We start from the raw sequence: 576,716 nt of genomic DNA on the forward strand, positions 1-576,716 counted from the left end.
CAGGTCTGGGTGGAAGACAACCCTCCCAGGCTTGTAAAACAAGTCCCAGTGGAAATAGAACTCAAACCCACTACAATTATGTCAGCACCCGCCTTGGGCCTGCCAGACCTTGCTAAGCCATTTACTCTACGTGACTGAAAAGGACAAGGTAGCTATGGGACTGTTGTCCCAGACTATGGGGACATGGGACAGACCCGTGGCTTATCTCTTGAAATGGCTGGACAATGTTGCCACTGGGTGGCCAGGATGCTTATGGGCAGTTGCTGTGGTTGCCTTACTGGTCCAGAAGGCAACCAAGCTGACTTTGGGCCAAGATTTGATCATAAAAGTCATGCATGAGGTCAACACTCTCCTGCGAGGGGACCCCCATAAATGGCTGTCGACATCCCGGATTGCTCAATAACAGGGACTGTTATGTGAGAACCCCCGTGTTGCTATTGAGCCTTGTCAGGCCCTGAATCCAGCCACTCTCCTTCCTGTGGGAGAAGGTGGGCCCTCACATGTAGTAGTAGTAATAATAGCAGCAGCTTAGTTGCTAAGTCGTGTCCGACTCTTGTGACCCCATGGACTGTAGCCTGCCAGGCTCTGTCCATGGGATTCTCCAGGCAAGAGTACTGGAGTGGGGTGCCACTTCCTTCTCCAGGGCATGTGCCCAACCCAGGAATCGAACCCGGGTCTCCTGCATTGCAGGCAGATTCTTTACCAACTGAGCTATGAGGGAAGCCCTGGCCCTCCCATGATTGCAAGGAAATCCTAGAAGTTTATGCCAGCAGACCTGACTTGAGAGACCAGCCAATCCCGGGCCCACATTGGGTTGTGTACAGCAATGGCACCAGCCTGGTGAAACAAGGACAATGACTGTCGGGATATGCGGTAGTCATGGAAGAAACCATCGGTGAGGTTAGCTCTCTGCCATCACACTGGTCTGCTCAATGGGGTAAACTATATGCTCTAATCTGGGCCCTCCAGCTATCAAAAGGTAAGAAGACAAACATTTACACAGACTCCAGGTATGCTTTTGCTATTTTACATGTACATGGGGCTTTATAGAAAGAGAGAGTTCTTCTGACAGCCAGCAGAAAGGTCATTAAAAGTAAAGAAGAAATTCTGACCCTATTAGATGCTGTCTGGGAACCAGCAAGGGTTGTAGTCATACACCGCCGAGGATATCAAAAAGAGGATGTTTCCCCAGGGTCCGGGAAACAAACTGGCAGATGAGACCACTAAACAAGCAGCTGAGGGCTTGGAGGTGACAAATGAAGGCTCTATTAAAGCTCTCGTATTGGCAGAGCTGCCTGAGCTAACTCTGGCGTCTCCAAAATACACTGAAGCCCAAAACCAACTAGCCAAAGTGGAAGGGGCCATCAAGACTGAAAAGGGATGGTGGGAATTTCCAAGTGGCAAATTATTGGTACCGGAGGAGCTGGCACCCACTCTGGTAAGCCAAACACACCAAGCATCCCACCTAGGCCATGATAAACTGGAAGAGCTAATTCGAAAATATTTCTTGGTTCCCCGCCTCTCTTCCCTAGGCAGGACAGAATCTCAGAACTGCACTGCCTGCTCACAGGTTAATGCTGCCTCTCGGCATAGACAAAAGCCTCCGGGGATTCAGCTGAAAGGCACGCTGCCCTTTGAACACCTGGAAGCAGACTTCACTGAAATGAAACCTCACCGACACTACCATTACTTGCTTGTCATGGTATGTACGTTCTCAGGATGGGTAGAAATTTTCCCTACCCGGACTGAAAAAGCATCAGAAGTAGCCCGGTGCCTGCTTAGGGAAATAGTTCCCAGATTTGGATTTCCTACTAGCTTTGGATCAGACAATGGCCCGGCTTTCGTAGCTGATTTAGTACAAGTAAGCAAAACTTTAAGCATCAAATGGAAACTGCACACTGCCTATAGGCCCCAGAGTTTTGGGATGGTAGAACTAACCAACCGGACACTTAAAGAGACACTCTCCAAATGGATCATTTGGAGACTGCTGCTCCTGGGTGGACCTGCTTCCAACGGCTCTGCTCAGACTCAGGATAACCCCGTGGTCCCATGGCTATTCTCTGGATGAAGTTGTATATGGGAGGCCCTACAGGGGGCCTCCTTGTTGTGGGGCTGTGCCTCTGTCTGTGATGGATGGACATTCCTGGCAGGTGTCACCACTCTGCCAAGGAGATTTTAAACCACTCTGCTCTTTTCTGGGACAACAAAAAGAGACTTTCCTTTCTCTTGTCAATCATAGTCTCTCCCTGTTCTCTTGGTGTAAGCCAGACCTACAGTCAATAGGCTTGGGTCATGGGGTTACATATTATGTAAACACCAGTTTCATAGAAGTAGTAAAATCGGTAATTCAAAACAGAATGGTTTTGGACATGCTTACAGCTGCGCAAGGAGGTACCTGTGCTATAATTAAGGCTGAATGTTGTGTATATATTCTTGATTTATCTGGCAATGTATCAGCTACTGTGCTGCTACTTTTAAGTCACTTCAGTCGTGTCTGACTCTGTGCGACCCCATAGTCGGCAGCCCAGCAGGCTCCCCCGTCCCTGGGATTCTCCAGGCAAGAACACTTGCCTGGAGAGTGGGTTGCCATTTCCTTCTCCAATGCATGAAAGTGAAAAGTGAAAGTGAAGTCGCTCAGTTGTGTCCGACCCTCAGCGACCCCATGGACTGCAGCCTACCAGGCTCCTCCGTCCATGGGATTTTCCAGGCAAGAGTACTGGTGTGGGGTGCCATTGCCTTCTCCAGCAATGTATCAGCTGGTTTGCTGCTACTGCTAAGTCACTTCATAGATGACATGAAAAACCAGGTAAAAGCAATGTCAAATAAAAACATTCCTTTCTGGACTTCGGTACTATCTTGTGTGAGGGGTGATTGGTGGAACATTGTTATAGTTGCCTTGATAGTTCTGCTTTGTGGACCCAGCATCTTACAATGAATTATGAACTTTGTAACCCAAATTGACAGTCGGAGAGCCAGGGTACAATATATCCCTATGAATGATGCTCGTACTATGAGTTAAGAGCATCAAGAAGGGGGAATGAAGGAGGAAGGAGAACAGGCTCTATCTTGAAAGCAGGACTCCATCTTGGGCCGGACTGTGGACTTTGAGCTATATGCCCAGTATCTTTGGAAACGACATACCGGCCCCAGAAGGAAGAGCCCCAGGGCTCTCCATCGCTAAAAGAATACCCTAATAATCTGTGTAACCGAATAGAATCATACATTCTATTATGCTTATTGGGGTATGACCACAGGCCTATTGATAATTGTCCACTGTTAACTACCTAGGCTTAAGGCATATGAATCACAGGTTAACTTTGATTGTCAGGAAATTTGGGGAGGTGGGTTTGTGTATGTACACTTAGGGTATATAAGGTTTTCACAAAAACTGGTCGGGGTCCTTGCTAAGAGGAGACTCTGCATTGGGCCCGCCGGTGTAATAAACTGCACTCCACTATCTGCATTGTCCTTCTGAGTGAGTTTGTTTCCCAGAACACGTGGCTAAAACAGTGGCACGTGGGATCTAGTTCCCTGTTCAGTTCACTTCAGCCGCTCAGTTGTGTCTGACTCTTTGCAACCCCATGGACTGCAGCACGCCAGGGTTCCCTGTCCAGCACCAACTCTTGGAGCTTGCTCAAACTCATGCCCCTCGAGTTGGTGATGCCATCCAACCACCTCGTCCTCTGTCGTCCCTTTCTTCTCCTGTCTTCAATCTGACCAGGGATCAAATGTGGGCCCCCTGCATTGGGAGTGCAGAGTCTTAGCCACTAGGCCACCAGGAAAGTCCCCCTGTGCTTTGGTTTCACTAAAGGATGTTAGTGGACACAAAGCCAACAAAGGCTTGGAGTGTTCTGTGTATCTGGGCTCGCTCCCATCCTTCTGTCACTGAGAATTCCAGGAAGAGCAGTTCCACTGGGAGCAGAGCTGCCCTGGTGGATCAGAAGACCTGAAGCTTGCACAAAAGCCCTGCAGCTGACCTGCAAACTAAGCATCAGACAAAAAATGACTTTTCATCTGCTACTTAGTTTAGGGGGCGGGGTGTCAGCGTGTTTTGTTGAAATACCTGACATATGATGTCAAAAGGAAGGAATGATTTTTTTTTAAATAAATCAATTCTTGTTCTATGTTGGTTTTGCTGTCTAGGAAGCCTGAAACCAATTTGCTATGGCATCAGCATGGTATATGTGTGCCATACTATATAAAATATTAATGAGCGTTGGTTCTCCTTGATTTGATCATAAAATCTATTTTTAAATGACTTAACACAAGAAAATAGAATAACTACACTACCAGTACAACTTTGGCCCTTACATAGATTCATCCTAGACTGAATCCATGTCTTAGTCTTTCTGGAGAAAAAATAAATTCCGAGAAACCCAACAAAGATCTGTGTAATTTTCTTCCTCTTTGTTAACTATGACTTTAATTTGTAGTATACTATATACAATCAACAGAGTTGTTAATTATATGGTACTGCTAATCTTTTTATGAAAACAGGCTTTTGATAATGATTCGTTAACTTGGAGATAGGACAAAATATTTCTATCTAGGAACAGTCTCATCAAATGCTATTCATTTCTTTCAACACCCATAATTCACTTTTAAATTTGTCAAAGCCTAGCTTTATTATTTCCATAATATAAATTAAAATGAAACATAGTGACACAAATTCCTTCATATATCTAATTTAGAGTTGGCCAATTTATCAAATCTTTAGGCTGTAAGAATTTTTTCTTTGGTTGGAAGAATCTATTATGCCAGTGTCCTGATGGAGCTCGGCTTGCATCTCCTACTCCAGAAAGGCTGTCAGAATCCATGAGCCTCAGGATAGTATTAATAGTAACAACTGTGCAAGGTTTTCTGAGTTACTGTGCAAAGAAGAGATTCCTTACAAACACGTACAAGTATCAGTAAGATCTTGCGACACACCTCACAATTTATTGAGAAGTGCCATTTGATATTGCATCCAAGGTTAAGAACCACTTAAAAGGGGTCTTTAATGCCATGGTGTAATTATGAAAAGTAGCTGCTTAAGTAATCAGAAAAGAAAAAGGTATTGTTAAAAAGCTCTAGAATTGAGAGCTTGACAGAAAGAGAGAGAAGAGACAAAGCCAGGAGTCCTTGGGCTCTCCAGCTAGACCAAGGTTAACCAGCCCCCTTGGGCTTCCTTCGCAATTCCACAGTGGAAACAAGTCAGAAGAAAGGTATGCTTCTTTTGTCCTCCTGACCCTCCATTTACTCAAAAGCAACGGGCTCGGGCTCGGCAATCCCGGAACAAAACCCTCATGGCGCTGGGTAACCTTCCAACCCTCAGAGCTCTATGGGCCGCTAAGCCAGCGCACAAAAGCGGGCCCCGCCGCTCTTTTGTTCTTCCTGAGGCTGGGCGCCGCGTGGAGAGACAGCTGACACGCTCTGGAACGTCCCAGCTGCGCACCCTGGGCCTCCGATGTTTATTTAGCGGACTGCTGGCTCGGCTAGGTGCCTCCGGGACCCAGGCGTTCGCCCGCCCGCAGAGGAGCCATGTACCGGCGCAGCTACGTCTTCCAAACCCGCAAGGAGCAGTACGAGCGCGCCGAGGAGGCGCCGCGCGCCGCAGAGCCGGACCGCCTGGCGGAGGCCCGGGCGGCCGCGCCGAGCCTGGCGGCGCTGCAGGGGCTCGGCGAGCGCGTGGCCGCTCACGTCCAGCGGGCCCGGGCGCTCGAGCAGCGCCATGCCGTCCTCCGGAGGCAGCTGGACGCCTTCCAGCGCCTGGACGAGCTGGCAGGCCCCGAGGATGCCCTGGCCCGCCACGTCGAGGGCAACCGCCAGCGCGCCCGGGACCTGGCAGCCGAGCGCACCCGGCTGGAGCGCCAGGGTGCAGAGGCGCAGCGCGCGCTCGACGAGTTCCGGAGCAAGTAAGCGGCGCCTCTAGGGTGACAGGCGGCGCGGGCCGGGAGCGCGCGGCCACTGGGCTGGGAGGGCCGTCTCTGATCTCCGGGCGACCGGTGACTTTATCTCCGCGGAGGCACGCACATGGTGCGTTTTCCTGAACTAGGGCTAGCTTCCGTTGTGATGCCGTGTCACATGAAATGGTGTAATTTACTTTTTAAACCTATCTTAATATCTAGATATAATTACATGCAATAAAATGCACACATTCAAGAGCATCGTGTAATGAGTTGAGAAACGTAGGTACCCATTTAACTACTAAAACAAGATATTTCCTCTACCCAAAAAGTTCCTTTTTGCCCTTTCCCAGTCTTTGGTTCCCCCTCCCCAGTCCCCTCAACGGAGGCGCCCAGGGTTCTGATTTCTGTCACTATAGATTACTATTGCCCGTTCTAGAATTTCACAAAAAATGGAATCTTCTAGACATATTCTATGTGTCTGGCTCCTTCTGCTCTGCGTAGTGTTTTTGAGATTGTTGTTGTTCGTTGCTAAGTGAGGCTAACTCTTTGCCACCCCATGATGGATGTTTATTAATGCTCCAGGCTCATCCTGTTATAGAGGGTATTGCAACCCATTTCACAGATGAGGCAACTGGGATTCAGACAATGTATTGATTTAGGGGAAAGGTCACTCAGCTGGTGACTGCTGCACCAGGATTGGAATTCAGGTCTTGAACATGCAAAGTCTAACTGTCTTCACTGTATCACAGCTGACACCTGGACATTGTTTCAACCTGTGTCCTCTAGGGTCTGGCTACTCAAAGTGCGATCCATGGACCAGCAGTTTCCCATCACCCAGGAGCTTGTTAAAAAAGGAGACTCTTGGGCCCACCCCCAGAGCTCCTGGATCTGACTGCACTTTAACAAGACCCCCCAGGTGATTCAGCATTTAAGTTAAACATTGAAGTTTCAAAAGTCCTGGTCCTGGGCAATGTGCCCCCTTTTGATAGAATGAATAATGCTTTAAAATCACCCTAAAAGCGGTTAAAGAAAAAAAAAAAAAGATGCTCAGCAATTTGTCAACATTTTTCCAGGTTATAAATGAGTGTGCACTTTGACTCAGCTGGGTGCTCCAGGGAATTTATCCTCGGATATTCTGTGTGTGCATGTGCTAAGTCACTTCAGTGTAGTCTGACTCTCTATGACCCTATGGACTGTAGCCTGCCAGGCTCCTCTGTCCATGGAATCCTCCAGGCAAGAATACTGGAGTGGGTTGCCATTTCCTTCTCTGGGGAATCTTCCTGACCTAGGGATCGAGCCCGCAGCATTTCTTAATGTTTACTGCATTTGGCAGGTTCTTTACCACTAGCGCCACTGGGCAGTTCCCTCTGATACTCGTCAAAGGACATGTCCACAAGGATATTCCCTGCAGCATGATCTCAGTAATTAAGATCTGGGACCAACCTGAATGCCTGTTAATAGGAGTCAGGTTATGAAATTGTGCTTCATTCATGCAATGGAATTCTATGCAATTGTAAAAAAAAAATAGTGTGTTATTATTATCTATTTTAAAAAGACAGGGGGAGGCATAGAGATTTTTTGCTTGCAAAAGGACACAAGCACACACACAGAAACCTAACAACACTGCTTACCTATGAGGATAAGGGAGGACGAACAGAGGTAGAGGGAGAATTTTAACATTTTCTGATGTCATTTAAAAAATTCTCTGACCATGTAAGAGATTTATATGTTTAAAAATTATATAAATTAATGAAAAAAATTCAGAGGTAGACCTGATCCGAGACCTCAAGTGGAGCCCAGGATTTCCATATTTAATGAGCTCCACTGGTAATTTCAGTGAACAGCCAGGTTTGAGGATCTCTGGTCTAGGGTAGCTGGAGAGTTTTCTTCAAATGTGCTCTGTGTTTGTATTACATATTCTCAGCCCCAGATGTGAACAGGTTATTCAGCATTGTATATCGAGCCTGTTTATCTGATCATAAGCATTCATTCCATCAGCCCTGCTGTTTCTGGTTTTCTTTCTTTTTAGCTGTGCTGTGTGGCATGCAGTATCTTAATTCCCTAACCAGGGACTGAACCTTTAGCCCCTGCAGTGGAAGTGTAGAGTCTTAACCATTGGACTGCCAGGAAAGTCCCTGTTTCTGGTTTTGATCCTGGAAGAAGGCACCTGAAAATCCCTATAGCTCTTCAAGGGAAAACTGAGGTTTGCAGAGGGCCTGTGGGTGGCAGGACTTGAAATTGAGTTTTTCGCCTGGAGGCCCACACCCTTTCCAGAATGCTGTGTCTTGGAGAGAAACCTTCCTTGGACGCCTGTGGAGTGAGGCCTTCACTCATATAAAGTTCATGTTACCTAAAGCAATGGAGGTGAATGTTGGTTGACACAAGGCAGCTCCATGGGTCATCTGGATACCCCAGATCCCCAGATGGCCTTTACCTAGGCCACAGTCCTTGGGTCACAGTCGGCTGTGATTTGGTTGGGCAAGCATGACTCCTGAGAGCCCTCAATGGAGGGTGGCTGTGTTGAGTTTTCCTGATTTTACTTGATTCTGGGTTGTGTGTCCATCATGGAGCCAGCCCCTCAGGCTCTCTGATTTATTTGATAATTCTCATTAGTTTATTCCCTCCCAGTGCCCCCTTAGAGAAGTTTTGATAATTAAAATTGGGTAGTGAGATTAGAAAATCATTGTAAAAATTATACACATCTGTAATACACTGGGGACATACACTGAGTTTGGTTTAATTCCAGAGGTGTGGTGATGACTAGCCAGAAATAGGTGAAATTAATGCAGAAACAGGAAGGTATATGCAGCCTTGTTAGGCATATTCTTTACCTGGATAGTTCTATAATTTCAAAATCAGGTCTTTAGCACATCAAAGAAAGGCTAAATAAAATAAAAACTATAAAACAAAACTACCAAAATACTATAAATACAATGATGCATACAAAATACAATGATGAGTCAATTATCCAAATTGCTGAAAGCTAAAATTAATTCTGTCAGTCAGATGATTGAAGCCAAAGTGGTTTTTTCCACCTTATGAATTCACTTCTATATTTACTTCTATGAATATATGAATATATTATGAATTCTTACCATGAATTCTTTATAATGAGATCGCCCGTCTTTAATATAATACCTAGACTTGTCTACAGCATGAAGCTAGGTTAATATCTTGTTTATTAAGTATGTTTTAAACATTTTAAAAATTATTTTTTAAAAAGTATTTGGCTGTGTGCAGCATGTGGGATCTTAGTTCCTCCACAAAGGATCAAACCTGGGTCCCCTGCACTGAAGGTGTGGAGTCTTAATCACTGGACCACCAGGGAAATCCCTAAATATGTTTTTAACGTATAGAAATTCCTGGATGTTTCTAGCAGGAAAAAGCAATAAGAAAATTAAATTTTTTTTATTTTTAAAAGGAATTAACTATTAAAAAAAAAAATCATTTCTGGCTTCATTAGAGCCACACAGAAAACAAACTGCTAAATGTGACATCCTGGTGTGAAAAGAAAAAGTTATGCACATATATTTTGCTTACTGGTTACAGCTGAGCTTCTTGGATGGCTCTGGAAATGGGGACACTGAGAACAGTGTTCTTCCCTGAGGTCAGGACTTTTGATTTTGAGCTGCAGTTTCCCAGCACCTGTCAGTGTAAAGTCCTAACTTGAACCTGTGGCATGGGTGTGCAGGGATACAGAAAGCCAGGCTTTGTAGGTTGGGCTAAGTGCTAAGTAGGATTAGTTTCAACTACAAATAAATTCCAAGTTAACATTGGCTTATCCCAAGTGGAAGATTGTTTCTTTCTTGTGTAAGGTCTGGGCTAGCAGTTTAGTATGGCACCCTAGGGTAATCAAGGCCCACAAGGCTGTGTGTGGCCTTCAAGAAGGCAGCATTGGTGTTTCAAGGGACAAGATGGAGGAAGGGATGTAGAAGGACACACCTACACCATATCTTACCAAAGATATCTTCAAGAGGCCACAGGCATGCTTGCTTCCCATTGGTCAGGATTGAGTCACATGGCCACACTGAGCTGCAAGGAAGGCTGGGAAATGTAGTCTTCATTCTAGGCAGCCCTGTGGCTTCCAAACATGGCTTCCTATCTCCTATTAGGATGGATACTGGGGACAGCTTACAGGAAGTGAGGTGGGGGTCGTTGGGGAAGGGGCTTTCTCTTTTTCTTCAGGGGTGAAATTCCCCCTAGAGGGAACCTTATTCTGATCAGAATGATTTCTGGTGTTTCTTTGCTTCCTTGATCTTTAGCATTTTCTTATTTTTTTTTTTTTAGGACTCCAGGGAAGAAGCAGACTAGGAGAAAAAAATACACGTGCTCCTAGCACTGGCTGCTTTCTTAATCTTGTGCATGCTTATAACTTTGGTGGTGTCCCCGCTGTACCCAGGCAGTGTGGTAGATGTGGCAGGCTCACATCTGAATCCTGACTCACCCCTCTATGTGTGAAGTCCTCCAGGAGCTGAGCCTGAGAAAGTTGTTTATTTGGGGGATGGTGTCAGGGAGCAGCAGTTGGGGAGTGGGGAAGTGAGGGAGGCAGGGAAAGACCAAGCGGTGCCTCATCCGGCAAGTTACCTTTGTGACCACTCGTGCCCACCTGTGGGGTGGAGAGCGCACGTCTGTGGTCCCAGCTGGGAGGGAGGGAGCCGGGGCGTGTGTGTCCCCACTCTGGAGCTTGCAGGCTGCTCCCAGGCGGACTGGCTCTTTGACCTCCAGCCTGCCCTGCCCCCCAGCCCAGGGGAGGCTCTGGGTGTGCAGAACGATTCTGACAGATGCTGAGGCTGTGAGTGAAGCGCCCAGAGCATCTACAGGGGCCTCGGGCCAGTTTCTCAACCTCTGTTTCCCCATCTTTCACATGGGGGTAACAGCAGCTGCTCTCTTCCAGGGTTTTGTAAGGATCAAAAGACACAATCCAGAAAAGCTGTCTCAGGTGGATGAATACAATAGTATAGGATAGCCAGGTGAGGTCAGGGCAGTGGTGTTTGAGGCAGAACCTTAGGGCAGCCCCCAGCACTGTAACTGCGGTCCTGGGGTGACAGCTGTGCTGAGGTCTGATTCCTGCATCCTTGGGTGGCTAGGAGGGGGTGCTGGGGGCTTGGGCCTGGGTCTCCATGTACGGCGCCCCCTATGTATACCATGGAGAAGGTTGGGAAAGGGTGAGTGGGCTCTGAAAGACAGCATCAGCTCCTGCTTCCCATAAAGAGAGGGCGCAGGACTCAGGCTGACTGAATGCCCCACTCTGCCTTCTGTGTCCCGTCTGCAGGTATGAAAATGAGTGTGAGTGTCAACTGCTGCTGAAGGAGATGCTGGAACGACTCAACAAGGTAAGCAGAGCCCGACCTGGGGTTTGAGTAGATTCATGGTGGGATTGGCACCCCACTCCAGTACTCTTGCCTGGAAAATTCCATGGATGGAGGAGCCTGGAAGGCTGCAGTCCATGGGGTCGCTGAGGGTTGGACACGACTGAGCGACTTCACTTTCACTTTTCACTTTCATGCACTGGAGAAGGAAATGGCAACCCACTCCAGTGTTCTTGCCTGGAGAATCCCAGGGACGGGGGAGCCTGGTGGGCTGCCGTCTATGGGGTTGCACAGAGTCGGACATGACTGAAGTGACTTAGCATAGCATAGCATAGCATAGCATAGCATGGTGGGATTGAGCTAAGCAGCTGAACGATTGTTGTTCCACACGCCTCCTTTTTGTGTTCTTTCAAGACTCCTCCATGTCTTTTGAGGTCACTCTCCTTTTTAAAAAAGTTTTATTGAAGTACCGTTGATTTACAATGTTAATTTCTGCTGTACAGCAAAGTGACTCAGTTATACATAGATGTACATTCTTTTTCATCTTCTTTCCCATTATGGTTTTAAGGATGAGGATGAGATGGTTGGATGGCATCACCGATTCAATGGACATGAGTTTGGGTAATCTCCGGGAGTTGGTGATGGACAGGGAGGCCTGGCATGCTGCAGTCCATGGGGTTGCAAAGAGTCAGACATGACTGCGCGACTGAACTGATGGTTTTATGAGCTGTACAGTAGGACCCTGTTGTTTATCCTTCCTACGTATAATAATTTGCATCTGCGAATCCCAGCCTCCCAATCCATCCCTCCCCTCCCCCCACAACTTGGCAACAAGTCTGTTCTCTGTGTCTGTCTGCTGCCCTCCTTCATGGCTTGTAACTTCAATGAAATCTTTGTGAGTGAGTGCACACACCCCCATGCACTCCTATCCCACAAGCTACACGAGCTTGTGAGAGATCTCTAGACAATGAAGCTCATTGCTTTGTTCGGCCATTAGGACGTCAGTGTCACAGAGGCTGGCTGTGGTTTGCACCAAACTTGGGAGAGGACTTGCTCCAGGCAGTGGTTACTTGGATCAGTGCTACCGTATCCTGTTGGCTAAGAGTCTTAAGAAGACTCCTCCCTGGGGAAAGTCCCATGAGAACAGAGGACGAAATTTCCTTTTCCCCTCAAACTCCTCACTCTCGAAGTATGAACCGTCTCAGTGAGGGAGGTACTGGAGCTTAGGGGGAAGTGTTCTCTGCCGGGGCAGTTTCCTTTTCTGGATCCTCCAGCATTTCCTAACTGACTGGATCTTTCTGCTGTAGCCAGGAGAGCTAGACTACCAGATAGCAGAGAGATCTTGGACTGCAGAGGTTATCCGTGGCCAATAGGTCTGAGCATGGTCCTTTTCTGATCATTTTGGAGCTCAAATGTCAGAAGGAAGGACCTACGGGGACTGATGAGTTGAAGGGCTGCTTATTCAGGGTGCCTGGCTGCTTTCACCTTCTCCTCTTCCCCACCCATAACCTCATTGCTGATAAAATCTGTCACCCTTCCCTGTTGCACCCAGATGTGGCCTTAAGAGTCTTCTCCAAATGGTTGCCATATGATCCAGCAATCTCACTCCTGGGCAAAACCATAATCCGGACAAAACCATAATTTGAAAAGATACATGCACCCCTATGTACATAGCAGCACTGTTCACAGTAGCCAAGACTTGGAAACAACCTGAATAGCCATCAACAGATGAATGAATAAAGCAGATGAATAAAAAAGATGCTTCCCTGGTGGCTCAGCTGGAAAAGAATCTGCCTGCAATGCGAGAGACCTGGGTTTGATCCCTGGGTTGGGAAAATCCCCTGGAGAAGGGAAAGGCTACCCACTCCAGTATTCTGGCCTGGAGAATTCCATGGACTGTATAGTCCATGGGATCCCTAAGAGTTGGACACAACTGAGCAACTTTCACGTTCACACATATATACCATGGAATATTACTCAGTTTTAAAAAATAATTAAATAATGCCATTTGCAGCAACATGGATGGACCTACAGATTACTATACTAATCACGTAAGTCAGAAAGAGAAAGACAAATATCATATGATATCACTATATGTGGAATCTAAACCATGATACAAATGAACCTATCTATACAATAGAAACACACTCACAAATATAGAGACTTGTGGTTGTCAGGGAGAAGGAGGGTGGTGGTGGGATGGAGTGGGAGGTTGGGATTAGCAGATACAAACTGTTGTATAGAGAATGGATAAGCAATAAGGTCCTGCTGTAGAGCACAGGGAACTATACTCAATATCCTGGGATAAACCATAATGGAAAAGAATATGAAAAAGAACACATTTATGTATGTATAACTGAGTCACTTTGCTATGTAGCAGAAATTAACAGGTCCTGCTGTAGAGCTCAGGGAACTATATTCAATATCCTGGGATAAACCATAATGGAAAAGAATATGAAGAAGAACATATTTATGTGTGTATAACTGAGTCACTTTGCTATGCAGCAGAAATTAACAAAACATTGTAAATCAACTGCACTTTAATAAAATAAATTAAAAAAAGATTCTTCTCCACATGGAACTCCAGGCAGGGACTTCAGACTGTCAGGGTTTGCTCAGGGTGTTGGTTACAGGTCCCCTGGCTTTGTCCGATCTCTGTTGTCCAGGACTATTCTGCCAGTTGGTGGGAGGGTCAGAACTACACTTGGGACACTGAGTGTTGCTTTGTGGATATCACCCACTGTGTGATTCTTCTGTGTCTGTCCATGTGTGAATGTCTGACATGTTGTCCAAATCAGGGCACTGAGTGAAGGAAATTTTAGTAATCACACATGTCGATTGATAGAAACTGGATGGTCTCAGGCCAATTGGGCAGGTGGGCACCCAGACGTGAGCCCAGAGTTGGCAGGGAGGGTGTCCTGCAGAGGGGTCCTGTGGACACAGCTCAGTGACTGGCCGTGTGCTGAGCTGGGTTGGAAGTCTGAGTTGATTTGGGCCTTATTAGCCTTCGACTTCACTCAGCAGTTCGACTGACACCCATGGCTCATCCCCATTGTTTTTGGCGGAAATTCCAGGCTTCCAGGTGGGGCTGCTGTTGTGTCCACAGACCGAGGCCTCTGGGAATAGAGAAAGCTGACCGCCATCAGCTTTAGGCACTTTTCAGCCCTTCCCCACGCCCCGAACGGCTCGCTCTGCTTTGTGATTGTCCTCACCGCAGGTAGGGCTCCCTCTGGACATGGCACTGAGGTTGTCGCCTGCCCTGCAGAGTGTCATCCTGGGCCTTCCTCAAAGAAGCAAGAGACAGAACTTAGTCCATTTAACCTTTGGTGGCAAGTGATGCGACTTAAAAACAAGCTCGAACCTTCGATTTTTCTGCTATTACAAAAGCAGTGCATACTCCCAGTAGACAAATAAGAAATAGAAAATGGAAAATAAGGGAAAGGCATTCCACCCTTTTCCCCGCTTCATTCTGTGATGTAGCGTGTGGACGGTTGGGATCTGAGTCCAGTGGGGATGTTATGAAGGTTCCGTGGGAGGATGGGACCAGGCAGTAGGGTGGGCGGGGGCCACACAGGCTTCGGCATGGCTGTTCCCGGGTGCAGGGGAGACCCTGCTCCCCGCAAGAGCTGTGCCATCCAGAGCAGGAGGGTGACCTGCTACTAGGACCCCTCACTCCACTGCGAGTGGCTTCCTCTCTCGGCACCTCAGTTTCTCCATCTGGAAAATGGGAACAATGCCGGTTCCCACCTCAAGAGCAGGTGTTTGTCTGCATGGCTGGTGAAGGTTCAGTGACACAATCGTAGATGTGACCTGCCTGCTACAGTTGTTACTGTAGGTCTCCTGATACGATGGACACCAGCTTAGTTCTCTCTAGATGTGGCTGTGTAACCCCGGGGGAGTGGGAGTGTGTAGAGGGATAGCTTTGGAATTGCTGTGAATTTATTTTTGTGACTACCTTTTCTCTGTAGCGGATGACATAAAAAAAATTCTTTAAAAATGGCATTGAAATATGTATAATATATATGAAACGAGTCCCCAGTCCAGGTTCGATGCACAATACTGGATGCTTGGGGCTGGAGCACTGGGACAACCCAGAGGGATGGTATGGGGAGGGAGGAGGGAGGAGGGTTCAGGATGGGGAACACATGTATACCTGTGGCAGATTCATTTTGATATATGGCAAAACCAATACAATATTGTAAAGTTAAATAAAATAAAATAAAATAAAAAAGAAGTGTTAGAAATAATTAAGGTAATGGAAAGATGTATTTATAACATCAACAACCTTGATGCCAAAATGAGAAAATTATCTGTAAAGTGATTTGACAGGGCTGGATCAAAAAATAGTTTTAAAACTATAAAAAAAAAATTCTTTAAAAATTTAAAAAATTTAAGAAATTAAAAAAATTTCTTTTTAAATACATGTCAATAAACATGAATCAATTGGAAAAGAATACAGGGTGAATAGTAGATTTGGATGTGTCAGAAATCACGAACACAGGATGCAAATGCAGTGAATGGAGAGGTCCCTGCATCAGCTCTCAGAACCTCGGAACAGCCTTGAGGATTTTGGGTTTTTTACCCAAAAAAAGAGGTGGGATATCACCTCTCTGTCAGGGCAGGAGCTCACCCTCACTGAATTTAAATGACTCAGAGCCCCCCATTCACTCTTGGTAGGTATGGACAGGGTCTTCCTTTATTTTTTCCATTAGCATTTAATTGTTTTGTTTTTTATTTTTAACTTTTTAATGAAGTAATAGTTGATTTTCAATATTATGTTAGTTTTAAGTGTACAGCATAGGGTTTCAGTATTTGTATAGGCTATGCTCCATTAGAAGTTACTAGAACTGACCTGATGATTTTTAAATAGTTGGGTTTGGCTAACCTCTAGGACTCATTGTTTTACATGTATAAATGGTAAGGTGTAGACTTCAAGATTTCTCTTTTTTAAAAAAAAATTCCCAGAATCTTAAAATGCTGTAAGTTCTAGCTGAAGGCTTTCACTTGAAAACAGGGTAAAGAAATACCTAAAGCTGCCGTGTGTGCTTTTCTGTGTGAGTCGTGAATCTTAAACATGTTTGAAAAAGAGCAAGAGGTGAGGGAGTTTAAGAGGTGAAAGCACTTTTGCTTTCAGGCCTATAAGCCTTCGTACGTACAGGAATTCCTCTGAGGCTGGGAATGAACTTCTGGAGAAGAGGAGAAGGATCTGGGAAGCAGAGTTTTGGAGGAGGCTGGTGGTGGAAGGCAGGAAGTTGGTTTTGTTTTTTTTTTGTTTTGGCCCAATCTGGGAGCACGTGGGATCTTAGTTCCCCTTAGTTCTCACAGGGGTTGAACCTGTGCCCCCTGCATTGGAAGTGTGGAAGCGTGAAGTCCTAACCTCTGGACCTCCAGGGAAGTCCTAGCAGCTGGATTTTTTGTTTTTTTAAATTTTTTTAGTTGGACTGGTTTGGGTGTAGATACAGACAGTTGATGCTCAACATTCAGAAAACGAAGATCATGGCATCTGGTCCCATCACTTCATGGGAAATAGATGGGGAAACAGTGGAAACAGTGTCAGACTTTATTTTTGGGGGCTCCAAGTTCACTGTAGATGGTGATTGCAGCCATGAAATTAAAAGACGCTTACTCCTTGGGAGGAAAGTTATGACCAACCTAGATAGCATATTAAAAAGCAGAGATATTACTTTGCCAATAAAGGTCCATCTAGTCAAGGCTACGGTTTTTCCAGTGGTCATGTATGGATGTGAGAGTTGGACTGTGAAGAAAGCTGAGCGCCAAAGAATTGATGCTTTTGAACTGTGGTGTTGGGGAAGACTCTTGAGAGTTCCTTGGACTGCAAGGAGATCCAACCAGTCCATCCTAAAGGAGATTAGTGCTGGGTGTTCATTGGAAGGACTGATGCTGAGGCTGAAACTTCAATACTTTGGCCACCTCATGTGAAGAGTTGACTCATTGGAAAAGACCCTGATGCTGGGAGGGATTGGGGGCAGAAGGAGAAGGGGACGACAGAGGATGAGATGGCTGGATGGCATCACCGACTCGATGCACATGAGTCTGGGTAAACTCTGGGAGTTGGTGATGGACAGGGAGGCCTGGCGTGCTGTGATTCATGGGGTTGCAAAGAGTCGACACGACTGAGCGACTGAACTGACAGACAGTTGAAGTTTTTAATGGATTTCCAGCATCTCTGTGGCTGAGTTAGCAAGGTTGATTTTTCAAGGATATGTTGGACTCCAGTTAATTTCTCCAGTCCCTTTCTAAAACATGGTCTCAAAAGTTAAAGTGTTAGTCGCTCAGTTGTGTCCGACTCTTTGCAACTCAGTGGACTGTAGCCTGCCAGGTCCTCTGTCCAAGGGATTCTCCAGGGAAGAATCCTGGAGTGGGTTGCCATGCCCTCCTCCGGGGGATCTTCCCGACCCAGGGATCGAAGCCAGGTCTCTCGAATTGTGGGCAGATTCGTTACCATTTGAGCTACTCGAGAAGCCCCCCTGAAGAAAGATGGTCTAGACCAGTGGATCTAGCATCAGCAGCACGTGGAGGGTGTGTTAAAACAGATTCCTCGTCCTTTACCCCAGAAATTCTGATCCAATAGGTCTGGGATCCACCAGATCTTTCATTTTTCAAATCATTTCCAGATAGTGTGGTCCAGGAACCACACTTTGCGAACCACTCGCCTAGATGTAAAACACACAGTATCAGGGTTGGAGCATTTTCTAAAATTAGACTTTTGGCTCAGAGTCTTGATTAGGAAAAATCTAGACGCTTCTGCTGGTGGAGCTTTTGAAACTGCAGCTGACAGCATCCAAAAGCATAATAAAAACACAAGCGTCCACACATTTCTGAATTCTGGTTCAAACAAAAGAAAACACTTCCAAAAGAATTCTACCCCCCTCTACCAGCAGCTGCACATTCCAGCAGCAGCGACTCACCTTTGGGAGTTTTTCCGGGCAGTTTATCAGATGATTGTCTTCAAAGCGAGAGAATGTGCTTGCAGGGCATCTGATTAATCTCTCTTTTAAGGGCAAATGTGGGCTGGCCTTTTGTTATCATTCTCAGCAGTTTAAAAAGTTGGTTGATGGGACCTAAGGGGTTATTGGGCTTGACCCTGAGAGGAAAGTCAGGGAAGAGCAGAAGGCACCTTGCAGGGTGGGGTCAGGACTCAGCGTTCAACTCCTGACTAGTAGGGGCAAGTCCAGGACAGACCCCAGGCCTGTTAGCTCCTGTTAACTTCTGTTAATCAGCTGAATGACCCACTGGCTCCATGTCTCCCTGTCTGTAAGTTGAGACTCTATGGTTTCCGAGCTGTCTTTGGCAGAGCCCTTAAGGTCCATGGATTTGCTTGAAGGGCATCTGATGGAGGAGGGTTGCTGGATAGTCAGGGTTCCTATCCGCATCCGCCTCTGCCCAACCATCATGTCCCTTAGGAAACACATCTCTGCTTTGCTTCTATATGTTGGCTTCCCTGAGATGTTTTGTTTGCAGGATGACACACATGTGGCTACAAAATGTCTGAGGACCCATGGCCTCTAGGGTCCCTTCTATTTCTAAAATTTTTACAAAAGGATAGCCCTTTGTAAGTCATAACACAAAAGGTCTTCAGTCCAGTAATTGTGTATCAGTTGTGGATGAATTTTTGGTGAAAGTTTCAGATGTTTGAGAATTCCCTATCCCACCCCATCCTCAGCAGTCTTGAGGGGTCGAGGGATGGGGCAGGTAGGAAAACATCCCAAAGGGCTGCCTCACATGTCTGCACCCAGCACTGCCCTGCCTCTGGCCCCAGGGCTAGCTGTTCCTACTAAGCAGGGCCCGCTCCTTGGAGCTGAGAGGCACTTCCACCAGGAACCACCGTGCCTGAAGTGGGCAGGGTGCACCCCTGAGCCCTTGGACCTTCCTTCCTGTCAGTGTGGTCCTGGTAGGACTGTCAGCAAGATAACAGTCACGTGATCATGTGGGCCAATCATAGCTCTCTCTCAGAGATGTCACTCCTGAGGGGCAGAGATAAATGCCTTTGGAGCTGGTCATCCTGGGTGTCCAGGCCACAGCCCGCTGCTACTTGCTTTGTTGGGACTGCCCTGGTTTCTATCCTTCCTGAGGCCTGACTCTTTTTCCCTTGGGGTCTGTAGATTACCCGGGTTCTTTCTGGCTCCTCAGCCCTTTTCCACTGCTGGGAAGACACCAGGCTTCCTTTCCTTTAGCATTTCTCTGTTGAAGAGGCTTCCTCAGGCTATGTGACAATTCTGAGTAATTCAGAAGCCCATTCACCAGGACCTCCAAGGGGCCTTCCACCTTCCCTGGAGCATCTGCGTGAGACCATCAGCAATGCTGTGCTCTCCCAGGGACAATTCAGCATGATGACCCTAACCCCTATTAGTACCAGGAGGGCAAGTGTCTCAGAATATCTTGTCCTGTCCACATACCTTGACTGTCTTAACTCTGTTCATGCAGGAGTGGAGAATATCTTAAATATTTTAGCAGACCACATTCTACCTGTATGGATGAGAGCCTGTTGCTAACATTCATAGTGCTTTTTAATAAGTCATTAGGAAGTCAGTAAAAATGCACTTAGCAAGGCCTCAGGTATTGGTAGAAATGCAAGGCAGAGGTGTCTTGGGAGAGGAACAAGGTCCTTGGCCCTGTAACATGTCACTGAATTGTTGAAGCATTTAAGTCAATTCCACACATCATATTACTTTCTTATTAAGAGCACAAATACTTCTTCACACCTGTTTGGTTGCTCAAAGGAAGATTGATGAGATAAAAGTTGGTGAATTATCAAAAAGTTTGGTAAGAACATTCAACCTTCTGTTGTGTCATTTCCAACTTTAAAGGAGCAAACACTCTTCACCTCAGCATTCATGCTAAAAAATGCATTTTGTATTGAAGATGGGTGGTCCCAAGGTAAGTGTCTACAGTCCTCGGGAGAAAACTATTAAAATTAAGGTTTCCTACTCAATAGTTTGTCTTTTGACTTCATCGATGGTTTCTTTTGCTATGCACAGCTTTTGAGTTTGATATAGTCTTGCTTGGGCTTCCCCAATGGCTCAGTGGTAAAGAAACCATCTGCAGTGCAGGAGACGCTGAAGATGTGGATTTGGTCCCTGGGTTGGGAAGATCCCCTGGAAACGAAAATTGCAATGCACTCAAGTATTCTTGCCTGGGAAATCCCATGGATAGAGAAGCCTGGTGGGCTACAATCTGTGGGGTGGCAAAAGATGCCACATGACTGAACGACTAAACAGCAGCAAGAAGTAGTCTTACTTGCCAATTTTTTATTTTGTTGCTTGTGCTTTAAGTGTCACGTCCAAAAATTCATTGCCAACACCCATGTCAGGGAGGTTTTTTCCTGTTTCTTCTTGGAGTTTTGTTTCAGTATAAAATTATTTAAGTCTCTAACCCGTTTCCCCACTCCAGTACTCTTGCCTGGAAAATCCCATGGACGGAGGAGCCTGGTAGGCTGTAGTCCATGGGGTCGCTAGTCAGACATGACTGAGGGACTTCACTTTCACTTTTCAGTTTCATGCATTGGAGAAGGAAATGGCAATCCACTCCAGTATTCTTGCCTGGAGAATCCCAGGGACAGGGGAGCCTGGTGGGCCCCCGTCTATGGGGTCGCACAGAGTCAGACATGACTGAAGCGACTTAGCAGCAGCAGCAGCTAACCCATTTAGAGTTCGTTTTTGAATGGTATAAAATAGGGCTGTAGCTTCATTCTAAAGTAAAGGTTTCAGTGTTAAGGGAAACCTGTTTCTTAGTCTTAGAAACTCAACTCACTGATGAGAGGCTCTAGAACAAATACAAATGTGTCAGATTTTAAGGTTGCATATGTGTTATCATTGTTCAGTTGCTAAGTCCTGTCTGACTCTTTACGACCCCATGGACTGCAGCACATCAGGCCTCCCTGTCCTTTACTATCTCCTGGAGTTTACTCAAATTCATGTCCATTGATTCAGTGACGCTATCCCACCATCCCATCCTTTGTCGCCCCCTTCTCCTCCTGCCCTCAATCTTTCCCAGCATAAGGGTCTTTTCCAATGATTTGGCTCCTCACATCAGGTGGCCAAAGCTTTGGAGCTTCAGCATCAGTCCTTCCAATGAATATTCAGGGTTGATTTCCTTTAAGATTGATTGGTTTGATCTCCTTGTTGTCCAAGGGACTCTCAAGAGGCTTCTCCAGCACCATAATTCGAAAGTGTGTTAGTCGCTTAGTCATGTCCAGCTCTTTGTGAGAGCTGGACATGGACTGTAGCCCACCAGGCTCCTCTCTCCATGAAATTTTCCAGGCAAGAATACTGAAGTGGGTTGCCATTTCCTCCTCCACAAGATCTTCCCCACCCAGGGACTGAACCTGCGTCTTGTGCACTGCAGGTGGATTTTTACCACGTGAGCCATCGGGAAAGCAATTTAAGGTTATTGGAATGCAAGCATACTGTTTCTCCCTGAACTTTCTAGATCAAGACTTCTCAGCCCTGGCACTATTGGCATTAGGGCCTGGAGGTTTATTTGTTGTGTGAGGTTGTCCTATGTATTGTGAGATGTTTAGCAGCATCTGTGACCCCTACCCACTCGATGCCGGTAGTAGCACTCCACCTCCCAAATGGTGACAATTAAAAGTATGTCCAGATTGTGCCAAATGTCCCCGGGGAGGCAGAATCACCCCTGCCTGAGAGCTATTGTGGTAGACCAGGTCCAGTGGGCTAACCCAATGCTCTGCTAGAAATGCAGAATCCCGGACGCCGTCCCAGACCTACCAAACAGCAGTCTGCTTGTTAACCAGACCCCCAGTGGTCTGTGTGTTCAGATTTCACACCCACCCCACGGCCTCTCCAAGTCGGAATTGTGACCCTCTCGTTGCAGGAGGCAGACGAAGCCCTGCTACGTAACCTGCGTCTTCAGATTGAAGCCCAGTTTCTGCAGGATGACATCAGTGCAGCCAAGGACAGGTACAAAAAGGTAACCACAACCCCTCTTGCAGCCCTTTCCCACCGGAAACCGGTCCGGGGCTCTCGTGGCTGAAAAATGAGATGGCTGGAGTGGGCTGCCCAGGTGAACTGGGCTGGACAGTGCTTAGTGAACCAGACGTGCAGAGGGGGAGGTGGTTTTGGGGTGTGTGTGTCAGGGGATGGGGTGGGAGCCAGTATCTATGGGAGACATTACAGTCCACAGAGTGATTGCATGTGAATCCGTCTTGATTAGGCAAAACTGGTTCAGATCAGAAAATGGAGAAAATGCAAAAACTGTAAATTTTCACTGCTGCCTCTGAGGGAACATGTGGCCTGCAGGAGCCCCCTGGAGAAGGAAATGGCAACCCACTCCAGCATTCTCGCCTGGGAAATCCCATGGGCAGAGGAGCCTGGTGGGCTACAGTCCACGGGGTTGCAGAGAGTCGGACATGACTTAGTGACTAAACAGCAATAGCAAGAGCCTCCTCTCAGGTACTGCTGTGTTCTTCCCTCAACCCTACTGGCTTCTCATAGCCTCATGCTGCAGTGGGGTGGGGGTGCTTGGTGTTCTGGGAAAGTCCAGTCCCGGAGCTGTGTAACCTAAGGCCAGTGGTCTAACCTCTCTGAGCTTGTGCATCTTGAAAATGCAAGTGCCAGACACTCCTTTCCTGCCCAGCTGTGTCACCTGAGCACAGCAGACCTGAGGGCTGACCTCTCCAGGGACCTGGCCTCCCTCCAGCTTCAGTGTCTGTGTCTCTGCCTCAGGACCTGCTCCAGGCGGCAGAGGGCGGCTTTTGTGTAGATAAAAGGAGGCATCAGGCGCCCTCTGAGCAGGTCACTGTCTGCTATCCCGAGGGTCATATTAGCCCGGAGGGAGAAACTCAGGCAGTTCAGGTTTTAATGAGAACTCTTTCCTTCCCTGACAGAATCTTCTGGAGATTCAGACCTATGTCACCATCCTGCAGCAGATCATCCAGACCACCCCGCAGGCAGCCGCCATAACGAGTGGGATGCGGGAGGTAAGAGCAGGAGCCGCAGCAGCAGGGTGGCCACACTTGGGCATTGGTCCTGCAGCCCCAGGGCTGGTGCCCAGAGGCCCAGGGAGAGTCATCGGGTTGGACTGTCTGGGGCCCCCAACCCAACCTGAGCATTTATATTCAAGTTTACTCTTCTGCTCTTTCAGTCTGTAAGTGAACAAGGGTATCTAGACATTTGAGGACATAAACTCCGCTGCTGACCGTCTTCCTAGGTGTTTGTCCTCTCTAGGGTCACAGGCTATTCTTCCTTGTTTAGCTTATAAGAAACTACCAGACTATCTCCCAAGCTCTGTAGCATCACTGCATCCCCGCCCCCAGCCACAGATGGGAGCTTCTGTTGCTTTGCTTTCTTGCCTGCACTGGGATGTTGGGCTTTTATTTTGGTTTTGCTGTTTGCTGTTCTAATAAATGTGTTGTGTATCTTGTTAGGAGCATTTTTTTTTTTAAGCCACACCACATGGTTTGCAGGAATGTTAGTTCCCGAAAGGGATCGAACCCTCAGCAGTGAAAGCACAGAGTCCTAACCCCTGGACCACCAGGGAATTCCTTGTTGAGTATCTTTTCAGTCAAGACATATGGATGCTTATCTGCCATCCATGTATCTATGATTCACGTATCTTCTTTGTTGGACCAAGACCCAAGTCTTTTGCATATATATCTATATCTATATATTATTGGGTTGTTTGTTTTCTTATTCCCCTTATCAATTTGACCATAATTTTGAATCCAGAAAATTGAAGATAGTGAGTGACTCTGTTTTTCAGGTAAGGCTCTACTAATGATGAGGCAAGTCTGGGGCATGAAAACTGTCAGGACTGGTTAGAGATGGTTGAAGCTGTTTTGGAATTTGGGTGTAAAACTGTATTCCCAGTATAATATTCCAGATTCCTTCCTCACTCAGCTCTTTAACAGTTCAACAGGATATTGACCTATATTTTTTCCTACTGTGGTTTATGGGATTTTGTGATGCACGATATAGTATGTATAGAAATAGACTGAGAAGGATACAGATTAAAACAGAAATGTCATGTGGTCTTTCTCTGGAGAAGTGTTACACTGAGGTCAGGGTTTTGTGGACTGTTCAGCTGATGAGATTCTGTGTTTTTCTGCAGAGATGACTTAGGATAGAAGTCTGCTTAAGCCCACACCCTGCAGAACCAGTGGGCAAAGGTAGCCGACTGCTTTATGTTTATTTGAACCTAACTTTTTATATCAAAGCTAAAGAAATCCCCAAATTTGCTTTTGGGACATAGTTGAATACTGCCAAGTAACATCTGAGAGGCAGAAGGGTTACTTTTTTTGGCCTTGATGGGGATATTCTTGTCCACATTGCTCACCAGTGACCCCAAGTGAGCTGTGTGCGTGCGTGTTTAGCTGCTTTAGTTGTGTCCGACTCTGTGTGACCCTATGGACTATAGCCCACCAGGCTCCTCTGTCCATGGGGTTCTGCAGGTAAGACTACTGGAGTAGGGTGCCATATCCTCCTCCAGGGGATCTTCCCAACTCAGGGATCAAACCCACATCTCTTTACGTCTCCTGCATTGGCAGGTAGGTTCTTTACCACTAGTACCACCTGGGAAGTCACAAGTGAACTAGTCTAAAACACAGCTTTTCCTAAAACATAATTTTCTTCATCAGAGATTTCTTTCCAGACGCTTTATTGTATTTTGCAAACATTTTCCCCTTTAATTCAAAGGTGTTTTATATCAGAGCACACTTATAAAATCATAATAGTCTGTTTCCTTGTAGCCCCATTTGTCTGAGTTGTAGGAATGTAGAACCATCTAGACTTAGTTTGATGGCGTCAGTGATTGTCAGAGACCCTCAGCATCACTTGGAAACTTGAGAAAAATGCAGACTCTCCAGCCAGACCCCCCATCAGACCCACTGAGTCACAATCCCCATTTCAGCAAGATGCTCAGGGATTCATGTGCACTTTACAAAGCACATTTAGGTCCTGGTGCCTCCTTCTTTGCTTGTAAGGGCACTAATCCCACCATGGGGGCCCCACTCTAGTGACCTCATGTCCACCTCCCTTCCTGCCAAAGTCCCAGCCCAGATGCCTTCCCATGGCGGGAGGGGGTCAGGGCCTCAGCCTGTGAATCTGAGGGCAGGGTTAGGGGGATGTGAATGTGCAGAACATAGGAGGCCTCTCCCCTCCTCTACGTGTTTCCTCCCATGACAAGTGTGTGATGCTGAGTCTGGCTTCTTTGTGCAGGAGAAGCTCCTGACGGAACGGGAAGCCGCCGCCCTGCAGTGCCAGCTGGAGGACGGCAGGGAGATGGTCTGCCTCCTGCAGGCCCAGAGAACCGAGCTGCAGGCCCAGGTGTGCCCCACCCTCTGCAGGTTCATTCTGGTGTCACGTGCCTGAGAGACTTGCGTGCGTTTGTCTCACTGTGTTGTTTTGTTGTTGTTTAGCCCCTCTGTTGTGTCCAACTCTTTGTGACCCCATGGGCTATATAGCCTGCCAGGCTCCTCTGTACTGGAGTGGGTTGCCATGCCCTCCTCCAGGGGATCGTCCCGACCCAGGGACCAAACCCAAATTTCCCATATCTCCTGCATTGCACGTGGATTCTTTACCACTGAGCCACCAGGGAAGCCCTGTCTCACTGTAAATTCTCACAAACTTGGCACACCTGTGTGCCCAGCCCTCAAGTGACAGACAGCATCCCTGGGGGGTGACCAGCTGTCCGCATAGACGGAGGGCTGCCCAGGGCACTGCCCTTCCTGCTCAGACTGGAAAGGGCTTGCGCCAGAGGGGACAGAGAAAGTGAAAGTGAAGTTTCTTAGTTGTGTACAACTCTTTGCGACCCCATGGACTGTAGCCAACGAGGTTCCTCCATCCATGGAATTTTCCAGGCAAGAGTACTGGAGTGGGTTGCCATTTCCTTCTCCAGGGGATCTTCCTGACCCAGGGATCAAACCTGGGCCTCCTGCATTGCAAGCAGACGCTTTTACTGTCTGAGCCACCAGGAAAGCAGGAACAATAGATCCCACTAATTTCTGGCTCCCGAGAGGTTCCCTCAGGCCCCCTCCCCCACCAAGGGTAAGCTCCCACCTGTGCATAACCGACCCATTTTGCCCAGTTTAAAATTGTTGTAAAAAATAAGAAATGGTCACAGATTGGGGCTTTTAATCCTCCACTTGTTTGAATCTGTGCTTCCTGCTTCTGACCTGAACTCTCTCCTCTGGAATCTGACTGCAGATTCCAGTCAGAGGGGAGACTGGAGAGAGGGGCTGTTTCTGCATTTGCTCCTGCTCAGAATTTGTTAGTGGAAACTTTGCATTTTCATCCCACCCCTTTTCTTTTCTTGGTGAAGCTTAATTTGCAAACTGAACTCACCAGAAAAGCTCAGTCCTATTTCTACAGGCTTCTTCTGTGGTTCACAAGCTTTGCGGGGCACCTCCGTGATTCCTTCAGTTTCTTTCTGTGGTTTCATGTATCTGGCTCTTCTGATGGGTACGTTGGGTTAGAACACGCTCCTTCCTGTTTGACCACATTTCCCAAATCCAAAAGTAAATTGATGTTCGGTTTGACAAGTACATGTAAAGGACAAGAGAACAAGAATTTAAAAAATCTGCACCTCTACGTATACCATTAAATGTTATATGTTACTCTGTCTCTACTCCACCTGAAAGATGATGCTGTGAAAGTGCTGCACTCAATATGCCAGCAAATTTGGAAAACTCAGCAGTGGCCACAGGACTGGAAAAGGTCAGTTTTCATTCCAATCCCAAAGAAAGGCAATGCCAAAGAATGCTCAAACTACTGCACAATTGCACTCATCTCACATCCTAGTAACGGAGAAGGCAATGGCACCCTACTCTAGTACTCTTGCCTGGAAAATCCCATGGATGGAGAAGCCTGGTAGGCTGCAGTCCATGGGGTCGCTAAGAGTTGAACATGACTGATCGACTTCACTTTCACTCTTCACTTTCATGCATTGGAGAAGGAAATGGCAACCCACTCCAGTGTCCTTGCCTGGAGAATCCCAGGGACGGGGGAACCTGGTGGGCTGCCGTCTATGGGGTCGCACAGGGTCGGACACAACTGAAGCGACTTAGGAGCAGCAACAGCACACCCTAGTAAAGTAATGCTCAAAATTCTCCAAGCCAGGCTTCAGCAATATGTGAACCGTGAACTTCCAGATGTTCAAGCTGGTTTTAGAAAAGGCAGAGGAACCAGAGATCAAATTGCCAACATCCGCTGGATCATGGAAAAAGCAAGAGAGTTCCAGAAAAACATCTATTTCTGCTTTATTGACTATCCCAAAGCCTTTGACCGTGTGGATCACAATAAACTGTGGAAAACTCTGAAAGAGATGGGAATACCAGACCACCTGACCTGCCTCTTGAGAAACCTGTATGCAGGTCAGGAAGCAACAGTTAGAACTGGACATGGAACAACAGACTGGTTCCAAATAGGAAAAGGAGTTCGTCAAGGCTGTATATTGTCACCCTGCTTATTTAACTTATATGCAGAGTACATCATGAGAAACACTGGGCCGGAAGAGCACAAGCTGGAATCAAGATTGCCGGGAGAAATATCAATAACCTCAGATATGCAGATGACACCACCCTTATGGCAGAAAGTGAAGAGGAACTAAAAAGCCTCTTGATGAAAGGGAAAGAGGAAAGTGAAAAAGTTGGCTTAAAGCTCAACATTCAGAAAACGAAGATCATGGCATCTGGTCCCATCACTTCATGGGAAATAGATGGGGAAACAGTGTCAGACTTTATTTTTGGGGGCTCCAAAATCACTGCAGATGGTGATTGCAGCCATGAAATTAAAAGATGCTTACTCCTTAGAAGAAAAGTTATGACCAACCTAGATAACATATTTAAAAGCAGAGACATTACTTTGCCAACAAAGGTCCGTTTAGTAAAGGCTATGGTTTTTCCAGTGGTCCTGTATGGATGTGAGAGTTGGACTGTGAAGAAAGCTGAGCGCCGAAGAATTGATGCTTTTGAACTGTGGTGTTGGAGAAGACTCTTGAGAGTCCCTTGGACTGCAAGGAGATCCAACCAGTCCATTCTAAAGGAGACCAGTCCTGGGTGTTCATTGGAAGGACTGATGCTGAGGCTGAAACTCCAATACTTGGGCCACCTCATGCAAAGAGTTGACTCATTGGGAAAAGACTCTGATGCTGGGAGGGATTGGGGGCAGGAGGAGAAGGGGACGACAGAGGATGAGATGGCTGGATGGCATCACCGACTCAATGGACGTGAGTTTGAGCGAACTCCGGGAGTTGGTGATGGACAGGGAGGCCTGGCGTGCTGCGATTCATGGGGTCGCAGAGTCAGACATGACTGAGCGACTGAACTGAACTGAACTCCACCAGTGCTGACAGAAAAATCACATGTTGGAGCCCTGTGGGATGTGGTGCTTTTCGTGGGTTCTCAGTGTTACCAAATTTCAGGACCCGAGTCCGGAATCTCTATTCCTGCCCCACGCACCACACACCCCTCACTGTGCAGTGACTCAGGGGCTTCGGAAAGCACATGGGGGTCTGCAGATGGTCCCCAAGGCAGAGACCCCAGCTGCAGAGACCCCTTAAAACTCATCCTGCTCTGGTGACAAACTGTGGCTTGAGAACCAGACACGTTGATTTGGTGACTTGATGAGAATGTAGTTTTCTCTGAGGTTCTGAGAGGATAGAGGGAGGATTTGTGTGTGTGTGTGTGTGTGTATGTGTGTACATGTATGTATAATGTGTGTGAATATTTTTGAATGTGTGTACGTGTGTGTGCATATATGTGTGTATAAGTTGTATGTGTGTGTACGTGTGTGTGTGTATGTGTGTTTGTGTACATGTGTGTGTGTGACTAAGCATTTGGAGAAGTGGACACAAGCCCAGTCACGTTGGCAGAATTCTGCTCTGTGTGCCTGTGGGAACAAGGATCCTGTTTCTTTACTGCCAGTAGTCATTCCAGATGCTGCCCACTCTCCTTGGTGGGTGGCCTCCTGCATCTTCAGGGACATTGACTCTTTCTCATGCATCTGCTCTCTTTGATTTCTGCTCTTGAGGGCTCATGTGATCAGGAATAATCTAGAATAGTCTCTCTATTTTTTAAGCTCAATTGCTTAAGAACCTTGCTTACATCTGCAAAGTCCCTTTGCCAACTGACACCACAGAGTCTTGGGCAGAAGCTAAGGGGTAAAGGTCACTGGGGCCAAAAGTCTGCCTGATTAGCTCAAATTAAAACACACACATGTCTGGACCTACCTGAGAGTTTCTGACTCAGTAGGTCTGGTTTGTGGCTCAAGAACCTGCCTTTCTGAAGTCCAGGTGCTGCTTGCTAGCCCGGGAACCACACTTGGAGGTCACTAATTTGTGGGGGGGAGGCGGGGGTGGGAATCCCATGCTGGGTCAGGATGTTCTACATCTGGGCCTCTCATGTTCCTGGCCTGGGCCTCTCATGTTCCTGGCCTGGGCCTTCCACAGCCTAATTCACGAGATATTTACAGCTGGCTTTTTGCTGATTTTAAAATGTTGCCATGACTTTCGGATGGAGTAGCTAAGCTGTACATTCCCAGGGAGACCAGTCATCATAGCCCCTCAGTGGGGCCAGGGCTGGGACTGGGGATGTTGTGGGGATGTTGTGGGGCAGCACTCCTTGGCTCTGCCTATGGTTAGGGCATTCACAGGCTCGCCCCAGACCTGTGGAATCAGGGACACTGGCGAGGGGCCAGCATCTCCTTCAACAAGCCCCCTAGGTGGCTCTGCCAGCTTTGAGAACACTGGTCTGCAGGTTGCCCGCAAGAGCACCCACGATTGGAGCTAGGGGCCCCTGCTTTTGAGATTGAACGTGGACCACGCATGAGATCCCTGAACGTGGGCCACGCATGAGATGGTACTTATTCCAGGTGCCCGAGAAAGGACAGGCTCTCTAAATTCTCTAAGTTGCATCAGTTGAGTTTTTGTTACAGGAAGTGAAAAAATGCAGATTTTTGCGAGTGTGTTGCCCAGACGTCATTTTTTGTGAAAGTTCCTTAGCACCATCTGGTGGCAGGTTTTGGTAAGATGGCATGTAATCTGGGAAGGATATGATTTCTTTTTCCTTTTTGAAATGACCTTGGACCCAAAGGAGTCCAGGGGCCTAAGAGGACTGAGGCAGGAGGTCACCCCTCCAGACGGGGCTCACGTGAGGCGTAGGTCAGGATCCCTGAGGACTGTGTGTGCAAAGGCAAGCCCCACAACTGAGCTAGAACACTTGTCTTTTACTCAGATGTTTCTGGCGAGCCCCATGTGAGGTCCGGGAACACCAAGCAGAGCTTGGCTGGGCTCCTGCCTGCAGCCAAGTAGGGAGATGACTATCAGCTGGTCAGTCCAAATGGTCCAGGCAGAAATGCCCAGTTACCTGGCTCACAGTGAAGTTCAGGCTGCTTCAAGGCCCACGCCTGCCACCTGCCTCCTCCCCCTGTATCAGCTTGACTGCTGTTCTCGAAGTGACCTGGGGCTGTCAGTGGGCAGCTCTCTTCCCCTCTCCTCTCCTGACCACCCCTGCAGACCTGGCGCCCGCCTCTCTCCTTCTCACGCCTCTTTCTGCAAGTCCCTTTGCTTCTGCAGTGCCCAGGACTGGACTTAGTCCTCCTGGAAGCCTTCCGTGATGCCCCGCCCCTCCCTCCCCCTCAACCTCCCCAGCACCCTGGGCCTCTCCGTGGGTTCTGTGACACCCTGTGCTTGACCCTGTGGCCAACCTGGACTGTGGCTCCAGGAAGGAGGGTCTCTTTCTCCTATGATCAGTCTGGTGCTAGACGGTGTCTGAAGCCCCCATGGAAGTCAGTCCCCTCAGAGACATCTCGTTAGCCCCCTTTGAGCTGCCGAAAGGGGGGCTTTTACTGTTTCTTTCTGAGCACCCCTCCTTCTGATGGAGGAGGTTTCAATTATTGAGCTTCAACATGTGGGTGCTGCGGGCACAGCTCTTTCCTATTCATGTGGTAGAAGGGTGAGCCTTGATGAAAGTGTGTCCAGCTCTCATGTTTCCCTACTGCCCAGCTGACTCTGGGGTGGATGGAGCCCAGCCACACCGGTTTGTGACCTGCAGGCTTTGTTCTCAGGACTGCTCCATGGAAACGGAGAGTCTTACGTGGGGATTCACCCACTCCTGGATGGCTTCTTGTCTCTGAGATTCAGGTCTGGAGGGGTCCTTTGAATCCCTTCATGGAAGCCTTTCCTGGAGCGTGTGGACACCAGTATGGTTAAGAGGGTGTGGCCACACCAGGAGTCAGAGGCTGTGCCTTGGTGTTTGATGTCCTAGGAGACTGTTTGAATGGAGACAATTTTATTTATTTTTTAAAATGTATTTATTTTTAATTGAAGGATAATTACTTTACAGTATTGTGTTGGTTTCTGCCAAATATCAACATGAATCAGCCATAGGTACACATATGTCCCCTCCCTCTTGAACCTCCCTCCCACCTCCTACCCCATCCCATCCCTCTAGGTTGTCACAGAGTGCTGGTTTGAGGTCTGAAGTGAAGTTGCTTAGTTGTGTCTGACTCTTAGGGACCCCATGGACTATAGCCTACCAGGCTCCTCCATCCATGGGATTTTCCAGGCAAGAGTACTGGAGTGGGTTGCTATTTCGAGTCATGCAGCAAATTCCCACTGGTGATCTACTTTATATACGGTAATGTGTATGTTTCCATGCTACTCTTTCCCTCTTCTTCCCTGCCCCTTGACCACAAGTCTGTTCTCTACGTCTGCATCTCCATTGCTGCCCTGCAAAGAGGTTCATCAGTAACCATCTTTCTAGATTCCATGTATGTGCATTAGTATATGATGTTTGTTTTCTCTTTCTGACTTACTTCACTCTGTATAATAGGCTGTAGGTTCATCCACCTCATTAGAACTGACTCAAATGCATTCCTTTTTGTGGCTGAGTAATATTCCATTGTATATATGTACCACAGCTTCTTTATCCATGGACATCTAGATTGTTTCCTGAATGGAGGCAGTTTTAAATGAGGAACAGAAACCTGGCCAAACTCTCTTTGTTTATTATGAAATAATTTTAGACTTCTCTGATGCTGTGAAAATAGCTCAGAGTTTTCCCATACTCTTCATTCAGTTCCCCCAAAGTCAACATCCAAATAGCAAAGCACCAAGGTTGAAACCAGGACGTTGGTGAGCAGACCAGACTGGTAAGATACTTGCCTGAAATCTCACCCCTTACCCTGTTCACAGGTTGCCTGATCCTGGGTCCTGCCTGCATTCAGGTGTCCTGTCTCCTCAGCCTCCTCGAGGCTGGGACGGTTCCTGCCCATCTCTGCTTCTCATGACCTTATCTGTACATAGTGAAGGGTCAGGCTCTCAGGAACAATCACCCTCCGTGTTGTCCAGTGTGTTCATTAAGCTGCATGTGTCAGGCATCCTGTGATGCACATACATGAGGATAGATTCAGACTCTTGCTTAGTTCCCCATGACTCAAAGAATGTGGCCCGGAGACCAGAGCCACAGCCATGGGCATTGTTGGGGAGACACTTAGAAACCCGGCCCCTCCAGTCCCACTGGAGCTACTGAGTCAAAATCTGAGCAAAACCATATCCTTGGGGTGGTTCATATGTGTGTTGAAGTTTGACAAGTGCTCTTCCAGATGGAGTGGGTTTCAGTCTACATGTTTTATTTTGCTTTTGAGGACTGGCTACGCCTGTTAGATCTTTTCTCTGTGGGAAGGCGAGCTTGTACTGAGCTTGTAAATAAGTTTGCTTGTAAATAAGTAAAAAGCTTGTGGCTGCTTATGGGTTGTCATAGCTCTAAAAGTGAAGACGAGGAACCTCTTTTCATTTTCCTACCTTAATTTTGACTTGTCCTGCTTTAATATATAAATAGTGTTTCTCTGAAGTTATTTTACATAAGTGCCAGTGCACACAAACACACACATTTTAGCTATCAAAACATATATGTAACTCTACTGGTCAGAAATCAGGAGAAAATTAAAGTGCCGCAGTGATTGAATAAGATCAAGGAGATCCCCCCCTTTTTATTATTATAGCATCTTATCTATTTAGTCCATGTTCTTCTTTTTACTACTTTTTCATGCTACCTCAGTAAAGTATGAAGAATATACTCTGAGTTGTACATGTTAGTCCAGGGATGGCAGTTTTTATTTTCTGAGTTTCTCATCTTCCTACTGCCTTGTGTTGGGGGCTCTGCTACAGGCTGATTTCCTGGGGTGCTGATACAAGCATCAGGGGAAGGGGTTCAGTTGTCACATCCTTCTGTGGCTTAAAGATTCTCTGCGGACAGAGAAACAAACCAACAAAACAAATACAACTGGGTACGCCGTCCGGATTCTCCCCTGCCATGTCTGTGTCTGCAGGGAGAGTGTGGCTGGGTTTTCTCGTGACTATTGTCTCTGCCCACAGACCGCGGCCCTGGAACAAGCCATCAGAGACGCCCACGAGTGTTATGATGATGAGATTCAGCTCTATAACGAGCAGATCGACACCCTGCGGAAGGAGATTGAAGAGGCAGAGAGGAGCCTGGAGAGATCATCCTATGACTGCCGGCAGCTGGTGGTCGTCCAGCAGACCCTGAGGAATGAGTTGGACCGGTATCATCGCATCATCGAGAATGAAGGCAACAGGTGGGGTCAGGGTGGGTAAGAGCCCATGGGCACAGAAACACTTACTTGTTTCACGTTTTTCCATGTGCAAGTTCCAGGCTGTAGGGAATGTGTCAGGAAAGTGAGTGTTAGTTGCTCAGTCGTGTCCGACTCTTTGTGACCCCCCCTGGACTGTAGCCTGCCAGGTTCCTCTGTCCATGGAATTTTCCAGGCAAGGATACTGAAGTGGGTAGCCATTCTGTTTTCCAGGGGATCTTCCCGACCCATTGCAGGCAGATTATTTACCATCTGAGCCACCAGAAAGAGACCTCCAAATCCAGGACCTCACGGGGCTGGAATGCTAGTAGGGGAGGCAGAGGATGAATGGGTTTGCAACAGAGATGTGGGCTCTGGCGTGAGTGATGGTGGGGGGAGGGGAGAGGTGATGAAGATGACTGTGGGAGTGTTTGGATGTCAAGGTGCCTTTTAGCTCCATAGGCTTCTGGTGACAGGAATGTCTTAGCTGAAAGGATGACCAGGTATGGTTATTGAGATGCTACAGGCGAGATGCCTGCACAGTACCTGGAATTGGACCAGTGCTCAGAGCGGTTGGTGTTATTACTGCTGCTGCCATGGTGACTCTGAGCACCTGGCCCGCCAGTCCTGTGGCTACCAACAGGCTGTCCCTTCTCCTCTGCACGATGGATTGGGATGTGAAGTCTGCTGGCAAGTGTCTCTGTCTCTGTCTCAGCCTCATTCACATCTACACCTGCATCAGTTACTCTGTTTCCTCCATGTTCATCTATGTGACCGTGTCTGCACCTACACGTATACTTATGTCCACATCTGTGTCCACAGCGTCTGTATGTGTACATCTACACTACACCTGCGTTCTCTACATCATCTGTAGCTACACCCACATCACCTAACCTACATCTGTATCATCTACACCTACACCTGCCTTTACATCACCTACTCCTACATCATCTGTATCTACATCTGACACCTACTCTGCCATCTACGTCTGTCTGGATCATCTACATGTATGTCTACCCCACATCTGCATTTTCTGTGCCTGCATCATCTTCAGCACTTCTGTTATTTATGCTGATGCCTGCATCACCTACATTTACACCTGCACTTACCTCTATGTCATCTGCATCTCTACTTCCACCCACATCTACATCATCTGTATCCATGTCTATATCACTTACATCTGTATCTACATACACCTGTATCTACATTATCTATGGTTATAGTTACATCTTTATCACCTAAGCCTGCACCTCATCTCCACATAAGTATGTAAATCTCTATCGTCTTTATGTACATGCATAAAGCGTCTACATCTCCATTGTCTTTACGTACATGTATAAACTGTCTATATCTCCATGGTTTTCTTTTTTTTTTTACTTTACAATATTGTATTGGTTTTGCCATACATTAACATGAATCCACCATGGGTGTACATGTGTTCCCCATCCTAAACCACCCTCCCACCTCCCTCCCCATCCCATCCCTCTGGGTCATCCCAGTGCACCAGCCCCGAGCACCCTGTATCATGCATCGAACCTGGACTGGCAATTTGTTTCACATATGATAATATACATGTTTCAATGTCATTCTCCCAAATCATCCCACCCTTGCCCTCTCCCACAGAGTCCAAAAGACTGTTCTATACATCTGTGTCTCTTTTGCTGTATCTCATACAGGGTTATTGTTACCATCATTCTAAATTCCATATATATGCATTAGTGTACTGTATTGGTGTTTTTCTTTCTGGCTTATTTCACTCTGTATAATAGGCTCCAGTTTCATTCACTTCATTAGAACTGATTCAAATGTATTCTTTTTAATGACTGAGTAATATTCCATTGTGTATATGTACCCACAGCTTTCTTATCCATTCGTCTGCTGATGGACATCTAGGTTGCTTCCATGTCCTGGCTATTATAAACAGTGCTGCGATGAACATTGGGGTACACATGTCTCTTTCTATTCTGGTTTCCTCAGTGTGTATGCCCAGCAGTGGGATTGCTTGGTCATATGCCAGTTCTGTTTCCAATTTTTTGAGGAATCTCCACACTGTTCTCCATAGTGGCTGTACTAGTTTGCATTCCCACCAACAGTGTAAGAGGGTTCCCTTTTCTCCACACCCTCTCCAGCATTGATTGCTTGTAGACTTTGGATCGCAGCCATTCTGACTGGCGTGAAATGGTACCTCATTGTGGTTTTGATTTGCATTTCTCTAATGATGAGTGATGCTGAGCATCTTTTCATGTGTTTGTTAGCCATCTGTATGTCTTCTTTGGAGAAATGTCTGTTTAGTTCTTTGCCCATTTTTTGATTGGGTCTTTTATTTTTCTGGAATTGAGCCATAGGAGTTGCTTGTATATTTTTGAGATTAGTTCTTTGTTAGTTGCTTTGTTTGCTATTATTTTCTCCCATTCTGAAGGCTGTCTTTTCACCTTGCTTATAGTTTCCTTTGTTGTGCAGAAGCTTTTAATTTTAATTAGGTCCCATTTGTTTATTTTTGCTTTTATTTCCAATATTCTGGGAGGTGGGTCATAGAGGATCCTGCTGTGGTTTATGTCAGAGAGTGTTTTGCCTATGTTCTCCTCTAGGAGTTTAATAGTTTCTGGTCTTATGTTTGGATCTTTAATCCATTTTGAGTTTATTTTTGTGTATGGTGTTAGAAAGTGTTCTAGTTTCATTCTTTTACAAGTGGTTGACCAATTTTCCCAGCACCACTTGTTAAAGAGATTGTCTTTTCTCCATTGCATATTCTTGCCTCCTTTTCGAAGATAAGGTGTCCATATGTGCGTGGATTTATCTCTGGGCTTTCTATTTTGTTCCATTGATCTATATTTCTGTCTTTGGCCAGTACCATACTGTCTTGATGACTGTGGCTTTGTAGTAGAGCCTGAAGTCAGGCAGGTTGATTCCTCCAGTTCCATTCTTCTTTCTCAAGATTGCTTTGGCTATTCGATGTTTTTTGTATTTCCATAAAAATTGTGAAATTATTTGTTCTAGTTCTGTGAAAAATACCATTGGTAGCTTGATAGGGATTGCATTGAATCTATAGATTGCTTTGGGTAGTATACTCATTTTCACTATATTGATTCTTCCAATCCATGAACACAGTATATTTCTCATTTTATTTGTGTCCTCTGATTTCTTTCACCAGTGTTTTATAGTTTTCTATATATAGGTCTTTTGTTTCTTTAGATAGATTTATTCCTAAGTATTTTATTCTTTTCGTTGCAATGGTGAATGGAATTGTTTCCTTAATTTCTCTTTCTGTTTTCTCATTCTTAGTATATAGGAATGCAAGGGATTTCTGTGTGTTGATTTTATATCCTACAACTTTACTATATTCATTGATTAGCTCTAGTAATTTTCTGATGGAGTCTTTAGGGTTTTCTATGTAGAGGATCAAGTTGTCTGCAAACAGTGAGAGTTTTACTTCTTCTTTTCCAATGTGGATTCCTTTTATTTCATTTTCTGCTCTGATTGCTGTGGCCAAAACTTCCAAAACTATGTTGAAGAGTAGTGGTGAGAGTGGGCACCCTTGTCTTGTTCCTGACTTTAGAGGAAGTGCTTTCAATTTTTCACCATTGAGGATAATGTTTGCTGTGGGTTTGTCATATATAGCTTTTATTATGTTGAGGTATGTTCCTTCTATTCTTGCTTTCTGGAGGGTTTTTATCATAAATGGATGCTGAATTTTGTCGAAAGGCTTTCTCTGCATCTATTGAGATAATCATATGGCTTTTATTTTTCAATTTGTTAATGTGGTGTATTACTTTGATTGATTTGCAGATATTGGAGAATCCTTGTATCCCTGGGATAAAGCCCACTTGGTCATGATGTATGATCTTTTTAATATGTTGTTGGATTCTGATTGCTAGAATTTTGTTAAGGATTTTTGCATCTGTGTTCATCAGTGATATTGGCCTGTAGTTTTCTTTTTTTGTGGGATCTTTGTCAGGTTTTGGTATTAGGGTGATGGTGGCCTCATAGAATGAGTTTGGAAGTTTACCTTAAAGATCATACACCATGACCAAGTGGGCTTTATCCCAGGGATGCAAGGATTCTTCAATATCCGCAAATCAATCAATGTAATATACCACATTAACAAATTGAAAAATAAAAACCATATGATTATCTCAATAGATGCAGAGAAAGCCTTTGACAAAATTCAACATCCATTTATGATAAAAACTCTCCAGAAAGCAGGAATCGAAGGAACATACCTCAACATAATAAAAGCTATATATGAGAAACCCACAGCAAACATTATCCTCAATGGTGAAAAATTGAAAGCATTTCCTCTAAAGTCAGGAACAAGACAAGGGTGCCCACTTTCACCATTACTATTCAACATAGTTTTGGAAGTTTTGGCCACAGCAATCAGAGCAGAAAAGAAATAAAAGGAATCCACATTGGAAAAGAAGAAGTAAAACTCTCACTGTTTGCAGACGACTTGATCCTCTACATAGAAAACCCTAAAGACTCCACCAGAAAATTACTAGAACTAATCAATGACTATAGTAAAGTTGTAGGATATAAAATCAACACACAGAAATCCCTTGCATTCCTATACACTAATAATGAGAAAACAGAAAGAGAAATTAAGAAAACAATTCCATTCACCATTGCAACAGAAAGAATAAAATATTTAGGAATATATCTACCTAAAGAAACTAAAGACCTATATATAGAAAACTATAAAACACTGGTGAAAGAAATCAAAGAGGACACTAATAGATGGAGAAATATACCATGTTCATGGATTGGAAGAATCAATATAGTGAAAATGAGTATACTACCCAAAGCAATTTATAGATTCAATGCAATCCCTATCAAGCTACCAACGGTATTCTTCACAGAGCTAGAACAAATAATTTCCCAATTTGTATGGAAATACAAAAAAACCTCAAATAGCCAAAGCTATCTTGAGAAAGAAGAATGGAACTGGAGGAATCAACCTACCTGACTTCAGGCTCTACTACAAAGCCACAGTCATCAAGACAGTATGGTACTGGCACAAAGACAGAAATATAGATCAATGGAACAAAATAGAAAGCCCAGAGATAAATCCACGCACATATGGACACCTTATCTTTGACAAAGGAGGCAAGAATATACAATGGATTAAAGACAATCTCTTTAACAAGTGGTGCTGGGAAATCTGATCAACCACTTGTAAAAGAATGAAACTAGAACACTTTCTAACACCATACACAAAAATAAACTCAAAATGGATTAAAGATCTAAACGTAAGACCAGAAACTATAAAACTCCTAGAGGAGAACATAGACAAAACACTCTCTGACATACATCATAGCAGGATCCTCTATGACCCACCTCCCAGAATATTGGAAATAAAAGCAAAAATAAACAAATGGGACCTAATTAACCTTAAAAGCTTCTGCACATCAAAGGAAACTATTAGCAAGGTGAAAATGCAGCCTTCAGAATGGGAGAAAATAATAGCAAATGAAGCAACTGACAAACAACTAATCTCAAAAATATACAAGCAACTCCTACAGCTCAATTCCAGAAAAATAAATGACCCAATCAAAAAATGGGCCAAAGAACTAAATAGACATTTCTCCAGAGAAGACATACAAATGGCTAACAAACATGAAAAGATGCTCAACATCACTCATTATCAGAGAAATGCAAATCAAAACCAGTATGAGATACCATTTCACACCAGTCTGAATGGCTGCAATCCAAAAGTCTACAAGCAATAAATGCTGGAGAGGGTGCAGAGAAAAAGGAACCCTCTTACACTGTTGGTGGGAATGCAAACTAGTACAGCCACTATGGAGAACAGTGTGGAGATTCCTTAAAAAACTGAAAATAGAACTGCCTTATGATCCAGCAATCCCACTGCTGGGCATACACACTGAGGAAACCAGAAGGGAAAGAGACACGTGTACCCCAATGTTCATCGCAGCACTGTTTATAATAGCCAGGACATGGAAGCAACCTAGATGTCCATCAGCAGATGAATGGATAAGAAAGCTGTGGGTACATATACACAATGGAGTACTACTCAGCCATTAAAAAAGAACACATTTGAATCAGTTCTAATGAGGTGGATGAAACTGGAGCCTATTATACAGAGCGAAGTAAGCCAGAAAGAAAAACACCAATACAGTATACTAACTCATATATATGGAATTTAGAAAGATGGTAACAATAACCCTGTGTACGAGACAGCAAAAGAGACACTGATGTATAGAACAGTCTTACGGACTCTGTTGGAGAGGGAGAGGGTGGGAAGATTTGGGAGAATGGCATTGAAACATGTGTAATATCATGTATGAAACGAGTTGCCAGTCCAGGTTCGATGCACGATACTGGATGCTTGGGGCTGGTGCACTGGGATGACCCAGAGGGATGGTGTGGGGAGGGAGGAGGGAGGAGGGTTCAGGATGGGGAGCACATGTATACCTGTGGTGGATTCGTTTTGATGTTTGGCAAAACTAATACAGTGTTTTAGGTTTAAAAATAAAATAAAATAAAAAAAAATAATACGTTGTTGGATTCTGTTTGCTAGAATTGTGTTAAGGATTTCTGCATCTATGTTCATCAGTGATATTGGCCTGTAGTTTTCTTTTTCTGTGGCATCTTTGTCTGGTTTTGGTATTAGGGTGATGGTGGCCTCATGGAATGATTTTGGAAGTTTACCTTCCTCTGCAATTTTCTGGAAGAGTTTGAGTAGGATAGTAGGTGTTAGCTCTTCTCTAAATTTTTGATAGAATTCAGTTGTGGAGCCATCTGGTTCTGGGCTTTTGTTTGCTGGAAGACTTCTGATTACAGTTTCAATTTCTGTGCTTGTGATGGGTCTGTTAAGATTTTCTATTTCTTCCTGGTTCAGTTTTGGAAAGTTGTACTTTTTTAAGAATTTCTCTATTTCTTCCAAGTTGTTGGAAGAACAACATTTTATTGGCATATAATTGCTGATAGTAGTCTCTTATGATCCTTTGTATTTCTGTGTTGTCTGTTGTGATCTCTCCATTTTCATTTCTAATTTTGTTGATTTGATTCTTCTCCCTTTGTTTCTTGATGAGTCTGGCTAATGGTTTGTCAAGTTTATTTATCTTCTTGAAGAACCAGCTTTTGGCTTTGTTGATTTTTGTTATGATCTCTTTTGTTTCTTTTACATTTATTTATGCCCTAATTTTTAAGATTTCTTTCTGTCTACTAACCCTATACCTCAATGGTTTTCATCTGTCTACATTTCCATCATCTTTATGTACATGTATAAACTGTATACATCTCCATCATTTTTATGTACATATATAAGCTGTCTATATCTCCACCGTTTTTATGTACACGGCCTAACCCTAACCCTGGTAGGCTCCAGTCCATGGGGGTCGCTAAGAGTCGGACACGACTGAGCGACTTCACTTTCACTTTTCACTTTCATGCATTGGAGAAGGAAATGGCAACCCACTCCAGTATTCTTGCCTGGAGAATCCCAGGGACAGAGGAGCCTGGTGGGCTGCTGTCTATGGGGTCGCACAGAGTCGGACATGACTGAAGTGACTTAGCAGCAGCAGCAGCATAAACTGTCTACACCTCCATTGTCTTTATGTACATGCATAATCTGTCTATGTCTCTGTCATCTTTATGTGCATGTATAAACTGTTTACATCTCCATTATTTTTATGTACATGCATTAACTGTCTACACCTCCGTCGTCTTTATGTACGTGTATAAACCATTGGCACTTGCATTGTCTCTATGTACATACACATCTACAATGGTGTCTCCATTATTCCTATCCGTACCCATGCCTACATATATGACTGTATCCACCTGTGTACCTATAGCCCTAGATGTGTGGAGAATGGATTGAGGCCAGCCTCCCAGTGTAAGGACTCTGCTTCTCTATTAAGTGGAGATTCTTCAGTTCAGCCTAGCCCACCAGGCTCCTCTGTCCATGGGATTCTCCAGGCAGGAATACCGGAGTGGGTAGCCCCTGCCTTCTCCAGAGGATCTTTCCACCAACCCAGGGATTGGACTTACATCTCCTGTGGCTCTTGTATTGGCAGGCGGGTTCTTTATCACTGAGCCACCTGGGAATCCCTCTCTTATTTTAAAAAGCCCCCAAAACAAAGAGAACTCCTGTTCAACAAAGAAGTGGCATGTTTAGATTATCAGCAATTTCTACCTTACCATTTTTTAATGTGTGTTTCACAGTTTATGATTGACCTTCCCATCATCATGCAATGTGTGAGTGCATTTGGGGGGTTTAGATTGAGATAAAAGAGAAATACCCGGGCGTTCCCCCAGGGACACTTCTGTCCTCTCTCTCTGGGGCTCTGTCTTGGCATGTGAGTGCTCTAATGTGTTGCAGGAAAAGGAAGATTTTCTTTTGTTTTCTCTAGTTCCGGTCAATGTATTGTGCTGAACTCAATTATATTTATGTCACAGTGAATGCTTCATGCACACATATACAAAATGTCTTGAACTGGTATTTACATGTCTTTGTGAAAAGTTTTGTTTTGGAGGCAGGACTTCATCAAAAGGTAACTGGGTACCTCTTTTGTGTGTTTATATAGAACTCTTAATTTTGATATGATTTCACACTGATAGAAGTGTTGCAGGCACAGAGCAAGGATATTCTGAATCCTCTTAGATTCACTAGCTGTTTACATTTTGTCTCAATTGCTTTTATCTTCCTGCTCTCTCTGGTTATAGAAACTATTCTTTAAAAAACAAGTTGGAGAATCATATCCTGGTTGCCCTAAATAATTTATCCTGGGCTGGCCGTTCTCTTATTTTAGGGGTGCTGTGCATGCTCAATCGTGTCTGACTCTTTGAGACTTAACCCACCAGGCTCCCCTGTCCATGAAATTCTCCAGGCAGGAATACTGGAGTGGGTAGCCATTGCCTCCTGCAGGGGATCTTTCCCATCCAGGGATCAAACTTATGTCTCTTGCGTCTCCTGTATTGCCAGGTGGATTCTTTACCACCGAGCCACCTGGGAAACCCTCTCTTATTTACAAAAAACCCCAAAACACAGAGAACTCCTGTTCAACAGAAAAGTGGCATATTTAGATTATCAGTCATTTATACCTTACCATTTTTTATGTGTGTTTCACAGTTTATGACATGACTTTCCCATCATCATGCAATGTGTGAGCACATTTGTGATTTTGAGCTGTTGGATCTAGAGGAAGCCTTGTTCATTTTTGCTGGACACTAGAGCCTCCCTCTTACCCCCCAACCCCATTCTGTTTGCCTTGATGACTTAACGATGGTGACCTCCCTCTTTCTGGTTCTTCCTGTCAGGCTGAGCTCTGCCTTCATCGAAACTCCAATCACCCTGTACACTGCGAGCCACGGGGCCTCCCTCAGCCCTTGGCACGGTGGGAAAGGTGAGTCCCCAACTCTGGCTTGTTCTACTTTTCTGTCCTAGGAAAATGGAAAAAATCAAGCGACTTTGTCTCCAAATGTAACATTCATGCTCCCTTCCGATCCAGCTGGAAATTCAGTGCTTTTATGTGGGGTCCTTCCTCACTCTGCTGATGTCCTCCCACTGGTGCCTAGTGACTGAGTCTAAAAGTTTACAAGGAGAAAGTCAGGCCACGCGAGAGGCCACCATCCATGAGCATGAGGCATTTAATTGGGGAGGAAAATCGCAATTAACATTTACTTTGGTGAGAAGTAGATAATGAAATGTATCTATCCACCCTCCCCCTCCCCCAGTGAAATGAACTCTTTTAAGCAAAGGTGTTTAATCTAGCATCAGGAGCAGAGTAGATGCTCAACTTTTGTTCGTTTTCTCTTCTGTTCAAAGCTGAGCAGGAAGAGCTTGGTGGGCAGTGGAGCTTCTGCCTTCAACACTTGGTCCTTTGTGGCAGTTTCCTGCACTTGTGAGATGTCCACTCATGGCTCAGTCTCCCCAGTCAGGACCGAACAGAATGGTGCCTGGAGGAAGGAAAGCCTGGCTTACAGTGCTGTCAAATCCCAGGGTCTCAGAAAGCTCAGAGGGCTTTGTGGATATGGGAGAAGGGGCAGGGGTCCCCAGACACCCAGGCTGGCTCCAGGGGCCCGTAGCTGTGTGCAGGGTGCTGGGCTTGATGCTTTACTGTCGCAGTCTGGAAATTCTTCACAGTTTTGAACAGCAGGCCCTGAAATTCAGCAACTGGTCTTGCAAGCACCCCCTTCTGCACCTGCTTCTGGCCACCTGCTTTGACATGTCCCCTTTGTGTCCCTCCCCCATGGCTTCATGACCTGCACCGCCATGCCTGCTCACTCTGCTCTGTCATTGAGGGTCACCCCTGTGGGATGCCCTGGCTCTGTGAACCCAAGTCCTCTGGTTAACAAAGGGAGGAGGGTAGCTGGAGAAGACTTTGGGGTTAAAAAGTTAAAAAATCACTGTGTTAGTAAATCTTGAAAGCCTTTCGGATGTATATGTGTGTGCTAAGTCACTTCAGACATGTCCGACTCTTTTGTGACACCATGGACTCTACCCTGCCAGCCTCCTCTGTCCGTGGGATTTTCCAGGCAAGAATATTGGAGTGGGTTGCCCTGCCCTCCTCCAGGGGAATCCTTCTGACCCAGGGATCGAACTTGTGTCTCTTATGTCTCCTGCAACAGCAGGCGGGGTTTTTTTTTTGTTGTTTGTTTTTGTTTTTTGTTTTTTTTTACCACTAGTGCCATCTGGAACTAAAAGCCTGCCTTTTGGATGAGACAGGGTGAAACTTTGTGTTTTCTGAAACTTTAAGTTTCTCCTCTTGGCTGGTCGGAAGCAGTGAATGTGGCCTCTGGCCCAGGGGATTTCCACTCTGGGTTTAAGGGCATCGTTTCCTCTTGTTGCACAGGAGGAAGGGGATGGTGAGCAAGGAGTTGGCGGTGTTTATCTGGTTTGGGGTGCAGGGGGACAAGGGTGTGCCTGGAGGCTATTCCAAACCCATCAGAGGAAGGTGGGTTGACTCTGAGTTGCTCCTTTGGGGAAGCCTGAGGTGACAGTGACTCTCTGGACTGGATTTCCTGGTCTGGTCTGGATCCAAGTGTCCCCTGTGACCTCGAGGTGAAGGTGCTGGGGTGGGGCAGAGGCCCTGCTCCCACAGAATGTTATTGCAGGAGAAACATGGATCTCAGTAAGTTGTACCCAGTATGAAGGGAACTGTGGGGGCCTCCCCTCTGCTCTGCAAACCCGGAGGGGCCAAGTGACTTGTCCCAAAGTCACACAGCAGCCGGCAGGGCTGGGTCCTCAGTGTGGGCCATGAATGCTTAGGACCCAGGGATCCTACCCTGTTGCCAACCAGCCAACCAGGAAACCCCACCTCAGTGCTAGGCATGTGTTTTTCAACAAATACTTTTTCTTCCTCTTTCATTGGCCTTTACTCATTGCACCCACCTCCTTTTTTCTTTTTTCAAAGATCTCACCAGGGCTGTGCAGGATATAACTGCGGCAAAACCAAGACTCAAAGGCTTCCCCAAGAACCTTCCGAGGAAAAAGGAGATGGTAGCGAAAGACAGAGCAGATGAAATTCTGGAAGAGACACCGCTGAGAGGTCCAGAGGACATGAAGCCGGGGTGGGTGGTAATCAAAGAAGAGGGCGAGTCTAAGCTTGAACCAGGAGATGAAGAAGCAAGTCCCTCGACCCAGGAAGGGGCTCCGGAGGATGTCCCAGATGGAGGCAAGATAAGCAAAGCCTTTGAGAAACTAGGCAAGATGATCAAGGAGAAGGTGAAAGGCCCCAAAGAACCCGAGCCCCCCACCGACCTGTACACCAAAGGGCGGTACGTGATGGTCTCCGGAGATGCCAGTTTCATGGATCCTGGCTTCTGTGTCTTCTCCGTCCCAGCCAAAGGGGGTGTGGTGGTGTCTAAGGGGGATGACTCTGTGCCTCCTGACAGCGGCGTGCAACCCTCTCCCCCGCAGCCTGAGCCCCCTCTGGAGGATGGACAGGGGCCCGCCCCGGAGAAAGAAGATGGTCTGAAGGAGGAAGGGGGGCCCCCTGAGGGGAAAGGAGAGCCCCCTGAGGGGAAAGGAGACAGTGTGAAGGAAGAAGGGGGGCCCCCTGAGGGGAAAGGAGACGGTGTGAAGGAGGAAGGGGGGCCCCCTGAGGGGAAAGGAGACAGTGTGAAGGAGGAAGGGGAGCCCCCTGAGGGGAAAGGAGACGGTCTGAAGAAGGAAGGGGAGCCCCCTGAGGGGAAAGGAGAAGGTCTGAAGGAGGAAGAGGGGCCCCTGCAGGGGAAAGAAGATGAACACCCCCCCACCCCGCACCCTGCAGACAAAGGGGATGAGAAAAATGCCAAAGAACTGAAGGGCCTTCAGGAGAAACAGGATGACCAGAAGGAGGAGGGGGCCAGAGGGCCCTGTCCTATGGTGGCGCCTGGTCCAGAGGGGCCATCTACACCCTGGTCTCAAGGGCCTCAGGTCACTCTGGGTGGGTCCGAGGGGCATGGGGCTTGGAGTGGCAGCCGGCCGGCGAGAAGCCCTCCCAGGAAACTGGCCTATGAGAAGGTGGAGGTGATGGAATCCATAGAGAAGTTTTCCACCGAGAGCATCCAGACGTACGAAGAGACTGCTGTCATTGTGGAGACCATGATTGAAAAGACGAAGGCAAACAAGAAGAAACTGGGAGAGAAGGGATCCTCCAGTGCCTGAGCTAACCGGGAGGAGGTGCCTCTAGGCCCCTGTAGACACGTGCTTGGATGTTTTAGAACAGAAGCTACAAGGGTGAGGATACAAGGTTCTTTGGATTAGATCATGGTTGGCCCATCTGGCTTACCAGTGAAGCCTTAATTAAAATGTTTTCTTTGCTTGCACATCCTTTGTCTGATTAACAGGGGCCTTGGGCTTGTAGGTGGGCCAGCCTCGCTCAGGACAGGGGTGCCCTGCTAACGGCCACTGAGCTGAGCTCATTTAAGAAAGTAGACGAGCCCTTTTCCCTGGGGCGTCGCAGGGCTTATTAGAAGATCAGAGTCTGGATTTCACACCTGAAACATGTCAGGTGATGGATCGGCTTGTTTTCACTGCATTTCAGGCACAAGCACATGATTGCATGAGGGGTGCTTTGTTAGAAGTCAGGTGATTAAATGTGTCTGTCTCAGTTTGGGTTCCCCAAGAAGCTGACCCTGCAGCAAGGATCTGATGTCATTTCTGGGAACGTGGTCCCAGGAAGCGCCAGGAGGTCAGGAGACGGAGGTGGAGGCAGCAGGGCATCAGAGAGGAGAGGTGCTACCAGGTGGGTTGGCACTGTGGGCTGCTGGCGCTCAGCCCCCATACCTGGGGGCTCTAGGAGACGGGGTGCAACTCGGTCTTCAGTTACACTGCCCGAGGGTGTAGGAGCTGGGTCTTGACCCACCAATCCCTGTTGGCCAGAAGGGAGGGCCCAGGACAGCCCTCAACCGAGAATCGCGGGTGCAGGTGGGCTTTTGGACACCAGGTGTGGAGACGCATGGAAGCAATAGGGGTCACGGGCAAGAAGCAGGGTGCCAGGGCCGCCTGCATAGCACACGTGCCTTGTGTCCTGGCTGAGTCACTTAAGTTTCTCACTCAGAGATTGCACTCCTGGGTTGGGCTGCAAAAGCAAAATCAAATGTCACCACACAGTTCCTTGTTCAGCAGTTAATGAACTCGCCTAACATTTACTGAGGGGCTTCCCTGATGGCTCAAGCGGTAAAGAATCTGCCTGCAATTCAGGAGACATAGGAGAGGCGGGTTTGATCCTGGGGTTGGGAAGATCACATGGAGATGCAACGGCAACCCACTCCAGTATTCATGCCTGGGAAGTTCCATGGACAGAGGAGGCTGGAGGGCTACGTCCATGTGGTTGCAAAGAGTCAGACATGACTGAGCGACTGAGCACAGACGCACATTTACTGAACATACTCTGTGTGTGTGCCAGGCAGAGTGCAGTGCTGATAAGGGAGAGTTTACAAGTTTATTAATTATCTCAATTATCACAATATAATGTCCCATAATACACATATGTGTATTCTCCTGTGCATAAATGTGCACTCGGATATCTGCAGTGTCACATCCTAGGAAACAGAAATTACTTGAAACCAGAATCTTTACAAACATTTTTATGTTGCCTATAGGCATCTCTTTTTTTCTGCTAACAGTCCAAAAGTATGTTTTTTGCTTAGCCAAATAAGAAATTACTCCTTCTCCATGTGGATGCTCCAAAATACATTGTAGACAGTGAATAAATGTGCTGAAATGGATTATTGCATCTCCCTAAACAAAGGTATCTGGCAAGACAACCACACATCATTACAGAAGATTAATACTGTCATAAATTACATCCTCTCCCTCAGCATCTTCAAGACAGGACTAAGTGCAGGAGGGACCACCAACTTGGGGGGGATCCTGCTGAGCCTCGTCTGGTCAAGGCCCCTCCCAGAAAGCTCCTACCCCGTGCTCAGGCCCCCCACCCCACACTGCTGAGATGGCCCCATCCGCCAGCCACCCGGAAGGATGGGAGAACTGGAATGTTGAAATAGCTCCTACCCAGGCCTGTCTCAGCCTCTGAACTTCCGGCACCAGCTTGTGGTGGCTTTGGCTTCCTGTGTGAGTATTTGGAAAGGTATAAATCTCTGCTGAAGGTGGGGGCCGACCCCCGGGAGCAGATGGCAGGGGAAAGTGTGCAGAAGGCACAGGTAGCTCTAGAAAGTATAGACATAAGGTGGCAATTGTGTTCAAAAAGGGGCGGGCCAGGGGACACTGCTTTTATTCAGATTAAGTGTTTCCAGGATGGCCTGGGTGAGAATGAGGAAGTATATGAAGTGGCCAAAGCCCTCCACAAGGCTCCCTTTGGTGCCACCTTGGAGAGAAAAATTGCCAGAATCCTGGGTTCTGGTCCTAGAGAGACATGCTGGCAGAGCAGGGGTTAATGCCTCCTGGTCTGCCCTCCTATGAGGCCAGAATGATCCACTCCAGACTGAGGCAGGCAGCTTGGGGGAAAACTGCCTATCACCCAATGAATCAGCCATCACGTTGAATCCAGCACCTTCAAAGCCTGAGATCAAGGCCAAGGCTGAGGCTGCAGAGAGTAGTGAGGAGGGAGGGGGAAGAAGGTTCCTAAGAGAGAAGCCTAGTTCACTTTGCCTGAGTAACAGGAAGGGTGATACTGATGACTGGGGTAGGTTGATGTGCTTGGCACTCTCTGAAATGAGAAGCTAAGGGGAGGGCTTGGCCTGTCCTGCGTACCCATGGGGATGAGGGATCACTGCTTCGCAAGGCCAAGCCCCCAGGTCTCAGGCTGCACTTCCAGGGTGCACAGACAGTCCCCTCTTCTGCTCTCCCCACCTCGCTGCCCTCCTCCAACCCTGACCTCATTGCAGATCTCCCCCGCCCTTCCCAGTGAGGTCAGGTTGGTGCTGAGTCACTTACAGGGCTCTGCCCTGCTCAGTGCACCCAACTCCAATCTCTGTCAGAGCCGGTGGCCCCTTCCCAGCCAAATGGAAATCAACTCCTCTGGAAGCTAGGCACCCTCTCTCAGGTACCAAGGGCTAGCCTATCCTACTTGCCTGAAGCGGGAGCCAGTTCTGTGGTACCATTATGCTCTGATGCTCCCCTGAGAACCAGGCTGAGGACAGTCTCCAGATGAGAACACTTCCAAATTCATGTTTAACTTTCTTCCTCTTGTCCTGTCTCTTTTCCCTCACTCATCAACTCCCAAGAGCACTCCTTAAATAAATATAATAAACAAATAAATAATCTCTTAATTAAGATTGATTCATTAATCTTAATTAACTAAATTAATATCGATGAATTTAAATTAAGATGTAAAATAAATCTCTTAAATAAGAATCTTAAGTAAGAACCTCTAGAGCTTTCCTGGTGGTCCAGTGGCTAAGAATCCATCTTGCAAAGCAAGGAACACCTCTTCAGTCCCGGTCCAGTAAGATTCCAAATGCCTCGGGGCCACAACTATTGAGCCTATTCTCTGAAACCTGCAAGCTGAGCCAATTACTGAGCCCACGCGCAGCAACAACTGATGCCCACGCACCCTAGAGCCCGTTCTCCACAACAAGAGAAGCCACCGCCATGATAAGCCTGCACACCGCAACTAGGGAGTAGCCCCCACTCTCTGCGACTACAGAAAGCCCACGCATAGCAACAAAGGCCCAGCACAGTAACAAATAGTAATAAAAATAAACATATTAAAAAAATCTCCATTGCAGACTCTGTTCTAGGGACCCCACCCTATGAGAGCCTCTTGTTATTCATAATTAGCATCAGCCACAATTTATTGCCTCAAAAATTCAGCTTTACCCAGTACCTGAGTGAGTGAGTGAGTGAAAGTCACTCAGTTGGGTCCGACTCTTTGCGACCCCATGGACTTTATAGTCCATGGAATTCTCTAGGCCAGAATACTGGAGTGGGTAGCCTTTCCCTTCTCCAGGGAATCTTCCCAACCCAGGGATCCAGCCCAGGTCTCCCACATTGCAAGCAGATTCTTTAACAGCTGAACCACAAGGGAAGCTCAAGAATACTGGAAGGGATAGTCTATTCCTTCTCCAGCGGATCTTCCCCACCCAGAAATTGAACTGGGGTCTCCTGCATTGCAGGTGGATTCTTTACCAACTGAGCTATCAGGGAAGCCCACACAGTACCTAGTACCTTGTAATGCATCCCTTTCTTTTTAAACTGAGTATTAGATTCTGTAGTTTGCACAAAGCACTTTGACCAATACAGTGACTCACACCAAAAATAGTTGCAGCAATAAACGCTCAAGGGACTGAGAGTCTGGCATCCTTAGGGGTGAGATTGGTCATCCTCTCTGGTTGAGTTTGAATGCAATGAAGATCCTATTAGTAGTAAAGGATGATATGGTGAGGACTATTCATTTCTTGATTTCATTTTTTAAAATAATATAATGAGAACCCATGAGTTTGGTACTCATCCCAAGAGCTAAACTATTATCAGTAACTTAGGTCTACCACGCACTCCTCTTCCATCCAATACTCATGCCTCCCCTAGGAGGCCACAATTATCTGAGGGTTTTATCACATATGTTGATGCCTAAATAAGATATTGGTTTTTTTAATTTGCTTTTGATCTTAGTGAAAAGAGTAGTCTTTTGACACTTGCTTTTCCACTCAAAATTATAATTATGAAGATTAGCCATGTTGTGGCACAAAAAGGAATATCATTTTCATTTTTACTGCTGTGTGGTATTCCATGTGTGGCTACACCACAAACTATGCATTCTGTGGTCGATGGGTGTATGAATTGTTCTTTTCCTTCTCTCTTACAGACAGTGTTACTGGCAACTAGTTTGTTCTCTGTATCTGCGAGTCTGCTTCTTTTCTGTTATGTTCACTAGTTTGTTGTATTTTTTTAGATCCCACCTATAAGTGGTATCATACAATATTTGCCCTTCTCTGTCTGACTTATTTCACTTAGCATAATGCCTTCCAAGTCCATCTATGTTGCTGCAAAAGGCAAAATTTCATACTTTTTTATGGCTGAGATGTGGTATATACCACATCTATAAAGTTGTATTTTCTGAACCCATTCATGTGTTGATACGTACGTTGCTTCCACATCTTTGCAATTATAAATAATGTTGCTATGAACATTGGGATGTATGTATCTTTTTTAATTAGTGTTGTTTTTTTGGAGGGAAATATACCAAGGAGAGGAATTCCTGGTTCATGTGGAAGTTCCACTTTTAGTTGTTTGAGAAATCTTCATACTGTGTTCCACAGTGACTGTACCAATTTACATTCTCATCAACAGTGTACAAGGATTCTCTCTTCTTCATATCTTTGCCAACATTTTTTATTTATGTTCTTTTTTGATGATAGACATTCTGACAGATTTGAGATGCACCAACAATGTAAGGTTATCCTGGCTTTTCCTCATCCTTGACTTTAAGATGTATGGTTTTGGGACTTCCCTGGAAGTCCAGTGGTTAAGACTCTGCATTCCCAATGCAGGGGGCATCGGGTTCAACCCCTGACTGGGGAATGAAAATCCTGCATGCTGCAGAGCAAAAGAAAACCCTAGTTAAGTCAATAAAACTTAATTTTTCATAAAAGTATGTATGATTTTGAAAAGACTGAAAAATAAGTTTATCATTTTTAAATTTGAGGGGTATATGTGTATAGAAAGTAAAAGATATCTGATTGCTTGTATATTTGATCTCTTAAAAAATTTATTAGAGAGTAGTTGATTTACAATGTTATATTAGTTTTTATCTTAATAAAATAAAAATAATACCTCTAAATTCTGTCTTATATTAGAGTTAAAATACATTCAATTAAAATTTTGAACTAAAATATCTTCTATTATTTCTTTTGAGGGGAGAAAAGGACTGATAATACCAAGAATTGAAAAACATATGAAGTTTCTGTGACAGTGTGTATTGGCTGTGGTGTACTGGTAACTATTTAACAACTGGCTCACTAGGAAAGAAAGTGTGATTTGTAGAAGTTGCCAATTTCTGTGGGATAAATACTTTTACCATGGCTGACTCTCACAATTTGTTGGTAGGAGTGTAAATTGCTACAAGCACTTTATAAAACCATTTGATGATATCTGTAAAAGTTGATTGTATGCAAATGCTGGGGAACAGCAATCCAAACCCTAGGTATGTGTACCAAAATATTTATATTTTCTGGTCATCAAAAACGGAAAAACTAGAATGAATAAATAGTTGTGTATTCATGCAATGGAATACTATACAGCAATAGAAACGAATAAGCTGCTTTTACACGTAACAACATGAATGAATCTCACACACACAAAAGCATATATACTGTATAATTCTAACTATAAAAAGTTCAAAACCAAGCAAATCTACTGTGGGGGATCAGCAGTCAGGGTAATGGTTGCTTTGGGAAGGACAGAGAAGGTAGTGATCAGGAGTATCTTTCCTGGATGGTTAGTGTATGGACTGAATGTTTGTGTTCTCCCAAATTTATGTTAAGTTCAGTGTTTATGTGTTAAAATTTCTGTGTTGAAACCCTAGCCCCTAATATGATAATATTGTTACCGAGTCTAAGCTCATACTGCTCACCACATGACAAGTATCCCAAAGAACCATCTTACCCGAGTTAGACTTCAGGCTTCTTTTATACTGAAAGGGTAGGGGATGTGGCTGGTTGTCGCAAACTTCTTGGTGCTGACCAGACCCCAGAGGGAATGTGATATCCTTTGGTCTTGTCCACTCTAGGTCTCGTCACCATATTCCTATAAATCTCCAAAAGAGAAAAATTATCTCTATATGAATGTAAATTGTGATATCTTCAATAGTCCAGCCTGGGAGTCAGAGCCCTGGAAAGGAGCTATGGTGTGTGTTTCAGGCTGTAGGCGGCATTCCTTTCCAGGATGCAGAGCCAGCAGGAGTAAGCACAGGAAACAGAGCACACAGGTTTGAGCTAAAACAAGAGCTCCAATATGGAGTCAGGTTTGTTCTCTGTTACATTGTGAGGTGGGGCTTGGGGTAGGTATGTGCGTGGGTTTAGATGAGATCATGAGGTGAGGCCCCCATAATGGGATTAGTGTTTTATGAGAAGAAACCAAAAACTTTCTCTCTCCATCGTTTTCTCCCTCTCTCTCTCCCTTCGTCCCTCCCCACCATGTGTATGCACAGCAAAAGGGTAACTTTCTGCAAGCCAGGAAGCCAGGAAGAAGGCTCTCACCAAGAACTGAATCTGCCAGCACCTTGATCTTGGACATCCCAGCCTCCAGAGATGTTAGAAATAAATGCCTGAAGTTTGAACCTCTCTGAGTATGGTATTTTGTTATGACCTGAAGAGACTAAAACAGTTATGTTTGCACAGATGTGTTCAAGTTATAATGGTGCATTAATGAGCAATTTCAATTAAATTTTATTAAACTAATCGATTATTTGCACATACAAAACCAAAAACATCTTAACATCATTATCAGAATAACTCAGCTTTTTCAATGTCTCTTAATTCATCTTACTGTGTTCATAAATGAAACAAATTTTACCTTGGCCAGTTAAACACATAAAGACAGTTTTGCCAAGAGCAATTTAGGCTCATAGTAGAACAATTCATTTACAAACTTAAGAGAAGCCATTCAAGCAAACAAAATATTTTCTAAATCCCCAGATACTAATTTTTAACCAAAGAGCTCTAAATCCAATTGAATCAAAGACAGTTTCTGGCTGGAAACAGAGTGTGGTACCCTCTCAGAAGGAGAAAAAGTTAAACACATATTTAAAGACAAAAATATTCACCATTAAGATGAAATCTCTAACTCATCTCCTCTTACATGCCCTTCCCCCCAAACCCTTCTATTTTCTCATCCTGACAAAAAATGTACTTTTGTTTACTGTGGGCATACTATCTCTTTGTCCTTCTCTTCTTTTGCTTTGTTTTGTTTTGTTTTTAAATAATGGCAAAGCACTTTTTATTTCTTGTTCCGGGTGAATCAGGGGAAGCAGCGGAATTAGAGTATTTCGCAGTTTAACTAACATCTAGAATCACCCAGGCAGTCATCCAGGTCTGCTTGGAAAGTTACTGGCTGTGCCTTATTTAAATCACCTTAGTCCATTCAAGCGAGGGGAGAAGTTCCTATCTCCACAGCCTTGGGTTTTCTCACATTTTAAATAAAATCTTTGGGTTATTGCCATCAACTACTCGCACAGCTTTCTTCTCTAACCATTTCCTGATTTCTGCATGGTGAAGTTAGGCAAAGCTGCATAGCTCCCAACACACACACACACACACACACACACACACACACACACACACACACACAGTGTTTCTTATGGGCTTGCTTCCCAAACACTCTGAAGAGGGAACCCCTTGGTTAAACAAAAACAAAAACCAACTTGCCGCATCGTCTGATATTGTGTAAATTCACAAAGTGTCCACTAGAGGGCACTATAACCCCACCTCTGATGCCAAATTCCCCAAGGGAAACTTCCTCGTCCTATTCAACCCACTCACATGCTTTCATCTGCTTATTCCTTATACTGAGCACCTAAGAAGCATTAGGTGATATGAATAAGGATATATGTAGCACACCTGTCTATCTATGCCCCTTGTCTCGCACCCTTGGCCCTAGGGCAAGATAAATCTCACAATGCAGGCATTCTTTCCCTCAAGATGTGTGCAACTGACAGCAGATGTATTATTAGTGAATTATTGATTTGACTGTGCTGTATCCCTATCAGTGCTTCAGGGAAAGTTGAAAGGTTGAGTCCCGTCGTGGGTCATCATCCAAACAAAGAATTTGTCGACCATGGCAGTCCTAGCTCAGGACAAGGACAAGTCTAGATTCTACCTAGGCTTAGTTCTGCTCATCACCAAGGTCCCTTCCTCCCTCCTACCCCACCCTTCACCCCAGGACCAGCTCTTATTGTTTTCTCTCACCAAGAAAATCACAACCATTCTCTCATTAGCCCACTCAAGAAACCAGATGACTAATGGCTAATGCAATTGCTTTATCTTAGAAAAAGAAAAATGAGCAACTCTTTGTAATGAAAATGCTTCTGTGAATGCATTTTATGAACATATACAATGTTGCTTCTTTTTGCACGTTTAAAAATAAAACCTGATATATCTAAATATAAACATTCAAGATGGTGGCTGTGAAGGAAGGGTGCATCTTTTTAAACCAGACTGCCTTGATGCCATCTTGGATTTGCAAGTTATTGAACCTCTGGGCATCAGTTTTCTTAGCTATTAAAAGAGGAAAGTAAGAGTTCTACTCCCGAGAGTTGTCATGAAAAATTTGTCATTGTTGTTCTTTAGTTGCTAAGTTGTGTCTGACTGTTTGAGACTCTATGGACTATAGTCCTCCAGGCTCCTCTGTCCATGGGATTTCCCAGGCAAGAGTACTGGAGTGGGTTGCCATTTCCTTCTCTAGGTGATTTTGCTAACCCAAGGATCGAACCTTGGTCTCCTGAATTGTAGGCAGATACTTTACTGCTGAGCCACCAGGGAAGTCTTCATGGAGAATAGAAGAGTTAGTCTATTTACGAGGTATTCTGCAAAATGTGGGTGGTCAAGTGACCCAGGCTTAGCCAATCAGAGCCATTTCTTAGGGATTTATAGATATTTGTCTCTTTTCCTCAGAAATAACTACATCTGCATGATATGAAAAGACTGGCTGAGAGCTGGGGCCTGGGACCCTTGGCTGCAATGCTCACATCTGGACAAACATTCCTGGAGCAACAAAAATACAAAGAAACCATAAGGCATGAGAAATAAGTGTGCACATGCAGTTAGGGCAAATTATGGACAAGATATTAAAAAGGCCAGAAACCCAACTGCCACTTCTAAAGAGCTGGGAACAAAAGCAGGGGTCAGGAACAAAAGCAGGGTATTCCACATGCCACCTGCACTCAACACCAACTAGGGGTGGGCAAACCACCCAAACCACCCCTCTGGCCCAATCCCTGGACAGAGCTCTAACTTCACCCCATATACAGAACCACCTTGCCCTCCCCACTCAGGGAGCCAGCAAGGGAAACTTATTTGTTTTCGTTTCCCCTTGCTGCAGTAGAAGCCCCAGTAAAGTCCTTGTGTGAATTTCTTGTCTGGCCTCTTATTTTTTATTGAGTAAGGAAGGCCAGTACTTTGGCTAACTGATGTGAAGGGCTGACTCATTGGATAAGACCCTGAAGAGGGCAGGAGATTGAGAGCAGGAGGAGGGGACACCGGAGGATGAGATGGTTGGATGGCGTCACCAACTCAATGGATGTGAGTTGGATGTGAGCAAACTGCGGAGATAGTGAAGGATACGTGTGCAGAAGCCTGGTGTGCTGCAATCCGTGGGGTTGAAGAGTCGGAGACGACTTAGGGACTGACCCACAAGGAAGGCCAAGAACCCTGGTTGGTAACTATAAGACAGGAGCGCTTTTGGCCATGTGGTTTCCTGATGGAAGAAGGCTGTCTGAAGTAGAAACTGTAACAAGAAAGGGAGAGAACGTTTGAGTCACTGAATTTAAACCTACCCTTGTTCTCTCCAGGCCTGAGTCAAAAAAACGATACCTATTCTGTGCCAGGCCCAATTCCAAACACTTGACAAGAGTCAGCTCAGCAATCCCAGCACTCCAGAAGGGTACTGCCTGCGTACTCCACGTTAGACATAAGATTCACCCGGAGTCGCAGAAGGCAGGAGCTAGGATTTCAGCCTGGCAGTCGGGTTTCAGAGTCGGCCCCACATTTAGGTCCTTGTGTGGGACCGGCCTGTGACGTGGCCTGTGGAGCAACATCCTGGCTCTGCACGCTACACACTAATAGCACAGCTTCCCCTCAGGTGAGACGACCGAACGCGTCTCCACCACAGCCGAGTGCCCCTGGAGGGGACGGACAAACCGCCCTAGTCAAGAACCACTGCTGTCGCTCCGCCGCCCAAGAACACATTTGGAATCGCTCTGAGTCACCAGATCCTGTGTTAGCCACAAACTCAGAGTCACCCAATCTGTGTGCCAAGTACGAACAGCCCAACGTCCCTCAAACCTGGGCCACCCGCAATGCGTTGCCACCGAGACCCTGTGCCGTCTAAGACCTCACATCACCTACCAGTCTGTGTCTCCAAAGACTTGCTGTCGCCCACGGCCCTGTCACTGAGGTCTGTGTAGCCCATTTCCTAGTGGTGTCCGTGCCCCTCTGTCAACCCACCAGGGTTTCAGGGAGTCAGGGCCACAGAGCCCTTCACAAAGACAAGGCACGAAATACACGTGGAGTCGGGGACACCAAAACACAGAGGCACCACACAAGGCAAGGCGGGCAGAGGAGTCCCAGAAGCAGAGAGATTCACAGAGACAGGGCCGGAGAGAAGCCTGACCCCCACGGGGCCACAGCTGGTTAGGCTACATGGGTCACTGGAGACCTATCAAGGCCCTCCTGTGCTCACCTCTGGATTAGCCTTAGGGGTGGAGAGGCTCGAGTTCCGAGGTAAGGAGCTTAGACCCAGCGTGACAGCTCATCGGCTGCACAAGGCCTCTGTCTAGGTCACTGAGCCCTGAGCAGCCCCCACCTCGCACAGTCACTCCTCTACTCCTCCCATCAGGTACTCAGTTGACAAGGTCCTGTCCCTAATATGGCTCAGCCCAGAGGGGCAGAGGCAAGGGGTCAGCCCCTCCCTGCCTCCCTTCCCACTCTGCCACCAGAATGCCCGATGTTCACCAGCATTCAGAGCGCTGGGGTGGGGCGGGCCTGGACAGAGAGCCTGAATTTCCCCTTGGAGTGTGTTGGCAAGGACCTGGCTGAGACCACAGAAACTTCTTTCCCTGAGTTGAGAGGCACGGAGGGAGCGGATGGTCCCTGCTGGTCTGGATCTCCCAGTCCTCAGGGCCCCTGAACATGACCATGATGAGAGGAACAGGCCTATGTTTAGAAGCAATATAAGTCTTTAAAGCAGCCCCACCACACTCCCATCCTGTCTGGCCTGGTTGCTATGGTGATGGCCAGTTGCTCCAGAGGCGGCTGCTGGTCCTTGAAGTGGGAGTGGTGGGGACTGTGGATCCTGAGCTGAAGAGGGCTGGGGTGAGAGGTCAGCACTGTCTGGGAACATTCCTGGCTGTGGCTGGGGGCCGACAGCCCAAGGTTCCTCTCCATGCTTGCTTTCTCTCGGCTCACACTCCATCTCTACCCACTCCCCTCACCCTCCAGCCCCCACTTCTTCTGCTGCTGCCTAAAAGGTGCCATCCTGGAGTCTGAACCCACCCAGATCTCAACTCCAGGAGTGAGGTTCTGGTGTGATGGTGGATCACAGGGCCCAGGTATACAGGATGCAGTGAGGAGCGCAAGCATGTTGCCCCAGGTAAGGGCTCAGAGAGGCCATTGCAGAGAATGTGGGGGTGAGGTGGGGGTGAAGGCTCGGCATAAAGCTTCTGGAAACAGTCCAGGCAAGACATCATCAGCAGGGCTCAGACATGCTCTCAGCATAGGGGGGTCTCACGGGCCAGGACCCAAACATCCTCAGGGCTCGGGTGTGGATCTGTGCTCATGTCTCCCTTCAGTGGTAATTTATTACTAAGAACAATTGTTGACGTACCAAAATTCAGCTGGGCAACTTTATGAATGTATGAATTAAAAGGGCTTTCAAGTCATTTCCATTCCTAGAGGGTTCTCCTAAGCTTTCTGAGGTTGAGTTTTCTTACCTCTAAAAGGAGAATCATAGTTTCTAGCCTGTAGAATCATTGTGAGGATTAAATGAGAAAAGAAATATAAAGTTAACACAGTCCTTAACAAATAATCGCTTTTTTAAAAGGGTGTTTAGAAACAGGAGGGACGGGATGAGAAGGAGCGTCAGTAATTACAGACAGCCCAGCCAGAAAACTGGCCGATGTCAGCGCTCCTGGAGGCAGGAGCTACTAAGGGATCAATTTTTCTTCTCATGAAGGAAGACCAGGCTGTACAGGGAGAAGGTGACAAGGTGAACATTCCACAAGGGAGAGACAATGCCACCAGGCACACTGTGAAAATGCTGAAAATCTGTGACTTCTTTGCTTTGTGATGGAAGCAGTAAAAGAAGCTTATTCTCTTATACATTAATAATGACAAGAAAAAATAAAGTCTCCTTTTAAAAAAAATGAGACATTAATAATATATAACACTATGTACATTTAAGGGGACCACATATTAATTTGATACATCTATATATTGCAATGTGATAGACATTGTAGCATTAACTAATGCCTCTATTGTTTTACATAAGCATTATTATAGGGACAAATTAGATCTAGTTTCTTAGCAAGTTTTTACACAGTTTTGTCCTTTTTAAAGTAAAACTCGAATTCAGTGGTTCTCAAACTTTTTCATCTTAGGAATCTTTACACTTAAAAGTAATTGAGGACCTTCACTCAATTTGAGGACCACCTTAAAAGTGCATGGCTCAGATGGTAAAGAATCTGCCTGTAATGGAAGAAACCCAGGTTCAGTCCCTGGGTCTGAAAGATCCCCTGGAGGAGGGGCATGGGAACCCACTTCAGTATTCTTGCCTAGAGAATCCCAAGGACTAGAAGCCTGGAGGGCTATAGTCCACTGGGTCGCAAAGAGTTGGACACAACTAAGTGATTAATTAACACTTTCTTTCACTGTATAGCACAGGGAAATCTGCTTAATGTTATGTGGCAGCCTGGACTGGAGGGGAGTTTGGGGGAGAATGGATATATGTATATCTATGGTTGAGTCCCTTTCCTGTCCACCTGAAAACTATCACAACATTGTTAATTGGCTATACTTCAATATAAAATAAAACATTTTTAAAATATTGAGGACACCAAAATTTTTGAGTTTTATCTGTTGATATTCATATTGATTCATACTGATTCTCATACCTGCTTTTGTATTCAATAGGTTGCAATAAATAGTTTTGGTTGCAAGATGTGAAGGAAACTCAGTCTCACAATATATGTAGTTGGAAAAGAGAGAAGTTAATAGTCTTTTCAGGCCTCCCAGGTGGCTCAGCAGTAAAGAATCCACCTGCCAATGCAGAAGACACTGGTTTGATCCCTGGGTGGGGAAGATCCCCTGGAGAAGGAAATGGCAACCCACTTCAGTATTCTTGCCTGGAGAATCCCATGGACAGAGGAGCCTAGAGGGCTACAGTTGAAAAAAGTTCACAAAAGAGTGGGACACGACTGAGCCACTAAAGAACAACAACTATAGTCTTTTAGCTTGCTGTGGCTATTCCTCTTTGATACTACACCAAAACTCGACAGGTGTCATTTCTTAAACGTTAGTGACAGTGTGGAATCTGAAACTGTATCAGTGAACCGATTATACTCTATTAAAATCCATTGGTCTGTCTTGCTTTTGAATGGTTCTTTTATCCATGCATGTTTCTGGAACTCGTACCCTGGTCATTCGGAAAATAGTGGTTCACTGAGTTAGTTATCAGATCTTCCAAATGTTGACACATCTCACATGGACAATAACCACCAACCAACCAACCAACAAAACAAAAACCCAAACAAACAAAAAGCCTGTACATTCATTAATGTCATTACCAATCTCATCAAACTTGGGATGCTTTCAAACTCATGGTAGCAGATGGAAGTTTTCCAAACTCTAATTTTCACTTGAAAGCTCTAATTGTATCAGTGACCACAAACACCAATAGTTTTTTTCCCTTGAAGTGAGAGGCTCACTTCATTCACTTGAGAAAATCACGCCAAAAACTCAAGCCCGAGTAACTATTTTTGTCACGTGCTCTTTTAAGTGAAAGAAGCCAGTCGGTGAGAAAAGTGACCCTCGGCTCACAACTCAGTCATTTTGAGTGCTTTTCTTGGAGATAACTATCATATTTCTATATGCACACTTCCCCTTTGTCACACGAAATGTTGAAAAGATGTACTCGAGATTTAATAAAATTTATAATTTTGTTGCTTTATCAAGGGCAAAATCGGCCTTTTCTTCTTTTTTGGTGCTGAGCTGGCACAGTGGCAGACAAAAAGAGAGAGGCTGAGACTGCTGGTGCAGTTGCGAGCCGCGCCTTGGTTCCTATGTGGGTGCCAGCAGTTCTACCCGCTGCTGCTCTGTGTCCTCAGTGCAAATCAGCCAGGTGAAAATGGCAAAGAACAATTCAGTAGTATCATGAACATCATTTTTGCCTTGTAGATCCCCTGGAAGGGTCTTGGACACCCCCAGGGATCTGTGAACATACCTGGAGATCGAATAAGAGCTGACGCTTGAATTCAAATGAAAGGATTGGAATAGCTCTATTTTTCTTTTTTAAATGATTTTTTAATGGAGTCATCAAAGGTTCATAAAATGCTATCACAAATATCCTATGGAAAAACTGAAAGCCAATTCCATTGGCAGCACTATTTGCCTTACTTCCTCCAAAAAAAGTGGGGGTGAGGGGAGGATTAAGACCTGGGAGGCCCAAGGGAGTATATCAGGCATGTGGAGCACCCATCAAGTGTGTCATGGTGAGCACACACAGTCCTGGGACCACAAAGGCAAGGGGTGCTGGGAACTCAGGGCCCTCCGTCAGCTTACCCCACACAATCTCGCTAGCTAGCCACACACCCCTCTACAACAGTCACAAACACACACATACACAGAGCTGCACTTTGCCATGGCTAATTTCACACAACACAAACGACCAGTCTATCTATGGTTACACTCACACAATACAATAATACAGCCACGCAAAACGTCTCCATAGTCAAACACCCAACCTCACTGTGCTCAAAACCAAGTCACACGATTTTGTATTCACAGCTGAAGAATTTCAGTGAGCGCACACCCAACCATCACTGCACTCCAATTATCAGTATGGTACATAAAACTTTGGGTCACCACATGACCGTGTGTGTATATGGTTCGCAGGGTGAGAGCATAGGTTTTGGAGACTGGCCAACCTGTGTTCAGGCTCAGGTTCTGCCACTTATTAGTTCTTTCCCCTTGGGCAAATTATTTACCCTGCCTGAGCCCTAGTTCTAGAACATGGGGATAGTTCCTTCTTGGAAACATGATGTGAGGAAGGCATAAAGACAGCACTTTGGACAGATGTGCCCTAAAGATAGGCTGTAACTGCCATGGATGGATTTTGTCACCAGTGGGTACTAGGGCTCCAAGAAGTTAGTGTGGGGCGCTGGAAGAAACTCTGCCAGGAAGCCCAGGATTCCTGGGGAGTCTGGAGTCAAGTGCAGACAGGGATGGGGTGGGGATGGGGCTGCACAGATTCTGGAAACCCCTGCAAGGCTCAGGCCAACTGGGAGCTGCTCCTGGGCCAGGTGGGCCCCTTATAGGATCCTGGCCTTCCCTAGGAAGGAGGATGAGCACTTACTAGATACCAGGCCCTTTTCCCTGCCTACTTCACCCTATTTAATCCCCATAGCAGTACTGTGATTGGTAGCCAGTACTGAGAGTCTTCTGTTGAGGAATACTGAGGAAAGCGAGGTTCCTGTTTACCTGGCTATCAAGTGGAAGTCCTGGGATAAGAATGCAGGCAGCCATGGCTGTCTTGGGGACCCCTCCCACCTCCTTTCTGGGGCTCTGCCAGGGCTCCCTGACCATGGCTGGCTGCCTTGGAGCTCAGCCAGCCACAGCTGACCCTTTCCCCTCTTCTAGCCTGCTCCCAGCCTGCTCTCTGAGCTAGCCCAGGGGTAAGAGGCTATAAGGCATGTGGGGGAGACTGGTAAGGCAGGGCCCTCCAGTAAACCTTATCCAGTGTCGCCATCTTCAGCTGCTGGGAGTTGTGGGGGCTGCCAGCAGATGGAGACCCACCCACTCAAGCCGCCAGATACCACCCACTTGGTATCACTCCCCATCATGTCACAGCTCCCTGTGATGTCCATTGGTAGGCACATCATGGCTTTGTTCCTTCTCCCAGTCTGAAAGGGTTACTCAGACAGGACCCGGGGAAGCAGAGTCAGACAGGAGCCTTATCCAGTCTCCAGGTCGGCAAGCTGGGTGGACTGGATGGGAGGAGGGGGTGGTGTCTCAGGATTCTCCCCAGGGTGGATGGCCATTTTTGGTGTTGGCTGCTTCACTTATAGCCACTTCTCCCAATCCAAGGAGGCTCTGGGTTCAGCGTGGGCAGGGGCAGTGGGAGGAATCCCTCATCCCTCATCCCTCAACAGGACGGCTCTGGGTGTCAGCCTCTAGCCCAGGACTAGCCTCCTGCTCCTCACAGGGAGGCCCGATCTGGTGGAATAGGGGCCTTACCTCCACCCATTAAGAAAGCAGCGAGGCAGAGATGGCTTGATGGAGAGACATAGTCAGATCCACTCTGACTGTCAGACACGTCAGCTTGCTGACTGTCTGTGCTCACAGCCTGACATCCACACTCTCGCAGGCCAGCAGCCATTCATTCTCACAGCCAAGCCCTTGACTACACGTGGGCCTCAAAAACATGCTGTCTCACCCCAGCACGTGACATAGGGTCAGGTTCCAATACAGGAAAGCAGGAGTTCCTCTCCTCTCAGGGCTGAGTTCCTAGAAATCAGCACAGCGCCCAGCACAGAGCAGATGTACATTCATACGTGTGAGTTAGTGGACATTCACTCACACAGGTCATGTGACCGGGGGTGGGGAGGGACTGGAGGAAAGGGCATCAGTCTTCATCCCACTTCAGGACAGGATGAGAGCATCAGGGAAGCATTGCTGCTGCTTCCAGCACCACCCCTGGCCCAGCTTCTGTGATGGCCACTCCTCAGGCAGTGCCAGTCACCGAAGGGAACTGGGTCAACAGGGCTGCCAATCCCCCCACTCCAGATTCCTTCCCAGTGAATTGGCACTCAGAGCAGTGGATGTTAGGAACCCCAGAGATCTAGACATGAGGGGCTCTGGGCATTTAGGGCCTCTGGGTGCTGGGAACTCTAGGTTTCGGGTTCGCTGTGGTGTTCAGAGCTCTGGCACCCTTGGCGTTGGGAATCCTGGATTTTGAGAGCACTAAGGTATTTAGAAATCTGAACACTGAATGCTCTGGACATCAAGGCTATACCCCAGACAGGCCAAAGTCATTGTTTCCGATCTCTCCTTCTAATTTTACCTGCAGCTGCTGAGATACAGGCTGGGCCCCTGCTCTGATTCCTGTAATTGGCTCATGCTGCCCCCCTGGACCAGGGCCAGAGTAAGCACAGCAGGATGGCCTGAAGGGCACACAGAGCCCCAGAGGCAGCTCTTGTTTCTGGAACCAACCTAGATCCCTCCCTTGCATTGGGACAGGATAGGGAAGGTGCTAAGCACTGACCACTAGGCATTCAAGGGAGGAAGATTCTGAGAGCAGAGCCCAGGTGGGTTTCTGCAGCTCCTGAGGCTGGGGCTTCAAGCCTGGTCAGGCCAGGCTGTAACTCAAAGCAATGTCCACCCTTCCCCCACTTCTCCGCAGGGTCTCCCAGCACCCTCCACCAACTGCCCAGTGCCACCAGCTCCTACAGGTCCTCCAGAAGTGGCCCACGTCCGGCCTGATCCCTCATCCCACCAGACACACGCCTAAGCCCACTCTGTGCCGCCTGACAGAGGCCTTGCTTCTTTGGGATGATGATGACAAGTGAAACCAGTCAGCACCAGGGGGATCTGACGTGGACCCAGCCCTCCCAGGAAATAGCACTGCACTGGGAGGCTCCTGAGACACGCCTTAGACCACAGTGGGTGGGGCCCGGCCGCTGCCTGTCCTCTTGCTGCCCTGCCCAGGAAGAAGCCAGCCAGCGAGATGTCTGACCCCATCGGTCCTCCCCTCTGTCCTCTGGCCTGATCCCCCACTTCTCCCCATGGTGGCTCAGGCTGGCCACGCCCTTCCCATCCTGTGGGCCAGCGGTCTAGGGTGGGGAACTCACGGTGGGGGTGAATCCATCTCGGGTCTGACCTGAGCTAGGCCCAATCCTGCCTCCCTTGGGGGCTTATTCTGGTTGGAAGAAAAAAGCCGCTTTGGTCTCTGATTCGTGGAGACAGACGATTTTTCAAAACAATCTTTCTTCTAAGCTTTTCCTCAGGATTCACCTCATTGTGCATCTGCTTGAAGCCCTTTCTAGATCAAAATGGGTAAAATGCACAGATCTATAAGTCTCTGTATGTATGCAAATGCACTTTGTGTGATGTCATCAGGCTAGCAAAACCCATATGGGCAACATCTCCAACTTTCCCAACTCCCCAGGGAAAATCTATTTCCCCTACCCCATGGGCTAAAGTGTGAAACTGTCTCCCTGTCCCGGGATTCATCCCAAATGCACCTTCTCCCCGATTCAGGACTGAGTCCTGAGCACTCCTCCCCTCGCTTTGTCCAATCCCAGCCCACTCCCCGCCCCCCACTTCACGTGGAGTCCTTAGAGTGGGGTGGCCATGTTGGTCCCAGAAGCTTCACTGACACTCAGTGCTCTCTTCTCAGGGGCCCCCAGCCCCAGTCTACTCCTTCAGGGGGAATGGAGGCCATTGTCCCACCCTCCTATGCTTCCTTGTCCCCACTCCACTCCATGGAGGATCTTTCAGCAGCCTCTATCCAGTCTTCCCTGTGCGGTGGCCCTTTATGACAAGCCCCAGTGGGAGGGAGGGAGGAACCAGAAAGAGAATTTATGTCCCAGCAGGAGAGGCAGAGTGAGAGAGACTTGGGTCACAGGGGCCCAGTCCCTAGAGTTGGGTACACACGCACACTGAGACCCAGAGCTGCTTCAGTGCACAGTCACTCCCTCCCAAACACAGATTCATCTACACAAATCCACAGGGCAGGGGCCATGGGAACCACAGATTGCTCAGGAAGAGGACACCCACAAGACACCTGCAGTTCCTTCATAGAATACAAATCACAAACCTGCAAGGCTGGGGACAAAGGAAAAACAAAAATAATCTTGCTGATGAGAAGAATGTCTCCAAATCTTCCCAGTTCTGACCAAGCCTCTAAGGTGAATAGGTTGTAAGTTCTGAGTGGTTGGGCCCTGGAGAAGCCTGGTGGAATGGACTGGTGCTCCTTGGCAGGAAGTGTCTGTGCCTGATACCTGCTATCTTGCTCAGAGCCTCTGTAAATTAGAAAAGTGGAATCTCACTTGTCAACTGATCTTGTTCGACTTTGGCATGTGTGAGTCAGCTTCTTGGAGGCTGACTATCCCCAGGGAACAAAGAAAGCTGGTTTCCTGGGCAGACAACAGTGAGGACAGACTCAGGGTGCAGAGAAGAGACTGGTCCCTTCCTTAGCAGATGCTGGGGTGACAACAGTCCCCTGACGGCCAGTACTAACTGGCCCTTCTTCTCCTTGAAAGCTGGCGGCCTCAAGACAAGCAAATGTGGGAGCCCCTTCCCACCAACTGCCAACCTCTGCTGCTCAGAGGCAGTCCGGAGCAAGGTGTTTTATTTTGTAGGACTGGAAACTGAGGCTCAGCAAAGCTCCCTTTGGCAAAGTCTCCTTTAGCTAGGATTGGAACCTCCGCATGTCTCCCCAGGGTGAGAACAGAGGGCCCAGGTTGGTGTCTGCAGCCCTTGTAATACAACAACCCCCATTCGTGCTAAGTCATTCCAGTAGTGTCCGACTCTTTGTGACCCTATGGACTGTAGCCCACCAGGCTCCTCTGTCCATGGGATTCTCTAGGCAAGAATACTAGAGCGGATTGCCATGTCCTCTTCCAGGGGATCTTCCCAACCCAAGGATAGAACCCGAGGCAGTGTAGGTGTGACCAAACCAGTGAGAGGGTCGGTGGAGAAAGGACCCCCGAGCCCTCCAGTTCCAAGGAGTAGGGCCCAGGCCTTACCCAGCTGTGCCCACAGTCCCCAGGGGTGCCGGGAGCCAGCATATTGCATATTGAGTGCATATTGCATATTGCATATTGAGTGCAGCACTTTCCACAGCATCATCTTTCAGGATCTGGAATAGCTCAACTGGAATTCTATCACTGCCGGGAGCCAGCATGAGGAACTCCGCCCATGACAAAGGTCATGAGGAAGGAGGCTCAGCACACGCAAAGGTGGGATCGAGCCTCAGGAGTCCCCCTGGAAATTCTCGAGCATCTACCCCCAAAACCAGAGTCTGCCTACTTTCTGCTTTGTGCTTTCACCTACATCTCTGACTTTACAGGGGGCTGTCCCCCACTACCTCTCTCTGAAAAAAGAGTTAGCTTACAGCTCCAGTTAATAATTCCTGGGTGTGACAGTGTTTCAACCTACAAACTCCTTTGGAAGTCCTCTAGCCTGCCTGAATAGGTTTTTCCGGCCACATGTGATTGTTCAGAGCCTCCCAACTGTGAGAGGCAGGAGATGTTCTAAACTGTCTAAACACAGATTCTTTTGAGTAGTTAAAAGATTGATTAGAAATTGTATTGGTGAAGGGTTTTTCACTTATTGAGCCAATGTTTGCTGCTAAGTCTCCATACTCCTTACCTACTGTGTCCTTGGCAGTGTATCGATTGATATAATGGGTGTATAGAAATGTAAAATGCAGCTTTGTCCAATGCTTTTTTGGAGGCTGGTGCCTGACTTTGGAATAATCACCTTTAGAGAAAAATAAGTTTCTTAAAATGTTAACAGGCCTCCGGGCCAGAAGATGATGTAATTCACCTGAACTTTTACATATGATAAGTTTGAAAGCCTGGCTTCGATTAGGACCAGGAACTGCTGTCCTTGCATGACTCCACCCCTTCCCCCATTATCCTCTATGCACAACTTAAGGTATAAAAACTACTTTGGAAAATAAAGTGCGGGCCTTGTTCACTGAAACTTGGTCTCCCCATGTCACTGTCTCTCTCAGGTTCTGGCTGAGTCTCCATCTGGAGCGCGGAACCCGCCATGCTTGCTAATTATGCCTGGGCTTCTAAGATCCGACCGGGGAGGCCTCAGTGTCTCCTCTCCTTCGGGAGAACGGAAGGACGCCTGCGGCCTACGTAAGTGGTGCAAACTTGTCTTGAAGTTTTATTGGTCTCCCGCGTAAACCAAGCTACTCAGCCTCTTTTCTCCACTGAATTTTCCTACTGAGCTATCCTCATTCTATTACTCTTTATATCTTTGATAAATATTTATAAATAAATAGGTCGCCGATGCCGTCCCCGCTTCGAATACCCTGGATCAGCCGGGGCTGGACCCCGGCACAGGGGCACTGATCCAAAGGGGATGGAATTTGCTCAGACTTCTCTCTAGGCTGAAGGCAGGTGCAGAAGGCCGGGGCCTGGCAGGCTAACTCCAGTCCCAGTCCCCCAAGTGCCCCAGGCCTTTCTGGCTTCATTCCAGCCTAGCCCAAGGGGAGGACATCTACTTCCTCCAAGGGCCCCAGCTGGAGGGCAGCGAGGATGGGGCAGAGCAGGGGGCTCCTTTGCGGAGCCCACTCCCAGGGGTTCATGGGGCTCAATCCTTGGAAAGCTTGGAGCAACTTGTAAATTTATTCCCTGGGAGGAGGAGCCTGAGAAGTCGCCGGGGGTGGGGATGAGAATAGGGTAGAAGGGTGGCAGGGGTGGGCAGGGCGGCCAGGGGAGCAGCTGGGAGAGGGGAGGGACTTGGCTAGGTTTCCCAAGCCTTCTTCACTCTCCCAACTTTCACCAAACTCTTGGCCCCCGACTCCCCGAAACCAAAACACAACAAGCTCAGGAGGAGCAAGGAGCAGCACCGCCGCGCGGGAAGACTCGCGGTGGCACAGAGCCTCAAGAGGCTGGTGTAACTTTAAGAAAGTCACCTGGGCGCACCTCGGTGCGGACCCAGTACGCCTGGGCCGGGCCTGCAGCACGGGAAGGGGGCTATCCGCAGGGGGCGCTACGGCCTGAGCCTCTCACTATCCAGCTGGTCTGGGTGTTTGGTGGCTCCACCCGGCTGAATCTCAGGAAGAGCGAGAAAGCGCGCGGGCGAGCGTGTGTGATATTGGATGCATGAGGGCATCTGTGGATGAGTGTAGGTACACGCGTGGGGATGTCTGTCTCGCCAGAAAGGTTGGGTAAATGCGTAGATCTGGGTGTCACCGCTGTCAACAATGAGCTGCAACGGGCGGAATGGCGGCGGAGGGGGGCGGGGGGCCGCTCCTGGAGGAGGGGAGCAGCGTGCCGTTGACGGTTTGGCCCCCAGCGGCGGGCACGTGTTAGTACTGGTAGCGCCGGGACCAGAGCGTCCGTTCAAGGCGCCAGTTGGGTCTGCGCTCTGGGGGCCTGCAGACGCCCGGAACCACCAGCCGGCCTGTCTCCCTATCTGCCTGCCACTCGCCGGTCGGGTCGGGTTCCTGCGCGCCCAAAGGTCCTGGGAAGCCGTGCCAGGGAGTCTCGGTGCCCTCGGACCCTTGTCTGCGGCTCCGGCTTTGGGAAGGGGCTACGGCCGCGGTGTTCTCGGGCGGTTGCTCTCCCGGAAAGAATCCGCGTCCTCCCCACCCAACCGTCATTCCAGGTGCCCTTAGGGCGTCCCGGGCGGCAGCAGGTGAGGGTAGGGGCCTAGCAGCCCGGGGCGCCCACCCCCAGCCGGTGCCTCGCACCCCGCAGGTGAGGGTAGGGGCCTAGCAGCCCGGGGCGCCCACCCCCAGCCGGTGCCCCGCACCCCGCAGACAACGGCACGCGGGGCTGACCGCAAGTCTGGGGCCGGGCGGGAGGAGGCTCTCCCAGAGGGCCGAGAGGGGCCGGGGGCGGGGCAAGGGGGCGGGGACCTGGGCGCCCCGGTATTTTCCAAGACAGGGGCCTGGGGTGGGGTAACCGTCCCCACAGTAGCTGAGAGGCCCACTCTTGGCGGTTGATGTAACGGCCGCTCCCGACACCTCGCATCCGGATTAAGGCGAAGGCGCCGGCTTCGAGGAATCGGGGCTCTCCAGGCGGTGCTACAGCTTCGAAAGCAACCCGGCCTTTTCTTGCTGTTCAGGGGCCTCTTTTCACCGGACCGGCAGCTTCTTAAAGGAGCCGCGCCCCCTTTAGGGCCAGTTCTCCGCAGGCCACGCCCCCTCGCTGGCCACTGTTAAAGGAGCCGCGTCCTTGTCTCTCTGATAGCTCTCATAAGGCTTAGGTCTGTTTCTTGCTGAAATAAGCTTGATGCTGCAGCTGCAAGAAGATAAAGGTTGGGGGGCCGAAGAGTGGAGAAGGAGAGAAGGGCCTGAGAGGTTAAAGAACCCCAAAGTGAGGGAGTGTCAGAAGATTGGAGGGTAGTGGGTGAGGGGGACTGGTTCTGCTGCTGCTGCTGCTAAGTCGCTTCATTCGTGTCCGACTATGTGCGACCCCATAGACGGCAGCCCACCAGGCTCCCCCGTCGCTGGGATTCTCCAGGCAAGAACACTGGAGTGGGTTGCCATTTCCTTCTCCAATGGTTCTAGGAAGGGACTAATGGGCGACACTGAGCATGCCCAAGTGTTTCCAAGCAACTCAAGAAAACGCCCCCTTAACTCCGCCTACACTGTGACTGAGGCTCAGTGCCCAGCTCTGAGGATGCAGAAGAATCACACTTCTGCCCTGGGATCTCTCCAGCTGGTGGGGAAGGAAGATTTGGACACAAGTAACCATGCTACACGGAGAAGGCAATGGCACCCCACTCCAGTACTCTTGCCTGGAAAATCCCATGGACAGAGGAGCCTGGTAGGCTGCAGTCCATGGAGTCGCTAAGAGTCGGATATGACTGAAAGACTTCACTTTCACTTTTCACTTTCATGCTTTGGAGAAGGAAATGGCAACCCACTCCAGTGTTCTTGCCTGGAGAATCCCAGGGACGGGGGAGCCTGGTGGGCTGCCGTCTTTGGAGTCGCACAGAGTCGGACACGACTGAAGCGACATAGCAGCAGCAGCAGCAGCAGCAAGCATGCTACAATGGCTGCGTGTGAGGAACGTGTTGATCAGATGTACACTGCGTGCATTGGGTGTAACTGGGGGCACAGTGGAAAGGCTGACTGCAAATGGAAGAGAAAGGAAGGCTTCTTGGTGGTAATGGCTTTGGAACAGGTTTTGAAGATGGGTGGGGTATATGCAGAAGGAAATGGGGACAAGGGTGCTCAAGAAGAGGGAATTGCCTAAGCCACGGAATGAAGGCAAGAACCCTCTGGGGATGCTGGATAGTCCCACATGGCCCACAGGTAACCATAAGTGGCTGTAGGTAGCTGATTTTGGCTCTAGGCAAAACTAAGGGCCCCTTCCCCACTCCCACAGCCCCTCCCCACCCTCCTTCGCAGTGAATGGGAAATTATGCTTCCTTTTCTATCTTTCTCCTAAACTGTGAGGTTCTTGAAGGCAAGGAGAAAACCTTGTCACCTTTCCATCCCCAGTAAGGACTTCAAGGCTTGGCCCAGATGGATCCTTAAAATTGATAGAGCTGACAGTCCTGTTTGGAGGAGAGGAAGACTGAGCAATGAGACAGTAAAGATGGACCAGGTCCTATGACTATCCTCTCCCTATCCTCCCTTGGATGGCTTACAGGCAAATTGAACCCAGCTCACCCAACTTAGCTCATCCCCTCCCCACTCCAAACCTGCAGCATCCCCCGCATTTCTGTCTCTGATCTCTGGGACAGGCACTGGCTTCTTCCTATTATACCATTAGAAACCAGAGGCCCCTCCTTATCCCTCATCTCCAAGTCCAATGCATCACCAAGTCCTACCAAAGTTACCTTCTATATTTTTCTCAAATCTGTGCACCTCTTGCCACCCTGTCATCACCTTCCTGAGCCAAGCACCCTCGTTCCTGGCCTGGCCTGGCCTAGTCCTAATCCATTTCCTTTCTTCCCCTCTTCCCTCCCTCCAGTCCTTTCTCCATACTAATCTAGGTTGGCGTTTTCAAAATGCACACACCACCAATTGCTCCTCCTCTCAGTTACAACTCTGGTTTCAAGACTTCAGTGCCTGTCATTGCCCTCAGGATAAAGATCAAAACAAGGCCCCCAAAACCCTGACCCTGCTTTTGCATCTACCTTCATCTTTGGCCACTTTCTCCCTCACTCTCTGAGCCCCAGGCTCCTGGTCTTTTTCTGTATTATTTCATTTGCTTGAATCTCTCTTCCTTTTCTGTTGCTCACTGTTGCCTAATCATCCCCCTCTCACTCTTAAACATCACTTCCTCAGGAAAGTCCTCTGTAACTCTCAGACAAGGCCAGGCCCCACTGGTGTAGGCTCTGGTTAAAGAGGATCTTTCACTTTCCCACTCTTTATCATAGGCTCTAATTGTATGTATTTGAGTCACCTGTTTCACTGGTTTCTGTTTCCACCCAGCCTGTAAGCTGCAGGAGGCCAGAGACTGAAGAGTTCATGGCTTCCAACACACATCTGGCCTAGAGCAAGCCCGAAATAAATATTTGTGGAATAAATGAATTGAACTGCCTGCTGAATGATTTAGGACATATCCTGTTGGCTGTGGAAGACTATTGGAGGGAATCAGGGTTTCAGGACTTTGGGAAGGTGAATGGATTGGAGGGGAGGAGAAAGTGGAGGCCCTGTAGAGTCGAAACTTAAGCAAAAACTTCAGAAGGTACAAAGGAAGTATAATTAGCCCCATCTTCCAGACTGAGATAGCAAGGGTCAGATAGGTTCAGTAATTTGCTTGAAGTCACATACATAGTGAGTTGGCAGAGTCAGTTCCTTGTCCCAGGTCCCAGAGTCCAAGGTCTTCATCATGAGCTAACCTGACTCTGACCCTCATGGCACAGACAGCTTGTCAACAGTGGTCCATATGTGGGTGAGGGGCAGGCCTGGTGCCTGGGTAATGTGGATGCCCCACTGCTATCAGAAGGCCTGACTTATCATAGGCCTTCAGGTAGTACCTTTTGAATGGATGGATGGGGCCAGTTAACAGAAACCACAGAGGCAGGCGAAGCAGCAAAGCTTTGCACCCAACTCATTGTCCTGGGAGCAGCTGCCAAGCAGTCTTTTTTCCACTGAGAAAGAGAAGCACCTTGAACACAAGGGCCATATTGCATTACTCAGGGATATCACCCTGTAGCCCAAGTTCCAGGACAGGGTGTCCTCAGTTTACTCATCTGACCAGAAGGCATGATGTCCAAGCCATGAGGTGGCTGTGCTTCATCACTATCATCATTGTCATTATTTGTTAGCCACAGAGTGACAGCTTTGAAAACAAGAAGTCTAGAGTTTATAGCTTGGAGGGAGGGATGTGGTGAGTGAGAACAAGGGTATGATCACATTCCCTCTTCTCCTGACTGCCCCCAGAAGACCAAAGCCATGAGCAGGGATGTATCTAGAGAGTCAGGAAACCTGGTCTGGGTGGCTAAGCGAAAGGAAACAGCCACAAGTCACAGCCTTGCCTGGCCCTGAGGAGGTTATGCAGGACACCTGGTGGCCAGGGGAAAGGCCAAGGGAACCTAGTGGGGGTTTGATTTAGGTCATACCTGAATGATCTAGTGGTTTCCCCACTTTCTTCAATTTAAGTCTGAATTTGGCAATAAGGAATTCGTGATCTGAGCCACAGTCAGCTCCCAGTCTTATTTTTGCTGACTGTATAGAGATTCTCCATCTTTGGCTGCAAAGAATATAATCAATCTGATTTCGGTGTTGGCCATCTGGTGATGTCCATGTGTAGAGTCTTCTCTTGTGTTGTTGGAAGAGGGTGTTTGCTATAACCAGTGCGTTCTCTTGGCAAAACTCTATTAGCCTTTGCCCTGCTTCATTCTGTACTCCAAGGCCAAATTTGCTGTTACTCCAGGTTTTTCTTGACTTCCTACTTTTGCATTCCAGTCCCCTATAATGAAAAGGACATCTTTTTTGGGTGTTATTTCTAAAAGGTCTTGTAGGTCTTCATAGAACCGTTCAACTTCAGCTTCTTTTAGCATTCCTTGTCAGGGCATAGACTTGGATTACCGTGATATTGAATGGTTTGCCTTGGAAACTAACAAAGATCATTCTGTCGTTTTTGAGATTGCATCCAAGTACTGCATTTCAGACTCTTTTGTTGACCATGATGGCTACTCCATTTCTTCTAAGGGATTCCTGCCCACAGTAGGAAATATAATGGTCATTTTAGTTAAATTCACCCATTCCAGTCCATTTTAGTTGGCTGATCCCTAGAATGTTGACGTTCACTCTTGCCATCTCCTGTTTGACCACTTCCAGTTTGCCTTGATTCATGGACCTAACATTCCAGGCTCCTATGCAATATTGTTCTTTACAGCATCGAACCTTGCTTCTATCACCAGTCACATCCACAGATGGGTATTGTTTTTGCTATGGCTCCATCCCTTCATTCTTTTTGGAGTTATTTCTCCACTGATCTCCAGTAGCATATTGGACACCTGCCGACCTGGGAAGTTCATCTTTCATTGTCCTATTTTATTGGCTTTACATACTGCTCATAGGGTTCTCAAGGCAAGAATACTGAAGTGATTGCCGTTCCCTTCTCCAGTGGACCACATTCTGGTTTGTGACATTGTACAGGCGACAGAGAATGAGACCATCCCCAAGAAAAAGAAATGAAAATATGCAAAATGGCTGTCTGAGGAGGCCTTACAAATAGCTGTGAAAAGAAGAGAAGTGAAAAGGAAAGGAGAAAAAGAAAGATATACCCATTTGTCTGCAGAGTTCCAAAGAATAGCAAGGAGAGATAAGGAAGCCTTCCTCAGCAATCAAGGCAAAGAAATAGAGGAAAGCAATAGAATGGGAAATATTAGAGATCTCTTCAAGAAAATTAGAGATAGAGATACCTAGGGAACATTTCATGCAAAGATGGGCTCAATAAAGGACAGAAATGGTATGGACCTAACAGAAACAGAAAATATTAAGAAGAGGTGGCAAGAATACACAGAAGAACTGTACAAAAAAGATCTTCACAACTCAGTGGTCACTCACCTAGAGCCAGACATCCTGGAATGTGAAGTCAAGTGGGCCTTAAGAAGCATCAATATGAACAAAGCTAGTGGAGGTGATGAAATTCCAGTTGAGCTCTTTCAAACCCTAAAAAATGATGCTGTGATAGTGCTGCACTTAGTAAGGCAGCAAACTTGGAAAACTCAGCAGTGACCACAGGACTGGAAAAGGTCAGTTTTCATTCCAATCCAAAAGAAAGGCAATGCCAAAAATGCTCAAACTACCACACAATTGCACTCATCTCAAACACTAGTAAAGTAATGCTCAAAATTCTCCAAGCCAGGCTTCAGCAGTATGTACACTGTGAATGTCCAGATGTTCAAGCTGGTTTTAGAAAAGGCAGAGGAACCAGAGATCAAATTGCCAACATCCGCTGGATCATTGAAAAAGCAAGAGAGTTCCAGAAAAACATCTATTTCTGCTTTTTTGACTAAGCCAAAGCCTTTGACCGTGTGGGTCACAATAAACTGTGGAAAATTCTGAAAGAGATGAGAATCCCAGACCACCTGACCTGCGTCTTGAGAAACCTATATGCAGGTCAGGAAGCAACAGTTAGAATTGGACATGGAACAACAGAATGGTTCCAAATAGAAAAAGCAGTACATCAAGGCTGTATATTCTCACACTAATTATTTAATTTATATGCAGAGTACATCATGAGAAACGCTGGGCTGGATGAAGCACAAGCTGGAATCAAGATTGCTGGGAGAAATATCAATAACCTTAGATATGCAGGTGACACCACCCTTATGGCAGAAAGCAGAGGAACAAAAGAGCCTCTTGATGAAAAGGAGGAGAGTGAAAAAGTTGGCTTAAAACTCAACATTCAGAAAACGAAGATCATGGCATCTGGTCCCAACTCCTCATGGCAAATAGATGAGGAACAGTGGCAACAGTGACAGACTTTATTTTGGGGCTCCAAAATCACTACAGATGGTGACTGCAGCCATGAAATTAAAAGATGCTTACTCCTTGGAAGAAAAGTTATGACCAACCTAGATAGCATATTGAAAAGCAGAGACATCAGTTTGCCAACAAAGGTCCATCTAGTCAAGGCTATGGTTTTTCCAGTAGTCATGTACAGATGTGAGAGCTGGACTATAAAGAAAGCTGAGCACTGAAGAATTGATGGTTTTGAACAGTGGTGTTGGAGAAGACTCTTGAGAGTCCCTTTGACTGCAAGGAGATCCAACCAGTCCATTCTAAAGGAAATCAGTCCTGAACATTCATTGGAAGGACTGATGCTGAAGCTGGAACTCCAATACTTTGGCCATCTGATGCGAAGGGCTGACTCATCTGAAAAGACTCTTATGCTGGGAAAGATTGAGGGCAGGCTGAGCAGGGCACAGAGGGGTCAATTAAACACATCCAATCCCTCAGGGAACTGCCCAACCCACAGTTGACAGACATAAGCAAATGTGTCTGGAGTAAGTTTATAAGAACACTGGTAGCACAAAACACAAAAGAGGAAGCAGTTTGTTCATTCTGGAGTGGAGTGGGGGCCATGTCAGGAAAAGCAACAGAGGAGAAGTGACACTGAGGCAGGGTCCCAAAGGGTTTGTAAAATTTCACCTGGGGAGCAGGAGGGAAGGTGTTTGGTCGGGGCCCACCTGAGCAAGGGCATGGAGGCGTGATGCACATGCTGTGTTTGCTGTGCCCAGAGCTTCTGGTCCAAGTTAGTGGAATGCCAGATGCCTGGAGCCCAGGCTGAGCAGCATCAGGATAGGGAAGGCCCATCCTGGCCACCTGGCTGGGGCGAGGTGGGGGAGCATGTGCTGATCCAAGCTGCCTCCCCTTCAGGGGAAAGGTCGAGGCCATTCACACAGACGATGAACGAATTGGACCCTGTCCCAGTTCTGTGTTCATTTAAAAAAAAAAAATTCGGCATCTGGAGAATCAAAAATAAACCTTTGCCCATTGGGACAGGAAGCCTGGGGACCAAGGGTTTCAGGGGAAGGGTTGGGAGAAGAGTGAGGTAGGAACTGGATTGAGGGTGATCCAGAAAGGAATAGGATGGGAGGGAAGAGTGGCAGGTGGTCTGGGCCCTGCACTACCTGTTCTGGAGAGCCACACACCTCCTGCCCTGCCTTCCCCGGGCCAAATCCTCACCTCATTCTCTGCTGTCTCCACAGCTCTGGAGGCCTGTACTCTGAAAGGTGCTAGAAACAAAGCCTGTGAGTGTGATCCAGACTCCAGAGCCCCTAACGCACCACCACCATGGTAGGAAAAGGTGCCAAAGGGATGCTGGTGAGTACAGGGACCAGACTGCCGCGAGGGGGTGGGGGTTATGAGCACTGTCCGTCCCTTCTGGGGCCTGCTGTCAGCTGTTGGCCCCGACAGGAGGGCCGAGGAGGCTCCATGGGGCCCAAGTCTGGCACTGCCAGGACTCCTGAGTGCTAGGGCTATTGCAGGCCCAGGCAGGCAGCCCCTCACCCAGCAGGTTAGATACTGCCATGGTTTGGAGCCCACAGCAGACAGATTCTGCTAAAGGGCCCGAAGGTCCTGCTGGGAGGCAGGAAGCACACTCCCCACCCTCATCACAAGATACCCTGGAGATCAGGCTGCAGTCGATCCTGCCGGGAGGGCTGTCCTGTGGCTGACACCCTGACATCCTCATCCTGTGCTCTGCCTGCTGTGGGGAGCATTCAGTAGGGGCTGATCAAGGAGTCCTCAGAGACTGATTTTTCTCTTTTTCCATTCGAAAAATAGCATAGAACATTTCATGTTGATTTCTTTTGTGAGGTCCTTCAGGAAACATCCCTCTCCCCTTTCCCCAAGACATGGCTCTTCACTGCCCACTGCCTCAGAGCACAGGAGAGGTGGTGCGAAGCAGAGGGCAAGAGCAGGGCCAGCTCATGGATGGATGGCTCATGGATGGACAGAGCAGGCCAGCTCTGAAATCAGAAGGCAGGAAAATACCCCAAGGGCGGCCGTTGTATTCCTTCTCTGGGGATATTGCCTCAAGAACCAGTGAGACTGGGCAGCTGCCCGGGAGGAAGCCAGTGGCTAAGCATGGCACTTCCCTTGGCTCCTCCCTTCCCTACAGGGATTCTCCTGTTGCCGTTCTGTTTCAGTGAAAGACTGACCCAGGGTCTCTTGCAGAGCCCTCCCCAAACAAGCCCTGTCCCACCAGGGATTTCTGGGACTCTTTTGTCCTCGGTCCAGAGACATGCTGTTGGGGAGGGAGCCAAACAGTTGTGCTCCAGGCCGAGGACCCTGTCTCCTGCCTGGTCATGAACTTCCAGCATCCAGCTCTCAGGCCCGCTCTGGTCTGGCCAACTCCTGATTGGAACAAGTCTGAATGAATTAGGCTTCTCAAAGTATTCCTGAGCCAGCCTGAGCTCTTGAGTGCTCAGATGTGGGCAGACATGGAGGTCTCCAGACCCACATACTTGCTAGGGGGGAGTAGATGCCATGATAGGATTAAGACTGGCTTCCTTCTTGCCAGAAGTGTTGGAATTGCCATGGGCCTGTAGCAGAAAGTGGAGTGCAGCTCTGCTCCTCCCTCCATGGAGATTTTGAGTCCCATGAAACCTAAGAAACCCTCTGAGGACTTGCTGGGTGGTCTGCTTTCTCTGGAGTGACCCTGAAAGGACTAGGGTGGGCAGGCAGGGGTGATGTCGGACCCACGTGAGCAGCACAGAGAGCCTGAATCCCAAGGTCCCAGAACCCCTGCTGGGGCTGAGCTTCCCAGACCCCAGGCTCTGCCAGCTAGCCCGTCTATGGAAGGGAATGCTGCCTTGGGACGCCTGTTTCCAGACCAGGATATGCCTAAAGATAGCCAGAGCGTAGTTTCCTTTGTTCCCTTTGACATCTGCCCACTGCTGCTGCATCTGAGGCTCCATAGCAGGTCCCCTGGGCACCCCCGGTGGTTGCTCGAGATTCTATTCTTTCTCAGTTCTGCTTATGACCCTGGGCTACACTATTCTCAGGACTCAGTTGGAACCAGTGCTGCCTCCATGTAGCCCTTGTCTCTGAGGAGCACCATCCCTCTTTGCTAACCTGGGCAGCTGTATCTGGACTTCACTAGCTGCCCGTGGTCCCCTAAGGGCAGATCATGAAGGATGCTCCTTCTCTAGAGGCCACGGTGGGGCAGAACAGAGGGAGCTGAGGGCCATGCGTGTAAACCAGGGGCACTTGGACCCTCCAGGTGGTGACTTCTGTTGCCATGTGTGTCCTGGTATCGGGAGCAGGCAGCTGGCCCTGGCCACGAGGTCCTCACTTCCATCCCCCTGTGCCCCAGGCTTGGGTGTGAAGACATGGGCCCCTGGGGCTTCTCAGTGTCTACCACGTGTCATCCTTGGAGCCTCTGCTGGGCTCCCCATGCGGCAGGTGCCCCGTGGAGGGCAAGCCACTTCCCAGCCCGTGCCCAGGCCCACTGCCTGCCACACATGTTCCTCCTCCCGACTCCCAGCCCAGATGGTCTCTGCCAGGCCAGCTCAGCTGCCTCCCTCCTGCCTCAGCAGCTCCTAGGACAGGGCCATGCAGGAACCCTGGCCAGGGTGCTTCCGAGCCTGGGAGCAGCTGGGATGCTTGGCGGCACCAGGGGTGGTGCGGGGGGTGGTTCCTTTCATGGAGACCTAGTGCCTCTATTTATACACATGTAGGGCCAGGTTTCCTGGGGCTCAGAGGACAGGGAACTGGTAGAGAGGAGCCCGGGACAGCAGAGCCCCACTGGGTCAGCTTTAATCCCATGGTCTCACAGGAAGTCCACCTCAGTCCCCTCCCCTGTGCCTGCTCCCCACTCATATAGCATCTTGGGCAGATAGGCCTTGGTGAGTCTTACTGGTCTCTCCCCACATCTCTGCTGCATTGGGTGCCTCTGGGAAGACTCATGATGAATACAGCAGAGTCACCCAGGCTAGGGTTCCCGGTGCTGGAGCATCTAAATCATCCTAGAAGGCTTTGAAAGCACCACAGGCCGCCTGGGGCTGTCCCACCCTGATGTGTTCTGTTATGCTTTGACAAAAGTGTTTAGATACTTCTTGTCTGTAGCAGCCATCACAGAGCCTGGTGCACAGTGGATGCTCACCCAGCTTGGGTCCTGGCTTGTGGCAAGTGCTCAACCAGTATGACGTGGCACACATTGGGCACTCACTTAGCACAGTGCCAGGCGTGTGTGCCTGGCCACAGTGCATGCTCACTGTGCTCAGTGCTGACCATATCCTGGGTCCTCACCTGGCCCAGAATTTGGCATACATGGGACACTCATCTAGTGCAGGACCCAGCAAACCACCAGAGCTCCCTGGCATGGGGCTGGCACACAGTGGGTGTTCTCCCAGCACTGGCCCTGGCACACACTGGGTGCCATCCTAGTGCGGTTTGACACACAGTAGGTCTTCTCCTATCTTAGGCACCAACACACAGTGGGCACTCTCCTTACATGACAAGTACTAGCCCGAGGAGGTGCTGTCCTAGCCAGGGCAGCCTGCACAATGACTGGTGATCCTAGATTCACAACTGCCGCCTCCCCAGTGAAATGGACAATATCTAGATCCAGAGGAAAAAGCCCAACCTCCTCAGGCTTCCTCTCTGGACCTAGGACCTGCCCTCCATTCCACTTGGCCTCCCTCCCCACCCTGGACCCCTGGAGCCCACCGACTGAGCTCTGTGGCCTCCCTTCCCCTCACACAGCTTCCCAGCAGCCCCAGCACCCCAGCACGTTCCAGTCCTGCCTCAGCAGGACCTTCCCTCAGAGTCACAGGTCGCAAACAAAGCCCCTTGACTCCTTGGCCCTCTGGAGGAATGCCCGCTCTTATTAAGAAAAGTCAGAGGCGGGCTTGGGGGAGCCGGCCTCCCTGAGTGGGGCTAGAGCAGCTGGATCCCACTAATGAGGCCTCATTACAGCCAGTACCCAGCAGGGCTGCTGCTGCCTGCTGTCTCCATATGGCCAGAGCCAGAGAAAGCTGTCCAGCCAGGGCTGCCTGTTCTGGGCACCTGGCCCAGGCCAGGGCAGCCAAAGCCCACAGCCCACCCTGGGTGGAGGTGAGCGTTTGGGCATCATGGGTGACTGGGCCTTCCTGGAGCCGGTGGCCCAGCCAGGAGCTTGGCCCTCAGTCTGGACTAGCAGGAAGTCAGCGGAAGTCAGCAGAGCGTGTCTGGGGACTCGGCTGCATGAGGCTGGCCTGGAAACAGCTCAGTCGCTAGGGTCTGAGGCCATTCTCTTGGGAGACTTGCTTAAGCCAAGATCACTCCCCATCTTCTCTCCCAAAATGGGCATAGTATCATACCCACCTCGAGGGATAAATGAGTTAGTATATATTAATATGAAGTGTTTAGGACAGCATCTGGCTCACAGTAAGCACTTCATATATATTATCTATTACTGTTATTTATAATGCTTACTAGCTTCAAAGATGGGTAGATATGATCCCTATTTTAGAGATAAAGAAACTAAGACTAGACAAGTAAAGTAACTTGTCTAAGGAGATGCATAGAGGGAGATCCACCAGAGCTGGGGTTTGAACCCAGGCCTGTCTGACTCTAAAGACTTTGCCCTTTAAAAATAATGATGTTGGGACTTCCCTGGTAGTCCAGTGGCTAGGAACCCACCTTGTAGTGCAGGGGACATGGGTTCGAGGCTGCTGGTCAGAGAACTAAGATCCCACATGCCGTGGAGCAACTAAGCTGTTGCACCACAGCTACTGAGCCCGTGCACCACAACCAAAGAGCCCGTGCGCTGCGCTTAGACCCAAACGGCCCAATAAATATTTTTAAGAAAATAACAAAAAAGGTTAAAACAGTATCATCCTGCCATGTTCCTATTGGCGTCAGCACACTTACCAAACTCACAGGGAAGCTGTCCTTTACATCAGAATTCATGCTTGATCTTAGGTTACTAAGATCCTACTTTGTACCTTGCCCACCCATCAGTTTCCAAAAACTGAAAGCTGTGTCTTCCCAGCACCAGAACGCTCATGCCCACCTTCCTGGTCACTGGTTTGTGGTGTCCCAGCACCCACTGGAGACTGACCAGTGAGTGTGGCCTCAGAGAAGAGGGATTGAGGGTCTGAGTGACGTTCTACCCAGACCACTCAGCACACTCTTCCAGAGGGACCTCCTCAGGTTCTAGGTGACGCAGTGCTAATCCTCAAGAGTCCGTGTTCTGCAGCTGCCCTCTTGGCTAATGCTGTCTTTCTTCAGACAGGTGACAGCGCAGTTCACCAGGCCACAACTCTTTTGCAGCCACAACTCAGTCAGTCACATTCTTCTATGAGGACACACTCTACCATCTTGGCGGGCTGGAGATCCCCAAGTCCTGGGGGGATTGCTCCAGTGCCCATCACCCCTCAGGCCACAGCACTCTGCGAAGTCTGAGATGCTCTGGTAGTGCCCTGTGGCTACGTCCCCTTCTCCCTGCCCCTTCACCATCTCTAGTGCCCAGAGGTACCCAACCTCGTTACCAGGAGCCCACCAAGTGCCAGGCCTGTATGCTCAGAAGCATCTGGGCCCCAGACCCCACTCTAGAATGGGAATGAGCTGCCCTCTCTCTCTCTCTACTGTGCCTGCTCTGCCTCACCCTGTGGTTGTGAGTGTGTGTGTGCGTTTTGTTCCAATAACTTGCTGGGAACAAGGGAAAAACACAACAAGCCCCACGCCTCACTCTAGCTGTGGAGCATCCTCGCTGGGCTGCATGGGGACTGGCCAGAGTGGGAGGGCCAGGGGAGGGGGTAAGCAGAGCTTCAGGAGGAGATGAGGTAAAAGTAGTTGATGCTGCCCAGCAGGCAATGGAAGAGGCAGGGGATGCATCAGTGTCGCCCGGAGCTGGCAGAGGTGTGAATGAGTGGAGGAGACACACGCACTCCACTCCAAGTGTTCACCCCAAGATGGCGGCGGCTCAGGGACCTGCAGACCCCTCCTCCCCAGAACAGGTCAGTCATTTTCCAGGAGGTCAAGCCCCCTCTCTGGTGCCAGGCAGACTGGGAGGCAGGACTTGGGGTGGGGAGAGGGGCTGAGTGGTCTGTGCCACGGAGGGGCAGGCACAGCCAGCCAGAGAGACAAACACCAGCAAAAGTAATGCAGAAAGTTGCAACTGTGCAAAGGAGCAGGAAGAGTTAGCTGTGTGGCGGGGGCGCGGGGGAGGAGAATGGGGGTGTGAGGGCTCCCCCAGCCCAAGGACCTGCTGAGAATCTGCTCTGTGTATCAAAGTTGCATTGTCCTAGCTCCCGGGGAGATGGGCCAGAGGTGCCCAGGAATTGTACTAATCATTTTGGCCCCATTGTCTGTGCCATGGCAGTTACTCCTATGGGGAGAGTGGGTGAGGGGGCAGGGGGACTTGGTACAGGGGCTGCATGGTGAGGATGGGGGAAGGGGGCAGGCAAGCAACTCAGCTGGGAGGTGACAGACCCTGCGGAATGTTTGCCAGTGTCCAGGACTAGGACCCGGGTGGGGTGGGCACCACTGGTGTGCCCTCATCCCTGGAAGCTGGGGGTGGGCGGGGATGGCAGGCACAGTGTGGCTGATGGCAGTGAGGGAGAGGGGACTGGGACGGTCACCTTCTTTCTCTGCAGCTCATCCTGACTTGACCTCCAGAAGGCAAGAGAAGGCATGTCCTCTAGGGAGAACTGGGTTGAGTTTGGGAGTAGCATTATGCAGGGCTGCCCTCCACCCTCAGGACTGCCAGGATCAGCAACCAAAGCCACTTCCAAAATGCCAGCCTGCTGCCAGCCGATGGGGCAGAGGCTGCTCACGACTTCCACAGTGCAGGGCAGGACTGCTGGGCTCCAGGGCAGAGACAGAGCCCACCCAAAGGTCCCATCACTACTCCCAGGGTCTGGACTGGAGCCCGGCATGCCTAGGCTGCATCTCCTGTCTGCCGTCCACAATTTTGGCAAGTCAATACTGGCAGAGCCCTCTGCTAGTCAGGGCTCTGGGATGAAACAGCACCGGGCACGTCCTTGCCTCTCTCACCTCCCATATGAGGCCCTGATCTCCTGAGAGGTGCCGTGAGGTTTTCCTTGAGGCTGGAGACACTAATAGCCCCTGTATACTGCTCGAGTCTGGGGTAGATTTTCCCATGGTCCTGCTCCTCCAGCCCGGCCCTTGACTCTTTCCCGTGTCTGGATCAGGAAGCTAGTTGAAGGATGGAAGGCTCTGTCATTGCAGGGCAGGTGCTACCTCAGGAAGACAAGTTGGGGAACAAAGAACCAAAGGGCGTTAGGTCACAGGGTTTCCCGAGGCAGCCAGGCTTTACTGTCATGGCTGTTCTGCCTGTATTCCCTCTCTGGAGCTCAGAGAAGGCTGCCAGGGATCTGGATTTGGCTTAAGGTCAGTCTAGCATATAGGGTCTTGCCTGTTCTCCTCTGCAAAGTTTGTCTAGGATAGGACTTCATCCCTTGAGCAAACCCTGGGGCTTCAGAGTCCTGGACAAGAAGCCTGCCAGCTCCCAGCAGGGTCTGCCCTGCCTGGCCTGCTCCAGGAGTCCTCAGTGTCCACCACGAGCAGAAGAGAGAGCTCTCAATTCACAGTAATATCCAGTGGACACTGCTCTTGGAGGGCGGGAGTTGGCAGCCTGGGCACAGCTATCACCCAGAGTAGAAACCTGGGCTGCCTCTGAGTCTGGACACGGAACAGGGAGGGGCGCCTCTGCAGTGTGGGGTTGGGGGAGCTCTGGTTTCTGCTGTTGGAGCCGAACTGCCTGAATTCTAGGAGCTCACCCAGAACAGTGAATAAACAGAGGGCAGAGGGCTAGGGAGAGGACTTACATAAGCAACTGCTCAGTGTGGCTCACCCTCCTGGGCAGGGATGGGGTGGGAGGTTGTGAACACAAGACTGGTTGCAGATCCTTGTGCAGGCATGGACATTGCTGCCTCAATGACTGCTTCTTAGGTCAGGGGTGCTGAGGGTCTTACGTGTGTATGTCTTTGCATGGCAGATGTCATGGAGAATGATCAGCCAGCCTATCCACATAGGCGTGGAAGGCACGTCCTATAGCCTGCATCCTGCTGAGCCTGGGGAAGCTTGGGCACAGGGCGAGGCAATCCCCACCCAGGACATCACCCATGAGGCTTATGAGGACAAGTCAGAGGTGAGGGTAGGGGCTATCCAGGGAGCCCAAGGAGGAGGGATCAACCCAGAAGGGCACCAGGCCACTCTGGTTTAACTCACCACCCAGGTGTGAGCGAGGGAGGGAGGCTGGGAGGGCAGCGAGGGGCAGCAGACAGTGGGAGATGGGTGATGGGCAGCAGGAGCCTGGAGCCTGGCCAGTCGGCAGGGCTGAGCTGGGTTTGGCAGACGGGCCACCAGTCTGGGTCAAACCCATGAGCACAAAGAGATTCTTTTGTGGGCACCTCAGAGCCAACAGGGACTGTTACTATCAGTGACAGGCCTTCCACCCAGCAGGTAAAAAAGAATGGAGGGCTTAGAATGAGGAAAATTATGCAAGGAGAAAAAAACTTGTGCAGCATTAGAAAAGTCTCACTGGCCTTGGGCATTGCTGTCCAGGAAGGAAGTGGAGGGGAGTCCCCAGAGGAGGGCTGAAAGGGAACTAGAGCCCCCAGGAAGCCCCACAGAAGGACCCTTGTTCTTGGAGGAAGGTGGGCTTCCTCTGTCCTTTGCTGAGCGCCACGCCCTCACCAGTCAGACTGCCTGCACGTAGCTGCACTGGAATGAAAAGTCAGAGGCCTAGCTGTGGACTAGGCCCCCCATGGCAGCATTCCCTCCACAACTCCTGAATGGGGCACTGAAGGGCTGGGATACAGGGCCAGGGAGCAGCGGCTGGTGCTGCTTCTGCTGGGAGCTCCTCCCACCACTTGCATCATTGCACCTCCTTCTGCATAGCGGACCCCTCGTGTTGTCTGTTACTTCCCGCCACAGTCCCAGCCCCAACTCCAGTTCCAGGCTCCAGTCCCCCCAGGCTTGGGCCTCCAAGGGGCACAGCCAGCAGGGCTGAACTGTTGAGCGCAAGGCTCGGTAGTGTGCGGCTCGTCAATGCCACCACTGACTCCTGAGGGCTGAGTCAGCCTGTGACTCGCTGCTGGCCACCCTCCCAGACCAAGGGAGGAGCAGAGACCTCAGAGGCCCACTTGGTCAGGCCTTGAACATCAAACCTTAGGACCTCGGTCTCTGCAAGAGGCCTTGCCCTGCTCCACCCGTGAGGCCACCCTGGATCCTCAGCTGTCTCTCTTACGGCTATAACTGCTGCTTCGTGACCCCCCCATGTACTTGCAGCTGCTACAGTCCTCCATTGTGCCCCTAAGTAAACAAGCCTCAGACAGAATAAAACTGTTATTGTAGGATCAACATACAGGAAGCCTATTTGGCTGGGCTTTGTTTGGGAATGGATAAACTACTCCAGGCAGGCCTCATGCCCTCTGAAAAAGTGCCCCCTGGACCCCACACTATTATTGCTAGGCCCGTCCCCAAAAAAGCCCCTAGGAGGTGGTAACAGGCTTAGCCGGGATTCTGTAGGGACCTGTCACACCAGGACTAGGAGCTGCCCTCTCTCAGGGCCAAGGTTGCCTTCAAGCCTCTTCCTCAGGGCAGCCTTCTGTGACCTCACCCTGCTGCTACCCCAACCCTAGTCATCCTTTCACGTTCTCATTGTGGTCACGTTGAAGTTGCATGCAAAAATTATGTGTTTATCTCGTTAATGGCTTACTTCCCCCCTGGACTTCTGAGTGGGTCTGGGTGTGTTTTGTTCCCTTCTGAATTTCCTGAGCCTGAGGTAGGGCCTGGCACATAGTAGGTGCTTGTAAGCCTCTGTGAATGAATGCATACAGGCTCTGCTGGTCGGCTCTGGGTGCTCTGTGAAGGGTTCCTGGTACTGGGCCCCAAACCTCCCAGGACCATGTGAGGCTCAGGGTCTCCTTTGGGCAGTGCTGGGTGGGAGGTGACACCTTTGGCAAGGACAAGGGTGTCTGTGCAGTAGTGCCCGTGTGCTGTGCAAGCCCGGAGCCGCCCCCCAGATGCGCCCTCTGAGAGCAAAGTGTGCGTGGCTAGGAGGGCCACCATCAGGTACTGGGGCCTCTGGGCCTGCCTTCCCAAATAGGCCTTCCTGGAAGGCGCAGGCCGGTGAGACCATTCCCCGACTCTGCGCCTGTCGGTCAGTGTCAGAGTCCAGCAGCATGTCAAGGCACCAGGCCCACTTGTTTATTTGCCTGCATGCCTTGAATCTGTCTCTTTCAAACTGAGGGTCAGCGTCACTACCGCGCTGTACCTCAGGTAGGTCGTGCGGCTGTGTCTCTGATCCTGGGTGTCCTCAAGGACCCTGGCCATTTCTCTCAGGAGAACAGCCCACCTCTGGGAGACTGTCTGTGTCACTCAGGGAGTCTCTGGGCTTCTCTGTTGGTGACTCTCCGGGTCCTCCCTTGCCTCTGAGACTCCTCTGACCCCGCAGGCTCCGGTTCAGGGTGGCTGAGTCAGTGGGAGGGGTGGAACGGACATGGCATGGGGGACGGGTCTGCTCACACTTATAAAGGGACTTACTGGGTTAATCCCAACTGTGGGGTTGGGGTCCTCAGTGGGGCTTCAGGCCACCCAGTCCAGCCCCACAGCTCCCCAGGCAAGCCCACATCCTTCCTTTTGGGCGAACCCCCTCATCAGCCCTTCCTGACCAGCCCCCTCTTCTGCAGCCCATGCTCTCTCAGCTCAGAGACACTTTTCTAGAGTCACTGCCTCTAGTTCCCCTGAGGGAACTGGAAGTAGAACTCCCCAGAGTCTGTCCTCCAAGTCTGGCATGGTGCCTACAACTCTGGTCTCCTCTTCCAACTCATGGCCAGCAGCTCCCCGCCCTCAGCCCTGGTCAGCTTCCCCAGGGCTTCCCTCCCCAGTCGTGGGCAATTAGAGATGGCTCCCCTGGCCCTCCCATCCTGAGTCCCAGAATGCCTTCCTCAGGTCTGGCCTAGCTCAGTTGCTTTCCCCTTCTTGTACTCTACAGCCCTGACCACCAGGTGCCCCCTGGAAAAAGCCTTCAGCTGGGGGAGGGGCCCAGCGTCCCCTTCCCCACAGCCACCTGCCATGGGCAGCGTGCTTAGCCTGGCGATACGGTGGCAGTGCGTTGGGGGGCTGTCTGGACACAGGCCCCTTTGTGCCCAACCCTTTGGCTGCTTGGTATGAGGCTCAGCTGCTCCCAGATCCTCACCCAGAGGGGACAGGGGAGGCTTTGGAGGGGCTGGGGCTGGGGGGCTCTCAACTCGAGCTCCCTCTCAGTGTCTCACCTCTCAGATGCTGGCAGTATGTCCTCAGGTGGGCTGGTGCCCCCGGCACAGGGTGCTGGGGGCTGGTGAGGGAGGCCCCGCTTGGCACCCTCTGGCAGCCACTCTTCCCTCTGTGCTCCTCTGCCAGGCCTGCCTGCAGCTTCTGTCAGCAGAGGGGAAGCCCAGGGCGGGGGTGGGGGCCTGGAGGGTCCATGGTGTCCCCACTAGGGGAGGCCTGAAGGGTCAGGCACCTCATGCCAATGCCTTGCCGATGGTGGCTTTTCTCTTGTCTGCACAGAATGGTTCTATGCCCGACGAGAAGGACCACAGCCTCCAACGGGGCAACTGGGGCAACCAGATCGAGTTTGTACTGACGAGCGTGGGCTATGCCGTGGGCCTGGGCAATGTCTGGCGCTTCCCATACCTCTGCTATCGCAACGGGGGAGGTACCCAGTGGGCACAGGGCAGGGACCACCCACATGGACAGAGCCCAGCCACCATGGCCCAACCACCCCCTTCCGGGACAGACCCCACTCCAGACAGGCTGGCCTCTGGCCCTAATCTCCTTTGTCCCCACCCTGGCTTAGGTAAACTTTACCCCCTGACCTTGGCAGCCTGATCCCTCGAGGGGAGAAAAGGTAGAGAGGAAAGCAATCCAACCTCCCAAGTCTCAGTTTTATACCCCCCCGCATTTCAACAGCCACCCCCAAAATGATTCGGGGGATATTTGAGGACCTCATCAGCTAATGTATGTGAAATTGCTTGGTTAAGTCATCAATTCCCACCCAAACGTTGGCAGCTCTAGGGCCTGGGTTCAGCTCAGAGCAGATTTCCTGGGAACCCCTGTCAAGTCCAAAAACAGGCCGTGAGCAGTGTGCCTCAGACTGAGGCTCCAGTCCAGGGCATGGCACACCCTCCTGGAAGCCCAGCCAATTGCAAAGGTTCTGCTGTCGGGTTCTGAGCAGGAACAGGGTGGGATTCCCCCAGAGCCAGCCCTGAGCCAGCCCTCTCCCTGCCCACCAGGAGCCTTCCTGGTCCCCTACTTCATCATGCTCATCTTCTGCGGGATCCCCATCTTCTTCATGGAACTCTCCTTCGGCCAGTTTGCAAGTCAGGGCTGCCTGGGGGTCTGGAGGATCAGCCCCATGTTCAAAGGTGAGGCCCGGATGGGGTACACACACACACACACGGGCCTCGGGGGGCCGTGCTGACTCACCCATCTGTATAAAGACTGCCAACCTCTATGGTAACCGGGTGTTGACCCGAGGTCCACATCAGTGACCAAGGCCAGGGACACATGCTGGGATCCATTGTTTACTTGGCCTCTACCCTCTCCTCCTACCACATGCATACACAAAAGCCCTTCACCTGCTCCCCCACTCAGCCCCCAGCTCACTCCTGCCAAGGCTTTGACCTGCCCCTTCTGTGGCCTTCCATGAAAGCCTGCCCCTCAGGCCCTTCAAAATTAGCTTCGCATCCTTCAACTAGGTGTGTGAGGCTGCTCCTGCCCCTCCCCTCCGCCAGGTGTGGGCTACGGCATGATGGTGGTGTCCACATACATCGGCATCTACTACAATGTGGTCGTCTGCATCGCCTTCTACTACTTCTTCTCGTCCCTGACGTCCGTGCTGCCCTGGACCTACTGCGATAACCCTTGGAACACGCCCAACTGTGTGAGCATGTTGGAAAACCCCAACATCACCAAGAGCACGCAGCCTTCTGCCATGCCTGGCAACATCTCTCAGGCACTCAACCAGACCCTCCAGAGGACAAGCCCCAGCGAGGAGTACTGGAGGTGAGGCCCCCATGGGAACTGGGCTTCTAGGGGTTATCCTGGGAGCCTATCTTCAGCCCTCCCTCTTCGCCAAAGGGCAGTGGTCTGCAGTCTAGGGAGGGTGCCAGGAATAGAGCAGGGCAGGCGTTTGGGAAGAAATGTAAGGAGCTCGCAGCCCACTTCAGGAGAGGCTGACACACAGGCTTTGTGAGTTTGTGAGCGTCCTTACACAGCAGCATCAAGACTCCAGCAGTCAGGTCAAACAAGGAGGGTTGCGGCAAAGAGGGGTGGCTTCCTGGTAAGCAGAAGAGCACAGGCAGAGGCCCTTAGTTGCAGATGAGCCTGAGGGAAACTGTTGTGACGAGGGGTAACAGGTGTGTGGGAAACTCACCAGCCATGTGGTAGCCTACAGGGAGTAAGTGACCTCTTGGAGGGCTTACAAGAAAGAAGCGTAGACCTAACCCTGCAGAACCAAAGAAGAGCTGTGGAAGTTTCCTGAGCCCAGAGCTGTCATTATCAGGCTGTGTTTGGGAAGGGCAGCCTGGCACCCCTGAGCTCTGTGCTGACAGAGAACGGAGTCCCGGGGCTGGCTTGAAGGGAAGCTGTTGCTGGGGGTGTTTGGAACATCTTGTCCCAGCTGGGTGGGTGTGAGGGCCCAGCAGGACATCCTGGAGGAAATTCCCCACGTCCTGTTGAGGAGCTCATGGGAAGAGGGCTTTGTGGGCTGGTGGGCAGGCCTCGTTCATTCATTCCACAAACATTTATGGTGTCCACTCTGCTGGGCCCTGTGTGCCCATGGGGTATGAATGGCCCTGAGACCATGCCACGAGGAGGTCACAGTCCAGAAGGGAGATGGGTAGTAAAAGCTATTTGGGGCAGGGGCCTCAGTGCAGGTATATGCAGGGATGTGGTGAGGGCAAGAGCAGGTGATTGAGAACACTTCCCATGGACTTCCCTCAAGGTCCAGTGTCTAAGACTCCCGAGCTTCCAGTGCCTCCACTGCAGGGGGCACAGGTTCAATCCCTCCTCAGGGAACTAAGATCCCACATGCCAAGCATGACACGGTCAAAAAACAAATCATAAAAAAACCCAAGACTTCTCAGAGGAGGGAGAGAGGAAGTATAGAAGGATTGGGAGACATGGGCAGATGAGCTGCAGCCAGGAGGTGGCAGACTGGAGCTGGGGTTGGGAGCAGGTAGGACAGAGTATTGGGACAGAGGAGGCCAGGACATGAAAAGACACAGGGCTTCCACTGCCGGTCAGAGGCTTCAAGGCCTTCTCCACGCTGTGATGGAGAGTCAGGGCTGAGCAGCGGAGGTCCCAGGGACACTTGAAGTCCTAGCACGTCCACGTTCTCTAAACCAAGGGCCAGCACTCAGAGCCTCAGGGCCCAGTGTCCCTGGGCTGCTGCTGCTGCATACGTGCTCAGTCGTGTCTGACTCTTGGCAACCCCATGGACTGTAGCCTGCCAGGTGCCTCTGTCCATGGAATTTTCCAGGCAAGAATACTGGCATGGGTTGCCATTTCCTACTCCAGGGCATCTCCCTGACCCAGGGATTGAACCAGTGTTTCCTGCACCTCCTGCATTGGCAGGCAGATTCTTTACCACTGAGCCACCTGGAAAGGCCATGTGCTGCGCTATAGATGTTCAAAGATGGTTAAGATATGGTCACCGTCCTCAAGACTCATGGTGGAGACCATAGAGCCGTTGCCTTCCAGTGAGGTTTGGGCAAAAATACCTCTGGGCAGATTCAGTCATTCAGTCATTGGATGGGTCATTTCCTGAGCACCAAGTAGGCACTGAGGACTGTACTCAGAGCAGGGACAGAGCGGGGACTAAGAGACTCCACCCACTTAGTTATTCTGCTACATTTGGGGCATGGTGTGGACTGGACAACTTGATCTAGAGAGAACCTTCTGGAAGGTTCCAGAAGCATAAAACCCGGAGAGGCTCCAGAAATTATCACCCCAGGGGCTGTCTTCCAGGGTGGGGCTACTGCTTGGCAAAGCTCAGGAGATTTTATCCAGTGCAATTAGAGGGGAATTTCCCTCCAAGAAAACTAGCCACGGGTCAGGAGGTCCACAGGATGGCCCGCTGAACTCCACTGCTTGTCCGGGGCTGGAGCCAGGCCTCCCTAAGGAGCCGCAGTCCCAGGTAGGACTCCTTCCCTTCAGGATGGCTCTCTGCTGCCCCCTCCTGGAGAGCCTAGGGAACTGACCTTTGAGAGGGCTGCTCAACCTGGTTCAGCGAGATGAGGTGAGCAAGCACCCCCATTTCTGGGCACCTACTATGTGCTTCTTGTTGTTTAGCTGCTCAGTCGTGTCCAACTCTTTTGCAACTCCATGGGCTGTAGCTCTCCAGGCTCGTCTGTCCATGGGATTCTCTAGGCAAGAACACTAGGGTGGGTTGCCATTTCCTTCTCCAGGGGATCCTCCCAACCCAGAGATCAAACCCGTCTCCTGCATTGGCAGGTGGGTTCTTTACCCCTGAGCCACCAGGGAACTATGTGCTAGGCATATTATATGATATCACCCCCATTTTCAGATTCAGAGACTGATTCCCTGATGTTAAGGAACTAGGCCGCGATGCTGTGTCAGGATATACATGTATCAGGATATGCATGTGTCAGGATATGCATGCCCCGCTGTGCCTGGGGCCTAATGTGAATTAGGCTGATGATACTCTGCAGGCATTCTGGGTCCACAGTCCCCAGCGACCCTTTGGAAAGCTGCACAATCTCATTTGAGCCCCACAGCAACCCTATTAGATAGTGTGTGCCGGTTTTATAAAATATTCCCATTTTACAAGTGAACAAAGCAAATCAAGAGAAAGATGGACTCCTCTAAAGGAAGAAGAGCTCCCAGGGCAGATTTCTGAGCCCATGTCTGCCTTTCGCCCACCCTTTGGCCTCCAGCCTTCCCTGCCTTCACCACGTCTTTACAGCATTACCTTACGGTCCTCTGAGAGCTGATCTGATGCCTGCCAGGCAGGACCTAAGCTCAGGACCATGCCCTCATCTCCCCAGAAGACACCTGACACAATGGGACTTGGATCCCAGCACCCCTCTCTCAGTGTCTTCATGCCAGCTCCGGAGCCACACAGACCTCACTCAAATCCTGGCTGTGCTACATACCAGCTTGGCCTTGTGAGGTCACCAAACCTCTTTAAGTCTCAACTGTTCATCCATTAAGTGGGAGTGGATACAACATCATTCTTGTTATTATAAAGATGTAGCAGAAATCACTAAGAACAGTGACGGGTGCTCAGTAAGCACAGTGATAGCCACTGCTAGAGATGCAGTGAAACAGATGAGTGTCCTGTTCTCAAGGCATTTACCATCTGGTTGGGGAAATTAAAAAATTATGCAGAATAAGTCAAGAGATGTTATGTGAAAGCCAACTTGTAAATATGTGTGGTTCCAAAAGTTTTTCAGTTAGTTGTTTGGTCTCAAAAGCACATGGTCCAAAACCAAAACCAAACGTTAAATATGGTGCCATAAAAAGAAAGAGTTCAGAAGATTAGCTTTCCAAACTCTTTAAACCCTTGTGTTGTATGCTGAACTCTTGCAATAAGAAAATAATACAAAGTACTACCAGTGTAACATATGTAACTAGACAAAGCTTTTAGAGAGTCTTTTGAGCAAGGAATGGGTTCTTTACTTTGAATGCTGGTGCTTGACCCGGTGGCTATTCTGGAAGGCAGAGCCTCCCATCATGACGTGCCCCAAATAGTATGCCAGTCCGGTCGGGCTTGGGCAGCCCAGAATCTCCAGCCCTAATGCTTTCAGCTTTGGGTGACCTTGTCTATTTGCCCCATGGGCCCAAACTATTTTTTTCTGCATGTCCCAAAGGGAAAAAGACTGGAAAGCACAGCCAGCCGCAAGGGTCCAGGAGCCACTCCTGGGAGGAGGGGGTGGATCTTATTCATCCCTTTATCTTTGATTCCCCCATGGACTGAGAGCCTGGAAAGTTTCTGACCCTGATGGCGGTCAAGCGAACCAACACAGAGGCAGGAGTTTGGCAGAAGAGGGATGTGTTGGTCAGCGCCCTCTGCAGTTCACAATATGAAGGGCAGCCTAGGAGAATATTGGAGGCAGAGGAGGCCTTGCAAGTGCTTGCAAGTCTGACAGTCCGGTGGGCTGAGCAAACAAACAAATCCTGGACCTGGAAACATTGTCCCATGAGGGACCAGGGTGACCACCCATCACAAGGTATTAAACATGTTTTCATGAGGTTTGAGAACTGAGTTGGAAAAAAAAAGTAAAAAGAGCTAAGATTAGAGGACAGCCTATGAGCTATGCTGAGAAGTCTTCACTGAAAGAGGGGAAAGAAAGGAGCCCGCATTTTTCTAAATTTATCTACAGATTATCCTAGGTTGAAGTTATGATGCCCATTTTAAAGATAAGGAAACTGAGGCTCAATAGTTTGTCTCTTGCTCACCAGTTTTAGCCTGGACAACTCCAACAGCCAAGCCAGTCCCCCTCCAGATACTCCCCTTTATACTTCCCAGTCAATTTTCCATGATGTTAATTCATTCATCCATTCAGCAAATGCTTATTGGGCATGGCTCTGTGCTAGGCACTTTGCAAACCACTGGAGGGATATGCGAATGAACAAAACAGACAAAACCCTGCCTTCATAGAAGGCAGATAAACTGAATAGTAAAATGTACAGTGCGATAGAAAGAGACATACACTGGAGGAAAATACAGCCAAGAACGGGGTAAGGTGTGCCAGGCTGGGGCTGGGGTTGCAGTTTTAATCCCGGTATCCAGAATAGGCCCCTTTGCAAAGAGGACACCCAAGTAAAGATTTGAAGGAAGCAAGGAGGGAGGCAACCATGTCGACAAGCCCAGCTGCGTAATTTGTGGGCCCCAGGGCAAAATGAAAAGATGGAGCCTCTTGTTCAAATGTGTTCAGAATTTCAAGATGGCAATGGCAGGACATTAAACCAAGCACAAGGCCCTTCTAAGCACGGGGCCCTGTGTGCCTGCACAGATCTCACACCCATGTGGACATGGGTCTGGGGAAAGAGTACACCAGACAGGGAAGAGCATGTGTAAAGGCCCTGAGGTGGGAGTGGGCCCGGCACATTTAAGGAACAGCAAGGAACCCGATGTAGCTGGAGAAGTGAGTAAGGGGGGAAGGAGCAGGAGGAGAGGAGATTTGAGAGACGGCAGTTGGGAGATAGTGGATCATGAAGGGCTTTAGGCCACTTTATGGACTTTGGTTTTTCCATGGCCAGAGATGGGAACTGCTACAAGGTTTTGAGCCAAGGAGAGGCCTTGAGAGACCTCTTCTAAAAACCCTCCAGAAGCTTCTCTTTGATCTCAGAATAAAATTCAAAGTTCTGCATCTTGACTTCACAACTTCTCTTGATCTTGTTCCTTCCTATCTTTATCCTTCTCTGTTCCCCTCCCCTTCTCCTCCAGCCTTCCTGAGTTACTGACATGCCCAGGCAGTTCCTGACCCTGACTTACTGACATGCCCAGGCAGTTCCTGTCCTGCTGCATCATGACCTGACCCTGACCTGTGCCCTCAGCCTGGCATATGCTTTCATTTCTCTTCACCCACTTTTTCTCCATCCTTCAAACTTTGGCTCAAGCTTCCCCTCTTCCAGGAATACTTCCAGTGTGTTCCTCCCCATGGGGTTAAGACGCTACTGGCAGTGCCCACAATACCTGATTTAGGTCAATATGCCCAGCAAGGGCTTGGCACATCAACATCCAGTAGATTGAAGAAACACAGCTGGCATGGCATAGGGCTCCAGAGAGAGTCATGCATACTCAGGAGAGGAATTCAGGTTCAAGTCTGGGCTTGTGTGCTCCAGTGTGTGTGCTAAGTCACTTTAGTCATGTCCAACTCTTTGTGACCCCATGGACTATATCCCTGCATGCTCCTCTGTCCATGGGATTCCCCAGGCAAGAACAGTGAAATGGGTTGCCATTTCCTCCACTAGGGGATCTTCCCAACCCAGAGATCAAACCCATATCTCTTACGTCTCCTGCATTGACAGGTGGGTTCTTTATCACTAGCGCCAGCTGGGAATCTTCTGTCTTTTCTCAGTACTCCACTGCCTCCCTCTGTTCATCAGAGTTGGAGGACTAGTGTTTGTGAAAAGATCACAGAAGGCTTCCTGGAGGAGGTGACACCAGATAGGGAACGTCCAGTCTGGAGGAGAGGGGCTTCCTCAAGGAAAGGCCTGGGCCGGGTCTGAGCAGGGACAGGGAGACCTCCACACCCTAGGGGCTGAGGAAGGTAGCCCAGGCCTGGCGTGTGGCCTGCAGGCGCCCTCAAGGATCCTGGGAGAGGCAACAGGCAGAGAGGCCTGGGCAGGCTGGGGCTGGGGCCTCACCAAGGCTCCCAACTCAGACAAGCCGGCTGCTGGGCCTCCGTGAGAAAGGAGGGAGCTGCCAGGCTGGGCCCTGGGCCTTGGGAATGTGTTGCTGGATGGTGCGGCTGGCCCTCAGTGCCAGAGTATCCCCTTCTAGTTTCTGCGTGCTGAACCTGTCGGATGACGTTGGAAACTTCGGGGAGGTGCAGGTGCACCTCCTCAGCTGCCTCCTTGTCTCCTGGGTGGTTGTCTTTCTCTGCCTCATACAAGGGATCAGGTCTTCAGGGAAAGTAAGTCCCCTCCCTCCAGGATCTGTGCCCACCCAGAAATATCCTGCCTCCCTGCCTGGTTTTGTGTGTGGAGGCAGGGTGGGGGTGTGATGAAAGCATGTAGGAGGGACCAGAGGACCCGTGGTGGTTGAGGGGGCAGGTTGAGGGGTGGAGTGGGACGAGCCCAGAGGAGTCCAGTGGGGCCCCTCTCACCCCCAGGTGGTGTACTTTACGGCCACATTCCCCTACGTGGTGCTGACCATCCTGTTCTTCCGTGGTGTGACCCTGGAAGGAGCCTCCACGGGCTTCAAGTACTACCTGACTCCACAGTGGGACAAGATCCTGGAGGCCAAGGTGGGCTGTGGGTGGAAGGTGACCTGGAGGGACGGGGAGGGGCAGAGAGGCGCCAGCCTCTGACTACAGCTCCTCCTGCAGGTATGGGGGGATGCCGCCTCCCAGATCTTCTACTCGCTGGGCTGCGCGTGGGGCGGTCTCATCACCATGGCTTCCTATAACAGGTTCCATAACAACTGTTACCGGTGAGAGTCTCTCCGCCAGCGCTGGGGCTGCCCCCTGTTCCTGCCCTCTCTGCAGCCTGACTCTGCTTCCCCCAGACCCATCAGATCCAGAGCAGCCTTCTGGCCTGCCAGCACCCTTCCTTCCATTCACAGCCTGGAGATGCTGGCAATGCCGGGTCTGGTTCCAGTCACTGCAGAACAGAGAACACTTAGGCAGAAGAGAGAAGGGGTGATGATAGTGATGCCCCAGGGGTCTGTAAGGACTCAAGAGCCTCACGCCCACTTATAGAGGCCCAGAACAGACCAGAGAGGAGATTGGGGGTACTTTTGTTCCTAGAACTTTCCCTGTCTCCAAGTCTGCTGGCCCAAATTGGGCAGGAGGAACTAAGCTGCATGTCCTGACAACGTGTTTCCCTCCCCATTAGAGACAGTGTGGTCATCAGCATCACTAACTGTGTCACCAGCGTCTATGCTGGCTTCGTCATCTTCTTCATCCTGGGCTTCATGGCGAATCACCTGGGTGAGGACGTGTCCCAAGTGGCAGACCACGGCCCAGGCCTGGCCTTCGTGGCATACCCAGAGGCCCTCACACTGCTGCCCATCGCCCCACTCTGGTCCCTGCTCTTCTTCTTCATGCTCATCTTGATGGGGCTGGGCACTCAGGTACGAGGCATGGGACTCGGGCCTGAGGCTTAGGGTGGGAGGAGGCAGGGCCAAGAGTAGGCCCTTGCTCTGATGGCCGTGTCCTGCAGTTTTGCCTCCTAGAGACGCTGGTCACAGCCATTGTGGATGAGGTAGGGAACAAGTGGATCCTACAGCAAAAGATTTATGTGACCTTGGGCGTGGCTGTGGCTGGCTTCCTTCTGGGTATCCCCCTCACCAGCCAGGTAAGAACCAAGGCAAAGGCTGGGCCGAAGTTGCCAGGGTATGGGGTGGGGGGAAGATAGCAGAGAGAAGGGGCCCATAGCCTCAGCCACCCCCAACTCAGCTGCCCACTGGCCCGTAGGCAGGCATCTACTGGCTGCTGCTGATGGACAACTATGCGGCCAGCTACTCCTTGGTCATCATCTCCTGTATCATGTGTGTGTCCATTATGTACATTTACGGTAAGTGCCCAAGCTTCCACGGCCTCCTGTGTCCCAGCCCCGGCCTGCTCATGCTGTTCTGTGGGCTGCTGACCTCCCTCTGTCCAGGGCACCAGAACTACTCCGAGGACATCCAGATGATGCTGGGGTTCCCACCGCCCTGCTTCTTCCAGATCTGCTGGCGCTTCATCTCACCAACTATCATCTTTGTAAGTTCCTTGCTGGTCCCTCCCCTGCTGCCCCATGGCGAGCATCCTTCTCTTGGGAACCAGCCAAGGAAGAGCACGAGCCCAACCATTAGGCCAGAGCTCCCCCTGGGGCTCCACACCCACAGCTCAGGTCACTGGAAGTCTGAGTGAAGCTGTACAGGGTCAGACAGGTGTGGAGACTCAGAACCACCCAAGCCCTGGCCTTGGGTTAGGAATGGAGCACAGGGCCCTGTATTTGATGGAAGACAGTGCCCAGCTTCAGAAGGGGAAAATAGGCTGGCAGCAGCTGAGAGCCGGCCCTCCCTCCCTGGTATAAACCTGCCACCAGAGGAGCCTTGGAAATCATAACTGACCTTGGCATTGGCCTCTGACAGCTTCACTGAGCTCGTGTCTCTAGTCCCTCATAGCCGAGGTGCTTGGAGTGCTCAGGGTATGTGGTGTGAATGCATGTTCCAGAAGCAGGCTGTGCAAGTCAGGTATCAGCTCAGGATCCAGGACACCCTCCTAAGCCACCTTGGAATAGGCTGGCTTGGGAGAGGGAGTTCTGGGTTTTCACCAGTATTCAACACCTGTAAGATAGACCCCCAGCAGGGAGTGGAAGTGGTGGAGGGAAAGCCCACCATGACCAGGAACAATATACTAAGTCTCGTGATACAACTCTCCATGGTTTCATTATTATCCCCACTTTACAGATGAGGAAACTGAGGCCCTGGGATGTTAAGTAATTGATCCAAGGTTATATAGCTTCTAAGGGTCAGAGCCCTCATGTAAAGCAGGTGGTCTGATCTGGAGCGTGTGTGCTGGGCCCATGCTGCACTAGAAACAAGTTTAGGAGGAGGAGTGGTCTGTGGACTATAAACCTTCTGATTTTGTTCCTTTATGATCAGGGTGAGAAGTCGGGGGTGGGGGGGAGGGATTTGCTAGTGTAATGGTCCCTCCACAGAGAAGAGACAGGGCTGTCTCTGAGTGATACAGGGGTCAGCCCGATGATCAGGGCAGTGTCTGGAGTCATGCCCCCCAGTGGTGCCAGTTCCTCTGTGCCCCAGAGAGGTCAGCACCGGATTTCCACATTGGCTCATGTTTCTGGAAAAAAATAAAAAAGGCCCCAAGGGCTGAGGCCTCCATCACTTGGAATGTGGGATCTTCCCAAGCCTGGCACAGGCACCAGCTCTGGCCACTGGCTCAGCTTTGAAACAGGAGGAGAGGAAGTGTCCTGTAAGTGGTGGGAGGGAGGGGAGGGCAGACACCACAGCCAAACGCTGTGCCCTCGGGGGTTATGGCTTTGGCCCAGGACCTGCTCTGGGGGAGCTCATCCTCCAGGGCTCCCAGGAAGCTGCTGCCGTGTGGGGAGACCCAGGGCACCACCCAGGCAGGGCAGGAGGAAGGAGGCAGCCTGGGTCCGGTGTCTCCAGGAAACTGAGGCAAAGCCCACAGCATCCTCTCTGTGCTCAGAAAGCCAGGCTGGAATCCCCTCGGGTGAGGAGGCCAGGCTCTGTGGATTGTGTGCTTCTGGGCTGTTAGCTTTCTTTTGGAGGCTTTACTTCTTCATAGTGCTGAAAAGATTTTTTTTTTTTTTTTAATAAACTCATCCTTCTATCAGTTCAAATAAAGAATTTGTCCACACATTAGATCAGGCTCTAGTTCCATTCAGGAAACTTGTTATAAGCTCCTTTAAGTGCAGCATCCCCCGGATGCAGGTCTTGACTTCTAGAATTTAGTCACTAAAAAGGCTGGAGGGGCCTGAGCTCCAGGATGTGGCTGAAGGCTTTGGAGGTGTATGCTGAGGCCTCCTGCCAAGCAGCACCCATTGTTCCAGGCCCTCCAAGTGGCCCATGAAACACCTGCCCATCTTTCTGCTTCCTGTAGTATTTTTGTTGCTGCAACCCTAGGCTTTATTTCTGGTGTCCCTCGGCTCTTTCCAAAGCGGTTCCTGAGAGCAGCCCCTGCCTGACACGGTTTCTAGGCTTCGGAGCCTCCCCTGGCTGTCCACTGCTGTCTCTGCAGCCATAGACTGGCAGGACTTCTCCCTTTCCTTTTTTCCCCATTGCTCCCACCTCCCTGCATAAGTCAGTTCAGATCAGCACATGAGATTGTGCCAGGCGCTGTGCTGGGCACTGGAGACCTAGAGCTGATGCAATCCAGGAGCTCCCAGGTCTGGAGGAAACATTAAAAAAATGCTTCAATTCAGTTCAGTGGCTCAGTCATGTCTGATTCTTTGTGACCCCATGAACTGCAGCACGCCAGGCCTCCCTGTCCATCACTAACTCCTGGAGTTTACCCAAACTCATGTCCGTTGGGTTGGAAATGCCATCCTACCATCTCATCCTCTATCATCCCCTTCTCCTCCTGCCCTCAATCTTTCCCAGCATAAGGGTCTTTTCAAATAAGTCAGCTCTTCGCATCAAGTGGCCAAAGTACTGGAGTTTCAGCTTCAATATCAGCCTTCTGATAAACACCCAGGACTGATCTCCTTTAGGATGGACTGGTTGGATCTCCTTGCAGTCCAAGGGACTCTCAAGAGTCTTCTCCAACACCACAGTTCAAAAAATCCTTAGTAGATGGAAAATGCCATTGAAGCCTTAAAAGCCACAGATCAGTCCTTACTTCAGCAGGCAGTGGGTGGCCGCTGCAAGTCTTTGAGTAGAACTGACTTCCAAGGGCCACGGCAGCTGAACAGTTTCTTGCCTGCTTCAGGATTATTCAGAAGCCAGACCCCTCCCTTTCCACAGTGTCCACCTGCCCATCATACCCTGGACCCCTGGTGCCATCAGCTTCTCCCGCTAAGCAAATGTTGATGTCACCCCTGCCCTCCCTGAAATGCCTCTTTCTAGTCTGGGAAACTGGAGAGGGAGGGGAGCAGTGCTGATAGGAGGCCTAAGGCCTGGGTAGGGCTGGGCAGGACTCATGCCCACTCCCAACCCCCACTCTTTGCAGTTGATTCTCATCTTCCTGGTGATCCAGTACCAGCCAATCACCTACAACCAGTACCGTTATCCAAGCTGGGCCGAGGCCATTGGCTTCCTTATGGCTCTGTCCTCTGTTATTTGCATTCCATTCTACGCCCTGTTCCACTTCCAGAGAACAGATGGGGACACCTTCCTTCAGGTGAGGGGTGGGGGCAGGGGCAGCCAGGTGAATCAGAAGAGGGTGGATGGATGGATGGCGCTCCAGGGCTCCCTTCTGATGCACTCTGCCCGCCCGTCCCTCCCCCATGCCTACCTCTCCTGCAGCGTTTGAAAAACTCAACAAAGCCAACCAGAGACTGGGGTCCCGCCCTCCTGAAGCACCGAACAGGGCGCTACGCCCCCACCATTCCACCCTCCCCTGAAGATGGGCTTGAGGTCCAGCCGCTGCACCCGGACAAGGCCCAGATTCCCATGGTGGGCAGTAATGACTCCAGCCGTCTGCAGGACTCCCAGATGTGAGCACAGCTCCTGGGGGGAGTGCCCCACCCCCACCCTGTGCTCCCAACAGAGACTTGGGAGACAGTGGAGAGGTGTCACTGCCTGCCCTCACCATGCCCCCCAGGGGTGGCACCTGTCACCTTGGCCACCACTGCTAGCACGGTCATTTCTGCTCATTTCCCTAGTGTTTACAGGTCCTTTAGATGCCAAGATGGCAGCTAGAGGGTTTGGGTGATGTAGGGGTTGCTGGGGGGCCCAGTAGCACTTTGGAGGGGTCTCAGGTCAGGTCCCCAGACACCTGCTGGGCTTCACATGGCCTCTGATGCCCCCACACTTTGCCCTGAGCTGAGGTTCTGGGTGGGTCCCCTACCTGTCCCTGTCCGTGAAATCTTCGGCCTCCTGACCAGTGTTCCCGCCCTTGGGGTGGACCCCAGCCTCTGCTAATTCAGATCTTCCTACCCCAGGCTAATTCAGATCTTCCTACCTGGAGGCAGGGAGGTGGAGGCGGGGGCTGTGCAGTTACTGGTCAGGCTGTGTGGCCTGGCCCTTTTGTCTTATCTATGGTTGCTACCCCCTTGCCTTGGCCTCGGGCCCAATCTGTCTTCCAGGAACGCCTGCATGTCACTTGGCAGCTCTGAGGTCCCTGCACCTCCTTCCAGCACTGGCTGTCAGGGCCTGCCCGGCAGAGGCCCATGACCCAACAACCTGCCCAAAGAATTCGTTTCTGGGGGTTAGGGATGGGGTGATGCTCAGCAGGAGGTTTGAGCCCAGAGCCCCGGGGAAGTGGACCCTAAACGACACCCCATTGCCCTACCACCACTCGGCTGAAGCCCAGTCTTCCCTAACTGGGCTACCCTTGTTCACGTGCCAAATTGAGCCTGTTTGCCCGAACCACTCTCTGGAGCCAAAACTCCTTCCCCCAAGCCCTGCAGTGTCTGTGTGTCCGTCCTCCCTGCAGTGACAGCCCTGGAAAGGCCGCCTCTAATCCTCTGTAGCAATAACAGTGCGCCTCCCACCCCCAACCATCTGCGTACCATTAGGATTTTAAGGTCCATAGGTTTTAATGAAATTTCTATTCCTGTTTCTGAGCTGCTGCTGTGCTTTGTCTGGGTCCTCCAGGGGGACAAGAGTCAGGGCTGGGACAAGACCTCCTCCTGCCAGGCCTTTGGGGGGATGCCTGGGAGGAGAAAGGCCAGAGGCTGTGACAGGACCGGACACTGAGGCCCTGGTGAGAAGGTACGGTGGGGGCCAGACAGACAGACAGCAGTGGAATCCTGGGGAGGGCTCATCCTAGACTAGATCTGAAGTGGGCTGGACCCTGGCAGCTGAAATCAGTAGCAGACAGGATGAGTTCCAATGGAAGCTGAAGCCTCCTTCCTGAACAGCCCTTCATGTTGGGGCCTGGGGTGCTGCACTGGACATCAGAGTAGAAGCTGGCCTTTTCCCAGGGAGGCACTGAATCTTCCATCCCCAGTGGCAGGTGGTAGCCAGGCTGTGAAGTTTGGGGCAGCGCTCCAGACGGGGAGCGGGCAGGAAGCACTGGAGAAGCCTGGCCCAAACTCCAGCAGCCCCATGGAGGCAAGGCAGGAGTCCAGTACCCTGGCTGAAGGACTCCAAGGGCTGTGGCCTAAATGGGAGGGAGTAGCTGCAAGGGGGCCGTGGCCTGCCCCTCAGCCTGCCCCATCCAGCTGTCTGTCTGCTCTGGGTTACCTGTGGCTGGGGGAGACATAGGAAGGCCTCAGAGGTGCCTGCAGCTCCTGTTGCATGGCTGCCTTCTGTCCCTTTAGCTCTGGAGGAGAGGTTCTGCCTGAGACACAGCGCCTGGTCTTCCAGGCTGTGTTACAAGAGCAAGGTGGGATGGGGTGGGAGCGGAGCGCTGGGTGTTCTGGGGCCTGCTAGGGTCCTCACCTGCCAGGGTGGGCTCTAGGCTTGCCTCAGAGGGCCGAGGGGCCCTTGAATACTCATCTTCCAGGCAGCGCTGCAGGGAGAGCTGGCTCAGTGCCTGGCTTTACGGCAGGGGTGGGACAGGACTGGGCAGGGTGCCCAGGCCAGGATCCCCACAGTGAGGCACAGGAACCAGCCCGTGCAGTCTCTTCCTCCCAACAACCTGGGGGCACTCCTGAGAGGAACACCAGCCTCTCCCTGAAAAGCTGAGCTTGGCAAGGGAGTGGCAGGCCTGAACCCAGACTTGGGGAAGAGAAGGAGGCAAAAGACCTAGGCAGACCCAGCAGTTGATCTGAAAGTGCTGACCTCGGACTTAGGGACTCAACTGGAATACGGGTTCACGTACTTAAGGATCACACACATATGTGCGCACACAGGAAAAAGGGATCCAGGGTTCACACAACCTCTGCAGGCACAGACACACAGACATATGTGTGTGAATCTCATGCCCTGGGTAAGACACTGAGGCGTCTACGCTCAGCAGAAGGGCTGGGGGCGGGGCGGCCCAGGATTGCAGCTCACCTGCAAGATGGGAATCTCCCTCTCTAGTGCAAGGCACTCTTCTTCCAGGAGGGCCCGGGGACATGGACAGTGCAGCACCGGAAGCAGCGCTGCAGGCCCGGGTCTCAGCAGAGCCCTCCACTAGGTCCCCACCCCCACCCTCCCCAGGAGCCTCCTCTAGGCCCTCCTATCTCAGTCCACCTCTCCCTCTGCTGCCCTCATGCTGTTCCAGCACAGCCCTGCAGCCCTGCCAGCCTCTTCCTGGGCAGGGTGTGTCCTCTCTCCTTGCCCACCTCCCAGTGCTTACCCTGAGAAGCAGCATTCTCTCTTCTACACGATAGGACTAGACTTGCGGGTCCTCCTGCCTCCATTCTCTCCCGCATCACAGCCCCACCCCTGCTTTAAAAACTCTTCTGTGTCATCTCTTCCCCACCTCCCAGGATAAAAGTCCTCAGGCCAAGGCCCGTGTAGGCATCTGTACTTGACTGATTCCTGGCAGCAACCTCATCAGCATCCTGCCCTTTCCACCTCTCAGCCCCTCTCTCCTGGGTCTCCCAGCCAGGTGTGTTCCCTCCCTTCTCCTCCCAGTAGTCCCAGTACATCAGGGTCCATCCGCAGTCCCACCCTCCCTGTCTCCACCCCCACTGCACACACTTAGGGGCCTCACTGCAGGTGTCCAGCAGCCTGGTCAGTGTGGGACACGTTCAGCTGGTCCTTGATGACGCTGAGGTCCCAGTGACAGTTGCTAGCAGATGAAGTCAACTTCACTCTCCCATGCTACTTCACCCCAGGCCTTCAGGACAAAATTGCCATTTCTCCTAGATAATTTTGTGCTTTCTCACAAAGGCAACACACGATGGTACTAAAAGGAGGAGATCTGGAGCCTGGGATTGCACATGGGTTCTGCCTTTTCCTATGTGTGAGTCTGGGAAAGTCAATCATCCTTTTTGAGCTTTAGTATCCTCATCTGCAAAATGGTGACACCACCCCCTTTATTAAGGATGTGTGAGACATAAGTTGCTACCATTCAGTGATGAACACACTGCTGCTCATTTATCTCATTCAGTCCCTAGCCCTCTCTAACCCAGTCCTCGCAGCCTGGCTATCCCAGCCTGAGGGACAACTGGCCCCTGGATGAAGTCCTTCCTTCCACTCATATCTGCGTGTACTTCTTCCTCTTCCTGCAAAACACTTCTTTTTGTATCTGTCTGGAAGTCTGTTCCTCATACTTTAAAACCAAGCTGGAACCAAGCTCTCAGGATTGACACGTGTTTCCTGGGCTTCTGCAGCCCTCATGGGCTGACCTCTACCACAGGTGGCTGTAGAAGTGTCAGTCCCAGACCAGGAACTCCTCTATGCCCGCAGGTGGGACCTACCAGCTGGCTGGGGTCCCTTTCCTAGCAAGGACAGATCCCGCCTCTCCTACTACTATACCTGGGTTCACCAGCTCTCATCTGGAACATCTGTTCTGGCAAATCATGCCTGGGCTCCTCCAAGGCAAAGCACAGGACGCTGAGGCTATACTGGACCCACGCGTGGGTCTGGTCCCTGCAGAAGATGCATAAAGGCAATTTAGGGGCTCCTTCCGGAGAACCACAGGAAAGGCGACCTTGGCCCCTTGTCAGTTGCCAGGCTAGCCCATCTGAATTCTGGAGACAGGGCTCAGACCCAGGTCTGGAGCTCCACCAGCCCTCACAGATGGCCTTCTGGCAGAGACCTTGGAGCAGCTGCTGCAGTTCCTGGCACACAAGATCTCTTAAGAGGGGCGGTGGTGCCAGAAGGGAGGAGAGGTCAGAGGTGGGGCGCGATCCAGAGGCTTGGATAGATCGAGCCTCTTGGAGCAATGATTGTAACATCACTACCTGCAAGGAGAGCTGGGGCACCTCGGCGACTGCGGAGGGAAGTGAAGGGAGGCAGGGAAGCTGGGGGAATGAGGGGCCGGTCAGTTAAATTGGAGAGGGTTGGGGGGACAGTGAGATCCGACAAGAGCTCGAGAGTTACTGGGGAGAGCTAAGGACCCGTAAAAGGTGAGAAAAGCATCCAAGTCGTGGGACAGGTCTGCCGTGGGGCCCACCTTCCTACGCCCCACCTCTGCCCGTAGCTCCAGGCTCAGATCCACTGTCGTCTCCCCTAGAATCCTTTTCACTTCGGGCCGCTCCGGGAGCGGAACGTGCTCTTCCACCAGTTCCCACAGTGACTGGGAGTCCCTAGGTATGGCCCGCCCGCGCCGCTGCCCCCCAGACGCGCGGTCGCTCATTTGGACCTGCGGGAGCGCAGCTCGGAGCGCCGGGTTACCGATATACTGCTATTTGCCCAGGGCCGGGCACACCCACTCACGCCTCTCCAGCTTCCGGGTCTCACAGGCCACGCCCCCAGCCTGTCCCTCGGACAGGCCTCTCCCAAGCCTCATTCCGTTCGGTCGCCCGTCCCCACGACTAGAGTTGCTCGGTCCAGAGCCGCTGGCCTCTGGCGCTCTCTTCTGCTCTACTACTGACCGACTGTCGGAGGCCAGGGTTTCAGGTCGCGGCCCCGGGAGCCAGGAGGCCCTAGCCCCGCCTCTTCCGCGCGGCCGTCACCCGGGAAACGGGCCCTCTACTCAAGCCCCGCCCCCAGAGGGCCCCGGCCCCGCCCATTCCAGGGCTGTGCCGGCTAGCAAAGCCCAACCCACAGCCGTGGTAGGTGGTTTCGCAGTGTCAGCCATGCTCATCACCCAGACGCCAAGCACCTTTCATCCCTGGGCACCTTTAGACTCCAGGGCAGGTGAAAGAACCGAGAAATATGAGTCCGGTGGGTTTATTACTTCCATGCCTTTTCTTGGGCAGGAACGGACTAGGCTGTTCAAGGAAGACAAGTAAAGGGGGGAGTGTGGGAGAAACCGGAGGAGGGGAGGAAGGCGGTAGGTCCAGGGGGACCAAGGGACCAGATGAGCAGCGTCTCACGGAGCCCCCCTTGCTTGAAGCCAGGGTTGCAGTGTGAAGTGCAGGGAAGCCTGCGGTGAGCTCCTTGGGGTCTCGGCGGGCTCTCTGACCCTCGACGCCCCGCTCCCCCTCCCCCCACCCCGCTCCCCCTGCCCCAGCGCCCCACTCGCTCATTTTCCTGGCTGCTCCTCTGCACTTTTCCTACCTGGTTCTGTTTTCCCCGGGAGAGATGCAGAATGGGTTCATTTCCTGGGCTTTCCTCTCCTGAGGTCTCTGAAAACAAGCACTTAAGTTTGTATAAAAAAGATAAACACAGGGGCCCAAAGCAGGTTCCCCAACAACATGGATGACAGGAAAACGCTGGAGCTTTGCCAAACACCGAGACCCCAAAGTGCCAGTGCTCGGAATGATTGGTCCAAACTGCTGTATCAGGGAGCAGGAGGAGGCTGGTCTCCTCTTTGACTCAGCCTCAAGCCCAGGACCGAGACTGTCCAGAGCCACCTCCTCCATAAAGAAACTGCCTCCCAGTTCCCAGGACCCACCATTTTTCAAGCATTTGAGTCACGGTGACCAGTAACTACTGTTGTTTCAGCCGCAGTTAGGAGCTGGCCCCCAGGTTGGTCCTCCAGCCCTCACCGGTCTGGTTCAGGCGTAAGCAGCAGAGCAGGCATGTGTGACTGCCGGGGGTTCCTGCAGCCCCAGGAGTGAGCTTGGTCCACACACTGGGCAGGCTGTCAGTACTGGGGCTCCGGGAGCGGCCCTCATCTAGAATGGTGATGTCCAGGTGCATGGACACCCCAGCTCTCTTGCTCTTCCATTGGGACCACCCAGAGGCTTGTTGTACATGGTCTCCAGTGGGTGTCAGCTGCAGATGTGGGTGGAGAGACCCACCCGTCTCCGTGGCCCAAATGGGACTCCTCCTCTTCTGTCCCACTGCCTGCTTCCTTACATAAAGATGATTCCTTCCAAATAAATGACTTGACCTCAACTCCTGTGTCAGAGTCAGCTTCTGGGAGGAACAATCTGAGATGGCTGGTTGGCATCTGCCCAGCAAACACCCCTCCCTCCCCACTGCTGGGTGGGGGCAGCCCTGATCTTGTCCTGAGGAGCTGCGCCTTCACACAAGTTACTGATCAGACCCACAAGACCCCACCTTCCTCTCACTGTGGGTGGGCAAGTGTCCCAAACCAGACCCACTGTTGGAATAGGAGATCCAAGCCCATTGGAGCCAAGATGAACATGCAGGAGCCACCCTGTGATTGGGGAGTCCTGATGTGGTCCCCATGGTCCCCACTGTGCCTTCTGGTCCCGGGGCTCGCTACAGACTCTGTCCCTTTCCAGGCTGGTTCAGGCTGGCTCTTTAGGCTTCCCTTCAGTTCTGAGTGCTACACTGCCTGTTTTGGATATGCAGCTTCCCTGTCTTTATGAATCAGAGTTGGTTTCTGTTCTTGCAACCCCAGAGATCCACAAGAAAACCTCCAGTGAAGGAGGCTTGGTATCAAGGTGGAGATTCATGGAGGTTTCAGTTAGGTGGGATTGCCCCCAGAGCAGACCCTAAACAAGATCTCAGGTGCTGGTGGTTTGTAGAGTGGTGATCACAGGGCCTGGGCATGCTATTAGAAAGCCCAGGCTCTTAGCTCCAAGCCAGCCTGTCTATGCTCCAGTGGGTGCCAGGGCTGTGAAGCTGTGGTCTTATCCCTGATATGCTATCATCCCCCTGGTCGGGGAGAGGGAAGGCAGGAAGAGAGAGAGACTGTGGTCCTCGTTTGCTACTTCATCCTGGTCGTGGCACTTCCTTCCCTGAGCAACAGCTGAAGCCAGTTCCGTCTTTCCAACATCTGCAGAAGCGGCCTCATTACAGTCTCCTCAGAGACCTGGGTCTTCCAGAGCATCCTGCCAGGGGTGCTCACGCTCCACCTCTGGGCAGGGGTGGTGGTGTCCGGCAAGCCTGCTTGTTCGATGCAGGTGCTTTGTCCATGTGGTGCATTAGTGGTCTCTTCTGCTTTTCTAATTAAGAAGATAATGCTTCTTTATGCTCTGTTTATAGTGCTTTTGGAGAAGGAAAAGGCTACCCAGTCCAGTATTCTTGCCTGAGAAATCTCATGGACTGAGAAGCCTGGTGGGCTACAGTCCATGGGATTGCAGAGTCAGACATGACTTAGCAACTAAATAACAACAAATAGTGCCTTATACTCAGTTCTGTCTGTTAATATCACCGGTGGTGTTTCAGGCTGCACTAACTTCAGGCTATTGCTTTGTGTTCCACTTGCAGGGAAGAGGCCAGGTAGAGCATCATCAGTCATCCCTACAGGAGGTGAGGAAGCTGGGGTGTCTGTGGATCAGCTCCCCCTCCTTCTCCAGGTGAGCATGGCTCTGGGGCACTGATTCCCTGGCTTTTCTGCCTGTTGCACGTGAGGTCCTGTGCACCTCTGCAGCCAGAGGACACCCCCAACAGAGAGAGCATGCTTGGTGTGTATGGTGACCTATGGGGCTGTCCAGGGAGAGAGATACAGGGTAAAGGTTGGAAAACTTTTATTCTGCCAGATTATAGGCTGTTTGGGCTCTTTTGTATTAATAACTACTCAACTCTGCCATGTTAGCCTCAAAACAGCCACAGACAACACAAAAGCAAATATATGTGATGGGTTCCAATAAAACTGTATTTACAAATCAAGAATATTTACATTTATATACCAGGTTTGCTGATCCCTGCTGTAGGGCACACGCACCAACAAGGTCTCATACAAAATCCAACTTGCATCAGAAGATATTGCTTACCTGGCATGGCTGCTGGTTTTTTCCTTTTCTTTTTCATATTGGAAAATTCCACTGAAGTCTCTCCTTGACTTGAAGCTTTATTGTAAGAAAGAATCTCCAAGTAACCATTATGATCAAATTTATCCTAAAGTACTATATCCTGGACTTGTAGTTGGACCATTAGTGGTGAGTAAAGTCACCTCAAAACTTGTATGGCACTTGGCACATTGATGATGAAGAGCATCATTTAAGTACCACAATTACTGCAAATGCTTGACTCTGATCCCTTGTGCTTGGATGAAAGCAAATAAATGCCACAGAGAAGCCATGCTGACCTATGTTTTACTCAAATAAATGGGGTTTTGAGTGGAGATGTATATTCTATCAGGAGATGCATCCTTAGTCAATAACTCACCTTCACCTGCATGCTAGCGTGCTTGTGACAGGGAGTTACCTGGCAGCTTATCTGTCACCTGTGGCCAGTTCCAGGACATAGGGTCAAAAGAGAAAAAGATAAGTTGCACTGTGGCGGATTCATTTTGATATTTGGCAAAACTAATACAATTTGTAAAGTTTAAAAATAAAATAAAATTAAAAAAAAAAAAAGATAAGTTGCAGTCTCTGTCTTCCATCCAGCTTGGAGTAGCCCATGGCTGTCCTCTTGGGTGAACCAGGACATCTTTCAGGGCACTATGACATGAGACCGCCATGCTGGGATGGTGAAGGTGGGGTGGCCTGAAGCCATCCAGGTGGGAACTGGTAACAGTTCACTTTAGAACTAAGGAATTCCCAGTCTCATTTGGCTGTTTGGGCATCTAAAACCCTGTGAGCTGAGATTTCTAATCACCGCATCCCATCCCAAACCGCCCAGGACTGAATATTAGAGTCATCATCTCTGGGGCCGAGTGCATTTCTCCATCGTCAGTTTGTTTATTCTATCCCCAGATTGACAGTGCATGTCTTCTAAGTTCTAGAAGAAAAATGAAGCTGGCGGGCTGGCTTGGGAAATTTACTTCAGGTCAGATTTTTATTCCTGGCCCCTTATAAGCTCAAAACCAAATTCAACAGAGAGGTGCTTGAACCCAAGGAAAGGGCCTCTTGGCAATGAAATGCCCAAGAGACTAGTGGACCAATTCAAGTAGGAGTTGATTAATTTATAAAACGAAGAAGAAGCCTCTTTCCTAGACATCCAGGTGCAGGTCACCCTCTCTCCCGCTGCCAGTATCCTTGGGAAGCCGAATAAGGTGTTGGGAGGCTGTGCATGGGCTTGGACTCACCGTTGGCAGGTGGAGGGGGTGGAGGGGTTTCCAAGAGCTCACCTGGGGCGGGCCTCTCCATGCCCGGTCCTCAACTGACGTCAGCTCTTCAGAGGCTAGAATCCCCCTTGATACTGGCCTCTGTGTTCCCCTACACTGAGCACTCAGATACTGTCCCCAGCTTCCATCATGACTCTGCATTTCCTAAGCTCCCACGTGCTGCATGCCCACCATGCCCCTGCCGCCCCTCTGCAACTCGGTCCTTCTTTGACAGAAGACCACATGGCAGCTACAATCAAATCACCTTCGCTGGCCCAAGACCCAGCCTGTGCTTGTGTTTACGGCAAACTCCCAGTGTTTTTCAATCCCCTTGTCCTCTCCTACAGCCAGTGTCTCTAATCTTGGCATCCTGAGTTCTAGAAATTTCTATCAAATTAGACTCTTGGCATCCAAAAACTTACTCTGGCTATGAGCTCACCAATCCTCCTAATGCACTTTTCTCTCTAAATAGGAAATGCTTGGCTGCGTTTCCTAAAGGTTTTGTAACGTGTGGTTCTCAGGTGATGCCAACCCATGAAGGCATCGCTCTCATGAAAACCGCTCTTCGTAATTTATAAGGGACGACAACAATGATGCATGGTAGTGAGTCTGTAAGAATTATCAGTTTTTTAAAAAATATTTTTTGATGTGACTATTTTTAAAGTCTTTACTGAATTTGTTACAATGTCACTTCTATTGTATGTTTTGGTTTTTTGGCCCTGAGTCATGTGGGGTCTTAGCTCTCCAACCAGGGGATCGAACCTTCAACCCCTGCACTGGAAGGTGAAGCCTTAACCACTGAACCACCAGGGTAGTCCCAGGAACAACCAGTTTTTAAATTTTATCTTTGGGAAATCATTCTTTGGACCTAAGTGTTGAAAAGCAGCATTCAGTCCGTCATAAGATCAGATTGGATCTTATGCCTTTCAGTATGTGTTTTCAGCCACAGGCTTTTTTAAGATTTTACTAGTTGGGTTTTGTAAGTAGTGGATCACAGGACAAAACTGAAAATTGTTTTTACAACAAATATGATAAATGTAAGATATTTGTATTTTTATGAATAACTCTCCAGATTTGCTAGAATGGTGTGTGGTCACATGGGTGGAGCCAGTTTGAGAGACTTTTCATGAACAGGTTGCCATGTAAATCAATATGTAAGAATATGTTTTAAGGGATTATCAAGTCCTCTCTGTGGTAGAGACCCCGGTGCTCACCGAGGATTCTACTAGTTGTCCTGTAATCTCTCGGTTGCTTCCTGTGTAGCAGCGTCATTGACCAGGACTGGTGAGCGCACACTATGTCAAATGACTTGTGTGTCTCCTTCGTACTGAACGCAGAAGAGGGTGTGAGTCTTCATGGATTCTTTCTCTCGCCTACTGACCGTCACAGCCTTGTGCTGTTATGACAAACCTAAGGGTGAAGGTTGGAGCAGCCTGAATCTCTGAGCCACTGCATGGCAAATGGTCTTGGGGAGTTACCCAGATCCTCCATGAAATTTGTGTAAATGATAAACACACCTTTGTTGTGTGAAACCTCTGAGATCTGGGGGCTGTTGTACTACAGTAGAACTGGTCTAGCTTGGTGAATGTATTCTAGAAGAGCGTTCTGAAAGCTCTTTGGCCATGACTCCAATAAGAAATGTATTACAAATACACTCAGACACACACACACACACACACACACTTCTGGAAAAAAAAAAAAGTCAGGAAACAATTGTTGTCATTAATATGCATGATCTGTTGTTATGCTATCCTATTCTACTCCAAAATGCTGATTTTAACTTCCTAAATTTATATGACAACTGCCAATGTGGTATAACCTGAGTCTAAAAAATGCTGCTGTAGATCATAATTTGTGTATGATTTATTTGCTAATTTTAAATCTTTCATGCATATTTATGAAAGCAAGCTTTCTAGCTCTTTCTCTGGCAACTTTTAATTTTCTCTCCCAGAATGGATGGAAGTGTTTTTATGTAATACATATCACATCCCACATAATTTCTGGAAGGTAATGTTTTATTGTTGAATCTCCTAATTTACATCATGTATTTTTAAATTTACTTATAAAATGTTGTCACAGGGAATAACAATGTTAACGTGATTATTATTCACTTATTTTCTTTTTTTAAAATAAATGACTATAAATAACTATCTCTTGCATTAGAATCAGGATATCATAAAAACCTCACTAGCTGAACATATTTTAGTGTTAATACTGATGCAAAAAATGAAATAGAGACCAAATATTTTTAAATAGCACTATATATATTTTATGTACTGTATACTCATATCAAAACTTGCCATTTCTATTAAGAAGCTGATAAGTTACTCTCTAATTTCATAAATTACACCACAACTGTGAAAATATGGACAACTATTTTGTATCTGTGCTGCTATATAAGATACTTAAAGTTTATACAGAAAGGTGCAAAATTACAGAGGTGAAGTAATGGGAATTCATGAACATTTCACCTGAATTTCCACTGGCCTTTTTCTTCAGCCAGAATCATTTTGATATCCTCTGAATATGCTTTTAGAAATGAATGTGGTATCTGTTTCTTCAGTAAATACACATACACACATTTTAGGTATATGTGTGTATATACAGTTATACAAGTGTATATAAAGATATATACACATATATACACACGTGTATTAGTCTACATATGTATATATATTTATGTGTGCAGTTAAACATACATGCACACTTAATGTCCTTTGGTTTATTTTCAGACTGTTAATGAGAAATGAAATTTTGATGATTTCCATTTATTTTTGCTTTAAGTCTAAACTGGTTTAAAAAGACCTTTGCAACATGTAATAAATTTCTTTTAAAAATCATAAATATTATTACATCATAAAGCATTCTATAGAGAAGATCATATGGTGTTAGAGAAGGTAGAAATCCATGCCAACATGGGAGAAAAGAGAAAGAACATGGGTTTTCCAGGCTTTCCCACCTTCAAGGAAGGGCCCTCCTGCTCTGTGTTGCCAACTTAGAGATGAGGAACTCCAGGCTGCTCCCACGGAAAGGGAGAAATGTAGCCAGAAGGGGTGGATCAGTTCTTGGGAATCAAATCAAACCAACACATCAGTTCTGGGGGGTTGGGGGGGGGCACTGGTGAGCTCTTCCTTGGGTAGGAGAACAAAGTGACAGCCTCTCGGAAAGCCTTTCTACTTGGTGACGAGATGCTGTCTCTGGGGTGACTGGGGAAGGGGGCGTGTTGCCTTTGGGTTGCAGATTAAAGCCCCTCCTGGGCTGCTTGGCTGCCACAGCTGCAGCTGACTGTAGTGGTTTCTGTGCGAAGGGTTTCTGCCTCCTTCGGGTCTCAAGTTACGGGGAGATGAGCTGGCTTTTCCCCCTTCAGTGGGAAGGAGCTCCATCCAAATGGGGGTTCCTGTGAAGTGGCTGCCCACCTCTCCAAACCTGACCCCTTGCCTTCACACACCTCTTCCAGAACAGAGGCCATTTCCCCAACTCATCAACTGTAGAAGCTGTTTCCCTCCAACCGTGTGTGGAAAGCTCTAGAAAATGCTCACCTTCTCTCCCCTTCATCAGATTAAGAAGCCCCAGAGCAGCGACGGAAAGGAACATCCCTGTGCTAAGAACTACTAAGCTACTCTTTCCTAGATGTGTCTCCATCCTGCCTTCCTTTTTTTTTTTTTTGGCATAACTATGTGAGGAGCCCCAGAAAACTGGGGCTGGAGAAAGACTAGGCACACGGAGAGTGAAGGGGGCATCTCCCAGAGTTTACCATAACTCAGAGCAGAGGCTGATGAAGAGGCAGCCAGGCCTCTGAGGTCTCATGCCTATTACACTGGCGAGCCAGACAAGCTACAGTGCTGACCGTGGTGGTAAGATTTCCCGCGTTCATGCTTTTGGACTCTATCTTCCCCATCTGGTAACTAGGGGACCTTTCGATTCGCGCCACCTTCATTTACATCCCTGGAAAATCTTGCTAAAAGTCAATATATCTTTCCCCAAAGGATTTACAGCATCTGGGCTTTAAGAGACTCAGAGCTCACCTCTCATAAACCTGGCTCCTCCTTTTACATAATGGGTCCTCCCTTGAGATCTTGAATAAAACGTCCTTGGAGTCCCCAGGGCTGGCTTATTTAAATGCTTTCTCTTCTCTTCTATGAAAGAAATGGAGGGGGAGAGCTGTCCTGGGTTGGTTGGCACGATATCACCTATCTGAAGGATAGAAATGAAGACCTTGAAGTCACAAACAGGACAGAGGTATGGGTGGGAGCATTGTATTTGGGGCACAGAATAGAAAAGGTTGCTTCCATGGGAATGAAAAGAATCACTGACAGTGAGCGAAGCTTCAGATCTAGACGTGGGCGTCGCTGGTGTAGGGGGAGGGTCACTGCTAGGTGCCTGGAGGGTGCGGCGGGGATGGGGGAGGGGGGCCAGGTGCTAGTCCTTGCCAAGAATGCTCTTCAGGCTTCTCTGCACGGCCTCGTCCAGCTCTTCCTCCAGCTCCTCCTTCTTGGACATGGCCAGCTTGGACTGGTAATCCCGCACCACCTGGTCAATGTAGGGGGCACTCTGCGTGCCGTGCAGCATCAGCGTCCACTCCTTCAGCACCCCCTTCTGGGGTGCGCTCCCCACGAAGCCCAGCTCCAGGGTCCAGGTGCCCCTGGCGTCCTCCCCCCAAGTATGGGTGGTCATGAAAGGCCACTTGTCGAAGCCCACCTTGGCATCGTCGTCCCGGGGGCGCCGGCTCAGCAGGATGGACTTGGTACCCATGGGGGACGTCATGTTGATGTTCAGGTCCCCTCTCCTGGTTGCGTTGACCGTGACAACCGCTTGGACATGCTCCAGGTAGCGGACGAAGTTTTCCTTCCCCTCGCATGCATCGGTCGTGAGCGTCAGCACCAGCTTGCCAGTGGTCGGAATTTTCCTGAGGGCAGAGTAGCGAGGAGACACAGTGAGGGGTGGGGACACTATCCCAGGGTTTTTTGTTGTTTTTAAAAGAAATTTTGGCTGCATCCTGGGGCATGTGGGACCTTAGTTCCCCCACCAAGGATTGAACCCACGCCCCCTGCATTGGAAGCTGGAGTCTTGATCACTGGACTGATTGGGGATTCCTAGGGGTTTTGAAGGCCCCTCTGGGGAGTGGGGAGAGCAGGGACTCTGGGGTTAATTATTATACCAGCTGTGTGACCCTGAGAAAGTCACCTGCAGTCTCTGATCTGTTTGGATGTGGGATGCAGCCAATGCAGTTGATCCCCTTCCCACTTCTCCCAGGTCTCTGCTGGGTTCTCTTGCAGCCTAGGCCCCTGTGGACTCTGATGGCAAAATGTCAGGGATTTGATCCAGAAGGGAAAACCCTAACCAATGATTGACAGGAGGAGGTAAGTCAATATAGCCTGCTTTCCTCACTGCTGGTGGGGACAACTCAGTGTCCCCAGTGGGGTTGAGCCTAGTTGCCCAGGGCAGCGAGGTGCCAGTCAGTGCATCCTCAGTGTCTTCTCTACTGGGTTGCTCTCTTTCCCTGTCTACATCCTCTCCTCCTCACCTGTGTCTCCTGAGATCATCTCTCAAAGAAAACCAAAACAAAAACAACTGTCAGCACCTAAGTCCCACCAGGGCAACTGAGAGTGAGACGGGAGCTCAGAACTCTTTCTTTTACAGCACTAAGTACTTTGATAAAGAGAAATTATTGCTAAAGTGATTGCTATGACTAGCATAACAATGTGACTGCAGCTCAGAAGTGACTGGTCACGGCCACACCTGACCGGTATGCGGTTGAGCATACCCTCCACTCTCTATTGAGCTGCTTCTGCTATTCAGGTCAAGTGTTAACGTTGATTTCCAAATTCACTTAAAATTCAGAGTTTGTCATGACCTTCAGGGGTTTCCCTGGTGGCTCAGATAATAAAGAATCTGCCTGCAATGCGGGAGACCCGGGTTCAATCCCTGGGTGGGAAAGATCCTTTGGAAAAGGGAATGGCAACCCACTCCAGCATTCTTGTCTGGAGAATCCCCATGGACAGAGGAACCTGGTGAGCTACAGTCCATGGGGTTGCAAACAGTCCAACACCACTGAGCAACTAACATTTTGCTCAAGAAGCTGAGTGGGCAGGGGAGGGTGGGGGCTGAGCCAGACAGGATGCTCGGGGAACACGCTGTTGGGAGCGGGGGGTGGTGGGCCAGGCTGCCTCTGCTCACTGACTTGGATGGTCCAGCGCAGGTGCCTCACAGCCAGTTCTATTTTTCCCTTTTATTTCAGTCAAGCATCCTTCATGGATGCTCCTGATAAAGTCTCTTTAGAAAATTGCTTTTCGAGTTGACCGCTTCTCTGGGAAGATGAGCGCTGAGGAGACTCATAAACCCTACAGTCGCCACTCAGCGGCTCCCAGCCCGTTTCCACGCAGCCCGGCATAGACTTGGCCGCTGCCGGGGGGTCATGGAGCCCTGCGGCTGGCCCCATAGAAGCTTGATTCCTGACAGTGAGGGCTGCTTCTGCCAGAGGCCCAGCTGGCCTGGGTGCTGCCCCTGGAACCTCGCTGCCCAGCCTGAGTTCTTCCAGCATGGCATCTGCCCCAGACCTTGCTCATCAGCACCTGAGATCAAGTTCAGGTGTGGGGGGGGGTGAGGGGGCAGAGGGACCCAGGAGACCAGAGCCCTTCCAACAAGGCCTGACCTCCCCCACCCCAAATTTCCCTGGCTGGTGTGACCGCCCTATAGCCTATCACCACTGTTTAGATGCCTTCCTTGTGCCCAGGTGAAGCTGGCTGAATAGTCATTCATTCCACAAATATTGATCCCATGACTGCTAAATTCCAGGTGCTGTTCTAGGCCCTGAGGACACACCAGCAAATGGGACAGGCTAGGCTCCTGTCCTCGGGAAACCCAACTGAGTTCATGCTGAAAGTGCTCTCAAGGGAGGGGATATACACATATAGTTATGACTGACTTGGGGCTTCCCTGGTGGCTCAGATGGTAAAGAACCTGCCTGCAGTGCAGGAAATGTGGGTTTGATTCTTTGGTGAAGGGAATGGCAACCCACTCCAGTATTCTTGCCTGGAGAATCCCCACGGACAGAGGAGCCTGGCGGCCTATAGTCCATGGGGTCTCAAAGAGTCTGACATGACTGAGCGACTAACACTTTCACTTTTCATGACTGACTTGCCTTGTTGTATGGCAGAAACCCACACAACATTGTACAGGATATATTCTCCAATTAAATAAATTTTATAAAAAAGAGCTCTCAAGTTTCCTTTCATTAAAATAATGCTTCTGAGACCACCCACAAAATTCAGTCTTCTGGACCTTATCCAAAATCTCAGAAATCAGAACCTCTGAGGAGCGGGGCCTTGAGAGATGTATTTTACCACACAAACCAACACATTTCTATATACTTTCTTTTTCTATTATTTGGGCACACTGTGTGGCTTGTGGGATCTTAGTTCTCCAACCAGGGATCAAAACTGGGTTCCCTGCAGCAGAAGCGCCAAGTTCTAACCACTGGATGACCAGAGAAGTCCCCTTTTTTTTTTCCCTAAGAAATTTCTATATATTTTAAAGTTTAAAATTGCTGTCATAGTATATGTGTACATGTGTATTTTGCTGAGAATAAAACTGTCTCAACAGATCACTTGGGAAAGGTAAATTCTTGATGAATTTGTATAAAACCCTGTAAGAAACATATAGGCAAGAACATCTATATATATAGTGAGATGAATTTAACCTGAACAGCTGAAACATAATAAAAGACTTTTCCAGATTAAAAAAAATATATAATGCTGCTAACACTGGGTAAGCTCCCAGCTGGTTGTGAGTCTCTGGGATGGTCACACTTTAGGGCCTCAGATTCCTTAACTAACATGAGGGCATCAGATGGCCTATTTCCAGTGTTGCCTCTGGCTCCAAATTCCAGAAAGTATCTGAATTAGGACAGAGTGCTCAGTGCACTTGGACCTGGGAGGGAGACCATCATTCATCCTGGCATACGCTCTCCATTTCCCACCCCCCTCCCCCGAAAAGCACAGAGCATGAGGATCAACAGAAACCCAGTCTTCCTGTCCGGGACCATCGTGGAGAACAAGGTCTGATGTCAACACAAACCATGACTAAGTGGCGCCCCAGTGCTCATTCTCCTCAATACTGCGGTTGTACCACCTTTCTGCTAATTGGGAAAGTAAGCCAAGACGCAGCTGACTACATCCTGCTCTCGTCACACTGCCCACGGCCCCCACCTGCTGTGGCCCAGAGCCTACAAAGGCACAGATGCTGAAGGGCTTCCCCTTAGCAAAGTCCCTCTTTGTAAATCTCTCCCTCTTGGCAATAAGGAATGGAAGTTCCAGGCCCTAGGACTCTGGAGACTGGATACTCTGAAACTGCCCAATGCTACAGCTCTGCCTGGAAGCTGGCTGTCCCTGAATCAAACCCAGTGCATCTCGGGAGGACAGAAGAGGGCATCTGATACGGTCGCCAGCATGGTGGCAGCGTCTCTAGGGTATTTTCCACGAGTAATGGCAGAGTTTGCTGCCCCAACTTACTCTGGGTTCTGCACGGAGCCACCCACGCAGTGGAACCTCTCGGGCACCGTCTTCCAGTCCTTGGCCATCTTCACCATGGCACCTGCGTCTAGGACTCCATAGCCAAAGAGGTGATTAAACTCCAGGCCGACCCCATTCCTCCGCCACTGATGGACCTCGTCGTGAAGCTGGTTCCGCTTGGAGGTGAGCACAGTCAGATGCTGCATGTCTCTCCAGGTCAGACCCAGGCTGTGGACCAGAGGCAGGGAATTCAAGGACAAGGGCATGGGACAGGGGTGAAGAGAAGGAAAAAGAGACACAATGACTAAGATAGCACGTAGACCTCCAGTAAGATTTTGGAACATCTATGAACCCCCAAGTCAAGGGAGGATTATCCATGCATTATTTATAATATAGGTATAGCTGTACATCAATTAAAAGTCTTGCCTTTCCTAATTAAATATATTTCAAATGCAAAAGCGGACACACACTGGGATGGCTAAAATGAAAAAGTACCAAGTGCTGACAAAGATGAGGGACAACTGAGTATTTTGCAGATGAGAGCATAAATTATTGCAAATACTTTGGAAAACAATTTGACTCTATCTTTTAATGTTGCCCACATGCTTAAGCTGTGGCCCAGAAGTTCCATCTCTAGGTGTGTAGCCAACAGAAACGTGTGTATATATTCACCAGACATACATGTACTGGAAATGTCCATAAGCCCAAACTATGAAGCCCCCAAATACCCATCCACAGTAAAGTGAATAAGCCAAATGAGACGTATTTATTGGACATGGAACACTGCACTGCAGTGAGAATGAACTATAGCTACTCAGAATAACGGGGATGAAGAGAATGCTGACCCAAAGAAGTCAGACACAGAGGAGAACTATACGATTACAGTCACCTAAAGAAGAGAAACAGGCACAACGAATGTGTGCTGTCGGAAGTCAGGTTAATGGTGGGTCTTGCACAGGTGGTGTTTGGAAGGGACACAAGGGGCTTCTGGGTGCTAGCTGAGCTTTGTTTTTGGACCTGAGTGTTGGCTACTTGCAAGCATTCCATTTGGGAACATGGGCTGCCAGTTCTTCAAGAGCAGAGACAACAGCCACAATATCTGTCTCCCCAAGGCCTAGGATGGCCCTCCTCGGCACACTCGTCATTCAGCAAATAAACAAGTTGGCTTGCAGAAGTGTCTTTGGAAATTAGTGTCTACTATTACTGTCTGTGTTTTGCAAAATGTCAGCCATGACCCGTTTGTGGGCCAGAAGGTAGACTGACTGCATGGGCTGTGTATCTGGGTTGCGCAGTAAAATCATTTGTGGGACATTTAAGACCAAACCGCTCCAGCCACATCTTAGACTAAGTAAATCAGAATTTCTGGGAGGGGGACCCAGGCTTGGGAAATTGTTAACACTTCTTGGGTCATTCCAGGAGACAGCTGAGGTTGAGAACCAGGTTCTTTATAAATGAAGCTGTCACGAGTGGAAGAGAACAAAAGAGAATGACAGTGTGACTGTAATATGGGGAAAGTGTGTGTGTGTGTGTGTTATGTGTTGGGTTGGAATGCAAATGTATTTCTCACTAAGAGTCATGGTCAACAATGTTGGGAAAACCTTGTACTACAGTTCTCAGAATCAAATGATTCAAAGAACATCACTCATTTGATAAAATCTCATCATGGGCAGGTTTCACTGGTTCAAAGCTTTGAATCAGAGTCAGAAGACACTTGTGATTCATACACTCTTGAAATGTAGACTTTCAGGTTTTAAGGAGAAAGTTTCAAGGGAAGTCAATGCTTATTTGAGAAATTTAAGAACATATTTATTTTGGACATATGGTCCCCTGGACACGTGGACTAGGTGAACAATGTGAAATTTCCTGACGTTGATTGTGGCTGAAAGCTCAGTGGTTTGGTGGAACAGGATTCTGAATTCATTTAACCCAAAAGTGTTGATAAACCCAAAAAGTGTTGATAACCCAAACGTGTTGATAAACCGCTAACTTCAGGGTAAGCAGAGGGCTGGCTGGCAGGTGGAGTAGCTCTCACCTTTACATGAGAAAGAATGTGTTAGAACAAGGATGTTCTCATTTCTAAACTAAATCAGAGCAAGGCCCATACTCCAGTGTCAGAATTTGTGACACCGGTTGAACAACCATTTGCTTATGCCTGAAAAGTAACAGAGTCCCTCCTATTTTTACATTCTGAGCAACTTCTGAATTGACAGAAGATGTGCATATATGCTAAGTTGCTTCAGTCGTGTCTGACTCTTCGTGACCCCAGGCTCCTCTCCATGGGATTCTCCAGGCAAGAATACTGGAGTGGGTTGCCATGCCCTTCTCCAGGGGATCTACCCAACCCAGGGATCAAACTCACGTCTCTTATGTTTCCTGCATTGGCAGGCGGGTTCTTTATCACTAGCACCACCTGGAAGGCCTGACAGAAGACAGTGTGTTAGTGTTAGTAGTTTAGTTGTGTCCGACTCTTTGGGACCCCATGGACTGTAGCTTGCCAGGCTCCTCTGTCCATGGAATTCTCCAGGCAAGAATACTGGAATGGACTGGTATTCCCTTCTTCAGGGGCATCTTCCTGACCCAGGGATCAAACCTGGGTCTCCTGCATTGCAGGCAGATTATTTACTGTCTGAGCCACCAGGGAAGCCCCATTGTGTAAAACAGGGATCTCACAACCTGCTTCAAGCTTTAATCCTACTACGGCAGCTCAAGGGTTGTAGCTGACACCTATTAACTAATACAAAATAAACGTACAGAATATCTGCAGTATGGAAGTCACTGTGTTCAGTGTTATAGGCAAGGAATAGGTCACGCTTTTAAATAGTTTATATAAGAGTTGGAAAAGTAAGACAGACCTACGGAAAAGCACTGGCACAGTGAAGTGATTCTATGAGCATCTATTGAGTGTGTATCATGTCCAGGCTCTGCACTAGTTATGAGCAGGCTGTGGAAAGGTCTCAGAGCTATAGTCTGGGGGGCGGACAGACAGACAGCTCAATATTTAAAGAGGGGGGAGCTGAGCTCCCTCCCTGTCATGCCGAGGGAGCCAACAATGGGGTCCCGGAGTTATCCCAAGGAGAGCATCTCACAGAATGTGGACCAGCTCTGGAACCATGTGGGAACCTGTGACAAACATGGATTCCTGGTCTCAACCTCAGGTCTCCGGCATCGGACCTCCTGGAGGCTGCGGGCCTGAGGATGCACACTTAGGACAGTGTCCAGGTGATGCTTCTGTGCACGGGGTTTGAGAACATGGGTCTGAGATGGTGGTTCACAGCCTCAGCTGCACGTGTGGACAGCATGAACACAACGATGACGTCAGACAGGACCCAGAATTGTTGCTTCCATGGACCTGTCCATACATCTGCCAAAGGCTTGAAGGATCCAGAGGTGGCAAGCATTACTCAGGTGACAAACTTTAAAAAGCACAGGAGGTCAGGAGCCCTGAGTTTCAGGGAGGGAGAGCCAGGGACTGAGGCAGGAGAGAACCACATGTTAGAACATCAGAACTTTATCTGAGGAACAGATATGAAGGCAGAGGCGCTTGAGCTGATCTTCAGAAACATCACCCAGAGAAGGAATTAAGATGTGTGGGACTGGAAGGAAGTAATATTTAACAGCAGTATGGAGGAATCTCTCAGACATAATGTTGAACCAAAATGCTCATACTGATACTTAGGTGATTGTCTGTTTCCTGATTTGGGTGCTGCTTACGTGGATGTGTAAGGCTTCCCTGGTGGCTCAGATGGTAAAGAATCCACCTGCAATGCAGGAGATATGGGTTTGATCCCTGGGTAGAGAAGATTCCCTGGAGAAGGAAATGGCTACCCACTCCAGTGTTCTTGCCTGGAGAATCCCGTGGACAGAGGAGCCTGGTGGGCTACAGTCCATTGGGTCTCAAAGAGTCGGACACGTCTGAGTGACTAACACCAATACTACATGGATGTGTTAACTTTATAAGAAGTCTTTGAGCTTTCCCTAACATGTGTGCACTTGTCTCTGTGTCTATTATACTTTGATGGGGCTTACATGACAAAATCATTCCTTGGAAGGTCACTTTCGGAAACACTGCTCTAGCCCAGAATGTGGGCTGCTTTACTATGGATGGTTCTCCTGGGCCATAAGTTTGCCTCTTTATGATCCCCTCAGAACCCCACAGTAAGTCTGGAGTCATGGAGAGAACCCCACATATGGGAAGATAGCTGTGTGTGTGTGTGCTAAGTCACTTCAGTTTTGTCCAACTCTTTGCGACCCTGTAGACTGCAGCCCTCGACTCCTCTATCCAAGGGATTCTCCAGGCAAGAATACTGGATTGGGTTGCTGTTTCCTTCTCCAGGGGATCTTCCTGACCCCGGGATCGAACCTGCATCTCTTACATCTCCTGCATTGGCAGGCGGGTTCTTTACCAATAGTGCCACCTAACCCCCACTAGAGATATCCTGCAAAACTAATATTGGACTCCCTGGGAAATGTGAGCAATGATCTCTGGGGAATCAAGAAGGTATTTTCAAGCATTTGGCAGAAAAGCATTTTATGAGATTAAACAACAAGGTGATGACTGGTCAGGACAGAGGACTGGGTTCCCTTTGTCCCCTGGAGCCACAGAGATGGTCCTTCTCCCTCTTTCATGGTCCTGATGGGCAGATGTTTTAGACAGGATAATTTGTTTACTGCATTCAGGTTGTTTTGGAAAAGCTTTCCCGTTGGCCCTCCGAGTGGGAAACAGCCCTGACTGCTGCCACATATGTCCCCAAGGACTCCCACAAGCCTCGTCTGAACACAAAGAGAGGTGAGCTGCAGGAAGTGTTCACAAAGAGAGCCTTCTGGCCTCCTTCCTCTGGGCTCTCTCCCGGGGCTATTTCATGCTGATCAGAGGTTTTAACTCCTGGCTTTGTTGTTGTTCAATTGCTCAGCAGTTTCTGACTCTTTGCAACTCCATGGACTGCAGCACGTCAAGCTTCCCTATCCTTCACCATCACTGGGAGTTTGCTCAAACTCTTGTCCATTGAGTCTGTGATTCCATCCAACCATCTCATTCTCTGGTGACCCCTTCTCCTCCTGCCCTCAATCTTTTCCAGCATCAGGATATTTTTCAATGAGTCAGCTCTTCATATCAGGTGGCCAAAGTATTGGAGCTTCAGCTTCATCCTTCCAATGAATATTGGAGCCCTTTTGCCCACTGAAAAGTCTTGGGCTTTACCACCCCAGGAAGGGCTTATGCAGCCCACTCCCTTGCCTTGATTTGGAATAAACTCTGAGGCAAGATTTACATTCCAGAACTCCTGGAGTCAGGCTGAGGCGAGAACCTTTGGAAAAGCATCCTTGCTCAGATCCTTTTCCATCTCTAACCTACTTCCTCTCTTTCCCAGTGGTCTCTGCTGGGAGCCCATTCTTAATGAATCGCACCAAACTCTAATCTCAGGGTTTCCAACCCAGGTGGCTGGTGTTCTGAGAAATCTGAGAACTAGCTTCCAAGATGGGTTTGAACCACCTACTACCTGGTATCGTTTTCCCCCCCTGTTTATGGCAAGAGAGTGCTCAGTTGATGACCACTGCTCCAAAATGAAGTATGCCTAAGCAGTGACTGCATTCTTTTCTGTAAGGAAAGCTGCAAGCGTGGTAAAGAATGGGGAATAATTGTTGCAGAGCCCACAAATCTTTTGAAAGTTCCAGAAGCCTGCTCAAGCACTTTGATGGATCTAGATGTCACTTTGTTGGCATATAGGATTCCTAGGTAGCTCAGTGGTAAAGAACTCTCCTGCCAATGCAGGAGACATAAGAGACGTGGGTTTGATCCCTAGGTTGGGAAGATCCCCTGGAGGAGGAGGAGGGCATGGCAACCCACTCCAGTATTCCTGCCTGGAGAATCCCATGGACAGAGGAGACTAGTAGGCTAAGCTGTTGGCATATATGCCTGAGCAAGTGACTTTTTTGCTTGTCAGAATCCAGGGAGACTTTAAGGTGAGTTCTTTCCTCTTTGATTTAAGGGGAGACAAGAAACTCCTTATTCCCTGTTCTCTGTGAGACTCTGTGGCAGGACCAGCCTCCCTCTGCTTGTCTGCTCCCAATCAGAGTGAGCGAGACCAACTCAGACTTTAGGACCTGACAGGCCCTGAGAAGAGTTTCATTTTTAGGAAATGCACATAATATGTAAGGTTTTTTTGTCTTGGTACTTAATAGGAAGAGAGTGTCCATTTCTTCTTTCTTAAATTTTCCACCTGAGTTTTGTTAACGGAATCAAAGTTTGGCTTGGCCCAAAGACAGAAGTCATCCCCAATTTGGGGCCCAATTTGTAAAAGGAGGATAAGGATGCCTTTTTCTGCTTGAAGGCATAGGGGTTGGACTAGATAATCTTTTGAAGTCCTTTCCTATTCTAGGAATCAGCTCTTACCTCCTTTGCAAGTCAGAAAATGCAATGAATCGCTGGAGAGTCAAGCAGGGCTGCCTGAAGATTGACGCTAGAAGCTCTGGTTGCCTAGCAACAGCTGACAGGGATGGGAACTCAACTTCCCTTCCCCAGGAGCCAGAATCCAACTTCTTACAAGTTTCTAGTTCTGTGTTCTCGGATAATTCCTTGCACAGTGGGCATGTGCACTTATACCACATGGATGTTGCCTGAAGCCACAAATCATTGCTCAAACCAAAGGCCAGTCTCTGGTTTGCACTAAGACAGGGGACCAGGTGGGCAGGGACCTCTGCTGGTGCTCAGATCCAAGGTGGGTCCAGCAGCAGTGATGTGTGGCTTCTCCGTGGGATGGTGAGAACAGAGAGGGTGGGTGTCTCTCACCGGTAGCTGGAAGGTAGTAGCAAAGCCCATTTCTTGGACTACATTGTGTGACTTTGCCCACATTGTCTCAGTATTAAAGTGAGTTCACCATATAAGTTAACAAATTTGGAGCGAGAGCATCTTGTTTCCATGACATGTTCTGAAAACCTTGCTAGATAAGCAGCTTGGCAATGATCTTTCACTTATCTGATTGGGAGTATTATTAGAGTGAAACAGCCATGAAATCCACAGATGAAATAAAATATCTCTGTGACCCCATGTGTGACTGGGTGTTGGACTCTTGTGCTCTCTAGGGCTGTAGTTTTGTGGGATGTGTGTGTGTGTGAGTGTGTGTATCATTAGCAACACCCAGCAGAGTTCATTGGCCCTGACTTTTTTACTGACTCTCCCACCCACTTTTGCCTCCGTGGACACTGGAGGTGTTGGGTTGGGAGACTTGTGTTAGTTCACCCTGAAGAGTTGGCCCTTGGTCCCAAGCTGGAAACATACTTAGCCTCTAAAGCCAGTGCGAACACTCCGGCTGCTTCGGGAGCAGCTGCGGATGTCCCAGAATGCCTCAGGGTGCAGTTTCCATATAAATCTGTGGTTGCCTGGAGGGGAAGAGAGTGAGGAATGAGTAAAGAAGCCCCATTGCTTTAAACTCAAAACAACACAGAGCAGAAGATCTTCTGTTTCTTTTACTTAAAGTCTGCCTTGTTCTGAAGATGATTTAGATGGAGGCAAGAATAAGCTTAGCACTCATGTATTTATTTTGTCAGACATTTTTATCTGAGCTTCCTAGTAGCCTATGCAAAAAGGGAAACACAATCAGTTATAGTTACAGTGTCCATAAGATACAAGCAAGTCAACTGTTTAGAGAGTCAACTTTGCAGCTATTCTAATAAAGAGATATTTATTTTCTGGACCCTAAAAGGAAACATTATAGGTGAAAAGTGACAAGCCAATACCACCACCATACTCAATGCAATGGTGGGGTTTGTTAAAATGAGATTGGCTCAGAAAGCTCAGGGCTACTTCATCAACAAATTATTTTCCCTTCAGGAAAAAAGGGTGGCATTCCTAAAGAGGAAAAATGAAACAAGTTCAGCTAAAGTTTGCCTAGAGGGACAGCCATTAAAGAGAAAATGTTAGGTTCTCTACATCTAAAATCCACCAAGAGATTCTGGAACACAGTGAACAAGACAACTGCTACATCAGTGATTACCCCAAGTGGGGAGGTTGATCAGCTGAGTTTTAAAGGGTTTTACAGAGAAAATCCTCATCTTCAATGTTTGTGAGAGACAGGGTTTTCATTAAGATTGTTTATAAACCATGAGACTACTCATTTATCTTGTTTGTCTGTAGGCTCCTTGAGTGGGTCTATTATTTGGGGGGACAAAGCATCAGGGCAGTTTAAAGTCATCTCCTGGGGAAGGTGACTATATTCAAAGAGAATTCAGTGCTCCTCCCCAGCTGGAGTAGCGTCACAGACAGGGGTTGAGGGCAGAGTGATACCACTGGAAGGCCCTTGGGGCGGGGAGGGGAGCTTCTGGGGGGTGTTTGGGAGAAGGCTTACAAGCAGAACAAGACTGGGGCCACCCTTGCTCGTCCCTTTCTGCCCATACAGCTCAGAAGATGAGAAAATGGAAGTCTCTTTCCACTTGGGAGGAGCTGACACATTTTCCATCCTCCCCAAGACTAAGGGGAGCTGAGCGGACTCATGGGAGAAATTAGGGGGGCTCATGGGGGAGCCAGGCTAAGGTCTGGGTCTCCTGCAGGGAAGGGACTTCTGCCAGCTCATGTGAGAGCTGGTCGGGTGGAGCCCAGGCAGGACCTTGGGACTGAAGGGCTAGCTGGTACTGATGACTGCATTCTTGTTCCTTCCTTTTTCCCAACCCTGGAGGAGGTGGTGACCAGGCAGAATGTAGCCCAGCCCGACTACTGAGTCACCCACTAAATTCCTAGCTTGGAGGACTGAGAAAAGGCTGTATGCCTAGCGGACTTGGAAAATTCACTGTTAAACCTAGGTGCCCAGGAAGGAAGAGTTGCTCAGAAGAGTGCAATAAATGTCTGTGATTCTTAACCTTTTGGTTTTCTCAACTGAGGACCCGGTTTAAAATATTATGAAACACACTACTCTTCCTTTGCAAAAACACACATGTGCCCACTTTGGGGGAGGTCTAGGGACCAGGAAAAGTCCATCCGTGGATGCCATTTCTCAATTACACTAATAAATGGATATGTTCTTGGCTCAGATGGGGTGCAGGTGTGATGCTACAGTTCTTAATATTAGTTACCTTATAAGCAACATGCTGGGGCAACATCTTGGTAAACTAGAGTTCATCATTATTTGTAAGCCAGAACAATAAACAGGAAAATCTATGGACCATGAGTGGGAAGGAGGTCATGGCGCTCTTGTTTTTCGTGAGGCCTCGACCTTGATAACAAAGCATCACCAGCCCAGAAGAGGGGTGCATCTCCCCTCGGAACAGGGGCTGACTCTTTGAAGGCGGGCCCTCCTTCCATGACGTCACCGTGTCTGCGTATGACGTCACTAATGTCCTCGCGCACCCCCGGCCCTCACTCACCACGCCAGCCTCGGGGTTCCGCTTGCGCCCATTACTGAAGGTGGAGGCCAGCGTGGAGGAGCAGCTCTCGTCGTAGAGCGCGGTCCTGCCGTCGTTGATGGCCGAGTTGATGGAGATGGTCCACATGCTCGATGCGTAGCCGTCGCAGTTGCAGTCGTCGTAGCTGCCGCCGTCGCCGGAGGCCCACACGTAGATGCTGCCTTTGCCCCCGCGGCCCTGGGGGTGGGGGACAGAGAGGGATGTGCGGGCTGCAGCGCGGTCAGCCTGGCCTCTTAAGCAGTTGAACCCAAGGACTGGCTTGGTTTCTATCTGTCCTTGAAAACCACTGTCCTTCTGGACAGGCACCCTGAGAATTTTTCTTTGCAGGAAGGATTCAATATAAAGTTATCTCAATTTACATTTAATCTGGGAATAACAAGGTGGGAAGGAATGGAAGAATCTCCTTAAAACTGACAAATGGACTGCTTTTTAACCATTGATAATCCTCATGGTAAAAAGTCAAAGTATATGGAAAGGAAAATGAAAAAAACAAATCCCTCTGCATGTAATTCTTACATATTCTTTCAGGCATTATTCAGCAAAAATGCAAATGTACCTGTAAATTTATACTTAGCTATGTAAGATGTAAAAGATATTTATATATAGCTTCCATTTTATAGGTATTATGTATATTTTACATAAGTTTACATATATATATGGATATTGTATTAAAATACACACTTACAGATTTTATATATATATGTATATGATACCGATCTCTGGGTTGGGAAGATCCCCTGGAGGGCATGGCAACCCACTCCAGTATTCTTGCCTGGAGAATCCCATGGACAGAGGAGCCTGTAAGGGCTACAGTCCATAGGGTGGCAAAGAGTCAGACAGTCTTAGCAACTGAGCACGCACACACGCCAGAGGAAAGGAGATGTCTGAATTGCCTCCAAGGTCTCCTGCCTCCTGACAATGAGAAGTGACATTTTGATTGCTTCTAACAGGACTTGGAGTTAATTAGCCTGTGACTGGCTGAGTCGATACATCAACAAAGATTGATTTAGCCACTAGCTGAGAAGTGTCCTCAGTGTCTTGGTAAATCTGTCCTGGAAAACTCCATCCAAGCAGGCAACTGCCCGCAGAAACCAAGACACAGAAGGAACCGTAGCATCCTTACAACTGAGAGGGTGCGAGAGGGTGCAGCCCTCTCAAGCAGACTCAGATTTGGGCTCAGTGTCAAGGATGCTGCCCTTGAAAAGTGAAACAGACATGAATCAGCATCAGTGAGTGAGGCTACCCACTGGGGAAACTTCCCCTGAACCAGCCCACAGGTGGGCTGCTAGTGAGACAGGAAACCTTTGCTAAAAGAAAACCAATGCTAAAAGCATTCTCACCTTGATGTAGGGAGACTGGTTGTGACTCTAACCTGTCAGGTTTCTCTATGTTCATGACCCCTTTATATTAGAGTTTGTAGCCCTGCCCACCAAGAGGAGGGGCCTGTTTCTCACCCTTGAGTCTGGATTGGCTTCCTGTCTTGCTTCAGCAAACAGGATGTGGTGGGCAGTGGTGCTGGGTCGATTCTAAGCATGAGGCTCAAGGAGCCCAACCCATGTCCGCTTTCCCTCAGAGACCATGGGAACCAACCTGAGTTAGCGTGTGGCTGATGACAGATAGTCTAGTCAGGTTCACTGCCACAGCTAACAGTGACGCCACATGGGAGGCCACCCTAGACCAGGCGGTCTGTGGCTCACCCTTCAGCTGACCACAGATGCATGAGTGAGGCCACCAGAGGTTCGCCAAGGATGGCCCAGGTTGGCAGAGCAACCCAGCTGACCTGTAGACCCATGATCAGAGTTAAGTGGTTGTTACTTACCGAGTTTTGGGGAAGTGTGTTATGTGGCTTTGCTCCCTGATACACAGAGAGCAGTATCACCATGTTCCTGAAGAGTCAGCAGCAAACATTAGTTTTGTTTTGGACTGTAAGACTTAACCCACAGGAATATTTTGATTGCTAGGAATTTTAAACTTCATTTTCCTAAGCTGTTTGTGTGTGTGTGTTTACGAGGGTGATAATAATTATATTCTTGCTTCTAATGATTGGGTATCAGTAGCAAATAGTCCCTGACTTCTGGGCAAGATAGGCCACTAAAGAGAAGACCCTAGTTCTGGGAGCAGTTGAGTGGGGAAGGGGCATCTATAAGAGGGCTGAGAGCTGACTGTGGGATGGGTCTGTTACTGGCACACCACACTGTCCTGTTAAAACAATACCCCAAGATCCAGTTCTGTCCCCCAGCTTCACTTGAACTACAGCTGGGATGAAACTGAAACAGAGCAACTGTGACTCACATTCAAACAATCAGTTGGAGGGTACAAGGGAGAAATTAGGATGATAATCACAGCATACACTTCTAGGGCACTTAGTGTGAAGCAGGGACCACTCTGAATACCTTACATTGTCATTCACTGCATCCTTACAGCCGTCCTGTGTGGCAGTACCATTCATACTAGCCACATGGAAGACAAAATACGTAAGAAGAAACACAACAAACAAACAAAAGAGCTAAGTAGGACTTTGAAATTCTGGGGAGGGATGCAGATGAAAATATGACCTGTGGAGAGAAAGACAGCATCACAGGGTTGTTGATTTTCCCCAAGTTAACTTACAAATTTAACTTGGTCCCTACAGATGCACTGTGTCATTTGGGACTTAATCAGGCAGATTCTGCCATGCTGGGCAGTTCACTACAGGGAATTTTATCCAGGGAGTAGGTACTAGGCTCCTCCGTCCATGGGATTCTCCAGGCAAGAATACTGGAGTGGGTTGCCATTTCCTTCTCCAGGGGATCTTCCCAGCCCAGGGATCGAACCCGGGTCTCCCGCATTGCAGGCAGACGCTTTAGCCACTGAGCTACCAGGGAAGCCCCTACTTACTACTTATTAAACCCCAACTGGGGTGTGGGGGTCACCCAGAGATTAGGGAGGAGATGGTCTAGGAGCCTGCACTGCTCAGGGTGGGCTGCCTGCTGGGGTCTCCCGCCCTTACTCTGCAGCACGTGCTTGGAGCAGACTGGCTGTCTACCTGCCTCCATGTTTATCTGGTTTAGGCTGGAATTATCTTCTCTGCCTCTCCTACCCCTCTGCTCTTTTTTTTCCCCCTCGTTTTTTAAAGGCAAGTGCATTTAGATGAAATTTAATATGTGGTGCAACTCCACTTTGAATTCTCTCTTTGTATTAGTCTTTGGAGGTTAGCGGGATTAATCTCTCTTAAAAGATTTCACTAACTGAGAATTTGTCACCGAGGCACTATTGAGGGTATTTAACCACTGATGTTCTCAACCAGGGGTGATTTTGTATCCCAGGGGGGAGTTGGCACAGTTGGAGGCATTTTGGTGCTCACTACCAGCATCTAGTGGGTGGAGACCAAGGATGCTAAACTTTTAACACAGAGGACAGCCCTCTGCCTCTCCCCCTGCCCCCACCAGCTACAACTAAGAATGAGGGGGACTAAGTGTCAGTAGAGAAGAGGCTGAGTCTTTGCTCTAACCTATTGGCAAAGGCAGTGATTTTAAGAGCATAGCCTAAAGCAGCCTTTCACAGAGCCCAAGTTTCTTAAAAGTTCATATGGATTCTGTAGTGTGCTTTTGAGAGAGTAACAGGCAGGAAGGCTAAGGGTCCCCAACCAGAGGAAATAGGCTGCAAGTGTCAGACATTTTTTATCTCTCTTAAGCGGCAGGAGGAAACAAACTAGTAGTGTCCGATTTTTTCCCTTCTCTATACCAAATTAAAAGGTTTCTCTTAAAATTCTTTGTTGCCATGAAGACACCTGGTTCCACCTGAACTTAACTTTTCTCAAACCTTGAGCTAACTAATGGGTTTTAAAGATCTTCACGACCCAGATAATCACGATGGTGTGATCACTGACCTAGAGCCAGACATCCTGGAATGTGGAGTCAAGTGGGCCTTAGGAAGAGTCACTACGAACAAAGCTAGTGGCAGTGATGGAATTCCTGTGGAGCTATTTCAAATCCTGAAAGATGATGCTGTGAAAGTGCTACACTCAATATGCCAGCACATTTGGAAAACTCAGCAGTGGCCACAGGAGTGGAAAAGGTCAGTTTTCATTCCAATCCCAAAGAAAGGCAATGCCAAAGAATGCTCAAACTACCGCACAATTGCACTCATCTCACAAGCTAGCAAAGTAATGCTCAGAATTCTCCAAGCCAGGCTTCAGCACTATGTGAACCATTAACTTCCAGATGTTCAAGCTGGTTTTAGAAAAGGCAGAGGAACCAGAGATCAAATTGCCAACATCTGCTGGATCATGGAAAAAGCAAGAGAGTTCCAGAAAAACATCTATTTCTGCTTTATTGCCTATGCCAAAGCCTTTGACTGTGTGGATCATAATAAACTGTAGAAAATTCTGAAAGAGATGGGAATACCAGACCACCTGACCTGCCTCTTGAGAAACCTATATGCAGGTCAGGAAGCAACAGTTAGAACTGGACATGGAACAACAGACTGGTTCCAAATAGGAAAAGGAGTACATCAAGGCTGTATATTGTCACCCTGTTTATTTAACTTACATGCAGAGTACATCATGAGAAACTCTGGGCTGGATGAAGCACAAACTGGAATCAAGATTGCTGAGAGAAATACCAATAACCTCAGATATGCAGATGATACCACCCTTATGGCAGAAAGTGAAGAGGAACTAAAAAACCTCTTGATGAAAGTGAAGGAGGAGAATGAAAAAGTTGGCTTAAAGCTCAACATTCAGAAAATGAAGATCATGGCATCCGGTCCCACCACTTCATGGGAAACAGATGGGGAAACAGTGTCAGACTTTATTTTTTTGGGCTCCAAAATCACTGTAGATGGTGATTGCAGCCATGAAATTAAAAGATGCTTACTCCTTGGAAGGAAAGTTATGATCAACTTAGACAGCATATTAAAAAGCAGAGACATTTCTTTGCCAACAAAGGTCCATCTAGTCAAGGCTATGGTTTTTCTAGTGGTCATGTATGGATGTGAGAGTTGGACTATAGAGAAAGCTGAGCGCAGAATTGATGCTTTTGAACTGTGATGTTGGAGAAGACTCTTGAGAGTCCCTTGGACTGCAAGGAGATCCAACCAGTCCATCCTAAAGGAGATCCGCCCTGGGTGTTCATTGGAAGGACTGATGTTGAAGCTGAAACTCCAATACTTTGGCCACCTCATGTGAAGAGTTGACTCATTGGAAAAGACCCTGATGCTGGGAAAGATTGAGGGCAGGAGGAGAAGGGGACGACAGAGGATGAGATGGCTGGATGGCATCACTGACTCAATGGACATGGGTTTGAGTGGACTCCGGGAGTTGGTGATGGACAGGGAGGCCTGGCATGCTGTGGTTCATGGGGGTCGCAGAGAGTCAGACACGACTGAGCGACTGAAGTGAACTGAATTGAATGAGCTATGTATTTACCCTAGACTCTGTCTTTCTTCGAGTTGGTTCCGCTTAAGACTCAGAGCCGATAAGGGCTCGACAAACCAGTTTGTTTTACTCATACATTGTTCTCCTAATCTATGTTAATGAAACTATATATCTACTTGGAACCTGCCTTTCTTTAAGATTCATGTCAATAGTTTTATGGCCTGGGATGACTCACCTTGTGCCAATGTTATCTCAAAATGCATGTTGTGGGTGAAGGGCCTGGTTCCAGTCTCTGAGTTTTGAGACATTCCCTTTCTCTAATTAGCAGACTGCTATTAGCTATATAGAAAGTGAAAGTTGCTCGGTCATGTCCGACTTTTTGCGATCCCAAGGACTATATAGTCCATGGAATTTTCCAGGCCAGAATACTGGAGTGGACAGCCTTTCCCTTCTCCAGGGGATCTTCCCAACCGAGGGATCAAACCCAGGTCTCCCGCATCGCAGGCAGATTCTTTACCAGCTGAGCCACAAGGGAAGCCCAGTAGCTATAAAACATCTGGCTAAAGACTAGCAGGGGAATACTCTTTCTGCCCCCTTCTGATGTCTATGTCAGAAACTTTATCTCTTTTATACTTTAATAAAATTCTATTACACAAAAGCTCTGAGGGACCAAGCCTTGTCACTGGCCCCGGCTTGAATTCCTCTCCTCCAGAGGCTAAGAATCCCAGCGTCTTTCACGGCTCAGCAACAACCTTTCACTTTTAATATAAAAATATCCAATACAATATTGTAAAGTAATTAGCCTCCAATTAAAATAAATAATTTTTAAAAAAAATAAAAATTTATTATTAAAAAAAAAAATAATGGCACAAATTGCTTACCATTGGCTAACATAAATTTCCAGCTCAAGGCTGGTACATTGGCTTAGTGTACTCTCAGCATATCACCTGTGCCAGGAGGTGGAAATCCTGCTCTGAGAAGCTTGAGGCTGAAGTGAGTTGGTCCCTTCATCCTATCCAATGCCTAGTGACCTGGAGGAATGACTACCTCCCCCGCGCCCCCCCAACCCCCGCCCCCACCCCTGCCAGGTCCTGGCCCAGTGGTGGTATCTACTTGCAGATACTGACGAAGCCAGCCTGATACAGTTTGCCTTTTCCCAGACACTTAATTACACTAATTTTTATTTTCCAGTCACCTTGACATCTTAATAGAACATAGATATACTTTAAAAAGTCATTGTATTTGTATTATGAAAATCATGTTCTTTGTAGAATGACTGGGATCTAGACTGTGAAGAAGAAAATAAAAACCTTATGTAATCTTCCATGAATATAAAATCACTGGTAATACTTGGTGGATTCCTGCCAGTTATATATATATGCAAAGCATAAGAACAGGTTTAAGAATGAAAATGGGATCATAAAATCCATCTATCTCTGTGGCCCTGCTTAAAATGTATTTCTCACTTACCATTACATTAATATTTCCTCACATAATTAAATACTCTTCTATACCATAAGTTTTTATTAGTCTTCTTAGATAGCCATTCCATAGTTTATTTACTCTTTTTCTTAGATGTTCTTAGAAGGCTGTTTCTAGGTTTTAAAGTGCTGACATGAACATGATTCTAAATATGTCTTTGTATTTCTATTTATTTCCTCAAGCAGAGTCTTTAAAATAGGGAATGTAGGGTGAAAAGGAACAAATGTTTGAAGATTTTTGACCCATGGTGCCATATTATTGGTTTTATAAGGCTTAATAATAATCTATATTTTCACCAGTACTGCACAAGAACTCAGTATTCAGCTCATCTGGGTCAAGATTTAGAATCATTAAAAAAATAGTTTTGCCAACTGAGTGAACAAAAACAAAACTCACTGTTTTGAGGTTTTTTTTTTTTTCCCCACTATCAGGTGAGTTTTTCTTTCTCTATATTTGCTGCTCATTTGTATTCTTTATAAATACCTCAGCAAAGCACCATGTCTCCAAAGATAATGTCCTATGCATATCTTTTCTTTCATGTCTTTTTTTATTGATTTGTTAGAGCTCTTCCTATATTAAAGAACTTAACCAAATTTTTGTCATCAAATATTGCATATGTCTTTATATACATGTGTAGATATACTCTTTTCTTTTGTATTTTGCCTGCATTTTGACTTGCAGAAAATGTTCCCTTTAATTACTTTAGTCTATTTTTTCACACCTATATTTAAATAACATTAAAAATGTATTGATTTACAAGTACTGCTTTTTTGTACTCACAGTTCATGGAAGAATTATATTCAAACTATTCATAAATACCTTTGACACTTGTGTGTTTCCTCACAAGATCACTGGTTACATCTTGGGTCACTGAGCAGTTTTTCTGGGCACATTATTGTGCTTTTGAATTGATTGCCAAGTATTTCTAGCTGCCTGCTGTCTGGGCCCATGATAGCATCCCCTTGTGGTTGGATGGGATCCTGTAAGACGTTCTGAACCATTTACTGGTCAATGCCAGACCCACAGAGCTCTTCCTTCCCTCTGCACAGTAAGCAGCAATGTTTCAGATGTCAGCTCTGACCTCCAGGAGACTGTGGTGAGCAAAGCCTTCTACTGACTGTGATGGATGAGTCACTGATTGAGTAAAAATCTTTGTGCTTTCAAGTCTCTGAACTTTTGGGGCTGTTTGTTATTGCAGCATGAGAGAGCCTCTCCTGACTGATACAGTTGGTTGTGTTCAGTTCCACTCAGTTTATATAGATGTAACATTAAAAAACATACAGCATTTAAAAAACTCTCTGGGGACTTCTCTGGCAGTCCAGTGGTCAGGACTCTGTGCGTCCAGTGTTGGGGGTGAGGGTTCCATCCCTGGTTGGGGAACTAGGATCCTGCATGCTGCACAAAAACACCTCCCCCCGCCAAAAAAAACCCCCTCTGTATAATGCAGTCTCTGAAAATTTTATCCTGAGCCATAAGTAGCCATTTGTATAATATTAGCACAGTTCCTATTCTCACTTTTCCCTAGATGTATATTCTGACTCTTGACAACTTAACCACCTACTGAATTGCTTTTTTTTTTCTTTTTAGTGTGAATAAAAACCTTTTAATCTGAAAAACATTAAGCATCACAAAAATTAGAGTACCTAGTATAATGAATCCCCATGTATCTATTGATCAGCTTTGACAATAACCAGACTTGCAGAAATTTTGAAAGGTTTTATGAGTAATATTTATTACTCTTTATTGGGGGTAAATATGTTCTCTTGTATGTTTAGAAATTCCCTCTCTGGCACAATATCAGGGACTGAATTATATTTCCGTGTAGCTGTTTTATGTTTTCATTCTTTATTCACTTCCTTTCTGTTGGGAGTGTGGGGTGAAGTCACACAGTGCTTTAAATGAGGATGATGGATGAGTGGTCCCCTCCTGAGAGTGTGGTTAACTTCCGGAGAACAGCGGGCCGTACTTACAGGGAGAAGTGGTTGGTTCCAATTTATGTGGCTTCAAAATCAGCTGCTGAGACCAGGACTTGGGGGTGACCTCAGGAAGCACACATGAGTTCAAGATGGGAGTCGGGGAAGGAGTGGGAGAAAGGCCAACCAGGGGTGAGCTGATGAGGAGCCCCCCCTCAGCCCCTGGAGACCCCTGAGAACCTTCCCCCATGATCTGGGCTGTGTGCATGGGGTCTGGGACCGCCCCCACAGTGCTAGCAGGTCCCAAGTACAAGCAGCACTGGGAGAGGCCAGCTGGTGATGGGTAGGAAGCCACACCCGGGCAGGTGCAGCCAGACCACCGGATCCCAGCGTCTGCATGGTGCCTCATGGGTTCCTCGGAGCTCAGCAGGAGTGGGTGGGGTGTCTGAGTCCCAAGAAAGCCAAACGAGGATGGCACTGTAGCCTCTGCTTGTATCTGTCACTCGAGCCTGTGTTTCACTGCACCTGTGGTTGCCTTTAAATATGGCTTCTCCTGCTGTACGTCCACCTTGGAGGTCAGGCTCCTATACCATCCTGTCTCTTTCTAACAAGATCCAGACACACTGTGACGAGCCTTTCTGATGTCATGGGTGCTGTCGAAGGCTGACATTCACATCAGTCTGTGAAGCAGGTAGTTGGGTTTCTCCCTGGGTGCAGATAATCACCACCATCAAGAAGGCTTATTTAAGGGGAGTGGTAGCCGCCTTGGTTTGTCCAGAGCTGGGGAGTCCCCATGAAGTGGGGCTCTCAGTGCTAAAACCCGGAAAATGTTTAGCAACCAGGGCGGTTGACCACTCCACCTGAGGCTGGCTGGTACTTAGGAAAGGCCACTAGAAATCCACCAGCTTTTGCTCCTGTTTCTCCTTCTCAGAAATGAAAGGAGGGATTGTAACTGTGATAAGCATTCCACACAGCAGCAGCTGCCACTCAGTTGGAAACCTCTGTCTGAAACCTTCATTTCAGAGCCTTAATCAGGGCTTGGGGAGGAGTCCTGAGAGCTCCTTGGCACGAGGCATCACTGTGGCCAGAGGCCCGGCACTTGCATCACCATGTCCACCTGCTGCTCTGATTAAATTTCAGCAGGGTCACCAGGCTTATCCTTGCTCATCCTGATTAATCACTGTCTCCCTGGGAAGCCTGCCCGCACCCCACCCCCGCTTCCTGGAGGGTGCCTTTCAAGCCAGGGTCTTGCAAGTGACCCCATGTACAATTCAGTTCCAAGATCTGGGACCTGTGTCCGTGCTCTTTGTAACCCTCCCTGCCATGCTCAGGAAATAAACAATCAATGCTTTGTCTCACCTGGGCCTTTGACATTTTCTGTTGCTTCATCTTTAAATATTCCTAAGGTGTTCCCTCCTTAGGGATTCCCTCCAATCCCTGAGGTGTGATTAATAAGAGGTTGGGGTATAGTCATCAGAGCCAAACATGGGCCAAGATTGCCCTGGGTACATTTCCTTAAGATGTGAAAAGAAGTTCATGAGTCAGTTGTCACATTCAAGAGCCTCCAGTGGTCTCTGAATTCCTCTTCTGGTTGTCAGAGTGATGTCACATGCTGTGCTCTGTATCCACAGGCCTTTGTTCTCCATCAGTCTCTCTGCAAGGGCTACATCCTTTTCTAACCAACAAATGCATTACCTTGTTGGTCCTTTATTACCCAGAGAAAGATGACTCCAAGCTCAACTAGGCTTTGCCCAAGCTGCAGTCTGGAGATTGTGGTAGATGGTAGTGGTTGTCGCCCATATTCCTTTGACCTTACGGCTTTTTGTACGCTGAGCGTCAGCAGATGTCAGTGCAGGCATGTCTTCGTGTAAGGGATTTCTCCCATGAGGCTGAAGGCTGCCTTGCACACCTGCCGCTGGGCTGAAGGTGCCACTTGGGAACCTCCTCAACCACTGACTTTTCTGCCAGCTTCCGTGCTGCTAGCTTTAGCGTGTGTTATGCAAAGTTTCCCAGTTCTCCCATGGGATTAAGCTCCAGTTAATCCAAGCTGAGTCCCAACTTCAATGGTAGCTGACTCGAAGACAAATCCCTTATTGGCCCCTTTCTTCCCGGTTACATCTCCCCGCTCACTCCTGGTGTCCCATTCACCTCCCAAAGTAACCACCTGAACTCAGCTGTTGTCTCAGGGTCTGCGTCTGAGTTACCCTGAACTGAGAAGTCAGTTTCTGGCTATCATAATTCAGGGATCTCTGTCTGTTGCCTACTCTCATATGTAATGGGAAGAATGTCTTTACTGGAAATTCAGCACGTAGACTATAAAGAGGAAAGACGGGAAATAAAGGGGGAATGGCTTCCCTCTCTTCCTTCATGCCTGCTCCTTGCTTCCTCCCTAAAGTGTTTACTGAGCAAATTTAGGAAACACTGACTTAAATCCCTAAGGAGCCAGGTAGGTGATGTGCGTGTGAGAAGAAGGTATCATATGATTGGGAGTGGTGTGGTTTGTGGCAAATGGTACATTCCTGAAAAGTTCTCTTATCCTCTGTTTCCTCTTTTTTTAAAAAACAATTTTTTAAATCTATTTATGCATTTAGCCACCCAATGTGGCCCACAGGATTTCAGTTCCCCAACCAGGTATTGAAGCCACGTCCACTGAAGACCCCCACCAAATCACCGGGTAGGTCCCTCTTCTTCTTGCTTTTTATCATTATGATATTGGTGGAGCAAACCTGTCTGCAAGATGCTAAAATTCAAAGACAAGCATCAGAACTGCTTTAGTGGAATAGGTAATTGTCTGACACCTTTGTTTAGGTCCAAGTGAAAGTCGCTCAGTTTTGTCCTACTCTTTGCAACCCCATGGACTGTACAGTCCATTAAATTCTCCAGGCCAGAATACCGGAGTGGGTAGCCGTTCCCTTCTCCAGGGGATCTTCCCAAGCCAGGGATCAGACCCAGGTCTCCTGCATTGCAGGCAGATTCTTTACCAGCTGAGCCACCAGGGAATTTGTTTAGGTAGAGATCACCTTTCAGAGGGTGCTTTCCTTTAGACTGGACCAGATAGCTGAGTAAGCGGGAGGAAGGCTGTCCTCATCTGTAATACCCCGTTGCTCACACAAGTCTGTAAACTTGTCCGAAAGTATTTTTACCTTGAAACCAGGAAAGAGTCTTTCCCACAGTTTGAGGGAGATTCAAATGAGAAACTGTGTTTTTCACCACTCTCCACTTTGTAAAATATTTACATGCTGTTGTCTGACGATAAGTCATAACAATTTTTTTTCTCTTAAGTTTCGGCGTACTTGGCATGCTTTGCAGAACGATCACACTTGAAAGAGCCTTTTTAATTGCAGCAGGGGACATCGCAGATGGAAGAGAGAGAACTCCCCTGCCTGGGGATGTGATGGAGCCATTCAGAAGCTCCTGGAGAATGACAGGAGCTGCCCCAGGAGGTACTCCATTGAGCCCATCTGCATTGTAAATTCCGACTGAGGCCAAATGTCACCTCCTCCCTGACTCTCTTGGCCTCTAGGTGTCAAAAAAAAAATGCTTCTCAGTGAAAATCCGTGTCTGATGGGGAGGGGGGTGTGTTCCCCTGGGTCCCTGCTGTCACCTGATCCTGGGCTTGATGGGCAGCTTTCTCTCTCCTTCCACACCGTGAATAACTCAATAAGGAAGTAGCTGTCTCTATGTCAAAAGTCTCACCCTGTAAACTGCTAAGGGTCTGGGCACTGAGATGGGGTAGTGGCATCACTTCCTACCCCACCCCCCAATGCTATCAGTAACCCCCTCTGTATACTGCACTGTGCCATTCCAGTGTCAGGGACCTTCATGGCATCTCAGACCAGCCGCGAGTGGGGACGGGGCACCACATCAACCAGAGGGCAAGTCCATTCCTGGGAAAAGACTAAGATGACTTAGACAAAATGACTAAGTGCCCAGAGGAGCTGCTGCAGTGGAATCAAGAGTGAGTAATCCAGTCCCTCCCAGGGACAAGTGGACACACCTAGCCTGGAGATCCAGTCCCCTGCCTTCTAGCCAAGGCTCAGGGATTGGAGTGGAGACAGTCTCTCCCCACGATCCCATCTGAATTCTTGGACCACAGAGTCCACAAGCCTAGGGAAACCTGCCACTTTATGCCTTGGAGTTTGGGGGCAGTTGATTAAGGGTCCCTAATGACCCTGACAAACACTGGTGGTTTGCAGGGCACCTCCCAGGCCCCAACACTTGCATGTCTATCTCACATCTGATGGTGACCCCAGGAGAAATGCACCCTTGTCACTGTTTTACAGGCAGGCACACTGATACGCTGTGAGGTCAGGTCACTTCGGAGAGACACTCAGACCCTGCGCAGCAGACCAGGGGCCTGAACCCAGGGAGACTCTGCCCCGGTGCCTGGCTATGTTAAGTAGCAGTGGACTCTGCCCAGAGATCCCAGAGGCCACCTCCTTCCCCTCCCCAGGGACTGCTGACCTGCTCAGTGACCCCCGAGGCTCTGGCTGCCTCCCTTTGAGATGCTGCTTTGATCCCTTCTCCGTGGCTCTGTCCATTCCTGGGCTGATCCCAGGGATGGGTGGCTGAGTCCAGCCAAGGAAGCAGCTGGATGCAGCTCCCCTGCTGTGCCATGAAGTCCCCTGGTTTGCACAAAGATCCATCTCTCCCGGGGCTGCTCCAAGCCATGCCTGTGCCATGGGGGCGCTAGTCCAGCCCCTCTGCGACACCCTTCTTGCCCACCCCTCTTTGCAGGGACCAGGATAGCCTTGCCCTCTGAAGGGCCCTATTGCTCCCCTTTGTCTTTCACAGGCAACTCCTCCAATAAGTCTGCACCTTGAACCCCATTTTGGGATCTGTTTCTCAAAGGACCTGAGTGACGGCAGAATGTGTCAATTCCCACCTCCACCCCTGCCCTGCTCCTTGTTCCACTCCACCATTACCTCCTCTCCATTCCCCACCCCCACACACCTCATCCCACCCAGTCCCATTCTGCCCCATTCCCGTGAGGACACAGAAGTGACCTTACCTTGTTCACGCCATCCGCCATCGCTTGGAGTGTGAGCTCCCGGGGCCCGTCCACCGTCTTCCCGTTGTCGGTGGGGCCCCAGCTGGCACTGTAGATGTCAATCAGCTGAGGCATGTGGCTGATGGAGGAAGCCTCGATGATGTCTGTCATGAAGGGCTGGTCCAGCATCCGGATACCTGTGGACACGCGGGGGCAGGGAAGCACTGTGGGTGGGTCCCGGGTTCGCAAGAGACAAGGTGGGGAAGGGGGCTAGGTCCTGGATGTGGCTGGGGGGTCTGCCACAGGTCCCTGTGCCCTGGAGTCAGTGGGGCGACCCTGAGTCCAGCCTCACACAGTGGGGTGATCAGGAATCAGGAAGATGCACAGAACCACCCACCCCATCTCCTTGCACCTCACCCACCCCTTTTCTTATGTTCCTATTGGGAGGCAATTCTATACCCCCTACAAAGGTTGCTAGAATTCCTAAATGAGGCCAGTGTCTAAGTGGAAGCTTGGCCTCCAGGGACTGGGGGCTGATGGAGGACACCTTTCAGAGGAGAAGTAAAGCTACTGTGCATGACAGTGTGGCGGGAGGCAATTGCTCTCAGATATTTGAGGAGAGAAGGAGGGTAAGGTCTAAGAGGAACTCTCAGTTGCATCATAACTGAGAAGGGGCTTTGGGGCAACAGAAATGTCCAAGAGGTAATTCTAAAGTATACTTGAAATGGGTGCAGAAGACACCCCTTTTCCTCCCGGGTCACCTTTGTAAAGTTTGTGCTACCCAGATGCCTGGAAGGAGTGACTTCCTGCTGGGAGCTTTTCTTTGATTACGTGATTGTGTGTCTGTGTGTCCAGGGACTCTGGAGGAAGAGGTCCTCTGTTCTCAGGCCTGAGCATCTGGGGAACTGGGGTTCACATCACCGCCCCCTCCCTGGGACCGCTTAGAAAAAAACCTCTTGGGGGTTCACTGAGCAGCAGCCAATGGAGAGGGGTTTTTTTCCTTCATCGTTACCCTCAGAATATTGGCTGTTGGAAGCAGTATTGTTCTCTGCTCCATACACTGTTTCAAGTCAAGGAGCCTAGAGTGTTGGTGAGTGTCAGTCAGTCTTCTCACTGGAATTTGGAGTGAAGGCCTGAACTGTATACAGGCGGAGCCTGGCTTCCCACAATTCTTACTTGTCCCCAGTGGTCCGAGGACTTTATTACACAAGGGCCAGCCTGAAACGTGGTGTGTGCACCAAGTTAAAGAAGGAAGATTCATGTATGTTGGTTATCTATGTACATGTCACCACTCCCCAAAATCTACAGACAGTTCCTGAGAACTAACTGCTGATAGTTGAACAAAGTTAGAGACCCGCCTTGATTTTCCTTTTCTAGTTGCAGGTAATAGCTTTACCTATCTTAAAGCCAATTATAGGATCATCTGGAAAGTACTTGCTAAATACTGTGCCTGGGCCACCTTTTAGTTAATTTTCCCCCAAACAGAGATAACAGGTCCAGACTTTTCCATCCTCTACCCATAGATCAGGTCACCATTTTTGCCAGCGTTAACTAATTATTAGTTAACATTCTTTCTCCTGGAAAAAAAATCTCCTACAGAATAAGCATAGTCTTTGAACTTTCCAGAAGCTAAGTTTTTATGGTTCATTTCACTAGGGATAGAAAATCTAAAATTCCACATTTTGCTCTTGGTCCAACTATATTCTGCCCATTAGGGGGAAAAAAAAACCTATTTAACAAAGGTGGCCACCAGTTTACAGAATCAACTGAACAGCACAGCTTCTTCTCCTAAGTCATATCCACTTTGTGGATGGGGAGACTTTGCTGGGAGACAGGTATTCACTGCCAGGAGAAGGCTCAGATGGTCTTGAAGTCATCCAGTGCCCAGATGACCAGCCCTGAGCAGCCTGCCTCCACAGGAAGGGGGCAGAAAGAAGTTCAACTCCAGTCTAAGTGGGCCTGGACTGTCCCCCCTGAATCTTGTCACTGGCTGGTGCCCTTTGCTCTTTCTCTGCAGCTCCTGTCCTCTGCCTCTTTCCCCCTTCATCCCACCCTGGCTGCCTTTGTGCCGCCCAGAATGCCAGCGCTGTTGTGCGTTCATCTTCTGACTTCTTGGCATCTAGGGAGGTGGGGACGGTCACAGGCTGGGAGCCAAGTTCTCTTTTGTATTCAGGGGCCAGGCCCCGGGCATTCTTTTAATCTCATTAAGCTTGGGAGGAATGAGGTATGCATGAATTGAATGAGATACACAATTAATGTTTGCAGGCAACAGCAGCATTAGGGGCCAAGACCAAGGCTCAGGGTGAACCCAAGGGTTTTTAGGGAGGGACTCTGTCCTGAGGGCTCTAGGAGCTACGGAGTCAGGGCTGGGGGAGGGAGAGAAACAAGGAAGCCCAGGCAGCCAGGACTCAGCATCCTAGCATCTGCAAAATGCTCTGCTGGCTGATGCGACGTGATGGCAAGACAACAGGCACATCAGCATTTCTGTCCCCACCATCCTGACTCGTGGTGACTCGGTGGTTCCCTCCTCCCTTTCAGAGTCTGAGCCTCTTGCCTGCTGCCCAGGATTGCAGTCCTGGGCTCTAGGGCCTCCACGGCCCAAGGATTTGTGCTAAACCCTCTGCCTCTCCTCTTGTTATGAAAGGTGAGCTTGTACAGAGATCACAGCAGGTGCATAAGTCTACCTGCTCTGCCTTCAGAGGAAGGCAGGTAAGGCCAATGCTACCTGGCCTGGCCCCCTCCCGGGGCTGCTCTGAGGGGCTCCGCAGAAGTGATGCTACAGGACCCACCCTCGAATCGTCCCCTGGTTATTCTGCACACTGGCATCATGATCTGATATTATTGTGTCTGTTGCTCCTGGTCTGGGTCTCCCCCTTAGACTCAAAGCTGTGTGAGGGTAGGTATCTTGTCTTCTGGCTCATGGCTGCATCCTCCCACCCTCAGCAGGACTGGCATATGGTAGACCCCCTGGTCATGACTGCTGAGTCCTGGAAGGGACTGGAGGCAAGAGACAGTATTTCCCAAAAGGCTTGATGCAGTTTGAGCATTTTTAATACTCTTAGAAGTAAATATCTGACAAACTTGCAAGAAATATCAATTGAAGAGTTCATTATATTTCATGTCCATTTATTGGACTTTGTGAATTCGTATAAGACATTTTCAATTTTGATTATTTTATCTTGAATCCTTTGACTGAAGATGCCAAACATTGGTTTAAATGCTAAAACTAAGGAAAGAAATAGGCTGTCTTCTTAAAGAGTTACTTTGATAAGTGTGTTAGTCGCTCAGTCGTGTCAGACTCTTTGGGAATCCATGAACTGTAGCCCACCAGGCTTCTCTGTTCATGGGATTCTCCAAGCAAGAATACTAGAGTGGTTTGCCACTGCCTTCTCCAGGGGATCTTCCCTACCCAGTTATTGAACCCAGATCTCTAGCATTGCAGACAAATTCTTTACTGTCTGAGACAGCCATGTTTAAAATTTTAAAAAATGGAAATTAACTTTTCTATTCAAGATTTATAAAGTAAATAAGTGGATTAGGAAATATAAATAATTAAACTTTCAAAAAAAATTGAAGTTGGACAGCATCACTGACTCGATGGATGTGAGTTTGAGCAAGCTCTGGGAGTTGGTGATGGACAGGGAGGTCTGGCACACTGCAGTCCATGGGGTTGCAGAGTCGGACATGACTGAGTGACTGAACTGAATTGAAGGTTTTGAGACAGCGCTAAGACTTTGGGACATCTCAAATGTACAGGTCTGCATGTTACAGAGAATTTATAGGAATTGGACTGATTGGAATTTTCCTCCCTTCCTGCCAAGTGTTACCTAGAAGAGGTGGAAACAACTGTGCTCATGGAATAGGCAACAAAAATCAAACAGAGAGTTCATCTTAAGGAAGAAGTTTCTAAGAGTCACACGTGCAAAGGCAGAACAGACTTCCTCATGAGGGAGTGACTTCCCCATTACTGACGGCATGCAAGTTGTTGATGCATGTTAATGCGGGGGCCCAGGGTGCTCTGGGTGCTACATTGTTCTACAGTTTACTAGCTGTGGGGCCCCGTGTTCAATAGGGATAATAATAGATAGTAAACGTGTTCATGGTCTACCAGGTGGTGCTAGTGGTAAAGAACCCATCTGCCAACGCAGGAGACCTAAGAAATGCAGGTTTGATCCCTGGGTTGGGAAGACCCCCTGCAGGAGGGCATAGCAATCCATTCCAGTATTCTTGCCCGGAGAATCTCATGGACAGAGGAGCCTGGCAGAGGAGTCCATGGGGTGGTAAAGAGTCATGCAGAGTCAGACATGACTGAAGCAACTTAGCAGGAACACATATATAAAATATGTAACAACGTATGATAAAGTTGCAAAGAGAGTAAAGTGAGTAAAGGGTTTTGCATCCTGCCTGACATGTTGAAAGAGTCAAAATGCTATTATTACTGTTGTTCAGATCAGATCAGTCGCTCAGTCATGTGCGACTCTTTTCGACCCCGTGAATCGCAGCACGCCAGGCCTCCCTGTCCATCACCAACTCCCGGAGTTCACTGAGACTCATGTCCATCGAGTCAGTGATGCCATCCAGCCATTTCATCCTCTGTTGTCCCCTTCTCCTCCTGCCCCCAATCCCTCCCAGCATCAGAGTCTTTTCCAATGAGTCAACTCTTCCATGAGGTGGCCAAAGTACTGGAGTTTCAGCTTTAGCATCATTCCTTCCAAAGAAATCCCAGGGCTGATCTCCTTCAGAATGGACTGGCTGGATCTCCTTGCAGTCCAAGGGACTCTCAACAGTCTTATCCAACACCACAGTTCAAAACCATCAATTCTTTGGCGCTCAGCTTTCTTCACAGTCCAACTCTCACATCCATACATGACCACAGGAAAAACCATAGCCTTGACTAGACGAACCTTTGTTGGCAAAGTAATGTCTCTGCTTTTGAATATGCTATCTGGGTTGGTCATAACTTTCCTTCCAAGGAGCAAGCGTCTTTTAATTTCATGGCTGCAGTCACCATCTGTACTGATTTTGGAGCCCAAAAAAATGAAGTCTGACACTGTTTCCACCATTTCCCCATCCATTTCCCATGAAGTGGTGGGACCGGATGCCATGATCTTAGTTTTCTGAATGTTGAGCTTTAAGCCAACTTTTTCACTCTCCACTTTCACTTTCATCAAGAGGCTTTTGAGTTCCTCTTCACTTTCTGCCATAAGGGTGGTGTCATCTGCATATCTGAGGTTATTGACATTTCTCCCGGCAATCTTGATTCCAGCTTGTGTTTCTTCCAGTCCAGCGTTTCTCATGATGTACTCTGCATATAAGTTAAATAAACAGGGTGACAATATACAGCCTTGACGAACTCCTTTTCCTATTTGGAACCAGTCTGTTGTTCCATGTCCAGTTCTAACTGTTGCTTCCTGACCTGCATACAAATTTCTCAAGAGGCAGATCAGGTGGTCTGGTATTCCCATCTCTTTCAGAATTTTCCACAGTTTATTGTGATCCACACAGTCAAAGGCTTTGGCATAGTCGAGAAAGCAGAAATAGATGTTTTTCTGGAACTCTCTTGCTTTTTCCATGATCCAGCAGATGTTGGCAATTTGATCTCTGGTTCCTCTGCCTTTTCTAAAACCAGCTTGAACATCAGGAAGTTCACGGTTCACGTATTGCTGAAGCCTGGCTTGGAGAATTTTGAGCATTACTTTACTAGCGTGTGAGATGAGTGCAATTGTGGGTAGTTTGAGCATTCTTTGGCATTGCCTTTCTTTGGGATTGGAATAAAAACTGACCTTTTCCAGTCCTGTGGCCACTGCTGAGTTTTCCAAATTTGCTGGCATATTGAGTGCAGCACTTTCACAGCATCATCTTTCAGGATTTGGAATAGCTCAACTGGAATTCCATCACCTCCACTAGCTTTGTTCGTAGTGATGCTTTCTAAGGCCCACTTGACTTCACATTCCAGGATGTCTGGCTCTAGGTCAGTGATCACACCATCGTGATTATCTGGGTCGTGAAGATATTTTTTGTACAGTTCTTCTGTGTATTCTTGCCACCTCTTTTTAATATCTTTTGCTTCTGTTAGGTCCATACCATTTCTGTCTTTTATCGAGCCCATCTTTGCATGAAATGTTCCTTTGGTATCTCTGATTTTCTTGAAGAGATCCCTAGTCTTTCCCATTCTGTTGTTTTCCTCCATTTCTTTGCATTGATCGCTGAAGAAGGCTTTCTTATCTCTTCTTGCTATTCTTTGGAACTCTGCATTCAGATGTTTATATCTTTCCTTTTCTCCTTTGCTTTTCGCTTCTCTTCTTTTCACAGCTATACTCACAGAAAACTAGTCAATCTAATCACACTAGGACCACAGCCTTGTCTTACTTTTGTTATCATTATGTAAATGCCAGTGGGTCTTCAGAATAAGGCAACTTTAGAGCCTCTACAAGGAAATGACAATCTACTATTCTTGCCTGGAGAATCCCATGGACCCAGTAGCCTGGCAGGCTACAGTTCATGGGGTCGCAAGAGTCAGACACGACTCTACAGTCCATGGCGTCGCAAGAATCAGACGCGACTTAGCGACTAGGAGAGAGAGAGAGAGATAAAGAGAGAGAGAGAGAGAGCACCAGAGCCCCTACAGTCCATAGGGTCGCAAAGAGTTGGACACGACTGAAGCAACTTAGCACACACAGAGGTCCTTTGGGACGTTTGTCCCCCTAACTCAACACCTTGAGACTTGCGGTGATCTTGGTTGGCCACCAGGTGGCGCCCCAGACCCCAGCTCAGAAAGCTCCTGAAAAGAAAGATTCTCGAGAGGGTACAGCTCGCTTAGAATGAAAACCAGCCAACTTTTGGAATTGATAGCTCGTTTAGAATGAAAACCAGCCAACTTTTGGAATTGATAGCTCATTTAGAATGAAAACCAGCCAACTTTTGGAATTGATTCCTTATTTAGGATGAAAACCAGCCAACTTTTGGAACTGATAGCCAGGATGAGCAAAATGTTTCCCCAAGTCTGAAAGGTAGATTTTGGCTTCTACTGTGAGTCCTGAGTGCCTCTCTAGGGGTTCGTCAGCAAGAATTCCTTCTGCTCCTCTAGGGGAGTCCAGAGGTCCCTGGGATGTCTAGATGCACACAGGATGGGACTGGACCTGCCTGGCTCTGAGCACTTAGGACCCATAGGAATGGATGCAATGGAGCCAAGCTGGGTTAAGGGAGTGGAAAAGGCGGCTCCTTTGCTCAGGGTCTCTGTGTGGCTGCAATGCCTCCCACTGGCTCTGGGCTTAGTTTCTGGATTTTCAGAGTGTTGTTGTGAGACCTGTGAGGTGTCGGGGTTCACAGACACCAGTCAGGTTCTGTCTTTGAGGTGCCAGGCTGCACTCGCTCGCCTTGGGGATCAGTCAGAGGCTGGCACACCCCACCTGGCCCTGCTGGCCCTCTCTGGGGTGAGTGGGGGGGTGGGGCTTTGCCTGGGGCGTGTCCTCTGCCTTGGGGTGGAGCTCAGTCCATGTGAGCTGCAGGCTGGACAGGCCAGGGGTTCATGGCTGAGGACCCCTACCTCTCCACTGAAGACAGATGGGAGTTGGTGGTTAAACTCCCAGCCTCCTCCCCTCAGGGAGGGCAATGCGGAGGGGGTGTCCCCACAGTCCCCTAAGCCCCAGCTCACCTACACACCCTCTGTTGGTCCGCCCTCCCACTATCTTCCTTTCTCTTCCCTCACTGGCTTCCCGGGTTGCCTCCTAAATAAATTTCTTGCACCCAGACCCTTGCCTCAGGTTTGCTTTTAAGAAATTCAAACAAAAAGAGCTGGAGAATTAGGTACTTTGGGGCTTCCCTGGTGGTTCAGATGGTGAAAGAATCTGCCTGCAATGGAGGAGACCCGGGTTCAATCCCTGGGTCAGGAAGATCCCCTGGGGAAGGGAATGGCTACCCACTCCAGTATTCTTGCCTGGAGAATCCCATGGACAGAGGAGACTGGTGGACTACAGCCCAATAGGGTTGCAAAGAGTTGAACACAGCTGATCGACTAACACTCAAATGCTTTCAGAGCACAAATTACAAGAGAGAAAAAGAAGCCGATGGAGAAAAAGATCCCAATGGATCCCTGAATGCCGTGAACTAATTGCAACACTTCATTTTTGCAGTAAGTAGTTTTAAGAATCCCTTGTTAAAAAAAACCCAGTTACTGTGGGCATAAAGAAAATTTAAAAACTCTTTGGAAAACCTCACTGTGAGTGAGGAATCCAGGTTTGAAATTTTCCGTTGCCTCCACTCTGTCCTGTGAATAGGAAACTGCCCCTCCCCTCATTCAGATAGCACCCGACATGTGAGCCTGCCTTATTAAATATTAATTGGGTGCTATATTTTCCCCTGAGCTCATAGCAGCCTCTGACGTTTTGATGTCAGGTTTTTGGAGTCTCACCAAACACAGAGCGCTGAAACCCGAGGGGCAAAGCCTCCCTAGTTATATTTCAGAACGCTCTGGATGTATTCTTCTATGAAATTCAGCACCCAACTCAGGCAGACCTTAGCAGACAGCGCTGAAGGAGGTTAATGATGGATTTGTGTAGGTTTCTCTTGCTTTATTTAGGTCCCTGGAAATGCAAGTGTCAGCACAAAGTATGTTTATGGTTCCATTAAATCACCAGGAAAAAAAAAAACCACATAGAGATGGTTGTAAAAAAAAGAAAAACAAGGTTGGGTGACTCAGCCTGAATAAATTAAGAAGCAAATTTGATGCAAAACTTGGAATGAATGAGGAGCCACTTCCTTCTCTAGCTTATCCCCTCATTCGTTTTCTCTCTCCCTTTCTTTTTTGGCAGGGGGAAGGTGTTGCTTTCTAAGTTTCTAGTAACCTGCCACCCTCAGTTTCTAAAGACCCCATAAAGGGGAATTTGTTAAACATCTTTCCTGTAGAACTTAATAAAAAGATTCTTCTAGGTAGAGTATTTTCCCTTAAAAATGAGATGCTTGGTACAAACAAAACAAGCCACCAAAAGCATTTTGAAGAGTTTGGAGTATGTTTGCAATAATTTGTGCATTCCTCCTCATTTTCTACCATCTTTACCTGAGTCCTATTTATGTCTTATGGATACGTGGACAAAACTATACTTTGAAAATATAGGGAGCCTTCTTCCACTGTTGGTGGGAACGTGAATTGGTGCAGTCATTATGGAAACAATACAGAAGCGCCTCAAAAAACTAAAACTAGAGTTGCCACAAGATTGAGCAATCCCACTCCTGGGCATATACCCGGCCAAAACTATAGCTTGAAAAGATGCAGGTGCCGCAATGTTCATAGAAGCATTATTCACAGTAGCCAAGACATGGAGACAAACCTAAAAGTCCACTGAAAGTTGACTGGATAAGAAGATGTGGTATATCCATATATATACACACACGTACACATAGACTGGAATACTACTCAGCCATAAAAAAGAATGAAATAGTGCCTTTTGCAGCAACATGATGGACCTAGAGGTTATCATGCTAAATGAAACAAGTCAGAAAGAGAAAGGTAAGTGTAACATGGGATCACTTATATGTGAAATAGAAAATACGATAGAAATTAACTTATTTATGAAATAGACACAGGTTTGCAGACGTAGAGAACAGACTTGTGGTTACTCAGGGGGAGGATTTTGGGAGGGGGAAGGACTGGGAGTTTGGGATTAGCAGATGAAACTGTTATATATACAATGGATGAACAACAAGGTCCTGCTGTATAGTACAGGGAACTATATTCAGTGTCTTGTAATAAACCATAATGGAAAAGAATATAAAAAAGAATACATTTATGTGTGTATATATGTATATGGGCTTCCCTGGTAGCTCAGCTGGTAAAGGACCCACCTGCAATGCAGGAGACCCTGGTGGGATTCCTGGGTCAGGAAGATCCCTTGGAGAATGGATAGTCTACCCACTTTAGTATTCTTGCCTGGAAAATCCCCATGGAGAGAGGAGCCTGGTGGGCTACAGTCCATGGGGTCGCAAAGAATTGGACACGACTGAGCAACTAAGCGCTCATGCATGCGTATGCACACACACACACACACACACACACATACGTATAACCAAATCAATTTGCTATACATCAAAAATGAACACAACATTGTAAATCAACTATACTTTGATAAATTTTTTTTAAAAAGATATTAAGGATACTGATACACAAAGAGTACAGACAGGACAATTCCATTCATATAAAGTTCAAAAACTGGGAATAACCCATGTTTGCTGTTAGAAGTCAGAGTCATGAGTGTTCTTGTGTGTATGGACAGCAACTGAGGGGTACACAAGGAAGGCTTTGGGGTGCTGATAATGTTTTGATTCTTGATGGTTAACTGTGTGTGGTTGGCTTGTGAAACTTCATTGACCTGTGGGCTTATAATCTGTGCACCTTAACATTTTTTAAGTTTTCTGATATTGCCATACAGGTTAAGTTAGAAAAATTTTTTTTTCACCCTTGCTAAATTGTACCAATCCCTGCCTTCTTGCCCCACTGGGAGTTTTTGCCAGGCCCTGGCTGGGACGGAGACTGGGTGTGATGCCTCCTGGGGATGTTTGGCAGGGACGGGACAGCCTACCTGCGACCTTGGAGCCATAGGCCACGCCGACCCCGCAGATGTTATTGTTGGCAGCCGCAGAGACCTCCCCGGCACATCTCGTCCCGTGGCTGTGGAGAGAAGTGAAGATGGGTCAGACAGAGGGTCAGATGACTTGGGGAAGGTTTCTTAAATTCTGTCAGTTGAAGCAGTTTGATTCTTTTGAGTGGTTCTGTTAGCCTGGAGCCAGTCCAGGCCACCGCATCTTCTGTTTGTGTCTCTCCTCTCATCCCTTCCACCTCCCAGCCGCCCTTGGCTTGTTTCTACTGTGAAGAGTCTTCTCAGGACATTTCAACCTTGAAAGGTGATCTCTACTTTAAAATCTGAAGTGCCTTCCTGCAGAAGGCAGTCATAGGCTTGCTGCGAAAAGGAAACACGAGATGGACAGGTTGGTGCTAGTTGAAGTAGCTGACTTTGTTTTTTTTTTTTGAACAGCTAGAATTGTGGGCTAGGGTTTATTTTCAAGGCTGGTTGTGGCCACCAGGCAGTGAATGCTGCCTGTCAGCTGTGGGACAAAGCTTATTTACCTTTGTTGGATTCTAGCCTCTTTAAAGCTTCCTTGGTGGCTCAGACGGTAAAGAATCCGTTTTCAATGCAGGAGACTGGGGGTTCGATCCCTGAGTTGGGAAGAACCCTTGGAGGAGGGCATGGCAACCCACCCCAGTATTCTTGACTGGAGAATCTCTTTGGAAAAAGGAGCCTGGCGGGCTACAGTCCGTAGGGTCGCAAAAAGTCGGACACGGCTGAGCGACTGAGCACACACAGCTCCTTTAAGATATATGCTACAGACCCCCACCTTCCTCTGGGAACCAAAAAAGCACACACTGGCAACATTTCACATTCAATTTGAAGGGCTCCACAGAAAATTTGAGGCTGACCAGATTAAGAACCCTGGACGGTCATTAGAACCAACTTTCTGAAGTTTGCTGGCCTGGAGCTTACAATTCTGAGCAAGGGCTTCTTAGGGCTCAAGTTCTAGACACTGTCTTATGTCCAAAGGCAGAACAGACTTCGTTGTGAGGGAGTGAGTTCACCATCACCGAAGGCATGCAAGTTGTTTGCTCATGTTAGTGCAGGGGCCCAGGGGGCACTGGGTGCTACATAGTTCTGCAACAGACACCGTAATTTCATTAAGCTTCTCCCTTCTGCTCCCTTTTCCTTTAGACCAAAGGGATCCAAACAGTTCTCCCTCCTGTGAGCACTTCTCCTTCCCTGAGCAAGGCCGCCTGGTGGCTGGCTTGGGCCCACGGGATGCAGTGGAGTGTGCAGAGCAGCTTGGGCCACGGACAAGGCCACGGGGGGAGCTTGACCGGACAGCACCTCAGGGGAGGCCCCTGGAGGTCTTCTTCCTCCAGACCCAGCCAATCGCCCCGTTAGCAGCATATGGAGAGAGACAGGTGCCCCACCTACGTTAACAGCATGATAAGCAAGCAAGCAAGCAAGCGTTTGTTCTCTTTTAAGCCACTAGGTTAGAGGGCCTTTTGTTAAATGGCAACGGAACCAAGCGTAAGCTTGAAGTCAATCAGAATGTGTGTTTGGACTCTAAACAGCATCCCAGCTGTGGAGGAGCCTAGTGTTCATGTCCTTGCAAGCCACCAGCCCCAACCCTGCAAGGCCCTCCTTACACTCCAAGAAGCAGCCAAATTTGAAGTCGGCTGGAACAGCATCTGATTGGCCCGTGGAGGTGATGGCAGTGAGGGCTGCCTGCTTGCTATTTATACGGCGGGTGCAGGAGGGCACGTGGGGAAGGGGCTTATTGGCTGCATAGCCCAGAAAGTCCTGATTTCTGCAGTGTAGACTGGTTAATACATTCTCCTGGGACATGCAAACCTACCACATCAGTCCATTAAAAGAAATCACATCTGAGGATTGAAATATAGGTATTTTCTTTCTCTACATGAGCAAAAGCAAATTCTGCCTCCATGAAAGCTACACATCACAGGGACTCCGAATTCCCTCGGGAACAAGAATGACTGTGTTGGAGGAGACCTCACCATTGCTGCAGAGGGAGCCCAGCTCTGAGGGGTGAGAGGACGACCAGCCTCTTGCCATGGACTGAGCGTGACATGCTCACTGCCTCTGTGGCCTCACTGCCTCTACCCCTTGTGCGGGCAGGCACTGTTCTATTTCACAAATGTCCAAGTTGAGTCTCAGCGGACCTGGGCCAGGTCTGAGACTGAGGCTCAATGACGCACTGAGTCTGAGACTGTATCCTCCACCACCCTCCCACCCAGGAGACAAACCTTCTCTGCCCTAAAACTGCTCACGGAAACCTGGAGGACAAAATCGTGCAAACTTCCTTGAGCAGACTAAAGACACTGAAGGCTTCCATGTCTTTAATTTTGGCTTTTAAATGGGGAGATGCTGGTCATGGTTCCTCCACAGGAACATTTGGGAAGAAACATATTTGACTCTTTGCGACCCCATGGACTCCAGCCCGCTCCCCTCCTCTGTCCTTGGGATTCTCCAGACAAGACTACTGGAGTGGGTAGCCATTTCCTCCTCCAGGGGATCTTCTCAATTCAGGTATCAAATCTGCATCTCCTGCATTACTGGTAGATTCTTTACCTGCTGAGCCACCGGGGAAGCCCCATGGATATACAGTCCATGGAATTCTCCAGGCCAGAACACTGGAGTGGGTAGCCTTTCCCTTCTCCAAGGGATCTTCCCAACCCAGGGATCGAACCCAGGTCTCTCGCATTGCAGGTGGATTCTTTACCAGCTGAGCCACAAGGGAAGCCCAAGAATACTGGAGTGGGTAGCCTATCCCTTCTCTAGGGGATCTTTTTGACCCAGGAATTGAACCGGCGTCTCCTGCATTGCATGTGGATTCTTTACCAGTTGAGCTATCAGGGAGATCATTGCTCAATTAGGCGATGCCAATTAATTATAAGTGGCAGTGGCTCCTGTTGGTGATACCAGGCCTCTTCACCAGGCCCCGGGCCTCTGTGGACTTCATTCCCACAGCCTTGGATGTCTTCCCCTCAGTCCTGTTTTCCTGATCATCTCAGGCAAATGTCCTTGCTCCCCTGAATGTTAGGAAAATCATTTTCCAATTCCATGTTCACCTGGCCCCTCGGCTTTCAAGAACATTCAGTAGCTCCATTTTGCCTCTAGAATAAAACATGATCTGTCAAAAGTGGGAATAGCTGTTGGTGGGGGTGAGGGACACATATGGTGGCTTGTTTGGCCTCCTTCTGATAAAGATCATCGGGGGGCAAGTGACAGGAGTCAGGAGTATGTCATGTTGCCAGAGTAGTCCCGTTCTTCTGCTCCCCCATGTCCAGGCCCCTGGCAGTGTGGTCTTCTTGCTCCTCCATGAAGAGATGAAGCTCATTTCTCTCTTGAGTCTGGCCTGGTGACTTGTTTTGTCTAAAAGGATGTGGTGGAAGAGATGAGCCTGGCCGCCCAGAGGACCACAGCTGTTCTTTCTCCTGAAACTGCCCAGGTGCCATGTAGCAAGCCCAGGCTGCCCCATTGGATGATGAGAGACGGTAACCCTTCATGCCGGTCACTCCAGCTGATAGCCAGCCATCCCCCAGAAATGTGAGAGGTCAACCTAGGCTGGCCAGTCGCCAGCCCACCTGCCATCCAACTGTGGATGCACGGGCAGCCAGATCAACTGACCTGTCCAGCTGAGCTACAGATTTGTGAGCAATGTCGGTGCTTATTCATTTTGGGATTTGTTATGCGGCATTATTAGGCAATAGATAACTGATACGCTGGACAAGCAAGGCTGGAGGGATAACCGATTTAGCTCAGTTTATTATTTTAAAAACAGGAAATATTGAAAAAGTACAGACAAATTCGGTGAATAACAGAATGAATCTCAGATGGCCAACACTCAAGCCTATCAAAGTCAAGGGCTTCTCATAACTTAGATTTTTTGTGAGTATACTATCATTTGTTCATCATAACCCTATTAATAATAGACATGTGGGTGTCTTTTTTCTTCTGTTTGGAGAAGGAAATGGCAACCCACTCCAGTATTCTTGCCTGGAGAATCCCACGTACAGAACAGTCTGGCAGGCTACAGCCTGTGGGGGTCACAAGAGTCAGACAAGACTTAGCTACTAAACCATCACCATTCTTTTGTTAAATACAAATGATTAACATTGTGTATACATGTACAGTTAATATTTACCATATTTGATTAATCATTTTTGTGAATGAGTTTAAAGGAAAATATAGATGTTATTTTCCCCCAAATTGTTCCATATATCTCTCTAAAAAATGATGATATCCTAAATAACCATATAACATAATTAACAAAATGGTAGTTGTTTTTCTGGAGGAGCAGAAAGAGAGAGTCATTCACAGCAGAAACTTCTATTATAGACTGTTCATGTCTGCTGCCTTCATTTACATTTTATGTATCTTAAAAAAATTCTTCTGAATTATATAAATGGTTCTCCATTTATCCTCCGTGTTGCTGATTCAGTAGTCTGTCCTATTGCATCTGCTTTTTGATGCTTCAAAATTATTTTGGCTAATGTTTTGATTTTAAACAGAATGTGCTTATTTAATCAATAAAATATTTTCTTTTTTTTTTTTTTTAAAGATGAGAAGGTCATTGCTGAGGTGCTAAGGATGAAAACTAAGGCCATAGTGGTGTGCAGAGAAAACAGGAAATTGATCCCGAGGACAGGGATGTTGTTCAGAGAACTTTAGCTTATAATGAGCACTTCTACTGTGGCTCTTTTAAGATACCTTCAATTTTCCAGGGAAGGTAAATGAGATCTCTTTTGATCATGTTACCCACTTGTATCCTATTGTGGTCCAGATGGTTTTAATTTTAAAGCATATGCCTTGAGGAAAATGAACCCTTGAGGGAACAAAGGACAGGTAAAGAATATTTACCTTATTTGTCATGGAGACACTGTTCACAGAAGAAAGTTAAAAAGCAGAGCAAATATGTGGTGAAGTTATGGTCCCCAGCCCAATTCCCACCTTCCTGAGCAAAGCAAAGTGTGTGGTTCTGAACACAACCCATTAGGGCATCCCAGACTTCACTGTGGCCAAGGCAGTCAGTAATTACAAGGGCACATCCCTCTGTCTTATACTGGTAGAGATTTTTTTTTAAATCATGTTAGAAATTTTAATGTGAATTTAAGCATAGCAGACCTCTTTATGTCAAGTGAATTTTGATGCACAGCTATCATAGAAGTCGAAAGAATGTTGTCCAGGTTGTTGCAAAATTTTTTATAATGAAGTCCTTTCAGTTGAATGACTGACTAGAGGTCTCATATATATATATATATATATATATATATATATTTTTTTTTTTTTTTTTTTTTTTTTTTTTTTACTTTACAATATTGTATTGGTTTTGCCATACATCAACATGAATCCACCACAGGTGTACACGTGTTCCCCATCCTGAACCACCCCAACCCGCCACCTCCCTCCCTGTACCATCCCTCTGGGTCATCCAAGTGCACCAGCTCCAAGCATCTTGTATCCTGCATCAAACCTGGACCGGCGATTCGTTTCTTATATGATATTATACATATTTCAGTGCCATTCTCCCAAATAATCCCACCCTCTCCCTCTCCCACAGAGTCCAAAAGACTGTTCTATACATCTGTGTCTCTTTTGCCGTCTCACATACAGGGTTATCATTATCATCTTTCTAAATTCCATATATATGCGTTAGTATACTGTATTGGTGTTTTTCTTTCTGGCTTACTTCACTCTGGTAGAGATTTTTTAAAGAAAAAGTTTGGCCTTGCTGTGTGGCTTTTGGGATCTTAGTTCCCCAACCAGAGATTGAACATACTCTTGGCAATGGAAGTGCCAAGTCCTAACCTCTGGACCTCCAGGGAATTCCCTAGTTTTTTTTTTTTTTTTTAAAGAAATAACAAACCTCAAAAGCTCAGATGAGAGGATGGATATCTGAGGAAAAATGGTGGGAACATTCATTTATCCCTTTGGCATAAACTTTCCTCACTTTCTGTCTAGGTGGAGAACCTCTGATTTAGATCCTATAGAAATCCTCTCCATGAATTTCACAATTAGATTTTCTGGCGCCTAGAGGGTGCCTACCATTTGCCACACTCTGTATCAGGTCTGTATGCATACCCTTAGTACCTCATGCAAACCTTCAGGGTGGAGTTTAGTTGCATTTTACAGATAAGAAAAACTGATTCAATTCAGGGATCTCTTATTTCATACCAAGCAATTAATAATATACTACTGCATTTGTCCATTTTTTATTATTGTAGTGAGCCTAACTGTGGAGAAGACAATGGCAACCCACTCCAGTACTCTTGCCTGGAAAACCCCATGGACGGGGGAGCCTGGTGGGCTGCCGTCTGTGGGGTCGCACAGAGTCGGACACGACTGAAGTGACTTAGCAGCAGTAGCAGCATTTGTCCATTATAATCTACTGAATTTTTCTCTGTTAAGAATAATTAACACCTGGGGATCATAAAATCCCCCTTATATGGTAAAGTTTCCAAAGTAGAAATGATTATACCAATACATCTCTATTGCAATCCACATCACTCTCTCCATTACTCCTAAATCTGCCTTATGTCTGTTTCTTTTAGCTGAAGGGGAACATTTAAATGATGAAAACTTGCATAATCCTGGTAGGGGAATAGAAAAAGAAAAGCTTGGAACTTTGTGGCATTTCTCCAGTGACTCAGAAAGCGTGAAAGTATTAGTTGCTAAGTCGTGTCCTACTCTTGCGACCCCATGGACTGTAGCCCACCAGGCTCCTCTGTCCATGGGATTTTCCAGGCAAGAATACTGGAGTGGGTTGCTGTTCCTTTTTCCAGGGAATCTTCCCGACCTAGGGAACGAACCTGGGTCTCCTGCATTGCAGGCAGATTCTTTACTGTCTGAGTCACCAGGGAAGCCCTAGTGGTATTTCTTCAGTGGCTCAGAAGAGCTCTCCACATTAAACTGTGTTGGATTTCACTGTGCTTTGGTTTGGATAGAGAGAGGGTTGATTACAAACAGCAAACTTTGAGCTAATATCAGTTTATGAGGTAGTCTCAATGCTCACATGAAAGAAAAACTTAGATTAGGTCTTTGAAGGCAATTTGGATTTTATTATCCAGGAGGTGATTTTAGAATTAGTCCATGAAGATGAAAGGGAAAGATGTTCATCTATTTCTAAACCATTAGATGTCACCAGGGTAAAGTATTGGTTTCTATCACTGTGCTAATAGCCAACCAGAGAGGACATTTTTCTCACATGTTCTTTTTTGGCCTGTCGCATTGGGTTATTCAAAATGAAATATGACTTTTAATTTAAAAAAGTTAATCACTGAAAATCTTTCTTATTTGAAGGTTTAACTAATGCTATCAATCAAATACATTCACCTAGAGATAGACGATCCTTCTCATCCATTTATCCTCCCTTCCCTTCATTTTGGTTGAATAATAAATGTCTTCTCTCTTCCTGAATTTATAGTAAACTTTTCATAACCAGGAATTGCATCAAATCCAGCATCTCTGACTCTTTAGGGTGTAATGGATAGAGCACGCTGCACTTGGTGATGCTCCCTAAATATTTCCGATGGTGGGGATGACATTTCAGTGGTGCACACCTGTCAAAGAAATGCTATGCAAGAGAGATTTTTATGGACAGCAGCATGGTAATAGACTTCAGATCTGCAATGCATCACCAAACACTGACCTAAAACCCAGCAGGGTTGGAAGATTATTGACAAAGCATGGGCTGCAAGCCTAGGGAGAAGTTGGCAGCTCTAAATGGACAGATGTCAAGGCCATTCAACATCTTGGCCCAGCTGAGAAGGTGTGCCACCCATCCATCAACCAGCCAATCAATATTTATGGAATGCCAGCAAGAAAAAAATGTGATGCTGGATCCTGACAAATCAGCTGTAGCTGGGCTGGGTATTATGGAGGCTTATTAAATGTGTGTTATTTCTGCCTTCTTGTGGTTCGGGTCATTGTTGCTACTGTGCTACTATTATTATTTTGCTTGGCCCAAGTCTGTATTTCTCTGACTGCAAGCAAGGAGGAAATTACACTCCTTTTCCAAATTCCTCAACTGTGTTTCAAATACATCCCTGGAGCGCGGATGCCACATGTGATTATCAAATGGTTCACAGTAGAATAAATACACTTTCTCTGCTGAAAAAGAAAGAAACCAACAAAATAAAATTAAGCGCAGGGCAAGGGATTCTAATCTACATCTCCTCTAAAAGCTGTCCTGCACATGTATGAAGTTTGCCTTCAGAAAAGTCCTTGGCTGTAAATTCCCACTGGCTATCTGTTTTACATGTGGTAGTGTATATGTTTTAATGATACTCTCTCCATTCATCCCACCCTCTCCTTTACTTTCCATGGCGGTGAGGAGACCGTGATGGAGAGCGTGAGATTTCCTGGGCAGCTACTGCCTCCGAGTTCTGACCAGCCTCTGTGGCCAGAGGGTTTGGCTGGAGCTGCGGCAGCAGCAGCAAGCCCATTGCCGATCAGCACCTGTCAGCCCTTCATGGGCATTTTGATGCTGAAACTATCTTATCCAAGAGCCCGAGTCTGCGGAGCAAAGATAGGGTGTTGGGTTTTATGCCCATGCCCAGAAGACAGTGAGTGAGTGAGTGATAGTCGCTCAGTTGCTTCCGACTCTTTGCTACCCCATGGACTGTGGCCCGTCAGGCTCGTCTGTCCATGGGATTCTCTAGGCAAGAATACTGGAGTGGGTTGCCATTTCCTTCTCCAGGCCCAGAAGAGAATGCCAGCTGCACAGCTGACCAGAGGCTCATGCCTCCTGGACAGGAAACACTGCTCTGGCCAGAGACAAGGGCTCAAGGCTCTCAGAACCTCAGGCAGCAGCATGCCTGGAGGATCCTCTTCTGTGCCCACCCCACGCAACCACAAGAGCTCTTCTCTTCTCCTAGCAATCGTCCAAACCTTTCATGCCTGCCTCCTCCATGGAGCCTTCTCGGATTGCTGCCCTTTGCGCCAGTCTCTAACTCCCGGACCAGTTACCCAGCTACCGAACACATCTGTACCCCTTGCCTCTGCTTCTTTGCCTAATTTCTACTAATACCCTATTCACCCCAGAATACACTCACCCCTTCTCCAAAGTCTGCCTAGTACCTTCGTTTAGATCCGGGACCAAAAGCCACCTCTTCAAGGAGGCCTGTCCCCATTTCCCCAGGCAGAGATGACAAGAGTTTTGCATTTCTCCACACTCTCCTTTACTACAAGGCAGTGCTTGTAACCACCCCCCTCACTGGTGGCAAGTCCTGTCTCCACCACTCATTAATTGTGTGACCTTGCACACATGACTTAATCTTGCTGTGCTTCAGTTTCCAAAATGGGGGTTATAATGTCCACACTTATTTCAGGAGGTTAGGTTGAGAATTAGTGCACACAAAACACCAAGACATTGCCTTAAACACGTGTGGGTGTTAGTCATTCAGTCGTGTCTCACTCTATGCAGGCCCAAGGACTGTAGCCCACCAGGCTCCTCTGTCCATGGGATTCTCCAGACAAGAATACTGGAGTGGGTTGCCATGCCCTCTTCCAGGGGATCTTCCCAAACCAGGGATTGAACCCAGGTCTCCTGAATTTCAGGCAGATTCTTTACCATCTGAGCCACCAGGGAAGCCCAAGTAACTGCTTAACAGGCGTTATGGTTCCTTGTATCGTTTCAACCTTGGGCATACTTAGCACTCAGTGATTCAGGCTTCTGTGGCCTCCTCACAGGACATTGCAGGCTCCTCAGAAGCTTATCCACCGAAACTAATAGCTTCATGAGCACCACACTAAAGCCCCAGTTCTCTTTATCTCTTTTTATGCCCTATGACTTAATTTTAAAACTCTATTACTATTTTTAATGTTTTTAATTTATTTGGCTGTGCTGAGTCTTAGTAGCAGCACGTGGGATCTGGTTCCCTCACCAGGGTGAACCCTGGGCCCCCTGCATTAGGAGTGCAGAGTCTTAGCCACTGGACCACCAGGGAAGTCCCTGGGCCCTTTGCCTTTAAAATCTACTTCTTGCTATAGAAAACATCAGAATACACAAAACTAGAGCGAAATCTCTTGTAAATACCATCATCCAGCTTCTATGATTATTAACTCACGGCTAGTTTTATTTTCTCCAATCCCCCTTACTCTGTTTTCCTCTTCCCCAGGCCCCTAGCTATACTGAAGGAAATACTAGGCATAACATTTCTCCCAAGGGTGACTTTTTAATGAACTTATCCTATACTCCTGGGAAGGATGATATATTCTCCTTGTGCCAAGTAGGAAGCACCTCCAGGATTCCAGCACCCTACTGTTTGGACCACAGAACCTCCCAGTGCTATGACCCTGAACTTTGACCTGCCTTCCTCCCACAATCACTTGCAATAGTAGTTTTTATTTGTTTATTTTTAATTAATTTTTTTAAAACTGGTTTTGTAAACCAGTAAACAAAGACAATGATCTGATCTGTGGTGCCATCCAGGCTTTGTAATAACAAGCCATGATGGATGAGGATCTTTGAAAATCACTTGATAATTGAGAAAAATCTCATTTACCAGTCAGAGTAGCCACTGTGTCTTGAGTCATTGGCGCCTTAGGAGGCAAGGATCATCCTTGCCTGACTCATGATGACTGTGTCTGAGGCAATTGGACACTGGGGGATTTCACTGCTGGCAATGAAGAATTTCATTACCCTAAGAACTCATTAGTCCTGGAGGACTTTAGCCCATTTAAAATTGAACTTTCAAGAACAAGTTTGCAAATGAAATTATTTAAGATAGAGGACACCTCCACTTTGCTTTTGTTTTTGTTTAAAGAATATTCTTATAGCTCATTACAAGGGAAGACTTACTTGTGGGAGGGTTGTGTTCAGGTTCAGAAAATGAGTGGAGGGGGAACCATTCTGTTGTTTATATTTTTGTGCTTGGATCAATCCATCAGAGATGAATTTAGTATCTCCTAGCTGTAGAGGGGGAGAAAGCAATGGCAACCCACTCTGGTATGCCTGGAAAGTCCCATGGATGGAGGAGCCTGGTAGGTTGCAGTCCACGGGGTCACTAACAGTCAAACACGACTGAGAGACTTCATTTTCACTTTTCACTTTCATGCATTGGAGAAGGAAATGGCACGCCACTCCAGTGTTCTTGCCTGGAGAATCCCAGGGATGGGGAAGCCTGGTGGGCTGCCATCTATGGGGTCGCACAGAGTCGGATATTACTGAAGTGACTTAGCAGCAGCAGCAACAGCTGTAGAAGGGGAGGCAATTAGCTGGCACATGTAATGCTACTGCTCTTTTTTTTTTTTTTTAAGCTTTTTATTTTATACTGGAGTATAGCCCATTAACCCCAGAGAAGACAATGGCACCCCAGTCCAGTACTCTTGCCTGGAAAATCCCACGGACGGAAGAGCCTGGTGGGCTGCAGTCCATGGGGTCATGAAGAGTCAGACACGACTGAGCGACTTCACTTTCACTTTTCACTTTCATGCATTGGAGAAGGAAATGGGAACCCACTCCAGTGTTCTTGCCTGGAGAATCCCAGGGACAGGAGCCTGGCGGGCTGCCGTCTGTGGGGTCGCACAGAGTCGGACACGACTGATGTGATTTGGCAACAGCAGCAGCAGGGCCCATTAACAACGTTATGATAGTTTCAGGTGCACAGTAGAGTGAGTTAGCCACTTTCATACATGTATCCATTCTCCCTCAGACTCCCCTCCTGTCCAAGCTGCCACATAACATTGAGCAGAATTCCCTGTCCTATATAGCTACTGCCTTTTCTGACGGCTTGTGGACAGCTGGTGACTGACAGTGCAGAAACCAGGCCCACGCTCATGGTCCTTCTCAAAGCAAGGTTCCAGGCACCATTTATAATAATGTCTTGTCCATGGTTTAGTGACTTCGATTTGATGACTTCACATCCTTGTGTCTGAAAGTGGTTTATTAGCAAGGATCTAGGGTTGTAAGTCACAGGGAGTAAGAGACACTACAAATCAAAAGTTCTGCAACCTTTTTAATATATCTTCCCTAGTAGTTCAGATGGTAAAGAATCTCCCTGCAATGTGGAGACCTGGTTTCAATTCCTGGGTCCCATTGATCCCTGGGTCAGGAAGATCCCTTGGAGAAGGGCATGGCTACTCACTCCAGTATTCTTTGCCTAGAGAGTCCCATGGACTGAGGAGCCTGGTGGGCTATAGTCTACGGGGTCACTAAGAGTCAGACATGATTGAGTGGCTAACACTTTCAAGCTCATACGCTTTTACCAATCCTAAACACACACTTACAAATCCTGCATGATGACTTTAAACTGCAAGTAAGGAGATCAATCCTGGGTGTTCATTGGAAGGACTGATGCTAAAGCTGAAACTCCAGTACTTTGGCCACCTCATGCGAAGAGTTGACTCTTTGGAAAAGACTCTGATGCTGGGAGGGATTGGAGGCAGGAGGAGAAGGGGATGATAGAGGATGAGATGGCTGGACAGCATCACCAACTCGATGGACATGAGTTTGGGTGAACTCCGGGAGCTGGTGATGGACAGGGAGGCCTGGTGTGCTGTGATTCATGGGGTCGCAAAGAGTCGGACACGACTGAGTGACTGAACTGAACTGAAGGTTAATGGAGTGTTGGGGACTATGGTCTTGCATATTAGCAATGATCTTTTTAAAATGCTACAAATTGGAATTATGTTTCCCCCTTTACTCTTTTCTGCCTTTTCTGTAATGATCAAGCCCTGTGTGCTTTGTCTATGCCCCAGACAGTCTCTGGTCAATTCAATAATTGTAGGAACACAGTCTAATCTACCTGGTCCACTCGGGACCTGTCCCTGGCCATTCTTTGGTCTTTTATAATACACTCTGTCTTTTATAATAAAAACGATGCTTATAAAATAATGGTACAATTTGGACTTAGAAACACAGAGCTTGGGTTCCAGTGTTGGCTTTGATATTTACTGGTTGTTTGACCAGGTAAGTCAGGCAATCTTTCTGAGCCTGTTTCCTTATCACTAAACTGAGGAGGACAGCGTTTATTTCAATTACCATAAGTTTGTCACGAGAAGTAGAAGAGATGAGTAAAGTGAATAAAGAAGTAGAAGTGATTAAAGTGAGCTTCAGTCACTAATTGAAGTTCATATGTTCTATCAAGTTCACTCGAAAACATCAATAATGGGGAAGTATTAGGTTTCAAACTTAATCGATATTGATTGACAAGCCACTTGTCTCAATTTCTTGATATTTCTTACATGTGAGAAATTAGGCATGAGTTTTACTTGGAGAAGAAAGAGGCTGTATTTTCATGTTTAGTAGCAAAATAGGTTGAAGAAAAGTCACACTACCATTGGGTAGTGTTGCATAATAGTATATCAAGCAGTATATCAGACCTAAATTAATAATACTATATTGTGTATTTGAAAACTGCTAAGACAGTAAATCTTCATCACAAGAAAAAAAATTTTTTATGTGACTATGGGTGGTGTCAGATGTTAATGAACTTATTGTGGTGATCATTTTGCAGTATATACAAATATGGGATCATTATGTCCTATGCATGTGCACTCAGGCGTGTCCGATTCTTTGCGACCTCACGGACTGTAGCCTGCCACACCTCTGTCCGTGAGATTGTCCCGGCAAGAATACTGGAGTGAGTTGCCACTTCCTCCTCCAGGGGAGCTTCCCGACTCAGGGACAGAACATGGGTTTCCTGCATTGCAGGCAGATTCTTTACCACTGAGCCAGCAGGGAAGCCCCGTTATGTTGTATACCTGACACTAATTATGCCTTAGTAAAAAATACTTCAAACCTATGCCAATTACATGTACTGTTTTGTCAAAAGGGACTGCATGAGCTGGTACAAGGTTACGGCGAAAACACTTTTCAAAAACATATAGACACAGACCCGAAGGGCAAAAATGTTCTCTGCAACAGTTGCAAGAGATAAGTGAAACTCATATGTTTACATTCACCTTGTGGTGAGTTGAGAAAGGATTTCTTATTACTCGTATTTTATCTTTAATAAGGTGGCAAGTAATTCCTATTCAACTGAACAATATGGTTGAAAGAAAATTCCAGAAGAATGTTGTCATATTAAAAAAAAATTAGAGAATTTAAAAAATATAGCCACAATAAAGGAAAAAGTCACAGTATAATTTTGTGAGGCACTGAGATTATTCTTCTGGTGATATTCAAGCCTTAAAACAGAACAGAGTGAACTAAAACCCCACTCCTGATGTCCCAGACATCCCCAGAGGCCCAGTTTACCTGTTAAACCAGTCGTCTGTGTATCTAGGGTATGGATAGGGATCATTGCTGCTGAAGTCGTAGCTCGCCTCAGCATTCTGCAAAACACAAGGTGCATCACCAGGTCATAAATCCAGAGCACGGGCATGAGAAGATGCTAAGAGACACAACTGTCTCATGTGGACGGTCTCTCACCCAGGGCTATGTCAACCTGCTTTCTGGACCAACCCTTGAAGAGTGATGGAGCAGGTGTGTGTCCATGGAGGTTTCCATCCTCTCCTGATATCCTCTTTTCCAAGCTCCCTCACCCCATCCTGTTCCAGGTTCTCAAAGTGTTAGCAAATTTGGGTTCTGTGCTACCCAGGACCATCTCCATTTTAAGTTGAGGGACCACTGTGAGTCAGTGGGGCTCACTTGGAGCCAAGACTCACATTAAGCTTCCCTGGACTGATGGCCAGAAGGTTCTAGTTCTCATGTCACAAGTGAGGAAGACTCTTGCTTTATGTAGAACTCATTCCCAGCTCCCAGCTTTGGGCCGACAGAGGCTTGTCTCCTTTACAATTACGAGTGTTAAACCCAAGACCCAAACACTGGCCACAATATCAACCTCATTTATTTACTCAACAAATATCATTGAGTCTAATATATACCAGGGGTTCCCTGGTAGCTCAGCTGGTAACCTGCAAGGCAGGAGACCCCGGTTTGATTCCTGGGTCTGGAAGATCCGCTGGAGGAGGGATAGGCTACCCACTCCAGTATTCTTGGACTTGCCTGGTGGCTCACACAGTAAAGAATCCACCTGCAATGCAGGAGACCTGGGTTCGATCCCTGGGCTGGGAAGATTCCCTGGAGAAGGAAATGACTACCCACTCCAGTGTTCTGGCCTAGAGAATTCCATGGACAGTCCACGGGGTGGCAAAGAGTTGGACACGACTGAGCCGCTTTCACTTTTCACTTTCATATACCAAGGACTTTTCCAAGGATGGGAATACAGTGGTGATATCCCTGCCTGCATGTAACTTACAGCCTAATGAGGGGGGACAGATATCAATCCAACAAGTAAATACAGGATTGCAAACAAGGGTCCTCTTAACCCTACAGGTTACAATGAGGAGTTTAAATTCTATGCAGTCCAGCACCTCCATTTTTCCCACTAAGAGTCTTGCCCCTCAGAAATCAATTATGTACTCACTTTATTTGTCTCTAAGTGATTTCATGTTTTAATTTTTTCCATCTCAGTCTTTTATTTTGGTCCATAATGGGAGATGGTCCCCTACCATCGGGTGGCTAATCCCGTCCTTTCTCCTTTCTGCCTTGTGGGTTGCCCAGGGATGCGGAGTTCCATGAAGCTCCTCTCTTCTCATCCCACCCTCCCTCCTTTGTTTTTGAGGTCTGCAACCAAGATCCCAGATGGTTTCCTGGTCCACAGTATCCACTTGGCTCGGAATCACTGGGTTAGGTGCATATTCCAGCTTGGAAATGTCTCGATTCCAAGCCTCCCTGAGACATTTTCAGGAGTTGTGCCCTTTTATGAGACAAAACACTATAGTTTGTAATAGTGTTACATGATGTTTGCATGATGTTTTTAAGAGCAAATTGACCAGTTCCATGAGTCTGGGTTTCCATTTGTTGGAAGGCAAAGGACCATCAGTAGCTGGAACGACCTGAATTGTAATACTAATGTATTAAAATAAATGTGCTTGGGGCAGAAGTCACCTTGAAATTTGTTTAAAATTTTTTCATTTAAAAGTTTTTAGCTTTATTGAGGTATAACTGATACACAAAATATCCCATACATTTAACGTGTACATCTTGCTGAGTTTGGACATGTGTATATACTCACGACACCATCACCACAACCTAAGTACTCAACCTACCCATTACCTCCAAAAATGTCCTTGTGTTCTTTTTTTTGGTAAGAACATTTACCATGAAATCTATCCTCTGAACATATTTGATAGTATATAATACTGTATTGTTGACTGTTACATGACAGAGGTCTAGAATTTATTCTTTTGTGTAAAGGAAACATCATATTCATTGAAAAACAATTCCTCATTCCATTCAAAATTTGGACCAGTCATTGTATATTGGACACTGAACATGTCTATCTGTGTTCTAGAATCTAGGTCTTCCTTCAGTTCCTAGCTTTAGAGAGGATAACTTCCTGTCTCCACTGGCCATAATTATTGGCAGATACCCAAATCACCTGCATTCACTGTTAATATAATCCCATCTTTGGGAGACCCTCTCAGATTTGGCATATTTTTTTTTCTTTTCCTTGACTTTTCTTGAGCTAATTAGAGTCAGTTCTTTCAAGGGATACTATCTTAAAAGTAACTTCTTCCTCTTCCCTAAGTATGTTTGGTTACCTCTAAACTTCCCTGAATTTTTGAGTCAAGAGCATTCTTAGCTAAGGTTGGTGGAGTGGGAATATCAAGAGGAATACAAGGTAATAGTTTATCTTTTGGGTTTCAAAGCTGAGGTTGAAACTTTAAACAGTTGATTTGGAAGATTATTTGCTAAGCTTGGTTTTTTCCTATGTAAAAGAGATTAAAAGGCCCCAGCCTAAGGTGAGCTGAATGGAAAATTCATGGACTAGCCCTCCTGAGGCCCTCAGAGGGGATCCTGAGTGCTACCTCTCTCTTCTGAGCTGGGTTCCTGGAGTGGGAAGGGGATGCATTGGAATGTTGAACCTCAGAGAGGTCTGGGACTCATCCTAGGACAGTAGCCGAGGACCAGAAGCAGCTCTATGGGGTGTCTTAGTTGAGGGACTTGGGGTGGCCCCCCTCTGTGCTCTGTGATACACAGTGCAGAGCAGGAAGCAGTGGAATAATCTTGGGAGGCTGAGATTAGTGAGAACACGATGAGAGAACAGGCTGCCCCAGGAAGTCCAGGGGTCAGGACAGTGAGGATCCAGGGTTCAGAGAGAATATATGAGAAGGGATGACTGATGCCCGTGGGGGTGGGGCTGCAGCTGATGGTTCCAAGGTGAGGGGTGATGAGACATGAGCTCTAGGACCCCACCCCCTCTTCTTGATTCTGTGCTAGTCCTTTGAAGCTTGAGGGTGGAGGCAGGAGGGTGGGGGCACAACTTGAGCAGGACAATGTCAAATTTCTACCATCGGTAGAATAGCTTGTTGGATAGAAATTAACTTCCACTAGAGGAAAAATAAAGTCAGGATTTTCTGCACTTTTGTGTTTGCTGCCTAAGCAGCTGACCCATTTCTCCAGGTTTCTCACTCACAATTGTCTCCCGAGGTCTGGGCTGAGGTCTTTGGCTCTAAGTCTTGGTTCTGGAGGAAATGGCTTGCCATGAGGTGAGTTTGGGGCAGAGGGAGGAACTGGAGAATTCTGACAACAGAGTTTGATTCTGAGAAGCCACAGACTCTGAGACCACTTTTATAGCAAGAAGAAAGACCATGTATTATCTGAGGTCAGCTTCACCTCTGAAGGTTGAAATGGACAAAGATATAGGAACTTTAATTTGTTGTCTTTACAATTAATTTGATGACTAATGCTAATTCCTTGTGTAATAGTCTATGCTGAGACTGCGTATTAAGGAAGGCAAACAGTTGTTTTTGTTTGGTCATGTATTTTCTGGCTAAAAGTCAAATGGTTTATAGCAAGAAAGGCTGAGCAACTTTTTGCAAGAGTTCTGTTTATAATTTTATAGCCCAAACTGAATCATTTATTGATCTGAACTACAGTGTTGTCATCCATAAAATTGTCTGTGTATAGGAATAAATTAAACTGGCCTTGGATTATACTGGAATTTTCTAAAATATCCATTAACATGGATGTTTGGGAGGAAGTAGAGTCTCTGTAGATTTAATACTTGGGAATTCAAGGCTAAGCCAGAAGTTTGTTTTGGTTTGAATTCTGTAACATTGTCCAAAAATACATTAGTCTATTTTCCTTTAGAAAATACTAGCTGTTTAGTGAACATAATTTAATCATTGATGATTCAGGCTCAGGCTGATTCACAGTCACCATTAAGAGTAACATGGTGGAGAAAGTTGGAAGACTGGGTTGAATCCAAAATGACCTCAGGGCATCTCTGCAAGTTATTTCTGGAAGAAACTTCTGATAATGGCTCATTTATTCTTTAAGAGTTGAGTGCAGGGGAAAAAATACATCCAGTAATTAGTTATCTAAGTCTTAGTTTCTGAATACTTGAATGCATAGTCAGAAAACAATGCTAGATTGTTCAGATGCTTGTTATGTCTGACCCTTCACGACCCGATGGACTGTAGCCCACCAGGCTCCTCTGTCCAAGGGAATTTTCCAGGCAAGATACTGGAGTGGGTTGCCATTTCCTACTCTATGGGATCTTCCCAACCCAGGGATCTAACCCTCATCTCTTACATCTCCTGCATTGGCAGGTGGCTTCTTTACCACTTGCACCACCTGGATAGCCCCAATAATAGATTGTTGCTGTTCAGTCACTCAGTCATGTCTGACTCTTTGTGACCCCATGGACTTCATGCAGCACACCAGGCTTCCCTGCCCTTCACCATCTCCCGGAGCTTGCTCAAACTCTTGTCCATCCAGTTGATGATGCCATTCAACTATCTCGTCCTCTGCTGTCCCCTTCTCCTCCTACCTTCTATCTTTTTCCAGCACCAGGGTCTTTCCCAATGAGTCAGTCAGTTCTTCGCATCAGGTGGCCAAAGTATTGGAGTTTCAGCTTCAGCATCAGTCCTTCCAATGAATATTCAGGACTGATTTCCTTTAGGATTGACTGGTTTGACCTCCTTGCAGTCCAAGGCAGGGACTCTTAAGAGTCTTGAACACCATAATTCAAAAGCATCAATTATTTGGCACTCAGCCTTCTTTATGGTCCAACTTTCACATCTATACATGACTACTGGAAAAATCACAGCTTTCACTATATGGACCTTTGTAAGTAAAGTAATGTTTCTGCTTTTTAATATGTTGTCTAGGTTTGTCATAGCTTTTTTTCCAAGGAGCAAGTGTCTTTTAATTTTCATGGTTGCAGTCACCATCTGCAGTGAGTTTGGAGCACAAAAAATATTAGATTAGCTCTCAGAAAAGAAATTTAATAATTACAGGTTTGCCTGTTTACACTGTGCATTTTGCATAAGATTGGTTTGCCTGCCCTCTTGGCTTAGTAAGGACAAAGGACTTCCAAGTTTCACAAAATCTTCTGACCCCATTATATCTGAGGTACTGCCGTTAAAGGCATGTCTGATGCTTGGGCTGGTCTCACCATGGAAGCTGGTGGTGGGCCTGGTAGCAACCATGTCTGAATTGCTTTAACATTTTCAGAGAAGCTTCTGAGACCTTTGAGACTGAACTCAGTTCTGGCACGGCCACCCTGACCTCCCATTCTGGACTCTACCTGCTCTGGGACCATTGGATTTTCCTTGTTGGGTTGTACAAGTGGATGTGTCTGCAGGTGTCAGCTTGGAGTAGGGGAAGGAAAAGAGGCATTAAATCAGACAGGTTTGGTTTTGAACCAGGCTATTTGGTCATGGCAATATTCATAGTTTCTGGAAACTGAAATTTTCCTCATCTTTAAAATGCAAATGACAAAATGGTAACTGTTTATTGCTATGAGGGTAAAAGGGAGGAAGGAAGGGATATGAGCCAGGAAGCACCCTATGGATGACCTCACACTTCTGCTTTTATCATCTGCTTTACCTTCTTTTAGCATCTATGTCAAAAGTCACAAAATATGACTCCTGAGCCACATTCAGCCCACCACTTGTTTTTCTAAATAAAGTTTTATTGAAACATAATTATGTTCATTTGCTTATGGGTTGCATATGGCTGTTTTCACACTGTAACAGCAGATTTAAGTAGTTGTGACAGAAGCCTACAAATCTTAAAATATTTACTATCTTTTACAGAAAGAATTTGCCTGCATGAATCACAGTCTTGTCATGGAGAAGGGGCTTGTGTAATTCAATGAAGCTATGAACCATGCTGTGCAGGGCCACCCAAGACAGATGGACATAGGACCATTCTGACAAATTGTGGTCCACTGGAGGAGGAAATGGCAATCCACTCCAGTATTCTTGCCAGGAGAACCTCATGAACAGTATGAAAAGGCAAAAAGGTATGACACTGGAAGATGAGCCCCCAGGTTGGAAGGTGTCCAATATGCTACTGGTGAAGAGTGGAGAGAAATTACTAATAGCTCCAGAAAGAATGAAGCAGCTTGGCTGAAGAGGAAATGATGCCCAGTTGTGGATGTGTCTGGCAATGAAAGTAAAGTCCAATGCTGTAAAGAACAATGTTGTATAGAACTTGGATTGTTAGGTCCATGAATCAAGATAAATTGGATGTGGTCAAGCAGGAGATGGCAAGATTGAACACTGACATCTTAGGAATTAGTGAACTAAAATGGATGGGAATGGGTAAATTTAATTCAGATGACCATTACATCTACTACACAGACAAGAATCTCATAGAAGAAATGGACTAACTCTTACAGTCAACAAAAGAGTTCAAAATGCAGTCCTTGGATGCAACCTCAAAAATGACAGAATGATTTTGATTCATTTCCAAGGCAAACCATCTCAACATCACAGTATTCTGGGTCTATGACCCAACCACTGATGTCAAAGAAGCTGAAGCTGACCAAGCTGACCATGAAAGCCTACGACATCTTTTAGAACTAACACAAAAATAATATCCTAAAAAAAGAGTCCTTTCATCACAGGAAATTGGGATATAAAAGTAGGAAGTTGAGAGATACTCAGAAGAACAGGCAAGTTTGGCCTTGGAGTACAAAATGAAACATGGCAAAGGATAACAGAGTTTTGTCAAGAGAACATCCTGGCCATAGCAAACATGCTTTTCCAACACCTCAAGACATGACTCTACACATGGACATCACCAAATGGTTAATACTGAAATCAGATTGGTTATGTTATTTGCAGCCAAAGATAGGCTCTATACAGTCAGCAAAAACAAGACCTGGAGCTGACTGTGGCTCAGATCATCAGCTGCTTATTGCAAAATTCAGGCTTAAACTGAAGAAAGTAGAGAAAACCACTAGGCCATTCAGGTATGACCTTAACCAAATCCCTTATGATTATACAGTAAGGGTGAAAAGTAGATTCAAGGGATGATATCTGATAGATAATGTGTCTGAAGAACTATGGACAGAGGTTCATAAAACTGTGCAGGAGATGGTGACCAAAACCAGCCCCAAGAAAAAGAAATGCAAGGCAAGGTGTTGTCCGAGGAGGCCTTACAAATGGCCAAGAAAAGAAGAAAAGCAAAAGGCAAGAGAGAGAGGGAAAGATAGACCCAAATGAATGCAGAGTTCCAGAAAATAGCAAGGAGAGATAAGAAGGCCTTTTAAAATGAACAACACAAAGAAATAGAGGAAAACAATAGAATGGGAAAGACTAGAGATCTCTTCAGGAAAATTGGAGATAACAAGGGAATATTTCATGCAAGTATGGGCAAAATAAAGGACAGAAATGGTAAGGACCTAACAGAAGCACAAGAGATTAAGAAGAGGTGGCATGAATACACAGAAGAACCATACAAAAAAGGTCTTAATGACCTGGATAACCATGATGGTGTGATCACTCACCTAGAGCTGAGCATCTTAGAGTGTGAATTCAAGTGGGCCTTAGGAAGCATCACTATGAGCAAAGCTAGTGGAGGTGATGGGATTCTAGGTGAGTAGTTAAAATTCTAAAAGATGATGCTGTTAAAGTGCTACACTTAATATGCCAGCAAATTTGCAAAACTCAGCAGTGGCCACAGAACTGGAAAAGGTCAATTTTCATTCCAATCCTAAAGAAGAGCAATGCCAAAGAATGTTCCAATGACTACACAATTGCATTCATTTCACATGCTAGCAAGGTTGTGCTCAAAATCCTTCAAGCCCTAGCTTGTACGTGAACTGAGAACTTCCAGATGTACTAACTGGGTTTCGAAGAGGCAGAGGAACCAGGGATCAAATTGCCAACATTTGATGGATCATGGAGAAAGCAAGAGATTTCCAGAAAAATATCTACTTCTGCTTAATTGATTATGCTAAAGGCTTTGACTTTGTGGATCACAATAAACTGAAGAATTAAGAGATGGGACCAGACGACCTTACTTGTCTCCTGAGAAATCTATCTGGGGATCAAGAAGCTATAGTTAGAACAGGATCTGGAACAATGGAATGGTTCCAAATAGGGAAAGAAGTATGACAAGGCTGTATATTGTCACCCTGCTTACTTAACGTCTATGCAGAGTACATCGTGCAAAATGCTGGGCTGGATGAATCACAAGCTGGAACCAAGATTGCTGGGAGAAATATCAATACACTCACATATGCAGATGACACTCTTCTAATGGCAGAAAGCGAAGAGGAACTAAAGAGCCTGCTGATGAAGGTGAAAGCGGAGAGTGAAAAAGCTGGCTTAAAACTCAGCATTCAAAAAATTAAGATCATGGCATCAGGTCCCATCACTTTATGGCAAATAGAAGGGAGAAAAGTGGAAGCAGTGACAGATTTCATTTTTTGGGCTCCAAAATCACTGTGGACAGTGATTTTGGCTATGAAATTAAAAGATACTTGCTCCTTGGAAGGAAAGCTAAGACATACCCAGACAGTGTATTAAAAAGCAGAGACATCACCTTGCCGGCAAAGGTCCCTAGAGTCAAAGTTCCCCAGAAGGAGGTGCTGTTTTGCAACTCACCCACCGGTAGGGGGAGCTTTTTTTTTTTTCAATTTCACAAGAACGCAGGTAAGGACTAGAATGTGTTTGAGCCACAGCAAGAAATACTTCTGTCTAGTTACAGTCATGTATAAGCCAAGAGCGCAGAGGAATTGTACCAGGGATACAATGCGTCCCTGTGAGATGTCAGGTAATTCCAGACTCAAATAATATCTCACGCGGTGAGAGTTTGTGCTAATGGTACATCATGGCATATGATTAGTCGCCAGTGTAATTTCGCAGCAATAGGCACTCAGAACAAGAGCGTGGGTTGCATTTGTCCCTTTATTCTGGCTTGCTCTTTTCTCTCAAGGCATTTAACCACATAACCCAGCTAGGAGCTGGTAACAGTATCAGCTGAAATTGCTCTGTGCTTAGGGACTAATGAGACAGGAGCAAGCTTCCCAGATAGACTCCCAAACTGCAACCTTATCGTCCTAGAACAAAGCTCATCTGTATGGAAATTGAGCAGAAAAGTGCCCAGTCCACTAGAGTCTGGAGAATTTTGCTCTGCGCCTTCTTGCACCTGATATGGTCACGTTGGAAATTTTCCAATGGTGCATATTTGAATTTTCCTCAATTCATTCTCCCACATGCACTGGTTTAACGATCATGTTCAGCTCACTTTTGACTGAAACCAACATTAAAGAGATTTATGTATATCTTAAGTCTAGCAGTAAAACTTAATGAAATTTAACATTTCTCTAGCACTCAAAAAAATTTTTTAAAAGGTGAATAGTCAGAAAATTGTTGGAAATCTTCTATACTCTGAAGATTTCCAGAGTCATGTGTTTTTCCAGTGACAGAATGTTCTGTATGGATTAGACACTTCCTACTATCACCAGGAGATTTCAGCAGCATGTTGACCTATTCACTGGACTATGCGCTGGAGTAGGAGATGGCAACTCACTCCAGTATTCTTGCCTGGAGAATCCCATGGAAAGAGGAGCCTGGTGGGCCACAGTCCATGGGGTCGCAAAGAGTTGGACACAACTGAAGTGAATTAGCATGGCATGGACTATGCTCCAGGTAAGAGGAATGTAGGTCCAAGCCATGTCTGAACCATTGTGCTTTTTAGTTTCCAAAGCTGTGCAGTTCCATCCTTTGGTCCTAATGTCACTCTTAAAAATTTTTTTTAAATTATTTATTTGGCTGTGGTGTGTCTTAGTTCATGCAAGACCTAGCTCCTCGACCAGGGCTCGAACCTGGGCCCCCTGTGTCAGGAGTGTGGAGTCTTAACCACTGAATCACCAGGGAAGTCCCCCTAATGTTACTCCTATTGGCAGATGTAAGGGAGGTTCTGGCCACAAAATATGCTGTGCTGTGCTTAGTCGTTCAGTCTAAGCTGTTCAGTTGTTCAGTCTAGTCATCCCCTCTGTCCATGGGGATTCTCCAGGCAAGAATATTGGAGGCGGTTGCCATGCCCTTCTCCAGGGAATCTTCCCAACCCAGAGATCAAACCCAGGTCTCCTGCATTGCAGGAGGATTCTTTACCATCTGAGCCACCAGGAAAGCCCAAGAATGGTGGAGTGGATATCCTATCCCTTCTCCAGGGGATCTTCCTGACCCAGAAATCGAACTGCGGTCTTCTGCATTGCAGGCATATTCTTTACCAGCTGAGCTACAAGGGAAGCCTGCACTAAAGATAAGAAGAGATAATCATAATATTAATTCCTAATGGCTAACATAGCACCCTAAGTTCATGCTGCTGCTGCTGCTAAGTAGCTTCAGTTGTGTCCGACTCTGTGCGACCCCACAGACGGCAGTCTACTAGGCTCCCCCGTCCCTGGGATTCTCCAGGCAAGAACACTGGAGTGGGTTGACATGTCCTTCTCCAATGTATGAAAGTGAAAAGTGAAAGTGAAGTCGCTCAGTTGTGTCCGACTCTTAGTGACCCCACGGACTGCAGCCTACCAGGCTCCTCCGTCCATGGGATTTTCCAGGCAAGAGTACTGGAGTAGGGTGCCATTGCCTTCCCCACCCTAAGTTCATAGAGTGCCTTTACGTTTTTCAAAGGACTTTAAGTTCTCTTACTTTATTTAACATGCTCCAAAACTCTGTAGGGTAGGGGAGCAGATATACTGACGGCAGAAGTGGGTCTGTTACTATCTCTAAGACACACTCAAGGCAGCACCTCTGGATGGTCCTTTAGCAGTGTCTCTGCCTGCTCATGCCTTCTTTCTCTCCTCTCAATGCTTTAGAAGGTCTATGAAGCCTGTCCCAGGCTAGATTGAGGCTAGTTCCCACACATGAATTTTAATAGCTCCCTAAAAGCAAGAATTCCTGGGGCTGACCTGAGGAGAAGAAGGAGAGGAGAAGCTGCCACTCATTGGAATAAATCTCCAAGAGCTGACTCTGCCCAGGGTCCAACACTTGTTTGGAAAAAATTTATATCTTTTTTTTTCACCAGCTGCCAAATCAAAATTAGTCTTTCCTTCAATTGTGGGTGTAGACTGCGAGTCACAATATTACTAGCAGGACCTGCAAGTTTGTCACTAATATGTACTTTCCTACCAGGTTATAACTGTTGTAGATTTGCTGAAATATCTTTTCTACTCACTCATATCTGGCACTAGATTTTTTTTTTAATATAGTACATATATAAAGAAGGATACACATTACCACGTCACAAAAGTGTATTTTAAATCTTTTGAAAACTGTTTCAGTATAATTGCTTTTCCTTGATTATCCTATGGATTTTATCTTATGCATTTAAAATACTCCTGAATATGAGAAGAAAGACACACTGTCTACCTCGATAGGTGGTATGCAAATGGGTGTAATCTTTTTGAAGAGAAATTGGCAATATCTATCAGAATAAAAGATGCACAGACTTTTTGATCCAGGAATCCCACCTGTAAGAATCTATCCTAATTTAGAAAGATGCCCCTATATGTGAGACAGTGAAAGAGACATGAGATAAAGAACAGATTTTTGGACTCTGTGGGAGAAGGCGAGGGTGGGATGGTTTGAGAGAATAGCACTGAAACATGTTTATGACCATATGTGAAACAGATCGCCAGTCCAGGTTTGATGCATGATACAGGGTACTCAGGGCTGGTGTACTGGGACGACCCTGAGGGATGGGATGGGGAGGGAGGTGGGAGGGGGGTTCAGGATGGGGGACACATGTATACCCATGGCTGATTCAGGTCAATGTATGGCAAAAACCATTACAATATTGTAAAGTAACTAGCCTCCAATTAAAATTAATTAATTAATTAAAAAAGAATCTATCCTAACGGTATGAAGTGAAGTGAAGTGAAAGTTGCTCAGTAGTGTCCAACTCTTTGTGACCCCATGGACTGTACAGTCCATGGAACTCTCTAGGCCAGAATACTGGAGTGGGTGGCCTATCCTTTCTCCAGCGGATCTTCCCAACCCAGGAATCAAACTGGGGTCTCCCACATTGCAGGCAGATTCTTTACCAACTGAGCTATCAGGAAAGCCCCGGATGTATATACCCTAACAGTATACTTGTATGTATATGAAAGATTCGAATTTTTAAGTGTGTTCATGGCAGCATGATTGTAAAAGTGAAAACCCAGAAATGGCTTCTGTCCCACATGAGGGATCACCTACATCAGTGACGGTGCAGCCACACAATGCAAAACTGCAGTTCCAGCAAAGAACAAGGGAAATGACCTGCAAGGTATCATTCCTTCCCATAATGTTAAATGAAAAAGGCAATGTGTAGAAAAGAGTGTGTGGTGAGCCCCCATGAGCACAGAAGAGGAAAAATATACTTGATAATAAATGCATAAATAAAGATAGATAAAAGCTCTTTTATTCTATTTTGTGTCTAGAGGGAGGCACAGGGGTGGAAGAGATTTCATTGCATAACCTATTGTTCTGTGTATTTTGGGGCATGATAATAACAATACGAAGGTAATAAGAAAAAGGTAACACATGTTGAGTGCTTATTTTGTGCAAAGGAATCTTTGATTCTTTACTCATCCTGTGATGTCCTCACGTGATGGTACCCTTGTTATCAATCACATCCTCTGAGCAAGGAGACTGCATGAGACATGGAGGGGTTGAGTATTTCACCTGAGGCCACACAGGTGGAAAGGGCGCAGAGCAGGGACTTAGACCAGGCAGCCTGGTCCCAGAGGCCTCCCTGCTAACTTCTCTGTCTTGCCTCTGCATTAGAATCATAATGTCGCATTCTCCACGTGTTGTTTAAAAGAAAAACAACCCGCAGATAAAAATGAATCATTTAGTGGGTTTATTCCCTAAAATGTCAATGGGCCAACCTGTCCAAATCCAAGTGTATGAACATAACAATTTAACCCCCACCCTGGGACACCCCTCACTAGAGAGCTACATTGTCTGATCCATTCATTTGATAACAGCATGATTTTATTTAGTGAATTTTTCTTTTCCAAGGCCTTAAGCCAACAAATGTGCCTTCAAAGAGAAAGCTAATTCCCCTGATTTTGACTGCAAGGTCCAACCTGTTTTGAATTTTTCTGTTGATTATATTGTTCCTCTTAGAAGTAGGAAAACAAACATCACCCTATGTACAGACAAATCACATCGATGTCTGGATTCCCCAGAAATTGAAATCTTGGAAATACTTCCTTTTATCTCCCAGAGCCTCTTCAGCACTAGTTGGTGGCCCTTGGATTTCTGGGCTCAACTTGAATATCATTGGCTGATATCGGTATTCTTTGAGATGCTTGTGCATGGTGGCTTCGCTAACATGGCATTGCAGAATTTGACTGTGACTTCTTGCAAAACACTCCTTCGATCCCTCTTACCACGCCAGCGACAAGTCTCCATAAAGAGTGCCCTTGTCTTTAATATCATCCTATTCCTGGCTAATCCGTCTTCTTATCTGACAGAGGCAAGCGTTGGCAGGCAGCAACATCCTTCTTGAGTTGCTCTCACTGTATTTATTTTGACAGATACTTCTATTTATGTCGAGGGATATTGGTTGTTTTTCTATATATTTGAAATAGTGATTTATAGTTTCTCTTTAAAATACATCCATTTGTGAAAAAAGTGAGTCAATTTAAGGAAGAAAGCTAGGTAAATAATAGCACTGAGAGCAAAAAATTGTGAAAGTGTGTTATGACTGGTGGATGGTTAGGAAACACTGGAATAAAGCAAAGGTGATATTTATGGCTTGGACTTCTCCAGTTGTCAGCAGAGTCATCCCTAGGAGTGGCTGGACAATTGAGTATCTGTTTGGGGTATTTGAAGGAGCCATGGGAAAAACTTCCTGTCTTTAAATTTCAGCCTTGTCAATTGTCATTTCAATGAGAATTCAATCCTTGACATTTTGTAGACTGTTGGCCTTCAAAGGTCTTCAGTCATTCATGCATTTATTTTTTCATGGGACACACTTATGCTTATTGAGTACCAACTGCTTGCCACCCTGCTTATTTATATTGTCACCCTGCTTATTTAACTTATATGCAGAGTACACCATGAGAAACGCTGGGCTGGTTGAAGCACAAACTAGAATCAAGATTGCCGGGAGAAATATCAATAATCTCAGATATGCAGATGACACCACCCTTATGGCAGAAAGTGAAGAAGAACTAAAGAGCCTCTTGATGAAAGTGAAGGAGGAGAGTGAAAAAGTTGGCTTAAAGCTCAGCATTCAGAAAACTAAGATCATGGCTTCCGGTCCCGTCACTTCACGGCAAATAGATGGAGAAACATTGGAAACAGTGTCAGACTTTATTTTTTTGGGCTCCAAAATCACTGCAGATGGTGGCTGCAGCCATGAAATTAAAAGACACTTACTCCTTGGAAGGAAAGTTATGACCAACCTAGACAGCATATTAAAAAGCAGAGACATACTTTGCCAACAAAGGTCCATCTAGTCAAGGCTATGGTTTTTGCAGTAGTCATGTATGGATGTGAGAGTTGGACTATAAAGAAAGCTGAGCACCAAAGAATTGATGCTTTTGAATTGTGGTGTTGGATAAGACTCTTGAGAATTCCTTAGACTGCAAGGAGATCCAACCAGTCCCATCCTAAAGGAGATCAGTCCTAAAGATTCATTGGAAGGACTGAAGCTAAAGCTGAAACTCCAATACTTTGGCCACCTGATGTGAAGAACTGACTCATTGCAAAAGACCCTGATGCTGGGAAAGATTGAAGGCAGGAGGAGAAGGGGACGACAGAGGATGAGATGGTTGGATGGCATCACTGACTCAATGGACATGAGTTTGAGTCAACTCCGGGAGTTGGTGATGGACAGGGAGGCCTAGTGTGCTGCAGTCCCTGGGGTCGCAAAGAGTTAGACACGACTGAGTAACTGAACTGAACTGAACTGACTGAACCGCTTGCCAGGCATTGTGTGATAGCAAGCTCCCACGGGGGAGGAAGATGTCCTTGACTGGGGTATCTTGCCTTTAGCCCCCATGAGCTGAGGGTCCAGTGAACTTACCAGCTAACAGTGGTTCTCAACTCAGGCTGCTCAACAGAATAGCTTGGGGAGCCTTCAGGAATATAAATACTTGAGTGATCCCTAGATTTGTATTTAATTGATGTTGGGTGGAGCTTGGGCACCAGTAGTTAAAAAAAAAAATGTTAAAACTCGTCAGGTGATTCTGTTAAGCCAAGATGGAGAACCACTGAGCTAACACCTTGTTCACCATTCTATTTCCTGCCTTCCTGCTGCGTAAAGTGCCATCTGTGGACCAGAAGTACTGATATCATCAGAGAATGTGTTAGAATTGTAGGGTTTCAGGCTGCACCCCAGACTGGCACAATCTGAATCTGCATTTTAGCAGGAGCTTTGGGGAATTCATGTGTGCACCTTGATTCTTTTGTTTATAAAATACTTGCATAGGGACATGTTCGCCTTTGGCCCATTCATCCCCCTTAATAAATATATCCATAATTTCCTTGTTAGAATCTTCTCCTGCTTTCCTTCCTCCCTCTTCTGCCTAAATTCTACAACAGAAAGAAACTGAGTTTGATAAGCCATTCAGACTTCAGTATGGATAAGTATAGTTCATGGCCCTTCCCAATATAATTTGCTGTAACAAAAGAGAATGGACATTGGAAAATGTTACAGGTCTCAGTCCCTAATAGCAGAGATTGAAGGGTAGGATTTGGGAGCATCAGAAGCTTCTTGGCAACTAGACTGAAGTTCTTCCAATGGAGAAGATCAGTTCTAAGAACAGAGTTGTTGCTATGGATTCCTTTGGTTCTGAAGGAAGGACCTGATGAACCAAAGAAAACAAAAGAAACAAGATAAAGTGTGTGGCTGGGATGCATCATATATTTGCATTCTTGTGCTTCTGATAGGTGAGAGCTCTTGAGGGGGGTGGTTGATTTTGCAAGAAAGAATGAGTTCAGAGTGAAGGGTCTCCTGCTGTTAGATAAATTTTGATGAATATTAACCTTTGAATTATATTTGCCTCCTGCTGCTTAAAATGCAGTTCCTGTCAAAACTTAAAAACCATACCCAGTTATAGACAAACTAAATGCTAAGCTGCCTGAACAGCAAATAGGAGTTAAAAACTTTAAAAAATGTGTTTATATCACAATGCATGCTTATCTCTATGCCCTGCCTCTGTTTCTGAAAAGAAATGATGTGTGTTTCCTGGATTCTAACACATGGTATAAACAAGCTAACACGAACAGTGTTGTAAGATCTAATTTGGATTTAGTAAAAAGAGGGCACACATAGATAACCACAAGGGTGCAGAGAGTCTGTGCTCTGTCTTTGCTTGGCCTCACAGTCCAAATCTGTGCTTGGATGCAGCTCGAAGCTCATCTGAGCTCCTAACTGGTTTCACTCAGGCAAGGGCCCTAGCACCGGCCAGTCCTCCCAGCTGCAGGCCAGCCCGGCAGGTTCCCCCATGGCCTTTACTGCCGAGGTCTCTGTGCCCCACAGTGATGAAAGTGACCTTGAGCGAGGTGGATAAAGCAGCTCTGGACCATGCTGGGAGACTTTACACTTCAGGAGAGGCAGCCGCAGAAGCAATGGCTAATTTCAGGTGTAATGAAAAGATGGTTTTCTCTGATGGGTTTGAGAAAGGCAGCTGAATTTAACAGTAATGATATCCTAAGAGGATAAGGTTAGGTTCTGGGACAGAAAGAGGCAGCCAACAGTTGGGCTCAAGTAGCTGTTCTCATGGCTTCCCAGGTGGGAAATTAGTGGTAAAGAAACTGCCTGCCAATGTAGGAGACCTAAGAGCCAAGGGTTCGATCCCTGGATGGAGAAGATCCCCTGGAGGAGGGCATGGCAACCCACTCCAGTATTCTTGCCTGGGAAATCCCACGGACAGAGGAGCCTGGCAGGCTACAGTCCATGGGGTCGAATAGAGTCGGACACGACTGAAGCGACTTAGCACCCACACCTGCTCTCACCACCTTCCCGGGTAGGAGGTTGAAGGGCTGGCAGCGTCCGGCTAAAGGCGGTTCAAACCCATTTGCTCAGTTCCACAAAGACTGAGTGTGTTGTCGAGGGCTTGTGACAGCCACCCTAAAAGTCAGACAGAGACACGGTTTTGGAAAGGAAATTGGGAGATACTGTAGCCGCCAGGGTCTAACTCAGCACTGTCGCGGGGGTGAGGTACAAGGCAATCTGTGTCTCCCTCTCCTCCTCAGACCGGGCTCTACGGAGCTGCCGAGACGCTCATGGCTGCCACTCCGCTTCCCCTGTGAAAGGCCACCGAGGTCAAGGCCACCACTTTCGAGAAGCCGCCCTGTGCGACTGGTTACACAGCTTCAGCACCACCAGCCTTTCCTTTTCCAGCCCTAAAAATAGCAGAGATGAGTTCACTGATAGCTGAGTCACCTCTTCGAAGGAGCTGTTCTGTCCAAATATTATTTATTGGAGACTTTGTCTTAAACACACTTACACAATGTTTTTCCTTCTGTCAGAAGCATAGCTCTGTGAATAATGACTATATCACACAGGCGTCTGCTGCTATTAAACATCACACATCAGTTTTACGTATAAATTAAGGAGTGCATAATTCAACACAAATTGAACTCAGTCGAGCCTCGGGGGTGTGTGTGTGTGTGTGTGTGTGTGCATGTGTGTGTGTGCTCAGTAGTGTCTGACTCTTTGAGACCCTGGGGAATGTAACCCACCAAGCTCCTCTGTCCATGGGATTCTCCAGGCAAAAACACTGGAGTGTGTTGTCATGCCTTCCTCCAGAGGATCTTCCTGATCCAGAGATTGAACCCATGTCTCTTGCATCTGCTGCATTGGCAAGCAGATTCTTTACCACTAGCGCCACTTGGGAAGTTTATTTCTTTTTTGATAAGTTTCTGTTGAAGAATGGTAGATTTACAATGTTGTGTTAATTTCTGCTATACAGCAGAGTGACTCAGTTATACATATATATTCTCTTTCATATTCTTTTCCATTATGATTTATCATGGTATTGAATATGGTTCCCTAAGCTGTACAGTGGGACCTGGTTGTTGCCTCACAACAGTTGAGAAAACTGAGTCTCAGTGAGGTCATGTAATTTGCTCAAGGTTTTCAGCTAGAAGTGGTTGAGTTAGTATTAAAAGTTAAGTCTTCTGACTCAGACTCATCCTCTCCTTTCTGTAGTACATGGCATCAACAGCTCTTTCTCATGATGAAAAGTAAAGGAAAAAAATTATGAGACTTAGCACTTTGTTTGTCCCAAAGCCCTTGGAGCTGAGTGGGAGCATTAAGACCTCAGACACATGAAATGGTAGAGAGATGAGGCGTGGGGATGCAAGAACTCTGCATTGTTACACAGCTTCAAATCCACAATAAATCAAACTCAAAAGCTTGTCAGCAACCTTCTTGCTTGTCTCTTTTTGCTTCAAAACAGCTAATCTCTGCTTTGGTGGTTCTTTTTAGGGTAACCTTGCTAAGAGGAGGAGATGGAAAGAGAGCACCGTGACCTTGAAAGATAAGCAGAAAGGGCGACATGGCACGTTGCAAGTATCTCAGTGTTTATGGCTGAGAAAAAGGCCAAGCAGATCTGTTCCCTTTCATGAAGATGTTGTTTGAATCTTACCTTTGAATGAGGCCAGGTTTATATTCTCAGTTGATGTGAAATGTGACACACACCAAAAAAGGACAGATCCCCAACCATTCTGGAGAAAGATTAAATGTGCTTGTGGTTCCTTTCACAGCTATTCATCATTTTAATTGGTTTTGAAACCAAAAAACTCTGACAGCATTTGTGATGGGAATCCAACTTCATATTTCATAAGCTATGGAAAAGTGATCACAGCCTTCGTTCGGAGTCTGTGCACATACCTTTGTGAAGTTGCTACAAGGGTGGAACAGCACACTCCATGTTAATCACACAGTCTGTGCACGGGGGTTGCTGCAGTTGAATTGTGGACACTGGTCACTTGGAAAGAAAATGCTCTGGTCCTTTTGAGGACAACACACCCTTGACTCATGTTCCTCTGACCATCCCTGTTGCCGGCATTTCTAAGAACCATGGGGATGCTCATGTGGCCTCCTGGCCTTCCAATCCCATGGCCTCTCCCCCAGGCTCCAACGACTCCCCTTCGATTTCACCCCAGCACCTTCTTTCATCTTGTCATAACTTAAAACAGTGATTCTGTTGAAATCACAGAGCCCTCATTTCATTCTCCACTGTCTGCTGTCTGTCCCCTCTTTCTCTTCTCCTCTAATCACCCAGAAGTCTGTCAGGGCCTGCAAACCCCTTGCCCACTCCTCTTCCTTCTTGCCATATCTCCGTCTCATTTTGTATACTTCCTATCAAGACTGGACTGCATCTCCCAGAGTTTTGGGGGTCAAGTTTTCACCCCTTAGTTTCACCCCAAAGGCAGATCATGATCAGTGCTTTACCAGTTTATCTCTAGCTCAGGAGTCACCAACCTTCTCCTGGAAGGACCAGGTGATAAGTGTTTTAGGCCTTGGTCTCTTTGTGGAACCAAAGACCCATCTCTGCCTTTGAAGGGGCAGGGCTCCCTCAGGGATGTGTAAACTGGTGGGTGTGGCTGTGTCCCCATAAACCTTATTTACAAATAACAGCAATCAAAAGGAGTGGGTGGGCTGTAGTTTGCAGAGCCCTTCTTGTTGTGAGTTAAGCATGTCTCCCAAAAAGGTAGTGTTAATCGCTCAGTTATGCCTGACTCTTTGTGACCCCAGGGACTGTAGCCTGTCAGGCTCCTTTGTCCATGGAATTCTCCAGGCAAGAATACTGGAGTGGGTTGCTATTCCCTTCTCTAGCGGGGATCTTCCCGACCAAGGGATGCAACCGAGGTCTCCTGCATTGCAGGCAGACTCTTTACTGTCTGAGCCACCAGGGAAGCCCCTCCCAAAAAGCTATGCTGAAGTCATAACTCGGGTATGGAAAACTTAACCCCCTATCTCTACTATTTCCAAATAATGTCACATTCTTTTCTGTAGCGCCTAGCATCTACAACTGTTTTCTATGATAAAAAGAAAAAAATTATGAGACTGAGCACTTTGGGTGTCCCATGTGAATAAGACTTTATTTAGAAATAGGGTCTTGGCAGATGTAAAGAAGTTAAATGAGGTCGAGCTAGATTAAGGTGGACCCTAAGTCCCCAGGCTGGTATCCTGATAAGAAGGTCAGTGTAGAGACTGTGTCACAAACACACACACATGGAGGAGGATGACAGGGTTAGATGGGCCCCTGTGATGCTGAAGTGATGTCTCTCAATTAACTGCCCACCACCACTGGAAGCCAGGAGCGAGGCTGGGGACAGACTCTCCTTCAGACATTCCAGAAGGACCAGCCCTGCTGGCAGCTTAATTTTGCACTTCCAGCCTCCAGAATCGCCAATGCGGTTCTCTCCATTGGTGGTGTTTTTACAGTAGCCCTAGAAGCTCACACATGGCTCTAATGTCAACTTCTCCGTCCGTGACTGAACTCCATGCTGATCATGACTGGAACTCTCTCCTCCCTCAATTATGCTCACTGAGGCAGCTCAGATGTCACCCTGTTTAGGGAGAGATCCCCCGCTACATGACACTCTGCTGTGGATTGAAGTCCCTCCACAGCCCTCGTCTTACTTGCCACCCCCTCCAGTTCACTGTAAGTGGTTCAAGGAGGTGGGGTCTTTTGGTGCTATTGGACAAAGAGCAAACATTCAGTACATGTTGAATAAGTGAATGAACTAAAGACAAGAGGGCTTCCCACGTGGTGCAGCAGTTAAAGAATCTGCCTGCAATGCAGGAGACCTGGATTCGATCCCTGGGTCAGGGAGATTCTCTGGAGAAGGAAATGGCAACACACAGCAATATTCTTGCCTGGGAAATCCCATGGACAGAGGAGCCTGGCAGGCTACAGTCCATGGGGTAGCAGAGTCAGACATGACTGAGCATGCACACACAAAGACAAGAATTGTCTAAATCATTTTGTTGATCCAGTATCGTTTCACATCAAGGGACTAATCAGGTGGAGTGTGCTCAATTTCTGCCCATAAACAAAATGATTAAAATAAGATCATTTGTTTATGGAATTGGACAAAATGGCACAACTATGCATCCAAGGGTTTCTAAACCTTTAAATAGTCACCTTTTCATTGCTTGCATTTTTGTACATTAAATATTGATATTCCCAGACCTCCTTTTGTATGCAGTGTCACACCACTTCATACCACATTGAGCCACGATGGTGTTGTCAGCAGCACTGTTTGCATATTTTAATTGCATTTTGCCCTTATTATTTTAGAAAAACAAGTGGAAAATGGAAAAATAAAATAAGCTGATGCTAGAGATAAAAATAGAGGTCTCATAAACTTAATTCAATTGAAGCAAGATAGAAATCATTAGCTGTGCTACAAACAGCAGAACTTCAGTAAAACTTCAGCCTCAATTGAGCCTTCGCTGGATTTAACTCAGTGAACCTTCACTGTGTTCAGTTGTGACAGAAAAGAAATATTTGAAATACTTATATTTTTGAGGACAAACCATCAAAAATTAATGCTTAAGAGATGAGCTATAATAATGATTGTATAATTATGGTGATTTAGAATTTTTTTAGCTTTCTGGAAATATATGGCATAAATTTCCATTTACTGTTCCAATTTAGGGAATGCATATATTAAAAAAAATTGATCGACTTCTATTTAAATTTATTTCATTCAGTTAAAAATTCCAGTATATGTGTGTAAATCTTAAGGAAACTTTCAAGATACAAATGTTGATGGGAAAAAGAAAGGAAATGAAAGTGTCTTGGTTTAGCTTGACTTAGGGCCTAAAACAAGAACGGGGAATTGATTTTCTGAACTAACTGGACTGCAGGCATCGGAATTCAGATCCTGGGTTCTTTATCCTGGCTGGAATGGACGTCCACCCCCGGACCCATGCTGTGTGACAGCAGTTTTCCTGAACAGGAGCATGCTCACCCCAGAGGCGGCTGAGTTGTTTCCAGGCTCCTTGCACTCTCAGGATAGTGATATTTTCTAGAGATTAAATAGCAGTTGGGTTAGCATATGACACAACAGTCTCAAGATAAAGGCAGTCTTAGTTTTGTACAAAACCCTGTATGTGAATGTATATGGTGACTTGATTTATAATTGCCCAAACTGGGAGGCATCCAACTGTCTCACAAGTGGAGACTGGATGAACAAACTGTGGTACAGCCACACAATGGAATACTATACAGCGATAAAAAGGAACAAATGCTGAAATACACAAGTGCATGGATGGATCATAAATGCAGGAAAACAACCAGACTCAAAAGACTTACTTTTTTTTTTCTTAACTGTAGGATTCCCCATATATGACATTCTCTAGAGAGGACAAAACTACAGGGACAGAAAACAGATCAGATCTGTGGCTGCCACGGGCTGAGAGTGGGTTTGCAGTGGACTGACCAAAAAGGGGCAGCATAAGGGAGCTTTGAGGGGTGATAGAAGCGTTCTGTCTATCAATGGTTGTGGTGGTTACATGATTTTATGCATTTGTCAAACTCATAGAATTGTGCACCAAAAAGAATACATTTTATTTTCTGTAACTAGAAAGGGAATTGGAAAAAATAGCAATTGGCTCCCAGACTAGAGTGACTTTAAGTGATAATAAGTGAAGTGCTCTTCCCCTGGTGGAGTATATGACTTGTAGTTATAGCTTTGGAATGTACCACTGTTTCTCTCAAATCTTTTTTTCCCCTATTCTTTTTTATGTTTTAAATATGTAAATAATTCTTTATTGTAAGGTTGTTAAAAATATATGGTATTCTCAATCTCATATTAGTTTATTTTTTAAAATTTATTTGATTGAAGTTTAGTTGCCTTATAATGTTTTGTTACTTTCTGCTTTAGAGCAAAGTGAATCAGCCATACGTGTACTTATAGCCGGTCTGTTTTGCATTTCCTTCCCCTTTAGGACACCACAGAGCACTTAGGTCCCTGAGTGATCAAGTCAGTTCTCACTTGTTATCTATTTTATAAAGAGCATCAGTAGAACTGTTTCCAACATGATTAGCTGGGTGGGTCGTGACCCACTCTGACCGGGTGGGCAAGATGCGAAGTGCTGCCTCTGGTGTTTCCTGTTTATGCATTTCAACACTGGAACAGGCTCCATTTCCTTCAGGGTCATATTCTTTCGGGTTCAGAAAGAGTTTAACTCCATTTAAGGAAGAAAAACACCTTGGGGATACAGCCAAGAGGAGTTTATCGCCTGAAGGGCTAGCTGTATGAGATGGGGTTTTCTGGGAAGCCGAGGTGGGGTGGAGCCCTGTGCTTCTGGGAACCCACAGTACATTTGGGGAATGAGAGCCTCATCCTTCTCTCAGCTGGTCCAGTTCTGGCCGCTCCATCCCCACCAGCAGCTCATTTCTCCGCATTTAGATTGAGGTTTGGCTGGCAAAGGAGGGTCCCTTCAATTCATCTTCATCTCTGATTAATTACTGTAATTGACGCAACTGTGTTTCTATCTCTAAATCTATTAACCAGCAAATGTTCAAGTCATAGCTCTCAACTCTCATTAATCTCACAGATTAAGAGTTGTTTTTAAATGATGTGTTTTATGTCCTCATTATGGAAATTTCAAGTCAGCAGTGAAAACAAGGATGTGCTGACCTCTGCATCACCTTTGTTTTTCAAGGGCGTTGGAGAGCCTTTCAACACTGAAAATATTCTCCTCACTTTATTTTCCCTCTCCCAGAGATCAAAACAAGAAATGATCTTCTTGGGAGGACTGTAAATTAATTCAGTCTTTTCAGAGAATAATTTGATAAGCTTTATCAAAATTAAAATTGCATATACTCCTTGATCCAGAAATTTTACTTCTAGAAATTTGTTCTACAGTGATATTCACACAAGAATTCAGAGATCTATTTCAAGGAAATATATTCATTCCACAGTTTATCAGAGGCAAACATTACAGGAGAGTCAAAAAGACCATTTTTTAGGGGATTGATTAAATTATAGTATATCCATTCTATGGGAGAGAAGACATTGGTACATTAACATTGGACTTCAAGATAGGATGTACTGGGATTCCAGTTTGAGGGAAAGAAATCTAGGAGGATCCACATAAAATAGTTATATCACCCAAACTGAGAAGTGAGTAGGCTTTGTAGAGGATGGGTGGGAGAAGGGAGAGAAGAGGAACTAAAGTTTAATTTTATTTACACTTCTGTACTGCCTGAATCTTATGATGAGCAAGCCTCCATCTGTATTAAAAAATGCAAATATAGAAAAAAAAACAAGAGTGATGCAGTTCTTTTTAAATTAAAAAAAATTATACAATTTTAAAGGCTACTTTCCATTTACAGTTAATACAAAATATTTACTGTACTTCCTGTGTTGTACAGTACATCCTTGAGCCTGTCTTATACCCAGTACTTTGTACCTCCCACCTGCCCCTGTTAAACACTAGTTTGTTCTCTATGTCCGTGTCTCCTTCTTCATTTTATTCACTAGTTTGTTGTATTTTTCAGATTCCCCATATAAATATTATATAATATTTGTCTTTCTGTGTCTGACTTATTTCACTTAAGCATAATGCCCTCCAGGTCCATCCATGTTGCTGCAAATGGCAACATTTTGTTCTCTTTTACGACTGTTCAGTTCAGATGCTCAGTCCTGTCTGACTCTTTGTGACCCCATGGACTGCAGCACACCAGGCCTCCCTGTCCATCACCAGCTCTCAGAAATTGCTCAAACTCATGTCCATCGAGTCAGTGATGCCATCCAACCGTTTGATCTTCTGTCATCCCCTTCTCCTCCTGCCTTCAATCTTTCCCAGCATCAGGGTCTTTTCCAAAGAGTCAGTTCTTCACATCAGGTGGCCAAAGTACTGGAGTTTCAGCTTCAGCATCTGTCCCTCCAATGAATAATCAGGACTGATTTCCTTTCGGATGGACTGCTTTGATCTCCTTGCAGTCCAAGGGACTCTCAAGAGTCTTCAGCACCACAGTTCAAAAGCATCCGTTCTTTGGTGCTCAGCTTTCTTTATGACTGAGTAGTATTCTATACAGAGTGATGTTGTTCTAAGAGTTTCAGTTCAGTTCAGTCACTCAGTTGTGTCTGACTCTTTGCGACCTCAGGAATCACGGCACGCCAGGCCTCCCTGTCCATCACCAACTTCTGGAGTTCACTCAGACTCATGCCCATCGAGTCAGTGATGCCATCCAGCCATCTCATCCTCTGTCGTCCCCTTCTCCTTCTGCCCCCAATCCCTCCCAGCATCAGAGTCTTTTCCAATGAGTCAACTCTTTGCATGAGGTGGCCAAAGTACCGGAGTTTCAGCTTCAGCATCATTCCTTCCAAAGAAATCCCAGGGCTGATCTCCTTTAGAATGGACTGGTTGGATCTCCTTGCAGTCCAATGGACTCTCAAGAGTCTTCTCCAACACCACAGTTCAAAAGCATCAATTCTTCAGTGCTCAGCTTTCTTCACAGTCCAACTCTCACATCCATACACGACCACTGGAAAAACCATAGCCTTGACTAGACGGACCTTTGTTGGCAAAGTAATGCCTCAGCTTTTCAATATGCTATCTAGGTTGGTCATAACTTTTCTTCCAAGGAGTAAGCATCTTTTAATTTCATGGCTGCTATCACCATCTGCAGTGATTTTGGAGCCCCAAAAAAGTGATCATTAAACTGCATCCCTTGCAGTCTGTGTATCGAATGGAGGATTTCCAAGTGTCTTGACATGTGTTACTTTCTGCTGCGTCTGAGATGACCTGGGGAGGAGGCGGGGCATGCAACCTCTTTTGGGAGGCCAATGAGAAAGCATATCTCCTAGGAGACGAGCAGCTTCCCCTTGGCTTCTTTTCACATTCACTAGACATTTTCAGTAATACCTCATTTATACATTGACTCTTTGGCTAATAGCTAATTTTAAAAATTGAGGTATATTTTACCTCTAGCAAAATATGTAATGTTAAATACACAGCTCAAAGAGTTTTGGCCACATATGCCCCCATGTAATCATCATGGCAATAAAAACCCAGAATATTTTCGCCTCTTTGGAAAGTTCTCTGAGTCTCCACCCGCTCAGTCAACCAGTCTTGTGCTTTCTATCTCTGTAGCTTAATTTTGCCTGTTTTAGAACTTGATGTAAATGGAAACAGAGAGCATGTCCTTTTCATGTTTGCCGTCTCTACCTGACATAACATTTTTGAGATTTGCCTACTTTGCTGTCTGCATCAGTGGCTTGTTCATTTGGTTGTGTGGAACCATGTTGCATTGTATGACCATGTTTCAACTTTATTTGTCCTTGCACATGGGCATTTGAATTATTTACACTTTTTGCAAAGATGAATAAAGCTGCTGTGAACATTTTTGCACATGTCTTTTAATGAACATATGTTTTCATTTTCTCTTGGGTAAATACTTAGGGTGGGCTTGCTGGTTATACGGCAACTGTGTGTGTGTTTAACTTCGTAAGAAATCACCATGCCTCTTCTCAAAGGGATTGTCCCATTTGACCTTCCCACTAGCAATGTGTGAAGTTGAAGCAATGTTTTGCCCCTGAAAAAACCTACATTTATGTACATTTGTAAATATTTTTTAACAGAGTAAAGGCTAAAGGAAACTTTCAGCAGCAGTAAACGCGACCCTGAGCCCCTGCCCATTTCTGTCCGTGCCTCCTTGAGCAACTGAGTTCTGATCCCTGGAGGTGAATCCAGAAGACCCATTTCTCTCTGTCTTTTAGCTGGTGCTCCCAGGAGCTGCAACAGATCTTCACTTCTGTTCACTTGAGAAACTGTCCCCTTCTCCTTCTTTATCCCTTCCTTGTATCACCTGCTGTGTGCGGCAGACTCACACAGCTGTGGGAACACATGACCCTGGCTCTTTATTCTGAGTTCCTTTGCTGCAAGCCCATCCCAGCACAGCAGTTCTTGGGGCGTGACGCACCCACAATGGGCCACGCTCGGGATTAGGGGAGGACTGTATCTGTTTTTAAAGACTGTCCTATTTGCATGGCAAGTGAGGTTTTTCCATTATAGTGGAAACATACAATTACCCTTAAAAACAATCTAATAAATGAGTCAATTAAGTAAAGATGGTTAAATAAATAATAGTAGAGTGGGTCATATTTAGAAAACCCCAGCTCTGGTCCAGCTCCTCACTCGCTGTTAAAGACACTGAGCAATGTGGTTAATCATCATAATCAGGAGAGATTTGCTAAGCATCCACTGTCACTCAGGATATAATGAGCCCCAAAGTGGATGTGGGTCTCTGCATGCCATGGAGCATCAGTGATGCTGTTACTAAATATATTCCTGTCAAAATCTTTGTAATATCTAACTCTCCACAGTGTGTGAAAAACCCGAGCATCCAATTAATTTCCAGATCAACGCTGCATGCTTGCTGATTAAGGATCATAAATGCTATTCAGAGCTCTCTGTGGGCTGGTCCGGGTTCCTGCTGACAGTGGAGCAAGGCATTCCAATTGCTGCTGAATCTTGTTCCCTGTTTCCAAGACAAGGCTCCTTCTGGACCCTGAGCTTGCAAGGTGGCTAGTGAGGCTTTCAGTTGAATGATGGTTTTGTCTTCTATTTAAAGATAGCTGTCTTGCAGATGGGCTTCCCAGGTGGTGCTAATGGTAAAGAACCCATGCAGGAGGCATAAGTGATGTGGGCTTGATCCCTGGGTCGGGAAGATCCCCTGAAAGAGGGCATGGCAACCCACTCCAGTATTCTTGCCTGGAGAATCCCATGGACAGAGGAGCCTGGTGGGCTACGGTCCATAGAGTTGCACACAGTTGGACACGTCTGAGTGACTTAGCATGCACACACAGGTCTTGAAGATACCACCTTATTTTAAATGCTCCCAAGCTCTTTGTTTTTTAAGAGGAAGAGAGAGGTAACATTTGGTGAGTCTCTCCTAAATTCAGAGTATGTTACATTTTCTTTTGCTCTCTCTTTAAAAAACAAAAAACACGACAGCTCTTTTGCAAATAACTTACCCTAGAAAGGTCCCCTTATGGGGTCTCCCTGCTTCCATTCCTTCCCACCTCCAATCCATTTCCAAAGCAAACAGATCTTTGAAAAATTTCAAACCCAGTCATATAATTTGATGTCACACTTCCACCCCACACTGTCACCCAAAGGAAAAAAAAATTCCTTTGCTCCTATGATGAAGCAGAAAATCTTTACAGCTCTTGAAGTCACACAATCGGGCCTCTTTCTATGTCTCCAGTGTCACTCAGGCTGTTTTCTCCCTGGACTGATATGCTCCTGGCTCCTCCTCCTGCTTTCATACATACTGGCTTTCTTCAGATCCTTGAAAGGGCGGGGCACATTTCTGCCTCAGGGCCTTTGCACAGCTGTTTCCTCTGCTGCCAGACACCTGACTAACTCCTCCTCATCCTTAAGGCATCAGCATAAGTGTCTCTTCTGCAGGGAACTCTTCCCTCACCCAGCAAATGAGGTCAGATTCTTCACATAAAACACATTTTCAGGGCTTCCCTCATGACTCAGTGATAAAGAATTTGCCTGCCAATGCAGGAGACATGGGTTTGATCCCTGGTCTGGAAAGGTCTCACATGCAATGAGCAACTAAGCCCTCATTCACAACTATTGAGCCTGTGCTCTAGAGACCAGGAGCTGCAACCACTGAAGACCATGTGCCCAGAGCCCATGCTCGGCAATAAGAGAAGCCACCACAATGAGAAGTTTGTGCACTGCAATGAAGAGGAGATCCCACTCTCCACAAATAGAGAAAAGCCTGTGTGCAGCAATGAAAACCCAGAACAGCCAAAAAAAAAAAAAAAAAAAAAAAAAAAAAACCCACACACATTCACAGGACCTAGGACTCTTGAATCATAGGAAAATACCGCAGTCGTAAATAAACAGTAATTTCTGTAACTATTTGGAGTCTACCTGGGGAGACACTTTCGGTCAAAAAGGTTTTTGAGGGTGGGGACCACATCCACTCTATTCATCGATGTATCCAATTGGCCCCCAGGGAGTCCCGCCTCTTGGCATCACGACCTTGCACACAGTCTCCCACAATGAACAAAACTGACACGTATGACCCAGAGGATTCTGCGAGGCGGCAGTGGGTGACTTCTGAGGCTGGGTCATGAGAAACAGACCTCTCAGACCACTTGCTCCAGGGGAGGTGACCTGCCCAGGCGTGCGGATACTCAAGCAGTCCACAAAGACCCACACGGGACAGGGAGGAAAGGAGGTCTCCTGCCGGCAGCCCCATGCCATGCGATCCATCTTGGAAGCAGAACCACCAGCATCAGTCAAGCCTTCAGATGACACAGCCCTGACTGCAACCTCATGAGAGACCCTGAAACAGAGTCATCCAGCCAAGTTGTCCCAGGATTCTTGACCCACAGATACCGCATGTCCAAGTTTGGAGAGTAATTTTTTAAGCAGCAAATACAATATAGGTGACTAACATACCAAATATTATAGACTAAATATTACATCATGAGAACTGGACCATAAAGAAAGCAGAGCACCGAAGAACTGATGATTTTGAACTGTGGTGCTGCTGGAGAAGACGTTTGAGGGTCTCTTGGACAGCAAGGAGATTAACCGAGTCAATCTTAAAGGAAATCAACCCTGAATACACATTGGAAGGTCTGATGCTGAAGCTGAAGCTCCAATACTCTGGTCACCTGATGCAAACAGCTGACTTATTGGAAAAGACGCTGATGCTGGGAAAGATTGAAGGCAGGAGGAGAAGGGGGTGACAGAGGATGAGATGGTTGGATGGCATCACTGATGCAATGGACATGAACTTGGGCAAACTCTGGGAGATGGTGAGGGACAGGGAGGTCTTCTATGCTGCAGTCCATGGGGTCACGAAGACTCAGACACTACTTGGTGACTGAATGACAAAATATTACATTAGGTAACAATATACCACAGATCTTGTCATAGAATAGCACTCAATAAATAGTTGTTGAATGAATAGATGAAAACCCGTTACTATCTCTCTTTTACATTTGAGGGATACATTGAGGTGGCCAAAAGTTTGTTCTGGTTTTCCCATTACATCTCATGGAAAAACCAGAGCAAACTTTTTGGCCAACCCAATACAACTCAGAGAGGCTAATTAACTTGCTTCAAATCTTGGTAACTAAAAGCTAGAGGTAGGATTGGAGCTGGTCCCCCTGTTTGCATGACCTCCTCAGCATCACTTCTTTTGTACTCTTTTATTTTGCGTGAAGAGAGAAATCTTCACATCGAGCTGACCAAAGCAGTTTTTCCCCCATAAATTTATTTATTTATTTGTGGCTGTGCTGGGTCTTTGTTGCTCAGCCTTTCCCTGGCGGTGACGACCGGGGGCTGCTCTCCAGTTGTGGTGCGCGGTTTTCTCATTGTCGTGGTTTCTCCTGCTGCAGAGCTCGGGCTCTAGAGCCAGCGGGCTTCAACAGTTGCGGCATGCGGGCTCAACGGTTGTGACGCACGGGCTTACTTGCTCCGCGGCATGTGGGCTCTTCCCAGACCAGGGATTGAACCTGTGTTTCCTGCACCAGCAGAAGGATTCTTTACCACTGAGTCAACCAGCAAAGACCCCAAAGGAGTTTTATTCAGAAGCTTTTACTGACCACACTGTGGACAGGATTACAGGCTGTTGAATGCACAGTTCTTTAAAATGGGCACACCCACCACAGAGGATGTGCAAAAAGATCCTCTGTGGGGAGAAATATTATAACTTCCTAGTTTTAGCCTGATTTTAAGTTATGTATTTGTCTTCAGTTATGGCAAAAAAAGCCATTGCCTAAATGAATCATCTTAACACTTGCATAATACACAGTTTAGCAGTGTTAGGTATGTTTACATTGCTGGGCAACCAATCTCCAGAATGTTTCATCTTCCAAAATAGTCTAACTATTAAGCAATAACTTCCTATCCCCAGTTCCCTCAGCTGCTCATTGATATTCCATCCTATGTACAGACCACTTTGTGTCCATTCATTCTTATTATTTTGTTGATGAACATTTGTGTCACTTCCACCTTTTGGCTATTATCACCAGTGCTGTTATGAACATGAATGTTATTTATTGTTATTTTATCTTTTAAAATTTTCTTTCTTGAATATGTTTTATAATGTACATGCATGTGCTAAGTCACTTCAGTTGTGTCCGACTCTGTGCAACACCATGGACTGTAGCCCGCCAGGCTTCTCTGTCCATGGGATTCTCCAGGCAAGAACACTGGAGTACGTTGCCATGCCCTCCTCCAGGGGATCTTTCCAACCCAGGGATCGAACTCACGTCTGTTATGTCTCCTGAATTGGTAGGTGGGGTCTTTACCATTAGCACCACCATACACAGTTAGGAAAAGGAGTATGTCAAGGCTGTATATTGTCACCCTGCTTATTTAACTTACATGCAGAGTACATCATGAGAAACGCTGGGCTGAATGAAGCACAAGCTGGAATCAAGATTGCCCGGAGAAATATCAATAACCTCAGATATGCAGATGACACCACCCTTATAGCAGAAAGTGAAGAACTAAAGAGCCTCTTCATGACAGTGAAAGAGGAGAGTGAAAAATTTGGCTTAAAACTCAACATTCAGAAAACTAAGATCATGGCATTTGGTCCCATCACTTCATGGCAAATAGATGGGGAAACAGTGGTTGACTTTATTTTTGGGGGCTCCAAAATCACCGCATTTGGTGACTGCAGCCATGAAATTAAAAGATGCTTACTCCTTGGAAGGAAAGTTATGACCAACCTAGACAGCATATTAGCAGAGAAATTACTTTGCCAACAAAGGTTCGTTTAGTCAAGGCTATGGTTTTTCCAGTGGTCATGTACGGATGTGAGAGTTGGACTATAAAGAAAGCTGAGCATCAAAGAATTGATGGTTTTGAACTGTGGTGTTGGAGAAGACTCTTGAGAGTCCCTTGGACTGCAAGGACATCCAACCAGTGCATCCTAAAGGAAATCAGTCCTGAGTGTTCATTGGAAGGACTGATGTTGAGGCTGAAACTCTAATACTTTGGCCACCTGATGCAAAGAGCTGACTCATTTGAAAAGACCCTGATGCTGGGAAAGATTGAGGGCAGGAGGAGAAGGGGACGACAGAGGATGAGATGGTTGGATGGCATCTTTGACTCAACAGACGTAAGTTTGAGTGAACTCTGGGAGTTGGTGATGGACAGGGAGGTCTGTTGTGCTGCATTCCATGGGGTCACAAAGAGTCGGACACGACTGAGCAACTGAACTGAACTGAACACAGTTAACTATTAGAGTAGCACATACACTGTGTGAATAAATAACTGGATATATTTGGAGAGCCTACTTAAAAGTTTTATAGATGGGGATGCATGATTGGAAAGTTTGGAGACGTGGTTTGTGTGAGCAAATGCTGCTGGAGATCCCATTCATGACTCTTGCTTTTAGCTTTTCAATGCATATTGACTCAACCTTCCTCTGTCACATTTTCATCTCTGTATCTCCAGAGCCCAATCTACCCATGACTGTGGCAGCCCCAAAGAGGAGACTACTCTCCCCTCAATCCTGGCAGCAACCTGCAATCAATGACTGATGGGAGCTGGTGTATTAACACCGCAACTCTTCCCTCCTCAAGTTCTAACCCACAGCTCAGCATTTCCCAGCACACCTGAGATCCACGGTGGTAACTAACTTGATACACACCCTGTCTGGACTCCTTCTCCCACCCCTGCTTCCTTGGACCATGATAAACAAGCCTCAGGCTGGGTTTCCAGAGGAAGCCAAACTAAGACAGTAAATGAGTGCAAAACTCTCTGAAATCACTCAGGCACCGTGGTGAATGCAGAGAGCGTTATGTGTGGGAAAGGAGCATAACTTTGACTTTATGTCTGTCATTCTCAAAAGCAAGTTAAGGAGATTCAAACTACTTGACAATTTCATTTCCTTAGAAAACCGATTCAGCTTCTGTTTCTTAATCAGTGATTTTATTGGAAAGGGGGAGAGCGTTATAAGATTTTAGAGTTACAGCAGGCAAGAGTCCAACTTTCTCAGCTTACAAATGAGAAGGCTATGCTTCCAACACAAGTAGCATTTTGTCAGATTCCCCAGGGCTAGGAAGTGAAACAGCCATGATTGGTCCTTCATTGCAACTCACTGGACTGGTGTTTTTTTTTTTAAAAAAAAACAAAAAACTGTTGATACACAGCTGGTTCCATCAGGGGGTTTTGGCAGACTTTTTCTAAAGAGTCAAATAGTAAAAATTGCAGGCTTTGCAGGTCGGATGGTCTCTGCCCCAACTCCCCCACATGGCCATTGTACCACGAAAGCAGTCCAACAATCAATCAACAGATGGGTATGTCTGATAAAAGTTTATTTGCCAAAAGAGGTGGGTGATCTATGGATGGTAATTTGCCAACCTCTAGATGCGATGGTAGAGGAGACAAAGGTCCTTTTTGTTTTAATGTTTAAGAGAAAGATTTTAATTCTTTAAATGTAGCTCTTTAGTATTCCTGGAATAATTTATTCTTAAATATCACATAAGTGGGAATTCCCAGGTGGTCCAGTGTTTAGGACTCTGTGCTTCCACCACAGCAGACACGAGTTCCATCTCTGGTTGGGGAGCTAGGATTCTACATGTTGCGTGGTGCAGCCAGAACAAAATAAAATAAATGAGTATCACGTAAGTGTGCTTTCTTTGGATCCAAGAATAGCTAAGATATATTCTTGCCATGTGTCTCCCGCCCCTCCTTTCTTTTGTATTAACCCACAAATTAGCCCTGCCGGGCACTGCTCGCAGCATACACAGCAAATAGACGAGTCTGCTCCGCTTCGGAATATCAAAATAAGTGTATTTTTTTTCGCAGTGTCAATATTAATTAGTCATAATTTAGCGTTCAAAATTATTTTCTATATTAATTTCAACACAATAGAATGAGCCTCATTTGGAACGATAAGATTCATTTGCATTTAAATTGATATTTTAAGCATTCCCTGTGAGGAACAAATAGCATCTGTGATTATAATTATGAGCTCTGTTTCTAGGGCAGGTTTGTTTTCCTTTGGAAGGCTTTGTATATAAGGTGCCTGGAGTTTAATATTAATAATGAGAACACGTGACACCACATGTTTCTTAAGAGAGTCCTGCTCCTGCTGCTACTGCTGCTACGTCGCTTCAGTCGTGTCCAACTCTGTGTGATCCCATAGACGGCAGCCTACCAGGCTCCGCTGTCCCTGGGATTCTCCAGGCAAGAACACTGGAGTGCGTGCCATTTCCTTCTCCAATGCATGAAAGTGAAAAGTGAAAGTGAAGTCGCTCAGTCGTGTCCAATTCTTAGCGACCCCATGGACTGCAGCCTACCAGGCTCCTCTGCCCATGGGATTTTTCCAGGCAAGAGTACTGAAATGAGGTGCCATTTCCTTCTCCGTGTCCTGTGAGTAGCATTCCTATATTTCAGAATTCCCTTCTCCTGGTGGAATGGTGGATAAGCAAAGTTACTAGTTAGGAACACGTCCATGGACAGCTTTGTTTTCCAATTTTCAAAACCTTTAAGATAACAGAGTAGAAAAAAGCTAGGTTTATTTTTTTTTTTTTTAGCTTGAAAATGCATGCTTGCTGAAGTCGATTGGCTATGTTCATTGTCTAAAACAAATGAATGAGTTAAACATCAAGACAATCATGGCTGTCACTTTTTCTAGTTCCTCTTTTAAGAAACATAGGTCAGCCTGGATAGAGGGGTCTCCTGTGGCTTGGATCGCGGCTATGAAGAAATACAGCAGTTCTCCCCAGAAGCCAGCAAGTACTAACGCTTGTTCATTTGCTGTGTAGACCACCCTCCTGGTGGTGCTGACTAGAAGCTTCCTGTCACCGTGTTTATGAAGGTGCACATAAATAATTTCTATTATAAGCAGGACAGAAAGAACCTAACAAAGCCGTAGAGAGGGGTTTTGTGAGGGGAAAGCATGGCCAGAAAAATTAGGGACGAAGGCTAAAGAAAAGGAAAAGGAAAGCATTTCTTCTTTAGCCTGTCATCCAACACATACTGGCCATGGTCATGGTGCCTTGTTGAGGACGAAGAGATGAATGAGACAGAGAAGGTCCCCATGCTCCTAGAGCTGACATTTCAGTGGAAGGCACAATAAACAATCACTGCTTCCCTAGTAGCTCAGCTGGCAAAGAATCCGCCTGCAGTGCAGGAGACCCTGGTTCAATTTCTGGGTTGGGAAGAGCCCCTGGAGAAGGGAAAGGCTACCCACTCCAGTATTCTGTCCTGGAGAATTCCATGGACTGTATAGTCCATGGGGTTACAAAGAGTCGGACAAGACTGAGTGACTTTCACTACAAATGGCTTTAAGAACTAGGAAGGGACTAAACCAGAGGTTGAAACAGACTCAGGGTATGAGCCTTGTAAGTCTCGAATCAGGGCAAATGCTGCAGTTGTAGAGTTTGATAAATAGCAAGGGAGGAGGAGACAGGTTGAAAGGGTGGCTGGAGCTGGGAAGGAGGGGTGTGACTCTGGGTGCAGGAAGAGCCTCCAGATGGCTTAACTGGGGCAGTGACGTGGCCTCTTGTCATTTTTGTCCTCTACAATAACTCTGGCGATTTGGGGGAGAGGGCACTGTAGAGGGAAAAGTGGTGGCAGGAAGCTGGGGCTTCTATGAGGTCCAGGAGGCAGGCTTTGCTGACCTGGTCCAGGATGCCTGTGGTGGAGGCAGAGAAGCAGGTGTGCTGCAGAGCATGGCTAGGACCAGATGACAGGAGCCGGGAGGAGAGAAGAGGCAAGGACCACTCTCGTGTTCAGGGCTTTCATCACTGGGTCCATGGTGGTGCCGTTTGCTGAGTGGTGGGAGCCTGGAGGGGAGCTAAGTTGCACAAAGTTCAACAAAGTCTTGTGACAGATGGTAAACTTCACATCTCACTCCTTGCTGACTGTGTGAGCTAGGGCAGATGACTAACCTCTCTGACCTTCAGTTTCCTATCTTTGAGAGGTGGGTAAAAAGTGTCTGAAAAAAGTGAAAGTCTTGGTTGCTTAGTGGTGTCTGACTTTTTGCAACCCCATGGACTGTAGCCCACCAGGCTCCTCTGTCCATGGAATTCCTCAGTCAAGAATACTGGAGTGGATTGCTATTACCTTCTTGAGGGGATCTTCCTGACCCAGGGATTGAACCTTGGACTTTCACATTGCACGAAGATTCTTTTACCGTCTATTCTATTATTTTAACATGCAGATTAAATGTGATAATACATGCAAAACACAAAGCCAGGCACACAGCACCTTCTAACAAATGCTGGGTGGAGAATCTCTGCAGTTCAGAAGAAGCTGCTCGATACCACAGGATGGACATGTCAGGACTGACACAGCGAGAAAAGAGGGATCTTAACCTCTCTTGCCAACAACCAACTCTCCGTATAAGGATGTGTGAGCCAAGATCAAACAAACCCGTGTCAGGCAAACATGAAGACCACTACACTAAGGAAACTACGTGGAAATAAGTAACAGTGAAAACTCCCAAACCAAACCATCCTGTAGGACAGGATAATTGCAACAGCTTGCAGGTGACTAGTTTTTGAAGTGTTAATGAACTTGAGCTATTGTCTTATTCACAGGAATATATATATATATTTTTATTTGTAAGGTGCCTGGGAAGAATCCCAACATGGTACTGACTGTACCCAGTGACTCAGTGCCTGCGTGGTCACCATGCCAGCACCCGCAGAGCACTGGCTCCTTCCTGCTGAGTCTTCTGGAACATTCTCTACAAGTACAAGAGAGAACATGTGTGCGTGTGTTTGTGGGGGATGGTGGAGATAGGCCCAGGTTCAGCACCAGATGGGTATCCATGCCTGCAACAGCTCTGAGGAGTTCAGTGTATACTTTTGGATAGATGGGCAAAGACCCACTGTTCTTATCAGTAATGTGGACAATCACTATAATCCTTTGATTCTGAAGCAGGGAAGCTGGTCACCCCTGATTTACAGAGGGGGAAACGGAGGACCGCAAAGATCGAAGGAGGCATTATTTGCTCACAGTGATGCAGTAGGATCCCTCGAGCTGGGGCTCCTTGAATAGCTGAGATTTACACTAAACCTCTTACTTAAAAAAATTGGCAACGTTTGAGCTATAAAACATAAGCCTCCTATTTCCATAGCTTAATGAAAATATCTCCCACACACTGTAATACATCCTATTCTTCCGCCCAGCAGAGCACTCAGTGTGGAGGGGCTGTGTGCCTGATGTTCAAGGTACAGACCTCCCTGCCGTCCTGGGGACGGTGGTGAGCAACACGACTCCAAGCCGAGCTCGGCGTCCTGCACTTGGCTTCAGGTTTTAAATATCGGTTAGTTATTACCGGTTCTTTCTTTGTGAAAAATAATTTCCCATAGATTGGGAGCCAGCAGGGTTACCATGGTTGAGAAGCTAATCTTATTGCTACGTCAGAGATTCCCTCTGCCTTGGCCATGCAGGATGGAAAATGCTGTTTTGCCTGAAGCTCAAGATTGTTCAAATGTAAGGAGGTCATGATTCCAACACAGACTCTGAGATGAAGGCTTGTGGGCAAGTGATTTATTAAAGATGTGCTCCCAGGGGAAACCAGCGATGGCGGGTGGGAGTGGGAAGCAGCCCAGAACAGGAGAGGAAGCCAAACCTGGGTGTGATTTCAGGCGCGTCCAGCAGGGGGCCCCAGAGGGTTGGTTACAGGCCCAGCGTTTTCCCAAAGGCCTTAATGCTCCTGTAGGCAGCTGAGGTGTGCCAAGACCGGATGGACATTCCCGGACTCACCAGCTCTCCACGTATGAGGGGTAGGGCAGGTTCCAGGAGCCCCGGGGCAATCCTCCAAGAAGAGCAACAGGTACCAGAAGCTGAGGCAAGACCAGACGGCTGCCAGGGTCGGGGCATGCAGAAATCAGGTTCAAAGGGTGGGAGAGGCAGACTCTGCTCCCGAGGGCCCACTTGGGTGGCTGAAGGCAGGGGTGGCAGTGGCAGAGGGTGGGGCAGGAGGACTTGGCAGGGAAGGACTTGGCTGGGAGGGGCCGAGGGCCTTGAAGCTCCGGCAGAGGGACTCAGAGGGGCTTCCCCAAGTGGGGCCAAATTTGGCCAGATGTGCGCCTTGGTCATGTGGTGTGAATTGTGAGGTTCACAGGATTGGGACCCGAGTCCAGGACTAGCTCTTCTTTAACCTGGTGTGTGGCCTCTGGCCATTCACCTTCATCCTGGGCCTCAGTTTCCTCCTGTAGTAAGTGAGGGACTTACACAAACACCTCTCAAAGCCTAATAATATTATTAGCATCTATCCATCCAACCATCCATCTATCCACCACCCATCGATTCAATCATTCATTAACAGAAGAGTTTCTGTTAATGATCTCCTTGGGGAATGAAGCCTTTGGTTGAGTCTTTCATGAACAAAAGAATAAGAACATATTATCTTGTTCTTAAAGTCACTTACATTTAGTTGAAGAGGCTGTCATAGGCCTTTAGGAAATTTGGGGATAAGAAAATTATTTTAACAGGTTACTTATAGTCTAGGCTTCTTGGTAGAAACAGAACTCCAGATGAAAAACCAATTAGAAGCCAATGACCCTTTGCTCAATATTGTGTAGATAAAGCTTCTAGATGAGTTCCCATGTTATATCAATGCAGGAAAACATTCTTTAAACGCATTCAAGCCTCTTCCTGCCTCTAGCTTTCAGGGCCCACTTGCTTGTTCTCCTTTCTGCTTCCCACTGTGGGTGGTGTTTTTCCTTCCAGGTCAGCACTGCACGTGTCATGATATCATGTCACATCTACAGGTGTGCCTCTCACACTGAACTTTGAGCTCCCCAAGGGCTGGGACCAGATTTTTCATACAACCATTCAGGCACCTTGCACAGTATCTTCAACACAGTAGAAATTCAATACGATTCTCTTAATCTTTGACTCAGTTCAATGGAAAGAAACTAGTCAACTGAGCAATACAGAAAGATTAACCAGATTTTTTTTCCTCTTGGCTTTTGCCTGGAGTTGGAAATCTAGGTCCGAGTAAGTAACTTCATTTCCATTAATCAAGATTCTATTTTCTCCCATTTCTATGTCAAAGTCTGTTCCTAAAAATGGACAGATTCCTCTAGTACATGGGTTGAGTCAGATCCTATTCATTTGACTGATGGTCTGTCCAAAGGACTGAAAAGAAAGGTTCTTACCCCCCAGTATTCAGTCTGGCCTCTTGGTGATCAAGTGCTCATGGTGATCTGGCCAGCATTAATGAGTACATCAAAAGAAACCCAGCTCCTTCTTCCAACAAGGTTGTTTCAACCTCAATTGCATATGCAATATTAATGTGCTTTATTTAAATATTAATCAGCCTAAAAGCCTGAAGCGATGCATGCAATCAATACTTCATAGCATCTGAGTCATTCAGGACTGAGGCCTGGTCACTTCCGGCCGCCACCCTTTCATCATGGCGGCTTCCCAGCAAGCACAGGGCCCAAGCTCAAAGCTACCTGCTGCAGGCTGCGTTCTGACAGCCCTTCAGGGCGCTCCAAAGGCCCCTCTTCAAAGCCAGTCACAGTCAGGAGCCCATCAAAAGAGTGGAAAAGTACAGGTCCTAGGGGGTGGCCTCTTTTCTTTTCCAAGAACTTCCGTTGGTGAAATTACAACCCTGGAGCATAAATAATGTTCCAAATTTTGAACTGAAACAAAGAGCATAATTTTTCTTCTCCCATCTGAGAACTTACTTTCATTCCTACCAACCTCGGGAGTTCTAAGCATTACAGAAAAGAAGGAGCTCTTGGTTATCTGTAGGTGGATTATCCATGCTGAGAATCACATTCTCTCCAGGTCTTCAGCCACAGGGGAGGGTTGGGGGTTGTGGGGAAACCTCAGTTAACCTCTGTGGTCCTCTGTGCCCCTCACAAGTGACACAGGTGATGCAGCACAGGGTGGAGGTGGATGAAAGCTGCATACCAGTGTTTCCCATCACCACTAACAGAGGCCCAAAACGTGATTGAGGTCCTGATTTCATTTGCAAAAGGATTTATTAATTAATATGCAATTGTGATTGATTAATATGCAATGAAATTTGACACAGATTTATTAAATGCCTGCTCAGTGCTGTGCTAAATGTTAAGAAGGACACAAAATTGAAGAGGTACTCGCTTCCCTACAAAGAGCTTGTGATCTGGTTGCAATAGGGTCATACATTTGTTGGAAATAGCATTGTTGAATAAATAAATGGATGAATGAATGAGGAAAGTGTCAAAACAAATGATGAGGTGAACCATCAGAATCTGGTTGTTGTTTAGTCATCGTGTCTCTTTGCCACCCCATGGACTGCAGCACATCAGGCTTCCCCATCCTTCACCATCTCCCGGGGCTTGCTCAAACTCATGTCCATTGAGTCTATGATGCCATCCAACCATCTCATCCTCTGTCATCCCCTTCTCCTCCTGCCTTCAATCTTTCCCAGCATCAAGGTTTTTTCCAATGAGTCAACTCTTTGCATCAGGTGGTGAAAGTATTGGAGTTTCAGCTTCAGCATCAGTCCTTCCAATGAATATTCAGGGTTGATTTCCTTTGAGATTGACTGGTTGGATCTCCTTGCAGTCCCAGGGACTCTTCAAGAGTTTCCTCCAACACTACAGTTCAAAAGCATCAGTTCTTCAGCACTCAAAATCTGGGAATATTGTCAAAGAAATACATGTGATGAGGCTTTTTTATTCCTAGAGATTTTGTTTCTGTAGGTCTGGGATGGGGCCAGACAAATCTGTTTTCTCTTAGGCTGGGATGGCCTCAGTCACTGTGAGAGGACCTGGAAGAGAGTCTAGCATGGGAAACTGTAGAGCTGCTGCATAAAATGACCCTAATATGTCAGTGGGACCTCTTCCTTCCATCTTGGCTTCAAGCAAAGGGTCCTCTCTCCCTGTTTCTTCTGTTGGCTTGGATGTTCTTTTTCAAATCCATCTTTGAGATTGACTTGGGTAGCCTTCACCTTTCACCCTCTGCTTTCTTAACCTCACAGTCTTACATGGAGTCTGGAGGTGCCCTGTTTTCTCTTTTGATAACACTAAGCTCGTGTCTCTGTTTCTCCATCGGGACAGGCTGCCTGTGTCATCTCAACTTTCTTCAGAAAGAAATGGATGTTTATTGAGCATCTGTTATCTTTCAGGGGCTTCCCAGATGGCTCAGTGGTAAAGAATCCACCTGCAATGCAGTATACTCGAGTTTGATCCCCAGGTTGGGAAGTTCCCCTGGAGAAGGAAATGGCAACCCACTCCAGTATTCTTACCTGGGAACTCCCACGGACAAAGGAGCCTGGAGGGCTACAGTCCATGAGGTTGCAAAGAGTTGGACACAACTGAGTGACTGAGCACACACATTATCTATCAGGAGATACACACACAGTCTTTCATGATACCTCACAGCACACCTGATAGGAAATTAAAGTTCACAGAGGTTTACTTGGTGAGTCTAAAGTTGCATGTCTGTGAGCCGGGAAGCTGGGAGTCACGCTCAGGGTTCACTCAGTTTCCACGCTGGCCCTGGGGGTGTGCCGGCCGCTCCCCCAGTGTCAGCCCCACGCCCTGCCTGGCCCTGTTCTGTGTGGGTGGCAGGCAATCTGGGGAGAACTGGCTGACACCCACTGGGGTCTCCTCCCTGGTAAACTACTTGCCTTCAAGTCTTTGTTTCAGTCTGCCTCTGAGAAAACCCCCACCACAGACGGAGGCCCTCTCTGGATTTTACAGAACCGCCAGCCATTGCTTCACCCCATCAGCTTCAGCAGAGCGGGCTTGGGAACAAAGCAGGAGATGCTCGGCTTCACCTGTCCCACACCCTGAAAGCTGCCATCTTGGTCACGCCTGCCTGTCTCCCTCTATTCTGCAGGCCTGGGAGGACCCCAGGCTTGGACGTGCACCATGAACACGTGATCATTGCTGCAGGGGACCACCCAGCACAAAGACAGTGACCCCCGCTGCCTGCCCACCCCTCACCTGCAAGTCATGATCCGGGCCTATGTCATTATGGACCACAGGCTCCTCTGAAGAACCTGTGTCTGGTTTCTCTTCCTCGGGGTTCACCCACAGTGGGTCCAATGTATGGCCATCTGATTGAGTTGGAGCCCATATCCAGACTGTTTCTCCAGAGAGGCTGGGTAAAGGAACACTGATTTCAGCTTGGTCTGAAATAGGGACTTGGCCAAGACTCATTTCATGTTGTTACTATTGAGATGAAGAGAGAGAATTTATTTATTTGGAATAGTGAACGTTTACCAGGGAGAGTGGATCCTCAGGTTAAATTCAGTCATAGAACAACAGAGCAACAGTGGACGTGGCTGCTGTCATTTCTTGCTCCTAACACTCAACAGATTCAGGGTGGAGTTGTTGAATTAAATTAACACTAGTGACTTACATTTGTATATTAATTTGCAGTTTTCAGAGGATTCAAATTCTCAGTTTAAATGGAAAGAATGCTGGACGACCAGCCTACCTTGAGTCTTGTCTTTTAATATGCAGAATAAACAAGCTTTGATAATAATTCTGCTCTGGGAAATGTTTTTCTTGGTTTGATTATGAAGAAGTTTTTGTCCTTTTGTCTAAGAACCTCTGATAGGGGCTTTTACTTCTCACTGAGCACGTTTCTGTTTATTTTAACCATTAATAAGTTGCCAAGTCACCCTCCCTCAGACAGATGTTGCCAGGACCCAGCCTGTCGTTTCCACACCCTTGATGGGCTGCCTGTTCCCACTTCCGTTTGTGGAGGGCTCTTCTCGAGATGTTGGGGAGGGCAGAGGTGCTGGGGTCTTAATGTCCCCTGGGATCAGCCCTCAGCAATGACTGATGGGAGCTGCAGTATAAATACCCCAGCTTCCAGATGTCCCATCCCGTGTGGGAGAACTCTGGTGCCCAGCATGTGCTCACAGATGCCCCGGTGGGATTAAGTTCCAGCTGGTTTGCCATGGTGACTTGCTTGAAATGCACCTCCTGCCACTGCCTTCCCTCTCCCATCTCATTCCTCCTGCCTCTCATCTTGCTTCCTAAGGTCACCTCCCAAATAAAACACTTGCCCTCAAACCCTTGTCTCAGGTCTGCTTTGGCCGGACCCAAACGTGGGCTTTCCCAAAGTTAGTACGTTTCTCTAGAAGAGCACTGGCTAGCTCTCGAATCCAAGCCATTAAGTCACCTAACAAGGTGTGAAGCTGCCTGTTAATCCTTTGCTCAAACAATTTTTGAGTTTATCACCATCCACTGACTTCACTGCCCTCTTGGGCAGGTCTACTCCACTTGCCATCCTCATTCTGTTAATTGTAGTGTAAAATTTTTAATTAAAAATAAAGAAGATAAATCTGGCAGCTTTAAAGTTGCTTTAAAGTAGCTTTAAAGTTGTCACTCTCAACTCTACCCAGGGTGAAGGAGACGCATGACTGGTGAAAACTAGCTGGTTCAAGTTTTCCGCTGAGGAGTTAAGGATGGGCTATTTGGGTGTTCAGTTTTCTCACTTCTACCAAAGACAGAGGACATTTTCAAAGGCATGTATAGTTAGATATACTCACTTTGTAAAGTTAAAAGCATTTTGGTGAGTGCTGAAGACATGGACCCTTCCTCTGGTTGGAAGTTGTTGAATCATGTGGTTCTGTCCAGAGCTCACAGTTTCCATTTGGGTCTTAGATGTCATCTAGTTTAAGTCATTTCTTCAACAACCCTGCCAAATGGCCATCGATGCTCTTCATGAACATTCTCAGGTAAGGAGAGCTCATTACTTCCTGGGAGAGCTAATGCTTTTTATTTATTCCTTAATCATTAGTTTTTGCTTTAACTGAACTAAAATCCTCCTGCAGTGGTCACTCATTGGTGGGAATTTCCATGGGAGAAACTACTGAACAGGCTGAATGCCATATCCATTCTAGAGAACTGGAAATACTTGAAAACGTATTTAATGTGCTTCTTAAGTTGTGTGTGTGTGTGTGTGTGTGTTTTCCCAATTCTTTTCACTCTCCTTAGCCTGTTGTGGTTTGGAGACCCTCAACCACCCTTGTCACCATCTGTCACTACCTCTCTAAAAGTGAGATGCCCATTGGAGGCAACCTAGTTGTCCAGTTATCGGGGATGGCAGAGTTTAAGTAAATTATCACATGAGGCAATACTATATAGCTTCTATAATCAGGTTTTGAAGATTATTTGATAATATAAAAATATCATGACATAACACATGGAAGGGGGGATACTGTATATGCAACAAGAGCCCAATTTTATTAGAAATATACACATAGAAATGAAGTCCAAAATATGTCAAAATGTTAAGAATGGTGATATAGCTAGTTCTGAATCTGTTTTATGTTTTTCTGCATGTTCTACAGAGGACATTTTTTTTTTAATTTATAAACATTTGTTTTGGAAAGAAACAAAGGAAAGAAAAGGAAAAAAGAAAACAGCACTCAAAGAACTCATAGACTTTTCAGATGTGTTCTGATATTGCAGATTTGAGGGGAGCTGACACCCTTCAATGTGTATCTTTCACTTTGCTGATTCAGATGAGGGTTTTTGGCAGGTGAATGACACTGTCCACTGGCATTATACCTACCATTCACCAGAGCCCCAGAAGAATTTTTTTCCCACTTGAATTACTCTCTCTTTTTAATCTGGTGACTGGTGTTGAATTACTATCTCTTTTTTGTCTGGTGACTGGTGTTGGGAACAGCTGTCACAGAAACACCTGGGCTGGGCAGGGGTGGCCAGCTCAATCTCCAGGAAGGGCAGTAAGTGGCCTTAGAAAGAGAGAGGCATGTGCTGCCCGCTGTCCAGCCTGACTGGCAGCCACCCCACAGTGATGCTCTACAGGTTGCAAGAGGAATTCATCCAGGGAGGAAACTAGAAGTGCCTCAGTTGCAAGGGCAGGCCTGAGGCCGAACCTCCGCCTGCAACTGGTTGTCCCTACCATTTCTCTGCAAGGAAGGGCTTCCAAGATCAGAACCTGGGAGAAAACGAGGCACATGCATCTCTCCATCTCTTCTTGGCAAACTCTGCATGGTTTTGCATTTCTGGGGGAGGCAGGGCTTTGGAGTAGTCCAGGTGGCAAAAGTGGTAAGGAATCTGCCTGCCAATGCTGGAGATGCAAGAGATGTCTCCATCCCTGGGTGGGGAAGATCCCCTGGAGGAGGAAACGGCAACCCACTCCAGTATTCTTGCCTGGAAAAGTCCATGGACTGAGGAGTCTGGCGGGCTACAGTTCATGGAGTCTAGAAGAGCTGGACATGTGAATGCACACACGGGGCTTTCAAGGAGACAGACAAGGCCCTGCACAGGGCAGTCCCTCTAAGGAAGCAGAGAAACAGCCAGGCAGTGGCTCCATGTGCCAGCAGGGAGGCCTGGGAGGAGGAGCACCTGCTGTCCTTAGACTCTGCATGTGGTTGGGAGTCTGAATCTATTGAAACAGCTCCTAGACTGTTCTTTCCTTTTTTTGGTCTATTTTTAAAAGTCTTTACTGAATTTGTTACATTATTGTTTCTGTTTTACCTTTCAGTTTTTTGACCCCGACCAGGGAATCGACCCTCATGTTGGAAGGTGAAGTCTTTGCAACTGGACCACCAGGGAAGTCCCAGTTCTTTATTGCTTGATCTAGCAGAGTGGATTCCCATCCATCCAGTGAGATTTGGATTGATGCCTGTTGTTTCTCTCTGGAGGCACATTGGCTGGACAACGCCAATGATTAATTTAACTTTTTTTTTTTTTCCATTAAAAAAGATGCTCAGCCCAATGTACACTCTTCTAGATTTATAAGACCCATGAGATCAATAGAAACCCAGCATGTCTGTGTTCTGCTTCCTGATTTCCTGTCCACCACACGCATGTAAAATCTCCCTTCTTGTTTTGCAGTGTGGACACTCACACCTTCCAGGAAGAACGTGGATCCCCAAATATTTCTTCTTGTTAATCATCTTTCCTCTATTTAAATCTATATTCTCTAAATATATGAGTCTTTTCAGCAAACAAAATACTAAAAAAAAAGTACCTAGATCTGGAAGTTGTAGGAAAAATATAGCTTAGTAATAGTTTGGGTTATTTTAAGTGACTACACTGATGCTTTGATGGTATACTCCCTGGGGTTATAGTAAAGTGACCACTTAAGTTTAAAGGGTTTGCAGATCTTATCAGGAATCAGTAGGTGACTTGCTGGATCAAAAGTCAGAGCCCAGATATTTACTGTGATTTCCTGTTAATATTTTTCCTCTGTCAAGGGATGCTATATGCCATATTTGGATTTGTGGGGAAAGTCATCAGGACAAAGATAATCTTAAGAAGGTGGCATGCTTGCTCTCATAAAGCTGTGGGTTTTGTGCGAGTTGCTGCCCTTTGGGCTTTTTGCCATCAGTTTTGTCCAGCAAGAACCCAAATGGCTCATTTCCACCCTCCAGTCAATGTCCTCAGCTGGAGCTGATTTTAAACTTTGCCAAGGCTCTCTGTCCCTGCTCCCTCTATCTTTTCTTTCTTGACACTTTGTCCTTTCAGACCTCAGTTCCTTCTTTTTCTCTCCAAAGTCACTCACCTTTGCCTGGTCCAGGCCCCACGCCTCATCTGTCTTTGACGTGAGCTGCAGCTTCTATAAAATGGGCCGTCTGGTATGTGTGCATGTGCAGGGTACCTGTGTGCCCTGGGTGTGGCCTACGTGCAGGCAGGTGTGTGTGTATGCGTGTGTCCTCCCACCACCAGGGGCACTAGAGCATTTAGGACACGCGCGATTCCCCACACAGGGCAGCTTACACTTACGTAGTTTGAGGCCAGGTCCGGGTGGAGGTAGTCAATTCCTGTAAAAAGACAAGAGCACAGGAACAGAGGGTTAATACCTGCCACGTGTTCTCAGGAAACCTGCTCAAGAAGTCACCTTCTGTGTGGGCATCAGAAGATGGGGAGGGGGTGAGCGCTGGGCCCCTGCCTCAGGTACCCCTGGGGGAGGGCACTGCCCACCCTCACACCCCAGATGCAGAGCCAGTGGCCACCATATGTGTCAGAGGAGTGAAGCCAGTTACAGCTCAGGGCCCTAGCATAACACTTCTGACACAAATGTCAGCTTAGTGGCCCCAAGATGGACGTCTCATCAGAGAAGTGATCTAAGAGAGATTTGTGGAAGTCCTGACATTTCTAAAGCATCAGCTGGCATTTCTTCTGAAGTGAAGCCTGCCCTGGGGAGGAAAAGTGATGATTATTTAACAGGGCTCAGACAACAGTGGATTAGGAGAGCATTGCCAGGCACGGAAATAACAAGAGAAACATGGCTTGGCAAGAAAAGCCATTAGGCAAAGGGCAAGTGGCTTCCTGGAGGTGTCCCAGGTGGGAACTGGTTCTTGTTTTTGCAGAAAGCTTTCCAGGGAGCCCGAGACTATGAGTCTTCTGGTGGGAGTCCTGTGCTTTCTCCTGCATGTGGCTTGTCTTATTGTCCAAGGGTCATTGCAACGGTAGGATTATGGTCCCTGACGCTGCTGGGATCCATCAACATGTAGATCTCAGAAAGCACTGAGGAACTTCAAAGGGCAAATTGCAAAGCTCTCATCCAGGTCTGTAGTATCATCTAATCATTGAAAAGCAGCAACAACATCAGAGCATCCAGCTCTCTCAGAAATTGGCTGGGTTCCTGCACTACCTAGTATCATGGTTATGAGTGTAGTCTTTGGAGTCAAAGACCAGAGTTTTAATTCCAACCATGCTGCTGACTGGCTGAGTGACTTCAGGCAAGGTACTTGGCTTCTCTGTGCTTCCTTTCTTCTCAACCGGTAGGGGTGAAAACAGTGTGGTCTTATTCCAGTAACTCTATTGGGTTGCAATATTTGCAAGCCAGAGGCATCATTAAGTCTTGATCATCATTAAGTGTCAATCATCTTTGCTGCATGCATAACAAGGCCGGGCCACATTGTAGCTTTGTCCTGCAAAAAAGAACTTGCATCCAAATGTATATTTTTAAAAGGAAGTTTTCCTTTTTTTTTTTTTTCTGGTTGCACAAGTAATTCCTGGACTGGGAGTCACTGATCTACTGATGTTTTCACATCAGAAGCAACTGCTATTGTTACTCTGCTTTCTACAGTTTGGGAGACGATAGCCAGGCCCTTCTCTTTCACCTCCTTTACCCTGCTCCCCAAAACTGCAGGAAGACAGGGGGAGGAAGATAAAAAGCTAATATTTTTAAAGTTTCAGACCGTTGTTCTGGACCCTGATTCAGAGATGTTAGTGTAGGCTGTGGGATGGAGCTGGGAATAAGCACAGGCTGTGAGACTACCAGATCCAGTTCTATCCGGGCTCAGGCACCGAAATGTTTATGTGACTCTGGCCGCATAGATTCTCTGAGTCTCAGCTTCCTCATCTTTGAAACAGAGGTACTGTTCTCCTCGAAAAGCAGTTTTCGAGGTCGGAGCCAGTTCACTGAAAGTGTTTAGCTTGCAGTAAACACATAACCAATTACATTCCTTGCATCCTCATCAGTACTTTCATTGACCACATTACTAGAGTTTTGTGGATGGTGTAGAAAGAAGAAATAATTCAAAAAGTCTACAGGCTTTATTGAGCTCCAAAATCACTGCAGACAGTGACTGCAGCCATGAAATGAAAAGATGCTTTCTCCTTGGGAGAAAAGCTATGACAAACCTAGACAGCATATTAAAAAGCAGAGACATCACTTTGCTGACAAAGGTCCATCTAGTCAAAGCTATGGTTTTTGCAGTAGTCATGTATGGATGTGAGAGTTGGACTATAACGCCAAAGAATTGATACTTTTGAACTGTGGTGTTAGAGGAGACTCTTGAGAGTCCCTTGGATGGCAAGGAGATCAAATCAGTCAATCCTAAAGGAAATCAGTCCTGAATATTTATTGAAAGGACTGACGCTGAAGCTGCAGTTCCAATATTTTGGCCACCTGAGGCAAAGAGCTGACTCATTAGAAAGGACCTTGATGCTGGGAAAGGCTGAGGGCAGGAAGAGAAAGGAGTGACAGAGGATGAGTTGGTTGGATGGCATCACCGACTCCATGGACATGAGTGTAAGCAAACTCTGGGAGATAGTGAAGGACAGGGAAGCCTGGTGTGCTGCAGTCCATGGGATCACAAAAGTCCAACATGACTGAGAGACTGAACAACAGCAGCAACTTGGTTTTAGAGTGTTGTGTTGAAATTAAATTGTCCTATATGTTTGTTGAAATTGGTAACATTTTGTGCACTCATTGTTAGGCAAAACATGTTGTTACAAACAGATAAGTTTAAAAGAAAAGATACACACACATGCAGAGAATAAGTTTCTTTTCCTCTAACAGTTAATTTTTAAAATATGGCTTCCTGTTCTGATGATTCAAGTTACTTAGGAGAGGAATTTTCTAAGATGTGGTAGTCTCATCTCTGTGATGGGAAAATATTGAAGCCAAGAGATAATTTGAAGACCGAAGGAAATCAGAATTAAAACAAGATAAATTTAGCCTAATTAAAATAAAAGATGTTTAATTAGGTTAAGTGGAAGACTGAATGTTAAGTTAGAACAGACACAGACTTTGGTCTGAGGAAGATTATTGACAGATGGATTAAGGATGACAGACATGATCCAGAAAAATAATAACAAACTAAGCATGAAAATGATAACCTGGTAATTAAATAGTATTTCAATGTTTTGGTATATTTGATTATCTTTTGAGGCGGAAGACACTGAATACATCTTCTTAATCAGCTTATTTATTTTTCAATTCTTGTATTATTAATGGATTCATTCCTGTTTTCATTCACAGGTTTATGGTCAGCAATGAATGCCAGGTGCTACGCAGGTCTTGGAAAAACAGACCATTTAGACACAGAACCTGAGCTGAACAGCCACCTAAGGCTTGCAGTCTACAGGGGGCGCTGACTCATCACCAGACCATCATGATGCAATATGGTGCGCAAATGACAAATACTTGGTTATACTTTAGTTCATAAATCACTGGTATCCTGTCATTAGTTTGAAAGTCTACTCTACAACAGTCCAAATCCTCAGGAATTGCTGACAGTTCTGGAGCCCTCAGGGAATCAACAAGGGGCTGCATGTGCATATCCTTAGTTACAATGTTAACAGTTCAGTTGAGACTTTGGAGGTTTTGTAAGAGCAAGGTGCCTGCCTGTGACCACTTTTAAGGGTGCTGCTCTGATCCCCCAGATGCTTGGTGATGAAATGGTGATTCCAGTATAACCTAGGCAGGTTCCCCCCAAACCTACATGCATCTTTCTCCTAGGTGAGCTGGCCTCAACCGTGGTGCTTTCTGAGCCAAAGCAGCAGGAAGGAAAAACAGGTAAGCTGCCCACAATGGCATGAGTGTGTGTGTACACATATACACATACACTCACTCTTGTGAGAGCTCTTTTTTTTTCCTGTGAAAGCCCTCGGCCACTGGAGAAAGCTTTTGCCTCCACTTCAAAACATCTCACACCTCAGAAAGCACTGGGCATTGTTTTCATGTCGATATTTAATTGAGCCGGCACAAAGACACGCTGATTTTAAGCACGCTGTCTGTCCTTGTTTTCCATCAATCCTGCTTCAAAGGCTTGCTTTAGAGAACATCATATTCTTTGAGGATCTTGAGAAGAGAAAGGCTCCATTGCTTCATTTCTGTACAGACTTTATAGGTACTTGGACCAATACTGCCCAGCAGAGCTTTTATGGAGGATCCAGACGGCTGATGAGAGGTGAAAGTGCACCCCCAATGAGAAGCCTGCAGGGTAGAGGTACTCCAGAATCTCAGCAGAGCCAATGGCATGTGTAGTTAGAAAAACAGCAGTTCATCAAACCCTTTGGCTTTCATATCATGATCTATAAAAAATAAAGCTCCGCTAAATCTTTGTCGGGCAGGCATGTGGGATAGAATTAACATTACACGGGGGCAAGTATAGTAAACTGTGATCACTTTGCTTTACCAGGGCTCATTCTGAAGGCAGCAATAAAGTCAAAATGCTTTGGGGGATCTAGAGCCACACTGCCTAATGGAACTTTCTGTGATGATAGAAATGAAGTGGAATTGAATTGCCGCTAGCCCCATGTGGTTATTGAGACCTTGAAATTAAGTGAATGTGATTGAGGAATTGAATTTTTAATTGTATTTAGCTTTAACTAATTAAAACTTAAATATAAATAGCCACATATGGCTAGTGGCTACTACATTGAACAGTGTGGATCTACAGACATAGGTGGTAAATATAAACAGGTTTAGAAGCTGTTTCAAGGTGAGATATAAGCAGTATTTGTTGTTGCTGTTGTTTAGTCGCTAAATCCTGTCTGGCTCTTTTGTGACCCGCATGGACTGTAGCCTGCCAGGCTCCTCTATCTGTGGGATTTCCCAGGCAAGAATGCTGGAGTGGGTTGCCATTTCCTTCCCCAGGAGATCTTCCCAACCCAGGGATCGAACCCACGTCTCTTGCATTGGCAGGTGGATTCTTTACCACAGGAGCCACCAGGGGAAGTCCAGTGGCCCCAGTGAGAAATTATAATTCAGTGGTTGTCAACTTTCATTTGTTCATTAAAAAAATGTAAACTTATTAACTCAGTACATATTTGTGAAGGTCTTGAGGATCACTGACGTGAGGAGGGTGAGGATGTCGGCACAGTATACATGACCATGCCCAGCCTCTGGCCCTCCTACCTCTGACTCCCGAACGATGGATCTTTTCCGTTCCAAAGACATGCAAAAGACACACTTGGTTCCAGATGAATGAAGCTTTTGGAATACTCACCATCGTCCATAATTCCAATGGTAACACCTTTCCCTGTGTATCCCAGCTCCCAGGCTTCTGCCACATTCAAGTCGAGACCGGGAGTACCATCAGCTTGCCCGGTATTGATCTGGTTCAGGAATGCCAAAGCAGAGGCTCTTATTAGTTTGGTGTGGATGGTAAAGCACCAGATGGTAAGCATTTGCTTGACACACTCTGCAGCCAGCATTTGCTTGACACACTCTGCAGCCACCTGATATTTCAGGGCCAGATCAGAGGTCACGTCTTCCATGAAACAGGACTTAGGGGTGTTCCCTCCATCCACCTCTTCTAGTCTGCTCCTTCTGTTTTTTGATACACAGAACACCGGTATTTTCTGTCTCATGGAAATATTCAAATGCAATTTCTGTCTCCCTACCTCATTACTGGATCATCATCTTTAAACTCCTGAGGGCTAACATTGCAAGAAACCCTCCCCAGTTTAGAATTAAGTGCTCACAACTCTTGTAGCTCTGTATTTATTCCTCACTTTCAGAATTTAGTTCGTATTGTCTTGCTTTATTCTGATTGAATAATTTCCTCACTAAATAATAATATCCTTTGCAAGAGGGAGCATGCTCTATTTACTTTTTTAAGTTCAATATCCCCACACCAAGTCTCGCTTAAAATTATTTGTTGAACTGAATTAAAGACAGCTGCCTCACCTTTAGTGCAAGTTCTAATATAAGAAATAAAAAAAGCCTTCTGCCTTAAAAAAATCAAAAAAGAAAGAAAAGGAAAAAATAAAAATTCCATACAAATATGTTCACTACCCTCTTCTTATGCATTTTTGTCCTGCAGAGATTCTCTCAAAGATAAATCATTAAAAAAAAAATAGGGAAGTTAGAGCTGGTATTGACAGATGCCCACAGTGACAAGTAGCTGGTACGATGCTGCTGAAAGATGTAAATATCATTCAGTTCAGTTCAGTTCAGTTGCTCAGTAGTGTCTGACTCTTTGCGACCCCATGAATCGCAGCAAGCCAGTCCTCCCTGTCCATCACCAACTCCCGGAGTTCACTCAAACTCATGTCCATTGAGTCAGTGATACCTTCCAGCCATCTCATCCTCTGTTGTCCCCTTCTTCTCCTGCCCCCAATCCCTTCCAGCATCAGAGTCTTTTCCAATGAGTCAACTCTTATTAGGGCTCTTTATAGAAATGACTACTCTTCTCCTAAGCACATGTGAAGATGACACCTCATGCCCTGGAAGTTAGAACCATGTGACTGGTTTTGGCCAATGGAATGTGAGTTTACATGCCATTCATCACGTCCAGGCAGAAACTTTAAGAGCCAGTGCGTGATTTGCTTTTCTCCCGCCATTGAGTTGCTCCTGTAACCAGGGATTGGGATGCAGCTAAGATGAAGCCTGGGTACCTAAGGGATTTCAAAGTGTTGGATGCATAACGTGAGTGAGAAACAAGCTTTGATGTTGTTATTCCACTCTGATTTGTGGGTTGTTTGTTATTGTAAGATACCTAGGCAATCCTAACACACATAAACTCATTCAGTTACCCAGACTGGATTTATAGAATTCCCTGCCCTGAAGCCTAGAGCATAGTCCAGCTCTGAAACTCCAAGGGAAAAATTGTGATGCAGTCCTACAATGGGCTGTTTATAAATTACAAACATTTACAAATTAGTCACCCCTTCCGTTCCATATACCCTGTGGTTTGGGTTGGTTTGGAGGCACATGAGCCCGTCTCTTTTAAACATAACCCAACCCACCCAAATAGGTTGTGAAAATATATTTGTTTCACCAGACAGACTAGGATTCTGTGCCTTGAATCCTACATCAGTTAAGCTCTACTGAATTGACTGCCTTTATTGTAGGAAGCACCAATAGGTGGTACTCCTGTGACTTTAGTCTCTGAGTTTTCTTGCTTGTCCCTTGTGAAGTCACCCCACTCTTTTCTCTTACACCTGTGGCCCCATCCTTGCCTCCCAGTCCTCTGCCTTTTGAGGCCCTGGTTACTCCTCCCAGAACTTTGACTTGACTTTCACATGTTTCTGCAAGTCTTCACTTATACACTGGTCTGGGAGAAACCGAGCAGCTCTTGGTAGTTGCTTTGAACCCAGAAGGTCATGGCTGTTTAGCAGTTCCAGAAAGAAAGCCGATTAGAGAATGAGATGTGTGGAAGGTGATGGAAAATCAATACTGATCAGAGGGGACAGAAAAGTTCCCCTAAGCTGGTGCTGGCTAGCATCCCACAGACTAATGAGGAAATAGAAATGCATCTTTTGTCTGAAGTCCCAGGATGAGAACCGTTATGAAAGGGACGGAGATGCTTACCAGGTACCATTGCTTCGTGAAAAGAGGGTCATTCACGTTGATGTCGATCTCGTTGATGTCTCTGTACCCTCGCTTTTTCCGGTTGAATCCTTCCTGCTGCAAGGCCCTCTTTACCTGGAATGACAATGCCTGAGTGTTACCTGACTATTGGTCGAACACCCCTCTTCTAGAATTCATTTCCACAAATTCAAATTCCGTTTGTATATAATGTTTTTTTTTTTTTTTCATTCCCTCAGTAGAAGCTGAGCTCATCTCATGAACACTCTTACTTTCTGATTATTTCCCAAGATAATTTACTATTGCTTGCATTGAACAAAAAGGCCATGGGGATGGCCTTCAGTGAGTTTTGTGAGAATAAGAATTAGGTGGAGATAAGGTGGTAGGGGGCATTAGGTGAAATAAAACAATAGAACACTTGCATTAAGGGAATGAATGTGATTTCAGAGAGGGAGGGGGTGGACCCATCACAGCCTAGTTTTCTGGAGGCACCATAATGAAGAGGAAAAGTTAAAATTTTACAGAAAATTTACCTCCTGCTCCTTCTGCCTCTGTAACCCAGCTTGCTCCTTACAAAGTCTGGATCACATAGGTCTCAGAAAGTGGGGACTCACAATACTAGGAACTGGAGCTTATCTCACTCACCCTTGTCCTGCTCTTTGCAATCGCTCTAGCCCCTGCAAACCTGCTTAATCATGCCTGTCTGTGTATAAAAAGCTCTGTAACCCCTTTGTTCGGGGCTCAGAGCTTGGAGTGTTAACTCTTCCGGAAGCCCACCAGCGTAATAAACCTGAGTTCTCCAACCCTCTGAGTATGGTGTTTGGTTTCTCCAGTACTGGTTTCTGCAACAACAGTAGCCACTTTTATTGACAGTCCTGTACTATCACATTTAGGAATCAGCCAAAACAAAACATCAAAAGCAAGAAAAAAAGAAAAACCTGCCCGACAAGCCAGTAAGTCCACAACAAAGTTCTAGAAGGTGAGTGAGGGAACCTCAAAGATAAATTGGTGCTCTCTTTGCAATGATGACACTTCTTCTGGGGACAGTCAGATTGAACCCCAAGCCCTTGGATGGAAATGAAACTTAGGAGCTGAATCAGGAGGCTCCTGGCAACAGCTGGGCTTTGTCCCAAAAGGGAAGCTTTCTTTCCACTTGGGCAAAAATGAACTCATCATGCAGTAGCTGTAGCTGAACATCTACCTGCTCCAGGACTATGCAAATGGGTAAAAGGGTATGTTCTGGATGCTGTTAATTTTTTACAATTATATTTTGTTGCCAAAGGTTCATTTCTCCTTCTGCCATATTCCCCAGTATATTGGGGGGATGACCTCAAGTCCACTGGGTTCTGTGCTTGTGGGAGTGAAATTCCAGGCACCAACCTCTTGTAAAGGAACCGAAGCCTCTCTGCCTCAGAAGGTGTCTCTCTTCCAGGGTCTGAATCATGGGGAAATGGTGTGAGGGCAGAAAGGACCCTTGGAGGGTGTTTATCTCAGAGGCTCACTCACCAGACCCCACCCCCTAAAGGATCCTTGCCACTGTTGGCCACAGCCCAGCCTGGAGCCCCCCAGGACCAATCCTTCAGCCTCCCACAGACCGTGAGCTCCGCACCACTTTCCAACAGATTCACTTTCACTTACATGATTCAGAATCAATTTCTGTTGCCTACACCCATGAACTCAGATACGGGACGAGGGAAAACAGAAGACTCCACGTTAGGAGTGAAGCTGGAAGGGGGTGAATAGAGAGACCACAGGCATGACTGAAAACCCTCCCTTTCCTTGCTGCCCTGGGAGGTGAGGGAGGCTGTGGCTGAGCAGTTCCTCACTTTCCTGCTCCACACGTGGACACAGGAAGGCCCGGGCTTATTCGCCAGAAAAATTCTCAATTCTGCAAGAAACTGTCCATGTAGAGAAGTTGTGGGTGTGCCATTTGCTCTGTGACTTCTTTGTGGGGAATGGGGAGTCCAACAAGAGACATTCCCTGTGATACAGTTAACCCCTACCCCTTGAAAGTGAGGTGAATGTGTTTGTCGCTCAGTTGTATCCAACTCATTGTGACCCCACAGACTGTAGCCCGCCAGGCTCCTCTGTCCATGGGATTCTCCAGGCTAGAATAGAGGAGCAGATTGCCATTTCCTACTCCAAGCAATCTTCCCCACCCAGGGATTGAACCTGCATCTCTTTACCACTGAAACTCTGAGAAGCCCTTAATTTACTACCTCAAGCTTCAATTCTATTTAGATTCTTCACAGATTGGGCACTCCAAACCTGAATTTCTTTGTCCTGACAATTCTTCACAAATTTATTGTTTCTTTGTCTAAAAAGTATAAAAGCTGCCTGCTTTGGCCACTTCTTAGGTCCTATGGATTCTATGAGACCTCCATGTGCATGAATTAAATTTTGTTTCTTTTTCTTCCATTAATCTGTCTCATGTCCATTTTAGTATTAGACCAGCCATGGGAACCTGTGAGTAGCACAAGGGAGGTTTCTTCCTCCCCTACACTCTCAACCTGTAAAGAGCCACCAAATGCCCCCTCTCAAAGCTTCTGGTTACTAGAATTTCCAGTACAGGAACTGGAGCTTGCCTGCCCATCCTGAATGCCCATCTTCCCATTTTGGTCCCACACCCAAGTCTTCACCTGCTCTGCTCTCAGATGGGGACCTTGCCTGGCCTCCCCTGGTTGGCGGTGGCCCCATCATATAGACTTATGTTGGAAAACTCTGCAGGTTGTTCCCAGAAGCATGAGACCAGGAAGACTATCTCAGATTCCATCTTTTCCAATAACAGTGGAGGAATGGCTGTCACAACGTCACTTCAAACTCAGACCAAGTGCATTCTAATGAAAAGGCTGTCTAACTTCATTTCCATAAAATTAATTTTTAATTTCATAAATTAGTTTTTAATGGAGACCAGTGATGCTTTGGAAAGCCATGCTTACTGGACAGCATCCTCCTTGTAACTCAGAAGCACCGCAGTGTGACTTGAAAGGTCTATAGTTTTGCACCTTATGTTATTAAAAACCAAGAATCCTAAGACTGCAGAGTGCTTTCTGAATCATGTCCTCAGTGAAGATCATAGTTAGAGTTCCAAGAGGGATGAACACCTTTAAGACATATATTTTCACTTGTTACACAAAAAACTAGATAACAGCGTTTCCCCTACAATGGTACCATATACTGCCATCAGTCGCTTTTGCGTTTTGGTTCTTGTCCAATCCTAACTTGCATTTAAACCTAATTTTTACATAATAGTAATCACATCATTGATAAAATTGAGCACCCTTTCTTTATTGAGTATCTGACCATAAGAATCTTAATACATTGCTACATAGCTCTCATCTCTTAATTTTTAATGGCTTCCTAAACATTCCATAGAGGAATGTACCATAACTTATACAACGAGTTCCCTCTTAGTGGTCATTTAATTGTTTTCTATTGTAAGTGAAATTGCCATGAGCAGAGAGATGAGGTTATAAACTATTTTTAAAGACCTCTGGGGAAGGTTTCAGTGTTACAATTCTACGTGTGATAAAGCTCTTAATGTCAGAGAAGTATTTCCTAGCATCTATAATCTTCCCTCACATTATAACTAAAAGACCAGTTTTATTCTCTTTTCTTCCTCCTATGAACTGTAACCTTTCACAGATGATTCCTTTCATTACCACTTAGATGTAGGACCAATGACACGCATAAAACTTAACCATGGCTTCTCGCCTTTTCAAAAAAAAAAAAAATATATATATATATATAACATACAGTTAGCTTTGGTATTTAGTTTTAGAATGCTCCCCCAAGTTGGTTCATTGACTTAAACATTTATACAAATAAAAAAATATGAGAAAGCAGGTGTATGTGTTACTGGGTATTATTTTATTACAAATGAACAGATGGATATTCTACGATTCAGGTTCAGGTTTTAAACCTTAATTGGAAACATGTACAAACACAGATTTTGCTGGAACAACTCCACCTACTGCCTTCCCTTCCTTGTGTCTCCCCTCAATGAAGAGATTTTCAGTCCACAAACGTTTTTGTGAATCTACAATATGCTAGTTACAGACGGTACTAGGGTGAGGCAGACATCCCTGCATGTTGGCATACTCTTTTACAAGTTGCATTAACAAGGTACTTTCACTACATTTAATCTTCCCTGGTGGCTCAGATGGCAAAGAATCTGCCTGTTATGCAGGAGACCAGGGTTCGATCCCTGGGTAAGAAAGACCTCTTGGAGAAGGGATGGCAACCCACTCTGGTATTCTTGCCTAGAGAATCCCATGGAAAAAGGAGTCTGGTGGGCTACACTCCATGAGGTTGTAAAGAGTTGGATACAACTGAGCAACTAACACTTTCAGTTTCAAAGGAACTTGAGGAAACAAAGGTTCAGAGACCATTGGCCAAAAATTGAAAACATGGCAGTCACCCAAGTTGATCAGTTCTAAATGCTGTGAACTTTCCGCTAAAGCACACAGCCTCTCCCTGAGGCATGGAACATAGTCGACCTTCACCGCCTATAACTTCCTAAGGATCGGGGCAGGGATCACTTCCCTGCCAGGCTGATAATTAAATGGGCTTCCCTGGTGGCTCAGATGGTAAAGTGTCTGCCTGCACTTCGGGAGACCCGGGTTCAATCCCTGGGTTGGGAAGATCTCCTGGAGAAGGAAATGGCAATCCATTCCAGCACTCTTGCCTGGAAAATCCCCTGGAGAAGGAAATGGCAATCCATTCCAGCACTCTTGCCTGGAAAGTCCCATGGACGGAAGAGCCTGGTAGGCTACAGTCCATGGGGTCGCAGAGAGTGGGACACGACTGACCTTCACCGCCTATAACTTCCTAAGGATCAGGGCAGGGATCACTTCCCTGCTCGGCTGATAATTAAATAGCTGATAATTAGCACTGACTGTGCTGGGCAAGGGAGAGGCCAGGAGAAAAGGGGGCAATCTAGGAATCTGCCTCCAAAGGGTGGGAGAACACCTAGGCTTGCAGTGAGCCTGTGAAGAAAAACCATAAAACACGGAACTAACGTGGTGCTGAGGGCACTTGGTTTGTGATCTGTGATGCTATTGATTGTGTCACACTATGCTTTTCTGTGTCATGGGCGTGCTTAGTTGCTCAGTTGTGTCTGACATGTTGTGACCCCATAGACCATAGCCCACCAGGCTCCTCTGTCCATGGGATTCTCCAGGCATGAATACTGGAGTGGGTTGCCATGCCCTCCTCCAGGGGAACTTCCCGACCCAGGAATTGAACTCAAGTCTCTGGTGTCTTCTACACTGGCAGGCCGATTCTTTACCAATGAGCCTATTACAGGTTGACCTATGTCCCCTAGAAGATATGTTGAAGTTGTCACCCCTGGTAGCTCCAAAAGTGATTGAGTTTGAGGACAGGGCCATTGTAGATGTGATTAGTTCAGGTGAGGGCAGCCTGGGTCCTAATACAGTACAGCTGGTGTCCTCATAAGAAGAGGATGGACACACACACACACACACACACACACTGTGGTGATGTTTATAGACTATGTCATCAGGATAAACTCATCGCTGGGTAGGACTTTAAATTCTCATCAGGCAGTTACTGCCAAACGCCCCCCAGAAAGCTTATACTGAATTGCATGCTCACTGACAGTGCATGAGAGTGTGGGGAACCTGAACATGTGTGGCCCTCAGACACCCTAACATGGCTATTCTGTTTTGGGGGCCTGGGGTGCCGCCTGGGAACCTGTTCTTGAAGAACTCCTAGAGGGTCACGCCGTGTGTCCTGGACTGAGGTCTCTGGGAGACTCCAAACTCCAAGATCCCCTCCTGATTCTCTGGTGCATCAGTGATGCAGGAAGCAGAGGTTCCGAGCCTGGATGAACAGAGCAGTAGACTCGGCCCTGGCCTCCATGTCTCTCGAACTTTCCAGGTGACTCCTCAGAGCCCGGGGCTTGAGCAGCTGTGTGCTAGACTCCTCTACCCCCCCGCTTCTTGTCTCTTGACCCCGTCCTGACACATCACAGAGAAACGAAATTGAACTATGGATGAGAGAGGGACAAAGTGCATCTACACTAAGCAACTTCAAGGGTGTGCTCTCTGGAGGAGACCAAACCCAAACCCATAAGAAAATACATTGTATTTGCTTACAAAAAATTAAATCTCTTCTTATTCATCTCAGGCTGCTTGCTGGGAGGTGGGGGAGGGGAGACTGAGAAGGGGTGGGGAGTGGGAAGAATATCCAGAATGCAGCAAATTGTCCAAAGAACACAGCTCTTAAAAATAAAAATTAAAACTCTCTTAATTTGTACAGTAAATTACCTAGCCTGTATCAGCTGAGGACTTTCTTTTCCTGATAGGTTCAGACAAAACAGAAATAGCTCTTCCGGAAACATTGTGCCCAATACATCAGCTAGAACATCCGTGGGTGGACTTGACATTAAGTCCACAAGGGGTGCAGAGTGAAGGCTGGAGTCAGATGGCCCTCTGGCCCCTGGCCTGATTATCTGTCATGACTCTCCTGGGGTGGGGAAAGGACCCTCGTTTCTGGTGCATGAGATGCCAGAGCCATGCTGGGGGGCTGTCCTTTTAAGTTTTGAGCTGCTGGGGAGAATTGAAATGTATTGAGTTGGTCTTCATCTCATGGGAAGAACGATATAGCTTGACTTTTATTGAATATAAAACGTGGAAGAAGAGGCTGTGTGGCATTGTGGACAAGAGCTGGTCTTTGGGACAGACAGGTGTGAATTAGAGACTCTGATATACCTACTGTTCACTATCATGAGATCTCAAGCAAGCTACAGAAAGTATTTGAGGCTCACTTTTTTCACCTGTAAAATGGACGTGAGACCTAGTACCCACTCACACTGATTGAGCTGACTGTGTGCCAGGAGGTGTTTCAGACCTTTATGTACATCATCTCAGATAATTTTCACAACAATCTTGGGGCAGAAGAGGGATTAGGAGCGAAGGCACGAAAAGTCATGCAGGGAGCCAAAGGAGGAGCCATGAGTCAGATCTGTTACAGGTTGAATTATGACCCCCTGAAAAAAGTCACATGTCAGTGCTCTCACCCCCAGTGTGTCAGAATGTGATCGGATTTTTTTTTTTTTTTGAGGAAATGTCTTAGATAATTCTGTTAAAATGAGGTCACTAAGGTGAGCCTTAATCCATTATGGCTGGTGTCCTTTATAAGAAGAGGAAATCTGAACAAGGACCCATGGAGGAAAGATATAAAGGTATAGGATGAAGATGGCCACCTCCAACTCTTTGCAACTCTATGGACTGTAGCTGCCTGGCTCCTCTGTCCATGGAATTCTCCACGCAAGAATACTGGAGTGGTTTGCCATTCCTTTCTCCTGGGCATCTTCCTGACCCAGGGGTTGAACCTAGGTCTCCCGCAATGCAAGCAGATTCTTTACCATCTGAGCCACCAGAGAAGCCCCTCAAAGCAGCTCAGCGTGTCTTTAATTCACTCTTCCTGCTCTTAGCTAGTGGAAGACAAATCAAGTTCAACATGGCGAGAGTAACCAGCTGAAGTCATTCTCATGGGTGTCTTAACTGCAGAAGACCCCCTGCAGGAAAAGCACATAACCACCTCTCTCCCTGTAAATTTCCAAGGCAGCATGTTAGCTCTGTGTTTGAACCAAGGAGCTGAAAACAGTTCATCAAACAAGAAACCCAGAAAGGCCATCACTGCTGGATAAGGTGGGAGATTATGGAAGAGGGAGGCCACATAAACTCAGATATTCCAATTCATCACTTTCCACCAATCATTGGCCTTAGCTGTCAAGATCTGGAGGCAGAGGTCTGTGGAGGGAAGACTTGACCCATGGGCATCCTTCACCCGAGGTGGGGACAGGGAGCCAGCAGAGAACATTCAGAGAGTCTGGCGGCTTAATTTCCTCCTTGAGTAGGCAGGTATGACTTCTCTGCAAGTCCAATTATAGGCAAATCACAGGGCTTAACTTTTCAAAGAACAGGGAGTTAAGCCATAACGAAGGTTGAATGCACGGTATTGATTTCCCTCATTTAGAGAGGTTTGCCCATCTTTCAAGAATGAAGGCGATCAATTGAGAAGAGAGGATACGGTTGTGTGCCTCCGGCCACAGTTCCAGTCACTGCCTCTCAGTGACAAGATATTAACAAATTGCTATCTATCATCTAAAGCTGTGTATACAAGATATACTTTGAGCTAAGTCAGTGTAATTAGGGAGAGATCAAAAGATGCTTCTAGCAGAGCGAAGGACAGAGACCAGAGATGGGAATGCCTGTAGGAGGTAAACTACAGCTGGAAGGTGTGTGTAATGTCTTGATCTCAAAATTCCTCTTGACGTTCTCTTTCCACAGAGAATGTCACAAGTTGGGTTTCTGGGATTTTATTACAAAAAATAACATTAAAAGGTGGTAGGAGCTGTGCCAGGTGTTGGAGCAGGGCTGGTTAGACTGGGGTACACTTGAGAAGATGACTTTCTGAGGATGCCAGGAACCCCTAAATGCTGTCTGGGATCACAATGATGTGACCCTTTCAATGAGGTTCTCCTGAGAAATGTGGAAAAGAAGCAAAGCAAGGCTCAGTGGCTTTAGCATATTAATAGTTTTTGGCTACACACATAATGACTTGATGCAGAGTCTGCTGGCCAGGTGGTTGGCTCTGATTCCCACTGCAGGAGGGCAGAAGGACCACAGGCTAACACAGAAGGCTCCTAGGAGGTCAGATAGGGGGAGGAGGAGGAGTGAGGCGAAGGCTCTGCCCTGTCCACGCCAGCTGCGGCCCCTCCAAGTGTCCTCACACATGACTCGCCCACTCAGTGCTCCGTCTTCCTGGAAAGGCACCGAGGTAAGAAGTGAAGAGAAGACAGCAGGGCCCACAGAGAAGGTGCTCGTGGCACCCAGCTGGGAGGGAGTGGCTGCAGCTGAACCTAGAACACACAGCTTCCAGAAACTTCCTCCCCTGCACAGCCTCCATAGTGATGATGGTACCTGGTCCACTTCTGCTAATGGGCCAAACAGAGGATGCTGGGTAGGATGTCCCTAGGATCTAGTCCCCGTTCTACACTTGACTGGGGATTCAAGAGTGTGCTTCTGGAAGGAACAAGTGAATCTGACATCAGGTACAATGCAAGTCTCATGAATTATGTCTACTGCCGGTCGCCTCTTTAGGCAGAACTGCAGTGTCAGGGGCACCTGGCTTGGTCCTATGGGTTTGTTGCCTTCGCTTTGCTTCCATATCAGAGGGTACTGATGATATCCCAGCCCAGATGCTGCCTCACAAATGTGTGTGGGGAAAATGGGGATGGGTGGGGAGGGTGGGTGATTTGGTTCAAGTCATGGCTGTACCTGAGTGCGAAAGACCGTGCACTGTGGTGCAGTGAACCAGCCCTAGGACTCAGAACCGGAAAGAACAGGTTCAGTCCCCGTGGAAGGGGTTAGCTTCTTATTTAGGTGTTCTGAGGTAGTTCCCTCAGGTCTCTGAGTCCTGATTTCCTCATCTAGGTCAGGGGTGTTTTGTAAATAAAGTTTGTCAAATGCTGCTGTGCTTATTTGTTTATCTCCTGCCTCTGGCTTCCTTCACTGCAACGGCAGATTTGAGTGGTTGTAACTGAGGCCATGGGCTTCCCTGGTGGCTCAGATGGTAAAGAATCCACCTGCAATGCAGGAGTCCTAGCTTTGATCCCTGGGTCGGGAAGATTCCCTGGAGAAGGCAATGGCAATCCACTCCAATCTCCTTGCTTGGAGAATTCCATTGACAGACCATGAAGTGGCAAAGAGTCAGATATGACTGAGAGAGACTGAGCAAGTGCGAACAACTGAGGCCATGGGGCTCACAAGTCTGAAGTAGGTGCTCTCTGGCCCTTTACAGAAAGTTTGTGGACCCCCCAGTGTATAGCACGGAGATGGTAGAATTCTTGACCAGACAGGCTGATGGTGAGGATCCTATGGAATGACCGTTCTTTGGTGGACACCATGTGGCACACGTTACATGCTACTGTCTATTAGAGGATGGATAACGTGTCTATGGGATCCACCTCCTCCATGAGTGTGTCAGCAGGGGCAGAATTCTGAGCAGTGGTGCAAATGGTGGGATGTGAGGGGCACAAAGAAAGCTTCCGGGGATGATTCAGATCACCTCCCCTGAACACGGGCACGCTGACTGGGTTCCAGCCATGAAGAGTTAAGCCTTCAGCATCCAGATTATGTCTCTGCTTGAAAAGATTTGGAGAACAAGTCCTCTGGGGACGGCAACACATCCAGGTGTTACCAATTAGCAACACGTGTGCAGGAGCTCATTAGTGAGATGGCTTTTCTTGACGATGCTGATTGAGATTGGTGCAAGGAAGGAATGGGAGTTTATGGAAAAGGTCATTTTCAAATTCTCGGGCAGTTTCTTGCAAGTCAGGGAGAAGTGCTTACTGAAAGCAATAACAGATGCAGGGCTTAGAACCAGGAGGCCCTGGAAGAGGGAGGATTAAGACAAAGGAGGTGAGAGGGCAGTGAAAACCCTCTAGACTTGTTTGCTTCCTGAGACATTCTTTACGCCTGGTGTGTCTTCAGCATGGAAGGATATGCTGACTGTTGATTGGCTATAATATAGGTTGCATTGTTTCTTTATACGTTTTCAGTTGGCGAACAAGCCAAAAAGTAGTCAGCTACAGAACATAAGTGGATTCTTGAAAATTTACAATCTCCTTTTCTTAAACTCACACACACTGAAGGTTTGATTTTGGGGGGTTAGGACCATAGACCAATGAATTAAGGAACAGGGTTCAGTCCTGGCAAGGGGGGACTGAATATTCCATTTCTCCGTGGGTTCTTCCTAAAGGGCATGTATTTTTCATCTTCCTCAAAGGCTAACCTCTTTGTCAATAGCAATGCCCTGTCGGTTCTTTCCTCTTATCCATATTTCATTAATTGCCAGTGGAACAATCCCAAATTGAAAGAGTGGAAAAGAAGATGTGTGTAGAAATGACAACTGGCATATGTCTAAAATACACGGGGGCTGGTGACTGTGCATCCCCCGCACCAGGAGGCTGGAGAGTAATTCATATGTCAAGCCAAGCAGCCCACGAATGACGAAACACCAACAAAGAATAAAGGTCAGAGTGATCTATTCTTCTACTTAATGCACAGAGCACCCAGTGCATGGCATTAACGAGCCCCAGCCCAGCAATGCAGAACAAATGAAGAAAGTCACACACCGACTTTGCAGTTGTGCTCCTGGAAGGTACAGAAACCATCATGTGCTTAGATCTGCACTCTGAGAAATGCCAGGAGGGAACAGCCTCTCATTCTGAAGTCTCCTTTCCTATGCTTGCTGTAACACATCTCCAAACTCAGTAGCTTAAAGAAACACGAATTTATTTTCTTACAGTCCTGAAGGCTAGAAGTCTACAATTGAGCTGTGAGCAGGGCTGTATTCCTTCCAAAGGCCCCATTTCCTTGCCTTTTTTTGCTGCTACAGGCTGCATGCATTCATTAGTTCATGGTCCCCCTCCTCTAGGCCTTCCCTGGTGGCTTGGTGGTAAGGAATCCACCTGCCAGTGCTGGAGATATGGGTTCAGTCCCTAGGTTGGGAAGATCCTCTGGAGAAGGAAATGGCAACCCACTTCAATATTCTTGCCTGGGAAATCGCATGGATAGAGGAGCCTGGCGGGCTACAGTCCTTGGAGTTGCAAAAGAGTCAGACACAACTTAGGGACTAAACAACAAACCCTTCCTCCAACTTCTAAGGGAGCAACAATGGATCAAATTCTTCTTACATGGCACCACTTCCTCTTCTGCTTCCATCTGAGGAAGTATTTGTGATGATCGAGCTCTGGATAACCCAGGATAATCTCCCTATCTTAAAGCCAGCTGATTAGAAACTTTACTTAGCTCTCACCATGTACCATAACATATTCATGGGCTCTCATGAATGACCTAAGGATTCATGACCTAAGATTTAGGTCATGGACATCTTTGGGGGCCAGTATTTTTCCTACCACATGCAGGACAGGAGCTAACATCTATGGTGGGGAAGTGAGGCTGAGTGTAGACCAATTCTACTGAAGATAACCCATACAGGAAAGAAGGACGTTTGATGGAGAAACTGAGCACCCAGAATTCTTTGGAAAAAGAAACAAAGCAGCTATATTATTGGATGAATCAAGGTGCCGATGAAACTTATCTAGTAGTAGAAGGACCATAGTGGGGTAACTGGAACTGTTTCTATCAACAGCTGAGGCATGATTCTAATTCAGGAGGAATGGTCCAGTTCATGGACGAGGATCTTCACACCAAAGGATATTAGCCTATTGAAGTGATTGACTTATATTGACTAAATAAAATAAGACAGTGCAAATGGACAGCCAATGCTATTCTTAGGTTAAAAATAATCCGTTGTACAATTACAGGGAAGAGAAAAGTGTCTTGGTGGGAGGGGAGGCTTTCAGATGTCTCCGTGGTGACTCAGTGATAAAGAAAGTGCCTGCCAATCCAGGATACTCAGGTTCGATCCCTGGGTTGGGAAGATCCCCTGGAGGAGGAAATGGCAACCCACTCCAGTATTCTTGCTGGAGAATCCCATAGACAGAGGAGCCACAGTCCATGGGTCACAAAGAGTCAGACATGACTTAGCATACATGCACATAGCTTAACATGAAAGAATAATAATAGTTAATGAGCAATAGCTAAAAAAGAAAAGTCAAACTCTGGATGCTTTAGAAGAAATAGGGTCCTAGGTGAAGGATAGAGCAGATGTTTTTGAGACATCTGGTCTGGTTCTGGAGTCCACTTTCAACAGGGCACTTTGCAGATTTGGTGTCCAGAGGAAAGGAACTAGTGTGAAGACAAATCTGAGAAACACCACATCAGGCAAGTGGAGATGGTTATAGAAACTCAGTTCACAGGGTAGACTGCAGTGGCTGGTGGGGGGGCACTCCGATGGGGAGGGGCTACCAAGTATCCTGACCGTGACCCAGTTGGGCACAATCTTCCAAGGCCTGATTCAGAAACGTCCACTGGTTGAACTATACAATTTTTATTTATTTACCAGCCTCTGACCTCCCACCTCACTTAAAGGAGGGGTATTTCTCTGTTCCTCTGATATGGGTTTGGCCCATGTATGTGTATTGGTCATGTATGTGTACTGCTTTGGACTTATGCTGGAACAAATATCCTTGTCCACTGTGAGATTTCTTGCCTTCCAGTCATGGCCATGAGAAGAATAATGCCCAGGGTGGGCATTTCACTTTGGGAACTGTCAATCCCAAAAGCCGAGTGCCATCTGTGTGGGTAGAAACTTCCAGGAAGAGCCCTGGTGGCAGTTCACACTATTTTTAGCCATGACATTTGTTCAGAGTGTCAGGGAAGTATGCAGGGAGTGTAAGAGAAGATTCCATCTCAATCCTGAAAGTCCTTTAGACATTGGAAATTTGGCAAACTGTGTGCTCCCAACACTGTGTCTGAGAAGGTAGTATAACTGCTGGGTAGGACCAAGGGCAAGCCAACAGTGAGTTGGAGGGCAAATGCTGGATCTGGATAGAGCTTATTTCATTCAGAAATGGCAGTAAATAAATAAACAAACAAACAAAAGACCCAGAGGAAAAGGAACCCATATAGGAGAACTGGAAAGAAAAATACTAGGAACAAGGTAGGGAGGTCATGCCGAAGCCTCAGGCAGAAGCATTGTACAAAAAAGTGATTCAACATCAGAGCCAGAAGGATATTCTTCGATATATTGATTAGGACATAAATCAGGATTTTAATGCTACAAATTCGTAAGACTGAGAGGAAAAAACACATCAGGACGAAAACAAAAAGTGAATTGATGAAACATAGAACAACTCAAACATGAGCCAGCAGGTTTCCCTACTGGCTCAGCTGGTTAAGAATCCTCCTGCAATAGGTTCAATCCCTGGGTTGGGAAGATCCCCTGGAGGAGGGCATGGCAACCCACGCCAGTATTCCTGCCTGGAGAATCCCCAAGGACAGAGGAGCCTGGTGGCTTGCAGTCCATGGGGTCGCAAAGAGTCAGATACAACTAACACAAATAGGATACCAAGCACAAAAGCAAAATGAACATTTTTCTGAAAGCAGCAAAGAGCAGAATTGACAATGCAGAAACAGATTGGTCATGATAAAGGTAAATTTTCACAGTTTTATCAGAAAGAGATAAAAATGGTGAAGAGAAAATTGTCGATGTGTATGTCATGGGATATAGGGCTTCCCTTGGGGCTCAGATGGTAAAGAATCCGCCTGCAGTGTGAGAGGCTCTGCAATCCATGGGGTTGCAAAGAGTCAGACATGACTGAACGACTAAGCACGCACACAGGAAATACAACAGAGAAACAGATTCAACATAAAAGTTCTAGTTAATGGGGGGATGGGAACATTCCTGAATGCCTGCTCAGTAGCAAATACAACTGATATCTAATGGGAGTAATTTAAGGTCAAATAACCAGTTCTTGGTGCCCTGGAAATCTCCATCTTCAAGCTGCCTGTGTGTTTTTACTTCAGAAGCTTCAACTCCTTACTAAAAAGCCTCAAAAGGAGGCGATAAGGTGGGCTTTCTTATCTTTTTTTTTTAATTTTTAAAGATTTTTTTTTTTGATGTGGACCATTTTTAAAGTTTTTATTGAATTTGTTACAATATTGCTTTTGTTTTATGTTCTTGTTTTTTGGTTGCAAGGCATGTGTGATCTTAACTCACTGACCAGGGATTGAACCTGTACTCACCCACTGTATTGGAAGCAAAGTCTTAACCACGGGACCACCAGGGGGATCCCAGACTTTTTTGTCTTATTTGTGTGTATTGATGCCAGCATTCTGGATGGATTATCTTGCTTAGAGTTTATAGCCAGTGAGGCATCATTTCTGAGATCTAACGGACGGACTGTATTTTATAACAGGCAGCATCCTGTAGGGGTGGGTTACGTGGACATTAGAAACGACGAAGGTTGAACCTCCGGTACTGAGAGATCCGAATGTTAACTGGTGACCCTTCCACTGCTTGTGTTCACTGTGATGAAGAGTAAACTGAGCCTTCAGTCCAGCTCAGAAGCTGCTTGACTGTCTCCTGCTGCTGGCCCTTAGACCTGGGGCAGTAACAGGAGACACGCAGTAGTGGGGAGTTACTCAGACTGAAGGTTCCCAATTTACCAGGGAGCTGGCTCCTCAGCTTGGCTAACAGTACTCCTGCTGGGAGAAACTGTTCAGAGCCACTGGAAGAGACACAAAGCAAAACACTTGATTTTATAATTGGAAAGGCTCACCACATTCTCAGCAAGAGTCATAATGTGAGATCTATATATATTTAGTCATATTCCAGGGAATATTTGCATTGCAGCAATAGAGACAAAGTCTCAGAAGCATCTAAGCAGAAAAAAAAAAATAACCATATTAACCACAAAGGTATGAAAAATCAAACTGGGCTGCAATAAGAAATGCCAGAAGCCAAGGAGGGAATGGAGACAGGTCAAGAGGTCAGTGTTTGTGTTCAGCTGACTAATCACCCGGAGGTGTAGGGGCTTCAAGCAACCATTAATTTATGGATGCTGTGGGTCAGGAATTTGGAGATGGCACAGAGGGATGGGACTTGTGTCTGTGACATTATTTCTGGGGCCTCAGCTGCAATGACTCCAATACTGGGTGTGATTAGAGGGCTGGGGCTGCCTCAGGTGTGAAGATGGTCCTTCCTGGGTTAGGCGCTCAGGCAGATCCGGCCAGAAGAACACGTCATTTCCTGGCAGCCTTGCTTGTTTCCTCTGTCTAGCCAGAGGTTTGTGGGTAAGGCAGAGGGTCAGCTAGGGAAGTTGCTGTCACCCTCTCACATGTCTACATTCTATACTTTTCTCTGTAGTCACCAGCACCACTTCTGGGGAATGCAGATGTGCTTTAGTTTGGGACTCGAGGAGCCAGAGCGTTCTCACCCCTTCCGCCCAGCCTGCAGTCCCTCTGCCATGACCCAGCCAGGCTGGTTTCCCTATAAATCCGCACGTGTCCTCATGGGCCTCCTATCTAGGGCGCAGGCACTCGTGCCTCAACGTTCGTGTGTCAGAAAATCCACGCACATCCCATTGCCCATACCCTCCCCATTCTGTGATATCTGCTGTGTTTCCTGATCACAGCCATCGGCATTTTTGGTAACTCCCCTGAAAACAAGTTGTTTAAACCGTACAGCTGGGACTTGAATAGTCATTTAGCACCATCACACAGTTCTTGAACTTGGGTATGGTACCCGCTGTTAAACTGTAATTTCTTGGGGGCAAACAAAACCAATTGTAAAAGTACATTTTGTCTCACTTTCAGAGAACAAATAGTCTGCCCTTTCCATATGACAGTTTTGCATTTATGGAACAGTGGGCCTGTGAGAGCTCTGTTACCAGCTCCACCACCACCTCGTCTGCACTGGGAGCCTGACGTTATCTGACAGGTCATGATTTCTATTCACTTTTTTGTTTTTTGCTTTTTTCACTTCCAAACATGAATGCAACCCCATGGACTGTAACTGGCTAGGCTCCTCTGTCCATGGGATTCTCCAGGCATGAATCGTGGAGTGGGTTGCCATGCTGTCCTCCAGGGGATTTTCCTGACCTAGGGATCGAACCTGAGTCTCCAGTGTCTCCCACATTGTAGGTGGATTCTTCACCACTGAGCCACCCGGGGAAGCCCATAATGAGCTCCATCATGTTTTATTTCACATAAAAGAATTTGGACTTTGACCCCTTTCCAAGAAGTTTGCAGGCAGAAAGACACGCCCCCTGCATTGGAAGCACAGAATCTTAATCATTGGACCACCAGTGAAGTCTCTCAATCACTTTTACACATTCAATTTATATGAAAACTGAAAAGTTCTGTGTACCCTTAAGGTGTCTTTAGAGAAAGTTCTTATTATTTAATTGTTGAATAGATCTCCTGAAAAATAGATCTCTTGGCAAAAAACACATGGCATGTTGATGTGTTCAGCAAAATCACCCCAAAAGCAAGATGCTATGTGAACACTGTCACGGCCTTTCTGGGACTGCTATCTTGAATTTGAAGGAAGGGGAATTTGCTCAAAGTTTTTCTTGTCAATTTGGACTCACCTAGACTCCTAGGTGGGAGAAGGCAATGGCACTCCACTCCAGTGCTCTTGCCTGGAAAATCCCATGGGCGGAGGAGCCTGGTAGGCTGCAGTCCATGGGGTCGCTAAGAGTCGGACACGACTGAGCGACTTCACTTTCACTTTTTCACTTTCATGCATTGGAGAAGGAAATGGCAACCCACTCCAGTGTTCTTGCCTGAAGAATCCCAGGGGCAGGAGAGCCTGGTGGGCTGATGTCTATGGGGTCACACAGAGTCAGACACTACTGAAGTGACTTAGCAGCAGACTTCTAGGTGAGTCTAGACTTTCACTTTTCACTTTTATGCATTGGAGAAGGAAATGGCAACCCACTCCAGTGTTCTTGCCTGGAGAATCCCAGAGACGGGGGAGCCTAGTGGGCTGCCGTCTATGGGGTTGCACAGAGTCGGACATGACTGAAGCGACTTAGCAGCAGCAGCAGCAGACTCCTAGAGTTTTGAGACTGTTTTCTCTTTGAATTGCAACATATGTGCCTGTGTGATCAGTTGTGTCTGACTTTTGCGACACCACAGACTATAGCCTGCCAGGCTCCTCCATCCATAGAATTTTCCAAGCAAGAATACTAAAGCGGGGTGCCATTTCCTTCTCCAAGGGATCTTCCCAACTCAGGGATTGAACCTGGGTCTCTTGCATCTCCCACATTGGCAGGTGGATTCTTTACCACTGCAACATCATCTATTAATTGCTCTACGAATAAGGTACACTTGTGCCTCCCAGTGGCAGACAAAGCCCTGGAAGATATGAACCCTGATCCCCTTTGTTTCTCAGTTCTCAGATGTAGCAGGTGCACAGTAGGAAATCATTAAGTATTTATTTGATTTTTTAAAATGAAAGATTTATTGAAGAGAAAGGGAATCTTATTCAGGGTTGCTATGCTCCGAAATGATTCCACAGAAAAAGCAAATAGGTCACTTTATGAAGTCTGGAAAGATGGTACAGATGAACCTATTTCCAAGGCAAAAATAGAGATGCAGACATAGAGAACAGATGTGCAGACGTGGGATGAGGGAAGAGGGTGGGACGACTTGAGAGAGTAGCACTGATATATATACACTATCATGTGTGAAATACCTGGTGGGAAACTGATGTACCGCACAGGGAGTTCAGCTCGGTGCTCTGTGATGACCTAGTGGGGTAGGATGGGGGTGGGTGGGAGAAAGGTCAAGAGGGAGGGGATGTATGTATAGCTGATTCACCTCATGGTACAGCAGACACTAACACAATATTGTAAAGCAACTGTTTTCCAATAAATAACAAAATTTAAAAAGAAAAAAAAAAACAACCCAAACAGCAATAAGAATAGCATGAAGAAATCAAGTTTATCTTCAGCAGAATAAGCCTGAGTGCAGAGAGATGGCAGGTGCGGAAGTGTATGGGTTCAGGGAGAGGTCCTGTGCCTGCCTGATCTCTGGTTTTCTGTCCTTGAAGCCAAGGAATAACATACAGAATGGAGACATTTAGACTTTATTCTTTTTTCTCTCTCAACACTTTTATTTTTTATTTTTTTAAATTTTATTTTATTTTTAAACTTTACTTAATTGTATTAGTTTTGCCAAATGTCAAAATGAATCTGCCACAGGTATACATGTTTTCCCCATCCTGAACCCTCCTCCCTCCTCCCTCCCCATACTTTACCATTCATTTCAGGGAAGGCAAGACTGCCATCTTCGTAAGGTCAGACAAGGTGGCTTTCTTCTTTTGCTCCTTCTAGCAACTGGGCAGAAAAGCAAACTTTGTTTTCGGGCTTGAAATGAAATCACTGCAACCTTTTCTTATCTACAGTTGAGGGCAAAATTGATGATCTTCAAACCAAGTGCCAAAAATGTGCTCCAAAGGAGGAGCCTAGCACACCTGTCTTTTTATGGAATTTTCCTTAAAGAATGTTGCAAAAACCTAACACCAAGCCCTTGAATGGGCCATTATGCTTTTTACCATATTGTGGAAAGTAATAGTCCATAGAAAATCTGGTGAAATCACTAAAAAGTATCACTCTTTGCAGATTCCCTTTTGTGGTTCTCTAGGAATTCACATTGGAAACAGAGCCAATTAGAATCCGGAGGGACCCTTCTCCATCCTAGTCACTGGTTTCCTTTCGATGGTGTGAGTAGCAGGTGACTTCTAATCTGCTTCCCCTTGGCTTCCCTGGGGAAACGCTGACTTTTCTTCCTGAGAATAGATGACCACAACTCAATTTCCCTGGGTGACAATGACAATATAGTGTCTATGGGTGGTTTCTCCAATGTCCTCTATATTACAGAAATCCTGGTTTATCTGGGTGGTTTCTCCAATGTCCTCTATATTACAGAAATCCTGGTTTATCTGGGTGGTTTCTCCAATGTCCTCTATATTACAGAAATCCTGGTTTATCTGGGTGGTTTCTCCAATGTCCTCTATATTACAGAAATCCTGGTTTATCTGGGTGGTTTCTCCAATGTCCTCTATATTACAGAAATCCTGGTTTATCTGGGTGGTTTCTCCAATGTCCTCTATATTAAAGAAATCCTGATTTATCTGTCACCACTGAGATAGACTAAGACAGACCTTTCTTACCATTTCCAAGGTTATAAGCAATTTTGCCCCCAACACCTGGCATGCATACCCTATCCTCTGAAACGCACAGCACACCCTGTCCTTCACACTCTGAACAGATGTTCACCTCTCTTCAGACGTTCACCTCTCTTCATTTCCGTGGGTTGGTTGGGAACATTTTCCATGATGATACTTAGTACCAACTAGGTGAGTTGTATTATCAATTGGCAGAGAGCAGAGTGTGAATAAAGGTGTGTACTTTCCAATAGAAAACCAGAGTTGTGGGCTCCTGAACTTAACCAGCCTCACGGACAGAAAGCCATGGATGCCTTCGTTGCTGCTTACTTGATCTGTTTCTACATGGTCTGCTATTTGCCTGATGTTTGCTCAGCACCTGGTAAGCAAAGAGCTTTCAGAAAAGGTAGAAAAGAAAATCAATATCTCTGCCTATTTAGACAGCCTCTTACCATTCAGTGACATTCACACAGTGCTGGGGAGGGACACTAGCGATCCATGCATTGTAAGGACCTGGAGAAGTCATTCAGTCTGGTTATCTGAGCAATCGATGGCATTCAACTAGTCACTAGCCTGGTTTCAAGTGACTAGGTTTTTATAAAACTGTGGCTTGATGAAATGATACCATCTACCCATGTTTCTCTCATAACATACGTCTCTCTGACTGATGAGAAGTAGCACCCTGTTAATCTGCTATAACCCGGTAACTATAAAAATCTCAAAAATAACTCAATGTGTAGAATACAATTATTGGATGTCTAGTGATTTCAGTAATCTTATTTAAAAAAAAAAAAGCTAGTCATTCAGTCGTGTATGACTCTTTGTGACCCCATGGACTGTCGCCTGTCAGACTCCTCTGTCCATGGGATTCTCCAGGCAAGAATACTGAAGTGGGTTGCCATTCCCTTCTCCAGAGGATCTTCCAGACTCAGGGATTGAACCCAGGTCTTTCTGCATTGCAGCCAGATTCTTTACCATCTGAGCCACAAGGGCAGTGGCAGCTTTAAAACACGTCTGTAAGTTCCTCAGTGGTCCTCTCAGCAACAGGTAGAACCCACATCTTCCCTGTGCTCTGAATGGACTTGTAAACCAATACGACCAGTAGGACGTGGAGGAAGAAATGCTCTCTGACTTCCAATATCACTAGGTGGTCAGAAAGCTCACTTGGTCCTATAGACCTAGGAAGCCAATTGCACATAAGGAGGTCCAACCACCCTAAGGCTGCTGTGCTTGAAGGTCATGCATGGGTCCTGTGGACCTGTGGGTGTGGGAGGGGCCCATCTGACTATAGCCATGTGGGACCACGAGGGACCCTGTTAATGGGAACTGCTGAGCCTTTTCCAAATTCTTGACCCACGAAACAATGAGCCAAAGTGAAATTGTGATTGTTTCACATCTCTAGTTCAGGGGTGACTTATGACACAGCATTGGTAACTGGAACAATTACCCACCATTTTATGAGTAGAAGATATTGAACCTCACAAAATTTCAGGAACTTGCCCCACATCACACAATTTCAAATTGCCTTTTTTTTTTTTTTTTTTTTTGGTCAGATTTGTCCTAGTTTGAAACCAAGGCACTTGACTATACTGTAATGCCTTTCTAATTAGTCAGGGAATTGCAGGGGGAAACCCAACACCACTGAGGATGTATGAATAAAAAATGAAATCTCACTATTCTATATGCTTTACTGAAGATCCAGGTGGTAGAGAGGGTCTTCATCCCAGACCCATGAGTGTGTGAATGAAAAGTCCTTGTCCTGCGATCCTAGGTCTTTGGTCAGAAACCTCGGAAGCTTCCTTTTAGAAACTGCTCCCTACCTGCCCCTGCCCCACCCCCACCCTCCACCCAGGCATCTTCCTCTTGACCCTTGCAAGCTGGATCTTTGCCATCAGCTTCTCTGCCCAAAAGTCTGCCATCCTCTTTTTGGGAGCAAAGAACTCATCGATCACCATGGCCCCAGACACATCCCCCCAGGATCCTTTCATTTGATTTAAGTCACCACACTGAGAGAAGTACTGCCACCCATCTCTTGTGGATGCAGAGATTGGGGCTTAGAGAAATGAAGCCGTTTGCTCAAGCTAATTAGTAAATTTTAACCCACAGTTTTCTGACTCTAATTGTACTGTGCTCCTTCCCATAGTCCTCAAAAATACTAAACATTAAAAAAATGAATTCAGTGTTCCTGAAGTACCCGGCCCTTTCTTATTCTGACGACTCTGTTGAGAAATAGTATTTTCACTTCAAGGGGTGCCTCATACTAAGACAAAGCTGTTTCCTGCCTGAAAACCTTCTCTGAAAACCAAAGAGCGCCCTTACCATGCTCTTCCACACCCCTAACCTTGAGAGTGTGTTGGCAGAGGCAATTCCAGGCACAGATGACTTGAACTGGTAAGTCATCCTGACAGGCTCTGTTCCCCTGAGGGGAGAGACTTAACCTCTCGGGTTTCCTTTTCAATAGGTGTAAAATGAGAGAGTGAACCAGATAAACCTGAACATGCTGTGAACTCACTATGGATTCACAACTGTCTGGACTTGAAGCCACAAGTATACGAAGTGGCTTATAACGAAGACACGTTTGGTGGTAATAACTTGAGAGCCTGTGAAATTGGTTGCATGCACACTGTCATGGTGATTCTATTTGCTTTTCCCTTTTAAACTTTTATTTTGAAACAATAGAAAAAGTTGGCAAAATTGAATTCCCACATATTCTTCACTTAGACATGCCAAATACTTATATTTACCACATTTGCTTTATCATTATTTTTTCTATCTCCACACATATCCAGATACACACAATTTTTCTTCCTGAACCATCTGAGAGTAAGTTGTAAATAGTATGCCCCTTCAAGTTTAAATATGTCAGCATGTGTTTCCTAAAAACGATTACATTCTCTGACATAACCACATTTCAATTGCGGAAATCAGGAAATTAACATTGAAACACCACTATCATCTAATCTGCACACTTTATTCAAGTTTCATCAATTATCCTACTGAAATTCTTTATGGCAAAAGAAAAAAAAATGATTCAGATCCAATCCAAGATGATTTACATAATTTTCAAAAAGGAAAATGTTGCCAACTTTCCATCTCTAGAGAAACCAAACCCCAAGATAACACAGAGTGGGGTCCTCCTTGCAGGCACTGGCTAAGACTGGAAGCAAACCCATCCATTGTATATGCTGTAAAGTGAAGGCGGAGCTCAGAGAACCAAGAGTGTGAAAGCTCCAGTGGAGTAGAAAGCTGTTAACCTTTTTAGCAGGTCAGCGCCTGTAACACTGGAGCAGCTGTGTTTCTCTGTGTGCTCAGAATCCCTTAGAGCAGTGGTTCTTAAATTTAGAAGCAGCATCAGAAGCCTCTGAGAGCTTGATAAAACACAAATTGCTGGTTCCCGCCTCCGGATTCTGATTCTGTGGGTCTGGGGTGGGGCCTGAGACTGTGTATTTCTATCAAGTTCCCAAGTAGTGCTCGCGGTGCTGATCCAGTGGACCACAATTTGACACCTATTGCTCTAAAGAAACCCATGTCAGGTGATGCCCTCACCCAGGAATTTCACAGGACAGCTCAATCAGCAACCGCCTATTTATCAAATCTAGTGACCTATTCTCAATTCCATTCTGTCCTGTGATACAGATGGACATGGTGGAATTTCTCTGCTTTTTGGAGGTCTCCCATTTCTGCCCAGACACTGGAGTGACTACAGTTCCTATTTAGGAACACTGAGAAAATACTATTTCTATGTGCAATCCAATGAGTGTGAACCCTTTGCGTTAGACAGACAGATACACGATGGGGGTTGGTTTCTGTGAATTTGTTGACATGACAATAGATGTGGCTGAAAAGATTAAGTAAAGCTGGAAATTGAGATGGTGCACCAGAATTTTTTTGTTGTACTGATGAATGCGAGAGTTAAGAAAAGAGAAGCATGTTCTAGACAGAGTGAGTCTTACTCATCTTACAATTACTTCATCTCAACTCTAGAACTTTTTAGCTGCACAGAAACTTTCAGAATGTTTCTTAATCTCTCTTTAGTTTCTGCACCTTAAAGACAAGGAATAATAATAAAATTCCCCTAAAGTAAATTATTGTACAGCAGATAGTCACCCTCTGTCCTCGTCAGCCTTTATGGGTGGAACATACTTCCCATTCCATTGAGTTTGGGCTTGGTCATGTAACTTGCTTAGGCCAATAGGATGTGAGTATAATTATGGGGACCATAGGAAGCCTACATATATAAGGAATCAGGTGTTTCTGTTTTTCCTTTGGGAATTTTTGACTTCTGTCAGATAACCCATTGGTCATTAAGTGATAAAATAATCAGAACAAACTTGAACCCAGTCCTTGGCTTAGAGCCACGTCTAGTTGAGCCTCCTCTAATCAACTGAACGGCAGCCCAACCACATACACGTTAATGAGAACTGAACACCTACTGTAGGCTCCTGAAAGTCTCTTTGTTTTGGGAAATAGCTGACTGATACACAACCTTATAAAACTACTGTGAAAATTCAGTATGATAACAAATACAAAGGGCTCAGAATGGTGATGAGCACATAGTAGATGCTGTATAGGTGTGAGCTGTAATTATTACTACATCCAGTGCCCAGACCATTGGGAAGGTTTTGATAATATGAGAAATGCAATCCTCTCCTCACCACTAGCATCTAAGCCTTTCTTTTATGCTCAAGAATCTAAGACTTGGGTTCCTGCTCACATATTTGATCTTGACCCTATCACTCTACTTCTCTAAGTCTCAGTGATCATGACTTAAGTAAATTTGGACACTTATGCCAATCTTACAGGTTTTTAAAAATTTTTTTTTCTGTTTTTAAAATCACATTAGATGATGAGCACAAAGCACTGTGAGATTTTTATTGTTTATTCAAGAATAAAAATTATCCTGAGCCGATCACAACAGAAAGGTCATTCAGGGTCCCAGGATCTGTCTGCCTGGTGCTCAGAAGAGGATTCGGTGTATAGGTTTTCACAAAGGCCAGAGATTATGCTAGACAGGGACTGAAACTTACACTAGGTGTTCAGACTGGTCATAAAATTAAGTTTAAGGTTCTGTAATTATGCATTCAGTTTCCATAAACGATTCTTGTCAGGCAGATCTCAGCTGAGAATAGAAGAAGCAGCGTGTCAACAGAAGACCTGGATTTAAGAAGTGGTTCTTGGGTCAGTCTCTGCTTGCTATGACCTGGGGAAATCATCTAACTTCTGAGCAGAATGAAGGCTGTGCTCATAAAAGCGTAAACTGTAAAGGGATATTTGAAAATCCAATCACGCCAGTGCTGCTGCAGATGTGGTGAAACATAGTTTTTTTTAAATCCATTTTTGGAGGAAGTGTAAATTGGCACAGCCCATGTGGGTTGTGTGTTTAAAGTCTGTCTGACTTTACAGTGAATGTGCCGTTTTAGCTGGGAACTCCACTCCTAGAGCTGTACTTGATCTATGGGGGTCTACTTGCCACCCCTTCTTGACCCCACTCTCCTTGACACCTGTTTACCCAGTTTTCCTGTGATTAGGGAAGGCTATGTGATGTGTTCTGGCCCATGAGCTATAAAGGGGGAATCTAGGAGAGGCTTTTCCTTCCATGAATAAAGGGAGGGCCTATTCTCACTTCCCCAGCCATCCTGCTTCCTGTCTTTGGAGGCTGGTAGATGAAGATGCACTCACTGGACTGACAGCAGCCATCCTGCAACCATGAGAAAGGTTGAGAGACCTTCAGAGACACCAAACCAGAGCCTTGACTATTAGTTGTTGGCCCAGACTTGGAAATAATAGCTTTGGAAATCTTGATTTCTGTTACACAGGCTAATTAGGGCTTTTATTATTTAAGCTATTATTAGTTCTGTTACTGGCAGCAAAGACCTCTTAACTGATCTACCATCCCATACCTCTCTCTCTTTCTTTCTTTTTCACGCATACCTGCACACACACACACACACCATACTCTCGATCTATATATGAAGAAACATGTGGGGCCTAATGGTCCAGTAGATAGCCACTGTCCCATGTAGCTACTGAGTGTTTGAAATGTGATCAGTTTGAATTGAGATATTCTGCAAGTATAAAACATACACTGGGTTTTGAAGACCCAGTACCAGCAAAGAATGCAAAACATCTCACTATAATTTTATATTGACTGCATGATAAAATTATAATATTGGGGATATAATGGATTATACCAAATATACTATTAATTTCACTTTTACTTTTAAAAAATGTGGCTATTTAATATCATGTAGCCCTTTATGGCTAACATTATATCCTCTAGGGCAGCATGCTTTCAGAAGGAGACATAATGAACTTATCATAGTGGTCACCCCTAGAGGTGAAAGTGAAAGATGGGCTTGCTATGGAGGGTTTTCTTCCTACATATATTTCTTGAATTTTCTACAATGAGCAATACTTTGCAGGTTACTTCTGTGAGTTTTAGGAATATAGGACATGATAAAAACAAATGAATTAACACTTTTGATCATGCTTTGTCAGTTGTGAAGTCATGTATATGCAAGCTGAAAGACTTTCAAGCTGATAATCACCTGTTTTGGAACATTACTTGTGCTTGAATATAGGTACCAGGCATTTTAAATCTCTATAACTTGAAATGTTAGATAATATGGTGATGAAACAGAATGTATCTGCTTTTTATCAGAAAACTTTATATGTAAAGTGAGCTTGCTTTTGAATAATTGGGGACATTTTTATGAAATCAATATAAAAAATGTAAAAGATGGCATAAAGAAGTTAAGGTGCTTTGGGGTTAGCTCGTATATATCTAGTAAAATTGATGATCTGTTTTCACTGGTGGAACTCATCCTGGTTCTTGCCTTTATGTGATGCCTTGGGAGCTTTATTTTTTTCCAAAACCTCCGAGTCATTGAATTTCAGATTCAACATTGATTTATTCTTTTTGAGAGTTTGCCAAATTGAAAGATAAATTGCTCAGCCTTAAGTGATTAAGGAAGAATAATGGTTTGTTTCTAGTCAACTCTGTGTTTAGTCCTTTAATTATTATTTTTTTTAATTAAAAAGTTAGCACACGATTCTCAATCTGCTCATGGAGCTAGAGGAGAAAGTAACATCTAGGATTCTGGAAACCAGTGGTGGACAGCCCCCTGGCTGGCTGGGGGAAGAGAGGAGGGCCTGTGGGCAGCCTGGCTGCTGATTGCTGGGTACCACCAAAGCTCTGGTAATTGACTTTGGGTGTATACAGTGGAGATTTTGAGTGTTTTCCTGGTTTCTCACAATTCAAGTAGAGATATAAATGGTTTGGGGATTTCTCTGGTGGTCCAGTGGTTAAGACTGCACTTCCAACACAGGAGACACGGATTTGATCCCTGGTTGGGAAAAAGCAAGAGAGTTCCAGAAAAACATCTATTTCTGCTTTATTGACTATGCCAAAGCCTTTGACTGTGTGGATCACAATAAACTGTGGGAAATTCTGAAAGAGATGGGAATACCAGACCACCTGGTCTGTCTCTTGAGAAATTTGTATGCAGGTCAGGAAGCAACAGTTAGAACTGGACATAGAACAACAGACTGGTTCCAAATAGGAAAAGGAGTACATCAAAGCTGTATATTGTCACCCTGATTATTTAACTTATATGCAGAGTACATCATGAGAAACTCTGGACTGGAAGAAACACAAGCTGGAATCAAGATTGCTGGGAGAAATATCAATAACCTCAGATACGCAGATGACACCACCCTTATGGCAGAAAGTGAAGAGGAACTAAAAATTCTCTTGATGAAAGTGAAAGAGGAGAGTGAAAAAGTTGGCTTAAAGCTCAACATTCAGAAAACTAAGATCATGGCATCTGGTCCCATCACTTCATGGGAAATAGATGGGGAAACAGTGGAAACAGTGTCAGACTTTATTTTTTGGGGCTCCAAAATCACCGCAGATGGTGACTGCAGCCATGAAATTAAAAGACACTTACTCCTTGGAAGGAAAGTTATGTCCAACCTCGATAGCATATTCAAAAGCAGAGACATTACTTTGCCAACAAAGGTTCGTCTAGTCAAGGCTATGGTTTTTCCCGTGGTCATGTATGGATGTGATAGTTAGACTGTGAAGAAGGCTAAGCGTCGAAGAATTGATGCTTTTGAACTGTGGTGTTGGAGAAGACTCTTGAGAGTCCCTTGGACTGCAAGGAGATCCAACCAGTCCATTCTGAAGGAGATGAGCCCTGGGATTTCTTTGGAAGAAATGACGCTAAAGCTGAAACTCCAGTACTTTGGCCACCTCATGTGAAGAGTTGACTCATTGGAAAAGACTCTGATGCTGGGAGGGATTGGGGGCAAGAGGAGAAGGGGACGACAGAGGATGAGATGGCTGGATGGCATCACTGACTCGATGGACGTGAGTCTGGGTGAACTCTGGGAGTTGGTGATGGACAGGGAGGCCTGGTATGCTACGATTCATGGGGTCACAGAGTCGGACACAACTGAGTGACTGAATTGAACTGAACTGGGGAACCAAGATCCCGTAAGCCATACGGCATGCCAAAAAAAAAAAAAGATAAGAATCATTCATTGTTTACTACAGCTCAGTCACAGGCAAGCTGGATGATAGTGATACCCGCTTTGGACCTCATCTTCCAGGCCATTAAAACATAATCTCCAAAATGGTTTCCAGCTTTGAATTGGCCTTTCCTACTCTCCTCTTTCTTCCCCTCTATATCACCCTCTTTCTCCAAATGTAATTAGTAAAACATGTGCTTTTTCTGACATTTAAAGCCAGTTAATTGTCTACATTAGAGATGTCCTCACTACTAAAATATATACATTATGTATATTAAGTGAAAATCCCTCAGTTGTGTCTGACTCTGTGACCCCATGGACTACACAGTCTATAGAATTCTCCAGGACAGAATACTGGAGTGGGTAGCTGTTTCCTTCTCCAGGGGATGTTCCGAACCCAGGGATCGGACCCAGGTTTCCCACGTTGCAGGAGGATTCTTTACCAGCTGATCCACAATGGAAGCCCTGATAGCTCAGTTGGTAGAGTCCACCTGCAACGCAGGAGACCCTGGTTTGATTCCTGGGTCAGGAAGATCCACTGGAGAAGGGAAAGGCTACTCCCTCCAGTATTCTGATCTGGAGAACTCTATGTATAGTCCATGGGATCGCAAAGAGTTGGACATGAATGAGTGACTTTCACTTTTCTCTTTTAATGTATATTAATTTGTATGAACTATTTATTTAGTTACACATACTCTATATTTACATTATATGTTAAGTCATAGACTAACATTTAAATTATATATAAGTATGTACAATACAAAATATTATTATATCTTTTATTACATTTTAATAATATGATTTGTCAAATATGTAATAATATAAATTATATATAAATATAAGCAAAATATAAACATTTACCTTAAAAATATATTGTGTATAAAAGCATATATTATATATAATTACATATAATCATATACTATATGTAAATATATGCATATGTTTACTAAAAAGACACACATGAGGAAGAAACTTAATTGTGGAAAACATGCACAAACTCCCAGGCTCCAAAAATTTCTCTGGGAGAAGTCAAAGAAAAAACTATGAAATTAATTATATTTCTAAATATGCAATAAAACCTAAGTTTTAAAATGCTTTATAACTGTTGTTTGGAAACTGAATTTTAGGGACTGGATGGTCAGCTTAAATTCCCTTTAGCCTGCTTTGTTTTTCCGTTTCCCCAGCATCTCTAAACTAGAACTCCTTGAAGGATGAAGGAAGAATTCTTTGCTAGCATTCATTCCACTATAAACTAGAATTTCATTACAATTGTTCTAGGTGTATAGCCAGGACCCAACAAACAGACTATTAACAAATCTCTTCTCAACAAGGGCATGGCGTGTGTGTATAAAAGAATGATTTACTTGGACTTACTGAGGCGGCAGTAAATAAATTTGGAAGCGCTGAATTGTATTAGAAAAATATGACTGAGCATTTAAAGCTTTTTCTCAGTAAAATAAATGGTATGTTTACTGACAATTTCTTTCCCATGCATTTATATGGAAAAAGTGATTTACCAAAAACTGGTAATAGAAACCAGCAAATACCTTAATTTGTATTATTATCCCAGAAAATATCAAATTCAGGGAAGCAGAAATGGCACTGGTGGAGACCAGTGGTAGCAGCTGCTCCAGGACTCCACGGAGCATGGTCTGCTTGAGGGACGCTGGTTGCCATGGCAGCAGCAATGCCGGTGAGCTGCCTGCAGCCTCAGACAGCTGGTTTTGCCCCAGGGAAGGGGCGCAGAGCATGGGTCTTCCTTGGGTGTTTGGCAGGTGGAGGTTGGGGGCAGAGGACCTAGCTTCCCATTAATCTTTGGAGGATATATATTGCATTCAAGTTGGTCCCTTCCTCCAAGGAGCTCACAGTCAGGCTGAGATGCCCTAACACAGGTATATTATCCTGTAATGTAAGGATGTCATGTGTCCAGAGGAAGCACATATGATGAAGGCTGGGGCGGTCAAGGAAGCCATCTCAGAAGGAGGTAGGATTTAAATTAGATTCTGAGGAATACATGAAACTGAAGTGGCCCCCCTGATCACATTGTAGGTGTGGATTTTTAAGTCAGCCTGTTTGCATTGTGTTATTCCAAAATCTTCAAAGTTTGGTGCTGGGTCTAGAACTTATCCAGTCTGACTTCATGTAGAGCTGAGGAAACAGGAGAAGAAGAGGAATGACCAGAGGGTGCCGGTGCCCAGAGGAGCAAGACTGCAGCGGGACAAGGCTCAAGGGAGCCCAAAGGAAGGCCCCGGGGCCGGGATTAAGATTAAGGTTAGGGTCCTCAAATCCCTGGTGGTTCAGAGAGTAAAGAATCTGCCTGCAGTGCAAGAGGCCAGGGTTTAATCCTAGGCGTGGGAAGATCCCCTGGAGAAGGAAATGGCAGCACCCTCCAGTAATCTTGCCTGGAGAATCCCACAGACAGAGGAACCTGGCAGGCTTCTGTCCATGGGGTCACAAAGGGTCAGCCACAACTGAGTGAGTTTCACTTCACTTTAAGGTTAGGTTAAGTCACTTCAGTCGTGTCCGACTCTGTGCGACCCCATAGACGGCAGCCCACCAGGCTCCCCTGTCCCTGGGATTCTCCAGGCAAGAACACTGGAGTGGGTTGCCATTTCTTTCTCCAATGCAGGAAAGTGAAAAGTGAAAGTGAAATCACTCAGTCGTGTCTGACTCTTTGCGACCCCGTGGACTGCAGCCTACCAGGCTCCTCTGTCCATGGGATTTTCCAGGCAAGAGTAACCAAAAGGTCTTTATAATTTGGCAGCAACTGAAAGCTACTACACGTTTTAGAGAGTAGTTTTTTAAAAGTTGAGAAAATAGAGGCAGGGGTCTCTTGAATAATCTGGATGCAGAATCACTTCACTTTAGGGATAGGATTAAGGGCAGGGCAGGGCAGGCAGCTTCATGACCTCCAGCGCAACTGCAGGAAGCTGTTTCCTTCTGGCAGACGGGAGCCCTCCCTACATAGGTCCAGCGCCTCTCAGGTGAAAGTAATCACTGGTCATAGTGTCCCAGAAAAGGGGGTCCCCCACCTCCACCATCCCTCCATTAGGCAGCAAATCTGACATTTGTAAAACAGTAACAAGGCCATGTATTTGATGACTCTGAGGGACAGATTTTTCTTGCTATCACAAACCATATTCCATACCTGACTGCTTTTTTGTTTAAACAGTTTTAGAAAAGTTGGAAGTACAGAGAATGCCCATGTTCCCCACACTCTCTTTCCTATTAACATCTCACATTAGTTTGGTACATTTCTCACAACTAAGCATTTTTATTAACTGACAATAATAATCTGCCCTTGTACACACACATACTTGTTCGTGTGTGCTCAGTCATGTCTGACTTTTTGTGACCCCGAAGACTTTAGCCCACCAGGCTCCTCTGTTCATGGGATTCTCCAGGCAAGAATACTAGAATGGGTTGCCATTGCTTCCTACAGGAGATCATCCTTACCCAGGGATCGAACCCGAGTCTCTTGTGTCTCCTGCGTTGGCAGGCGGATCCTTTACCACTGTGCCACCTGGGAAGTTAATTGAATTTTCTTAGATTTTACCTAATGTCCTTTTTCTGTCCCATAATCCCATCTAGAATTACAAATTTTATATTTTTTTGTCTTCATGTTTCCTTATTCTTTCTTGGCTATGACAATTTATAAACTTTTCTTACTTTTGATTCTTTGACAGTTTTGAAGGCTATTGTTTTTCAAAGGAAATCTAACCTACCTTCTGACTGAGAAGATGAATGTCAACTGGCCATTTGTTGTTCTAAGTGCGTCTCATCATGTACTTGACCTCTGATCTTGTGATTGATTGCCTTGGTGGCCTTGATTTTTCACCCCTCACTGTAAATACAATATATTTCTCCACTTCTTGACTTTGGGTTTGATCATCGAAGGCAAGTGGGCAGATGTGACAGGGGACCAAACTGAGCTGCGGCTTCAAGGGGACCCGGACTCCTCTGCTTTGGTCATTGTCACTGGGAGCGTGTGTCCAGGATTGTCCACTGCTGGCAGGAGCGGTGCCACCTTCATCAGAGACTGGCTTAGACCAGCTTACCCCACCCAGCTCACAGATGAATGGACTATATTCACCAATTGTTATTTTTAGCCTCTGGGCTTTGGGGAGATTTGTTATGCAGCAGTCGTTGGGGAAGGAAATGGCAACCCACTCCAGTGTTCTTGCCTTGAGAATCCCAGGGACAGGGGAGCCTGGTGGGCTGCTGTCCGTCTATGGGGTCACACAGAGTCGGACACGACTGAAGTGACTTGGCAGCGGCAGCAGAAGTCGTTAACTGATACATGCCCTGAAGCGGAATACACTTATGATGTAAAAAACTTCTTATAAGGTTAGTTAAAACAATTTAAGAGTATATAATCAAGAGGGACTGGAGAAGGCAATGGCAGCCCACTCCAGCACTCTCACCTGGAAAATCCCATGGACGGAGGAGCCTGGTAGGCTGCAGTCCATGGAGTCGCTAAGAGTCGGACACGACTGAGCGACTTCACTTTCATTTTTCACTTTCATGCATTGGAGAAGGGAATGGCAAACCACTCCAGTGTTCTTGCTTGGAGAATCCCAGGGACAGGGGAGCCTGGTGGGCTGCCGTCTCTGGGGTCGCACAGAGTCAGACACGACAGAAGCGACTTAGCAGCAGCAGCAATCAGGAGGGCTACAGGTTTCATTGGATTATTTTAGTGTCTGTCACAAGAGGACAGGTATGTCACTGAAAATCTGAACTGCCTCGGGACTTCCCTGGTGGTCCAGTGGCTGACTCCACGCTCCCAAGGCAGGGTGCCTGGGGTTCGATCCTGGGTCAGGGAACTAGATCCCACATGCTGCAACTAAGAGTTCACATGCTTCAACTAAATATCCCTCATGCCACAGTGAAGACTGAATATCCCACATGTAGCAGTTCAGACCTGGCACAGCCAAATAAACTACAGAGATGAATGAACAAATAAATTAGTAACCATTTTTTGAAAAATTACCAGTGGCTTAAAAAAAAAAAAAGGAGCAAAATCTGAGCTGCCTCACCTCCAAGCCCAAAGGGCAATGCTTTCAGCTACTGACAAGCTGTGATTTGAGTAGAATCTAAACTGAACTGTTGAAGAATGTGCTCATGCATTTCTTCAGCAGCTATCTAGTTGATGCCTAATATGTGCTGGGACTTCTGCTTGGCATTGATCACAGGAGGTGAGCCAAGGTGATGGACACGTCCCCGGTCCCCCAGGAGCTGACCTCAAGGAAGGGCTGAGTATGGATGCAAGGACAAGGGTTGTGGTTCTCAGAGGACAGCTGTTGTGCCTACATTTGTGGGGGATCTGACCTGTTTGCAGTCTCAGGAAAAGCTTCCCAGAGAGGAAGGCTGACCTGAATTCTGAAGCAATGGGCATTGACGGGACAGAAGAGGGGAACAGAGAATATCACTTTTTATGGCAGAAGGAGGTGTGGGCTGGACTTCAGGGCAAGGAGGGGTCTGGGGGATAGGAGGGCACTGGCACTGGATCACCCACTATCTGAGCACAAGCTGCCTATTTGGGGTGTCCCCACTCCTGCTGTGGGCTTCCCAGGTAATGATAGTGATAAAGAACCCACCTGCCAGCGCAGGAGAAATAAGAGACCTGGGTTCGATCCCTGGCTCTGAGGATCCCCTGGAGGAAGGCGTGGCAACCCACTCCAGTATTCTTGCCTGGAGAATCCCACGGACAGAGGAGCCTGGTGGGCTATAGTCCATAAGGTTGCAAAGAGTTGGACATGACTGAGCGACTGACACACACTGTCACTGCCCGTGCCCCTGGAGCAGGGAGAATGATGTGTACATGGCACCATGCTTGCATGCAGGCCTAAAGCTCTTTCCCAGGCCATAACTCGAGCAAGGGCCAAGAAGGCACGTGCTGGATGGGGACTTTCCCATGGGCGCTGCTGATAGCCAAGCATTCAGTTGTTGGGGGGAGGGGGTGTCTGGCCGCAGAATCTGGCCCCAGGAGAATGATCAGGACCAAGGTGGCCACAGGGTCCCCAGGGGTGTCCTACATGATGCTCCTTTCAGCAGCGCCTTGGCTGCTTAGCTCTGAACAAGCCTGGTCCCCTGCCTTCCAGCTGATTCTGTACGGGAAGCCCTTCTAATAAATGACTTTTCTGCTTTAGTTACTCAGGGTCTATTTCTGTTGCTAAAGGTGAGAACCCTGATAAGGACTGGGTCATGCTGGGTCTTCAAGGTCAGCCTGAGGAATGTGCCTTTAGCCTAAGAGAACTAGAGGTCCACAGAGGTACTGGAGCAGGAGTTAGAGCTTCAAGTCTCTAATTCACATCCTAATGTAGCTGTGGTCCCAGATGGGACCCAAGGTGTAAGGGGCCTTCCTTCCCTGGCTCTGGCCTGCAGCTCCATTGAGAGAGAGACCCTGGCTATAACAGTACTACTCAGCTATGGGTTGGGCACCTGTATGGGCCCCTCCTCCTCCCAAGTGAGCAACTGTCAACCAGAAACCAGTTCATAGTTCTGCTCTACCATTGATAGGGGCCATTGAATGCCCCTTCCCCCTCTCTCTATTGTATATAAAGTGAGAAAGTGAAAGTGTTAGTTGCTCAGTCCTCTGTCTATGGGATTCTCCAGGCAAGAATACAGGAGCGGTTTACCATTCCCTTTTCCAGGAGATCTTCCTAACCCAGGGATCAAGCCTGGTTCTCCTGAATTGCAGGCAGATTCTTTACTGTCTGAGCCACCAGGGAAGCCCTGAATCCTGAGATGAGATGGTTCTTGGAGATGCCAATCTGTCATCTCCTTGGTCTGCCGGCCTTCTGATTAAAGTCATCATTCCCTGCTCCAACAACTTGTCTCCTGATTTATTGGCCTATTGCATGGTGAGCAGAACGAGCTTGGGCTTGGTAACATGAAAACAAGGAGTTGAGTGCAAACAGCTAATTTGGGAGGTGATCCTGTAAGCACCAGTAGCTGAGGGATGGCAGCCATAAAGAGGGAATCATCAAACCAGTTACCTCCATGGGTAACTAGGGGTCAGTCCTACTGGGAGCTGTGGGAACAGGGTTATTCTGCTTGAGGGAGGACAGTGCTGGGGAATTTATCCACCAACTCCATGGGTCATTGGTTAAGAGCTGCTTTAGGAAAACAGGGTTACTCACTGCCCAGAGCCTCCTGTCTGCCCTGAACAAAGGCCAAATGGGCTCCAGGGCCCTGGGAACCCACTCAGGTGATGAGTTGCAGGTACTGGCAGTTGGAAGTTTCAGAGTCTCTGCACTCACAAAAGGTCAGGGCTGAAGAGGTGTTGGGGTTGGGGTGGGGGAGGGCAGGAGACACAAGAGTATTCTCTCTTTCTGGTCCTTATATCCTGTGAACAGTCGATGTTAACCTAGCCTGGAGGATGTAGGGAAAAAACCCATGAGCATCCAGTGCTGTTTTCCTGCCCCATGAAACCAACCATCTGATAAAAGGTACAGCAAAGCCCCAGTACTTTCTATTTACTCCATATTTATAATTATTTCTGCTTTAAAGTTCAACATAGATGAGAACTTGGTTTTGAGGTCCAGTTGACTGAAGCTAGGATTCTTGGGTCACCTTCATAGCTATGTCATCTTAACCTTCTTCTTTGGAAGTGCCCACGTCTAGAAAAGACTCTGAACCTGCTGTATGAGTTTGCGAGGGCTGCCATAGCAAAGTACCACAGCCCGGGTGGCTTAGACAGCAGGAAATTATTTTCTTACAGTTCTGGAGGCTAGAGTCCAAGGTCAAGTTGTGGCAGGTTTGGTTTCTTCTGAAGCTTCTCTCGTTGGCTTGTGGATGGCTGTCTTCCCCTTTGTCTTCACATGGACTTCCCTGTTGTGTGTGTCTGTGTTCCAGTATTCTCTTCTTGTGAGGACATCAGTCAAATGGGATGAAGGCCCACCCATATGACCTCGCCTACCCTCTCGATGTCTTATTCAAAGGTGTCCCCACCTCCAAATACGGTCTCATCCTGAGACACTAGGGGTGAGGAGGAGACTCAGGGAAAAGGGAAAAAACAGCCTGCTTGTTGCAATTCCCATAAGAATTTTCCCCTTAGTGTGCTTACTAACCTGAAGTAAATAATAATAAATCGTAAATTTTGCCCAATTCCAACAAATCCTTTCTCTTGCAAGATCCTCTTCAAAGTCACCAGCTCAGCTCTAAAACCATTCTTTCTCAAGACTGAGTTCTTCCTTACTGCAGCAAGTCTAATGGGTGTTCCTTTGCTGATCAATAGCTTTCTCGGGTTCTTTGGGACATCAACAGGATCAAATAAAATGATAAATGAAGACTCCGTCCTAATATTTGGCACTTCGAGATGTTCAATAAATGTTATTTTTTTTTCTCCTAGTGCAATCTCATCACAACAGAACGGGATTTTCAAAGCTTGGAAAAATAATTTATATTTTCTTCTTTTGTCATGTCCAATTGACAAAATAATCTCACTTTGAAAACTTTTCATCTCTCTGTTTCATGTGAACTGTGAACTTCCTAATGTTCAAGCTGGTTTTAGAAAAGGCAGAGGAACCAGAGATCAAATTGCCAACATCCGCTGGATCATGGGAAAAGCAAGAGAGTTCCAGAAAAACATCTATTTCTGCTTTATTGACTATGCCAAAGCCTTTGACTGTGTGGATCACAATAAACTGTGGAAAATTCTGAAAGAGATGGGAATATCAGACCACCTGATCTGCCTCTTGAGAAATTTGTATGCAGGTCAGGAAGCACCAGTTAGAACTGGACATGGAACAACAGACTGGTTCCAAATAGGAAAAGGAGTACGTCAAGGCTGTATATTATCACCCTGCTTATTTAACCTACATGCAGAGTACATCATGAGAAACGCTGGGCTGGAAGAAACACAAGCTGGAATCAAGATTGCTGGGAGAAATATCAATAACCTCAGATAGGCAAATGACACCACCCTTATGGCAGAAAGTGAAGAGGAACTAAAAAGCCTCTTGATGAAGGTGAAAGTGGAGAGTGAAAAAGTTGGCTTAAAGCTCAACATTCAGAAAACGAAGATCATGGCAACTGGTCCCATCACTTCATGGCAAATAGATGGGGAAACAGTGGAAACAGTGTCAGACTTTATTTTTCTGGGCTCCAAAATCACTGCAGATGGTGACTGCAGCCATGAAATTAAAAGACGCTTACTCCTTGGAAGGAAAGTTATGACCAACCTAGGTAGCATATTCAAAACCAGAGACATTACTTTACCAACAAAGGTCCGTCTAGTCAAGGCTATGGTTTTTCCTGTGGTCATGTATGGATGTGAGAGTTGGACTGTGAAGAAGGCTGAGCGTCAAAGAATTGATGCTTTTGAACTGTGGTGTTGGAGAAGACTCTTGAGGGTCCCTTGGACTGCAAGGAGAACCAACCAGTCCGTTCTAAAGGAGATCAGCCCTGGGATTTCTTTGGAAGGAATGATGCTAAAGCTGAAACTCCAGTACTTTGGCCACCTCATGTGAAGAGTTGACTCATTGGAAAAGACTCTGATGCTGGGAGGGATTGGGGGCAAGAGGAGAAGGGGATGACAGAGGATGAGATGGTTGGATGGAATCACTGACTCGATGGGCATGAGTCTGAGTGAACTCCAGAAGTTGGTGATGGACAGGGAGACCTGGTGTGCTGTGATTCATGGGGTCACAAAGAGTCGGACACGACTGAGCGACTGATCTGATCTGATCTGATGCCTAATACAAATTAGCAGTTTCCAAATTATTTCCAACTCTTTCTTGTAATCTTCAGAATGTCAGACTCAATTAGAGCTTATTCAAAGTTTTTTTTTATTTTTCCAGCGTGTAATACAATTCCATCAAATGTGGCAGTTGCTGGGAATTTTGCACACTTCAGCAGTTGAGTGTGAATTATGGGACCAACTTCTGTTATGTAAATTACAGTAAAATAGAGAATAATTTCTCTGTGTAAAATCAGAACATAGCATGCTTTATATTGCAAGTAATACCTACCACTATCTGATTTTATTAGAGTTCTTTTTATGACCGCCTTACGTTTTACTAGCTCTATATTTCCCCTGGAATCTTCGTTGATTTTTCTTTTTTTTGCATATAGTGAAACTTCAATATGAATTGATGGAATAGAATAGAATTTAGTCTTTAGCAATGAGGAGAGTCTTAGAGAGTAAAGCAGGAGGAGGGTGAGCTGGTTCAAATATGTCTTTTCTTTTAGTCCTTAACCACCATTTTGTGCAGGAAGAACTGCTCTTCTCTTTTAACAGATGAGAAAACTGAAGCTTTGGAGAGGGTAACCTGGCCCAGGTCATCGGTTAGGCAAATGACTAGGACAGAATGAAATGCAGGTCTACTATCGTTTTCTAATAGAAAGCAGTGAAAAGAAATCTTTGCTTTCCTGTTGAGTGATTTAGGTAGATCAAGTTGAAAGCCAACCAAGCATGTATTTAAGGCAGTCAGGCATTCTTAGTTCACATAAAAACAATGATGTTGACAACAAAATAGACGGAACCAATTAACCAACCACCATAAACCGCTGTCAATTCCAAGAGGGAAAAAAATAAAAATAACCCGAATGGTTGTTGTAAGAGTCAGCTCATTTTAATACTGTTTTGTTTTCCTGCACTTCCCTAGGTTTTAGTCCCAGCTTTCATACAGTTAAGTTCCTCCTGCCTTTCTGGTTAGTTCGCCCAGGACGGTTGAGGCAGAGGACTTGAGGCTTGCCCACCGCCTTCTGCTCTCTCCTCCGCAGTAGGGAGCTGCCTCTGTAAACAGTCTCCAGTGACTCACTACCTGAAGGCCTTTCTCAAATGCTAGTTTCCTGCCTCCAAAAGCCAAATGTGCTGGAGAATTCTTTCTACTGGAAACTCCAAATGCCATGGACTATAGGCTCCTATATCCATGGGATTCTCCAGGCAAGAGCTGGTTGCCGTGCCCTCCTCCAGGGGATCTTCCGAACCCAGGACTCGAAGCTGAGTCCCTTGCATCTCCTGCATTGGCAGGTGGGTTCTTTACCACGAGCACCACCTGGGAAGTCCAAATAGAGACGAGAGGTGAGGAACTGGATAGAAGAGCCCAGCTTCTGGACCATCTTGGTCCTTAGACCAGCAGCATCAGCTCTGGCCTGGGAACTGGTTACTGTTGCTACCTCAGGCTCTGTCTCCTGAATCAGAATTGGCATTTTAACAAGATTCCAGGTGATTCATATGCAAACAATTTGAGAAGCACTACCTTGTGAATCGAAAAGAATAAGAGGAAAACATGATACCTTGAGCTTTCAGTTGGTTTTCTCTTATTACATCTAACTATTCACCTGCTGACCTGAGCTCCATCTTTTCTTTCCTAAAATATTTTCCAGACTGTCTAGTCCTGATGAAATGGTTTTTCTTTTTTTTTTTAACCAGTAAAAACCATTTTAACTTATTCTACACACTAAATCAACTACTGTCTCAGTGATTCCAGATGCTTTCCCATGTCTTCATAACAAGTGGATTATCAAGTTCATCATGTGATCTTAGGCGTAAAGGTGATCTATATGAATTTAAGTTGCCTTATCTGTCAAAGGAAGGGTTTAGACTCAGAGACACCTAAGATCCTTTCTGTACCATGACCGCATGATTCTAAGTCCCCTAATTTCAGTCTGATAGAAACAGATAAAAATATTTCCAAGAATACTTTCACGGTCGATTGTCAGAGTGACGGTCCCAATTCATCCCTCTCTATAAACACAGCACTGAGTGTTTCCTGCCTGCCTGACCCTGATCATGGGCATGGCTGCGCAACAGGTTTTGGTCAGTGGGGTACAACAAATATCCCACAAGCGAGGTTTGAAAAGTGCTTGTATCCTGGGGTTTGCACTCAGGAGCCGTGTGGCCAGCAACCCGTGAACAAACTCAGCTAGCCTCTTGGAGGTGCAGGGCCCAGTCACCTTCACCAGCTCAGCTAACAGCTAGCATTAAATACCAGACATGTGAGTGAAGCCTTCTAAAACAGATCAGCTCCCAGCCATGCCCCCATCTGATGGCACCCTCTTGAGTAACCCCAGTCCAGGGGAGCACATCTGCACAGCTGAACCATCCCAGGTTGCCAGATAATCAGGAGGTTATAAAAGCTGGTTGTCAGGACTTCCCTGGCAGTCCAGTGGTTAAGACTCCCCCTTCCAAAGCAGGGGGTGCAGGTTTGATCCCTGGTTGGGGAGCTAAGAACCCACATGCCTCCTGGCGAAAACAACCCAAAACATAAAATAGAAGCAATACTGCCCCAAATTTAACACAGACATTAAAAAGGGCCACATCAAAAAAAAACAAAAAACCTTGAATAAAAAAGCTGGTTGTAAGCTACTGCACCTTGATGGTTGGTTACACAGCAAAAGACGGTTTGGTACGGCTTCTTCATCTTGAATTCTCTATTACAACTTCTTCAATGGGGTTGAAAGTTATTTACAATGGAGATAAAATATGTCATTTTTATCATTAGAAATTAGTGCCCTGCCCCTTACGACTGACCCTTTAACAGCCCACTCTAACGATGGATTCTTCCTTGACCATACTCTATTTAAATGAAAAAAGAAAACAGTTTTTTTTCCCCCTCACAGAGTTAGCAGCATGCTCCTTCCTCAAACACTGGTGCAGAAATAATGAGACGGGGATTTTCTCTTTTTTCCCTCCTTCCTTTTGATTGCAGCTGAATTGAATGATCCTGCACTGGGCCTTTCTGATTGTGTGTGTACTCTTCCCATGGGCTCCTCGTCTAAAGTGGCAGCTGTATTTCTCTCTGTCTCTCTGAAGAGATGACAATAGAAGTAAATTGTGGCCCTGCAGCTTATTCAGAGCTCTGAAAGCAGAGGCGGGCTTCAGAGAAAGCCAGCAGAACTCTGACATTTGTAGGCATCCCTGCAGAGGTGGCTGTTGGGTGGAATGCCCCATAGACATGAAAGACCACCAGCCCAAAGTGGTTTGGGGCTATAATGTTTAGAAAATGACAAGCGTACTCATTGTTTCCTGACTTAAGTCAAAACAAAGCAAACGAAAACAACTCCCACGCTGCAATCATAGCTACTTGACATCACCCGGCTCATATACAATGCAGAATGCATTTTGCCTTTGAAACAGGGGCTGGTAATGTTGTTTTCTGTCTATATGGGACCTGGGCAAAGGAAAAACATGATGACAAACACATCAACTTCAATGCATTTTGAATCTCAAACGCCTACTATTCATTATGGTCCAGGCTCATCCCTCGTCTCTGCAGAGGCAGGCATGAAGCCACATCCCTGCAGAAACTCTAAATGGCAAATAACAGACCAGAGTGCCATTCTGAGGACTGTGTTTTTAAGTTTCCACGTGGTGGATGGAAGTGGAACTGGACGTGTTCTGGGTCCTCAGCTCTCTTCGGCATTTGGAACTACGTTCCTTCTGGGAACTCACTGTCTGCCAGTAAGTCAGGAGGTAACCTGAATGGCAGCTCTTAAGACATATCCTAAGTCGCATCCAAGAGGCTCTCCAGTGGCCCAGTGGGTAAAGAATCCACCCAGGTTCAATTCCTGGGTCAGGAAACTCCCCTGGAGGAAGAAATGGCAACCCACTCCTGTATTCTTGTCTGGAAAATTCGATGGACAGAGGAACCTGGAGGGCTACAGTCCATGCGGTTGCAAAAGAGTCGGACACAACTGAGCAATTGGGCACGCAAGTTGTATCCGAAGCCCAGAACGGATGCCAGAGAAGTCTGGCACATCAAAACAAATTCGAGTGACATGTCATGCTTTAAAGGACTGTCTGTAAAATAGAATCAGGCAAACATTTTTTTCCGCTTCTGATTTATACCCTTCCTCTTTGTCATGGGCTGTCCTCCAGCTCTTTAGTTATTATTCATCTTCCCAGCCATGCCCTAATTGTCCTTCCTGCATCTAGATAATTTTTTTTTAAACATTCACTTTCTTTGTTACTTCCCAATATTTCATGTAGTCTATATGTTCTTAAAAAATAAAAACCTCTTTCCATGTCTCTTTTACTTAAGGGTAATATTTTTATTATTATTTCTATTTTTGAATTACTTATTTCTCTTCTTTCAAAAATTGGCTGCCCATTGAATGCACAAATGAATAAAGAACAATGAACAGAAATGTCTCAAGAGGATGTTGGAGGGAACGGTGGGGATTATGTTGAGGTGGAGAGGAACAGATGGCAGCTGCTAGTGAAAGAAAAACACCTCTAATAAATGAATATTTAGTTACCCATTTTCTGAACTCAAGTTTGCCAATAGGGGCATGAATGCACACAGTCAGAATCAGCCAGGCAACACAGCAGGAAACTACGAGAAATGATGCCCAGAAATGTCAGAGAAAGACATTCAAAGGAACGGATGGAGCTTCTGAAGAATTCACGTGACCACTGGACCCTGATGCACAGAACCAGCAAGGATGCTCCAGGGAGGAAAGTTTGATGGGGCAAAAGTTATTAATGTGTAAATATTAACATTTCTCCATTTATGTGCTCACCATATTCTTCTGAGGATCAGTCAAGTCAGCTCCCAAGCTCTGCATTATTACAGAGACTTTGGGAACTGAGAGAAAAATTAATGCCTGTGGAGAGCCTAAGTGATTTACCTGAGAGCTGGCTGGAGAAAGAGTTTGTTGAGAGAGGGAAAAAAAAGCCTTTGGGGTATGGTGTTCAGGGTGCTGGGGGGCATCAGGGCAAGGGGAGAGGATGTGACACCCTCGACAAAGTGGAGGAAAGTAGAGAGGAGAGAAAAGCAGACTGTGGAAATGCTCCCACTGACATTCTTCGTGAGACATCAGGAAAGACTGGAAAGAATCTAAATTGGATTGGGCATGCAGTGCTGGCTGAGACTGGACTGTGTGGAGCCTGAGAGCTACTTATGTAACAGAAAACCTCCTGGCTCCACTCTTAGAGCCCAGCTGTCACATGGCACACTGCACATCACACATCATAATATCAGAAACACAGAGACAACGGAGGGCTGCTCTTCCTTGAATGGTCAGTGTAGGTTCACGCTATCTTAAGACCCCCTTTCTCCCACACGGATGCAGGTTTTCTATCACCCTAGAGTCTGGGAAAGGATGCTATGTTGCCAGCCTCTAGACTCCCATGGAATCAGACCCTGACCTGGGGTTCCAGAGGAAGGAGCTTATTTGGAGGAAGTCAAGGCAACTCAGGGAGGGGAGTAAGGAAGGGCCAGGAAGGCAAGGAATGCAGGGGAGGGTGTGTTTCCAAGTCTGGGATCTATAGAAAACTGTGCAAAGCCTTGCTGAACCGCTATTTCACCCCTATACACACTTGTACGGTGACTGAAACACAGAGGCTGATATATACAAACATACATGTTTATGTGTGTGCAGACATATCCATACATTCCCAATAATTTCAAAACCCTTGAATGACTTGGATACAGTACTTTGCCCTCCTGATGTTTTTTGCTTCCAACAGCCTAACTATGGGTCAGGAACAGTTCAGCTGGAAGTGGGAATGGAAACGAGTGATGGTAGCAGAGAGCAGGCTGCAGGAATGGGAGCTAAGATGGGGATGGGAGACACAGGGGAAGGGGGAGGAAAGGTAGCTTGCCTACCATGGTGCCCAGTGTTTTGGGTGCTGTAGTGACCCTGTGAGGTCAGGGTTCCCACCTGGTTGCTGATAAACCAGCTGCGAGAGGATGGGATTTAGGGGTGACACTCAGGCAGCCAGACGTCAGAGGCTGAGTCCTTGAACCCCATGAGGCACCTGCTCCCAGGGAAAGAAGGCTAAGAAGTGGAGCCGGGCTGTTCAGCAAGAATGATGGAGCTGTTAACAGAGACCCAGGGAGAGCCCTGTGGTTAATCTTTAATTCCGGGAATGGACGTGGCTTTCGTGTCTAGAGAACCCCCAGCTACTTGCCTCTGCTGTGTCCGCAGGCCTGGGTTCATACTGGGGAGGTAACTGGCCATGACGTGAACCCACAGAACTGCAAGGCCATCAGGGGAGCGGGAGGCCCAACAAGAGGCCCTGAGGTCAGTTTACTTTCAGCAGCTCCCTGTCTGCCTTAATGCTTGGTTTTTCTTTTTCTCAATTATTCGCCAAATAGATGTCTAGGGTGTGCTGCGAGGAAGGCTAGCAGCACCGCCCTGGTTCTCTAGCCTGTTGGAGCCTGCAGTGCTGTGTCCGAAGCATGGATGGGGCAGCAAGGGTGGAGACACAGGGAAGGGAAGGAAAGGTAGCAGCATCACTGGGGTCTCACAGCACCTTTGCTTTGGCCACAGGGACATGAAGCCTGCCCCCCAGCGCTGCCGCCGAGGAGCAGCCCTGTCTGGAGGCATGAACCTGCTTCTCTAAGAGGGACCTGCCCGGCAGGGAGAAGGGTCAACTGTTAACCAAGTTCACAGCTCACTTAAGTAAATGACTTTGCTAAGACCAACCTTAATTGTGTTTTCCTAGGTTCTGAAAAGACTAATTTCCAGCTCTCTTCCTTCCTCCACTTCTCCAACTTAACTCCTTTCCTTGGCCCTTCCCACCTTCCCCTTCACATTCATAGATGATCACCATCACCGGCAGGATCAGGCCTCATTTTGAGAGGCTGGCAGTTGTATCAAGAACTACTCCTGGGGTACCCCCAGGTTTCAAGCTGGCGTTCCCAACTTGGGGGACACACAGAGAGCACCATGGAGACTTCTCAGGGAGCCTCACTAGAGTGGTCCCATTGCTTACTTTAGAAAGGATTTGAGAAGCTTTTCAGCATATAATACCTCTTGCTGTAAAGGAGTTCTTCCTTACATCTACTGTAAATCTCTCTTGCTGCAATTTAATAATCAGCATATCCCCAGAGAACAAATTTGCAAACATAAAAGAAACTCAGACACAGCAAACAAGAAAAGAGTCACATTTAGATCAGTAAATGTTTAAGAAACATCTGATAACATTAGTGGCAAAGGCAACGTGTGTGCATGCTCAGTTCGTATCCGACTCTTTGCGACCCCATGGACTGTAGCCCACCAGCCTCCTCTGTCCATGGAATTCTCCAGGCAAGAATACTGGAGTGAGTTGCCATTTCCTTCTCCAGGGGATCCTCCCAACCCTGGGATCGAACCCGCATCTCTGGGATCGAACCCGCATCTCTGGCATTAGCAGGCAGATTCTTTACCCCTGCACCATCTAGGAAGCCCAAAGGCAACACAGGAAAATTTAATTCTTGAGACCAATGACTAGCATAGACTAGAGAACTGGAAGAGATTTAAAAAAAAAATCTAGAGTAAATCAATATCTTCTATTAGAGGAATTGTTTCAAAAATCATACAAAAAGCAAAAGCCATCATCTTTGAGTTTATCTAGTTTAGTGTGCAGTAAAAAAACAAGCCCACCTGTGCAGCCCAGCTAGAAACCCTCCTGTATTCCCCATAGGTCACACACATGAACTCGTTCCCTCCCCAAGGCAGTCACACCCGTGGCAGAGACTGAGCGCTGGAGAACAGGGACAAACACCCTGTTAGTCTACAGGGGCAGTGAACAGTCAGAACTGAAGTATTTCACTGCCTGTGGATGTGGAAACCTCTGCCCACTTGTGCTCTAAGTTTGAATCTCAATGTCCTGGCCTTGTTCTCAAACCCAGTTTTCCCTTGATATTTCAAAGTTGGTGCTCGATGGAACACAAAATCAAAAAGCTATGTAGATGGGACTTCCCTGGTGGTTCAGTCTGTGCTCCCAATGAAGGGGGCCCAGATTTGATCCCTAGTCGGAGAAGTAGATTCAACAAGGCGCAGCTAAGACCTGGTGCAGCCAAAGAAATAGTGTCTTTCTTTCTTTCTTTTTTAAAGCTACACAGGAAGGAAATTAAAGTGATTTGAAATCCTGGAAATTGCTAAGTGGGAGGTCTATCTATCTGGTGAGGTGCTGTTTTAAGACAATTTAAATGGCTACAATTGTTGGGTGTTTGGTCACCTGCATTTTGTTTGGAAACATATGTTAGAGCTCAAAGTCATTGGCCTTTCTGGGTGGGGTGGAAACACAGGTCTGTTTTCCCCGAGAGAAGCCCTCAATCTTTGGTAAAAACAAAAAGGAGTCACTCATCCATGCTCTCTTGGCTGAAAAATGGAGTTTTCAGCGTTTACTTTGTGCATGTGAGCTATTCATTGACCATCAGGTACACATGATTTGTGTCTCATTTATCTATTAGGAAATTTTAATGGCTTTGGGTCCTGGTTTCTCAACGGAACAAACACGCACCTTTTTATTTTCCAGTCTGTCAGCATCAACATTAATGTTGAACCACCATTAGCCACAGTTGACTTGCAGAGAGAGGCGTTGTAAATTACAGTCCACTGTTGGTTGGCTCAACCAGCAGTGACCCAGAAAGGGGCTACGAAGGCCTCCCCTCTCCAGGGGGAACAGAGGCTGTGGACGTGGTGGGTGAGGGTGAGGGGCTGCCTTGCTCACCAGCCTCTCTTTGCCCTCCCCACAAAGACACCACTCTGAGGTCTAATGCTAACTGTCCCCCCACCTCTGGGCTTAGTGGTACCCGTGGTCTCCTTAGAAACAACAGAATGAGACCATTTGGGGTCCTCTCTGGTGATGAAGCAGTCGGGGTGGTAGGGGCAGGGTGGGCACAGCCCCAAAGAGATGAGGAATGGCTCACGAGAGCTCTTGAGCTGTTGCTGTCGACCATGGACCATGTCATCTGAGGCTTCCGGTACTTGAGATGTTGCGGCCCCTACTGAGCTGTGCTCTGAGTGTGGAGTACCTGCTTATTCAGACTCAGGATGAAAAATGATAGTGTAAATATTTCATGAATATATTTGAAAAGATGGAGTGCATGGTGACATGGTTGTACTTCGGGTGTATTGGGTTAAATAAAACCTATTATTAAAATCACATCTTGTTTTGTCTCCTCTTTTAAAATGTGCCTGCTGGGAAGTTTAAGACCCCCTTTGTGGCTCCCTTTACTTTACTCGGGGACAGTGTTTGTTATACTGGTGAATTCGGGAAAATGCTTTGACTAGAGCAGGGGACCCAAATGCTCCTTTAGGAAATAAAGTTAGTACTTGTGGGAAGAGTCTGATGGGAGGGGGGAAAAGACCTGAATTTGGGACAAATAAATCTAACAGAGTCAGAGGCCCAGACACACAGTTGTACCTGCTCCATTCTCTAGTTGAGATGCAATTCTTCAGGGCAAGTTGATGGCCATTGCTGAGGCATTGCTATATTGGAATAGTCATAAGACTGCGCCTCCCCCGTCATAGTCTTGAAGAGAAACTGTTCTCGGGAAAGTGGAAAACCTCCTGGTCAGGGGTCAGGTCAGAGTTTTGTTGTTCTAGAGATGCTCTGGTTTTTCTATTCATTTTTGGCTTAATCCCTTAAACACTGTGTCTCATTTACTCATTCACTAAGTGTTAGTATTTGCCTTACTGACCTTATAAAACTGATCAAAGGAGTTCCTAGTTTTGGAAGTATTTTGGCAAGTAATAAATGGTTCTTAATGAGTGATGGTCCAGAAGGAGAGAGAATTTACTCCCTGATTAATTACGGGAAATCAGAAGTCCTCCATTTCCCTGCTTTGAGGTTTTTGTCACTCTGATTTCAGAATTTACGCTTGGCCAGAGGACTGGCCCAGTTGGAGAGCTGACATCTGAATTTGAAGTTCATAAAATCTAATCTCTAAAATGGAAAAAGGAGAGACGGCATTTCAATGTCAACTGCTTTGTTGAAATGATGTGTTTGTAGTCGAAATAGATAATTCTCAAGAAAAAGAGGTTGCAGAGAAAAGCAGCCAGGTTATAGCATCTGAATGAAATGTCTTTTATTTATCTGGGTCCCTCTGTTTAGTTAGCCGTGGGTGAGTACTGAATAAAGAACCAGAAAAAATGCTATCTCCACAGATCTTTTGAGCAAGCTGGTTCTAATGGCATTTGGAGTATATGCCAATTACAGATCAGGGAGAGAGAAAGAGAATTATTCCCTCGAGATATTGCTAAACCTATAAAACCAGGTTTGGGGCCATTGTTTTCTGTCTTGTAACCCCACAGCCTGTTTCACTCCAGTCCAGATTCCTTGCAGGATTATCGATGGGAGTGATGCTTCCTAAAAAGAGATTCTATCAGACCCCCAAATCCTGGGTTCTTGTCCCAGGCCTGATCTATCCATATAAACCACACAGTTGAAGGACCATCCATCACTGTCAACGTGCTCTTTAATGACCCAAGGTGCATCCAAAAAGCCAAGAACTTCTTCTCATTCCCCCAGAATGAAATGATAAATCACCCACTTTTAGATTCAGTCATCTACTTTCTGGGTCACCTTGCAAAGACCAGGAGCTTACAGCATCAAGTTAAATGGTACTGACACCACCCAGCCCTTCACTGCTCCTGTTGGAATAACAATCTGGTTATTTATGTTTAAGGTCTTTAATGAATACATACACATGAGATATTTCTGTAATATTTATCAGGAAATAAATTATTCCACATAAGTGACTTCTCCAGGAACTGAAACTTATCTACTTATTGTTAATGGGATATAAAAGGTAGGTATTTTTCAGTGGAAATCTTTCCAAAATCTGTTAGAATGCAAAATGGGTGCTAAGGCTTCTTCTTACCTTTCTTAAAGGTAGACTGTCTTCATGAAGACATGGCCTTAGCATCCATTTTGCATTCTAACAGATTTTGGAAAGATTTCCACTGAAAAATACCTACCTTTTATATCCCATTAAGATGCTCAAATAATACACAGTGATGAAATTGCAGTTTCTCCAAGGATATTTGCCCTGCACTTAATGACCTCAAATTACTCTGATTGTTGAATCTTTCTGGTGGCTTAAATTTTTTTAAATTAATTTTTAAAATTGAGTTATAGCTGATTTATGATGTTTCAGATATATAGCAAAGTGATTCAGTGAACCTTTTTCAGATTCTGTTCTGTTATAGGTTACTGCAAGATAATGAATATAGTTCCCTGTGCTATACAGTAGGTCCTGGTTGTTTATTTTATGCATAGTAGTCTGTATCTGTTAATCCCAAATTCCACATTTATCCCTCCCCATCTTTTCCCTTTGGTAACTATGTTTGTTTTCTATGTCTGTGAGCCTACTTCTGTTTTGTAAATAAGTTCATTTGTGTTGTATTTTTAGACTCCACATATGAGTGAGATCATGATATTTGTCTTTCTCTGGCTTACTTCACTTAGTATGATAATTTCTAGGTTCATCCCTATTGCTGCAAATGGCATTATTTCATTCTGTCTGATGGCTGAGTACTATTCCATTGTGTATATGTGCCATATCTTCTTTTTCCCTTCATCAGTTGATGGACATTTAAGTTGCTTCCGTGTCTTGGCTGTTAAGAAAAGCGCTGCTATGAACATTGGAGTGCAGATGGCTTTTTATTTTTATCTCGCCTATTCTCTAGGAAAACTTCATTCATTTATTCTACAAGTATTTTCTGAGGACCCAATTGGGCACATGAAGATGGATGAGACCTAGCCCCCGACCTCAAGGAAGTTGAGACGCAGTGAGGAAACAGACCAGTTTTGAGAATTATGTTTCGATAAAAGAAAATCTGGTTTGAACAATCCCACATGCATGGATTGGCATTTATTTTTGGCATTTTAGAGGTCAAGGTAAGACGAACAAGGCAAATTCTCAAGCAGTGTTAGCAATCGTCATGTTATTATTTCATTAGCTCTTTTAAATGGTGAGGATATCAGTTGATGAAATTTCCACATAAAGGGAATATTATCAAGCTTGTTTATTACCATTAATGTTTTCCATTTTCTGATAGCAACCAAACTTCCGGACATAGTGCCCAGGGGGAAGAAGGTCAAACTTTAGACGCCGCTTCCACATTTCCCAGCCTATTAGGTGGCAGCAAACACTGCAGAGTGTCTAATTAAGCAGACAGAACGGTGGATGGAATGAGTCCTGGATGGAAATTAGGGGACCTGCTTTTCAATGTCAGCTCATCTGTTAACTCTTTGGAGCTCAGTGAGGAGGAGAAAATTGCATTTGGATCAACAAAGCCTCTTCCAGCTTGACAGTTATATCATGATCATCATTAAGGCTTCTGTCTCTTCCTTTCCATAGTCTTAACTTTCATTTTATGCAATAAATGCAAAGAGTCTCTCTGTTCATTGACTGTCTTCTCTGCTGGTCATGAGTTGAGCAGCAGAGGTTGCTAAACCCTTTGTGATCTGTCTCTGGCCAATCTTTTCAATTTTAGGGGATACTGTGTGAAACTGGCCACAGTCCTTCACTTCTCTCTGTACACATCACTCTTTGTACACCACCATCCATTGGCCACACTGGGCCCTGTGTTACTTTCCCTAATGGCTCATTACTCCTGACCAGGCCTCCACTCCAGAATGGCCTTTGACACACTCCCATCCAACCCTCAAGGATCTTGGCTCACCTTTCAGTTTCTTCCTTTACTCATCTCTTGTCACCAAGGAGAATTAATTATTCTTTTACATTTTTAGAGCTCATCACAAATGTTTCTATGATAATTTTCTCCAATAGCCTGAAAATTCACTGAAGTTAGAGACTGTTACTTATTTAACTTTGCATTCCCGGTGCTTGGCAAGAAGGCTGTCCCAAAATATGCATTTGCCAAATTAAACAATATACAATCTGTAAAATAACTCGGCATGGCAGAGCGGACTGTAGTCGTACAATTTAACGTGGCTGTTTCTAGGGCTGACCTAGCTGGGTAAAAATATTTTAAAAATTAACATCTCACAGCAGTCTTAATGTAATGAATGAGTGAGCCACATTTAGAACACTTTTACTTCCAAATTAGCTATCTAAATGAGTGACACATCACATTTAGATTTCAAAGTTTTTTCTAAGTATCAATACAGTTTTAAGAGAGACTTTGCTCTAAGACTTATGGCAGAGTTATAATTATTCCGACAGAAATTTCTCCAGGTAAGGTATCAAGACTGAGAAAGCTTGTATGCCACTCACCACATATTGCTCTGAGCTCTTTACATGGAACTTAAGGATTCTGAAGTCACTGAAGGTTCTGTTAATGAACCCAATGGTCCAGCTGGGCCTTGTATAGATGGAGTATTAATGAGAAACACCGATGGGGTAGGAGGACACTGTTCCCATGGAACGTACATTCAAATTTAGAGGAAAGCAGTTTCACTTTCAAAATCCAATGCCCTGTAGACACAGTAAGTCATCACCTGTCTGGAGCTGTCTGTTTGAGGATTCAAATAGTTCTCTTCAGGAAGCTCCCGCCTTTCATAATCAGTCAGTATGTGGGTTACTCACCAAAGGGCTCATTTTAATTAATTTATTTATTTTGGCGTGTGTGTGTGTGTGCGCGTGCTTAGTCAGTCATGGCACTTCAGTCATTTAGTGTCAGTGCCAAGTTGATAGCAAATCATCTGTTTCACATGAGTAATTTAACTGCAAATTAAGAAAGAACAGTGGGACTAGAAGTTCATGTAAACTCTGGAGAAATGGTATTGACTATCCTCTTAGCTTAAGGGGGATGTGATTGTATTGTCCATCTTTATGTCCAGTCACTATGTTTTAGAAAGCTCTATAAAAATAGCTCATCTTCAAAATCTAATGTTTAGTACTAAAACACTATTCATGCAAATTCTGCTTTTATTTTGGAAATGACACTTTTGCAGAAAAATGTCTGCCTAGGACAATACTGTGGCAGTTACAACAGGAATGTCTAACAGTAATGGAATGCATCATGTTCAGTTTAATGACAATGGTAATATTCTTTTCAATGTTTGTGTATATGGCATCTTGCTAAACTAACAAAGGTTTGATGAATTACCCATTCAGTGAATTAATAAAGCTTTTCTGTTCATTTATTTATTTTAACAAAGATGTAATAAATGTCTACTATTACAGATGCCATGTCAAATGCTAAAAATGCAAACAATAAATTAAGTAAATAAAACAGCTTTCTGTACTTATTTTATGTTTTAAGTGTTCTTTCTTGTCCTGAATGCACATTTAATAGGCTGTATGCTTCATCTTTTTCTGATTAGGCTCTTATAATGATCCTTGAAGGATTTTGTACCATAGTTGTTGAGAAAAAAGGAACAAAGCTAGTGGTATCACATTCCCTAACTTCAGACTATATTATAAAGACACAGTAATCAAGACAGTATAGTACTGGCACAAAAACAGACTTATACATCAGTGGAACAGAACAGAGAAACCAGAAATAATACACCTGGAGTTATGGTCAATTAATCTGCAACAAAGAAGGAAAGAATGTATGATGGAGAAAAGACAGTCTCTTTAACAAGTAGTGCTGGGAAAACTGAGCAGCTACATGTAAAAGAATGAAATTAGAACATTTTCTCACATCACACAGAAAAATAAACTCAAAGTGCATTAAATACCTAAATCTAAGACTGGAAACCATAAAACTCCTAGAAGAAAACATAGGAAGAGCACCCTTTGACATAAATTGTGGCAATATTTTTTTTGGATCTGTCTCCTAAAGCAAAGGAAACAAAAGCAAAAATAAACGAAACCTAATTAAACTTAAAAGCTTTTGCACAGCAAAGGAAACCATCAACAAAACAAAAAGGCAAACTACTGAATGGGAGAAAATATTCGCAAATGATGTGGCCAATAAAAGAATAATATTCAAAATATGTAACTAGCTCACACAACTCAATATCAAAAAAACAAAAAACCGGATTAGAAATTGATCAGAGAACTTGAATAGACATTTTTCCAAAGAAGATATAGAGATGGCCAAAAGGCACGTGGAAAGATGCTCAACACTGTAATTATCGGAGAAGTGCAAATTAAAACCACAATGGGATATCACCTCAGATATCACTTGTCAGAATGGCTATTAGTAGAGGTCTATAGATAACAAATGTTGGTGAGGACGTGGAGAAAAGGGAACCCTCATACACTGTTAGTGGAAATATAAGTTAGTACAGCCACTGTGGAACACATTATGGAACTTCCTCAAAAAACTAAAAATAGAACTACCAGATGACCCAGCAATTCTACTAGTGGATCTATATCCAGAAAAAAATGGAGACACTAATTTGAAAAGATACATGCACCTTGATGTTCACAGCAGCACTATTTACAATTGCCATGATACGGAAGCAACCTAGAGAGAAGTGAAGTCTGTAAGTCGGGTCCGACTCTGTGACCCCATGGACTGTAGCCCGCTAGGCTCCTCTGTCCATGGGATTTTCCAGGCAAGAATATTGGAGTGGGTTGCCATTTCAACAGAGAAATGAATAAAGAAGATGTGGTACATATATACAATGGAATATTACTCAGCCATAAAAGTGAATGAAATGTTGTCATTTCCAGTAGCATGGATGGACCTGGAGGGTATTATGATAGGTAAAATAAGATAAATACTGCATGACTTTACTTATAGGTAGAATCTAAAAAATGTTTTAAAAATGTGTATAACAACAACAACAACAGCAGCAACAAAAAGCTCACAGATAGAACAAACTAGTGGTTACCAGTGGGGAGATGGAAGAAGGGAGGAAGAGATAGGGGTAAGGGATTAAGAGACATAGATTATTATGCTAGAAATAAATTGGCTACAAGGAAATATTGCACAGCAAATGGAATACAGCCAGTAACTTTGAATAACTTTAAGTGGAGCATAACCTATAAAAATATTAAATCATTATGCTATACACCTGAAACTAAATACAATATTGTAAATCAACTATGAAAAGTGAAAGTGAAAATGTTAGTTGGTCAGTTGTGTTCAACCCTTTGCGACCCCATGGACTGTAGCCCTCCAGGCTCCTCTGTCCATGGAATTCACCAGGCAAGACTACTTGTGTGGGTTGCCATTCTCTTCTCCAGGGGATTTTCCTGACCCAGGGATCCACCCAGGTCTCCTGGATTGCAGGCGGACTCTTATATTTCAATTAAAAAAAAAAAAAAAGATGAGAAAACAGTGACTAGCTTCAACCACATGGCTAGAAAGTCGCCAAGTTGGAATTTAAAGCAAGAAATAAAGGTCTGGAAAGACAGAATGAAACACAAGAAGCCAGAATGAACAGCAGGAATGAACAATCTTAGTTGCAATCTAAGTTGCAATCTAAGTCAACAATCTAAGTTGACTTAATCTTAGCTTAAGTCAGTTTAATCATGCCCAGGTGTGAATGATAAAAAATAATTGATGGAAATTGACATGGATTGGAGGGGAGCTGAGGAATAGGTATTGGGTCATGAAATTCTAGAATTAAAGAAAATTTAATATCAGAGAGCTGTGCCGACATGAGCAGGGAGGCTCTGTTGGAATCCAACAGGAAAGTTCTTGGTTTCCTCAAGGCCTGGGTTGCCTGCAGTTCTGGGCTAAGCAGAGATGGCTTATGGAGAGAAGTCAGACAGATGTGTGATTTTTTTTTTTTTTGCTTTCACAGACATTGACTTGGATGTGAAGGTCAAAGCTGCAGTACCCAGTATGTGAGTGAAAGAGGAGAAATCTGGACGCATATTTATTTTTGATCTCTTGGCTCCTGGTTGTTGGAAAATGTTGGGTATCTTTCAGCTTGAGGATTCCAAACAACTTCATCAGCAGCAATTTTTTTTTTTTTTTGTGGCCAGCACCAAAAAACCATCATCTTTCAAACTCCTTAATTGAAATTAAAATCATCAAGACATATTGCACATTGAGAATATATTGCAACTTGCTAATAAGTGAGGAGGATGACACAGCCAACTATATATTGTTCATAACCTTGGTATTTTATAAGGTCATGAACAGAATTGGGTTGTAAAATGAAATGAAAGGGCCACTTCTGCCTTGCAATATTTTAGGTTTTATGACAGTGTTTATACTGAATCTGTCCAAATAAAAGGTGACCTCAAATCTAAGGCGAGGCCCCATTTTCCCTAGAAGAATCTACAAAAATGTTTTAAGGGCAATGTGACTTTAAAAGCTTTTTGAACTATAGATGAATCAGTCAAATGTCTCCGTGGGGTAATCAGATTATTTGTTTACTCATGTTTAAAATGACACCTATGGAGTATTGATTTAAAACCATTGCTTTTTCACTCCCATCGTCTGTCACCCTGTTTTTTCCAAACTCTTTGCAAGTGCCTCGGACATCAGATTCTGACCCTGACCCTCCTCCTCCAGATGCTTTCTGAGTCATCACAGCGTCAGGCAGGGCTTCTAACATCTCCATTGCCCCTGCGAGTATCTGAGATACAGCACTTTTGAATCCACATAAGATGCCAGTGTCGGAATTTTTATCCCAAGTCCCCATTCCTATTCATACTACATCAAACAGCCTTCCTCTTTTCATTTATCCTGTAGGCCACTATCTCCACTCTAAATGTCTTGCTTTTAAAAAAAAAATTATTTTTAATTGGAGGATAATGGATAATGGCTTTACAATATTGTGTTGGTTTCTGCCATACAACAACATGAGTCAGCCAGAGGTATACATATATCTGGGCTTCCCTGGTGGCTCAGATGGTAAAGAATCTGCCTGCAATGCAGAAGACCCAGGTTTGGTCCCTGGGTGTGGAAGATCCCTGGGAGAAGGGAAGGGCTACCCACTCCATTATTCTTGCCTGGAGAAATCCATGGACAGAGGAGTCCATGGAATTGCAATGAGTTGGACACGACTGAGCGACTAACAGTATATAAATGTCTCCTCCCTCTTGAGCCTTCCTCCCACTTCCCACCCCATTCTACCCCTCTAGGTTGTCTCAGAGCACTGGGTTTGAGCTCCCTGAGTCATATAGCAAATGCCCACTGCTATCTATTTTACATATGGTAGCGTATAAGTTTCAGTTTACTCTCTCAATTCATCCCTCCCTCTCTTTCGCCCATTGTGTCTACAAGTCTGTTTTCTATGTCGTGTCTCTATTGCTGCCCTGCAAATACGTTCATCAGTACCATCTTTCTAGATTCTATAAACATGTGTTAATGTATGGTATTTGTTTTTCTCTTTCTGACTTACTTCATTTGCTTTTTAAATTGATTTTCAAAGGTTTGTTTACAAGTAAGTAAAATCAGAACTTACATTAGGACAACTGCAATATTTTATGAATTATTTTGAAAATATTATTGAAATATTTCATTATTAATCAAAAAGTATGAAAATAAGAAATGAAAAGAATGAGAATATGTTAATTTTTTTATATATATAACCACTGAAACACAAGTAAAAGCTCAACTTCCCCCTGACCACCGCTGAACTTCTCAAGTGTCCACAGAGTGGGTTGGACACAGATACCAAAATCTCATCCTCACCAACTGCTGGGGAGATCACTAGAAGGGATGTAAACAGAGAAACCAATGCATAGGCTGTAAACTAAGGAATGTTCCAGAAGCTGCCGGGCATTTCTGGCAGATTCAGTGTGGATGGGCCGGGCAGCAGCCCTCAGGGAGGACTCCCCCGGCCAGGCCCTGGGAGATGCACTTTAATCCCATCAATGCCACCCACTTGGGAGCAGGCGCCCACAGCAGTGCAGACTCTGAGCCAGACGGGCGCAGATGGCCCTGCTGGGAGGACAGGCCTGCAGACTTGTAATGAGGACAGCTGCCTCCAGGAGCCTGGAAGACCCTGCTGGGGCTAATTCGTGGCTGCTCTGCCAAGGGGACAGGGGGTTGGCTGAATGACTGTGCCTCCAGCTTGGGCATCTTCCCCTGGGTCTCTGAACAGGTAGGATCAAACCAGAGTGAATCTCAGCTTTTCACTCCTTCCTTCCCTAAGGCCTGAGGTACATGGACCGCAGTCTCTCGGGGAGGCATTTGGTGTGAGCCAGGGAGGATGATACACCTGCTTCCGCAGACCCCAGGAAGCCTGGGTCATTCATGACAGAGACTTAGAGCTGATGCTTTCTGCCAAAACACATCCATGGCAAGGGATGGGAGAGTGAAGTGTTTCTAATTCCCAACCAGGTTTATGAAAGAGCTGACAGTCCTCAAAAGGGACTGCTCTGATATCAGGAAAGATTGCATGAAGAGCAGAACAGGATTATTAAATTCAACACTGCCATGCCAGGAGAAGGGCAGATAATGTAGAAAATCGGATTAGACAGAGAGAAGGTAAATTTGAAAAATTCTTTCTGAACTCGGAGGAAATGATGAAGATATAAAAATGAAGGTAGAAAAGAGAAATGGAAGATAAATCAGTATTGCAAAAGGGGTCAATGCTTCACACATTAATTTCAAAATTTAATGCAATTCTAATTAAAGTTCCAAGGGATATTTTTCGGAATTGGATAAAATTACAGGCATTCTTCTGGAAGAATAAATGAGTCGGAAAAGCTAAAAAGGATGGTTGCTAGCAGTGATTGTAGTGAAGAACGACTGGCAGCTATGAAAACATTATACGGCCAAAATAATTAAAACAGAGATTAGCACAAGAAAAGTTCGATTTGATGAAACAAAACATAAACTCCAGAAACTGGCCTTTGTGTTTAGCATGTCATAAACGTGGCATTTCAAATCAGAGGGGCAAGGATGGATTGTTTACTAGGTCATATTGTGAGAACTGTGAACTGTTTGAGATCATTTCATAACAAACACCCAGATGAATCCTGTTAGCTGAAAATTATTGCATATGAACATGTAACTCGAGACAACTAGGAAAATATCTTATCTCAGGATGAAGAAGGGCATTCTGGGAAGAAAGTAAAGGAGGAGGGTTTCCCTGGTGGTCTAGTGGTAAATGCAGGTTCCATATCTGCATTCCGTATCTGGTCCGGGATGATCCTACATGCCCCGGAGCAACTAAGCCTGTGTGCCACAACTATTGAGCCCTAGAGCCTGGGAGCCGCAGCCACTGAAGCCTGCGTGCTGCATCTACTGAAGCCTGCTCTCCCTATAGCTTGTGCCCTGCAATAAGAGAGGCCATTGATATGAGAAGCCTGCACGCTGCAACTAGAGAGTAGTCCCTGCTCACTGAAACCAGAGAAGAGCCCACACAACCAAAAATAAATAACCTTTATATAAAAAAGAAAGTAAAGGAGGAGATCGTAAATTAAAAAATAAACGTTCTGTACATAAAAAATCTGAAATACAACTAAGGTGTCAATGATATCTTAAACATCATAGTTTAAATATTTGTGGTATTAATACATATGTCAGACCTTAGGCTACTACCCATAGAGAATATAATTGCATAAGAGACAACAGATGGGCAAGCATCCAGAAAAGACGAAAACTCTGATTTGAAAAGGTGCGTGTACCCCTGTGTTCATAGCGGCACGATTCACACTCCTTCAGGAGAGCTTGTCTGTGGGAAACACTCCAGCACTAGGAGCCTCAGAAAATACAGCTCTTCTCTAAGGTCTCTGAAAAAACATGACTTGAAAACATTTTCTAGCCAGTCACGGGATAAGCAGCAATTAAAAGCTTTCAGAATGAGGGCATTAAAATACTGGCAGTAAAAGTAATTTAAGTATGATATGTAATATTAACTTAAAATAACTGTCACAGGAACAAAACCTCTAGAGCCCAGTTTCTCAAGCTCAATACTATTGGCCTTTGGGGTTTGGGTAACTCTCTGCTGTGGGCTCTGTCCTGGGCACTAGACAAGGCAGAACAACATCCTTGGTCTCTACTCCTGGATGTCAGGAGTGACTGGACAAGCTGAACTGTCTGTAGGCATTGCTGACTGTCTCCTCGGGGCCCACATCACCTCTCCTGCTGGTGAGAACAATTGCTCTAAAGCTAAATTATAAAATGTCCATGATTCAGTGAGGGGTGGGATGGATTTTAGCTAAGTCTAACCCCCTGCCCCCCATCGACATCAATTTAAATTGGAAGGTAGCCAAAGAGAGAGGAAGTAACAGCGGCAGAAACCTGTTATCTGCCTCAGGAATGATTTTAATAAATATGGGTTAGATGTAGACTTTTTATAATTAGATATTTTTGTTTGTTTGTTTGGCCATGAAGTATGTAGGATCTTAGTTTCTCCACTAGGGATCGAACTGGTACCCCTGTATTCTAAGTGTGGAGTCTTTACCACTGGACTGCCAGGGAAGTCCGATATGTTATAATTAGGATAAAATGGATCTATATACTTAAACTTTTTTTACAGTAACCATGAGGAGAATAAAGATGGATTGTAGCTTTTAAAGCACAAGAGGAAGAAAAAGGAACAATACAAATAAAACCCATAAAATTAAAAATGGAAAAAAAAGAGCTGTCTAAAAGTCAAAAGAATAGATGTATTCGTTCTAATAATAAAAATGCCTTAGAGTGCTTTACTAAAAGAAAAATGCTTTCAGTTGAGACTGAAACCCCGAATTGAATTATGCGTTATTTAAAAAAATTACCTAAAAAAGAAATTGACTCAGGTAGGCAAAAAATAAAGAGATTAGCAAAGACAAATCTGGTTCATGTACTCATATGAGCAAGGGTGGTGATATATTAATGTTGGACAAAGCAGACTTGAAGGCAAAAAGCATTGAATGATATGACTTTCTATTGTTAAGGCATTATGTTCACAGTGATGATATGAGAATGGTAACCATGAGCCAAATAATACTGTGTCAAAGTACATAGTCCACTCTTGCCATTTGACATGTGTGATAGACTAAACGTTTGTCTCCCCTCCAAATTCATATGCAGAAATCCTAACCCTCAGTGTGATGCGATGGTGTTTGGAGGCGGGGCCTTTGGGAGGTGCTTGGGTTATGAGGGTGGGGCCGATGGGAATGGCACTAGTGCCCACAGGGTTCTTCGCTCTCCTGGCAAGTGAGGACACAGAAGACAGTCATTTATGAAAGAGGAAGCTGACCCTAGAGAGACTGACTTGTGTGGCACCATGATCTCAGACTTTTCAGTCCCCCAAATTGTGGGAAATACATGCCTGTGATTGTTGATCGGGTATACTGCAATACAAAATAAAAAGTTTAATAAATAAATAAATAAATAAATAAATAAAAGTGAATTGAGACTAAAAGAAAGGAAAAAAAAAAAAAAAAGAAATGTCTGTTGTTTAAGACACCCAGTCTGTGGTATTTCTGTTATAGCAGCCCCAGCTGATGAAGCACCATGAAAAGGGAGGCTCCAGGGAGCCACTAGTCTGGGAAAGAGGGACTCATGGATGGACTTGAACCCAGCCCACAGGCTGAAGCACCCAGCCACCCACCTCAGGCTCACTGCCAGCTAGCACTGGAGATATGGTGGCTCTGGGTCTGGCCTCCTCTTGACAAATCTGTTCCCAGCTGTCCAGAGAATGCTCTCTCACTGAACAATCTCCCTGTTCTCTCTTCCCAGAAAGACAACCACAGCACCTGCCACACACCAGTATCTTCCTGTGATTTCCACCCTCTTCTTAAGTCTCAGGGGAGTCAATGATCTAGTCTCCCAAATCCCATCTCTTCTCGCTTCCTTCTCCAAAGTAAATCACAGCTCCCTGCCATGGCTTCCAAGATCCCAGGTCTCTACTAGACACTCAGTCCCCTGTTGTCCTTTGCTCCCTCTACTCCTGCCAGCCTGGCTCTTCCTATGTCTCTAATATAAACAGATCTTTTTAACTTTGAACTTGACTGTCCCATTGTGTACAACACTCAGCGTGTACTCTGCAACTCTGTGCGTTCACTAAATTCTCTGCTCAAATGCCAATGCTTAGTTACTATAGCTTGTGTGTGTGTTAGTCGCTTGGTTGTTTTCGACTGTGACCCTGTGGACTGTAGCCTGCCAGGCTTCTCTGTCCATGGAATTCTCCAGGCAAGAATAATGGAGTGGGTTGCCATTCCTTTCTACAGGGGATCTTCCCGACCCAGGGATTGAACCCAGGTCTCCTGCATTGCAGGCAGATTCTTTACCATCTGAGCTACCAGGGACATATGGAATTGTAATTAAATTCCACTGTCATGAAGACATTGATCCTCTAAAATACTCTTAAAAATAAATATACAAATACAAAAGAGCCACTTTACGTATCATTTAAGCTAAGGTCATTCTCTCAGTATATTACTGCATGATCTGCAACAAAATATACTTTACTCTCACGCAGCACCTTTGGGCCAATGAACAGAGCTTTTTGAAACACACGTGAACGTGTTAGAAGCTATCACCAATGGGCCTCCTGTCTACCATTAAAGTAGAAGTGAATTCACCAAAACTATTAGGGTTGAGGTGATTTTGCATTTGTGCGGTAGTTTGCACAACTGTACTCATCTCACACACTAGTAAAGTAATGCTCAAAATTCTCCAAGCCAGGCTTCAACACTGCATGAACCGTAAACTTCCAGACGTTCAAGCTGGTTTTAGAAAAGGCAGAGGAACCAGAGATCAAATTGCCAACATCTGTTGGATTATCGAAAACGCAAGAGAGTTCCAGAAAAACATCTATTTCTGCTTTATTGACTATGCCAAAGCCTTTGACTGTGTGGGTCACCACAAACTCTAGAAAATTCTTAAACAGATGGGAATATCAGACCACCTGACCTGCCTCTTGAGAAATACGTATGCAGGTCAGGAAGCAACTGGACATGGAACAACAGACTGGTTCCAAATAGGGAAAGGAGTACGTCAAGGCTATATATTATCACCATGCTTATATATAACTTATATACAGAGTACATCATGAGAAATGCTGGGCTGAATGATGCACAAGCTGGAATCAAGATTGCCAGGAGAAATATCAATAACCTCAGATATGCAGATGACACTACCCATATGGCAGAAAGCGAAGAAGAACTAAAGAGCCTCTTGATGAAAGTGCAAGAGGAGAGTGAAAAAGTTGGCTTAAAGCTCAACATTCAGAAAACGAAGATCATGGTCCCATCACTTCATGGCAAATAGATGGGCAAACTTATATATAACTTATATACAGAGTACATCATGAGAAATGCTGGGCTGAATGATGCACAAGCTGGAATCAAGATTGCCAGGAGAAATATCAATAACCTCAGATATGCAGATGACACTACCCATATGGCAGAAAGCGAAGAAGAACTAAAGAGCCTCTTGATGAAAGTGCAAGAGGAGAGTGAAAAAGTTGGCTTAAAGCTCAACATTCAGAAAACGAAGATCATGGCATCTGGTCCCATCACTTCATGGCAAATAGATGGGCAAACAGTGGAAACAGTGACAGACTTAATTTTGGGGGGCTCCCAAATCACTGCAGATGGTGACTGCAGCCAATAAATTAAAAGACTTTTATTCCCTGGAAGAAAAGTTATGACCAAGCTAGACAGCATATTAAAAAGCAGAGACATTACTTTGCCAAAAAAGGTCTGTCTAGTCAAGTCTATGGGTTTTCCAGTAGTCATGTATGGATGTGAGAGTTGGACTATAAAGAAAGCTGAGCACTGAAGAATTGATGCTTTGAACTGTGGTGTTAGAGAAGACTCTTGAGAGTCCCTTGGGCTGCGAGGAGATCCAACCAGTCCATCCTAAAGGAAATCAGTCCTGAATATTCATTGGAAAGACTGATGTTGAAGCTGAAACTCCAATACTTGAGCCACCTGATGCGAAGAACTGAAAAGATCCTGATGCTGGGCAAGATTGAAGGCAGGAGGAGAAGGGGATGAGAGAGGATGAGATGTTGGATGACATCACCAACTCAATGGACATGTATTTGAGTAAACTCTGGGAGTTGGTGATGGACAGGGAGGCCTGGTGTGCTGCAGTCCATGGGGTCACAAAAAGATGGACATGACTGAGCGACTGAACTGACTGACTGATTTTGCATAACGAAATCCCTCCCACACTTTCTCCTTCTGATTAGAAAAATTATGATAATTAATTTAAAAATATGCAACACAAAACATGCCAGAAATACAAGACCCACTTTCAAAGCAATGATTTGAGCTCAGGAATTCTTTTTCCCCCCCTACAAAAAATTCTATTGAAATAACCAAATGAATGTAAATGTAAAATTAAATATGCAACAGAGCTGAAAATCCAGAAGGACAAACTTGATAGGCCAGGTCGGAAGAATTTCTGGGAGACAGGAAACAGATGGTATCAAGGTGAGTCCAGGTGAAGGGTGATGGGGCACATATGGTTTGTCTGCCTCAAAGGTGGGGTGTCAACAAACTGTCATATCTAGGGGCCTTTGAATTTATTATCTATCTTTAAAAATTGGTACTATTTTTTATACTTTTAGATAAAAATGACCCTATGATTTAGGTTTCATGATTTCTGTGAATCAGAGATCTGTCCTGTCTTGCTCTGGGATGTTGGAAGTCTGGTGTGAGATGCAGCGGGCTCTGGTGCTGTCCTACTTATTGCCCCCGGCACTAACCCTCCTCACACTGTGTCTCTGCCCCAAGGGAGTTGTTGCTTTGTTCAGGCAGCCTTGCTGCTTTGCATTAACAGGTGCATTTCTGCCCAGCAGGCATCAAGGGCAGGAGCCGTGAATCGGACAGACAACAGATTCCAGGGTGGTGGGGGCAGTATGCTATGGACGGGCTCTGAGCCCTGCACCCTGGAAGCTGCACAGCTTTGCCCTGGGGCTCAACATCCTTGGAACAAGCACCTTCCAGATTCTCTGGGGTCATTTTATCTCACTTGGGGGGGGCAGGCATGCAGGTCACACTGCTTATGGATCTGAATACATTTTACATTTTATTTAAGAAAACAAGGCAGATAACAGGAAAACCATGGACATATGTCTATAAAAGCAGCAGCTTGAAAAAAGACACCTACCTGAGCATAAAGAGCAAACCAGCTTTTCTCGGTGGGTGGTGGGGCTTTCAGGGCTCCGGAGCCAGATGGCCAGGTTGGCACCCAGGTTCTACCCTGCTCTCCTTGCTTGTGAAAGTTTGGTAATAATAACTGCAAGGGTTGTCTGGGATTAAATGAGTTAACACATGTAAAGCATTTCAAACAACATCTGGTACACATTGCTGTTGTCCCATTCTTTGTGACCCCATGGACTGCAGCTCACCAGGCTCCTCTGTCCATGGGATTTCCCAGGCAAGAATACTGAAACGGGTGGCCATTTCCTCCTCCAGGAGATCTTCCAGACCCAGGGATCAAACCCACTTCTCCTGCCTTGGCAGTTGGATTCCTTACCACTGAGTCACCTGGGGAGTCCTCTGGAACACATTGCTGCTGCTGCTGCTGCTAAGTCCCTTCAGTCGTGTCCAACTCTGTGTGACCCCATAGATAGCAGCCCACTAGGCTCCTCTTTCCCTGGGATTCTCCAGGCAAGAATACTGGAGTACATTAAGCTCTCCATAAATGTTACCTGAATATAAGTGTGAACCTCACTGAAACAAATGCAAAAGCAGGGGAGGTCATCCCAATTTTGAATTCATAACCTCAGTGAAATCTGAGGCGTATTTCTATCAAAATGACAAGAACCATTTGCTATGAGAAAAGAAGGAACAGGAAAAAGAGAACCTTTTAAAAAAATTGAAACAATTACTGTTCCTGATTTAATTCAGGAATGAAATAGACATTGCTAAAAGCCAAGTTAATAAATAAGTAGATGAACTGAAGGAACTCTCTCAGAGAAGAGTGCAAAGAGAGAGAAAGAAATAAAGAAAGTAGGGGTAAGAGACATGGACCCAGAGTATCTCACATCTGTAACATGTCACTGAGAAGGAGAAAACAGAGGCGATGGACTACAGTAAGCAAAATATTTTTGATCTCAGAAACCTTGTTTCACAGAATGAAATCTCACTGAATGATAGACAGGCTACCAGAAATAAATCATGCCATGGGAAATTTCTAAAGTTTCAGGGTAAAGATAAACTTATGTAAACTTTTAGACAGAAATTATGCCAAGGAGGGAGAATCAATATGGACCTAGATAGTCTTAGATTCTAGGATTTTTTATGTGAAATATTAAATGCTAGGACAAGACAGAATAAGGTTTACAGAATTCAGAGGAAAAGAGATTGTGTACCTTGGATTCATTCAATATGTCAGCAAATTTGGAAAACTCAGCAGTGGCTGCAGGACTGGAAAAGGTCAGTTTTCATTCCAATCCCAAAGAAGGGCAACACCAAAGAATGTTCAAACTATTGTACAGTTGTGCTTATTTCCCATGCTAGTAAGGTTATACTCAAAATTTTTCAAGCTGGGCTTTAGCAGTACGTGAACCGAGAACTTCCAGATGTACAAGCTGGGTTTCAAAGAGATAGAGGAATCAGAGATCAAATTGCCAACATTCACTGGATCATGGAGAAAGCAAGGGAGTTCCAAAAAATATCTGTTTCTGCTTCACTGCCTATGCTAAAGCCTTTGTGTGAATACATGTGCACTCAGTCATGTCTGACTCTTTTGTGACTCCATGGACTGTAGCCTTCCAGGCTCCTCTGTTCATGGGATTCTCCAGGCAAAAATACTAGAGTGGGCTGCCATTCCTACTCCAGGGGATCTTCCTGACTCAGGGATCAACACAAGTCCCTGGGGTCTCCCACGTCTCTTGCATTGGCAGGAGGATTCTTTACCACTGTGCCACCCTGATTGTGTGGATCACAACAAACTGAGGAAAGCTCTTAAAGAGATGGGAGTACTAGACCACCTTATCCACCTTATCTGTCTCCTGAGAAACCTGTATGTGGGTCAAGAAGCAACAGTTGGAACCGGACCTGGAGCAACTGGCTGGTTCCTGACTGGGAAAGGAGTACAACAAAGTTTTATATTGTCACCCCACTTATTTAACTTCTATGCAGAAGTCATCATGTGAAATGCCAGGTTGGATGACTCACATGCTGGAATCAAGATTACTGGGAGAAATCAACAACCTCTTATATGCAGATGATACCACTTTAATGGCAGAAAGTGAAGAGGCACTAAAGTCTCTTGATGAAGGTGAAAGAGGAGAGTGAAAAAGCTGGCTTGAAACTCAACATTCAAAAAACTAAGATCATGGCATCTGGTCCCATCACTTCATGGGAAATAGAAAAACTGGAAGCAGTGACAGATTTTATTTTCTTGGGCTCCAAAATCACTGTGGACAGTGACTGCAACCATGAAATTAAAAGACGTTTACTCCTTGGAAAGAAAGCTATGACAAACCTAGACAGTGTATTAAAAAGCAGAGACATCACTTTGCTGACAAAAGTCCATACAGTCAAAGCTATGGTTTTTCCAGTAGTCATGTATGGATTTGAGAGTTGGACCATAAAGAAGGCTGAGTGCCAATAAATTGATGCTTTTGAATTATGGTGTTGAAAACTTGAGAGTTCCTGCCTCGGGTTGCAAAGAGATCAAACCAGTCAATCCTAAAAGAAATCAACCCTGAATATTCATTGGAGGGCCTGATGCTGAAGCTGAAGCTCCGATAGGATACTTTGGCTGCTTGATGCTAAGAGCTGATCATTGGAAAAGACCCTGATGCTGGGAAAGACTGAAGGCAAAAGGAGAAGGGGATGGCAGAGGATGACATGGTTAGATAGCATCACCAACTCAATGGAAATAAATTTGAGCAAACTTTGGGAAAGAGTGGAGGAAAGAGGAGCCTGGCATGCTGTGTGTGGTGCATGGGGTCACAAAGAGCTAGACAGAACTCAGCAACTGAAGAACAAAAACCACCCCTAAATTTAACTTGGAACTAAGCTTTGTGTGTGAAGGTAGAAGCAATAACATTAAAGTTGGTTTTCTAGCATAAGATTAGAAAGGGAAAAAAGGAAATAATAGAAAAGTATAATATACAGATGACTTAATATGAGAGGAATAAGATACATGTAAATCAGTGATCATCATAAATATGAACGATTTAGATACCTAATAAAAGACAAGTTTGTCCAGCTGAATAAAACAAAGGGAATGCCAGTTATATACTCTCAGCAACAGACACATCTATATGAGAAAATCTGAAAACAGATGATGAAAGATTTGCCAAACAAATGCAAAATGATCACCTTCTCAAAAAACAGAGCTGGTGATGTTAATATCAGGAGAAGAGAAACTATGTGAAAAGGACTAAAAGGGATGAGAGGAGATATTTCATATTAAAAGGAACCCTGATCTAAAAGCTACAACAATCAAAAACTTTTACACAATCATCATAGCTTTGGGATTGCAAATCAACATTCCTAGCAATAAAATGAAGGGTCACCTGGACCTCAGTTATAGTGGAGACTTTACATACTTTCTTCAAAAACTGGCAATCTAGGAAGAGCTAAAAACCATAAGGATACAGAGAACTTATGTATCACAAGGAACACATCAGATTTTATTACACTATTATATTTTATTATGTGGAAAACTGCAATTGTCAAGGAGTTACTGCACATTTTCTTCAAATATCACTTTCAAAATAATTGTAGGCTATGGAAAAGGGAATAATGATGGAAGATCACTTTACAAAGCCTGTGAGATGAATCCAAATCTTGATTCAAAGGAAAACATTTTAATAAAGTATATATATAAATAGGAAATATACACCTTTTACTGCAAATAAAATAACAAGTAAAACAAAATAGCACTAGCTCAAAAAACAAGAGCAATAATTTCAAGAGAAATAAGGAAATATTAATATAAAATAATAATATAAAACCTTATCAAGGTAAAAGCAGAAACCAAATCCTTCCCCTCTCAGAGTTGTATTGATAAATAAACCCAAGCTTTGGTTTTCTGTAATGGCTAATGTAATTCGACAAACCTTTTGAAAGTATAATAAAAAAGAAAATGAAAGAGAAAAAGTAGCAATACAGTACATTAGAAATAAAAGCATATAATTATAGATACTAAAAGGATTTTTAAATGATAAAATACACAGGTTTACAGCAACAAATTTGATAATTGAGATGAATAAGTACTCTTCAAGAAATATATAAATTACCAAAATGGGCTCAGGAAGTGGTAGAAACTCTGAATAGGCAATATGCATTTAAAAAGAAGCAGAAAAGTTGTCAAAGATACATTTCTAAAGACTGACAAGAATAACCCTATTTTAAAATGAGTTACATTAAATTTCAAAGAGCATGTTGTTCTTTTGTTAAGAAGCATTACAAAATAGAAAGCTTCCAGTTCATTTTATAGACTTAACAGTTCTTAAGAAAAAGATTGACAAAAAGGGAAACCACAGACAAATACCTTTTAGGAATATACAGATTTCAAAAATTCTAAATAAAATATCGATAAATTAAATCCAGAGCATAATAAACATAATATCTCATGACAAAGTAAAATTTAATCTAGCAATTTGGGTGTGCTTTTATATTTAGGAAATCTGCCAATATAATATACTTTATTAAATTAATTGTTTAAAGGAAAAACAAACACTGTAATCATATAGATAAATATTTCAAGTATATTTGATATATTTGATAAGGTCCAAAGGATATAAGGGCTTTCCTAGTAGTTCAATTGGTAAAAATCTGCCTGCAACGCAGGAGACCCAGGTTCAATTACTGGGTGGGGAAGATCCACTGGAGAAGGAAATGGCAATCCACTCCAGTATTCTTGCCTGGAGAATCCCAGGGACAGAGGAGCCTGGCAGGCTACAGTCCATGGGGTCTCAAGAGTTGGACACGACTTAGTGAGGAAACCACTACCAAAGGATATAAAAAAACAAAAGAGGCACTCTCATTAAAATCATGAACAACACAGGGACGTCCCTACTGACAGTTCTTGTTCATTTCTCTCTGGAGGTTGTAACCAAGAAAAACGTATGAGATATAAATATTACAAAAGATATGTCAAGTGATCATTATCTATATACTTCATCTGAGTTTCTTCCTAAAAAATTCAAGAGAACCATTTCACAGGCTATCATAGTAAGCTTCAGCAAACTGGAGAAAGTCGACATTTAAGAACTTCATAGCTCCCCTGCACGCTGCTGCTGCTGCTAAGTCACTTCAGTCGTGTCCGACTCTGTGAGACCCCATAGACGGCAGTCCACCAGGCTCCCTCGTCCCTGGGATTCTCCAGGCAAGAACACTGGAGTGGGTTGCCATTTCCTTCTCCAATGCATGAAAGTGAAAAGTGAAAGTGAAGTCGCTCAGTCGTGCCTGATTCTTAGCAACCCCATGGACTGCAGCCTACCAGGCTCCTCCGACTGTAGTCTTTGAGAAAAAATAGTAAAAAGAAAGTATTCATGCTAGCAATCCAAATGATAAAAGCCCTGGGAATAAAGGAAATATGTAAAAACTAAATACCTAAGACTATGACATTTTACTGAAGAACCCACAAAAAGATGTAAATAAATTGGAAAACATAGTGTGATATTGAAGGGGAAGACCCAATATTTTAAGGATACGAATTTCAACTTTTCCCAGTAATGGATAAGCTTAATGTCCTGGTTCTTCTAGCCTGAGGGGAAAAAACTGATAACTGATATGGTGGAGGAAGGTCAGGGGAGGGCAAAGAACCCCTCTTGGTCAGCGCCTTTCACATGCCATGCTCTTGCCTTCTCACCCACATTCTGCAGGTGAAGACACTCAGGCCAGAGGGGTGAGCACTTCCTGTGAGGCACACAGAATGTGGGAAGCAGAGCTGGGGTCCAACTCGAGCTCCTATAGCAGAAACGCCCTTGTTTCAAAAGCACCCACCTGCCTCTCTGGGATTGCTTTGGGAGAGGAGGGGTCTACACAGGTGGGTTTTGTGCCCCCTGTGTGACTGGTATGTTCACACAGGACCCTGCCCATGGTTTAATTGGTTCTGTGTCACTATCATTGAAATTCTTAATAATTTTTGAATGAGAGGCCCTGGAAAGTGTGCGGCTAGTCCTAGGTCTGGGCTTCCCGGGTGGCGCTTGTGTGCTTAGTTGCTCAGTCGTGTCTGACTCCTTGTGAACCCATGGACTGTGGGCTCCTCTGTCCATAGAGATTCTCTAGGCAAGAACACAAGTGAGTTGCCATGCTCTCCTCCAGGGGATCTTCCCCACCCAGAGATCAAAGCCAGGTCTCCTGCATTACAGGCAGATTCTTTACCATCTGAGTCACCAGGAAAACCCATCAATACTGGAGTGGGTAGCCTATTCCTTCACCAAGGGATCTTCCCGACCCTGGAGCCGAACCCAGGTCTCCTGCATTGCAGGTGGATTCTTTACCAGCTGAGCTACCAGGGAAGCCCAGGTGGTACTAGTGTTAAAAAATCTGCCTGCCAATGCAGAAGACGTGGGTTCCATCCCTGGGTTGGAAGATCCCCTGGAGGAAGGAATGGCTACCCACTCGAATATTCTTGCCTGGAGAATCCCATGGACAGAGGAACCTGGCAGGCTATAGTCCATGGGGTCGCAGAGTCGGACACGACTGAAGTGACTTAGCATGCACGCACACAGTCCTGGGTCTATGCAGAAACAGCCGTGGGACCAGACATCCCTAACTGCAGAGGGTCCTGGGCCAGTCTCTTCCACCGAGTGTCTTTGTCTGCACTGTAGGAGACTGGATGAAAGGTCCAGGTCTTTGGAGCATCGCATTTCTAGATCTGAGCCTCGGGGAGAACCTCTTGTGGATAGAGCACATTGATGGAGACAGAAGGTAGGGTTCAGCCTGGGAAGACCTGGTACTGGCAGAACTTTAGCGTGACTGACAAGTGCTGGAGACCAAAGGCAGGGGACACAGGAGCCCTTGTGGATGCTATGGGCAGGTGGAGGACCCTCATCAAGAACCCAAGCTGCTTTGGGAGGAGGACCCTCATCAAGAACCCAAGCTGCTTTCAGCCTCTAGAACCATGAAAAATAAGTGTCTGTTGGTTAACCCACTGAGTCTGGTATTTTATTACAACAGCCTGTGCTAATCAAGACAAAAGTTAGACTTTAAAAAAATACGTATTGATTTATAAATAAATAAAAGAGTTCCTTTTTTAATAGTAAAAGTATTTTTAAATTGTTACTATTTTGGTGCTTTTTAAAAAATTAGTAAACTTTATTATTTAGAGAGGTTTTAGGCAGAGTGGAAAGTTCAGAGGGCTCCATGTATCCCCACTCACACCACACACATGTACAACTTCCCCAACTATTAACAATCGGCAGAACATTTCTTATAATCAGGGTGTTACTCTTTAAGAGAGGGTCATATAGACCCTCCAATATGCATCTACTACCTCTTGTATTGTTGTTCATTCTCTAAGTTGAGCCTGACCTGCGACCCTCATTGCCAGCCTCCTCTGTCCTCCACTATCTCCTGGAATTTGCTTAAATTCACGTCCACTGAGTCAGTGATGTTATCTAACCATTTCATTTTCTGCTGTCCCCATCTCCTTTTTCCTTCAATATTTCCCAGCATCAGGGTATTGTACTTCTTGTACACAAAATTAATTAGGCTCATTTTAGGTGTACAAATTTGGGTTTCAAAAAGACCAACTCCACCACCTATTTTGCTCTTCAATCTAAATATTGATTAAGCCAACCAGCTCATAAGATCAAGCAAAGTTGAAAGGCAATAGCACTGCATAAATTTATCTTCAAAATGGCAAAGAATCTGATCACTGTCTGTTCAGCACCGCCTGGGACTCTGCTGCTGTTCTTCTGTTGCAGGAAATGAGACGTCTCCTTCTAGGCACAAGGTGCTCTGTAGAAACACGTTTATGTTTTCCTTTCACAGAAGGAAATAATCCTTCTATGATCCAATAGCACAGCCCAAGAACCCAGCTTTTTATTTCTTGTAGCCTTTTAGGACAGCTTCCTGCATTCTTCTTCAACTGCTAACTGTAATCTTATTTAGAGTAAAGCTGGGTGTGTTGGTTTGCTAGGGTTGCTTCCCAGGTGGCTCAGTAGTAAAGAATCTGCCTGCCAATGCAGGAGACACAAGAGACACAGGTTTGATCCCTGGATCGGGAAGATGCCCTGAAGTAGAAAATGGCAACCCACTTCAGTATTCTTGCCTGGAAAATCCTGTGGACAAAGGAGCTTGGCAGGTTACAGTCCGTGGGGTCGCAAAGAGTTGGACATTACTGAGCATGCATGCACCTATGCCATAACAAAATACCATGGGTTGGGGTGTCTTAATAACAGAATTCAATTTCCTGCCGTTCTGGAAGTCAGAAGTCTGAGGTCAGGGTGGCGGCAGAGTTGGTTTCTTCTAAGGTCTTCCTCCTTGGTTCGTAGATGGCTGTTCACAGATTCCTTCTACATAGTCTTATATCTGGGTGTGTCTGTGTCCTAATGGCCTCCATTTATAAGGACACTATTCATATGGGAGTAGGGCCCATCCCAATGACCTCATTTTAACTTAAGTAGAACTTTGAAGACCTTATCTTTAAATAGAGTTATATTCCGATATACTGGAGTTTGGACTGCTTCATTAGATTCTGCTGTTGTTGTTGTTTAAGTCACTAAGTTGTATAGGACTCTGTGGCCCCATGGACTATAGTCTTCCAGGCTCCTATGTCCATAGGATTTTCCAGGCAAGAATACTGGAGTGGGTTGTCATTTCCTTCTTCAGGAGATCTTCCTGACCCAAGGAGTGGAACCTGGGTTAACTGCATTGTGGGCAGAGTCTTTATCAAGGAACCATTAGATTTTGGCAGGACACAGTTTAGCATAACACAGGCACATGTTGTGGCCTGTGTGGGGGAGAGTGGGGGGTAGTGGAGAGGCTGCTGAGCCTCCCCTGGTTTCCCTAGGCCTCTTTAAGCCTTCCAGGCCTCCCCACAGGGTGTCTTGAGAAACACTGGGTGGCTACAGACAGGAATTTTACCTACAAGGAGCTGTGGGTTTGGTGCCTGGCTACCATGGAACATGGCTTCCCTTGTGGCTCAGCTGGTAAAGAATCCACCAGCAATGCGGGAGACCTGGGTTCGATCCCTGGGTTGGGAAGAGCCCCTGGAGAAGGGAAAGGCTACCCACTCCAGTATTCTGGCCTAGTGAATTCCATGAGCTGTATAGTTCATTGGATCACAAAGAGTCCAACGTGACTGAGTGACTTTCACTTTCACTCTACCATGGCTTGCCCAACTATGGCTGCTAGTGGTACTGCTGCTCCTGAAGCTCCTGGTTCTTGGAGAATTGAGGTCTTCTTGCTCCGGTGAAGGGAGTGGCTACCCACTCCAGCATTCTTGCCAGGAGAATCCCAAGGACAGAGGAGCCTGGTGGGCTACAGTCCATGGGGTTGCTAAGAGTCAGTCATGACTGAGCAACTAACACTTTCACTCTTTCACTTCCAGTAAGTTTGGAGATTCCTAATCCACTTGTTAAAAAATATCCACCCACATTTGCTTCTATGCCTGAGGAGCAAATCACAGTGGACACGAAAGGATAACCCTCCTCCTTGGCCTGTTACTTCTTCAGGGTCATTTGTATCACAGGAGTCCACTTCCCACTTCAGCATGTGCAAGTGCACGTGTACACACACACACACACACACACACACTCTGTGACATAAATACATTACCAAGTGTAAAACAGATAGCTAGTGGGAAGCTGCTGTATAAGCACAGGGAGCTCAGCTCAGGTGTTCTGTGATGACCTAGTTGGGTAGGGTGGAGTAGGGAAGGGCGGTCCAAGAAGGAGAGGATATATACATATGTAAATCTGATTCACTTTGTCCTACAAGAGAAACTAACACAGTATTGTAAAGCAATTATACTGCAATAGAAAAAAACATTCTGAACCTGAAAATCCTTGAAATGCCCTTCTTGACTCCCTTTCTGCTGTGGTTTACTCTCCAGTTCATCACCTTTTCTTGGCTACCCTCCCAAACACTCCCACACATCAATTGCTATTTTGATTTGCTGACCTTGCCCACTGGACCACATCATGGTTTTAATTTTGTGTGTTAACTTGGCTACGTTATGGTGCTCGGATATTTGGTCAAACACCAGTCTAGATGCTGCTGTGAGAGTATATTTTAAATGTGATTCATACTTAAATCAGTAGACTTTGAGTAAAGTGTATTACTCTCCATAATGTGGGTGGGCCTTGTCCAATCAGTTGAAAGTTTTAAAAGCAAAGACTGAGGTCTCGTGAAGAAGAGGAAATTCTGCCTCCAGGGTGCCTTCAGACTCAAGATTGCACCATCAACTCTTGCTGGAACTTCCAGCCTGCCATCCTGCCCTTCAGATTTAAGACTGTGAGCCCCCTGCATCCCCACAGTCACGTGAGCCAATGCCTTAAGATAAATCTCTGTCTCTTTACATATGCAGCCTGTTGGTTCTGTTTCTCTGGAGAACACTGACATATATACACTATGTACATGACCTCTCCAGCAAGGTGGGGACAAAGGCTGGGAGTGCTAGGAAGTGAGGCCAGGACCAGTCTGCAATCCAGGAAGTAGAACAGGTGGGCTTAAAGACACTGCAAACTCCTATTGAATTTTTGACAAAACCAGGATTTATATGTTAACATCTGAGATATGGCTGAAGGGTAATATTCGAAGCATTGTAGCAACTGTTAGATTTTTCTCCCTTCAAATGCATCTTAGTGGCTTTTCTTTTTTAAGCCTAAGCTCCGGGAATGGTATTTAGTACATTTCTTATAAAGCATCTGACACATTCTAGGTGTTAAAGAAAAGGTTAATTTCCTTTAAAAAAAAATATTCTGTGCAGAGAGCTCGCTCTCCAGTGCATGGAGGCTGCACCTAATTTTCCCATTTATCTTCAACATTCTTCCTCCTGCCTTTGAAGCTCTTTCATTTAACATTAGCATTTGATTAACCTTTTATTCAAGAGACGTCTGGGTTTTGTTATACACTATTATCCTGATTCTGGCTTGTTTTTATTTCAGATAATTTTTGAGTAGCCACATGTGCCAGGTAGTGAGGTCTTCTTTTATTGCTAATTTTCGGCAGCGGGGCTCCAGCAAGCACGGGTCCCTCATTATGCAAAGCTTGTTCACAGTGGAGAAAACAGGAACGATGGAGTGGAGATTTTTTTGGGAACAAAGTCTCGACCATCTTTGCTTATATGTATGCGTTTTCTGCAGGGTTTGAAAATTATATTTTCTATCAATTAAAATTTATATAAAATATAATTTAACTGAAAAGACCAATGATAAATCTGCAGCTGCTGTCATATGGGAATATTTGCAGCAGTTCCTGTGGGTTCTGGTAGTAAGATTATTTTTCAAGTGTCCTCTGAGGACCCAGTGCTGAGCTTCAGGTGGGTCTGTGAGGTGCTTGAGCCTGGATGATGGACACCACGGCCTGACTTCTAGATCGGGAAGAAGGAAAATTCCACTCCTAATTCTTTCATTGTAATGATGGGTCATAGCTGCCAGGGACCAAAGAGGTCCAGCACTTGCGCCAGGCTTTGGAACTTCCCCAAAGCGTTGGTCTGAAAGGTTACTCTTCTCATGGGGCCACTCTGTCCACTCTTTCTGAAGGGGGCGCTCAGAACACAGTCTCCTCAAGAATTCAGTGCTGTGGACAGACTTAGAGCTTGCGTAAGCCTGCTCTTTCACATGAGGAAATGACAGGGAAAAGGCAGAGGATGTGATTCCTGGAAGGAAGAATGAAATGGCCATGGTAGCAATCAGGAAATGGCTCAGGGAAAACTGAGAAACGCTTTCATGGATAGGATGAAAACTATTGCCAATAAAAGCATGCTGGACCTTATAGTTAGCCAAGTATGAGGGGCAGTCTCAGGAGATTACAGTCAGTCCTGTTAGCTAAGAAGTAGTCAGAGGCCAAGACTGGTATCACAGAAAACCTGCATGCTATTCTTACTCCTTGACTTGCTGGTTCCACAAACCTCAGTCTCTGTCTAGCGGGAACAATGTTCCCAAAGTGGGGACAATGATACCTCCTGGCTCATCTCACACAGTGCTCAGGGAGATGAAGAGCTCTGTAAACTCCTACACTCACCGAGATGGTGATGGGGCTGGGGGTAGAGCTAATACTATGGAACGCCCAAGAGAGGTAGGACTACGTGGCTGCTTCATGGATACTCCATGAATGTACCATGGATGCGCCATGGATATACATGGATGCCTGCCAAAGATCTAAATACCAACTGAGAACACCAGAGGAGCCATACACATTGGAGATGGGAGATGTGGGTTCTAGCTATGGAACCAGCAATGGCAAACTGGATCATCTCAGGAAAGTCATAAAATTTCTCTGAGGCTCATTTTGTTCATTTGTGCCCATAAAGAAAGACTTGCATAGAACTAAAGTAGATTAGTAATTTCTCAGCCTGCTGATCCTGGACCGGGTATAGCTGCTAATTCAGTTTAGGGAGCGGTAGCAGCTGGAATGGAGAAGGCAATGACAACCCACTCCAGTACTTTTGCCTGGAAAATCCCATGGACGGAGGAGCCTGGAGGGCTGCAGTCCACGGGGTTGCGCAGAGTCGGACACAACTGTAGTGACTTAGCACAGTATGCACAGCAGCTGGAAGAGCTGCACCTGAAATCTAATTGTCCTCTGCCTTTTTCCTTAGTGTGACAAGACCACTATAGACTTCATTTTTCAGCCCAAGAAACTGAAGGCTTAAACACCTGTCAAAAATTGCTCATCCTTAAAATCATACAGTGGTCATCCTCTGGCTTGGTAGAGAAATAGAAATTAGGCTTAATCTCATGCCTAGGTACTCCATGTGAGGCATCTCTTCCTTTGGTCAAGTAGTGACTGTGCTCATTGAACTGGCCAATTTCTTCTGGAGATTCCAGGGCTGTTTCTGAGTGTAACCATCATGATGGGAGTGGGGTGGTGAAATGAAATCCAAATGCAATCTCCATTTACCCTGCAAATACTAGACATTATTCCCTACCTCCTTGAAAGCTCCTTAAGGATTCACTCATTCTAAGCTCCCTTACCTGTGAATATCTTTTTTAAAATTATAGGTCCTCTACAGAGTTTATTCTTTAGTCTCTTTATCTATGTATCTATATCTCTGTATCTATCTATACATGCATTCATACATTTTTCTATTGTAGCATCTTTTCCTTTCCTGTTTGACTGTAGCGTCTTGAGCAATGAGATCAGGTTCCCATCTAGTTGCTCAGTGGGGCAAGACCCACAAAAGACACTATTGGCAAGTGGTGGATCAGTTAACAGGGATGACAGAGTCAAAGCCCCCACACTTAGGTTTGACTCCCTAAAGGGTTCCCTGTTCTAACCATCCTTCAGGCAAGGACATGAACAGTAAAGAAAAAATTTCCCTAAGAATAGGGAGAAATAAGTAACCTGGGATGTGAATAATATTCAAGTCATGGTAGCTTATCTATATCTACGAGACTCACACAGATTAATTTTCTCCAGCCTGTGTGATAAACAGGAAAAAGGCAAAAGGTCTTACTTCATTAAAACAAACAAAAAAAAAACCTGGCATAACACTTTTTTCACAGCATGTATGCCCTTTCAAAGGAAATATTTCCTCTAATGAGTCTCTTTTGCTGGTCCATTCGTTATTAGACCCTTCTTAGGAAAAAAAAAACAAAACTTTCCTTTAATTAATGTGGCTGTTCTCTAGGCCTCCTTTGGAGATTTTCTTTTTATCCTGAGCTACATAAAAAAGATGAGGCGGAGGTATTATCTGGTGTGCACTTATCTGCATTTGATTCAACAATGGGGCACGTCCCTCTTTCTTTCCTTGAGCAAGCTTGCCATATCCTGGAGATTATATTTGGGCCAAAGGCAAGCAAGCCAAGGGAAGAAATCAATGTTCCATATTTAATGTCACTTAGGAATCAGCACAAATACCAACCTGAGAGCCACTTCCTTCCCGCCTCCTTCAATTCCTTAAGTATTATAGGATGATAGATAATAGATAAATAGATAATTTTTAAAAACCTTTAACTACATTGGAAAATAAGAAAATATTCCCTTCCCTTGGTAGAGCATATACCATGGGAAATTTCTGAAAGATGAAGCCAAAGTAATAAAGAACATTACAGGGCAGGAGAGTACTGTTATGGGCTGTGCACACGACACAGGGAAGCTCAGAGTTCGAGAACGGATACAGGGATAGAGCAGTACATCCAAAGACAATAGTCAAGTGGTTTATCTGGAGCATCATAATAATAACAGTCAAGCAGGATCATGGAGAATTTGCCTACAATTCCCAGAGAAAGCCTCTGTCCATAGGCAGGAACAGTATACATGGGAGTCAGGTAAGAGTGGCAGGGCAAGGTTCAAGGTTCAGATACATTTCAATATTCAAAAAACTAAGATCATGGCATCTGGTCCCATCACTTCATGGCAAATAGATGGGGAAACAATGGAAACAATGACAGATTTATTTTTGGGGGCTCCAAAATCACTGCAGATGGTGACTGCAGCTGTAAAATTAAAAGACTCTTGCTTCTTGTAAGAAAAGCTATGACCAACCTAGAAAGCATATTAAAAAGCAAAGACATTATTTTGCCAACAAAGGTCCATCTAGTCCAAGCTATGGTTTTTTCCAGTGGTCATGTATGGATGTGAGAGTTGAACTATAAAGAAAGCTGAGCACCGAAGAACTGATGGTTTTGAATTGTGGTGTAGGAGAAGACTCTTGAGAGTCCCTTGGACTGCAAGGAGATCCAACCAGTCCTTCCTAAAGCAAATCAATCCTGAATATTCATTGGAAGGACTGATGCTGAAGCTGCAGCTCCAATACTTTGGTGACCTGATGCGAAGAAGTGACTCCTTGGAAAAGACCCTGATGCTGGGAAAGATTGAAGGCAGGAGGAGAAGGGGACAACCGAGGATGAGATGGCTGGATAGCATCACCGACTTGATGGGCACAAGTTTAAGCGAGCTCTGGGAGTTGGAGATGGACAGGGAAGCCTGGAGTGCTCCAGTCCATGGGGTTGGAAAGAGTGGGACACGACTGAGTGACTGAATTGAATTGAACTGAAGAAAAGGTATTTAAATACCCTGCTTGGCCAACAGACGCAGTAGGCATTGGGATTCACAGCGACCTGCAGGAAGTAGCTGATTTAAAACTGAGTATATGATAAAGACTGTCCAAAGATAAGAAGCCATCCTAGCCATGTTAAGTGGGCAGATGAATTAGAACAAAGAGGAACATTGCATAGGGTCACTTACATGCCTGGACCAGCTGCCCCACCTGGTAGAATAACAAACTAGATGGGAAGTCTTTGAGACATTCTCAGCATCATGGTGGGGACGCAGCTACAGCAAAGGCTGGAACTAGTTTTATAAAAGCACCCAAGTCTGGGATTCTGACCTTACTAAGGTTTTCCTCCAAGGGGACATGTGCACCTGACTTCAAAGTTCATTGGCTTTTCTTCTGGCCTTCCCTCATCATCAGGGCCCAGGGAAGTGCCTAGACAAGAAGGGTACTCCAGGACTGACATTGGGTGTGGATCTATTGCAGGCTGGGGAGATGTCTAATTCCATTGCACAGTTAGGAGGATAAAGAGGTTTTCCCCAAAGTCTGCCTGGCAGATGGGTCGTCAACATACTGGTCAATCAGCTGCAGGGGTTGGACCCAAATCAAGAGGCTTGATGGTGAGCTTCACCAGGGCCACTTCACATTCAAGTGAAATGGTTTAAAAAGGCTATAAAGAAAGTCTCCGGGGAAGAGAGAGAGAAGGCAAAGGTGGCAGAATATCCGAGTTGACTCCAAGTAGTGTTTGCATCACTTGCTAGGTGTGAGCAAGTTAAAGTGCAGTGTGTAGAGAGGAATAATCTGGCCAGATTACTTAGAAGCAAATGAGAGAACAGTTGATTTTTGCAGGAGACACAGGGTCTCCCAACTGACTTGGGAGTTTATTTGCTATGCCTTACTTACAACTATTTGGATGACTAGACAGCCTCACGGGACATGGAGAAGGGCAATTATTTAGTTATATTTTTCACCTTAAATACCTGACACTAAGTGTACCTCATTATCACCTCCTGAAAGGAGGAGTGAATAAATGAAGAATCCTCTGTTTGTCTTAGATAGATCTAAGATGTTAGAGTATTTCCCCAACCAAAGGATTCTGGAGCAAAGTCATCTACTTATTATATATGCTTCACAACATTCAGGCGCAGGTCCCCTGTGACTTTTATAACTCATTACTCTATTCCATTGCTCACGATGCTGGGTGTAGTGGGTGCGGTGTTCAGCCTAATGGACAGCAGTAACAGGTGATCAGAGAAGGCAATGGCACCCCACTCCAGTACTCTTGCCTGGAAAATCCCATGGATGGAGGAGCCTGTTAGGCGGCAGTCCATGGGGTTGCTAAGAGTCGGACACGACTGAGCGACTTCACTTTCACTTTTCACTTTTATGCATTGGAGAAGGAAATGGTAACCCACTCCAGTGTTCTTGCCTGGAGAATCCCAGGGATGAGGGAGCCTGGTGGGCTGCCATCTATGGGGTCGCACAGAGTCGGACACGACTGAAGCGACTTAGCAGCAGCAGCAGCAGCAACAGGTGATCACTGATGCTGGGGACATCGGAGACCAAGTATCTCAACAGCTGGGAAGTGAGTTCATTGCAAAATGGGATAAAGTCAAATGGGGACAAACAAGAAAAAAGGGGGGGGAATGAGGACACGTTGTAATGAGTAAGGCCACCAGCGAACTTCCTCTGGGTGACTCCGAGGGTGAGAGGAAGGCTCTGTCACACTTTCTGAAACACAAAGGACCCACGTCCGCTTCCTGTGGGATGAAGCCTCACTCTCAGTCCAGGGTCAAAATACAGCTCTGACCCATTAGTTCTGTTTCTGGCGGCTACCCCAAAGAAGCAACGATGCGTGTGCACATAGCGGCATAAAACACGTAGTGAAAAGTCTAAAACAAATTTAAAAAAGGAGGAAATCCTGTCATGTGCTACAACATGGGTGAATCTTGAGGACATTACGCTAAGAGAAATAAGCCACTTACAGAAGAACAAAGGCTGCCTGATTCCACTCATAGGAGGCATCTAAAGTAGCCAGACTCATAGAAGCAGAAAGTCAAATGGTGGTGGTCAGAGGCTTGGGGAAGAGGGAAAGGAGAGTTGCTGTTCTGTGAGAGTTTAAGCCACACAAGACGAAAACATTATAGAGATCTGCTCATAGTTACTGGCTCTGTACTGCACACCTAAACGTTTGTTAATAGGGTCAACTTCATGCGACGTGTTATTTGCCACGTACAGAATGTATCATTGATGTAGCTGAACTGAGAAGCTGGAACTGGAGTGAGCGCTGAGGGAGAGCCAAGAAGATGAAGCTGACTCAGACTGCGGCATCCCAGGAAGATTTCACAATCATAGGCACCAGCTACGTCAATGGTGAGGGGAAGGATTGAAAGTCTGCATGAAGAACGACTGGGGTTACTATTCTGGTTATTGAACCAGAAAGTTTCCATATTGGAGATAACAAACATATAAAGAGTTGGGAAGAGGTGTCATATTAAAAGTGGGGATTCACTAAAATGATCTCATCACTGTACCATAACATTCCCTTTCCATGACCAGACCCCAGAGTGCAAGCAGCAAGATGCTGCTCTCCAGGCTGGATGTAGGTGTATGCCCCTTTGGGAAACTGGTATGATCAAGAGATGGGACCTGTAGCTCTTTGGGAGTTACTCCTCACAAATGGCTGTATCTCCACTGGGGCATGTAGAGGTTCAAATCAATTTTTAAAAATGAATGGACAGTTAAAGATAATCAGGCATTTGAAAAAGTAATCTAAAAGTTTAGGCAAATATATACTAACTAAAACCATAAAATAGTGAATTCAGGGGAAAGAGAAAATGCAGGGTATAGAACAAAAGTTTAAAAGAACTAGGAGGAAAACTCTACAGGGAATAGAAGTCTCATCAATGAAACAAGAGCATGATGCCATACAAAAGGAACAGGAAGAAATCTTGCTTAAAAAAATAATGTGTGTATATAGATATATACAGACAACATAGGCTTCCCAGGTGGCACTAGTGTGGTAAAGGACCTGCCTGCCAATGCAGAAGACAAGGGTTCAATGCCTGGGTTGGGAAGATCCCCTGGAGGAGGAAATGGCAACCCACTCCAGTGTTCTTGCCTGGAGATCCCATGGACAGAGGAACTTGGTAGGCTACAGTCCATGGGGTTGCAAAAGAGTCAGACACAGCTTAACAAACAACAACAACAAATATATCCATATACATGTTATCTATATGCATACATGCATGATAAGTTGCTTCAGTTACATATATGTATGCATACAGATAACGTATATATGGATATATTTGTTATTGTTGTTTAGTTATGTCTGATTCTTTTGCAACCCCATGGACTGTAGCCCACCAGGCTCCTCTGTCCATGAGATTTCCCAGGCAGGAATACTGGAGTGGATTGGCATTTCCTTCTCCAGGGGATCTTCCCAACCCAGGGATCTAACCTGCATCTTCTGCATTGGCAGGTGGATTCTTTACCACTTAACTACCAGGGAAGCCCAGGTGGATATATGGACACACATAAATCTTCTCAAAAAGTAGAACAAAAAGACAAAGAATATGGAAAGGAAACAAGGAAAAATAATAAAACTATAAAGATTAATCCTATAATTTGCTCAGCAGCTAACTGATAGGTCTCCAGAAAACAGAGAAAGAAATTATTAAAATAATAATATCATCATCATAATAATACATAACATCAGTAGCAATAATAATCTCACAACATCTCACTCTATCCCGGGTCTGTCCCTCAGTCATTCAGTTATCAAACTGACTGTCAAGGTATCCTGGTGGTTATGTTTAAGTAATTTTTGTTTTATTTAATAAGGCCCCAAATCACATGAGTAGTGATGCTGGCAATTTGAATAAGCCAAGGAGAAGCCACGAAGTGCTTCCCTTAAGTGAAAAGATGAAAGCTATATACTTAATAAGGAAAGAAAAAAATCATATGCAGTTGCTAGGATTTCCAGTAAGAACAAATCTTCTATCTATGAAACTGTGAAGAAAAAAAAATCTGTGCCGGTTTTGCTGTGGCACCTTAAACTATAAAGGTTATGCCCAGAGTGACTTGATAAAAGCTTTGTTAAGATAGAAAAGGCATTGAATTTGTACAGTAAGATCTTTTGAGTAAGATAGAGAAGAGAGGCCACTTAACTTTTATTAAAGTATATTGTTATAATTGTTCTGTTTTATTATTGTTGTTAATTTACTGTGCCTAATAAACTTTATCATAGGTATGTATGTATAGGAAAAAATATAGTATCTGTAGGATTTGGTACTATCTGTGGTTTCTGGCATCTACTAAGGATCTTGGATTGTATTCCCCAGGTATAATGGGGACTGTGGTATTCAAAGACTGGAATACAAACGTGTGTGTGTGTGTGTGTGTGTGTGTTGAATCTGAAGAAGTTAAATTCTCATCCTCCATAGAAGAAAGCCAATAGACTACATCTGAGATGAAACAGCACATTCCAGCATACATAGATTATTTTAAAATATGGAGTAAACACAGGAACAGCTAAGCATTGATGAATAATGCCTCTGAGGGGCTGAGACTTGGTAGAGGTGGGGCAACACATTGCCATCAATAATGTTAGGGCTTGCATTTAATTTTTAAAACTGTATTGTTTTGGCAAAATTACAGGGAAAACAAAATCACCTACTCAACTAAATGTGTTCATGACGTATGTATAAAATTGTTAAAGAACAACAGTGAATAAAAGAGCTAAAACAGGTAATTTTCAGAAATCAGTGTCAGTCACTTTGTAATTATATACTACAGAATGAAATATTGCTAATCACAGCTATCATCTTTTGATCACAAATTAGCACCATCTCATCATATGCTCACACCAACCCTTGAGATAGGTGCTGTTAATATTAACCAAATTTCATAGAGGAGCTTATGAGAGGCTAAACAACTTATGTGAATTTATGCAGCTGGAAAATGAACTAGTGGACATGTGATTAAAATCTGAACCTACCGAAGTTCCTAAACTTGGCCACGAGTCTACACTCCAGACAGACTAGGAGGATACAGGAATTTCTAGAATGGCCAGAACTCTAGATTCACCCTCTATTCCAGACCAAGCATCCCAGCAGAGGGCAAATTTCTTTGTACTTCAAAGAGCATTCAAATCCAATGTAATTTGCTATTTGATAAGGCACCGGTTTGCATTTAAAAAAATAATTTTGACATTCTTTTAAGCTCACTTCCTACACGTTTTTCATCAAGTTATTTTTAGATTTTTCAGCACGAAACTTAAAATGCTACCCTGAATCTCTGTGAACAATATCAACATCTCCCATCTTTCATCTCTGATTGCCACAGGAACACACAAAATGAGCAGGGTGTTCATTCATCATATCACAGATGGGGTATGAGGACCACGAAGCCAAGCGGCTTTCTGTAGCCCAAGACGACAATGACAGAGTTGTGGTCAGAACTCATGGCTCCTGATCCCCTGTTCACCACTCTCCCCAACGCATGTACAGCCCCTCACGTGGCCGCCACTGATGCCTCTGCCCAGAAAGGGCCATTTTGCTTTTGTCTCACGCCAAAGTTCATGCCTTGGAGAAGCCCACCTCTCTGAAATCTTTTTCAGATTCAGTGATTTCTTAAACTTGAATATACCTGAACAAGGAATGGACTCTTTTACAAAGAAAATCATTTCTCCTTGGCTTCTCCATTTTGACCTGTTATTTAAAATATGCACAAAGTAGAATTTGGTAGCAACTCCTAAGGCTTATAGCTCCTACATACCTGTGAAACCAACACTAGTTTACAAGTAATATACAAACAGCCCCACAAATACAATAATATCCGATGAAATACCATTAACTAAAAGACCCTTTGGATAAGATATAGACCCCTGGGGTGTAGTGGCTCTGACTGTCCGTCCACCATAACATGCTCCACACCTGATTCAGTTCTCCACATTTCATATTTAGCCTGAATGGTGAGAAAATTGACTATTACTGTATGATAAATGCTCCAAGAGTTGATGTCTTGAGTCAACTATCTTATTTGGGTCAAGATTTTGTGGGTCAGAAGTTCAGAAGAGACCTGTCTCTGGGTAGCAGCAGATGGTGTGGCCGCTGGGGCTGAAAGGACCACTTCCAAAAGCTTCTTCATTCCTACGGCTGTATCTGGATTCACTTTGGCTATCCTTTTCTCCTCATGGTATCTCAGCCTCCCTTCAGAACAGAGTATTCTCAGGACAGTCACACTTTCTACAAGGAGTTGGCTTCCAACAGTCAAGAGTGGAAGCTACTCGGTCAGGTAAGTGCTACATCATAAATATAAGAATTGGCATAGCATCACTCTTGTCGCATTCTACTGCACAAAGTCACAAGCCTCCTCAGATTTACAGGATGGAGAAACAGGACTCCACTTGTTCATGGAGAAGGGCCAAGTCATGTTGCAGAAGAGCACACGTGATGAGAGATGTTGTTCTCGACATCTTAGCAAAATGTAAGTTCCCCAGTCTGGCACAAATGCCCCATCCTTTCTCATTAACCAGGGACTACATGGTACTAATTGCTGCCAATGTAATTATGAATGTGAGTGCTGAGCTTATAAAAGAGCCTCTGTCCCAAGGAGTCCCCCATAAAGTTAGAACATGCTTTTATTTGTATTTTTATTACTGTTTTGAATAAAAATGTACCATACAGGGCATTTCTACTGTGCCCATGTCCAGTTTTTCTCTCCTTCAGGAGCACATGGGCGCTGTATCCATCTCAGCTTCTTCAAACTGAGTCACACACAGTGTCTCCTTCTGGCCTGTAGGTGATGAGGAGATATGATATGTGTCCTTTTCAAGACAAAGCATTTAAGAGTGGGTTGATCTCATCATGCTTCCTTTTCCCCTTCCTCTTCCATATTAGAGCAGAGGCATCTCAAGATGCTGGAATCTTCAACAGCATCAGTTGCTGAAAGATTATGTGAATAAAAGCCCCCATGGACCCATGCTGGACATGCAGTATGAAGGAACAGTAAACATTTGTACATCAAACTGTTGGAACTTAGGGGCAACATGATCCAGCTTATCTTAACTAATATTTTTATTATTCATAACATTCTGGTAGGAAATGCAAGAATCCCAACATAATACACTTTCAGGAACATTGTTCTAATTCACACTAAAATTTTTCATGGAGTAGAGGCAAGCAAGGAGAATAAATGGAGAATTAAGAGGGAGAAAACACAAAAGTAGTAGATGGTAATGTTAGCTTTTCTGCTCTGGCAAAAGTCAATGTTATTTGTATTTTTAAAGATGAAGTCACCCTCATAGCTTTGAAATGCTTGAGCATTCATTTGTAGCCATTTGCACTTGCATTGTGATTCCATGATAGACATGACAAATTGAGACAATTTATTTCAGATATTTGGACTTTCATTGTTACTTAATGCTACGGATAGTAAAATAGAAGCAATTAGTAAGGGTTAAGTGACTTGCCCATGTTGCATGACTAAGTAGGAGATGAGTTTTTTTTAATGCTCTGAAGAAGTCAAATGACAAGTTATATTTTAGCCATGGAGAATATGACCCTTGGCCAAGTTATTTTTTTTTCTGAGATGGTTTAACTTACTCATTAAAAAGGAATCACTGATTATCCACTATGTTGCATTCACGATGTACAAACCAAACATAGTGGATAATCAGCAAAACTTTACATTAAATTAATCAACATTTTATAAAATTCTTTCCATGAACATAGGTAACATATCCTGTCAAGGCAAATGATTGCTTCTTTGATTATGGAAAAACACTAATAAGCTTTCACTTTCTTTTTTTTTTTTAATGTTTTACTGGAAAGAATTTAGGTAGAGATTTAAGCATAGTAAACTTTATAACATATATGTGTATGACTGGGTCCTTTCACTGTTCACCTGAAACCATTACAACATTGTTAATCAGCTATACCCCAATACAAAAGAAAAAGTTAAAAAATATGAGAATCACTGTTGTGCACCAAGAATTAATATAGCGTTGTAAATCAATTATACTCTGAAAACAAACAAACAAGCAAATTCATAGGGAAAAAGATTGGATTTGTGGTTACCAGAGGAGTGGGGTGGAGGGGGTGTTGGGAGAGGGAAGAAAGTTAAGAGAGTAAATCCTAAGAAATCTCATCACAGCGAAGATTGTTTTTCTTTTGCATCTATATAGAATGACAGATGCACACTAAACTTATTGGGGTTATTATTTTATGATGCATGCAAATCAAATCATTATGTTGCACAACTTAAACTTATACAGTGCTTTATGTTATATCTCAATAAAACTGGAAGAAAAATGGATAATAAAATGTAACTGCCTTAGGTTTGAAAATAAAGAAATAAAAAAAAAAAAAAAAAAAAGGAATCACTGTATTAAGTTTTAGAAGAATCTGATTTGGTCTGCACTTGAGTGCCACCTGGTATACTCTCATGATTAGCATTGATGATTACTCATTGATTTTGGTTTTTTGATTAAAAATTTTCATGATTAAACATCAACCATTTGCAGATGTGTGGACAAATTATCAACTGAATTCAAATTACCTCTAAAGACCAGATTGCAAGCTGGTTGGTCTGGTGATTTTGGTCATGTGAACAGCTGAATTAGATTGCTCCCTGGGAAAGAAACTGATTGCTCAGAGAGCAGTGCACACAAACAAATCAACTAGATTCAAAGTGATGCTGTTAAGCTATATAAACCCAGTCTTCAAATAGCCTCCCTGGCGAGACCCTGTTTTTCATTTAACCTGAATGATGTTTGTGGGTTGTGGGTACTTTATAATTTCCTTTCAATATGAAGTCAGTGTGAGATATTCCACGGAGTTTATATTAATAGATTTATATCATCCTGGACAAAGGCTTTTGAGCTTTGTCATTTTTTTTCTGTTCTATTCAACCTTTTTATTAAGAACTGGTTGAGGATATTGATGTTGATCAAAATCAGACAGGAAGGTCTGTGGGAAGGAATGACAGTAAGGTGGGAAAGATACTGAATCAGGATCCAAGACAACCTTAACAGGTCATAATAAACTGAAATATGAATAAGATGAAAATATGAAATATAAATAAGATGAAAAGTTCAAAAATTAAACCTAAGCCTTTGCTTTAGGACCAATAAACCAATCTTCCAAGGATGGATTGATTTGCAGCACATCCGAGAAGACACTAGAAGTTTTGACTAGTTGAAAGGTCAGTATTAGTCAACATAAGATCCGTGACCTCTAAAGAAGGATAAAGTGATCCAATGGTGTGTTCATAGGAGAACAGCCTTCAAAGTATGAGGAATGAGACTCCAGGGCTACTCTGACATCATCAGATCATAGCTGGATTGTGTGTTTAGTTCTCAATGTTCAGAGAGGTGGGATGAGGAAGGACAGGAAGTCAAACCAAATTAAAGTGTCTTCAAGAACCAGGAATGTTTATTCTGAAGAAGGTCCAGAGTCATAATAAGTATATTCAAATGTTTAAAGTGTTCTCACATGGAGGAGGAGATCATTTAGCCCCAGAAAGCAGAACCTGGATGTGTCCCAATGCATTGGGATTGCCTTAAGGAAGAATTTTTTTTTAAAGCTTTCATTTTCCTGGGAGATTTTTTTTTGGTGGGGGGGTGGGCTGCATCTGGTCTTCATTGCAGTACATAGGATCTTCATTGCAGCGCCTGGGCTCTATCATTGCCCCATGGCATGTGGGATCTTAGTTCTCTGACCAGGAATCAAACATGTATCCCCACCTAGGAAGGCAGATTCCTAACCACTGGACTCCCAGGGAAATCCCAAGGAAGAACTTTTATTTGGACCACCTTTGCAAACTGTGAGGTCAGTGAGGGGTTGGGGGGGTTGGGGGAGCTTGCATAGAGGTGACTTGTCCAATACTGAGTCATCCTGTTTGGGGAAGTTGAAGAGGAGGGATTGAAAAATGGAGCCCCATGGACAAATTTGCTCTGCTGACTTATTTTTTCATGTGTTAAGAATCCTTGACTAAGCTACTAATATATTTAAGCAGCACAAAGATTTTGTACTAAGGTTGGCATTTTCCGATTTTCTTGAAACATTGGCATATCTGGTAGCCATGGATCTCCATTTTTGTGAGATAACAACCATCTGAGGAAGCTGTTCTGCTTCCTCCTGTGAAAGGATTATGCTCCCTGGTTCTCCACACTCCCCACCACTCCCTGTTGTGTCCCCACCTAGAGGCAGAAGAAGAAGTGATCATGTGTCCACTTGCTTGACTTACTGCTCTGCTTACACCCAACCCATCTCAACTGGTGACTTATTTGCCCAGCCTCTCAAGGCCTTCTGTTTGTTATCCTGATTTGACACACTGATTGTGTTGGAGAATAGAATTTAGCTAGAAATCACTGGTTTTCAAACTTTTTTTTTTTAGTTGAAATAACAATACTTCTGCTCGTTGCCACCCAGTTTGACAAATGAAATCTCACACCAAATCCACAGATGTAGAGAAGGGACTTGCAGACACAGTGGGGGAAGGAGAGAGTGGGATGAATGGAAAAAGTAGCATCGACATATATACACTATTATGTGTAAAACAGATAGCTAGTGGGAAGTTGCTGTGTAACACAGGGAGCCCAACCTGGTGCTCTGTGATGACCTCGAAGTGTGGGATGGGGGAGGAGAGGGAGGTCCAAGAGGGAAGGGATATATGTATAATTATGGATGATTTCTATTGTTGTACAGCAGAAACCAACATAACATTGTAAAGCAATTTTCCTCCAATTAAAAAATGAATTAAAAAAAAAACCAGGAGGAAAATCTATTATCTTTGAAGTGAATGAAAAGCCTCTATCTCATCATCTCTTGTTTCCCTTGAGGCAAGAAATGGAATTTTAGGGCTCTGATGACCTGGTTTGAATAACGCATGATGTGAAATTTTCTTCTAAAAGCTGGGGATACTAACATAAGCAGTAGTTCTTCCAAACACTTTACAGTAGCAGTCTCCAACTTTTTGGCACCAGGGACCAGTTTCACGGAAGATAATCCTTCCATGGACTGGAGAGAGGGATGGTTAAGGATGATTCAAGCACATGACATTTATTGTTCACCTTATTTCTATTATTATTACATCAGCTCCACCTCAGATCATCAGGCCTTAGATCTTGGAGATTGGGGACCCCTGCTTTATAGTAGTCATTTAAAGAAAATTCCCATTTCTCATATGAAAATAAAGATATGCAAAGGAAGGATCACAAACTAGCAGGAAATCTGGGTTTTGGTTCTGGCTTCACATCAACCAGGGCTCAGATGGTGAAGAATCTGCCTTCAATGTGGGAGACCTGGGTTCGATCCCTGGGTCTGGAAGATCCCCTGGAGAAGGGAATGACTACCCTTGCTTGGAGAATCCCATGGACAGAGGAGCCTGGTGGGTTACAGTCCATGAGGTCGCAAAGAGTCAGAGGTGACTGAGCGATTAATACTTTCACTACTTGCACATTAACCAGCTGGAGGAACCTCAGCTATAAACACCAGAAGGGACCTTCGAAGGCTAACCAGTCTACACTCCTCACTGTGTAGACAAGGAAACTGAAGACAGGGGGATAAAATGATTTGACAAGGAAACGTGGCTAGTTATTATTAGAGCTGGTGTCAGAACCCAGGAATGACCTTGGGTGGCACACCCTCCATCATGCTCCTTTTGCCCCTCCCTTGGCAGTTCTTTGAGTCTGTTTACACACAATCAATTTGTGAACCACTCTGGTTTTGGAGAAGGAAATGGCAACCCACTCCAGTATTCTTGCCTGGAGAATCCTACGGACAGAGGAGCCTGGCAGGCTACAGTCCCCGGGGTCACAAAGAGTTGGCACGACTCCTTCTGTTCTCTGGGAGGGCTTTCCCCTGTCATTTCTCCGAGGTGTCCTTACAAACTGACATCCATTAAGCAGTCCTTTATATGAGGGGGGCTGCTTTCCTTTTTCAAGGGGAATGGAAAGCAGAAAATTGTTTTGTCTTACCTGTTTACTCTCAGGCAATTAGCTCTTTATTGCTGACTGGGACACACTTGCCGTAGAAAAGATGGAAAACACAATATTTTCAGTACAGATAATGGGAAACCAATTGGATAATCTCTAGCAATTGGACTGTTATTCAGAAGTGAATCTCTTTGTCTAGCTGCTTCAGTCATTTCCTCTACTCCACTCACAAGGGTTTGAAGCTACTGGAAATGGTAGGAATTCATTTCCTCTCATTTTTCTAAATTCCTTTGACTTGGACTGAAAAGCACAAGCTTGCTTATGGATGAAGATGTGATCACAAACACATCAATGGACATCATAAAAGCAAAACGGCTAAACCAGTTTCAAAATACTCCAAGAGAGTTTGAGAGTGGGTTGTTTTTTTTTAAACCTTTCTTAGGCTTATCCATGAATCATGATCTTAGGAAAACCCACAGCCAGATAGAAATACTTATTTTAACCATTTGTTTGTGTCATCATGAAGGGGCACGGAGAACCTCCTTCAACTAAGCATTGAATATAGCTCACTCTGGAGCAGCGGTTTCCAGAGTGAGGAAACCGCTCATATCTGTCTACCTTCTAGACAGATTTTTATATCTTAACAGGGAATTATTTTAAGAACTCTACCTTTCTGAAATACATGAAAATGTGATCAAGGCAGAATCAACAGAGCTTGGATTTTGCATTTCTGAATTGGCGATTAAGGTTATTACCTGTGGGTCTACAGTCCAACCTGATCTGTCTCATAGCTTTTATAGTTTCTTAAAATTAAAAAGACGGAGAAGGCAATGGCAACCCACTCCAGTACTCTTGTCTGGAAAATCCCATGGACAGAGGAGCCTAATAGGCTGCAGTCCATTGGGTCGATAAGAGTCAGACACGACTGAGCGACTTCACTTTCACTTTTCACTTTCATGCATTGGAGAAGGAAATGGCAACCCACTCCAGTGTTCTTGCCTGGAGAATCCCAGGGATGGGGGAGCCTGGTGGGCTGCCGTCTATGGGGTCGCACTGGGTCAGACACGACTGAAGCGACTTAGCAGCAGCAGCAGCAAAATTAAAAAGAAGTGCCCAACTCAGATGTCCCTCTTGCCATGTCAAACAGAGGCTATTTCTGGGTAACTCCACCTAGTAACTCACAGAACTGGCTTGGCTCTGAGATATTGCCTCGTTGGCCTTGAGGTTTTAGATTGGTTCTTATCCATTCTGAGTCAAATGTGACTCCCTGCTTAAAAACACACCATCCATCCCAGATACAGCAGTGTCCGGTTGAGTTAAAATTCATGCCACCATTTTTATTTCATAATCTCATGCATGTGTCATGAATTTCAATACTCTTTCATAAAAAATAGGTTGGAGATGGAAAAACTGAAGAAACTCATCTTCCATTGGTATTTCTAGGTGGTTTTAGCAAGAAATAATTATAGGGAATTATATACAAATATAATTATATCTTGATACTCTGGTAAAAGTGAATGAGTAGGACACATTGACTAGATGGGTCTTTGCTTGACCTCTGACCCTTTTTCTCTGGCATCTGTAACTTCTCTATTTCCTCTGCTGGCTCCCAGTCATCTTCCAGATTTCTAACTTTCATTAATAGAATGCCCCGGGCTCAGTCCCACACAAATTATCTTCTCTATTTGCACTCATTTCTCAGATAATTTCAACTTGTCTCATGGCATTGAATGCTATTAGTAGATGGGTGGCTCCCAAATTATGTCATCAACTCCAACCTCAATCCTAAACTTTTAAATGTGCTTGCTTATTTTACTTGGATGCTCCAAGCAACTCTCGGATGTTAACATGCTTAAAACTTGTCTCTTGATTCCCTACCCACTCCCAATCAATGTGCTTTTCCTCCCATCTGTCCATCTACATAAAAGTCTATCTACTCTGTGCTCGAGTAACTCAGGCCAACTGCCTTAGTTACCCTGGCGTTCTCTGTTCCTCTCCCATTCCTGATCTAATCTATCAACAAAGTGAAGTTGCTCAGTCGTGTTTGACTCTTTTTGCGATCCCATGGACTGTAGCCTACCAGGCTCCTCAGTCCATGGAATTTTCCAGGCAAGAGTACTGGAGTGGGTTGCCATTTCCTTCTCCAATGAATCAGCAAATTTGAAGACTCTACCTTCACGAAACATCCCTACATCAGACTTGTTTCTTACCACCTTGACCAGCTTCTACCCTGGTTTAAGCTGCCATCCTTTCCCTACCATCATTCCTGAAAGATGACATCACCTTGCACTGATCTAATTTCCAGTGTGCAGCCCCATGCCCACCCCATTCACCCCAAAGTAGAGCAATCCCATCTCATTCATTCATTCAGTCGATTCAGTCCTTATCCTGACCTATAATGTCTTATGTGATCTTGCTTCCTTGCTGACTTCATTTCTTTTCCTGTTCTCCTTGGCACACATCTTCCCAGTCTTACTGGCATCCTTGTTGCTCACAGAACACATCAAACACGCCCTGGATGGGAGGCAGGTCAGGGGAAATCCACCTTAAAAACACTGAAGATTTTGGTGGAAAGTCCTAAAAGTTTGTCAGCTCGCCTTCTGAGAGTTATCATCTTGTGAATTACTAGGATGATACAAAAGCACTTTCTTCTTTCCATATTGCTTTTCTCTGCGTTAGAACCTCTTAGAAAGAAAGTCGCGCCTCCCCAGAAGTCTATCCGAACGGTGTCTTCCAGTGTTCTTTCTCTTTTGGCCGTGAGACAGTGTCAGCATAAGTGATCATTTAAAATAAGCTCACAACATCTAGAAAAAGCCTGACTTACTCCTTAGCAGCTTTCCCTGTGCCTTTCTGAATCCATAGTAAACACAGCTCCCTTGTTCCCCACAAAGAGTTAATTATAGCTCTCTCAGCAGCTCTTTGAGGCAGGAAGCCAGGTACATCTGCAGCGCCCAGAGGAGACACAGAAAGTGCTCCCTGCTGAATCGTGAAGCCAGCAGATTAGGGCAGATTCAGTTTCCCTTGGGTTAGAACATCACTAAAGGTGGCTCTCTTTTGCTTCCTCCCCCAACACATTGTTCCTTCTCCAGATGCTCTCATCACTCTCAAAAATGTGCACCCCATGAAGGTTTATACTTGCTGAGCCTATCTCTTAACGAGGGGTCTAGAAAATGAATTTGGTCACTAGTTGGGAAGCTAAGTCAGTATCTGCTCCATGTGGGTTTCTCAGGCTCACCCTTTGGGCTCCAAGTGTGGTCAAAGTTGCGTGTCTACAGATTTACTTTTCCCTCTGAGCTCATGCAGTCCTAGGAGGGGGCCAGTGAGGGAAGCTGGGCTGCCTAGAGAAAGTTGCCGACCCTAGAGGCATGCCAACATTGCCAGAAAGGCAAGGCTTAGGGCAGAATGTTGGTCCCCATGGTCTCCAGACCCTGGTGTCACTCTCATGACTATGTGATATATCACATGGTAAAAGGGACTTTGGGGATGGAATTAAGGTGACTAATCTGCTAAAATGTAGAGAGGCGGATTATGTTAGGTTATCTGGGTGGGTCCAATGGAGTCCCAGAAGCCTGAAGCAGAAGAGAAGCAGAGGGATGTGAAGACAAGAAGGATCAGATGTGTGTTGTTGATCTGAGAATGAAGGAGTCACGGGAGAAGACACTGCAACCCCGTTCTCAGAAACATCTTTTATACACTCAACTCCCCACCTCAGAGTCTGTTTCCACAGAATGCAAGCTAAAGCCCGATCTTTGTTTACTCTTTTGTAGAGAAATCCCACCGTAGGGACAGAGTTCTGAAGTAGGTAACATGTAAACTATGCATGGTCAAAATGAACTTCGGACATTTCTTAGGAAAGTTAGAAATCAATATACTGTGTCTCAATGCATCACAAATGTGTGGAATTTCCTTCCACAAGGAACCCAATCCTGTCTCATTGTTCACACAACAGATGAACAAGCTAGCTTGTACTTAGGAAATATTTTGCGTCAGAAGTATTATCTTTTTCATTATTTTTTAATTTATTTTTAACTGAGGATAACTGCTTTACAATGTTGTGTTGGTTTCTGCCATACAACAACAGGAACCAGCCATAGATATACATGTGTTTCTCTCCCTCTTGAACCTCCATCCCATCTCCTATCCCTTCCCATCCTGTAGGTGGTTGCAGAGCATCACACTGAGCTCCCTGTGTTATGTAGCAACTTTCCATTAGCTATCTCTTTTACATATGGTAACGTACATGTTTCCATGTTACTATCTCAATTTGTCCCACCCTCTCCTGCCCCTGCTGTGTCCGTAAGTCTGTTCCCTATGTCTGAGGCTCTATTCCTGTCCTGTAAATAGGTTCATCAGTACCATTTTTCTAGATTCCATATATATGCATTAATACACTACATTTGTTTTTCTCTTTCTGACTTAAGAAGTATTATCTATAAATGCTAAAGGCTGTCACCCAGAAAGGTGAACCACTCGCACTATGACCTGGGAGGGAAAGATGTGGGCTGCATCCTTAGATGACTCTGCTTATTCTGGCCCCTGGAGGGCACACATGGGTTAAGCAGACTCCTGAGCAGAAGTGCCCACTTTGTTTTTATTTTCCTTCCTTTTTTACATTTCCATTTATAACTCAGGCGTTGAGTTCACATAAATCACATAAGCTGATGATATATCTTCATATTTTCCCATTACACTACTTTTGATGGAGGGAATCCAATTATTCGTGAGTGAGAACGAGTTCTTAAAGAATCACAAGTTCATAAGCAATATCAATCCTCATTTAGCTTGCTATCTAAATCATCTCTGGTATTGAAAGGCATCATCAGTTTTATTATTTCTTCCCATTCAATCATGACTGTGTGACCCCAGAGAAGTCACCCTCTTAGGTTTATTTTATCTCAATGATATTTTAAAGCTTGAAGGCAGAGTGTTGAATCAATGTTTCCTATGGAATCTTCCTGTTCTACAATTCTCTTTGTGCAGAGGACCAGGGAAATTATGAAATCTAAGTCAGTGACACAGCAGCACCATGCAGTGTGGGGACCCCTCACAAACCATGGGATGGTCAGTACGTCATGAGCCTCCCTAAGCCCCTGTTTCCTCGCCTGTAGACTCAGGATCCGATGCCACTTAATGCACAGGAGATTTCTGAGGATTAATGAGATGATGCCTGCTAATCCTTAGCATGGGTTGGACAGCAGGATTTGTAGCGAGAGATCATCAGCCACTGCCGACAGCTTCTTCCATGAAGCACCTCCATTTCTACCTCTGCTTGGGGACTCTCTCCCGCATTCTGAGGCTCATGCACAGGATGTACCAGGGGTTTAACATTCAGATCAGCTCAGAAACAGACAGCTCAGAAACAAGAGACACCAGAAAGGGCAACTGTCTTTCTGGTGGGACAGCTCTGAAGCGTGCCCGTGAAACCGAGGCTCAGCTGTCTAAATGCAGACCTGCTGTAAATCTCAGCCTCTGCTTACTTTTGTCACTTCCCTCCATCAATTTACTCTTCCTCTTGGGCGTCTGAGGATCAACCTCCCAAATAAGTGACCCTCTTCCAGGTACTTGTCCCAGGGTTTGCTTTTTGCAGGAACCCAAACTAAGACAATAGCCTTCAACAGACACGAACCAATCTTAACAACCGTTATGAAATTAAACTGAGAAGAGGCCCTGGAGAGATTCCCCTCTGGGCTCTTCTTCCTCAGCCACCTGAGTCCTGCAGAAGTGTCATGAGCAGGATCTTGAAGGACTGTGTAAAGACCGTGTAAAGTGCTTTCTCCCCACTTACGTACACAAGGTCGCTGGCTGGCTGGTTGGGTGTGGAGAGGTATAAGCCCAAATGCCTTCCTACTAGATGTTGCTGTAGTGGTTCCCTTGCATTTGTGGTTCATTTTTTGTAAAGGAGCTTTGCTTTCGAACCCTGAGACCCACATTCTAAAAGTGTGTGTTTGCCACTTCAGGGTTCTCGAGGAGAGGAAACAAGGTGCATAGAAGCAGGGAGGAAAAACCCGAGGAAAAAGGGAGAAATGATGCGAAGTTTTTCTGTGCACTCCTTGAGGAGTGATTTGCCTCTTCAAAGTGATCAGTGTGGTTCCTTTTTTCATGATAGAAAATTGAGCTGATAACAGAGCAAGAAAGGTCCAGGTCACTGAAGGGGTCACAAGGTTCAAGTGTTATTGAGACAATCCTTGAGGGGTGGGTTTGGGGCTGGGTCTCATCCAATTTTCACCAATAATTAAAAAATGTGTTTTCTGGGCCTCATCTCACCTTCTCTGTCTTCCTCTGGCATCAACTTCACTTTGTTCAGCTCCCCATGTCCCCAGTTTACTATTCTGTTTGCAGTAGACATGCCAGAGGCACCCATGAATCCTGTTATCCTGCTCAGGAGTGTCTCTTGGGAATTCCAGCTAATCTGTGCCTCCGAGGCCCCAAGAGTTAAAGGAATTTCAAACCTCACCACTGGCTAACTCTCTACTTGCATGACTTTATCAATGGACCACGGGCTTCCCTGGTAGCTCAGCTGGTAAAGAATTCACCTGTAATACAGGAGACCCCAGTTTGATTCCTGGAGGAGGGATAGGCTACCACTCCAGTATTCCTGGGCTTCTCTGGTGGCTCAGATTGTGAAGAATCTGCCTGCCATGCAGGAGACTTGGGTTTGATCCCTGGGTTGGGAAGGTCCCCTGGAGAAGACATGGCTACCCACTCCAGTATTCTTGCTGGGAGAATCCCCAGAAACAGAGGAGCCTGGCGAGCTAGAGTCCATAGGGTGGCAAAGAGTCGGACACAATCATATCCGTGGACCCCAGAGCTCTTATAATCATGCGTCCTGGATGGTCCTTTCCCTGTGAGAATCTCAATTCCAAATAGGTTGCTCCCTTGCTGACCAAGAGACCTAAATCCAGGGTGGAAAAGATGGGGCCAATACTGGGGACCTGAGTCAGTTTTTGGCTTTCAAACTCGTGTGTGACTCAAGCACACACCCATCTCTTTGTTACCTTCATTTCAAGAAGGAATAACAACTGTTGGTCCAACTCGTGTTCCAAGGAAATGAGATGAAGAGAAGCAGCCATGAAGGCCCTCTGGAATAAAAGCATGAAAGCAATTTAAAATACTATTGTACTTGCTGTACTATTTATAATAAACTCACTCTGTCTGTGTTTCTAAATAAGTAAAATGATTAAATCTATCAGCTTTAATTCTTTCCCTCGAGAAGACATTCAGAAGAGAAACCAAGGAATTCCTATCCATTTCTTAGAGCAGGATCTCAGCACCACAAACCTCACCAATTTAGAGTCAAGTATGAAGATAAATGGGAAAGACTAGAGATCTCTTCAAGAAAATTAGAGATACCAAGGAAACATTTCATGCAAAGATGGGCACAATAAAGGACAGAAATGGTATGGACCTAACAGAAGCAGAAGATATTAAGAAGAGGTGGCAAGAATACACAGAAGAACTGTACAAAAAAGATTTTCATGACCCAGATAATCATGATGGTGTGATCACTGACCTAGAGCCAGACATCCTGGAATGTGAAGTCAAGTGGGCCTTAGAAAGCATCACTAAGAACAAAGCTAGTGGAGGTGATGGAATTCCAGTTGAGCTATTTCAAATCCTGGAAGATGATGCTGTGAAAGTGCTGCACTCAATATGCCAGCAAATTTGGAAAACTCAGCAGTTGCCACAGGACTGGAAAAGGTCAGTTTTCATTCTAATCCCAAAGAAAGGCAATGCCAAAGAATGCTCAAACTACCACACAATTGCACTCATCTCACATGCTAGTCAAGTAATGCTCAAAATTCTCCAAGCCAGGCTTCAGCAATATGTGAACAATGAAATTCCAGATGTTCAAGCTGGTTTTAGAAAAGGCAGATGAACCAGAGATCAAATTGCCAACATCCACTGGATCATGGAAAAAGCAAGAGAGTTCCAGAAAAACATCTATTTCTGCTTTATTGACTATGCCAAAGCCTTTGACTGTGTGGATCACAATCAACTGTGGGAAATTCTGAAAGAGATGGGAATACCAGACCACCTGACCTGCATCTTGAGAAACCTATATGCAGGTCAGGAAGCAACAGTTAGAACTGGACATGGAACAACAGACTGGTTCCAAATAGAAAAAGGAGTATGTCAAGGCTGTATATTGTCACCCTGCTTATTTAACTTCTATGCAGAGTACATCATGAGAAACGCTGGGCTGGAAGAAACACAAGCTGGAATCAAGATTGCCAGGAGAAATATAATTACCTCAGATATGCAGATGATACCAGCCTTACAGCAGAAAGTGAAGAGGAACTCAAAAGCCTCTTGATGAAAGTGAAAGAGGAAAGTGAAAAAGTTGGCTTAAAGCTCAACATTCAGAAAACGAAGATCATGGCATCTGGTCCCATCACTTCATGGGAAATAGATTGGGAAACAGTGGAAACAGTGTCAGACTTTATTTTTGGGGGCTCCAAAATCACTGCAGATGGTGATTGCAGCCATGAAATTAAAAGATGCTTGCTCCTTGGAAGGAAAGTTATAACCAACCTAGATAGCATATTCAAAAGCAGAGACATTACTTAGCCAACAAATGTCCGTCTAGTCAAGGCTATGGTTTTTCCAGTGGTCATGTATGGATGTGAGAGTTGGACTGTGAAGAAAGCTGAGCACCCAAGAATTGATGCTTTTGAACTGTGGTGTTGGAGAAGACTCTTGAGAGTCCCATGGACTGCAAGGAGATCCAACCAGTCCATTCTAAAGGAGATCAGTCCTGGGTGTTCTTTGGAAGGAATGATGCTAAAGCTGAAACTCCAGTACTTTGGCCACCTCATGTGAAGAGTTGACTCACTGGAAAAGACTGTGATGCTGGGAGGGATTGGGGTCAGGAGGAGAAGGGGACGACAGAGGATGAGATGGCTGGATGGTATCACTGACTTGATGGACGTGAGTCTGAGTGAACTCCGGGAGTTGGTGATGGACAGGGAGGCCTGGCGTGCTGCAGTTCATCCAGTTGCAAAGAGTCGGACATAACTGAGCAACTGAAATGAACTGAACTGATGAAGATAAAAAACAACCTATTAAAAAAAGAAATGTACAAAATGGAAAGAATTTTTCTAGGGTATAAAAATCAACCAACCAAATAAATCAACCTATTGTTAAAAATTCTTTTTAAAAGGCACTAACAAGATGGATTTTTTGTTTTCACCAGCCCCGCAGGCTGGGATGTCCTCAGGTGTCCCTGTGACATAAGGACAGAACATACCCACTGGGGGAAGGCTTTGTCAAAACCAAAACGAAAAGTGAGGGAAGGCATTTTTCTCCACGACATTGTCGATTTGAAAGTAGATTTTCCAGAAGATAATTGTGTTTTATTCTTCTCTTCTCCAACTTTTAATCTACGTACTGTCAGCCTTCTGTATCCGCCCTTACAGAACCCACGGATATGGATGGCCAGCTTCTCGATGCCACTTACATAAAGGGCTTAAGCATCTGGAATTTGGTATCTGCGGGGGTCCAGGGACCAGTTCCTTATGGAAACTGAGGGATGGCTGTGATCAAATAGTTATATTAATTAAAGGAAAGACATGAAACATACTAGTGGGTTGTCATTATCATTACAAATTACTGTGACTGATGCCAGGTGTTTGAAAATGCTTGGAAGCTAAGAGCTTAGTGATTATGACAAAATTTCATGTAACTCGTGGAGGAAGAAGGTAGATGAATTTTTCTGCTTGTTTGAATTGCTGAAGGACCCAAATGGCACTTACAAGCCATTTTCAGCTTCTGTCAACCACCTGAGTTTCAGTTACCATAATGACTCTATTAAAAAAGCATTATCAATTATGGTATTATGAAGTCCCACAAACAAAGAAAGCCTGATTCACTCATTATTCAGATTTTTACAAACAGATCACACCAGACATGTCCAGTTAGTTTTAAAGAATAGACAAAGTTCTCTTTTTTTTTCAGGTTGCATGGTCTGTGAGATTTTTGAAGGACTATCCAGTGAAACTAACTTTTGTAGGTTTTTGGAGTGCCCTAAAAACTCACACATATGCTCCGAATAGATCCTTAAAGAACAAAACTGACTCACTATGGGGTCATGTGCTGACACCTATGGTTATAAGACTTGTCAACACTCTTGGATGTGGAAGAAGCTAGGAAGAAGTAGCTCCCATGTAAAGAATGCAGAGGAAACATGTAATATTCTTTGAGACCAGGGGAAATAAGAAAAGGTTTCAGTGGACTGATAGGAGTTTCTGACTTGAAACAGGTTTAAAGAGAACCCCAAGAGATAATTGGATGGTCTAGTATCATTGCTGAGAAAAGGAAATAAATGCTTGAAATTCTTAAATCAAATATAACTTTCTCAACAAATGACATTCAGGTTATTATTATTATTATTATTGTTAAATTATCTGGCTTCCATATGACTAGTGGGAGTTTCTCATTGAGTAACTGAGTCTTTAAATTTTTGAACATATTTCATTTCAATGCTCTCTATGTCAGATGAGCAGATGTGAAGGACTGTGAAACAAATGTTTTAAATAAATCTATTTCCCAGTGGCTTTTCAAGCACTTGTTGAATGTATGGGGTTTGATATGTAGACTGTGGACCATAGTTTAGTTTGACTTTAAGATTTGTTGATGCTGCTCTTAGCTAAAGTTTGACCAATGTCACAGAGGCTTTGAACGTGGATTAATTGTTCTTGACCTTGATGCTGAGAAGGAATTTTCAGTTTTCTTATTTCATTCTAGCTTTGGGTTTATTTATTACATTTTCACATTATTTTAGCTATTCGTACTTTCCAAACACATTGTTCTTGCTTCAGTGGTTGCACTGTGACTTTGAATATGAGCAGGAACACAGAGTGACTTTGGAAATTAAAAGCTGACTGTTCACGGGATTCTCAGTGACAAGAGTTGAAAATGATGAAATGAAGTGGTTTCTTTCATCCACAATTAAGAATGTATTTAAAGGAGGCCCTGGAAAGACAGCAATACTTCTGTTTCCACTTTAGAATAATAATGAAAACATAAGATGAGAAGAACAATATTATTTCATGGATTAAAACCCTGAAGAAAAATTATTAACCATCCATCTATTCATGTGACAGTCATTTATCGAGCATCTACTGTGTACTTAGAATGGTACTATAGAAAGATACCTAGAAATAAAGATGCAATTTTTGCTTTTTAGCATCTAAATGGTGTTACACAGCATTATGCTAATCCTCTTAGCAGAAAGAAACGGAAAGACAAGGGAGCACCTTTAAAATAGTCCTGCATCCGAATATTTTTCTTAGCTGCTGCTGCTACTGCTGCTAAGTCACTTCAGTCGTGTCCGACTCTGTGCAACCCCAGAGACGGCAGCCCACCAGGCTGCCCCGTCCTTGGGATTCTCCAGGCAAGAACACTGGAGTGGGTTGCCATTTCCTTCTCCAATGCATGAAAGTAAAAGTGAAAGTGAAGTCGCTCAGTTGTGGCCGACCCTCAGCGACCCCATAGACTGCAGCCCTCCAGGCTCCTCCGTCCATGAGATTTTCCAGGCAAGAGTACTGGAGTGGGGGTTTTCTTAGCTACTTCCCTCCATATTGATGAACAAATGTAAACATACTGAAAGTAGCACTGTGTTGGTGTGGGCAAAAGCCCATGTTATCCCTTTCTAGTCTTTTTCTTCTTTTCCTTTAACAAAAAATTTAGTAGTGAAATGAAGGACAAAAATTCCTTGAAATTTCTGATCAGAAGTTTGGTCCTCTATCTTTGTCTTCTTTATTTCTTGGGTTGATAGGAGAGCTTGGTGGTTTCTTTTGTTAAAAATCTACTTAGGTGGATTGAGCCCTGAGAGTCTGTAGAAGCTAAAACCATACTGGGAGTATGTGCATGGCTCCTCGGACTCTGTATTTGCCTTAACAAGCCCGAGAATAGCAAGTGAGGGTGGCCAGGAAATACTGCAGAGACGGGGTAAGAAGGAAGCTGGGGCAGCAAACATGATTCAAGTCGATTGGTCTATGAGATAACATGTTTCACAGAAGGATGAAATAACTTGGTCTTTTTTTCCCTTTCATTAAGCCCTTTTATTTTACCTGTGCCCTTTTTCACTGAAATATCATGAAGTATTTTAAATAATCAAGCTTTTTTTCTTGGTGGGACTGATTTTTGGTGTGGAAAAGCGATGAAATAGATATTTTGTTCTAGTGTTCAAATACCTATAAAATTTTATCTCATTTATTTATTAATATTTTATGATTCCAACCATAGAATATTTATTCTTGTTTCTAAAACAGTCCTGGTAAGGAACTCAGGCCAGTGCCTTGTTTCTCCTCCATGTGGTAATTCAGGGACCCAAGCTTCCTCCATATTGTGGCTCTGTTATTCTTTATTATTATTATTTACTTATTTTTTAATTGGAATATAGTTGCTAAAACAACTTGCTCTTAAGATCCTGATTCATGAAAGTAACTTGCAACATCTGTGCAAGAGACAAAAACATCCTTTCAGCTACCCAGTCCTTCCCCTCTCCTGTCTATTCTTCCAGTTTCTTCTCTTTCTGCACCTTGTTTGAATGTGCTTGGGAACCCCCACATTGAGGTGTCCTAACTCAATGTATTTGTCTTTTGTTGAAGTCTATAAGTCCACAGGCCTCACAGCATCCTTATAATACAGCTGTTGTACTCTCCATTGTCAACGCTTTTTTGTTAAGAGCAGTCATCCTCATGTTTTGGTATTAGCTGATGTCAAAACTAGATGACCCCAAGCATGTCATGCAGAAAAGACTCAGGCCTTAATCTCACATTTGGGAACAAGGCAATCATTACTAGCAGGGTTGTTTTTTTTTTTTTCATTTTGCAAAGAGTTATGAGATTTTATGCTTTATTTCTTTTCCTAAAATGATTGTATTAATGACAGCAGCCCTGACACCTAACCTGTATGAGAAAGCAGATAAAAGATACAGGAGATTTATGATCTTCAATTTCACTGTTATCTTCTCTTGTTCTCTGTGGATAGGGCAGATGGATACCCCCAGCAGGCAGAGGCAAGTGGCTACCAGGACCCTTATAATGGGCAATGGAGAGAGAATGGATGCTCCGTTTGGATAAAATAGATACTACACTGAGGAGAAAGACAAGTGACTGGAATCACCAATGCAGGATTTCCTTCTTTATTCCCCATCCCATCATATTGTCTTCTCTTTCAGAAACATCTCTATACACTTCAAGAATCAACATTTCAAAGATCGTTTCAAGTAAGTGCAAGAATAAAACAATCTTAATCTAATGGGCTCAAGGTGTCTCTCTGAACCAAATGATGGCTTCTTAGTTTCACTATTTCTTGGTTCCCTTTCCTGATCCAAACCTCTTAAGCATCATTTTCCTTCTTTCCCAGTTTCTTTCATTATTTCTCTCTGAATGATCTTGGGGCACTGTCTTTAATCATGGAAAAGGAGAGACACACAAGGGAGTTTTAAGAATTATATAAATAAAAGTAAAGAATTGACCATAAAGGGTAAGACCATGGGGCAGGCATGAAGCATAAGGAAAACCAGTGTCACATGTACCAGGGCGGTCATGGTCCACTGGTACCTTCTCTGGGTACACAGGTGAGACAGGCAGGATTCCCTGCCCATGGGCTTCTCAAGGGCATCCCCAGACACTGAACTGGTACAGTCAAGGTCAAGGATGTGATGACAGAAAAGAGCTTCTCTCTTAAGTAATGGTGCCAGCTTCTACAACAGACCCTTTAAGAATGCTTGGCCTGAGATGACAGCACAGACATCTTTAAACCTACTGCAAAAGCAAAGATTAAGTGGATTCTCAAAGCAGTGTTTCCATTCTAGGGAATGTGGGATCCCCTGGGTTGAGGAGTTCCAGGAAAATTGCCTGTGGCATGTCAGCTAGTGATCGGCTCGGGGAGTCTGCTTCATCTGTATTCCTAATTAAAGTCCACATTCAGCGCAGTCACGTTTCCATGAAAAGCCCCACCAGAATGATTCTAGATTCCACCAGCTCAAAAGGAGTGTCATATGTAAATGTCTAATTCAAACATCTGCCCTCTTTACATCTGTGTCCCCCATGTCCTGGGCAAGAGGGCATGAAGCCTTCAGCGTACAGATAGCAAGCTGCCTGGATGATGACTTTCCCTCTTGGTGAGCTGTCTATAAGAAATCAGAACCTCCCAGTTGAATGAGTGGGGAGAGCAGAAGGGGTTAGAGGGGGAGGGTTCAACGATTGTTGCCCAAAGTGAGAAAACAGGAAGTGGGAACACTGGAGAAGGATACTTTTGGACAGGGTGATGAGTTTGGTTGTAAGAAAATGGATTTAAATTTCCAGGGAGGGGAAGGGAGTGGAAATTGAGACCTAGAGTCCAAGAGAAGGTAAAGATTGGAGTTCAGAGTGGGAGTCCTAAGCATCAGGAAGACGGGGGGCCTGGGTGACATAGACCAGAAAGTGCCGTGATGGGCAGATGGGCAGAGGAGGCCGTGGACTCAGTCGTGTGTGGACAGGAGAAGCCAGCTGTCTCCTGCAAGCTGATGGCTTGCTGGCCCTCTCATGTTCCCGTTCACCACATGGGGCATGGCAGTCTCCTCAGGGCATGTGGATTCACCAGGAGAACCCTCCCATAAAACGACTCATTAAACTGCTGGTGTCTTCCCATCCATCAGAGGCCAAAGCACATCCCCTGGCAACCCGAAATCCTCACATAACAATGCAAGAGGAAAGGCCAGAAAAGGGGTGGTATCCCTGTTTACTCCCTTCCCTTGGCCTCTCCAGGGTAAAATTATTAAGTGTAAGACAGAGGAGCAGAGTCCCCAGGACCACTCTGCGAAGGATCCATGTGGGTGATTGCAACACACCCACTGAGTGCCTTTACTCCACAGTCCTGCCCCCTGCCCCACCCTTGCACACTCCCTCCACAGGCTCATCTGTGGCCGCAGAGGTTAGAAGGCAGGTTTCTAGGAAGACTCACCCTGGGGTCTCTCTCCAGCTGCTGCTGATGCTGTAGGCTGCGTCTTCTCTTGGCCTTGGCCAGGCCATTGTGATAAAAATGGTACAGGCCTTCAGCAAAGGGGAGCTGCAAAGAGTCAGACAGACACAGGCAAGGTTAGCTTCTGGGGGTGCCCCTGGACAGGGATGCCAGAGCCAGGGTGCATGCTGGGGCTCCTGGGATGGGACTCCACATGAGACCCTCTGGTTCTCTGTCACTGCTCTCCTCCCCGTCTCCCTGCTTTTCTGATGTAATATGTTCACCTCCCTTCCTCCACTACTGTAGTTTTCATCTATCTTTTCATCTTCTCTTCTCATCCATAGAGACTTCCCTTTATGTTCATCCCCACACCAACTTCTCTAGTCTCTTCTCTTAGGCATCACAAGAAAAGGAAACTGCAGGCCATTAGCCATTAAAATGGATCCCATGTGGACCATCCCCAGGTCCCCCCATTGTGCCTGTATGAATCTTTGATCCAAGTCCATGAACATAATAATGTAGCTGTTGTTTTATTAACAGGTTCACAGACTTGGAGAACAAACTCAAGTTCCCAGAGGGGAAGGATGGGAGGAAAAGAGAGGGAGTTTGGGATGGACATGTACACAGTGCCATGTTTAAAATGGATAACCAACAAGGACCTACTATTGTATAACACAGGGAGCTCTGCTCAATGTTATGTGACAGCCTGGATGGGAGGGAAGTTTGAGAGAGAATGGATACATGTAAATGTATGGCTGAGTCCCTTTGCTGTCCACCTGAAACTACCACAACATTGTTCATTGGCTATCGGTTCAGTTCAGTTCAGTCACTCAGTTGTGTCCAACTCTTTGCGACCCCATGGATTGCAGCACGCCAGGTCTCCCTGTCCATCACCAAATCCCAGAGTTTACTCAAACTCATGTCCATTGAGTCAGTGATACCATCCAACCATCTTATCCTCTGTTGTCTCCTTCTCCTCCTGCCCTCAATCTTTCCCAGCATCAGGGTCTTTTCAAATGAGTCAGCTCTTCGCATCAGGTGGCCAAAGTGTTGGAGTTTCAGCTTGAATATCAGTCCTTCCAATGAATATTCAGGACTGATTTCCTTTAGGATGGACTGGTTGGATCTCCTCGCAGTCCCAGGGACTCTCAAGAGTCTTCTCCAACACCACAGTTCAAAAGCATCAATTCTTCTGCACTCAGCTTTCTTTATATTCCAACTCTCACATCCATTCATGACTGCTGGAAAAACTATAGCCTTGACTGGAAGGACCTTTGTTGGCAAAGTAATGTCTCTGCTTTTTAATATGTTGTCTAGGTTGGTCATAACTTATCTTCCAAGAAGTAAGTGTCTTTTAATTTCATGGCCGCAATCACCATCTGCAGTGATTTTGGAGCCCCCAAATATAAAGTCTGCCACTGTTTCTCCATCTATTTGCCATGAAGTGATGGGACCAGATGCCATGATCTTCATTTTCTGAATGTTGAGCTTTAAGCCAACTTTCACTCTCCTCTTTCACTTTCATCAAGAGGCTCTTTAGTTCTTCACTTTCTGCAATAAGGGTGGTGTCATCTGCATATCTGAGGTTATTGATATTTCTCCCGGCAATCTTGATTCCAGCTTGTGCTTCATCCAGCCCAGCGTTTCTCATGATATACACTGCATGTAAGTTAAATAAGCAGGGTGACAATATATAGCTTTGATGATCCCTCTTCCTATTTGGAACCAGTCTGTTGTTCCATGTCCAGTTCTAACTGGTGCTTCCTGACCTGCATATAGATTTCTCAAGAGATAGGTCAGGTGGTCTGGTATTCCCATCTCTTTAAGAATTTTCCAGAGTTTATTATGATCCACACAGTCAAAGGCTTTGGCATAGTCAATAAAGCAGAAATAGATGTTTCTCTGGAACTCACTTGCTTTTTTGATGATCCAGCAGATGCTGGCAATTTGATCTCTGGTTCGTCTGCCTTTTCTAAAACCAGCTTGAACATCTGGAATTTCATGGTTCATGTATTGTTGAAGACTGGAGAATTTTGAGCATTACTTTACTAGCATATGAGATGAGTGCAGTTGTGCGGTAATCATTGGCTATACTCCATTATTAAATAAAAAGTTTAAAAAATAGTTGTTGCTTTAAACTAATAAGTTTGGGGTTGGTTTGTTACTCAGCAATGGAATACAGGAACAAATGGGTAGCTGAAAAAAAAAAGTTTTATATTCCTTCCATTTTTAGGACTGTGCAGATTTGAAACTCCACACTAGTATTAGCTGTCTGTCAGTTGGTGATACCAGCCTGGAGCAGCCCAGATAAGGGCCTTCAAGGGACATTCCTGGCACTGGAGGAGGGGATCTGAGGCCAAGGAAGCAGATACTGGATGAACTTCAAGGGCACAGCAAGTTTGGCTAGGGGTGTGTGAATGAAAATTTTTTAGAACACTGTAGCATTTGTGATTTAGTTTCTGTTCATTAAAACCACCTTCTTCAGGGCAAATTAAACATAAATATTTCATGTGCATCTTTCCAGGCTCAGAGGTTCTTGAATGTTTTCTCTACTTAACCCTGCTGATGTACTCAGGGAAATGTTAAGATTTATCAAAAAGGAAGAGAGAAGATGGAGAAGGGAAAAAAGAAATGTAGGTGTGCTCATCTTTTGCTCTCTAAAGACTTGTGCCTGTGACCACAATCAGGTGGTAAAAACTTGGGAATTTTATTTCCTATTCTGGAAGGCATGAAGAATCTGTGAATTTTTAACAAGAAAGGAAATTTGGGGTGATCAAGCACCATTGAGCTTTGGACAGACATTGTTTTGGCTCTGTTTTACTGATTTTTTTTTAATTAAATTTGAATAGAGGCAAATGGAAAACTCTTTCTTACAGTAGAATTCCAATTAACAAAAGTAGAAGTCATGAAAGGAAGCTGAATATCACCATTTGGAAGCACCATGAATAATTACGATGGTAGACACAGACGTGGGGCATGGACTTGTGGACACGGTCAGTGGTAGAGGAGGGTGGGAGGAATTGAGAGAGTAGCACTAACACATATATACACTACCATTGTAAAACAGTGGTTAGTGGGAAGCTGCTGTATAGCACAGGGAGCTCGGCTCGGTTGCTCTGTGATGACCTAGAGGTGTGGGATGGTGGGGTGGGGGAAAGAAGGCTCAAGAGGGAGGGGATATGTGTATACTTACAGCTGACTCATGTTGTACAGCAGAAACTAACACAACATTGTAAAGCAATTACACTCCATTTAAAAAAAAAAAAACAAATAATTGTGGTTGGCCAGTGTCACCAAAGGATGCTAAAATAGTGGGTCACATCTAATGATAAACAAAGAGAAATAATACCTTTATGGTGGAGAAATCTGGCAGAGACCCCCTCAACCAAGCTATCCAAGTTAATCTCACCACAGATGAAACACATCAAAATCACGTGCCTCCTGATACGATACGCTGAGAAGGAGACATCACTTATATGATTTTCTTGCCAAAAAAGGTAATCTGTGTTCAGTCAGAGGAAGCCCTTAGCTGGCTACTATCCTTCCAAATCTTCAAGTTCATGAAAGTCAAATCAGGACAGTAGAAATTTTCAAAACTGGAGGAGACTAACGATACAGGAAAACAAAATCAATTCCTATCTTGGATTGGGTCCTAAATCAGAAATAAGGACATTAGTGGAACAACTGGAATAATGTGAACCAAATCTGTAGATTAATTATCAGTGTTGTAGCAATGTTTTTCCTGGCTTTGATAATTGTCCTATGGTTTTGTCCACGTTGACTTTGGAAAAGCTGGATAAGGGGTATATGGGAACTTTCTGCTATTTAAAAAAGAGTAATTTTTATTGTGGTAAAATATACATAATATAAAACTTTTCATTTTGAAGTATTCAGTGCACAGTTTAGCGACACTAAGTATCTCTCCACCGTTGTATAACCCTCACTACTATTGATACCCAGAGCTCTTTCCATCCTACACATTTAACTCTATGTTCATTAAATAACCCCTCATATCTTCTCCCCAAGGTCCTGGCTGCCACCATTCTACTCTCTGTCTCTAAGAATTTCACTACTCTAGGTATCTCATGTAAGTGGAATCACACAATATTTATCCTTTTGTGACTGACTTACTTCACTCAGCTGAATAGCTTCAAGGTTCATCTGTGTGAAGCATTGTCCGAATTCCCTTCCCCTTTTTCTGGCTGAATAATATTCCATTGCTTGTATGTACACGTTGTGTTCATCCATTCACCATCTGATGGACACCATTTACCAGCTGATGGACACCTTCCACCTCTTGGCTATTGTGAATCATGCTGCTGTGAACATGGGTGTACCTGTGTGCAATTTTTTGCAAAATTTTTAAGTCTAAAATTATCCCCAAATTGAAAGTGTTTACAATGTAAAAATATTTTTCTAAAATTACATTTGGATGGCCTTAAGAGGGTCATATGTTTAAAAAGTTCAAGCTGGAGGTCCCACCACTTCCCATTATCACATCCCAAAGTCCTTCCACATGATTATAACTTAGGGCAGTTGAGTGGCACCCTGGCTTGGTCTAACTGTCTCATTTTATAGAAAAAGACACTGTGGCTCATGGAGGAGCAGGACTTCCTAGTTGAGGGGGAGGTTTTAAAGGAAATCCTCGGTCTCCGGACTGTTCCTCCAGACCCTCCCCACTACACAGCTTTCACTGCAATCTCTTGCTATGTACGTCCCATCCCCTTGGTAACCAGCGCTATGAATTCATGAGATTGCAGGCTGGACTTCCTGATAAAGATAAGTGTGACTCAAGCACAGCCAAGCTGGTGAGTGACCTCTGCTGTGTCCTGGGGACCCATGACCCCAGATTCTTTGATTAGAAGCACTGTCGTGGCTACAGAAGACGTGGAGTTACTAATACTTGGTCTCATAGAGCTGATATTGGAAACTCGGGCAATATACAGGTAAATTGACTGATCACAGACTAAACAGAAGATTAACCTGCAGGCATTGGCTATTTTCCTGAGCCCTTTTTGCCTGTCTTTGGAGTGTAGACCCCAAATCCACAGGCCTCCGAGCCTCTGAGAAGTGACTGTTTCAGGAGATTATCAGCCAGTTTGAGCCTACGTCAGGCAGGGAAAGACAGATGCCATGCCCATTTCAGTAGTGCAAGGTACCTGCTGTCCACAGAGACCTCAGTGCATTCCTCCATTTCTTAAGTAGAATGCTGATCTTCCAAATAGGAATGATATATTAAAAGCAATCTTAAGTCCTCAAACCTTCACTTGTTTCCCAGTAAGAAACTTCTTACATATCTCAACTCTTGTGTGAATGCTTAGTCGTGTCAGTTGTGTTTGACTCTGCAACCCCATGGATTGTAGCCCACCAGGCTCCTCTTTCCAGGGGGATTCTCCAGGCAAGAATACTGGAGTGGGTTGCATGCCCTCACCCAGGGGATCTTCTGGACCAATGTTATCTTCATTTAAACACACATATACACACACATACCCTTCTTTTCTTCTTTTACACCATCACCTTTGTCTCTTAAGGCAAACTATGCATGGTTCCAGAAGGAAGGAGAAAAAAGAAGTGAAAGAAGAATTCACAGCAAATTGTCAGCTTGAAGGTTCAGGCTGGGTGACAGTATAATAACGCTGCTAACTCAGACTTGCAGTTTTTAGAAATTCTCATTATGCCATGGAATGTTATAGATCCCAGCAACGCTTCTCATTGCCTCTCTTCTGTCTCTCTTGCCTCCTTTTCCCATAGATAACCATGGCTCTGAGCTACAGCTCCTCTTTGAACCCACACGCTCACTTTCCTCAACAGCAAGAACTGGCTGCTGATTGTGAACAGATAAAAAGGCATGCTAAATCCTCCTGGAGCCCACACCTGTCTCCCTTTAGACCAGGGTCCCTTCCCCTTAGGCAGTCAGTGGGACACTGGTCTGCGAAAATAGACTCCACCTCAAATTTTGTGCTTCTGTGCATTTGCTGTTTTAGGAATTACCACTGCTTCTCACAGGTTTTCAAATGGGTCCAGAACTCCCAAACATGGTGGTGGTGGGAGGTCTCTGGTCCTGACCCATCATTTTTCCTTTGGCAGGTTTTTCCTTTATGCTGATTTTCATGATGCTTAGTCATGTTTATTTGAGAGTCAAGTTTGGTGGAATATTGGACTTCGTTCCACATATAAAGAATTTTATAATTCTATTGGCAAAGGGAGCTCCTGTAATGGGGTTCAAGGAGTAAAATCTGGGAAATAAAACATCAAGGATTGAAAACCGGCTCATCTGATAACAGTTCTATTGGGGGGGTGGGGAATTCTGCATTTCACAAGGGGACCTAGGTTCTTCATTTTACTGACATTGCCTGAGATCATTCTTAATTTCCCTGGATTGCATGCACTCTCTTATGGGTGGGGGATTTCACTTTGCAGTAAGGAGGAGGGAGAAAGGGAACTGGGGGGCAGGGGCAGGGACATGGTCCCAGACTCTGCCCTACTGGCACTTACAGGCCAATGAAGAAACACACAGGAAAATTACAATGTTCAATTGACAAAAACATATAATATTATAGAAACAGAGATGGACAGAAATAGGGAGATTGCAGCTTTACAGCCACAATTAGGAGAAGGTAAGGAAAAAAGAGAAGGAGAAAGGAAGGGGTACCCTGAGAACATTTTGGAGAGAGGCAAGGTCAGTTGATATGATTTAGCATTAAAAGGCCTCTCCTTGCCTCCAAAGTTTCCCTCTCAACTCCATCCTAAATTTAATTCTTTTTTCATATCAAACACTTGAGTGAAAATCCATTTATTTCTGGGAAGGATGACACCCTAAGCCGTGGTCAGCCAAAGGCCTCACTGAAATTTGCTGATGGGATGGAGGGTCAGAGGTCCAGAAAGGAAGAGAGGAGAATTTATGGGGATGGGGGACAAGGGGCAGGGGCTGGGGCAGGGTCGGTACCAAAGCGTATTCCTGCCTATGTTATACCCATGCTTCAGCCTGAATAATCTCTTGTTTAATAGGTTCTCAGGGCTCATCTGTGCTAACTTGTATCTTATCCCCCAATCAAGGTTCCTCCTCCTTCAAGTCTGGACCTAGGGTCACACACCTCAGCCATCTGAATACTCTCACCTCTTTCTGTCTTGTTTTGGGAAAAGAGATGGGCAGAAAGTGGGTCTGGAGGGATATCAGTAAAGACCACCACCTCTCCTGCATGAGACTCCTTCTCTGTCTTCCACCTCCCCAGGACCAACATAAATTGTAGCTCTTGTCAGGCTCTTGGGTGATTAACAAAGAAGCTCAGAGAGCATGATGAGTGGCTGAGCATGGAGACAGCAGCAAACCCAGGGAGGTAGTCTGTGGCTCTGATGGCTGAGGAGACCATGGAGTCCTCATTAAGCTTCTCTGATCTTGGAGAAAGCCTCTCAGGCACAGGGGTTTCAGTCATGTATCATCATGATAATGTGTTACAAACCACAGAAAGTCTTATTGCTGTTGTTTTGCTAAGTCGTGTCCGACCCTTTGCAACCCCAGGGACTGTAGCCCACCAGGCTGCTCTGTCCCTGGGATTTCCCAGGCAGGATTACTGGAGTGGGTTGCCACTTCCTTCTCTGAAATCTTAGTAGCTCCAAATAGAAACCGATTATTTAGCTCAGTTTCCTGGATCAAAAATTTAAGCTTACTGAGTGGCCTCTCAGGTATTGACTTCATATATCAAGAGAATTTAGAGCACAAGTGACAGACTGGGAGAAAATATTTGCAAAGGATACATAAAAGATTGCTATCCAACATACACGAAGAGCTTTTAAAATTCAACAATCAGAAAATAAAGAACTTGATTTAAAAGTGGTCCAAGGGGACTTCCCTGGTGGTCCAGTGACTAAGACTCCATGCTCCTCAATGCAGGGGGCCTGGGTTCAATCCCTGGTCAAGAAACTAGATCCCACATGGTGCAACTGAGAGTTTGCATGACACAACTAAAAGAGTTCACACGTGTAAACTTTTAAATTAATTTTTTTTGGAGTATAGTTGCTTTACAATGTTGTGTACAAAGAGTTTATACTGTACAGCAAAATCAATCAGCCATACATATCCACATATTCCCTCCCTTTTGGACTCCCTTCCCATTCAGGTTACCAGAGTGCAATAAGCAGGATTCCCTGTTGTTAAAAACAAAACCAAAAACAAGTATTATTTTTCCTGCAAAAACAAAAAAAGAGAGAGAGCAAGAGGGATAATGCATGCTACAACGAAAGATCAAAGATCCTGCAGCTTCAACTAGGACCCCATGCAGCCAAATAAATTTAAGTGTATATATATTCTTTTAATTGTTAAAAAGTAAATGGATCAAGGACCATAACAGATCCCTTGCCAATGAAGACACACAAGTGGCAAACAGGCAGATGAAGAGATACTCCACATCATACGTCATAAGGAATTGCCAATGAAAACCACAGTGGCATATCACTACACATCTATTAGAATGACCCAAATCTAGAACACTGACAGCATCGAAGGCTGGTGAGAAGGTGGAGCAACAGGGTGTCTTATCCATTGTTGGTGAGGATGCAAAACGGCACAGCCACTCTGAAAGACGGTTTGGCAGCTTAAGAAGCTAAACATACTATTTCCATATAATCCAGCAATTGCACTTCTTGGTATTTACCCAAATGAGTAGAAAACTCATGTTCAGACAATAACCTGCGCACAGATGTCTACAGCAGCTTTATTCATAACTGTCAGTATTTGGAAGCTTCCGAGATGTCCTTCAGTAGGTAAATGGATAAATAAACTGTGGTATATCTAGATAATGGACTATTGCTGCTGCTGCTGCTAAGTCACTTCAGTCATGTCTGACTCTCTGAGACCCCATAGACGGCAGCCCACCGTCCCTGGCATTCTCCAGGCAAGAACACTGGAGTGGGTTGCCATTTCCTTCTCCAATGCATGAAAGTGAAAAGTGAAAGTGAAAGTGAAGTCGCTCAGTCGTGTCTGACTCTTAGCGACCCCATGGACTGCAGCCTACTAGGCTCCTCCATCCATGGGATTTTCCAGGCAAGAGTACTGGAGTGGGGTGCCATTGCCTTCTCGAAACGGACTATTACGCACTGCTAAAAAGAAATGACCTATCAAATCACGAAAAGACATATTACTAAAGCAAAGGAACCCCGTTTGAAAACTCTGCATACTGTATGATTCCAACTATCTGAAATTCTTGAAAAGGCAAAACTGCAGAGAATAAAAAAGGTTCAGCGTCTGCCAGAGGTGGTGGGGGCTGAGAAGAACAGGTAGAGCACAGAGAATGTGGGGGAAGTCCAAATATTTTGTATGATATTATGATGATAGATACGTCACTATACTCAGGTCCAAACCTACAGAATTTGCACCAAGAGTGAACCCTAAGGTAAACTATGAATTTCTGGCATTATGATGTGGCAATATAGGTTCATCCTTGGTAAAAAAAAAGGTGCCATTCTGGTGAGTAATGTAGAAAAAATGTTGATAAAAGTAGACAGCTTATGTGTGTAGGGGCAGGCATATATGAGAACTATCTGTACCTTTCTCTCAGTTTTGTTGTACACTTTAAATTGCTTTTTTTAAAAAAAGAGCAGTATACTTTTGCTTTAAAGATTTTTTGATGTGGACCTTTTTAAAAGTCTTTGTTGATTTTGTTACAATATTGCTTCTGTTTTTTGTTTTGATTTTTTGGCCATGTGGTGTGTAGGATCTTAGCTCCCCAAGCAGGGACTGAACCTGTACTTCCTGCATTGGAAGTGCAGAGTCTTAACCACTGGACTGCCAGGGAAGTGCCTTAAAGCTGCTTTTAAAAAATAGTCTTAAAAATAGACTTTTGGGCTCAGTGACAGAAGTAGAGGGCGGGATGATTTGAGAGAATAGCTCAAATTGAAGCATATACATTACTTATGTAAAATGGATAACCAGTGTGAGTTTGATGTATATACATTTCTGTATGTAAAATGGATATACATTACTGTATGTAATGAAGCATATACATTACTGTATGTAAAATGGATAACCAGTGCTAGTTTGATGTGTGAAGCAGGGCACACAAAGCTGGTGCTCTGTGACAACCTGGGGGGATAGGGTGGGGAAGGAGATGAGAGGGAGTTCATGATGAAGGGGACACATGTTCCTATCACCAAATCATATTGATGTATGGCAAAAAAAATCACAATATCATAAAGTAATTATCCTCCAATTAAAAGAAATAATCTTAAAAATAGTCTTAAAAATAATATAATCCATTTAAGAAAGAAAGCGTTACTCGTTCAGTCCTGACTCTTTGTGACTCCATGGACTGTAGTCCGCCAGGCACCTCTGTCCACGGAATTCTCCAGGCAAAAATACTAGAGTGGGTAGTCATTTCCTTCTCCAAGGGATCTTCCTGATTCAGGGATCAAACTTGGGTCTCCCACATTGCAGGCAGATTCTTTACTGTCTGAGCCACCAGGAAAGATGCTCATTTAAGTGGGTTTCAATTGCTATAATTACCCAAACAGAGCAGGGTGTTGGAAATGGAATATAGAGTGAGTGAATGAGTGAGTGAAGTCGCTCAGTCGTGTCCGACTCTTTGAGACCCCGTGGACTGTAGCCCCCAGGCTCCTCCGTCCATGGGATTCTCCAGGCAAGAATACTGGAGTGGGTTGCCATTTCCTTCTCCAGGAATATAGAGTATGTATCTTTCTTTTTTTCAATGTTTATTTATTATTTTTATTTCTTTTGATCATTCTTTTCCTTTTATTTGTTTGAGGGGCATGTTTGGGCAGTGAATAGCATGGAGATGAGGACTTGGGCATTTTGAATAAATCCAGTGATTCTAAAACTATAAAAGGAGATAATAATTGGAACTATTCAATAAGAAGTCATTCTACTCTTAGCAGACTGGCATAGGGATGCACAGCAAATGACATGCTATTTCATAAAAATCAATCAACAAGAAACAGACCAAGACAATTTCATACTGAAGGCAAATAAGCCACATTATTTAGATGAATAAAGTAAATATGATTTCACTAGAGAAGTGGAAGGCTTGACAGCTCCTTTGAACAGATGCCGCTCAAACAGCAGAGGAGCCTAATTATTTATTTGTGCCTTCAGCTCCTCTGTCAACAGGAGGAAGCCTGTGGTGTGAGGATGTCATGTCTTTCAGTAACCAGATGTGACAGAAAATCTTACTTAGCCCGAACTTATCAGGGCATATTGTAAGGGTCACCTGATCTGAGAAAGTCCTTTGTGTGTAGAACCAGATGCCAATTGCTAAACAGAGCTTTCCACACTTCAACACTTAAAATAGGTATTTGTAAGAGCTGGATGAAGCCATCAGATCAAGTGAAGTCTTATAAGCTAGAGAACTATAATATGCTTTTCTTTGCACATAAATCTGAGTATGTCACATTGCTGTCTGTAGAACCTAGCCCTTTTAAAGCACTTTGTCTCTGCAGGTCTCAATAAAAACTTGTCAATAGAATATAACTATATGGATGGATGTTCCTTTGGAATTAGCTATTTGTAAGAGGAAGGGATCAGCTCTTTGAGAGGAAGATAAAGGAGAAAGGGGAAAATCCTTGATCTAGCACTCAGGACAGCTGGTTCTAAACCCACCCAGCTCATTTCTAAGCTTCTCCTAAGCATTGTTCTCCATGGACAACACTCAGTTCTCTTCTGTCATGCTAAGAGCTTCTCTTGCCTACAACTAGGAGCACCAAAAGGCAAAACAGCTTGGGATGTCCATGATTGTTTATTTCTGTAGGACTGAGCTACTAGTCCACAGTGGGATTCAAACTCTGATTTATTCCCAAGAACTACACAACTAATTTATATCAAATCTAAAATGACAGACAACGAGACAGGTGAAGAATAGCTGAGTCTCAGCCTTATTCTCACAGACAGTTCCTTTCTAGACTAAGGAAAAATTTCCATGTATCATCTCAGAAATAAAAATCTAGTATAGGCACTGTTCCTTTGGAATATCAGGGAATAAAGGGCTTATCCGGTGTGCTGAGATGACATTTCTGTCCTGGCTTTTCTGTTTGATTTGTAAGTTAGGGGGCTAGTTTTAGATTCATGTATTTGTGTATTTAAGAGGAAGTGGGATGCATTGAATCATTTTGTTCTTAGCTAGAATAAATTTCATGGATGGAACTGGCCACCTCTACGGGCCATTCACTGTGGCTATTAGCATCTCTGATGTCATCATCCAGTGGCAATGGGATAAAAGACAGGTAACCTGATTCCCTAATAGCAACATCTGTCAAAAGGGATGGTGCTACCTGCTTCCAGGATATGAATGGTTTCTCAGGACAAAGGAACAAGGCAGCCTCTACCCTCAACTTCACTATCAGCTCAACTTGTTATCCTAGGGTTTCCTGTATGTGGCCACTTGGTTATACTTTTCAAGAATCTTTCAATGCCACCTTCTATTTAGGCACAAAATTCCAGTGCCTAACATGGTGTGGGTGACCCCTCATGAACTGTCCTCAGTCCATTTCTGTGGCTTCATCTCCCCTCTTTCTTAGCATCTAGTCAGGTGATACTAATAGTAAACCTTATACAATTCCAGTGCATTTTGTTTCACCTGCTACACCATCCTCTATTCAGTTCAGTTCAGTTCAGTCGCTCAGTCGTGTCCAACTCTTTGCAACCCCATGAATTGCAGCACGCCAGGCCTCCCTGTCCATCACCAACTCCCGGAGTTCACCCAAACTCACGTCCATTGAGTCGGTGATGCCATCCAGCCATCTCATCCTCTGTCGTCCCCTTCTCCTCCTGCCCCCAATCCCTCCCAGCATCACAGTCTTTTCCAGTGAGTCAACTCTTCACATGAGGTGGCCAAAGTACTGGAGTTTCAGCTTTAGCATCATTCCTTCCAAAGAACACCCAGGACTGATCTCCTTTAGAATGGACTGGTTGGATCTCCCTGCAGTCCAAGGGACTCTCAAGAGTTTTCTCCAACACCACAGTTCAAAAGCATCAATTCTTTGGCACTCAGCCTTCTTCCCAGTCCAACTCTCACATCCATACATGACCACAGGAAAAACCATAGCCTTGACTAGACGGACCTTTGTAGGCAATGTAATGTCTCTGCTTTTCAATATGCTATCTAGGTTGGTCATAACTTTCTTTCCAAGGAGTAAGCATCTTTTAATTTCATGGCTGCAGTCACCATCTGCGGTGATTTTGGAGCCCCAAAAAATAAAGTCTGACACTGTTTCCACTGTTTCCCCATCTATTTCCCATGAAGTGATAGGACCAGATGCCATGATCTTCGTTTTCTGAATGTTGAGCTTTAAGCCAACTTTTTCACTCTCCTCTTTCACTTTCATCAAGAGGCTCTTTAGTTCTTCTTCACTTTCTGCCATAAGGGTGGTGTCATCTGCATATCTGAGGTTATTGATATTTCTCCCAGCAATCTTGATTCCAGCTTGTGCTTCTTCCAGCCCAGCATTTCTCATGATGTACTCTGCATATAAGTTAAATAAGCAGGGTGACAATATACAGCCTTGTCGTACTCCTTTTCCTATTTGGGACCAGTCTGTTGTTCCATGTCCAGTTCTAACTGTTCTTCCTGACCTGCATATAGGTTTCTCAAGAGGCAGGTCAGGTGGTCTGGTATTCCCATCTCTTTCAGAATTTTCCACAGTTTATTGTGATCCACACAGTCAAAGGCTTTGGCATAGTCAATAAAGCAGAAATAGATGTTTTTGTGGAACTCTCTTGCTTTTTCAATGATCCAGCGGATGTTGGCAATTTGATCTCTGGTTCCTCTGCCTTTTCTAAAACCAGCTTGAACATCTATAAACCCCCTTTTACTTGCTGAAATTTTGAGCCTCACTGCAAATCACCTCAACTTGACCTTGCCTGCCTTGTGAAGACTCCCCTTCTGCTTTACATGTCGAATATCACAGATCCATCACAAAATTACCTGCACATCCCTCCCACCTTCCTCCCCATCCCACCCTTCTAGGTTGTTACCGAAGCCTGGTTTGTGTTCCCCGAGTCATACAGCAAATTCCCATTGGCTCTCTATTTTACATATGGTAATGTATGTTTCCATGTGACTCTCTCCATACATCCCACCCTCTCCTTCCACCCCCCTGCAGCTGTGTCCATAAGTCTGTTTTCAATGTCTGTGTCGCCAATGCTTGTGCAGTAGACACTGTTTTAATGCCCTTCCTATATCCCCTCTCCTTGCCCTGGAGATCACTGTAGACAGTGTCTCTCTGTGCCAAAGTCTTCATGCATCTCTCTGCTGAGGGGGTTCTCTGACTGTGGATGCATGCTTGGTCTGCTTGGGGTGGGCAGAAGTACAAGGGATTTGCTGCCCCTCAGGTGTAATCTGATGAAGAACGGGGGCTGGTGGCTACATTTTCTGGCTTCCTCCTCCTTGGATGGGATAACTCAGAGATGCTATAGCTCCCAGAGTGTCCTGTAGGAGAATGTTGCAGAAGTGGTCCTCATTTTTTTTTTTAATGTGGACCATTTTTTAAAAGTCTTTATTGAATTTGTTACAACACTGCCTCTGTGCTATGCCTTGGTCTCTTGACCACAAGGCATGTGGGACCACAATCCCCCAACCAGGGATTGAACTGGCACTGCCTGTATCAGAAGGTGAAGTCCCAACCATTGGACCACCGAGGAAGTCCCCCTCATTTTGCTTATGTCTCTCTGTATCAGTTCCTTTGGATGGTTCCCTCCCACACTGACTTTGAGCCTGACCAGATGGCTTTCTTTGGCCAATGGGACTTAATAAATGTAACACAACCAAAGATTCAAAAAGTGTTTGCACACAAGAGTTTGATCTCTTCTCTATATCTGAAACCTTTCTTACTTGTTCCCAAGTCCATGTCTTGGGGTCTGATATCACACTTGCCTGAGTATGCTAGGCACATGTTTATTGAATGGACTAAACCTTCTGCTTGTATGCTTACCCTGCTAAGGCTGTGGCTCCTGTTACTTTCTTTGTCCATTAGTTTCAAACTCCCATAACTTTTTTTTGGTCCTTTCCTCCTTTGTAAGTTCATGGCCAGAACGGCTTATTTCAGGCTTCAGCTTCTGGGTCCAAATTTGGCTCACACCTTGCCTCATTGCAGACACAACTCTCCAAGGTTCCCTTGGCCTGATTCTGCATCCCACTCCCTGATGGTACTGCTCCCGGACTCCAAGAGACCAACAGTGGCTTGTTTCCCAAACTCCTCCCCACATCTTGGGCTCTGCAAGGTCTTACTTGGTCTCCTATTCTTGGTTGACACAGGCAACAAGAACTGACTAGAATAAACTGTTTCATGCCAACTACCTTTTTACATGCAAACTCCATAATTTTTTAAGAGAACTGATAGCGTCCTGATGAAACTGACATTGCTCCCCCCATCCCCAACCCCTGCCCTCAGAGACGTGGAGAACAAGCTAAGGGTGAGGAAACAGAATTTGTGGATCTGCTTGCTGTTTTCTGCTGCTGGCTTCTTAATTTCTCCTTAAGTCCCAAGATTTTAGACTATTAATGTTAATTAATTAATTGAAGTCATTTAACACGGGCACAAATTAGGATATTCTTATAACTGTTCCTAACATGCTTGATTTTCCTGATTACAGTATCTCATAACACATCTGTTTATCATTTACTGAGCATCTAATGCTATTGCGAAAATTTTGAATTTTTTCTAACCACATATTTTGATATTTATTGAGTGCTTGCTAAATGTACAGCACTGTGTTAGACACTAAGGAGGCAGTCAAAGAAATACAAAATTCTTATTCTACCTTTTATCAAGTATAAATCTAATAGATCATTGTTTTAATCTCTGCATCTATGAGCAGTTTTGTTTGGGAACCTGGAATCCATAAAAAATGTGGGAGCAAAACTGAAAAGCAGACCAGGAGGACCTGAAATGAACTGGAAAACAAGTTGGTTTACATGCCTAATCACTCAAAGAAATCTTGTTCAGTCTGGTTCTCTCTCTCGTCTAGTGTGAATGCATCGTTTGAACCACCGCAGGAAGCAAAAGGGTTCAAATGCTCACAGCAAATTTCTGGGAACATAAACATCACATTTCATCTCCTTTTCCTCGTGTGTAAAATTTGGGGTTAATCTAATGCCTTTCCAAGATATCTTACTGCTCTGACAGGCTGTAATTCCATAACTTCAGTTATTGGTTGTCAAAATTTAAATGAGTCTGGATAAACCAGTTAGAATAACCAGCAGGTATCTCATAATATTTTGGTGGGGTACCAATTGGTGAGTGGTCTGACAAGTGTTTAGAAATCATTATCATAAAAGTCATTAGAAGCATAGAAGTTTAAGTCACCATAATAATACTTTTCCTCTTTCTTGAGTTTTAAAAAAATTTTTATTATTGGAGTATAAGTGCTTTACAATATTAGTTTCTGCTGTATAACAACATGAATCAGCTATATGTGAACATATATGCCCTCCTTCTTTAGCCTCCTTCCCACCCCATCCCCTCTAGGTCATCACAGAGCACCAAGCTGAGCTCCCTGTGCTGAACAGCAGCTTCCACTAGCTGCCTATTTTATAGGCAGTATATATATGTCAATGCTGTTATCTCAGTGCACCCGAAATGTTCACTGACAGATGCATAAAGAAGATATGATACATGTATACAACAGAATATTACTCAGCCATAAAAAGGAATGAAATTTTGTCATTTGTGGTGATGTGGATGGACCTAGATACCCTGTCATACAGAGTAGAGTCAGAAAGAGAAAAACAAATATCATGTATTAACACATACAAATGAAATCTAGAAAAATAGTACAGATGACCCTATTTCCAAGGCAGGAATAGAGACAAAGACTTAGAGAACAGATTGTGTGGATGTGCTCCGGGGTGGGTGGAGGGTGAGACAAATTGGGAGAGTAGCAAAACTTTTCTTCTTGTCCCCCCTTTATATAAAGGAATTGTCAACACTTGATGCTTCTACTGCATCTTACTGACTGCAGCCTCACAGTTTGGCTTCCTTCCTGTAGCAGACACTATCAATTTCCTGTTCAAATCCCTTTGGGCCTCAGCATTTAGTGCATGCAAGCCTCTGGATCTACTTGTCTGAGAATTTTCTCTGGCGACCAGATTATGCTCTGTTTGAACATTTGCCAAGTCAAAATGCTGCAGAGTCCATGCCACCCAGGAGAAACTATCAATCATGAATCAGTGTCTGATTGCAATTGGTGTATAAATACCCCAGTTCCCTCCCCACTCAGGCAGTATGACTCTGGGACATGATTCTAAACCAGCTCCCAGAGTTTCCTAGTGGGACTGAGTTCCAGTTACTCACAGTGACAACTTGTTATACGATATACCCTTAATTCCTGCCTTCCCTTTCCTTTCTCAATTGCCCACTCCCCTGCCAATATTTACTAGAATCACGCTTTGAATAAACAACTTGTATTTAATCCTTATCCCAAGGACTACTCCTGGGGACCCAAACCAACATACTTTTCTTCCCATGTGCTAAGGTGGCTCCTCCAATTTTAATAATGACCTCATCTCTAAAGCCAGTGGCCACTGTTGCCCCATCCCTCCTTTCCTAATCCTCAACTGCATTCTGTTCCCAGTCCTGCACTCTCTCAATTATCCTTCCATATCCCTAACAGTCCAAGTTCTGGCTCCTCTTTCTCCCTCCGCGTCCAAAGTCCCCTGAAATTTTGTGCTAGAACCTCTTCACTTCATTTTTTCTCAACACTCTTCCTTGGTGATGCTACTTAGCTATGGCATGACTGAGGAGCATGTGGATGGATGCTTGTACATTTGACCTTCAGCTAGTTGATCACCTTCACCTCTTCTTGGCTTTGGTAACTCACCTCCATAGACCTTATCATTGTCTGGAAGTTCTCAATTTGGGGAGTCTTGAGTTTCAACACCCTACTCACCATATCTTTCTTCCTTTCAGCTCTCTCACTACTAATCTCAATTAACCTTTTCTTCTACTTTTTTGATATTCCATTTTTTAAAAAACCCCATTTCTTTTTCTCCCCACTTCCATCACCCCCATTTGAGTGCTATTTAAGAAAATAACTTAGTTGGTAACACTATATCCTGCTTGGCCCCTTGGTACTGGCCAGAAGTCATTGCTGGCCCTCTATCAGCATCTTCTCCCATTCCCATTTTCAGAGCACAAGACTTTATCTCTTTTGAAGCCCCCATCCCAGCCCTGCTTTCTTCACTCTAAATATTGGCCTTGCCTCCTACATCTTTGAAATAACTGTGACTCCTAAGTGGATATTCTTCCCATATCCTCCTCTATGACCTAAAAACTGAACTTCATCTGCCCACTCTTCTCTTTGTTATATCAAAGAAAGGAGAGTTCCTTTTTCATGTGCTGGCTCATCCCTTCACTTTTAAATAAAACCCAGCTAACCAGGAGATGCTTGAAAATGAAGAGCTCGGGATTGAAGAAGTTCTGGTAAAAGGACTTGTGATGAAATTAGATTTTAGGAAAAACTAGAAGAATTGGATGTTTAGGTGAGTCAACGCCACATTTAAAGTTATAAATGAAGGGCCATTCTAGGATCCTACAATTTTCTTCATTTTCTTATCAACTTTATAATGGGGGAAAGTGTTAACATGCTGTAACATTCTTAAGTTTATTTCATTCTATGTCAGAAAATTAAGGGTTTGTGTCAATGCTTCATTTGCAACCTAAGAATTTATTATTTCCAATTATTCTCATCAGAGGACCACAGCATATCACAACAATACCCAAAAAATCATGGTCAAATAGCTTTAGGGACAAAAATAACTTGTCAAGAGAGTTTATTACTTTTTCTATATGTAGAAAGCCATGTAGAAGCCATCAACTAATATCCAATCATTATATTTAGGTTAGAAGAGTTAACTCAGATGTAATTTTTTGATTCCCTGACCATCAGAGGATTTTAGCCACCAAATCATCTTTAGCTATAACAGATACATTTTAGTAGAAAAAGACAAACTAAATTTATTGTTTTTCAACTGCCCTGTGGTTATTTGAATCTCAAATAATATATTCCAGAAATTTTGTACAGGGTTTCTATCAAAATGATGAATCTGAGCTCTAATGTAAAATAAAGTTTCTGCTGTAGTCGGGGTAAGTCATTTAAACATCAGGTTTCATATTTTATTTTTAAAGCTTGACTTCTTTGAGTAGTTACACTTGAATATACAATTATTGCAAACTTAACTATCAGCATCACTCTCTGATGTACTATAACATTATGATCTACAGCTAATAAGACCTTTTGAAATAGAAACTGATTTCTAGATATTCACTCACTTGAGAAAAAGAGGTATTATTTCCCCCTTCTTTTATATTTATTAGGTTTTAACTGCAGGCTTTATTTTCTCTGCTCAAAGAACTCATCTATTCTAGTACTGGTAATTTCTAAGTTGGGAATTTCAGGGAAACACTGGAGTCTGTCAGTCAGTGATTTGCTGGTTGTTAACAACTTCTATTTTCTAAATTTCTGCCTATAAATAAATGTGTACTATAGGAATAATTTCTTAAAGTCTAGTTCTTCAAGTACCTTCTCTCTGAGTTGGTGACTAAATCATTGTTTTGTGACCCAAGTGCCTGTATCAGTCAAGAATCACATAATGAGTATCTACTATGAGTAGGGCATACTGGTTGTCAGTAGGAGGGACAAAGTGTTGAGTAGATTTTATATTCTTGGAGAAGACAAGTTACAAGGACCTGAAAAGTTGGTTGACATTATGAGATGAAAATCTAAGAACTCTTTTATAAGTCTTTTTTTTTAATTTAAATTTAAATTTTTATTTATTTATTTTATTTTTTAACTTTACAATATTGTATTGGTTTTGCCATATATCAACATGAATCCACCACAGGTATACATGTGTTCCCCATCCTGAACCCTCCTCCCTCTTCCCTCCCCGTACCATCCCTCTGGATCGTCCCAGTGCACCAGCCCCAAGCATCCAGTATCGTGCATCGAACCTGGACTGGTGACTCGTTTCATATATGATATTATACATGTTTCAATGTGATTCTCCCAAATCATCCCACCCTTGCCCTCTCCCACAGAGTCCAAAAGACTGTTCTATACATCAGTGTCTCTTTTGCTGTCTCGTATACAGGGTTATTGTTACCATCTTTCTAAATTCCATATATATGAGTTAGTATACTGTATTGGTGTTTTTCTTTCTGGCTTACTTCACTATGTATAAGCTCCAGTTTCATCCACCTCATTAGAACTGATTCAAATGTATTCTTTTTAATGGCTGAGTAATACTCCATTGTGTATATGTACCACAGCTTTCTTATCCATTCATCTGCTGATGGACATCTAGGTTGCTTCCATGTCCTGGCTGTTATAAACAGTGCTGCGATGAACATTGGGGTACATGTGTCTGTTTCCCTTCTGGTTTCCTCAGTGTGTATGCCCAGCAGTGGGATTGCTGGGTCATAAGGCAGTTCTATTTCCAGTTTTTAAAGGAATCTCCACACTGTTCTCCATAGTGGCTGTACTAGTTTGCATCCCCATCAACAGTGTAAGAGGGTTCCCTTTTCTCCACACCCTCTCCAGCATTTATTGCTTGTAGACTTTTGGATAGCAGCCATTCTGACTGGCGTGAAATGGTACCTCATAGTGGTTTTGATTTGCATTTCTCTGATAATGAGTGATGTTGAGCATCTTTTCATGTGTTTGTTAGCCATTTGTATGTCTTCTTTGGAGAAATGACCCAATCAAAAAATGGGCCAAAGAACTAAATAGACATTTCTCCAAAGAAGACATACAGATGTATAAGTCTTTTAAAAATACTATTGTTGCTATAATTTGGCTTGGTTTGGTTGCAAGGCTTGGAGAATCATTTCAGCAATAAAGGGACATTTATTGAGAATGTATTGGTTTGAGTAATGCTGGTTGTTCTAAAGATAAAATCCTGAATCTCAGTGCCTTAATATAATAATTTTTCATTCACATAAGGTCATCTAAGTTAAGAGTCAGGGATGTGGGCTCCTCTCATCTTTTGACTCTGCCATCTTTAGCTTTTGCTTTCAAAGTTACTGTTCTCGATCACATCAAGACTCAGAGCAGAAAAGAGTGTGGAAGATCAACCTGCATGTAGTTTTTATGCATCAAGCATAGAAGAAATGCACATCACTTCTGTTTACAATACCTTGTTTGGGATTATCATATGATCACATCTACCTGCAAGGCAGTCTGGGAAATGAGGTCTTTCTGTAGCTCATGTAGAAGAGGAAGTTAGTTTGATGATTAGTTTTAAGTCTCTGTCACAGAGTTCTTTGGCTGAGAAGTTGAGCAGGAAGTTATTAGAAACTCAGATGAAATATTTGCATCTCCCAAGACCTGGGTGGGCGCTCTCATACTAACTATACTCTATTCTCCATTCTATAGCAACTATTGAGTCAAATTTCCTAAGGAAGCCAGTATGATTGGTGGAGATAATTACCATGGTCTATAATGAATTATAGATCACTGAACTATCTGGGCCAGGCCATCTCATGGACCATAGTTGATTCATGGGTTGAGTGTCTAATTCTTCACTTAATTAGATTGTCACTCCTGAGAAGGTACAACCCACAAAAGCTTTCTTGAGTAAAAAATATGGCTAGGTCATCATCTTATTACTATTGCTACCACCAACAATAGGCCTTTATTCTATGCACTCAGCACTGTGTCCAGAACTTGACATGCACTATATTATTGATCTTTCACAACCCCCATATTTTATTAACCATTTCAAATAAAATGAGCCTCTGAGGGATTTCATTATTGAGCCAAGTCTCCAGTGCTGTCTAATCCAAATCACATCATCTTTTCCTTTAGACATTACTGTTCTTGGTTTCCTTCAACTACAAGAGGGGCATTGGGCATGGTGATGTCTGTGACAGATGTGACTGGTGACTGGTCCAAGGAAAGGAACAAATTATGTGCAATGGAAATTCCCAAGAGATAAATGCTCTGTTCTAGAACAATCAGAGAAGATGTGAGGGAAGAACTTGGACTTGACCTAAGTCATAATGTATTAAGTTGGGGTCCGAAAAGAATTCATGGCAGCCATGTTGGTTCTGGGGTTCTGGGCTCTTTTCCTTTAGCTAGCATGGGAGTAGATCTTGTAGTCAGAAAAACTATCCCTTAAGGGCTTCTTAAATAGGAATGCTTTTGGAAACACTTAGGATCAAATATATTTCCCGTTGTTTCTGTCTTCATCCCCCAAACAGAGGAAGATGGCCAGAGAATTCTTTTGACTGACAAAATTACTTGCATTGGAAGTGAAAGTAAAGTTATACAATATGGATTCAATATCATTGGGGTATTAAGACACTATTAAAATGGTGAAAATAAATATTCAAAATACATATATCTGCCAAGAGTCCTATCCATAATAGGTAAAGAACCCCTACAAACCAAAAATTGAGACAGATAACCCAAAAGAAAATATTTTAAGGGCAAAACACCTGAACAGATACTGCATAAAAAAAAATCCAAAACACAAATAAGCATACGAAGAGACATTCAGCTTCAGAGGATCATCAGGGAAACACAGAGTACAAATCACAACTAGACACACTATGTACCCGTCAAAACAGCTAAAAGGAAAAAGGGATAAAATATCAAATGTTGGTGGGGATGTGGAGCAAATGGAATCTTCACACACGGCTGGCAGGCATGCAAACTGGCACAACTACTTTGGAAAACTGTTTACCAGTTTGTCCGTGGTCAGCAGAATTCTGGGAGGGCCCCCAGTGTTTCTGCTCCTTGTGTCCTTGTGCCCCAAATAATCCCCTCCCCCTGAGTAAGAGCAGGATGGTGTCTATGACAATTTTCCTTCTGTGATTAGATTACATCACATGGCAGAGGTGAAGAGGTTTATCAAATGTAGTTAAGGCCCCAGATCAGTTTAGTATGGTTCAAAAGAATCAAAAGAGAAATTTTCCTGGGTGGGCCTGACCTAATCAGGTTAACGTTAACCAGGGACTGTCCCTTCCAGAAAGCAGAGATCTGAAGGGTGAGACTGTATGAAAGCTTATGGAGGAAGCCATGTGGCAAGGTCATGAGGGTCACCTCTAGAAGCTGGGAGTAGTCCTGGTCCTATAGCCAGCAAGAAAATAAAGATTCCAGGTCTGCAACTACAATGAGTTGAACTCTCATTAAAATCTGAATGTGGTTGGAAGAGGATTTTCCCTTAGTTGTGCCTCTGGATGTGGACACAGCTTGTCAATATCCAGAGCTCAGTCTGTGAGGCTTTAAGCAGAAGCTTCACTAACCAACTAACATGTGCCAGACTCTTTATGCAAGAAAAAGAAGAAATAACCAAATTGTGTGGTTTTAGGTCACTAAATTTGTAATGGTTTGTTATACAACAAAGGAAAACTGATATTCCTAAGAATATTCCCAACAGAAAAGTATAAATGTATTCACCAACATACATATACTACAATATTCACAGAAGCAATATATTTTAAGCAATTTAGCCTAAAGCTAAAAACTATCCAGATGAGCAAAAAGGGGACTTTGGGAATGCTGATGATAGTTTATCTCTTGATTTAGAGGCTGGGTACATATGTGTGCCCATTTAATGAAAATTTTTCAAGCTGTGCTCTTTCTTAAATTCAGTTCAGTTGCTCAGTTGTGTCCAATTCTTTGCGACCCCATGGAAGCAGCACACAAGGCTTCCCTGTCCATCACCAGCTCCTGGAGTTTGCTCAAACTTATGTCCATCGAATTGGGGATGCCATCCAACCATGTCATCCTCTGTCATCCCCTTCTTCTCCTGCCTTTAATCTTTCCCAGCATCTGGGAAAGAAATCTTTCCTAAATTATACTTCAATAAAATTAAAATGACCAGAAATTTACTCTTTCATTACCTAATAGTATAATTACTACTGGACTAGAAAATTTTTTAACAATTATACATACAAAAGTGGTCACATGATTTTACTTGTGTAATCATCCTAGCCTCAGTCCTTCATGAGCAAAAAATAAAACATTATAGTAAAAGAAAAAAACTTAATTGTCAGCTGTTTGGATTTCTACTTTAATTCTCACATGCTTTTTAGTCAACCCTCAACACATTACTTTGATAAATAATTTTCATCTTATTTTTTTAAGTTTTTATTTATTTTTTATTTTTATTTAGTTATTTAAAATTTAAATTTATTTATTTTAATTGGAGGCTAATTACTTTACAATATTGTATTGGTTTTGCCATACATCAACATGAATCCACCACGGTTGTACACGTGCTCCCCATCCTGAATGCCCCTCCCACCTCCCTCCCCGTACCATCATCTTATTTTTAAAAGGAATTACAATTGGCAGCGCATTGAAAATTTTAAAGCAATCTTTAGAATAATGTCTTTGTCATTGTTGTAAACTTACTCATTCTCCTGGACATATACATCTCTCTCACAGATCTGGGCCACATTATGATAAAATAGAAAACTTTAGTTTCAACACACCTTCCTGAGGGTAAAGTTATAGGTACTTTTATTCCATTTTCAAGAGGAAATATAACTGTTTGCTCATGGTCTTGTGGAGTTAGGCAAAATAATTGACAAATATTCATTGAGGCTCTTAGACATAGGCTACTGTGCTCAATATAGACATGATAAAAAGACATAGTATATTGTCTTTTGGAAGATTTACAGCCTACCTGAAGAAGTGCATACTCAAGCATACTAATGACATATGCTCATATAATACCAAATAAGTGTTAAATATAGAAAAAAGAAAAGAAAAAATAACTGAATTCTAAAATGGTGCCCAAAAGGCAAAGTATTTGGCAGTCAGGGAAAGCTTTCTGGAGGCAGCATGATAGAAAAACAAAATTATTTTCCATTTGGCTTTAAATCTGAGGGTACTTTTAACCTCTTGGAGCTTTAAAGATTTTCATTTGAGAATTAGAGCTGATGCCAATAATTTCTATCTCACCAATGCATGAGATGAATTAACTTAGTAAAATAGCAGGCCCTCCCCCGTCCTTCAGATGAATAACTGCTGAGAGTCTCTGCTGTCTTACACTGAGCATCTAGAAGGATGGGGTGACAGGGAGAGGAAGGAAAAGGAAGTGTTGAGGGTTTAAAATGAAAAATAGATAAGAAATGTTGACCAAAGTACATTACAGCATGATGAAAATAAGACTGAACAGTGTTTGGGAAACCCAGAGGAGTAAGGAAAGAAGTTTTCTTACAGGCTGGCAAATCCAATAATAGCTGGCATTGGTAAGAAAACCAGAAATACAGAAGATTCCATCCCTGAATATTTACCTTTTTAAGTGGGAAGACATTACTTACACCCATGTTTACTTACATGTATGAAGTGACTGGGCTTCCCAGGGGGCACTACCAGTAAAAAAAAACCTCAACTGCCAATGTAGGAGATGTAAGAGACTGTGGGTTTGATCCCTGGGCCAGGAAGATCCCTTGGAGGAGAGCATGGCAACCCACTCCAGTGTTCTTGCCTGGAGAATTCCACAGACACAGAAGCCTGGGGGCTATAGTCCATAGGATGGCAAAAAGTTTCATGAACTGACTAGAGAACAAGTAATGAAACGTTACAGCTTAAGTCACGTAGTCTTTGCTTTTTCATCCCACAGGAATTTGGAGACGGGAAAGCTCATGGCGTCAGGGAAGCTTGGGGACTCAGTCTAGGAGGATGGGTGGGCATGGATCCAAAGAAGGAAAAGAACGTTTATTCTCAACAAGCATAGTTTCATGCAACAATTCATTGGAAGTGTCACTGACTTTTACTTAAACATGTCTCAGAACAAAAACCGTTGGATAAGAGTACTTCTGAGAGATCGTGGAAAAGTAAGGAGGATGTGGCAAGGTAAAAGCCCATCTTTCCTAGATGGGAATTGCAAGTTTGAGGCTGTAATGCAAAGGATGGGAAAGAGGCTGAGGTGTCTGATTTCGCCCCAAAGTAGGAGTTCCTTGAGATTCTAAGGTAAGTGTATGCAGAGGATTCAGATTCTTTTATGAGATTGTTTTCTACACCTCGTTGCTCAATTCCCATCACCAAAACTGTAAATCCCTTGTTGAGCTGTTCACCACCATACAAAAAAGAAATAACTTTCTTAGAAAATTAATATGTTAAGCCATGATCTGTCTCAGCTACACCTGGGTTTGCTTACATTGCTGAGATCAAATGCTAAGGGCACAGTTTCAAAAAGGAGAAGTTAACAAGATAATGATGTCTGCCCATCCCATGGAAAGGGCCTGGTAGGGGGTGAGTTGGTGTTTAGTCGCTCAGTTGAGTCCCACTCTTTTGCAACCTCACAGACTGTAGCCAGTCATACTCCTCTGTCCATGGGATTTCCCAGGCAAAAATACTGGAGTGGGTTGCCATTTCCTTCTCCAGGGGATGTTCCCCACCCAGGGATAGAACCCGAGTCCCCAGTGTTTCTTGCATTGTAGGCAGGACTCTTTACCACGGAGTCATCTGGGTAGCCCGGGTGCGGAGGGCGGGGAGAGGGTTAGATTTTCCCCTCCAACTGCAGCTCTTTTACAAAGGTGGGGTTTTTAAAGAGCTTGCTGCCACATCTCTTTTCATACCCTAAAGGCGAGCATGCCCTGCAGACAGGTAGCTTGGAGTGCTATACACTAACAGGTTGAAGAGCGTAAGTTCATCTCTGCTTCTTCCCTTGTGTCCCCAAGTCCGTTTTCTACGTCTGCGTCTCTATTCCTGCCCTGCAAATATCTGGGTTTAAATTCTTAACAGTTTTCATCGTGAACCCTTATCTGAGGCAATTTCCTTATCAGAACCGTAGGCTTCATAATAACAGCAGTTTCCCAGTTGTTGAGAGTATTAAATAAAAGTGTGTATAGAGACTCCATCACCCTCCCAACCCCCCGTGACTGTCAGCTAGTAATAATCAGTACTATATTTATGCCCCTGGTTCCTGGATCTTGCCAAGTTTGGGGGCGTGAGGGTGGGAAGAAGGAGGGGATGCTTGTTTGTTGTGTTGGCGGCACTCTGGAAACAGCCCCCATACCCCGGGCCCCAGAAGCGCGGGATTCCGCGGTCCGCGTCTCCTCTCCCCGCTCCACCCACGCTTCCTTCTCGAGCAACAAGTTCCCCCGCAGGAGCCGCCCGCGCGCCTCCGGCAGCCCTGGTGTTTCCTCCCGGACCTCCGTCCAACTCCCTGGCAGACCCATTTGGGGGTCAGAACCGCGGTGGCCAACGCCCTACCGAGGCAAGAGAACCCGCAGCAGGTGGAAGGAGCCTGAGCCGCGGCTGGGAAGGAGGCGCCACGCGTGGGAAGTCGGGACCGAGTCCCCAGCTCGCGCTGCCCTGACGACGCACAAGCATCACCCGAAGCGCCCACCGCTCAACTCAAGAGTCTTTCCTGGGGTCAGGAGGGAGAACTGGGACCGGAATCCCACAGACTTTCCACCCGGCCAGCCCTCCGGTCGCTAGATCGCACGCAGCCCTCCGTCCTCCAGATTCCGCTCGCCCCGGTTTCTCTCTGCCCTCTCACCCCACCCCACCCCTCGTCAGGTCCCCTAAGGACACTTCAGATCCCTGGCAGGACATTTCGCAGGAAGCAAGTAGATCAGTCGCGGCCCCCCATCCAGTGCTCTCCGCTCCCTCGCCCTCGCAGACTGGGGACCCTGGAGTCTCCGAAGCAGTTCCGCGGCATCCCGGCTGGGAAACGGCTGAACTCTGACAACTTCTTGCATGGGGATCCCCGCTTTCTGGTGGGAACGCCAAGCCGGCTGCCCACATGCAGGGAGAGACACCCCGACTTCTCCGAGGGGAAATCCCCTTAAAATCTACCTCCCCAGCGTCTACCGCTGCAAGTTGAAAACTGGGGAGCCGACTGAGTGCGCTTCGAGGTGGGTGGGCAGGGGCGAGGTGGGCAAGTTTCAGTCCTCGATTTTGAAAAGAAAAACCAGTTCTGTTTCCAAGTCTCCTGGAGCTGGGGGCTGTCTTCCCTAGAAAAGAGCCGGGACCAGAGTCAGGCAAGGGAAGTCCTCCTGGCGCGGGGTTCGAATAGCAAGCAGATGAACTGCGATGTCCAAGCTTCCAGCCCTGTCCCTCGGAAACTAGCCTTTCTCCGGGAGATGGGGGCGGGGGGCACATCCCCGACGGGTCTGCCACGCCAAGCCCAGACGGCGGGCACTTCTTGCCTCACCCCCAGGCAGCCTTGAGAACTTGGTCGCTCGGACAGCAGCCCGGGCGCACCGCATTGTTTGAAAGGTGTTACCCTGTTTTCACCAAGTCAAAGGGCGATCAATTGTTTTCATGACCTTCCGAGTAGCATTTGAAGGGCATTTTAATTACATAACCCGTGAAAGATCACCGGAGGCGATGTCGTGTGAAGAGCCGATGGCAGAATATCTGCATCGCACAAGAAAGAAAACTTGCGAATCTGCAATGAGATTGCGCAGGGCTGCCACCGTTTAGAAACAAACATGCGAAATGCAAGGGAGATGCTTACCTTTCGGACTCCAAAACCGTGCTCTGCTGCAACTTGGCGAGCTTCTTCCTCTCCCCCTCTGTGCAACTCCACAAGAAAATGATTCGTGAAGACCGGTGTCTCGGCAGATGCAAAAACCATGACACAGAAGAGGAGCCCCGCGGCCGCCTTCCCCTGGGAGATACAACCACCTCTCATCTTTCTTTGGGAGTGAAAAGTGGTGTCAGGAGGCGCGCAGGATGGCGGAGCAGAGTCCCACAAGGAAGGTCCAAATTAAAAAAAAAAAAAAAAGATGTAGTTTTTGTTGTTGGTGTTTGTTTTTTGAAAAATCTTTGTGTAGAGGAAAACACTGATTAGGGGTTTGGAAAGCAGCAAATCAGTGTGTGTTCTCCAGCCTCTGGCCGGCGGGGAAGCCGTGTGGTCGGGCAGCCCGGCTCGCTCGCAGAGGTGCTAACGTGCAGAGCTGTGTGAATCTCAGAGAAAGAGCGAGTGTATCTGTGCTTGATGCTAAATCTGCATTTTCAGCTCCTCCTCGGCTCCAGTTCCATCGGGGAGGGAGGAAAGCACCAGCCTCAGTGACGTGCGCCCGCCGGCAGCCAATGAGGGCTGCAGAGACGGCGGGCCTCGCCCCGGGCCGCCCCGGGCCCGCCCCTGCCCGCCCCCGGCCGGGCAGGTCCGCCTCCGCCCGCTGGGGGCGCCGTGAGGCGAGCCCGCGCCCCCGCCCCTTTCAGCACCCTGGAGAGCGCCCCCATCTCCGCCCGGGCCGCGCGCTCCCGGGAAAATCCCCCCAGCTGTAATCCGGTCGGCGGCGCCGGAGTGATGTCATTGTTGGTGGAAATCTGTGGGGCTCTGCAAAGGGAATTACGGTGTGCGCCGCTCCCGAGGCCCCGAGGACAGCTGGGGCACCGGCCTCTCCCTTTTCTGCTTCCCTATTTATTTTCTGCTGCAAAACAACTCTCTCGGTCTCTTTCCCTCCCTCTCTCTCTCACACACACTCACGCGCGCGCGCGCGCGCGCACACACACACACACACACACACACACTGAAATCCTACTCGCTTCCCCTTCTCTCAATAACAAAGCGAACATTAACTCTCCTCCCGCCACTTTGGGCAAATCCCAGGGCAGGCTTAGCTTCCCTCACAGGCAAGGAAGGAGTGGGGGAGCGCGGGAACGTAGCCTTCTTGGGGTGACTCTTGGGGGCGAGAGTGCAGGAGCGAGCTATTTTTTAATTTTTTTGTAGGCTCCAGGCGGATCTGGAACGAAACAGCTGGGCAGCCTGGCAGGAGACCAGGCTCGCCCCCACCAGCAAGTGGGATCAGATGAGACTCCTCCAGAAGTCTGGGCTGCTCCGCGGAGACCGCCTTCAAGACGCCTCGGCAGGGACTGACGCCTGGAGGTGCCTTCTCAGGCTTGGGGACACGGCCCAAGGACAGGGAGGGTGCGTCTTGGGGAAGGCACAGCCACAGATCCAGGCACTGGGATGACACTGTCTGAGTATCCTCGACTGGGGCAAATTCAGGCCAAGTGGCAGAGGGTCAACTAAGTTATCTAGTTAAGCAATGTGCACTCAAGTCCTAGGAACTGCTTACTACTGGCTTCTTTCTGCCCTAGTGAGAGGAAGCAGGGAGGCAATGTCTGCAATAAAATGAGTGCGATTGTTTTAAAGCAACTCAAACAATATTATAGAGTTACAGAGTGTGTACACTGATCTCAACTGTGTAGCTCCAAAGTTCAAAATCCTGCCTTACTTGAATAAGAGATAAGAGGGTTCCCCCCCGCCCCCAGACACTTAACTATATGCAATACATCCAGAGCAGGGGAGGTGGGAAGGAGAGAGAGAGATTATAATAATCACACATTACATATATGTGTGTGTGTATTTCGGACTTCCTCCTTTTCATTTTAGCATGAAGTTGGAATCTACATAAGAAAACCACTAACGGTAGAAATGAATACACAGTCCCATGGAACACGCTGTCTTTGAAGCAGATCTCATTGTTGAAGTTGGCTCCCGGAAAACCTGTTCAGGCATTACCAAATAAAAGTATAGGTTTTACTGAAGATTTTGATAAGAGCACAAGAAATCTGTATACAGTTGTTATTATTATTATGACTACTACTACTACTACTTGAATTCCTTTAAGAAAAACTAAATAAGGTGCTGAAAAGGTGCTAAAACACAAGACTAGAGTAGAGACAAAGTTTCTGGAAAAGTGTCAATAAAAGGGAACAGAGCTACTCTCATTTCCTGAGTTCTTTACTGCTCAGAGGTTCATTTCTGCTAAGATTTAAAACAAAAACAAAAACACCCTATCTTACTCCATCCCTTATCACTGATAGTCCATCTGTTTGATTTTAACACAAGGTTTTCTTATCTAGAGACTGTCAACTCTTCCTTTCTCTCACTTCCTTATATTTTACCCTATTTTGAATCAAAGTATGAGACCATAATGTGGGAGACCTGGGTTCGATCTCAGGGTCAGGAAAATCCCTGGAGAAGGGAATGGCAACCCACTCCAGTATTCTTGCTTGGATAATTCCATGGACAGAGGTGCAGTCCATGTGGTCAAAAAGAGTCAGACAGGATGGAGGGACTAACACTTTCACTTTCACATGAGGCTGGGAAGAAGAAATACTAAGTGGTTCTTCCTACCCTGTATTATCATTTGAGAAAAATGGCACCAAATGTGAAAATTACATTAGATGGATTCACAATCATGGAGAGCATTTCAAAAGCAGCAACAGAGATAAAAATCTAAGTCTTTAGAAAAATAGATCTGAAGAGCATTAAATAAGTCAATTTAGAAGATTATGGGTATTGGGAAATAGTGCTGCTAATGTAGCTAACTCTTTCTGAAAATGAGCATGAAATTACCATCTATTCAGAGATATTTATTAATTTTTTTCTGCAACGACAGAGGAATACTTCATTTCCTAAATAAATTCTAAAAATGAAATGCTAGTCGGTGTTGAATCTTATGTATCTGCATTTTAAATAATTAAAACCATGTAAAATTGGATACAAGCTAAATAAAGCCTGGGTGGCTGATTAGAATAAGCCATTTTTAGTGGTTTATATAGAATGCAGCTCATCGTAATATTGTCAGAACAGCATAGTGAATGAAAAAAGAAATTTTTGTGGTGCAAGTACTAAATTTCTAATGTATAACAATGTAGTAAGCAAGTGGAGGAAATGCACTGATATTATTTGAAATACAAATACACATCCATGTGCATCATGTGTTTTATATAACTATTTCTACCTTTTTTTTTTAATTAACAATAGTAACTTTGTTGTAAAAGGTGAACAGAAGACGGCAGCGGACTGTTGCAAGGACTGAAGTGGAATCAAGAATGCTACTGCAGCTTCTGCTGTCATTGGCTATGTCACTGGGGCCAAACCGTTGCATCTCTCAAAGCCTTTGTCTCCTTATCCGTAAAAGGAGATGGTTGAATTAGACACCTTCCAGATCTGAAAGCAATTTCAAAGAGATGCCCAAGTACAGACTTTGACATAGAAAACATCATCAATAGCTTGAGGAATGTTGAAGACAATCATGCCTTTTCAGTAACATTATGGTGGCCAATAGACCTATTTATTGTTAGGTAACCTCTCTCAAGGGGCTTCCCTGGGAGAGCAGCTGGTAAAGAATCTGCCTGCAATGCAGGAGACCCTGGTTTGATTCCTGGGTCGGGAAGATCCCCTGGAGAAGGGATAGACTACCCACTCCAGTATTCATGGGCTTTCCTGGTGGCTCAGACAGTTAAGAATCTGCCTGCAATGTGGGAGACCTAGGTTCGATCTCTGGGTTGGGAAGATCCCCTGAAGGAAGGCATGGCAACCCACTCCAGTATTCTTGCCTAGAAAATCCCATGGACAGAGGGGCCTGGCGGGCATAGTCCATGAGGCCAGAAAGAGTCAGACACGACTGAGCGACTAAGCACAAACACAACCTCTCTCAAAGAGTCTTATGTTTACTAATTTTGCAAATTTGAGGACAGAGTAAATGATCCCAGGGCTTCCCATGGGGCTCAGTGGTAAAGAATCGACCTGCCAAAGCAGGAGATGCAAGAGACATGAGTTTGATCCCTGGGTCAGGAAGATCCCCTGGAGTAGGAAATGGCAACCTACTCCAGTATTCTTGCCTGGAAAATTTCCATGGATAGAGGAGCCTGGCGGGCTACAGCCCAGGGGGTCACAAAGAGTTGGACATGACTGAGTGAAATGCAGTACTTGGATGCAATCTCAAAAATGACAGAATGATCTCTGTTCGTTTCCAAGGCAAACCATTCAATATCACGGTAATCCAAGTCTATGCCCCAACCAGTAACGCTAAAGAAGCTGAAGTTGAACGGTTCTATGAAGACCTACAAGACCTTTTAGAACTAACACCCAAAAAAGATGTCCTTTTCATTATAGGGGACTGGAATGCAAAAGTAGGAAGTCAAGAAACACCTGGAGTAACAGGCAAATTTGGCCTTGGAATACAGAATGAAGCAGGGCAAAGACTAATAGAGTTTTGCCAAGAAAAAGCACTGGTCATAACAAACACCCTCTTCCAACAACGCAAGAGAAGACTCTATACATGGACATCACCAGATGGTCAACACCGAAATCAGATTGATTATATTTTTTGCAGCCAAAGATGGAGAAGCTCTATACAGTCAGCAAAAACAAGACCAGGAGTTGACTGTGGCTCAGATCATGAACTCCTTATTGCCAAATTCAGACTTAAATAGAAGAAAGTAGGGAAAATCACTAGACCATTCAGGTATGACCTAAATCAAATTCCTTATGATTATACAGTGGAAGTGAGAAATAGATTTAAGGGCCTAGATCTGATAGATAGAGTGCCTGATGAACTATGGAATGAGGTTCGTGACATTGTACAGGAGACAGGGATCAAGACCATTCCCATAGAAAAGAAATGCAAAAAAGCAAAATGGCTGTCTGGGGAGGACTTACAAATAGCTGTGAAAAGAAGCGAAGCGAAAAGCAAAGGAGAAAAGGAAAGATATAAACATCTGAATGCAGAGTTCCAAAGAATAGCAAGAAGAGATAAGAAAGCCTTCTTCAGCGATCAATGCAAAGAAATAGAGGAAAACAACAGAATGGGAAAGACTAGGGATCTCTTCAAGAAAATCAGAGATACCAAGGGAACATTTCATGCAAAGATGGGCTCGATAAAGGACAGAAATGGTATGGACCTAACAGAAGCAGAAGATAATAAGAAGAGATGGCAAGTATACACAGAAGAACTGTACAAAAAAGATCTTCATGACCCAGATAATCACAATGGTGTGATCACTGACCTAGAGCCAGACATCCTGGAATGTGAAGTCAAGTGGGCCTTAGAAAGCATCACTACGAACAAAGCTAGTGGAGGTGATAGAATTCCAGTTGAGCTATTTCAAATCCTGAAAGATGATGCTGTGAAAGTGCTGCACTCAATATGCCAGCAAATTTGGAAAACTCAGCAGTGGCCACAGGACTGGAAAAGGGCAGTTTTCATTCCAGTCCCAAAGAAAGGCAATGCCAAAGAATGCTCAAACTACCACACAATTGCACTCATCTCACACGCTAGTCAAGTAATGCTCAAAATTCTCCAAGCCAGGCTTCAGCAATATGTGAACCGTGAACTTCCTGATGTTCAAGCTGGTTTTAGAAAAGGCAGAGGAACCAGAGATCAAATTGCCAACATCCGCTGGATCATCGAAAAAGCAAGAGAGTTCCAGAAAAACATCTATTTCTGCTTTCTCGACTATGCCAAAGCCTTTGACTGTGTGGATCACAATAAACTGTGGAAAATTCTGAAAGAGATGGGAATACCAGACCACCTGACCTGCCTCTTGAGAAATTTGTATGCAGGTCAGGAAGCAACAGTTAGAACTGGACATGGAACAACAGACTGGTTCCAAATAGGAAAAGGAGTACGTCAAGGCTGTATATTGTCACCCTGTTTATTTAACTTCTATGCAGAGTACACCATGAGAAACGCTGGACTGAAAGAAACACAAGATGGAATCAAGATTGCCAGGAGAAATATCAATAACCTCAGATAGGCAAATGACACCACCCTTATGGCAGAAAGTGAAGAGGAACTCAAAAGCCTCTTGATGAAAGTGAAAGTGGAGAGTGAAAAAATTGGCTTAAAGCTCAACATTCAGAAAACGAAGATCATGGCATCTGGTCCCACCACTTCATGGGAAATAGATGGGGAAACAGTGGAAACAGTGTCAGACTTTATTTTTCTAGGCTCCAAAATCACTGCAGATGGTGACTGCAGCCATGAAATTAAAAGACGCTTACTCCTTGGAAGGAAAGTTGTGACCAACCTAGATAGCATATTCAAAAGCAGAGACATTACTTTGCCAACAAAGGTTCGTCTAGTCAAGGCTATGGTTTTTCCTGTGGTCGTGTATGGATGTGAGAGTTGGACTGTGAAGAAAGCTGAGCGCCGAAGAATTGATGCTTTTGAACTGTGGTGTTGGAGAAGACTCTTGAGAGTCCCTTGGACTGCAAGGAGATCCAACCAGTCCATTCTGAAGGAGCTCAGCCCTGGGATTTCTTTGGAAGGAATGATGCTAAAGCTGAAACTCCAGTACTTTGGCCACCGTATGAGAAGAGTTGACTCATTGGAAAAGACTCATGCTGGGAGGGATTGGAGGCAAGAGGAGAAGGGGACGACAGAGGATGAGATGGCTGGATGGCATCACTGACTCGATGGACATGAGTCTGAGTGAACTCCGGAAGTTGGTGATGGACAGGGAGGCCTGGCGTGCTGCGATTCATGGGGTTGCAAAGAGTCGGACACAACTGAGTGACTGATCTGATCTGATCTGAGTGCACATGCACGGATGAACTGATCTGTCTGACACTTAGTATGAGACATGAAAACCATCAGTTCTGAGATTCTTACTATTAAAGATATTGTTGTATATGTAGAGAAAACATGGGCATTTGGTTCTGGTTCAGATGGGACACATATGCTCTTGAGTCTCTCTGAAGAAATTGTCCTGAAAAGACAAAATATTGTCCTGAAAAGACCAGAGTATTTCATTTCATGGCTTCATAACTGTAACTCAACAGCCCTATGTGTGATTAAAAGTGTCTGAACCACCCAAGATGTGATTGGGATCCTCTCATTCAGATGTATTTCTGGGGAGAATTTTGGCCCCAGGGAGTGTCAGGTGAAGGCAAACCCATCACCATGGAGGAGAGGAAAAGGTAGAAGTCCTAGGAGAGGATGCTGGATCTTTGAATAGTCTTTGGACTGTTAGCAGAAAGATAATTCTGTTCATGTCTATTCAATTGGATGGATGGGTAATCAAATTGGATGAGGTGAAGGGGAGTAAGGTATGAAAATCAGAAGGTACAATTTATTTTATTTTATTTATTTATTTATTTATTTTTTAAATTTTATTTTATTTTTAAACTTTACATAACTGTATTAGTTTTGCCAAATATCAAAATGAATCCGCCACAGGTATACATGTGTATACCTGTGAAGGTACAATTTAAAATACCTCCTTGTTAGAAATCAGGTTGGGCTTTTTCATTTCTGTTGACTTTGCTCTGAGCTCTCTAAGAGTGGTGCCTGCATGCTCAGTTATGTCCGACTCTTTGTGACCCCATGGAGTGTAGCCCACCGGGCTCCTGTGTCCCTGGAATTTTCCAGACAAACATACTGGAATGGGTTGCTATTTACTCTTCCAGGAGATCTTTCCGATCCAGGGATCAAACCTGTGTCTCCTGCACTGGCAGGTGGATTCTTTACCACAGAAGCACCAGGGAAGCCCTTAAGAGCAGTAATAATATAATTTCACGGCGTGCCACAATGCTGTACGGTCACAGTGTGCTACCAGCCTCTTCAGGTGGATTCTTCCTGACGACACGGCCCTCCCCCCCCAAGTCCATATTTAGGCTTCTGAAGTGCTGGTGTCACCTTATAGATTTCTGCCATATTTTGGACTCAATATTGATCAAGCTTTTAAAAAACATTCTCCAGATAATTCTTATTTTCTAAGATCTCATTTCATTTCCCTGCAGTATTTATTTACATTCTCATATTTGCTCTAACTAAAAATTCAGGTGCTTGAAAAATTTAATTAGCTATTTGGCATGCATCCACTCCTTTTATTTATTTTTTAATTCATTTTTAAATGGAGTATAATTGCTGTACAATGTTATGTTAGTTTCTGCTGTATAACAACATGCATCAGATATATGTACACATATATCCCCTCCCTTTTGAGCCTTCCTCCCACATCCTCACTCCTTTTAAATCATTGGGACTTGAATGGTCCCATCTCCCATTCCTGTAGCTTTTACCAGTTTATACCTTTTCCTTAAATGACCTAGCTCTGTTTTTTTCTTCAGTTGTGAAATCTCAGCTGACTCTTGTATCTAAGCTGCCTTAAATTAATACAGTGGGGAGGACTCATGGGGTTTTAGTGAGAGTTTTATTATCAGCAAGGCATTAAATCTAGAATGAGTTGTATTCATTTTATAACTTCATCAACAAGCCATCAAATTTATTCAGACTAATTGACTCTTCATAAACAGAAGCTCTCATTACTTCCTTATTTTTCAGGACAGTAAAAATTTATTTTTTGTGCTAATTTAGGTTCTATTATTTTGCTAGGATTTGGAGAAGCTAAACAATGAGGACCAAGGGCCTTTTTCATCTTCTTTTGAAAATTAGGAACACATTGCTATTCACTATCTTTAGATTCCTCTTTAGGTCTACAGGACTACAAAATAATGTTTGCTCACTTGGAAAATTAATTAGTTATTTCTCAGGGCTTATTGGAACATTGCTTATTGTCTGTAGAAAGTGATTACCTATTCATGAATTCTCTACCTTGTGTTATTTCCTTTTCTGTTTCATGGTCTTAAAAAAAATACAGCAAATCTTCAATTCATTTTTTTTGAATGATTATGGAAATTATCTTTAGCAGGGAGATTTTTTGAGCTCTTCAAACTACCCCTCACATAGAAATAATTCAGAGAGAACAAAGAACATGGCTTGTTAGAAAATATAAACTGGAATTTGAAAAGATAAGAATTTTATGTGTAAAATAAAAGTTCAAACATTAAAATGTGTATAACAGTTTTTAAAGGCTAATTCTGCCATTGCAAGAAGCATCTGATTCTAGGAAAGTCCTTACTTAGACCTAAATTCTTTCAGTAATTATACACTCTTTAGTATTGGATTGGATGACCTCACCCAAGCAGAGAAATTGATATATCATGTAATTTAAATGTTGGAGGAATAGCTATAAATTTATGGCTGTGCTCTCAGATATTCCTCTTCCTGTTTCTTCTGAAACCATTCTATAATTTCATGGTTTTGGAAACATGGCCTGATCTATTTTTAAGAAACTTCATCATACAATATCTGTTTTATCTTCTTATGACACTAAAGAGAGTAAACCAAACCCTACACCTTAGAAACATACTTCTAGAACTAACTACTTAAGACAATACTTAGGGGCTTTTATAGAATTATTTTTTTTACCAAAATTCTACAATCAGGAGATTACAATTCATATAGGGCCTAATCATAGTATTCTTGATGTCTAATAACACAGTCTATGATGTATTCATTTATGCTGGTGGCAGCTGGTTCACAAGTATTGTTTTTTTATATGGATTACAATGTTAAAAAAAAGAGTCACCATCTTTTGGAAATGAATCATTTCCCATAACAAAGTCCAAAATGTGACTTCTTGTAAAATAATCAAAGATTTGGTGATTCGGTCACAATTAGCCTCCCACCACCAAATATAACAGGGCCTGAGTTGCCCAAGTTGGAAGAATGTTCACCAGCTTAATGACTCCTATGCTTTACATCCTTGACTTGGTTCACGTGGAGGATCATGAGCTGGAAGCAAAGACTCCTTTGTTTCATGCTCTCTCTTATTTTAGCCATGGGACCTGGGGTAAGTGGCTTCATCCTCTGAGCTTTGATGTAAGTTGGGGGTAGTATTTGCTTAGACTGATTGTGTCTAAGATTCTGTTTAGGGCTAATTTTCAATAAAAATATTTTCTACCAAACACTCATTTCTCTCGTGCCTGTCATATCTCTTAAGGTCTACTGGTTTCACGAGGCTATGCTATGGTACATGAAGCATGGCAATGCCATCATACAAAGTGTGTAACAGTCCGCTATTGCATGGCAGTGCTGTGTAACAAATCACCCTAAACTCAATGGCTTAGAGCAAGTATTTTATTCTCATGTTACAGTTGCCTCTGGTTTGGCTGATCTAGGCTGGCTGAGTGGCTTTACTTTAAGCTGCATGTTGGCTCAGTTTGTCTCTAATCCATGAGTTTCGTTTAGATCTTCTCCATGTTTATTTTTTCCTGAAGCCAAAGTTGAAGTGGCAGTGGCTACCTGAGGTGTGCTCTTCTTAGAACTTATCAATGGAGCTCAAAATCCAAGCAAAGCCATGGAACAACACTTATGGCTGCCACTGCATCATGTCCACTAGTATTCTATCTGTCAAAGCAAGTCACATTGCCAAGCCTAACTTGGCTTACAGCAGGAGAGTAAAGGGAAATAATATTTGTTGAACAGCAATCCAGACCATATACCAAACAAAGTCCAGCATCTATAGACATTTTAATTGAAAAGTGTATTTTCACAAGTCAATTTAAATGATTGAAAACCTATTGACTTCAAACTTTTTAATTTAAAGGGTGAGTTTTAAAATTAATATCTTCAATATATCTGTGGTATATTGTTCTAAAGTGTTGGGAAAGAACATTTCAATAATTTAATTTCTGTATGGAAGAATGAATCACTCTCCTCATAGAGGCCTCAAGAATTAAGGTAGGTGTCCTTCTGGACATTTTCTTCAGAATAGCCAAGTAGACATTGCTAGGGTCTGAATCTGACTTAAATGGCAATGTTTCAGTTTGAGGATGATGGAGGTAAGGCTGATCTTGGCTCAAAATGCATCAACTCAGGCTAAGCCATAATACAGTGTGTGAAACCTAGAGTTGATAAAAGATAATGGAATCTAGTTATGTGACCTTAGATTTTTGAACATATTCCAGATTGTAACAATCAGAGTAATTTCTATTCTTCTCCATCTTCCTCCTCCTTCCTCACTCCTCATTCTCCTCCCTCTTCCTCCTTCTTCTTGACTTATTCCTCTTCCCCCTCATCAGTTATTTGTCTGTGGATGTTAAGAAAAATCATGCCATGTTCATGTGTCCAACCAGCTATGATAGCTCCAAGTCTTATGCCACAAATTCATGTCTGGTGACTTGTTGATGATGGGTTGACTCAGCTGTTTGAAGTATAGGGGTACCAAAGTCAAGTCATGGGTTCAGTCTTCACGAGGGAAAGTCAGCTAGGCATTTTACTAAGTAGCAGTGTGTAAATTCCAGGATTCAATGGTGAATAAAAATAAATCATCGCCAAGATATACACCTATGCTAGAGCGAGTCTTCATATTTCTTTCAATGACAAGAAAGGAGGGCTCTTGTTCTCAGTTCCACATGAAATGCCTTGCCCACAGTACGTTATGTATAATTACATTGTTTCTTCAAGGTGCCCTTATTATTTCTCCTCTCCTCTTTCCCAGAAGACATACACCAGGAGGAACTGGCAAGTTCAGTTGGCAAGAGCAGACAAATAAATAAGAAGCATGAGCTTGCGTCTTTTAGCTGAGGCGATTTGTCAAAAACCACAGCAGTGTGGCTGTGTTCAGATTTAAGTGTTATATTCAGCCTTAATCAAGGGGATTTTTTTAAAAAGCTAAATCAATGAACAAATTGAAGAAAAGATTTTGGTAGAACATGAAGTCAATCATTCTCATGTGGCTGAATATATTGGCCTGAAGGCATTTCAAAAATAGGCTAGAGCATTAGACAATGGTGAGTTACCTACTCATATTTGTCTAGTTTATTGAGTGAGTGGTATTGAGTCAGGAATCCCACGAATAATAATGAGATTTGACACTCGAGAGAGAACAAAATACCTGAGCAAGAGACCTCTGAGGTCAGCTACTTGCTATGAGGTTATCAGGTGGTAAATATGGATAACCTGGGTTTATAATACATCTGAGTTTATGATATATTAGTAATTTTCAACATTGTTGTTTTATTATGTAGGTTCCAATGATGTATATTATATCTCCCTGGTAATTACTGTTTTCCTCTTCAAATCTCCTCTTCACCTTTCTCCAATGTGTGCTATGCTCTGGGAGGCTGACTTTTATGGGTCACATCAATGAGATTCATTGCTTTATGGCATTCCATTGCATTCAGTCACTGGGAAGAACTGTTGAAACAAATTGGAGAGTAGGGCAGGAGGTTTTTATTTTCTAGGCTCCCTCCTTTTTGGGTCACCATGTATTGACTTCATCCCTTTTCTAAATGCCACAGCTTTGTTGTAGAGCCCTCTCCATATGATGTATGTGTTGATCACTTAGTCATGTCTGACTTTTTGTGACCCTATGCACTGCGGCTCACCAGGCTCCTCTGTCCATGCAAGAATACTGGAGTGGGTTGCCATTTCCTTCACCAGGGGATCTTCCTGACCCAGGGATCGAACCCAGGTCTCCTGCACTGCAGGTGAATATCTTACTACCTGAAGCACCAGGGAAGCCCACTCCTCTCCAATTCCAGTGACCACTCCCTTACTTTGTCTCTTCAGGCTGAAAGGACAATGGCTCCCATAGGTTGTTAGTCCTGGGCGCTCAACTATGTTTCATTGGATTTGCTTGATCCTTCCATACATTTATAAACAGTCCCTTACTACATTGTCCTTAATTTCCCATCTGCATATTCCATCTCTTCTTTGCTAACATCTTGACCAACATACTACCTATGTGAAATATGACACTTGCTATGTGTTTTCAGGACATAGAATACATGTATATTAAAGTTATTACATATTTAAATACAGCACTTATGATAAATATAATCAAAAACAAACTTCAACCTCCTGGGAGGGCTGCTGCTTCTAAGTCACTTCAGTCGTGTCTGATTCTGTGCGACCCCATGGACAGTAGCCTACCAGGCTTCTCCGTCCATGGGATTCTCCAGGCAAGAACACTGGAGTGGGTTGCCAGGAGAGCAGCTGAATATAAATAGTAGCCAAGGTAAAAACAAATAAGAACAAAAATGTGACATACATTGGGGCAAATGCAATAATATTAAGAAAAACTGTATTAGGAGGCATAGATAAAATGGGAAAATCAGCATTTTGGAGAAAAGTTCCCAGGACAAAATACCAGAATTCAAAATTGTGAATAGTCAGGAAACCCTAACATTGAGGGCTAGGAAACAAGAGATACAGAAACAGAGAAAGAGGAAAGTAAAGAAAGCGTGTGTGTGTGTGTATGTGTGTGTGTGTTTGAAGGGCATAAAGTGCTGGGTTAGAGGTTGCAGGACGTTGTTGGATGACAGCACTCAGAAGCACCTAGAATCCATGTGGTGGCTCTGTCCATGGTGCTGGCCAAGTCCCTGCTACTGCATGGACTGCCCCTCTCCCTCTGAGGATGAGAGGAGCTGAAAGAATTCTGAATGCTTGACTGATGTGCCTTCAGACTTCTCTGAAAACTACTTTGTACTAAAGGCATCCTCCAGAAGAGCAAACTGTACCAGGCTAAAAGAAGGGGAGTAATACCATCCATCTCCCAGTTATTACACATTTGTACGTGATTGATACTAACATTACTGCTGCCAGCAATTGATCTAAGCATATTACCATGCTAAAACAATTTACCACAACATAGGCACAAATGCAAGAACTCTGAAGAGCAGTTTCAAAATAAGAGGCCAAGGTGAGAATAAAATTATATGATGGAATTACTCCAAATGTCTGTACACAAATACAGGACTGAATTTCTACTGTTCCTTCCATTATTTTTTTTTCTGGGCTGAAAAATGATTATGTAATGGCATGCCCAAAAATGGCTTTTAAAAGTTAAAGGATAGAGCTTCCCTGGTGGCCTTGTGGTAAAGAATCCGCCTACCAATGCAAGCAACATGAGTTCAATCCCTGCTCCGGGAGGATCCCATATGCCTCAGAGAAACTATGCCCAAGCACCACAACTATTGAACTGCAGTTATGAAGTCCATGTGCTGCCTGTGCACCCTAGAGCCCATGCTCTGCAACAAGAGGAACCACTGCAATGAGACACCTGCGCACAACAGCTAGAGAGTAGACACTGCTTGCAGCAACTAGAGAAAACCCTGTGTAGCAACAAAGACTCAGCACAAGTAAAAATTAATAAATAAATAAATGAAATTATTTAAAACATTAAGTTTAAAGGATAGGCTAAGGTACAAATAAGTCAGCTTATACCACAAAGTTTACTTCTGTGTTTTGGGAAGAAATCAAAATTTAAATCTAAAGTTTTACCTTTTACATAAGTGTTACTTATAACAATACTAACCAAGGGAAAGGGATAGCTCTTTAAAGTCTCTTAGTCTGATCATTATTAGAGAACCAAAGAATGTAGTTTCTCAGGAAAATATCTAATGTATTGTCAATGAGAAAATTTATGCACCTGGCAGTCTTGAGAAGTTTTGGAGAGTGGATGTTAAAGATCTTCAGGTTAAAATGTTGCATTTAATATTAATGCACGTATGGTAGTGACTTCTTAGACTAGAATGAACTGGTGTGAAAATGGGAAAAGAAAACTGGGAGAAATTGCAACAAGGAGAAGAAAATTAAGCTGATGAGGTCACCAAACAGAAGAAGAAGGTGTCTTCCCAGTTTTGTGATCATGTTTTCAAAAAACACTGAATACCCCTCCAATCACAGTTCCAGCCACCATCACTTGGAAAGGCAAGTACTTGAAAGAACTTGTGTCCAATCTTGTACCTTTCACCCTCCAGTTTTGGAAAAGTATCTGGTGTAATGACAGGATTTAGATTTCCAGCCTTATCATAAAGATGCTGGACAAGTTGTGTAGCCTCTTGAAACATTATTTTGTCCCCCAAACACAAGCTATCTTGTTCACAAGGTTACCTTGGATTTTAAATAAGCACACATGAATGTAAGAGAGACAAACGTATATAAAAAGTAACCCAGAGATCTCCACGGACTCTTCCAGCCTTTGGGATCTATATAGAATTGTCCCAAGCCCCAGTTAGATGGCCTGGGGTATCCTAATCCCCCTCAAGGTATCTGAAAGTTCCTGAAGACTGCTTTATCATAGACACCTTCACTCCTAGACTCCTTGTATCCATTTGCTACAAAGTCCAAGCTTGGTCTGCTCCCCACAGGACAGGCCAATAAATCAGAAACAAGGTACTGATGCAAGGAAAACCTGGCTGATGAAGAAGTGGCAGACTAATGTCTCAAAATAACCATCTTATTGGGGTCTGGATGCCAGGTTCTTTTATTGAATAAAGATGGGGGGAGGTGAGGAAACAAAGTAAAAAGGCCATTAATCTTGCAAATATCTCCTAGAATGGCAAGCCTCAGGCAGGGGATGTGATCATCTCTTCCTTCCTGCCATCCAAAAGTAGACAGGATTCTGAACAAAGGCACTTAAACAGTCAGGCAGAGAGGCAGGATTCTCTAAGACCAGCCATTATGTATGATTATAATAACAAAAGCAATGAAAAGCAAGCTAAAGAAACAATTCCAACATTGGAGTCAGAATTGGTTTTTCTCTGCAATGTGCTGACAGCCTTTCACAACATTATTAACTCAGATATGGAACTCAAGAGTCCCTTGAATTTTCTCTCTCAAACCTGTATATTCAAACCATGAAGGTACTCAAGAGTATGTTTGCTTGTGCACCTAGCAGGAGGTACCCTCTGTAGAAATCACGTGAATTATATAAAGTGAAAATACTTTTTCTGTTATATTGATTTAATGACTACCAACAAATTGATCATACAATAACAGAACCACGGAAACTTCCTTGTGTTACTTGCTCAGTCATGTCCAGCCCTTTGCAACTCCATGGGCTGTAGCCTGCCAGGCTCCTCTGTACATGTAATTCTCCATGCAAGACTACTTGAGTGGGTAGCCATTCCCTTCTCCTGGCAATCTTCCCAGCCCAGCCCGACCCAGGGATCAAACCCGGGTCTCCTGCAATACAGGAAGACTCTTTATTGTCTGAACCACTTAAGAGAGTACAAAAATAAATAACTAGAACTCAAAGACTCTACTCAAATAGAGCTACATAAATGCTAACTGATGCAGTCCAGTGAAATGTTACGGGGAGAAAACACTGAGAACTAGAGATAAAATTATTCTATCTCAGTCATGACTTGTTCATGTCAATAGAGAATAAATCGAACAAATCTGTGATGTGCCCATTCTTGAGCACTTAGAAAATGTTTTAAAGAAAAAAAATATGTTCAGAGCACATGGCCCAGGCTTTGAACTTAATTTGTAAGTCATTTTTAGCTAACAGCTCCTCCTTTTCTTAGAAATTTGGCTTATTAAAAGTTTTTCTGTTCATGAACAAAATAAAGTACAGGGCATTTAATACATTTCTTTTTGAAACTTGTGGTCTGTCTTTAGGGGTTCCTGTGTTTAGGGGTTTGTGGACTGTCTATTTTGATGATTTTGGTCATAATTTTTTGGATAAATGTGTTATGGAGGATGCAAAACAAGGACTACCACCCTTCTTTCTTGCCATGTTTCAGCACAGATCATTGATACCTTGACCCCATTTGCAAAATAAGGGGCTGTGCTTTCATGATCAGAACAAGCTTACACCTTCTCACCAGAGTCCAATGTATGGACAATAAAATGAAGACCTTAATTATGCAATGAAATTAAAAACAATATGTTAAAGGAATGTCTTGCAATGGATGTGTGAGAGGACATATAATGTTCTGGCCCAATTCAAGGCTGGGTTTGTGTGTCTTTGAAGGAGGAAGACTTCCCAGGCATACTAGGATGAAGTCCCAGAACCAAGATGTCAGTGGCAGTGTGCTTGGCAGCTTTAAGCAATCATGTGGAATCTCTCATCTTACTATTACACAGCTCTGGCAGGATGAGGGTCCCACTTCAGTTGCAGGATGTGCTTGGCTTTCAAATTGCTCTGAAGGCTCCAATATATCCACTCATGGCAGTGCTTCCAGAGGCCAGCTTGGTGACTGGCCCCTCACCTTCCATCTCTCCTTTTTGGACCCTTTCTTCCCCAGCACCTCCCACACTCCTGCAAACTTGAATTCCTGTAATAAACTCCTTATTCCATAGCGCTCAGAGTGGTTATGATTTCTAAATTCTTCCCTCATATTATCAGTACATGAGATTACATTTTTAGACAACGTCAACTTAATCCCCTCCAGAAACTATTTGAACTGAAATGGATTTTATGTTAACCTCTCAGCTTGTTAGGCAAGTTACTTATGAAAAGATCCATGTAAAAACCTGAATTAAAAATGGCATTGGTATCAGGAGACCTGTTCATCGTGTCACTCAACATTATCTTTGTAAGATTTCATGTGAGAAGAGTATCACTATTTCTGGCTATTTATTTATTTCACTGTTTATTTCTTTTGAAGCATTGGTATACTTTTTCCTTTTCAGGACATTCAATTTTTGCCCTTGCTTCTGGGAGGCTCAGAGATATATGTGACGCATAATGACAAGAAATATCTTCACTTCCAATGTATTTGCTTATTCTTCTTTATCATGCATTTAATTAATCCCATTTGATCTTAAAGTATACTTGCTTTTTACTCTAACTGTGGCAGGTAGGAAATGGTTGTGACAGAACAAAGCACTGACAAAATCTGTTTATTCAGTGACTACCTAGCGTCATCTGGTCTTAACATTCTCTATATCATTCTCTCTATCTTATTTTTTCTTCCATTTCACGTACAAGGAAACTGAGTTGCCACTAGATCAGGGGTTGCTAAATGGACAATGACAAGAATTGGGACTTTCAATCTGTCTCTACTATGTCAGGCTGTCTTAGTGGCTGAAAGAGTCAGATATATACACACAAGGCTCAGTGAAATAAAACTAAGCATTTCTGTCCTTCTTAACCTGACTCAAGCATGAGGACCTTTACATGGCTCCCTTCTTTTTCTGGCAGAGAAGTTTGTAATTATGAGTGAAAAAGAAAGCAAACATGTCTCGAAATGGAAGTTGGTGATGAAAATAATGAAGTTGATGGTGATAATATAGAAAATGGTGGTGATGAAGCTGATGAAGATGTTGGTGGCGATGAAGAGAATGATGATTCACTTGAGTTGCAAACAAAAGCTGTGATTATTTTCAGTCACTTTACCCTCTCCTTATGTATATATTTTCAAGAGTTGCAACATATGGGAACTTATAGCATAATTCATAAATTTTTATTACTGTATGGAATATACTTCCCGACTTCAGTAATCATGTAAAATAGCTAAAATGATTAACTGAGTGCTCACTGTATATCAGACACTGTTCTAGGTATTTTATACACATCGACTTATTTCATATTTACCCTCATTTTACAAATGCCAAAACCAAGACAAAGTTACTCTTCTGACCAAGATCACAGAGCTAGTAAGTGGTGGAGCTAGAATTCCAACCCGGGGAGTCTGGCCCCCAGGTTTCTGCTCTTAGGCATGATTTTTGTGCCTCATTCTCTTTCTGATGACCAAGAAAAAGAGCAGACTTGGATTCATGTTTGGATTCCGTAACTTCCTAGCTGTGTGACCTTGAGCTTAATCTCTTTAATTCTTAGTTTCTCTGAGGTTCTTTTAAGCGCCAAGAGATAGGATTCTTTTGAAGCAACAATTTACTTACTTGCTGAGCACCTACGAGCACAGAACTAAGCTAGGTGCCATGAGCTGAAAAATTAAACCACTATTCAAGAGTTTTGCTCACAAATATAAGCATAAAGATACTCAAAATACATGCTTAATTGGAATAAATTTTCTGCAGCTGGTTTTCAAACCTTCCAGCTTCCCACAGGAAGACAAGAAAGGCTCTTATGGAAGAAACATTTCTCTTTTGCTCTTTCCTTTTTCCCTGAAACCCACTACATCCTTGTCTTAGAGAATTTTATTTATTGTATTCTGTTGGCAATGTTAACGCCTCTGAACATCTACCATCTACATTCACCTTTACAAGTCAATAATATCCCCCAGGACCCTCACTCTGAATAACCCTCAGTGTGAGACCTGGACACTGTGACTTTTCAGAGGACTGTGGAGGGACTGATGAGTGGCAGAGCACGACGGATATGATTTCATATCCCTACGTTAAGACCATTGGAGAAGGAAATGGCAACCCAGTCCAGTATTCTTGCCTGGAGAATCCCATGGACGGAGGACCCTGGCAGGCTACTGTCCATGGGTCACAAGAGTTGGACACAACATTAAGACCACTGGGAAAACAGCACCCTGACCATGGCATGGAAGTGAGTGTGAGTGTAGAAGACTGGCTCCAGAAAGACTTGAGAGGCTGTGAGTTGGCTCTGAGCAAGGGGAAGGCAGCCAGTTCCAAGAGACAGATTGTAGCTGTTCTTTTTTTTCTCTTCCTTGAGTTTGGTGGCAATAAGGCATATGGCATGGATCACCCAGCCTGATCAGTTTCAGACTGTTAAATAGTCTCCAGGACGTATGAAGACAGCAGTCACACATCCAATAAAGAGCAGCCGCAGAAGAAGGCAATTGTTTCTGGTGACTGCAATTCTGTCCCAACCCGTGCAATCACCAAGGGAGAGCAAACGAAAATGAACGACTTAAGTGAAGCTGCCATTTGGAGCCTATGGGTTCCTGCTCAGTTGGCAAGAATTGAGCAGCAGACAGGAGACCTGATCGCTTCCAAGTTGAGCACTCTTGAGGCATGGCTTAAAACAAGATCAGGTGCTTTATCTTTCTTATAGCATTAAATTTATTTATCAGGAAGTGTACAAAATTAGTAGAAAATCTGGCCCTACAATTGTTTTCAGCATTCTAACTGTGTTTATTTCATCTTTACTTTACATTGGAGTTTAGTTCAGTTCAGTTGCTCAGTCATGTCCGACTCTTTGTGATCCCATGAACTGCCTCCCTGTCCATCACCAACTCCCGGAGTTTACCCAAACTCATGTCCATTGAGTCGGTGATGCCATCCAACCATCTCATCCTCTGTTGGCCCCTTCTCCCCCCACCTTCAATCTTTCCCAGCATCAGGGTCTTTTCAAATGAATCAGCTCTGCACATAAGGTGGCCACAGTATTGGAGTTTCAGCTTCAGCATCAGTCCTTCCAATGAGTATTCAGGACTGATCTCCTTTAGGATAGACTCGTTGGATTTCCTTGCAGTCCAAGGGACTCTCAAGAGTCTCCCACACTACAGTTCAAAAGCATCAATTCTTTGGCTCTCAGCTTTCTTCATAGTCCAACTTTCATATCCATACATGACCACTGGAAAAGCCATAGCTTTGACTAGACGGACCTTTGTGGACAAACTAATGTCTCTGCTTTTTAATATGCTGTCTAGGTTGGTCATTACTTTCCTTCCAAGAAGTAAGCATCTTTTAGTTTCATGGCTGTAGTCACTATCTGCAGTGATTTTGGAGCCCCCAAAATGAAGTCTGTCACTGTTTCCACTCTTTCCCCATCTATTTCCCATGAAGTGATGGGGCCAGATGCCATGATCTCCGTTTTCTGAATGTTGAGCTTTAAACCAACTTTTTCACTCTCCTCTTTCACTTTCATCAAGAGGCTCTTTAGTTCCTCTTCACTTTCTGCCATAAGGGTGGTGTCATCTGCATATCTGAGGTTATTGATATTTTTCCCAGCAATCTGGATTCCCACTTGCGCTTCATCCAACCCAGCATTTCTCATGATGTACTCTGCATGTAAGTTAAATAAGCAGGGTAACAATATACAGCCTTGACACACTCCTTTTCTTATTTGGAATCAGTCTGTTGTTCTGTGTCCAGAGTAGAACTGATTAATGTTGTGTTAGTTTTAGGTGTACAGCAAAGTGATTCAGTTATATATATATACATGTATCTATTCTTGTTCTTTTCCCATTTAGGTTATTACAGAGTATTGAGTGAGTTTCCTGTGCTATACAATAGGTCCTTGTTGGTTATCCATTTTAATTATAGCAGTGTGTACATGTCCATCCTAGACTCCCAATCTGTCTGTTCTTCCCCACCTCTTCCCCCTTGGTAACTGTAATTTCATTCTCTAAATATGTGAATCTGTCTCTGTTTTGTAAATAAGTTCATTTGCATCATTTTTTTAGATTCCACATATAAGCAATCCCATACTGTATTTGTCTTTCTCTGACTTACTTCACTTGTTAGGATAATCTTCAGGTCCATCCATGTTGTTGCAAATGGCATCATTTCATCCTTTTTATGGCTGAATAATATTTCAGTGCATATACGTCTGCATGTATGTATGTATATATATGTACATATACACATATTTTTGTATATGGACATGAGTTTGAATAAGCTCTGGGAGTTGGTGATGGACAGGGAAGCCTGACATGCTGCAGTCCATGGGGTCGCAAAGAGTTGGACACGACTGAGCAACTGAACTGAACTGAACAGTAGTATGTATGTATGTTTCTGTATGTATGTACATATATATATGTGTGTGTTTATATATCTTCTTTATCCATTCATCCTTCAATGGAAATTTAGATTGCTTCCATGTCTTGGCTATTGTAAAGCAGCACTGCAGTGAATATTGAGGTGCATGTATCCTTTCAAACCATGTTTTTCTCCAGATATATGCCCAGGAGTGGGATCACAGGATCATATGGTAACTGTATTTTTATTTTCTTAAAAAACCTCTATACAGGTGCTTTTTCTTTAAACAAGGGAGTGGTGTTTTTGATAGTATGCTTTCTAAGTATGTATTTTTCCAACTGTGGAATACCATCCCAGGTGGGTGGGACATGCTTAGAATGAAGTCTGAAAATCTAGGAAAAGATGATTTCCTCCCAAGGTTTCTTCTTGCCTACGCATATACACCCCACCTTGCAGTTTAGTGTAGGGGATGTGGTCTAGTCTGGATTGGCACTCCAATTTGATGCTGCTGGTAGAAGTCAAGAGGGAAGGACCTGATCACACCCCTCAGAAGGGGCTACCTGCAAGAGCTGGGGTTGATTGGCAGGTGGGAAGCAAGTAGCACTCTTATTTGAGCAGGGGTTTGGAATTTGAATAAGGGGAGAAGAGGAGAGAGTGCTGGTTGCCTGATGTGCATGCACATGTGTGTGTGTGTGTATTTTGAGGGGAGAGAAATAAATACTCTTTCTACTTTGTATTTGCTCAAAAGTGATTGTACAATTGATTGGAGTCCCCAAAGTTTTTCTCGTTAGAATATAAGGGGAACTACTAGGAAAGCTCAACATTCAGAAAACTAAAATCATGGCATCCAGTCCCATCACTTCATGGCAAATAGATGGGGAAATAGTGGAAACAGTGACAGACTTCATTTTTTGGGCTCCAAAATCACTGCAGATAGTGACTACAGCCATGAAACTAAAAGATGCTTACTTCTTGGAAGGAAAGTTATGACCAACCTAGACAGCATATTAAAAAGCAGAGACATTAGTTTGTCAACAAAGGTCCATCTAGTCAAGGCTATGGTTTTTCCAGTAGTATGTATGGATATGAGAGTTGGACTATAAAGAAAGCTGAGTGCCAAAGAATTGATGCTTTTGAACTGTGGTGTTGGAGAAGACTCTTGAGAGTCCCTTGGACTGCAAAGAGATCCATCTAGTCCATCCTAAAGGAAATCAGTCCTGAATATTCATTGGAAGGACTGATGTTGAAGCTGAAACTCCAATATTTTGGCCACCTGATTCGAAGAGCTGACTCATTTGAAAAGACCCTAATGTTGGGAAAGATTGAGGGCAGGAGAAGAAGGGGACAACAGAGGGTGAGATGGTTAGATGGCATCACCAACTCAATGGACATGAGTTTGGGTAAACTCCGGGAGTTGATGATGGACAGGGAGGCGTGGCGTGCTGCAGTTCATGGGGTTGCAAAGAGTTGGACGTGACTGAGAGACTGAACTGAACTAGGAAAGTTAAGAGATATGTGGCTTACTTTTCATTACCTACCCTTACTTCCCATAAGCCACTGCTTTGTTCTGAACTCATTTCTTTCTTTTCCGAGAAGGTGTCAGCAAAGTGTGTGCGTGCATGTGTGTGCACCTGCGTGTATGTGTGTGTACGTGCATGCACTGTTCTCCCTGAGACCTCAAGTGTCTGAGAATACTTTTTGCCTTTGCAATTAAACTGTAGTTTTGCTGAATGTAACTTTTACTGGTAGATTCTAAGTTTGAATCTTCTTTCTTCCATCTTCTTTCTTCCTTTAGATTCTTTTTAATATAAAAACTTGTGCTCATATTTACTAAATTATTTTTGAAGCAGCCCTTGAAAAACCAGTCGATTGTATAACTGAGGAAAGACACCAATAATAAGGCTTAGCAAACTGCTTCAGCACCACAAAACAATCTTCACTCTCCTAAGACATTTTTACATTTTAATATTCTTCCCATTTCTAATCTCTTAAAAAATGACTTGAAATTATACTATCTGTGGGGATATATTTTTTTCTGATCTGATATTCCTATAACTGTACAGGCTATTAAAATAAAACAAATAGCACATGGTTCTTAAGAATAGAGTGGAAATTCCTGTATATTAATCTACCTACTGATTTTTGCAATTATTATAACCAAATGTGTCTGAACTGAAGTATTCAACTAAGTTATTTTGAAAAATGCATTATGACTTCAGCAGTATTTCTGTTCCAATCAGCTGCCCAAATAGCTGTTAGTTCAATTACATATCTGTGCATTTGCAATTACTCTAGAATTGTTTAATTGATGTAGCTTGTGTTGTGGAAGAAACATTTTCTTGATTTGGGGATATGGGAAAATAATGTAATTGTAAATGCCATATTATTTATCTCTTTTTTGAAATAAGCAACACAGTCGACAAATCCAAGAAACAGTAGAATCATGCTTTTAATCATAATATCCTACCTTTATAGAATCAGGTAAAATGGCTTTGTTCTGCTTTCTTGGCCATTATATCCTGTCTAATGCCTAAATGTCTCTAATTGCACAGTGAGATTTGTATCACTTACTGCTTTCTAGTTGTATGTAATGTCTTGAAGGATGTAACTAATATTTGTTATGTAACATTTAAAGTGTAACTTTATACACACACACACACACACAGAGCATACACCATGACTTTTCCATCATTCACACAATCATTTCATTTGTAAAACTACCTTAAATATTTGGATGGAAAAGTAGCTCTTAATAAAATAAGGCAATACATTTGTGGGTGTTCTAGGACAGATGCTTAGAAGCAGGCCAAGAAAAGATTCACGTGTAAGTAGTCTCTGAAGATGTGCTCCTGAAGCATTCTGATGAAGGAATGGGGAAAGTGAGACAAGAAACAAGGGGGAAGCAGGTGGAACAGTTGTGTGATTTCAAGTAAAATCTCTACCTGGTCCTGCAGGGAAGATCTGGAGTATAAATTACAACTCAAATTTGTCTTAACTGGAGACAGAAGAGCTGTGTCCTCAGGTTGTGTTTTGAAATTTGCCAGTCTTTACCCAGTCCACGTTGCTCATTCCTGCTATCTGCCAGCTCATCACTGCCCCCACCCCCACCCCACCCCCGCAGTCATCGGCACGTGCTTCTCTTTGCTGGGTCTTCGCTGAGGCTGAAGGGCTCCTCTAGTGGTGACAAGCAGGCTTAGTTGCCTCACGGTATATGGGATCTTCAGTCCCTGACCAGGAATCCAATCTGCATCCCCTGCATTGAATGGCGAACTGTTAACCACCGGACCACATGGGAAGTCCCTGTCCTTTGCTACTCTTGCAGGGTTTAAGCTGATAAGAGAAAAGGCAGGTAATTTTGAGGACCTTGCACTTTGGTTACTGCTGTTGTGAAAGAAAAGTGAAAGTGTTAGTCACTCAGTGGAGTCCAACTCTTTGCGACCACATGTACTGTAGCCTGCCAGGCTCCTCTGTCCATGCAATTCTCCAGGCAAGAATACTGGAGTGGGTTGCCATTCCCTTCTTCAGGGGATCTTCCCAACCCAGTGATCGAACTCAGATCTACCTCATTGTAGGCAGATTCTTTACCATCTGAGCCACCAAAACAATGAATAACTAAATGAACTAAAAGAGATTGGAGAAATCTTTGTTGTTTGTTCTTGGAAGTTTCCCTGATCCTCCATTATTCAAAAGTTGGGTCCTTTATGACCTGCTTTTTCTATGGGATGTGTTTTTCTGCCACTTCTTTGGCCACATATATTTTAAGCACATCATTGCTAATTACCAGAGAGAAAGAGAGGGGAACTGTGCAAGAAGCATAAAAAATATTTTGTGTGGCAGTAAACCTCAAACTGGCCAGTTAAATTAAGTCTTTGCCTAATCTGTAATATGTTTTGTCCTGCCACTCTTCTGTTCTATCGGCACATTTGAAGAGTTTGTTCTTTTTTTTATGAACACACACACACATCCACAAACATTAGAGTTTTGTATGCCCTTTGCTCAATGTGGGTAGAGCTTTTCTATTTTTCTCTGTGATGCAACAAGAAGAGATAGGGGTTAAATATCTAGAGACCTGCTGCTTTGCCTTTAAATCTGTGATGACCATCATTTTGTCACTAAGTCTCCTAAGGTTTCAGTTTCTTATTTAGTTTTATTTAGTATGGGAAGTTGGAAAAGATGCTTAGTTAAGTTAGTTCCTCCTGGATTTAAAAACCATGGGATTTCCCAGCTCTTCCAGGGTCACGTGACAATTTAGTACATAAGCTGTGCATTTTCCTTTATCTTGACTGTGAAATGTCCAGATTCCAGGCACCCAACCCTTAGAGGATGTACATCTAGTTAAAGCTTGAGTAACTTTGACAATATCTTCAAAGATATGAGACAAAGGACTAGAAATTCTTTTCTGTAATTGTACCATTTTTAGATACCTTCTTGTGGTATAGCTTCTTCAACCAGGATGCTACTATAGTCAATGCTACGGTTTTTCCAATAGTCATGTATGAAAGTGAGAGCTGGAACATAAAGAAGGCTGAGTGCTGAAGAACTGATGCAAAAGCCTCAAAAAGTGCAGTGGTGGAGAAGACTCTTGAGAGTCCCTTGGATGGCAAGATCAATCCAGTCGATCCTAAATGAAATTAACCCTGAATATTCATTGGAAGGACTGATGCTGAAGCTCTAAAACATTGGCTACCTGATGCAAAGAGCTGACTCATTGAAAGGTCTTGATGCTGGGAAAGATTGAGGGCAAGAGGAGAAGGAGGTGGCAGAGGATGAGATGTTAGATACCATCACTGACTCAATGGACAGTTTGAGCAAACTCCAGGAGATAGTGAAGGACAGGGAAGCCTGGCCTGCTGCAGTTCATGGGGCCACAAAGAGTTGGACACGATTAGGTGACTGAACAGCAACAATCACATGAATAATGTTTGAAATATAACTTAAATATATGCATCATTCTTTAAGACATCAAATTTATCCTAGGGCTCTCCCTAGTACAAGTCTTGGTCCTATATATTTTACCATGAAACATCAATCTGTTTGCTATGCCAAATTCAGTTCATCAATCTCATCCAACCAGAATATAACTGGTGGTGGGGGGAAGAATAACTCAACAGAAAAATAATGAATCTTAAAGTAACTGTTTTAAAGAAGTGAAATAAAATCAATTTGGTGTTGCTTTAATTTTTGATGATTTACAGTAAGAGTTCTGATGCCCAGAAGGTACCATTTGACATTTTCATCTCCAATGCTGTGAAGAGATTAGCACTTACTGGTATTGATTTAAACTAGGATTTATACCAGGGCTGTCATTTTTATGGAAAGCACAATAAAAAAGATTAGAAAGAAATTGCCAAATGGCCTGGGTGTAATCAATTGTAGAATGCTTTCATTGGGAATTTGCAATTTTACCAAGCAGAAAGTTAACATGCAGGATAAGCAACAGGAAATGCAATTCACATGAGAACTTAAGATTGTGTCCGGGCCAGAACCTAAGCACATCACACAATAAGACACAAGCCAGAGTTCAGCATCACTCTGCTAATTTTCCATGGAGTTTGAGAAAAATCTGTAAAAGACAGCATTTTAAAGCCTACTTCAGTGAAGCAGACCCTTGATGATGGACTAAGTGAAACATTAATGATAAATTTCAAGACAGAATATTTAGGAAGAATTTCTGAGAGCTGAAGTCAAGATGGAATCGACAGGGTATATGCCTTTTATTTGGTTTTGACTGAGAAAGGAGAGTTGGTCTAGGATTGACTGAAGGTCAGGAAGGGTGGCCCCTGGGGAACTCATTTGTTCACTTCTGAAACTGCACTCAAAACCCAAGAAAGCAGAAAGAAGATAGTGGGGGAAGTGCTGATTGCTAGATTCTGAATCCAAATTCATCCAGCAGTTGGCAGTGTGACATGAGAGCATGGAGACAAACAAATCAAAAGGATGTGAACAGAGATTCTTTGACATTCCAGCAAAGAGATACCCAAACAACCCCAGGCAATCTGCTTTACCCAGAGAGAAAACTCTATTTACTATGCAATTAATCACAGATTAAACACGTACTTGATGGCAGTAATTACACAGAGGGCTCAAAATAAGAAATTAAAACATGGGAACATCGCACATAAGTGGCTCACAGCATACAGGACAGAGATAAATATGATATTTTTCCATCTCGGGAGAGGAGGTAGTAATGTCTTCCTGGGAGAGGAGGAAGAAGAGGATCAAGGCCAGCTTCTGGGGGTTGTGGGGGTGGGGATGATCATAAAGCAGAGTTTTGGAGAATAAACTAAAAGACAAGAGAGAAGAGTATTTGTGGGTGAGGGAGTGGTAGATATGGGGGAGGGATTACAGAACCATGACCTCTGTCGGGATCACATAGATCAGGAGTTGGGAAAGGGGTCCCGAGTTTACCTTTATTCTAGGGGCGGTGGTGGAGAGGGCAATGGCACCCCACTCCAGTTCTCTTGCCTGGAAAATCCCATGTAGGGAGGAGCCTGGTGGGCTGCAGTCCATGGGGTCGCTAAGAGTTGGACACGACTGAGCGACTTCACTTTCACTTTTCACTTTCATGCATTGGAGAAGGAAATGGCAACCCACTCCAGTGTTCTTGCCTGGAGAATCCCAGGGACGGGGGAGCCTGGTGGGCTTCTGTCTATGGGGTTGCATAGAGTCGGACAGGACTGAAGCGACTTAGCAGCAGCAGGGGCAGTGGAGAAAACTTTGGCTGGTGTCAGGAGTGTGTATGTGTGGTGTCAACAGGGGCTAGGTAGGGAGAGTGACCCTTCAGAACTGTGTTTTAGGAAGACTGTCTGCTGCCGAGCTGGTCTTCACCCTCCGGCCCCTGTAATGACTTGTTCATAGTCCCCCAGTGTCCCCCTTGCCTCTAGAGTGAGGTTTTCTAAAAAGATCGCCCCCTCTGCTTAAACCTGTCAGTCGCTGCAGCTCTGATGTGGTTCAGCCTTGACAGCCACTCCAGCCACGTCTCCTGACACCCAGCAGAGATGCGCTGCCTTCTTAATTCCTTCAAACACGTCTGTCTCAGAGCCTTGGCACGAATGTCTTCTCTTCTCACCACTCCTGCCCTCTCCATGCTCACTCCCTCAGTTGACCCAGCTGCCCAGATGTCACCTCCTCAGAGAGGTCTTCTTCAGCCACTTACTCTGTGTATTCAGTATGATTTTGAGTGGATAGATGGATAGATGGATGGATGGATGAGTAAACAGAGGCAGGGAACATTAGAGGCAACGTGTCCCTCAAGAGGTTTGTAAGAGTCTGAGAAGAGGTAATAGAAGCATGTGAGATTAAGGATAATGAAAGGTGCTTGGGGATTACATGGCTGTGGCAGAGATGGGTATGGGGAGACTGAAGGAGTAAGAGAAGACTGAAGGAGGCCTCCCAGCTTCTGGAGCAGAGGACTCGAGGATGAAGGGAACATTTTCAAAGGGAAGCAGGAATGATCAGAGAGTAAATAAAGATATTATCTAATTGTTATAAGGCACATATCTGCCAGCCACTGTGCCTCATGCATATTATCTCACTTTCGTCTCCATGGTAGATGGATACTCTCATCACCATCATCATTTTCTTTTGATGAATCTGAGGCTCGGAGAGGTTAAGCAACTTGCACAAGATCTCACAATGAAAGGTAGACCCCAGATGTTAGGGCAGGTCTATTTGATGCAGTTCACGTAAACTTGTTACTTAGGCTATTGCTATTAGTTTTTGATTGTGAGAATCTACTACCACAGCACATGAAAATTCAGAAGGTATATAAATTAGATAGAGCTCTGTATTCTGCAGAGTGTTATAAATGCATTGTGCCTACTAATATCTTGGAATTTTTTACAGCAAAAAGTTCACCTACTATTTGGGCTCAGTTGCTCAGTTTGACTCTTTGCAGCCCCATGGACTGCCATCCACCAAGCTCCTCTGCCCATGGAGTTTTCCAGGCAAAAATACTGGAGTGGGGTGTCATTTCCTACCCCAGAGGATCTTCCCGACCCAGGGACTGAACCCACGTCTCTTGCATCTCCTGCACTGGCAGGCAGATTCTTTAGCACTAGCACCACCAAGGAAGCCCCCTTCACTTATGGTTTAACTTGAATATTTTATGCAATAGACAATCTATTCCCCTCTACCTGAAACCCATAGAAATATGAGTGCTAACTCCCCTGCACAGTACTTACAAGGCTGCTGCTTAAGCTGGGTGATCTGAGCACTGGGCAACCTCGAGAGTGGCAGCGTGGCCATGATGTGAGCATGCCCCCGGAGCTGGGCAACATGGCAGCTCTGAAGGTCTTCTGATGCATGATCTACAACTGTCACTCACTTAGTAAAACAAGGTAAGTGGAATATTTTCAGAGAGATAGAAGAAACGAAAAAAAGAATGAAGTCTTTGCCAATGGTGATAAAAAGGTTCAGCTCCTTTGAAAGGATGTCACAAAAATATCTCTGAAAGGCATGGAGACCAGGGCAAGTCTTTAGCACACCATAAGTCTTGGCAGCTGGACACGAGTAGGAAAACAAAGCAAACCCAAGGCTATTTTCATAAATATTTTATTCTCAGCAAGAATCTTGACCTTTTCTCAAAGCTAAGCCCTTTATAAACTATAAATGGGCAGTCATTTCCTATGAAATTGCCTATCAAATCAAGTAGTAGTTGAAAACACTGCTTACGATTTTTTTTTTCCCCATTTTGGCAAAGCACATCAATCATGCTGCTGCTGCTAAGTCACTTCAGTCCTGTCCGACTGTGTGCGACCCCATAGACGGCAGCCCACCAGGCATCCCCGTCCCTGGGATTCTCCAGGCAAGAACACTGGAATGGGTTGCCATTTCCTTCTCCAATGCATGAAAGTGAAAAGTGAAAGTGAAATCGCTCAGTCGTGTCCGGCTCTAGAGACCCAATGGACTGCAGCCCACCAGGCTCCTCCATCCATGGGATTTTCTAGGCAAAAGTACTGGAGTGGGATCAATCATGCTAGTGGGCTAAATTTTACAGTTTCTTCACTCTCTCCTTTCCTCCTTTTTTGTTTTCTTTTTAATTTGCATACAATTCACCTTTTAAATTTCTTTTCTTATAAAATAGAATACATATACGGTGGCTCAGACAGTAAAGAATCTGCCTGCAATGTGAGAGACCCTGAGGTTGGATCCTCGGGTTGGGAAGTCCCCTGGAGCAGGAAATGGCAACCCACTCAAGTACTCTTGCCTGGAAAACTCCATGGGCAGAGGAGCCTGGTGGTCTACAGTCCATGGGGTCACAAAGAGTCAGCACATGACTTGGCAACTAAACAACCTGACAGTAAAGGTCATTTTGATTGCTTTCATTTTTTTTTGGCACATCATAAATAATAATATTATATTATTACTGTCTTATATAGTCAATCATCAGTAAGATTTACCTACATATTTACCTCTTCCTTTTATTTTTGTATATTCTAGCTTAGTCCTATTTGCTCTTCCTGCTGATTCTCATTCACTATGTCTTATTTTTGTGTGTCCCTATTTATCTTTGACTATGTGCTGGACGTTGTGTTTGCAATATTATTTGTAAAAATAATTTGTCATATAGGATGAATTTATTTTCCTCTAAAGATTTTCTGTTTACTTTCTTAAGGTCCTAGGGGCACTGGCTAGCTGGGATCATCTTAACCCAGTTTTAAGATTTGCAACTTTCTGGACTACTAAAATATTGAAGCAAGGCTGCAGTCTGTATAAAGACTGGCTTATTTTTGTTTCACTCTTGTAATCTTACACCAAAATGGGGTGTGGTTTACTGTGGCAGGTTCAGGACTCTGGCTTGTATGGCCTGGTGAGACTTTTCAAAACTGCAATTCACATTATCAGCCCTGATATTAGGACTACGGTTTTTCTAGTAGTCATGTACAGATGCGGGGTTTGGACTATAAAGAAGGCTGAGTGCTAAAGAATTGACACTTTCAAACTGTGGTGCTGGAGAAGACTCTTGAGAGTCCCTTGGACAGCAAGGAGATCAAACCAGTCAATCCTGAAAGAAGCCAACCCTGAATATTCATTGGAAGGACTGATGCTGACGCCGAAGCTCCAATAGTGGCCAAACTATTGTGAAGTAGTAATAGAAGAACTTTGTAATAGTAGAACTAGTAGAATACTAGTAATAGTAGAACCTTGGCCACCTGATGCAAAGAACTGACTCATTGGAAAAGACCCTGATGCTGGGAAAGATTGAGAGCAAGAGGAAAAGGGGGCGACAAAGGAGGAGACGGTTGAATGGCATCACTGACTCAACGGATGTGAGTTTGAGCAGACTCTGGGAGATAGTGAAGGACAGGGAAGCCTACTATGCGGCAGTTCTTGGGGTCATAGAGTGAGACATGACTTAGGGACTAAACTGTAACAATTGTCCTTGGGATGAAGGTTGCCCAGAGTTCTGGGCTTGCCTTTCTTGATTCCCTTTCTCTCCTGGATCTTGGTCCAGAAATTCCTTATTTTTGTTAGCTTTTGGTGCTTTTATGTATTTTTTCTGTTTGTCCAGTTTAGGTATGACCTAGTCATTTATTACCGGGAACAGAAATTTTCCTAACTTACCCGTTTCATTTAGAAAAAGACAATTTTTAGATTAGTTTTCACAAAAGGAGAAAGTATTGTGAAAAAATAAATAAATAAAATTAGAAAGGAACTCTAATGGGATTAAGCCCACAAAACAAAATGCAGAATTCTGTAGACTTTAACCATTTTCCTACTGTCAGTTCTAGAATATTTTCAACCTGTAAATTATTTTATTATTAGTTTTCTATCAAATCTACATCAAATCTGTTAGAACTTTGTAAAATTAATTGCTTCCCTGGTGGCTCAGACGGTAAAGCATCTGTCTATGATGCAGGAGACCTGGGTTCAATCCCTGGGTTGGGAAGATTCTCTGGAGAAGGAAATGGCAACCCACTCCAGTACTCTTACCTAGAAAATCCCATGGACGGAGGAGCCTGGAGTCCATGGGGTCGCAAAGAGTAGGACACGACTGAGCAACTTCACTTTCACTTTCAAAAGAGATTATGATAAATCCTAATATTCTGATTATTTTATTTGAGGGTTTTTTCCTTTGCACTGTTTATGAATTCAAGGAAAGATTCTGATCCAATAAGTGATTCATTTCACACTAATGAATACAAACACCACTTCACCTTGTTCTGATTTATTTCCCTACAGAATTAAACTACAAAGTGAAACAAGGCTTCAGGTGAATAAAAACCAGTATGAATCCTAAGCATGTATTGTCACTGCTTTTAACAGTTCCAGGGTATGTGATGAAAAGTTCAAAAGACTTAAGGTTTGGAGAGAAAACTGATAAGACAAATCGACTAAAGCTTGATTCCCAGTGGAACCATGAAACAAGATTTTCTAGGCACCTGTTCTTCATGTGGCCAGATGAAGAGCACGGGCATGTTGGATCATTAACATCAAATCTTATATTTGGATAGTGGTTTCCCAATTGGTGCTGTTAGTAAAGAATCCTCCTGCCAATGCAGGAGATGCAAGAGATGCAGGTTCTATGCCTGGATGGGGAAGATTCCCTGGAGTAGGAAATGGCATCCCACTCCAGAATTCTTGCCTGGAAAATTCCACAGGCAGAGGAGCCTGGTGGACTACAGTCCATGGGGCCGCAAAGAGTCTGACATTACTGAGCGACTGAGAACACATATTACATTTAGATAGACAGATTATTAATGTGCACCAGGTAAAAGAAAATACCACAAGCAAAATAATGAACAAAATCACATGCTGAGCGCTACAATAATTTCACGGAAACTGAGGTGAAAAGGACACAAGCGTGAGGTTTGTTCTCTTTCCTTGTCATGTGCTCTAAATTCATCTTTTCCTCTATTCCACCCTGGGGACCAATGATCTTCTGTATATAATGGAAAAAGCTAGAGAAGGAAGGTATGTACCTAGTGCTGGGCCTTTAATGCATCCAGACTGAACCAATATTGTGGCTTAAAGTACCAATTTGCTGCTAATAGAGTCCTTATAGATTTCGCTGTGTGTGTTATGCAGCCGAATCAAGGACCAGGTGACTGTGGGAGCTTTAAGACTTCAGTCGTTAAACAGAAATAAAACTGTGCAGCGCCTTCCTGGTCAGTCAAGTGAGCAGCAACTGCAGCTAATAGAGATTCGATTGAAAGTCAGAAGATGCTCCCGTTTTGGAAGGCTTCTCAGATGCCTTTGGACAAACTGTCTCACTATTCAGCATTCTCCACAAATACTTACTCGGGGCTTATTTACACTCTGGGCCCAGGACTATACTGCTTACTGGAGATCATGACCTTGGGCCTGGCATTGGAAGCTTACTGTTTACTTGGGAAGCATAATGTAGACTTAGGAGCCTGCTGTCCCACATTCAGCTCTGTGTCCCCCCACCCCCTGAGCCTTGGTTTCCTCATCTATGAAGTGGGGATGACAAATGCTATTTACAAGACTGCTTTCAGAATCACAGATCCAAGTGAGCACAGGATAAACACAACGGTTGCTGCTGCTATAGTATTGGTAGTTGTTATTAGTAATAGGAGTATTTAGCACAGGATATGTGATTATGAAGATAGACCACAAATGATAAACGATAAATAAGTATAAAAGGTCTCTATAGTCAAAACTGTGGTTTTTCCAGTTGTCATGTATGTATGTGAGAGTTGGACCAAAAAGAAGGCTGAGCACTGAAGAATTGATGCTTTTGAACTGTGGTGCTGGAGAAGACTCTTGAGAGTTCCTTGAACTGCAAAGAGATCAAACCAGTCAGTCCTAAAGGAAATCAATATTCATTGGAAGGACTTTGCTGAAGCTGAAGCTCCAATACTTTGGCCACCTGATGTGAAGAGCAGACTCATTGGAAAAGACCCTGATGCAGGGGAGGATAGAAAGCAGGAGGAAAAGGGGGCAACAGAGGATGAGATGGTTGGATGGCATCACCGACTGAATGGACATGAGTTTGAGCAAACTCCAGGAGACAGTGAAGGGCAGGGAAGCCTGGTGTGCTGCAGTCTATGAGGTCGCAAAGCATTGGACACATCTTAGTGACTGAACAACAACAAGTATAAAAGAAAAATGTTACTTGAGAACCAAACCATCTATACCCACACAGTGTAAAGCCTACATTGAATGACTTTCATATTCCACTGTCTTTATCAACATGCGGTCACTATTTCAGATAACTCTTGCCCAAGAAATTACAAATAACTTGATTGGTCATTCCAGAAACTTCCCTGAAAGATTAATCAACTCTTCAAAGAAAGAACCAAATGACATTTTATATCCTGAAGCTTTGAACCTTACAAGTTTAATCGTCACCACAAATTCCCTACCCTGCTGTGTCTACCAGTTCTAAAGCATTATGTCAAGATCCTTATCATTCCTAACCTAGCTCACAGCCTCTCCTACTGAAAGGTTCACTTTAAACTAGATTTCAAATCTACGTTACCTTGCCCCCTCTGAAGTGCTACTAAGACCTGCTAAGTAATACTCGCCCTTACCGCAGAAGAGTCCACTCAACTCTGTCTTATTAATAAGTGACAGCTAACACTGGGCCTTATTCTCAGGAATCACTCAGTAATGACTGGAATAATCTGAAGTGACTGAGCACACGAATGCCATCTTCACAGTGTACCTTTCCCAGATGACTTTAAAGTGTGACTCCAGTCACTTTAAATATTAATAAAATTAATGCTTATTTATATTTAAACATTAATATTTTAAATTATTAGGGAGAAAAGGATGACAGAGGATGAGATGGTTGGATTGCTTCACCAACTCAATGGACATGGGTTTGAGCAGACTCCGGGAGACGGTGAAGGACAGGGATGCCTGGCGTGCTGCAGTTCATGGGGTCACAAAGAGTTGAACATGACTGAGTGACTGAACAATAACAAAATTAATGTTATAAAAACTATTATTTATTGAGTATTTCTTATTAGTTAGACATTGTTCAAGTTTCCTATTAAAGGGTAATTTTGTAAGAGGTAAAATCATGACAGTTATATAGATAAGAATGAGCACCCATCAGAGAATTATTTAACTGGTAGCTCATGCATCTGGGTTATGTTCACCTTCCATTGTCTTTGAGCCATGCCACAACTCTGCAACTTGCAGAAAATTGAGAGTAATACAAATGAGTCTTGCCCATGAAATGCAAATTCACTCCAGTGAAATGCAAGTGATTAATACCTTGTGGGGAAATCCCTTGTGGCTCAGCGGTAAAGCATCTACCTGTGATGCAGCAGACACAGTTTCAATCCCTGTGTGGGGAAGATCCCCTGGAGAAGGAAATGGCGACCGTCTCCAGTATTCCTCCCTGGAAAATCCCATGGACAGAGGAGCCTGGTGGGCTATAGTCTATGGGGTTGCAAAGAGTCAGATACAACTTAGCAACTAAACCACCACCACCACCAATGTCTTGTGGCTTTTAACTGGTTTTGCATATAGCTGTTAATTTATTTTAGCATTTCTTGTCTATACCTATAACTGTGTGGTACTTTGGATTCTCCATTGAACTGGTTGTAGTACCTTTCCAAAAGGTTTTCCTAGGTGGTTGGACTACTTGACATTCCCACCAATAGTATATGAGAGGTCTCCACGTACTTACCGAGACCAGGAGTGGTCAGTCTTTGATTTTAGTAATTCTAATAGATGTGTAATGGCATCTCATTGTGATTTTAATTTTCATCTTTACAATGACTAATGATGTTGAGTATCTTTTCTTGTATTTATGTGACATCTGTGTATCTTCTCTGATGAAGTGTCTGTTCAGATCTTTTCCTTCTTTCACTGGATTGTTTATTTTCTTATTATTGAATTTTCAGTGTTCTTTATGTATTTTAGACACAAGTCCTTCATCAGTTATGTGCTTTGCAAATATTTTCTCTTAGTTTGTAGTTTTTCTTTTTATTCTCTTAGTAGTGTCTTTCAAAGAACAGATGGGTTTAATTTTGATTAAGTTCAATTTATCAGTTTGTTCTTATGTGTATACTTTTGTTGTCATATATAAGAAGCCTTTGCCTAAACCAAGCTGCAAATATTTTCTCCTATGTTTAATTTTTTTTACAGTTCTGGGTTTTACATAGAATTCTATGGTACATTTTGTGTTAATTTTTGTATACTGTGCCAGGTATGAATCAAAGACATGAATATCCCATTTTTGGAATCCACTTTGTGAAAGACTACCCTTCACTGTCACTCTCCAGTTTTATCAGCTCTTAATGACCTAAGATACTGAATGGAAAAATATCCATACATATGTGTATGTGTGAGCACACACACATGTGTGTCTATATACTGATCAGCAGGAATGTGCATTTTTAGATTCCAAGTGTTCCCTGTCTTACTCCTTACCATTTTTATCTCAGATGTCCAAAGATGGCCCTTAAATCTTTTTAAAAAAACATATATAACCTCTTGAAGGAAGAGTTAGTAGCTCAGTATAAATTTCTGTCAGGGATGAGAGATGTTACTGTGGAAAGTCAATATTGCCAGGTCTGAGATGAGACTGAGTGTTTTCAAGTGACACCATGTATGTGTGACCTGTGTCTGGTCTCTCCCATCACCCTCTTCCTCCTCTCCCAGTCAACCCCAGGCCAACCTTCCTTTCACATGGTTCCTCCAGCCCAGTGGATGAACCCTTCTGCTTTAAAGGTGAAGAAGGACGAAATTTTATTTTTCTCTCCTTAGCTAATCTTTCTTACATTTTATTTTATTTCAAAATGTATTTATTTATTAATTTTTACTGTGTTAGTTTTGCTATACAGTGAAGTGTACTGGCTATATGTATACATATACACAGGCCTCCCAGGTGGTGCTAGCAGTAAAGAACCGACCTGCCAATGCAGCAGATGTTAAGAGACTCAGATTTGATCCCTGGGTTGGGAAGACCCGGTGGAGGAGGGCATGGCAACCCACTCCAGTATTCTTATCTGGAGAATCCCATGGACAGAGGAGCCTAGCTACAGTCCACAGGGCTGCAAAGAGTTGGGTTTGACTGAAGCGACTTAGCGTGCACCCATGCTTACACATACACCCTCCTTCTTTAACCTCCCCCCTCCCACATCCCACCCCTCTAGGTCATTGTGGAACACTGAGCTGAGCTCCTCCTGCTATATAGTAGGTTCCTAATTTTGATTTTCATAAGGTCTTCTGATGCTGAGGCTGCCCCCAAGATGCAGATCCATCTAGACTAACCGGAAGGAGGGTGGATCCCTTACTGCTCATGAGCTCGGAGGATATCTCTAACCCTGTGCAGGTCCTGCCACACTGATAGCTCTGTGGGAAGTCTCTTGTCTCTGAGGCGATGCAGAAGACTGATGCTATCATGGAGCTGATTGACAGGAACCTCTTTCCACCCTGGATTGACAAGCAAACTAGCCTCTCCTGCCTGTCTGCATTTGCCTGTGACAGGCATCTAGCTAACTGACTGACTGTTTTTTTTTAGAACAAGAAGTCCCGCTATATCGTCGTATGGTGCATGCCTGTGCAGTCAAAGAGGCTTAACTAAATGAATAAACAAGCAAGAAAAAGACTGCAAAGGAGCGGCAAACGGCATAGAAAACATGGCAAGATTTGTAAACAATCCCAGGAAAGGGACTCGTCAGAGAACATTTTTCACCACCCCATCCCACCGCTACGTGGATCTATGGGAAGCAGGCAGTCATTGTGTCCCGCCGCTGTTTTGAACACAATTCAAGTCTTTGATGCTGAGAACTCAGTGACCCTATGTATGACCTTATTTTTCACTCCCGGAATGGCTTTAGAAATTTCACAGTTCCCGCGGTGGGAAGCTTGGAGGACTCCTGAGACATCCTGTGACTGTGCCTGGCTCCGTCCCCAGCCCAGACTGTACTTTTGCATCTGGGGTAACCACGTTGACAACACCAGGGATGGGTTTTAGTCATTTCTCTCACAAGTGCCCCACAATTGTCCTGACTTGACTCCTCACCAATCCCTTCAAAGGGACTATTTCTTGATTCCAAGTGGAAGGTGTCCTGTAGTTTCTCTCACGAACAGGTCCTTCAGGTGCAGCCTGACTTCACCAGGAGCCCGGGCAGGAGCTGAAGCAGTCATCAAAGCTGCTGCCAGGTGCTTGTCTCTGAGGGATTTCTCATGGTGCAGGGCCCTTCATGTCTGGTCTAGGAGCTAAACGAACAGGAGACCTGATGGTGGTTGATGCATCAATGGTGGGGGAACTCAATACCCTAACCAGAATTCACCTTTTACAGCCTGCTTTGTTTTATTTAAAACGAGGTATAGACAGAAAGATCTCTGTAGCAGAAGAGAAGGTCCCGAAGTAGACCCAAATACATACAAAAGATAGATCATTTATAGCAGCATTAGGACTCCAGGATACACATGTGGAAAAACAATTAAATTTAATAATCAAAACTGAAACTCTTCATAATTACAAGAGAGGACTTTAAAAAATAATTTTGATGTGGAAAAGACTTTCAAAGCATGACCTGAAAGCCAGCAGCTATAAATATTAATTACATAAAAAAAGAGGAAATCCTGTATGGTAAAAATCTTGTAGGCAAAGTAAAATCAAAAGACAAATGATAAATAAAAATTAATTGTAATTCATATTCAGATTAATTACTTGAACATAAAAAGATTCATAGACACTGATTACACAAAATATCAAAACCACAGCAGAGGGACTTCCCTGACAGTCCAGTGGTTAAGACTTTACGTTGCTAATGCCTGGGTCGAGAGTTTGGTCAGGGAACTAAGATCCCACATGCCTTGCAGCTCGGCCAAAAGATTTGAAAAAAAAAATTCAAGTAAACAAAAAACAAACAAACAAAGCACAGCAGAAAATTGGCAGTGGACACAATCAGATATTACAAATGATCTTAAAATAACAAGCCCATGAATAATAGAAATTCACTTTCAAACAACAATTAGAATATAATTTTCAATTTTATAATCAAAGCATTTAGTAACTTTGTGATACTAAGAGTACTAGCATTTGCAAGCTTGAAATCTTGCTTCTGGGGCTGTTCAGTGGTTACTATGGAGGCAGTTGGTAGTAGCCATGAAGATTGTAACTATGCATTTGTAGGTCAGCATCTTCTGAGTGTTTATTGTAGAGATACACTCACATATATGTACAGAATTTTGGTGTGTCCAAATGTGTTAGTTTTCTGTGGCTGTGATAACTAATTACCCCAAACTGGTGGCTTAAAATAAGAGAAGTTTATTTTCTCGTATTTCTGGAGGCCAGATGTAGGAAATTAATATCGCTGGGCAGAAACCAGGGTGCAGATAGGACCACACTTCATCTGGAGGCTGGAGAGGAGAGCCACTCCCCACCTTTTCCAGCTCCTGGTGGCCAATGGCTTTCCTTGACTTGTTGCCACATGATTTCAAACATCTATTTCAGCATCTAAGCTGCATAAGCATCTCTGTCCACAAAATTCTTCTGTTCCCTCCCTCTTAATAAGATACAATGATATGAAGTGAAGGTCAAGATAACCATTTGGGGGCCACCAGATACTGGAAGAGAAGACAATAAGATATTAATTTCATGACAACATTTTGAAACTTGGGCCAGGATTCTCCAGCTCAAAGGGGTTTGATTTCGCAGGGGAGTCTGGCAAGACATAAAATGCAGGAGGACAAGAACCATAAGTCCAGGCATTTCTCCCTGGGATTTTCCCCAAGTTAGGACATTTCTGTAGCTCACTTCTTCATCACTGGGACTATGGTCTGTTCAGCAGGTATGGCTGTGCTGTTAAGAGGAATTCTTTACACAGTGAGGCCCCTTCTACTCGGACATAGGGAAGCCACTTCCTGTAGCTGGTGGTGGTCCCTAATCAGAAGAAGTTGGGACAGAAATACTCAAGACTGAGACAGAGCCCATGGACGCCAGAGATGTCTTTGGTTCTTCCTATCTTCTAAGCACCTTGCTTCAGCCCCTGGGGTCCCAGGTGAGTTCCTTGTCTTGAACCTTCACACTTGTCTTTTATTCCAGCTAATTTAAGTTTCTCCTTCTTGCAACCCTAAGAGATCTGATGGGAACATGAGTCCATTTCTTTTCGCCACCACTCAAAAATTTTAATATGTGTTGAAGATTTTGGACCAGAAAATGTGTAAAGATTTCAAACACAAGGGATATCAAAATAACTTATAACAAATTTCTGAAATCTCTCACATATTAAAACTTGTAAGACAAAAATATTATTTACGTTTGCCATTATGGTATAGATAAGAAAATGGTATCCCTACTAAAATTAATTCATCCTATTCATCACAATTCCTAATATTAGAGTGAAAATATTCAGATACTTATAAATAGGTGTTCAAAAGTTTATTTTGGACATCATTCTTTGGTGTTCATAAAACTGCATATATTATTATGTATCTATTTATGATACAGTCTTTTCAGACTATACATTCAATGTAAATTGGAAATGAAAAAATATAAATTAGATATTACTATAAAAGGAGTTTTAGGGTTAAATCTTTTGATTTCATAGTGCCCAAGGGTTTATGAACAAGATTTACTTGTTAAACTTTAAAATAACCACCTAATTCTTTGATACTTTTTCTATATCTACATGTTCCAGAAATTTAAAAAAAAAGTTAAATCTATAGGCAGATAATTCAACTCTGAGTTGACAATTATTTATGACTCTCTCTACTGGCTGTTCAACAATATATGGAGCTAAGAATGTCAACACCACTTTTGCAAATGAGATGGATGCATCACACATTGTGAAGTCAATGCTTTTAACACCTAGAAGGGATCAACGCATAACATTGTTACACGTATGCAAAACTGTGATCACAATGATGTAAGTTGGCAAAGGCAATAGGGACCAGTGAGGCAGTGAAAAGATGCCACTTTAGATTCTGGCACCCTCATGTCTTAAAGGTGACATTGTCATTTCTCCTGTCATTTAAGCTTTCTGAGATGATTTTTTTTCATCTGTATTTGGGGTAAATACTACATGCTGCTTTGCATAGAGGATTAGAGATAACATTTGTGTGGTACTAAGCAGTGAGGAGTACGTCAAGGCTGTATATTGTCACCCTGCTTATTTAACTTATATGCAGAGTACATCATGAGAAATGCTGGGCTGGAAGAAGCACAAGTTGGAATCAAGATTGCCAGGAGAAATTGAAATCAATAACCTCAGATATGCAGATGACACCACCCTTATGGCAGAAAGTGAAGAGGAACTAAAAAGCCTCTTGATGAAAGTGAAAGAGGAGAGTGAAAAAGTTGGCTTAAAGCTCAACATTCAGAAAACGAAGATCATGGCATCTGGTCCCATCACTTCATGGGAAATAGATGGGGAAACAGTGGAAACAGTGTCAGACTTTATTTTTGGGGGCTCCAAAATCACTGCAGATGGTGATTGCAGCCATGAAATTAAAACACGCTTACTCCTTGAAAGGAAAGTTATGGCCAACCTAGATAGCATATTTGGAGAAGGCAATGGCACCCTACTCCAGTACTCTTGCCTGGAAAATCCCATGGACAGAGGAGCCTGGTAGGCTGCAGTCCATGGGGTCACTAAGATTCTGACACGACTGAGCGACTTCACTTTCACTTTTGATTTCATGCGTTGGAGAAGGAAATGGCAACCCGCTCCAGTGTTCTTGCCTGGAGAATCCCAGGGACGGTGGAGCCTGATGGGCTGCCGTCTATGGGGTCACACAGAGTCGGACACAACTGATGCGACTTAGCAAGCAAGCAAGCAAGCAAGCAAGATAGCATATTAAAAACAGAGACATTACTTTGCCAACAAAGGTCCGTCTAGTCAAGGGTATGGTTTTTCCAGTGGTCATGTATGGATGTGAGAGTTGGACTGTGAAGAAAGCTGAGCGCCGAAGAATTGATGCTTTTGAACTGTGGTGTTGGAGAAGACTCTTGAGAGTCCCTTGGACTGCAAGGAGATCCAACCCATCCATTCTAAGGGAGATCAGTCTTGGGTGTTCTTTGGAAGGAATGATGCTAAAGCTGAAACTCCAGTACTTTGGCCACCTCATGCAAAGAGTTGACTCATTGGAAAAGACTCTGATGCTGGGAGGGATTGGGGGCAGGAGGAGAAGGGGACGACAGAGGGTGAGATGGCTGGATGGCATCACCGACTCAATGGACGTGAGTCTGAGTGAACTCTGGGAGTTGGTGATGGACAGGGAGGCTTGGCATGCTGCGATTCATGGGGTTGCAAAGAGTCGGACACGACTGAGCTACTGAACTGAACTGAACTGAGCAGTGTGTCCGGCACCTAGTAGGTGCTTGATAAATAGTGATGGATCGTTGTGACAATGAACAAGCAATGAACTAGTCAGTTGATTTTGACCGTAATGACAAATGTCAAGGCAAAATGAAAACCACATTCCTGTGAACACATGCATCTGAAATCAACACGTAAAATTGTGGATGAGCAGGTCTGTAAGAGGGATTGGAGTGTGCATGGACATGTAAGCAGACTATGGATAATGAGGAAACTGCCTAATAAAGAGTAAGGCTGTCGAGGACCTGACTGGCAAAGAGTAAATCGCATCACATGGAGAAACTTGGAGCTTAGTTCACCTTGGGCAGCGTATCCTGAAAGCCAACAGAGAACCGAGGAATTCCTACACGTTGGATAAGGAGACACACTAATGACCATTATTAGAGCGACTGCGGTAACTTTGACAGCAACGTGCAAAGCAGATGGGTTCACCTCCAAATACACTGTGGGTATTAACAGATCTGAAAACCACAGGTTTCTGTGCTATTTCCTCTAAGGCTCTAAGCCCATGTGATCTTGAACCACAAAAGGTATCAGTCAGTTCCCCTGACAAAGTTCAAGTCCTTTTGCTGTGGTGCACAGTAAACCACATAATATTCACCTTGGATATAAATCATGTTAAAATGCAGATCTGGACACAAGGGTGTGGGTGGGGCCTGAGATGTTGGATGTGAACATGCTCCCAACCGCAACTTTGAGAAGTAAGGCTCTAGGGGACAGAAAAACTCATTGGTGAAAATAATTTGCCCTGTTTCTGTAGTTTTTCCATTTCTAAAAGGCAGTATTTACAGAAAATGAGTTGAGAATGAACAGAATAACAGAGTCCCCAAACTTGGGAAAGTCTGGGCATTGGAGAATAGCTTTGTAGTTGAAAGCTGTGGCATCAGTTTCCATCTGGTATCCAGATTATGCTCTGTCCTTCCACACCTGGGCACTTCCTCCAACTTGCCCTGCCCCTTAATACCTGTGCTGTAGGTAGGAAACGGGTAGATATGATCTCTGGGTGAAGACAGGAGGCAGCCTATGGAATCATGTCACGCTAGGGTCTGTAATCCTTTCGACTGTGACAGTTCATTGTCACTTAGCAGAAATTGCTGGTTATGAATATTTAACAAATTTGCAATTAGCTCATCTACCAGCATGATCACCGAAACGGAATAAGCCATTGAATAAAGCTGCTAGGATTATGCACATAATGCCTTTCTGATTATACATGCTTACACATCTGTTTGTGTTTTTCCTCTCTCTTCTGGCACCATGTTTACTAATTTTTATCAAACCACACACCACACCTCACTGCCTTCTCATAGTCTCACACTGTGCTAAGTAGGTAGATCAAAGCATGTTTCAGATTCTGGGTAGATAACTTAGTCTTAAGCTTCTGAGGTGACAGCATCTGATGGAGGGCTACCCCACAGCAGAATGCCTGCAATCCTTCCCTAGGTTCTCACTGATTTCATCTGTGGTCCAATTACCAAACTGCCCAAATTTGTTTCTGTTTCTAAAAAGGCATCACATATTATCTGCTTGATTCATCCTCATTGGGTCATAATGCAGAGTAAGAATAAATTCACGGAGGAGGAGAGAGATCACTTGCTCTGAAGTCAGGAAATATTGCAGCTCACTCACTACCTCCTGATCTTGGGTCCAGTCCCTTCATCTCCCTGGGCTCCAGATTCTAAACCAAGACAGCCATTACTTATTTACTTATTAGGGCTTCCTGGGTAGCTCAGCTGGTAAAAAATCTGCTTGTAAATGCAGGAGACCCTGGTTCAATTTCTGGGTCAGGAAGTTCCCTTGGAGAAGGGATAGGCTGCCCACTCAGGTATTCTTGCCTGGGGAATACCCGTGGACAGAGGAGCTGGTGGGCTATAGTCCATGGGGTCGCAAAAAGTCGGACATGACTGAGTGACTAAGCACAGCATTTACTTATTAACATTGTAGGTCGTCCTTTTTATTCTCTTGGAAACAGCTTCTTGCTACTCCTTTGAAGAAATAAAGGGAAAACCAAAGAAAAGTAAAGGGTTTACTCTGTGATGGGAAGTGGTAGAGTGTCTTTTATCCAATGGAAGCTTTTTCCTCTGCCGGTGAGAACTGCTCTTAGCAATCACATGAAAACACTTGTGCTTGATCCTGGAAACAAAAAGAAAACATTGTACCACTCAAAACAGACTCTATCACTCCGCTTTGACAATTAAAGGGTTCTGCTAGTAAAGGGTTTTCTTTTTCCTAAGTGCATTTCACTGAAGCAGGCAGGTCATATTACCTGTGAGCTCTTTGCTGAATTGTGCTGTCTGCTTGGTTGATAGATCCTGCACTTCTTAGCCTTTTTAGAAAATGATCTTGATGATTTTTCACATTCAGCTGGAATGTCTTTAAAAAATGCCACCCTATCATAAGTGCAAGAGATAATCAGGAATAGTATAAGAGTTACCAGAAGCTACTGATAATAATATCACATCACTTTGTGTAGGAGGGCTGGGCTTGTACATTTCTAAGACGCCTTTGCGTGTATTAGGTCACACATTCTGCTGATGTTTCTGGACACCTGCTGCTTTTCAGGATCAGTTTCCCCAGCCCTTCTGCTGATGGAGTCTGGGTCTCACAACTGGAATCATCCCAACACTGATGACATGCTAAAGGCCAAATTTATGAGTCAGAATCCTGCTTGTCCCCTCATGTCTTTCCTATTGCTTATCATTAGTCCTAAAAGAATATTTGAAGAGTCATTTAGTCATTCACCCAGTAATCATTAAACATCCGATATCTAAAGTGTGCTGCGTTGTGGGGAAACAGAAATAAACGTGATACATTTCTTGCTCTCAGGGAGCTCAGTGTAGCAGTAGCCTTAGGAAAGGCAAGACCCAGACATGCTGGAGTGAGAGCCTTGCTTGGAGTACGGCATGGATAAGGGCCCCCAAACGGTTCAGCCTGGATTTGTCAGCAAGTGCTTCCAGGGGATAAATCATTAGGGGTGAGTCTCATTAGCCAGAAGAATGGGTGCTGTATGAAAGGAAGCATGTTTCCCAGAGAAGGATTCAACAGCAGAGATCTGGTGTCCCTAACGGCACTACCCATGACCACCTGCACCCAGTAAAGCAGTTTTGTATTCCACTGAGACCCGAGATCCAGGTCCTTGCACAGCTCCCTCTCTCTTTTTTTGGCCATGCTAAGCAGCTTATGGGATCTTAGTTACTAGACCAGGGATTGAACCTGTGACCTCAGCAGTGAAAGCTCAGAGTCCTGATGGCTGGACAACCAGGGAACACCTGCACAGTTCTTTCTTATGGAAACTAACAAACATACACAAAATGGGAGGGGAAGGTAGAATGAGGTACCATGGGCCCATCAACCAGCTTCATTGATCTTGTGTTATTAAAGAAAAAAGCTGCAAATGAACTTATTTACGAAACAGAAAGACACTCACAGACTTAGAAAACAAACTTATGGTTGCGGAGAGGAAGGGATAGTTAGGGAGTTTGGGAAGGTCATGTACATACTGCTATGTTCAAAATGGATAACCAACAAGGACCTATTGTATAGCACATGGAACTCAACTCAATATTATGTGGCAGTCTGCATGGGAGGGGGTGTTGGGGGAGAATGGATACATGTATGTGTATGGCTGAGTCCCTTCACTGTTCACCAGAAATGACCGAAACACTGTTAATTGGCTATACTCCAATACAAAATAAAAAATTTAAAGTTTGAAAACAAAAGAAAGAAACTCTGAATTACAAAACATAGAATGTAGTAAATATTTAAGGAAATTCATTCATATGGGCATCTCCTCCTATGAGGATAGTTGTGCTGGTTGAAAATCATTTTTCGTTAAACAAGCATTTTAAAGACCTCAACTAAATAAACAAGCTGTTGTATTGGCTCAAAAATAAAGAAAAATCAACTTCCTATCAGTTTTTAGCTTTATGGCTCCAGAACAGAACACAGTGGAACAAAAGAGAAGACCTGGAAGCAGGTATATGCCCACGTGGAACCTTGACAAATGGCGGAGCAGGCAATGAAGATATACTAAGAAAGACTGGAATTTTCAGTAAGTGGTGGTGGGATAATTCACTGAATAGACGATTTTATTTCAGTCCTTCCTCCATAATGTATGCAAATATAAACTCCACTTTGGATTAAAGATAATAAAGTAAATAATTAACTTTTCTTAAAAATTATGATCCACACAGTCAAAGGCTTTGGCATAGTCAATAAAGCAGAAATAGATGTTTTTCTGGAACTCTCTTGCTTTTTCCATGATCCAGCGGATGTTGGCAATTTGATCTCTGGTTCCTCTGCCTTTTCTAAAACCAACTTGAACATTAGGAAGTTCACGGTTCACGTATTGCTGAAGCCTGGCTTGGAGAATTTTGAGCATTACTTGACTAGCCTGTGAGATGAGTGCAATTGCGTGGTAGTTTGAGCATTCTTTGGCATTGCCATCCTTTGGGACTGGAATGAAAACTGACCTTTTCCAGTCCTGTGGCCACTGCTGAGTTTTCCAAATTTGCTGGCATATTGAGTGCAGCACTTTCACAGCATCATCTTCCAGGATTTGAAATAGCTCAACTGGAATTCCATCACCTCCACTAGCTTTGTTCGTAGTGATGCTTTCTAAGGCCCACTTGACTTCACATTCCAGGATGTCTGGCTCTAGGTCAGTGATCATACCATCATGATTATCTGGGTCGTGAAGATCTTTTTTGTACAGTTCTTCTGTGTATTCTTGCCATCTCTTCTTATTATCTTCTGCTTCTGTTAGGTCCATACCATTTCTGTCCTTTATTGTGCCCATTTTTGCATGAAATATTCCCTTGGTATCTCTAAGTTTGTTGAAGAGATCCCTAGTCTTTCCCATTCTATTGTTTTCCTCTATTGCTTTGCATTGATCGCTGAGGAAGGCTTTTTTTAATCTCTCCTTGCTATTCTTTGGAACTTTGCATTCAAATGGGTATATCTTTGCTTTTCTCCTTTGCTTTTTGCTTCTCTTCTTTTCACAGCTATTTGTAAGGCCTCCTCAGACAGCCATTTTGCTTTTTTGCATTTCCTTTTCTTGGGGATGTTCTGGATCTCTGTCTCCTGCACAATGTCACAAACCTCCATCTGTAGTTCATCAGGCACTCTGTCTGTCAGACCTAGTCCCTTAAATCTATTTCTCACTTCCACTGTATAATCATAAGGGATTTGATTTAGGTCATACCTGAATGATCTAGTGGTTTCTCCCACTTTCTTCAATTTTAGTTTGAATTTGGCAATAAGGAGTTCATGTTCTGAGCCACAGTCAGCTCCTGGTCTTGTTTTTGCTGACTATATAGAGCTTCTCCATCTTTGGCTGCAAAAAATATAATCAATCTGATTTCGGTGTTGGCCATCTGGTGATGTCCATGTGTAGGGTCTTTTGTGTTGTTGGAAGAGGGTGTTTGCTATGACTGGTGCATTCTCTTGGCAAAACTCTATCAGCCTTTACCCTGCTTCATTCTGTACTCCAAGGCCAAATTTGCCTGTTACTCCAGGTGTTTCTTGACTTCCTACTTTTGCATTCCAGTCCCCTATAATGAAAAGGACATCTTTTTTGGGTGTTATTTCTAAAAGGTCTTGTAGGTCTTCATAGAACCATTCAGCTTCTTCAGCATTACTGGTCAGGGCATAGACTTGGATTACTGTGATATTGAATGTTTTGCCTTGGAAACAAACAGAGATCATTCTGTCATTTCGAAGATTGCATCCAAGTACTGCATTTCAGACTCTCTTGTTGACTATGATGGCTACTCCATTTCTTCTAAGGGATTCTTACCCACAGTAGTAGATATAATGGTCATCTGAGTTAAATTCACCCATTCCAGTCCATTTGAGTTCGCTGATTCCTAGGATGTCAACGTTCACTCTTGCCATCTCCTGTTTGACCACTTCCAATTTGCCTTGATTCATGGACCTAACATTCCAGGTTCCTACGCAATATTGCTCTTTACAGAATCAGACCTTGCTTCTATCCCCAGTCCCATCCACAACTGGGTTTTTTTTTTGCTTTGGCTCCATCCCTTCATTCTTTCTGGAGTTATTTCTCCACTGATCTCCAGTAGCATATTGGGCACCTGCTGACCTGGGGAGTTCATCTTTCAGCGTCATATCTTTTTGCCTTTTTATACTGTTCATGAGGTTCTCAAGGCAAGAATACTGAAGTGGTTTGCCATTCCCATCTCCAGTGGACCACATTCTGTCAGACCTCTCCACCATGACCCGTCCTTCTTGGGTGGCCCCACACGGCATGGCTTAGTTTCACTGAGTTAGACAAAGCTGTGGTCCATGCGATCAGATTGGCTAGTTTTCTGTATTGTGGTTTCAGTCTGTCTGCCCTCTGATGCCCTCTCTTAGCACCTACTGACGTACTTGGGTTTCTCTTACCTTGGACGTGTGGTATCTCTTCACGGCTGCTCCAGCAAAGCACAGCCGCTGCTCCTTACCTTGGACTTGTGGTATCTTCTCTCGGTTGCTGCTCCTGACCTTGGACGTGAGGTATCTCCTCACAGCCACTCGCTCCTGCACCGCACAGCCTCTTCTGAAAGAGATGGGACTACTAGACCACCTGACCTGCCTCTTGAGAAACCTATGCAGGTCAGGAAGCAACAGTTAGAACTGGACATGGAACAATAGACTGGTTCCAAATAGGAAAAGGAGTACGTCAAGGCTGTATATTGTCACCCTGCTTATTTAACTTATATGCAGAGTATATCATGAGAAATGCTGAGCTGGAAGAAGCACAAGCTGAAATCAAGATTGCCGGGAGAAATATCAATAACCTCAGATATGCAGATGACACCACCCTTATGGCAGAAAGTGAAGAAGTAAAGAGCCTCTTGATGAAAGTGAAAGAGGAGGGTGAAAAAAAATGGTTTAAAGCTCAACATTCAGAAAACTAAGATCATGGCATCTGGTCCCATCACTTCATGGCAAATAGATGGGGAAACAGTGGAAACAATGGCTGACTTTATTTTTTTGGGCTCCAAAATCACTGCAGATGGTGATTGCAGCCATGAAATTAAAAGACGCTTACTCCTTGAAAGGAAAGTTATGACCTACCTAGACAGCATATTAAAAAGCAGAGACGTTACTTTGCCAACAAAGGTCCATCTAGTCAAGGCTATGGTTTTTCCAGTGGTCATGTATGGATGTGAGAGTTGGACTATGAAGAAAGCTGAGCGCTGAAGAATTGATGCTTTTGAACTGTGATGTTGGAGAAGGCTCTTGAGAGTCTCTTGGAGTGCAAGGAGATCCAACCAGTCCATCCTAAAGGAAATCATTGCTGAATATTCATTGGAAGGACTGATGTTGAAAGTGAAACTCCAATACTTTGGCCACCTGATGCGAAGAGCTGACTCATTTGAAAAGACCCTGATTCTGGGAAAGATTGAGGGCAGGAGGAGAAGGGGACAACAGAGGATGAGATGGTTGGATGGCATCACCAACTCAATGGACATGAGTTTGGGTAAACTCCGGTAGTTGGTGCATGCTGCAGTCCATGGGGTCGCAAAGAGTTAGACACAACCGAGCAACTGAACTGAACTGAACTTTTTAAATAAATCTTTATGATTGGTGTAGGAAAAGATTTTTAAGAGTTAAAAATCATAAATATTTTTTCAGTTCAGTTCAGTCACTCAGTTGTGTCTGCCTTCAATCTTTCCCAGCATCGGGATCTTTTCCAATGAGTCAGTTCTTCACATCAGGTGACCAAAGTAGTAAATCCAGCTATACTAGGCCAAAACACTACGTTCATTGTAAGCCAAAATGAAAAATTAAAAAGACAAGTCACAGTCTGGGGGAAAATACCAATGTATTTGATTGAACTATAATCAATGTACATGATGAGATTTCAATTCCAGAATATATAAAAGACCCTTACAAAGATGAGCAATCCAATAGAAAGATCAATTAAGTACCCGAGCAGTCAATTTCTAGAAGAGGAAACATGTGTGGTCAATAAACATATGAAAATACATTCAACCTTACTATTAATGAGGCAATTCAGATTAAAACCATAATGTTCAAGGATGGGAGTATTTGCTGGTGTTTTTACTGTTTCATATCTCAAGCTGGATAGTGGGTGCACGGTATTAGTAGTATTGTTCTATTTGCCTTACCGTATGTCTGAAACTTCATATATGTACATACACGTATATATGCATATATTTATATATAAAGAACTCATGTATACACATATGCATTATGTATATGTTGCATTTCATTAGGTAAATGAACACAAAACTCTTTGCAGTGTTTAATTGTCTACCACGAGCACCCTAAGAATTGTACTGAATGAGAACAATGCAATTGAATTTGCTTCTTCTCCAGAAACCAAAATTGATATAATTTGATAGGCAGCCTGGTTTAGAGGAAAAGTTTGCAGCCTGCAGTGCACTGTGCAGTAACTGTGTGGGTGACCCTGAGGCCTGTCTTAAACCTCCCAGACTTTGCTTTGCTCACCTGGGTGCTGCAGAAATCCTACAAAGGAATGGCACTGCCTCCTGACTTACATTGTCCTATTGTGGCTGCGTTTCCCAAAGGGGATGGGGAAAGAATCTATGAGATGCTAATCAGGACTTTTGGGACTAGAGCTCTCTTATCAAACAAGCTAGGTATCATTTATCACTGTGATTCACCATCCTTCAGGAGTGCAATTGTGCACCATGGAGATAGGGAGGGAACAGGGACATTTGCTTGAGCGAGACAGAAGAGGGGCTGGGGCTGAAACACCTCTGGTGTGTTCCCTTCTGCTGTCCCACTTCTGGCTCTGGGGCATGGGAGTCTTTTGTGTTATAGGAACTTATTCAGTCCCTTTGTCAAAGATAATAGAGGCAGGAGAAGGGGCTGGGAGACTGTCTTTGGAGATGGAGGCCAAGTATAGCTTTGGCCTGAGAGACAACAAAGCCAACTGCCAGCACCTGCTTCCTGCTCTGAGCTTCCCAGATGTAATTGAAATCAGGAGGGGTTCGCACGCGCCCGGGTGCCTTCCTTTGTGAAACTAGTAAACAGCTTCAGCCTGGATTTTTATTTTTCTGCCAAAAGCAGCTGCGCCGTGAATAGGTGTGCACTCCTGGGCACTTCACTCAGCCCACCCTGGTTCCTTGTTCTCATCTTAATAAAGAGGAGATTGGATGAGGGTCCTTCTGAGTCTTTCTCTTGTTCATTCATTTCCTAAGACATTTATGAGTGTGGCCTTTCAATGGCTTTTAGGAATTGCTTGGGGACATCAGCGTACGAGTTTTCAACAAGGAAATGGTTCAGTAAGACATTCATCAACAAAATAATTACTGAGGCCCTACTCTGAGGAATACCGTTTCAGTGTTGGAAGGACAGCAGGGAATAAAAGTAGACAAAGTCCCCTTGCTCGTGAAGGTTAAATTTTGGTAAGAAGAGATAATCTACACCAACCCCACAACTACTGATTTCAGGTCATGTGTGTGTGTGTTGCTCAGTCATGTCCAACTCTTTGCAACCCCATTGACTGTAGCCTTCCAGGAAGAACTGTAGTTCTTCCAGGCAAGAACACTGGAGTGGGTTCCCATTTCCTCCTTTGGGGGATCTTCCCGACCAAGGGATTGAACCCACGTCTCCTGCATGGCAGGTGGATTCTTTACTGCTGAGCCACTGGGGAAGACCTCAAGCCATGTTAAGTGCTAAGAAGATTAGGAAAACAGGATGTGTGGACAGAGTGGCCACAGGGGTTATTTTGTGTAGGAACTTTGGGGAAGGCCTCTCCATGAGGCCATTTGAGGGGAGGGTGACCCATTCTTGGTGGGAAGAGAATTGTAGGTAGAGGAAAAGATTTGTGCAAAGGCCCCAGGCGGGGAGAATGTGTCTGTCAAGTTCGAGGAGCAGCGTGCCGGTGGGAGGAGGGTGGCTGGAAGTAACATGTGGGAGCCAGTGGGAGGTGGTGAAAATTCTGAATTTCATCAGAATGGGATGCTAACAAGAGAATGAACCTTTGAATAAAGTTTGGAGAAAATATTCATCTAGCTTTTGAAAGAGGAGTAGTCTGTGAAGGCAGAAGCGGGAGTGAGGGGTTTAGGGTGTGCAGGGTCCCAGCTGGACACGAAACAGTGGCCTGTGAGAGAGAGAATGCAATGAGCAGGCATTGGGGTGAGATTTTGTAAACTTCCCAGGAAGGACTCCGCTTGGCCCAGTTATAGTCAGAGCTACAGGATTCTACCACCAGCACTCCTCCTTGAAACCCAAAGCTATATAAGAAGGGGTGACTGAGAACAGTGACGCTGCAGAAATAAAACAAACCAAAAACACCATGGGATGAAGAGCAAAAGAGAAGATATGAAAGCTAAGAGCTGTGCTCTGAATTATTTCCACTCACAACCATTATAATTTTTTAAAAAGAATATTGGGTTGCCACACATCAATTCTTCCTGTGATATCACCAGTACATTGACAGGCACTAATTACTTCTCATGTCCCGAGTGCTGGGTGAGGGAGGTGGGCTCATTGATGTGAAGACAAGAGGGAGTTAAGAGTATAAAGCTGATTTCAGGACTTCCCTGATGGTCCAGTGGTTAAGACTCACCTTCCAATGCAGGGGGTACAGATTTGATCCATGGTCCAAGAACTAGGGTCCCACAGGCTGCAAGGTGAGGCCAAAAATAAAAACAAAATATATATTTTAAAAGGCTGTTTTCCATTCTTCCTTGAGTCTTGAAATGGTGCCATCTCCCAACTTCAAAATGGCCATCTGATTCATGGCTTCCTTTATTTCTTTCCAGTTGGGAAAACCCTTCCTTTTTCCTCTCAAAAAGAGCAGAATCCACAGGACCCAGTTCACACTGAAGCTGCTGTTGTAGGAAAAGAGGGAGGTATTTCTGGGCTTGCTGTGGAAGTGCATGGAGTTTGGGAAACCAGGCAGAGGACTTAGGCTGCGTGTGGAGCGAGGGGTACTGAGTGGTGAGGTAGAGGCAGCACTGAATAAACAGGGCCTGGGCGGTCATGGGAGATTTGGATGGCAGGCAGGCAGAGGCAGAGACCATCGGAAGGTTATTTTACCCTCAATCCTCTGGTGCTGGCTGTGAGCATAAAGTTCTAATCTAAACAAATCTAAAAGTAATCTTAGGAAAATGGAAGGAACAACATCCTTGGAACACAAAAAGAAAAGCAGTGTATACTGGCCAGTCCTTCATTGCTGCCATATCTTAATGTCTAGCTTCTCTGTGCCGAGATGAGACCAGGCCCTGTTCTTGCTCTTTACAGGCATTAGATCACTGACCACTCTGAACACTCCCATTTTGCAGATGGGAGCATTGAGGTGCAGAGAGCTTACATAATGGAGCCGGGACTTGAACCTAAACAATCTGACTCTAGATGCCAAGTTCTTAGCCACCCTCCTTCCCATGGGGAGTTCTGAGAGCTGGAAATGTGTACCTTTGGTAGTTGCTCATGCTTCAGTTTTGAGAAATGTCAATTCCACATAATTCTTTCACTCCCCAGTGGGTCACTGGGTTGGAAATCACAGACATTCTTTATAAACATGTCACTTCAAATTGGGTGCCCCTCTCTTACTCTGTCTTTGATGAAACACTGTTATTAACATGTGTAAGAACATACATGGAATGTGCTGAGGCATATATGTATTCACATGAATGCACGCATACAAGATGGAGTAGGAAATGGCAACCTACTCCAGTATTCTTGCCTGGAAAATTCCATAGACTGAGGAGCCTGGAGGGCTATAGTCCATGGGATCACAGAGTCAGACACACCTGAGCAACTGAGCATGCACGCATGCACACACACAAGAACATCCAATGATACCCAGTGGCCACTGGGGAAATTCTTTGGGTTATCAGGAGATGGCCAGGTTCTAGTTTTTAACCTCATCCTTCACTGGCTTCTGCCTCTTCAATATGCCATTAAATGATGGCCATTTCCAATCAGAGCCTCATGAGAAGCAAGACCGCAATCCTGCAAGCTTGTGACTCTGGTGCAAAGCCAGCAGTGGCTGTGTTTGATTTGTGGTCCAGGTTAGACCTTTACCTGTAAGTGTGTTGGGTATTTAGGACTCTAAAGAGCTGAAGAATAGCTTGTTTGGAAGAAATGCAAGCCCACTTGTATTTAGATTCTAAACACCTGCATTTGAAGAAGCATAAATAAACAACAGGTGCTTTCCTGTTTCCTGAAAACACAGTGCGAATCTTGCCTTCATTAGCCATTTTTGCAGGTTTTAACACCTACGGTTGCTTAGACTGAAAGCGATGCTTCATCAGACAAATTTGATTCAGTTTCTTCTGAATATTCCAGAAGTGTTTCTCATTCCTGTTATTCCTCTCAGTTCAGTTCAGTTCAGTTGCTGTCATGTCCGACTCTTTGCGACCCCATGAATCGCAGCACGCCAGGCCTCTCTGTCCATCACCAACTCCGGGAGTTCACTCAGACTCACATCCATCGAGTCAGTGATGCCTTTCAGCCATCTCATCCTCTGTCGTCCCCTTTTCCTCCTGCCCCCAATCCCTCCCAGCATCAGAGTCTTTTCCAATGAGTCAACTCTTCGCATGAGGTGGTCAAAGTATTGGAGTTTCATCTTTAGCATCATTCCCTCCAAAGAAATCCCAGGGCTGATCTCCTTCAGAATGGACTTGTTGGATCTCCTTGCAGTCCAAGGGACTCTCAAGAGTCTTCTCCAACACCACAGCTCAAACGCATCAATTCTTCGGCGCTCAGCCTTCTACTCAAATCCACAATTTGTATTATTGAGATTCAAAAAGAGATGGTCTTCCAGGCAAAATTAAGAGAAAAATAAACAAGACTTACCCCAATGCCATACATATCCCCAACAGGCAAGCCTTTAAGGCAAGCAGCTTGTTGGAGTGGAAAATTCTGTAAGTAAAAAAAAAAAAAGAGGAAAACCTTAAGAGATCTAAATATCACCTGCTTCTTATAGTAGATATATATACCTACTATTGGGCTTCCCAGGGGCACTAGTGGTTAAAAAAACACCCTCATTGCAGGAGACAAAAGAGACGTGGGTTCGATCCCTGGGTCAGGAAGATCCCCTGGAGGAGAGCAAGAATACCAGAGTGGGTTGCAGTGCCTGGAGAATCCCCATGGTCAGAGGAGCCTGGCAGGCTACAATCCATAGGGTCGCAAAGAATCAGACAGGACTGAAGTGACTTAACTTACACATAGTGTATATGTCAATCCCAATCTCCCAATTCCTCCTCCCACTCCTCCGCCTTGGTGTATATGTTTGTTCTCTACGTCTGTCTCTGTTTCTGCTTTGCCAAGAGCTACTCTTTAGAACTGGGATCCCACAGTGCTAGAGCTTCGAGGTGAATGTTGGAGAAACTGACCACAGCGTCCCTTTTTAGCCTGTTTACCCTGAGGTCCATGCTCCTGGATCCATGAGAAGAGAAGAACCAGTTTCAAAGCAGGTACCTTGTAGCACAGTGGTAATGTGATTGATTGGCCTGTTCCGTTATTGTATGTTTATTATATTTGTAAGCCATGTTTAGTTTTGCAGTTTTCCAAAATGGGGGACACTTAGCAACTCATTAAATTTTTGAAGGAAATGAAATCTGTTCACAAAACTACTAATACATTTATAGAAACTAATATATATTCATAATATGGATTAAAAAACTAATATATATGTATGTTGCTCAGTCATGTCTGACTCTTTGCAATCCCATGGACTGTACCCCATTAAGCTCCTCTGTCCATGGGATTTTCCCAGCAAGAATACTGCCTTCATTTTGCTTAAATAAAATGTAATTAAGTATTTTGTCATTTGTAAACGAAGTCTTGGCTATAATTGTGCCTTTATATCCCTAAGTAAGTGAAGTGAAGTGAAAGTCACTCAGAGAGTTAGACTATAAAGAAAGCTGAGTGCTGCAGAATTGATGCTTTTGAACTGTGGTGTTGGAGAAGACTCTTGAGAGTCCCTTGGACTGGAAGGAGATCCAACCATTCCATCCTAAAGGAAATCATTCCTGAATATTCATTGGAAGAACTGATGCTGAAGCTGAAACGCCAATACTTTGGCCACCTGATGTGCAGAACTGACTCATTTGAAAAGACCCTGATTCTGGGAAAGATTGAACCAGGAGGAGAAGGGGATGACAGAGGATGAGATGGTTGGATTGCATCACCGACTCAATGGACATGAGTTCAAGCAGACTCTGAGAGATAGTGAAGGACAGGAAAGCCTGGTGTGCTACAATCCATGGGGTTGTAAAGAGTTGGACACGACTGAGCAACTGAACTGAACTGATCCCTAAGTAGGTCATTAAAATATAACCTGGCTTTTTCCTTATTGTTCTTTAATGTACTGAGTTTGAATCACAGCTTGGCATTCGCACTTTCTCTTCCTATTACTATATGCATGTCTATTCAGTGATGTGTTCTTAGCATCATACAGTGTTTAAAGTTTAGATTTGTTTCATCATGTATTTCAAACACACCTATCATTTTAATTTTACTACAGAAGCTGTAAGCTATACATCTGAATTTCTAACATCCTTAAGTTAAATGTAACAGCCTCAGATTTAATTGTTCAATTATCCCCAAAGCTTGATATTATAGTTTTAAGGAACAACAGAAAATTTGGTCATTCTGTATTGGTTATCTATTGCTGCATAACAAAGCATCCTAAAGTGCATGGGCATAAAACAGCTCTTTTGTTAGGATTGTGAGTTCTGCAGGTCAAAAATGTGGGCAGAGCATTGTGGAGATGGCCTGTGCGTGTTCCGGGATGTTGGGGATCTTAGCTGAAAAGACTGGAAGGAGACTTGTCTTGATGGCTGGGGCTGGAATGACCTGGAGGTGGCCCCACTCACCTGTCTGATGGTAAAACTGGCTGTTGGCTGGAAAATCACACAGGACCTGTTCATGCCATTTCTCTGATGGAGCTGCTGTGAGTTTTTGTACAGCATCGGGGCTGGATTCCAACAGGAACATCCCAAGAGAGCAGCTGGATACTCTGTCACCTTTTACAACCTAGCCTTGCAAGAACCATGGTGCTGCTTCTGCTAGGTTTTGTAGTCACAAAACCTACCCAGAGTCAAGGAGAGGGACAGAGACCCTGTCTCTCCATGAGAGGACTGTCAAATCACCATATAGGAGTATATGTGGAGACACTGATGTGGCTGTTTTTGAAAAAATGCAATCTAAACACACACTTGTAGTTTATTTTGACTTTTTTTTTTTTTCACTAATTCTTTGGCATTCTCTCCTGAGCAGACTGCCATCTTATCCATAATAAATATCCACCAAATTCTTTTCAAATGTTTAGTGTCTGAAAAATTTCTGTTCTTGGGTTGCTACAATGAGTGGCATACTTGTGCAAATCTTTGCTGGTTTGAGCTTAATAATAAGCTCTAAATCAGTTATTCCAAGAGTGAGATCACATTCACATTCTATTCATCTTGATTGAGACTTTTCAAAGTACTCAACTTCATTTTATTTTTTAAAATATCTTTTCATTCATATTTCATTGTTTTATGTGACTTTCAAACAGCTAGCATATTTCAGAAATTGGGATAAACAAGCTTGGGAACAAGCACATCTGACTCTTGGTAAGAACAGGACTCAACTACTGGAAGCAAGAGAGGACAGGGTGCTTAGAAAGTATTCCTTAATAGCTCATGTTGACCTGTGAACAGCAGATATAAATACTATTCTCCGGGCAAGTTAGACTCAGCATTTCTTATTCCATTTGTGAACTGTCTCTGGAGCAGAAATTACCAGAAATGTTGCTATCTATTATGTGAGGACAAAGTTGCTGGCTCACATTTTATGTGTATAAATGTGTTGATGTCTTTTGGACATTAGCTCCCAACAAACACGAGGGCTCCAAGTTTCCTCATATGCTGTTTTCAGGAAAATACATCTTTTGAGTTATAAAAATTAACCATTAGCTAGAAATGGGCAGCAGAGGTAAAAAGAGTTGGGAGGACTCATGAGGTGTTGCTGGATGCAAAGATGCCTCAGGAGCCTGGCTTCAGTGTGTGCTTAGCTATTTTCAGATCGAATTTGTTTTCCAAGCAAAATCCAGGCAAAATCCTAAATTCCTCTCCAAGCCTCTTTGGAAATAAAGCACTCACATGTGTCCTTTTGTCTGTGGTCCAAACCAACAATGATGCTTCTGCCAATTGCTATGGTTTAAACTATTATGGTGAGCAAATGAAACAGTGACAGAAATAGAAACTCCAATTAAAAGATAAGGCTGTACCAGATCACTCTTGTTCTGCATCCACTCTACATCCTGAGCCCTATGATACCCAAGGTAGCTCAGGGACAACATGCTGCACATGTTAAAGCATACTACTGTTCCCTCCTCTTTCTTCAAACGCATTACTTTAGCAGCTGAATTTCTTCCTTGTGGGAAACAGGAAGAACTGATGTCAGTGAAGCATGAAGTTATATTAAAGTGCCTATGAAATATGTATTAAAATAAATGTGCAGAAATTGCAGACATAGTGTATATTTCACATAGTGTTAAGCAATCTACAAGAACCTCGAAAAATAATGTGTAGTAAAGCCACCCAACTCTTAAGGATATTGTTCAGGAAAATGTTTACAAATTTTAATTTTGTGGCTAAAGTCTTGCCTACAATCAGTTTACAGCCACTGAATAAAAAGAATATCTGCTGAATTGTGAGAATATAAACAGATCTATTTGCAAATGGCTTGGTTCATCAATATCTTTTTTAAAAAAATTGTCATGGACATATTCACATGCAAAAACTACCTAATTCAGAATCGAAGCCAAATTATAGTTAATATAAAAATGCTCTTACTGAATTTCATAACAGTAAACTCAAGCATAATTATGTTGATTAAAAATCTCACATTTATGAGAAAAATATATTTCATTTCAATGAAAATGTTTTTCTTGTTTTTATTCTCACTATAAATAGTAAAGCCATGTAATATTAAAAAATCAGAGAATGTAGAAAAATGTAAAATAAAACTGAAAACTATCCATAATTCTATCACTTAGGAGTGACTCCTTTTAATATATAGGTATATATGCTTCCAGGCTTCCCCAGTGGCTCAGCAGTAAAGAGTTCTCCTGCAATGCAGGAGCCATGGGAGACACAGGTTTTATTCCTAGGTCCGGAAGATCTTCTGGAGGAGGGCATGGCAGCCCAATCCAGTATTCTTGTCTGGAGAATCCCATGGACAGAGGAGCCTGGTGGGCTATAGTCCATGAGGTCACAAAGAGTCAGATACGACTGAAGCAACTTAGCACGCACACATGCATATATCATTTCATACAATTTTTATGAGCATACCACACACACTCACACATAAACACACAGTTATTAAAGGATACCATGCTATAAAAAACTGTTTGGTTTAAGTTTATTTTTAACTGTATAGCATGAACAACACTTCTTAGTCAATACATTTCAGTTCAGTTCAGTCGCTCAGTTGATTCTGACTCTTTGTGACCCCATGGACTGCAGCACGCCAGGCTTCACTGTCCACTAACTCCCGGAGTTTACTCAAACTCATGTCCATTGCGTTGGTGATGCCATCCAAACATCTCATCCTCTGTCGTCCCCTTCTCCTCCCACCTTCAATCTTTCCCAGGATCAGGGTCTTTTCAATACATTTAGAGACAGATTATTATTTGCAATTACTGCATGGTTATCCAAAATACAAAATACATCTACTTACTTCATAAATAACTTCTTTTGGGAAATCTAGATTACTTCTCAAGATCATTTTAACAGCTAATTATTCTTAAATGTTTTATCTCAAAAATTGTATTGGAACTTAGAACACACTGTTCAAAATTTCAAAGTAGCTAAAATTTAACTTCATTACTTTTTTTGCTCTGAGTCATGATTTTCTTCATATTTACATAGGTCTTATTTTTCTACCTTACACGAACAGAGAGAATCAGACCAGCACAGCATCAAAGAGAAAAAAAAAAGTCACCTAGTGCTAACCTTGTCTAATATCTGGCTTTCTTTTTTCCTTCGAGAATGAGTATGCTGGCGTTTTGCCCTCTGACACATCTTGTTGTAATAGGATCATGGAACTGAAGTTCCTAATAAGAACCAAGGCACAATATAAATGGAATCCCAAATGAAGTATGTGTCATTTAGTAAAGAAAATAGAAGACAATTCGTTTCAGAATTTCCTGGCAGCTTGTCTAGAGTCTCAAGAGTGTGCAGAGGTAGAGAGGGTTCTTTGATGAGTACTTTTTAAAGAAAACTCCTGCTGGGAGGTGTAGAAAGGTTAGTGATTCTTCCACCTGAACCCTAGTTGCTTGAGAGGAGAGTTCAGTGGGACCCCTCAGAGAACTTGAGGTGCATCCCCTGAATTCTGCAGGCCCAGGAGCTGACAGTCTGCCTGCTATCTGGAGGTCAGGGGAAAGCTGGTGGGATCCTTTGGTAGTTATCACTGAGTAGCTCAGCAGTGGGAGGCATGTGTCCCTCCTTCACCGCTGAACACAGCGTGTATGACTGGCTCCCATCCATTTCAGGTCTTGGGCCAGAGGACCACCTTGAAGGGATGATGAAACCCTCAATGGTGAGCATGTGCTCCGTGGCCTGGACCTGGGGTGTGTTGACTTAGAAAATATTCACGATCTAAAAGAGTTAGGACTTCAATCCCAGGATAGAGTGTCTCAAGTGACCCTGAGAAAACTGCTCTGAGGAGGCTGTATATAAGTTTGCAACAAAGGGCAGGTAGTCTGAATATCAAAAGGACTTTGTGAATTAAAGAAAACCAGATATCTTAAGGGGCTTCCCTGGTGGCTCAGTAGTAAAGAATCTGCCTGCAATGCAGGACACCTGGATTTGATCCCTGGGTCTGGAAGATCTCCTGGAGAAGGGAATGGCAACCCACTGTAGTATTCTTGCCTGGAGAATTCTCTGTAACCTGGCAGGCTACAGCTCATGGGGTCACAAAGAGTTGGACATGACTGAGCAACTAACACTTTCACTTTCAGATATCTTTAGTTGAGGAATTTAGCGCTTTTCTTTATTTGGGAAGATGCAAGAGTCTGTGCTCACTGAAATCATTCCTTTCATATGCATCTCAGCTCTCAGCTATCTGGGGCCAGTATCTGGCATTTTTCCATAGTGCTCACAGCAGGGAGTGACTGCAGCCTAATGGCTGCTGGATTGCAGGTATTGTTCTCCTTACTGATTGCCCTCAGAACTCAGAAATTCACATTTGGAGGGCCTAAATCGCTGATGACTATGACATCCATATTTATGGATATGGCAGGAAATACTCAATGTCTCAGATGTCTGTACAGAGGAGAAGCACGGTCCTCATTTGAGATCTGCATCTGGAAGGACCTGCAAAGGTGACTCCAGAGAGAGATTGTCAGATGTGGATTCTCACAAGCCCAATTCTGCCCCGGCCAGTCCCAGAGGGGCAGACTCTGTAGCCAGGAGTTGCAGGAGGAAAGAACAGTGTGAATCAGGAGTGGAGAAGGACCACCCCTGAAACCTGACAGGCCGAGTAGGGAAGTGGGAGATTTGACACTTAGTCACCAAGTTCACATATTTCATTACTGTCAAAGGAGTGCTTCTGACTTCTAAGCTGAAATCTGTGTGTCTTATTTAGTCAAAGTCCCTGGGATTTCCCAGGCAGGAATACAGAAGTGGGTAGCCATTCCCTTCTCCAGGGGATCTTCCTGATCCAGGGATCAAACCCAGGTCTTTGTGGCCATAAAACTATGTATTGCCTAATTCATTAGACCTCTCCAATCTTTAAAAACAGAAAGGGAATCTACTTCAAGGGGAAATGACAAAACAATTAAATTATGTTTTGAGTATATCCCGTGAATGGTGCATGTTCAATGGACTGGTTGCCTGCTTTTTGGTGGTTTCCAACTAAAAACACTGTAGGTCTGCAGCAGATTTGACTGTTCCCAACATTGTCAAGTATTGTCGGTGGTGGGGTATGGGGGGCAGGAATCACCATTTAAAGCCTCTCCTGTATCAATTAAAAGACTCTAAGAGACAAAGGTGGCACTTTAGAAAAAGCTGGATAATATGGCATACCCCACGTGGATATTCTTGGTGAAATGCAGTTTATGTGACTGGGATGAAAATAATGTTTCTTGTCAAAGAACAATTCAGAGACATTTGTTAGTTTATTTTGCAGGCAGATTGTTTACTCACATGAGAAGGAGCCACTTGGCAGACTGAGCCAAGGAATGAAGGCAAAAATAGGAATCAAAGACAGAAGGGAGAAAACGAGACTGTTTCAGTCTGGGAACATAAATTTTGTGTGCACTATTTTTGCATAAACTGATTATCTGGAAGCTAGCAGAGAGAGGTCCATCTGGGCAGATTGTTTTTGAAGAGGCCAACTGGGGGCATCAAAGATAACAATTTCCATTGTTCAGGAATTCACCAGAAAGCCCTGGAGGTTGGGCTTGGGCCATCTTTCTGAAGTGACTGCCACGTCCCTTCCCTTAGGCCCTCTTTCTGGTTCAGCCGCACCTGTACCACGGGACCTGGTAGAATTCCGCCTCATGGCCAGCCTCCTCCAGAGCCTTTTGTACATTCTAAGAAGGTCTCCACGTGTTTGCATCAGCAAGGAAGTTAGAGGCGAAAACCAGAGATGTTCCAAAAGGCTAAATGTTTCTACATTAGAGAGAACTGAGAGTTTTTCCTCTCTCTAAAAGAGTGTATCTTGGCAGAGCAGGAGGGTAGGAGGGGGCAAAGACCACAAGATCAGCTTGGATTCACTTCGGGAGAAAGCTTTAGGGAGGTTTATTTAAAAGGATGACTCTACAATTTGGGGGCAGCTGTGGGGAATGAGTGTGGATTTAGGGGGTATTTTTACTGTACATAATGTGGTATATTTCCCCTGTGGTGTTTTCAAGAGTTATGCAATAAAGACTTAAATTGCTTTTCAATTCTTTTGTAGCTCTTGTGAAAGCAATGCTGTGCTGAGAAAGGTAATGAAAAGAGCCAGGTTTATTCTAGTTATACATATTAAAGACTGGCTAAGTCTTCAGTAAAGACACTTTTTTTTTTTTTTTAATCCAGTATTCACCAAACTTTTTTGAGCTTACTATCCTATTTTTAGAAAATGTGATTTCATATGTAATTATTTGGAATACACTTTGGGAAATGTGATTTCTGGCTCACATTATCTCAAGATAGGTCAAGAATAAAAAAAAAAATCACTCTCCCCAATTTAATTTAACAGAGCCATATAGAGTTTAATGGGAAGGACAACTGTCCTTGGTGGGACAGCATCTCCCCAAATTTGTGTCCTTCCTGGATCTTTAAGAAGTGAACTGATTTGGAAATAGGATCATTGCAGTTGTAATTAGTTAAGATGAGATCATACTGGAATAGGAAGAGCCCTTAATCTATGACTTACATGTTACACGAGGAAAAAAACACAGAGACATACACTCGAGAGAACTCCCTATAGGGGTGGAGGCAGAGAAGGCAGTGATGCAGCTAGAACCCAGGAACAGCATGGATGCTCCAGCACCAGAGGCTAAGAAAAGGGCATGGAACACATTCTCCCCTTTAGTCTTCAGAAGGAGGAGGGCTCCTTGAGCCCTTCCTTCCTAGGATAGGCTTTCCTCCATATCCTGCTTTAGCTCCTCTCGAGATATCTAGTTAAGAGGTGTTTGTGTATTCATGCACGTTCAGTCATGTCTGACTCTTTGTGACCCCATGGACTGTAGCCTGCCAGGCTCCCCTCTCCATGGAATTTTCCAGGCAAGAATACTGGAGTGGGTTGCCATTTCCTCCTCCAGGGGAGCCTTCCAGACCCAGGAATGAACCAGAGTCTCTTTCGTCTCCTGCATTGGCTGGCGGAGTCTTTATCACTGCCTCATCTCGAAGCCCCTATTTGATGCAGATTTCCTAAGTGTGGTTTTGCAGAAGTGAAAACCCCCCACCAAACAGAAGGTGTTAACTAGTTGATGACCAAGAGCACACACCTCCAGGCCTCCTGGAGCCTAAGGACTGATAATGTTTGCCCCTGTGACTCTGTCCTGCTGCTTCACCTTCGGCCAATCAGAGGATTGTGCACAAGCTGATCACAAACCCTGAGACCCCCACACCCAGCCTCACCTGGTTTTTAAAAGTACTTTGCCAAAACGGGAGTTCGAGGCTTCTCCGGGCTTGAACCACCTACCTGTCTGCTGCATGGCCCTGCAGTAAACCTTTCTCTGCTCCCAACACCAAAGTTTCAGTTTGTTTGGCCTCATTGTGCATCAGGCAAACGAATGTTAACACTGACACCTTTTTTTTAAAAAGTCTTTATTGAATTTGTAACAACACTGCTTCTGTTTTATGTTTTGTTTTTTTTGGCCATGAGGCATGTGAGATCTTAGCTCCCCAACCAGGGATTGAACTTTCACCCCCTGCATTGGAAGGTGAAGTCCCAATCGACCAACTTCCTTGGACCACCAGGAAAGTCCCTTGGTTTCAGATTCTAGCCTCCAGAACTTGAAAGAGAAAAATTTCTGTTGTTTAAAGCCACACAGTTTGCGGTAATTTTTAAGGCAGTCCTAGGAAACTGATATGATAGACAGGTCTCAAAATTAAAAGACACCTGACTATGCAAACTTAAAGATCCCTCAGCAATAGAAAGTAATGGATGCATATAAAAAACACAGATGAATCTGAGAATAGTTGTGAGTGAAAGAAGCCAGATAAAAAAGAGTGCCTACTGTATGGATCCATGGGTATAAAATCCTAACAATTTAAACAACCTACAGCAACAGAAAGCAGGTGGTTTCCTGGGGACAGAGCTGCAGGAGGGCACAGGAGAAGGGTTTACAAAATGCATGAAGAACACTTTGGGGTGATAGATATGAGTTGCTCTTTTTTTTTAACATTTTTAAAAATTTATTTGATTTATATCTTTTGGCCACTCAGCATGTGGGATCTTAGTTCCCCGACCAGGGATGAAACTCAAGTCCGCTTGCAGTGGAAGCCCCAAGGCAGGGAAGCCTCCAGCAGGTCTCTTGACTGTCGTAATGGTTCTAGCATGTGTACATAACACATCAAAATTGTCTACTCTAAATATGCCCAGTGTTTTATGTATGATAATTATATCTTAATAAAATTCTTTAAAATGAAATAAGGTAGGAATTCATTGCTTTAAAATAACCAAGGGAATGTTGTGCAAATTTACGTGGAGAAATGTGGTGACACAGAAAGAGACTTTCACTGTTGGGCTTGTGATCAAACTCATTCTGTCTGCCTCTGTCTCTGTCTCTGTCTCTCTCTCTCTCTCACTTTATTCTTGTCCTTAATCGAACGTGGTAGAGCATACACATTCCTCAAACAGCTCTAATTGTTTTCTTTGGACTAGCCTCCAGCAAATTAAGAAGAGGGAGCCGAGAAAGCCATTTCAGCCCTAAAATAACACCATGGGAACTTTTCTTCTGAGACAATCTCAGCACTCAGCAAATCCACGCTCTTCATCCCTTGCCTGGGGATATCACCGCAGATATGTCATGCCCCTCCTGGTGTTGATACCTTCATCTTCTCTCTCACTTTCCCTCCTGGCTTTAATTAAACATCACACTGAAAAAGGTTACCAAGGCAAATCATGAGACGAGTTCTGCCATCTTCTACCACATCCCTTAAGAAGCGGGTCAGCCTGTCTTCCTCCTTCAAGGCTTCGCTCGCTTCTCTGCCTTGTTGATTCCTCTCAGCGCTTACTCTCCTTCATGCATGAGAGCTCTTCTCACAGGCTGGTTTCTCACTCTGCCATTTTCTTTGTTAGTCTTGGCTCCTCAAAGAGAACCCTGTATGTTTCTACTAGGAAACCCTTGTGTCTACTTCTAGATTCATCCCTATCCAGATACTAGGACATATTCCATCTCTAAAAGGCTCAAGAGCCCACATGCTTTCCTCTAAATCTTTCCCTTCATTTCACTCTCAGCCCTGGATGTGTCACTGTCTGCTTGGAATTCTAATATGTCCACGTGTAGCTGATGGCTCCCGCATCTCTGTGACAGGGGGCTTTCAACAGAGCTTCTCTGGCTCAGCACATATCCCAGGAGGGCCCGCGGCACACGAGTGATGGGAGAGGGTGTACGAATACGTTAGGCCTTTGCCTCTCAGGTGCAACAGCACTGAGGTGTGTTCCACACCGTGTCCTCACACTTGCCCATGGTGGGAAGTTCCAAGGGCCTGTTACACAGCTGACTGAACAGCACACCTCTGTAGGCTGCTTGCCCATCCCTGGAGTAAGCCCCCACCTCCCAGCTATAGGGTCGAAGGAAACTTCCAGGTAAACTGTGTGTTTGTGCTAAGTCTCTTCAGGCGTGTCTGACTCTTTGTGACCCTGTGGACCATAGATTGCCAGGATCCTCTGTCCATGGAATTCTCCAGGCAAGAATATTGGAGGGGGTTCCCATTTCCTTTTCCAGGTAGACTGCTTGCCTTCAAATCCTCATCTTGGTTTCTGCTTCTAGGAAGCCTTAAGATTTTGTCTTAGAGCCCACTGGGTACCTGATTTGCTGACCACCCCCCAACTCTTCACAGAACCCCAGTTCTTATGGCTGGGTCCCCACTTGCATTCCCACCTCTCACCATGTGCTAGCTCCCTGAAGTATGATTTCCTGTTTTCCTTCCCATCACATGCAGCTTGGAAGAGTGGGGAGAGGACCACTGTTTCTCATGGATCAACGAGACCACCAGAGAAGGAGGTCTGCTGGTGGCTGAAGGTGTGAGGAAACCTCAACAGGAATGTGTTGGACCAACCTTGCTGAAGCCACCGAAACTGAGAGCAGAGAGAGGAGTGCATCTGACCATGTAGGTAGAGATGGACTTTCTCTGCTCAAGAGGACTGTAGGGGAGAGAAGGCCTGAAGAGACTCTGGAGAAGCCTTGAGCGGGTCCTCGAACCATCAACTCGGCCAATGAGTGAGAAATCCACATCCCAGTGAGGATTGCTCTGCCTTCTTTTCTTGACTTTCCTCACTCCCAGTCTTGGACCCTGCAGTGCAAGAGTGGAGAAGGGGGCTGGGGGCAGGGGAAGAACAAGACTACCACCTCTTTCTCCATCGCAAGGCTCCCAACTCAAGAGAGAACTTTACTGTCACTTGAAGTGCCAACTTGATCCCCAAACTGTGAGACCGAAACTTTGTTAGGTCCACCCCTTTATCTCACTGTAGTTAGCAAAACAAAGGTTTCCCCTGAGGATCTCACACCATAATCCCTGGAGCCTATGGATATAGATCACCCTGTGTGGATGGGAGAAGAGACGTTGCAACGTGATTAAGGTTATGCAGCTCAAGATGGAGAGAGAAGCCTGGACTATCCGAGGGTACAATTTAATCCCATAAATTCTTAAAAGCAGAGAACTATTCCCAGCTGGGGACAGAGATGTGATGGAAGAAGGTGGAGAGATTTGAAGCACAAAGGGAACTTGTCCCCCCGCCCCCCACTGCCAGTTGTGAAGGAGCAGAAAGGAGGTTGTGTGCCAGGTCATGTGGTGGCCTCTAGAAGCCAGGAAGAGCTCTCAGCTGACCAGAAGCAAGGAATCCTGGTCTTACAGCCCAAAGGAATGAATTCTGCTGACAACCAAATGAACAAGGAGATGAAATCTCCACTGGAGCCACCAGGAAGAAACACAGCCCTGCCGACACCTTGATTCTAGCCCAGTGAACCATGTTGGACTTCTGACTGAAAGAACTTTAAGAAAATAAATTTGTGTTCTCTGTGCCTCTGTTTGCAGTTATCTGCTATGGACGTAATGGAAAAATAAATACATTGACGGTGGAGATTTTCTCCATGCTTGTGAGTCCTCTGAGAGGAGAAAGCAAATCTTCGCTAGTGGCTCCCTGCAGGTTTCTAATATAGGGAGACTAATACTTTGCCAAATCCCATATGATGCTTCTGCTTATCAGAGAAAAGAGGGAGAGAACTTGGGTGCATTGATTTGAAGCAAGTGGATCTGTTCTCAGTATTCCTTGCAACTGCACAACATCAGGACACGCACCTGGCTCTTCATCTTTTCCCACTGTCCTCCTCTGCTTAAGGTTTTGACCCCCTAGAAGCTGCATGTATATCCAGACTGTTGTTCAGGAAAGGACTTTGAAAGTTCCAATCCATAAAAACAGTATTCATTTAGTTTTTACCCTGCTCTTAACTCTACCCTCTAATTGGACAGAAAAATCAATTTCTTTATTGGATTCTGTAATCTCAGCTAGTGCACTGACCTGTTCCCCGCTGCCCCCCTTTCCCCCAGAATTTCAAACCAGTGATTTTCCAGGCATCAGATCAGAGTGGAGAGACCTAATTAATTGATGGAACTGTGGTCACCTGTGCTGGGCTTGACAATGTGTGTAATTCTTAGTACACATACTCATTAAAAACACTTCCTGCCTCACACTTGAGATCAAGGACAGCAGAAGAAAACCAACTGCCTAACTGTATGCTTATTAGACCTTGCAATTTTGCTGACAAATATTATACTGGTTTTGGAATCAGAAAAAAAATTCATAAGGTTTTATTTTATTTATTTTTTAAAAGTGCATTCTAAATAAACTCATCCAGAGATATGTAGGTGTTTCTATCTCAGATACTGTCATGTTTTAAAATGGTTTTACTTCTCCCAAGGATGGTATTATTTAAAGTGCAAGCTTTGGTGCTTGCTGCTGTGCAAAGCTTCTCCAGTCTGTGCTTCCTCCCCCTTTTCTCAATCATTCAGTTACAGAGAAGTGAGAGTTAAACAGCCCCACAGCCAAGATTATGCTAGCAAGATTTTACTCAAAATCCTTTAAGCTAGGCTTCAGCAGTACGTGCAACGAGAACTTCCAGGTGTATAAGCTGGTTTCAAAGAGGCAGAGGAACCAGAGATCAAATTGTCAACATTTGTTGAATCATGGGAAATGCAAGGGAATTCAAGAAAGACATCTACTTCTGCTTAGTTGACTATGGTAGAGCCTTTGACTGTGTTGATCACAACAAACTGTGGAAAATGGTAGTACCATACCACCTTACCTGTCTCCTGAGAAACCTGTATATGGGTCAAGAAGCAATAGTTAGAACTGGACATGGAACAACTGATTGGTTTAAAATTGGGAAAGGAGTATGACAAGGCTGTATATTGTCACCTTGTTTATTTAACTTCTATGCAGAGTACATCATGAGAAATGCTGGTCACAAGCTGGAATCAAGATTGCTGGGAGAAATATCAATAACCTCAGATATGCAGATGATATCACTCTAATGGCAAAAGTGAAAGGCACTAAAGAGCCTCTTGATGAAGGTGAAAGAGGAGAATAAAAAAGAATAAAATAATGTTGAAACTCAACATTAAAAAAAAACCCCTAAGATCATGGCATCTGGTCCCATCACTTTATGACAAATAGAAGGGGAAAAGGTGGAAGCAGTGACAGATTTTATTTTCTTGGGCTCCAAAATCACTGTGGATAGTAACTGAAGCCATGAAATTAAAAGATACTTGCTCCTTGGAAGGAAAATTATGACAAATCTGCTGCTGCTGCTGCTGCTGCTAAGTTGCTTTAGTTGTGTCCGACTCTGTGCAACCCCATGGACTGCAGCCTACCAGGCTTCTCCGTCCATGGGATTCTCCAGGCAAGAACACTGGAGTGGGTTGCCATTTCCTTCTCCAATGCATGAAAGTGGAAAGTGAAAGTGAAGTCGCTTAGTCGTGTCTGACTCTTCGCAACCCCATGGACTGCAGCCTACCAGGCTCCTCCATCCATGGGATTTTCCAGGCAACAGTACTGGAGTGGGGTGCCATTGCCTTCTCCCACGACAAATCTAGACAGGGTATTAAAGAGCCTGAGGCAACACTTTGCCAACAAATGTCCATATAGTCAAAGCTACGCTAGTGGTTCAGATGGTAAAGAATCTGCTTGCAATGCAGGAGACCTGGGTTTGATCCCTCAGTTGCGGAGATCCCATGTAGGAGAGTATGGCAACCCACTCCAGCATTCTTGCCTGGAGAATCCCCATGGACAGAGGAGCCTGGAGGACTACAGTCCATGGGGTCGTTAAGAGTTGGACACAACAGATCAACTAAGCAGAGCACAGTCAAAGCTATGGTTTTTCCAGTAGTCATGTATGAGTTGGACATGTGAGAGTTGGACAATAAAGAAGGCTGAGCACTGAAGAATTGGTGCTTTTGAACTGTGGTGTTGGAGAAGACTCTTGAAAGTCCCTTGGACTGCAAGGAGATCAAACTAGTCAATCGTAAAGGAAATCAGTCCTGAATATTCATTGGAAGGACTATTGCTGAAGCTGAAGCTCCAAAACTTTGGCCACCTGATTCAAAGAGCTGACTCTATGGAAAAACCCTGGGCAGAGTTCTAGCAATCTTATTTCTGGAAAAGACTGAGGGCAGGAGGAGGAAGAATTGACCGAGGATGAGATGGTTGGATAGTATCACTGACTCAGTGGACATGAATTTGAGCAAACTCCAGGAGATAGTGGAGGACAGAAGAGCTTGGCATGCTGTAGTCCATGAGGGTGCAGAGTCAAACATAACTTAGTGAACAACAACCAAGGTAGATTTGCCAATGTCTTTCAGCCTTCTGAAAAAGTGTGTTTATTTTGGAGCTTTGTTATTATTATCATACAAATTAAGAATTCGTAGTATTTTTTGTGAATTGCAAACTTTACCAATTTTTAGTGACCAATCTGGCTTTGTCCAGAAAGTCTATTTTGCTTAATATTAATATACACTAACTCTCTTTTAGTTAGGAATTGCATAATATCTCATCATTTGTTTCAGGTGTGTTCATAAATACCATTTGCTTGACAATTTAAAAGATCGAATGGTGGCCTATAATTTCTCTTTTAACAGACTGTAAATTTTTGTCATATAACCAAATTTACATCGATTGTGATTACAGGTATATTTGAATTCTTTTATTATCTTATTTTATATTTTGTTTTACCTTTCCATGCATCTTTTCTTGTTTTATTTTACTTTTTACCTGGTTTACTGTCTTTTGTATCATGTATGTGTTTTTCTAATTTATTCCTCCCTCTTTTGGTTGGGAGATTGTATATCCTATTTGTATATGCTATTTGCCCTGGATATTTCCATCCTTACATTTTAAACTGTTACTGAAGGATAATTTACATATAGAAAATATATTCATCATAAGTACACAGCTTCCTGGATGTTCACAATACAAACACACTTATGTAACTAGCATCTAGATCAAGAAAGAGAGTGCAGGCCCAGAAACCCTCTGCATACACCCTAGACAATCAAACACATTTACCTAAGCCGAAGAAGTCCTAAAATTTCAGGATAATCTGTATGCTTCTTCTTAAAGATAAGATTTTACTTTAGCATATTTTCACTCCAACCAGCACCTCCTGATTTCTGTACTGTTGTTGTCAATCATTTTAGTTCAACTTTATTTTTTAACACCACTAATTTACCATAGTGTGTTTATCATTTTCTTTGCTTACCCTTCTCTTTTGCATCTTTGATTTTCCAAGCATGACTTTTTTCTTTTTGAAGTTGGTTTTTGAAGTTTCTGTGGTTAGAGTCTATTGGCAGAAAAGTCTCTGTTTGTCTGTAAATGGCTTTATTTAATCTTGCATTTTTCAAATTTACTGGCTGTACAGTTTTATGCTGATAGTTTTTTTTTTTTTCCTAGTGCTTTGAAAATTTTGTTCTACAGTCCTGTGCTTTCTATTGTCATTGACACAACAGCTCTAATTGTCATATATTATATTTTTTTCTTTAAATTAATGGAAATGTCTTACTCGTTATTTCTCCAGATACGGTCTCAGGTTTTTGTTTTGTTTTGTTTTCCTGGAAACTTGATCACAGGTGTTAATGTGTTAAACCTCTTTCTCTCGCTCCTCCATTGCACTGTCCCTGCATTGCATTTTTCTGCACATCTCTGGGTGCTTTCTCAGAGGCATTTCCCATTCATGAACTCTCATCGCTGGTGTGTCTAATCTGCTGTTTTCCCCATCCACTGAATTTCTCATTCTAATTACAACAGTGTTCTGAATAAGTTCCATTTGGTTCTTTTTCAAATATACTTAGTCAATTTTGAGTGTCTATTATTTAGTTCATCATTATAGTTCTCTCTTTAAAAAAAAAAAATTATTTGGCTGCCCTTAGCTGCAGCATGCAGGATTTAGATCCCTGGGAACTGGAGCCACATCCCCTGCACTGGGAGCTCAGAGTCTTAACCACTGGACCACCAGGGACATCCTTCTAATTCTCTTCTATCTGTACATTTATTAATATTTCCATAGATTTTATCTATGATAATCCTAATGCCTGCTCTCATTGCCCATCTGATGATCTCATTTGCTGTTTTTCCTGACTGTCACTCAAGGTACCTTACTTCCTGTGTCCGGTGATATTTGTGAGCTAATTTCTTTGGAACTTCATCTCCGGGAATGCTTTGTAATTGACTCAAGGCAATAGTCCTCCAAATATGATGTGCTTTTGTCTCTGCCAGTTCTTGGGGTATGACCAACTCAGGATACAATCAAAGTTTAGATTATTTTAGGACACTTGGGTTATATCAGTTTTCCCCCCAGCTTGGTGATGGTGGCTTATGGTTACAGATTTTAAATTTTCTTTAAAAAATTACTGTTATCTCTAATGTTTCTTCCATTGCCAAAGCCAGACATGAACAGATTGCCACCTTCTCTCCCACTAGCAGGGTGTTTTCTCCTAGTCTATATCCCAGAGCATTGCCTTCAAAAGATCTCAGCCTTTTGTATGGCTTTTTGATTGGGTTTCCCACCCAGTTTGAGCCCAAGTTTTGTCTCTTGCTCTCTAACATGCTCAACTAAAATTCAAAAGTTAGAGCACCTGAGATCAGTGATAATTACAGAGAAAATGTTGACATTTTATGCTTACTTCTTTGGATTCAGCTTTTCATTATTTCTACTTTTCAAATAATTCCCTTATTTCTTTGCCACCTAACTTATCCAGGAGTTTAATTTATTTTTTTGCTTTATTTTTTTAAATCCAGTATTGTAACTAGAATTTCTCCTGATCTTTTGTTATACACTGCTGCTGCATTTGTAACTATGTGTAAATCATCAGATTATCTTTTTGGCCAATTGGAGTGTGATGTAGCTGAAGAACTCTGGGGAACTGTAGAATGGGTCTAAGGTTATCATATGTGAAGGATTCAGTTCAGTTCAGTTCAATTGCTCAGTCATGTCTGACTGTTTGTGACCCCATGAACCTCAGCATGCCAGGCCTCCATGTCCATCACCAACTCCCGGAGTCCACCCAAACCCATGTCCATTGAGTGGGTGATGCCATCCAACCATCTCATCCTCTGTCGTCCCCTTCTCCTCCTGCCCTCAATCTTTCCCAGCATCATGGTATTTTCCAATCAATCAGATCTTCACATCAGGTAGCCAAAGTATTGGAGTTTCAGCTTCAACATCAGTCCTTCCAATGAACACCCAGGACTGATCTCCTTTAGGATGGACTGGTTGGATCTCCTTACAGTCCAAGGGACTCTCAAGAATCTTCTCCAGCACCACAGTTCAAAAGTGTCAATACTTCGTCGCTCAGCTTTCTTTGTAGTCCAACTCTCACATCCATACATGCCAACTGGAAAAACTATAGGCTTGACTAGATGGACCTTTGTTGACAAAGTAATGTCTCTACTTTTTAATATGCTGTCTAGATTGGTCATAACTTTCCTTCCAAGGAGTAAGCATCTTTTAATTTCATGGCTGCAATCACCATCTGGAGTGACTTTGGAGCCCAAAAAAATAGTCTGACAGTGTTTCCTCATCTATTTGCCATGAAGTGATGGGACCGGATGCCATGATCTTCATTTTCTGAATGTTGAGCTTTAAGCCAACTTTTTCACTTTCCTCTTTCACTTTTATCAAGAGGGCTCTTTAGTTCTTCTTCACTTTCTGCCATAAAGCTGGTGTCATCTGCATATCTGAGGTTATTGATATTTGTCCTGGCAATCTTGATTCCAGCTTGTGCTTCTCCAGCCCAGTGTTTCTCATGATGTACTCTGCATATAAGTTAAATAAGCAGGGTGACAATATACAGCCTTGACGTACTCCTTTTCCTATTTGAAACCAGTCTGTTGTTTCACATCCAGTTCTAACTGTTGCTTTCTGACCTGCATACAGATTTCTCAAGAGGCAGGTCAGGTGGTCTGGTATTCTCATCTCTTTCAGAATTCTCCGCAGTTTATTGTGATCCACACAGTCAAAGGCTTTGGCATAGTCAATAAAGCAGAAATAGATGTTTTTCTGGAATTCTCTTGCTTTTTCTATGATCCAGCAGATGTTGGCAATTTGATCTCTTGTTCCTCTGCGTTTTCTAAAACCAGCTTGAACATCTGGAAGTTCACAGTTCACGTATTGTTCAAACCTGGCTTGAAGAATTTTGAGCGTTACTTTACTAGCATGTGAGATGAGTGCAATTGTGTGGTAGTTTGAGCATTCTTTGGCATTGCCTTTGTTTAGGATTGGAATGAAAACTGACCTTTTCCAGTCCTGTGGCCACAACTGAGTTTTCCAAATTTGCTGATACATTGGGTGCAGCACTTTCACAGCATCATCTTTTAGGATTTGAAATAGCTCAACTGGAATTCCATCACCTCCACTAGCTTTGTTCATAGTGTTGCTTCCTAAGGCCCACTTGACTTCATATTCCAGGATGTCTGGCTCTAGGTGAGTGTGAGTGATCACACCATCATGATTACCTGGGTCGTGATGATCTTTTTTGTACTCTTCTGTGTATTCTTGCCACCTCTTCTTAATATCTTCTGCTTCTGTTAGGTCCTTACCATTTCTGTCCTTTATTGAGCCCGTCTTTGCATGAAATGTTCCCTTGGTATCTCTAAGTTTGTTGAAGAGATCTCTAGTCTTTCCCATTCTATTGTTTTCCTCCATTTCTTTGCATTGATTGTTGAGGAAGTCTTTCTTATCTCTCCTTGCTATTCTTTGGAACTCTGCATTCAGATGCGTATATTTTTCCTTTTCTCCTTTGCTTTTTGCTTCTCTTCTTTTCACAGCTATTTGTAAGGCCTCCTCAGACAGCCATTTTGCTTTTTTGCATTTCTTTTTCTTGGGGATGGTTTTGATTCCTATCTCCTGTACAATGTCATGAAACTCTGTCCATAGTTCATCAAGCACTCTGTCTTTCAGATCTAGTCCTGTAAATCTATTTCTCACTTCCACTGTATAGTTATAAGAGATTTGATTTAGGTCATACCTGAATGGTGGCTACCTGAATGGTCTAGTGGTTTTCCCTACTTTTTTCAATTTAAGTCTGAATTTGGCAATAAGGAGTTCATGATCTGAGCCACAGTCAGCTCCTGGTCTTGTTTTTGCTGACTGTGTAGAGCTTCTCCATCTTTGGCTGCAAAGAATATAATCAATCTGGTTTTGGTGTTGGCCATCTGGTGATGTCCATGTGTAGAGTCTTCTCTTGTGTTGTTGGAAGAGGGTATTTGCTATGACCAGTGCATTCTCTTGGCAGAATTCTATCAGCCTTTACCCTGCTTCATTCTGTACTCCAAGGCCAAATTTGCCTGTTACTCCAGGTGTTTCTTGACTTCCTACTTTTGCATTCTAGTCCCCTATAATAAAAAAGACATCTTTTTTGGGTGTTAGTTCTAAAAGGTCTTGTAGGTCTTCATAGAACCATTCAACTTCAGCTTCTTCAGTGTTACTGGTCGGGGCATAGACTTGGATTACTGTGATATTGAATGGTTTGCCTTGGAAACGAACAGAGATCATTTTGTCGTTTCAGAGATTGCATCCAAGTACTGCATTTCAGACTTTTGTGACTATGATGGCTACTCCATTTCTTTTAAAGGATTCCTGCCCACAGTAATAGATATAATGGTCATCTGAGTTAAATTCACCTATTCCAGTCCATTTTAGTTCGCTGATTCCTAGAATGTCAATGTTCACTCTTGTCATCTCCTGTTTGACCACTTTCAATTTGCCTTGATTCATGGACCTAACATTCCAGGTTCCTACGCAATATTGCTCTTTACAGCATCGGACCTTGCTTCTATCCCCAGTCCCATCCACAATTGGGTGTTGTTTTTGCTTTGGCTCCATCCTTTCATTCTTTCTGGAGTTATTTCTCCACTGATTTTCACTAGCATATGGGGCACCTACCGACCTGGGGAGTTTATCTTTCAGCATCCTATCTTTTTGCCTTTTCACACTGTTCATGAGGTTCTCAAGGCAAGAATACTGAAGTGGTTTGCCATTCCCTTCTCCAGTGGACCACATTCTGTCAGACCTCTCCACCATGACCCGTCCTTCTTGGGTGGCCCCACACGGCATGGCTTAGTTTCACTGAGTTAGACAAAGCTGTGGTCCATGTGATCAGATTGGCTAGTTTTCTGTATTGTGATTTCAGTCTGTCTGCCCTCTGATGCCCTCTCTTAGCACCTACTGACTTACTTGGGTTTCTCTTACCTTGGACGTGGGGTATTTCTTCACGGCTGCTCCAGCAAAGCACAGCCGCTGCTCCTTACCTTGGACTCGGGGTGGCTCCTCTCGGCCACTGCTGTGCTGTTGCATCTGTGGCTCCTGCACAGGATTAGAAAGCTGAAATCCTTAGGGACCAGCTCCCAGTTCATCATGTAACGAAGCCAATTCCAAACATATGGACTCTAGCACCTTGGGCTTGCTCTATTCACAGACAGAAAGAGAGCTTTCAGGCAGAACATCCCTAGTACTTGCTCTCAGCATGTGCAGGTAAGAGCTGAGAGGTTATGGAAGGGCTTCTCACAGTATCTGCCATAGGACATTGGGAGACATGAAGATTAAGGCAAACCTGAACCTTGAAGCCCTTGGGCTTTGGGTTTCTTGCCCTCAGCAATTCAAGCACATATAGGATATATATTTTTTTAATTGAATGGAATAGACTTCAAGATTGCTGATGCTCTGAAGGGCTGGCTGAGCCATCTGATGGTATGATTGATCTTCAAGCAGAAGGTAGGAATGTGTGAAGACATAGAATTCTGTGCTATGAGAAGGATGACATAAAGGGAAGAGACAAAGCCATGGCACCTGGTAAAGGATGGTGGCAGCCTGGGATCATTTTGCAGAGCTGATAGTAGCTGGATGTACACAGTGGGACACTTTCTTGTAATGAGAGACTTACAGTTTTACTGTTTAAAACTCAGAGCCTACATGGAAGATATGTGTGACTAGGCACCAGGGACAACTCTGCTCACCCCCAGGATATAACCAGGTGGTAAGTCTGGGCTCCCTTGCTTCAGTTGCTCAGTCTTTATTTGTAAGAGAGATTCTCTGCATGAGCCACTGACGTCCAGTCAGCAGCAGCAATTGTGTTAGCAGCTTGTCACAGTGCCCTTGTTCTATTTCCGACCTGGTTGTTTGATTGAAGTCCTGTCAGCTGATTTAAGACTCACGTCAAAGGGTGTGTTTACAAAACACAAGTGTTGGCCTGAGAATCAAAGTCATGTCCTAACACAGAAGTTACATTTTCTAGCCTTAAATACTGTTGAATATGCCCAATCTTATTGATGAGAAAAACAGTCATCTGTAGGGTATAAAAAAGCAGACTGAAGTATAAACAACACAGTGACATGAGAAGCACAGATCATTTGCTGCTAATTGATGTAGATTTGCCGAAACTTGGACCTATATTGCTGTTTGTTCAAGGATGTCAATATCCATGGTACCCAACAGTCTGCAGTTAAATGCTCTACCCCTGAGCTACACCCCACTCAAGGCACCCAAAGTTCTGAATGGCAAAAGAATCTCTTGAACATTCTTGAGATAACCAATATATTTCTCATCTTAAAAACAAATTCTCTTCTTACACAAATGGCAACACACCCTACATATTATCTCTTTTTTTGTTTTTCTAACTTATCATTAATTCTTGATTTTTGACCCAAATTAGTACACAGAAGGGCTCCTCATTCTTCTTTACGGCTGTGTGATTTTCTATTCTATGGAGAAGACACCAGTCCCTTATTTATGCGTATTTAAGATGCCCCCAGCCTTGCCTAATTAGAAACTATGTTGCCATTATTAACTTCAATCACATGCCATTTTATACTTGGGAAGATAAATATGAATGATATTTCCTAGATTTACAACCCCATGGATTGTAGCCTGCCAGGCTCCTCTGTCCATGGAATTTTCCAGGCAAGTAGGCTAAGGTAGATAGCCATTTCCTTCTCCAGGGAATCTTCCCAACCCAGGGACCGAATCCAGGTCCCCCACATTGCAGGTGGATTCTTTACTGTCTGAGCCACCAGGGAAGCCCTAGAATACTGGAGTGGGCAGCCTATCCTTTCTCCAGCAGATCTTCCAGATCCAGGAATTGAACTGGAGTCTCCTGCATTGCAGGTAGATTCTTTACCAGCTGAGCTCCCAGGGAGGCCCTACAGTTAGGAAGACATTGCTGAATTGAAAGATGTTTGTACTAGGATTTTAATAGATTTTGCCAGATTTCTCTCTGATGAAGCTATATCACTGATTTCCCGTCTTAGCTGCAATACATCAAAGAACTGATTTCGAAAATTTACTGTGCTTTCCATTAAAATGTGTCGTCAGATTTGTTGACCTTTTCCACTTTAACAGGAGAAAGAGGGTAATTGGAAATTTAATATGCATTTCTCTTCCCGTGCACAACCCTGAGGATTCTTCTTGATGTCTTAAGAGCTGTGGGCTGTGTCTTTCTATTCCTTAGACTGTGATGAGGGTGGTTTTCCACTTTGTGGATCCCAGGAACTCACTAGAATTGTGTCTGGAACAAATTGAGGCTGACTTAGGCAGAAGACAGAGCTAATTTGAGAGTCAAGCTTATTTGTGTATGTTAAAGCCACAAGGGGAGAAACTATGCTGAAAAGATGGTGCTATAAATGCATATTTAATTACATGGACCATATATTTACAATATAGTATTAAAGGAAACAAAACAAGTTAAAATATACATTAGTGTAATCCCTCTTTTTTAAAAATACGTGCTTGTAAAATGATGATTATAAGGATACATATGAAAAATTAACCATGATTATTTCTGAGTGGAAGGACTATTGTAGTCTAATTTGTGCTCTGTTGTATTTTTGAATTGTCAATTATTAATTGCTGCCTTAAATAATTAAATATATTATATTCAAATACCTTCTGCCTCATTGACAGTCATACAAAATACACAAAATGATGAGAAGAGCACAATACCAGGAGTCTGGAAACTCAATTTTTTATCCCAGTTCTGCCATTAATGTGCTCTGAGATGTGGAGCTTACAGTTTAAATTTTCTGGGCCTCGATTTTATAATTTGTAAAGTGCAAGAACTGGATAAATTTATCTTTTTAAATTTTTATACTAAATCATCTCATATTGAAACAAGTGGATACTTTTAAACTAATGCTTCTCTAGTCTTTTACAGACAAGTGTTTAAACTTTGAATAGCTTCACTTCATAAAGTCAAGGTAATTCCATGAGCACCTGGTGTTCTTATGTGAGCATATTGTCTGTGAACTGCATCTATGTGTGATGCAGAGCAAGTCTTCACACAGAGTAATTCTTCTCTCAAGGCTTCTTGAAAGAGGTTACCTTGGAAACAAGAAATCAGACCCACCTACTTCATCTTAGGGGTCAGAACAAGGTTCTCCATGTAATCATCATTTTTACTCTTCAGGTACAAACTGTGAACCAACTTCTATGAGAATATTCAAATATTAGTAACACGTATTTTTTTTCTCAAAGACTCAGTGTTTTGAATTATTCTCTATCATTTCATATGAGCAGGCTTATTCACAGAATCAGAGTGCAAGAAAGTCTTTGTGGACATAGGTACCACTCTTGGGCATCCTTCTAGCTCCTAAAACAGCACGAGGTGTGTCAGTGAGCTTTTGCTGTGTAACAAACACTTCAAATGTGCTGGACTAAAACAAAAACCATTTATGCAGCTCGTGATTTTGTAGGTTTGAAATTCAGAATAGGCTTAGGCAAAAGTATATTCTGGTCTCAGATGAGCTTGTCTCATGTGTCTTTAATCAACAGCTAAATTGGCTGGGGTCTGAGTCGTCTAGAGTCCTCATCTGAATTGGCCCTTTTCTGTTCTATCCAGACTCTCGTTATTCAGCAGGTTAACATGGGGTTACTTGCATTACCATTCCAAACTTCCAAAAGTGCCAAGAGAGCATGCCCTAATATGCAAGCATTTTTCAGTCTCCTGCTGTATGCTTGCTAATGCTCCACTGGCCAAAGCAAGTCACTTGGCCTAGCCCAGAGTCAGTGTGGAAGGGAACACCCATGGCCATGGGTAAGGGAGCTGTTATTGCAGCAATTCACCATGCAGAATGCCTGATACTAGATCACTGATAAATGGTAGACCAACAGGGCCATAGGATTAATTCAGGGCATGTGGGCAGAGTGGTAGGAAGCATGCATTTATAGGAGCAGAAAAGGAACACAGCAAAGCACTTATCAGGCTAATCTCACCCAAAGGATGCTACTGTCTTGAGACGACCATTTGTCCCAGCTTAAGCCTGTTGTCCTGGTGGAAACAGTGACAGTCCTCTCTGATCCCTCTCCCTTCTTAGCACCTTGGACAGTTCTTATCCAGGCCTGTAGCTGGAAGCATCTGAGAGCAGATATTTCTCCCTCGGTTTTTACCCTTTGACCTTACTGATCAACAGCAACTAACATTAACTATTACGATTGCATTTCTAGGAATCTCAGACCAGGTGGCGCTAGTGGTAAAGAGCCTGCCTACCAATGAACGAACCACAGAAGACACGGGTTTGATCCCTGGGTTGGGAAGATCCTCCGGAGGAGGACATGGTAACCCACTCCAGTATTCTTGCCTGGAGAATTCCCATGGACAGAAAAGCCTGGTGGGCTACAGTCCATGGGGCCACAAAAAGTCAGACCCAACTGAAGTGACCTAGCATACACACAGACCTGAGAGGCAATAGAGATTAGATAATATCCTGCCATGATTTTATAGATAAGGAAGCTGTGAGATTAATAACTACGCTTCTGAATCCAGGGGTCTTTTCCTGCCAGCACTTCCACTAAGTAGATTTCAACCCTGAACACTCCCTTGTGTGTGACTCCTGCTTCCCTTTCTCACAGTAATCAAGGGTTGCTGCAATACCACACAGAGCCTCTCCTTTCTTTCCTTTTTAAACCAGGAGCACATTGTGTTCACCATATAGCCTCCCACTCGCTTCGCGGAATTGACAAGGGAAAACAGTGCTGGGGACCAACGCACAACACAGGCAAGTCACTTGAACAGGGGTGATGTCTGGGACAAGCCTGCACTGGGCACCTTCCTGCCCTCCCATTAGGTTTTCTGCTCAAGTGTCTGGAGGCTCAAGGTCCAGAGACGGCAACACCGGTCTGGGGAGACCCAGCCAGGCTTCCACCCACATAGGGCAGCCCTGATGAGTCAGTCATGAGAATGTTATCAGTGAGACACTGACAAGCTGTGCTGAATGTCTTTTCATCAACAATCCCGGGATCCCCTCTCAGGGCCTGGAGAAAACAAAGCCACGAGAATCAGGTTCTATTCAAAGCACTGAGTGGGTGTCAAAGGCAGCATCAATCCAGTCAACTGGAAATTCAATTTAAATAAAAACAAAATTGAAACAGTAACATTGAAACATATACATTACCATATGTGAGATAGATAGCCAGTAGGAATTTGCTATGTGATGCAGGGAGCTCAAACCCAGTGCTCTGTGGCAACCTAGAAGGGGGTGGGATGGGATGGGAGGCGGGAGGGAGGTTCCAGAGGGAGGGGACGTGTGTATACCCATGGCTGATTCATGTTGATGTATGGCAGAAACTAACGCAATACTGTAAAGCAATTATCCTCCAATTAAAACAAAACAAACATATAAAATCCAGAATTTTATGCCACCAGTAAGCTTGCCTTGGCAACACAAGTCCCCCACTCCACTCCCTCCTTCAGTAGAGATCATTTTATTTCCTCCATTAAAGGGAACTACAGGACAATGACTATGTCAGTGCTTGTAAATAACACAAGTAAATCAATAAATGCAGCAATCTTTTGCTTAACCCTGGGTTTGGAGGGGACCTGGAAGAGCCTCTTTGCAGTCTGTTCATCTCTCAAGATTTCTGCCAACATCCCCACAGAAGGCAGCTGCCAGCCCCACCCCTGAGAACTGGCTGACCTTGGGTATGAGAGTTGGAGATGGTCAGCCAGATCCTTGTCCAGCCCCCTCATTTTATACTGGCAGAAACACAGAATCAGATTTATGAGACTTACCCAAGTTCCATTAATTTGCTTATCTCATCATTTTCTGCCTCTCCTAGAGAATGGTTGAGAGGAGAGATGACTATGAGGTCAGCTGAGTAAAACAGGTAATTCCTGAGTGCCCATAACACACTCACTGCTGGGAATGGTCCTGGGAGAAGAGGAAAGGTCCCAGGAAACTGGCTCTCTGGGCTCCTGCCACAGCACCATCTCTAGTCACGATGACGTGACCTCTAACACTCTTTCCTCCTGCCGGTTCTTACCAACAAAAGTGTCTGTGGTCTGCTCTTAGCCCCGATCTGACAGTCTGGCACCTACCCTATGACCTCGATCATCAAACCTCAACTTCCTCTGTCCAGCCTTCCTGCCTCTATATTACTCTTTGCTCAGGTTGTCCTCCACTCTGCTGCCTGAATGAGACTCCCGTAAACCTTAGGGGATGTGTCCTTCCCCTGACAAGCACTTCCACAGCTATTTAAATTAAACTCCTGCCTGGTTGTGAATTTCTCCTTGATGTGGATTATGCCTACTTGCCTACCAGTTTTTATTTAAAAAATTTTTTTAATTGGAGTATGATTGTTTTATAGTGTTGTGTTAGTTTCTGCTGTCCAACATGGTGAATTAGCCATAGTTGTTGTTCAGTCTCTGGGTTGTGTCCAACTCTCTGCAACCCCATGGACTGCAGCACCCCAGGCTCCTCTGTCCTTCACTATCTCCCAGAGTTTGCTCAAATCCTTGTCTATTAATGCTATCTAACCAGCTCATCCTGTTGTCCCCTTCTCCTTTTGCCTTTTGTTTTTCCCAGCATCAGGGTCTTTTCCAATGTGTCAGCTCTTTGCATCAAGCGGCCAAAGTATTTGAGCTTCAGCCTCAGCACCAGTCCTTCCAATGAATATGCAGGATTGATTTCCTTTGGGAATCAGCCATTTGTATACCTACATCTCCTCCCTCTTGATCATCCCTCATTCATCCCACTGATGACCCTCTGCGTCATCGCAGAGCACCAAGCTGAGCTTCCTGTGTTATATAGCAGCTTTGCCACTAGCTATCTGTTTTACACATGGTGGTGTATATATGTCAGTGCTAAACCCCCAGTTCATCCCACCCTCCCCTTCCCCCTGCAGTTCTTGCCCCCCTTTATCTTTTAGAGTTGAGCCATAATAAATGAGTTCCCAACAACGGGGTTCCATTTCCCGGTCCCACCCTTCGTGTTGCTGATGCTTTGGTTGGAAATCTCTCTCCATCTACCTACCTGAGGGGCATCTGTCTAACCTCACAGAAGGGTATCTTATCCCCTGGAGTCAAGGTCAGGCAAGGCCAAGAGGCCAAACCTTGGATGGGAAGCCAACAAGGGAAGAGGGGTGAGGCGTACAGTGGAAGAAAGTGTGCAGTGGTCTTGGTCTGTCTTTGGGTTACAGCACAATGGGGTTGTAAATGCTGTCAGACCACCAGCAGGACTTTGACGGGTGAAATGCTCATTTAGTCAATCATGGAACCTCTCTCTTCTCCTTTCTTATGGTGTGTCTGCACTCTTCACAGGCCATTCCAGGCATTAGGTTTCGTAGAATTGATAACTGTGTGCGTGTGTTTATGTGCATGCATGTACACACTTGTGTGCATGCACTGAATTCCATAGCTTGACAACCTAGATTTCTCAACTAGCGTAAAATCCCTTGAAACATCCTGGCTTCAAAGAGCATGGTGTAACTATTTTCTACAGGGCCTTCTTTGACAGTGCTTATCATCAGGTGCTTTAAACGACTGTTTTCCAGTCTCCTGGGTACCGTGTTACACAGAGAAGAGCCGAAAGGTAATTAAAGTAGATTCCTCTACATGAGTAAAGAAAAAGATTCTTCTGCTCTATGAGGTGGGTTTCTAGCTTCCAATTCTCTTCAGGGGATGTTCAATGACATCGCAGGTTAAGTCATTTCAAGAAATGTGATGATTCCGTATTATGAGCAGAGCTGAGCCGTTTCTGTAATTACCTTCTGGGGTCATTGGGGGCTCGGGAATGGAAAGACATAACCTCTTCAGCAACAGCAATTATAAAATAAATCAGTATGTGTGTAAATTAAATGCTAACTGGGTCTTATTATTAGTTCCAGAGCTAGTTTCTTCCCTAGTGCTCTCATTTCACAGGAAAGCATGCAGTGTGGCAAATGGCAGGCTGCCCCAAATTCTCCTTCTGGAGACTAGTGGGAAGAGAGGTTTCTCTCCCAGAGGATGCAGTAGCCAGGCTGACTGTTTTCATGCTCCTAGACAATTTGGGGGAAACGTACTGACTTCAGAGCTCACACCTTCCTAACCCTGAGGTCTTGTTTCTTAGTGGTACTGACAGAAAAGATGTTTTTAATTGATCATTTGATGATGTTAAAGCTTTAGGAAGCTTTAGATTGTCTCCTAAAACTGAGTAAGGACCAGCTTTAAGGAGGAAATGACAATATTTATGAAGGCCAACAAAGTATGATTAAAAAAAAAAGGCTGCTATCTTAAGACTAACTTCCCTCAGAAGCAGACCCTGAGATAGAAGTTCTCATGCAAGTTTTTTATTAAAGAATTGATCCAAGGAGAACCCAGGAAGGGAAGATAGGAAGCCTGAAGTTGAGCCAGGGGCTTCATATTCCTATACCTTCAGGGTCACCCTGGGAGGCACATTCCAAGGCACTCCTAGCTTTCTGTGCCTGGAGGCCCTCTGCTAAACAAGGGCAGTGTGGCTCTAGTAGCCCCAGGGCACCTTGTGAATGGGCCGCACAGGGCAGGCCACTGAGAGCCGGGCAGGGGCTCCCAAAACCGGTCAAAGGGGCCCTGAGGGAAACTCTGCACTTGTTATTTGTGATGTTACTTTTGTGTGTCATCTCAGTTGGGCTATGGGGTACCCAGCTCTTTGGTCAGACATTTTTCTGCATGTTTCGTGATGAGATTAATATTTAAGTCATTAGATTGAGTGAGGCAGATTGCCCTCCCTGGTGTGGTGGGCCTTATTCGAGTAGTTGAAAGCATAAATAGAACAAAAAATTGGACCCTTTCCTGGGTATGAGAGAATTTTTCCTGCCTTCAGACTCAGACTGCAATATTGGCTTTTCCTGAATCTCAGGCCTGCTGCCGTTGGGCTAGAGCTTCACTGTCAGCTCTCCTGGGTCTCCAGCATGGTGACTCACCCTGCAGATCTTGGGGCTTGCCTGTCCTCACAATCACAGAAGCCAATTTCTTGTAATAAACATCTTTCATCTTGTACTCCCCTAATTCTACCTCTCGGCTTTTCAATTTGAGTGAACTGAAAATTTAGAATTGCCTGGTGGCTCAGATGATAAAGCGTTTGCCTGCAATGCAGCAGACCTGGGTTCTATCCCTAGGTCGTGAAGATCCCCTGGAGAAGGAAATGGCAACTCATTCCAGTACTCTTGCCTGGAAAATTTCATGGATGGAGGAGCCTGGTAGGCTACAGTCCATGGGATCACAAAGAGTTGGACACGACTGAACAACTTCATTGGTTCACTGGTTCACTGGAGACAAGACAGCCTGCGAGGAACAATTTTGAGGCAGTAGGAGAGCAGGAGGCCAACAGTGAGCATTCATTTTAAGGTGCCTATTCTTTATCCAAGTGTAGAAATCAAATGAGCGATATGATTTAGAGTGCAGGGTGATGTCCAGGCTAGAGGTAAAGCATTGTTACAGTCTTCAGAACAAAATTTTTCTTAAACCTCAGCAACCAAGTGAAATCATCAAGGGAGTGAGGATAGATGGAAAAGTTGTGCTTATGATACAATAATTCAAATGGAGCTTGAGAAAAGGACCCAGACAAAGCTTCGGCCTTTAAGGAACAGGCGGAGGACTCACCTGAATGAGTTGAGTCATCCAAAACCCCCAACCTCTAAGGCTGGCTCTGAACAGGTATGAAGATTCCCATGGGATAGAAGTAGAATCCAAGACCGTAAGTACTATGAGCATGAAGAACTAATAAAAGGTATATACATACAATGGTGTGTTAGTCAGCCACTGAAAGGAAAGAGATAGGGTTATTTGTAGACATGTGGATGGACCTAGAGTCTGTCATACACAGTAAAGTAAGTCAGAAAGAGCAAAACAAGTATTGTATATTAACACATATATGTGGAATCTAGAAAAGTGGTCCAGATGAACCCATTTCCAAGGCAGGAATAGAGATGCACACATAGAGAAACAGACATGTGGCCCCAGAGGGGGAAGGTGATGGTGGGATGAATTGGGAGCGTAGTGTTGATATACACACACTACCATGTGTAAAATAGATAGTCAGTGGGAACCTGCGATATAACACAGGCTTCCCTGGTGGCTCAGACAGTGAAGAATCTGCCTGAAATGCAGGAGACCTTGGTTTGATCCCTGGGTTGGGAAGATCCCTTGGAAAAGGGAATGGCAAACCACTCCAGTGTTCTTGCCTGGAAAATTCCATGGACAGTGAAGCCTGGTGGGTTACAATCCATGGTGTCGCGAAGAGTTGGACACGATTAAGCATCTTTCACTCACTCACTGCTATATAACACAGGAAGCTCAGCTCAGTGCTCTGTGATGACTTAGAGGGGTGAGATGAGGGGGTGGGAGGGATGCTCGAGAGCGAGGGGATATACGTATACATATAGCTGATTCACTTCATTGTGCAGCAGAAAATAACACAACATTATAAAGTGATTATATTCCAATTTTAAAAATAGAAAAAAACTAAAAAGAAAAGGATTAATACAAGGACTCATGTAGTTAAGTGGCAATACTGGGCTGATCTCCAATTTGGAACAGGTTCTTTTGTCTGATTACCTTCTGTCATGTAACAAGCCACCCCAAAATTTAGTGACTTAAAAAAAGCCAACATTTATTGTTCTTATGAAACTGCAATCTGGCTATGGCTAGGTGAGCCTGGTTCATCTCCCCTCTGTACATCATCAGCTGTGGAGTCAGAAGACCCGGGCTAGAATCATCTGAAGTTTCTTTTCTTCCCGTGGTCGGTGGCTGGGATCTTGGCTGGAGCTGTTGTCCAGAACACCTGTGGGTGGCCTTGCCCTGAGGACTGTACTTCCTTGTAACAGAGTGGTGGGCTCAAAGGGTGAGCATCCCAAAAGAGCAAGGGCCAAGTAGAAGCCATATTGCTTTCTATGATCTCACCTTGGAAATTAGACAGCATCACTTGTACAGTTCAGTTCAGTTCAGTCACTCAGTCGTGTCCGACTCTTTGCGACCCCATGAATCGCAGCATGCCAGGCCTCCCTGTCCATCACCAACTCCCGGAGTTCACTCAGACTCACATCCATCGAGTCAGTGATGCCATCCAGCCATCTCATCCTCTGTCATCCCCTTCTCCTCCTGCCCCCAATCCCTCCCAACATCAGAGTCTTTTCCAATGAATCAACTCTTCGCATGAGGTGGCCAAAGTACTGGAGTGTCAGCTTTAGCATCATTCCTTCCAAAGAAATCCCAGGGCTGATCTCCTTCAGAATGGACTTGTTGGATCTCCTTGCAGTCCAAGGGACTCTCAAGAGTCTTCTCCAACACCACCAGTTCAAAAAGCATCAGTTCAAAAGCATCAATTGATGCTTTTTCAGTGGCTGACTAATACACCATTGTATGTATATACCTTTTATTAGTTCTTCATGCTCATAGTACTTACGGTGCTTGGATTCTACTTCTATCCCATGGGAATCTTCATACCTGTTCAGAGCCAGCCTTAGAGGTTGGGGGTTTTGGATGACTCAACTCATTCAAACACCAGTTTAAAAGCATCAATTCTTCGGCACTCAGCCTTCTTCACAGTCCAACTCTCACATCCATACATGACCACAGGAAAAACCATAGCCTTGACTAGACGGACCTTTGTTGGCAAAGTAATGTCTCTGCTTTTGAATATGCTATCTAGGTTGGTCATAACTTTCCTTCCAAGGAGTAAGCGTCTTTTAATTTCATGGCTAAAGTCACCATCTGTAGTGATTTTGGAGCCCAGAAAAATAAAGTCTGACACTGTTTCCACTGTTTCCCCATCTATTTCCCATGAAGTGATGGGACCGGATGCCATGATCTTCATTTTCTGAATGTTGAGCTTTAAGTCCAGTTTTTCACTCTCCACTTTCACTTTCATCAAGAGGCTTTTTAGTTTCTCTTCACTTTCTGCCATAAGGGTGGTGTCATCTGCATATCTGAGGTTATTGATATTTCTCCTGGAAATCTTGATTCCAGCTTGTGCTTCTTCCAGTCCAGCGTTTCTCATGATGTACTCTGCATATAAGTTAAATAAGCAGGGTGACAATATACAGCCTTGACGTACTCCTTCTCCTATTTGGGACCAGTCTGTTGTTCTATGTCCAGTTCTAACTGTTGCTTCCTGACCTGCATACAGGTTTCTCAAGAGGCAGGTCAGGTGGTCTGGTATTCTCATCTCTTTCAGAATTTTCCACAGTTTATTGTGATTCACACAGTCAAAGGCTTTGGAGTAGTCAATAAAGCAGAAATAGATGTTATTCTGGAACTCTCTTGCTTTTTCCATGATCTAGCAGATGTTGGCAGTTTGATCTCTGGTTCCTCTGCCTTTTCTAAAACCAGCTTGAACATCAGGAAGTTCATGGTTCACGTATTGCTGAAGCCTGGCTTGAAGAATTTTGAGCATTACTTTACTAGCGTGTGAGATGAGTACAATTGTGCGGTAGTTTGAGCATTTTTTGGCATTGCCTTTCTTTTGGATTGGAATGAAAACTGACCTTTTCCAGTCCTGTGGCCACTGCTGAGTTTTCCAAATTTGCTGGCATACTGAGTGCAGCACTTTCACAGCATCATCTTCCAGGATTTGAAATAGCTCCACTGGAATTCCATTGCCTCCACTAGCTTTGTTCGTAGTGATGCTTTCTAAGGCCCACTTGACTTCACATTCCAGGATGTCTGGCTCTAGGTCAGTGATCACATCATCATGATTATCTGGGTCGTGAAGATCTTTTTTGTACAGTTCTTCTGTGTATTCTTGCCACCCTCTTCTTAATATCTTCTGCTTCTGTTAGGTCCATACCATTTCTGTCCTTTATCGAGCCCATCTTTGCATGAAATGTTCCCTTGGTATCTCTAATTTTCTTGAAGAGATCTCTAGTCTTTCCCATTCTGTTGTTTTCCGCTATTTCTTTGCACTGATCACTTGTATAACATTCTATCTATTTGGCAATAGCCAAAAAACCATGTAGATTTGGGTGTGGGGATGGACTCCCACTTTTGACAGGGTTGTGGCAAAGTTCTGGAAGACCAGGTGGAACCAGGGCTCTCGCTGTGGCTATTTATTGAAAATAGAATCTGCTATGCATCCTGTGGAATTTGCTGCAGCTCAGGCTGGAACATTCATCACTTGGTGGGTTTTTGTATCAAGATACTGATGAATGGGGCTTCCCAGGTAGTGCTGGTAAAGGACCCGCCTGCCAGTTTAGGAGACAGAAGAGATTAGAATTTGATCCTTGGGTCGGGAAGATCCCCTGGAGGAGGGCATGATAACCCACTCCAGTATTCTTGCCTGGAGAATCCCCATGGACAGAGGCGCCTGGGGGGCTACAGTCTGTAGGATTGCAAAGAATCAGACACATCTGAAGTGACTTAACATGCTCTGATGAATAAGACTGGGATGCCCATTTACTATTTATAATGAGAAGGAAATGCCATTGCTCTAGGACCACTCCAATTCTTTTTGCCTTCTATATACCTGGTGAGCATGAAATCAGAACAAAGGAGTGAGGGTTTGGGTGGATGACTTGAGCGGCAGCAGGTTAAAATTGGACTGGTCTTGTGATATTCACTGACTGAAACTTCTGGGCTCTCTCTCGCTGTTTCTCTGCATCTCCCCCTTGGCTGACAAGCTGCTCCCATGATGGAATCTTTTCTTCAATATGCTCGTCCACTCAATTGCGTCAGTTTGGGTTTGCCAAGGGGGTGATGAATGTACTCCTCTACATGCAACTGCCCACCCTTTTTCTGACTGGCCATGTCTTGGTCTTCGAGCTTGTCTCTGAGAAAGCAACCTTAATTCTTTTATTTCCTGCTTCTTGTGGGAGGGATGAGTACATCTGCTCCCGGTAGTCCAGGTAAGAGATGAGAGATGGTAGTTTGGGTTAAGGAGATGCTGATTGGACAGTGAGAGACTGTTTGTGTTGGGATATAATTTGGAGGTCAATTTGCCAGGATTTGTTTATGGAGTGTGGAGGAAGCAGATGGCAGGGGGTGGGGGAAGGAACTCAGGATGGTGTGTAGTAGACTCGGCCAGGGCTGCACACATGCCCCACCACCAGATGGGTGCTCCCATCACCAGCTGAGCCCCTGGCTGCCTCCTTCTCTGGAGAATGGATCTCAGTCAATGGAAATCCTGGGCTAAGAGGGGGACTTGTAACTAGTGACGCACTGCTAGTGGAATACAAAGCCCAGCCCCCAATCGCACAATGAGCCCACGCTGGTGCCATTCATGCTCCAAGCTGCCTGGCCTCAGGGTGGACTCCAGGAGAGCCCACACCTTTGCCACACATCTTCTCCTGCCCCTACAGCTTCCTTTATACCTCTACAGGGCTTTCCTATGAGCTTTCTCACATACACAAGAATCTCTGCCTTCACCTCTGCTTTTAAGGAACCTAAGACAATGAACTCTGAAGCTTGCAACTTGAGTAACTAGATAAATTGTGGTGACATTTACAGAAATGGGGGTAAATAGGTTTGAGGAGGGGGAAATGAGTTCAGTTTGTTGAGTTTGTAGTTGTTATTCAGTTAAGTCGTGTCCAACTCTTTGAGACCCCATGGACTGTAGCACACCAGGCTTCCCGGTCCTCCACTGTGTCCTGGAGTTTGCTCCAGTTCATGTTGATTGTGTTGGTAATGCTATCTAACCATATCATCCTCTGTCCTCTTCTCCTTTGGCCTTATAAAGTTTAAGGTGCCTTAAATTGGATATCCATTAGAGATTCTGAGTAAGTGGTTGGATATCTGAAACTGTGGTTCAAAGGAGAGGGCTGGCTGTAGACTTGAAGATCAAGTAAAATGATACAACTTAGTTTGGAGGGTCAGTGAATACTTCTCTTTAATATCACTTCTTTAGAAGTGATATTAATTCATGACTTGAAGTATAAGCAGGAATTAGTGAAGCTGTAAGTAGAAGATAGAGCCTTCCAGTTAGAGGGTATGAAGTCTCTGAGTCATTTCCTTTTTAAAAAATTTATTTAAACTTATTTGGCCGTGTTGTATCTTAGTTGTGGCATGCAGGATTTTCTATCTTATTAATAGTTGTGGCACGTAGGATCTAGTTCCCAGACCAGGAATTGAATGCAGGACACCTATGTTGGGAGAATGGGAATGTCAGAGGCTGACAAGTTTCCAAGTCATTGATTACAAATGCACTGCTTAACCTTTGGCAGCATGGGTCAAATTTCTTTGAAGCTGATGAATTTAGGGGTATTTATTGCTAAGGGACATCCTCATCTCTTCTCCTGTTGTTTTTCAGGCAGACTATCTTCACCAGTAGGGAAGAATTCATTAGAAAGTCTCATCTAGAAAAAGATATCACATCACAGATTTTGCTATTTTGTGCTCAGAGGTAACAGTGGAAAATGCAGAGGCCACTGTTCACAGAAAGAAAGGAGGATTAAGAGTCAGGGGCCAGCTGAAGGGACCCAGGGAGCTATAGATGGTAATTTTTTTATTGAAGTATAGTTGATTTACAATATTAGATTAGTTCCAAATGTATAGCATAGTGACTCAGTATTTTTATAGATTACATTCCATTCAAAGTTATTATAAGACAATGGCTATAATTCCAGGTGCTATGCAATATATCCTTGTTGCTTATCTATTTTATACAGAGTGGTTTACATCTCTTCATCCCATACCCCTAATTTCCCTTCTTTTATTCCAAAGCTACTTTTAAGAGAAATTCAACAGTGACAGAATGAAAAGGAAGTGAAAGCGAGCAGGAAAGACAAATACTGCCATCAGGTCAACACTTAGAAAAAGAAGAGTGCTGATGCAGAAAACAAATATTGACTGAATTAGAGAGAGGATTGGGTGCAGAGAGCAAACATTCCTCGGATAAAAGCCGGACAGAACCAAACCCTCAAGGAGAAAGATTCCAAAGGCAATACACAGGCTCAGCCAGCCCTAAATTGGAGCTGAGGGACATGGACCCAGGCTGGAGCCAGGGAGCATCATGACAGAGGGGATATTTGACTCTGACCACACATGAGAAGCTGTCAGCATGGTCACAGTCTCACTGCAGAGCCCAAGAGTTTGTCTCCCTGTGTATAGGAGAAGGACCTTGATACATAACAAGGAAGGAGTACCCCTGTTCCATCATCAAGGGAGCTCCAGGGAGGACAAGTCCTTGCAGAACCCAGGACTGTGGTCTTTGCCCACAGGACTGAAGGGATATGTAATCAAGTGTGCTTGCTGCCAACAGAAATGTTAAGAACCTGGGTATTTTTGTTTGGTACAATGGCAATTAACAGTCCAAAGGAAAAACAACTTAGCTGAGAACATAATGAAGTCAGAAGTGGCTCAAACTTCCCTCAAATGCCTCCCCTTTGCCAATAGAATAAAACTGGAGAATCAGGCAGGTCCACATAGGAGTCACTCAATGTTCTGATCTGTTGGTGGGTTTGCTGTTACAAAAACAAGGAAGATGGCACAAGGGAGGAATGGCAGTTGGCCTGTGGTGGGAGCTTGGGTGGATCTCTGAGCTCCTCCGGAGCTTTCACTTTCTCTTTTGAGAAAGGACGATTTTATCTCTAAGCTCTTATCTAGATCTAAAATGGTTGGATCCCAAATATCGTTTCACTAAGGTGATGTCTCATGCCTGAGAGTCTAACCGAGGAGCTCAGGAAGTGAGTGATGGGTGGGAGAGAGGAAGGACCTCAGTAAACAAAACCTACACTTCTTGGTGTGTCTTCCCAACAGTTACCCTTCACAGACGATCTCTTGTTTGTCTGTTTGTTATATGTCTTCTGAGACATGGAGAGATTTTTTAAAAAATTACCTATGGAAAGCTCTCATTTGTCAGTAGCCAAAAATCAATGAATAGAATAGAAAATAAAACAGTAATGTCAATACTTCTTCCTTTGCTTGACGTCTTGGTCTTGGGGAGTTAAGTCAGCAAGATGTTCATGGCTGAGTCACAGTGAGGATTCCTAGGGTCTCCTCCTATGTGCATAAACAGAATAATTCTAATGTGCCTACTTTATAAGTAGGTCCCAAGAAAAAGAAATTTTCTTTGAATTGGAAGAATCTTTTGTTTGCCATTGTCTGTTCTGTGTCATCATTTATTTATTTATTTTTTTAGTATTCAGTGCAAAGGCAATTAAAGGCACAATAAACTTAGACAAAACTAGTTAAAGAAGGGACTGAAGAGGAAGTATTTTATTTCCTCTTCCACAGTGCAGCTTAAGAAAAGTCAAGGAAATCCCCTGGATGTCATCTGGTTTATCAGATTCCTGTGATTTTTCTCAAGTGAAACTGTCATCAGGCTTTGATGAGTAGCAAAGCTTCCTCTTTAAAGAATGTTCTGCCTGAGCACGTTAGGGTTTAAATTGGATACAGAGCCATGTATTTTAATGGAAATTATGATTTACTTACTAAATTTTCAAAATAGTCACTAAAATTCCAAAATCGACTCCTAATAACATCTGTTTAAAGTATTTTAAAAGTACTAGAAAAATACTAGAAACTGTTAGAAAAATACTAGAACAGATTATTAAGACAGTTGGGAAGTTCACTATATTGGTTGACATTGCAGATTCATATATTCATGCTGTGTTTAAGGTTTTATTTTTTAAAAGAAAAGTGCAGCATATTTTGACCTAACACAAATTCTCCCCAAGGGCACAACCTTGACTTTGCCTGAGAATTATCGTACCTGCAGACCCTATAACCTCTGACATAAAGAGTGTGGAAGTTGTTTCTCCTATTCTTACAAGAAATTTTGGGACAAACTAAAATAATAGACTTCTCTTGGACCCATAAGAGAACTGACTTTGCAGGGAAAATCAACTGCCCTGAGCTCAGGAGAGAAAAGATAAAGCTGAGAGTCACAGCTGAGATCTTCCTGGAGTGGAAGCCAGGAGCCATTAATGGGTTGAACATTAAGAAATACATAAATGGCAATTTTGGTGTATTTCTGGAGGCACGAGAGGGAGAAATTCCTGGGAGCCACTGTATGAGGGGCCCTTACACTGCTGTCGACTTTACTTGCAGGAATCCACTATGTTTTGTGTTAATGATCTGATAAAAACCCTATTGTGAAACTGGCAGGGGGAGGGAAGAAGAAATATTAATGCAAGATGCCCAGAGTTTTCTCTATAAATGCCCACTCCCCAGGGGGAAAACTTAAACAGAGCTCCCTCTCAGAGCTGTGGGGGAAGGGCAGTCCTCTCACACAAGCCCCTGCTGGGCTTCCTCTCTTGCTTAGGTAGGAGGAAATTCTACAGGACAAAACACAGGTAAAGGTTCCAGTCCAGAGACACAGACCCCCTCAGTGTGACCAAGATGTAATTACAGAATGCTCCCCACCCCCTATACCTGCCATCGTACCAGCTAGGTTCTTGTATAATAACAGTGAATCACAGCTGGAAGAGTTGTAAGACACGGATTTTCTCCGAGGAGGAGCAATGAAAAGAAGCCCAAAGTCAAGAGGAAAGACAAAACAAACAAACAGAAAAACTAAAAGAACTTGAAGCTTCTGGCTCTATAGCTATTGGAAACACTAAGCAAAGCCCAGGTCCTAGTTAGCATGACAAATCCTCGCCCTAGAGGGCTATTCATCTCCTTTCCTGTTACCTGATGTGACATGTCCATCATTAACAAAAGACTACAAGGCTTGTCAAAATATGAGAAAAGCACAGTCTGCGAAAACAAACCAAGCACCGGAACCAGACTCAGATATGACATAGAGCTTAGAGTCAGACAGGGAATTAAAAATAACTGTTTAATATGTAAAAGAATCTAATGGAAAAAATAGACAAGATCAGATGCAAGAAGACATTGATAGAATAAGCAGAGAAATGGAAATTCTTAGAAATAATCAAAAGGAAATGCTGGAAATAGAAATACTGTTGGCTTAAGTTGGTGATGGACAGGGAGGCCTGGCATGCTGCAATTCATGGGGTCTCAAAGAGTTGGACACGACTGAGCGACTGAACTGAACTGAACTTGTCAAGTCAAGGTTTGAAGGGTGAGCAAGCTTGAAGGCAGATCAATACAAACTCCTCAAACTGAAATGCAAAGAAAAAAAGAATGATAAAAAAACAGAATATCTAACAGCTGTGGGACAATTCCAAAAGATGTAACATGCCTATAATTGAAACACTAGAAGGAGAAGAAAGAAATAGAAGAGCAGGAAAAAGAGTTTGAGGTAATAATAGCTGAGAAATTTCCAAAATTAATGACTTACACCAATCCACAGATCTAACAAGCTCAGAGATCATCAAGCAGAATAAATCCCAAAAAGCAAAAGCTATACCAGGCATTCTTGTACAGAGGTATAGAAAACAGTTAAAAGCATGGTGGATGTTCAACCAAATATACCAATAATTTCTTTAAATGAATGGTCTAAATACACCAACTAAAAGATCTAGATTGTCAGATAAAAAATTGGACCTAAGGAGAAGGCAATGGCACCCCACTCCAGTACTTTTGCCTGGAAAATCCCATGGATGGAGGAGCCTGGCAGGCTGCAGTCCATGGGGTCGCTAAGAGTCAGACATGACTGAGCAACTTCGCTTTCATTTTTCACTTTCATGCATTGGAGAAGGAAATGGCAACCCACTCCAGTGTTTTTGCCTGGAGAATCCCAGGGACGGGGGAGCCTGGTGGGCTGCCGTCTATGGGGTCACACAGAGTCGGACACGACTGAAGTGACTTAGCATAGCATAGCATAGCATAGCATATATTGTCCAAACAAAATCCACTTTAGATATAAGGACTCTGATAGATTAAAAGTAAAGAGTTGGAACTATATATACCATGCTAAGTTAGCTAAGTCGTTTCAGTCGAGTCTGACTCTGTGTGACCGCATAGATGGCAGCCCACCAGGCTCCCCCGTCCCTGGGATTCTCCAGGCAAGAACACTGGAGTGGGTTGCCATTTCCTTCTCCAATGCAGGAAAGTGAAAAAATGAAAGTGAAGTCGCTCAGTCATGTCCGACTCTTCGCGACCCCATGGACTGCAGCCTACCAGGCTCCTCCGTCCATGGGAGTTTCCAGGCAAGAGTACTGGAGTGGGGTGCCATTGCCTTCTCCGATATACCATGCTAACATTAATTAAAAGATACTTGGAGTAGCTGTATTAATTTCAAACAAAGCAGATTTCAAAACAAGGGAAGTTGTTAGGGGTAAAGAGTGTCACTGCTGCTGCTACTGCTAAGTCGCTTCAGTCGTGTCTGACTCTGTGCGACCCCAGAGACGGCAGTCCACCAGGCTCCCCCGTCCCTGGGATTCTCCAGGCAAAAACACTGGAGTGGGTTGCCATTTCCTTCTCCAATGCATGAAAGTGAAAACTGAAAGTGAAGTCGCTCAGTCGTGTCCAACTCCTAGTAACCCCATGGACTGAAGCCCACCAGGCTCCTCCGTCCATGGGATTTTCCAGGCCAGAGTACTGGGGTGGGGTGGCATTGCCTTCTCCAGAAGAGTGTCACTACATGATAGTAAATGGGTCAGTTTTTCAAGAGGATATAAAAATTCTAAATGGATATATACCTGACAATAGAACATCAAAATACACAAGCCAAAAAACTCATATGACTGAAGGAGAAAAAGACACACCCACTGTTACACTTGGACACTTTAACACCCATGTGAGTAATTGATGTATTAAACAGGCAGGAAATCAATAAAGAAATAGCTTACTTCACAAGTGCTATCAATCAACTTGATCTGATTGACATTTATGAAATATGTACTGCATTCAACAATAGCAGAATACTTTACTTCAGTAGTATTCCTTCCCCAAAACATATCATTCTAGTTTAACAATATGAAAAAATTCCGAGAGACATTTAACCAAATACCTGAAAATTTTAAAGCTCTTCAAAAACCAAGTCTAAGAAACTGTCACAGCCAAGAGGAACTTGAGACATGAAGCCCAAATATAATGTGGGATCCTGGGTGGAATCCTGGCACAAAAAGGGAGCATTAGATGAAAAATAAGGCCATCTGAATAAAGGATAGACTTCAGCTAATAAGCATCAATACTGGTTCATTAATCATGATAAATGTACCATAATAATTTTAGACGTGTATAATGCGGAAAACAGAGTGTGAGAAATACACAAACTCTGTGCTGTCTTTGCAATAACTCTGTAAATCTGGAACTGCATCATACTCTAATGGTGGATACTTGTCATCACACAGTTTTCAAAACCCACAGAATGTACAACAGAGTGTGCCCTAATGTAATCGCTAGACTAGTTAGGAATAGTGCATTGACCTTGACCTTTCATTGTGACAAATGTGCCACACCGATGTGGGATTTTAATCACATGGAACATTGGTTGGGGGTCAGGGGTTTAGAGGAACTCTCTGTACTTTGCACTAATTTTTTTTTTTTTTTGGTAAACCTAAAACTGTATCCAAAAAAGTCTGTTAATTAAAAGAAAGCATACACACAAAAGAAAAAGCTAATAAATCTAAAATTTTTAAAGCCCCCCAAAAATTGCAGCTAGAAGAATTTACTATTGAAAATTGAATACAGGGGAAAATAAACCTAGAAAGACTTTACAAATGATAAGAGAAAAGTCTCAAGTTGGTCGAAGTTTCTCTAGCTCCAGAACAAAGTTTAGCATTGAGGGTCTCTGCCTGGTAAGAATGCGAATACTGGAGCATCTCAGAGGAGAGTTACCTGTGGCCACCTGGACGCTGTCTCTATTACTTCTACTCTCCGAACCCTGTCCTCAAACAAAGCAGCTACTGCTGATTCATGCTTTTGCAGCACAGAGCAGAAGAAGTCATCCATAGTTCTGTTCAAACACACACCACCTGGGATTTTAGTCCAAATGATTAGTAATGGAAAGCCTCCCAGCTTCATTAGCAGGGACAAATATGTGACTTCATGAAGGATCCATGTCCTGTTGATTCCAACTTAAAGAGACCTGACACATAGGTCTCATCATCATTTATCATCTTGATTCTTTCATGATAATCTCCAGAGTAAGCTGCCTTGTTGTTACTTGTGTTGCCGTCCCTGTGTCAAAGTGAGGGAAACTTTTTTGAAATGTTCTAGAAACACTCATTCTCTGCTATGTAGGCATTTTAGAGCTGTGAGCAACATGTTTATTATTTAATATACATTCCCTTCTTTAAAAAAAATATTTATTTATTTATCTGGCTGCACCGGCTCTTTGTTGCAGCGTGTGAACTCTTAGTTGCAGCATGTGGGATCTAGGGCCCTGACCAGAGATCAAACTCGGGCCCCTTGCATCTAAGAGCACGGAGTCTTAGCCACTGGACCACGAGGGAAATTCCCATTCCCTTCTTTTTCATTTGACAGAACTGTGGCCAGAGCATTAAGCTCCCTTGTCCGGGGTCCCATAGTAATTCAGTGCATTAACCAGAACCACTCTAAGGCTGGGTGCTCCTTCAACACGTCACCCACTAGGGAAAAGGCAAGACCATTTTTACAATGGGAATGTGGAAGAGCTTCTACTCATAATTCCTCAAAAACCACCACTGATGCCTGAAATTCTTCCCACAGGGATGCATTTGGTGTTATTCCTGGTAAAGAGTAATTAATTACATTAAGTGAATGCCATTGTGTTAAGGAAACTGGGGAGGAGTTAAAACATAAAGTTACCAAGGTCTGGTGTAGAACCATTTCTTAGACAGGTCTGCCCTCTTGTCTGTAAGAGCCAAGAACCAGTGAAGAACATGGGAGAGTCTGTGATGCAGGTGTGGCTGGGGATGTCAAAGGAGGACATTTACAGAAGAATGGGAAAGACTAGGGGAAGGATGGGCCCTGATGACCCTTCTTGGCTTTCCTGGGTGGCTGAGGGTCATAGTGAAAAGGACATATCCCTTGAAGAAATGAGAATGAAATACCCCATCTTTTTGGCCTCAGCTCAGAGCCCTGGAAGGTTGGGTGGACACAAGAGTCAGAAAAACCAATAGAAAAGACAAGATGAGCAACTGTTAGCTGTCAAATTGAAAAATAATTGCAGCCTAAATGCAGCCTAGCTGTTACTGTATATGTCAGACTGTATCATGTGATTAAAAAAAAAAAAATTAGTCTTGTCTGTCTTTTTGCCGGTACAGAAAGTCGCATGCCACAGATGTTCCCATAGAAAGATGTCAAACCTGAAATGACAGTGCTGGCAATCAAAGACATTGTACTTCAGAGAATGCAAAATGCAGCAAATCGCCATCTACCAGCAGAAAATTCCCTCTGATTGCAGCGCCCAGCCGGCTCCCTCCCAACTGTCAGATTTTACAGATGTGACGTTGTATCACAGGCGACCCACTTTCCTGGGAGCCAAGCACTGCCTGGACCATGTGAAAGACACACAGCTGAGAGTCAGGTAATTCAGGCCGCCATAGTCATAAAATCAGGAGCACCCACGGAAGTAAACCTCTTTTTGGAAGTATCTGCTAGCCTCATTTAAAAGAGTTCTAGCTTGAGTTACTGGACTGTGGACATTCCTTGCCTCTTGGGACTCAGCTGAATGTGGGTACAGTTTGATTACCCCCACTTGCCTTACTTTATACCATACCATAAAGACCACACTGGGCATGCGTGCTCAGTCATGTTTGACTCTTTGCGACCCCATGGACTATAGCCTGTTGGGCTCCCCTGTCCATGGGATTTTCCAAGAAGCATACTGGAGTGGTATCTTCCAGGCCCAGGGATTGAACCCACATCTCCATAGTCCAAAGTCCATGTTAAATATACTCAACCTGATTCAGTTCAACATCCCCCTACTACTAGCTTCAGTGTCCCAGTCAAACTCTGAACACACAAAGATAAATAAAATACAGCCCAATGCCCTTAAGACATTTCCAGCGTATTAGAAAAGAGAGACAAGTGAATACACAATTGGATTCCATGTGATCATCCCTAGGCTCAAACACACTTAAGAGGGGGTGGAAAACTTGGTAAATGAAGCTAATCAAAAAGACTTTCTGCAGAAGGTGTCATGGATTGGTTTTAAAGAACAAATAGGAATGAGCCAGGTGGATGGGCCAACAGGGTGGTGAAGATATTCCTGACAGAGAGGATGGACTATCTCCACATCACATGGCACAGCTATGGAATTGCCAGGAAGCAGACAGAGCCATAGGCTTCCCCAGTGGCTAAGTGGTAAAGGAGCTGCCTGCAATGCAGGAGACCAGGTTCGATCCCTGGATCGGGAAGATCCCCTGGAGGTGGAAATGGCAACCCACATGTGTTCTTGCCTGAAAAATCCCAGGGACAGAGGAGCCTGGCGGGCTACAGTCCATGGGGTCACAGGAGGGTCGGACATGACTGAATGACTGAGCACAAACAGAGGTGTACCAGAGGATTGTGCCTGGTTGAAGCCAGAGAAGTAAGCCTGCTGCAGAGTGCAAACCACTGCTAAGAAGCTGACTTTGCTCTGAAAGAAGGGCAGGAGTCAAACCCAAAGAGGTTAGTTGGCTTGGGCGTTGTCAGCCAATTGAGGAAAAGGCTTTGGATTTGAGGCTTCAGGGTGGATAAAATTGTCTTAAATGCAGAAGGGCATTCTAGGGGTCACCCTCCCAGACAATTTCCTTTTTCTCTCTTGGGAAAGACTATGGAGTGTACGTGTGTGTTCAGTTGCTCAGTTGTGTCTGACTCTTTGTGACCCCGTGGACTGTAGCCTGCCAGGCTTCTCTGTCCATGGGATTCTCTGGACAAGAATAGTGGAGGGGGATGTCATTGCCTTCTCCAGAAGATGGAGGCTGTGGAAAGTGGCTTTATTTCTGCTTGACATACTAATTCCTCTCCCTTCTCAACAGCTCTGCTCATACAAATGTCCTGTATTTGCTTGGACATTTGCTCTTTTTCTGCCTACCTAATCAATTCCTTCCTACCTACTTTTTCCATTACGCATTTCCACAGCTAGAAATAACTGTTTTGCACTTTTATGCATTCAGCCTCACCTTTTATCTCCAGAACTTAAAAAATATGACATTTTAACGTGTGCTTCTGCTCTGGGGACATCTAAAAAGGCAGGCTTCTCTCTCTTTGATCACATTTTTCCTGTAACATTTTAAATGCATTTTTATTACAATATGAAACAAGGAATTCTGTTTTTCTAACAATAAGCAAAGATGTATTTGCTCATCACATCCTACTGCCTAATTTTGACTCCTTTGAAAAACTGATTTCAGTTATTACGACAGCATGATTGGAAAAAAGCTTAACCCATTACCTTTGAATTCCATGCCTTCTTGCTCACATGTGGATTTTTGTCAGTTCTATTGGGCAGTCTCCCAGGGTGGTAAACTAGGGGGACAGAGGACCTCCCAGGGACAAAGAGAACTCACCCAGCGTACCAGGTGAAGAGTATTATTATGCTAACATGAAACGGCAAGTACTTTCATTGGGCAACTATGAAGGCATAACTTCCAAGGCGGCAACCAAATATACTTTGTTACCAATGAAACAGAAAGGAGAAAAATGCCCTGCAGAGATATTTAAAATTTGAAAACCAGTTTAATGAAAAAGGACTTGCAAGTTCTAGATGCTTGTACTCCTAAAGCCATATCTGTGTACCAGCTGAAGGGCAAATTAGCTCTTCCAATTCAACAAGGCACTGATGTAATGGAGAGGGGCAGGGACCTGTGGATTGACTCAAGGTTTCTTGTTTACTGGATGTCTGATCTTCATGACTCCAAGTCTTAGTTTCCTTCTCTGTAAACTGGGAATGAAAATCGTATATTAAAAGTGCATGAAGAGTGTCTCTCTCTCTTTTTTTTTTGTTCCTCCTGAAGCTAATATTTGGTGACTAGAGTTAATAATATTGTCTTGCATATTTGAAAGTGGCTGTGAAAGTAGATCTTACGAGTTCTCATCACATGAAAAAGAACTCATCAAAAGAAAAAGTTTTCATGACTAAGTGAGGCGACAAATTGTAATTAGACTTATTGTGGTGAACATTTTAAAAGATACGCAGGTATTGAGTCACTCTGTGGGACACTTCAAACTAATATAGTGTCATGTGTCAATTACACCTCAACAAAACTTTTTAAAACAAGAACGAGCCGTAAAAAAAACCCTAATCCTGTGACAAGGATCATCTGGATGAAGACCTCAAGGAAGTAAGGGCTGTGGACAGTGAGGTGGGGAAGGAAGTCTGTCCCAAGTGCATCAGTGAACAGGGTTCACCAAGGTACCTGGGGGCTTAATCCTGCTGAGACTTCCAAGAGACAGCACAGAGCATGCTTACAGCTGAACAGAGGTAGGATATTTGTTTACCAAATTTAAAAAATCAAGACTCAAGGAACTGCAAAATTTGGGGTCCATCTGAGGCAAGAGGTAGATAAGGCACCCCCACCTAGCCCATTAGAGTTTGTTTCCTGTGGATAGAAAACTCCAAAATATCAATAGTAGGACAATCGAGAGAAGAGGCTGGGCCCTGCCCAGATAGAAGACAAGAGACCACATATTTCTCATTCTCAAGGTCAAGGAGATCCTCCCAACTGGAAAATTTCTTGAAGGTCAAAAGGGGAATGGTATCAACCTACCATAGGCTTTTCACTGGCATCCATCTTGGCTGAGAGATGCTGGCACACACGGGAAGGCCCTGAGATGTACCAAATGGACTCAGAACCTGGAAACTCAGAAAAATTGGCCAAAAGAAACCTGGAAGAAATGTCCCATAAAAGTGATTGAAACCAGCACAAGGGTGAGATCCTGTCTCTGAACCCACCTGTGTGTCTATCCACATCTACGGTAGTCTTTTTCCTTCCTAATAAACACTTGACTTTTTTCACCACTTTTCTTTTGTGGAAATTCCTTTCTGCAAATCCGAAGGGCCAGGGCCTTGTCCCTGACAGTTCTAGGACTTAGGTTTGGGTGCTTTCACTGTTGCAACCCAACCTCAGTCTCTGGCTGGGAACCAAAGCCCTGCTTCAAGCGGCTGTGGCTGGGGCCACCCGAGCCCATATTCATTCCAAGATGTCCCTGTGCCATGACACTCCAGCTCCTCAGGGATAACCTTTCCACAAATACTGACAAGCACACTTTGGTCACCCACTTGGAATAATTAGAGTGAGTGGTTCCAAGACCCCAGAGACATATCGTGCCCAATCACGCCAAGCCTAGCTGTGCAATTTTGATGGCCACACTGGCAGGTTGAGCTTCCCTGGTGGTTCAGACAGGAAAGACTTTGCCTTCAATGTAGGAGACCCGAGTTTGATCCCTGAGCCAGAAAGATCCCCTGGAGAAGGAAATGGCAACCCACTCTGGTATCCTTGCCTGGGAAATCCCATGGACAGATGCCCATGGGATCCCAAAGTCCATGGGGTTGTAAAGAGTCAGACACGACTTTCACTTTTCACTTTCTGGAAGTTACTTTCTTGCCAGGGTCCTATAACACAGGCAGGGTACAGGCTGCCGCTGAAGTGTGTCCACTGACAGTGCCCACTGTTACAAAGCGCTAACTGGGAGGGATCAGAGCTGGGAGATAAACAAGCAAAAACAGCTAAACTTTTAGAAATTTTAATTGATGGTGTTCTTTTTGGATGTCATTTTGATGAAGAGAAAAAGCTCCAAGAGGGTAAGAGAGAAATGTCTGCACCTGAAAAAGAAACACATTTTCCCCAAACCCTTCAATTATCTGAATGGTTTGAATAATTATTTGGCTTTCAGGAAGCAGAAGGAAGTTCTGAGAAAACCAGTCCCAACTTCTTGGTATATTTTGAGCTCAATAGACGAAAACTGAATCTAGAAGGCTGTGCTTCTTAACTAGCATCATAAGGTTTTTTTTCCTACAGGAAAAAATTGTTGTTTAGTCACCCAGTTGTGTCTGACTCTTCTGCGACCCCTTGGATTGGGATCCTCCAGGCAAGAATACTGGAGTGGGCTGCCATTTCTTTTCTCCAGGGCATCTTCCCAACCCAAGGATCGAACACACGTCTCCTTCATTGCAGGCAGATTTTTTACCGCTGAGCCACTGGGATAGAGTACCAGAAATAAGGCTTCCTGCTAATCATTTTGACACATAGGTTATTAGCAGATATTCTCTTATGTTCCATCAGCCAAAATTCAAGAATTCATGGGATATTGAACAAACTGCTTTATTATTATCACCATTGCCTTTATTATTATTCACTATTATATAATAACATATGGGCCTACCTTGAATCTGAACATCAGTACATGAACCTCTTATCAAAGAATTAAACCTTGAACCTCCCACTCATCATCTCTCTTACTGAAAAGGCAGCTGAGAGAACTAACATTGATGGAAGGAAGTATAACGGACATGGCTTCCTCCATGCTGTCTGAATTCTGTCCCAATATTAAGTCTGATCACTATCAGTTCCTATTCTTGAACTACATCTGCATAATTCCCTGAAGAATCACCTCGATCGTTTGGATTTTAATATTAGGCCCCCAGTAGATTCAAGGTCTACATAAACAGCAGCCATTTGAAAACTCTTCTGTATTTTTTTTTTTTAAACTGGTCTCAGAAAATCACATGTAAAATTTCTGAAGGAAAACATCTTTTAGAATATGATGTCAAGGTAAACTCATTTCTGTTGAAGAATGAAGTACTTCTTTTAGGGAAAGCTTCCTGTTTATTTCATTGCTTCCCTGGCTTCCAGGGAACCTAGAGGCAAATATTAGCAGTTAGAATTAAATTGGCTCTTGTGGTTTCTGTACTTGGTTTTTCTTCCCTTTTGTGAGTCTGATTCTTTGTTTTCTTATTCTATCATGTAAATCTGTCCTCTGGAAGGGGTCCAGTGGGGACAGGGAGCTGACTCCAGAGGTTTGGTCAGTGCCTTCCATGTGGCAACTATTTGGTTGCCCAGAAAGTTCTTATTTTTTCTATATGGTGCAATGGAAAAACATGAATGAACTTTTTGGCCAATGCTATGTACATAGGTCTCCTGCACTGATGCTTTATCTCAACTTCCCAAGTGGTTCACTGATAAAGAATCTGCCTGCCAGTGCAGGAGACACAAGAGACGAAGGTTCGATCCCTGGGTCAGGAAGATCCCCTGGAGTAGGAAATGGCAACCAGCTCCAGTATTCTTGCCTGGAAAACCCCATGAACAGAGGAGCCTGGCAGGCTACAGTCCACGGGGTCACAAAGAGTTGAACATGACTGAGCACATAGATACATGGGTCTAGACTTGCATTTCCTCACTGTGCTATAGGTCCTGTTTCATCTCCTTTTACAGATGCACTAACTGTTCATGATAGAGCCTGGATTTGATCTCTGGTCAAGAGACCCTGGACCCTGACTCCTGTGACCTATCCAGTCTTCTCTGAGCAAGGCTGAAAGCATCCTGATATGAAGAGTAAGTCATGGTAAAATCAATCAGTGTCCCTCTTTATCTGACTCAAAAATGAAGACCTTAGCTCCTTTTCTTTTTTTTTCAGAGGAGGTGGGAGAATGAATGAGAACTTGCAACAGAAATACTGTTAAAAGAATGATAATGAAGCAGAAGAGGAGGATTCTGATTGGAGGTGCCAGTGAAAATGAGGATGCTGCTGGTGATGGTGGAGTTGATGGCAATCAGGACGGGGAGGACGGTGATGACAAGCTTGATGAGGATGATAGCATGGATGTAGATGGTGGTCTCGCTGCATCCTTCCTAGTCAAAAGGTATTAATGGTGGGTCCCCATCACTCCCCTACTCCCTCAACTATGCTCAAGTTTCCAAGAGATGAAGCTAAAGGGAAAACTATAGCTCATTTCCAAGAGTGAAGCCAGATTTTGTAGGATCCAGAAGTTTGGGAGGTGCTCTATAAGAAAAGTGATATGACATTACTAACACAAATTAAATGAGGGGCCCTGGAGTCTGAGCTTCCTTAGTTTCACAGTAAATGTGCCTCTCTCTGTCTTTGTTATTGGATGAAGTTTCTGCCCTGACTTTGATCATAAAAAACTGGAAAAATTTAGTGAATGCTCACTATGGGCCATGTTTATTCATCTAACATCATGTATTAATTCAACTAACCCTCAAAGAGTCAGACACAACTGAGCGACTGAACTGAACTGAACCCTCAAAATCATTCCAGAAGGTATATGTGACTATTATTCTCATTTGAGACCCAGGAAAGTAAGCTATAGAGGTTAAGTAATTTGCTCAGACTCTCACAATTATGGACTTCCCTGATGGCTCAGTTTGTAAAGAATTTACCTGCAATGCAGGAGACACAGGAGACGCCGGTTCAATCCCTGGGTTGGGAAGATCCCGTGGAGGAGGAAAATGGTGACTGACTCCAGTATTCTTGCCTAGAAAAAAAAAAAAAAATCACATGGACAGAGGAGCCTGGCAGAATACAGTCCAAAGGGTCCCAAAGAGTCAGACATGACTGAGTAACTAAGCAAGCAAGCAAGCTCACAGTGACATTAGGGGCTGGGATTCCAACTCAGGCAAACTGCCTTCAGGTCATGAGCTTCCAACCACTACAGGATCCTACTTTGCAAACAAGGAGAGAACAGGGCATCTGTATGCCATGTGTCCCTGAGAAAGGACAGCGTGCCCTGTCTCTTGTTACACTTTCGCCCCCTGGATTTTGATAGGCTTGGAGTGACTGGAGGATACAGGACACCTAAGCCCAGCTTTGTGGGTGGAACTCAGGGGAGTGGCAGGTTTGTACCCTTCCTGTGCCCAGGCCAGCACTACAAGGAGAGAGGCAGTGGCTCTGGGCTGCCCTGTCCATGTGTATTGGTTTTGAGGGCTTCTGTAACAAACAACCACAAACTCGGTCACTTAAAACAACAGAAATGCTTCATCTCTTGGTTGCGGTGGTTTAGTTGCTAAGTCATGCTCAACTCTTGCGACCTCGTGGACTGTAGCCCACCAGGCTCCTCTGTCCATGGGATTTCTTTCTAGAGGCCAAAAGTCTGAAATAAAGGTGCCTCAGGACCGTCTTCCCCTGAAGACTCCAGGGGGAGATTCCTTCTTTGTCTCTTCCGGCCTCAGGCAGCTCCAGGTGTTCCTCCCTCCTGGCTATATCACCTCGATCTCTGCCTCTGTCTTCACATGGCCTCCCTTCTTCCTCATCTCTGTTCTCCTCTGTCTCTCAAAAGGACACTTGCCATTGGATTTAGAGCCCACCATCTAATCCAGGATCATCTCATCACAAGAACCTTACCTTAGTTACATCTACAAAGACTCTCTTCCAAAATAAGGTCATGTTCACAGGTTCTGGGGATTAAGAGGTGAATACATCTTATTGAAGGAGCTTCCCTGCTGGTTCAGCAGTAAAGAACCCACCTGCAATTCAGGAGATGCTTGGGTTTGATCCTTGGCTTGGAAAGATTCCCTGGTGAAGGAAATGACAATCCATGCCAGTATTCTTGCCTGGGAAACCCTTGGACAGAGGAACCTGGTGGGCTATAGTTCATGGGGTTGCAAGAGTTGGACATGACTGAGTGGCTAAACCACCTCCACCATATCTTATAGGTGCCAACATTCCACCCACCCTAGGATAATTGTGAATAGTGCTTTTGTGAATATTCTCATATGCGTCCTTTGTGGGGCACGTGTGTGCATTTCTGTTGGGTTTATTCCTGGGAGGAGTAGTGTAAGCCACAGGGTGTTGTTTGAGCTTTATTACATCTCATCAAACAGTCGTTCAAAGGGGTTACAGTGCACCTTAGAGATACCCAAACTCATCACAGCATGTTACAGATGCAAAATTGAAAAAAGCGAAGTTCAGACATGCCAACTAATTACCCAAAGTTCACAGATGATTCGTGGTAGAACAGGGGGAACAGCACAGGACTCTGCTTGGCACCGTTAACATCCCCTTGGGTTTTCCTTGAATTTTACGTTCCATGTAAAGCATGATTAGTAGATCTGTTTATTATCCCAGATGCCGATAAGCTGACATTTTTTTTCCACATGCACAATGTTGGTCCCCAGTGGGCTTAAGGAGAATTCCACAGTGGGGAATCAGGGCGTCTAAAGGAAGAGAAACTCAAATACCAAGATGGGACATGTCTTTCTCAATGCCCAGTTGCCATCATTTCAGTTAGACACAGGACTAACTTTTTTTTTTTTTTGATGTGGATCATTTGTAAAGTCTTTATTGAATTTGTTACAATAATGCGTATGTTTTATGATTTGACTTTTTGGCTACAAAACATTTGGGATCTTAGTTTCCTGACCAGGGATTGAACACACATTGGAAGATGAAGTCTTAACCACTGGACCACGACGGAAGTCCCATGGAGTAGTTTTGTTTTGTTTTTTTAATTTATTTTTAATATAAATTTATTTATTTTAATTGGAGGCTAATTACTTTACAATATTGTATTGGTTTTGCCGTACATCAACATGAATCTGCCATGGGTGTACACATGTTCCCCATCCTGAACCCCCCTCCAACCTCCCTCCCCATACCATCCCTCTGCATCATCCCAGTGCACCAGCCCCGAGCATCCTGTATCATGCATCGAACCTGGACTGGCGATTTTTTTTTTAATGAGATCTTTTGTTTGCTAGAGTTTGACAATGAGTGAAAGTGAAAGTTGCTCAGTCACGTCCAACTCTTTGCAACTCCATGGGCGATACAGTCCATGGAATTCTTCAGGCCAGAATACTGGAGTGGGTAGCCTTTCCCTTCTCCAGGGGATCTTCCCAACCCAGGGATTGAACCCAGGTCTCCTGCATTGCAGGCTGATTCTTTACCAGCTGAGCCACAAGGGAAGTCCAATAATACCAGAGTGGGTAGCCTATCCCTTCTCCAGGGGATCTTCCAGACCCAGGAATCGAACCCAGGTCTCCTGCATTGCAGGCGGATCCTTTACCAACTGAGTTACAAGAGAAATTATTCAAGTGCTCTTTGGGATAAAATGGGGAAAGTTATTGTCCTTCGGCAAAGAGGAGAAAGAAAAAAGCGAGAGGAATGAGTGGTGAGCAGTGTCCAGCCCCACAGTTGAAAGTGATGATGGAGGGCTAGGGAGCTCAGGTTGGCAGATAATCAGAAAGACTTTAGAGTAGGAAAGCCTGACCTGTGTTTCTATATTGCTTGTCACGTGATGCATGGTGTTCTTCTCCCCAAATGCTTGATATGAATAGGAATGTTATGTAGATATGGAGGAAGAGACTGGGCTTTACGTGTGAGTTGAAAGGATTTAGAAGAGATAAAACATACTGAAAGATGAACCAAGATTAGAGGTACCAAGGCAACATTTACCTTATCCCAGAAATTTATAGAAAGCATGAGAATTTGTGGAATTCTATAGCATTTAGGAAAAGGAGAGTGAGGCAGGCAGTTGTGTAGAGGTCACAGTGAGCCAGGAATGCCTATTGGATATTAAAGTTTCATTATATGGACCTTTTTAAATAGAGTTGGTTTAATACCAAGATTTTCTGACAGCTGGTCTAATGGTCCTTTCTGTGAATTAAATGTGAGTGAAGATGCCTAAATATAGCTCACAAAATGGATGAAATCTTTGCTGCTGTCTTACACTGGGGCATGCATAACATCAACACAATCATTGAAAAAGAACTTGGTTGAATTCAACTAAGATACTGGCAGATGATGAGTGTGTTAGTTGCTCAGTCATGTCCATCTCTTTGAGACCCTATGGACTGTAGCCTGCCAGGCTCGTCTATCCATGGAATTCTCCAGGCAAGAATATTAGAGTAGGTTGTCATTCCTTTCTCCAGGGGATCTTCCCAACCCAGGGATCGAACCCAGGATCTCCTTGTATTGAAGGCGGATTCTTTACCTTCTGAGTCACCTGACTACAGTCCATGGGTTCACAAAGAGCTGGACACAACTAAGCGATGAACACTTTCACACTTTCAAACAATGACTAGCATCACAGCTAATACTTTGAGGTTCTACTGCAGCTTATAGTTTTTTCTCTTTGTCCTAAGTCATTCCTTCGCTTTTGAACTTTTCCTCTGCTTTCCTCAGGGGGATGATTTGATCTGTTTTACAGGTGCCTCTTCAGCTGCCACTGAAATCTTCCCTTTCATCAAATGTTTTCTTCTTGCCCTGGGAAAAGACAATCCCGAGAGTGACCTTGGTTGGTGGCCTGGCAGTTGCGGGGACTTGTAACTGCCTCTTGCTTTGATTGCTTTCTCTGATTCAAATCAAACTGTCATCTTTGGGAGCAAGTGTCTAGTTCCGAACAAGATGCACTTTCTGAATGGTCTAATGTTGGAGGAAATTGTGTATTTTCTGTCCCCTGAGATTGATGAGTAAAGGAAATTGAAGAGGCCTTTGCCTGGTTTGGGTTGATAGGCGGCACCTGGGCATGTGGATGTTGTTTACCACCAGTGCAGATTTGGGCTTTAGGACAAGATAAAACACCATGGGGTTCCCTTGAGAGCCTCGAAGGAGACTCCCATGAGAGAGGAAAAAAAAAGAAGAGAGAGGAGTCTTGGGGCAAAAGTCAGCATTGACTCATGTGAGGGTGGGGGAGGGAGGGAGTTAGTGATATTTTTTCTTTGTCCTTTGCATGTATGTTCAGGGAGGAAGATTAGTCAGGGAAGAAGATTAATGTCAGCTCAATCAAGAAGTGAGTATCAGTGGCTCTGATAGGAGGCAGAGCTCTTCCGTGTAATAGTTGAAGCCATAAAACTGAAGGCTTGTGGAAGCATACAATCAGTCTAAAATCTAAGTCAGGTTGTGTGGGTCTGAAGTACATCTTGAGTCTTCTGACACTGGGGAAAGTGGTACAGGAACAGAGGACCAGTCATCTTAAATGCAGAGAAGACCTTACAAATTTGTACACGGAGGAGGAATGCATCTCCCTTTCAAGGTTTTCGTCCAAGAGACAGCTATCACCAAGGCACCAGGATTAAGAAAATGTTTTAGCCACTTTCCTGATGGCCCAGTGGTTAAGACTTCACCTCCCAATGCTTCACCAACCCAAGGGTCAAGGGTTCAATCCCTCGTCGGGGAGCTAAGATCCCACATGTCTTGGGGCCAAAAAACCCAAACAAAACATAAAACAGGAGCAATATTGCAACAAATTCAATAAAGACTTTAAAAATGGTCCACATCAAAAAATATTTTAAAAAGAGAAAAAAGTTTTAAATAAGGGGACTTTTATTTTCTTCAAAAATCTTATATTTCAGAAAAGAGCCTCATCTTTGTCTTGAAGCACTTTGAGCTTGTATATTTCATTCCACTGGCTACTACCTAAGCCTTCACCTTGTGGAAACATGAGGGTGCTTCTGAGCCATGGAAATACTCTGAGGATGGAATACGATTTTCTGTCTCAGGGCTTGAAGGCAATCCAAGTCTAAGCTTTGACAATGTTCCAGTTACCACTGCTGCATAACAAACTACCCTGGAACTTAATGGCATAAAACAATCTTTTTATTATGTTCATGGATTTTGTGCATCAGGAATTTGGATGATAATGGGTCCTTATCTTCTCTCTCTCTCTTCAGTGCCTGGGACCTAGCTGAGAGACTGAAAAAGAGTGACTGGGATCACCTGGAGGCATCAATGCCTCCATGTCTGGTGGTTTTGCTGGCAGATCCCTGGGATCCAGCTGGGACTTTGCTGGAACATCTACAAATGGATTCTCCATAGGAGCCAGTTTGGTTTGCTTGGACAGAACTGGATTCCAAGACCAACTATGCCCAAAGAACAAGGCAGGAGTGAATAGCATTTTAATGTTCTATCCGGGAAATCACATAGTGTTGTTTCTGCCATACTTTGTTGGTCATGGCAATGACAAAGTCCCATCCATGTTCAAGGACAAGGGACATAGAGTCCAACACTTAGTGGTAGGAGCCTTGGAGTTACATTGTAAGAAGACCATGTGGATTGGGAGATACCATTGCAGCTGTCTTTGGAGAGAGCCACAACCAATGATGATTTTGAGGACAATATGGGAGGGAGATGGACTGATGATGGGCAGAAGGATGAATAAAAGTTAAAGTGTTAGTCACTTTGTCATAGTTGACTCTTTGTGACCCCATGGACTGTAGCCCATCAGGCTCCTCTGTCCATGGAATTCTCCAGGCAAGAATACTGGAATGGGTTGCCATTTCCTTCTCCAAAGGATCTTCCTGACCCAGGGATCAAACCCAGATCACCCCCATTGCAGACAGATGCTTTACAGTTTGAGCTACCCAGGGAAGCCCATGGATGAATAGTGCAGTCCAATGCACACCATGGAAATAGCTGTGATCAAAGTAGACCAAGGTCATGGACACTATGCCTATAGATTCGAGGCCTATGGTCATTCTCTCCCATGAACATGTCTACACATGTGTGTGACAGGTCACAACTGAGACAAAGGAGGAAAATTTGAGCAGCTTGGTGAAAACTGACCTCCACTACTAACAAAAAACTCAACAACATATTCTTTTGCCTGTGCGTTGGCCAAGTGTCCAGTCTTTATATAGAAATGCAAAGTGAAAGTGTGAGTCATTCAGTTGTGTCTGACTCTCTGAAACCCCATGGACTGTAGCCGACCAGTCTCCTCTGACCATGGAAATTCTCCAGACAAGAATACTGGAGTGGGTTGCCATCCCTTTCTCCAGTGCATCTTCCCGACCCTGGGATCAAACCCAGGTCTCCTGCATTTCAGGCAGATTCTTTATCATCTAAGCCACCAGGGAAGCCCCCCAAAAATGCAAAGGTTCTTCCAAAGATATCAGTGTTGGACAGTCTCAAGTCCCCTTTGCCAGTTGTCTAGAATGGGTACTTGATTAACTCCTGAGACAATGTACAAAGAGCACATAACTTCTATTGGAAGTACAAGTCTGTACTGCATTCATCTGCCTGGATAATTGGCCGAATGCTCTCATATTTTTAGAAGAACTAATTGTGGGTGTGGTTCTCTAGGAAAGTTTTGCTCACAGGTTGCACCCTGTGTGGACATTACAAATGAGCATCACCACTTTTGTAAAATCAAAGAGCATTTAATTATCCTTATTGTCATTAACATTATGTATAATTTCACACATATATAGACTCTTTAGAGAGGTTAAAAGTTAGATGATTTATTTTAGGTACTTAAAAGGTGCCTGTTCAGTGAGCTAAGTACTTAAATCATGAGAAGTTATAAAAGTTCTGCTTCTCAACAGTAACAGAGATTTCAAAGTGATAAAAGGCTCTTTCATGTCTGAGGGTCTCTCTTTTGTAAGAACTGCACTCATGGGACTGACAATGGCAGCTTTCACTTTCCAGTGTGTTTGGGAACCTGCAAAGCCTGATCCCAAGACTGGATCCTCTCTTTTTACCGAGTACCACAGACCTGACATTGGCCATGTGAGTCCAGATCCTATGGCCCCTCCATGTATGAAAATATTGCCTCCAGAATCCTAATTTTCTGTGAACTCTCAAACAAGCAGCTACACATGTACTGAAATGAATCCAGACTTAGTGCCAGCCCACTTGGCAACTGCGTTTGCGTCTGAGAACAATTGGGACGATTTATCAGCCAAGTGGCTCTTGAAGATCTAACACGGTCTTAAATGTTTTCAGTGTGCTTAGGAAACATTGAAGCTGGGGAAGAGGGAGGTGGGAGAGAGAGTGAGGGATGCACAAACGCATATCTCGGTGCTCTGTCACATGCCTCTGGAGAATCTTCAGAATGAATCAGATGATAAAGCCGACCTTCCTCTTGCCAGGAAAGTGGCATAGAAGTGCCTGCCTAATTGCTTGATGAGAAGAACATCTTTCCACAGGTGCCTTTACAAGGGAGATGGAGGAGGAAAGGAAAGAATGTTAAACCTGGCATTGAGCTGTTCAATGACTGAAATATTTGGTTCTTCTTAGTACCTAAGGTGAGCTTCCCTGGTGGCTCAGATGGTAAAGAATCCACCTGCAGTGCAGGAGACCTGGGTTCCATCCCTGGGTCAGGAAAATTCCCTGGAGAAGGGAATGGCAACCCACTCTAGTATCCTTGCCCAGAGAATCCCATGGACTGAAGAGACTGGCAGGCTACAGTCCACGGGGTCACAAAGAGTCAGACACGACTGAGTGACAAGCAGGCTTAGCTGGTAAAGAATCCACCTGCAATGCAGGAGACCTCAGTTCGATTCCTGGGTCGGGAAGATCCCCTGGAGAAGGGCCAGTCTATCCACTGCAGTATTCTTGGGCTTCCCTGGTGGCTCAGCTGGTAAAGAATCTGCCTGCAATGTGGGAGACCTGGGTTTGATCCCTGGGTTGGGAAGATCCCCTGGAGAAGGGAACAGCTACTGACACCAGTATTCTGGCATGGAGAATTCCATGGATTAGTGACTAACACTTTCAACTTTCACTAGAAAGTATTTATTTGATTTTTTTCTGTGGATGTTCTTCAAGAGGGTGTTTCCAACCTGATCTATTATCTTTCTCTTGATAAAAATAGATTTATGGAGCAAAACTAATTTTTCAGACATGTTTACACATACACGCATGTTCACACATATTCCTTAATTGTTTCTGGGACAATTGGCCTTTTAGCAGGAAGGCAAGAAAACACCAGAAAAAGGGCAGAAAGAGAGTTTTAAAGGAAAACAAGTAGGATCAAATCATAGTTCCACCTGTGCTGTTCCAGAAGCCATGGGCTCCTCCACCACCTGCTTTCCAGCCCAGTAGTCAGCAGGCATCATCACCCCTCCTGCGCACACAATGTTCATTAAGTCTTCAGGTGCACAGCAAACAGGGCATTTTATAGCGAACATGACTCAACTGCTCCAGTAGTATGAGGCTGGAAAGAGATGCTTTACCTGCCACTGTGTTTACATCCAGTCTGCATGCTAGAAAGAGCCTAGGAACCTCACAACCAGGAGCTTATATCCCACACATTTGAATGAAGGAGGTCAGCTCACCCTTTTTACAAAATAAGTGAATTGGGAGAGTAGCATTGACATATATACACCACCATGTGTAAAAGAGTTAGCTAGCGGGAGCTGCTGTACAGCACAGGGAGCTCGGCTTGGTGCTCGGTGATGACCTAGAGGGGTGGGATGAGTGGGGAGAGGGAGGGTCAAGAGGGAGACGATATATGTATTCATACAGCTGATTCGCTTTGTTGTGCAGCAGAAACCAACACAATAATTGTCAAGCAATTATATTCCCAATAATAAAATAAATAAGTGCACTTCCAAAAATAGCTTTTCTTCTAATAGTCTTCTTCTAAGACTAGTTCTCATGACAAATAAGCTAAAGGAAACAGCATTTCGTTTCTTCGAATAGTTCCTAGGACAACGCACCATTACTTCCTTGTAGGATTCTGGAACATTGTGCAGTCTGTTCCTCTCTAAAACTGAACAGACTTGACTCCCAAATCCATTTCTTCAGCTTAAAACCAACCTCCAAATTCACTGGCATAAATATCTCATCGTACAGTCAAAAGAATTATATGAAGGTGCACATGTACAGCAGGTTTATAAATTGATCATCACTGATCATCGCTACTTGAATAGAAGGCATTTCAATCAATATTGGGCTTCTTTTGTGGCTCAGCTGGTAAAGAATCCACCTGCAATGTGGGAGACCTGGGTTCGATCCCTGGGTTGGGAAGATCCCCTGGAGAAGGAAAAGGCTACCCATTCCAGTATTGTGGCTTGGAGAATTCCATGGACTCTATAGTCCATTGAGTCACAAAGAGTTGGACACTACTGAGCGACTTTCACTCACTCACTCAATCAATATTTGTGGTCCATACTATAAACTCATGGTCTGTATTTGTGCAGAATATAGAAGGAAATTCTATATATTATATATATATATAATTGCTTATATATATATGTATGTATATTGCTTCAAAATGATGGCAAGACAAAGCTCACAAATATTCCAGTATGATTTCACACACTATTAGTTTGAGAGATGCTGCACAAGTGGCCTGGGTGTTTTCCAGCCACAGGCATTTATTTATTGTACTGTCAATTTCAGCATCTTCAAATGTACCCCTATAAACTATGAGGAACCTTAGTTTATACATTGCTAGGCAAAGAACTGGCCCATTTTGAAAATTATGTTTTTAAACCACAGGCATGCAAGGAAGAGTACTTCATGTTTTTTTTTCCTGAAAAAGACATAATCTGAGAAAATTGTTAAAATAAACTGAATTTGTGTGGATGATTGCTTTTCTAGAGCTCAAGCATTCACTACCTAAGAGCAGTGCAAGCAGGGCCATATTTCCATGCTGCCAAATGTCAGTGATGAATATAAGGACAGTGATTGATTAAACAGAACTAGGATACAAAACAACCGATTCAACCACCCTGTGATAATCAATGGAGTTTGATATTATCTGATGGCAGAATACCAAATGTGGAAGCAAAGACCCAACCAGACTCTATCAACTGTAGAGCAGCCCCAACAAATCAACACTCATATCATTAACTCAACTCCATAGACACTGTCCTGATTTAGCCATTAGTCAAAATTGAATGAGCTAGGCTTCCTGCTCCCTTCATATAACCTCTGGGTATGAAGAATAGAAGGAAGAGAAAGAGGACTGGAGTAGAAAGAAGAGTTAAACCTGGGAAAGGCCAGTCTCACCTAGCTCTGCATTTTGGGATGTTGACGTGGTCATAACCAAGGTTCCACAGTAGTCATGCCTACTTTTTCAACTAGCCACTGTTCACAGACATCACAGGAAAAAGTGATGTGATGTCTCAAGGCCATAGTGCAATATCTTTTATAACTATCCTCCATGTGAGCGTCACTCCATCACATAAAAGCCTGCACCCCATACTAAGCAGGAGATCATCTTGAAAACGGAGAAAATGAATCCTATTTCTGATTTGCTTTTGTACCCAATTGATGGACATTTATAACAAGGAGACTATTTGGTGACTTCATGAGCCCTTTATACATATGGACTGAAAAATACTTTAAAGTCACCATCTGAGTCCGAGTAATCAGAACTTCTTGGCACCAGCATGGTTCCTGGCATGATAAGCAAAGCTAGAATGTATATATCACTTAATGTCCAATCCAGGACATGTTGATAGGAAAAGGGGTTGCTATTAATACTTATTACAGGGCAACAGGCATAAACCAAGGCTGTCTTGAGTCAAAGAGACACAGGTAAAATTCCAGGTAAGACCTAACTATACAATAATGGGAAGGCAAAGAAATCCTTCTCTAACTATCTCAACGCTACCTCAGTCATGAAAGAAGGTTGTAGAACATTCTAAGACTGCTGCTGCTGCTACTGCTTCTAAGTCGCATCAGTCATGTCCGACTCTATGCAACCCCATAGACGGCAGCCCACCAGGCTCCCCCGTCCCTGGGATTCTCCAGGCAAGAACACTGGAGTGGGTTGCCATTTCCTTTTCCAATGCAGGAAAGTTAAAAGTGAAAGTGAAGTCGATCAGTCGTGTCCAACTCTTCCCATGGACTGCAGCCCACCAGGCTCCTCCGTCTGTGGGATTTTCCAGGCAAGAGTACTGGAGTGGGGTGCCATTGCCTTCTCCGATTCTAAGACTGACATAACACTAATTATATAGTTAGAAAGCACTGGCATGTCATAGGATTAACTAAAATAGGAATGCACTTCTAAAGAGGCAAATTGTGCTTGTTATGTCTATAAAGGTGTATGGAAGATAATTTTATTTTCTAACACAAAGAATGTGATCTCCTGGAGAGCTCAATCTTGTTCCATATGACCATTTTTCTTACCAACTCTCTCTCTCCATTTTTCCCCATCCTTAGTCATAGTGAAAGAGTTTATACTACAAAAATTATGGACCCTTGCCTTGATCATAAATGATACTAGTAAGTAGATGGCCCAGGGCCAGTGGATCAAATGACCCTGATGGGTACTCCAGCAATTCCACTACAGGAATATTTCCACCCATCTAACCGATAAGGCATGTATCTCAAGGGTATTACCTGTTTCAGAAGATATTGCATGCCTATGGCTCAGCTGGGCCACATCACAAGTAAATCCAGCCTCAGGCAGGGGAAGGAAGTATTCAAGACAAGACACTAAACAAGTGTCTTGTGAACCTGACAAAGTGTTCACCAGCCAGAGGCTGACAGTCCACCAGTTCACGTTGATGCCTTAGAAGCAGGGGAATAAAAATAGCAGAAGACAAAGTCAGACACTTCACCAGCAGTGGCCAGCTGCCCCACATTCTTCCATTTCTCAGAGAGACAACACTTTGGCGGAAGATAGAAGTGATGCAGGCCAGTTAGAAAGGACCCAGGGGGACCCGGAGGGAGATTGAAGATGGCCTGAGAATCCTAAAAATGAAAGACTTTCCCATTTGGGTTTGCTCCCGTGCTGCAGAGTTTGACCATGGCAGGATTTGACATAATCCATCACTTCCCCCACACTTGCCCCCCCCAACCCCCCCACCCCGCCCCAGGAAAATACAGAAGTATATACACTTAGATTGAGTTAGAAATACTGGGCACCTTCAGGACTTGGTTAAGAGGTAAAGTGAAGATTTCTGCAGAAGTCTTCCATAAAGGAAAAAGTATTCTTTTACTGCCCACACAGCAAGATTCACCTTTGACACTGATTGCTAATTATCAGCTGTGTGGGTTCTCCCTCCACAAGCAATTCTCTGTGATACCAACTGGATGCCCTACAACTGAGTTCTATTCTGAGACTAGAGTTATTATGAACTACACATGTAAGGGCTGCATCCCTAGACTTTCCCCACTTCAGAGGCCAAGTACAACTGTAAGTCCCCAGGTGTCCCATAGCTTCTGTCCGATGTGGCTCCAAGTCAGACTTTCATGTCTCCTTCCTTGGATTCAATCATTTGCTACAACAGCTCACAGAACTCAGGGAAACATGTTTACCAGTTTACTATGTAACAAAAGATTCAATAAAGGATACAGATGAACAGCCAGATGAAGAGGTACATAGGACAGGGTCTAGAAAGGTCCTGGGAGCAGGAGGTTCTGTCTCCATGAGGTTGGGTATCCCCATTCTCCAGGTATGTGGGTGTGTTTGCCAACCTGGAAGCTCCTTGAACCTGTACCTTTGAGATTTTTATGGAGGCTTCATCACGTAGGCATGATGCATCATTAACTCAGTGTCCAGCCCCTCTCCTCTTCCTGGAGGATGGGAGGTGGCTGGAAGTTCCAGGCTTCTACTCATAGCTTGGTTTTTCTAGTGACTACTCTTCATCTAAGAGCCCTCCAAGTATTGACTCATTAGAACAAAAGACAATCCTACCACTCAGGAAATCCTAAGGGATTTAGGAGCTCTGCACTCCCGTATTCTTGCCTGGAAAAATTCCATGGACAGAGGAGCCTGTTGGGCTACAATCCATGTGGTTGCAAAGAGTCAAACATGACTGAGTGCGCACGTGCAGGCATACCCAGAAGCAAGGACAAAGACCACAATTTGAACAAAAGATGCTTCTGGTATTTTTAACACTTAGCAGTCACAAGGGTTTAAACACATTAATTCAGAAGCTTAGCCAAAGGCTGGAGTAGTTATCTCTGCAGTGTTCATGCCTGCCCAGCCCTCAGTACCCCTGATTACACGGGAGGAGTTTCACATCTTCACATCCTCCAGCTCCCTGCCCTTTCCCTTCACTCCAAAAGTAGGCTAACTAATCACACTGTAGGATGTGGTCCTCCCCTGTCTATATGCTGAAGGTGTCCAGATTTGCACAATGCAAAGGGAGAGAAACTCAGGCTCAAAATTCAGTCCCTTCATTGTATTGTTTAGTCCCTTAGAATTATGGAATTATGGCATAGAATTATGGCCTCACTGTGTATTAAAGCTACAAAAGGACTCAGAGATCTCTTTTTTTGTGTTTTTTTCTTTCATCCACCCTCTTGTAACACCAGTGAAAGCAGCCAAGCCTCAGAGAGGTGACAAACCAAGCCAAAGGTCAAATGTCTAGGGGGTCAGTCAGGGACTAGAACCCAGGCTTCCTGACTTTCTGTCAAGAGGTCTTTCCATGTGGCACACTATTCTCTGGAGCATTGTTTGTATTCTGGCCAAGTGTTTTATTTAACAAGTAGAAAGATTGATTGAAACCTTGTTCATGGTTTCTAGGCAGATCTAAGAGGTAGCCATGGGGCTTTTTGCTCCTTTCTTTTGACAACACACCATCTAAGCCCTTAGGGGGCCATGGATCAACTTCTCTAAAACTCACAGATTGTTGTGTAAGCCTTTGATCAGGAGATAATTACCTCCTCCCACCCAGTTTGATGCTTACAACCTCCTTCCCTGTTAAAAAGCCTCCTGCTATCAGAAAACACAAAATTTAGACACCAATGCCTTAAAGTTTGATAAGGTTAAGACTCTTACCTTATTTATCATTTAGAGCTTCCTGCTAGTCAGAAATGTATTCAGGAGACAGTAAGAACAGATGAAAAAGAACCTTCAAGGGAAGAAAGATAAATAGTGCAATTAATGTGATCTGAAACCAAAGTAAGAAAATCTACCTTGAAGAAACAACATCCCCAAATAGGGGAAATGCTGATATTTCTTTGGCTAACGAGAGAATGTTTTGCATCCAATTTCTCTGACAAGATTTCAAGTTGAAAAATGCTAAGGGTTAAGAGAGAAGGCTTGCTTCTTAGAACCTTATGTTTATGCATATTTTGAGATATTTTTAGGAATCTGAAGGTAGACAAAGATTGGGAGGAACAAATTTAGATGTTTTGTTTCACACAAAGAAAAAATGATTAGAACTGAAATTAATCAGTTTGGAGGTGGAGGAGGAGGTGTTTATCAAGACATAGATGTTTCCTGATAGATCAGACTATAATCTTCCTATTAACTTTAGGAAAGTGATGCCTATGTAGCACAGAGGTGAAAAATCAGAGAAGATCAAAGCTGGAATGCACTGGGATAAGACTGATTCAAAAAAGCCTGCCCCAGAAACCAAGAATGTCATCAAAATAGTCCTTGTGTTTTGATTGCACTTGAGGAAAAAAAAGAACAAAACTCTTCTACAAGGAAACACAGGTACTGTTTCTCTAAATGAGAACATTCTAAGGACACCCTATACACATACAAACAAAGAGGATGCAAAAAAAAAAGAGTAAGTATACAATGGACTTAACCAAAGCATTCTGTTTCTCCAACACCCCTTGGCAGCTTTCTTGGAGGTATCATTCAGATAACCGCCTCTCTTTTCCCCTGCATGTTCCTGTGTAGGAAATGTTCACAATTCCAAGAAATCAGCTGGACTCAGGGCTGTGATATCTCACACAACACTCAGCAACATACAGAGAAGTGGGTTTTATTGTAAGTTTTGCCAAATGCATGCAAATCTGTGAATGGGTTCAAGTTGTGATAGGTGGTTCAGTATTACAAGGAGGAAGTTCTTTAGCTTTTGGTAGCTGCATATTTATTGGTAGGGATCAACGAAGACCTGTTCTATGCTGTTTCATGTTGGATCAGGTTGTTTTATCAAATGACCCCAGAATAATTGAGTGATCAAAGGATGGTTTAATTCACAAAGCCACAGAACAGTCTAGTTACAGGATCCTCTAGGGCAGTAAAGTTTACAAAACAGTCAAGGTAGAAAAACATGGCATAGCAGGAGCCTCTCAAGCTTAAACTGGTTCCCAGCTTTGGTGAAATGTTTCCTTTCAATTTTCTTTTCTTTTCCTGATGATCCTCATGCAAGTTTTATATTTCATCAGTGATCATTGCCCTTGGGAGTGAATTTGAAATAGACAGAAGTTTTGCAAGAAATGCATAATCAACACAAATAGTATGCCATCCTTGGATGCCTCTCAGAATAATCTCAGTGCTCATTTCTGCCGCTCATATTTTTCTCCTCCAAGGGTCAATTCCTTCTTCTCAAGAACACAACAGACCCCATGGGTAATGCCTTCTCAATACCTCCAGTTTTATCCTTCACAAACTGATTGTTCAAAGGACTGCCTTGTGGCATTTTTTTCATTTTTGTCTTGCAGAGCTATTTGACCTTCCCTATCTCCCTCTCCTATGAAACTAAAAGATGCTTACTCCTTGGAAGAAAAGCTATGACAAACTTAGCATATTAAAAACAGAGACATCAGTTTGCGGACAAAAGTCCATGTAGTCAAAGTTATAGTTTTTCCAATAGTCATGCATGGATGTGAGAGATGGACCATAAAGAAGGCTGAGCACTGAAGAACTGATGCTTTCAAATTGTAGTGCCGGAGAAGACTGCTGAGAGTCCCTTGGACTGCAAGGAGAGCAAACCAATCCTAAAATAAATCAACCCTGGATCTCCCTTAGAAGGACTGATGCTGAAGCTGAAGCTCCGATATTTTGGCCACCTGACGTGAAGAACTGACTCACTGGAAAAGACCCTGATGCTGGGAAAGACTGAAGGCAAAAGAAGAAGGGGGTGGCAGAGGATAAGATGTTGGATAGTATCACTGATTCAATGGACATGAATTTGAACAAATCCGGGAGATAGTAGAGGACAAAGACACCTGGCATGGGGTCTCACAGTTGGACATGACTCAGAGACTGAACAACAGCAACATCTCCATCTCATCTTCCCAGCTACAAACTAAAGCAAATTCTCTGTCTCTGAGTAGTAGTAGCATTTCTCCCATCTTTCAGCCACTTTTTGGACACATGCTTAATGAACTTACATATTTCAAAAATACCAACAGAAAGTTAAACATACAGGAAACTTGCAGTACTTGCATAAGCTCCACGCTACCCACAGCTCAACAAGTCCACAAGGAGAAACACACCCTAAATCGGCATGATTCACTGGGTTTGCACAGCAGGAAAACCTATTCATCCTCTGTGATTGCTTCAAAAGAACTTGCTGAAGATAGGTGTTATATTAATCTAAGAGATTCCTGGTATTGCAATGTGGCCTAATGTAATTCTTAACTGTTAAGTACCTTTATTGATTCCAAAGAATTCATAGGAGACAAATGGAATAATAAGGTACATTAACACTTTCCATGATGCATAATCCTTTTCAGCAATCTCAGATGCCCTAAAGGACCAGAACTGAGAAAAATAATTTTCTCTCCAGTCTCCTGTGACTTTTCTCCAAGAAGGAAGGCAATTTCTCTCAGCAAGGTTTGCATTTCACTGCCTGTTTTTCATATCCAAGATGTTATTATTGTATTAATCTTCTGCTTGCAAATGGATGTGCAATATTTACAAGGATTTATTTTTGTTGTTGCTCCTTAAATAATGCATGTTGTTTCTTCACAAAGCCTGGGATTAAAAGAAACTGCTTTGTTCTAACTGCCTGTGTGAGTTGCTCAGTCCAGTCTGACTCTTTGCGACCCCATGGACTAGAGCCCACCAGGCTCCTCTGTCCGTGAAATTCTCCAGGCAAGCATACTGGAGTGGGTTGCCATTCCCTTTTCCAGGGGGTCTTTCCAACCCAAGAATCAAACTTGAGTCTCCTGCATTGGCAAGTGGATGCTTTACCATTGAGCCACCAGGGAAGCCTGGGTTGTCTACCTTCTGCCAGGTGTATTGCCACAGCTGTAGAAACCAAGAGTACAAACCTTTTCCTTGCCTTTATGGAGCTTATACTCTAGTTGTGAATAGTCATCAGGCATAACCATACACCCACATATATACTCACAGTGCAGTGGGGGTGGGGGCTGAGGCATAGAGTAGGAGGATGTACCCTTGGCCCCACCTCCTCTCTAGGCCTTCCGACTTAAATCTTAGACACTTCAGTCTTTTACAACATCACAGTGACAGTCACAGTGGAAGTTAGGCAGGAATAAGCTTAGAAAGGGCACTTTGGATCTAATGTCTAGAAAACCCCCAAGTACTCAATATTAGAATTTTCACCCTAGCTCTGACATCTTGGATAATTCAGTCCTGTCTTGGGAACTTAGATTTTTGTCTTCTGTATAATCAGGATGACAGGATGGGTGGTTAGTGAGGTTCCTTCCAGAGCTTTAAGATTCTGTCTCAAGTCACAGTTTTTACATTTTTCTATTTTCTCCCTGCATCCACCCTCCAAGCAAGGGTCCCTCAGATCCCTCCATGCTTTTCTTGCCTCCTGATCTTTTCACAGGCCATTCTTTCTGCCTGAAATGGTCCTTTCCACTTGGGTAGCTCTAACCCATTATCCAGCTTCCCTGGTGGCTCAGATGATAAAGAACCTGCCTGCAATGTGGGAGACCTGGGTTCGACCCCTGGGTTGGGAAGACCTCTGGAGGGGGGCATGGCAACCCACTCCAATGTTCTTGCCTGGAGAATCACCATGCACAGAGGAGCCTGGTGGGCTGCAGTCCATGGGGTCACAGTGAGTCAGACATGACTGAGTTACTAAACAGAATCCCTTATCCAAGTCTCCCCTTCAGGGTCCCTCTTCTGATCTTCTCACTCTAACTTGTGTCATCCTGCTGCATGCCACCACGGTTGCCCTACCACCACTGCCGTCTCTGAACACCATCATTTTGTTCATATCTGTGTGTCCATCTGTCTAATGACTATCTCTGCAACATGGCTGCAAGTTCTATAAATGCAAGAACCATGACCATGGAGTTTATCACTGTCTTTCTAGAACTTAGTACACTGCCAGCGCTCAATAAATACTTGGCAACAGAATGGATGCTTGAAAATAGAACTGATATTTTCCTGCTAGCTCATATTAATACTGTGTTCTAATCCCAATATTCAATTGTCCCATATATTTCCATTTTAAGCTAAAATGCTTTGTTTCTGAAAGCTCTAGAAAACGCATTCCTCTTTTTCTTTCTTTTCCCCCCTTGGTTGACAGTGTTCAGCTGTTGTTTGAAGCAGTATTTTTCACAGCGTCTGTCTCCCGACCCTGACAAATTAGCAGTCACTTAGGAAGCTCTTCTCTATGCTTTTGCCCAAGTACTTTATAAAAGGTTACAATAAACCTTTTTAAAAGATGAGCTTTTATTGGCAATTTATTTCTCTAATTGGCAGAATTAAAATAAGAGTGGCAAATGAGCCGAGTTTGATCTCAGGTACAGAGAGCGGAGTGGTGCGTCATCCCAGTAATGTAGTCCTAATTGCTGTCTGCGTGCCTCTGTGATGAGGGACATTCCATTATTGATTTAGCCTTTGATGCTAATCTTAGAGCCAGGAACCAACCAATAGTTCTTCAAATTGCTGTTTTCAGATGCTGTCTGCTGCTGCTGTAAATTTAGACCACGAGGCCCAGGAAGCTGCCTGTGGTGTACCCAAAGCCTGATGGGAAGAGGAACTCTGGGTTCTGAAATGTTGGGGAAAGTACAGATCATCACAACAGAGACCAACAGGCAGTGTCTGAGAAGAAGGACCACACCTAGCAAACCCCTGAGGTTAGCAAGCTTGAGAGTAGGAACAGCAGGAATCACACTGTGGGTGGACTTGTGTTGCACTTTGGTATACCTGTCAGGCTGCAGATTCCTCCCATACCCTCCTGGAGGGGTCTGTGCCTCCCCTACAGGGCCCCGGATCAAAACTGCTGTTCTCTGCTAATTTCAGAGACCAATCTTGTCCTTTATGGACTGACTGATTGATTTTATTGGAGTATAGTTGCTTTACAATACTGTGTTAGTTTCCGCTGTCAGAGTGAATCAGCTATATGTATACATAAGTCACTTCCCTCTCAAGCCTCTCACCTTCCCCCCACCCCATCCCACCTCTATAGGTCATCACAGAGCACCTGCTGTATACAGCAGCTTCCCACTAACTAGCTGTTTTACACACGGTAGCATAGATACGTCAATGCTACTCTCCCAATTTGACTCCACCTCCCTGTGTCCCCCTGTGCCCACGAGTCTGTTCTCTGCATCTCTGTCATGATTCCTGCCCTGAAAATAGGTTCATCTGCACCATTGTTCTAAATTCCATATACATGTGTTAACATAATGGTATTTGTTCAGAGATGGCCCTGTTCTTGATAGCAATATTTAATTACATGACTGAACATGGTTTTCCTTTTATAAAACCTGGGGATACCAAGAGCTCCCTCATCAAGTTTTATGTTGTGCAGACAGGGAGCAATAAAATATGACTTTCTGTTTCTTTATAACTATTGAGGTTTTCATTCGTTCAGTCTCAGGTAAGAGATTTGCATGTTAGCAAGACCACCTGACCTGCCTCTTGAGAAATCTGTATGCAGGTCAGGAAGCAACAGTTAGAACTGGATGTGAAACAACAGACTGGTTCCAAATAGGAAAAGGAGTACGTCAAGGCTGTATATTGTCACCCTGCTTATTTAACTTATATGCAGAGTACATCATGAGAAACTCTGGGCTGGAAGAAACACAAGCTGGAATCAAGATTGCCAGGAGAAATATCAATAATCTCAGATATGCAGATGATATCACCCTTATGGCAGAAAGTGAAGAGGAACTAAAAAGCCTCTTGATGAAAGTGAAAGAGGAGAGTGAAAAAGTTGGCTTAAAGCTCAACATTCAGAAAACAAAGATCACGGCATCTGGTCCCATCACTTCATCGGAAATAGATGGGGAAACAGTGGAAACAGTGTCAGACTTTATTTTTTTGGGCTCCAAATCACTGCAGATGGTGACTGCAGCCATGAAATTAAAAGACGCTTACTCCTTGGAAGGAAAGTTATGACCAACCTAGATAGCATATTCAAAAGCAGAGACATTACTTTGCCAACAAAGGTCCATCTAGTCAAGGCTATGGTTTTTCCTGTGATCATGTATGGATGTGAGAGTTGGACTGTGAAGAAGGCTGAGTGCCGAAGAATTGATGCTTTTGAACTGTGGTGTTGGAGACTCTTGAGAGTCTGTTGGACTGCAAGGAGATACAACCAGTCCATTCAGAAGGAGATCAGCCCTGGGATTTCTTTGGAAGGAATGATGCTAAAGCTGAAACTCCAGTACTTTGGCCACCTCTTGTGAAGAGTTGACTCATTGGTAAAGACTCTGATGCTGGGAGGGATTGGGGGCAGGAGGAGAAGGGGATGACAGAGGATGAGATGGCTGGATGGCATCATTGACTCGATGGACGTGAGTCTGAGTGAACTCCAGGAGTTGGTGATGGACAGGGAGGCCTGGCGTGCTGCGATTCATGGGGTTGCAAAGAGTCGGACACGACTGAGCGACTGAACTGAACTGAAGAGTTTTATCAGAAATAATGTCTCACTCTGAAGAAGTTACTGTGTGTTGGTAAAGTGGATGCGTGTGTGTGTGTGTGTGTGTGTGTGTGTGTGTGTGTGTCTTGAGGACTGGGTACCTTGGGCTCAGTGTGATAGACTGAACTGTTGGTCTCTGTTCTTCATTACTTTTCTATCTTGTTATGCCTCATGGAGACAGTAGCTAGGCTCTTGGCTTTTTTTTTTTTTTTACTGATCACCCTCAAATTCCATACCTACAGCTCCATCAGATGATCCCTGCTCTTGGTTGCCCCTGGCTGGGCTCTGTCTAGATTCTTGGTTCTCCATGCCCACCTACTTGGTCAGCTTTGATTATTTGCATACAAAGCACACCCCTCCCCACTAAGCCCCAATTCTTGGTGATCTGTTCTCCTTTAACACTCACTTGAGGACAGGTTGTGACCTATGGCCAGTCGTCCTTTTTACAAGTTTGATTAACACAAACATTTAGTAGATAAACCATGATGGGCACTGCATTCATAATCAACTGTGTTTCAAGTAGACTTGTCTGCATAGAGGACCCATTGTGATTTTTCTATTCTGAAGATTGGTGAAAGCTTTACCATTAACTCTTAAACCATGGAGAAAAGAACTAGAATGGGAAAAAAAAAAAAAACAACTATTCAGGATTTCTTAAAAAGTGGATTAATCCAAGGCTGACCTCTTTGTCAAGGCGATCACTTAGTGCAAATTGCAAAGATTCACAACAGCCAAGCCATCATTTGATGGAGTTCACCATGCTCTACTCAGCACCATTAAAGTTGCTGCTTATTTATTTTGGATTAAAGTCTTGTCAATGAGAAGAAACCTTGAGAGGTCTCATGCAAAGCCATGCTAGTATTCCAGTGAGAAAACAACTAACAAGTTTCTAGGAGGTTTCTTTTGCTCTGGGAGAAGCCTAAGTTTAGTATACAGCTTCTGCCGTGAAGGTGATTCTGATCTGTGGGAAGATGGAGCTTCTGCAATGAAACAAACAGGGATGAGATCAGTTGAGAAACATACTGTTGTGAACACATCACTCAGATTTAACGAATATCAACAAATTAACTTCAGATTCTCCTCTTTTTCTAAGACATAAAATACCACAGATACAGATGAAGGCCTCACCCATTAAATTTTCCTCTCAGCCAGAGATGAGTATTCAGAATCTGAATTCAGTGGGCATTATTCTCATCCATAATTTTCTGCTTCTATTGGGTGTATATGTATCTATTGTAAAGCATTTAGTCTTATTTCTTGGTTTATAACATTACATTATATACACATAGTTCTCCACAACTTCCTTTTTTTGACTCAACATTGTCTTAGTCTCACACATACTGATATATATAGACCTAGCTCATTAATTTTAAAGGCTGTATGCTATTTAAATACTATAACACGTATATGCTTGCATCCATTTCTTCTATTGATTAACAGTTAAGCTACTTGATTTTTATTGTTCCTTTATAATTAGTTCTGCAATGCTATTCTAGAACATATTTCAGTGTTTTTGTCTGAGACTTTTTCTAAGTTATATATGCCTGGATGTAACTGCAATCTCAGTGTCCTGGCTATGATATGGTATATTTTCCTCTCATTTAGCTCACTTTATATGTATTTCATTAAAGTCTTACATTTTTCTCCATAATGGTTTTATACTTATTTTGATAGATAAATATTTCTTGCCTCTTAGAATTCAAGTTGCTTTGATGATGGATTTATTATTATTATTATCATTATTATTATATTTATAATTTGTTTCTGATTATTGATCATGTACCCAGAAATCTTATTGAATTTGTAGTATTAACAAGTATTATTTAGTATATATATACTAGTGTGTGTATATATATATATATATATATGTGTATATAGGGCTTTTTTTCAATGTAGATAATCATATAATCAGAAATACTGACCATTTTGTTTCTTCTTTTTCAATGTCATTTCATATACTTAGAGCATTGGCCATTGATTCTATAGAGAGAAATGACTAGAGTGTTCATCTGTGTTTCATTCCAGAATAAAAAGAATGTTTCTAATACTCCACTCAAAAATGAGAATAATTTATGGTGGCATGTTTTTAGGTAAAGTAACTTCCCTTTTATTTCTAGCTATTTTTGTTTGCTTTGTTTTATTAATTTCTAGGAGTATTTTATAAAAATCTTTTTGAAACTATGAAGGTAACTATAGTTTTTCTCCTTTAATTAATACAATAAAATCATCAAAATGTTTTCAAATTTTATGGTATCTTCTTATTACTTGGGCCAATGTTATAATTTTTTATATCTTACTGGCCAAAAGTCTGTAGTATTTTCTGCAGAAGTCAAAGGCAAAAGCTCTCTGTGAAACTGAGACCGATTTATACAGTAATATCATATGTTCATCCATCTGGTCCTCTGAGTTCTTGTTCTTTTCATTCAAAATAAAGCAGGTATCCTCCGTCCACACAATAACCATTCACACAGATGCGGTGTAACTCTTTCCACTGTTTTCATATTCACCCTTGGAAATGCTGTCAGCCATTGTCTCAAACTAGGGAAACAAGGGAACGTATAACCCTGTCCTGCTGGCTGCCTGGATTTTTTTCTTAGGGAATCATGGCTGTGAGTGACCTGCCCTGCATTAGGAATTGTATCAATGATGTTGGATCTCAGTGATATTGTTCCCACCAGAAAGAACCCCACCTGAGACCACTGAGGGGCCAGTATCTCTACAGACAAAACATCACACACTTGGAAGGTTCCCTGCAGGAACAGAGCTTATCTTAGAAATTAGGAGGTTTTTGTGTTTATAACGCCTACTTCCAGAACCCTCCATGCCCAACATCACTCCCAAGTCTAGTCTCTTAAGATTGTCTTTCAAAGACTCCCCCTTCTCTAATCCTCTCTCTTTTGCACATAGAACATTAGCTATATCCCAATTATTCCATTCTTGGGTTCATTTATTGCTGTAGGTTTAGTCCAGGGTTATACAGAGAGGTGGGTTCCAGGGTCTGTGGTGTATGAAAAGTTCTCTGCAGCTATGATGCTGGGAGAGGTTGAGACCCACTGAGAAAGACTATAAAGTTAAGAGTGGTTACATTTGAATCATGTAGTCTTTGCTCCTTTCTCTTATACATACATTTCTGAATTATTTCCAATTTGCTTTTCTTTTAAAGAGAAAAATAGAGTGAATTTCACAATCTAAAGGAGAATTTAAATGTGTACAACTTGTCAAGTTTTCCTAGAATAGACTGGCGGTGCCTGACAGAATCCACAGGATCCGTCTATGGCTTCCCACTCAGGACTGATCCCAGTTACAGCATCACCCAGAAGCTGGTTAGAAATGAAGCCTCTTTGGAGACACCCCAGACTGCAGATTCAGCACCCACATTTTAACAAGGTCCCCAAAGGATTTGTGGGCACAGGAAAGCTTGAGAGTGCTGATTTATGGAACAAAGGATGTCCTGGGCTTTAAGTATCTCCTAAAATAACAAAGTTCTCAAGATGAATATCCATAGACCATCTTTCACAAGTGCCAAGAAGGTTAACTATTAGCATTAAATAAGAATTTCAAGTGTTTCTCTTTGAATCCATAGCAGTAAACTGTGTTTTAGTCACATTTGCCCATGATGCCGTATATACAATAAATACAAAGAATCCTCTCCAATGTGAACATAATTCCTTTAGTAGATCATTCCAATGGCCAATGAGGCCCTGTTTACACTTCTAAAATGGCAGTAAGTATTTGTGTAACTCATTTGGAACATGTATCAGGAAGACCCACTCCAACTTGCATTTTTGTGTTTCTAAGTTTTTCCTATTGAACACGGATAGGCTTCTTGCTGAAATATGCATTCATTTCTCCTTGCTCTTCTTTCCAGGGGTTTGGAGAAGAGCTTAGCAGGGCCCTAGAATAACAACTTACATTTCTAAAAATCAGAACCCATAATAAACACAAGATTGTTGAGATTTAGATGTTATTTATCAAAGCCCCTGAAGGATCTTGAAAAACATAATTTCCAAGCTTCAGGGGGGAAGAAATTTAAATGTTTTTGCACTGTTCTCAATCAGTGTAGGTTTTTGACACAAAATAACTTCTCTATAGGGGTCCGCTGGTGGGTGTCTTCATAAACATCATTTCCCATCTATTCAGAAGATGAAATACATGAAAAGGGCTTTATTAGGAGTGTTTTTCTTTATCCTTTGACAGTTAACCAATCACAGAAGGCAAAGAAGTCAAAAGCAAGCAGGAAACCTATACACGAGAAAACAAGCAGCCAAATGAAGTTTGCATCCGACAGCACCTGCCTTCTGAGATCCAACAGTGTGTCCTGGGGTGAGGTGATGACAATTACATGGGGTGCTAATGGCTGCCATCTGCTGTGACATCGCCTACAGGCTGAGAATCAGTGATGTAAAATGGTACTAGCGACACACACCTCTCCTTTGAACTCATGGCTCTCAGCTACCTATGGCCACTTAAGAGGGCTTGGTACTTAACTCCAGTTTTGAGGTCCCACTCCAGTTGGATGAGTGTCCCCAGGAGGAGACAGAGAATATTTGAAACATCAAGAAGCCAACCTTTGCCCACTGTTTGTGGTCTTGAGTTAACTGAAGAACGAGGTCAGGTCATCTGAGTTTCCTATTTTAACTTGGACAATAATCCTCCTTGAGATTTCTTATGCTGTTCACTTTGCTTTTTTCTCTTTCTTTTTTTAAGTTTTTAAAATTATGGCAGTATAATAACACATTTCCAGGTGACTTGGAAAATAACAGAACAAAATTACATATAATTCCATTATATATTACAATTATTATAAGTAGATAAATTAAGATTTTTAGTTGGAGCTTCAATATGAAACTCTCAAAAATTGATAGAATGAATAGACAGAAAAGTAGAAGGATAAAGTAGACCTGAAAAGCACTATGAAGCTATTCAGATGTTGTCTGCTTTAGATGATTCCTGCGAATGGGAAAAAAATCTTCGTGATTGCAATACGTGAATGAATCGGTTCATGAGCATGACTATTACTTTTTCATAGTTCAATGTTGTTTTAAACCTTCCTTCTGGTGTCCAGAGTCCATTCAATATTCCTGATTTTTGTCTTCAAACCAGCTGACAGCTTCTAGAAAACCCAGGCGAGCCCATGCACATTTCTAGAGTGTACTTCTAAGTACAAGAACTGTTGAGATTTGAAGAGAGCAGACACGACAGACACCACACATTGTTTCTTCTGGACCCTGATCTTAGGGTCAAGGCAGTCTGCTTGGGAGCTCTGACCAGACCTTGAGCCTCTTTCTAGCAAAGCCAGTGCTGCTGCCCAAAGGTGGGGTCACGAGCCACTCGGCCAAGATGTCAAAATCCTGAATACTGTTCCTGTAACTTTGCACAAAGGTGCTAGTCAGAAAGCCTTCGGTCAAGGGGATACATTCTGTCTGATTAGCACAAATTAGCTCTATTGATTTGTTTATTGGATAGCACCCAGCACAGAGCTGGCTTCCAAGATGGTTGGTAGCATTACCAACTCACTGAATATGAACTTGGGCAAATTCTGGGAGATAGTGTGGGACAGGGAGGCCTGGTGTGCTGCAGGCCATGGGGTTGCAAAGAGTTGGACACAGCTTGGCAACTGAGCAACAGCAAAACCCAGCACAGAGCTGACTTCCAAGAGGACAACACCTGCACGGTGCTGGGTGATTTAATTAAAGAGACAGCATAAGTGAAAAGTGAAAGTGAAGTCGTTCAGTTGTGTCCGACTCTTTGTGACCCCATAGACTGTAGCCTACCAGGCTCCTCCATCCATGGGCTCCAAAATCACTACAGATGGTGACTGCAGCCATGAAATTAAAAGACGCTTACTCCTTGGAAGGAAAGTTATGACCAACCTAGATAGCATATTCAAAAGCAGAGACATTACTTTGCCAACAAAGGTTCGTCTAGTCAAGGCTATGGTTTTTCCTGTGGTCATGTATGGATGTGAGAGTTGGACTGTGAAGAAGGCAAGTGCCGAAGAATTGATGCTTTTGAACTGTGGTGTTGGAGAAGACTCTTGAGAGTCCCTTGGACTGCAAGGAGAGCCAACCAGTCCATTCTGAAGGAGATCAGCCCTGGGATTTCTTTGGAAGGAATGACGCTAAAGCTGAAACTCCAGTACTTTGACCACCTCATGCGAAGAGTTGACTCACTGGAAAAGACTCTGATGCTGGGAGGGATTGGGGGCAAGAGGAGAAGGGGACGACAGAGGATGAGATGGCTGGATGGCATCACTGACTCGATGGACGTGAGTCTGAGTGAACTCCAGGAGTTGGTGATGGACAGGGAGGCCTGGCATGCTGTGATTCATGGGGTCACAAAGAGTCAGACACGACTGAGCGACTGATCTGATCTGATATAGTCAACAAATACAAGAGAAAGAAAAAGATCTACAAAATCAACCCCAAACAATTAAGAAAATGACAATAGGAACATCCATATCAATAATTACTTTAAGTGTAAAGGGATTAAATACTCCAATCAAAAGACACAGGCTGGCTGAATGGATCCAAAAACAAGACCTATATATATGCTGTCTACAATAAACCCACTTCAGATCTAAAGACACATATAGACTGAAAGTGAGAGGATGGAAAACTATATTCTGTGCAAATGGGAAGTGAAAGAAAGCTGGAGTAGCAATCTTCGTATCAGACAAAATAAACTTTAAAATGAAGAATATTACAAGAGATAAGGAAGGACACCACATAATGATCAGGGATCAATCCAAGAGGAAGACATAACGATTGTAAATATTTATGCATCCAACTTAGGAGCACCTCAATACATAAGACAAACACTAACAGACATAAAAGGAGAAATTGACAGTAGCACAATGATAGTAGGAGATTTTAACACCCCCCACACACCAATGGACAGATCATCAAAACAGAAAATTAATAAGGAAACACAAGTCTTAAATGATACATTAGATGAGATGGATCTCACTGATATCTTCAGGACATCCCATCCAAATGCAAGGTGTAATCCAAAGAATACACTTTCTTCTCAAATGCATGGAACATTCTATAGGATAGATTGTATCCTGGGTCACAAATCAAACCTCAGTAAATTTAATAAAATTGAAATCATATCAAGCATCTTCTCCAACCACAACACTGCTGCTGCTGCTGCTAAGTCGCTTCAGTCGTGGCCGACTCTGTGCGACCCCACAGACAGCAGCCACCAGGCTCCCCCGTACCTGGGATTCTCCAGGCAAGAACACTGGAGTGGGTTGCCATTTCCTTCTCCAACGCATGAAAGTGAAAAGTCAAAGTGAAGTTGCTCAGTTGTGTCCGACTCTTAGTGACCCCATGCACTGCAGCCTATCAGGCTCCCCCGTCCCTGGGATTCTCCAGGCAAGAGTACTGGAGGGGGGTGCCATTGCCACCGCAACACTATGAGACTAGATATCAGTTACAAGAAAAAAAAGCAACTGTAAGAAACACAAACACATGGAGATTAAACAATACACTTCTAAATAACAGAATTACTGAAGAAATCAAGAGGGAAATAAAAAAATTTCTAGAAACAAATGACAATGAAAACATGACAACTCAAAACCTATGGGATTCAGCAAAAGCAGTTCTAAGAGGGAATTTTATAGCAATACAATCCTACCTCAAGAAACAAGAAAACATCAACTAGACAACCTAACATTATATCTAAAACTACTGAAAAAATAAGAAAAAAAAAAAAACAAAATTAGTAGAAGGAAAGAAGTCATAAAGAAAGCAGAAATAAATGAAAAAGAAATGAAAGGAACAATAGTAAAGATTAATAAAACTAAAAGCTGGTTCTTTGAGAAGATAAAATGGACAAACCTTTGGCCAGACTCACCAAGAAAAAAAAGAGAGAAGAATCAAATCAACAAAATTAGAAGTAAAAAGGAGAGGTTACAACAGACAATGAAGATGTTCCTGTAAGAGGAGCTGCAGACTGGCTCCAACTCCCCAAGTCATAGGTGCAGCCCTCTACACAGCTCAAATCCTGATTTTGAGGAGTGTAGAGTCAGTGACACCACACTCTAAAATCTAGGAAAATGCATGTTTGCAGACTGTCCAGCTTGGTTCCAATCTGTCTCAGAGTTCCTTAACTTTTACACTTACACTCCCAACATATCTAGTGAAAAACAGGGCCTTAGTGTGACATGGTGATTCTCAGGCAAATGTCTTGTTGGCACGCAGACAACCCTGGTGGCAAGATGGGGTGGAGTCTGTTGAATAGTCACTAGAAAGGACAGAATGGGACATGAACACTTGACAGAGTCTGTACCCCTTCCTGTCACCTTTCTGCTGATGACTTATTTACATTACGTCCTGTCCCATACAAAGCCTCCTGATTTATAATCTTTGTTGTGCTGTGCTTAGTCGAGGGGAGTGGGTTGCCCTTTCCTTCTCCAGAGGATCTTCCCGACCCAGAGATAGAACCTGTGTCTCTTGTGTCTCCTGCATTGTAAGCAGATTCTTTACCCTCTGAGCCATCAGGGATCTTTGCTATGGCTTAGCTCAAATGGAAACCTTAGTGAAAGCTTCCCTGACCGCTGAGGCTGAATTAATTCCTGCATCCTCTGGTTCTCTGTATCAATACACAAGGTGTGTGAAGGTTCTCTTAGCATCCATCCATCATGACATTGGAATGAAGTGGGCACCCCTCATCCTGTCAGGCCTCTCATTTCCGTCCTTATTTTCTTTTTTCCTTTTGAGATGAAATTCACATAACATCAAACTAACCATGTAAAAGTAAACATTTCATAGCATGTGGTTCATTCACAAGGTTGTGTAATCGGTCGGTTCCAAAGCATTTTCATCACCCAAGAGAAAACCCTACCTCTGTAGCCAGTAGGCAGTTGCTCCCAATTTTCCCCTATCCTCAGCTCCTGGCATCCATCAGATTGCTTTCTGTGTCTCTGTATTCCTATGTATGTAGTTAGCATTTGATACTCTCTCTTAGAGGGAGAACAAGTGATAATTTACTGTGATAAGACTCAGGGAGTGGAGCTGCAGCAGCTTCAAATCCAAGCACAGGTGACTGAGAGGATCACTCTGGATTCAGGGATGCCGCGTTTACCACCTGCATACCTCGGCAAGACAGCTAAGCTTTTGTGCCTCAGTTTCCTCGTCAATAACATGAAAACAATAGTATTGATAGAATCTACCTTGAGAAAATGGTATGTCAATTAAATGAATCAATATGTATAAAACACTTAGTACAGTACTTGGCATGTAGAAAGCTAGATTAGTGTGTGTTAAGTAACAATTAACACCATACCCTATTGATGTTGGAATCATAGCCTCTGAGTTCATCCAAGAGAGTTAGAACAGAAATACAGGCCTACAAAATGGCCATGCTGAGATGCAATGGGTCTCTTTGAAAAGGGTGCTTGTGCTGTGTTTGCTCTTAAGTAATAGTCTGCGTCTTATCCCACTCTTGCCACCCTGACCACTCTACACCACCACCCTCTTCGACCCCAACACCCAAACCACTGCCCTAGTCTCAGTTTTATGCATTAATGCAACCAGTATGTAAGTTTCAGGAAGGTAGGGACCATGTCTGTTTTGTGCATCTCTGTATTCCTCACACCTAGTATATAATCAACACTCAATGACTCACTGTTGAACAAATAAGTAAATTCATGAATAAAACGGTCCTTCCTTCCAATCATACAATTTCAGAATGTATTACCATCTCTGCCTACTCAAGCTGCTCCCTTTGCTTCAAAAGGGAACTTATCAGAGCATGAAAGCTCATGAAAGGCATGCATCTCCCTCAGCTTCCTGTCTACATCCATTCATGCCTCCTTTTTCCACCTCTGTCCTTGGGGGGATGGGGCATGTGGGGGACAAGGTTATTGATCCTTCATGTCCCTGCCTCTGAACTGGTCCCCATTCAGCTTTATGTTCTAGCTGGGCCTCAGCCTTGACATAAAACTCTCCAGTTCTATATAAATAATGGTTGTAATTAATAATAAATGAACAGCCTGGGGAATTGCAGAGCTGAATTTAGTGGCTGGAGATTTACACAGCTGTGTTTGGTGCCAAGACAAGTCATGGATATGGAAAAAAACTGGCTATCATTTCAGATCTGGACACGAGGCACCAGGGAACCAGGAGCTCTTAGCCTTGTAGAAAATGGCAATTGTAATCACAGTTTCCTGGGTGTACAGGAGAGGAGGGTATTTTTAACTTTTTGGTTTTTCTTCCTCCAAGTCAGGGTTCTATCCCCGCAAAGCCCAAGCATTTTATTTGTGGAAAGGCAGAAATCTGAATGTGAAGGCAAGGTTGGGGAAAGGATTTAGATACACAGAGAAAGAAAGTAAAGTTGCTCAGTTGTATCCGACCCTTTGCGATCCCATGTATTGTAGCCTACCAGGCTCCTCCGTCCATGGGATTTTTCAGGCAAGAGTACTGGAATGGGTTGCCATTTCCTTCTCCAGGGGATCTTCCCACCCCAGGGATCAAACCTGGGTCTCCCACATTTTAGGCAGATGCTTTTACCATCTGAGCCACCAGGGAAGTCTCTAGACACACAGAATGAAGATGAAATAAGAGTTTTAGGAGAACCGATGAAACCAGTTAGTCTTGAAGAGATGATGAAGACTGATTTCTACAGAAAGCAAACAAAAATGGATCCTAGGAAGCACAGTTGGGGTAAAAAACCTCTTAGTTCAGATGCTCTCTGAGTGCAGTGGATGAGCTCCTTCATTACATCTGGTCCTTCCAGGCAACACACGTCTGCACTTTCCAGTCTGACTCCTTCACCTTCTCCCAAATCTTGATTTCCTGAGATGGAAGTCAACAGTTGTGAACATTTTCAAGGTCATTGGCTGATCAACTGCCCATAGCCACCAAGAGGCAGGAATAGAACAATGCCAGGTTGTTGACAGGATTCCAAGAGAACTGAGATGGAGAGCTGAGCATAGTGGCCGACGTATCACAAGCACCTAATGCATGAAAGCTGTCGCTGCGCTAGTACTGCCCCAGACCTGCCTGACACCGGCGTGTCGTCCCATTTTCTCTGTGAAACACACCTGAGGTTCAGGACACTGCTCAAAAGCAACTCATAGCATTGCAGGAGATTGCCTTTGTAACCATTTTTTTTTTCTGAGTGCAAAGGAGAGTATCATTGTTATTCAAATACCATTATACTTAATGTATAGAAGCTGAACTGAGACTTTCAGATGTTAAGTAACTTGGTCAAAACTACAGTTTTATAAAGAACAGAACTAGGATTTGAGCACAAATCTGTCATTTCCAAAGTTCACGCTCACTTTCTTTCCTCTGTGAACATCAGCCTCCCCTGTCCTGGACCTCAAGGCTAACGTCTGTGTTGAAAGAAAAGGGAGTGTCGTCACTCGGAACCTCAGGGGTTCCTAGTCAAAACTCCAAGTTCCAAATGAAAACACACTCAACTAAACACAACTCCTCCTGGAAGTGACGGGTGAGAAGACACTCTGGGTATACACAGGTCACATAAGATGTTGTTTGAGGAACTGCAGTGACCATGTGGTCAAGATGAAGAAATGAAGTAAATGTTGGTACAGATGGCTAGAAATATTGAATACAGGCTTTGAGGAGCCTTCACACATCCAACCTAAGCAAGGGAAATTTCTAAATGTTTTGTTCATCTCAGGCACTTTAGTTTGTGAAGTGGCAGGGTACCAGGTACTGTGGAGGCACTAAAGAGATTTCAGAAAAATAGGCATTGTCTTAGGTCAGATTCCCTAGAAGCAGAGCCTGAGAAAAAGACTCCAGTGCATTTCATTTTTCAAAGACTGTCTCTTAGGAGAAAACTGCAAATGAGATAAGAGACACAGGATAGAAAAAGGACAAAGGATGTAGTCTCAAAGAAAATTTAGCCTTGACCTGATCCACAGGCACATTCTGCAGGAATCAGTCATGTCTCTGGGTTCCCTTCTTAGAGTGGGGCGTCGAATCAGCAGAGGGTGGTTCTGTGGAGATGGGGGTGGGGGTAGCGGGGGACAGCTCTGAGCCTTAGCACTCAACACTCACAGCAGCTGAGGAATGGCTGCATGGTGGGCCCCAAGACAGTGTACTACAGAGGTTTTCCCTGTAGGAAATGCCAGGACATGTGAGGAGTCTCAGGAGACAGACCCAGCCAGGCACTGCCCTGGGGTTCAGAAGAGGCCAGAGGACAGGTGAGATTGAGGCTGATGAGATGATTTTGAATGGGTGGGATTATCGCTTTCAATGCTTTGCTCCCTCCCTTTATCCAGTTAGAGAGGCGCCATGCTGTCAGCATTATGTTCTGGCTTAATAAATTATAGAAAAGGTGCTAATTAGGAGATAGAAGCAGGAAGTGAGAATGAAGTGAAAGGTGTGAGATAATAATGTGTCTTTAGAGAAGAAAAACTCGGGCAGCTTGAATCAGTACAACCCAGGGAGGTGCATGGCAGGGGAGACATGGGAAAGGAACAAATGCAGAAAATGGGGTAGCAGCGGGACTGGAATCTTCCTGGCCGAAGCGAACATCAAAACAGAAGGCAATGGGTGCTGGTTAACAGTCCAGAAATAATTCAATACTCAATAAGTCCAATAATATGCTGACCTTAGAGATTATGCTGAGATGTTAATGCAGATGATGGGCTGTCCTGGATATCTAAGGTTCCATATGCCCTACCTTCCCCTGCAGAGCCCCGTGATCCCAATGGCTGCCATGTTGTTATCTTGGGTCTTTGATTGGCCCAGTAAATCCTCCCAAAGGAAGAAAAAGGGACACTGCAAGTCTGTCTGTGAAGTTGTTAAATAGAAAGCCTGGGAGCTGCCATCAGCCATGCTTTCCTTCTCATGAGAGAGAAACGAAACTATTAGAGAGACATGAAACTCAAGCACAGAGGCGTGCCCTCCAGGGCTCCTGAGCTGTGGGTTCATCCTGTGGAGCCCGTTGGAAGAGAAATGTTCCTGGATCCTCGTAGGGTGCCTGACTGGGTCTGAAATGTATTAATAGAATGCTAGAAACAGACGAACGGGAGAAAAGGGTTCAAAGTTATTCAAGTTTTACGTGACATGGGAGCCTTCATAAGGCAATGAAGACCCGAAGAAACAGAACTGCTATTTTTATACTGGATTTGATGAAGAGCAGACAGTCGTGGAGGAATATGGTAGGTTAAGGAGTAGGAGGAGAGCTAGTGAACTGGGGAAGACACAGCATGTCCTGTTTGTTTAGATTCCTTTTGGAGTCCTTTTGTCTTGGGAGAAAGATGCTCTTTCTTATGGGTAGAGAGAGGGCGTCCATCACACGAGGATTTTATGACCTTTTTCAGGGGAGAAGGGTGGTTCTGCTGTTTTCTCAAACTCCTTTAGCTTAAAATATTCAAAATGTCATGGTGTTGTATTTGGGGCAGAGGGTCCTGAAACCCCTCACTCATCATTGTCCTTCCCAGGGTGTTCAGTTTTTCCACTTACCTTGGATCTGGCTTAAGCTGGGTCTGCAACCAAAGTAACACACTATGGAAATTGAGGTGCATAATTAATATATAGATCAATATTTCCCCCAATAGAATCTGAGATCTTTGCCTTCTTTCATGGACCTATCTGAGGGAGGCTCAAAAAAAAAAAACAAAACATATATATATATACATACACTACTGGCAAGGGGATGTTTTAATGCAAGTAATGAAAGAGCATCAATTATGGTTCTGGGGTGACCAGAGAGAAGAAGAAAGATGCTGTGAGTGGACAAGATGAAGAACACACCATAAGGAAAAGGGGAAACGAGATTGGGAAACTGGAAAGAGAAAACTCTTGCACCCATCTCCCCACACATCCTGTGTACAAATGCTGCCAATCCCTGGTCTCCTGGTGGTGTCACTTAGAGCAAATCCAGAATCCGTTAGGAGATGGGAGGGGGACGGGGGGGCAGGAGGCAGCCAGTGGCATTCTGAACAGACAGAAATTACATTTCCACACAACACAGGGAGCCCAGCAAGGAGGGCACTGCCGTCTATCGAGGCGGACTTTAGGTATGGCATGAGGTTAGCATCTTCGTCTGTAAAATGGATATGAGACTCATCTGTAGCTCAAGGGCAGCCATCAGTGTTACACGCAATAACCCATGAGAGTGCTTGGAACGACGCCCGGTGCTCAGCACACGCTCAGGATGTGAGAGTTGTTCCCAAGAACTATTTACAGATGAAAATCCTGTAGCCTAAAGAGGCCATCCCACTCCAGTATTCTTGCCTGAAAAATCCCATGGACAGAGGAGCCTGGTGGGCTACAGTTCATGGGGCCACAAAGCGTTGGACGTAACTGAGCGACTGAGCACATACAAAGAGGCCACATGACTGATCCATAAAGCAGAATATCAGGAAGAAAATGATCATGGCTGGGACTTCCCTGGTGATCCACTGACTAAGACTCTGTGCTCCCAATGCAGGGGGCCAGGGTTTGATCTCTGGTCAGGGAGCTAGATCCCGCATGCCAAGTGCTGCTAAGACCAGATGCAGCCAAATATATTTTATATATATATATATATATATATATATATATATATATATATATGAAAATGGTTATGGTAGAGGTGAGTCTTGTGAGTCAGGGTTAGCCCGCTACCACTTTGAAGGCATGGCCCTCAAGCCCTGGGGGTGGAGCTGGGGAGTTTGCATGGTTCTCACTGGTCCCTGCTCCTCCACCCCTCATCCCCATCCCATACCCTGGATCCTCTAAGAACAAGGACGCAGGCTGCAGAGAAGCACTCCCACAGCCTGAGCATGGTTGTCTGGAGGGGGTCCCCTCCATAACAAGCAATTCGATAGTTTCATAGCATCCCTTGGCCTCAAAGTCCGCCTGGCCCACCAGGGCTGGCATCTTTGTCAGGCAAATGAAACCTCCAGCCCAGCACATTTTGGAAATGTTGGTCCAGAGAGACAACTGCTCATTTTTCTTTAGTGCTGGCACCAAGCAGTAAGCATAGGAAAGATCAGCTTCCTTGGAGTTTGGGCATAAAGGCCAAACTTTAAAGGATAAAAGGTAAATGAATTCCCACAGATAAAAGGTAGTGAATTCTCTCTGTGGTCAACTCGCGCTTTCTTCTGCAATAGACCGTGGGGAAGAAGGACTGGACAGGGAATTTCCATAAAGGGCAGTGAAGCAGGCAGACCAAGTGATGGAGAAAAGTTGCTGCCTGCTTCCCTTTGGGAGAGTTAATTTTATTGTCAGCTGGACTGGCCACAGTTACCCAGATAGCTGGCTAAATATTACTTTTGGGTGTGTCTATAAGGGTGTTTCTGGAAGAGATGAACATCTGAATTGGTGGATTGAGTAAAGCAGATGCAACCCCCACCCCTGCGTGTCAGTGGGTGGCCCTCCTCCAATCTGTTGAGGGCCTGAATAGGACAGAAAGGTTGGGCGGGGGGCAGGGAGAGGGGTGGTTGAGGTTGAGTGCTCGCTCTGCCTGACTGTTGAACAAGGACCTCCTGCCTTCTGCACTCTTGTTTACCAGGTCTTTAGGCTCAGACTCAAATCTATGCCATCAACTCTGCAGTCTCCAGGCCTTAGAACTAATTACCAGCCTTCCTGCTTGCAGACCATGGGACTTCTCAACCTCCAGGATTGCGTGTACCAGTAACTTATAATCATTTTCTTATGTCATATTAGGACTTCCCTGGTGGCTCAGACAGTAAAGCGTCTGTCTACAATGCAGGAGACCTGGGTTCAATCCCTGGGTTGGGAAGATCCCCTGGAGAAGGAAATGGCAATCCACTCCAGTACTATTGCCTGGAAAATCCCATGGACAGAGGAGCCTGGTAGGCTCATACATCATATTAATTATATTTCTCCTGTACTCCTTTCCTCCCTTCCAGCACAGAGTTCCAGGTGCAGAGGCTGGAATAATGAGGGGGGAAAAAGCACGCTCCCTGCCCTGTGGAGCAAAAGAGCAGTTGCTTGGCCAGTCGGCTGGCAGAAGGGAGTCTCCAGGACAGATGTGTGGTCAAGTGACAGCTGTGATTGATGCATCGAGAGGGACCTGCTCCTCCAAGATTGTGTCTATGTCAAAAGGACCACGGATCACTCCTATTTATAGTCCGGTTTAATCTCTGTGTAATAGTTATCACTTCCTGGCACTATGGTTTCAAACTGTGGTGTTGGAGAAGACTCTTGAGAGTCCCTTGGACTGCAAGGAGACCATACCAGTCAATCCTAAAGGAAATCAGTCCTGAATATTCATTGGAAGGACTGATGCTGAAGCTGAAATTCCAATACTTTGGTCACCTGATGCGAAGAACTGACTCATTGGAAAAGACCCTGATGCTGGGAAAGATTGAAGGCAGGAGGAGGAGGAGATGACAGAGGATAAGATGGTTGGATGGCATCACCGATTCAATGGATATGAATTTGAGCAAACTCCCGGACATAGTGAAGGACAGGGAAGCCTGGTATGCTACAGTTCATGGGGTCATCAAGAGTGAGACTTGACTGAGCAACTAGGCAGCAGCAGCAGCGTATGGTAAGTGATCCACCTAAATTTCCATTCAGTAGTTTGAAGAGTTCCTTGAGAGAATGCAAGACACGTTTGCATTTGTAATTCTGTTTAATAGAGAAAGCGCAAAGAGGGGTTATAAAACTCTATGGGATGTAAGGTTGCTGAAGTCCTGGAAAAGCCCTAAACCTCTTTTCATACACAAATAAAATCATCCAGCATTCTGGTGTTTCCAGACCCTCATTTGGTGTTTATCTGCAGTTCTGCTTTTGAGACTTCCCTTAGGTTTTTGTCAGTTCTGAATCTGCCTGAACCTCAGTAGTTCTCACGGATACTAAAGGTCCCTACAGCCGCAGCATCACAACACAGAACTGGCCACACACAGGCACAATTCTGTAGGTATCCCCACTCTGGAGGTCTGAGAGAAGGGGTTTACTAAGCAGGGAGGGGTTGTGGACAGACCCTCGTCACTTGACAGCACCGTTTTAATATTGCCCTACTTCTGAACAGGGGCTTCCATGGTGGCCTAGCAATAAAGGATCCACGGGCCAATGCAGGAGATGCAGGAGACACAAATTCAATCTCTGGGACAGGAAGATCCTCTGGAGAAGGAAATGGCAACCCACTCCAATATTCTTGCCAGGAAATTCGCAGGAGAGAGGAGACTGGTGGGCTACAGTCCATGGGGTCGCAGAGTCAGACACAATTGAGCTCTTGAGCACACATGTCACAGTACTTCTGAACACGATGGCCAAACCATAATTCACTACTGTAAAACCAACAGTCTATAGTTTTCCCATTTCATTTAATTAGATTACTTTAAAAGAACAGTTTCCACACTATTTGAAAACCATATTTCCATTTTGAGACACTGGAGTTCATCCCAGTAAAGGCTTCCTGGCCTCTTTGAGTCAGAAGCGGAGAGGGAAGGTGTAGATTTGGTGCCCAGATGCCCATCCCTTCTTGGGGGCAGACTTTGTAGCCATCCTTACAGTAGATCCGAGGCTGCAGCCACATTCCTCATCCCACCCTTCTTTCTTGGCACTGCCTTTTCTCCTCTCTGCCTCTTGTGTTACACAGCCATTTGAACCAACACTATTCCTCAAAGCATCCTGACATGTTGTTTCCAATTAGTTTCCTCTGTGGATCTGGCTCCATCACCAGCACCTGCAGAGGGGCTAGTAACAGCGACAAAGCTGTTTTTACATCATTGCATGGCAGAAGGATAAAACCTGTGTGAACAAGTTCAGGTGGTTTGGAAACTGACTTGAGAAACAAATATCCCCAGAAAGTGATTAATAATTTAAACCCTGACCTGAGCTCAAAACACAAGTGGGATGATAAAGAAAGATGAGCCTTTTGAAGTGTGGTGCTGGGCCAGGAGGAGGGCGCGAGTGTCCAGTGAATGGCGTGTGGGTCCTGCCTGTCATCCAAGGTCAGTTTCCCTCCACGACACATCTATCTATAGAGGAGAACTGAAGGAGGCCAAAGGAAAGAACTTGGATTCAGACCAACTCATTCAAAACTAAAGCCAAAGTGAAGAGGCTCCTCTGGCCACTGGTTTCCCATAGATTTTAATCCAATCACTTTGACATTTGGTGTCTGCAGCCTTCAGTGGTCTTAAATCAGTGATTCTTCATCTTTTCTCCATGATCCTTTTGGCAGTCTGAGAGAGTCAGTGGTCCCTCTCATGATAATATTTTAAATCATGAAGTACAGTGCACAGGACTTCAAAGGAAAATAATTCTTTAAAATACTTTTGCCAAAATATTATAAAAACAAATTGTGGTAGAGTAGTAGATGTGGTTCTTTCTTTTTTATTCAAATAAAAAATAATGTAATTCTTTCTAAGCTTTTATTTGGAAACAACTTTAGACTTACAGAAATGTTGCAAAAACAGTATAGCACATTTAATACACACCTCACTCAGATTACCCTAATGTTCATATCTTAGACAACCATGGTGCATCTATCAAAGCTAAGAAATTAGTATTGGTGCAATTCTCTGAACTTACATGTGCACTGTATTTGAACTTCACTGGCTTTTCCATCCGGAGAAGGCAATGGCAGCCCACTCCAGTACTCTTGCCTGGAAAATCCCATGGATGGAGGAGCCTGGTGGGCTGCAGTCCATAGGGTCGCTAGAGTCGGACACGACTGAGCGACTTCACTTTCACTTTTCACTTTCCTGCATTGGAGAAGGAAATGGCAACCCACTCCAGTGTTCTTGCCTGGAGAATCCCAGGGACGGGAGGCCTGGTGGGCTGCAGTCTATGGGGTCGCACAGAGTCGGACACGACTGAAGCGACTTAGCAGCAGCAGCAGCAGCAGGCTTTTCCATCAAGTGTCCTTCCACTGTTCCAAGATCCAATCCAGGGTTTCACACTGTATTTAGTTGTTGTGTCTCCCTAGTCTTTTGCGACCTTGACACCTTTGAAGAATACTTGTTAGTTATTTTTAGAATGGCACTTAATTTGTGTTTATCTGGTGTTTCTTATGACTAGATTGTGATTATGCATTTATTACAAGATGTGTTTTCTTTTTTTCTTAATATATATATATTTCATTGAAGTTTAGTTGAGTTACAGTGTTTCAGGTACACAGCAAGGTGATTCAGTTATCCATATGCATGTGTATTATTTTGAAATTATTTTCCATCACAGGTTATTACAAGATATTGACTATATTTCCCTATGTGATACAGTAAACCTTTGTTGCTTATTGCAGATCTATTTTTTTAATTATAAATCTAACATTCTATTCATATTAAGTCAAACAAGTGGAATCAAAATGTCATAAACATTTTTCTTCTTCTAAGTCACTTCAGTTGTGTCCAACTTTGTGTGACCCCATAGATGGCAGCCCACCAGCGTCCGCCATCCCTGGGATTCTCCAGGCAAGAACACTAGAGTGGGCTGCCATTTCCTTCTCCAATGCATGAAAGTGAAAAGTGAGTGTGAAAAGTGAAAAGTCGCTCAGTCGTGTTCGACTCTTAGCGACCCCGTGGACTGCAGCCTACCAGGCTCCTCCGCCCATGGGATTTTCCAGGCAAGAGTACTGGAGTGGGGTGCTGCTGCCTTCTCCGCATAAACATTTTAGTTAGGCAAAAATTCACAAGTATTATACATATTATTTATATGTATATTTATATGTACAAAAGCTTTTCTATTACACTTGATAAAGATTTGAGAAAGCATATCAAAAAGAAGACGTGGAGAAATTGGAAAACATAAGCTAAATTAAATAGGTGTGCTGAATATGAAATAGAAAAAGCTAAACAAACTGGTTAAAAATAAAGATCATCATATAGTCCAGTTGCTTTTAAACATGGCTGCTCATCAGAAACATATCTGGAGCTCTGAGGGGAAAAAGCCATATCTGAGCATTTGTATTTTACAAAAAATTCCAAAATAATTCTGATTATGAGTACATTTAATAACCAGCTACCTTAATCAATGCAGCAAATATAATAATAATATGTTTGTGTGTGTGTTAGTTGCTTTGTCTTGTCCAACTCTTTGTAACCCCATGGACTGTAGCCTGTCAGGCTCCTCTGTCCATGGGATTCTCCAGGCAGGAATACTGGACTGGGTTGCCATTTCCTTCTCTAAGGTATCTTCCTGAGCCAGGGATTGAACCTGGGTCTCCTGCACTGCAGGCAGATTCTTTACCATTTGAGCTACAGTTCAGTTCAGTTCAGTTCAGTCGCTCAGTCATGTCTGACTCTTTGTGACCCCATGAATCGCAGCATGCCAGGCCTCCCTGTCCATCACCAACTCCTGGAGTTCACTCAGACTCACGTCCATCGAGTCAGTGATGCCATCCAGCCATCTCATCCTCTGTCATTCCCTTCTCCTCCTGCCCCCAATCCCTCCCAGCATCAGAGTCTTTTCCAATGAGTCAACTCTTCGCAAGAGGTGGCCAAAGTACTGGAGTTTCAGCTTTAGCATCATTCCTTCCAAAGAAATCCCAGGGCTCATCTCCTTCAGAATGGACTAGTTGGATCTCCTTGCAGTCCAAGGGACTCTCAAGAGTCTTCTCCAACACCACAGTTCAAAAGCATCAATTCTGCAGCACTCAGCTTTCTTCACAGTCCAACTCTCACATCCATACATGACCACAGGAAAAACCATAGCCTTGACTAGATGGACATTTGTTGGCAAAGTAATGTCTCTGCTTTTGAATATGCTATCTAGGTTGGTCATAACTTTCCTTCCAAGAAGTAAGCGTCTTTTAATTTCATGGCTGCAGTCACCATCTGCAGTGATTTTGGAACCCCCCAAAATAAAGTCTGGCACTGTTTCCACTGTTTCCCCATCTATTTCCCATGAAGTAATGGGACCAGATGCCATGATCTTCGTTCTCTGAATGTTGAGCTTTAAGCCAACTTTTTCACTTCTCCTGTTTCAATTTCACAAGAGGCTTTTGAGTTCCTCTTCACTTTCTGCCATAAGGGTGGTGTCATCTGCATATCTGAGGTTATTGATATTTCTCCCGGCAATCTTGATTCCAGCTTGTGCTTCTTCCAGTCCAGCGTTTCTCATGATGTGTTCTGCATATAAGTTAAATAAACAGTGTCACAATATAAAGCCTTGATGTACTCCTTTTCCTATTTGGAACCAGTCTGTTGTTCCATGTCCAGTTCTAACTGTTGCTTCCTGACCTGCATACAGATTTCTCAAGAGGCAGATCAGGTGGTCTGGTATTCCCATCTCTTTCAGAATTTTCCAGTTTATTGTGATCCACACAGTCAAAGGCTTTGGCATAGTCAATAAAGCAGAAATAGATGTTTTTCTGGAACTCTCTTGCTTTTTACATGATCCAGCGGATGTTGGCAATTTGATCTCTGGTTCCTCTGCCTTTTCTAAAACCAGCTTGAACATCAGGAAGTTCATGGTTCACATATTGCTGAAGCCTGGCTTGGAGAATTTTGAGCATTACTTTACTAGCGTGTGAGATGAGTCCAATTGTGCGGTAGTTTGAGCATTCTTTGGCACTGCCTTTCTTTGGGATTGGAATGAAAACTGACCTTTTCCAGTCCTGTGGCCACTGCTGAGTTTTCCAAATTTGCTGGCATATTGAGTGCAGCACTTTCACAGCATCACCTTTCAGGATTTGAAATAGCTCAACTGGAATTCCATCACCTCCACTAACTTTGTTTGAGCTACAGGGAAGTCCCAATTATCTGTTTAGTGCATTAAATAACTAATGCCCTTCATATATAACTATCCTAATTTTGAGGTGGCAATGGGCATAAATGATGTTTTGTGAGATGCAGCAACTAAAATGTGGTATGAAAATATGTATGACTTCTGTTAGTGACAAAATCACAAATACTGCCAGTAGTGCTCTGGTTTGTTCCTAAGCTTTAAATCGGAGGCACATGAAACATATCAGTGAGGAAAATAAAGACTTTCTTCAACCCCAGTTCACAGACTCCCCTGATACCTATTTATGGATCTGGGGACCCCTGGTGAAGAAACCCTGTCAGGAACTACCAATAATCGCAGATGATGGAGATGAATAAACTGTTCGCTAAAAGCTATTACTACAATTGATCTCCCCATTTGTGCCTAGAGACTTTGGAAAAATGGCCACAGCTGGATAGATGATCTTTCCTGAAATGCCCCCAAATCATTCAGGTGTAAATTCACAACAGAGCAAGGTGACCCAATAGCTCTCAGTTGCAAAGCCTTCCATCCTTGGGGGAAGTCTGAGGAACAGCCAGCTCTTTGTAAAAATTAAAGGGACTCAGGGGGCAATGGAACCAGTGGCTGACTGATGCTTGATTACTTTCATGGAATGTCCTCATTTATGTGTGCATCTGTATTTTTTTCAGGCTCCAGCTATACTTACAAGTATAGCTTCTATATGTGTCCAACCTTATGACTTTGTTTCTGTTTGGATAGGAAGCTACTGAAGAGATGGTTTGCTGACCCTGGTTTTGATCAGCTCATGTCCAATATCAGACAAGATCGGATATTGGGTGCTTCAGTCACTAGCGCCTGGTAGCTTGCAGTTGGGGGAATGAGGCCTTCAAGCCTAGGGGGCTGACGTGGATGAACCAGTAGGGGTTAGTGACGTCATTCTGAGTGACTTCATCGTCTCTGAGTAACAGCGTCACACGCATCAATCCTCTCAACCCCCACCAACCAACTGAGGTGGGCACCTCATTTTACAGACTGAGAATTGGCAGCACAGAGAACAGTTGCACAGAAAATGCCTTCTTCCAAAGCCAGCGTCACCTCTGACTCCAGCGCCCTCACATAACTGCTACACCATTCTCTGGTGGGCGGATTCTTTCCGGCCCTTCCTGGGGCTTCCTTTGTCACAGGATGGCCGCAAGTCACTTCACAATCTACAAGGATGGCCTCATGAGGCGATGTTTGATTTCTCAAAGGCCCTGTTTTTATGGAATTGGTCAAGCGGTATTGCCCTGAATTGGTAGCAGGTCTAACAACCAGATCTTCAAGGTATTAGGCTTGGGGAAGACAGTCAGGCAGGTGTATGAGGCCCGAACAAGAATAAACATCTGGGTGTCATGGGGGCAGGCTGAATGATGAGGAAGATCACACAGGGGACTAAATACTAGCACACAAATCTATTCCTTGTCACCCCCTTTCATGTTTCCTACTTCCCTGTGGCTCAGATGGTATAGAATCCACTTGCAAGCCAAATCCCTGGGTTGGGAAGATCCCTTGGAGAAGAGAAAGGCTACCCATTCCAGTATTCTGGCCTGGAGAGTTCCATGGACTGTATAGTCTATGCAGTTGCAAAGAGTTGGACACGACTGAGCAACTTTCACTTTTGTGTTTCCTGCTGAGTGTGGATTTCATTATACCGCACTGGCTCCCAGGTGTGTGTGTATCTAGATTCCACTGGCAAACCTCTCAGAGAACCAGGAGAACCTTGAAAATCACAGTCAAGACTGGGCTGATGCTTCCGATGAGACTGAAAGGAGAGTTAACGACTCCTATGACACAGACGACAAGTACAAGTGTGCCCTGCCTGGGAGGTTAGGCTCTTCTCCCATCACTGCTGATGACAGAACCCCCAAATTCTTACCCCCTAACTGGCTACAACAGCTTATAGATATGACCTTAAAATAGGTCTTATTCAGGCTACTCTCTTAATTAGGACCCCACATTTTCCTTTTTATTATATTTTTTTAATCGCTCAGAAACAAATTACCCTCGTTTACAAAATAATCAGTAAATGACTTTCAAAAGGAGTTGTTTTCACTTGCTTTTCAGTATCATAGGAAAGTTGTGGGCCGTATTATCTGGCCTCCACCGACAGAATCACCTGGAATAAAAATAGAAGGAAATTAGACTGTATTTTGAGAGAGACTCTATTTCTTTAATTGGATGGGTTCATAAAAATTCATAAATTTTGCAACTGGCAGTGAAAGCGACCTCCCGGAGGATCTTATAAAATTTTAAGTCAGGAGTTTTACCCTTTGGACCGCTATGGAAAGAGGGTTCCTCCATGAATTTGGGGTACTGTCATTCAGCTGTAAAATTGCTTTCTTTGTCGGGATTATAGCAAATAGGCCCCAGCCAGAGCATACTATTATTAAATTACTTCTCCAGGATGAAGGTCATCCGTGCCTAATCATTTTCTAATTGGCAACTCAGTGCAAAGTTGTATTGTGTTCAGAGTTCCTGGTTCTGAGAGCTTCACTAGAGCCAGGAAGATGTGTTGTCAGGGAAAAGTCAACCAGCACATTATAGCGAGTCTTCTGAATTTATAGTCATAATAACAATCACACGCTGGTTAGAGGCCATTTATAAATGGAAGAGAAAGGATTTGGAAAAGGCCATTTGGTTCTGGTCACTCTCCCTATTTTGCTCACACACTCAACAGATAATGTAGAAAACACCTTCTTTGCCATAACAGTTGTGAATGGTCCTGCGTGGTCTGGTCAGAGCTCTGGGGTCCAGGTTTTGTGAGTGGGTCAGGAAGACCAGCCTCTTATCAGACACTGGACTTCACAGGCCCTCAGTCCTGACACTGACATCTGGGTGCCCTGTGTGTTTCTCTAGGGGTCCTTGTCTGGGGCGCAGTCAGCTCCCACAGGGAAAAGGCGCCTGCACCCAGCAGCCCTCCTTAACCACATTTCCTCCTCATCAAGCAAGCTTCCTTGTTACCTTCAGGTCAGATGTTGGTTTCCATAGCAACAGTGATGCTATATACAGAGAAAGTTTGGTTTTCTGACTTATTAATATCTCTTTATCCTTAACAACATCTATTTCTGCAATCCCAGGGAAATTTAGACTCAACATCTAAGGAAACTGGCTAACATGTTAACAGAAATTATCTCTGAGTAATCAGTGAATGATGTTTTCTTGTTGTGTCTTTCTGTATTTTTTCACATTTTACATTCTGAGGATTTATTACTTTTGTCATTAGAAAAAAATTAAGATCATCAGACAATGACATTAAAAGGTTCAAAGGTAATGTGTTAATTCTCCAGTTTTTTAAAGGATATGTTCATTCAACCCAAGATGGTGGCCTGGGCAAAAAATATGATTCTTTTGTGACTCTATTTCTGTACCACGTACCCATCAAAATGGGTAAACTGCATGTTTGTGATTTTTCTTCAAGTTTCCCTAACTTGTAAAAGTTTATAGTATATAGTATAAATGTAAAGCATATAGCACCTAGTTTTTTGACTTACACACATCACAAAATGATTCTCGAAACAAGTTTACTGAAGACCCATTATCTCATATAGGTACAAAATTTAACATACAGAAAAAATATTTTTCCTTGTCATGAGAACACTTAGGATTTACTCTCCTAACGACCTTCATATACAATATACAGCAGTGTTCATTGTATTCATTATGTTGCATGTTACATCACAGTACTTTTTTTCCTCCCTTTCCCCTTTTCGGGTAGTACCTACTATTTTGATTGGAGTATAATTGCTTTACAATATTGTGTTAGTCTCGGCTGTACAGCGAAGTGAATCATCTATTGTTGTGGCTGGTTTAGTTGTGGCTTAGCCCCTCACTCCTAAGACAACCTCTGCAATTGTAATTATCCTCTAGCTTGAGAGCCACCCACCTTGGTTTGGGGTGAGTCTTGATTTGACCATGACTCTGCCCCTCTCACCCTCCCACCGTGATTCTTTCTTAATGTATTTAGTTTATATGTATATATTTTCTACTAGTCTTCTGGTGTTTCTCATCAACAGTTGCTCTGGGGAGTTCCCTGGTGATCCAGCAATTACGATGTCACCTCCCAGTGCAGGGAGGGCAGGTTCAGTTCTGATCAGGGACCTAAGACTCCACATGCCTCTTGGCCAAAAAACCCAAAAAACCTGAAAAAGAAACATTATTGTAACAAAATTCATTGCTGCTGCTGCTAAGTCACTTCAGTCGTGTCCGACCCTGTGTGACCCCATAGATGGCAGCCCACCAGGCTCCCCCGTCCCTGGGATTCTCCAGGCAAGAACACTGGAGTGGGTTGCCATTTCCTTCTCCAATGCGTGAAAGTGAAAAGTGAAATTGAAGTCGCTCAGTTGTGTCTGACTCTTAGCGACCCCATGGACTGTAGCCTACCAGGATCCTCTGTCCATGGGATTCTCCAGGCAAGAATACTGGAGTGGGTTGCCATTTCCTTACTTTTAAAAAAGAGGGAAAAAAAGTTGCTCTGCAAAGACTTGCTCTGTAATTTTTGTATGCCCGTGGGAGGAGATAAGCTCTGGGCCTTCATACTTTGCCATCTTACATGTCATGCTCTTTAATGTAAATCTCAATGATTTATGTATGGCCATTATTTTATTCAAAAACGTGTTTGAGATCTTTGTATTCAGTTAATGTTCTAGGACTTTGGGGAAAAATGTTTTTTCAGACGGTCTTGCCCTCCTTTTGTTCACTTTAAAACAAATCAATTTTCATAGGAGAACAATCTCCCTTTTCCATAAAACGTTTGGGCTATTTGTTCATTATTATTTAATTTCTTCCAGCAATTCAGTTCAGTCGCTCAGTCAGGTGCAACTTTGCAACCCCATGGACTGCAGCACACCAGGCCTCCCTGTCCATTACCAACTCCCAGAGTTTACTCAAACTCATGTCTATTGAGTTGGTGATGCCATCCAAACATCTCATCCTCTGTCATCCCCTTCTCCTCCTGCCTTCAATCTTTCCCAGCATCAGGGTCTTTTCAAATGACTCAGTTCTTTGCATTAAGTGACCAAAGTTTGGAGTTTCAGCTTCAACATTAGTCCTTTCAATGAATATTCAGGACTGATTTCCTTTAGGATGGACTGGTTGGATCTCCTTGCAGTCCAAGGGACTCTCAAGAGTCTTCTCCAACACGACAGTTCAAAACCATCAATTCTTCAGTGCTCAGCCTTCTTCACTGTCCAACTCTCACATCCATACATGACCGCAGGAAAAACCATAGCCTTGACTAGATGGAACTTTGTAGGCAATGTAATGTCTCTGCTTTTTAATATGCTATCTAGGTTGGTCATAACTTTTCTTCCAAGGAGTAAGAGTCTTTTAATTTCATGGCTGCAGTCACCATCTGCAGTGATTTTGGAGCCCAGAAAAATAAAGTCTGACACTGTTTCCACTGTTTCCCCATCTATTTGCCATGAAGTGATGGGACCAGATGCCATAATCTTTGTTTTCTGAATGTTGAGCTTTAAGCCAACTTTTTCACTCTCCTCTTTCACTTTCATCAAGAGGCTCTTTTGTTCTTCACTTTCTGCCATAAGGGTGGTGTCATCTGCATACCTGAGGTTATTGATATTTCTCCCGGCAATCTTGATTGCAGCTTGCGGTTCATCTAGCCCAGCGTTTCTTATGATGTACTCTGCATATAAGCTAAATAAGCAGGGTGACAATATACAGCCTTGACGTACCCCTTTCCCTATTTCGAACCAGTCTGTTGTTTCATGTCCAGTTCTAACTGTTGCTTCCTGATTTGCATACAGATTTCTCAAGAAGCAGGTCAGGTGATCTTTTATTCCCATCTCTTTCAGAATTTTCCACAGTTTATTGTGATCCACACAGTCAAAGGCTTTGGCATAGTCAATAAAGCAGAAATAGATGTTTTTCTGGAACTCTCTTGCTTTTTCCATGATCCAGCGGATGTTGGCAATTTGATCTCTGGTTCCTCTGCCTTTTCTAAAACCAGCTTGAACATCAGGAAGTTCATGGTTCACATATTGCTGAAGCCTGGCTTGGAAAATTTTGAGCATTACTTTACTAGTGTGTGAGATGAGTGCAATTGTGCGGTAGTTTGTGCATTCTTTGGCATTGCCTTTCTTTGGGATTGGAATGAAAACTGACCTTTTCCAGTCCTGTGGCCACTGCTGAGTTTTCCAAATTTGCTGGCATATTGAGTGCAGCACTTTCACAGCATCATCTTTCAGGATTTGAAATAGCTCAACTGGAATTCCATCACCTCCATTAGCTTTGTTTGTAGTGTTTCTTCCTTAGGCCCTCTTGAATTCACATTCCAGGATGTCTGGCTCTAGGTCATGATCACACCATCGTGATTAACTGGGTCATGAAGATCTTTTTTGTACAGTTCTTCTGTGTATTCTTGCCACCTCTTCTTAATATCTTCTGCTCTGTTAGGTCCTTACCATTTCTGTCCTTTATTGTGCCCATCTTTGCATGAAATATTCCCTTGGTATCTCTAATTTTCTTAAAGAGATCTCTAGTCTTTCCCATTCTATTGTTTCCCTCTATTTGTTTGTACTGATCATTGAGGAAGGCTTTCTTATCTCTCCTTGCTATTCTTTGGAACTCTGCATTCAAATAGGTATATATTTCCTTTTCTCCTTTGCTTTTAGCTTCTCTTCTTTTCACAGCTATTTGTAAGGCCTCTTCAGATAGCCCTTTTGCTTTTTTGCATTTCTTTTTCTTGGGGATGGTCTTGATCCCTGTCTCCTGTACAATGTCACTAACCTCAATCCAAAGTTCATCAGGCACTCTGTCTATCAGATCTAGTCCCTTAAATCTATTTCACACTTCCACTGTACAGTCGTAAGGGATTTGATTTAGGTCATACCTGAATGGTCTAGTGGTTTTCCCTACTTTCTTCAACTTAAGTCTTCCAACAAGCATAATACAAAGCCAGAGAAGTGATTGCAGCCCCTTAGAAATTACTAGATGCAAATATCATTCATAATCCCTGGTGTGCTAAGGCATAATAGTGTCTCAAAAGTCATCACTGGTATTGCCAAATTTTAAAATCATAATTGTAGCAATTCCATTGCTGGAATATTGAGCCAAATGAATTAACAATATTAACATTATAAAAATGTATGGCACTGGAGAAGGCTTATTATAATATTAAGTAAAAAATCAAATCATGTGTATGTTACAATATACAAATATTGACTCTCATATCACCGTCCTAAGCCTTTAGTCAGAAAGAACAGCAAAAAAAAAAAAAAATTTTTTTAAGCCGAAAAAAGTCATTAAGACTGCTGGTAAGTGGAATCTTTCCACAAAACCCACTAAGGCAATCCATCAGATCATACTTAATCCTTAAGCATCTTCCAGGAAGCAACAGCCAAGGGAAGCAATGTATCTCCAATACCCTCAGTTTGTCTACACTGATTATGACCGAGTCATTGGGGGATGATAATAGCTGATATTTAGAGTTACTTTTCCTTCGATCAAGTGCTGTTTTAAGTATCCTTTAATTCTCACAGTCATCACCCCCAACTGTTACCATTTTACTATGAAGGAAACTAAAAGATTAGGCTTCTTATGCAACCAGGATTTGAACCCAAGGAGTCTGAACTGGGGATCTACACCTTCTAACACTGTATTAATTTGCCTCTCAAATCTGTGACATTGTTAAATGCTTGGATATTACTTAGAATCCAAGTCCATTCCCCTCATAATCTCCTTTTCCTACTAAGCAAACCTCTCTTTCTTCTTCCCTAGCCTTCCTCCAGGTGGAACTTTCTAGACCACACATGCCTTTGCCCCATTTACTGTTTACTTCAATGCATGTGGCATTTCTCATTGTATTGTCCTAGAGAAGTCCATAATTGGGGTAAAAGTAGTTGTACTTGCTTGGTTTCATATGACCTAGACTTCTGTTTCATTTAGTTGAACTCCAGACTAAGTTATTGGTTCAATCCTTGTCTCAAAAAAACAAAACAAAACAAAACAAAAAAACAAAAACCACACACACACACACACACAAAAACCCCATAGTTCTAAAAGGCCCATGTGCTCCATTGCTCACTGCAGCACTATTTACAATGGCCAAGACATGGAGCAACCTAAACGTCCATTGATAGATGAATGGATAAAGAAGATGTGATACATACATACAATAGAATATTACTCAACCATCAAAAGGAACAACATCGGGTCATTTGTAGTGATGTGGCTAGACCTAGGGGCTTCCTAGTTGGCTCAGTGGTAAAGAATTCGCCTGGCAGTGCAGGAGATGCAAGAGATAGGGATTCAGTCTCTGAGTTAGGAAGATCCTCTGGAGAAGGAAATGACAACCCACTCCCATATTCTTGCCCGGAAAATTCCATGCAAAGAGGAGCTTGGTGGGCTATAGTCCATAGGGTCCCAAAGAGTCAGACATGACTGAGCAACTGAGCACACATACACGCATGGATGAACCTAGAATTGGTCATACAGAGTGAAGTAAGTCAGAAAGAGAAAAACAAATATTGTGTATTAATGCATATATATGGAATATAGAAAAATTGTACAGATTAACATGTTTGCAGGGCAGAAATAGAGGTGCAGACATAGAGAAGGGATAGGTGGATATGATTGATGACTAAGCACTGCTTCCCTGTAACTAACTGCATTGAACAAATGCTTACCTTTATATAAGAAAACTATTCACAAGGCATTGGAAATATCTCCTCAGTTAAAGACTGCACTTGATAGTCAGTGAGGGAGCCAATAAAATGGACCATCAGGTCCCAGTGTGCTGGAGTGTTTACCAGATCAAATGACCAAGGGTATAAATACATGAGCTGGCCGTGGGCTAATGAGCCAGTGAGTCACCCAGGAGGGGTGCTCAAGGGTGGTTTCCATCTGGCACCTTAAAGAAAGCCAGGAACATCAGCCCCACACAGCAGAAGGATGAGGGCAGGTTTGGCTCTGCGCTCCTTGCCATCTGCAGATCTGATCCCAGCTGTGTTGGAAGAGTCTCTCCTCTCCTCGGCTTTCACATATTCTAAGAGTCACCTTTAATTAAGAATAACAACCAAAAAAAGTTAAACTCTGCAAACCCATCCAAGTATTGCTCTATCTTCTTACTGTCACGGCCAAGTTTACAACAGAAGGCTTCCTATTCGACTGTGGATTTGGTTTAGGGCAGTCATTTTTGTACTACATTCTCAGCTGAGTCAAAATGTGAAACTGATGCTTATCACTAGATGATGGATATGATTGACATTATCTCAATATTATTCCATTCCAGCCTCTTGTCCCAGGTTAATTCCAAACCCAAGCATAAGGACCTTTATCTTTTTCATTTCTTCATTGCTTAAATGATTTATCAGTTTGAGAAATTTAATGATTAAAAAATAAAGATCTACTCTGGAGCTGAGAAGAAGAGCTCATACTGTGAATGAACACTCCCAACATCCCCACAGCCCAAAGATAACAGATCAAATAAGGCTGGCATAACTAAAAAGCCTCTAAAAAGAATGTGATATACAATGAGAGTCCCTTGGACTGCAAGGAGATCAAACCAGTCAATCCTAAAGGAAATCAACCCTGAATATTCATTGGAAGAACTGATGCTGAAGCTGAAGTTCCAGTACTTTGGCTACCTGATGAGAAGAACTGACTCACTGCAAAATACTCTGATGTTGGGAAAGATTGAGGGCAAGAGGAGAAGGGGACGACAGAGGATGAGATGGTTAGATAACATCGCTTACTCAAAGGACCTGAATTCAAGCAAACTCCAGGAGATGGTGAAGGACAGGGGAGCCTGGCATGCTGCAAGCCTATGGGGTTGCAAAGAGTCAAACACAACTTAGCCACTGAAAAATAACACTGAAAATTTCAAGTGGAAATTGGAGCAAGTCCCACTAATAAAAGGCAGACAGAAGTGACATCATTAATGTGGAGACACAGGTGGTCCCCAACACAACACCCCTCACAAGGACACCCAGCAACAACTATCCAGCTATGGACAAGACACCAGTGGGAAGACCCCAGAGCTCGGAGTTAGGGCTGAAGCTTCCCCAAACCACAGAGACAGAGAAGCCTGCATTCTGAATGCACCACACCGCCTCCAGGCAGGTACAGCACTGCCCCAAGAAGGTCCCCAGGCCTGTGGCTTCTCCAGCAGGAAAAGAGTCAAAGATGAACATTCAGCTCCCCCAATATTGAGGAGCACCTCCCTAGGGCTCATGAGGGTCACTGGGGGAATTTACTGAACTAGACTGTGGAGAAAGGGGAGGGGTATATGAAGACTGGTCCTCAGATCTTGTTGGACCCCATTTCTGAGTAGAGTTCCAGCCAATGGCCCTGCCCATCCACAGCACTGAGCTGTGGCCTTACTTAACCAATCTTGAGAGAAGCCAGTCTGGAGAAAAATGGCTTAGTTGTAGAATAACAAACAAGAATCACATCTAACTTCTGCTTAAAAACTAAGCAAACAAGAAGAAAAGGAGGTGAAACATTTAAAGTGATGAGAGAGAAGAGTTTGAAAGGCGAAAGGAGATGAAAGCTGTGTAAGAAGAATTTGGATGGAGTGAACTCTCTGCCTTGATATTGGGGGTCTTTTCTTGCTCGGGCCTCAAGGGGATAGAAACACTGCATTTTCTGTCCCTCTCACCTGCATGATAGAGAACTGCCATCACTGAGAGAGCTGGCATCATTGGCAATTCTTGGTGTTCCAGACCTTGCACCTCCCTTGAATCCAAGAGGACTATGAATCATGACTCCATCCCTGGTATGAGGTTTGCAGAAAGAGAGCAAGTACAAGGGTGAGATTGACAATGAGAGGGAGAAAGACTGAGAGACAGTTTCTGGGGTCACACGGTGAAACACGATATGCTTTATTGCATCAAAATGCCGGGATTAAGAGCTGGGGGAAACATAGTCACAGCTCCAAGACCTAGTGCAGCCGGGCCTGGCGTGGGAATGGAACTCCTCCTGGTCCACCCGTGGACCACTGATTTCAATATCACTTTAGCCAACAAGTAGTGGACACGTTCAGCCTCTACAGGAGCCTCTGCTAATATCCCCAGTGCTGGAACTGTCTAGATGGCACAGAGCTTCTGAGCTCTGGTCTGCAACTGGGACACAAATACAAATGAGGCTCAGCTGACAGAGGAATCACTGCATTTCACAGGGACTGGCTTGAATTATACTAGAGAGACAGGGTGCAGAGTCATCAGATATTTCAGTTAGAAAATCACATGCACACCTGCGTTTGAGGCTAAATTTCATATGTACTATAGTTCTTTTTTAAAGCTGTAAATTTGTTCAAGACTTATCACAACATCCTCATATTAAAAACAAAATAAAAAACATTCCTTCTTTTGGCCGCACTGTGCAACATGGGAGATCTTAGTTCCCCAACCAGGGATCAAACCCATGTCCCCTGCTCTGGGAGTGTGGAACCTTAACCACTGGACCACTAGGAGGTCCTCCAAAAACATGTTGACATGATTGCATGTCATGTCTAGCCACAGGTGACTTCCCTGGTGGTACAGTGTTTAAAACCCCATGCTCCCAGTGCGGGGAACAGGTGTTCGATCCTTGGTCAGGGAACTAGGTCCCATGTGCTCTAAGTGCTCCCATGCTGTGACTAAAAGATCTCACATGCTTCAGCTAAGACTCAGTGTAGCCAAATAGATATTTTTAATAACTTATGTCAAAAAGTCATGTACCAAACTTTCAGTTATAAAACAAGTAAATCCTAGGGACCTAGTATACAACATGGTAACTATATTTTATACTGAATTGTATATTTGAAAGTTGCTAAGAAAGTAGATCTTAAAAGTCCTCATAATAAGAAAAAAAATTATAACTATGTGTGGTGATAGATGTTAACTAGACTTAATGTGGTGATTACTTCACAATATATACAAATTTTGAATCATTATGTTGTACACCTGAAACTAACATAATATTAAATGTCAAATATATCTCAATTAAAATGTGTAAGCAAATGTAATCTACCCAGAACTTGAGGATTACAGGGGCAGTTTGAGAATAGATTGCCCCCAAGTTTGTTGTTTTTTTTTTTTTTTTTTGCCATACAAAATAATAAAGACACCATCAAGAGTAAAGTAGACATCAACAAAAAAAGACCCCATCATAAATGAAAGGGAAGAAAAATATGGCATACTTTGTGAAAAGAAAAATTCACTGAATAAAAGGGCCAAAAATATCTAAGAGAAAGAGCAATTTATTATAGCTAAAGCTTAGTTCATAAAAAAGTTTAAATTCTTAAATATCATTTCAGTCATGTCCGACTCTGTGCAACCCCATAGACAGCAGCCCACCAGGCTCCGCTGTCCCTGGGATTCTCCAGGCAGGACCACTGGAGTGGGTTGCCATTTCCTTCTCCAATGCAGGAAAGTGAAAAGTGAAAGTGAAGCTGCTCAGTTGTGTCCGACCCTCAGCAACCCCATGGACTGCAGCCCTCCAGGCTCCTCCATCCATGGATTTTCCAGGCAAGAGCACTGGAGTGGGATGCCATTGCCTTCTCCGATGTAATTATTAGGAAACACATAATTAAATAAACACCTAAGTCAAAAAAGACAAAGAAGAATAAAATGAGCTAAAGGAGAACAGAAGGGAAAGGTAATAAAGAGAAAGTCAAATAAGGAATTAGAAATCAGAAAGAAAACATGAGATCGTAAGAAATCTCCAACACATTCAACACAGAAGTGTATTAAAATGACAGTATGCTGCAAAAATAACTCACTTAGGGAAAAGAGGTGAGAATATGGAACTAGAAGAAGTAAAATGTTAAAAGGGAAACGCTAATTGATACAGAGAGATTTAAAAATAATCACAAAACAACATTTCTAAAAGCTTTGAGAATAAAATTGGAAGTCTAGCTCAATCAGTTATAGAATAAATACCAATCTTTCTCTACCTGTGTACCCAGCATGGTAGCAACATGGAATGGCTTAAATTTAAATGTACTTAAAAGTTCAGCTCCTTAGGTTCACTGGCTGCATTTCAAGTGTGCAGTAGCCACATGTAGCAAGTGGTTACTGAATTAAGCAGTGCAGATAAAGAACATTTCCATCACTGCAGAAAGTTCTATCAGCCAGCTCTGGTCTAGAGAGAAGACCATCATTTCCATTAGTTTTTGCACAATATTCCTCCAACTTGAAGAAAGCAACTCTCACAACTCCCATGACTATGAAGTGGAGGTCAAAGTGTTAGTTGCTCAGTCGTGTCCGACTCTTTTGCGACCCCATGGACTGTAGTCCACCAGGCTCCTCTGCCCATGGGATTCTCCAGGCAAGAATACTGGAGTGGGTTGCCATTGCTTTCTCCAGGGGGACTGCCCTGACCCAGTGACTGAACCCAGTTCTCTTGCATTGCAGACAGATTCTTTACCATCTGAGACAACAGAAAAGCCCAATGACTGTGAACACCACCACAAAGAAATGCACCTGCTGAGGTCTCTTTGTCTTAGGAAGCTAAATAAGCTCAGCCTAAATTCTCCCTCAACACTCGGTGGAGGTCTTAAGTTCTGTCCGATTTCTAAATGTATGCATGGCCTCTTTGTTCCTATAATGACTTCTGTCTCCCCGATTCCTGCTTTCTTTCCATGTCAACCTGGACATCCAGCTAGCTCATTGGCTTTGTTTTCCATGCACAAAATATCCCACCCACACAATATGCTATGAGGAGTGTAGGGGACAAGAAGCCTTTCCAATGATGTCACACGAAAGTTGTCAGTTTATTAATACTATCGGGCATCTTGGAATTTCTTCCAGCCACCAGGACATAGAGCATTCTCTACTGGCTCCTCCCTGGCCCTAAATCCCAGCATCACCACATGCTAGTGCCTCTTCTCCCCACTTATTTCCCACTCTTCTTCCTGCTCTCAGGCATACCTACCCTGCATCCCTCCTCTGGTACCACACGGAGCTCTTTAGCCCTCTTTGATAGAACTGCCTCCATTCATACACTTTTTCCCTCAGGATCTCAGCTTCTCAAAGTAAAGCTGCTTTGGGCAATTTCCCAAATAAGAAGCATCTGAGTGCTAGTAGCAATTAAGAGAATGGACATTTCACCTCCATAGATGAGCACAATTCCTGCTTTCTCTGAACCCCTGGAAGGCTGAATCATTTGAAAAATGTTGTTTATTTATGTATTTATTTTTGGCTGCCCTGGGTCTTTGTTGTTGGGTTCGTGCTTTTCTCTAATTGATGTGCATAGGCTTCTCATTGTGGTGGCTTCTCCTCTTGCAGAGCATGGGCTCTAGAGCACACGGGCTTCAGTATTTGTGACACACAGGCTTAGCAGACCCTCAGCATGTGGGATCTTCCCAGTCCTGGGATCGAACTGGTGTCCCCTGCATTGGCAGGCAGACTCATAACCACTGGACCACCAGGGAAGTCCAAGACTGCATCATTTTATGGGTTCTTTTCTCTGTGGTGATTTCCTAATGGACAGAACAAGTACATTCCGTGCCAGGAAGAGGCTGCTCTTGGAGTCACAGAAAGGCGAGCACTGGACGTGAATCCACAGCTGTCCTGAGCATAAGACTTGGAGCCTCAGAGGGTGGCAGTTTTAGATGAGGATTTTAAAATTCCATGGAGCAAAAAAGGATTTAGGCAAACTTTTCAGGTTACGACTTTTTTTTCCCTTAAATCTGCCTGACTGAGAATGGGGCTTCCCTGGTGGCTCAGACGGCTCCTGCAATGCAGGAGAATCATTCTTATTTTTATATGAAAATAAACATCTGAATATTGATTCTTCAAGGCACAACTGTTACTGATGAGGCCAACATTGCTTTCATTTGCAGGTAAGTAGCTGCAACAGAAGCAGAAAACCTCCTGGGGCGCTGGCTCTGATCATTCAGAGTTTCTTCAATGTAGTGATTTCCCCAACCTTAGGGTCCCCAGGATGCTGTAGAGTTCTCGTTAAAACACAGAGTGCTAGTTCTCACCCTGGAGTTTTTGACTTAGTAGATCTGCAGTGAGAACATTTGTTTCTAAATGCAAGTTTGGAGAATTTAAAATTAAACATTAGACCTTGTGTGTATATGTGTGTGCACATGCACACATGTGAGTGTGGGCGGACCCTACCTGTTTCCCGTAAATGTGGGCTTACTTTCCAGCTTTCATCCTTACTGCCTAGACTTCTTCAGTTCCCTAAGACTGGGGAAGATTTGGGGATCACAGAGATGACAGCACACCTGATCATCCCCCCTATATCTGGGGGTGTGTGTGTGGCATTTAATCCAAACCAGAAACTAGACACCCCCCCTAAACTGTCTTCTGATTATCTCAGAATACAGGACACTTCTGGTGGACAAGGGTTCTAGGCAAAGGAAAACAGATCACTTAAAATGGTAAAGCCAGCCAAACCGGGACTGTACCTTAGTTTCCAAGGTTCTTTGCTGTAGAAATAAAGTAAAGGTAGCTAAGGGCCTATGAATAGGTTGGTCCATTTGCATGTTTGCCTTCATCAGGACAACTGTTCTCCCAGAACCTTCTGGAGGCCCCAGGCTTTCCTCGTCCTGAGCTCTCTTTGTAACCCTGGTGACCATCAGTTCATCCTGACAACTGGCAGCTACCTGCCCGGACCAATCTCACCATAACAACTAGCTGCTATGTGTCTCATCCAATGTTGCTTCTTGCTAAAACTGAAATCTTTATGTACTGCACAGCTCCATTTTAGCTGATTATTTTATAAAGAGTAACATTAATAACCAGAGACTTTTTTTCCTGTGTAATTACATGGCAATTCCTGATATCATGATTCTCAGATGGAGAGACCCTTTGTGTAGCCCAGTCATTTGGGCTACACAATTTGTCATTCAGACTAATTAAGGTTTTCTTCTTGCCGTTTGTTTTTCTCTTCTAAAACTGGAATGACAAAAAGATCACATTTCATTGAACCTGCTTGAGGTTTAGCTCAGTTAGTTAGGTTTTACAGTAAAGAATAATGTACGTGTGTATGCTCAGTCATATTCAACTCTTAGCCACACCGTGGAGTGTAGCCCATTGGGCTCCTCTGTCCATGGAGTTTCCCAGGCAAGAATACTGAATTTGGTTGCCATCTCCTGCTCCAGGGGATCCTTATCACCCAGGGATCAAACCCTAGTCTCTTGTGTCTCCTGCATTGGCAGGTGGATTCTTTACCACTGAGCCACCAAGGAAGCCCAGTGAAGGATAACTTTGTTATTAAGTCTTTTATAATAAAAGGGGAATGGTGTTGAAAACAAAGTCTACCTTAAGTCATGAGAAGCTGGGTTATCTTGCAGCAGAGAGGTAACACTTCCCTGAATGTGCGTTACTGGAGTACACAAACCAGAAGAGTCCTGCAAATGTTTTGTTACGTCTTCACTGATTGAAGAAGAGAAGGAAAGGAAGCCCTCGGTGAAGATGTGAATTCATGAAAGTCCATCTTTGTTCTCAGCCTCTGCTTCAGCTTTTACTTTTATCTGATTGGATAGATGGGTGCATTCTTGCAACTTTTCTGTACTATTTAAATTATTACAAAATAAAAACCATTAAGTGCACTGTGACTTTGGTTATCAATGAATGAAGGACGGGTTTTGACCATAACACACACTCTTCACTTTTCTGATATTCTGCATTTCACTCTATTTTTCCAAAATTATGACTATGATTGATCATGCTATTTATGGGGAGAAAAATAAAGTTTTTCTAGAATATGATTTCTGTTCATTAAAACAAAATGTATTGTCTATCAAATACTGTGAGTTCAAAGCTCTCCACTGCTATATTCATCAACCCCGACAGCTAATGTTATTGAGGACTATAATATGCCAATCACTTTGCAAGTTGCCTTACATGTGCTATTCCATGAAATCCTCATAAAATCTTTAGAGGTAATTTAAAATAAGGAAATTGAGACAGGGAGGGGAACTAAATGGCCCAATGTCAGCGTGGCAACAAAACCGGTGCTACCTTCCAAAGGTAGGACTTGTTTTTTGCTTCCCAGTAGAGGGAGAAAGGGGCTTCTCTGGTGGCTCAGTGGTAAAGAATCTGACTGCAAAGCAGGACTGCTGCTGCTGCTGCTAAGTTGCCTCAGTCGTGTCCGACTCTGTGCAACCCCAAAGACGACAGCCCACCAGGCTCCCCCGTCCCTGGGATTCTCCAGGCAAGAACACTGGAGTGGGTTGCCATTTCCTTCACGTGAGTTCAATCCCTGGGCTGGGAAGCTTCCCTGGAGAAGGAAATGGCAACCCACTCCAGTATTCTTGCCTGGGAAATCCCATGGACAGAGGGACCAGGTGGGCTATGGTCCATGGGGTTGCAAAGAATCAGACATGATTTTGCAACTAAACAGCAGCAGCAACAGAGGAGGAAATCTGAGACTGCAGAGAGAAGGACAGCTCCATAATAGACCTTGCTGGCTGTGAGATAGACTATTTTATAGAGTGATGGAAAAAGTAGGCAGAAAGGTGATGCTAATGACACTTAGACTCCTTCTTGGTATCTTAGCAGTTCCAGATGCTGAAGAGGAAAATTTCTCTGTCCCTAATTACTTTTGACAGTCTTGAAAATGAAGTCAGGTCAAAGTTACCATCAGAATATTTAGACAGAGTATTCAGGCTGCAGCTGAATTTATTTTAAAGGACAGAGAAGAACTTGATTTTAATATATACAACTCAGTCATTGCTAAAAATACAAAAAAAGGAGTGTTAGCAGAGGCAAAGCTGAAAACATAGATAATTGAAGGAACAATACTAATAATTATTATGGAGATGCAAGGTACATTCCTATAGAACCTGATAAATACCCCAGTCAGTGCTTAAATCATAGCTTCTAAATTTATCTGTCCTCTGTGATGCTAAAGCAATGTTCTAAACAACCTGCCGAGAAATGATAGAACTGAATAATGAAAAGAATGAAACAGAACACTGTCCTTGCAACTTCAATGGCCCTTAAACCTGTTCTTCAAAAGAACACATCGTCTCTCATGAAGAAGCTCTTTCAATACACATTCCTCCCGTATCTTTTGCATTTGTCACATTTGTGTAATCCCCCCATGTTTCTTCCCATCGTTTCCCTGACAGCCTCACCCCCGTGCTTTTCTTTGCCTGTTTGGGTCCTGCTTTCCTCCATCGTCAGATCATCTTGCTCCTCCAACATCCCACATGATATAAACATCCTCCCAATAGGCAGTTGTCACACACGGTCTTGTGATCGTTCTCAAATTATTGTCTTCAATGATGGTTTAAATCTTGAATTGTATTTCAACATTTAGTAGATCACAGCTTTGTGCCTTTATCCTGTCTGGAGGCCAGGTTTGAGGTCAGCAGGATTTGAAGGAGAGTGGAGCCCTTGGCTCTGGTGTTAAAAGAAATCGCTATGGAGTTGTTGAACCAAAGTGGAGTCGGAGGAGGGAAGAGCAGCCTGAAGACGCTGGGGCAGAAGTGAGAGGTACAGTAAGCAATGAACAGGGTACAGGGCTCAAGAGAGAGGTCAGGTTGATCTAGATAAAGAAATGGGCCAAAAAAAAAAAGGAGAAGATTGAGAGAGTAGTATTACAAGTTTGGAAACCGAAGGGCAGATAAGATGAGCTGCTGATTCTCAACGTTGAAGAAAATATTAAAAACAACCTGCTAAGAAACTACAGGCTGGAAAAGTGAGGCTGCTGCTGCTGCTAAGTCACTTCAGTCATGTCCAACTCTGTGCGACCCCATAGACGGCAGCCCACCAGGCTCCGCCGTCCCTGGGATTCTCTAGGCAAGAACACTGGAGTGGGTTGCCATTTCCCTCTCCAATGCATGAAAGTGAAAAGTGAAAGTGAAGTCGCTCAGTCGTGTCCAACTAGTAGTGACCCCATGAACTGCAGCCTACCAGGCTCCTCCGTCCATGAGATTTTCTAGGCAACAGTACTGGAGTGGCTTGCCATTGCCTTCTCCTGGAAAAGTGAGGCAGAAGGATGTAAAAGAAAAAACACAGACTTAGGAATCGAAAGACTGTATTTGGACTTTGCTTCTGCCACTTCCTCTTCTTGTCAGATCAGGCCAGTTCCTTCAGCCCTTCAAGGTTTCCTCAGCTGCAAAAAAGAGATAAAAAGACTTATCTCTAAGGACTGCTAGGAGGATAAAATGAGATAACGTTCCTGTAGAGCAACGTCTACACCCTGCAGCTGTTAGAACAGCCCCTTTCTTTCTGCTACAGGGGAAATATGAGAAGAATCATAGGATTGGACATGGGCTCAGTGAGAAAATGTAGGTGGTATTCTGAGGTCTGAGGTATGTGTGTGGTAAATGTTTGAGTCCCAACTCCAGGATGAGGAAAGAAAGAAAATGATGAGGAAAAACAAGTGCTAATCTCATGTCTCTAGCAGTCTGCTGGACTCTACGGGATCAAAGATAGTGAATAAGACACAGTCTTTGCGGCCCTAATCCTGAAAAACCGGGAATATCTTGTAGCACGTTAAATACTCAAAGTCTGGAAATTTAAAATGGCATTATTTAAAGACAGAAAAAAGATGAAGTAAATAATTACATGCTAGGCAGTTTAACCCCACTTGTGGAAATATACTAGAGGCGGTTTTATGAAAGGAACAACTTGACAATCATAAGGTAATTTGATTAGGAAGAGGCAATATGCTTCTAACGGGAACGAGGTTCTAACAGCTCGCTGGTTGGCTTTTTTTGAAGTCGTTTACTGCCATGGTGTCTGACTTTAGACCCACATCCCTCCTAATAACGGCAGAGAATCCAGGCCAGTAATTCATATGATAGCTAATAGTGTAGTGTTTTTAAAGCCATAGAACAAAGAATAAAAACAAAGGAACCCAATTTTTAGAAATGTAAATGTGGAAGGTGAAAGAGTATGTGAAGAATATGTAGTTAAAATCTGAGAAAATCCCAGATAAAATGTGAATTTTAAAATTTCTACAGAGTTTGCAATTAAAGCATGCACAAGTCTTCTCCTCCTTTCAAAAATACTGTATGGAAACCAAAAGATTCACTGTGAGGAAATTTGAGTTGGTGAGTACATTAATCAATGAATGCATTAACCAACTAATGAAGATGGTAGTGGGGACGTCTGGGATAAACCTACTTCAATGCCTTGGGTAACTCATGGTACAATCCCCAGCCTTAATTTTCTCTTCACCCCAATCAAGAGGTCCGCCTTAAAGTTAAATGCTAAAAGGTGGCCGATCATGACTTCTGTCCAGCAGAGAGGATGTCAGCTTTCTGTGAGAGCTCTCTCTGAAGGCTCAAGCAGAATGTGGTGGGAAACAACTGGCTCAGCTTTGTGTCAGATTTGTGGGTCTGCCCTGCCTCCAGTCTCTGTGTATGTAGTCGGCTCAAGCCCTCTGGAGTCGCTCACATTGTCCTCTGGATGTGCGGATTCCATTCCACCCCAGGGCAGCAAGTTCATATTAACATTTTGCTTCATTTCCAATGGTGAATTCTTGCCTTACTCCAGCACTGACCCGCTGTGGGTTCCTGAGCTGATTGTATCATTTATCTTTGTCTCGTGGAGGCGATCACAGCTGTCAAGCTGTAAGGTGCCATCTTTCAACCAGAATATGAAAGCGTCGTTGCCTTTATCCCTTCAGAGGGCTTCCTAAAATACCAACAGCATTGGAATGATAACATCCTCTCACCTATCTTACCAGGTCATCTGGGCATTGAAATAAGCTAAATCATGTCAAAGGTTGTTGAAAAAAATTGAAATGACTACATGACATTAAAATAAGATTTTTTTAAATTCTACCATTTTCTAGGAGGTCAGTTTTTGCAAATTTCCTTGAGGAGATATTTAAGTGCTATTATTGCAAATAATCTCTAAACATTTGACTCTGTCACAAAAGACAACTTGATAAGTGAAACATTTTTATTTGTTCATTTCTCGCTAAAAACTAAATACTGAGATGAAAATCAATGATATGGAGACTTTTGACTCTTGACTCCTTCATGACTGGTGCTTTGTTTTATTTATCTCGGACTCACTAGGATCTGGTCAAGTACTGCTTCCCATAGTAAAAGCTTCCTAGATAATCTCTGAATTAAGAGAAAGCCTCCAGACCACATGGCTCATCTAAATAGTACAGGTCTCCAAGTTTTCTTGTTTCCCTATGGATAAAGAGATTATACAATTAATTCTCTTCACCTAAATATTTGTGAAATGCTAAACATCTTTTTGAAGAATTCAGTGAATTATCTCCTAATGCCTTTCTATTTCTTATGATGATAAACATTTCCTAGATCCCGCATCCCACACATAAAAGCCTTTTCTTTCTCTTCTGATTGTTGGAGCATTGCCGGACTTCCTGTCATGGCAATGGGCAGGATGAGGGCTCTAGGGCCAGTTTCAAGTACATGACTGATGCAATGTCTGGGTGGCACACCATTTTGTGTTAGTGAAAATGAAAGGAAAAAGGGGGCTTGGAAATTAACTTGATAGAAAAAGTTCCTTATACGGTTGATGAAATGACTCAGAAACCATGAGGTGCTTCACCATTGCCAAGAATAATCTTCAGCTTGGTCAGAAGTCAGATTACGCACCTTAACACTGGAGGGACAAGTGGTTGCCTAGAGGTGGGGTGTCGAGAGAGATTGCAATGGGACACAGGAAACAACAATGACATTTGGTGCTTTGGTCATACTGGTCATTTCATGGGTATCTATGTCTATCAAAACTCATCCAACAGTGTCCAGTTGATTATGTTAATAGACAAATTATACTAGAGTAAAGATGTCAGAAAAAAGGGAGGGGGCAAGACAAAGAACGCAGCAAGCATTAGCAAGCAAGGGAAAAGGAGAACCTTGGCTTTAATCCTGTGCTGTGCTGGGCTTAGTTGCTCAGTCATGTCCAACTCTTTTTGACTCCATGGACTGTAGCCCTTCAGGCTCCTCTGTCCTTAGGGATTCTCCAGGCAAGAATACTGGGGTGGGTTGCCATGCCCGCCTCCAGGGGACCTTCCCAACCCAGGTGGGGTCCTAAAAATCATCAAATGCCATACTTTCCTAAGGTGGGTTTTATTCAACGATAGTTTTCCAAGATAAGCAGAGAGTGTGCTCCAGGGTCAAATAAATGTGGGAAAAGGAGGCATGTTTTCCATCAGAATATATTAGCATAACAAATAGGCCTTAAGAAGTCCTGTAAAAAAATTCTCATTTAATTTATTTCATCTGGCATTCCCCTAATGTATTTCAAGCAACCTCTATGCAAAATGTCCTTGTCTAACTCAACCCTTTCATGTAGACATAAGAAAAGCCATGCAGGTAATTAGGAGACAGTGTTAGTTCAGAGAACAGACTCTGACAGACAGATGTCAGGTTTTTTTGTACTACTCACTTAGCAGAAGGAAAAGGAAATGGCAACCCCTTCCAGTATTCTTGCCTGGAGAATCCCATGGACAGAGGAGCATGATGGGCTCCAGTCCATGGGGTCGCAGAGACAGGACTGAAGTGACTTAGCATGCATGCACACCCTTGGCAGTGGGATCATGGACAAATCATAGAAACCCTCCAAACCTCAATTTTTCTCTCTGTAAAATGGGGTAAATAATAGAAGCTAAATCATTGGGTCACTCTGAGGACTAAATAAATAATTCATGAAAATGCTTAGGGCAGCACACAGCATGCTCAAATTGCTGAGCCATCAGCAAGAAAACAACCTCTGAACTGGGCAGGCTCTTTGTGGACATTCACTGCCCACACTTAGTATTCCAGTCAACCTCCTTCCTCTTTTGTCATTCATCCCATCTTACAAATAGTGCAGGGAAAAAAAGTAAAGGATGTAGAAAGACTGACTCCATGAAAGAGAAATTCATCCTCCTGTGGTTAAATTTGCTGCTTTACTCGTCAATCAAAATTTTTGGTGACTTTTTTGTCATTCCTCTAAATGAAGATGCAATTAACCTTCAGGAGGTGGGGGCTTGGAGTGGGAAGAAGCATAGAAGTAGCAAACTCAAAGAATCTCTGAAAAAAACAAAAACTAGAAACCAGCACTCCACTTGTTTTACCTGTGATGGGCTTGAACCAAACAACCAGACACTTAATTAAGATTACTGAGAAATGCTGCTGATGGTTAATATTCAGATGCTCTTTTATTTAATTATCCTGCTCTATCTACAAGTCCTCATCCCCAAATTGATGACATGAGTGATTTGCCCTCCATCAGAGGTGGAGCCCACCGCACAGCACAGGCAGCCTTTCAGAACACACGCTGGGAAAGGATGGGGTTGCCATAGCAACGTCATCCAGCACTCCCCTCAGCACCCTCCTTGCCAGGCTCTCCTCTTCCCTGGCAGATTTCTTTATTTTTTTCACTTCATGATTTATATGGACACAGAGTGCAGAGGGGCAATGAATGGCACACCATGCTAAGCACTAGATGTCTGTCTTGCTAAAGCACCCAGGATCAACAGAGTAATTATGTCCAGTTATTCCCAAAATGGGATGTACATGAGAATCATCCATAACTTAAAGCCTGGGTGCCTGGGCCTGACTCCAGACCTATGAACTCACTCTTCCTAGTAATTCAGTCTAAGAACCCAGACTTATTTAATAAGCTCCATGAATTGCAGGGAAACACTAATTCACTCCAAATCTTTTATTTTGTACATTTAAAAATTGAGATCCTAAAGCCCTGGGGAGTGAATGAACCAAATCTCCTGACCTTTGGCAACTTATTTGTACCTGATGCTCAAACCAAACTGAATATGATGTCCCCGGGTTCTAGGAGAATTATCTGCATGAACCTGATAAGTGCCTGGTTTTCTGGTGACATCCTTTTCCCAAACTCCCTGCCTCTAATTTGATTGATTAGCTGCTTGGCTCGTCTCTAAGTGTGGCTGATTATAATGATGCTCTGGAAAACCTAGAAGAAGTTTCTAGCTCCCATGTGTTTGTATTGGCTTCTATACAGATTTTTCATCAAGTAAGTAAATCTACAAACTTTATTTTTGGACTAGATAATGGCTAAAAGTCCCCTCCTCCACCTTGTGACTATTTTACAACCCTTTGAAATTGGATTTAAAAATAATACACAGTCAATTAATTCTGATTATTTGTAAATTAAGATAAATTTATTTTCAAATCTTCAAAATAAATGGTAACTTTTCTTTGATCCCCGAGAGTTTATGAAAGATACACTAAATATGGGACATACTTATAGGAACAAATTAGCAACATACTGTTTTCTATTTATTTCCAATCTACCAGCTCTTGGAAGTTGATCAAACGTGAGTGAATTTCCACCAAGCCAGACCCTGGATGACTAGCAGCTCTAAGAATCAGACTGAAGATGGTTAGACTGTGAAATTCTCAGTATGAATGATGCCTTTGGATAATAATGCCCTACCTCTACTTAATCCAGACTCATTTGGGAGGGTGGAGATGCAAAGAACAACCCTGTGAAGCAGATTCCACTGTTGGCCTGACTCCTTTCAACTAAAGCAGAGCTTCTCAGCCTTACCACTGTGAACATTCTGAGCTGGATAATTCTTTGGTGCAGGGGATGGGATTTTAGCATCATCCTTGACAACTACTGGGCTTCCCTTGTGGTTCAGCTGGTAAAGAATCCATTTGCAATTCAGGAGACCTGGGTTCAGTCCCTGTTTTGGGATCCCCTGGAGAAGGCAAAGGCTATCCACTCTGGAATTCTGGCCTGGAGAATTCCAAGGACTGTATAGTCCATGGAGTTGCAAAGAGTTGGACACGACTGAGTGACTTTCACTTGACATCTACTCACCAGCTACCAGTAGCCTTCCTGTCTGTTATGAAAATCTAAAACGTCTTTGAAAGTGAAAGTGGTAGTCACTCAGTCGTGTCCTACTCCTTGAAACTCCATGGACTGTAGCCCTCCAGGCTCTTCTGCCCATGAGATTCTCCAGGCAAGAATACTGGAGTGGGTAGCCATTCCCTTCTCCAGAGGAGCCTCTCAACCCAGGGCTGAACCTGGATCTCCATCATTGCAGGCAGATACTTTACCATCTGAGCCACCTTGCCAAATGTCCTTTGGGGGACAAAAATTGCCCTTAATTGGTAACCACAGTTCTAAGTGTTTCCTGGCCTGGAATATCCCATCTGTGGTTCTCTCCCACAGTTACTCTTAGAATAACATATTCCTCCGTAGTTTCAGCCAAACTGCCTACTTGGTTCTTTCCTTTTTAACATCTTTATTGAGACATAATTCACATACCACAAAATTCATCCTTTAAAGTGTACATTTCAATGGCTTTAGTTTATCCACAGAGTTGGGAAGACATCACCTCAATCTAAGTGTAGAACATTTTCATCACCTCGAAAAGAAACTATCCATCAGTATCACTCCCATCCTCTCCCTCCAGTCCTAAGCATCCACTAGTATCCACTTACTCTCTAAATAGATTTGCCTATTCTGCACTTTTCACACTGTTGTTCACGTGAAACTCTCTATGTCACGTCCAACTCTCTATGACCCCACGGACTGCAGCACACCAGGCATCCCTGTCCCTCACGATCTCCCGGAGTTTGCCCAAGTTCATGTCCATTGAATCGGTGATGCCATCCAACACTCTCATCCTTGTTGCCCTCTTCTCCTTCTGCCCTCAGTCTTTCCCAACATCAGGGTCTTTCCAATGAGTCAGTTGTTTGCATCATGTGGCCAGAGCATTACAGCTTCAGCTTCAGCATCAGTTCTTCCACTTCTTGGGCTCTAAAATCACTGCAGATGGTGACTTTTCACTCATACAGCATGTGGTCTTTTGTGATTGCCTTCGTAGTGCTCTAAAGCCTCATTTATGTTGTAGTATGTCAGTAATTCATTCCTTTTTATTATTGAATAATGCTTCATAGCTTGGACATACCATATTTTGTTTCTCCAGTCTTTAGTTCACGGACATTTGGGTTATTTTCATTGTTTGTCTAATGTGAATAGTACTATGCTGAGCATACATGTACAATCTTTTCACATGGTTGTATATTTTTATTTCTCTTGGCAATATGCCTTAAAGTGGAACTGCTGATCATATGGTAAGTCTATGTTTAACTTTTTGAAGGACTGCCAAGCTGTTTTCCAGTGACTGCACCATGTACATTCTCACCAGCAGTGTGTGAGAATTCCAACTGTTCCACAAGTCGACTTCATTCTTGTGATCTGTCTGCATCACCAGGGGCTATGTTCAGGTGCTTATTCAGTTTCACGGTATTACATATAATGCTGGGCCCAGTGCATGCCCTTTGGTGATAAAAATAAATATGAAAAAATAAGAAGCATTCTCTTGTCTGCAGTTGGTGGGATTTTTTCATCTCCACCCATGCCAGTTATTGTCAGAAAAAAGGGCTAGAAAGCAATCATTTTAAACCAAAACCATTGGTTTAGAAAATGCTCCCCACCTCTCCCCACTTTCCTTTAAGCTCCACATATTTGACCTCATTCAAACGTACGGTGTGCCATCAGCTAATTCTGGAGAAAGTTGACCCTCCAAAACTGGGCCTTCTGTTCATGCATTTGCTGAGTTTTATTTTCTTATATGTCTACAGTGACTGTTGGTTATACCAGACGTTTGGGGAGCCTGGGTATTTATGAGGGCCGTGAAACTGCATTGGGGTTGGGGGAGGGGGGACTTGGATGTAGCTTTATTATGCTCTTCCTAAGAATATGACAGATCTGTGGACTGTTTAGTTTTCCATGTTAGCCTCATGTGGTTCTTAGGGTCCATTCTCATGTTCACAGCACAGCTCTGAGTAAGGAAATGGCACTAGGATTGTCATTTGCTTAACCATGGAGGCCCTGGGATGCTCCTTGAAGGTTGCAAAATGCTGGGTATCAGGCACGTGTTCCTATCTTTGAAAGCACCACACACTTGCCCACACAACCCATCTAATCTTGAGTTATGATAACGAGCATCTCTAGCTCCAAGGTACCACAATTAACCCAGAGTCAGACCCTCTCCCTCCCTCCAGACAAGGGGCAGCAGTAACTTCCCACATTCAGTGATGTTCAGAACAGCAAGCTCTTTAGAAAAGGCTGCCTTGACTAAATGCAATGCAGTGAAAATCCTCACCACCACCAAATTTGAGGAATCATGGCTCAATTCACTGAGGAAAACTCAAGTATTACATAATTACTTTTAAGCCTCAGTTTGCTGTTCAGTAAGATATGGTTTAATTATCTGTAGGCTAGTGTTTTAGGTTTTGTTTTGTTTTTAAGGTTTGTATCATCTACACTGTATTTGGAATAAGCACAAGTAGAAATTCATATTTGCATTTTTGCAAACAGCTGTCCATCTGATCCAGAGAAATCTTTTATATAGCCTTCCTTTTTTCCACTTATGTCTTTAACACCCCTTTTAAATACAAGCAATTCCCACATGCATTTGAGTCAATTTTTGAACTCTCTGTCTTATTTTCTTTAATTGGCTATTTTCATCTATATTAAGCTGTTTTTAGATGGCTTAGTTCTATATAATGGCTTAATAGCCCATACGGTTGGTCTCCACAATTAACCTTCATTTTCAGAATTTCCTTGGATATTCCCACATGTTTATTTCTCCAGCTTACCCTTTGTGTTATGACGGGAACTTCCAGAAATAGTGCTAGTGATATTCCTATTGGGATGACACTGATATCGACAATTGCCGGTAGACTGTTTACCTTCGCTTCATTGGTTCCTTTTATGTGTCTCTCCGTGAACCTGCATTATCTCTTAAGAATCTCAGGATTCTCCAAAGCTTTCTGTGAAAGTTTTTGAAGATACAAAAAAGCTGAAACAATAGCAAAATGATAATTCATATAATCATCCCTTAGATCCAAAAGTTGTTGACATTTGCCATATCTTATTTCTATCTAGGGAATTTTATTTGTTTTATTCCTATTTTTTGCTGGGCCATTTGAAAACAAACTCTGGGCAATGTGATCAGTTGAGTTCAATCGCTCAGTCGTGTCCGACTCTTTGCGACCCCATGAATCGCAGCACGCCAGGCCTCCCTGTCCATCACCAACTCCTGGAGTTCACTCAAACTCACGTCCATCGAGTCGGTGATGCCATCCAGCCATCTCATCCTCTGTCGTCCCCTTCTCCTCCTGCCCCCAATCCCTCCCAGCATCAGAGTCTTTTCCAATGAGTCAACTCTTCACATCAGGTGGCCAAAGTATTGGAATTTCAGCTTTAGCATGAGTTCTTCCAATGAACACCCAGGACTGATCTCCTTTAGGATGGACTCATTGGACCTCCTTGCAGTCCAAGAGATTCTCAAGAGTCTTCTCCAACACCACAGTTCAAAAGCGCTTCGAAAGCATCAATTCTTCAGCGTTCAGCTTTCTTCACAGTCCAACTCTCACATCCATACATGACCACAGGAAAAACCATAGCCTTGACTAGATGGACCTTTGTTGGCAAAGTAATATCTCTGCTTTTTAATATGCTATCTAGGTTGGTCAAAACCTTCCTTCCAAGGAGTAAGCGTCTTTTAATTTCATGGCTGCAGTCACCATCTGCAGTGATTTTGGAGCCCCCCAAAATAAAGTCTGACACCATTTCCACTGTTTCCCCATCTATTTCCCATGAAGTGATGGGACCAGATGCCATGATCTTTGTTTTCTGAATGTTGAGTTTTAAGCCAACTTTTTCACTCTCCTCTTTCACTTTCAGCAAGAGGCTTTTTAGCTCCTCTTCACTTTCTGACATAAGGGTGTGATACTTTATGCCTAAATATATCAACATGGATCTCCTAACAAAGACATTTGACTGCTAATCATAGTATCGTTACCAAATTATAGGCAGAATGGTATCTTATTTCTAAATATATCAACATCAGTTCAGTTCAGTTCAGTTGCTCAGTCGTGTCCAACTCTTTGTAACCCCATGAATCGCAGCACGCCAGGCCTCCCTGTCCATCACCAACTCCTGGAGTTCACTCAAACTCACGTCCATCGAGTCGGTGATGCCATCCAGCCATTTCATCCTCTGTTGTCCCCTTCTCCTCCTGCCCCCAACCCCTCCCAGCATCAGAGTCTTTTCCAATGAGTCAGCTTTTCCCATAAGGTGGCCAAAGTACTGGAGTTTCAGCTTCAGCATCATTCCTTCCAAGGAGCACACAGGACTGATCTCCTTTAGAATGGACTGGTTGGATCTCCTTGCAGTCCAAGGGACTCTCAAGAGTCTTCTCCAACACCACAGTTCAAAAGCATCAGTTCTTGGGTGCTCAGCTTTCTTCACAGTCCAACTCTCACATCCATACATGACCACTGGAAAAACCACAGCCTTGACTAGACAGACATTTGTTGGCAAAGTAATGTCTCTGCTTTTGAATATGCTATCTGGGTTGGTCATAACTTTCCTTCCAAGGAGTAAGCGTCTTTTAATTTCATGGCTGCAGTCACCATCTGTAGTGATTTTGGAGCCCCCAAAAATAAAGTCTGACACTGTTTCCACTGTTTCCCCATCTATTTCCCACGAAGTGATGGGACCAGATGCCATGATCTTCGTTTTTTGAATGTTGAGCTTTAAGCCAACTTTTTCACTCTCCTCTTCCACCTTCATCAAGAGGCTTTTGAGTTCCTCTTCACTTTCTGCCATAAGAGTGGTGTCATCTGCATATCTGAGGTTATTGATATTTCTCCCGGCAATCTTGATTCCAGATTGTGCTTCATCCAACCTGTCATTTCTCATGATGTACTCTGCATATAAGTTAAATAAGCAGGTTGACAATATACAATCTTAATGTACTCTTTTCCCTATTTGGAACCAGTCTGTTGTTTCATGTCCAGTTCTAACTGTTGCTTCCTGACCTGCATACAGATTTCTCAAGAGGCAGGTCAGGTAGTCTGGTATTCCCATCTCTTTAAGAATTTTCCAGAATTTGTTGTGGTCCACACAGTCAAAGGCTTTGGCTTAGTCAATAAAACAGAAATAGATGTTTTTTTTGTCTCTAAGGGTTTGCCTAGTCTGAACATTTCATATAAATAAAATTATACAATATGTAGCCTTTTGAGTCTGACTTTGTTCAGTTATGCTGTTTTCAAGGTTCATCCATGTTATAGTATAAATCTGCCCTTCATTTATCTTTTTATTACTGAAAAATATTCCACTCTATGGATATACCTTATATTTTATTTACCTAGTCATCAAGTGATAAATATTTGTGTTTGTTTTAAAACTAGAATTTAATTAATGTCCACCTGCTTTATTCTGTTGTTATGTCTCTTTGATATACAACAGTTGTCTACCTTTTTTTGTCTGATATTAGCTTTTTAATGAGGTCATTTGAATAATCTACATTCTGGGCTTATGTGTTTATTTCCTTAAGGAGTTGTTTAATTTTGTCAAAAATCTCAACATAGCAAAATTAAAATCGCCAGATCAATAAAATAAAATTTAGTAAGAGTTTGTTGTGTATATCAAAATAGTTTGTGAATTGAGAGCTCTCAAACCAACAGTAAAATGAGACTCAGAGGTATATGGTTATAAGACAACTTAACATAGTGAAAATGCAGAGGGTGTTTATTCTTTAAAATGATTAGCTGCAGCTTTAGAGTTTTCCAAGTTACACAGGATTGGTTAAAAGTGGCTGTAGCATGCCTGTTTTGGAGAAGGGCTTAAGCTCCCTTTACAATTTTCAGAGGCATTTACAAGAGGCAGCCCAAGAGAAGTTTGACTCACTTTGCAGAATATGCTAAGTTTCACTTATACGTCTTAAATGGTTTTGTTTGCTTAAGAAATTTCAAATTTGGTCTCCATATTGTATTTTACTTGAACAACCTGCTCTTTGATATTTCTATATTTCCTGTGAATCTAGAGTGAAGTCAAAGGCTTGACTAGGCTTAGTGAAAGCGCATTCCAAGAGATGCTGTCCTCTTCAGACTGAATCATCCATCAGGTGTTGCAATGCTAATGATACGGTTCCATCAGTTGATCCAGTTGATCTTGCCACTGCAAAGGTTGGTGACTCCCTTGGATGTTAGTAAGTGCTTGGTGGAGGGATATTTTAGCACCATGAAGACACCTTACTCCCAAACAATTTTCACTATCTTTTCCACATTTTTACGTAAAGAACTTTATCCATTCAGTCTGTAAGAGTTCCACCTGGGATATAAAATTTTATGTATCTTATTAAGTTTATTTCCAGTATTTAAAAATTATTTGGGCTTCTTTTTTCTTTTTAAAATGATACATTTACTACAATGTATTTTCAAGTTGGCAGTAGCAAACTCTTCCCCAATAGAACTTCTCATTTTTCTCTAAATAATAGAAGCTTCCCTGATAGCGACGAGTGTGATAATCCCAGGGTTACCTGCCTCTGGACTTGGGGAGAGAGAGAAATATATCCCTATGTTCAGGCCACAGTTGTATTTGTTTTGCTGTCATGAAGACTCTATTATAGGTAGCTAGACAAGCTATCAATTTTTGCATTTTAATTTTGTAACTAGCAATCACTTTGAATTATTCTATTGTTCATAATTTTGTTTCTTTTTATTTTTTTTATTTTTGTTTCTATTTATTTATTTTATTATAGACAATAAAAAGTTCTACAAATAATGATACATTTTCTGCTTTCTTTCTAACCTGTAAACCCAATGCCTTCTGGGACATCGGAAGCCCTCTTCTCCAAATCAACAAATATTAGCTCACAAGATCCTGGCTTTCATGATAGAGATTTCAAAATCATTTTGAGTAATAAACAAGTGTGTTGTAAGGCAATTTTGTCTGGTTTTCATAGAAATAGATGTTAAATATTCTTAAATTTCCCCCTTAATTTTTTAACTGTTATTATTATAATCTACCATTTAGTATAGGCATTTATTTATAGTATAATATGGATATAATACATAATATAGTTGACTCTATTATTAGATTTTACACCATATTAATATTTATTAATTGTTAAACATTCTTGAATTTTAGAGGTTAACCTCTTCATGAACTTAAGGTGCTAATGGCCTCCATCTGCTTATATTTTTATTTAAAAATTTAAAATTATTTTGTGTGAGATTGAATTAAAGCTATATCAAAAATTTTAATTTATTCTCCAATGATTTGGGTGAATTTTCCTTAAACTCTTGAGGCTATTTTTCTTGCTCTCAGATCTTTAGATTAAAAGCTGTGAAAATTTAGGATTTTTCTGTAGCTTAGTGGTTTGGGAGTTGGAAACACTTCTGTGTTCTCTCTTGAAATTTTAATCATCTTGAACCAAGGTTTACTCTCTTTGGTCCAGGAGATACTTACGGACATCTGCACATTTCACATCATTCTCCAATTCAAAACTGGGTTTTATGGCCTTTACTCTCACAAACAGCTTGTTCTTCCCTTCCCCAATGTCACCTGCATCTTATGTCAACTTCACATCCTCTAACAAGAGAAGGGAAAATATAGGTGAGACACGCGAGTCTTTAAGAGGAAGGAAGAACCTTCAAGAGGGAGGAAGTAGAGGGAGGAAACTCCACTACTCTTTCCCCCTCCTGCAAAGAACCTTGGCATATTTATTTCCTCTTTTGTCTTCTGTTCTTTTAGATTCCTAATCATCTTTGAAGATAATTAGTTCAGCGTCATTATGATGATTTTGTCTTCTAGTTCCCTTTTCTTGCAGCAAAAGAAACAAAATGGCAAAGCCTGATAGAATTTTTAATCTTTCTTGGGACCTCAGGTGATTGAAACATTTATTTTCATAGATGTTTCATTTACTTCTGGACCACCTACACATCTTTTTAATTCACTCTTCTTAGAATTTGGGCAGATTTCTAAAGATTCTTGTCCACATACCTTCTCTCCCCTGCACTGCTTTGGAGGGGGGTGGGGAAGGGGCTCTGAGTCACAGCAAAGTCTTCCATCTTTGTTTCAAATATTAGAACATAGTACTGTGCTCTTATTTAACTTCTGGTCACCTTTCTGGTCGATTTGTAATTTCTGCCCAAACTTGAAAGTTTAAAAAACAGTGAGTTTGCACATAGCAGCATTCTTCCATTTCACCCCCGACATGCAAGAGTAATCATTTTAAACTAATAATATATCAACACATAGCCAGTTACAGCTTATCCTACAAAAGACTGTGATATATACCAAGCACAATTTATACCCACAACTTATCATTTTAGTTTAGGTGTGATGTTTACATAATGCAACATTATGTCACCAAAATTATACCTTAGGCAATGCACCAAAACAACCTAGCAATATTATTTTCTGAACAACCCTTTAAAATGTTATTTGATAATAACAAGTTGGTAGGAATACTGACTTGGTATAAACTCTGAAGCTCAATTTCAGAAGAGATAGTCAGTGAAGACTCACCAAAAGCATCTGGAAATTAAGTTAATAAATCCAGAAATTAGATCAGCTTGATCATGTTTAATAAAATTCTTGGTGTCTTTGTTTTTCCAGATATAAAGGGATAAGTATACTCCCCAGTCCCTTTCATTGGAAATTTGTCTTCTATCTCAGCTAGAATTTTCAAGGATGGTCTGTGAGTGAAGGATGAGAGCTGAGGCACAGAACTCAGGATTCGAGTGTTAAGAGTCTGCTCCCACCATGACCAAAACAGCCTTCATTGTGCAGAACAGGAGGAGAACGACAACAGCAGCCATCAATGACCCACGGGTGGCTGGATATGCAGAAGGCATCCCTGTCTCCACAACCTCTCCCCTCCGGTCATATGCCTCCTCCTGATTTGCTCTTGGACTCTAGGTTGGGACCACCATCGTTCGTTTGGACATACTCTGTATGATTATATAGGACTATGCTGTACTGGATATTTAAACATGTGCAGACCTGCCCTGTATGTGGATTTTCTCCATGGAAGCCTCTTCAGCGGGCTGGATCAGTCCAAACAAAAGCTGCATCTTTCCCCTGTTCCACATTTTGAAAATATCTCAAGCTGTTTCTAAGGCACATTCAGATTTGGCAATCACTGAGGACTTATAAGTTGTTGTTTAGTTGCTCAGTCATGTCAGACTCTTTGTGACCCCATGAACTGTAGCCCACCAGGCTCCTCTGACCATGAGATTTTTCAGGCAAGAATACTGGAGTGGGTTGCCATTTCATTCTCCAGGGGATCTTCCTGATTCAGGGATGGAAACGAGTCTCTTACATCTTACATTGGCAAGCAGGATTCTTTATCACTGAATCACCAGGGGAGCCCATTCTGCCAACAGAATGATTCTAAAGCACTCAAGTTCCAGAAGACCACTTACACACCTGTTAAGTGAGACATCACTGTATTTTAGATATGAGGGTAAAGCAGCAGTCTCATCCTAGCAAAAAGCACAGTACCATGACCACATACATATGATTCTTCTCTCTCTCCCCTGCCCCCTCCCCCACCCCCTCCCCTCGAGGACTGAGGAGCCTGGCCTCTGTCAGTCCATGGGGTTCATAGTCAGACACAACTTAGTGACTGAATAACAATCTAGTTGGAGACAGAAAAATATACCTGAAATAACAGAATATTATATATACCATTTCAGAATGTATTGGATCCTGTCTCTCCCAAGAAATACATTCTAAATTTTTGTAGAAAGGATACCTGAGTTCAAATAACAAGTGAAAAAGAAAATAATAGACACCTATACTTCTCACATGGAGAAGGCAATGGCAACCCATGCCAGTACTCTTGCCTGGAAACTCCCATGGACGGAAGAGCCTGGTGGGCTGCAGTCCATGGGGTCGCAAAGAGTCAGACACGACTGAGCGACTTCACTTTTACTTTTCACTTTCATGCATTGGAGGAGGAAATGGCAACCCACTCCAGTGGTCTTGCCTGGACAATCCCAGGGACGGCAGAGCCTGGTGGGCTGCCGTCTATGGGGTCGCACAGAGTCGGACACGACGGAAGTGACTTGGCAGCTTAGCAGCAGTAGCATACTTCTCACACGTATTTTCATACCAGATGGTTCTTATAAGAAACCAACGAAAGGCGACAAAGAAGTCAAGTTCAGGAAGGTGGAGAAAACAATTAGTTCACAATCTTGTCTATAAAAGCAAAGATGACTTTGAAAAATTGTTTTATGACCATTAAATTTTGGAAATAATATGTTGAGAGATTTGCAACACACATTAGCAAGATATAGATTCTGGGAAGTTCTGTCGATTAAAATAAACAACAGTTTCCTCATGCAAAGTCTATTTATATCCTCATGGAACATAAATTTGACTGGAATCAATCTTCCTAAAACAAAATTTCCATTAAGAAATGGAAGCAGGAAGTAATGACCTGAATTTTCTCCTCCTATCAGCAACTGTGACTCTGAGCTCTAGGACAGGAGAATTCAGATCTCCCTATCATGTCTAGGTAAAGTCACCACTTGACACTCCCAGTTCTCAGGGTAAATGTCCCTCATTCTTAATATGTGGCAACTCACATAATTAATGAAATGTTCCATGTGAGCTAATTACAACTCCTTTCTTCAGATTCAGAATTATTATAGCTTCCAACTCACCTCCAACTTGAATAGGCAAACTATTCACTTCTGCTGACTGAGAGAAGGGTGTATTCTTTTGTTTATCAAGAGGGTCAATTTATCAGTCTCCCTAGCTGTATTTTTTGAAATGAAAAAGTCACTTTTTATTCTTGTCCTTAGAAGATTGAGGCTTATCTTCATTCTAGTTTTTATTTTTCCACAAAAGCCCAGAGTTCAGAACACTGTTGCCATCTACACATTCCTGGATGTTCTGACGAAATGTGTTTGGTGAGTTTACAACCAAGTGAACGAGTCAACAACCTACAACCAGACACTAGGGCTGAGCAGGAAAGCCCCTTTGAACATGTAAATGGATAGGGCCATCTTTGGAGAGGACCTTAGATTGGACTTCTAGGAAGAAACGCTAAAAAAGAATTTGTCAGGACCATATTAAGGAGGTTCTCCCAGGAGAAACCAGTGAAGGAGTGGAGAAGCCAGACAAGGGGAGGGGAGGAAGCCAAGCAAGGGTGTGACTGCAGCTCGACTGCGCCCTGAGGGAGTTTGGGAGCAGAAAGAGCTGGGCCTTCATCTGTCCCAGTTACCGGTCTTTGCTAATAGGCACCGTGGTAGGGTCTGAAACTCAAGAGAGAGTGTTAGTCACTCAGTCGTGTCCAACTCTGTGTGACCCCATGGACTGTAGCCCATCAAGCTCTTCTGTCCATGGGATTCTCCAGGCAAGAATACTGGAGGAGGCTGCCATTCCCTTCTCCAGGGATCTTCCCAACCCAGGGGTCAAACTTGGGTCGTCTGTATTGCAGGCAGATTCTTTAGTGTCTGAGCCACCAGGGAAGCCTCCCTTAAACTCAAAGGTATGTCCCATTCTGCATACGTGAGCCAAATGGCTCTCGAAACCCAGTGACCTGCCTTCAAGGAGAACCAAGACAAAGGCCATTAAAAGCAAAAACAAACATGAACCAGGGGAGAGGGAAAGAAATGATCAAAGAGATTAAGAAGATGTGGATGCAGCCCCTAGAGTGTCTGATACAAAGGTCCAGAGAAGCCCATGCAAACCCAACCAAGCCAACAACCATCGCCTCTGGGTCCTGAGGGTCAACTCAGTGGTCCTTTCACTTTCAGTAACATCCATCCCTTTTCTATGCAAACAAATCCAGTGTAACCAATGATAAGGCTTCTTACTCTTTAGGGAGAATCCCTCTTCTTCTACGCTTTCTCCTCTTTGAGTTAGGAATAGGACAGTCCCCTTGCAATAATTCACCTCTCCATCTTATTTATATCTAATTATTTGATTCCATTGTGTAGAGACGGAGATGGACAAAGGCTGCCTGAGTGCTGCTAGAGTTGGGACCATTCGTTCTCAACCCATGTGGATTCTACAGAGATGAATAAATTCACTTTCCTTCAGAGAAAGTGCCATCTGTTAGCACCCCAGAAAGTAGCATTGATATATGATTCATTAGCTTATGTATATTCTAATATGATCCGTGAGTTAAAAATCATTTTTGCAGACCTTTGTGGATCTTATGACTCATTTTGGAATAGTCTCCCTTTATTTCCATTTTATTATTTGGCTCCAGAATCAAAATTAGAAGCTGAAGTGAGTATATTATGGCTCACACTGTCTCTTGGTTTCCGTATGCATAATACCAAGTATTTGCAATTAAATAAAAGCTAATGAAGAATTTTGCAAAGTAATACCATTCAAAACTAAAGAAGCTTAGAAAAGATTGAATTTCTAGTACATGGAGTCTATTCTTATATAACTCATGTTTTCCCTTAAAACCAGGGATAACATTTACATTGCTGGCTCTCACCCTGCCAAACAGAGCAGAGCCTCCAGTGCTCTGTAAAACAAACCTCATGCATATCTCTGGGCATCATGGTGGTGTCCCACACTTATTCACAAATAAATATTGCTGGAAGAGAAATGGCTGCCTTCCTCCTTCTTCCTTTTCTGCTCCAGGCTCCACAGTGGTCTCCACTATGGCTCTAAAGGTTGGTGAAACTCCAGAAAGATGTCTCTCTCATTTCTAGGACTGGCTGCAAGACGGTCCCCTCAGGCATATTCCTATTGGAGCCTGCTGTTTCTTGGCTAATATTCAGGAATACCACCCCCTCCCCCCACCAAAAAAAAAAGAACAACTGAATTCAGGAGACAGTGCAAGAAATCCTGCAGCCTTCAAATTTTTGAAGCTATTTTGTATTTCAAGCAGAAGTAGGGAGATTTTATACTACCTGTTGTTACCCTTGGATGCATGCATGCTAAGTCACTTCAGTTCTGTCTGAGTCTTCGTGGCCCCATGGACTGTAGCCCACCAGACTCCTTTGTCCATGGGGTTTTCCAGGCAAGAATATGGGAGTGGGTTGCCATTTCCTTCTCCAGGGGATCTTCCCAACCCAGGGATCAAGCTCATGTCTCATGTCTCCTGCATTGGCAGGAGGTTTCTTTACTGCTGTGTGTGTGCTAAGTCGCTTCAGAAGTGTCCGACTCGTTGCGATCCTATGGAATATAACGCCTCTGTCCATGGGATTCTCCAGGCAAGAATACTGGAGTGGGTTGCCATTTCCTTCTCTACTAGTGCCAGCCAAATAATATTAATATCGAGACTTTGGTATTTACAGTACTATTTGCTTATAAAATTCCTTCTCCCTAGGACCAAAGGTGAAAGAGTTCTTCATGTAGATTTTGCAAATTGATGGGCAATATGACTTCATTCTTTGCTTCCTCAGTAAATTCCTCACTAATTCCTAGTACTTGTGCGGTTACCTGAAAGCTTCAATGGAGGAAAGGAAGAGATGGACATGCAAAGGCCCCACAAAGGAAACTCAGCTACATGTGTGCTTCACAAGTGTATTCACGGTAAGAAGGCAGTTTTCTTCTGAATTATAGTATTAAGATTGAAGCAAATTAGCTATTACAGTTCTAACTTGAGGCAAATGCTATGAAAACTAAAGATGCATCCCTTTGTGTAAAAAAATAAAAAAAAAATTAGAAATGTCTCTGCCAATCAGTCGGCTTCTTCCCACCCACTGTGTGTTTCTCCAGCTCCCACGATGGCTCAGAGAATGTTAAAGAAAAATTACTTTAAGCTGTCTGTCAGAGTAATGAAATATTTTTGTTGCTGCCGGCTGTGTCATAATGAACTCTGGTTATAAAAGGTGAAGGGGGCAGGAAGCTTACTGAGGAGTTAGTTATAAGATTGAACAGTTTACCTCCATATTTGGCTCATAGCATGCTAGAGAGACAATGCCAAGGGGAGAGGAAGATTGAAAAGCTTTGGTGTTCTTGAGAAGAAGTAAAATCTCAGACGTGAGCCATGTAGAAAGTCTGAGGGTATCAACCCACACCAAGGAGATGAGGTGGGAAGCTGGAGCAGCAATGTTTCAGCTGAAGTGTCTAGTGGGCGTGTCCACCTTGGATCCCTATACATGCTCATTTATGTCCGACTATGCGACCCCATGGACGATAGCCCTTCAGGCTCCTCTGTCCAAGGAAAATGTTCATGGGGTTTTCCAAGCAAAAATACTTGAGCGGTTTGCCATTTCCTCCTCCAGGGGATCTTCTCAACTCAGTGATTGAACCTGCATTGCAGGCAGATGCTTTACTGCTGAGCCACCAAGGAAGCCCACATTTGATGGAAAGTTATATACTCATGTAGCACTGCCTACACCCCTCCTACAGCGCAATCACTTAAAACAAGAAGCATACATTTAGCCCATGAGTCTATATGTTTATAATGTGTGCTGTGCTCAGCTGAGTAGTTCTTCTGCTATTTGCAGGGCTCACTCACATGGGTGGAGGGTGGCTTGCTGTTGGCTAATTGTGACCAGCTTCACCTGGGGTGACTCAATATTGTCTCACATGCCCGTCATCCTCCGGAAACTAACCCAGGTGTTCATAGCAAAGACAGAGATGATGCAAGGGAGAGCAAGCTAAAATAGGCTAAGCCCCCATCAAGCCTTTGCTGGCAAGATGTCTGCCAACAAGTCACATGGCTGAGCCCAGCATCAAGGAATGACAGGTTTCCCAAGGTGGGAAGTACCACACTGCAAAGTCTCATGGTGGGTGCAAGGAGGGATGATGAATCAGGTCATATTTGCAATCCAGCACATTAACCTTCGCGAGTAGCTCTAGTGGTAAAGAATCTGCCTGCCAATGCAAGAGACACAAGAAACGTGGGTTTGATTCCTGGATCAGGAAGATCTCCTAGAGTAGGAAATGACAGCCCACTTCAGTGTTCTTGTCTGGAGAATCCTATGGACAGAGGAGCGTTGAAGGCTATAGTCCGTAGGGTCACAAGGAGTCGGACACAACTTAGCACACAATGAACAATTAACCGCTCTAGCTTATGCTGTTTTGTCATTTCTGTGTGATCAGACTTCATAAGCAAAACAATGGTACCACTAAGACCAGGAACTATTCACATTTAGAATAAATCCAAGTGCCCAGGAAACCTACTGGATGCAATAGCTTTTTAATCAGTGGCACACAGGAGAAAAATAGCACTAGTTCTAAGCACTGATACAGCTCGTGTTTTTCCTCTGGGTACCTTGAAATAGTGTATACCACGTTTGTTATTTAACATTTGTATAACACTTCCCTATGTGCCATGTGCCTCACAACAATATTTAGAAATTACCCTCACAACAGCCTAGGGAACGTGGTGCTATGCTTATTTCAGTTTATCCTGAAGGTGGTTGAGATAGCAGATGTGTCCCAGCAGCAGTAGAGTGAGTAACTGAAATGTGGAAAGTTGCAACGGTCCCCTGGGTATTTGGTTTATACTAGCAAACATGTTTCTGGCTGAACTGACTGATGATTAGACTGGAGTAAATAAACCAAACAGATGTTTTAGCAACATGTTTTCATAGCTTCAAGGGATATTAAGGATTTTAAAAAGAACAATTCATTTTCTTCAGCTTGTGATAGATGATTTGGTTTTATAACTGATGATCTATATAACTTTTATACATGGTGAATCGCCTGTAGTTTAACATATACCATCCCAGTGCACTTGGAGTGTCAGGCTGTGAACTTAACAATTGTTCACAACCTAAATGTTGAGAGTTAGGTTGATGGGAGTTATATTTGGTGGGATTTTTAGGACTTCAAACCTGGGAGACAGCATCTCAAGTAACCCTGAGAGAACTGCTCTGAAGAGGCAAGGAAGGGAAGGGTCCGATTTATACAAAAGTTTTGCAAAAAAGGGGAGGTAGTCTGAACATCAAAAGGTTGCTGTTATTTAAAGAAAACAAGATTCCCACTTTAAGGAATTTAATGCTTTTCTATGTATGAGAAGATGCAAGAGTCTGGGTTCACTGAGATCATTCCTTTCATATGCATCTCGTCATATGTCAGATGTCATCAGCTGGAAGTAGGTGGCTACACTGAAGCCCTGAGGCCCAAGGCACATGAGTAGAGCATGAGCAAGTGTGCTGCACACACAGTGAAGCCAGAGCAAATCTGCTTAAATGTGAAATAGAGGCATTTTGTCCTGGCCTCCTTTCTAAAATTGAATAAAAACAACAAGGAGAACAACAGTAATTTTTAGAGAGAGAGTGAATGAGAATATTGGTCAATGTTCAAACAGGAAACAAAAGCCACCCCAGTTACTTGAACAAGGCAAGTTTAATCCAAAGAATGAATAACCAGTAGAAGGTAATTAACTGCTGGAAGGGGTAAAGAGAACTAAAAGTACAAAAGCACAGGTGTAGAAGTCAGCTGCTTTCCCTCAGCTGAGTGGCCAAGGAAGGAACTAAGGATGCGGACGGAAGTCTCCCCATCCTTTCCTAAGGCAGAGATGCAGCTAAGGGCACCACAGAGGTAGGAAATGAAATGCCATCCTTCTGTGATTTCAACTAGAAGTAGCCTCCCTGAGTGCAGGCTGATACGAGGTAGGGGTGAGCGTGTGAGAGCAACAGGCTGGGATCCTCGGGCTCTTGTGTTTGAGTGCTGCTGCTGCTGCTGCTAAGTTGCTTCAGTCGTGTCCAACTCTGTGCGACTCCATGGACTGCAGCCTACCAGGCTTCTCCGTTCATGGGATTCTCCAGGCAAGAACACTGGAGTGGGTTGCCATTTCCTTCTCCAATGTATGAAAGTGGAAAGTGAAAGTGAAATCGCTCAGTCCTGTCTGACTCGTAGCAACCCCATGGACTGCAGCCTACCAGGCTCCTCCATCCATGGGATTTTCTGGGCAACAGTACTGGAGTGGGGTGCCATTGCCTTCTCCCTGTGTTTGTGTACTGGGTATTAAAATCACTCCAGTTAGTCTTCCTAAGTGGAATCCTCTTTATCTGCTTCTCCCATTACTCACCTTTCATCTGCCCCAGATACTCCCCATCCCCATAGAAGCGTCCCAAATCCCCACAGATACAAACAATACAAGGAGTTTCACAGGGCAAGGCTTAGTCCCATTTTGTGCACTTGCTCTTTCCTATTGCCTTGAATGATAATAATGTACATTTTTTATCTCCTCTCTCTGAGGCTAGAAACCCTCCATGTTTAACCTTGCAACTCCTTAGAGCCACATAGTCCAGTACAGTAGTTATGAGACAGCTGGGGCTGTTAGAGCATGTGAAAGATGTCTAGTCCAAATTCAGAAGAGCTTCAAGAGCAAAAGACTAACCAGATTTCATCTGCTTGGTATGAAAAAAAGAATGTAAAATATCCCATTAATAACAAATTTTATGTTGATTACATGTTAAAATAATATTCCGAATGGGTTTCTTTAGTGGCTCAGTGGTAAAGAATCCATCTTTGAGCTGTTTTGCAGATACTGAAACTCCCATCAGGTGGAATGAGTGCTGCCCGCAAACACATAGCCCCCAGATCAGTTGGAACCAGAAGGGTATGATTCTGACTCCCAATTACTTCACCACCAACCAATCAGAAGTATGTCCACGAGCTGATCATGCCCTCTTTGAAACATTTCTATAAAACTCTTCACTATTCCAACCAGGTCAGGGCACAGTTTTGACAGCATTAGACCACTGTGGCCCTCTTTGCTGGCAACACAATAAAACTATTCTTTTCTTCTTCACCCAAAACTCCGCCTCCAAGATTTAATTCAACGCCAGGCTACAGAGGCTGAATTCAGCTTCACTGTAAACATCAGTTCATAAGAGAAAGGGAACATTTTAACACTCAAAAGTAGGCAATAAGTGATCTCAAATGAAAGAGAACAGTGGTCAATGTTACACAATTAATTTTAAAGCAAACAAAAGAAATAGAATACAAATTTAAATTTCCAAGTGCAGAGCAAGTGCGATGCAAAATGCTCCTCTGAGTTATTCTATTGTGAGCCATTGTTTTCTTGACACAATTGTCAGTTTGAGGGCAGCTGTTGAGCAGGAAGGGGAGTTGCTCAGTTCAGCTTGTTAGCTTTTGTTTTGAGCACACTGGCTGAAAATGCAGTTTGGCATGGGAACAGCAGTGAAAGTGGACCGGACACAGTTAACATGACTTCAGTCCAATTGGAGTGTTCTAAGATGATTGATTGTTGAGGCTCAGTCCTCACACTGACATCACTCCAGCAGCATTCCTGGATGCAGTTCCCAAACTCACCCATGTTCTCCATGGTTGGTGTAAACCAGGGTTCTCATTTTTCAGGGCTGCAAGAGAGAGGCTGCAGGGCTGACCACTTGGCCAGCACCTTCCCAGCTCACACTGTGCAGGCTCAACATGAAAGCAGGGAATTTGTCTGAAAAGGCTGCTGTCCCCATGAACGGTCACAGAGCAAACACTGTTGTGTTAATGGAAAGCTGATGCAAATCTTACCTGAAGAGCGCTAGTGTTGTCAAAGAAAAAACAGAGCTGGACAGAAGTTAAAGAAGACAGATTTTATTCAGCACACAATGGCAAAGAAGGAAGAGGGAGCCCAGGTTAGAACTGGGCTGGATTCTGAATACAACCAGAACAAGTGGGGATTTTTAAATCAAGAAGCAAGTTATGGGGAGAGGGTGGAAGGTTACTAAGAGGAGATATCAAGTCTGGGAGGATGCTGGCTGAGCTGACCCAATAGGATTCTTGCTAAAGGCAGGCCAGGGTGATCAATTACCATCTGGGGTGGGGAGGGATGGTAGGGATGAGGAATTTGACTGTGGAGAATTCTTCCTAAACTGACTTAGATGGATTTTTGCTGAAATTGGTTTCTACAAGAAGCACACAGATGGGTCTTTTCTGGGGGCTATGGAAAGGGTTCAGGAGGCCTGATCAAAGTTTGGCCAAGCAAAGAATCTTTGTCAGTGTTTCATCAATAAGCTACCATGATATTGCTGTCAACTATCTGCCATGGGCACTTGCCGTCTACCTCTACCTAGATTAAATCACGTGCTGCTGCAGCTGCTGACCTTCAACACCTCTTGTAAAGAGCTCCGGGTGGAGAGCAGATATAAGGCACTCTGTGCTCTGGGGAAGCAGGGAACTGGCAGGACAGGTCTTCAGATAGCTTCCCTGGTGGCTCATAGGGTAAAATATCTGCCTGCAATGCAGGAGACCTGGGTTCCATCCTATGTCAGGAAGATCTCCTGGAGAAGGAAATGGCAACCCACTCCGGTACTTTTGCCTGGAAAATCCCATGGATGGAAAAGCTTGGTGCAGGCTATAGTCCATGGGGTTGCAAAGAGTCGGACATGACTGAGTGACTTCACTTTCACTTTTCAGGTCTTCAGATAGTTATATGTTTTCAGGAGCTCATTTTATGAGCCCACTTCTTGTATCTCCTCATATCTAGAAAAGCTCTAACTTCCTTCATGGTGATGTCTGCTCCTCATGACCAGCAAAAATCATATGCAAAAAATATGTGCTGGATTGCATGCATTCCCCCTTTACCAAAATCACATAATATTGGCCTTCCTCCTTTACCTTTTTGGAGCAGTTTCTCAGAACTATCTGAGGTACTGTCTCCTGGACTATAGTCCTCATTTTCCCCTAAATAAAATTTTGTCCACAACCTTCAGGTCGTGTTTTTTTCAAGTCTACACTGTTTTATCTATATCCGCAAGTGGACCTAGAATCACTCCTTTTCCTATCAGTACAAAGATTAACATAATCACTGCCTTTGGCCTTCAACGCCCCTCTTCTAAGATCTGTGTACTCTTTGCATTGGAACATCCTCTGCTCATCAGGATACTGGATGGCAAGGGGGTGGTCCGGGGAGGAAGATGGTGGAAAGAGACAGAGGAGGTGGTTATTTCACCTGCAGCTCTTGGATTTCTCAGCTGTCAGTGCCCCTGGGATATCATCACCTGCCAATTGAGAGGCTTTTATCCTGGGGCTTCCCTGATAGCTCAGTTGGTAAAGAATCCACCTGCAATGCAGGAGACCTAGGTTCAATCTCTGGGTTGGGAAGATCCCCTGGAGAAGGAAAAGACTACCCAGTCCCATATTCTGGCCTGGAGAAATCCATGGCCTGTATAGTCCATGGGGTTGCAAAGAGTCAGACAGGACTGAGCAACTTTGCCTTCACTTAGACTGGGCTGAACAAACATTATCATCCACATGGGAAGTTGCACTTTTAAATCAGTTTCTATTTGCTTCACAGCTCTCCAAAAGGCAAGGGCATTTTCTCAAAGCTTCCTTCCGATAAGAAAAGACAAAAATAATGGAAAAGAAAAATTTTGGTTGGAAAATAAAAATTTTGGTAGGAATCTATTTTCCAGAAAAAATGTTTGCATTGATGTGGCCCTTTCTTCGCTTACCATTTTTTTGTGCTGCTTCTGGAAGATCCCTTATTTATAAATATCTAAAAAGCAGAAAGTTTCTTCTAAAAATGGAAAATGACATTTTTCCCTTCTCTGCATTGATCTTAGCACTCGTGTGCTGACAGCTAGCAGCCTGACTTCTGCAATCAAATGCACCGAGATCCAGGTTTACAGTATGAGCCTTACAAGCTTTTGTTTCCTCCTAGACTGTGCAGGTGATCCTCCCACACAGGTGAGGGTGGTCCTCCCACACACGTTAGGGTGGAGTCAGCTTCAGCTGGAAAGGCCAACCCCCAACCTGAGAGTATTTCTTAGCAAGATAAGAAGAGAGAAAGCTGGAAGGAAGAGGGCCTGCCATCCTGTCACCGGTGTACTTCCTTTAAGATATAATTATTTATTTGCATAATTAGCATTGTATTTTCACTATGTCTAATTACCATGCGAAAAAACACAAATACACAGATGAATATGCAGTCAAGACCAATGCTACAGGGACTCCCCTGGTGGTCCAGTGGTTAAGACTTCACTTTCCAGTTCAAGGGGTACATGTTCGATCCCTAATGGGGAAGCTAAGGTCTCACATGTCTGGAGGCCAAAATAACCAAAACGAAAAAAAAAAGCAATATTGTAACAGATTCAATAAAGACTTTAAGAAAATGGTTCACATTAAAAAAAAAAAAAACTAAAAAATAAAAGACTAATGCTAAAATTTGTTATCTTTCTCATACCAAACTTCACCTATTTCTAATCATCCTGGAGTTCACCATGATAAGAATTTTTCTACCCTCCTTGTAATGTACAAGGAGGACCCAGACACAAGGTTCAGCCACTCAGTGACTGCAGGTGTAGGTCTGAGAGAGCCTTCATTTGCTCACTTCCTTCCTTGGAGAGGTCATCCCCAGCCCTTCCTCTTAACGTTTCCTCTGACTACACCAAAAAGGGTTCTTTCTCCCTTTTCCTTCTTACCCTCTTTTCTTTTAAGAAAACCTCTTTGCTCCAGTGATTTGGCCAGAGCTAAAAGAAAATCACCCCAGAGTATACTGCAGTCAGTTTTCTGTCCTTTGAAGCTTAACCTGTTTAATGTACTTAGCTCCAAATGCCAAAGATGAACACTTAACCATATTAGAATCTTCCAGTCCATCCTAAACCTATTCCCCAAAAGATGTTTCTTTTTTTAATTCTATTTTAACACAATTAAACACAATGGGCTTCACACAGAGCTTGCTGGCTCTCTCACAAGCACTCATTTTGAGGTATTAAATAAGACAATCACACCACCTTTCTTTTGAAGATTTAAAAAAAATTTTTTATTTTGTATTGGAGTGAAGAGTGAAAGTTACTCATTGTCCAACTCTTTGTGACCCCGTGGACATGGAATTCTCCAGGCCAGAATACTGGAGTGGGTAGCCTTTCCCTTCTCCAGGGGATCTTCCCAACCCAGGGATCAAACCCAGGTCTCCCGTATTTCAGGCAGATTCTTGACTAGCTGAGCCACAATGGAAGCATTGTATTGTGTTGGAGTATAGCTGACTAACAATGTTCTAATAGTTTCAAGTGGACAGCGAAGGGACTCAGCCATACATTTATGCGTATCCACTCTCCCTCAAACTCCACTCCCATGCCCGATGCCACGTAACATTGAGTTGAGTTCCATATGCTATACAGTAGGTTCCTGTTGATTATTCATTTTAAATTCAGCAGTGTGTACATGGCCACCTCTAACTCCCTAACTATCCCTTCTCCCTGGCAATCACAAGTTTGTTTTCTGAGTCTCTTTCTGTTTTGTAAGTAAGCTCATTTGTATCAAGTAATAATGCCATTTGAAGCAACGTGGATGGACCTAGAGAGTGTCATATTGAGTGAAGTCAGATGGAGGGGAGAAATAGCATATGACATCCCTTATATGTGGAATCTAAAAAGAAATGTGGAATCTTTTGTAGGTTTTTAAAAAACAGTCAGCCTTCATGCCCTGCCTGTTGGTGACCTGTTATACATATATGTAGCAGAATTCAGGGCAGACTGCCTGTTTAGAAACTGCTCAAATTTTCTTCTATCTCTGGAAGTTTAAGTCAGTCAAAAATACTACAATTTTAGTCCCGAGAAGCAAAAAGCAGACAGACGTCATGTGTGCCTCCCACAGGCTCTGGCTCAGAACTCACTCAGGTTCTGAAATAGCCTTCTTCCACATGATCTCACAGATTTCTACGAACACAAACCAAGCTAGACCAAGTTGTTAAAAGCTAAAAAGTTGAAGTAAGAACATCATGAGTGCCCTTTACTCAACATTCTGATATTTACCCAAAGAAGCACATTATCATTATATTTTTAAAATAATTTGCAAATGTTTGAACTTGGGCTGATTGTCCCACCTCTTTTTCCAATTCTTTTCCTCATCCTACTCTTCATTCAAAAATTTAAAAAGAAGTTTCAAGGATGTAAGAATGCACATCAACAACCATGGTACGTACTCAATTTAGTCTTTAAAAAAAAAGCAGCAGAATATGTCATAGTCCAAGGCATTATCCCTATAGGAGGAGAGATTGAAATACATGAATTCCAAATTCTATATTACTCAAAGGATGAATGATTTTTACCTTAGGCAAATAGATCACTGAAGAGACTGATCTGCCATGCAGACAACTTGTGGTTCAATCTGGGAATGAGGAGTTGGTTGACAAGCCAGGCTCCTCTGTCCATGGAATTCTCCAGGCCAGAATATACTGGAGTGGGTAGCCATTCCCTTCTCCAGGGGATCTTCCCATTCCAGTGATTGAACCCTGGTCTCACATTGCAGGCAGATTCTTTACCATCTGAGCCACCAAAGGAGCCCAGTGACAAGGATTATGTTTCTCGAAAAGATACCTTCGAGTCTTAATCATTCGGAAATAGGATTGTAATCCAAGAAGAGGCCACACTGAGTTAGTGTGGCTCTAAACTCAGTGACTGGCACCCTTATAAGAAGCAAGAGACACCATGTGAAAACACCATGTGAACACACCATGTAAACAAGGAGGCAGAGATGGGAGCCACGTGTCCACAAGCACCAAGGATTCCTGATGAATTCTAGAAGCTGGAGAGAGACATGGAATAGATTTTCTCTTAGAGTTTCCAGAAAGCCAATCTAGCTGACTCCTAGTTCTGGGTGTCTCATCTCCAAAGCTATAAAAAAATAAATTCCTATTGTTTTAAACCACCTACTTTAGAAACAAATATACAGGGTCACCAGATATAAACCAGAATGATTCTATCCAAATTGGGACATGGCCACCCAAGTCAAAAATAGCTTCATTTTGTTTTAGAATCGGGCAACAAAGATGGCAACACAATTGGCCATGTTATGAAACAAATCAAATGGCAGGTTTTGCAGGCAGATGCTCAGCTTGGTTTTGAACTTTGGGGACTGAGGCACTAAAGGACAGTCACCTAATTAGAGATGCAGGTAAGTTTTATACAAACCCGCCCTGAAGGTAAAGGCCAATATTTCAGGCTGTCATGCACGACTCATTGCTAATCATGGTTTAGTACAGAACTCTTACTTTTTTAAAATTTTTACATCAGTTATCCCCAATTGATTTTAACAGCAATCCTAGGAGGTATAATTATCTTCGATTTATAGGTTAAGTAAAGCAAGATTTTGAGAGGTTTAGAAACTTGTCCATGGTTATAGAGAAAGCTAAGTTATCAGCAGAGGGAAATGAGGAACCTGGGGCATTTCCTTCCCAATTAATTTTCATTTCCATCATTGTCATGCTCCCCCTTTTAATGTTCAAAATCAGAATAAGGCAACATTTTGCTGACTTGGCCAATAGGCAGCAAAAAAGAATAAATAACATTAAATCCTTAAAGAACAAAAGAAATGGTTATCACTAAATTAATGTACTTTTTAAAAAACTGATCAATAAAATGTTTCTTTATTTCTTTTTAAATTAGTGTACTTTAAGAAAATATAAATTCTATTTAATTATCAAAATTTCTCAGAAAAGCAACTCTCAAAGGGTCATGAATGATAACACTAGGAATCAAAGAATAGGCCAAAATGGAAAGAAGCTTGACCAGGGATTTTATGAATGACAAAGACGACGGTTGAAACTCAAAAGCAGATGAATGAGGCAGGAGCATGTCAGGGCTGGATGGTGGTCATGTTAGGAAGCCAGTGGAGGGTCTAGGAAAGAAGCTGTGAGGCTGCTAATTCTCTAAGAATAAATGAAATGGGAACCACTACACAGAGAAACACACATGATTTAATAAATTACCTAGTTTATGTGAACTCACAGGACTTCCACATGAAAAGTCCTCTGATTTTGTTTTCGATTCAATTCAATGATTGAAATTTAATTTTTAATCTAGTTCAAATTGTTAATTGTAACTTTTAGACACCATGGGGATACACATGAGACATAAAACTGGGTTTCTCTGCCCAGAGCTTGATTTTATTGTGCAGTTAAGACATGCACATCAGCAGACCATCCAGCCAGACAAGATGGCCTGGCTTGCCCAGCAGCAGAGTTGATAACAAAGACTGCGTCAGAAAAACCTCTCCCCTGGTTTCTCAGCACCGGTAGTTTAGAGGACTTTCTTGTTGTTGTTGTTCAGCTGCTAAGTTGTGTCAGAAGACCAGGAAGAAAAGCCAACAGCCTTTGTAGGTCAAATTAAAGAGTCATTTTCCCATGACCTGAGATGTATTAATAAAGATGAATGGCTCACACCAGATAACAATTTTACATCATCAAATTATGTCTATTAAACTACATTTCATGCTTCTCAGTTGTCGAATTAAAGAGGTCTGTTAGAATAGCAATAACACACTCAAATTGGTTGAGATACGTGCTTCAACATCCATTTTATTAGACTGATAACTTGTGAGGCTGAACTAATCATTTATTAATTAATACTTAAAATTCCCTGAGATGGAGCAAGCCAGGTGTCCCATGAGAAACCTTCAAGTGGTTTGTGGAACATGCACCGGAGGTGGTACCCTGTTGGGGCACTTCTTTCAGATGGGCTTCCCTCGGGGCTCAGATGGTAAAGAATCTGCCTGCAGTGCAGGAGACCTGGGTTCAATCCCTGGGTCAGGAAGACCCCTTGGCTACCCACTCCAGTGTTCTGGCCTAGAGAATTCCATGGACTGTATAGTCCATGGGGTCGCAAAGAGGCAGACACAACTGAGCAACTTTCACTCACTTGGTATGTTTATTCAGTCATGTCTCTGCTTACCTGTGGCCTTTCCCTAAAATACTTGTCCATTATCAGAGATTTAGTGGAGCATTACAAAGCAATGAATTTCCCAAAAAGAGTGATCTGTGGTCAAAATTATATATCCCTTCCTTTTCTGAAGTCTAGAGAGAGTAGGGGGCAAAACAGGGAAGCAGGTGGAGATCATGGTAAAAAGGATGAAACAAAGCCAGAAAAAGAAGCAGAAAAGGAGAAAAAAGAGGGGACAGAGTTTCCATGCTCTCTCTGAGTTTACCACTCTCCCCAAATTTCTGCAGGTTTGGAGAAGGGGCTCTCCAAAACCTTTCCTTTTGAGTTTTTGTGGAGGCTTCATTATTACATAGGTATGGTTGATCGAGTCATCTGCTACTGGTGATTGAGTCAAACTCCGTTTGCTCTCTCCCCTCCCAGAAAGGGTGGACTTGAAGGTCAAACCTTCTATTCCAGGTTGGTTTCCCTGACAACCAGCCCCGCCCCCCCGCCCCGCCCCCGGCCTTTAGATGTGTTCCAAAAGTCAACTCATTACCATAAACCTTATGGTGGAAATGGACTTCTTACGAATAACAAATAAAGACACTCATCTCACCTTTATCATTCTGAAGTCATTCCAGAAACTGAGGACAAGAGATAAAATATTAGGGCAAAAGCTGTTCCCATTGTTCTTTTGCCTAGGAAATGCTAAAGGTCTGGGAATCTGTGGACCATGAATCATGAATGAAGATCAAATACATATGACTAATATATTTTGATCACCTGAATGACCAGAGATATAATTCTTATAAATCACAAAATTGCAGATGGCCAGTTGTTCCATTAATCGTTGAAAAGATTTTCTTTATTGAGTCCTTTGTTTAGAATCATTCCACCATATATGTACCATTGTGCTTCTAGGCTATTTTGTACCATTTATTTACACGTCAATCATTCCCTCACTGTCTTGAGTGCTGTTCAGTTCAGTTCAGTCGCTCAGTTGTGTCTGACTCTTTGTGACCGCATGAATCGCAGCACTCCAGGCCTCCCTGTCCATCACCAACTCCCGGAGTTCACTCAGACCCATGTTCATTGAATCAGTGATGCCATCCAGCCATCTCATCCTCTGTCGTCCCCTTCTCCTCCTGCCCCCAATCCCTCCCAGCATCAGAGTCTTTTCCAATGAGTCAATTCTTTGCATCAGGTGGCCAAAGTACTGGAGTTTCAGCTTTAGCATCATTCCTTCCAAAGAAATCCCAGGGCTCATCTCCTTCAGAATGGACTGCTTGGATCTCCTTGCAGTCCAAGGGACTCTCAAGAGTCTTCTCCAACACCACAGTTCAAAACCATCAATTCTTCAGCGCTCAGCCTTCTTCACAGTCCAACTCTCACATCCATACATGACCACTGGAAAAACCACAGCCTTGACTAGATGGACCTTTGTTGGCAAAGTAATGTCTCTGCTTTTGAATATGCTATCTGGGTTGGTCATAACTTTCCTTCCAAGGAGTAAGCATCTTTTAATTTCATGGCTGCAGTCACCATCTGCAGATTTTGGAGCCCCAAAAAATAAAGTCTGACACTGTTTCCACTGTTTCCCCATCTATTTCCCATGAAGTGATGGGACCGGATGCCATGATCTTCGTTTTCTGAATGTTGAGCTTTAAGCCAGCTTTTTCACTCTCCACTTTCACTTTCATCAAGAGGCTTTTGAGTTCCTCTTCACTTTCTGCCATAAGGGTGGTGTCATCTGCATATCTGAGGTGATTGATATATCTCCCAGCAATCTTGATTCCAGCTTGTGTTTCTTCCAGCCCAGCATTTCTCATGATGTACTCTGCATATAAGTTAAATAAGCAGGGTGACAATATACAGCCTTGATGAACTCCTTTTCCTATTTGGAACCAGTCTGTTGTTCCATGTCCAGTTCTAACTGTTGCTTCCTGACCTGCATACAAATTTCTCAAGAGGCAGGTCAGGTGGTCTGGTATTCCCATCTCTTTCAGAATTTTCCACAGTTTATTGTGATCCACAGTCAAAGGCTTTGGTATAGTCAATAAAGCAGAAATAGATGTTTTTCTGGAACTCTCTTGCTTTTTCGATGATCCAGCAGATGTTGGCAATTTGATCTCTGGTTCCTCTGCCTTTTCTAAAACCAGCTTGAACATCAGGAAGTTTGTATGTTTAGGAGTCTGCTCTTAGTAAACAACTGCTGAAGCCTGGCTTGGAGAATTTTGAGCATTACTTTACTAGCGTGTGAGATGAGTGCAATTGTGTGGTGGTTTGAGCATTCTTTGGCATTGCCTTTCTTTGGGATTGGGATGAAAACCGACCTTTTCCAGTCCTGTGGCCACTGCTGAGTTTTCCAAATTTGCTGGCATATTGAGTGTAGCACTTTCACAGCATCATCTTTCAGGATTTGAAATAGCTCAACTGGAATTCCATCACCTCCACTAGCTTTGTTCGTAGTGATGCTTTCTAAGGCCCACTTGACTTCACATTCCAGGATGTCTGGCTCTAGGTCAGAGATCACACCATCGTGATTACCTGGGTCATGAAGATCTTTTTTGTACAGTTCTGTGTATTCTTGCCATCTCTTCTTAATATCTTCTGCTTCTGTTAGGTCCATACCATTTCTGTCCTTTATCGAGCCCATCTTTGCATGAAATATTCCCTTGGTATCTCTAATTTTCTTGAAGAGATCTCTAGTCTTTCCCATTCTGTTGTTTTCCTCTATTTCTTTGCATTGATCGCTGAGGAAGGCTTTGTTATCTCTTCTTGCTGTTCTTTGGAACTCTGCATTTAGATGTTTATGTTTTTCCTTTTCTCCTTTGCTTTTCGCTTCTCGTCTTTTCACAGTATGTAGGTTTATATTAATAATGTCTTGAAGTCAAGTAGTGTAAATCCTCCAATTTTACTCATTTTGACAAAATTATAAGATTTTTCATTTTCATAAAATATTTGAGTTTATAAACTATAAAAATTGTGTTTGAATCTTAATATTGCCTCAGAGCTATAAATCAGTTTAGAGAGAATTATCATTTTAAACAATATTGAGTCTTCCAGTTCATAACATAGTATTTCACTTTTACTTATTTAGTTCAATTCAGTCGCTCAGTCGTGTCCAACTCTACTTATTTAGGACATCTTCAATTTCTCTCAGCAATAGTTGTAGCTTTAGGCATAGAAATCTTGCACATCATTTATTAGATTATACTAATACGAATATTGTTATATTTACTATCATTTTCCCACTATTTGTTTCTGGCATAGAAATACATTTGACCTTTTTATATTCACCTCTATCTTGTGTGACCTGGACCTTAATAAATTATTTTTTTCTAGAAGTCAATTCCTTTAGATTTTCTATATATACAACATGTTTTCTGCAAATAAAGTCTTATTCCTTTTTCCCAATACTGATATCTTTTATTTCCTTTTCTTGCCTTAATGCATTTTCCTAGCTCAAATCTCAAAATATCCAAGCTAATTAAGCCAGAAAGAAAGAGAAGGCAAAGCAAAATACTGGACAGTGGGTTTGTTGTTGCTGTTGTTTCTGCCTTTACTACCTGAACAATGATTATTTTCTTTTAAGGACACCATTTCTCACAGAATCAAAACATGTTACAGCTGGGACAACTCCTGCTGGTGAACTTCATCCAATACTTCCTTAGATCCCATGAAACTAAAGGCCAGAAAACAGATGTGAATTATCTAAGATCACACAGCTGAGATGACACCCTTATTTCTGGATTCCTTAGTGCTCAGTCTACAAACCCTTGGGCGTTCACCAAAAGGTGGACCATGGAACGCAAGTTCCCCAGGATATCGGACAGCGTTTGGGGTGGGGCAGGGTTTAGAGGGAGGAGAGACAGTTTCTGGGATCAAGTATGTGGGAAATGCTAATTTAAGTTATGTTGCCTTGTCTCCTAGTGAGACTTCTCAGAAGCTTACTTATGCCATACTGTTGGGGTCCAGTCAAGACTGCAGCAACCACATGAGGATTCCAGTAGAAAAGGACTGACTGTGGTCCATGGGGTTGCAAAGAGTCAGACACAACTGAGCAACTGAACTGAACTGAAGGCAGAGCGGGAACTTACGATCCCCTGAAAGGGCTGGAGCTGCCAAGGTCAGGTGAAGATTCCAAGAGATCCAAGGGTCATTACAGTTTGAAAGCTGGAGATGCCACCGCCATCTCCAGCCCCGAGACAAAAGTTTAGAAAGCTCTCTGGAAACCTTAGATCCCTTTGCATGTGCTCCTGCTGCTAGCTGGAAAGACAACAGTAGAGCTTCTCTCCCTTCTGTCTTTTCTTTCTTAGATAATTGTCTTTCCAGGACAGCATCTTATCAGAGCTCTGAACTTTAGGGACTCAGTAATGAAGTTACTGGGCTGCTAGACCCTAAATTTTACAGAGATCACAAAAAAGACTCATATATTTTGCTGCTATTGCTTTTAGAATTTGGAAGACCTGGCCAGAGGCCGGTCAGTTTCCCCTGATGAAGTCCACATCCCAAGCCTTTTCCCTACCAAGATCTCACACTTTTGGCCATCACACGCTCATCCCAGTTGCCTGGGGTCAGGTGCCAAATAATGGATAACCCCTAGGCTCCAGAGCCCACAAAGTTATTCAAACTAACCAGTTCACAGAAAGTCTGTGAAACTTTGCAAACCCCAGCCAGCTTGTCACATACAAGCTGCCTGGACATCTCTAGTTTGCTGTCATCCTGTCGTGGGTGTAACCCGCTACACAGTCCTGCATGGCAACCTTGTCTCCTTTGGAGCTGTATGTGACAGAATTTTGCTTTCATTCAGCTGAGTACTTCTGTGTTTCGTCCTGCAGTCATAGAATCTTTCAGTGTTAGCTGCTCAATGTCTGACTTTTTGTGACCCACCCCATGGACTATAGCCTGCCCAGCTTCTCTGTCCATGGGATTTCCCAGCCAAGAATACTGGAGTGAGTTGCCATTTTCTTCTCCAGGGGTTTTCCCAACCCAGGGATTGAACCCAGGTCTCCTGCATTGCAGGCAGGTTGTTTACTCTCTCAACCACCAGGGAAGCCTGTAGCCCACCAGACTCCTCTGTCCATAAAATTCTCCAAGCAAGAATACTGGAGTGGGTAGCCATTCCCTTCTCCAGAGGATCTTCTTGACCTGGGTATTGAACCCACATCTCCTGCATTGCAGGTGAATTCTTTATCATCTGAGCCATGGGGGAAGCCCCAGAATATCTTTAAATCTTATAAAAAGGGATAAGGAATGGTTCAGAGTTACCAAAATCAATCTGGTGAATCTACTTATGTGTATTGAACATCTCTGTATATCATGTTCCCTAAATTCTTCTGGCCATATGTTTTTATTTTGGGGGCAAGACATACTGATCTTCAAAAGGTAACAAGTGAAAGTCACTCAGTCATGTCTGACTCTTTGGGACCGCATGAACTATACAGTCCTGGAATTCTTCAGGCCAGAGTACTGGAGTGGGTAACCATTCCCTTCTTCGGGGGATCTTCCCAACCTAGGGATCAAACCCAGTTCTCCTGCATTGCAGGTGGATTCTTTACCAACTGAGCCACCAGGGAAGTCCCCAGAAAGTATCAAGGTTCCATGGAAATCATTGTGGGCATGGTTGGATGGTATCACCGACTCAATAGACATGAGTTTGAGTAAGCTCCGGTAGTTGGTGATGGACAGGGAGGCCCGGCATGCTGCAGTCCATGGGGTCGCAAAGAGTTGGACATGACTGAGCAACTGAACTAACTGAACTGAAGGGCTCATGCACTTTGAAGACCCTGTGACCTAAAAGGCAGCAGCAATGAGGACTGTGGCCTCAGCTCTTTTAGCAGGGTCTTCAAGAGCCCAGACTGAACCCAGCTATGTTGTGGTTGCACTATCCATGAAGGCTCCTCCCAGCCCATTCCAGCCAATTGATTTGCATGTGACTTCCTTCCCCTTGCAAAGCCAGCCTGGTTCTCTTTTCCCATCTGAATCCTAGTCAGTCATCAAGACCCAACTCCAGTCCCTTCTTTTCAACAAGAAATTCAATGACGGGTTCAGCCTTCACTCATCTCTTCCTTCTCTGAAATCTAGACATCCTGTCAGCACTTGTCACATATCTGCCAGTGACATCGCTTCTACGACTTCCAGCTCTATTTAGCAGCACTTGGTGTCATTCTCTTGTTCTCAGCTGCATTGTTATCTTCTCAAAGGCAGAAATTTGACCTTATGCCTCCTCAAACATTTCCAACAATTCTTAGCACATAATGGAGACACAGATACATGTGGACAGGATAAATTAATTTGTTAGCTACTTCACTTTCTTACTTTTCTTTTTTTTCCCCCTAGAATTTCAGCTGAAGCTGGACGTAGTTTGCATAGGGGTATATTTGTCATACAGATGACAGTAAAAATGGAGTTCCATAAAAGTGACTATTATCAAGTGGTAGGAATGAATTTCCTTAGTAACATGTCTTAGTTCCTCTGGTGTTCTTGAACCATAAAGAGCAATGTGACACTTATCAAGTCCCAAATGACTTTCTTGCTTCCAAGAATTATTTCAGGCTTGGATTCCCAGCAATTCAGAAGCAATTTCTATTTCTGCCGTGTTCATACTTTGCATCTATATAGCCTTTTAACTTTTTTATTTTTACATCTGCGTTCTGTTCATTTCACAGCAATGACCCTGTGATCTGGGTTGAGCTGACACAACATTATTGTCCTCGCTTAAGCCTTGAGGGACTGAGGCACAAAGGTACCATTTAGCTGGTGGCAACTTGGGCCTGAACTCAAATCACCTGGCTCCCAAGTCATTGCTCTTTTTAATGTGTTCCAAAATTGGAAGAGGTGTTTGAATGTGAATGTGTTTGTGTTTAGTTAATTAAAGGAAATAATTCAGATTAGAAAATATCTGACTGTTTTTCATCATGTAATTTTTTTGGTAGAAAGATGACCATATATCCAATACCCAAAATGATTTTTTTTTAATTTTATTTTATTTTTTAACTTTACAATATTGTATTGGTTTTGCCATATATCAACATGAATCCGCCACAGGTATACACGTGTTCCCCATCCTGAACTCTCCTCCCTCCTCCCTCCCCGTACCATCCCTCTGGGTCGTCCCAGAGCACCAGCCTCAAGCATCCAGTATCGTGCAACCAAAATTATTTTTATCCCAATCAAAAATAAAAAAAGGTGTCTTTCTGAGTCTTCTCTGAAATCACCTTTAAAAATTTTAGAGTCTGCATACTGCCTTAGTCTGCTCAGGTTGCCATAACAAGATATCATAGACCTAGAGACTTAAACAACAAAAATGTATATTTTTACAGTTCTGGAGGCCAGAAGTCCAGGATCAAGGAGGCAGCATGGTGGACTTCTCATGAGAACTCTCTTCTGGCTTATAGACAGCTGCCTTCATCGTGTCCTCACATGGTAGAAAGAGAGAGACAGCCTTTTCTATATGGGTGCTAATGCCATGATGAGATGAAGTGGTTGGATGGCATCACTGGCTCTATGGACATGTGTTTGAGCAAGCTCCTGGAGTTGGTGATGGACAGGGAAGCCTGGCATGCTGCAGTCCATGGGGTTGCAAAGAGTTGGACATGACTGAGCGACTGAACTGAACTGAACTGAACTGAATGCCATGATGAAGGCTTCCTCGTGGCCACATTCAAATCAAATTATCTCCCAAAGGCCTCCTACTACCATCACATCTGAGGCTGGGGTTTCAATGTCTGAATTCGGAGTAGGGGACACAATTCAGTCCACAACACACACAGGATCATACTTGCAGAAGTCTATGTGAACCTACAAGTTGTGTGTAGCTGGCTGATGTAGGTAAAATATACCTGGAGAGTAATTTTAAACCTGACTCCATTTGCCAAAATCCTTCTTTTCATCCTTTCTTCTCACAGGCACCAGAGTGTAAAATCTAGGCCTGGTCCTGCCCTACTGTTGGAGAAAATTCCCTGCTTGTGTCTCTCCAGCTCCTCCCATTGCATCCAACTCCGAACTGTGCTTCACACCAAAATGTAGTCAGTTCTTACTATTTGCTGGAGTTGTATTCTATAAAGTCACTGTGAACAATGAATTAGACAATATTGAACCACTGCTCCTGGGGAAATACAGGGTTCAGTTCCGAGGAGTCTCTGGTCACAATATTTTCATTAGTCGATCAACAGGTCCTTGTTTTATGTGACTTTGTTTTAAAACACTTTATTTAACATATATCGTTGATTTGTTAACACTGAACACAGAGCTGGCGGCACTGTAATTCATGCCTGAATGATGCTTATCCAACACTGCATTTTCTCCCCAAGGCACATCACGGGCTTCTTGCCCTTAGGAAAGTGAAACGGCTCTTCAGTGCTGTTCTGAGAGCTATTCTGAACTGAAAAGTGTGCTTAGTCGCTCAGTCATGTCCAGCTCTTTGCAGCCCCATGGACTGTAGCCTGTCAGGCTCCTCTGCCCATGGAATTTTCCAGGCAAGAATTCTGCAGTGGGGTGCCATTTCCTTCTCCAGGGCATCTTCCCAACCCAAGGATCAAACCTGCATCTCCTATGTCTTCTGAATTGCAGGTGGATTCTTTACCCACTGAGCCATCAGTGCGGAAGCCCCATTCTGAACAGAAAAATCACCAGCAAAAAGCACAGAAATGGGGAAAATGTGGCACAGTACACAGGTCATAAAAAGGACCCATGTTCATAGTGTGAGAGCTGAAACAGCACCTCGTTCGCCTCACCTGGGAATGTGCATGTTGCGGGATTCAGATGTCTTCCCTGCTCTGCACACACGTGTGACTGACTGGGAAAACGAGAATCAAGGTGGAGGTAAAAGGTTTCAGTGAGTCGGTGCACTTGTCCGTGTGGAATCCAGGAAGGGTGAGGCTCACTGTGCCCACAGCTCCCGATCTCCGGCTCCCAGCCCTGGTTTGTGACTGTCTGTGCTGCAATAGGGTAACCCTGAAGGTTGGGGTCACGCTGCTCTGTGGATCCACAGGGAGCCACCATGTATTAAGTTGTTGCTGAATTGAGTGGAACTTCACGTGATGGAGCCAGGTTGGCCTTTCCAGCTGGTGCCCCTCTGGGCTCAGATAGCAAGGCTCTCACCCAGGGTCTGGAGCTCTCACCCCAGCTCTGATGACTGGAACTCCTGGGCCTCTCTCCTGACTCCGTGATTCTCAGCACACTTACCTCCTAGAAAGGGTGAGGAGCTGGCTTCTCACCCGCGAGCTGAGGGATGCTGGTAGGCTCTTCGGATGGAGCTTCCTGCAGAAGGCAGCTGTCCGCCCCCCAGGGCCTCTGATGCTTAGCATTCCCTTTAGAACTTTATTTCTTCAGGTTAAGCACTTCCATTCTGATAACTACAAAGAAGAGGGGAAACTAACATTTTAAATGTTAAAGGGTCTTTGCATGTGTTACCTTCTCTAATGCATGTGTGTGTGTGTTAGTTGCTCAGTTGGGTCTGACTCTTTGTGATCCTATGGACTGTAACCTGCCAGGCTCCTCTGTTCATGGAATTCTCCAGGCAAGAATACTGGAATGGGTAGCCATGCCCTGCTCCAGGGGATCTTCCCCACCCAGGGATCGAACCCAGAGCTCTTGCATTGTAGGCAGATTCTTTAACATCTGAGCCACTAGGGAAGCCCTCTCTAATCCATACCAGAATCCTATACAATAGGTAGAAATATCCCTTTAGAGATGAGTGAAATAAAGACAATACATTAGAGTCTGTGGTCTAGCTGGCATTCGTAGCCAGATTTGTCTGATCAGAAAGTCTTGGTTATTTTGGTCACCCCATGCCACCTTTCAAGTGCGTGTTAAATAAAAATGCTCCTTGCCAGGAGGTCACATAGTCATTATCAATCACAAGTTATTTCTTTGATTCACTTAACAAATGTTGGTAGAGAACTCACCATGTGCTAAGCAATGTTCTGGGTAGAAGAAACCGAATTTGAATCTGGCATGGTTCTGAGCTTCACAGGATATTTAGGATGTGAAATAGGAACTACATGTGCCACCAAAAAAAAAAAAAGGAATATAAGGGGGAGGTGGGGCTTCCCAGGTAGCTCAATGGTTAAGAATCCACCTCCAAAGCAGGAGATGCAAGAAATGCAGCTTCAATCCCTGGGTTGGGAAGATCCCCTGAAGTAGGAAATGGCAACCCCTTCTAGTATTCTTGCCATGGACAGAGGAGCCTGACAGGCTACAGTTCATGGGATCTTAAAGAATTGGACAGGACTGAGCATGTGAGCTGTGAGCCAAGCGGGAGGTATCTTCTTAATCCAGAGAGCAAGGAGAGCTTCATGGAGAAAGGGGCCCATACCTGCCTGGGGACCATGATTGCAAGAACAGGGAGTGGACATCACGGCAAGCGACTGGGGACAGACTGTGAGGGCAGCAAGGAGCACATTTAGTCCGATGGCTTTCTCCTTTGGAAGATGGAAGACGGCCACAACCAAAGTTCTGGAAAGGATGCAATAAGAGAAAAGGAAAGGCAGTCAGATGAAACTTGGCAAATTTTCCTCAACCCATAGCGCCATCCCCGAAGCCATTGCTTCCCCCTGCCTCCCTGTAGAGAGGGAGCTGCTTCTGGTTCCCAGCCCACGCAGGACCAAATGTCTCATTACTCTAGTGTCTCACAGCACTTACATCACATTTTTTCACACCCAGAGTCTGAATCACAGCCAGGACCTTCCTGCATGACAGTTCCCATGAACTAATTATTAATGTTCTTGGCGTGAAGTCTGGGTGGGCATTTATTTCCATTATCCAAGCCTGGTGATGAATTGAGCTTTGCGCAGGCTGTATAATTTCTTCGTTTCACCATAAGTCTGTGCCTTCTGCTGGCATTTTAAGGAATGTATTTTTATGGAGTTGGGTGCTGTTCAGTAATTTTCCAGGAGGGCACATTGCCCAGGCCAGATGGGCAGATTTGTTTCTAGTTCCAGCTGGTGAAGTCCTGTCTGATAAGATTCTATCCCATCCTACTTGAACACAACACCCAGTTTGCTTGCAAAGTGGGTGGTGAAGAATTAATCAGCAGTTCATTATGGTGGTTTGGGGAGAGAGGGCCACCCACCCTGGTGGCTTCAATCTCCCTAATCAAGCAGTGCCACTGAAGGATATCTTTTTTAAAAAACTGTTATCATGATATGGAACATAATAACACAGGATGTCGAGAAGCCATTCTGTATCAACAAGAATTCTTCATGATGGTGACCAAGAATCCTGTATTTCTCTCTGGATCTACTTGTCTTTAGAAAAAGAAAGAAGCCTGGTGTGTTGACATGTGATGAAGATGAATGAACTTTGGCCTTCTGAAGAGGATCCTTCAATTTTTCAGTTCTGCTGCATGATGAAGTCACTCATAATCGATTCCATCTTCAGTCATTGGACTGAGACTCTTTGCAAGTTGACTCCTCACCTGGGAGGTGTGAGCACCCAGAGAGAGAGGTGTGCAAAGTTTCTTATTCAAGAATCCTCAGATTCAGTATCTGGGATCGTCTTGTTTTACTTTTTTATTAACCTTCTAGAAGGAACTAAGGCCAGAAATATTTCCACAGAAAAGTACCTTTCCACAGGACGTGGTAATGACATCATCAAAGAATAAAAACATCTGGCTTGTCATACAGAATGAAGTAAGTCAGAAAGAGAAAAACAAATATTGTATATTGATGCATGTATATGGAATCTAGAAAAATGGTATTGATGAACCTATTTGCAGGGCAGGAATAAAGACACAAATGTACAGAACAGACATGTAGACACAATGGGGAAAGGAGAGAGTGGGATGAACTGAGAGAGTAGCACTGATGAATATATACCACCATGTGTAAAATAGATAGCTAGCAGGAAGCTGCTGTATAGCACAGGGAGCTCAGTGATGCTCTGTGATGACCTAGAGGAGTGGGCTGGGCTGGGCTGGGAGAGAGGCTCAAGAGGGAAAGAATATATATATACGTATAGCTGATTCACGTTGTTATATGGCAGAAACTAATACAACATTGTAAGCAATTATACTCCAATCAGAAATAATAAAAATAAAAACATTTTTAAAAACCCTGTTTCTTTTTTTAACCTTTCAACTTTTGGACTTCCTCTTAAAATTACTGAATATTAATTATTTTTAATTTTTTAAAATCTGCTTCCTAGACTTCCCTTTTCCTGCTCTAGAGTCCAGCCAAGTCAAGGGGGAGCCCCTGGGCTTAGACTGCTTCTCCTTGTCTTCCTGTAGATAAGGATCCATCATTTTTTCCCCTGTAAACCCTCACTTCCTTCTTGCCTCTTCAACATGTTATTGCTAACATAAAACTCTCAAAGCCCAATCATTTCTTTTCCTTTTCACTTCAGGTAAGCGTCTTCTAGCATTTATCCTGGAGGCAACACAAGTGCTTCCAAGAAAGACAGCACTGTTGTTTCCATTTAACAGATAAGAAAACTAAGTTACACAAAGGCTAAGTGACCTGTCCTGCCTATGGCTTTAGAAATCAAGACTTGTACTTTTTTTCAGAAATTCTATCAGAAGAAAATAATTTGGACAAAGAAGTTTAACCTACTACCAATCAAGCAGAACAAATAAATGTTAGCATGAACCATAAAAAAAAAGTGATAAATTGGACTTTATCAAAAGGTTGAAGTTCTGCTTTTCAAAGACTCTGTTAAGATAATGAAAAAAGAAGCCACAGGTTTGGAGGAAATATTTATAAGTCATATATCTGACAAATATATTATATCTAGAATATATATAATGAACTCTCAAAAGTCAATAATAGGGAAATTAAAAAACCAATAAGAAATGCACAAAGATTTGAGTAGACACTTCAGTTCAGTTCAGTTCAGTCACTCAGTCATGTCCGACTCTTTGTGACCCCATGAATCACAGCACACCAGGTCTCCCTGTCCATCACCAACTCCTGGAGTTCACTCAGACTCACATCCATCGAGTCAGTGATGCCATCCAGCCATCTCATCCTCTGTCATCCCCTTCTCCTCCTGCCCCCAATCCCTCCCAGCATCAGAGTCTTTTCCAATGAGTCAACTCTTTGCATCAGGTGGCCAAAGTACTGGAGTTTCAGCTTTAGCATCATTCCTTCCAAAGAAATCCCAGGACTGATCTCCTTCAGAATGGACTGGTTGGATCTCCTTGCAGTCCAAGGGACTCTCAAGAGTCTTCTCCAACACCACAGTTCAAAAGCATCAATTCTTTGGCACTCAGCCTTCTTCACAGTCCAACTCTCACATCCATACATGACCACAGGAAAAACCATAGCCTTGACTAGACGAAACTTTGTTGGCAAAGTAATGTCTCTGCTTTTGAATATGCTATCTGGGTTGGTCATAACTTTCCTTCCAAGGAGTAAATGTCTTTTAATTTCATGGCTGCAGTCACCATCTGTAGTGATTTTGGAGCCCCCTAAAATAAAGTCTGACACTGTTTCCACTGTTTCCCCATCTATTTCCCATGAAGTGATAGGACCGGATGCCATGATCTTCGTTTTCTGAATGTTGAGCTTTAAGCCAACTTTTTCACTCTCCTCTTTCACTTTCATCAAGAGACTTTTTAGTTCCTCTTCACTTTCTGCCATAAGGGTGGTGTCATCTGCATATCTGAGGTGATTGATATATCTCCCAGCAATCTTGATTCCAGCTTGTGTTTCTTCCAGCCCAGCATTTCTCATGATGTACTCTGCATATAAGTTAAATAAGCAGGGTGACAATATACAGCCTTGATGAACTCCTTTTCCTATTTGGAACCAGTCTGTTGTTCCATGTCCAGTTCTAACTGTTGCTTCCTGACCTGCATACAAATTTCTCAAGAGGCAGGTCAGGTGGTCTGGTATTCCCATCTCTTTCAGAATTTTCCACAGTTTATTGTGATCCACACAGTCAAAGGCTTTGGCATAGTCGAGAAAGCAGAAATAGATGTTTTTCTGGAACTCTCTTGCTTTTTCCATGATCCAGCGGATGTTGGCAATTTGATCTGTGGTTCCTCTGCCTTTTCTAAAACCAGCTTGAACATCAGGAAGTTCATGGTTCACATATTGCTGAAGCCTGGCTTGGAAAATTTTGAGCATTACTTTACTAGCATGTGAGATGAGTACAATTGTGTGGTAGTTTGAGCATTCTTTGGCATTGCCTTTCTTTGGGATCGGAATGAAAACTGACATTTTCCAGTCCTGTGGCCACTGCTGAGTTTTCCAAATTTGCTGGCATATTGAGTGTAGCACTTTCACAGCATCGTCCTTCAGGACTTGAAATAGCTCAACTGGAATTCCATCACCTCCACTAGCTTTGTTCGTAGTGATGCTTTCTAAGGTCCACTTGACTTCACATTCCAGGATGTCTAGGCTCTATGTCAGTGATCACACCATTGTGATTATCTGGGTCGTGAAGATCTTTTTTGTACAGTTCTTCTGTGTATTCTTGCCATCTCTTCTTAATATCTTCTGCTTCTGTTAGGTCCATACCATTTCTGTCCTTTATCGAGCCCATCTTTGCATGAAATGTTCCCTTGGTAGCTCTAATTTTCTTGAAGAGATCTCTAGTCTTTCCCATTCTGTTGTTTTCCTCTATTTCTTTGCATTGATTACTGAGGAAGGCTTTCTTATCTCTTCTTGTTATTCTTTGGAACTCTGCATTCAGATGCTTATATCTTTCCTTTTCTCCTTTGTTTAGAAAAGGTATATAAATGGCAAATAAGCACATGAAAAGATGCTCACCCTCACTAGTCTCAAGTAATGGGGTGAAAGCCTCAGTTGAAAGCCTCAGCATGCAGTTACCGGGTGTTCTGAGGAGGACAAGGAGGAATGCTCATGCATTGCTGGTCAGAATGCAAAAAGATACAGACACTCTAGGAAGAGGTTTGTTCACCATTCACTTGTCATATGACCCAGCGATTCCACCCCTGGACATGTTCCCAAGAGAAATGAAGACATGAGTCCACACAAAAACTAGTTCATGAATGTTTGTGGTAGCCCCCAAACTGAAATCAATTCAATGTCCAGTGGCTGGTGAATAAATAATCTGTGGTGAATCTATAAAAGAGAATACTTCTCAATAATGAAAAGAACTGAGGTCCTCATAGCAACAACAACAAGAGTGAATTTTACAAGCTTTTCAGTAAGTGAAAGAAGTCAAATTCCAAAGGCTACATGTTTTATAATTACATGTATATGACATCCTGGAAAAGGCAAAACTAAAAGAAGAGAAAATAAATCAGTCAGAAGCTAAGTGGGGGAGGGGATGACTACAGAGGACACAAGGGAACTTTGTGGGAGGACATGAGATTTCCATCTCTTGATGAGATAATGATTACCTGAGAGCGTGAGTGGTGGTGGTGGTTTAGACTCTTGCAGCCTCTGTCCATGGGATTTCCCAGGCAAGAATACTGGAATGGGTTGCCATTTCTTTCTCTGAGGGATCTTTCCCACCCAAGGATCAAACCCGAATCTCCTGTGGCTCCGGCACAGCAGGCAAATCTTTACCCTGGAGCCACCAGGGAAGTCCCACCTGAGAGTATACATTTGTCAAAATTCATAGAATGATACACCAAAATAATGAACTTAACTGTATACAAATGATACCTCAAATTGTTTTTTTAAATGCTAAGTGTAAGGAAGGATTTTGTGACAAATACTCTGTCTTACTTTCATCCCTTCTCTATTAGATCCTTCCCGGGGAGATCCTGTTTGTCAGATGCTGCCCAATAGCTCAAAAATCTAGAGGTAAACTGTGAGTTCTTTACTCACAGTGTGATGGGGGACGTAAAGGGAAAATCTGGCTGTTTTAGGATAGCATATTTTTTGCTGTGACAGAATCAGCCCAGAGAAGTGCTAAGGTTGTGGAGGGAGAATAAGAAAGCTCCCTACTAAGTCTTCCCCGGAGCTGAGGCTGTTGGAACAATTAGAAGGTGAATGGGGAGGGCACCTGGTGTAGGTAACAGCAGGAGCCACGCAGAGGGCAGCAAGGAGCCAAAGGAAGTGAGTCCTCTCCTCCTCCCTCTGCAGCTGCTGTTGTGGGGATCAAACAAGCCACTGGAGCTTAACCAACCAGCCCTGAAACGCTCCACGAACAGAAGGAAGGCTGGTTCCCTGACCTCCTTCCCTCACAGCACAGACATTTAGAAAATGCTTACTAAATTCTGCCTGAGTCAAATCCCAATGGCTGAACATTGAAAATGTACCTCTACATGATTAAAATAGAAAATCATCTTAGGCAGACACCGCAGCGATACCTGTTGACAGTGAGACTCTTTCTTGGGTTCTAAAGTTAAATGAAAGTATGAAAAGGGACGGGAATATTTCCACAGTCTCCAAGAATTTCCTTACAGCATTTTACCGAAGGGAAAATAGGAGGAACTACAATGAAAAAACTCTGTAGACACCACTATCAGGTGATGAGAGTAAGCCTCACCAGAAGTAAGAAAGATTGATGCCACGTTTCCTCAACATGAAACACAGACAGGGCAAAGCACACACAAAGTATCACCCCACCGGTGATTAAGATTTCAACATAGAAACTTGGGGGACACAAACATTCAGTCCATAACAAATGCATCACCTAACTAATTCTAAGAGAAACATTGGAAAAATTCAAATCAAAGGATACTCCATGAAATGACTGATCAATATCTTTCAAAAGATTCCATATATATGTATTAATATATGATATTTTTAATGCATGTACATGGAATCTAGGAAAATGATACTGATGAACCTATTTGCAGGGCAAGAATAGAGACTCAAATATAGAGAACAGACTTATGGACACAGTGGGGGAAGGAGAGGTGGGACAAATTGAGTAGCCTTGAAATGTCTACATTACCATGTGTAAAATAGATAGCTAGTGAGAGGTTGGTATATAGTGCAGGGAGCTCAGCCTTGTGCTCTGTGATAACCTAGAGGGGGCGGGATGGGGTGGGAGGTGGGAGGTGGGAGGAAGGCTTGGGAGGGAGGAGACATGTATATACCTATGGCTGATTCATAGGTATTAGTTGATGTATGGCAGAAACCAGCACAAATGGCCATACTACCCAAAGTAAGCTACAGATTTAATGTAATCTTTTTCAAAATACCTATGGCATTTTTCACAGGACAAGGACAAATAATACTAAAATTTAGATGAAATCACAAAAGATTCAGAATTGCCAAAGCAATCCTGAGGGGGAAAGAACAAAGCTGGAGGCATAATCCTTTCAGACCTCAGACAACTACCACAAAGCTACTATAGTCAAAAGGGCATGGTACTGGCAAAAAAACAGACATGTAGATTACTGGAACTGAATGGAGAGCCCGGAAATAAACCCACACATGTATGGTCAATTAATTTACAACAAAGAAATCAAGAATATACAATGGAGAAAAGACAGTCTCTTCAACACGGGTGTTTGGAAAGCAGGACAGCTCCATGTAAATCAATGAAATTAGAATACTCTCTCATGCCATTTATAAAAATAAACCCAAAATAGTTTAAAGACCTAAATATAAGACATGATACCACAAAAAATTCCTAGAAGAGAACATAGGCAAAACATTCTTGGACATAAATTGTAGCAATATTTTCTTAGATCAGTCTCCCAAGGCAAAAGAAAGAAAAGCAAAACTAAACAAATGGGATCTAATCAAACTTAAAAGATATTGCACAGGGAATGAAACCATAAGCAAAACAAAAAGACAATCTACAGAATGGGGGAAAATATTTGCAAACAGGCAACTGACAAGAGATTGATATCCAAAATATACAAACCACTCATACAACTCGATATCAAAACAAACAAAAAACTCAAACAAAAATGGGCAGAAGACCTAAAAAGGCATTTCTCCAAACGCACAAATTACCAATAGTCACATAAAAAGATGCTTAACACTGCTAATGATTAGAGAAATGCAAATCAAAACTACAATGAAGTATCAACTCACACTGGTCAGACTAGCCATCATCAAAAAGTCTGCAAATAATTAATATTAGAGAGGGTGCAGGAACACTCCTGTACTGTTGGTGGGAATGCAAATTGGTATAGCTACTGTGGAGAACAGTATGGAGGTTCCTTAAAAAACTAAACATACAGGCACCATTTGATCCAGCAATCCAACTCCTGGCATACATCCTGAAAAGATAAAAACTCTAATTTGAAAAGATTTATGCACTTCAGCGTTCACAGCAGTACTATTTACAACAGCCAAGACATAGAAACAACCCAAGTGTCCATCAACACACACCTGGTTTCAGATGTGATGCAGACCGTGAATGAAATAGTGCTCTCCAGCACATTGAAAAATACTCTATTTTATTTTTTCCAAGTTCAATGCAAATTTCTTTAAACCAATCTCTTCTTTTTTAAGCCATTAGTGAAAGTTTACTGTTTATATTTTCTTGTGTTTGATTATATATTAGAAGTATTGGTGGAAATAGACCTGAGAGGTTGGAAAAAAAATGAAAAAAACTTGCCAAGAAGAGAAAGTTGTTTCTTTAATTGAACTTGGTTAAAAAAAAAAAAAAAGTAATTTAGCTCTGTGAAAAGGGCTTTTGCTTTCTCTGACCTGAATTTTATTTTAATAATCCAGGAGCAGCGCCACAGACACATGCTCATGACCAAGCTTAATTTAAATTTATTTCCACCAGCTCAAAGCACAATATGAGTGCTACCATTAGGGCTGCTGGTGTGATGAGCTCAGGAATGAATATGTTGGGAAGAGTACTCTGCTGTGATTCAAGAGATCATGACTTTTACAAGATTTTATACAACTTTTATGGTCAATTAAAATAAAACCAGGTGCTTATCTCTCCTACTTCTGAGTCTCTACCTCCCCAGGTACAACAAAGGTTGAAGTGACCTAACCTCAGTGTCCATCTCTTCCATAGGAATCCATATACATAAGCGACCTCTGTCAACAATGGCTTTTTTTTTTAATAAAGTTTTTTTTTTTTAATGTGGACCGGTTTTTAAAGTCTTTTTTGAATTTGTTACAATATTGCTTCTCTTGTTCATGTTCTGGTTTTTTGGTCATGAGGCATGGGAGATCTTAGCTCCTCAACTGAAGATCAAACCCACACTCCATGCATTGGAAGGTGAAGTCTTAACCATTGGACCACCAGGGAAATCTCAACAATGGCTTCTATAAGTAAGACTCACACATGCACAGAAAGCTAGCTAAGCATATTTGCAGGATTACAACAAAAGCCCTGTGATGTTTTTCCTTCTATATTTTGTATCATATGGAAAGAGGGGAGGGAAAGCTGTCACTCCACACCTAGCCTCAGACCTGGGAGCAGAGCATGGAGGTCTGGGGTCTCTTCTTGAATCCCACCAAGGCATGGAGCACCAAAGAGAGAATTGACAACTGAGTTGACAAAAGTGGGGAGGACAGGTGAAGGGCTGGATGAGTGTAGTTTGGGGGAATATGGTAAAGAGCTCTTACCTTCCTTCTCTTGAGAGTGTGTAGGTGACAGGGGACAACCATTTGAGAGAAGGCAAAAGAGCAGTGAGTGCTTAGAACAGCTGCCATGTAAAATGGACTAAAGGAGGGAGCCCTGAGATTGAGAAAATGAATGCTGGACAGTGCGGTGGCCCTGGTTGGAAGTCAGGTCTAGAAGGCTGCTGGTCAGTCAGATAGGGGAGACTCTCCTGCAGAAAACTTGGGTGAGATTGAACCCAGGTGAAGGAGACGGTCCTGGAGCAGAGGGTGTGATAAGGTAGGAGGAACGGCAGGAATCAGAGAGCCTGATGACAGAGCACTCCATCCTGTTTCCCATGAGCCACTCTGAGAAGTCAGGGATGATTTCAGCAGAAAACTCTTGCCAACCTTACTCATGCCCGAGGTGTGAAAGCTGAAGCTGCAGCTGAGTCACGCCGTGAATAACAGCCTCCCATGCTGGCTGAGCCCAACCTTTCTGACTAGATGCAGATTGGTGCCTCCCTGAGTTGGCACCTCTGTTGCCTTGCCTCACACATAAAACTCTGAGTCCAAAATCTGTCCTTCTCGTTCACTGACCATGTTTTTACACACTTGATACATCTATATGAGACCTTAAGGTCTCACATATGAAACTTGAGGTCAAACAAGGCTTGAATTACCATGTAGAGAAGGGCACCATCTTGCTCCCCAATCCTCCACCAAATGCAATAATCGAGAAGTTGGAAAGTGATCTGATGCATCCTTCAGTAAGGTACTCTCCAAACCTGAATAAATAACAGCAGAATAAAAACTGCTGTTAATAGTGATAGCCTCTTCATAAGGTGGTTATTCAATGACATATAAAGCACTTTGAAAAACCTTGGGGTACTTAGGTGCTCAATAATGGGTAGCTATAAATCAGATAATGAACATATACAGTGCAATGTATCCACCTCTACCTCACCTGATGAGACTTGTCTTTGCATGCATTCTCCAGAAAACAGAGGTTGAGTCAATAGCTTTTCTGCAATTCTTCTATCAGGGAGTAAAATCCCAGGAAAGCAGAAGTGAGGGCAAGGAATAGATCAAGGAAGACCCAGTGTGAGGGCTGCACCCTAGAGATGGCCATTGTTTCATGTTAAGATCAACTAATTGCATCACCTCAAGGGCCCTTCTTCTGAGAGGCCATGAGGGCTCTTGCATCTTAAGACAGTCTATAGAGAGGAGGTGAGGTGTGAAGCAAGAGGGAAGAAAATTTATCCACCAAATCTCTCAATTCCCACAGATCAAAGGTTCATCCCCTGGGGCATTAATTACCCTGCACTTTGGTGTGTGCCCCTGTGAGTTTCAAGCAGGTCCTGATGTATCTTGAGTCTCAGTGGCAACAAGGAAACCCTAGGTTGTAGACAAGAAGCTCAAGCCATGGACTTGAGACAAGCTACTGTCAGGTAATTCTTGCATAGTAAGTATTGCGTGAGGCCATGACAATTATGAGAAACTATATGAAATTGGTCTCCAAGTGAAACCTGGAGAGAAAAAAAAGGCCAAGGGTCTTGGAGATGAACCTGGGATGATCTGAAGAGGAACTAAAATTTCCTGACCTACCTAGGTTTTGAAAAGCCCTTTTAACATATTGAATGGTACTTCTTCACTTAAACAGTTCAAGAAATGGAGCTAGAATTCCAACCTTCATGGACCCCCTAACGTTCAAGCTTCTGTTTACTTGGCAGCTCCCCTTCAACTGTACCAAATAGCCGTCAGTACAAAAATCAAAAGTTAAGTACTAGAGGGGAACTTCACAAATCAAACGTTTTGTAATAAAAAGCCTTTATTCTGTGAATAATTGCCCTTTAACCATTCTGTATTATTATATTGGATTTTCTACCGATAAAATGCTCTTGTACAACGTCTTTCTCTGGAGAGACTACTTTTGTTCAGTTTGCTATTAGATTTTGTAACATTGGAATCCCTAGTCTCTTCTGCTGAAATGTGAAGGCTACACAATCTCTCCAACTCACATATTCAGTCTCAAACTCCGCAAGAGAAGAAGTAGCTCCTTATATATCTTATACTCCTCCACAGCACCTCTAGAGAATAACAAGATTCCAATTAAT

General features: G+C 44.2%; 4 protein-coding genes across 25 annotated transcripts; 2 read left to right on the top strand and 2 right to left on the bottom strand.

Annotated features, from left to right (window-relative positions):
* The first annotated feature begins 4,990 nt into the window (after positions 1-4,990).
* BFSP1 (beaded filament structural protein 1) lies at positions 4,991-46,536 on the top strand. 4 transcript variants are annotated; one of them, XM_025264219.3, is made up of 8 exons: positions 4,991-5,894; positions 11,161-11,221; positions 22,052-22,147; positions 23,064-23,156; positions 25,393-25,500; positions 33,548-33,768; positions 43,045-43,130; positions 45,141-46,536. In XM_025264219.3, exons 1-8 carry the CDS (start codon positions 5,521-5,523, stop codon positions 46,373-46,375), a joined length of 2,274 nt encoding a protein of 757 aa, XP_025120004.3. In that variant the 5' UTR covers positions 4,991-5,520; the 3' UTR covers positions 46,376-46,536. The 4 variants fall into 4 exon arrangements, with proteins under 4 accessions (XP_025120004.3, XP_044783954.2, XP_044783953.2 ...); XM_044928019.2 differs by lacking the exon at positions 4,991-5,894 and adding an exon at positions 9,947-10,033; XM_044928018.2 differs by lacking the exon at positions 4,991-5,894 and adding an exon at positions 9,964-10,028.
* A 21,388-nt stretch (positions 46,537-67,924) lies between these two features.
* LOC102405614 (sodium- and chloride-dependent glycine transporter 1) lies at positions 67,925-102,655 on the top strand. Of its 19 annotated transcripts, none has more exons than XM_025264220.3 (17): positions 69,336-69,480; positions 76,972-77,086; positions 82,561-82,710; positions 84,714-84,866; positions 88,274-88,421; positions 88,999-89,130; positions 89,500-89,770; positions 96,240-96,372; positions 96,571-96,705; positions 96,787-96,890; positions 97,295-97,532; positions 97,622-97,756; positions 97,876-97,975; positions 98,063-98,163; positions 101,098-101,268; positions 101,394-101,584; positions 102,176-102,655. In XM_025264220.3, exons 2-17 carry the CDS (start codon positions 77,057-77,059, stop codon positions 102,261-102,263), a joined length of 2,280 nt encoding a protein of 759 aa, XP_025120005.2. In that variant the 5' UTR covers positions 69,336-69,480; positions 76,972-77,056; the 3' UTR covers positions 102,264-102,655. The 19 variants fall into 19 exon arrangements, with proteins under 19 accessions (XP_044783959.2, XP_044783962.2, XP_044783966.2 ...); XM_025264225.3 differs by having other exon boundaries at positions 82,564-82,710; XM_044928024.2 differs by lacking the exon at positions 69,336-69,480 and adding an exon at positions 67,925-67,973 and having other exon boundaries at positions 97,876-98,163.
* Positions 102,570-106,422, bottom strand: LOC102393484 (coiled-coil domain-containing protein 24-like). The gene is given in 9 exon segments (XM_045162574.1): positions 102,570-103,277; positions 103,280-103,356; positions 103,476-103,545; positions 104,034-104,091; positions 104,683-104,757; positions 105,447-105,560; positions 105,681-105,903; positions 106,014-106,275; positions 106,342-106,422. Coding segments are annotated over 9 exon segments (1,281 nt in total). The 3' UTR covers positions 102,570-102,956.
* A 6,803-nt stretch (positions 106,423-113,225) lies between these two features.
* Positions 113,226-355,900, bottom strand: PCSK2 (proprotein convertase subtilisin/kexin type 2). The gene is made up of 12 exons (XM_025264236.3): positions 355,375-355,900; positions 326,951-327,055; positions 221,392-221,505; positions 219,083-219,191; positions 214,122-214,159; positions 167,416-167,492; positions 153,198-153,286; positions 142,645-142,820; positions 128,844-129,059; positions 126,766-126,866; positions 119,493-119,720; positions 113,226-115,888 (listed from the first exon to the last, which is right to left on the bottom strand). The coding sequence occupies exons 1-12, from the start codon at positions 355,549-355,551 to the stop codon at positions 115,402-115,404; spliced, it is 1,917 nt and encodes a 638-aa protein (XP_025120021.2). The 5' UTR covers positions 355,552-355,900; the 3' UTR covers positions 113,226-115,401.
* Positions 355,901-576,716: the final 220,816 nt, after the last annotated feature.

The sequence above is a fragment of the Bubalus bubalis genome, chromosome 14, assembly GCF_019923935.1.
Source record: "Bubalus bubalis isolate 160015118507 breed Murrah chromosome 14, NDDB_SH_1, whole genome shotgun sequence".
In the NCBI taxonomy this organism is placed as follows: Eukaryota; Metazoa; Chordata; class Mammalia; order Artiodactyla; family Bovidae; genus Bubalus; species Bubalus bubalis.

What these genes read in the sequence shown, in the direction of transcription:
- PCSK2 (XM_025264236.3), bottom strand. Translation starts at nt 355,551, where the DNA reads ATGAGAGGTGGTTGTATCTCCCAGGGGAAGGCGGCCGCGGGGCTCCTC. An exon ending in AGCTGGAGAGAGACCCCAGG is followed by an intron (nt 221,506 to 326,950) that starts GTGAGTCTTCCT and finishes TTGTCATTCCAG; the next exon opens with GTAAAGAGGGCCTTGCAGCA. An exon ending in GCACTGGCTTTAGAGGCTAA is followed by an intron (nt 119,721 to 126,765) that starts GTATGTTTCCAG and finishes TCTGGTCCACAG; the next exon opens with CCTGGGTCTGACCTGGAGAG.
- LOC102405614 (XM_044928024.2), top strand. Translation starts at nt 77,057, where the DNA reads ATGGTAGGAAAAGGTGCCAAAGGGATGCTG. An exon ending in ACAAGATCCTGGAGGCCAAG is followed by an intron (nt 96,706 to 96,786) that starts GTGGGCTGTGGG and finishes CTCCTCCTGCAG; the next exon opens with GTATGGGGGGATGCCGCCTC. An exon ending in CGTCTGCAGGACTCCCAGAT is followed by an intron (nt 101,585 to 102,175) that starts GTGAGCACAGCT and finishes TCTGTCTTCCAG; the next exon opens with GAACGCCTGCATGTCACTTG.
- BFSP1 (XM_025264219.3), top strand. Translation starts at nt 5,521, where the DNA reads ATGTACCGGCGCAGCTACGTCTTCCAAACCCGCAAGGAGCAGTACGAG. An exon ending in TGCTGGAACGACTCAACAAG is followed by an intron (nt 11,222 to 22,051) that starts GTAAGCAGAGCC and finishes CTCTCGTTGCAG; the next exon opens with GAGGCAGACGAAGCCCTGCT. An exon ending in GAACCGAGCTGCAGGCCCAG is followed by an intron (nt 25,501 to 33,547) that starts GTGTGCCCCACC and finishes CTCTGCCCACAG; the next exon opens with ACCGCGGCCCTGGAACAAGC.